Here is a 563,654-nt window from a genome sequence, read left to right as displayed (position 1 = left end):
TGCCAAGAAAAACATCTTAAATTGCTACATTTTCAGTCTCTAGATTTGCACAGCTGGTGGATGCATAGTACATATCTACATCATATACCCCAAAAGACTATAAAAATGTTAAAGTTCTTCTCACATGCTGCAATAACATTATTCATGTAAAAACATTTGTGTTCTTTTTACACCTTTTTGGGGGTTTTGCTGCATGTTGGGACTTGTTTGTTAGTAACGGTTTAAATCATGGTTCAAATGGTTTCTGTTTACAGAGTCTGTTAAAGTTAAAACCAGATCAGATTCGAGGTGAGGTGACTTTAAGACTAAACTCAGTCTGCCTTGAGAGAAACCTCATGAGCATAATGTCCAAATAAGAACTCTTGTGCAAACTTGTGAACATATGTCTGACTTTTCTGAATTTGTCTTCAAGCGGGGTCACTGCAAATCCACACAGAGGTCACCACAAATGACCTGAGCCATGCTGTGGGTCAGGCTAGGAAAGTAGACAATCAATGACATTCATAGGTAACGATGTTATTAACTTCCTGTGTAAAATAGCAGATTTGAAAACAGTCTAATATAACTCAAACTGACACAAAGTTTGGATCAAAAGCATGAATATATTCAAGGTTTATGAGGACTGAAATTTTTTACCCCTTGATAATTTATCTGCCATTTCTGGACATCTCTTTGAACTATTCCACCTTATATCACGTTACAGCCACCGGTTTCAATGTGTTCTATTGAGATTTTATATGAAACACCAACACAGAGTCAACCACAATTGTGAAGATTAAGAAAAATAAGACAACAGCAAGAGATGCCTTTGCTTTTCTTTTACTCCCAAACCCCTGACAAAATCCTATGCCTTCAACTAAACAGTGTCCCTCATTGTGCAATTTAATTTATTTATAAATTTTGTGAAGGTCTCAGATGTTTTATAAGGAGATATTACTTAGCAACCAGCATCAATAAACATGCCTCACTGACAAATAATTTGTGAAATTTGCTACAAAAACTTTTTTCTTCCTTTCACAATTAAAAAAACGTTTAAAAAAAAAAAAGAAAAAAAAAAAGGGCAGGAATATTTTTCCAAGTCATTATCTCATAAGTGTTCAGATTGTGTTTTTATTTTCTTAAGGCTATTTTGTTTGATAAAGAAGTCACATTGGCAAGTATGCTGCTTCGTTTCAGTGACCTATTTACCTAAATCAGTTCAGGTAGAACCTGTTAATATGCTCGCTTAGATGGAAAAAAGGATGAAAGGACGAATTTAAAACAAAAATAGGAATTACAAAATGGCTCCTCAGGGCCTGGTGCTTATTACATCAGAAGGAAAGAACCACTGAGCACATCCAATGGAAACCTTCTTCTCTTGGAATCATTGAGCATCAACAGTGACAAAGATCAATCGACAGAAAACTTTTTCTGTCCCCTGCTATGCTACCTAAACAACTCCCTGTGTCGATTTGGACCAGTGTTATGAGTTTATTTTGGCAAGGCATGCTTCATTCACTGGGGTGAGTCATGGAAAAATCTGTTTAAGCTTGCATCCCACCAAGAGGGAGTGTATATTTACACAACCTCCATGTGACCTCAGGTCTGCCTGGCCAGACAGAAAAAACTCTGGTTGTCAGAGGGGACCCCAGACAAACTGCCCCCTGCTATGCTATCTGTCCTTCAGATTTTCTGTTTAATCACTATGATGGGTTCTCCGTGAAGAGATGAGATATGGTTTATCAACCCAAAATATTTTATTTTGGTGTCTGTGTGCGTGCACAGGTGAACGCTATCTTCTGTGATTCACTGTCTGTTGGAGTGTCAGCCACTATTTATCAACACTTAACTCTGTCTGCAAAGACAGCCCTGAATCACCCCTAATTAAAGAGATATTACGCTTTTATTTGAAGTTGGGTGGTGGTGATGTATTATTAGTCAGTATATCACTTAATCTTGACAGGAGTCAAAGCAATTTGAGTTAAAGATTCGGGGAAAATGTCTTATTGGGGACTCCAGGCTCTGACTACACAGAGCAAGTGCAACAACTAATAACAGTTTAGACCACAATTAAAAAACCTTTTGAGTAAAATATTTAAAGGAACATTTTGCACTGCATGACAAGACAATGTCTAATAGCTTCTCTCACAAAACATTTTTATCGTAAACCCATCAAGATGAGCTGCCTCTGCACTCCCTTCAGCGGTTCATAAATCATAAGAAGATATCCTGCACAGCTGGGAACATTCAGAATGGACACCATCAATGTAGGACAAAAAACTGAGCGGTGCAGCATCGACATTAGCACCATGCATAAAATCCGTGTGGGAAGTTTCTGTACACATACTTTCAAAACATTATTTGGCAGGCTTAGTTGTTGGATGAGCAAATGTTTCCAATTTAAATCATGTGTCTCACTTTTGGATTCTTTTAATTGGAAAATTATTGCTGACTCTCATCTACTTTTTTAAGTCCTACAACTGGTTTGTTGCACAAAACATACATAGTCCTTTTTTGACTTGACTTTCTGCTACTGAGGCCAACTTTTGCATCAATTGACAAGTCAGAGGTTGTATCGATTCTCCAAACTGAGTTTCCTCTGATTACTATGTACAACAGACAAAATGCTAAGTATTGATAGGCCCCACAACTCCATTAGGAGAAACTTTAACGGCTCCTAAAGGAAAGCCATCGCTGCAGTTTGAACATTTCAAACAACAGTGCTCAAAAAAGTCGAGAATCATGTTAAAACCATTTGTCTGAATATTAAACTTTTTTTAAATAAAATGTTGAAAAACAGAGATGATTCAGTCTTTTCTGAGTGAAATGCTGCTCTATTCTTACGTTTTTGGCCAGAATGATCTAAAACGCCTCAATCTGCCTGTCAATACTGGCTCTAATTGAAACATCTAAACTCAGACTTGAAAGATTGCCATTTTGTGCAGACATCAGTGTTTCCCAGATAGTAAATTCTCCTGAACCACTACTAAGTTGACATGTTCTGCAAAATTTCCCCAAGTCCACTCCATGGTTCTGCAAATTAATTTGGGACGGATAGCTTTAGTTCTCTGGTAATAAATTCTACTATTCCCAGATGTTTTTTGTAATGCAACCATGAGGTTAAAAATGTCAATATTTTAGACTGTAGAACAGCATCAGAATGTTCATTCATTGTTTATATTCATTGTTTTCATTCATTGTGTATAATAAATTATAATTTAACATATAAAATTATAACAACTTACATCTTAAGTTTGTGCACACTTACATCTTAGCCATTACCAACCAATTATTCACAATTGCTTTAAAGAGCAACAAAGCTTGTCCATCTTTCACAGATTTCACCAATTCTGTATTTAAAATGCTGTTATTGGTGGTGATGTTCTGAACAGGAGGGGCCCCAAATCACTATTTACTCATGCAACCTTTGTTCAGCCTTAAACTAAAAACAGGAAAATTCTGGTAAAGGCTGTTAATGAGAACTGGTTGCAAAACCTAAAAATTAATGTTCACAAACTCTCTCCATCTAAGTTTTATTTTCCAAATAGCTTTTAAAACTGCAGGAAATCTGTCCAGAGCTTTGCAAAACTGGTAGAGACATATTCTAAAAGACCACAAAGTACAGACTCACTTTCATTTCATTACCATATTATTGGCTTATGGTGTACATTTTCTGGTGTTTGAGTAAATGACTGCTTCACTTCCTTTTACACCATAGCTTTGTCACGTAAACGAGACAAAGCTATTTTCATGATGTTGAAAGTGCTGGAATTGGAACGCTCCTCGAGTGTGATTGATTGGTTCAGCCTGGATTAGAAGGACCTCTTGACTCATCGCTTATGTGATTTTTGATTTTTGTTTTCATCCTATCTCACTTTCTGGAATCACTCGGTGGTTTTGCATGGCTCTGAGATTCACTTCAGTCTTTATGAAGAGTATAAGACTGAACTTATGCTGTCTTTCACAGAGAAAATACAGGAAACTCTTACTCTAAATGCCATTACATTACTCTCTTCTGGTTTTCCACTCATTTTTCATCTGGGTCAGTTTTGTCACTATGGATTCAGCTGTTTAACATTTCCTCAAGCTGCATGACCAATCGCAGTGAGCAGAAACCGGATTAAATAACTTTATTCCTCCTCTCCTACACACTTGTGCAAGAGTGTATATGGAGACATAAGACAGGGCGAACCGTAACCAAGAAGGTTTATGTATACAGAAGACTTGTGACAGCTGCACATGTGCTTGTACAGACATATGTGACTGACAGAGAATTATTTTGTGTCTGAACCGCAGAGAGAGGGGAAGTTCCTGCAGTCTGATTAGGACCAAAACACTGTCTGAGTCACCTAGTGAGATCAGCAGCTCTGAAGAGTCTATGAGGAGAAAACCCAGGGGCCACTCATCCCTTAGCCAATCGGGTGTGACTACAGCAGCTTATACAGTAGCAGGGGTTTGATGAATGGAGAAAGCTAGGAAAATAAATGGACTAAATGTGTGCTTCCACAGACAGATACTTCAATGACTATGACCAGTTGAAATGCTCCGAAGAAATGTTGGGAACATCTGAGTCACTGCTAAAACAGGTAATGGTGAATCAGATGGGGGACTTTTGTGTTTAGTCTGGCACGTCTTCATTTATTGCATCTTTTTAAAAAAATATAAATTCGAAGTATCCCTCACTGGATGACTTTAATTGGATTTTTGCATCTTCCTTTAACTCAATTCAATATACACCTTTAATGCACATTAGCGTATAAATAAGAAATACCACTTTTTTTCCACTCTAGATCCTCAGCTCAGAAAAGGAGCGCTGTGGACGTCTTCAGAGATCCCTCCCTTACAGTATTCATTTGGACTTTTGGGTTTTAGTAGAGCAGCAATGAGTAACCAGTATTTGACATCTAGTAAATGTCTGTCAGACAGAGGAGCTAAGTAAATAATAGCTCATTAGACAGCTCATAAGAATTTAATTGTAATTTAACTAAATGTTTCAGTTATTCAGACTGCTGCAATGCCACCCATCTTTTGCCTACTGTTCATGCAGGAGAGTTTTATTTCTTCAATAAATAACTGATTTAATCTAACATTTTGATAACATTGTAATTTACTGAGAATGACCTTAATGTAGACATAACTCAAAATTAAGAGATGTGCTTTGATTGCTAGAAAATGAGTATGGAATAGTATTAGAATCACGTCTTACAAAATCAGTTTTCAGCAGTAGCTTTCAGATGTGTGATTCTGAGTGGCATGTCATAAATCCAGATGATTATGAACTTTGTGTGTCCTGGTTACATCTAAACATGGACATAACATTTTCATCGTAACCTTAATGACTCTACAAGAGCAACAGAAAGTTAAGATGAGATCTCAAGAAAATATTTTTTCTGGCACTGAGAACCTAAATATCTTTTCAGATTCCTCTTAGAACTTAATGGGGCTTGGAATGAATTTGACAGTCATTTCCTCATCTCCTACGTCACATTAAAGTGTATTTATTGGTGGAAGCAGAATTTCTGGACCATTTATTTGCCAAATATGCCTGTTCATGAAATCCCAAATCCTTTGTGAGGATGCTTTTGTTATTAGCTTATGGGTAAAATGATGCAAATTCATGTTTGTTATCCCTGAGGTATTTTTTTTTCTTTCTCCCTGTGTGTGCAGTCGCCATCAAGCCCTAGTTGTGCAACGCAAACAATACAAGCAGTCACACACCCATACAGTCATACTGACACAGGCAAATCTCACCCAATAATTATATTATTTTTTGAAGGTGTGGCATTGCTTTGGGCTGTCAGCTGTGTGTCTAACCACTGTATTCAAAAGTATGAATAAGAGAAAAAGCACTCCGCTAATGGGGAAGCCAGCAAATGCCTAAATGGAAACATATGCACACACAATTTTTCCATTATTTTCATTCTCAACTATACATATAGCTCCTGTTGACCATCCTGGATCCTTAGAGACAAGTTCACTCCTCTCTGTCATAGACAAGGAACTTTTATTAGGATTACATATGTGGAAGTGGATAAGGAAGGGAACTTAGCAATTAAATGGCCAAAACAAAAATCTTAGAATCTGTTCCTGCAAGTTAGATGTGACTTTAAAAGATCTTTCCAGTCTTGAAAAATGTTTATCATCCACTAACTGTAAAACATACAGTAGTGCATAACTTGTGAAAAACCCACTGAGAATTAAAAAAAAATCCCAATTTTCTTAAAACTGTGATGTGCATATGCATTCAGCCCAATTAACTAATTAGCCTAATCAAGTGCCTTCAGAAGGGTCCACCTGTGGACTTGTGTGCTTGCAGTGTTACAGCAGCTTTGTAACACTTGAGGCATTCCCCCAAAAATGGTCTGATATAAAGATAAACTCTGAAAGAATAAGCATATACTATGCATATAATTTTGTAATTTCAACACAAAAATATTCAAATATTTGAGAGAAAGAGATATGTAAATCTAAAAGTTTACATATCTGGCCCTTGTGGATTGCAATTTGAGAACATCAATCTACATCGACCAACCAACCCAGGTGATGGAACAGTTTTCTATCATTCTTAATTTGCAGTCAGCGGCCACACAAAATCAGTCCCGAATCGGCAAATGACCCCTGGGCCAGGATTTAGAATCCCTTGCCTCAGGGTGTTAAGTTTAAAAACAGAGGTTCATAGTGTACTCAAACTCCCAATCTGAACCTGTGTTGTTCTGAGACGGAGACCCCAATGTTTAAATTGAAACCATCTCTGTTTCCAGGATAGATGGTCCTCGTTTTGCAGTAGGACTCTAACCCAAGGGTGGGCAATCCTAGTCCTCCAGTGCCGGAGTTCTGCAACTCTTAGATGTCTCACTGGTCCAACACGCTTGAATCCAACAGCTGAATCACTTCCTAACAACAGTCAGGTTCTCCAGAGTCCTGCTAATGACCTCATTATTTGACTCAGGTGTGTTGAAGTAGAGATACATCTAAAAGTTGCTTCCTCTAAATAACTGCTTGTTCCTCTTCTCTACTGACCTTGTCAGACTTCTTCAGTGTCTGCTGTTGATGATTTATTGCCTGTACTCTTTGGAATTCTCCGTTTCTGGCTGCTTTAAACATCTGAGGTGCACATGAGGCCAAGCGGTCATCTGCCAGAGCTCTTCCTCAGCAGCTGCCTAAAGCTACAGTATGAACTGTAACTCCAAACACAGCCAGTCTGTTATTCACACACATTGATGTAATGCCCATGATTCATGGACATTGCATAAATACACAATGGACACCCTGAAAGCATGTTTGTCTGAGAAAGAAAGATGTAAACTATTAATATTTAAGGATAAAACTTTTACAATAATCTTGAAAAGAGGTGAAGGGTAATCTGACTTATGAAACAAATATATCCCTTTGACCTGTTTATGGGAAAAGCAATGTGTTCTATTCAAAATTACCATCTGAGTTATGATTTACTGTCTGGAATGTGCTACTGTTCAACTAGCATAAGAAATGTGCAGTAATAAATATCCTTTTGGACACAGAGTACGCAGAAGGTCTTACTTCAATTTGAGGGGGCCTTTCTACACGTCACAGGTGTGTCACTATGTGAAATATTTGTAGGACACGATGAAACCTGAACAGCTGACAGCTGACAGTTCTTTATTACATCTGGTTGATCTTTAAATGACATATAAATCACAGCTGTGGATGGCAGAAAGTCATATTGAATAAGTGTGATTCTGTACATTTATAATAAAAAAAATGAGTAAGTATGTGGATTGTGAGTTTGAATCCTGGTTTTGGCTCTTTCTGCATGGAGTTTGCATGTTCTCCCCATGTTTGACTGGGTTTTCCAAAGTCCAAACACACGATTGTTTAGGTTTTCTAAAACTGACCTTTGGCATGAATGTGTGTGTGTACATGTTACTTGTCCTGTGTGACATCTTGTCCAGTTTTTCCCCCATTTTTGCCCAATAGTTGCTAGCTATAGACACAGGCCTCCACACAGTCATACAAAGATAAGGTGGATTAGACTTTGGATGGGTTCATATAGATTTTTGCGATGAATAACAATGAGACATGTTGGAAAATATCAAACATTTGCAGTCGTTATTTTTAGGACAATATTTTAAACTTTAGTTTATTATTAACTTCCTGGAGTCTAACGTGCTCATTCACTCATTCATATCCCCATTTTATGCCTACATGTTCCAATTTTATCCCAACCTACTTCCAATTTGTGCAGATAAAAATAAATAAATAAATATTTGGGTTACTCAACTGTTACTTAACTATTGAGTAATAGTTTATTTATTCTGGAATTTATTTACTGAACACAAAAAAGCCAAACATTTCCCTTATTATTTCATTTAATTGGGTTGTTTGCTAAGGTTTTACATTGCAATGTCCTTCCGTTTGTGATCAATATGTAAACCAGAACAACATGGAAACAAAAACTGCTCTGCCTAATTTATACAATTCTATTTACACTTAAATAAAATAAAAGATTATTCTTACAAACTTCTACTTTAGCGGTAGAAAAAACACACACACACAAAAAAAACCCCAAATCAATTGTACAGTGGAAATGTTCTTAATAATCACACCACCAATAAATGTCCAATAACTAACAGTACAGGTAAGGTTTGACATACCTGGGGATTTAGACCAACTAAAAACAGTTCAATAGCCTACACTCAGAAATGTATAATACTCATTGAACTTGCACAAACAATTGAAAATGCATGCACTTTCAAAATGAAACTCAACTTGCAATGACATACATAAAAAAATTAGCACTAACTTAATCTCCTCCACTTTTATTGCACAGAAATGTACTTAGTAATGCAAAAGAGGAAGACATTTTTAAATCACGCACAATTCTAGTCTCTTCAGGAACAACTGACAAATGGGGAAAATAAGATGCTTTATACTTCTTACTAAAATGTATTTCCATGGATTGAATTGGGAAGACAGGGATTAAACACCAGCTTTAAAATTAATGAGCTTCAAGTGATTAATTACAGCCAACCAACAACTACAGAAGCAAACAGTAATTTCCTCTGTTCCAAGCATAACGGTGAGGTAGGGTCACTGGGTTTGTCCTGTTCAGAAGGAACATTTGGTACGTGGCAGCCTTTGAGACCTGAAACAGAGTATGTATGACCCGTTTTCTTATTTATTGCACACATGAATGATAAACTCACTTTGGCCACAGGCAGTTGTCAGACGTTGAGAAATTCAATAAGCATGCATGTTTTTCCATTCATACTTCAAATGGAGAAACTGTCAGCATACAACAGTTATAGTTTATAACTAAAAAGCGTGTTTGTCTAAAAAAGCAAAGACCAGAAAGGCCATTTTTGCTTCCCTTCCACTGAATATGTATGGCCACTTGGAACCAAAGGTAAGGCCGCTACATATTGAAGTGACATGTTCCAAAGGCTGTAAAAAAATCTCTAAATGCTAGCTTATGCTAGTTGCCAAAAATGGAGCAAATGTTCTTTGAAATTTATAGCCAGATCATACCTAGTCTATGTTTATGGTTGTTTCTGTTGATTTGACATAGTTTAAGTTGATGTGACATAACAATGCAAATTGTGAATTTTTTGTACAGATACAATCTGAAAAACATGCAATGCATATGCATTCAACTCATTCTGATCCAAACATCACATGAAAAAAATCCAGTTCAATCGACTGCTTTTTAAAATCAGGGACATTTAGTCAAAGCTGTAGCTATAATTACAAGAAGAGTCATATAAACTTTGAAGAAAACATAATGAAGTTTTTAACTTAGAGTATAAAAAAGTTCAGTGGATAGGAATACTTTCACCATGCCTAAGCTTTACTTTAGAATATTTTCATTTCCAAACATAGCTTCCATTGTTATTTTCCTTTTTCCATGCATATCTAAAATGGGGACTTGTGGCACATAAGCTGATATTTTAAAGAGGAAAATAATGCTGGTTTCCTCTTTAAAACATCAGTTCATTGCATCTGAAACAGATGTGATGAGGTTACATCCTGCTATCCTCCTCCTGAGTTATTACAGACATTCATAATTATTACCTTAAATCTCTATTTTCTAATTACAGTTTTCTTATTATTGTTTATTTGGATGTTTATTGTACCATGGGGTGGGGGTAAGGTAATTTCAGTCCTGTGTATGTCTTGTACATATTTCAGTCTCTGACAATAAATTTGACTTTGACGTATTTTTAAGGTACACCAAGCTCTGGCCTCTAGTATCAGATAAAAGAGAAAATAATAGCTCTTTTCCTATAAACTCAGATTTGATACCAATGTTCTTTCAAAACAACACTTACTAAAACAACACTTAAAAAAATGTTGAAATAAAATATACATAAATGCTAAGCTGACCTCCTTAAATGACTCAGGCTTGCAAATAAATGCTTCCCAGGTTCCACTTTGTAAAGATTTACTTTAAAGTATTACTGTGCAAACCAACATTTGGAAAGTATTGCTTTATTATGTTCCGTACATGAGGTAGAAACGTCTAGAGGATGAAGTTCTGTCACCAACAACCACACTAAATTACTAGCGTAAAGAAACAAGGGCTGAAACTTAATCACTTTGACCTAAATAGATTTAACAGTCACTCCGTCTGAGCCCAGGGACCAGACATATGCAGAAACCATCAAGAAGATATGATCAGCACCCAGCATTACCTTTCTCCTTCCCTTACATTGTCTGGAATGAGGTACAGTTGTTTTACACTCAGTGCCATGCAAGCTGTAGCATGTGGAAAGCAGGTGGGAGCTGTGAAAGTATTACATAACCATGCCCAGACAGTTTGTACAGTTGGAGCTAAGGTCAAGTCCCCATTTTTCAGGTGAAGACTGGTTTCACTGGGGGTTAACTATAAGAAAAACAAATGACTACAGCAATAAATAATAATGACATTTAAAGGAAAACAAAAACACAGATGAAAGAATAAAAGAGACAGAAACCAGATTTAGAAGATTGAGACTGAAAACTGATAATTACTGGAAGATTTCAGGGTAGCGGGAAGCTTTAAGGATTCTTCCACTGCTGTACAACCCTGGAAAAGCAAAAGAGCACATCTATCCGTCTGACACAATCTCTCTCTCCAGGAGATCCTGCAGAGCCTTCATGTTGAAGACCAGAAGCTGCTGAGATGAACTCATGGAAAATTCAGGCCCCAAAGCTTGTAATTGCTTCATTTGATAGCCTCATTCCCGCAGTTCTTTTTTGTTTTTTTTTGCCTCCAACCTTATTTTCCTTCTCTGATGACAAGCACTGATGGGAACATAAACCAGAAAATGCGAAGAGGTACGTGTGCATACGTTTTCCTGCTTGTGCCATTTTTCCATTTTTCCCCTTCTGACCACAGGGCTCACATACTATGTTGGGCTCACATGGTATGTTGGTTTTGCAGCTGGAAGGGGGAGGTGGGGGCAAAAGTGTGTTGAAGTGTTGTAGTGGGAGAGATTGTGCTGCATCTTATGAATGTTTCTCCATCTCTTTCTGGCCATTAGCGATTTGTACTTGTTTTAGTGTTTGACCATTCACACAAAGTTAATCGAATTTTTCATATTTTCATCATGAATAGAAAGGTCATATTAGTTTCTTGTGCTTTTAATGATGCATTAAAAATAATTGTTTTGTTGTGGTGGAATTAAACAAACACCCTCAATTTATGTTAAAGGTATACAATGAGTACTAAAGTTCAAGTTTCATGTGAAATTTCTCTAATTCTCAAAGATTTAAAGTTTTTCCTATGGTTTGAAACACTGACACTCTCAATATTTAAAGGTTACTGAACAAGTCACAGAGAAATCCTAGTTTTGTGGCAAATGAACAAGCTTCATAATTTATTTGATCCTAACAGACACACATCGACGTAGACAAACTGAACAGAACAGCAGTCCGATGATTGTATCACGATGATTATAGCTAAAGCTAATTAGCAGCACTTGTCCCTAGATGGGCTTCTTAACAGTATATCTAAACACTTATAGAAAGTGAAATAATAATCATTTAACAGAATGCAACATGATGTTGATCACATATTCATTCATTCATTCATTCATTCATTCATTCATATATTTATAATTTATTATTCCATCCACTTTGAGTGACGCACCAATAAGAGAGAAACAGACGCTCATGATGATGGTACAGCAACTTTGCTTTGTTCTTAGGTATTAAAGCCTAACTTTTATTCTTTAAAATAGTTTTCTTGTCTTTCATGGTGGATGTTGTCCATTATGGTGTCCAGTAGAGTTATTTTGGCTAAGCATCTCAATCATCACTGTTTCTGTGATGGTCTCAGAAGGGATTCTACTTGGTTCTTCATTCACATCATCCAGGAGACTCTTTGGTTGTTCTTCACTCAACTTCGATAGCCAGTGTTGGGGTTGACAAGTTCTCAACATAGTTTTTTTTAATGGCTGTTGGATGAAACTGATTTACTACCTTCCATCTAATCTCAACATCAGCACTAACCTTTCTGCTGAACGCCCAAGTGTTCCTGGCCAAGCCATTATGCCATTTCAGTGTTAAATGGTGTGATAATCAACACACACGAGATCCCACTAGACTGAAGTGAAGGTTTTTCTGATAATTTTGAATGGAAAGGGAGAAGTATTTAAAAGTTACAACCCCATTAAAGCTGATATAAGATAAATAAGAATTAATGTTCTTGGGGAACAGTGCTCAGCTAGGGAGGTAGTTTTACAAACGGACTTCTCTTAAATCCTTATGGCCTCCCAAGAGATTAACGTTTTGTACTTATATAGAAAGTCTTTCTCCACTACTACTGTTTTCTTTCTGTACATAGAAAACACACCCTGCAGTATATGTTTCTGTTTCTTGCATAAAACTTATAAAAGGCCTTAAAAAAGGTCAACGACCACATTCACTCACCAACTTCCAGTTTTGAGCTATTGGACAGATGCACCAAAGTGGAAGGATTTCCACTTGTCCAAATTTCTATCCATCTCTGTCAGCAGAATCATTCCACACATCAGCGCTGATCTCATAATTGTGTAAGGATTTTAGCATCAGATGGAAATCCCTGGAGTGGATGGACAGCAGTTCTTTTTCTGACCATGTATGACTTCATTTTATCTTAAGATATCTTGCACTGTGGTACATTTCTTACACTGTAATCTCTCAGGGAATTATATTAAAGTACCCATTATCTTCTTTTTGCTGCCAAATGGGGACACTAAAGGCTGCATTTGCGGTTGAAGTTAGGATTTCCCGTGTGATGCTTTTAACTTCACATGGAATGGTGCTATTACTATTATATAAAACAAATAAAGTTCAACACTAATTTTCAAATACACATGCCATTTCATTTTTACTTTGAGTCCACAGTTGCATGCTGTCAGGCTTTACAGAGCGAATTAAAGAGGCCAGACTAAACAGACTGTAACAGGATGTTTGGATCATAATGTTTGCAATTGTTTCAGCTACAACAATTTATATCTGTTTGCAGATTCCCAAGTGAACATCACTTAGTGAACACTCAGGAATTGCAGTTAATAAATATTGTAAATTAATGCATTTTTAAAAAGCTCCATAACAACAACGTAAAGACTGGTGCCTTCTCTTACACTCTTGTCTCAGCAGTGCCTATGCTGTATGGCCTGAATGTTTGGTACATCAAACTGAAATTACAAATAAAGGGAATGTTTACTTGCCTAACTTAGGCAAGTAAACATCAGTCATTTACCATGAACAGTCTGGATACAGAATGATTGAGAAAATGTTGTGGTAGCAAACATTTACTTGTGAAATTACTTATTAATTACTCGTCACTTTTAAAATATCCTACCAAACTTCTTGTGCATTTCTTTCAGTGTATTCTTCTGAAGCAAATGGCTGCACATTAGGCTAGTAAACTAAGACAGATAAAAGCAGAAATCAGGTGTGAGTCTCAATTGAGGTTTTGTTAGTTAACACCAATTATCAGTGTGCAGCATTGCTTGGTCTTAATGTATTTCAGAAAATTGTATTTGTTTATTTCTTGCCTCTCTAGGATGTTGTTAATGTGCCAGAAATAATATGAAGGACAAGTTGTTAAGGGGCTAAATCTGCTATGAATGATCCCAGCTTCATATCACTGAATGTGCCTTGATGACTCTGATCTGACAATGACTTTAACAGGCGACAGTATTTTCCTCTCACTGGAAAATGTGTGGGGAGAAAAATGCCATGAAGTCATGACTTCAGTGTAGCCCCACAGAGTAGAACCCATTAACAGTATTTATTTCTGACACAATCCCTCTGTCTAAAGAGTGAGTTCATTCCTTATTTAACACATGTTTAACAAGGATAAGAAGAAGGTGATGATAGCAATACCATAGACAGGTGAAGTGACTGAATAATATTTTCTAAAGTAATGGGATCAATTAGTCTTCCCAAACAAGGTCATCTGATAATTTCTGTCTTTGTGCTTTTTATACAAAATTGAATTTTAAAAGTGATTTTTTTTTTTAGCTACTAAACTGAGTTTCCTACATATCAAAAAGGAAATTTCACGCTTCAATTTAAAGCAACAAATCCCTGTGGTCATCATGTTACTTTCCTAAATCAAAACCAGAAAATAATCTTAATGCTCAATAAAGAAAGTTAGAGGGAAGCAAAGCATTAAAGTAGAAGACAAAAGGAAGTCTCTTCTGCTTGAGGCAAAAATAAATGTTAGTGTCCCTGTTGTTAATACAGAACAATTCAATAAATTTTAATATTCTTGAAATTATCATTTTAATTATACATACTGTGACAAAACAGTCACATCATAACTGTGGTGTACGACAGCATGTCTCATAGAATCTGTTGCATGAGACATTTTCACAAACCAAGATCAAAGCCAGGCAAATCCCAAACAGCAAACGTAATAATCTTAACTGGCTGGTCCAAAATTATTTATTTTTAATAAAGAATTAGTGCTTGCATCTTTCTTTTATCTTGCGTGTGTGTGTGGGGGGGTGTGCGTACGTGTGTGTGTGTGTGTGTGTGATTTTTTTAAATCATTTGGATATAGATCTAAGTGAGATTCATAATAAGCACAAACCTTGCTTAAGTGTAATTTATGTGATTAAAGGCTGCTTGTAAATAAATTGTAATCAGTTAAATAAATAGAATCCCCCTGCATTATTAAAAAGAGTGATGAAAAGTTAATAGAAAAGATTGAATCTTTCAGACAAATTTAAGATTTATTATTTGCCTGTTTATTTATATATGCAAATATAGGCTCCCATGGTTATCAATTGCAACAATACATACCTAAAAAGGAAGAGAATACATTTTAAACATCAAGACAAGAGGATATCCAATACATACATACATATATATATCCATCCATTTGCTGAACACCCTTCGTCCCTAATGGGGTCGGGAGGGTTGCTGGTGCCTATCTCCAGCTGCGTCCCGGGCGAGAGGCGGGGTTCACCCTGGACAGGTCGCCAGTCTGTCGCAGGGCTATATATATATATATATATATATATATATATATATATGTGTGTGTGTGTGTGTGTGTACATAGACAAAGGAATCAATGCTGATTGCAAGCAGGTGTGCTGATTAGCCAGACACAGTGGAGTAATCAGCTGATGTGAAACAGGCGTGAGTCAAGAAAGAAAGAAGAGAGATCAAAATGAAGTGCAGACAAAAGACAATTCAAACAGAATGAATTGGATGACAGTAAAACAGTCACCACACTATTAATCTCCTCAAGATTATATTATCGCAACTATCTTTATTTTGGCACGCCAGTGTCTGTTGTCCCTGTCTGCAGCTGGCTCAGGGTTCTGCAACCAGAATGCTAACTGGAAGCAGAAAAGTAGAGATATCATCAATTCTCTAGCTTCCAGTTGAAGCCTGGATTGCTTTTAAAATTCCTTTGTTTGTCTTTAGAGCTCTGCACTCCTCTGTTCTTTTGACTTTGGTTGTTGCTGGTTCTAGTTTACAGTGTTTGGCAGAACAAGTTTTAATAGCAGCACATTCAAAGTTGACAACAACCTTCCAAGGCTGATCAAGCATGCCTGCTCTGCAGATCTTTAACAACATAACTTAGGTCATAATTGCGTTCCTTCACTTTTTTATTGCATTTAATGTTATTATGCATTTACCGTAATTTGTCCTTTATTGGCTGTAATCTTTTTAAATATTTTATATGAAGTAAAGAAGGGTAAGAAAAAGGACAGATCATTTCTTAAAGGCATGACATCATTCTTTCCTTGAGGCAGCAATAGTAGAAGTACGTCACTGGAATGGAGCTTAAGCCATTTTTAGTAGGTCATAAAATGGTTTTTCAGGGTTAATTGTAGACAAAAAGCATCTGGCCAACAGAAGTTGCTAGAACATGTTTTTTAAATAGTTACTGCTACTGTCCCATTAATGATCTACTACTTTATTCCAAGCCTCACAGCATGTAATCTCAATAGTAGGTCTTAGACATGCCAGAGGTGGATTGTGAGGTCATAAAACTACACAGTCATGGTCTGGATATGAGACAAATTTAAATTTTCTAAACATTAAGCACTGGTTTCAGTCTCACAGGACCTCCTCAAACTTCCAAATGTAACTCCCTCTGTGCCCCGCACCCTCTCTCAATGCTAAAGAGTTCTGCACATTTTATTGTGTCAGAGCTCAGAGTTCTCAAGTATTTATTCAGCTCTTTTTTTAAAGAGCGAAATGTGAGAGTGGATGGCTTAACCTCGTGGTAAGTCCTTGTTGGTAATGCATCACAGCTTCTTCACCAGAGCTCTTGTAAATGAACAAAAAAAAGCAATCACCACGTTTGAATCAGAAAGCGTGTTAACCATAATTTTAGCTGTGGGAGATTAGTGCAAGCTGCGATCAGAGCCACAGTCTGCCTACTTGGAGAGACTTTATCTGCTAAACTTTTGCTTTCCATTTAAGTTGACACAAAATATGATAGTCTTTACTAAAGACTCTTCAGTGAGGTAACTTGAGTAAATTAGGCCATGATAAAGTATTTATTCATTTTCTGATGAGGGATTTAGCAAAAACAGGCAGATAAAAAAAAAAAAAAAAAATCTGCATTGCAAACAACTAAATATCATGGCACATAAGAATCAGCATGAGATGTAATTTACAGGGACTGACAGAAAGCCCCTCTTAAAACCTGGTATTGTATCCTGGCTGATCAGGAGGTAAGTAGATGGGCTTCATAAGAGCCATCATCTCTCTACACATGGCATTAAAATCTGTCCTGAGTGATCTGACTTCAAGCATCTGCCTTATAGTACATGCAAATAAATATGTAGTAACTTTGCAGCACTGTAATACTTCAGTCAAGCAAGAAGTATTACAAAAACAGTTAAACAAACGTTTTTGTAACTTGTTCTGCTGAACAAGCAAATTGTCAGATTCAGAAAGTATTTCATGCCACATTTCCAATGATTAGTACTGGTGTGTGGTTTGTTCACTATTTTGTCTGTTTCTATAGTTAAAATGGCCAATACATCCCACCGGTACAGGGAGGGACAAGCTACTGACATCACATACATCACAACTTGCAACAAGCACGAGACATACCACCCTGTCACGATTGCCTTTGCACTTGTATGACTCCACGTTAGGCATTTAGGTTTAACCACAACTGCCCAGTGAGAGTCACAACTTGTGGTTGAACCATTCTCCAGAATATGTCAAACAATAAAGTAGCATACTGAACCCCAACCTGTGCCTTACCACTCAGTGGAAATTAGGCATTAGACTCTGACTTGGGCAGAAGAACATGATGAAGATCCAGTTGTTCCAGCTACAATGGATTCTGATGGGTGTTTTAAATGCTGAAGCAAGCATAAGAAGAATATCTCCTTCAGAAAAAACTGGCACAAACTGGTATTATATTCCAAACTGAAGGTTTTCATTGATTTGAAAGCATGTTTGTCAGCCCATTGAAGGCTCACCTGTTGTGTACCTCAAAGTTCAGTATTATTGTTCTGGTTGTGCATACTACCTTATTTGCACATTTTAAGCCATTTTAGAGAGATTTCATTTTTATATAGGTTTTCCAGACAAAAATACTCCTCTGCTTATGGAAAATCCAGCTGATTTAGCTACCTATGCTAAATACACAATCAAGAATTTTGGGATAAATTTTACTTTAAACATTACTTTTTTTTACATATAGCCTAGCAATTTTGCTACAGCTGCACAGTAAAGTTCACTGAGTAATGTGAACAAAAACATCAAATAAATCACAATTATTCAAAGCCTTACACTGTGTGATATTCCCCAACATCTTCTATGGTGATGCAATTGGCAGCAAATTTTAAATCTCTTATTATTGAATTTGCTCTGAAATGTTTTAAAAGTGTAAATGATAAAGTCAGACAAAATATGAAAAAAAATCACCCTGACTGTTCACCATGTGGTAGTACTGACACCCCATGCAGAGTAAAGCTGTACTTGTAAGGCTTTCGTTTATTTATTTTTTTGGCTTCTTGAGCCTTTAAAGGGATCAAGGGTCAAAGGGACTGCCTGGGATGAGCGATGTAGGCTCCTGATTATGCCGAGGGAGAAGAAGAGACATCACAGACTCCTCGTGGGAAGAAGAGAAGAGCAGAAAGTAGTAATGGGAGCCAGAGTGGTGAGGGATGATGTCATGAGAAAAGATCCGGCGGGCAGCCAGACTAGTCAGTGCATCGATGGATAGATGGAACAATAAAACTGAGGTTAGATCATGGTAAACGATGAAGTGTGGCTGGAGTTAAATGGTTTTATGGCTGGTAAATGTCATTTGAACAAACATGAGATAAATTTCTGAGTAAATCTTGTCTAGGTACAAGTATTGTAAGTAGAAGTTCAGAGTTGGCTTACCAATCTTCTTTTCACTGGGCTTCAGCGCTATATTTTTAAAATAAATCCTACCCTGAAAAAACATAAATGAATAAGTTTAACAGCATGATGGGTTTTTGGTTGTCCTTTCTGGATTCTCAGAGGACTGAAAAGTCTAATTTTCTTAAACTAAGAGAAACTTGGATTAAGTTTCGATTTACTGCAATCTTATGTATGAGGTTCTACAAAATCCATCCATTATCCAACACGATTATTCTTGTGGGTTGCAAGGGCAGCTGGTGCATCAGTTTAATCTTGCTCCTCCAACAAAACCTCACAATTTTAGGGAGCGATATACTTCTAAAATCGTTTTCAGCAAAGGTGTGACATTCTTGATCAGGGGAATAAATGTACAGAAGTTTTATTGAAGGATGATGTTGAAAGTCAGGGTCCACTAATTTGGCCAGTAGGTGTCATTGTTCATCTACTGCTCGTCTTTGCTGTATGGCTGCAGTTTGTCAAGAAAAAGTTCAGAGCTTGGCTCAGATAAAGTCTAATGTACTGATAGAATATCACATCTCTAAAATCGGTGCTTGTGACAAATGACATGTGACAAGACTGCACAATACATTCCTTCAACAGTTATATATATATATATGTTTTTTTTTTGTGGGGTCTAAACAGATGTAGGTTTGCTAAGAGGCTGTTTCTGATCTGTGATGACAGTATTCGTCATTCTGCCTTTTAACTGTCCAACATTTCATCTTGTATCAGCACCTTCTTGAATAGTGTGCAGTTTTAAGTTGGTGGAAAGAGAACAGATAGCTTGGAAAGCGTAGGTGTAGATATTTAAGACAGACGGGATAGGAGGTTCATCCTCCTTGCTGGAATGTTAAATTACGTCTAAGTTGCTGGTAAGTGTTGAGCTGCCAGAGCTGAATTTACAATTACAGAGATCTTGACACCTAATCTCAGACTACCACATACATCTGGGTGAACATGTAAGAGGTGAAAGCTGTCCATTCCTCAGACTGAGCTGCAGGCTGACTTTGATGTTGTTGAACAAGAGAGTCTATGTTCTGCTTAAAGATAAGTCAAACTATGGTTAAAGATGCATAAACTTAGATTTGCTTTTTGTATTCTATTTTATAAATTTTTCATTTAATTCCTGAATGTTGCCTGGAAAACTGGGAAAAAATACTCCAGCTGTTATTGATTCCACCATATCGTTTCATTTAGATTTTAGCTTTTCTCGACACAATAAAATTAAATTCACATGAGCCACTTAGCCAAGTGCTGCAGACTACACTACTTTAAAATGTCCTCGTAAAAATTACACATGTGGAGCTAAATTATTTTCAGGCAACATGTTAAAGCCGCAGTATGTAACTTGTAATTTTTATTTTTATTTTTTATTTTTTATTTATTTTTTTTTTTTACATATTTGTTGAAACTGTTGCTTTGTCATGACAGGATAGTAGGAGACAGGTAATCTATGAAAAAAATGACTCTTCCTTCTCACAGTCTTAACTAGAAGCAACCAATCAGAGCCAGGAGGAGGGTCATAGGTCTATCAATCATGCCTGTGTGTGCTCTGTTTACCCAACGTTCTTGTTCTCCCTCCTTTGATACCTGCTGTACTGCAGCTTCTCCCCGTTAGCAGAACTTATTGTGAATGCTAAAGCTGGTTAGCACGGTCACCAATAACTGTGGATAAATGGTTTTTGAGCAAGTCTGAGTTGTTTCACCACCATTAGCATATTTAGCAGTGTTTTTGTTTTTGCATTTCTTCAGACAGCCATAGCAGTACAGGGAGGACATGGAGGAATATGTTTAGTAAAAGTTACATACTGCAGATATAACAGTGTCTTAGAAATACACTATATTTATAACCCTTGGACATTCCTCAGACATTTGCACTCTCTAATAGATTCAATGCTTGTATTTTATTTGACTTTATAAATCTTGCTGAAGCTCTTCAATGTTATTCTCTGACAAACTTCCAAAGCTTTTACAGAAGAGCTGAAGATTAAATTAGTTGACGGTGGTGGATTTCCTTGCTTAGTGTCAAATTGAAAGATCTACTGAATACATATGTACATTATATTGTTCCGACTTTTATTTATTAAAGATGTTAATTGTTTTTCTTTCACCTTACAGTTAAGCGCTACTCTGAGGTGGTCAATCATATAAAAATTCCAGTAAAATGAACTAAATAATTTTCAAGGCAATAGCCTATAATTATGCATGGAATGTTAATCAGATTCAAAAGAATAACTAAAGAAATCAAACTTTTGGGATTTTGTGTACACTTACCTTGCTACCAGACTGAGTGAGGAGGGTTATCAAAAAGATAGATCAGTGAGTCAGTGGGGAACGCCCCTTTAATAGCTAACTGCTGAGACTAAGTTTACACAAATGCTCACAGATTTCCTTTTTATGTCTTATGAAACCATTAGATCTTAAATGATGATTGTGGTTTAATTTGGAAAGACTGCCGCTCTGAAGCAGACTTCCAGATGGGATCACCTCAGGTTTGAGATGACTCATTTTCATCATTATTTTGGATGCCTGGCAGGGGAGCCTTTCCGGCGGTGCATATGAAAATGTTTTAGTCACACATTTCCTTGATCTCACTCTGCAACACTTCAAGCTGCTTCTGTGTTTCTGTGTCCTTAGGTAAACAAAAAAAAAAGTTCCTAAGTCTCATGTGTTGTGAGGTTTCACGGTGTGTTGTGTAAAATGTGGGTGGACATTTGAATGTCATCTTCACCCTGTAAGCTCCAAAACCACATGCCACATGAAGCTGAGTATTCGCAGCACACATCTGGGGCATCTGGAAGTTGCAGGATAAACTCAGATGTGCACATTTATGCACAAGCAGCCTCCCATACCTCTCATACAGCTTATGTGTTAGAATCTACAGGTTCCAAAACCTAAGGAAAAAATTTGCATTCTTTCTTTATCTCAGTCATATGTATACCCAAAAGTGTTGTAATTTTTCCTAATTCAAATTAATGTAATGGGGACCTATAATACAAAGTTTTCTTTCATTTTGTATACTCCCATTTGGGTCTTTACTGCTTATAGAAATGGTTCAAATACTGAAAAAACACCAGTAACCGGAAACATTTTATGACCTATCCTAACTCTTCCAACAAAACATATTTGGTCCCCTTTCAATAAAGAATCCAAACATCTATAAATTCTCAATGATAAAAAAAACATTTGGAAATTACATATTCTAAAAAGTATGAAGTATTCACACCTATAGAACTTTTTAATTTTTTCACTACACGACCACAAATTCAATACACTTTCTTCTAAATTGTATGTGATCAACACAAAGACCATCTTAGACCGTAGGAAGTTTCATTTAAAGTTTGTCCAAAGACTTATGGGAATACATTAAAATAGCGGAAGTAAGTGTTCTGGTCAGATGAGACCAACATACACATTTTTTGAATACATGCAAAACTTTAGGTGTAGAGAAAAAACTAACACCCTGAACATGCTATCTATGCAGTGAAATATGGTGAATGCAGCGTCATGCTGTGGGGAAGCTTTTCTTTAGCTGGGACAGTAGAGCTGCTCAGAGTTGTTGGAACGTGGATGGAGTAGGCTCTAACAAAAAAGTTCATTAGAGTTTGAAAAAGACAACTTTCTTAAGAATACAGTTAAAGCTACAATGGAATAGTTAGACCCAAATTAAGCACAGTAATGTGTAGGAATGGTTCGTCCAAAGTTTAGATCTTTCTGATTCAGATCATCCGTGGAGCAATTATGCAAGGAAACATGGTGAAAAAATGACTATGTAAATGCCAAAGATAGTTTGCACATTTACACACTTTGTGTTAGTTCATCCCATAAAATGGGATGAACAATCCATCCTTTTGTCTTATAGCTCCTTTGCCCCATTTCCTTGGGGTTAATGAGTATGTCATCAAGTTTTGAGAAGGCGTGTTTAAACATGAATGGAAAATGGTGGGTAACTTTATGCTTCCTAGCAGCTACAGCAGGGATTTTATTTGGATGAGCTGGAACACTGCTATAGTGCTCCCAGATGTTTTCACTACTCTTTGGATGGTAAACAAGATGAAAAACTTTAATTACTCAAGCTAAACAAGATCAAATGGGCATCCAGGCCGTAAGAATGTAATTAAATGATCAAATGTTTTATCTTTAAGATTTTTTTCCAGAAGCTTATATTTGTTGTCTCCCTGTGTATGTGTAATATAAAAAAAATCTAATTTGTTGCAGCTCATCCTTCAAGAAAAGAAACAAAACCCAGTTGTAAGAGGACTATTTTTCTTTTTTTCTTTTTATTTTTTACTGGGCATCACTGTTGAATAAAACAAACCAAACATAGTCGCTCAAAACTGACCTATGATACAGTAACTTAACACGAGTCCTGGGGCTTTCATTTTGATGTCGTGTTGTTTACTAAACTGTATAATGATGGCCCAAGGGAAACCCCTCCTCTGTGTTTCTATATAGGGGACATCAGTCTATACAAGCAACCATTCAAAGGGGATCTGTGGCCTTTCCACTCTCAGTTGTGGCAGTGGAAGGGGTTTCAAGAAATGCCACATCCACAGAGCAAAGATGAACCCTAAAATTTGCACTATATACGCCTTTTTTTCTGTCTGCCTGGCAGTTCTGTTAGCAGTTACAGATGCTGGCATGGCAGTGGAACAGATTTCATGTGGCCTCGTTGTAAAATAACATTATGAATCTTCTGTACATTTATCTTACAGGAAGAAGTTGTTCCTTCAGACTGGTCTTGGATATTTTGTGCTTGTTCATTCATCAGAGTTGTGGTTTAGACCAAGCTGATGTAAGTTAATCCTGGGTATCTACATTGGATAACTTCCACTGGAACCAGGGAATTTGGACTCTACATGAGGTTTGGCTTGTGGAAAGATATTTTCCAGGCCTTTTTGACACAGTGGGTTCGGCTGCCATAGACACAACCTTCCACATAAAAGTTGAACTTGGTTTCACGCAAAAAGCGTTTAACAGTAACTATAAAAATGAGCTATGTTGGGCTGCTGTGAAGCTCCTTAGTATATAAATTTGAAAATTTATGCTATTATAATGCATCTTGGTCATTACCACAAGGGCTGATGTAGCCTTTCCTTATGGTGTTTATGTAATGCATGTACAAAGCCTTTCAACGGTATTCATGCTATTGAACCATTTTATATTTTGTCAGGTTGCAACCACAGATGCCAATGATTTTCCTTGATTCTGAAAGTTTTTTTTAAAAATAGAAAACTCAAAAGTATGAGATCTGTTTTTATTCATCCCCTATACATTAACACTTGATAAAGCAGCTGTACACCCAGGAGTCTATTGGGCAATAGTTCTTCTACCTTTGTACATCTAGAAAGTATTTTTTTTTTTTTTACTTTTTGCCATATTTATTTGACAAACATGTTCTAGCTTGTCCAAGCTGAATGAAGAATGTTGTGAAAATAAATTTTTAAGTCTTGCCACAAATTCTTATTTGTATTAAAGTCTGGACTTCAACTGGTCCATTCTAAAGTAAGTTTATATCTAAACAATATAATTGCAGCTCAGGCTGAATCTTTAGGGTCATTGTTCTGCTGAAACCTGAATCTCAGTCCTCCTCATCTCAGCCTCTAATAGGTTTTCTTTAAGTCTCTTCTTTAATTCAGCTTCAATCATCAAAGCTGACCGGCTTTCCTGTCCCCACAGAAGGAAATCATCCCCACAACATAAAACTGCCTCCACTGGGTGTTGCCATGTGATTGGTGAGCCCAGGCTCATGTGTAATCCTTTGCTTAAAACTTTTTGTTATTTTTGATTTTTTTTTCTTCAACAATGTTTGTTTTTCTTGCTATTCTTTCATGAACAATAAAATCATAGAGTACACAACTAGTAGCCAACCTAATAACTGGATTATCCTAACTGTTCTGTGGATTTCTGCAACTCCTAGAGTTTCCATTGGCATCGTGGTTACTTTTCTGATTTTTAGCTAAGGTAGATAGCATTGTCTTGATATTATTCTAACAGTTCAATACTCTTTCCTTTAGTATAATAGTTGGAACAGTGAATTACGAAGTGTGAGAAGCTTAAGCTATACATTTTAACCTTACTTTAGACTGGCCTGTTTGGTTTTCCTTGGCTTTTGTGATATTATTTGGTTTTTACATTCACAAAGCAGTTGCATTTAAGATGAGATTCACTGTAACTGTTCCTTCATTTAAAATGTATGAGAATTCTTAAAAGTTCGTGCTACAGTCAAATCAGATTGGACATTCAGTAGATGTGTGTTGTGGCAATATCTTTATCTCCAACAAATATTAAAATAAAACTTGTGAATCACTCAGTGGCTTGTCATGTGTCCCAGAGCATCAATAACAGCTTGACAACAACTCCTCTTGCTCATGACAAGTTGAGTTATTGACTGCTAAGGCATGGCTTGCCACTCCTCCTCAAGGACTGCACACAGGCCATTGAAGTTCCACAGTCTTAGGTTACAACACTCTGCAAAATGAGTTGATTGGTCCCATATGTTTTCTACTGGTTCCTGGCCTAGAGATACAACAGGACACTTTATTTGAGGTATCCCAGCTTTCAGCTTCCCTCCCCTGTTCATGTCGCGACAGTGGGCAGGAGCTTTGTCTTGCATGAGGGTGAAATCAGGCCTGAGTTCAGACATTCAGACTTGCATATTACTGATGTTATTCAAGTACAATCATCTTGTACTTGAATACAAGATGATTGTATTCAAGTACAAGAATTCATACGTATCCGTCTTCTCCTCCACTGCTGTAACTCTTGCCATCCGGATGGCATAGGTTATTGGGCAACTAGGCCCACCTATCCAGATTATAATATGACCACCGTCAGAACCTAATCTGATGGCTGATGCTTAGCCTTCTCCTTGGTGTACCCAACAGTGTTTGCAGCATTTCTCATCTATTTTTCACAAGAGAACAACACGATGGCCCAACAATTTTTTGCTCAGTACTATTGAAAATGATCATGTTTGTAACTGGTGACTTGGTCATGTAGCCTTGCAGAATATGCAGATGAAAGCACATTTGAAAGGTATGTCCTGACATTTAGATGCCTCTCATCAAATGTGCCTGGAGTTTGCCACAAAAATCTGTGTTCTACAAAGGGAAGATTTAAGAGTTATTATATAAAATAAGTGATGTTTCACTGCAGTAAATCAGAGCAGCATTTGAGAGCAAGGCCTTGTCTCTGAACGTTCAGGTCTGAGTCCATAACTTCACCCTGATCAGTAGTTTCTACCTGTAATAATTCAAGCTGTGTGGTGACTCTCTAAGTAAAAAAAATATTCATTTACTTTTGTTTTTGTTCATAGGAAGAAAGTTTATAGCACATCCATGCATTGATTTGTACTACGCTTGTGCTCAGTGCTTGAAAGGGTTCATAGTCACCTGGTGACATTGTAATGTCAAATGAACAGTCAAATATTTTAAACTGCTGAGATGACATCTGCCATTGAAAGCTCTTGTTTGGTTCATCACACTTCACTGTTTTCTTGCCACTTAGACTTGGCAACAAGCAAGTGAGAGAGGACAGCCCTTGACAGCAGACCAAATCCATAATTTAAAAAGTATTTGTAAAACTTCCAGGAGCTCTAAAATGTCTGAGTTTTAATCTTAAGCTTTAGACCTTTAGTGACTGACATCTTATTAAAAGAATTTCCTTTTCAAATTAGAAATAAAACATAACAGGAAGAAAAAGTTTTTCATTTCATATTTTGCAGACACAAAGAAATTTTCATGGTGAGGCCAGATGTGAAAATCTAGTCTCACCATGAAAATCTTTATTGTTTCGGGATAATAAAAAAGTGACTCAGGGGAATCTTTATGAGAGGACAATAAAATAATTCCAAGGTCAAATATTTATTGCCCATCACTCACAGCTGTTGATGGGTGAGCAATGGTAAAGTAACAAACTAAACAGATCAGGGTTTTGCTTCTCTTTTGAAAGTTGCCAAAATTTTTAAACAACATTTTACAGAGATCAAGAGATGTGGATACTTTTTCATGGCACAGTATACTCCGCAGGTTACTTATTACAAGTTTAATCATCCAGTTCCCTTTTGCTATAGCTGCTTTCATTTCAGTTTCATAAGAAACCTAAACCTATTTACATTAAATCCTTCTGTTTGGTAATCCATGACTGTAGGTTCCACTGTTCTATACTACTAACATTAGAAGAACATTTTAAGAGTAATGTGCCTTGGAACATGACATTAGATGAAGAGAAAAGAGTAAAAGAGCCCTTCTGACGACATGGTGGACATAATTAGTCCTAATGTGTTTTTAATCAAGAATGTCAAAACATTCTAATCTCTGCAGCTTGTTTTCTTAAATAACAAAGCAGATCAATTGCAAAGTTCGAGATTACGTCTTTCACTTTTTGACATGCAGGTTTTAAAAAAGTTAACTTTTTTCTCTGTGACAAAAGAAGCTGCTTTGTGTTTCTTTAATCATCTGTAAGAAGAAAGATTTTAACTGTTTCAATTCAGTTTTGCTGTGTGTTCTGTGTGGGTGATCCATTGTCAGATTTGTAAGTGTGACAGTCACAAAAGGAAACATGCTTTAAAATATAATGTTGTTATTATTATCAAATAATTGAGTTTCAAATCCCCAAGATAGTTGCAGAGACTCAGCTTTTAATGTGTTACACCTTCACATTTGGAGCTCAGTTTCTGAGCTCCTCTTTCCAGCGTCTCAATTCAGCATAGCCAACCAAACATAGCCAGTTGGTTTTGAATTTAATTCTTGAAACAGCGTCTTGAAACTTTCATCTATTACTTTGCCCTCAAATATTTAAATTGTTTGTAATTTAATCTGTTTATTAACTTCAGAAATGTTCCAGTAATGATTGGTATATGTCTTCTTTTGACTTCAGTTGTCATGAGGTCATGTTGTTTTTAGTCATCCAGATGAGACTGTTTAAAAAGCATCTGACCATCGGTACACATCACCTCATTTATTCAGTAAATACTATTTGGGAAGTGCAGATACATAATTTTTTTTTCTATATTTTGTCTGCTTTTGTGCTTTTAAAACCCTCTTAGATGCTTGGGCAAGAGAGGAACATATGCAGAACAATCTATTTGATGCAATATGGCATGAGGCCCTATTGAATGTATAAGCCTTTGTGAAATGAGATCTGCTGTGTAAACAAGCCCCATGAGTATTTGGCAAATTCACCATTCATAATATTGGCAATGCAATTTTGCTTATACTGTGTAAGCAATGAACAAAATGTGAACTTTGACAGTGTTCTAATACAACTTCAAGATATTTTTTATTCATAAAATCTTTAAAAAATCAGGGTTCTCATTTACATAGGATTCATACAAAAAGTGTACATATGGCCAAAAGACAGAAAATGAGATCATGTTAAACAATGTCCTTTTTAAAGAGAGTAGCAAAAGTAGGTTCAATGATTTTTAAGTTTGAGCTGAATCATTAGGCTGAAACAAATAATCAGTCTCTTTAATTTTACTGATTTTGTAAATATCAGTGTCAGAATATTTCTAAAGCGCATTAAAAACAAGTAAAGTTGACCAAAGTGCTTTACAAATCAAATAATATAAAACAAACCATACATTTAAAAGTATTGAAACAATAAAAAGTAAAGTCTGCTACAAATGACATGACACCACAGCAAGATCGTTCTGCCCAAGAGGAAGTATAACTCAGGTAAAACAAACCTCAGACAGACAAACACATTTATGGTGAAAGGTTGTGATGCTCACATGCTTTAGTTGAGATATTTGGTCAGGAATTTCAGTCTTTTCAGACAATCTTTAGGGAAAGAAGATAGGCAAAAAACTAAAAATCAAACAAATCATACATCGGGTCCATGAAGTTATTTGAGGGAAACCACGGGGGTAAGAAAGCATCTCCTGTCTTGTAACATTTTCTGATTCTCAGAAGTTAAGCTTCAATAAAGTTAAACCTGTTGTCGGTAATATGTTCATTTTTCATTTTTCACATTTTGATTCTTATTCAGAGTTAGCTGTTGACAGATTAAATGAATAAATATTGTTCATTTTTGCAAGCTACTGAAAATACCTTTCCATTTTAACTAATTTAACCCTGCATGTTATTTTGTTGAATGAAGATTATTATATATTTTTAAGGATTTATTTTTTCTGTGTGTCAGTTTAGTTGTCTGTCCTTGATTGCTCCCTGCTGTGTTCCCTGCTTCTTGTCCGATCCTTGTCATTGTCTATACTGTCTAGTTGTCTCACATTGTTTGTTAACCAGAGCTACCAGTGTTTGAGTTCCCAGCTTTGTGTTCACCTGTGCTGCCTGGACTTTCTGTACTCCTCGTTTTCACTTTTAAACAACCATTATTTACTACAACCTGGGTCCACCGCATCCACCTCACCACAAACCATGACAATTTTTGTAGTCTTGTAGACCATTTCCATTCACTTGAGCACTTTCTAGACTAGAAAATCAGCTCCATTGAAATTTTCTCCTTTTTTTTTTTTTATACCTGCTGCATCTGCTTTAGGCTTTGTATTAACGAACCAAGCAGTCTCAGCCATCCTTTTGTACTGAGTGGCAAAGCAAAGTAGTACATAGTTCTGGTACAGCTACAAAAAAAGCTTTATCATTTTTTAAAATGATAAAATAAAATCTTGGAGCATATGAAAAGAACTGGAAGATTGATTGGAGGATTCTTGCTGAACTATAAAAGCAGCGCAAGTGACATAAACATAACAATGCAATACTATGTAAAAGTTTAAAGGCAGGCAAAAGTTTAAAATCAGTCCTAAAACTGACTTTAAGCCAGTGACAATTAGCTAAGACCTGGGTTTTCTTGGTGGAATATGCCTTTTCAGTACTACTGCTGTGCAAAAACCTCTCCTTTGTGACAAACACATTAATTTCATGTGGCATTTCCTTTGAAAGCATGTGGGTAAGCCATTAATCAGCCCACAAATAAGCAAAAGAAAACAAACCAAAAGAACCATACTTTCTTCATCTACCGCAGTGAGTGAACAACATAGATTTATGGAGTAATTAAAGTCCAAAGAATGTGTTTGAATGGAAGCATGTGCTACTTACTGGGCAGTGTCTTTAAAGCAAAAAATTAATTTTATGTAATAGCATGAAATATAGTGCTTTTCTATTCAAAACAAAAACATGCACTTATCACAATTTTGATCCAGTTTATGTTATCCAGGACTGACTTATTATGTTATGTGCCATAGGAACATTCCAACATGACAGTGCCACGCTTGACTAAACATACAAACTTTAAGAAAAACTTACATAATCTTACCACAATAAATATTTGACAAAAAACCTCACATTTTAATGTTTTTCAAAATCAACATGCATTATAGTTTAATTTAAACCCAAAAATGAAACAAACTCGAATACACTCACACTTTTGAAAATGTTGTCTGTCTCACTAAGAGAAGCTATTTTGTTTCTGCTTTAAATTTCCCCTGTTAAGAATAAATTTAATGAATTTTCAGGGGAAATCTTATCTTATATTTTTTATTTATAGGCCTAACAAACATGAATCAATAGCAATGAAGAAAAGCCAGACAACCAAAGCCGTTTAAAGTCTTTTCCTGATAGTAACATTTTTTGGCACAAGAAAAGCAAAAACTAACACCAAAGCTTCTTTATAAAGTCAAATCCAGCGTCCTTTAGTTTAACTTTGACAATTTCCTTTTTTAAATAGTTGAAGTACAAAATAAATTTAGTGATTATTCTTGACAGCAAAGAAAACGGAAGACAAAAAGAAATATTTAGATTTTCTTCAGGCTGCCCTCAGTGTGACGTGTATTTGAAGAACAAAAAAATATTGGCGAGACTTTAAAGAGAAACATATTATTTTAAGAGATGAGTTTGGCTTCCAAAGAAGAAACATTATCTTGTGTTCTCATAAAACTTTAGGGAGCATGAAATTCAGAGCCCTTTATTTCACAACTGCAGAATGGGCACAATAAGAGAGAGTGTTGTTTAGGACAGTTTGTGCATGACAAATATTATGAAAAAGCCATTTAGATGATGGTTAATATTTAAAAGAGTGGAGATTATCTTTGTTACTCACATAAAGCATTGGGATTAAGGAACATGTAAAGCAAAACATAACTTGATTTCTTTCGCGGCATTGCTATTAGCGACTGCTGTCACACCACTGATGTCCTCCACTGCTACTCAAAAGACAGATTTTCTAACTAACTTCAAATTAGTGTTTCTCCAAGAATGCGCCATAATGATGTATTCCCAACTTGTAAAGTCAGAGGCACCCTTAATTAATTATCCCAAATGAGTTGCATCAGTAAAGACAGCTTAAAATAAAAGTGATTTCTCTGTTTTACCCCAAAAACCATCCCGTGCACTCCTATCTTTGACCCGAAGCTGATTTCCTGAGACCAGAAATCCTAATCCTACAGAAAAAGCCAAATTTATTTAATGCAGCCACCTTCATTGCTTGTGACCAACTGCAAATGGAAATGCAAATCCTGAAATGAACATAAAATGCCAATATAAATAAAACGTTTAGTCAACACGACAAAATCCGAAAGATTTCAACTTTTTCCAGGTGTTGTACCTCAGCAAGGCTTAGTTCACATTTTATCAGGCAATTCACATGGTTTATGTCATAAAAAAAGGATTTAGCAAAAATACAGCACAGCAGGCAGTCCATGTAAGAAACAAAGAGTGTTTTAAACACAGATTATTACAAACCTAATGCATCAGAATAAGCACACATAAACAAAAGTATCCATCTTCTATTTTCATCAGGTGATTGTTCCACTATGATGATTGTCCCAATATTTCAATTAATCAAGGAAGTTCATTTCCAATACATGTACATTTGAAAATATAGATATGTAAATTGTCAGTTCTATCACTGGTAAGCAAATATAAGTGTGCAGATGTGAACCCATGTTATTATAATTTACATGAGTTGTGTACACTCTAATCAACAGACATTCCAGCAATCATTTTTCTAGCTCATTGCCAGCTGCAAGGGAAGATCAGTCTTTTTTGTGGGATGGCCACATCCTCATGGGGACAAGCTGTTAAAACTCACTAGATGATTGGCACCCAGCAATCAAGAAAGCCTGGGGGCCCAGTCGTTGTGCCTGGTTCCAAAAATAAATGCATGAAGCCCAGCTGGGGGACACGGGTGAATAAAAGGAAAGTTCTGCAGGAAAGCCCACTACGTGATAATCATCTGGTGATTCCAAGTAAGGAAACCAGTAATTACATGGAGGCTTTAATTAAAAGTTCAGTTTGGTTTCTCGACCATTGACAGGATGACACCTGCATGTTACATGGATGTAGCTTAGTTTAAACATCACTTTATATATCTCTGTCAACACAGGGAACCTGAAAGTGTTTTATTCTGTGCCAAATACTTTATAGCATACATATTAAACATCCTGAAGAAAATGTGTGGTAACATCAGTTAGCTGCATCTTCCCAAATCTTGGATCTGACCTTCCTGTGATCTCTCTGCCGTTCATTCCACTGGCTATAAAAACGATGCAACATGTCAACTTTTGGATTAGAGGGACTCCCTCTCTGAAGGCATCTTCTTTATGTGTTTACATTCCCACAGATCTACTTCTTTTAAGTTCCAGTTGTGGCTGTAAAACAACAAAACATCTTATATAAAGCATCTTTGAACTTGGATGGGTTTTATACTGACTACAGCTGCACAAAGCAGACATGGAAGCACCTCAACTTGTGTTTGATTATTTTTACAGGTATCTTTACAAGTGCTGCAAACCAGATGCATGGCCAACAAAATCCAACAAGGGTTTAATTACAGGTTCTCCCCTCAAGACGGATTGTCAGAACAAGCTTTGCCATAAATAAAAAGAATTTTAATGTCTTTCAGGAAACTGAGCATTTATTTCTTCTCCCATAAAGTAGTATTTAATTGTCTATCAAACATCCTGAGGTGATTAAGACATAGATCTTCAACTATTTCAATATGTTGTACGTTCAGTACCTTCCTCCATGGGGTTGCCACAGTACTGGAGCCCCCCAAGCTACAGCACAGCTGTATGCACATGGACATGACTGATGTTTTACACCCGATGCTTTTCCTGATGGAATCCCACTGATTATCCCAGGGTAGATTTAAACAAGGAACCTCCAGGCTGAAGCCACCTATTCCACCACCACTGTCTCGCCCACTTAACAATCACGAGACACTTTAGAAAGACTCTGATGTGTTACAAAAAGGGAAGCTCTTTGTTTACTGTGTGATCCTCACCTTTACTCACAAGATTAAGATCAGGACCAAAAGTATAACATCTTAAATGAGTGGTTGAAAGAGCTTCTTTGGAAGGGCTGCTGGACTCAGCTTTAGAGATGAAATTAGGAATTCTGCCAATTGAAGTCACTCCTCTACTTCAAAGGAGACACTAAGGAGTTTCATGAATATGATCGGTCCTGCCTGAGGAGGTTTTCTGGGTTTCCCAGTGGAAGGACTCCCAGAATCTGCTGGAGGAATTAGATACTACCCCTGACCTTGGACACTGACCCAACTCAAATCAGCAGAAGACAATGGATGGATTTATTTCTTGATTTCCATTACACTTTGCAGTATGCTTATGAATGGTTGTGTCTGCATGTTTTTAAAAGGACAATCCAGCCTGTTCTAAACTTGTATTATATTTTTCTTAATATAAAAATAATTTTATGTCACAGTTTAAAGTTTAGAACCTGATGACGGTCTTTACATGAGGAGTTCTCCACAAGTGCATTGCTTCTAATATATCGGCAGCAGATGAATGCATGTCCACATACAGAGGAACAAAGATTTGTAAATGAGACAGAGTGAAGCTCTGCAGAAAGATGTACTGCAGAAGACTGGATTGGTTAACTTCTCTGATCAAACTTCTTCTCTGTTGTTTAAGACATCTGGAAATCCATTTGACTAAAGAAGAAATGATGACAACCAGCTCATGTCTTATGTTGCCAACAAAAAGGCACATAGATGAAATCCATAAGTTGGAGTGTTTTTTATCCAAAGGAGTGAATTTACTTCCAGGTATGCAATTTTATGAATTATGAATGGGATCAAAATTATTTCTTAGGGCAACCTCTCCAAATGAGTCACAAGGAAAAGGGGAAAATAAACTGAGTCACATATATTAACAATGAAATGTTGTCCCCCTCACCAGGAAACAAAAAGGTTAACAACTGGTTATTTCTCACAAATTCAACACTGTGATCAACTTTAAACTCTAATTAGATAATAGTGAGTCTCCATCAGTCTGACTTTGGTCCAGGAATTGCTATGAAGTATATCAGAGCAACTTGTAGGTGTTAGAAAGAAGGAACACAGCCCAACATGTTGACTCTTCACCTAAAGATTGGGGTTGGTTCGCTCAAAGTTATCTGTACCCCAAGCAGATTTTGAGTTACTTGTTTTTACTTATAAGAAATTACACATTCATCTTCCAATAGATATTAAGCTAATGTACATAGGGTATTATTTTGGAAAATCACTTATCTTGTCTAAGGTATTTTAAATCATTGTCAATAATTAATGTACAAATCTTTATTGGCAGTATTTCTTATAGCTGTTTGTCTGCTTTCCCATTTTATTTTTAACTTGCAATGAGTTTCAAGCTCCACATTCAACTCTTGATCCTGGCTGGGCTTCTACAGAACATTAATATTACTTTCAGTGAGAAGAAACATGTCAGTCAAATAAAAATATTACTTTATATCTGCCAGGATAATAAATAATTTTGATGACCTTTAATGCCTTTAAAACAAACTAATTCACTTGCTAAACCTGTTAATATTTTGTAGTAGTGAAGTGCACTTTCTCTGTAAATGTGATTCTCTTATTAAATAAGGTTGAAAATAAAGTTGCTTTGGAATCTATTTTTGTTTGGCTTGAGGGGTATTTCAAACACCAAGTACAAAATGTCCAACACAGATAAAAGAAACTTAATTACATGCCACTTTAAATGTGGGATCTCATTAGGAGTTCTCCCTGGTGTTATCAGTCATCTGTTTGTAGTTATTTATCCTTGAGGTTTCAGGAAATGCTCAGAGTAACTGTTACCTTGATCTTAAATTGTCCTCTGTTCTGACATTTGCAAAATTTGTTGGAATTCCAGAGGAAGAAAAGTATTTTGTTTTGTTCTACTTCAAATATAAAAGTGTGTGGAGTTTATGAATTCAGAAAATATTTCAAGCTGTTTTTGGTATGAATTAGAAACTTCTTCCATTCCTGCAGACTGCTGAGTTACAACACACAGAGCCGCTGAGGTGCAGATACCAGGCGCTGCAGCTGTGTCCAGGATAATGAGCAACAGCCGGTGTACTCTGCTGATCGCTGGTTGGAAACTGAATTTCTGCCTAAAGCTGTAAGCAGGCAGACGTTAGTTCTTACCATCCCCAGGAGTATTTTAGTTTTGGATCCATGGGGGAAAGATTCCGTCAGGCATAACCTGGTAAAATAAGGATGAACAGGAAAGCTGACAAATCTCGGCTTTATTTCCCAGAATGTTTCCTTTTCCTAAACACATCTTACGTAAATGGACCAAGAGTAAGGCCAGAGGGGAAAAGGGAAAAGCAAAGGATGATTAACATCTGTAGCTTTTAACAGCCCGCCGCAAAATATGCCATTTACTGTTGTTTGTTCTTTAAGCCAGTGTTTTCTGACTGAAATTTCTTACAGAGAGAGGTCAAGTTTTACGCACATTTGTTTAAAAAATATCTCGTTAACAGAACTAAGCCAGTCAAAATTCTTATTCAACATAGTAAATGTTCCTGCATTGTTACAAAAATCTGCAGGGAACAACCTGTACAGTATCTGCAAAAGCTGCATGGACTGAGTGAGCTCGGCTCAGACTAAAATGTGTAAGAATGGTACAGAATTTTACAGTTTGATCAGGCTTGACTGCTGGCTGAACACTGCTGAGGTGCGCAGAGTGTTTTGATAAGTGGTAAGTGACATGATGCCCAAAGCCAGAGGCGGATTATATTTCTCACACATCTGCAAAAAGTCTTTCAGACACTCACGCACATTTTTGCATCCCCAGGTTCCCGGACCATTAAGGCCAAGCTGAGACATCTATTTGTCTTGAGCTCACCTCATCATGAATGTTATATTAAAATTAATCACCTGAGCATAGATTTTGAGGATTTTATGACTTTCAATCATAATAAAAAAAAAAATCTGCTTGGCTCTCTGCCTTGTGGAAAACTACCCCAATAAGCCACTGAATCTTTTCCATAGAAGTTAAAAAAGAACATTGAGGTTGTTCTGGAAAAAAAAAAAAGCTGATATTGTATGTAATGTACAAACTTGTATTTCACCTGAAACTAAATAAACAGACACTGAAAACAAATGTGTGAAGTTTTTTTTTTTTTTTTTTGCTTGCTTGCCATTTATTATGATTGATTGCGGAGAGTGTTTAACTCAAAATGAAATAAATAAATGCTCTTATAAGAGAATTAATATATTATTAACTTTTACATTTTTAGGTGCACCACATTAATAAATAGAAAATACCCCATCTAAATAAATGTACCCTTTTCATAAAAACCCAAAACATTCCTGAACTATGATGTTATCCCCATCACATTCACCATAAGGATGATCTTTAGAGTGATGCCAAGTTTTAGTTTATTGAATATATTATTATTTATTGAATATAGGCTGAAAAGTTAAATATTGATCTTACATGGCCAGAGCATCTTCTTTTACATGAGGTGTTCCTTGACGGCTTCTGGCAAACTGTTTTTTTGTTTGTTTGTTTGTTTGTTAGATTTTTTGTCAAACTATCATAAAGGTTATGTTTGTGCAGTGCACCACTAATAGTTGTCCAGGCATCAGATTTCACCACCTGAGACATACATTTCTGCTGCTACTGTGAGCTTCTTGAGAGCTTCTCTAATCTTATTTTGGATTATGGATTATGTTTTGCTTTGTGTTTATCTTGTAAATTCCTAAAAAGATACACTATATTTTGTGTTTGTACAATTTCAAAATGGTCCTTAAAGGAGCTTTGTGCAATCAGAACAAATCAGTTGTCTTTGTATCAACAACTCTAAATATGGAGGAAAGATTTGGGGGAACAATTTTAGAACTATTGTTTGGTCAAACAGTTCACAGCATCATGAGACAGTATGTTAAGGACATCCACAAGCATTGTGTAACACAAGAAACTTTATGGGGTTTGTATTTGCTATGTCATCAAAATATGGGAATCCAATTTTCAAAACACACATAGAACATTTTGTAAAAAATGAACAATCCAAAAACCAAAAAATGACTTTTATGTACCCTGAAGATCTTTCCTTTTCTCCGCCTTTTTGGATTTTGTTTTCGGGACTTTCTGCTTATCTAGTACATTTACCAGTCATGCTCCATCTTAATCTAAAATCCAGTTGAGGTGTTTCCAGTGTTTCTCAAAGCCTCAAACAAACCTCCAGGAAATACAAGCCATCCCATAAACCGCATGACAGAAAAACTGAGAAAAATGTTTCAGCACATGTCTAGTTCAGGATAGGGAGAACAGGTCAGCCACTTATAAATGTTTGTCTTAGCTTGTCATGATATTTGCGATTTTGCTATGTTCTTTGTTTATAGATTTTAGTGTTGTTATTGTCATATGCTGCGGTCATCTGTCACGTTCAGTGGCAACAGCCCTTCCCTTTCCCAAAAATCTGGTGCTTACAAGGTTTTGCTTAAAGATTTTCAGATTATTTTCCACAATTTAGGGATTCAATTTTTTATCGGTCTTGTCAAATTTGTGGTTACAACAAAATGTAAAGAAGTGGAAGAGTACTGAACACATTTTTGAGACACTGTAGTGTTTAATGAGCCTTCCAGGGAACTTAAAGGTTCTTTTTCCAAAACTTAAAGATTACTTTACCAGAATGTAAAGTACATGTGTGGTTCAGGATACTTTACATTCTGGTAAAGCAATGTTACTTTACCAGAATGTAAAGGCAAATTAACATTACCTTTACTTTCTTCCACCTTATGGACTGTAATCCTGGAACTTAGCTCGGACCTTCCTGAGCCTGCAGGTAATGTTTCTTAAACTTGCATCATAATCTTTCAGAAATAAAGTACCTGCTTTTCAAAGAATAACTGTAATGTAAAGTGTTTTTTTTATTGTGCACTTTTGAGAATCTACAGGTTTCTTGTAGTTTATTTTCTGAGTGCTGAATAGGTTTACCACATGTCCTTGCTATGATTTTAAATATTTCTCTTTTCTGTCACGTGTATATTTTTAACCATTTCAGCAAAATAGGGTAGCTGATCTTTTTATCTTCTATTTAGTAAAATGCCTTTGTGTCCAATTTTATTATCTTTAGCCTGCTTCCAATAATGTTTTGCATATGGGTTCTTAACACTTATTATGTCCTTTGTCAGGCATTCCAGCTTTAAATGTTGAAAAAGAATAGATATAATCAAACACATTTTATAATAATAGCTTAACCAATGGCAAGGCCGTATTACATTGCTTTGGTAGTTATTCGTAATGAATAGCACAGAACAAAAATCTTTTCCATTGGATACAGTCTCCTGAATCTCAGTTAAGCATGTAATCTGAGTGATATACGATAATTCTACTTGCCTCCAGTTTCATCTTTAATATCTCTTTTGTGTGTGGAGCGTAATGATGCAGACAGATGCAGAAGTGAGGGAGAGTGAGTGAGCAGGGACTCTGGTCTAATGCCCACTCAGGAAAAACATAAGAACTAGCCACACTCAGCACGTGGGTGTGTAGACGTGGAAGTGTATTTGAGTGAAGCTGGTTGAATGTCAAGGTTTCTCTAACCTTGATCTCATCCCAGTTGGCAGCATACATTGGACCACATCCAGACTCTTTGCCTTCTCTGCAAAAACTCTCTTCAATCAGCTCTGAGGAGCAGCTCTTACTAAAGTGGTGGTTAAGAGATGAGCACAAACTCTTTGACACAGAGAGAAATATTAGATAAATGAAGTGTCTGATTTCCAGATGAACTGAACTTAACTGAGTCTGCAAAATGTGGTATCTATTTAGAAAGTCATTGTGCCATCAAGGTAAATGGAAATTACATTCAATGTTAATTATATGGTTTAAGATATTAAATGGTGGTCTTTGCTTGGTTCTAAACTGCAGTTTATTACACTGTAAACTATAATACAGCAATGTGTTTCCCCTAACTGTTAAATTTTACCATTTGAAATCACTAAAATAAATTTGTTTAATGAAAACACAGCAATTAAAAAAAAATCTTTTTTTTTTTTTTTTTTTTTTTTTTGCTGGGATGGGGTAGGTTTTCAGCCATACTGAAACACTTTCTTCACATCACATGAGTCACATGTTCAACAGTGGGATGCTACGAATGGCGAAAAGAATAAAGAAGATGACAGGAAGTAGAAGGAGGATGACGGGGTTTTTTTTTTTCTTTTTTTTTTTTTTGGACAGTGTTGAGGTAGCTCCACCTGAGCTCTCACAGCATCACACAGTTCATAAAACATTGTGTGTGATTTGAACATATTGAATCCATAGCTCTTCTTTGAAATCACCAACTACAATTTCCCCAAAATGCAGTATACATACGTCTGAATTGATGTATGTATTGTATTTATGATTCTGAATGACCAGTTGTGTCAAGAAACTCATTCATGTTTGATTTCAAGCATTTAATTTCTTATTGTGAAACTTGTTAGATTTTTTTTAAAAGGGACAGATTTATGCACACTTGTAATGGGAACAGAGATAGTTTCACTAATGGAGTCTATGACTCAGTTGTTCTTACAGGTTGTTGGTCATTTTAAAACTTTAGGTCCCCCCTGACAGTTACTTCACAATTTTCTAAAGAGATCTTTTGTAGGCCTTTTGTGCTTTGTCTTGTATTCTGTAATACTTTTAAATCTAAAAATGGCAATGAAGTGATCCAGCCTTTAAATATAAACTGTTGTAGAGCACACAGTTTTGTTTTTTTATTATTATTATTATGGACTAATCTGAACCACCTTTCCTTTCAAAAACCTTGTGAAAGCTGTTTATTCTCAATAACTAGCCTTTTTCTGGTGAGAAAAATATTTTATGTGAGGGTTTGTAGGTCATCTTATTGTTCAGCTGCAGATGGTAAAAAAAAAAAATGCTGCTATGAGTCTTTCAACCATCACACATAAATTTGACTGAAACCCATTTAGCTACACCCTACAAAAACATTAACAGGGTTCTTAATGGTGTTTTACTCTCTTCAACTTGGGAATTTTCCTGCATGTGCCATGTCCCAAACACAAAGAGCAAGAAGGAGGGGAAATAACAGTATGTGCTCTTGGCAGAGCTGAAGGCTCTGTCCATGTATTTCTGAAAACAGTTCTTGATAGCTCATTTTAAGGTGTCGGTCTTGTGAATAGTGTTGAATAATTTTATTTATATAATAATTTTATTTTTTTCTGTTTATTCTTTCAAACGTTTCCACCACAACTCAGCATTCATGTAGTTTTCACCCCCACACACAAAAATCTTTGAAGTCAAAGAGTAGATTAATCTTATCAGTCACCTGCATTAACTTATTCTGCAGTTCATTTGCAGCTAATGTGGTTTCTGTTTTTATTTGTGACCAATGTGCATATATTTCCCACTCTTTTTTATTGACAGCCTCACTCATTTATAAGCTTACTACTTGTAGAAAACAAGAAGGACCAGTAACTCATAAAATTTGATCACATTGCACGATCTGTTTAGGAAATACGATTCACATTGAAATTCTTCTGGATTATTCTTACAATGTGTATAAAGTGTAACATATGTATTTATATCAATTAAAACACTACATCTTACAATATGACCTATTTTCCTAGGTAATGTTGCAAGTCTCTTCATGAATAATAAATGTCATAATTTAGTTCAAATAATACAATTCAGTAAATAAAAAATAAATGCATGTATGAGAAACACTAATTTATTACTCTACCTTTCCTCCTGTTTGATTATTTTATAGTAGAGTTTAAATGAAAAAAATGAAAAAAAAATCAATTATGGAAATGAAGTCATAAAAACATTTTTTACCTTTATTTCTTATTTAAAAAAAAATATATATATATATATCATACACTATGTTTACAATTACAATGAAATATGAAAAGAAAAAGAAAAAAAAACACCCTTCCTGGAAATATTTGGTTTAGCACATACACAAATTAGCTGAAAGTACAGATTGTTCTTCCTGGAAAGAGCAGTGACTCTACCTCTTAAAGACAATTAAAGATGTAGGAAGAGTGCTTTTTATTTGTCTTTAGCTTCATATTAAGCCCATAGTTCCCAAATGTATTTGTGATTTTGCTGTTAAGCAGGTTCCAAATAAAGGAGAGGTTATAAATTTGATTACATATAATTGATATAATTGTAGGTATTTAACATGCAAATTAGTAAAATTGGCAACAATGTTTTTTTTTTTTTTAATCACATGAACCAATGTAAAAGTTAAGCTACAATGATGCTTCTAACAATTTAACCGGATATGCAATAACAAAATATGCTGCTAATAACGGCCTAAAAGTACTTCAAACATAATATCGCAAATGTTGTTATTAAAAACTGAAAAATAAAACCTGACCTGAAATCTAGCCTTGGGGAGCTCTTTTCAAAGTCCTCTAAAACTGGATTTACCTTCATCTCAAAAAACAAGTATTTTCTGACAGGAATCTGCACTGGCCTTCAACTCTCTCTCTCTCACCCAAACCAATATCCTTGATTTTCCAGCAGCTGATGATCAAGATCATCAAATGCTTTTGAAAGCACGGCCAGAGATTACAGGACTACGCAATCTCCTCCAAAACATTAATAAAGTAAATATGGCTTTGAATACAAATTAAAGCCAGACTGATTTTCTCCTCACATGTTATTGGATAACCATATGTGTCCGAATGGTTCCATGAAATACAAATGAAGAGAAGTGCAAATAAATTGTTTGTTATGGCAGCTCTCACCACTCACACACAGAAAGCAGTCATGTTAGATTTCAAGGTGGCAACCCAGGTGGGAATCCACACCATGAGGGTTGTCCCAGTTTGAATTTTATGAGTTGGACCTCAAAATTTCCATCTTCCAAATTCAAATGCATTACACCAGAAGTACAGTCCAAATAAATTAAAGGGTTGGCTTATTTAACTTATAACAACATGAGCACTGTAAAATTCTGGACCAGAATAGCAAAGTTTTAGTTTTATTGTGTCGTTTCTGAGTAAGTGAAAGTAAGGAAAGGGAATTTAATAACTACAGGGAGTGAAAGGCAACTCAACTTTATTTATATAGCACCTTTCAGCCAACGACAATTCAAAGTGTTTGTACAAGGAGGTTAAAAACATCTAATGAGAAAAAAAAAAAAGATGTCAAACAGATTAAAATGATTCAGATTCAATTTAATCAAGTTAGTAAAAAGATAAATAAAAGTAGCCCATGGTCATGTTAAAGTAATAAAAAGGTTTTTGACTCTGTTTTAAATTAACTCATGTTGAAGCGCTCTTACAGTGAACAGAAACCTTATTCCAGAATTTTGGTGCATAAAAGCTGAACGTTGGTTCGCCGTGTTTACTTCTAACTTTTGGAATGATGAGTAAATTTGATTCTCTTTTTGTTTTATAACAGTGGTGGGCAATCCTTTGGGTTTTTGGGAGGCAGTGTCCTGCGTGGTTTAAGAGTGTCTCTGCACAAATATTCAATCTGGTTAAGTGAACGCTCATTTTAACTGTGGAATACACAAGGGACCAAATAGGGTTTTTATTCCACCTTTTAAGTTCCACATGAGGAGGCTCTATTTAGCTTTTTTTTTCTACACAAATAATATAATCCCAAAATAAACATGTCTACCTTCTGAAAAAAATTGCAGAGATCCATAGTCGCCTGGAAGGATATATTCACAAGACAATTACTATTCATAAACCCATGAAAATTAGCTCTTTAAAAAAATAAAATAAATGTACAGCCATTGGATGTTCCATTTAAAATTTGCCACCAGGCATGTTGGGCTATACAACAAATATTTGAAAGAAGGCCTTTTGGCCAGATAAGGAAAAAAAAACATAGAGAGATAGAAAAAGGAAATAATTTAGATCAAACCATATTGATCTGTCAAACTAAAGTAAAGAAATTACTAAACCATCCAGTTTTCCTGTGAATAGGCCATTTCTTTACAAAGTATTGCAAAAATTCAATATTTCGATGTGCAGAGCTAGTTTGAACACATCCCAAAACACTTGCAGGTTGTAGAACCAACAAAAGATGGTTCCAGAATGTATTGATCTGTGGGGCAATGTTCATTTGAATCCTACTCAGTATGTTTCTCCCATGTAGCAGTAGACAGCCAGCCGTGATGATGGAGAAAAAACTAAGTGATAATTGTTTCTGCAGCTCCAACTTTTTCTATAATTCTCAGAGCCATGATGACTGTTAATAGTAGTTACAGCTGTTGTTAACACGGTGTACAGTGTCTGCTAGATGATGTCATGTTGAAATCAGACAACCTCCATGTTCCTGCCACAGGTTTATGGTTTTAGTTATGAGAAGTGCTCCAAATATAAACACCTTTTAGAAAGGAGAAGAGAAATTACACAGGGATCTATAAAAAATATTTAAGCAAAGTAAAACAGAAAAACGGTCAGTTAGGGAGAAAAAATGATTTATGAGTGCAAAGGATGGACTCAGGACATCACATGTGCTTTGATTTAATTGTAAAATTTTAGGAATGCAAATTTTTGATTTGATAAAGTAGGATTACATGCAGTAGCTGATTCAGTTTCTTTTGGTCCAGCTCACAGGCTTCTTCCTGTCAAGCGCATGTGTTTCCACTTACCCTTCTGGCAACAGCTGATATCTCCCATCTTTCCCTAAATGGACACGTTCCAAGTAGACTTTTACCCTCTACCAACAGGTTTTTGTAGAAAGCCTGTGTCCAGTTAGCTGTAAAAACAGCCAGAGGCTTAACCTGACCAGAAAGAGAAGGAGGTCAGTGACAGTCAAGGCGCTGTGGACCCATGATACTGCTAACGCCTGAAGGCTCTACAAATTAGCCGTGACACATGGTCTTAGTTTAATTTTACTTCACAAATTCTAGGATTTCACATAGTTGTGCCTTGCACATTGTCATAAATCAATTGTATCAGTTCTTTTTTTATTATTTTATTCTTGACTGGAACAACTTAGTTCAACTGAAATCAATAATTTTGCTTAATCTCTTCACCAAGTCTCAAAGTTGGTAAAAAAAGTTATGAGTCTGTAAGTGAGAAGTTCCTCAAAAACATACTGTGATCTGACCCGTTAGCCTCTCCCACGCCATCCCTCCTCGAACTCTAAAATATATATTCCCCCTGCTGATTTATCACTGTTACTCAGCCGCTTGCCAAACATAATTTATTTTCTCACAAAAGATCGACAAATGATAACCATTTGATTGAGGGAGACTTTATGTTTTGCAATGTGATGTGTTTTCAATGTATGCTGAATGTCCACCAGATTAAAACCACCTGCCTAATTTTACATTACTTCCTCTTGTGTCTGTCAAAACATGGACTCCTTACCTAAGTAAGTGTCCTGCAGCACATGTCAAGATATCATCAGCGGATCTTCTGTTCTCGCATGAAATGATGGCAGAGTAGTAATCCTTTGCCATTACAGAGGATTACTACTCTGATTAGAACACTGGAGCTCAAGCTCCAGTGTTCTAATTTTTAATTTCAGTTCACAGATGTGTCTAGACAGAGGAGAGACCTAATATTAATTTCTACCCTGTAGGACTTTATGGCTTTACACAAAGATCTCTATGGACACTTAGCTGGTTTGGGTCTTTATGGTCTTACCCCCTTTTTACCGTTGGTTTTTGTCATTAGTGTTATAGTAGTAAATCATCTCATTTTTAAAAAAATATTATGAATAAAAAGATGGATATGAATGTTGAGTTTTACCCATCAAACCAATACAATATATTGAAAAAGTCCAGCGCACACCCCACCTTTTGATAGATGACCGCATGAGAAAGGTACCAGCGCTACCCTTGTGATCCTGTTTAGAAGGTGGATATTGTACATCTCTAGTTTAAAGTTCTGTTCGTTTTTAAAGAGTAGCTAAATTACTGAATAAAGTAGTGTGAGGTGAGTCAGTTCTGTTTGAAGTGAAACTTACTCAAAACTGAAAGTGGAATAGGAAAATCACTAAAACTGATTAACTTATGAGGACTGAAATATACCTGCTGCCATTGGTGTTCTTTGTTACTGCTGTATCATAAACATAAAATACATAAACTGAGAACAGCTCAAAATATGCATACATATAAAGATGTCCAAACAGAATATCACTCCTGGCATCTACACAGTACTGTATCGTCATTTCATTTATGAATCTTATGGCTAACCGCAAGGCATAAACTTGTGCTTGTTAGGTTTTCGGCTACTACATGTTTTTGTGATGCCTGCTTGGATGTGTGGCAACGGTTAGAAATCTTTTTCCAACATTTGCAAGAATCTGTCATGCAGCTTTGCTCTTTCAGCTCAGAGTTCAAAGCAGCAGGCTTTACTAAACATTATGGAAATGTAAAGCTTTGCGTTCTAACTAGAAGTTGTTTACAGAACCACAGTCGCTAGAGCATAACTTTATAATCAAGTAGATTTCAGTCTCTGAAAAGAGGGAGAAGATGGCTGGAATAACATAAAATTTTATATACTTAGCTGTGTTGTTTATTGTCTAATTATTTTCTTTTTCATTATAGTTTCTTTTGTGGGAACATTCTGTTTTTAAACGGGTATATTGAGTCATTTTAGTCATGTTCTTTCAATTCATTCACTTGGATCCTATTGTAAGCTCCAATGTTTAAGAAAATCTTGATTATGTTCAAATGACATCTAGATTTAATTTTAGCTCTAACTGCCAAGAACACTAATGTCTCAATGTCCCATTGTGAACTTATATAAGTAAGTTTAGTAGGAAAATTTAACAAAGATTGGAGCATTTATTACACATTGTTCACCCAAGGAAATATTCTAATAAAGGTACAAATAATTTACTGATTTAAAAGTAATTAAATAGCTCAAGTGGTCATGTTGATAGTTATTTTTTGTGTTAAATGACATAATGTGATATATTTTATTTTCCTGAACTCAAAGAGCTTTGCTTCAAAATTAGAAAATGAAATTTACATAGGACAGTACTGACTGTGCTGGCCAATACAAAAAACACAAATATCTCATCTTTATTAGGCACACATTGAACAAAATCCACATTTTGCATTAGCTTCAGAAAAAAAGAGTATAGTTTGATATGCATTTAGGCCTCAATATTAGGCATATAGAGAGAAAAAACCTTCCATTTATGTCATGTAGTCTGACTTCAAATATTTAAGTGTTTAAAAAGTTCAAATTGTTATCTCGTATTAACAGGTTAACTATTGCAGTTAATATGATAGTTATTTTCTTGCAGATGCAGGATATTAGCTTGGGGAAAATGCTTTTGACCTCATGAAGTGATAAAATTGTTTTAATGTCAGTGGTTTTGGTAATTTATTTAGTTTCATTCTTCGGTGTCTCTTCCTTACTTTTGGTCTTTGTTTTAGCTCTCTGTGGTAACACACACACACACAGGGGTCAGGGTGGTGTTTTTAAGTAATGCTTAGGAATTCATTCTTACTGAATTACCTTTCATGAATGTTTTCCAAATCAAAGGATTCAGTTGAGATGGTTTCAGCTAACTAATCAAGATGTCTTGAAGGTGTGGAGGTTTTCGCTGCATGTTCTGGAGGAGACCCCAGGAAAGACTTGAATCTTGCTAGAGGTTAATTCAGACAGTCTTAGAAAGTGAACACAGAGAGTTTCTACTTATCCTGTCTCATAGTCAGCTAAGTTTCTTTATTGATGGCTTTTTATATAGAAATAAGTCAAAAGTAATGTAACATCTGCTACTGGAAAAGATAAAACCCTCAAGATTAAGCAAGATCCACTCCTGTTATGTGTTGGTGTGTTTATAATTTGTCATATGAACATGTGCAGCATGCATTCTAAACTATATGACTGCATATAATTCAGTGTAATATACATACATACATTATCTTTAGAGCAACATCTTGAATAGTGTAAGTCTGTAATTTATTGTTAATATCAATTACTGTTTTTAGACTTCAAGCTATCAGCCAGAGGGTAAAAGATCACATAGTACATTTTTCCACAAATTGCTTTCTCATATCTTACATAATTATTATTAAATGAACAGCTGTCATAGCCGGTCTTTCATGGAAAAAGTTTCTCACCGTTTTGTTTGTTGCTAATTTCAGGGAATCGTTGTGAATCATCCCTGTTGATCATTTTCTTCACAGCCGCATCGTTGATGTACAGCATTTCATAGACAAGCTGTGGCATGACACTAAAACATGTGCAGAGTGATTTACAGCTGCACCAATGAAAGCACGTGGAAGGCATTTCAGCTGTTGATGTTATGAGTCACAGATCCCAGACAGTTATCTTTTCCTTTCTTCTACAGGTGGGACTGTAGAGGTGGGACGGACTGTCTGAGAAGACAGCACTGTGGAAATTGTGGTTTTGTGGTGAATTTAAAAAGGAAAAAAGCAAAAGCAACTTTATTTTACCTTTTTAAGTTATAAAAGCCAAAGGCTGCCCCATTTTGGAAAACAAAGGCCGTGCTCTCATTGGTTTGTCAAAGTTTTATTTTCACAAAATGCCACTCATCTTATCCAGCTCTGCAGAAATATAAAATTTACAATAAGTGCTTCAGTGGATATTACATTTACATCCACACATGACTGCATTATGTGCCCTAAATATTTTTGTGCAATTTGGAAGGACATTACACCACATGTGTAAGAATTCATATAGAATTATATTTTGGTCAAGTGAAAGTAGTTTATGAGATTTCATGAAGAAAGTTATTTTTCTATGCATGATCCAGGTTCCAGTAATCAGACAGAACCTGTTTCTCGATCAGATGACCATTCCTTGGTGTATTTTTCTGCATGTTTTCTCTTATTTTATAATAATTCATCAATGAGGTGCCTGAGACAAGGTCATTGACATTTATTATCAAACAGCAGTGATCTCAGTTTAGAATAAACAAAACCTCTTCCCAAGCCAAGATTACTAAACACAGTAACTCTTATTGTTCCCACTGCCTGCAGAGTAGGACCTTTCCCACTGGCTTCAGCACAATGGATTCTAAGATATCCTTTAAAGACCAAACTATGAAAACTAAAGAAATCATGACTAGACATTCCTCAAGCCATAACTTAGGGTACAGAAGCCAACAGCTTTTGCCTTCAACTTGTGCTCAAACATATTAGAGTGCTATTTTCAGTGTTACAAGCTCCTTTCTAATGTTAATTATAGAGTGAGTCAGGATGTGACATTTAAGTAAGGGGGATAATGAGAAACATTCCCCGACACTGTAGATGTATGAGAGCCAGCAGACTGCTAACCACACTCTGTATGTATACATGATGTCATGTGTGGACAGATTTGATAATCAGAATCTGATGCTTGGATGCTAGCCTGCAACCACTCACTGATTGAAACATTCTGTAATTTAGGTCCTGAAAACATTAAAACCACAATTATAATATGCAGTAATCTTTCATAATATTGAGGATAGGAGATGCTATTAATTTATTTTCCTCGGTTAATGTTTAGATCATGTAATTTACTGGTGAGATTTTTCAGATGATAATGTCAGAAATATTGCCAAGTGTCTTCTGTATCTTAGTACAAACTACTTAGCATGATGGATAATTACGCGAATAATTTAATGGGATGGTAAAAGTATATATTATGCTTCCTCAATGCTTTGCATTTGCAGTTTTACTTTTTAGAAAGAAGAAAACTCTTCTTGGTAGGATCTGATGGTGGTCCATGTAACAAGGCCATATGGCGGCAAGGTCAAAGTGGAATTGCAATGGGCCACCAACAAAGCTTGAGCTGCTCTTTTTTTCAATTGTGCAACCTCAGAGGTCACCGTAGCCATTATACCCGAAGTACATGTTGCAGCTGCCCTGAGGCTCACATGTTGCTGAGTGGCACTTTTGTGGTTGTGGTTAATGGGCAAACAGCGCTTAGGGAGAGACAAATTGGTCATGCTTCTCATTCTCACTGCGGGAGCCAGAACAACTTTTCTGTCCCTTGTGCTGATTCTCAAATTTTAACTGCTCCTGTAAAGACCTGTAATTTATGGCGCTGGTCAGATGTTTACATGCACTCATCATCAGTGGAAATTGCATCTGGATTGTAATGTTTTTGAACTCTTCATTTTGTCAGGAAGGACTAATAGCACTCCATGCAACTTCTGTGGTTCACTAAAATAAGATTTCTTCTATTTGGTTTTCTCTGATCCATAAAGGCTAAAAGCAAATTTTAATTGAGTTGGTTATTTTGGTAGTCAGCCTCCCAAACCTAAGTAAATGATGTGTCTATTCTTTCCGTCATTTTGGCACATTTAACTGTGTCCAAGGTTCAACTTTTTGATCCAAACTGCCCCCTCATTAGATGAAAGGAAATTGGTTATGATGTACAAGAACAACCCAGGAACCACCAAGCCCCAAGTTAGCCATGAACTGGAAAACATCTTGACATTAGTGTCACTGTCCAAAGTAAAGTAAGCTTAACAGCATGGCCAAAGAAGTTGCAGTCCAAGAAGGAAGTGCCTGCTCCAAAACTGACACCTTCAAGCTTGAATGAAATTTGCAGCTGCTGACGTGGATGAGCCAAATACCTTCTAGAAAAATAATTTAGTTTTTTATTTTTTTTTTTTTTTATTCTTTTATTTTATTTTGCCACAATGTCATGAAGACTGTTTGCAAAACTCAGAGTTAGGCTTTCAAGCTCTAAGAACATGGTACCATCTGTTAAGAATAGTGGTGCCAGCATCATGCTGAGGATTAGAATGGCTGCCAGACTTATCGGTGCATTGCACAAAATCGATGGGGTAAAGAACAAGTAGGTCTATCTCCAAATTCATGAACTTTTCCCAAACCAACAGCTGAATGTCTGAAACTGAAAGTTTGTGTTTTATATGCAATCTTGTAAGATGTTGTGTAAAATAAACGGGGTTACCGGAAAAAATATTTCTGAATATTTCTAATAACTAATTTCAGCAATTAAATTGTCAATTAAGAAAGAAATAACTGAAAGTAAGACCTTAAAATATTTTCTGGATAAATAATAGCAAAGGATAAAAAATAATCTCTGGTAGGAAATAAATTAGCCTCAATTTTGTCTTTTTCTTAGAGCTTTCTGTTCCAGTTCATTCCTTGAGTTTATTGAGTTCATTATTTTCATTGCTTGTGCTTTGTGCCCGTTTCCTTAGATTAGCGTTTCTTTTTGTTTACTGTTTAAGTTAGTTTAATGTTTTCCTTTTGTTTTCTTTGCTTCCCTCAGGCTGCCATTCTGCTTCCCTTCCCAGCTGTTTCTCATTTCCCCATTTACATCTCCCTGCTTTCTGTCCAGCTCCTCACACTCACCTGTAATTAGCTCTGGTTCCATTCTCTCCTCTCCCTCAGTGTATATAAGATTTCCAGGTTACATTGTTCTCTACTGGATCCTCTGGTTGCATTATGTTTAACTCCATGTTTTTACATTGAATTGGCATTTTAAAGCTGATGTCTACATTTTAGTCCCGCCTGAAACCAGTACTGCATAACAATGTCAAGAACTACACAGTGTTCAAGTAATAAATACAATAGACTATATAGTGACTGTGGAAAATAATCGCAGACAACTTGGAGGAAAAATATGTCAAAATACAAATAAAAATATTTGACATGTTAAAATTTTAAGTGGAACTGTTAGCACATTCCTGTCGTAAACTCAGTAAACCTTCACACTGAATGACTGTCACATTTTTCTGACTCCATAAATGAATCATATAAAGTGGTGTTCTTTGTTGAAATGAAAGCAAACAAGCACAGACTCGAGTCTTTCAGTTTGAGGTAAGAAGAGTAATCTCTATCTTTCTTTATGGTTAAAAGCAGAAGGGTTTTACTTTTTCACTGACAGCACCCTTAATTACCCTGCCAGAATCCTCCCTCAAATAATGGTTCAAAGCCATTAGGAAAAAATTTTCCTTCTCTCTTTTGATTTCTGCTGGCTTAGTCTTCCAACATAGTCTCATGTTTTGGCTCATTTTGAAAAGAGATAAATGAGTGCAACATTTTAAAACAACAGTGCACCTTGGCTTTTGTATTGTAGCTATGTCATTGGAGCAATAACATTAATGATCACAATTAGCAATAGTTAGGATGTGGCTTACAAAAGTATTCATACCCATGTTTATGTGATTTTGTCAGGATTTTCTTGTGATTGACCAGCACAATGTAGTGCATGATTGTGAGAGGGCACGGAAAATATAGTTTTGAAAAATGAAATACTTTTTAGCAAACACAAATGTTAAATAAATGGAATTGCCTTTTTATTGAGCCCTGTTAATTGTGAAACCCATACATAAAATCCATCACAAACGTTTGCCTCCAGAATTTACCCATATTAATAAAGTCAACCTGTATGTAATTTAGAATGTAAATTAAATACAGCATTTCTGCAATGGCCTTAGGTTTGCTAGAGAACATTAATAAACAAAATATAAAGCTCAAGGTGAAAGTTTTCAAGTATTTTAAATCAGAGTAACATTTTAGAACAATATGCCAAATTTTGGACATCTCACAGTTTGGGCAGAAAATTTCTAATCACAGTAGCAGCCAAGAGGCACATGGTAACTTAGAGTTTAACAACCCAGGTGGGAGAATCTATTGACAGGACAACTATTAGTTTTGCAAAATGTGATTTCATGGAAGAGTGGCAACAAATAGCCATAAGAAGCCCTATTAGCAGTTTGCCATAAGTCATGTAGGGGACACAAAAAACTAATGGAAAAAGGTTCTCTGGTCATACATAACATAAACTGAACTTTTTGACCAACATGGAAAACACAAGGGGTCTTACAAAAACATGCAGTTGTGATATTAGTTTAAAGACTATCATGAAAATATTGGAATTGAACCCATTGTTCCTCAAACAGCATTGCATGGCAAATGTTAATCAGTAACTTGCCAAATATTATCTCCAAGTTGTAATATTAAACTTTTTTGCAGGGATACATATGATCTGATATATTGTGCAGCCCTTCAAAAAACCCTAACCCCAACCCTAATCCCTTGTGCAACAAACGCTTAGCATGAAGGAAGAAACATCATCCCTGTGGTGAAACATTGTAGTGGTAGCATCATGCTTTGCCCAAAATACAATTAGGGAGGCTGGTCATAGTTAAAATTTTACTTTTATCAGAACACAATATTGAACATACTGAATATACTGAACAGTACTTTAATCACCGGGCTTTACATTTGATAAGCTATAATTCATTCCATGTGTTTTCAGTGTGTGCAACAGAGCGTGTGAAAGTTAGACATCAAAGGGGGAATCAGTGAAAAACAATCTTTCTGCAGTTCCGTTGCTGAACTGAAACCAAACCCCAAATAATACAAGCATCCCAGTCCAGTTTACATCATCTCATTAGACTTTTTCCAAGGAGACCTTTGTTTCTAAGCAATTCCTGCAAAAACTTTTACTGGAATAATTTTGAAAGGAAAATAGTTTTCCTTTCTAAGATTTCTAAGATTTTTAGATGCATGAAGCGTCAGATGGTGATGAGGAATGCTTCTATTAACGATCAGTCAGGGTGTCTTTTTAGAGGATTGAGAACCTTAATGGGTGCTTGTCAAAAAAAAAAGAAAGCATGTCTACATAAATGATTCCAGAATTACAATGTTTTAAGCAACAGTTGATGTCACATGCAGTCAAGTGTGTAGTGGTGAACTACAATTTACCTGGGGTTGCTGCAAAGCCCTTTAAATTCCTCCACAGAGTGACGGTTTGTTGAATCTCCAGGTTACTCCTTTTTGAAAAATATTACTCCTGACATCTTCACTGGAAAAACCGATATACAATTTCTAAATGGAAGCTTTTCTATCACTATTTTCGTCTTGGTGAATATTTTGCAATCCACTGATGCCTGAATTCAGAGTTCCAAACAGATCAGTCTTAGTTAACATTCAATGGGCTTGACTGTACTTTTTCTTTGTATCTGTTTGGTGTTTCCGTCACAAGTTGTTTTAGTGAAATTGAATGTCACAGGCCAGAACACAACTGAAAAGAAAAACTTGGAAACAATACATGTTCTTGAAACCAACAACATCAATAAATACTTTGTTGCTTCTAAATAATCAGCGTCAAAATTTTAATTTGGAAAATCCGAGGCATGATAGAACAACCAATTGGAAAATGTCCTGCTATGGTTTTAAACATTTCTAATTAAATCAAACTTTGCCTGACTGCACAGAAAAGGTATCACAGCAGGGGTAGAAAACTTTCTAGCCTGAAATAAATTAATAAATTACAACTCAAAAAGGTGTAGAACATTTGTAAAGAGCCAAAGTAGACTTTTCACAGCCACCTCATTTAACTGAAAGCAGACATAATATTTAACATAGAATTGCATTCATTAGTTTTGTAGAAGCGTTTCCTCTGGACTCTTGATTGATGATTGGTTAAAACCAGAGCTGGGCTTCTGTAAGCCTCTAACTTCAATTTATTTTTTGTTCTTGTTTGAGCTGTCTTCCCTTTAGTTAACTGTTTTGTAACATAATTTTCCCTTAATTTATTGCGTGCAGACGCTGTCTCAAAGTAAAAAAAAAAAAAATGCACAAATCAGCATTCCAAGCAGCATGTGGAAATAATTTGCTTTTAACTTTCCAAGCTCAGTATCTTGAAATCACTTTCGTTCTCCAATAGGCTTATGTGACTCCCGTTTAACAAAATACATTGACACTTTCTTACAGAGTAGTAATCACATTTTTTGGTGATGTTAGTATTGAATTTTTATTGTCCATGTTGAAACAGGGCAGCTGTTTAATATCTTGAAAGAAAGTATTAATAGATGTTATTTACACCTAGTAGATTTGATCAAACAGTTAAAAGGTTTTGTTTTAGTAATCAGTCAATATCTACCAGGTAAAACATGAAAAGAGCAAGCCTCTTGATGTAGAGATTTATTTTCAGCAGGAACACAGGAGCTGATGACAATTGATGTCAAGCTGGATGGAACTAAATGAGTCAGTGAGCATCAGAAGGACATGCTGTGCAAAAAAGAAAAAAAATCTTTCAACAGATTTTGTCTGATGCATTCAGTGACCTCATTTTAGGTTATTTCTATACATAAATACACATTATGCCCTCAAAGATTACATTTGATTTAGTTCCAAAAAATAAAAGGCACTGCAAACTGTGATGTGACGGTATAAAAACTTTCATTTGTAGTTTTTATATTCTAATATTGTGACTTTTTTTATTCATGTGAGTAGGAAAAAAAACATTAATTGCTTTTAAAGCTGCAACCAACAATAACTAACCTTGAGTAAGGGCTTTTTTCAGTATGTTTTCATAAATTTGTAAGTGATGTACTCTTTTTTTAGTCAAAGACAAATTAGTCTTTGTCAGGATCTGTGTTTTTCTTTGTTTATTTTGAGTTTCTGAGTCTCCGTGTTGTCCTGTCTCCCCTTGACTGTTTCCCAGGTGTGTCTCGTTTCCGTGATTACCCTCTGTGTATTTAACCCCACCTGTGTCCTTTGTTCCTTGTCTTTTTTGGCGTCTGTTCTGCCGTTGGTCTGGTTAGTCCATTTGTGTTCTCTGTTGCTACCTGTGTTGAACCTCAGCTTCTGATCAGCAGTGCTGTCAGGGATTTTGACTTGTTTAATCATTGTTGTGCTCTGTTTTCTTGGATTATTCCTAATTAAAAACCTTCATTATTCATCTTACCTGGGTCTTCAAGCATCCGTCTCACCACCACCTCACAACACAGCGTGACAATCTTAGTGATTTGCTTTTTAATTCTAAGCCCTGTCTGTGCAGAATAAAACACGTGAGAGAAAATAAAACCATAAACATATGCCTTAACCTGGCATTCAAACACATGACTGAAGAGCTACAAGTACCTCTGGTAAATAGCTAAGACATGGGAAATGATTGAATTCTAGTAAATGGACCGAGGCAAATATCGCAGTGCATCCATTGAACAAATGATTATTAGGAGGAGAACTGAACTGACTGTCAATGTGTGAACAGTTGATATGACCAAAACCAGAACACCTGCTCAAGGCTGAATCTGTAATGTTTTGGCTGTTGTCGACAACATGGTGGCCTAAATCTGAGTCATGTTTGCCAAAGAAGTATCCAACACACTCCTCTGTTTCAGCGTAACTGCTGCTTTTATATTGGCTGCATCCTTAAGTTCCACAGCCAAGAATTCCCAGTCTTTATGATAAATGTGAGCCTCCGGGGATGGAGAACCACTTAAAATTGGTCAGGCCCATCAACCACTAACTCACTCCCACATGATGTCATTACAGCTCACACATAATCAAGACATGATGACTTAATATCCTATGGATTAAAAACATCTTAGACTCACAATGGCAGGATTGGAAGGTCTTCCCACCACAGCTGATAGGTGCATATCAATACAATAGTATATTGTATTGATATGTACTCAGATTTGGAATAATTTATGTATTTCAAGTCTTTATTAATGTAAAATTGAGATGGTTTACAAATGATACAAAAGGCAAAATTTGGCTTTGTAGAAAAATGAAATAGTGCATTGGATGAATGTTTCAAAAAGTCACAACAATGTTCTGTGTTGACTTTGGACTTGATCAAATACAGTGAACCTAAACCAGCCAGTGACATAACTTCCTAAATCATCACTGAGTGTGGAAACTTTACACCAATCCTTAAGCTGCCTGAATTTTGTGCCAGTCTATTCTTCCAATAAAACACCAGGACCTTGATTTTCATTTGAAATGCAAAATTTATTTTTTTGCTTTTAATAGAGACATTTGGACCACTGAACAACTGCCAAGATCTTTTTCTACTTAGTTCAGGAGTGACTTAACACAAAGAATGCCACTGTTCTGGGTATTTCTATGTTTGATGGTTATGCCTTGTGAAGTGGCACTAAACCTTTGAAAGGGCTTTGGTTGACAATCCTCTCAAAGTTGCAGCTCATACCTTATCATTTTGAGCCTCTTATTACCACATTTTTTTCTGTTTATTAATTCTCATTAATGTTCTTGGATACTGTCTTCGACACACAGCCAGCTTCGTTTTGCCCTTTGATGCCTTTGCTTCCTGGTGAACGGATTTCATTGATGGTCGACTGTCACATCAGCCATCTTTCCTGTGATTGCACAGGGTTACATTACTTTAATAAAAAAAAAATAAAAACAGTTTATTTTGTTCTAATGGAATATTTTGTTAGCGGTGAGTCATAATCACAAAAGGTCTGAGTGTTGTTGATCAGAAAATTCACAGGTTTTGGGGACCCCTGACAACATATTCTATAAGATAGTGCATGCAATTTCAAAAAGCATTAAGGCACAACAACAGGCCTCTGGAACTAAAAGTAAAAGCCTCTAACCATTGTATAATTTGGCCTACATCTAAGCTATTTATCTTAGTGCATATACTGTACATGTTAGAACAATGCAGAAGTAAATTGTTTTCTAAATACAGAACAATGGCATTAAACAAGTTGGACCGTATTAGACTAATAGGTTTCAAAGTTAAAGTTTTGCCATGTAAAATGGGGTTTGTAATGTAAAAAATAAATCAAAATAGAGGGTATTGGTGTTTTGATTTCTGGCCCTACCTGGTAGGTTTGATGGAATCTCTTTAGTGCAACATTTAAGCTCGTAACATTATTGCTAAAAATAGATTGCATTGTGTTCCTTATTACGATGATACAATAATTTATGGTGGTGATACTTCTTGATTTATAAACAGCACTGGTTTCAAAAGCATTAATTTAAAAACTAAAGCAAGAAAGTCCTTTCCGAATTTCCATTTTTTTGACTTTAGACACACAACTTACACTAAACAAGTTCAAGCAGAATAAAACTGACTAATCACATTGCTTGTGCCTTTACCCTCCATTTCACATTTTTAAATGCAATTCATTTTGTTCACAGCATAATAATTTTTGAGCAGTGCCATTTGAGGGCAAAACCAAAAACTGCCTGACTGCCAGAAACGGCTCTGAATCAGCAGCAGCCAGTTGACATTTAAGGCTGAGGATGAGACCAAAATTAGAAACTACATCACACATCACACAACTTTCCATCATGACTCATTTTTAAAACCATCATTGGGCTCACACAATGACTGGACTATATTACTCTGCAGCTGTCCAAGAAAAAATTGAGAAGAAAAATGTATATTAACGCTTAAAGATGACACAAACCTATGAACATTTATTGCTAATAAAATCAGTGACTGGGTCTTTTTCAAACAATAAAGTCAATTTGGGATCTTCCAAAAAAAGAACGTACATCCAGGTTGAAAGATGGAAACTTTGATTTAAGTGGTTGCAAAAAAAGATGTTGGTCAGTTTTATCTTCCTTCACAGCAGAACTTCATTCATCATCTTGAATCTGTTTGAGCGTCGGTTTAGATCATTCCTGTCACAACAAATGTTTTAAACTAGGATTTCTGAATCCGCATCTGTATTTGTCTTGGACTGACTCCAAGACATGAGAGAAACAGATCTTTATTGTTCACATTAAGGTTTTATAGAGAATTAAAAAAAAAGATACACTCCCCGCAAAAAGTTATGTCTCTTATTGATGCAGTTACAAGAATAATATGTGTTTTCGAATTGCATTTTCCATCATGTTGTCATTAAATAAAGATGGCCATAACTTACATCTTCTTGCAACTTGCAACCAAACAAAATTGCATAACTTTAGGAACAAGTACAAGAGTTTTTGGTTTTTTTTACTAACTTTTGAATTATTTTAATAAGACTGATTCAGAGAAATTATGGTTACTTATTATTTTTACATTTCATATGTCTTTAAACATTTAAGTAGTTTTTCTACATATGATGAGGTTATTTTCTGGGCAAATATGAAGCTGAAAATTGCTACAGTTACCTGAATACTGCTAAAATCCAGTGTTTTAAGACAGCACATACATTCCTCAATAGGTTGCTGGTTTGTCAAACCTCAAAATTGTTGAATTAAAAAATATATTTTTCCCTCATCACAAGCATATAAATCTTAACTTTTAAATTTTGGCGTAACTGCTTTTGTCTTGTACTGATGCCTGTGTTTGATGTTACACACATGATATCATCAATCTTTAGTAACGTTAGACGGCCTTTTTCAGCTGCTTTGTGCTTGCTTTTATCTTACACACATTTTGAGACATTTTTCCACTTCGGACAAAAGACGTAATTTAACCTAGGAGCCAGAAGACAGTTTAGAAGATTACCACTACTATCAAATGCCAAATTTAAACCAAACATTACCCTTTTTTTTTTTTTTTAGATAAATAGGTTTCACTTTAATGAGCATATTCATCTTTGGGGGAGTGGAGGAAAAACTCTACTTGTCAGCTGGTTTCTCAGCAGACAGCGGTTGTCTGGGAAATCCATCAGCGATATGAACCGGAATATAAAAGCACTATCATCAAGTTGGAATGCTGCTCCCACACGGATGAAAACCATCAGACTTCCCTGCCCCCTCAGTGTGGAGTCCCCACTTCCCTTTATTTAAAATCTCCAAAGCACAAACAGTTTTGAAATTATGCTGTAATCTCAGGTGTTGAATGATAGCGATCCACAGATATGCAGTTTGTAAATGTACTGCTTATCATGGAGTCACCAAGACTGTGGACCAAAAAAAACAATTTGCTTTTTATGTTCTGTAGCCTAAAACTGACATGTTCCTCTGAGACATTCATCAATGAATTCAACTTGAGGCTGTAAAGTGCCGTCAAACGACCGGTGAGGGACATATGGTATGGCCTGCAGTTTCATTTCTCTGGCTGCACAGTGCTTTCTAACTAGAGTGGTGTGGATAAAATTAGGGCATTTTCTCTGTCTAATAAAAACAATGTGGAGACCAAATTCCGATGTTTGGATGGGAACAGCAGTTTACACCAGAATCAAAGTAAGCCAATTCTTAAGCCTAACATGAAAGTACAGTGAATATTAGGAGTCTAATAAACACTGTTAAAATACCAGGTTGAGACCAAGATAAATCTGTATTTGCCTTAATCATATGCCTTAATCAGGTTAAGGCATATGTTTATGGTTTCCACTTTTTATGCGATGTGTCCTCTGTTATTCAACTGAAAAACAAGCAATATTTTATGGGGACAAATATTTATAAATTTGTTATATGTATAAAAAACAATGTAAAAATCTATACAAGGCTCAAGTCTCGTAATCCATCGTCCATCCATCCATCCATTTTCTTTACACCCTTCTTCCCTAATGGGGTCGGGAGGGTTGCTGGTGTCTATCTCCAGCTGCGTCCCGGGCGAGAGGCGGGGTACACCCTGGACAGGTCGCCAGTCTGTCGCAGGTAATCCATCGTGTCTCAGTGAACACCAGGACAATGCACGCGCTGCACGATGCATGTCGAATGCATATTAAAGGGTTCATTTGAAATATGTTATTTGATTAGGCACACCATGAACACTACAAAGGTGAAAAAGGGTTTTGAATTAATTTATACTGGTCTCACTTTATCCCACAGGGGCATTTGTTATTTGAATAGCACAGCTATCGCTCGAGTCAAATGAGCTGGAAAAATTTGAAAACACAATTTAGATTTATTTCTTAATTTAAATCTAAGCTTCAGACTCAAAGAATTTAAACTATGGTAAATCAATGCTGATGAGTCTGTAAATTAATTTGACTAAAAGCAACCACTAGGATAAAACTGTTTTTTGCCTTAATATTATAAATATACTGAAGATCATGTAATGTTCCAGCACTACGGAGCAGCTTCAGTTTCACTTTCACTAGTTTAACTCATGACAAAAGTTTATGGCTGGAAATTTAAAGGTTGTTGTTTAATACAAAAGAAAAAACAATGTTCTTGGGAACTTCCTGAGCCTTCATGTTGCTGCGTCTTTACATGAGTCTTTTCCCAGTGTGTGTTCAAACACTGACTCTTTCGTTGTACATTTTTTGCTGCTTTCACATTCCACTTGGGATGAATAATTCCTCAGTGATCTATTAAGACTGTGCCCCCCCACTTCCCAAACTACTCCAATACAGATGCATCACCTCCACAAGACAGCCTGGGCTTCTGGACTTTTGCGCAAGTTAGTAATGTCTCCTTCCGAAGAAAACTTGTTCAGGTTACCAGGATTACCTTGTCAGTTGATGCCAGTGATTTGCTGGTGTTCTAATATGTTCCTCTTGTGTCTTTTTCCTGGTTAGCTTTTCTCCAGTTCCCAGCCTTTCTCTTCCCCTCACAGCTGCAGCTCATCAGTGAACACTCATTTGTTCCCTTTCCATGAATCAGCTGTCCCAGTACACAATAGGTCTTCCTTGCCATTAGGTTCCTTTTCACCTTTTTGTCAGATTATTTGGCTACGTTCACACTGCAGCCTGAGGTCACCCAAATCCAATTCAAACTTTTTTTTGCCTTTGTGCTACCTGTTTCTGATCTTTACATGACAGTCTGAACAATGCAGATTGGATTTTTAAAGATGTGACCCAGGTCATTTGGTCATATGGTTCTCCATCCGATGTATATCTGATCTATTCAAAAGTCTGGATGGCCAGGTACCATTCATCTGACCAGTGTATCAGTGGTGCTCAAAGTTGGTCTTCGAGGGTTGGCATCCTGAATGTTTTAGTTCTCTCCCTGGTTTAGTTCACAGCTGGATCCAATGATGGCCTAAGAAGAACATTGACATGCTGAAAAGGTTGTTACCACCACCAGGGAGAGAACTAAAACATACAGGATGCCAGCTCTTGAGGACCAACTTTGGGCACCACTGCAGTATATCATTAATGCTGGAAAAAGTCACTCTTCTGTGTCCCAGTACGCGGAAGTGGGAAGAAAGACAACAACCATGGCGGACGATTATAAGGATTAAGTTATTAACGTGCTGGCTTCGGTTGGACAACAGCTGCAAAATTATTAAAGATATGTTCCACCATTACCTTCCATGTTTACTTCTGAAAACTAACACTATGTATGATGTTACTGCATCCTCTGCTGTATACGTATGACATTTTAGGTTGTTTGCAGTTCACACAGGAGATGCCATGGAAGTCACATATATTTAGAAATGTGCAATACCACACACACAAAAAAACAATACAAAATTCACAAAAAATTGGAATTGAGCTTCAAGGCCTGCAGTGTGAACATAGCCTTTGTTGTCCTGTTGAAAAACATAAAACAAAGATGCGTGTTTCCTGGAAATGTGGTATCATTTAAATGGAAATAAACAAGCTTTCCAAGATTATAAGATTTATTGCCTAGAATCTTTATTCAACAACAAAATAATTAACTGCATAGCCATTTCCTTTGCTTTTTGTGCAAAGTTTAAATCACCATTCAATGAAGCATCTTTTCTTCATAAAGAGGCAAGGATGATAGCATATGGATATGATAGAATTGTATGACAGCATCCCTGAGTTAATATTCTTTCTGTATTTACACTGATCCACACTACCATTTTACTGTAAACAAGTCAAAAGAAGTTTAAACATTTACAAAGGGCCTTGTTTGACTAGAATCTCAAACGGAAAGCATTGTGAGTATTATGCTCCTCCCTTTATGTTGCTTAATCAAAAGAAAGGAGGCAACATGTGTCTGGACAACCATACATTTTACTAGGTTTTCCCGGAACATTGAATGTTATTTTCTGCTCTGACTTACCTTCTGTTTTCTCTGGTAGCTGAGTCATGGAGACCACTTCTCCCTTGGGGGTTTGTAGCCCCCAGCAGCTGTTAGGCTAAAGGGAAAAATTGGACTGGAATTTCTCAATATTGCTTAACCCATCAAGAGCAACACAGTACTTTACCAAAACCAAGTACACATATTTCCATGCTCCTTTCTGGAATGGCAATGAGAAATCAAGCCCACACATCCTGCTTCCTTCTTCTTGCAACCACGTGAATATTTGAGAGAAGCCAGTAACAGTTTCTCTCAATGTAAAAGAAAAACAACAACAACAAAAAATTATCAGTGGCTCTGAAAGAAAACTGAATTATAAATCTGACTTCTCAGTGCCCTATTCAAACACAGGTTTAGTTATTTCTCCATAAGAGTTCAATCTGGAATCTAAAAGAGCTAAACAGATCAGCCCAAATCTCTTTGTGGAAAGCTCTCAAGACACTTTACAAAAAGTAATTTCAATTTATGGACACTAACATAGTTTTATGTAAATCATGGTGGTTTCATCCTAGTGTAACCTGGGGTATAATTTATGTGTACCTCTTGAAAATATGAAATACAATTTTTATTTTTTTTTTTTAGTACAACCAACCAAATAAATACAAGACACAATAACTCAAATAATCTTGACATGATTTTCTGCTCCTTTCATAAATGCTTACTCCCCCTCAACACAGTGCTGCTGTGCAATGTCGAATGTCTTTACTGAGACATGTTGACTAAAATCAATGTACAAAACTGCTTGCTTTCTGCATCATTTGGCTCGTAAAACTGAAACATTTCACTTGGTGTTAGATGTTGGGAAAAATCTGGATAGGATAGAAAACACACATGTACAAGCCTTTCCCAGCTAAGCATTTTATTTGCCTGGGAAAATCAGAGAGGCTCAGACATAATTAATGAACATGTTTGAATTGGTTGATGAATAATGAACACATTAGTTTGATCATATTATCAGGAGTAATAAATGTGGTATTATGAACAGAACTAGTGAAAGAATGAGCCCTCCTACTAAATAAGCTCATGTTAAGAAAGGCCATCTGTGTGTCACCTCATTAGCTTTGCAGCCCGAACAACAATGCGCGTGGGACCACCTTCATCTCTCTACACCTCGACAATTACTCTGTTAAAAAGATTGTTGCAAACATTTTTGCAAAGAGTGATGCCAACCTTTAAAAGGATTAGTAGGAAAACAGCCGCTTGTTGCCCTTTACCTCGCCACCTCCACAGATGTGCTCTGTGTGCAACGATAAATGCAACCATGAATTGGGCTGTGAACAGGACTTTCAATGCTTCGCTTGCCTTCTGGAATAATAAACAGCATGGGATCTTATGGGCTAATACGAGTCTACACCCATACTTGCTTTGATCTCTGTGTGGCTTCTGTTCACAGTGGTGCTATGAACCAAAGCGTGGAGGGGAGGTTTACATATTCATTTTTTTTTTTTTTTTACTTGCATTGTTAAATTCAAAATCAATATAAGGCCAGCAAAATGTATAAATGTCTAATATATTTGTAAATTAATTTGTCAGCAGAAAGTCCCTATGTACTATAGTTATTGGTATGAATATATCACATACTGTGATTTTTCCATTTTAAACTGACAGTGCTAGTGCAGTGAAGTGAGTGTTACAGGTTTCTTTGTTGCTTAAAATTCTCGTAATCAGAAAACTTCATACAGAAGTTAGTGCAGTGTTGGGATCCATTTTCCTGCATAATGGATATTGAAAGCAACATTTATAGAAATCTATTAAGGCGCAAGCAGAATAAATGTGACTTTGGGAAACCAAATTAAAGAAATAATACATACTAATTTAAATGGATACTGAAATAAATTAAATTGTATTTTATGTTTTCTTTCTTGGACATCCAGTCACATGTAAAAACTAAATAAGGACTTGATTTGTTTTTTTGTTTTTTTGTTTGATTTTTTTTTTTTTTTTACTTTTTCACAAAATAATTCCTGTTTTTGCAGCGTAAGCTGGAGGACTACTGGTTGTTCCAAACTGGGGAGAGTATTACTTTGCTGTTGGTTTTGGCATCTCAGTAAGTGGAAAACTTGTGTCTGTGTGGTGAATGAATATTTGCCCTCCGAGGAATCAAACAGTTCTTTGAGTTCAAAAGGACTGCTTCATTCCCTTCAAAAGGTTTTAACAGGGAAGTCCAACAAAAGCTATTCCATCCTTATATGTAACTGCTATAGCAAGCAGCAGATCTTATTCTTACGGTCCCTCTGTAAATTAAAACCTTCACTATATTATAGGATTATAATATAGTGAACAAAATGGCCATTACTTTGCTAAAGTGGGTTTTAATAGAATGCTTTAAAAAGAATCAAGAATATTTTATGTTGTTCTAAAACAAGAGCTGGGAGATAACACAATAAAAATAGCTATCGCAATAGGCATATGATCAATAGAAAATCTGATAGAGAATAGGATAGAATGTAGATAATTGAATTGAACTCTGTTTCAGAACCACACGACATTCTGGGGGATGAAGACAGAGGAAAGACATTAGCACTCAACTTCTCATGGCCCAGCTAAGCAAGGTGGGTGGCATCAACTAACTCACTCACTTTGGTAAGCGAACAACAACTTACTGAGTAACACTTGCGGTAGCATTTTTATGTTGCCTCCAACATAATCAGACACAGTAACACAGAAACTGCATGGCAGAAAACAGCAATTACCGTATTCAAAGATCTTTTAGTAGAGCTTATCTAACATATTTGAGAGAACATGCAGCACAGGAAGCTAAAAGACCTAGGAGTAATGCTGCTTCATATGCTGTTGGCTAGCGATTATAAAGCAGCCAATTCAAGAGTGCCATTAATATTTCCTGTCACTGATTGGCTGTGCTCCCAAGAGAGGACATAAGGAAGACTTAGTTTCTACGTACCACAAATCTGGGATAAACCTCAAGAAAATTTCAAAACAGCTGAAACACTGAGTTCCTTCTGATTAAGATTAAAAACCCACCTACCTTTGATTATTAGTAAATGTAACATTAATCGACATATGAGTGTCTTGATGATTTTGATTATGGCAAAATGCAAAGTTTACTGCTTTTTCACAACTGGTGACTGTATGGCATTTTTATGATACAAAGCACTTGAACTGCCTTGTAGCTGAAATGTGTTAAACAAGTAAACTTTAACTGTAGACATTAGCTTTTGTAGTAGTAAAATGGTTTCCACGGTGCTTATTGAGGTATTTTCAGGTATATTTGGTTTTTGAACTGTTAAAATAGGTAGTCATATGTGTGTTGTTAGAAAGAGTCCGAAGTATTCACAGATTTTAGGTATTTGTGAGCAATTGTGGTCCCTAACCACTGCGAATACCAGGGGTCTACTGTAATAATAAACAGTAATAATGTCACCTAATCTCACCCCATTTTAGGCAGATGCTTTGCTCAACTTAGAAGTTGGTGTCTGATTAATTCAGGTAATAATTTTTGACTACTTGGGGGTGACTCAAGTAGCATTGAAATTGCATTCTAGGTGGTCAGCTGGGACCTGACTATAATGCAACAGGACACTGTGAATTCCAAAGCATTCATCTCCAGTATGCATGGAATGTTTTACAACAGGAGCAGATCAAAGTTAACTCAGACACTTCAAAGACCTGACAGTACTCGATGTTCTAAGAAAATATCCTCCTTCTGTTGAAGTTTAGACATACATAACTGGTGTGTTTCTTCAAATACCAGTTCAGACAGCAAGATAAAAAAAAAAAAACAGTGTGCCAGCATTCTAACAGCCACAAGTTCTGTAAGAGCCTGAAGGAATTCATGTCCCAAAATGAACGCAGATGTATGCTGACTTGTCAACTAATGTCAAGAGACATTAGTTGACAAGATTCATCCATATAGATTCATGAAAACCTTACAGTGAAAAAGGTGTTGGGTAAGATGAAGACATGTCTTTAACGCCGCACAAGAATTCTGTAAGTTTGATTTTGTTTGAAGAGGCGAAAGAACCAAACACCATTTGACATGGATTCCATTGAGTGTGCAGAATGTTATGCAATTTTCTTGTAAGCGTTGTAATATATGTGAAGTAAGGTAACAGCTGCTCACACACATAAAATACTTTTTCCATACCTAATAAAATACAAGCCTCTGTAAGCTTTCAGTTGTTTTTTTTTAGAAGTGTTTCACAATTTCCTTAAGCATATCAAGATATAGCAGTCCAACATGAAAGGTTTTCTTTTGCAGGGAGATTTCACAAGTCTGTTCAGTGTGGTGATCTTGACCTCAGTGCTTTACTCCCAGTTTAATCTCTGGCATTTGTTTAGAAGTTCTCTGGCCTGTTCTTCTTTCATCAAAAAACATCTCATTTAGGTTCTGTTGTATCAATATATGTGCTCAATAGGTGGAAATATCAGTGCAATACAGGTATTGGCTCAAATGCGTCTGCTAGGCGTAGTGCTACTTCACATACTGTTGCAATGTTTTCGCATAGACATTCTAGCATAATCCTGATGGAATGAATGCCAAGTTATGTGAAAATCTGCAGTTCATGTGATGGTGAAGTTGTTCTCAAACTCCCTTCAGTCTCCTGTCATTTTGCCCAGGCACAAGCTGACTTTCTGGAGAGCTCAAAAAAATCTTATGCTGTCAAAATAAATAAAGGTTAAAACTTCAAAGCATATCTTCAGGACTTTCACTGAGAGAAATCAGGTTTGTCGTTCATGACCAAACAAACTAGGAATTTAGACTCAACACCAGCTGTAGATCTGACATTTTGATGCTCTTGGCAACCGACCTTTGGCTTTAGACACCATTTACTATTGGGCTTTGCACATTTTCTTATGTGAAAACCACAATTTTATTGGAATACCGATGGAAAGTAATGCATTACTGTTAAGTTGAATGAATATGGGTTTCATGGTTTTCAAAATATTAACAAAATTAAAATCTGAAAAATGTAGTGTGCAATTGTATTAGGCTCCCTTTATCCTGTTACAAATAAAATCATACGCCACAAACTAGAAAGACAGTTATTAAAACGGCTCTTGAGGTTCTAAGCCTGGATTTAAAATAATAATAATAATAATAATAATCATTGAGTATTTAGGTGAATCTGAAAGCAGTTATTCACACTATTTTTTATTAAAAGGTATCATGGTAAATGAGGTTTAATGCACTTTCAGTATCATTTTCCATTTATTTCACAATTATGTACTACTTTAATGCAATCAAATACACTGCATTATTCTGTTGTAATGCAAGGCTCTATATGGACATAGGAGTTCAGTTCATCAAACTCATACAAAAATTAGGAAATATCCAGACAAGCGTAACATTTTCAGTAGTTTTATTGAAAAATGCCTCTTCCGTTTCAGAAATAAATAAGAAAATAAGGCTGTGTGTAAATTCACAAAATGTGCAGTTGAAACAGTTGAAAAAGCAATCCTATATCCATAGTTTTGCCACCAAATCCAAACTGCTTTGACAGAAAAAAAACAAAAAAAACTGTATTCTGACTTCAGTAAATATACAACATATTCATGCAATGTAACATTTGGTAACAACAAAAAAACAGATTTGATTTGCTACAGTTAGTCAGAATCTCATTGTTTACAGGCGGCAAAAAATGGCACAAAACTGAAATCATTGGGCATAAAATTGTTTGCAACCAGTGAAGGATTTGAAAAAGCGTAACATTTTGAAATCTGAAACAATTCAGGCATTTTGTTACTGTCTACGAACACACATATTGGACTACTTTGCTGTTGTTATTCCCATGATTAGTTCTTTACAAACTTGAGTCTGATGAACACTTGCAGATATATTACAGGCAGACACGAAAGGGAAACACTTAGCTAGCACACAGGTTTGTAACAAAGCTAGTCTACTTGCTACACTTTCTTGTGTCAAAATATATATATATATGTATAATTTTTTTTTCAATAAAGCCAGAGGTATCAAACCCATATAAGTATTTGTTTTGCTCTGCGTACCCTCTTTAAATGTTTGGGAATTATTTATTCTGGGAAATCCTGTTTGTATGTAGCTATGATGCCAGTCTTCCTGTATTGTCTGATTGTAGTGATCTCTGTCTTCGCTGGCCTCTCGAGTCACCGCGTGACTGTATTGTCTCAAATTCTCCAAATTCTCCAACTGGCTCCACAGGTATAGTCTCTACCTCAGGTGCAGGCTGGTAGCGGGTGGCTAAAAGAATATTTGGCCAATTTAATGAAAAACAAAAAAAAAAAACATTGGATGTGGCTTCAATACAGTTTTACATGAACAGTTTTAATACTACACTGTAGAATTAACAAATGTTCCTGTTAGAAATAGAAATTATTGCCTCCTTGAATACCAAAAAAAAGCAAATGAAAATTAAAACACCTTTAAATTTAATTTCAAACTTTTACAGTAAAATCCAACATGATATGTCATTTTTTTAAAAAGTGGTAAAATGACCAGCTTATACCACTATTTAAAAAAAAAAAAAAAAACACGAACTGGCTGGAGAAACACATTTTTCACTGACTCAACCAATGTACACAGATAGCATGATAACTAAATGAACAAATGAAACATGCTTTAGTCTGGATCAGAGCTAAAAGGTCACTAAAGCGTCATGAAAAGGGGTTATGCCAGGTGTAAGTAAGCAGTGGGTTATGAGGCACAAGCTCAATGAAAAGGTTAACATGAATTTTCTTTTCTTTATTATTAGTAAAATGTCCCGGTTCAGTCATTTACAAAGCAAAAAGAAAAAAAAATTAGCTCTATTTACACCTCTGTATTATTATTCTGATATCCTCTTTGTTAGTAGCTGAGTTGGTCGGTTTGTACATGCTGCGTCCTTTGTAGAAAATGCCCAGTCTCTGTTTTTTTTTTTTCCCATTGGTTTGTAGTTCAATATGCAAACAGGCCAGCAGGTTGCCATCACTGTAGCTTGTAGCTGTGACATCGTGTTAGTGCCAGCACGCTCCGTTTTCTTTCGTTTTGCATTTTGTTCCTTTTGTAATGTTAAATATGTCCATGGTGATTATTCTTACAAGCCCCAAAGCAACTGGACAAACATCTCAGAAACAGGACCTCAGAATGAAAGCGGCACTGACGACTTAGAAAGTTTACTATGCCAAACCTGGAAACAGTTAAAAAAGGGTGTGCGTTATTAGCAATTAATTAATGCAATGTAAGTCATACATCAGCTAATTGCTTTCATGCAACTTTCAAAACTAAACATCACATGTCAGGAGGTATTAAAATGTAGTATTTTACAAGGGTTCCCTCCTACTCCCAGGAAAGCTGTTGTAAAACTTAGCGCAGCAGGCTTGCCAAAGTTTTTGCTTCGTTCACATTAGAAATAATACACATGGGATTGTATTATTTTGACCTATGTACAAATATGTTTTCAGTGTAAAAAATTTATAAGATGGATGGTTAATGTGGCTAGAAGTCAGATACTTGGGGTCTCTTGGTGGCTAATTAGAGCACTAAAGCTCCACATAAAAAGACCTCCAAAGCCAAAAGTGTCACATTATTTGGATCCTTCTTAAAAGTAGAATGAACAACTTGACCTCAGCAACATAAAAAGAACATCAACTAAAAGAGGCTATAAAGTAAAGAAACTGTAGTTACAATCAACCGTTAGAAACTTTGCACCATGTAGAAAGTTCTCTAAAATGGCAAAAAGTTTTATCAAAAAACTGAACGGGTCTTACATTAGATCCTTTGAGATCTGACGTGAGAATTTGTTATAATTCCTGGAATTGCAAATAAACACTACTGATCACTGATTTCATTATATTTTGATTTAAATATCGAAGATTTTGACATACAAAACAGTACTGACACTATGTTAGCACCAACAAAGTGAATCGTAAAGAGCTCCATGGTGAAGATTTCAGACAGCTGGGCATCTGCATAAGGTAATTACTATGTCCTATTTCTTCAAGACATAACTTTCATATAAAGTTCATGTCAAAGTTCTGCTTTTTAATCTGTGTGTTCTAGTCCTTCACATTGGGTCTGAAAGGGTTTTAGCTTTGTTTAATAGCTATTAGGAATGCCTACATAAAGACCTCCAAACATCATCAATAAAGTGTAGCAATGAGTTGCAAATATACATTCCATCTATTTTGTTCAAGTCAAACCATGCAGGACTTAGACAGTAGTGGGGGTACCTGTGTATCCTTGTCCATTATATGGAATGCCCACACACTGAGAGGAGTCGCAGTATCCAGGGGGGCCTGGGGGTCCCCTCACACCTGGAACACCTTGACGGCCTTGAGGCCCACGAGGCCCAGAGGAACCAGAAGGACCCGGGGGACCTGTTCTCGACTCTCCTGGTGGCCCTGCACGAGAGAGTGAGGCCCGTTTAGGAAAGGGAGTTCCTCTGAAATTTGAGTGACATCACCTGTAAACTTACTGTGGAAACATTTGGGGTCATGGAGTAGCAGTTTTAATTTTTCAACTGCTCAATTAGAGAGTTTGACTAAGATCTAAAAACTAAAAAAGCGAGCCACAGTCTGGGGTTGAGTGGAGTTACCCCCAGCCCATCTGTCTAGACAGCACAAACTCAGGATGGAATTTTCCCCTTCTTCCCCCCTTTTCCGCAAAGTGAATCCATGTGTTGTCAATGCAGCCACCAAGAAAAGCTCATTCTCCAACAATCTAAATCTCTTCACCCTCTCACCACCCCCAAAACACACACTCATAGAACTGAGTCATCAGTGTAACTTCCTCTCTCTAGCCATTGGTGTTTCCTCACTTCATTCAGAATCTTCAGTGTTTGCTGTTGAGTAACAGACATAAGCAAACATTTCCCATTGCTTTGATTTGAACAGCAAAAGGGACAGAAATGCTAAAAAAAATAAAATAAAATAAAATAAAAAATTATAGAATGCTTTTAGGAAAACATTCTACAAACATAAGAAATTTTAGATGTTTCTACAACAGCATATTAGCTCTGAGTTAGAATGGACAAAACTAATCCATTTAGTTTTAATTTAATCCTTCCTGGATATATAACCACCAACAGCTCTGAATATTCAAATGTGGTGGAGAAGCACAATCTTCATATGACAGAACCCCCACCAAGAAAAAAAAAAACATGGAAAATTATGTACTGTGACAGCCCAAATGAAAGTGTTGAATTGTAAGCGTAGACTGTGCTTTTGTCCAAATAGATACAACAGAGGAAGTTTCATATTACTGACTCAGGCTAAGTTTTGCCAGACCAAAAAAAAAAAAAAAAGAATGCAAACGTTTAGTTTGATTTGGTGACCTTGAAGCTGTTGTAATTTGATATTTAAGTTGATTTCCTTCATTAGAAAATATCAAAATAACATTAACTGTATTACCTGGTGGTCCAGCTGGGCCTCTTTGTCCTCTAATATCATTTCCAGGGGCTCCTCTTTCCCCTTTTTCTCCTGGCAAACCTGCAAAAAAAAAAAAAAGAAAAGTGAAGAAAAGGAATTAAACACCAACACCCTTAACACATCATTTCCCAGCATTAAACATTGTGGTGGCAGCATCATGATGGGGTTATACAGATTAAAGAAATTTTGATTAATATGTATTTTCTAGGGGTTTTTTTGTTGCTCAACATTAAAATTATTACAAACAGTCAATATATTCCCATGACTTCTGAAAAGTACCTCTTTCTCCTTGATTTCCAGGTAATCCTGGAGTTCCAGGGAATCCAGATCTTCCAGGCTGTCCGGGCTCTCCTCGGGATCCAGGCTCACCAGGAGGGCCGGGAAGGCCTGGAGGCCCAGGAGTGTTGCTGCGATATCCGGAGGGAATCTGGTTGAGCAGCACATCAATTCTGCTCATCTGGCCTGCAAAATTCAGATGGATTTCATCGAGTAGAACTTGTCAAGGACTATTAAACTGCCAGAAGCTTGGGAAATGTCTTGCTCACTGTTCACAAGCTGTTCACAAACTTGTCTGGCAATGGAACGCATCATGTTCTGGGATGCAAAGTCGCCCTTGAAATCAAAGAGAGCTTAATGAAGACAAGAGTTCCTTTTCTTGTTACCGAAATGTGCAAAACTTGCATTTAGGTACAATCTACCTTCTCTCCTTTTTCTCCTTTATGGCCGACAGGTCCCTTTCAAAAACAACAACTAAGTCAAATCAAGCATAAAACATTTTCTTTCATCATATATTTTTATTCAAGTATTCAGTACATACTGGGTTTCCAGGGTCTCCTGGTTTGCCTGGTTTTCCAGTGATCCCTGGTATACCTGGATTTCCAGGACTTCCCTAAAAAATAAAATATTTGAATCCTTAGTAAATCATTTTACTCCTGCTCCTAACAGTTGTACAACAAGCGTCAAGTTGGGATTTGTGCTCTGACATCTGCAGTGGGGAAAATCAATTGCCAAGAACAGTGGAGTACATGGAAGTGCATGTACACCAACCATCACGCTAATGACTCCTGTGGCACTCTGGATGCTATAGACCATGTGCGCTCTGTTAACATGATGGCTGGATTAAGCAAATTCAGACCTCAGCAAACCACCGCAATGCATCATTCTCACAACAGTGGGGGAGCCAGTCTGGTTTTATGTGCTGTTCCAGCAGAGTGGAACTGTAGAGCCAGAGGAGCAGTTTTTTTTTTTTTTTTTTTTTTTTTTTTGCAGCTATACAATATCAGTAAAATAAAGCACTAAGCATTATTTATTTGGTGCCTATAGATACTCACCATGGGCCCTGGTGGGCCTCTGGGTCCAGATGGCCCCTCTTTTCCTGGTGGCCCCTTTAAAAGAAACAACATGCAGTCACATGTGAGTTAGAGTTCCTTGGGGAGCATGGTAGTTTAATATATCATTGTCATAATCTAAGGGGCTTTTTTTTGCCTTAAGGGTGCTTTTTTAACTTAAGGAGTATCACCTTAAGTTACTCCTTAACTTAAGGTGTTAAGTTAAGGTGGTCCAGCTGGGCCTCTTGAAATACGTGTATTTAAGCCCATGTATTTACAGGCTTAAATACATATGAATATAGTTAAACACCAATAACTCAGTCAAGATACCATATAAGGCATGATGTTAAAGAGCTTGATTCATTTTAAGGGATTTTGACTCTATACATACTCTATGCTAGCATGGAATTCTTACCCGAGCTCCGCTTGGTCCAATAGGGCCCAGAGGACCGCGTGGCCCAGGAGGACCCTGGGAAAAGACACACACACTTTACCATAAACAAATCACCGAAAACTGTGTCCATTTATGTAGCCCTCCTAGTGCGTCTAAAGGCTTTTAATATGCTGAAAATGCACTTCTTTCGTACATATTTAGCCAAAGATAACACATTATTTTGCTTGCAGAAACTCTAGAAAGTCTCCTGTGTCTCATATGATCGTTGTTCTTCTACAACAGGCCACATTAGGTTAAATTGCAAAGATGCTGCTGCCAATAGACTCTGAACATTACAGGGTAGGATTTTCTCCCATACTTCCTTATTTCAAGCCCAAGCATTGGTGATTTCCTCACCAGCTCAATGGTGGGAGTTGACTGAATGACATCAGCTGGATAAAATCACATGATTTTCGCTCCATGGCAAATGGCTCAAACTTAACTGCTGACAGAAGTAACAAAAATGTAAAGAACCTCTATGAACTTTGGTTACAGGCTCAAACCCCTAAAGTTTAAAGTTTTAAGTCACTTTAAACTTTTAAGTTTAAAGTGACTTAAAAGAAGTTTAAGTCACTTTAAACTTTTTTAAGTTTAAAGTGACTTAAAGAAGTCACTTTAAACCTTTCTAAATCCCATTCTGCTTCAGTTACACGGATCTTTTACTGTCTGGAGTAAAAAGTAACTATTCATTATATCAATTTCTATTCTTTTACTGTTTGTCATTCAAGAGGACTGAATTAAGACTTCAGTCTCCCTTAAGGTTGGCATGATAAAGCTTGTAAATCTCATTGTGGTTTCATTCTGATTGTTGGACTAAATTCACATTCCAGTGTAAATGCTGCTCCCTGTGGATATTTTCTAGTATCTTGATCATAAACCACATCTGAGCAAAACATTCTTACTTGCAAACCAGTAATGCCTTGATCTCCACGATCTCCCTTAGGTCCTGGACGACCCTAAAAATATAGGAAGAGGAAAAAGAAAGAGTAGCATACTTTATTTTACCCATTATTTGTTCCATGTTTGTGATTGATGGGATATTTTAATAGGATCAGTAAAGAAAATAACAATGTTCTCTGGATGTCTGGAAGATAGACGAGGGGAGTGAGATGTGTTTGGACAACAGTTTTAAATCCCACTAAGTGCTGATGTGCAGCAATGGTTGGATCAGGCATTCTTCACTAATCAGAAGGAAGGCAGGGAATGCAAAAGGTACAATTAACAAAACTGCCAAAAGGATTTGTCAATGAAAATTAACTTACAGGTTCTCCAGGCCGAGAAAGTCCTGTAGGGCCTTGTGGACCTGGTGGTCCCATCGCACCTGGGAGTCCAGACTCACCACGTGGACCCATTGGACCCTGCGGCAATACACATATCATCAGCAAGATGGTAGAAAATCACAATATTTGGAAAGAAGGTTAAAGTCAAACTTAATTATGCTTGAAACTGTGCTGACAGATGATTCGTTGTTTAACTATGACAGTTCTGGGAAATGGACCTTCAAAATATTTGACGTGGGCCTCCTTGAAATTTACTGTGGGGAAATATACATTTAACTGTTTTCAGATGTGTGCAATTTCTATGAAGAGGAGAAATTAAACTTTAAGAGGCAGACCTCTGGAGTAGTTTTTTTTGCTACCTAACCACTGATGATATTCTAGATTTACAAGCCTTATAAATCTAGAATACAAGATTTATGCATTTTCTGAATACAAAATGCATACAATTTGATTTTTTTTTTTTGCATTTTGTCATGATATGATCATTATCTGCAAATGATTCTATTGTAATTATATATAGGCCAACACAAAATAGTGCATAATTATAAATTGGAAGGAAAATTATGCATTATTTTGACTATAATATGGAAGTGTACTAAGCCCCAGGATTTAATTCTTTGTAAGGACCACCTTTTACTGTTATTACAGCTGCAAGTGTTTTGCAGCATGTCTCTACTCACTTAGAAACTGCCCATTCTTGTTTTTTAAAATATTATAGCGGAAGCTCACTCAGATTCGACAAAGAGAATCTGTAAGAGGAATTTCTAAGTCATGCACACAAGTCACATAAATATTCTGGCATAGGCTTCGCACGTCAATAAAGGGCAGCGCCCTTCAATGGCAGCAGCCCCAGGTGCCCCGTCTTCTTGGATGGGCTGTACTGAAATTAATTTTGTTGCGCTTCGGTGCAATAACAATAAAACCATTCTGATTCTGATTCTGATAAGGGATGTGAGTGCTTTATCACCCAAAGTTTTGTTAGTGGGATGGTTAAGTACACACAGTGTACCCACAGTTTTGCACAAAATATGTACTTCTATGGGTATGGGTTTGCATTTATACCAGTGATATGAGCGTGCAGTGAGGCTGATGTGAGCACAGGTATCTGGGTTAACAAACATCATAAATGGTGTTGAGTGTTTAAATTTCACAAACGCTTGCTCAACATTTTTTTTGGTACATATGAAACATCATGTGTCTTTCACATGCAAAGTACGTCATTATTGTGTTATCAACTATGTTTTCAGCATAAAACATATTTAAAGAAATGACACCACCAGCCAATTACAAACAGATTATTTTGCAACAAATCAGAGGATCCCTTTGATGAAAAAGAACCACTCTGTACCAGCAAACCAGAATACTGCACCAATAAAAACACTTGAATTTATTACACTAAATTCAAGTGTAATAACATAATACACTTGAATTTAGTAGACTGAGAATGTGTAGTTAAGCATGCAAATAAACTTGGTGTAGTTTTACATTTAATTTTTATACTCAGATCCAATTAAACTATAACTAATGAATTCAATCAGCAAATTTTCTCACACATTTGCTGTGTTTTCTTAAATGGCTTGAGGCAAACTGCAGAGTGGGATTATTTTAGCTTTGTCTTAGCAGTTCAACAATTTTGCCACTCATCAACAGTGCTGCACGACATCAGAAGATCTTGCCGATATAGGTTCAGATATAAGACTATAAATGTCTTTCCTCTTGTCTGTGCTTCGATCCCTCTGTGAGCTTTAGCATTTTGGGTAATGTTATTTGTCCTGCGTGAGCATCTCCTGCCTGTGACTCTGTTCAACCTGCTAAATATTACATTAGCGTGAAAAATGTAAGTTCAAAGTTTGAATATATAAGCCAACAATTATGGCACTCCAAATAGTCCCTTGAGATAAACACTGTGCACACACTGATATTTCAATGATGATTTATTAGCAATATACTGTGCGGCTTTACTTTTTTGAAAAGACCAGATTTGTGGAATGCATAGCAGTCCTGTTGACAGATTTTGCAGCGCCTGCAGATCTACCAGGTGCCCCTTGGCTGCATGGGTTATTGTTTATTGGCCTAACCCTGCTTTGAATTTTTCCACAACTTCATTCCTGACATGTCTGCTGTGCGTGTTGTTCTAAATTATGCTCACAGTTGGTTTTTATTTACTAATTAGATTACTGTAAAAAAGTTCAAGAGCCAGTATTACTTTTGCCCAACCATGTGTAAAAACAAACAATAGTAGTACAAGACATAATAATGGTATTCACTAGTAACAATTTTCAGCATGCGTTGAGTGATTTAAATTTGAACTCACAGGGTTGCCAGGTGTTCCTCTGTCTCCTCGAGGTCCTTTAGAACCTGGACTGCCCTGAAAAAAGTGAAGAGGCAGAAGCACAGGCTAAGCGTAACAACAGAAGCAAATTCTGAAGCACTTAAACCCCAGGCATTAGGACTTCCTTGCTGGGCCTAAGTGAGTTTACTGGGTGCACATATTGCAGACTGTTGTTTTATCATGAAACATTTATCTCTTGACACTCATCCCTAAGCACTCATTTCTTTGCAAGACGTTAGCCTCATTCTTTGTGCTGCTTTCTCCATTTGGAGAAAAAAAAAGAATTATGCAAGAAACATTCTCGGCTACATAAAGTTCAAACTGTGCAAAGAACGTGCAATCCTAGTGGAAAACAGTATGGCTTTATCATCATCTTCAAAACATCTAAGACTTCTGAGAAAACAATTTTATCAGGCGAGGACAGACAAAAAGCAGTGATAGCGAGGTTTACCAAGGGTCCAGGAGGCCCCTGTGGGCCGATGCTGTCCTGTGTACAAGTACAGGAGTGAGGAAGGGAAGGACACTTGGCCTCGTCTCGCTGGAAGCAAAGAAGATGCAGAGATAAAAATGTAACATACATGCTTGCTTTAGTTTTATTATTCTCCCTTTTAAACTCTGACACCTGAAGACATTTCCTGGCAATCTAAAACTGAGGAAATTAAATTCATGATCTTATCCTGGATATTTCTGTCTTTTGCTTTGCTAGGGATTTATAAAAGATGAGACAGTTTTCTAACCCATAAAAGGCAAGAATGGATTAATGTTGAAAGTGTGACACAAAAAATAGGGCTTTGAGACCAAAACGCTGCAGCTGCAGATTCATTTCACATTTCTGCATTGTTGTCTTTAAGCACAACGAATTACAACTCCAATCATTGATGTGATATATTCATATCTGGAGAAAATTACACAAAAATTGCTTGTAATTGGCTAAAAGTGTAAGTACCACAGAACATAAATGAATCCTTTTACTGTCTGCTACATGAGCCAAAGAAGGGCTTGTTTTTATGCAATTGGGACTCATGCTTTATATAGTCAAATTATCAAAATTACCAAGGATACAAAGTTCTTTCCAGACAATCTGACATGTTTTTTTTTTCCTCTCTAAACTGCTGTTTTTAGCAATAGACCAAGAAATTGTGTAGTGTATTTTTCTGATTGTCTATCATATAACTTGCTGGAATTAAAAATGTTGGCAGATTTTTCAGAAATCTCAGTTATTGATCAACAATCTTGAGGTGAAAAAGGATCTGCTGTTTTAGGGATATGATCTGCTAGGCTAATTAAAGATGCTAATGACAACCTGAAATGTAAACACTGTTATCCTTTTAATTTTTAGCTTTCTTTCAACACAATACAAAATGTTTAAAAAGTTAAATAAATATCAGAGAAGAGGTATTAAGCATATTCGTAGAGCAAATATATATTGGTCATGAGTCCTCATCTGGGGTTCAGTTTCCAACATTGGACCTTTTGTTGCATATCTTCCTTCCTCTCTCTTTGCCTATTTATTCTCTGATTAATGTAACCCCAACTTTAAAATCAACCAACTTTCCTCAAAGCAACACCATCATTTTGCAAACAATGTGAGAAATTGTAATACATCAACATCCATCCCATTTCTATTTTGAATCATTTGGAAGTCTAAAATGACACTTACTGTGGCTGGCAGCTCGCAGCATTTGTCTCGGCTAATCCAGCTCAAGCTGCAGACAATATCAAACATCTGGAGCTGGAACTACAAGATACAAGATGAGGGAGAATACATTGAAGGGTGTTTCAAATAATTCCCATTCCTAATAAAAAAAAGTACAGAGTTGGAAAAAATACAATGGGATCCAGGGAGAAATGGAGGCTTGCAGACTTTCATTCTTTCAACAGCCAACCCTGGGAATAGTTAAAATTTAGCTGGAGCATTAATGCACTACAGATTTGAGATGTTCATTGTTTTGAACACTGCTAGATCCTCTTCCAGATGTCACTGTTGCATTTTTAACAAGCTTGGCTTGTTTTGCTCTTACTGTTGCTGAGGTCTTCTTTGAACCTGAAGACTTGACCATCTTGCCAAGCACTTCGTAGCCCTCCAGCGTAATGTTGTTGGCCTCCTTGATGGGTTTCTCTGCCACTTCTTGGCAGTCCACAGTGAGTTTGACTTTTTCTGGTGAGATGGTAATGTGAATCTAGAAGAGACAGACGACGGAAAGGGGGAAGCTTTTAACAAAACATCCTTGTCTTATTGGAATACCACCTGTACCCAATTTATTCATGCACAATAAATTTGTGCATTGGAAATGTAAAAAGATGGGGCTGGGACGCATTTATATTTTGAAGAGATGTGCTTGTTTTCAAAATGAGAACAATAAGGCCCTATAGTAACTGTATTGCATTTAATTTGGGGAGTTCAGAAATCTTAAGTCAATAAAACACCTTGCTAAGTACAGATGAAATTATCCTGAAATCCTTTTTGATCTAGCAAAAAACTGACATTTGATTCATCTAGACAACTCTAGACCTTAAAAACCTATGCAACAGCTAGCTATTCATCTGCGGTCTGTTATTATATAACGACTGAGCGAAAAAAGTGCCAAATTCTTAGATTTCCTGTGCATAGAGGCCCCATCCACACATCTTGAAGCAATATCTTCTGCGGCTTGCCATCAGAAGTCCTACACTTTCCATACTTTTCCATCTCTTTGCAGTTGCAAATTTTCCCCCACTCTAAAGTCAAACAAGATCGCTTTATGTCAGGAAAAAGCTTGCTACCATTTCTCTCCACAAAGCTATATCAACCACAAACCAGACCATAGTTCCTGGCAACTATTCACAAAATTACAGTCTACTTCCTTGGAAGCAGAACAAACTATACGGTGTACCACAAAGGGGAAAGAGGTGCCATTTATTCCAGGGTCCTGGCATAAATGTAAACCGTGATGCCCTTCAGGGTTCACCAAACAATTTAATGCATTCTATTTATGCATATATGCTTGTATATAATGCTTGTATATATATATATAGCACCTCCTTGACCAATAAGTAAACATGAAAATACCGAAAGCGATAAAAAGTAAATCTAGAGAAAAACTATCCTGGGAGCATTCAAAGCTCCCTTAACTGAGTTGTGAGATGGTTCCAATGAAAAAAAGTGTTGACAAAATTGGTCATCTTAATAAATTGCTACCAACTTGTTTAGTTGCTTCAGTTCTCTACATGTTGACTCTAGCTCTGCTTTAACTGATTAAACATCTTTGCATGATTCCCAGCAAATAGAGTTTTATTTTTCCTGGCTCCCTCTTTCCTGTTCTGTCATTTTCCAAAATCCAAAATCTTGAAAGACAGTGTTTTAATTTCATTTATACATTAAAAATGTCATTTCTTGGGGCGTGCTGTGGTGGCGTAGGGGATAGCGTGAACCACATTTGGAGGCCTGCAGTCCTCGACGCGGCGGTCGCGGGTTCGATTCCCAGACCCGGCCAACATTTGCAGCAATGTTTTCCCCCTCTTCTTCCCCCTTTCCTGTCAGCCTACTGTCATATAAGAGACTCTAGAACCCACAAAAGACCCACTGGAGGGGAAATAAAATTATAAAAAAATTTAATTTCTCTATGAAATTATATAAAAAACAAGTTTGTGTTTTCTGGGCTGAAACACAATAAACACTGAGTGTTGATTCTCATTTACATTGGCGTTAAAACTATGCTTCGACTAGTCCTGAAACCCAAAGTCCGCATTTTTCTCTTATCTTTTTAAAGGAAGTTTCGGATTTCTGTTTGTGCATGCAAAGGATAAGGAAAATAAGTACATCTTGAATTTCCTCTATACTTGGCCTCAATTTTTTGCAACGTGAGGATCACATCAGCAAAGTGTGGGACAGCATCAGTGGTCATTTTTAGAATCATTGCTATGTAGCATCTTCAACAGTCTCTGATCTATATGTACCATTGATGTTATGATGAATAAAGACTGAATTAAAAAAAAAAAAAAAAAAAAAACACTACTCAGGGAATTTGATGTGCAAAACCAAGAACTTTTAGTCAAAACCAACAAAACCAACTGTCAGTGAGATTTCAGCTTGGACGCCAAAAAGACACACTCTTTGAGGTCAACCCAAAAGAGTCAAAAAAGTTCCAAAAAACCACTGACAACATGTAAACTCAAACCACCACCGCAGGCAGCGCCAGCACTTACTTTGCAGACCAACAAATAAGCAGCTAGGTAGACCACTACGGACTCGCCAGCTTATGGAATGGCAACACTTCACCACCAAATAGCCACCCAGTGCACATTCAAACAACAGTCTTCACTATGGCCACAAGCTGAGAGAACCAAAACACACACGTACATTCAAAGATTAGTCTGTTTTCCAACCAGACAAATGAAGAAACGTTTAAGTTTCATCAAATACTGAGCCAATGTTTTCCAAAGACCCATTTATTCATGAAGTTACCTCACAATTAGTTGTGTCGGTGTTGAATGGTTGAACTGCAAAACTATTTAGTGCCCTCTGATGTTTGGGCCAGCACATCTCTCAAGTGAACTTTGATCTTGGATAAGACTCTTGCTCATTAAAAAGGGGTCACTAATTATGATAACCTTGGTGTTGGAGAAAAAAGGATTCCATATCACAGATAAAACTTTAAATGCAGTTTGACTTAACTTGGATGGTTGTAGTTAAATCCATCCAAGTCAGCCTGACAACATACTGCATCCTATTGTTCTGCTTTCCACATCCCACAGTGCTAACACATGACAAGAGCTGTTTTGTATTTTTCATGGAGATTATTAATGTCTTTGTTTGCATCTTGAAAGAAACCATATTGCAATACTTTTAGGAAGAGTCAAGCATAAGGATGTAATATTTGGATTTATTTACTAGAAAGAAACAAATATCACTACTGTGAGGTTCGATCTTTTGAGTTGGAGCCAAGCTTTTGACAGATATTTAGAAGAGTGTAGATCTTACTTGCAAAAACTATGGAGCTCTTCAGCATAGTACTTCATGATCTACTATGCTGAACGAAACTGTTAAATCAAAGTATTATGGTCTGAAAATCTCCTAAATCTGTTGCCATGCACTCTAAAAACCCTCTCATTCATCAGATGCTACAAGACTTAGTCAGACTTAAATACCCCAAGAACATAATTTTTACCTTTGAAGCTATCTCTATCAATCTTTTGCTCATTTTAATTTCACTGTAATAAAAACTGAATGTTTGTAGTAGAATATCATTTACTCTTTGTATCTGCGACTGGTTGGAAAATCAAGTCCTGAACCAGACATTCTGCACATTACACCCGAAAGGTACACATTACAAAGGCATCAGACTTTCACCCTCACCAGCAGCATTTAAACTTATTTATTGTCTCAGAAGCTCATTTATCAAATGAAGTGCCTGGTCTAAATAAAACAAAGCTCAAATGTCAACTCATGAAAAAGGGGGACCTCAAAAATCTCAACAGTAAGATAACACTGAGATTGAAAGTAGAGATCTTTTGGTGGGTAATTTAAAACTGCTCCACAGCAACAAAGCTCACAATAAGGGTTATCTCAGGCAGATTAAATAAGGCAGAAGAGCAAAACAGACACACATAAAAGCATGTCAAAAGAACTATATATGAAAGGGAAGGAATTGGATCTAAGTACTTTAAGATGCCCCAAATTACTGGAAAAACATTTTTCTTTTGTTTTTTTTTGCAATTATCACTATGAAGTGCAAGCAGATACTTATGCTTTTAAGAATCATGCGATATGTTTACCTTATGGAAACTGCCATGGAAAATTCGCTTCACTTGTGCTTCATTAAAGACAGCTCTCTGAATCTCTCCTCGGGTGTCCTTGTTGTAGAACGTAAGAGTTTGGGTGGAAGCTGAAAAGACAAGAGCCTTTGATAAATCCCTGGCAGTATGCTCTGATGCACGCAACGGTCAGGATTATGGGGAACATATGCTCATGGTTTGCAGGTGATTGTGATATTCACATGAAGTTTTTGCATTCCTTCAGAGGGCAGAAGCACAAACTTACAGCAGATGTTCATTTAAAAATTAAAGCTTTTCATTACAGAAAAACAGTGAAGAAGACTATTCCTAATTTCAAGTAGGGACAGAACACCATCCTCAGGCTGGAACAAGGTGGTGGTGGCATCATATCATGGGAATGCCATTTTTTAAGAAGAGAGGAAGGTTGGTCACAATTTATTGGAAGATGGATGGAGCTAAATATAAGGCAATTCTGAGCACTGCACAAGACTTGGCACAGGACATGACAATGGTTGTTCGTACAGAACAACCCTTAACATGCAGCTGGTGTGTTTAGATCAAATGTACTGACATATTAAAACAGTCAAATGAAAATCCTGACCGCAATCAAATTGAGAATGTGTAGCAAGAATTAAAAATTATTGCAAATCCCAGTAAGATACATTGAAGTTTGTTTTTAATGCGTCAATATCAGACAAGGCTCAGAGGGTGGCAATACATTTGCACGGCACTGCAAGTACTGAGTCAGCCACTCAACTTTCCCTTCTGACTGGCTGATGGAAACTTACGATTCATTGTGACTCCGACCTCAGGGTTGTTGTTTTTGTCAGCAATCTGCCATACATCAAAAGGTTCAGAGGGCGTATCAGGCAAGAGGCGGAGGAGCAGGACGATGGTGTAAGATGGGGGAAGGCCATCTGGGTGGATCTCCCTATTAAGAGTTAAAAACATTTACTGTCATGACATTCATCTTGTGTTTACATTGCTAAGCCAACATTAAATGAAACTCCATCTGCAAATATATATAATCCTCTTTCTTAAACATGCTTAAAAATCTTTTAATGATCATTTCTGTCCAGGCTTTACCGAACTTGCATGCAAAAACAGTTTTTCCATGTTCTCTTGTTCCATGTAGTTCAATGTTTTTCACTTGATTGCATAGACAGTACTTTACTTCTGTAAATATCTAATTCCATTTCAACAGTGACGCTTTAAGGTTATTTTCTCCTTCCAGGGTAAGGATAAGGGAACTGGGCATGTGGTAACTGAAATCTTTTGTTCAAAATCATACAAAAAACAGGAGAGTGGGCTTAGTGCTGGAAAGTACTCTGGAAATCCCTTTAACTACAGATATGAGTTACCATCATTAAAAATGACTGTGGGCTGAGGAGCATCATAGACTATATAACAAAGAAAAGACAAGGTCAGCTACATTGGGAAAAACCGCAATCCAAGAGTTACACACCCTTTATTTTCACACAAATAATATTTTGCTCAGACTCTTACTTGGTAGGTTGGGTTAGGTAGGAGTCTTTGTGCAGCCTGTAGGCAATGTAGCTGTTAAAGGAACCAGTCTCCATGGACACACCATTCATGCCAGCGAATGTCCGGTCTGTTATGTTGAAAGCTTCAAGCATTCTGAAGCCTGAAAAGAAAGAATAAACAGAGCAACAATAAGAAGAATAAACTGAGCAACAACAAGAATAAGAAAAATGCAAAGAAAATGTCTTAGTAAAGCCTATAAGCGCTCTAGAGATTAATGTGCAAGGTGTGGTATTTAAATGCTTACCAGGTGTGGTGTATCCATTGATGTAGATTAGAGGGCAAGCTGCAAGATCACAAGAGTTTATAAGACATTGGAAAAATAGATTAGGTGTAGACACTTTGTTACTTACAGATGTCGGCACATTTATTGGCATCACTGACAAAGATGTGTAAAAGTCTTACAGTACTGCAGAAGTACATTGCCTCTGTAAATTTCATAAAAAGCCGAACTTGGAGAACATTTTATCTGAGAGAAAATCATGCAATTTTAAGAAAAAAATTCTTGCGCAATAATATTTTTTTTGTAGCCTTGTGGTCAACACAGTATAGAATATTTTTTCAGTGGGACAACATTTAGCCTTTTATACGTTTTTCCAAGTGGACGCTTGCACAAACAGAGCTGATTCTTCGTTCTTTTCTTCCTGCACAATCTGTGTGGGCTGTCCTGGGTCCTCTCTCGTGATCTTTTCTCATCAGCTCACCCTTAAAGTTTTCTTTATAAGTTAGGGCTTGAAAAAAAATTGCTTGGTGTTTAATGAATCATTTTGGTGTCTATTTGGCTGTGTATTTTAATCCTTACAACCCGTTTTAAATGCTCTGTGAGATTCCACCTTATAGTGTAATATACTACTTCAATAACATATTAAAATATGTATGATATGTATTTTAGTACTTTTAACAAATTTACCATGGGTGCCACTATTTTCATTCACTGTTATATGTTTTTCATTATTTTGTCCATTTGTGAAGAAGCAACCCAAAGCACATCACTCAATTAAATCAGTTAGGAATAGATCAGATTTGTTAGTATTTGTCTTACTTGATGTGGCGGTTTCACAGATGAAGGTGATCAGGTTATCCTGGATTTTATCAAAAGCATCGTAGTCGTCGACGACAAACACGTGCCTCTCAGTGGGTTTGCTGCCAATAACCGTCAGTTCTCTCAAGTCAACATCAGCTACGCCAACCACAAACACACTATAGCCTATGTAACACATACACAAAAACAGACAAAAGCTATTGTTAAGTACATCAAAAACTCACAGGTGAGTTGACTATGCCTCACATTACTCTGAGCTTATTAAATATTCAACCACAGGCCTTTAGCCCTGTTATAGAAAATAAAAGGCTTCACAATTGTACTCAAAAATGTTTCTTAGGCACAGTGTAAAAGCAAGCAGATATTATGACTTCATACCAGAGTGCTGCAGTTTCTCTGCACTTTTCTTAACTTCATCCTGGGAGCGTCCATCTGTGACAACTACCAGCACTTTAGGGACGTTTCTTCTCATGCCACTGTCTGACGTAAACACCTTCTCGTAGACATGCTTCAGAGAAACACCTTAAGAAAAACAACCAATATATGCATAACAATTCCAAACAATTACTTTGTTAAACTATCTTTTTATAAGTGAAGTACCAGTCTTGGTGTTGCCTCCTCTGTAGCGAACTGACTGCAAAGCTGATAAAACAATTCCCTTGTCGTGGTAGGTGTTAAGTTTGAATTCAGTCTTAGCATCATCGCTGTACTGCACAAAGGAAACCTGTACAAAAAATAAATGAAAATAGATGGGTTAAGGCTGATGATAGGACACAGAAAAATAATAACAGTAAGTAAAAATAAGTTATTAAATTATGTAGTGTATGCATAAGTGTGTGTTTTATGTGAAAGGTTTGATCTTTCACATCCAACTATGTCTTAATAGTTTTGTCTGCCTTTAGGTCTGTCAGTATTTGTCAAATATTCTCATAGATTCAAGAATAGATTCAAGAAGCTTTAAATGTCCATTAATGAAAAAAAATCCCTAGGCATGTACTTGTCTACTTTTAATATCATGTTTAAAACCTTAAAGGTAAAAACTAACCTGGGCCATGAGATAGTATCTACAACAGCAATTTGATGATAAATCTAAAGTCTATAGTTTGAAAAACAAAAAATCAAATTTTAGTTGGCTATATAAAATGGTAATGTTTTTCACATCATAAATTTTGCAACTTTGGTTGTCTGTCTTCCACACCTCAGTCATGCAAACATCACCATATTATCTTTATATAACAGCATTTTCTGTTGTATCTAGTTCTTTTTCTAAGCCAAAGGGAAAAACCACTAAGACATCCAAGCTACACTAAACCCAACTCAATGCAGTCTGAGTGACCTTCCATTCAGAATAAAAGCTACTTGTACAGAGAGTTCCCTGTTACCCTGGCTATGGAAACAGGACTTAAATAACCTCAAGTGAGCCAAGTTGGATCTATGAGTGAGCCATTAGCCTAATTCCAGGCCACAGTTGTCACTTTTTATTTGCTTTGCAGTTCCGGTGTTCAAAATTAATGCAGAAAAGCAAGATCTGAGACTTGGGGCAAGTTAAGCAGCTAAACTCCCTGAGAGTTAACTTTTGCTAAATGTTCAAAGACATTTTAGCTCACAGCTAGTATTGTAAAAAACAGAATTGGCGTTTGCCTCCTTTCTCTATAGATTTGTCTGTTAGATTGGTTCTTTTTCATAAATTAAATATTTGTAAATATATTAATGCTAAGATTAATTCTTGATCAGATTAATAGTGGTCCAAGCCAAAAGGAGTGGTGCCCCGTATGAGGGATGAACTCATGACCTTCATGTCAGCAGACTGGTTAGTTTATGAACATTACTACAGTGTATTATAAATTATTCCAGCTAAGTTTAACTTCAAAAACCACTGACCTGCATGCCTTTGGGGCTGATGACATCGAAAGCTGCAGTCATTTTTGTGGTAAATTGGATGACTTTGTTAAAGCTCTCGTCTCCAATACTCCAGGAGCCGTCAATCAAATAGACCAGGTCTGCTTTGGCACCTTTGCACACTGCAATCCAAATGACATAGTGTTAATATAATCTAACCAACAACAAAATGTTAAATATTAAATATATTTCAAAGCTGTTTTCACCATCTAAAGCAGGCGGCACTGAAGCTGGGGGAGGAGGAGTGGGAGGCTCGGTTGGCACCTCGGTGGGTTTGACCACTACAATGACAAATCGCATGTAAAGAGCCAAAAGTTTTATTTTAGAGTAAATAATTGGCTTCTCCCATCCGAATTTCATGGTTTTTACCAGCAGCATTTCCACATGTTAATATGGAACATGGGGAGTGGACACTTTCTTACATGTTCTTTCCTTGACACTGACTCCGGGTCCCTCTAGGTTGGGTGTTTGGGTGTACACAGTGGCATTGTAAAGGGTGTCAGGGCTTAAACCATCAAAACAATAGCTGCTGTCTGAGCCTCGCACCGTGACTTCTTGTGCTCCTCTCTTAGAGGCTACAAAAGAGGAAGAAAACTGAATAATATAATCAGTGTTGATTAAAAAAATTATGAAATAAAAATTTAAGCAACAAAAGTCTTACTGTCAAATGGATTGACTGTCAGTCTGTAGGATGTGGCTGCTCTGTGAGGGGCCCAACGGATGCAGAAAGATTCAAATCCAACATTGTAAGTGGATAAGCCAGTCACATTCAGATACACTAAAAGGAATAGAGCAAGTATTAATACATATGTTTTCTTTGTCCAGTAATTATCCAGTATTAAGTGTCACAGTTTTAAAACCAGTTACTCATAACTGGATTTTTCAACCTACATGTTGTTCCTTGACCAATCAGAGGTCCACTAAAGCCTGTGTTGTACTGGGCCAGCACCTTCAAGTCATATGTCGTTCCAGTTTTTAGGTTTTGTAGTTGGTGTGATGTCACATCTCCAACAAATGCTTCCAAGACGTCATTAGTACCTAAAAAAAATCACCTTACCAATTAAGCCTCAAGGCAATACTGTGCTTCAAAAAGTTAAACATATGTATCCATAAAGTGCATATTTTCTCCAGAACATAATGCCACAATTGCTATAGGGAAGCTCATTTGTACCCTCAGGCTGGTAGATGATCTTGTACCCATTAACCCTGGATGGAGCGGGGTCCCATGACACTCTGAAGCGAGTGTACCACTCATCAGAAACACGGAGATTTCTGGGGCCCAGCATTCCCACTGCAGGAAACAAGACGGGGCAACACAGTTCACTAAGAGGCAAAAGCTTCAAATTCCAAAGTATATAGGCATATGATATATCAGCAATGTAATTACTGTGCTATAGTTTGAAGGTCATTTATGACAGTTAAGTTATGAGGGAAGTATTACAACATGTAATGATAAGTTCTGCTCCATTAAATAAATAAATCATCAATAATTATATTAATGTGGCCTTATGCAGGGGATTATATTATAAGCAATAATGTCTTGGTTGTTTAAGAAGAGAAATTGGCCAATAGAATGACCAGAACTAGAAGTATTAAATCGCTGTAAGTGGAGCAACACCAAACGGTCTCCCACAAGACCTTTGGGTATTTTTGGCACTTATGAAAGGTTGCGCAATCAAGTTCTGATAAAATAAACTGCACATAACACACAAATTGTTTGTATTTCAATAGTGATTTGATGTGTACAGTGGTCAATAATAACTTTAACTCTTATAAAGCAAGCGAATGGGAACCCAAAGGAGTCTTTACCTGTGCGTCCATTTCCTTCCAACTCTCCTCCTGGTCCATCAGCATAGATGGCAGTCACTTTAATATCGTATGGTGTGTCTGGATCCAAGTTCTGGAGGATCACATTGTTTCTGTTGCCTTGAACTGAAGTCTGCAGCGCAAAAGACAATATTATATTATAAAAAGCTCATTATTCAAAACTACAGTATATACAGCTATGTATTTAGCTATTTCACTTCAAAAGAATAAAGTGGAAAATACTTAGAGGTAAGATTCTCACATATTCCTCAATAGGGTCTCCTGTAGTCGGGGCGTAGGTGATGCGATATTGCATGACAGGACCCTCAGCATGTTCCCAGCTAACAGATAGAGTGGTGGTAGTGGGGTCATATACACGCATGTTTCTTGGGCCACCTCGGGGCACTGTGGATATAAAACAGGATGGGAAAAAGGTGCGGAGGTCAGGAATTGTGAACATTTCAAACACTACATCATTCTTTAAAGGGATCAGACTTTCTTGGAATTATTTAAAGTGTTTTTATTAAGAATTTATAAGGTTTTTCTAATATCTTTAAGCAAATGCCCAAATGACTGAAAGACGTTCATAAAACCAAGTCCGCTTCAAATGATCACAAGAAGCCGGAGGTTCTTCACAGCAAAATAGAAAGAAGGCTGAAAGAATCGCTCCTTAAACTTGTTGCACCATACAAATATTGTCATTTAACAGCAGATCTCAGGGACTTACGTGTCTTTCCAGCATCACTAACAGCAGGACCCTCTCCATCGCTGTACAAGGCAACAACGCCAACATTATAGTCGGTATCTGGGAGCAGCTGTGTCAGCAGAGCTGTGGTGGTGGTGCCTGGCACCAAAATCTGATCAGAAAAGACAAATAAACTTTAATTTCTTTAGTGTTTTTTAATTTATTATTTAGAATTTTGGATGCAAATCTGACGGTCTGACAGTTTTTACTGAATTCAAAAAAGATTACTCTCTTCAATCTTTGTTTCCGTCAAATACCCCGACAGAGTAAGGTCAGAGATCCTCGAGGGGTTTGGCCTGATGATAGTCTCTCTTAGAGAAAGGACTGACATGTTATTAAAGGGTTCAAATTTATATGCAAAGTAAGCAACAATGGGGATTCTAGGTGTTGAAGAAAACAAAGTGACCGGTGGACCAGCTGTTCCGCTATCTCTGTAGTGTTAATTGGTTCATTTATCTTTAATTCTGATTTTATCACTTCTAGTCTTCTGACATCTAATCTGGTGAGGAGCCTGATTAGATGCTTACACCAGTAAAGCAGATAATAAAAGCTATAAATCTCCAGGTGTTGTTTTACTTGAAGTTTGGCTAATTAAAGACCACATTGCCACCAACATATCCTGAAATATAAGCACAGACTAAAAAGTGTTGTAAGGATATGTAGCAAAATGATGGGGATAAGTCTGCTAGAGCTCGCACATCTCTAGCAAATTAACAAGGAAGGCTAAAGCTATCCATGCTGATCCAAAATCACCCTCTTCATTACCATTACAGGTTGTTGATAATTAAATGTAACACCAATTAGTATAAATCTTCATTTACTTATGATAGTGTTGGTCTAATTCATAATTTGAGATAAGCCCAAACAAACTGTGCTGGTATATGATACTGTGTGCAATATGGGTGTTGTAGTGTAATATCATTGTATTTTTTTTAAAAAGGTCTTAACATCTTATGAATGTGCTAATATGAAGAATATAGTATTTAATTGACTATCAGGTCATGACAATATGAGAAATTGAAAATTTAAAGACTGCGGAAGGGTGGAAGCTTTCAATATAAAACTGATTGGTTGTTAAAATGTTTATAGATCCTTTTCACATGTTGTAGGCGCTCTTCTAACATATGGCACCTTTTATGTAGACAGCAGGAAATACTATTAAAGAACTACTGGTTTAATAAAAAGGTTTAATGTTAAGGCTTTAGTAGGTAGACACAGGAAAGAATTCAGCTGGCAGTAATTATGCTCATGGACAATTCTCGCAATCATCTGATGAACAGACCAACTTAATTTAACAGTATAATGTAAGACATGGTGATCTGAAGATTTTGGTCCAAAAACCACTGGATAAGGCCCACATTGGCCCATTAATCTTAAATAACGGTATTGATCTAAAGGATTGCAAGAATAACATAATACCTCTGGAACACAAAAAGGAAATATGATACATATTGCTGAATGGATGATTGACACTCACTGACTCAGAAGGCCTGGTACCAATCAGAGGAGCATAGACCACTCTGTACTGTTGGACTGGACCTGTGGCTGCCTCCCAGCGAACATTCAAAGTGTTGGTTGTCGGGTTGAAGACCTTAATGTTCCTGACAGGACTCCGCTCCACTGCCGATCCATGAACAATGGAGGGACACAAGATAGTTTGAGGTAGAAACAGACATAAAAAAGGAAATGTAAGGGTAAGAGAGTGTTTTCCACAAATTACTTCTTTGTGAATCTCCTGGCTGTTGCTGTCAATTTTTATCAGAGATTTTACACCAAGGTCCATACTAAATTTATGCATAGCCAAAGGAAGGTTCTATCCAATCTTTTCAATAAAATAGAAACTATTCTCCCAAGCAACCAACAGAGGCATGTTTAAGTCATTGTTTAACAATACCACTATCAATGGGACACTTCCTGTCAGTGCCCTAAAGATTTATGAAAAGCGCAGCCCTAAACCTTCCACAAACCTAAAGCAGATGTTTTAGTCTCTGCAAAAATCTAGCTTAGTTAGATCTAAAGTCTGGTAAAGTCATTAAAAGTAGTTGACTGTGATACATAATTTTAGATAATCTGGCATGATAAAAATTATTTTGACTGTAATGATTCAAATACAAATGTACACAATTCAGTTGGAATCTGTCTATACAATTAGATTGTATAAGAACTAGAAGACTGGTCATCTTTTCAAGATTTCTTCCTGGTTAAATGTTTTCCCTTTGTTTGTTTGCATTAGTTGGTAGTTTGTGATTTTGTATAAAGATCTTGAAATACTATGTTTTTTGTTTTGCTTCACATACCCCTGGTACTGCTAAAAGTAAATTTATCTGGAGTGATTCAAGTGGCACAAACAACATATATCCAAATGTACAGTATGTGCCCAAAGAGACAGCCAGTCTTTATCTGAAAGGTGCGAGATCTTGTTCTGAATCATTTAATCCCTGTTTCATTTTTTTCCCATTCAAATTTGTAAAGCAATTTTCATTTTATTTCTTATTAGATTCTAAGCACTTTCATTAAATGTCTTTTTTGAGATGTCTTTAATGTAATTTTCTATTGAGGGCCAAAAGGGACAAAATGTAATTAATAAACACATAATAAATCATTAATTAAATGTACCATGAGATTAATAAATTAATGGTTTGATGTTTAAATAATCTGTTTAATACACAATCTTAAATATATCATTCAATAATTAGAATGTAAACCCTAATAGCTTATGCAAATAATTAAGTAAATGCCTGTTTAATTATTTAATGGTCCTGTTCTTGAAATGTCACCATAAAATAATTTTATCTGTCAAACTCACACATCAAAGTCCAGGACTTTAATATTAAAGTCTCTCCAAAGACCTTACGAGAAAGATTATAAAAATTCTCCAATAGAAGATCCGATCTGATTTTCAAAAATCAGTCAAGTTAAACAGATCCATTGTTAGCTCTGCCCATAGCCCCGCCCCTCGACTGTTGAAGGCAACTTTGAAATTATTTCATGGTGATACTGCAAGAAACAGGAACTATAAAATAGTTGATCATGCATTAGTAAATTATCTCAATTGGCTACTAAGTTTTATTTTATTGATTGAATTATATATTTAATGAATAAATTTTCTATTAAATAAATTATTTAAATATTTATTTAAGATTTGTGTATTTCGTGATCATGCATCTATTTATTCAATTTTGTCACCTTTGGCTCTCTATAATTTTCCGTGAGTAGATTTGTTTTATTGATAACTGATTTTATTCATTACATGTTGTCAATGATTCTTGTAATTTTTATCTGAACTGTTGATTAATTACCATTAATTTGAAATATGTGCACAGCAATGTGCACAGAGATCTCCTGATTCTTTTACAATATGCAATAGAGATTGTGCAATTGGAAAGAAAATAATTCATTCTACAGGTACCATTTTAGTTTAGACTTAACAAAATATGATACATATAATTTAACTCTGCAACATATCAGTGGTCACATGAATTCATAAGGTTTGGATGAACATAAACCACTAAAAAAGCCATAAGCTACAAGTCATGACTATAGGAGGGAAAAACAGAGTAAAAGTGACATGCACGGAGCATTACCCACACCAAGTGAACTGAGAGTCATAGAGTACATAATGCCATCCTTTCATTTATTCCTTGCTAGTTTTTCCTAAAAGGAAAGGCCACACACTCAACACATCCTTCCCCCATTCTTAGGTCATTCCATTATCCTGACCACTATTCTTTCTTCCAGCCTGTAAATTATTATTATTACGGTAAAGACAGAGGAGACCCCTTTATAACACTGCCAGGCCAGAGGAATGCTTTCCTACGCAATCACCCCACAAAATGCTGACTCATTCTCAGCATAGCTTGGTGGTTTAACTGTGGGAGAAACTGGAAAATCTCTGCCCTTAGTCAAAGTTCTCACCAAGCAGAACCCTCTCATCTTTTGCTATTCCATATGTTCTACTTAACAAGTAATGTTAATTTTATGTGTCCTTAGAAAGTAATTAAATTTGACTGGACTGGTTTTGGCTATGAAAGATTTGGGTGATGAAAGTACTTAAAGCTGGCAAACTTATTGAAGAATCTGGACATGTGGGATGAGCAGGCCAGAAACTGAGGCCAGTGAGTCCACTCTGGACAGACATGAATGGATTTCTGATTCAGGAATACAATCCCACTGGCATTACGCAAGCTTTTCCAAACACTGCATGCTGTTTTAAAGGAGATTACCGTTTCTACTTTATACATCTGGACCAATGTAATTTATACTTTTGCTGCGTACTTACATGTTTTCCCATTCTCAGACAAACGAAGTCCCTCTCCAGTAGCATAAATTGGAACCACAGATACAGTGTAAACTGTATCAGAATCCAGATTTTTTAGAACCGTGTTGTAGGTGCTTCCTGAAACTTGGACCTACACAGAAACACAACACACTAAGCTTTGAAAAGTGGTGAACATGTTATAAATACTTAATAAGAACATGTGGTCGTTTTTAATTCCTTCTTACCATTTCTTCATTTCCTCCAGCTTCAGGGACATAGTAGATCCTGTACTGACGCACACTTCCCTCAGCAGGCTCCCATAGGACATTCAGTGTGCTGGTAGTGGGGTCTCTTACTCTCAAGTTTCTAACACCACCCAGAGGCTCTTTCACACGATAAGAAATAAAATGTTTAGTGCAGTAGAAGTACTTCCTTAGCTTTTGGCTCATAAAAGCTCCAAAATGATAAATTACTTACTAGTCTTTCCAATTCCATTAAGGTCCCTACTGACTCCAGTGGCGTAAACTGCAGCAACGCTAATTGAGTACTCGGTGTCAGGGGTCAGCTTGGGAAGCAGGACATTAGTCTTTTTCCCGCCCACCTGGGTCTAGTTGGGAGAGCATAGACAATAAGTAAGTCATGAGACATTCAAAGTTTGAGATGCTGTTTTATAACATAAACCTTTTGTTCTTCACAGTTACAGCCCTGAGCTGTCTGGTGTATTTGTAATAGTTCACAATACTGCTTTATCAAGAATTTTCTCTCACCAACCTCTCACTCCTTTCAAAAATGGATAAGTAGATATTTTACTTGCAGTAAAAGGTATTGTGCAAAAACTGGCATTTATTTTTAAAGCAACTGCTGCTGTTTCTCTGTTTGAAAAACTATATTTGCAGCCTCATGTTCGCACCGATGTTGGCTCTCAGTAGTATTGCATTGTTAGACTGCACATTAATAATATATGCAAGGACTGTTTGGAATGCACTGTGTGTGTCGTTATTGTCATAAATACATACGGTTCATATTTTTTGGGAGGGGGGACAGATTCAGTGCATCTAACCCCACACCTGACAGAAATAATAGCTTCTAAGTTGATAAAGCTTTTTCTAAATGTAGGCGGCAATAATATTTAGCAAAGATAGCATTACTCTCTTCGTAGAATAAAGTAAAAGAATGAAGTTGTATTTGGCTAGAACAATTTAACCACTTGAAAATGTTTGTAATATGTAAATAAGAATGTGCTCATATTTAAGAACATATTTAAATCTCTTTGAAATTGTTTTGATATGGCTAGTGATGTTTATATTCAGCTCTCTTCATTTTGTTCCTCTCCAGAGTGATGAATTGTGCATTTAATTCAGCACATAAATACACTATGTGAATTCATTCAGTTCCAACCAACATGACTCTGCATGATAATTTTTACATGAAGGCATGTACCATTATACTCCTAATAGTTTAGTATCACTAATAGTTGCATTTATCTATAAACTACTTAGTAAAACTTGAGATTGGAGTGCTTTTAAGATAGGTGACATTAACTTTGGTCTTGTCTCATTGCGAACAAATAAAGAATACTGCACTTTCTGCTTCCACAAAACAAAGTTTTTGAAAATCTTTGGAAATATATATTCCATCTGATTTTGATATGACAAAAACTCCTCAATGGGTTCTTGATTTCAAAATTTCTGATGGAAAAAACTTTACCTGAGAAACTACAAGGCTATCAACTTCTCAACACCCAACCTAGAGGGGTCTGGAGTCAGTGAATCTTTTGAGTGTTTTTAGATATAAATGGTGCAAAGTGATCCTGCCAAAGTAAATCTCTGCGCTGATGCTAGGAACAGATGTTCATCAAGACTAAAAGTTTATTTATTATAGTGCTTTTGCCTTACAATTATCAACAAAATATCTGTTCTAAAGGCATGTGAAAATATGGACATTAAAGTGCTCAATTTATACACTTAAATACTGTCCGGATTTTTTGTCATCCATGACATCAGCAGGAAAACATTCACGACCTTTGAAGAGAGTTGCTTAATCCTTTATCAGCAACAAAGAAAAACAGATGGTCACAAGTTTTATTAGTTTGGAACTGTCAGTTTTCACAAACAAAAGCTCACGATTTATTTCCTGAAAAACATATTTGTAGCAGGTTAAAATTCTCAAAACTCTTTGGGATTGGTTCAATTCTTAAAATCCAGACAGTGAATCAAGTGGATTATGCTGAGCCCAGTGTGAGAGCTTCCAAATGTTTATCTGCCTTTAAGTGTGATAAAATCTAGATGACCAGTTTAATTATAATTTGTATACTTTTTGGTTTTGATACTAAAGCAAAAACATTTCCTATGCCTGCTGTCATAAATGTAGTTAGAAAAAGAAAAAAAAAAGCAAACCATTGGGAAGCCTTTGGAGAGCAATGTGTGTATGCAGAACATTTGCAGATATGAACCATGATAAACCCTTGTCAAATTACACCGACATTACGATTGCATATGATGTAAATAATAAAGTATTTAAATGTAAAAGTTTTGCATAGTAAAGTAAGGATTATAAAAAAAATATGATATTCATGGATATAAACCCGTTGTTGGTCTTGTTTTTTGGTTCTTGAACTTTATTGGTGAGTTTGTCAAATTACAAGATTTTAATAATGCCTGACAAACATCATTTCAGAGCTATTTTATGATCAAATGGAACCACTAAAACAAATTCAGGGCTTAACGAGGAAAAGGTTTTCTCATTTTCATTACATTGCTCATGTTGTTTATACATTCAAGCATTTCACAGACTTTTACTTGTTCAGAGTGGTTGCCAGAAAAAAAACAAAAGTTTAACATGTTTGAAAAAAAATCTGTTGGGAAAAACTGGTTGAATAATGCTCAAAACTAAGAGCAATAACTTAAAAAAAGTAAATAAAGTAAGACAGCATGGGAACAAAGCACAGTGGAGCTGTTTGAAACAAGTAAATACCTCATCTTGCCAGCTGTCAATTGTACTGGATTGTTGGTCTTGGTTCACAAAAACAAGACTGACTCATATTTTAGTTATTTACTCAACAATGACTTTTGTAGGAAGGTATATGTTAGTGGTTGAAAACAAACTTAAGCAAAAAGATTACTTTAAGCTATTGCTGCTAATTTTCCGATAATATTGCATTATGTTTCAATTGTGCTAGAAAATGCAGTGTGACAAAAATAACACTACACCAATTCCTTTGACAGTAGTATCCACATTTTGTTCATCAGCTAAAACAGATTAGACATGACTGCTGAAAAAACTTCACATTAGTAGCATCCCAACTTTAAGACACATAATTTCCACTGCAATCAACATAAATGATACTTAGAAATTGTTTCACTGACCCAATAATAAACTTATTTAGTCTAATGAGACGCCATGCAGACGCTCTGTCTGCCCTGATAAATATTCATCTGATCAGTAACGAAGCACAGCACATGGCGCCTACACTGTAAAAAGTAATAAGTTCACTTTACTTAAAAAAAGTTAGGAAACCGATTGCCTCAAAATCTTCAAGTAAAGTAGCTAATTCATTTTAAGGTGTTATTGCTAAAAATAACTATGTTTAGACCACTCAGATAAAGGCAGTAAACCTGAGTGCCGTTAACTCAAAATCATTAATTGGGTTAACTGTAAAATATTCATTCAGACAACTCATGCAATGGCAGTAAACTTGAGTGCCGTTAACTCAAAATCATTAGTAAAGTTTACTATAAAATGTCAATTATGACTACTTCAAATTGTGAGTTATGTCAATTAAGCAGTACTCATAAAAATAAGTTATACTTACACGTTTAAGAGTTCACATTACTTGCAAAATATCAGGAAACCGATTGCCTTGATATGTTCAAGTAAGATGAACCAAAAGTGTTAAGTTATTGGAACGAAGAGCCAACAGACCACAGTTTGAATGGAAAAAAATGTTTAATAATTAAACAAGTTTACCTTAAATACAAGGTTCTCAAGTGTGGTTACATACACACTAACCTGGAAACAAAGTTTTCCACAGACTTTTTTTAGGGAAAAAAAATTACATGACTTTTTTTCTAGGGTAGCCTTCAATCTAATATTGAATCCTTCAAATGGCCCTCAGCCTTTAAAACTTTGAGAATCCCTGCTTAAATGTCTTTGTTGACTGGTGTGAAACAGAAACTAAATTCTCAATACTAGAGCCTAACATTTATCATAACATTGATAAAGTAAATAATGAAGTAGTGAAGTGAAGTAATGTTTCTCCTCATTAACATAAAACCATTTAGTAGTCTGCAAATGCAATGATGCTCTGTCCAACAAAAAAAGAATCAAACAAGAAATAAAAATCACTTTTCCAATAAGGGTAAAGGCATCAACGTTGATCCATAATGTCACATCACATTCACTCATTGCATCAGAAGATTTTTGAGTGATTGTATTTTTGGTTTTAGGGATTTATATCCAAGTGACAGAAGCACCCTTTGGATGAAGTCAAAGGTGTACTTCAGTTGTTGAGGGTACTCCAAATTCAGAGAATAAATAAGTCCAAAGAGCAAGCACATGGCATGTGGAAGATTCCCAAGATCATTCATGACAAGACTTCCTTCCAAAATGATGGCAGTACTTGAAGACTGGAGGTGCAGTGAGTCAGTGAAGGCCAGCCTGTCCTCAGGAATGATGGTCAGGATCCCAATGGGGGTGTGAGACACGTCTGGGTCTTCGCAGTCCTAACAACAATAGAAGCAACACCACAATTACATATCAACATAACACTTCTTTAGGGTGACCAGACGTCCTCTTTTTCCCGGACATGTCCTACTTTTCAGACCTAAAAAAATGTCTGGGGGGAATTTAAAAATCGTCCGGGATTTTGGTCAACTGCCTCAAAACACATTACATAGCTTACAGTGCATTGTGATTACATTGCCACTCCGTTCCACTACTCCATTCCAGGTTTCTTTGTATGGCAAAGAAATCGGTAGCACATGTACACACATGTTCCCCCCCCCGCCCCCCGTCTCCCCCATCTCCACCCCCCGTTGGCGCATGTGTGTCCGCCGATTCTACCCCCCCGCCAACAAAAAAAGAAGTGTCCTCCTTTTCAGAAACCCAAATCTGGTGACCCTACACTTCTTCATCATGGCTGCTTCTCCTACAGTTTACAGCTGCCCTACCTATGGCAGTCTACTCATCATAAGCCTTCTATAACAGTACAGCGGCTTTTTTAACCCGCCAACATCTTTATCCTTATCCCTTTTCCTTTTTTTGTTTTGCGCCCCGGACAGCTTTTTTGCACTGCCGCTCCATCTTGTTGCCACTAAATAAACATGATATTTTCGACTAACGTTAGTCCCAGGCATCGCTAAATCATTACACATAAAGTTAACCTCAAAACCTGGACTTACGGATGAATTACACGGCCGAGAAAACGAATATAAGTTTGCTAAAAAACAGTGGGACTTACCGTGACAAAACTTAGCTGCAGCAACCGCCGTATTGTTGACAGTTTGGAGTTTCTTTCAAACACGTCGTCACTCGTCAGTGTCCAATGCGCATGTGCGTTCAACGAGAGCTGCCGAATGATGCCGAGTTTTTTGCTGGTTATGCAGATGCGTTTTGCTCACTCATAACTCCAAGTTCGGGTTACTTGCTGCTGATGAGTTTGATTACTTGCCTCAGTAGAAAGTTGTCTTTGCTAAGTTTAAGTTAGTATAGTCAACAGAATAAGCTGGAATGAGTTCAGGTCACTTTTCTTTTTGAGTACACTTTACTTTTACATTTTACAGTGTAGAGGCGGGGCGTCACTCTGCTTCCAGGGTGACGCATTGTTCCGCATAGCTTTATTCTCATAAAAATCGTACTGTGTAAAATGTAAGGACTGTATTTACTTAACCTTAACAGAGAATTTGAAACAATAACTGAAGTGAAGTGGTGGAGGAGAGACATTTTAATCAAAGTTGGATGGAACATTCGGCACTAGACTTAGTTTGCGTCACATCTAATTCATTTTACTGTCAGTCTGTGAATAGAGTGTGCGTAGGCATGCGACCAAAGTTTAACTTTTTTTTTTTGTTTTTGTTTTGAAGTCTTGTTTTTGAAAGCGATGACAAATGTGACAGTAAATTGAAACCAAATCAGCATCTGCAATCCAAAGAGATTTTTGTACTTTTTGGAAAGCTGCCAATAATTGCATAATCACAGAAAGACCTTCAATGGTGGATAGTATGAGAGAGAAAGTGATTTGAATCACAATGAACCAAATAATGAATACCATAAGCAGAGTTGTAGATTTACAGATACTGCGTTTCGTGGCAACACTTGTGAGGCAGAAACAATTTTTGCCGACTGTAAAAGGCATGAGAAAAGTCTGTTGGATAACTTATGAAAGCAACACCAAGATCCAACAAGACAAAAAAACACAGCTATGATAATTAAACCTACTACATTTAAAGTTTAAGATTGGCAATGATGACTAAAAAAATGACATTCGTAGAGGAAAATCTACAAGTTTTTGAAGCAGCCCTTTAACTCTACTTTTTAAAAATACCTAGTACTAAATCAGCGTTAGCATCAGGACTTACAGTCTGACTCCTGCCTCCAGCCGTGGGGACATAAGTGATCTTGTAGTTCTGGACACGGCCCGTAGGTGGAGTCCACCTGGCGTTCAGAGTAGTGGTGGTTTCATTGTACACAACTAAGTTGGTGGGAGGTGCTCTTGGTACTGAAAAGTATACAAGCACCCACATTTATCACTGTTACAGCCACATCAACATCTGTTACAAATACAAGTGTCTCTCAATAAATTACAATGTCATCTAAGAGTTAAGCAATAAAAGAATGACGCTTATATTGATTCATTATACACAAAGGGACATGTTTCAAGAGTTTATTTCTGTGAATTTTGCTTGCAGCTAATAAAAGGACAAAAGATTATTAAAAATGATATAAGACTAATACACAATGAGGCTGTCAATTCAGAAATGTTGGCTTTCTGAAAGTATGTTGCTGTTCTCTAAAGTAAATTAATTGAATACATTGTCAGGTCCCTTGCATGTATTACTGCTCTGCTGAGGTATTTAGGAAGCCCAAGGTGTTTTATTAGTGGGATCTTGATTTACAAAGGAAACGCAAAATTACTTTTACTTTTCTCCTTTGGCTAGAAAATAGGCTTCATTTATTGTCTCTGGTTCAGGAGTGGTTTAACACAAAGGATGCAACAATTGTAGCTCATGACATAGATACATATAGGTGGTATGGCTATAGAAATACTAACACTCCAGTTAGTACCTCCCTAAACTTGGGTTTTGCTTCACAATCTGCTGGAGACTATAGTCATTACTTCTTGTGGAACCTTTTTCTACCACACTTTGTCCTCCTACTTCACTTTCAATTTCAGACAGATTCTTTAGCAATTACATTTTTGCCTTAACTTTCAGAAACAAATTTTTGCAATGATTCCCTCTGTGTGCAATTAATCTATATAATGTGACTTCCACATTTTGAACTCGTTTATTGAAATATGTTTTCAATAAACCAGTTTTTTGTTTTCAATGATATTTTAATGCATTGAAATGCACCTGCAGTAAAAGCATTAGCCATACGTATAGTCTTATATATTTAAAGTCATAGTCCTTCATAGTTTTCAAAGGCATGTTCAACATTTCAGTTCTTTCTAGTTAATGAGTCATTTGTCATTAAAATCTTTATTTTAGTAAATCAATTCTGGGATTGATTTACATCTTCTAAGCAGCTATTAACTAAGAAGGACTGCAACTTTAAAGAGGAAAAGACACTCCTCAGAGGTTTGTCTTTTCTCAAAGAGGGATGGATCCTTTTCAGCGCCAATGGAATGATGATAATGATGATAATGATGATGATGATGACGATGATGACAGATGAATTCATAATGCAATTAATACATGGAGAGATGAATTGATGGATGGATGGATGGATAGATAGATGAATGGGAAGGGGATGAGTGATGAAATGGACATAAAAAACAAGGGTCAAAATTTCTACTTTGCCAGACATGCATGGTGGGAATCCATCTTCAGCCACTGAACCCGACCAAGTCATGGAAGTGAAGTATGGTCGTTTGGTAAAACACAAAGACAGACAAAAACAGTAAAACCACAATGACACAGCTGCAGCGTGGTTGGAGCAGTGGATGGGTTATGGACTGGCCTTGATGATGAAATGAAAGTAGTCCAATGAAAAACGGTTCTGATGACTGGATGAAGTAATAAACATGCTTTTGGAATGGAGAAAAAGCATCCATTTGTTTTACCACAAACATACTTACTTGGTCCAATACCACCCTTGGGCACTACAGAGGCAGAAATAGAAAGGTATGATGTCTAATTTTATAGGCTTATTTCTTGATGAAAATACAAAAAAACAGTTTTTTAACCTTTGATCAAAGTCCAAGGAAGAAATTAGTTAGTCAAGTAAAAATGTAATAATTGTACGTAATACTTCATCACATCGCTTATAAGTCAAGTGTCTTACATGTCCTCTCAGTGCCCATCAGATCTTCGCTCTCTGACTCATCTGGGTAAATTGCAGTCACACGCACTTCATATGGTGTGTCTGGCTCCAAGTTCTCCATGACGTGGGTTGTCTCATCGCTGTTCAGAATGGCCTGATCAGAAAAATAATCACAATCTGCATGAAGACAATCTCCGAGCCAGAGTGAAAGAACGAAAGCTTGGAAAATAAAATTTAGTTCAAGAATTTGTTACATCTAGGAAGTTGTTTTCTCCTTTCTTAGACCAGGCAATACGGTACAGAGCAACATCAGGAGCCCCGTGCTCCCAGGTTGCTCTGAAGCTGGTCTGGGTAACTTCCGAGAACTCCAGGTTCTTTGGTGCTGGAACCACATCTTGAATGAAAAAATGACACAGTTTTATTGCATCTGGAATCTGTTCTACTTACACAATGTTCTCAATGACAGAATGGTTATCATTCATACCTGTGATTGCAGATCCAGTCATCGGCTGCCCAGCTCCCACGTCATAAATTGGAGTGACAGCTAAAGTGTACTCAGTCTGTGAGATCAGGTTCTCCAGTTGTTTCTCTATCACTCTTCCTCCCACTTCAAGCTAAGGAATACACACAGGATGGGTAAATATATGTACATCTTGATAAATTATAATAGTATCAAAAAGTAAAATTATTCAATATTACAAAGTAAAACATATATAACATATGGATTAACTCCTCATGCTAAATTTCAAGGATTTATTTCTGTTAATTTGGAAGATCTCTTAAAGTAAATAAAAACCCATCTTTTGTTTCCCAGAAAACAAAGAAAATTACAATATAACATAAGACCAATGAAAATGTTATGATATAACCTACACCAGGACTCTATTAATTATTAATACTTTTAGGTTTCAAAGTAGTACTGAAAAAGACTTGACCAAAGTATCACCTTCAATGAATATTACTAACTAGACCGAAACTGATATCCATTAACAGCAGCTATATGTTTGTCTGAACTGGAACTGGGATTGTCAAGAGGGGACAATTTGTCCTGCAGTTTGTGGCACACTGTCACTGGCTTCTATCACACACATCCTCAACTTTTGCAGCCACTTTCACATGCGTGCTTTTACCACTGGAGCTTCAAGGATCACCTCCATCTGATTTATGGCTCAGGATGAAGCAAAATGCAGACCAAAGGTTTTGCTGCTCTTGCCCAAGAACTCCCAAAAGGAGATATGTAACCATAAACTATTTGTCCATGATAACCAAATGTTAATTCCTGCAAAATTGAATTCTGATATTTTCATAATCCTTTCGCTCGACCACAGTAAATTCCCAAATGTCCTACCAACCATCTGCTGACTCCATTACAGTGGCTAGGCCAGGATAATAAAGTATCCGTACAAAACAATCTAAATAAATTCATCACCTTTGAGCCTAATAGCTCTAACAGATGACAAGCAATGCAAAGACAGTACAGCACTGGTAAAACATCTTGCTTAGGTTTTAATTGAGATAGAAGTAAAGAAGAACAGGAATCATAAACACTGTTTTCTCTAAGGAGGCACTGATTGCTCAATAAGAGATTGAAATAAAACAATTGAGTGATTTGATTTTGCCCTGGTCTACAGACACATGAAATCCCACAAAATGCCTCATATGCATCTGTAATAGCAAGTGTTAAAAACAGTCAAAGGTAAGCATTAAAGGCATAAAATGCTACTTAAAGGTAAGTATAAAATAAGGTTCTGTTAAAGGTTTAAAAGTAGTTGAAGCAGCATTATGTAACTTTTACAAAGTTTTTTTCACATATTTTTTTAAAACTATCACCAAGTGGTTGCAGTATAATATGAGACAGATAATCTGTAAAAAAAAATAAAAAATAAAAAATCAAGCTCAATTGAGTGTAATATGTTTATATTTGCATATCCATCCAGGCTGTGGTAATCCTGCCTAGAGACTGCATACTAATTGACTGGATAATATATTTCCCAAAACAAAACAAACTATTGCACAGCCTACACAGAAAGTCTCAGAACGGTTTTGTGTTGTGTTATAAAGATACCAATGTTTTCTCTTTTTTCCTTGGGGAAATGATTTTACTACTTTTTCATTGTTTCTTTAAAGTAAATCTGACAAAACTGGAAACAAACCCACTTCTTTAGCCTCTCCATCTTCAGCCTGGTAGGTTATGATATATTTACGAACAGCTCCAGGAGCAGCATCCCAGTACAGCACCATGGTGCTGTGGGTCACATCACGAACTCTCAGTTCACCTGCAGGTGGCATGGGCACTAAACAAAAAACAAACACCTGATGTCAGTTTTACATTGCTAATAGTATCGTAACATTAAGTTCTTCAAAAATAATTCATTTATTCTGGTGCAAGAGTAACTACATACAGGTGACACCCTGCTGGGTCAGTGGTTCACTGGCTGTTTCTCCGTTGAGGGCAAAGAGGGAGAGTGTGTAGGCTGTGTTGGGGAGTAACCTCACCAGCTGGACATCAGCTGTACCTGCTCCAACTCTCAGCTACAAGGCAACCAAACCAAACAAACAACGAAAAGGTCAGAGAGGAAGTGAATGACTCTAAAAGACACAGATGTGCATGGGGCTGGTGAGAAAAGCTTAAGCTTTAAAGACATCTGTTGAATCTGGTTTTCACCCACTGGGTTTGACACTTCATGAACAAATCCTGATGCTCCCTTTTGCAGAGTGAGCTCACAGTTAATCCACCCCTTTGTGACTAACAATGTCCCTCTGTCTTTTAGTCATCTTAATGTAATGGAAAAAAAAAAAAAAAAACACCGGCTTTTACAAAGCGATTATTCTCTCAGTTTGCAGGAGTTGTATTCATAACAAATGTGATTTGGTGTTGCCATTTAAAATATCTTCACATTTTTTCAATTTGTTAACATTAATTTTTTCTGGTGCCAACAGGATGCGTTTGTAGTGTAGTGTCTGTGTTACCTCCTGCTCGATGCTGGGTTCAGTGGCATTGATGGCGCTGTAGAGGAGCATGTACCCAGTGGCACCCTGAACCTCTTCCCACCTGACTCGCATGGTGGTTGTCTGTTCATCATAAATGGTCATCCTCCTCACAGCACTCAGAGGCACTGTAAAAGAAAAAAAGCATAAAGAATGAAACCACTTTGTTTATGCATCCACACAGACAATACTTGCGTTTACATACTCTGCATTTGCAGCTGGTTAAATCTATTTGTGCTAAAAATCCACAACAAGCTAGAATGTTTTTGTATGTCTCCTTCTATTTAAAACAAAAAAATACACATTTTTTGAATGCATAAAATCACTGTGACTCTGAGCCAAACATGTGCAACAGTATCGCACTTTTGAGTATTTTTTTCATTCCTAATCCTGATCCATTACAAAATTTTAGTTCTTTTCTATAGAAATCTTCAGTTTCTTTAACCATGTTTATATCATTTAATTTCACTGGAGCAATTAATAGGTGAATTTTATGACTTTAAAAAGGGAGACTTACGTGTGGTTTCAATTCCCTTCAGTGGGTCACTGCTGTCTTCTCCCACAACTGAGTAGACATTTACCAGGTACTGTGTCAGAGGTGTGAGGCCTTGGAGAACCACGGTGGTTTTACTACCATCAACAAACACCTAATAAAAAGCACACAGAGTTAGGTGGTCTGTAACAATTTACTTTTATTCCATTTCAACAATAACAAGAATTTAGTTTACCGTTTCTGGGCAGCTTTAGTTGAATCCAAATGTGTATGACACAAGAACCGTTTTGGTCTTGTGGGAAGTTAAATCAAACAACAATTCTCTTGTTTTAGGTTAGTTAGAATTACCAAAAATCTTCTGTAGTTACTAAGTTACAGATTACTAAAGTAATACTAGTTTATTCAAAGTTAGAATTTAACATTTATTTCAACAGTATTTGGTAAAATTGTTTTTAAAATAATTTCACCATATATATATTTTTTTAAATCAAATGTTTTTAAAGAAAGCCAATGTTAGGCATGTTTTGACATATCGGTATTGGTGCAATAAGCAAAACTGGGCTGGCATTAGAAACCCATGATTAGCTAAGTCTCGTTTGTGTGTATTTTAATAAGGGGCAAGGATTGGCTACGTGGATTGGTTTCTTTGCTGTTTAAGTGAAGCAAAGAAAAAATACAGGTGATGTGGTCATTTTTTCACACTGTCGAAGAGGTATATATATGTATGTGATATCAGTAAATATTGGTTATCAAGCTCACAGCAATATCAGTGTCAGATATCAATATCAGCCCAAACTTTTATATCGGTGCATCCATAATTACTCCTGACAGAAATGGTATAACTAAGTCAGATTTGTGGGCTTTCATGCTCATAAAAGCTCATTGACATAAGGACTGATTGATGGCCACTCCAAAGCACTTTGTTCTCTGTAAGCCACTTTGTACCTAATGTGGTAGCGTGGTCAGGCTCATTGCTTATTTGGATAATTCATTTATGCTCTTGTTTTAACTTGCTAAATAGCCGCTGAGTGTATATTGGTAAAAGACTTCACAAAATATCTTCACATTTACTTTTGCTTTTGCTCTTAGGGGTTATAAAAACCATATGTACCAAAACACATTCGTCAACACAGAACCCATCTCTGTCCTAAACAATTTGTTTGCTGGTCATTGCCATGCAGCATATGCTTGAATGTAACTGAACAGAGGAATGCGCAAGCTAAAATATGTAATGTTCTGTTCAATAGTTTTGTGAAATGTTGGAAGTTGTTTATCTACTTTAAATTAACACCAACATGAAACTAAAGCATCCATAGTAGACAGCAGAATTTTTTTTTTCTATATGAATCCAACCCAAACGTGGCTGTCCCATTTCTCAATCCATAAACAACAATAAAAACTCATCAGAAGAGTCAGCATCAAACAAAACATTGAGAACTGAAGGAAAGAAAACAACTCCAGCATTGTGATTAGATTCAGAAACCAATGGCACATCAGTTTCACAAACGGTGGTGGCAAGTCTCTTCTGACCAGTGAAGCCATCATTCGTGGAGACTTTTGCTTTCTAATCCTCAACACTGAGAGCTGTGTGTTTGTGTTCCCTTGCCTTCTAGCAGACTGTAATGTAATTAGATACTGACATAGAGGCCAACACAAACAGGAGGCTGCTTGAGTGAAGTTTCCCACTAGTATCGGAAGCTGTTTGTCAGAAGAGCTTTAAGCCAACATCCAATCAGCACCCAGAAGCTGACTGCAGTTTTAACATGAACTCAATTATTGGCAGGTATGAGGTTTTTGGAAGACAGCAGCAGATTAAATATGGGCTACCTGTTGTGGGGATCCTGACACAGTCATGTACTCCACTCGATATTTTTCCACTGGGCCGTCGGGGGCAGTCCAGGTGGCTCTAAAGGACTGGTGAGTCACTTCAGATGTCACGAGATCAGTGGGTGCATCTGGGGCTCCTCCTGTTTTGACATGGAAATTGTTGCACTAGTAACCACAGAGGGCCATAATAAATAACTTAACTTTCTAGCTTATATAGTAGATAAAAACAAATGCATAATTAAAACATACCATTCCTCTCTGCTTGCAAGTCCTAACAGAATTTTACACACAACAGAGCACGTAGTAGCTAGACTTTTCCAAATAGCTCTTAAATTTGATTAAGGAGTAGACAATTTCCTTCTCCAGAGAGGGAGAAAGAGAAAATATTTGGGGACATAGAAAATAACATGTCTGCAGACATTTTCAGGCACTTGGCTGGTTGCCTGCATCTAATTTTCCACAAAACAACCAGACATCTAACTGACTTAGGTCTATGACTTAATACATCCCATTCATAGAGAAAATTCAGTGTGTGGACATAAAGCATATGTTGTGTCTATGGTGGTTTCTTCTGTCATTCAGATAAGTATACAGCAGCTTCAGAAAATATATCTTTTGAAAAGAAAAATTCTAGCCACAACCTATAAAAACTTTTATGTATTTTAAATGGATTGTATGTGATAGACCAAGAGAAAGAATTAGCAAAATAATTTTATTGCTAAATGCCAGATAACATAGCGAGAACATTTTTAGATATATTTTGTAATTTTCTTTGAATGCAGAAAACTTAGTCAGTATCAGGGATAACTGTCTTCTAACTGTAAAAACAAAATTCTCACTACGTTTCCTGGCATTTAAAAATATAAATAATTTTGGGAATTCTAACTAATCTAAAACAAGCTAAGCTTGATCTGATTTAACTTCAGACAGTAAAAAATAAAATGTATATCTTCTTATTCGGTACATAGAAACAATCGCTATAGTGGAGTGGTTAAAATCAAAGAATATATATTTTTATTGTGGTCTAATCAAAGTTCAGACATAACCTGTATTGCGAACAGTGAGGGCATAGTTACTTTGAAAAACTACGGGCAAATTCTGGGATTTATTATGAGTCTCTGCTCCAAGCCCGAATGAGTAACATCACGTTCAAAAACGAGCCCAAAGAGGCGCAACCCGCCACTCATTAAATTTGCAAGCGACTTAAAAAAACAAAAAAAAAGCCCAAAGCCGCTTATAATAATCGAACTTGGCAACAGAAACTCAAAATATTTCCAGTTTTTCCACCAACAAAATGCACATCTCCCTCCATTGTTTACATTTCTGTCGCATAGAATCGGTCCCTCGACAAGAGGACATACATTAAATAACAAAAGACGATAGTAACGCACAGTAACACTGTTCACAGATGCTTTTTTTTTCAAACCAGACTTCATTTGAGCTATTTTGAAGAGATAAATGGTGATTTATGTTCTAGTTTCCAGTCATGTTACAATTAAACAGTACTTTTTGGTGGTCTGCCTCAAAAACCTCATTGAAATATATTAGCCTGTGGCTGTAACCTAACAAAATCTAAAAACATTCAAAGCGTGAATATTTTGCATGATGCTGTGTTTTGATCCAAACTCATACACACCTCCCTTCACGCTGTTACAGAGGTTATCATTAAGGTTGTCCACAATGTCCAACAGGAAGGAGAAATCAGCCACGTTGTACATGTGGATTTCATCCGGATCGGAGGCAATGGATCTCAACTCATTCTCATCTGCATTCTTCACACCTAGAAATGACATGTTATTGCTATTTATTATTTGATCTACACAGTTATGTTTGTAAAAGCTCACAAATATGAAGTCTGCTTACCAATGGCATACAGCTCAATGCCCTGCTCACGCAGGCTCTGTGAGGGGAGGACAACTTCATCCTGGGATTTTCCATCAGTAACCAAGACACCAATCTTTCGGGCACTAGGTCGCATCCCCACACTCTCTTTAAAATTGTTCTGGAGGATGTAGTTAAGAGCCATTCCTGTAGATAAAGCATTGCAATGATTTGATCACCACTTTAAACAGCTTGAAGAAAACCCCAACAAATATGATTGCATAGGTAAATCATATCTTTACAGCCAGCTCTGACTGAAGTACCTGTCATGGTATTTCCTCCTTTGTAAGGCAGGTTATTCACAGCATTCAGGAGTAAGTCCCGTGTTGGATGAGCATTCAAGTGCCACTCAGTCTTTGGGTCACCACTGTACTGAGCAAGACCTGAAAATATGATGAACCTTTGTAAGTCCAACTTGTCTCATAATGTATTGCCTTTTAGATGAAATTGCTCATTCTAATTGCACCCACCAATCTGAATTTTATCAGGACCGATGTCAAAGACTCCCACCATGCGAGCAATGAACGCTCGAATGGTCTTGAAGTTAAGCCGTCCAATACTCCAGGAACCGTCCACCAGCAGCACAATGTCAGCCTTGGCAGTGGTTCTACACATTTTGTCTGACATTTCATGATAAAACAATGATAGAAATTTAAAAGGAGGTACAATGAAGCTGTAATGCATACAAAATTGTGTCTGTGAAAGAAATTAACGATGACAGAGGCATTGGAGAAAATATAAGATGTAAAGAAGAGATGAAAAGATAAAAGAGGCAAAATGTATGCTAAGCATTTAAACAAAGGACAATGAAAACATCATTTACAAAACATTCTTAGTGCATTTTTCTTCTTTTTTCCCAGTATTTTACGCCAGAGGGTCCAGGTGGTACAATTATCATCATTCCAGCAGCACGTTGTTAGGGAAATGTTTTTCATAGTTGTGCTTTTCGACATCCACGAGTGTGTCCCACAGGAGGGTTGTGCTGTTAATGGCCCTTGACATATCAAAGGCCTCTGAAGGAGAGAGTAATGTGCCTCTCTGGATGAGCACCATAATATTTACATCCTGTTTTTAACACCTGCATGATGAAAACGAAGGCATCTGATCCACTGTGCCAAGAGGAAGAATGCAGATGTGCAGTGGAAATCGATGTTACACTAAGTGCCACTTACTGCAACTGAAAACAGGTTACATTACATCTGATTAACAGTCGCTGAACTCTGCAATTTGTAGAGAAGCAAAATGAGTATAACTGTATACTTCTGAAAAACTGATCAAATAAATAATTATTACTATTTCTATTTCATTTTGTTTGACGTGAAAAAGTAATTGTCTGGTGTGCAATATGCACATGCATATTTCACACTGCCATTAAGATAAGAACTGACAACTATGATAAACAAGTGTGTCTGAACAACAATCCCTTCAAAAATACCAAAACTTAGAATATTCTTATTTAAAGCATGCTGCAGAACCTGTCCTCTTGAATCTACAAGTAATTTCCATGTGCCAAAACCTTCACTGAATCTGCATGTCTCCTTATAAGGAGCAAGATGTCCAACTGACCTTCACAACTCTTTCCAGTGAACCACAACATTTTCCTTCCTCTAACACTTTCTCTGTGTGTGTCACTCTTACTCACCAAGCAGTAAAGCTTTTTATACGTGCAGCAAGCTTATATGTGCATGGCTCTTTTAGCACTGGCTGTACTTGAGCTGAAGAAACATTAAAAGGATCCAAAGTGATGCAAACAAAAAATAAAAATCCCAGACAAGTGAGTCTTCCTTGACATCTGTTATTGCACAGGGCAATTTGCGTTAAGGAATGGCATTCAAAGAACCTTTTTGTCTTTTATAGGGCTAGTGTTTATAGCATAGTTTTCTAAGTGAAAATTTATAGTGTCCACTGTTGCCGCAGAAAAACCCAACACTGGAGATGTTACTTTATATAACGACAGATACAGTGCACTGCAAAAATGTTCAGATGCCTTTAACTTTTTTCACATTGCAACTTTAGTTGAAGTCTTTATATTTTATTTGGACTTTTTTGTGATTCAGTAACACAAATTTGTGCATAATTTAATAATCAATGTATTTTTTCAAAATAAAATTGTGAAGGGCGGTGTGCATTTAGTTCTACATTCCTCTACTATTACAGCTGCAAGTCTTTTGCGGTACATCTATCAGCTTTAGACTAACATTTTTGTTCCTTTACTTTATGCATAATTGCTTGAGATCAAACAAAGTGAATAGAGATTGTATGCAAATGTTAATTTGAAAGTATTACTACAGATTCTCAGTTGGATTTAAGCCTGGACTTTCACTGGACCATTCTAACACATGGATGTGCTTTGATCTAAACCACCATAGCTTTGGTTGTATGTTTATGCAGAGGCGGTTCTAGCCTGTTTGGCACCATGGGAGAGCAACCCCCTGGCTAATGGAGATGTTCCTGTTGCTTTGCACTCTTTAAATATTTTCAAATCATATCTCAGTGGTTTGTAAAATATTCTTAAGCAACTTTACTTGGTCCATCATATGGAGGAGGTTCAGGTGCATCAGAGTATGTTGTGTTCTCTTCTCCAGCCAGTGGCACACTCTCTCCTCCATCAAACATACCAAACACACTCACTGTGTATTTAGTACCAGCTCTGTGAACCAACAAATGTCATAATTACATGTAGTCTAAAATTTTTTATGGTTAAAATAAATGCAAAATTAGTATAGGGAGGATGTAAATACACACCTGAGTTCCTCAAGCACTACAGTATTGTCATAGGGACCAACCATAAGTTCCCTCAGGTCTATGTCATCCTCAGCAGGGTGAAATTTGACTTTATAGCCCTTAACATCACCAGGAGCATGATCCCAAGTCACTCTGAAGCTTGTCTTTGTTGGTTCAGATGTCTGAAGATTCCTGGGACCTTTATAAGGTGACACTGGCGAGTGGAGAATTGAAATGCAAAGAATAAATGTGTCAATAAACTCTGCACTGTAAAGTACATGATCAGGATTTGGTTGATGATAAAACTCCAACATACATGTTGTTCCTTCTCCTTCCCTTGTTTTGCCTTCCCCGGAACGATAGACTGGCACCACAGTTAGGTCATAGGTTGTGATAGGGGTAAGGCGTCTCAGAACGGTAGAGGTGGTGCCACCGGGTACTTTGGCAGCTAGCTGGCGCCCTCCTGGCTGTGGTTTGTAGGTAACACGGTAGTTGACCACATTTCCAGGCGCTGGCTGCCATGTCACCTTCATGGTCTTCTCTGTCTCATCCGAAACGACAATTGTTTTGCTGCTGGCTGAGACTGTGAGTGAAGAAGTAAAATGTTCATGATATGTCAAAAGGGATACACAGTGAATGAAAAGCCTTAGGAAATAAGTCTTTTTGATGCTTTTTTTTGCATGGCCAAGCATGCTAAATGAATGTGTTAACAATCCAACTTTGGAAATGTAAGCAGCATGACTTTCCTGTTGTACAGCAATTAAACAGCAACATAGATAGTTCCACATACATGTGAAAATATACCGACTAAAACCCTTCAAACCTCCCAATACATACATTAAACCAAACCGAATTTATAAACTGACATGTATTTCTACAGCAAACCTATAAAAGCAGTTTGTATTTTTCCAGTATCAAAAGAAAAAAGAAGTATGAATAGTCAAGAGGTTTTGAAATGAGCTGAGGAAAATATTCAGAATGTTTTATTTCAGAGGGAGTACTTTTATTGATGGAAAAAAGCTGCAAATCCAAGTTTGCCATGTGTTACTCAGCCCAAAGAGACCTAAGATTTATGAAAAGGCTCAAGAAAATAAATCAGCAGATGGAGGTGCAACTTCAAGAAAGTTCAGGTCAACGGACTTGCCTCATGGTTCCTTTTGGCATGTGCCATCTTTAAAGATGATCAAAATCAAAAGAACACAAATTTTTCTTTAGCACATTCCTTTTCACTAACTGGTGGAAAAATTCCTCCCCGTTGGAGCAAGTTTCCTCTCCATATGCTTTTCTCATTCAAGCATCATTATGGTCTAACAAGAGTAAAAGGCAAGAGTCTGTCAGTTCTGAATGTCTCATGAAAACCATGTGGAAGTGTCTATGGAATTACAATAACTCTACATGTCAATTTAAATTGCACACAGCCTTTTCAAGCACCTCATTACGTTATCATCTCTGCAGAATTATCATAGAGGTTGATAAAAAGAAATTCAACAAAGCTTAACTTGAGATTTGAATATTTATGGATTTAAGGTCACTTATGAAACTCAGAAACACTCTACCAATATTAAGGTATGACAAAAGAAAAAAGAGAAAAATGGTCTAAACAGATTGCGCCTCAAAAAGAAACTTGTCTACCAAAGCCAAAACTGAAAAAATGCTAAACTAAAAAGTGGCAAGAAATAGAAACAAAAGCTATGATCAATCATGACAGAGAAAAAGACATAATAAAAGAGACATAAAAACTTACTGTCAGTGGTTTCTTCTCCAACCAGTGGCTGGCCCTCTCCATGACCATAAACAGCAAACACTGACACCTGGTAACGTGTCTCTGGGGTAAGACCATCCAGGACGGTGGCAGTGGTGTCTCCTTGTGTTGTCTTTTCTCCAGTCTCGTCACTGAACAGGGACTTCCAAGTGACCCGGTACTGGCGAACATTACCTGGAGCGGCCTTCCAAGACACCGCAAAACTGGTGTCGGTGACGTCTTTGGTCACCAAGTCTCTGGGTGAGCCAAGCTCTATGGATAAATTAAGAACAACAACAGGTAAGTAATTGCATAAAGATTTTAGGAACAATACAGTATGAGCTACAACAATGAGCCTTGTTTTTTGTTTAATTGTAAAAACAAATGGTGTACAACAGCTAATGTTTCTGGAAGAGTTCAAAATGCTGAAAGATCAGGGATTTTAAAGTGGGGTACATTTAGACATTTATTTGCAGTTAAGTTAGATTTATTGGTCCTGGAGTCTGATGCTAAGGGCTAGCCTTAAAGGGAACAAGTCCAAAGAATACTTAGACCTCTCTTAAAACAACTCCAATCTTAAAAACATCTTAAACCTCTATTTGATCCCTATTTAATGTGCAACTAATATAAGCGGCTTTTTATACAGAAGTGGGGAATTATTAAAAGTATTCTTTATTATGTTATGTGACTGGCTTTTCTTAAGAGAAAGATCAAATACATGCCTCGACAAGATCCAAGACCAGAACACCTAAAAGATTTGTGTCAAACTAAAGTCCTCAAGGGCCAATGTCCTGCAAGTTTTAGATTTGTCTCTACTTAAACACACCTGAGTCAAATAACGAGATGAACTCTCCTGGCCAGAAAATACGATTGTTGTTGATCTTTCCATATCACATCAAAGACGAAAAATATCCTATTCTTGTAAAGTACGCAAAGGCCTTTACTATACTGAAGTTATGTTTCCAGAACAAATACAAGACCTTGGAAAGGTCAGGAACATATAAGCTTAGTTGCTCAAATCACAGAATGTACCAAAGTCCAAAACGTTTATTTCTCTCTTGATGAACTTAGAACTGAGTGATGAGCTACAGCTAATGAGTCTGACTGATGTAGCTCGATGTGCCAACCACAATTTTAAAATAGTAACATGGAAGCTGAAGAACAGCAGCAAAATTAAATTCCGAATCTCTGTATCCCTTTAAGAAACTCCAACAAAATGATTGGTTTATCAAGCTGAGACTGATATCTAATATAGACATCTTGTTATTTGAGGAAGTGAACAAAACAAAAAAATGGACAGCAGGAGCAGACCTAGCAATAAACCACCACCACTAATCTGTCTCCACTTCAACCCCTCAGGATTTGTTTGAGCAACTTGATTTTCTGCATGCCTCCTGGAAAAAGTTCTGGAAAACTCATTACAAATCATATATCCCCCAAAAAACTCCTCCCCGGCAGAACTTGAATTTTCCACTGAAACAGAGGAAACGAGAGCCACAAAGTGTGTTTTCTACAGTTGCAGATGTTGTGCGAGCCCTGCTGTTTTTGCTCACTTTTCCTGGGGGACCACTGTGAAAGGAGAAACACAAGGAAATGCAGAGGAGGGGATTTTATGATGGACAGCCACCACATGCTTGGCTGAGAGGGAAACCAACGTCGAGGTGGATTTGTCTGTCTGGCTGCCATACAGCAATGGATTCACCACAGGAAGATGGGCCGCTGCACATAGACTCCCACACATCCTTAGGGATGCTGATCTGATCGTCATTCAAGCCTCTTAACCCCAACATGCCAGCAGCTAATGGCAATATAATCACAGACACAGCAGAGCCTTCAAGCAGGGTGGTCCGACTCAAACCTCATCCATCAAACCAAATGAAAATGGGATAGAGAAATGACACAATGTAAAGAATGAGCCACAAAACAAATTCAACATAGAGGAAATGCATAATTTTTACAATTGTCACAAGGCAGCAACTTTTAAGTCCTTTTAGGTGTCCATTTACTTTTGCTAGAACGGTCATAGTGCCCATCTGCCTGCCTGTGAAGAAAAGCAATCCACACCTTAAGAATAGTGGCCATTTTTCATGAGTGATGGCCAGAAGCTAATGAAGAGTTCCAGATTTTGGAGAACCATGAAAAAAGCAGGGGCCTCTTAAAAATAACCACATGATCAAATAGAAGATTTTTCTTAGCAAAGCAGAGCGAGCTGGATGAACTTGACTGACTTTTCCAGCAGCCTTGTGAGCCGTAGCACGAAAAGATCACAGGATAATGACTTCTGCAGACTACTTTTCATCAATACTTAGAGGCAAACTCAAGAGCAAAGCACTCCTAAACAAAGCACATGGTACACAGACGCCACCATGATTTACAACCAATAATTAAATAGTCATTCAGAAATTGTCAGTTTTTCAAGTAGTTACCAAAAATATGTTTACATGTAGCTTGATTGTGTAAATGCATATTTACAGAAAGGATTGCAGCAGTTTCTACTCAGCACTCTTTCAAATTGTTTAATCTGTCAAGTCAAGAGGCTACTAAATCAAGGTCTGAAACGGGGGTAACGCTAATGATGATCAGGTATAACATTATGACCACCTGTTGATGAGTATTTTGGTAACCTATCTGCTGCTAAAACAGACCTAACAAATTTAAGCATGGTCTCAACCTGAGCCCTGAAGGTGTGCTATGTAGCCATGCACCAACATATCACCAGCAAGAACCTTACTTATTTAGTTGCTTTGTTGGATTGAGATTTTGGGAATTTAGAAGCTAAATTAAGTTTTCAAATTTGTTGAGCTCCTCAAACTATTCCAAAACCAAATCATTGTTGACACTTTCAGTGACAGACAGGAGCCTGACCATATTGCCAGTTCACTACTGTTCCTTCATTGGATCAATTTTGATCCTAACCCATCAAGCCATCACATTTGATATTAATATTTATTGAAAACCCAAAAAGACAGAACAAACTATCTTTTCCTGCAGATATTGTGATTTTGTAACTTTCGCATTACAAGATACAACCTTCCAAACAAGAGAAGAAAAGGTCAAAATTCAGCATACAGTAGCAAAGTTTTAGTGATGGAACAAACTGGGGGTTTTTTCAGCAGAACATTGGTATTACCTGCCTATTTCATAAATCAATAGAGAAATAGCTGCTGAGTTCAATGATTCCACTGAACTCTTACTCAGTCTGTATTGCTTTTTCCACAAACCCCTTCAAAATGACTCCAGGAAAAATGAAGTTTTGCCATCTCAGCGCTGTCACCTTACTTTATTTCTCTTGGTTCACTTAAACATGCACACAAACCACAAAGATGAGGTCTTTACTGTTTGTAAGCCAAGTCGGTCTGCCCCAAGCCATACATCACAGGATCTTCACAGTGGTGGAGAAAACTATTCTGACAATACCTCTGACAAAGTCTGAAAATGTCTAAAAGGTAGCCCAGGGTATTACCCTGTGCTCTTCTACAAATTAGAACTGGTAAATATAATCCTTGGCCACTTTGGACAGTTGAACTTGCCAGTACTTCGTTGGATCCCATTCTGCCTTTGCTCTACAATCTTCTGCCATAGATGGATCATAATGACAATACAGCTGCAGATGGGTCAACCGTGCATCAGGGATGCAAAGCATCGGTTCAACTACATCCTAAAGATCCTCTGTTGGCTTTAGATCTTGTGACACTGAAACCCATTGAAGTCCAGTAAACTTATTATGTTGAAGAGACCAGTTAGAGAGGATTAGAACTTTGTGACATGCTGTATTATCCGACCCATCAGAAAATATGCACACAGCAGTCATAAATGGATAGACATGGTCAGGTAGGTCCTGGATTTGAAACAATGCTCAAGCATTCCAAAGCATGCCAATAAAATACCCCCCACAACATTACACCTGGTGCAGCCAGAACCTTTGATATAAGACAGGATAGATCCATTCTTTCATGCTGTTTACTCTGAAACATATCCCTACCATTTGAATATTGCAGCTGAAGTTTGGACTCATTTGGAACACGCACCAACTTTCCAAGCTATTATTGTCCAATTTTGCTCTGGTTTCCAGTATTTACCTAAGAAGAGAGACCTCCAGTGTGCTCTTCTGCTACTGTAGACTTGTGCTTCAAGGTTCAAATAGGATATTCTCATTCCTTCTTTGTAACAAAGGGTTACTTTAGCTACCATATCAGTTTTTCTATACTGCCCTTCAAAACAACTACTGTTCTCTCTTTCATAAAATGGATAATAGTTGTATCAAATTCCACTTGGCAAGCCAATCTTTCTTATAACAACATCAATACATTTTAAATGACTAAATCCACTTTTTTCTCATTCTGATGCTCACTTTAAACTTCAGCAAGTCGTCTTCACCACATCCAGATGCATAAACAGTAAATAAACTGAAATGAAGGGCAAGCGGTTACTCTCATGCAACTGGTTGAGTTGGTATTTGTATTGACAAGTAACTGGGTGTGATCATGTGTTGGTATGACAACTTTTCAGGTATCATGTGAAAAGTAGGTTCAGTTTTGTTGCCTTGAATGTGGAACCATTTGATGTTTTAATAAGTTTTGAACTCACCCAATAGCCTAAGGCATTGCACTTCACATAATGAAGTAACATTCTTTCCTCTCATCCTCATGCTGTGTCTCTGCCTGCGTCTAGCCCCACCCTTGAGGAAGATGAATAGACAGTCCGCTCTCAGACGAAACAGACAGATCACCCACCACTCAAGGCAACGTTAGGTAACATCTTCCACATGCGGAATAAAACTCACTGAGCTCAAGTAAATAATTTCACCATGTTTGTGTATATTATCCACAATTGGGATGTGTATAATATATCCACATCTCCTTCTGACACCTTCTGTGGGTTCCAGCTGAGTCCTCTCAGGATGTTTCTGTCCAGCTCAAGGCTCCTGTCTTGGCAATTGCTTCTTGTTTGCCACAAGGGAGGTCTTTGTGCAAGCCTTTGAGTTCTTGCCTACACAGATTTCACAAAGTGCGTCATTCAAAAAGTGTCACCCAACACTGTTAGATTATTGTTTTGGAATGACAGTTTTATAGCTTTAGGTGGGTAAGCAACGTGCTTTGTCAATGAAGCGTTTTGTGAGTGGGTGTGTAGCTGACAACACCACAGATTGGGTCTTAATCTGTTAACAAAGCACTTTGTTTGCTTACGACAAACAGGAGAAAATAAATTGCCCCTCCTTCAGACCATTACATTTACATATAATTATTTCTATGTTTTATAATTGTGTAAACAGCTTTCCATAAGCAAACTCTTGCTTGTGACAACCACTAGACTGATTTCACGTTGGCACTTAAAATGACAAATTAAACTCAGTCAAAAATGTTCCTGTTATTTCAGTCAGTTTCTGATCTTTAAGCACTCTAAGATGGATCACCCTAATTTAAACCAGGCCATCCTGAAAAATGTTGTGCCCAATCCGGTGCAGATGGGCCAAGAACACTAATCCTCTTAACCTTACCATAAGCATCTCATCCATCTTCAAGTCAAGCAAATATGTTTATGTTTAGCCAAATTCAGTGATTGATAAAACTTCTTCTAGTTCAGAATAGCACACTCAAGGTAGTACCCTACTTTAAGTTACAAAGGAAATCTTTTACATTCTTCAGAAAGGAAAGTGCAACAGTGGTATTCTCTGTTGAACAAAGTATCTTTGTTGTTGACCTTTCAGACCTTGCCTCCATGTAGCTCTCCCTCTCTGACCTTCTTCTCAAGGGTGACCACAACAAACTTCTTGCACTGCATGAAATGACCAGAGCACCAAGCCACCTTTTGTTGCATGATCAACAACATAGCTCACAGATGGCCTGCAGCTGCTGAATTCTCAGTTCTGTCAGATGGCTTTAGCTGAAAGTAGACATTTCGCCACAATTATATATTTTCAGAATAAAATGATATTTTGTATTATCCTATATCCTAAATAGATTAGATAGGCTACAATAATTCAGACAATAACACATCCCATATAAACCAACGTACAAAAGTACTGCCAAACAAGTATATGACCGAGATTACATGCAAGTTGTTCCATATGTTTTCAGCATTTACGAGCATTCCAAATTTATTTAATTCCCACTTCCTTAATAGGAAGCAAAGCTACCACAATCCACCATCTGTGCAAAAAGAATGACTTTGAGAGCAGCATTCTTTCCTTATGTCTGAAACTTATACAGAGGTCCAACTCATTGTGCCTTGTCAATGTACTCATATCAATTTTACTTTATTTTCCATTACAACCACAAACTATATGCAAACTATTTTGCAAAAAAAGTTGTGTAAAAAATGTGGTGGAAAAAAATGTATCAGATTTTGCAAATAAAAATTGGAGAAGTGTGGCATGCAGTACGTAACACCTTTTTAATCTGATACCCTACAATAAAATCTAATACAAAATACACAACACCTCATTACTAAGTACAGTTCCTCTGTTTGTAATTTGAACTCAGCTTTGTGAAAAACTTTGGTTGAAAAAACAACATAATAAAGACTCAGAATCACAGCAGACAAATCAGGGATACATTTGTGGAACAGCTTAGAAAGGTTAGGCTACACAACCCATACTCCTTCTCGGAATAACTCATGGGTATAATTGCAAGCTTAAATGACTAACTCCCTGAAATGACAGCTCATGTAAGTGGAGCATTAATCATAAAACCAGCAAAGAGGACTATGCAGCAGCACAAATTCACAGCTCAGGTGGGAAAATCCATAGGACAATTATTAAATGTTTGCTCTACAACCTAGAAGATTGGCAAGATTTTGAGTTGTAGAAAGAGAGCCAACATAATTTCCTTATGCAGTTTGCCACAAATGATAGAAAGGAGACAGCAAACATGAAAAATAAGGTCAGATGTGAAAAATAAACAACTTTAATATAGCAAATAGTTTTTCTAAAAACTAATAAATTACTGAGCTGAGTACATATGTACTGCTCCATTGTTATATTCTTACACAATGGTACACTTTCAGATTTTGCAATAATTTTGAAAGGATCTATTACTTTACTTCCACGTCAGTATTTTATGCTTCTTTGTGTTATTACAAGAAAATAACACAATTATTTGATTCAGAATATTTATGACAGACTTGCAACATAAAAAAGTGAAATAACTTTAGTTTTCAGCCCTGGAGAGGCATGACAAACTGGAAATTCTTAAAAAATTTTTTCCAAAATTATCATGTCATTCTCTAAGATTTTATGAGAAAAAGAACATAATAAATTCATCAATACAAAATACCTTGCTCAATGTATTGAATTAAGAATTGACCCAACTAGCATCTAAGAGTTTTAAATTTTCACCTTAAGTGGAATTACTTCCTACCTTCTAAAGTAGTTCCGGTACCCAGAAGAGGATCCCCCAAGCCGGTGGAATAGCGTGCAGTTACAAACAGCTCATATTCAGTAGCTGGTTGGAGGTTCTTCAACATTGCCTGGGTGGTATCTCCATTGACAGATATCTCCTTCCTCTCGCCTCCTTCTGCAGGTTTATAGGCAATGCGGTACTGAAGAACATTTCCCGGAGCAGCCTGCCATGTTAGTTTCATTGTTGATATTGTTTCTTCAAAGACACGAAGGTCTCGTGGAGATCCCCGAACTGAAAACAGGCATGAATGAATAAGAAAGCTACTCAGCAGAGAAAAAGTATACTGATCAATTGAGGTTTCCTGTCTTACCTTCTTTGGTGGTACCATCAATCAACATTTCATCTCCCATGCCACTTGCATACTCAGGGGACACAGAGACACGGTAGGTGGTGATTGGGAAAAGCTCTTGGAGAACTATAGTAGTTTCTGCTCCAATGGTCTGGGCCTCTAGTATTTCTCCTGTGCCACTTAGAGGAACATATGACAGACGGTACCTAATCACAGCACCAGGAGCAGCCTGCCATGAAACCCTGAAACTGTTTGTTGTTTCCTCTGACACTCGCAGGTTCCGAACTTGGCCTTGCTCTGAAAGTAAATGTTTGATTAGAAATGAAAAATCTTCCTTCTATTCAGAAAATTCACAAAAAATCTGAATAAATCTTTTACCTTCAAGAGTTGTTTCTTCACCGGTCAAAGGAAAACTGTCTCCTTTGTCATACTGAGAAAAGACGTTGACTTCGTAGGTGGTGACTGGAAAAAGATGGGGAAGAATGGATGTGGTGGTATCACCTGGCACTATCAGGGAAACATAGTCTCCAGTGATATCTTCAGCCTTGCGGAAACGCACAAGGTAAGACAAAACGGCAGCTTCAGGAGCTGTCCAAGTAGCACGGAAGCTTCTGGAGGTAATCTCAGAGAAACGGAGATCTTGTGGAGGAAGGAGACCTGCACCCAAAGAAATATCTTTTTAGAATTTTTGGCTTTTAAATTGAGTACAGAAACTAAAAATCTGGCACATTTTGAAGAGGATGTACTATTGCTATATTCAGCTCTTAAACTATCAAATTTATTGTGTTACTACCTAACACTGAGTGGTATACTGTGAATAAACAGCAGTTTGCTGTCTATTCTGACAACAAATATACATAGCTCTCTTTTTTAGCTCAGAGAAAGGATCTCTGAGCTAAAAAAGAAACTTCTCTATATCCTCTTAAACTTTCAGTGACATTTCACTCAGTAGGAACAGCCTGGTTGCTTGAATGCAATTATTTCAGTACCTATTGCATCTAATGTATATTTGTTGTCTACTTTCCAACCTCTCTCAGTGAACATGTTTCTGCAATGCTAAAATGCATGAAACTGGGCACTGATTCAAGCAAATTTGACTGGTTTTCTGCCATGCAACTGAAAAATCTTAATATTAACATCAAGACATATTCTAAGATCTAAAATTTTTAGAATTTTCTATTTGTTCTCAAGCAAGAGGCACCTACAACTATCTCTTTATGGATGCCTTTTTCATTGGAATGATATTTCCTGTGAAGAACCATATTTACAATTATTTTCACTGGTCTGATATTCCAGTGAAAATTGCAGCAATAAGCTAATGTTTAACTTTATTTTATTATATTGCTTACAGTTACTGGCATTTTATCTTCTATTTTTAATGTCTACCTGCACTGCTTTTTTAAGATTAGTCTTAATAACAAATGTAAAAATACTATTTTACAGTTGTAAGATAGCAAAATTATTGTTTTACAATTGCTTAAATTTTTCTAACAACTTGTATTCCTGAAGTCTGTGCTGCTGGCCAAGAGGTCAGTGTGTTGCCTCTTGGCCTGGTCTGTGGTCAACCTAATCCCAATGTTTTATTTTTTTTTAAATCTGGTTAAAAAAATTTAATAATGAAACAAATAATAGCAATCACCTTGAACAACAGAGGCTAATGCAAGTCTATATTATTATGTCATTTTTATCAATAGACTGACAAATTTGGTCATTTACCTTTACGTTTACTCTAAACAATCTAGAAAAGAAGCTAAAAAAAAGGTTAAATAATCAGCTAAAGCTGTAAATATTCTTTAAATACTTTGCACTTACTTTTCTTTTTGATCTTCAAAAGTTCCTGTTCAATCCTCAGACAGATGGACTGAGTCAGCTCCTTGGAAATTCTCTGGAAGGCATCAAAGTCCTCAACTTCATAGACATGAGTGTCAGCTGGCGGATTGGCAATGGCCTCCAGCTCAGATCTCACTGCATCCTTCACACCAACAGCAAAGATCTCCACATCAATATTCCTCAGTTTGGAGGCAGCATCCTTAAAAGAGTCTGATGACTTTCCATCTGTGATGAGGACCATGACACGAGGAACATTATCCCTCGCTCCACGAGCTGGGACGAAGATCCTCTCTCTGACATATGTCATTGCTTTGCCAGTATTTGTGGAACCACCACGGTACGGGAAGCTACGCACAGCTTTGACAACAGCATTAATGTCATGATGGGTGTTTAGGGCAAACTCGGTGTGTGGATCTCGACTGTACTGGACCAAGCTAATCTGGATTTTATTGGGTCCAATGTCAAAGGAAGTGACCAGTACCTCTAGGAAGGCACGGACTTTAGCAAAGTTCTGTAATCCAATACTGTATGAGCCATCAACCAGTAGCACCACATCAGCCTGCACATCCACTCCCAGGGAGCACTCTAGGAAATAACAGGAAATTATAAATTAAGTGACTACATTTCATAGAGTGTGTTTTCAGCAGGAGTAAATTCTACACTTACCAGTGGACACCTTGACAGGCTGAGTCTTTGCTAGATCCAGAATGGGTTCACTGGGAGTCAGACCTTTCAAGGCAAACAAGCTGATCTCGTACTCGGTCTCAGGAGAGAGGTCTCGTGCATTTATAGATGTCTGTGTGGGTCCAATGTACAGTTCTTGTCTCTTCATTCCAGCTACCATAGGAATAAGTGTCAGCTTGTAGCCTGTGATTTCACCCGGGGAGGGATCCCATGTCACTCTCATTGACTTGGATGCAATTTCTGTTACTTGCAAGTTAGAGGCAGGCTCCACCACTGGTAATAGATGCAAAATAAAGTATTTTATTTGAGAGAAATTTTAAAGTAAGCACAGAGTCTCAAACACATTAAATGATTATGATTTTACTTACTTTCTTCCCCACTGATCAAATCGCTAAGCTGCTCATCTACACCAGAGCAAACTTCAGTGATGATCTTTTTCTGGACATCTTGGATCAGGTCAAAGTTGGGCACATTGTAAACATGCTTGCCGTGAGGTGTAGAGGCAATTTCTCTGAGCTCATCTTCATCTGCTCCTTTGATACCTGCACGGAAAGATCCACGACAGCACCAATAACTCAAGCGCTCAATCCTGTCTGCTTTGCAGATGTGAGAGATGCTTAGCTGCTTTGGAGTACCGCTAAAGTTATTAAAAACAACAGTATTTCACTTTTCCTAAGGGCAAATGTGGATCTCATAATAAAAACCAATGGAAAATTAAAACAGTTTCCAAGAACAGACAACCCTCCATAATTTTACAAAATCCTGAATAACAAAACCTACCAAGTACAAATATTTCCACTCCAATATTCCTAAGTTTTTCAGCATGCTCCTCCACTGGGTCCTGGGATTTCCCATCAGTGATGATCATGGCTACCTTTGGAAAGCCTTTTCTTGACCCAGCTGCCTCAGTGAAGATGTTTTTCATCAGGTAATCTATGGCATCACCTAAGCAAAGAATTATACATCTTGTATTTTTACATTGGCAGATTGAACTTAACACATCGACACAATCATCACATTTAAAACATTTTTGTTACTCAAATTCTCTCTAGCCCCTTACCAGTCATAGTGTTCCCTCCTTTGTAAGGCAGTGAGTTTATGGCTTGCAGAAGGTCTCCTCTTCTGGTGTAACGTGTGAGAGGGAACTCTGTGCGAGTGTCTGTGCTGTACTGAACCACAGCAACACGAGTTTTGTCCTCGCCGATGTCAAAGGCCCCTGCCAGGGCACCAATGAAACTACGGATATGCCTAAAGTTTTCTCTGCCCACACTCCACGAACCATCCACCAGAAAAACTAAATCTGCGATGGCACTCACAGAACATTCTGAGAAAACACAGTAGAGAAATGATATGATGGGCAATTAGTGGAGAGCAAAAACGTTTAGATCTTGCATTAAACATTTTGATCAATCGGGATTATCAAGGTTTGAAACAATTATAATAAAACCATTTTTGTTTCTCAAAGTAAATCAATTTATATTCTAAATAAGTGCCAGTAAGGATATAACAGCAAGCTGGATTTCAAACAACACTTTTTATGCCTCACTTCTTTTGAATGTCTAAATAAAATCAAATCCCTGACAGGTAGTTGGATGGCTAAGAGTTGCATTCAGACATCAAAAGGAAAAATCAACTGATGCCAAACAGTGGGCTGGTATAGTTATTCCAGCAGATGGCTTTACAGACTAAACATTTAGCTGAGGCTCCACTGACTAGGGTCTTTTTTCAGCTTTAAAACCCACAAAGATTTCAATCATAAATGAAATTTTCTGGAACATTTAACATGACTCCATTGGCAGAGCATATGTGGTCTCTTTGAATATACGCTCACATACCCATTTCTCATAAGCCACATTCAGTCAATTACATGCTTGGTGATTATTTTTAATGAATATTTTGATTAAGACTTTTAAAGATGATTCTGATCCATAAGTTTTCTTATATTAAATTTGCTCTCTTGTTCGGATTAAATTAACCAATTCCTGTCCTGTAAGCCTCAAACGTTTACCTATTTAGCAAACACACTTCTATAATTAAATTTAAAGAAGGAAGACGCATTCAAGGGCTGGTTTTGTTCAGATTTTGGTTGCTGCACAAATAAACATACTCACTGATTGCATCTGAATGTGGCTTCCTTGCTTTTCCACTTGTGTTACTTGACTGAACTGAAACAAAAGGAAAACTTGGTGAGTACAACTGTAAAACTCCAGATTCACAGAGTGCATTTTCACAGAGAACAGCCAAGAAAATCAACACATCATAAAAATGAGTCCCCAGAATAAAAACCACATTCATAAACTATGAAAACTCAACAACTCCAGACAGTAAACATATTGTTTTTTTGTGACTTTCCGATGTCCCTGCGGCTTAATGGAAACTGAGTCTTTTCACTTTTTCCATGCACAAGTTACCTGCAGAACAAACTGCTCGTCATTCCATTTTCATCTTAGTAAAAAGCCCAATGCATTTCTAAAATTTCTGAATAAAAAACTTGAATTTTCCATACTGTCTCACAATACAGAGTAAACTAAAATGCCACAAAGGTCCTCAGACTTGGATGAGTACAGGTGCAACTCAAAAAGGTAAAATATTATTGAAAAGTAAGCTATTTTACATAAATTCCATATGCATATAATAATATATTTAAATCATTCATTCATTTATGTAAATTTTTACTAATACTGATGGAAATTTTGAACTGTGAGACCTAAAGTCCTTCTTATGACTGTGTATGCCATTAGGCCGGGGTGGGCACTCTTGGGCCTAGACGGCCGGTGTCCTGCAACTCTTAGATGTCTCCCTGATCCAACACACTTGAATCCAACAGCTGAATCACCTCCTAAGTGCAGTCAAGTTCTCCAGAGTCCTGCTGATGACCTCATTATTTGACTCAGGTGTGTTGAAGTAGAGACACATCTAAAAGTTGTAGGAGACCTACAATCCTCCAGATGTTACTTTTAAAAATTGTCATTCTATTTTTTTTTTTTATTTAACCCATTATTTTCTTCCCAAGCTGAACTCATACATACTTGTCAGTTGTCCATAGATGGGGATGCTTTCCTCTGAACCGTAATAGGAATTTATTGACACCGTGTAGTCTAAATCGGGTGTCAGATTGTTGAGCAATGTTGTAGATATTTCTGAACCGAGGTTCAAATATCTTGCTGGTTCATCTGGGGATAACATGATTCTCTAGTTAGAATATTGTTTGGGCTTATTTTATGTTTCAATTGACTTGACTTAAATTGTTTTATGCTTACCTGCATCTGACACAACTTGTATTCTGAAGCCCTCTATCGTTGCCGAGGGTCTTACCCATGACATTTCCACTGTGTTCTCATTTAGTATTTTAAATTTCAAATCTGAGGGTGGTTCCACTGCAAACAAAAGATCAAACACTGTTAAATCACATTACAAAATAAAAATCATGTATGAATGTGGATATATTTTTTTGATCAAATTAAAACAAAAGGCCATTTGATCCAAGCATATATATAAACCCCAACTACAAACACTTCACAACTGAAGCGCACTTGTTCGTTGTTGGGAGCAGGCACAAAGAACTGACATCCATTTGTGAGAGTGACAGATGGAGAAAATGTGACAACAGTTAAAATAAAAAATAAACAGAGTGAGAAGCCATTTTAGAACAAAATGGCGCCTGTTTGAGTTGCTCAGGCAACTCAAGCAATGGCAAACACATTTCATATGCACAAAAAGTGCAAACACTGTGTGAACCATACAACACATGCTAAGTGCAATCATCACATTGCATGCCCCGACCGCATACTTCTTTTCTGATGAAGTTGGACTCAGTATTACAAAAAGAAAACAACAATTACCGATTATACAATGGAATCGAGATTGCCATATGGTTACTGATGGTCAGAACAGAACACCATATGTTATATATACATTGTATATAAACATATTTCAGAGACAAGAAGTGGTTTGTAGTTTATTTGGTTAAGACACTTTGCACAAGTGAGTGGCACACATCCATTGCAAACCTGTAAAAAAGAATACACAAATCGTCGCTGGAGACTCTTGTGTACTTTTTTCTCTGGCTTAATGCACCAGAAAGGCAAGTGAGAACTTTGTTCAACCAAAAATGTTTAAAAACAAAGAAAGAGTGTGCATAAATACAACAAACAGAACAACAAAAAGACTGAAGACAAGGCAGTGCGTCTTTACATTCAGATGATTCAGTCACAGTATCATGCATCATGTACATGAGAAAGTTGTTTAAATGAACAACTTTGACTGACTGGACCATAGGTAGGTATCCATGTACAAGTTGGAGTCACACAGACAGAGATGACAAACGTATTTTAAAATGATATTCTTTCATCAAATGGAAAGGATAGTTTTAGTATGAGTGATGTACATGCATGCATATTTGTAGTAATATATGTGACAATGTGATAGGCTACTCAATAATATTTAAACTTTTTTTTTTTTAACAAATTACATGCAATTTTAAAAACTGTCAACGTGACTTTTATGAGAGTCGAGTTGTTAGCCCCGTGTTCTGACATATAATTTCTTTATTCTATAGTTAGCTTGGTATCTTAAGAAGTGCATATCTTTGTGAGGTGTTTTAATTAGTTGATTTTACATGCAGCTAACCAATAAGCATCTATTTGAAAACAATGAAGACATAGCCCTTTATGCTAGAAGTAAATATACAAACTGATTTAAAAAATACTTTTTAAAAAGTACAAGAATGGATCAGCTTTGTTAAATTTGGGCCTATTCAATATGTCTGGGCTAAAATGGTACTATGACATGTTTTTGGTCATTCTGTCTAGTTTGTCTGTGTATTTGATAGAATGTGTAGAGATGATGCTGTATTAGATACTTTTTAGAAAGGACAAATACAAAGGTCATTCCAAGTTACTGTAATCTAAATATTGTGTATGAAGCTTTCATTCTTTTGAACAAGCATTCAATTTGTGGGAGTGGGGGACCAAAGCTGACAGGGCTACTGTTGGTAGCACTGTTGCCTTGCAGCAAGAAAGTCCTGGGTTTGATTCCCAGCCCGGGGTCTTTCTGCATGGAGTTTGCATGTTCTCCCTGTGCATGTGTGGGTTTTCTCCGGGTTCTCCGCCTTCCTGTTAGGTTAATTGGTCTCTCTAAATTCTCCCTAGGTGTGAGTGTCTGTATGCATGGTTCTTTATCCTGTCTGACTCTGTGTTGCCCTGCAACAGACTGGCGACCTATCCAGGGTGTACCCCGCCTCTCGCCTGAAATGTTAGCTGGAGATAGACACCAGCACCCCTCCCGACCCCACTAGCGACAAGTGGGTTAGAAAATGGATGGATGGAAACACACAATAGTGAAAAAGCAGGACTTACTAAGTTAAATTTAAATGTAAAGTTGGCTTTGACCAGCTAGTGTAGTATAATGATGCAGTTGAAATTAGTTTAAGAGCATGCAGTAGACATCACCAAACACAAGGGAGGCAAGAATATCATTTTAAAATTCACTATGAGGAAAGGTCCATAGCTTGGAACAAACTGAGTGCACAGGCAGACGACAAACAGGAGCCTGCCAAATATTCAAAAACTTGGATTGGAGATTCACCAACCTGGCATTTCAACTCAAGGAGCCTGGCAGATCGCGTTCCCCTTTATTTCTTCATCGAATGGAGGTATAGAATTAAATGTTGGATGTGTAGGGGTGTAGAACAGTCTTGTGTTGCAAATTGATTTGTCAAGAATTTTAGAAAAGATACTTGTGAGTGGGTCTTCTGTTGGTTGCTTCCACATGTGTTCATGGTGAGATGGTTTGAGAATGTTGTTTGAATTGGTCACAGCTTTTTTTATGCCTTCTGGTTTGAAAATATACTCAAGGAACAAAGATGGTTTTATAAAGAACAAACTCTGGTCTTATTTAGATCCTGTGGTTTTGCTTTTGTTAGATGGATGATGGGCCCGTCAGTTCTCAATAAAAAGATACCTCTAGTTCCCAGGGGCCAGAGTCTGGCTACTGTTGTGCTACCTCAGTCTCCATCCAGTCAGCCAGTCAGCGGTCCTGACCAGAACGACCGCCAGGAGGGGAGACCAAGAGAAAAGAGCTCTCCCCAAAGAGGCAGGACAGATGCCAAAGTAATTCCGCAACATGTGCTGACATTAAACACTGGCGCATATTAACTTTCCATATGTCTCGCAACTCAGCGTTTCTGCAAATGCCCGCAAAAAAAAAAAAAGCCTTAGAAAGCCTCTTTGTCTTTGTGCTGTCTGAGGATTAATTTGCAGCTCTCGTATTTCATCTTTCCATTCCGTTTAGTGCAGATATGTGAGGCCAGACTCCTCTCACCAGGGAGGAGAGCTCTCAGAAGGAAAATATCAGAAAGTTTCCACACAATGTATCCGTCTTTGCTATTAGCTCTGAATGGAGTCGTTGCATAAGAGATTAATAAATCATTTTATGTGGAATTATTGCTGCTACTTCACACTGTCAATCATTCAGGACAAGTTAATTTATGGGACTTAATGGAGAATTTAACTTCTGGTACACTCGTGTCACAGCTGTAAATTAGAGCTAGGAATGAAATAATTTCCTCTGCCACATTTTACAAGGACAGACAGTAATCTGTCCATATCGTAAACTTTTAGATGCACTGGAAATGACTGGATTCAACCTATTGTTTTACAAGTTACTGCTGAAGGCTACAAAAACCACAGCATGGAAACTTTTATATACCTATGCACAACATCCAGCAACATTTTTTAAAGGTACTTAAGAACTTAATTGCAAGGATTCTAGCATTTTTCCTACTTTTCTTTGGGGGGAAAAAAGTATGTTTCAACACAAAACTGAAACAGCAGACAGCAAACATGATCACTGAAATAATTTTTACTCTTCTAAGTTTTCAGCTAAATTATATAAGAAATAAGCTTCGGTTTGCTAATCATGGTGAGAAAATTGCTGTTGAATAGTTTGCTTATCCAATCTAAATTGCTATTTGAATAAAAGGCAACTGAATCCGGATTTGTCTAAAGGCAATAATTCTTGTTACCATCAGTCAGACTAAATCCGTTTTAAATGAGGGGAAGGAATAACAGTCAACATGGAATCATTTACGTAGGTAAAGAACATTCAGCAATAACTTTATTCAATTTATCATGGACATACAGTTCATTTATTTATTACATTTCTGCAAAATAAATAAAAAATTATACTCCTTAAATTTCAGAAACCAGAGGAGATAAATAGGAAAGAAGAAAAGGAGCGATAAAGAGCAGGACAGTTTATATGAGAAGATCAAAGCCAGATGGTTTCATTTACCTTGAGCATCTATAGACGACAGCAGAGCTGCGAGAAAGGCAGCCGCAGCCAGCGACAGCCTTATCTTCATGTTTGACCCTGAAGGATCAGCAGCACATTAATCAATCTGCAAGGACAGAAAGGATGTTTGAGCTACTGGCCTACACAGCTACCACGGTTAGTGTGAGATATGAAGGTCAGTATAAAATAGCGTTTTTAGTTGGCAGAATTAACAACTGATCTAAAGTGTTTCATTATGTATCCTAAAAGAAAAACCATTAGATTTATCCAGGCTTCTTTACACAATAAATGCCACACCTTGATGCTTTCAGTCCACACCCATACCCTGAGGTGTATAATTAACACTGTAGAGGGATTTACAAAAAAAAAAAAAAAAAAAAAAAGTTAACACAAGCTCAACTGGTTTCAAGTTTCTGAGGGCACACGCTGCAGAAGTGATAGCTTTCTGACTGCCTTTGATCTCTTTGGCGGTTCACAATGCAGATCACTACATGCAGTATTGCCTAATCTGTGGTTTTCACTTAGTAATGCCCTGTAGGGCATGTCTAAGTGCCCATTTAGGGTAGCCAAAAACTCACTTTGAACACAACAAACTCAATTTCTTTATACAGAGTGTAAGAGCAGTGTTACCATCAGTAAGACTAAATCTATTTTAAATGAGAGGGGAAGTTCTTCCGCCTGGTGCACAAGCAGAAGAACTGCATCTGGAAGGGCACTGATGGATATGTTGGCATATGAAAATCATTTGATCTGAATTATAAAATCAAGGACACTCCTCTGTAGATGTGCCCTGCAACTTCTACCCTGGAACATTTTTCCTCAATTTAATAAGGACATCAGTCAAAAATGACTAATAACTTAAAACCTTTTTTTTCCTTTTTTTTTTTGCTCAATATGTACCTAATATATGCATAAAAGAGAGTAAAGAAATAAAATATACATACAAACATACATACATACATACATACATACATACATACATACATACATACATACATACATACATACATACATACATACATACATACATGCATACATATTTTATATAAAAATCAAAAAAAAAAAATTTTAAGTATTTTTTTGTAAATAAAAAAAATCACCAGTCACAAATCTCCTGATAGTTTAAATAAAGTTGTGTTTACTTACCAGTTAAAGCTCCCGTTAAAAACTAAAGGGAGCAGATAATGAGATGAGCCTGCTTGAAGTCCCCCACTCTCTAAACCAATAGAGAAATGGACCCCTCTGTCCTCTGTGGGAACTACCGGAGCCTCCACCAGCCAGATGTCTTAGGAGGAAAAGCCTTTTTCCAAGTGGGAAGAATCTTTCTACCATCGGCTACTTAACAAGGGGGCAGTTCCAGCTCTCGTTTTTCCAACATATGGTCTTCTTGCGAAAGTTCAGCCTCCCTGCTGATGTATATCCCCCGCAAAGAGCGAGCCCATGTTTGGAAATTGCATTTTTTTAACCCCGCTCTTGCATTCCTTTGGTCTGTTGATATAATGAGTCTCCAGATCTAATATGACCTCACTGCAGTTGGCTAGACATCTCTGACAAGAGGAAATGTTTTATTTGCGACAGAAAGCATCTAAGATGAAAATGTGAATTTCAGGCTTTCTGAACAAATATTTATTTGGAAGGAAAACTATTTATTAGAATGAATTAATAAACATAAAAATAAATTAGAAAAAAGTTATGTTTTCAACTTTACACAGAACGTGAATCAAAATGAGAAAATTGGACTTTGTTGGACACGATAGTCTTTTAACAGAGACGATCTATTCAGAAAACTACTCACAGGTTTCTACTGCCCCCTCGTGCGTAAAATGGGTCATTGTTGCAAATAAAATTCCAAATGAGAGAAAGCGGTTTAAGCCATCTAGTGCCAACTAAAATTTAACATCTACTAAAGTTTAAAATGGATTGCTAATAGTATGTGACTTGGCCTAATTTTAATAACAAATTAAAAACAATAGTCATGAGTAGCTATTCAAATTTTGGATTCAACTTACAGTCATGAGTCATAATTATAGAGTTCTGTTTTTATTTACTACAAACAATAAACAAAAGAACTGTACACAGACATTTAAATTTTATTGGATAAGGTAAAAAAAAAAAAAAAAAAAAAAAACTTTGGTAAGATGCCTATTTACAAGCTTCACCTCAACTACACACCAATTTGTATTATCTTTTATTTTCTATCCCAAAATGATCTTTTAAAAACAGCCAAACAAATTTTACTGGGGTTGCAACCGAGGATATTAGAAGGACCCTTGCAAAACCTTAATGTTTGCCTGCTTTGTCCTTTCTAAAATTAGTTTTGATGAGAATTATAGACTTATTGGAAAACCCAACCAACTATAGGTAAATTTGGAGGAATCCCCTTTTTTCAGTATCAAACCTTTTTTCTGCAATTCACCAGGACCACAAGCTGTAGATCCACAGCATTTTGCTACCACCGACATCCTGATATTTGGTACAGTGATTTTAGGTTTCCATGCCTCATATTCTACTAAAAATGCTTCTTGTCATTAATTACTTGATGACTGCATACAATAAAGTGACCACTATTGCCACATTTCTGCTCAGGAGAAGAAGTCACTGTAAAATCAATAACTCACTGAAAATGGCAGTGCATCCCCAGAAAACCTTTTAACAATTGGTATAAACATATATAATAAGAAAATGGGAATATCTCCCATTAAATTTAATTATGTTTGATTGGCTTAAATACTTTGGAACATGAATTGAATCTGTTTGTCCAAGAGTTTCAACTTCAAAATAAAAGTTATTTTATCGTTTATGTGTATAAGTGGAAGATTTTTTTCATAACATCTTCACTGTATACTACAATGAATTTTTAAGTAGTAGCAGAATATTTATGTCTGTATGCAGTTTATGATATGAAAAAAAAAACTTTAAATGATAATTTTATTGAAATATGAACAACAGAAATTTGATTAATTATATGCATTAGCAATATATTACAACTTCATCAGACAGAGGGGCTATCCAGTTTCATTTGGACTCTTTAATCATATGAAAATCTTACAGACAACCTATCCAACCCCCAAAGCAAGAGATCAAAAGAAGTGTCAGAGATGTGACTAAAATACAACAGTAATTATATGGATCATGATGACACATTATAAAATTATAGTTATTCCACTTTCAAATACATTGTTTTCATTATAACTCCAGGGTAAAATTATCGGCACATTGTATATTATATCAAACAGACTCAGACATCTGAGGGCTTACTCATCAAATCTAAAACCAGTGCTGACATACCAAACACAGTGTGAGGCATTGTGGCTCTATAGAAAGGAGCGTCCTTTGACCCCACCCTTCAGATGATTGAACATACAGTTATCCTGCTGATCAAAGACAGAAAAACAAAAGCAACTTATTGTACAAAAAGAAAACCACATGAGCATCAGCTTTATGTGATCAATTATTTTGTTTCCCAACAAGAGATTTATGGTTTGTTTGTAAAGAGCAAATTTCTGGCTAACCATAATTAAACTATGGAAAACTGCACTCTTTTACATTATGTGATTTAGAGCATTACCGTGTCACTGGTCAACTAAAGCTGCATAATAGAAGCTGCATAAAAGCTGCATCAGACTCTACCACACGAATCGTTTATGCATAATTAGAAGAACTATAGCTCCATCTGCTGGCCAAACTCAGCTGGAAATTGGACAGTGAGGGTCTTCATTGCCATTATGCAAAGTGAAATAGAAATACAGGCATTCAGTAAGAATAGTAATAATATCATAATATATTAAAAGTTTAAAACCCTTATAAATTATTATTGGTCATTCCAAATTTTTAAAAGATGATAAGTAACTTTAAAGTGAAACTTACCCTCAAATCATCTTTTTTGTTGATAAACTGTCTGAATAGGTTACTTGGGGTTCTATGTTTATGTTTTTGTGCGAATTTTGACATTTCTGTGCAAATTCTTTTCGTTTGGCATTATTTTTGCCTAAAACCATCTCACTACACTACTGGCCTTTCTATGAAGCCTTGTGGGTTTGGGTGCGACTTCCCCCGCAAACCGGAATCGTAATTTATTTACATAATAGCTAGCAACGCGCTAACCGGAAGTGGTTTTGGTCTATACAAAATGTGGTAACACCAACTATCACAGCTTAAATGTATAGTTTAAGCTGTAGGTAGTTTTACCACTACCTACAGCTATTGAGGGCTGGGGAGATGATCTGAAGAAGTGGGGGGAGGGGGAGGTTCAAAATAAAATAATAAATTTTCTGGCATACGTCAAAGAAGCAAGAAGTTACCGTGATTAAGCTGTAGCTGATAGCACCCCGTGCCAGGTTGCGGCAGGCTACTGGCTGGTCTGGCACCCTATGCTGCTGGGCCGTGCCAGCCGTCCCAGGTGCCAGTAGCCAACTGCTAGCTGCAGATCGCTGCAGCCTGTCAGTTTGCTGAAGCCCGTGGCACCTGAAGCAGCGGTCACCGGAAGTGCCGCAGCAGCTCTTCGAAGGTGCCAGTATTAGCGACTGTCAAACAAGGTCGCTGAGCAACTGAATAGGGGAATTATTGTTGACCACCAGCGGATCAAAACTTAAATCCAAGCTGCAGTTAATATGATTTTATTTTCCTCAATATCATCAAACATCCAAGGCAGAATATCAGTGGATAACAGACATTAGTGCCCAAAAGCAGCATTAAAAGAGATCTGCAGGTTTAAACAGTAATCAAAGACGGAAAAAAAAAAAAAACATACAAGCTTAAAGCAAAAGGTACTTCCCCCCATCACTAAAGTCACCAGGTGAGCCCCGGCTCCAGACGAGGAATCTACGTAGCTCGTAGCTGAACATAGACTACAACATCAGTAGCCTACAGGCTACTTGTAAACAAGCTTAAGGTGCTTTATTGGTATTAGCTAGTCATCCTTTAACTAAGATAACCTGCATCCAATTAATAGCATTACGCAACTCAGTCGTTTAGTTTGGGGGAAAACTGTGCAAAGTTCTTTGCGTCTTGCTAGTTTGCTGCCATGATTCTAACAGCCTTGCACGGCAGCAGCAAGTCTCCTATATTGCCGCACAGTTGTAAAGCCGGTGCGAGCTTCTTGGCGCTCGTAGCGTTTGAAGGCGGCTCGAAAAAACAGTTTCCGAGCCTGTTAATCCGTTGACAACAACGTATTAAACAATTAGAACGGCTGAAAAAAGCGAGAGAGGACACAGATATGGGAAGTGCGAAAGCCCCTACTGTATCAAATTGATATAGGAATGACGGAGAGTTGGTCATTCTAAGGTAAAAACAGCAAACATGCTGCCCAAAATTTTTGGGAGGCAGCAATTGAAAAAGTATTGTATTGTATTGTTTTTGTTTATTTTGATTATCGTAGCATACAGCTAATACACATTACAGATGCAGTTTCTGAGAAAATTTGGTACCAGTAAAAAAAAATGTTCATTTGAAATGTGATGGTGGACAAAAATTAGGGAATCATCCAAACGAGTAACCTTAAGCTGCATAATGTTATTTCTGAAGTAGCTGAGTGTTTGAAATGAAGCATCCAAACACATTGACAGTAAGTGGAGCGGAAGGAAAAATGTGTACACGGACATGTTCTTCAGTAGCCCAAATTTTCTCAGAATCTGCATTTGTAATGTGTATTAGTTGTAGGCTTTTTAAATAGTCATTTGTACACTATACACCAGATATAAAGACTTTTATGGTTATCACTCTGTGGAATGGCTATAATTTTGCCTTTTGAGTAAAATTACTGAAGTAAACCTTTTCCTGATTTTCTAAGTAGCCTAGTCTAAAGACAGATGGGGGCACTCATTGCGCTACATTTTTTGTGCCGTCCTACATAAAATCTGAATAAATCTGGACTTCTGCAATGAAAACATACAAGAAATATAATTAGTGTCAAAGCTCAACATTCAAATAACTTTAGAGAATCTGAAGCACTGCTATTACAGCAGTATTAATCTGTAATTAAATTTCAAATATTTTCTGACAAAAAATAAAACACTTAAAAACAACAAATGACATCAAGATACTGACAGAGTTGTTTATTTGGACCCTACAAACCTTATAAAACCCAAGATTTTCAAATTTAAATGAACATTTTCTGTATCAACAGTTCTAAAGTAACATTGTAACAGAAAATTGAATGAAACAAGGGATACACTAACAAATGTGACACTTGTAAAGTGCATAGCATTTGGTCAACATTAAAGGTTTTTTTACACAATTTTAACACAAAGCTAAAATTCTAAATTATTGTGGCATAATTAACCAGAAACATGGTCCAAAATTCTTGGAATTAGGAATACTGGCTATATTGGGAAATTTTAATGTTCCATTCAATAAGCATTTTACAGTTAAAGAACATCGGGCATAAAGAGCATAAATGTATCTAGATCAATTAGAGTGGAGAGTATACCAGGAATATGCTACCTTTTTTCCAGAGATTAAATACTTTGTTTGACTTCAATGTTTACCATAACTTACAGCATACAGGCAACAAATATCTGATTCTGAAATAAAGATCATCTTAAAAACCAGAAGTAAAATGTTACATTCATCAGCAGGACTGGTTTTAATATAGAATATAAGCCAAAACCTTAAAGAATACATACATTCTTGAAATAAGCTATTTGCATAATAACCACAAAGGTAAAACAAGAACTTTGATGTAGAGATAAATAACAGAACAATGCTTGAAGCTATTTACGCAAAAAACACACAGATGAGGAAGAGACAAACAGAGCTACGATATGATGCTTCAGACATGCCTGCCATTGTGCAAACAAACCAGACATTCACAGTGTATCCCAACTAAAACAACTAAGCAGTCCAGAATAGACCCTACAGGGTCATCGGCGCATGCAGACTTGAAGACCCAACACAGGAGCTATTTAGTTAGGAATATCTGCGCTGTTGGTGCGGGTGTCGTATTTATGGTGGATAATAAGCAGAACGACACCCAGGAAGAAGCAGATGGAGCCCACGGTGATGTAGGCGATGCCCAGGAAGGGGTTCTTTCCTCCCATCCAGGAAATGGTGCTTAGGATCATTCGCTTCCGGCCATCAAAGCTGCGAACGGGGTAATCTGGTTACATGAGGTTAAGGTAAAGAGACAGAAAACGTCCAGCTGCCAAAAGTAAAAAAATAAATAAATAAATGCAGCAACAATAGAGTTCATCCAAATCTATTTGTTTATATTTAGTTGATTTTAACCTTTTTCTTTAGTAGCAAGAGTTTCGGCCATGTTGTGAAAGAGAAGCAGTTGCAGTTTAATCAGTGGTAGTTAATATCCTCTCTTAGAAAAGCCTGCAAACTACAGATTTCAGTTTGTTTTCAATTATTCTTTTAATTTAAAACCTCATCTTAGAACAGATCAATAAACACAGACTACAAAACCTAATTAGTATTGAAGATTTGTGTACTTATGAATACAGGTGGAGACCAATAAATGATCAGAAAGTTCCTTCCAAGAAGGCATAGCGCTGCCACAGCTTCCAATCCTAGACTGGGGATTTGCAAGAAGTTTGCATGTCATGGAGGGACATCCAGGTCCTCAAGCCTACTCTCACTGTCCAAAAAAATTTAATGTTACTTATTATAGACATGCTATAAAGATTCTCTATATGCTGTATATATTTATTTTACATTTCTAGGGGTTATGTCTATTAGGTTAGGTGGTTGTTGCCTTCAACTGATGAAAGCCCTAAGTTCAGTTTCTCGGAAATTGGAATATCACATGTAATCAGTCTTAATTCTGTATAATTCTGTCTTTATTTCCCATTCCCCGACTGAAATATTCTGTCTGACTTTATTTAGTTAAATAGCTAAATTTGACAAAGGCTTGCAGGCTTTTTTTATAAATGAATGATTTATCTTAGCCTGGGCTGGACTGTAAAGGATACTGTAAGTGATCTTCAAGAAGTATCTGCCACTGGGTAGAGTCGGAGTTGAGTCCGGCTTTTTTTGGATGATGCGATAGAGCTTCCGAAAAGTGGGCAGAGCGGCTGTGCGCATCCACACGATGAAGTCTTCGTTGATGAAGCCGTTGTTTTCAGGATCTAACGGGTCCAACTCGTACACTGGCTTCATCCAGTTCACTGGCTTAGCTGTGCCTGAGAGACAATGCCAATACCCCATAGTCAATAGTAATTTAGTAAATACAAGTGTTAAAAATCATATTGTAAAGTGGTTTCTAAAGCTTACTTTTGAAACGTTCAGTCAAGTTATCTTTTTCGTTTCCAGGATTCCTGAACTTCACATTCTTATCTGTGTACCAAGCAATGCCCTTCTTTACCAGATTAACTTTTGACGTGTTGCCGTCGGGGTGGTTGTAATACAGCTCCAGGGTGTCTGAGAAGGGAAAAACTCATTTATTATTCCTTCTGAAAAGGATGCGTTGCAAATGAGCTTAACTTTTGAAAACTAAATTATCAGACTGTTGTTCTATGCACAGCTTTCATACAAAGTTCAAATATGCCAGGACTCACCATTGAAAAGGCTGTTTGCTATGGCTCCACATGGAGCTATGGGCTGTTTTGTCTCCGGGTTTGTACGGTATGGCTCACATTCCTTACTGGGGTTCTGGAAAAACCAAAAACACTTTTCAGCAGAATGAAAATAGCTGATATGTAAGATATATAAGAAAAAAACAAAATCCCACCAATAAAGAGGATTGAACTCCATTTAGCTGGCTGTCATCTCTGGACTTCACATAGCGTCTGTGGTTCTGGTAGAAGTTGGACAGACCGTAGTACATGTAGACATTGCTCTGTTGAGAGGGGAGAAATTATTTATCTGAGCCTACCTGTCACTTCTGCCAGTCCCTCCATTTAAATTAGGTTTCATCCAACTTCAATTTTAACAAAGAAAGTAGCCAAGAGGAGACAAATGGCAAGTTTGTTTTACCCAGCAATGAACATAAAATCCAGGTAGCTGTAGTCATGCTGAATAATCAATAAACAGCCCTCAAAAGCAGGACTGCATAATTAATAAGCACATAAATCAATATAAAAGCAGCTTTTAAGCAGACCTTGGATGTTCTATTTTTGGACTCTAATTTGACTCTAATGGATAGAGTGTTTTTTTTTTCCTTTTATTGCAGAAACAGCATTTGTAGTATTGAATGCAAAGGCTTGAATTATTCATTGTGTCTATATTAGCCTGAACTGATGCAGGAAATTAGCTCACCTCGAATGGCTGCACCAGCGTGAAGTTCACAGTGCAGACGCATGATGTTGTGCTGTTCCAGGTGAAGTTATTGGCGCAGTCATAGCAAGGACTGTTGGGCTCTATGCCAGTGTAATCAATCTAAAATAATGAGCGGACACACAGATGGGGAGCATTAAGTCAAATAAAATGAGTGCCAGAAATGATGACAGCAATACTGCCAGTTCCTCCAAGTAAAAAAATAAAAATAAAAAAAGACCAGCAGACTAAAGTAGTATAAAGTAGTATCAGAGATTAACCAGCAGACTCAAGTAGTATCAGAGATCAACAGTATTATCAGAGATGGGGAGAATCCAAGTATCATGATGGGGAGAATCAATGAGTGAACTGGGTTTAATGTAAAAACACTAATGTCTGTGCAATAATCACCACATTTTTTATAAGGCTTAATAGATTAGAAAAGTGTTTTTTAATTCTTATTTTCTGCAAATTACTTCTCTTTTTTTGAGTAGTTGTTTTTATAAAGTCAGTTTTAATTGTCTGAAAGGAACCCTAACCTCTTATATGCTTTTGAAATTACTGCATACACAGCTCATAAAAATGATAGATTCCAATTCCACCCTTTAAGACGATGAACCCTATAATACTTTCCACTTGATAACTCAGTGGAGCTTTTTAAAGACACTATGAACCGTAGCTTTCCTGACAAGTATTATTTTATGACACTACCTCCAGAGAGAGAACCTACACTATAACACTGAGTTTGGTGTCTAATAAACACAACTCAATGCACTTGTTTGACGTAAATTGCGAAATTTGTCTCCATGTTTACGTAATAATAGACTGCCATTAAATCCAGGTAGTTTCACAATTTACCAGAAAGACAAAGAAAAAAGTTAAAACAAAGCCAGGACAGTAGCTTTGAAATATGATAAGACTCAACGATTGGCGGACATGAACTGTAACTGTACCTCGTACTCTTTTATGTTGTTTGAAGTCACATACAGGCCGATCCCGATGGGGATGAACATGAGTCCGATAACGAAGAAAGCAGGGAGCACAGTACCCGCGGTCAGTATAGGCTGCCAAGCTGGAAGTCTCTGCTGTTTGAACGCTGTATTGTCCGGTTTTTTATTTTTCGCAGCCCCCGTACCGCCGTGAGTTGAAGATCCCGAGTGGTGTCCGTCCTCTTCCTTAGCGTTGTAGCTAGACGCCATCATTGTTGCGGTCCGCTTCAAGCTAAACTAATCCGCAACAAATGACAACCGGGAGATACTCGAACGGAAAATAGAACGAGATGTTAGGGAATATGAATCAATAGTCAGGTGAATGAAATTTACCCACAATCTGATCCATCTATTGACCCATAATGGTGTTTGTTTCACCTGTTTTGGGAAACTGCATCAAGAGAAAGAAGCCGGAAGCTCCCAGACCAATGAAATGATGGAACGTAAAGAGACGTCATCGTAGACAGTGAAGAAGCGCCCTCCCTCCATACTCGCTGCTTAACCATTAACCGGTGACATACCCAGCCAGCAGTTTCAAGAGCGGGGAAATATGAGTATTTTTTAAAAATTTATTTATCTGGAAGAGGTTCATGAAAACTGAAATTATAACCGATTCTTACTAATGATCTAAAAATTATCTAGATATCAAAAAAGAAAACAAAAAAAACGCGATGAAGAGCCGTAACGTACGTGACATCACCTGTTGTAGCTCGCAGCTTATTTTCAGCAGTTTTACTAGATTTCATTGCAAATCCAAATTTTGGGCTACCCGCACCGCGCCACTTGCTTCACAAATATGGAAATGATGCTGAGCGACAGTTTTATTGCCTTGGTGTTTTTTTAAATTGCCAACTATAAGGAGGATTCTACTTGATAAATCGACAGCTGCCATTGCCTTTTTTATTTAAAATTTGTCTGTGATTATAATTTGATATTTGTAATAATAGTAGTGATGATAATATTACACAGTTCTCTTGCATAATATTTATTAAAAATGCTTTTGTAAAAATATCTTTACAGCAAGAAAATTATAAACTCAAAATTATAAGCCAAAACACTCTTAAAAACTTAATTTACCAAAAACAATGTATAGTTTCTATAATGTGATCTTACAAAACATATATTTAAAAAAAAAACATTTGTGACAACCAGTAACAGCAAAATAACCTAGTTATGTAGCACTCACAGATATACCATTTATTTCCATATAAAGTCTTTCACATCTAAAAGACAGTAATTGATGAGAGATAAGTAAAAAAAAACAGTTAAGAAATATAAAACCATACTTTTTGCTCCGTTTTGCAGTTTTTACATGTGTTTTTTGTTGGAAAATTACAGATTTTTATCTGAGTGTCTTATCACCATAGACCGTACAATTTGCATTTTCACAATTTCCCTCCATTGTGTGATGCATTGCTATTCACAGCAGATTTTTTTACTTCAACCCTCATGGACTGACTTTCTGTCCGAGTCTCAACTTTCAGTCCACTTGAGATTCCTGCGGATCCCAGTGCAGTTTTTCCTGTCTTGAGGCTCTTGGACATTGGTATACGGGTAAGTCCTGTGCGAGGTGACTGGACATCATGGCCAATCTGTTTGGAAAGGTTAGAAATGATCAGGTAATAAAGTGTAAAGAAAGACTATAAATATTCAAGCACAAAAGAATTGTTTTGTTTTTTGTTTTTTTTTTAGAACCACAAAATAAACAAAGTCACAACATTTAAAGTATGAAAAAATTTAGCTACTAAATGCTAAAAACATCTATCTTAAACTTAAACATACCGTGCTTTGGATGGATCTTGAAGTCGTGGATGTCACATTGGATATTGTAATGCTGCTTGTCACTTTACTCTGCACATTCCTGGTAGCAGTTGTGGTGATCTGGCGAGGTGAACGCAAAACTGTCCCTGTTGACAAGGTCAGTTCTTTGCTTTCTGCTACATTAGCTACTGGTCTGACGACCATCTTTGGGGAGATACTGTTACCTAGATGAATATGAATCTTGTTTTCATCTGTAGAGGTGATGATGTTTGCATTGTTGTGGCCCTTTCTGATAGGAATTGGGACCATCTGCTTCTCAGGGGTAACCTTGAACACGGCCCGGCCCATGGTCATCTCCTGGGGTTCTGGGGAGGCAGATGTATCAGGCACTACAGCAGTGCTCACTGTCATAACCGAAACTGGGGAAAGGGGCCTTACTGAGGTAGAAGAAGAGTTCCGGATAGTTTCTGGAGATTTGGCCCTAGATATGGTTGTGATTGTGACTGGGGACTTGGCTCTTGCAGGGCCTTGAGATCCAGTAGGAGTCTTTCTCCGAGTGGTTGGCACAGAGTAGGTGGGAATGATAGTAATTCTGGATTTTGATTGAGATGGGTTAGGGCTAAGGGGAGCTGTATTTGGAAAAATTTGATCAGCGGTTGGACTGCTGATTTCCAGTGTGGCAGTATTGTTGTGGTGATCGGGTGTTACCCGAATGTGTAAAGGTTGCCCTTGGTTTTGAGGCATGGTCAATTTAGAAGAAACTGATTCTCCATTGATAATGAGAGGCTTTTCCACGTTGGGCTCTTGAGGAGTGTTGTCCTTTTTCCTCATCCAAGGAATCCAGGATTTTTTAATACTAAAATCACCACTAGATGAAGAGCATCGCTCAACCGTATTACCTTTTTCAGGCTTCTTCAGACATTTCTGTCGGATGTTATTCATCACGTGATTCTCTTCTTGAACAGACTTTCTGATAAACACAGCTGGTGTATCTTCCTCTCCTGATTCAATAGGTGATGGCTCTGTCTGCACTGCAGTAGATGTGATAGCCACATCCACTATTCTCCTTCCATTTAAGCTGGGTCGAAGTGCCCGGCTTTGGCGCTTAGTTAACTCTAGTTCTTTGGTGAGATGAAAAACCTCCATGCCCATGTTCTTGGCCTTCTCTTCCTCTTCTAAGAATCTTTGTTGTAATACAGAGAAGTCCACTTGTAACTGAGATAGCTGGTCTTCTTTGTGCATCAGTTCATGGATCTTCTCCTTGAGAGCTATCACATCAGCTTGTAGTTCTCTAGTTTTGACCTCCTCTCTTTTGCATCTCTGTCGGAGGTCTTCTTCTCTGCTTTCTTCTTCCCCCTTTTCAATAGCTTTGTTTCGTGCAATCTGATTCTTCATTTCTTCCACTTGCTGGGAAAGATAATTTGCTTTTTCTTGTTCAGTCATGAACCTCTTCTCTAAAATATCATACTGGTCCTCTGTCTTGATCAAGTCTCCCTCGACTACTTCCAGTTGTTTCAGACGATTTTTTAAACTCTCTATTTCAAATGTTAATTCTTTAACTTTGTTGTTCTCTTTCCCTTCAGGATCAGGGATTTTTCCTAGATCACACATAACTGAATTCCTCGAAGAAAGCTTTTCTTCTTGTTCAAGCATGTCTAGCCTCCTTTTCATTTGGGTTATCTTGAAAGTAAGATCCTCAGTTTGATCAGTTTGGCAAGCTAGCTTAGTACTGAGCTCCCCTTTCTCTTTAGTTAAAGTTTCAACTTTGGATTCCATCTCAGATTTTAATTTTAGAAACCTTTTGCTCTCTTCTATCAGTTTTTCAGTCACCTCCATCACCCGACCCTGCTCAAGTTTAACAACCTTGCTCAAATCCTCTCTTTTCTTTTCCTCTGATTTTACTTTTTCCACTAACGTCTTTCGTTCATCCATTAGTGCAGCTGTCAGGGATTTAAGCTTCCGCAGGTCATCCTTAAGTGTTAGTTCACACTTTTCCAATTTGAGTTCTGATGACTCAAGCTCCTTCATTCGAATTTTGAGAGCTACAACCTCATCTGAAAGCTCTTTGGTCAGGTCTTTCTCTCTTTCTAAAGCAGTTTGTATCTGTGCACACTCAGCTTTGCTAACATTGAATGCTTCCTCCAGTTTTTCCAAATCCATCATTCTGTTTTGAAGCCTCTCTACTTCCAACCTTAGGTCTTTGCTCTTACTATTCTCCTCTTCTAGTCTCTTTCTTAGCTCTTTACATTGATTCTCTGTTTTTGTTATCTCTTCATCCTTTCCTTCCATCTCATGCACTCTCTTTCGCAGATTTTCCAACTCAACAATCAGGTTAGAGCTGCCATACTCCCCTTTGCTGATGCTCTCCCTTAGCTCTTGCATGTCCTCATCAGATTTTCTCAAGGTCTTGTTGCTTTCCTCTAGCTCCTCCACTTTGTGTGTAAGCTCCAAAACTTTGACATTAAGCTGACGACTGTGGAGCTCCTGACTGGACAGCTTGGCACTCATCTCTTCATGTTGTTGGGTGATCCTACAAGACTTCTCTTTTAGCTCAGCCTCTAGGCTTTGCACTCTATGACCATCCTCCTGAGCACTCTCTTTGGCTTCATTAAGGGCATGGTCCCGCTGCTGGAGCTGCAGGCTGATCTCTTGAACCCGCTGGTTCTGTTGGTCCATTTGCTCAAGGTGCTGTTGCCGTTCATTGACCAACATCAATGCAAAGGACTTTAGCTTCACCAGCTCCTCTCGCACTTTGGCCAGACGCTTGGAGTGCTCCTTCTCCTTCCTTGCTTGATAGGCTTTTTCGTTCTCAAGCAACCTCTTCAGTCTACCAGAGAAAAAAACAACAATTTTGATATTTTAATAACTTTTAATGCTACATATATACAAAGGTAACTTTTTGTCATCTGTGACTATAACATGTTTCAATATGTCTGCATATAACATTTTATTTGTAATGCAGCATACACCCTGGAAATGTCTAATAAGGTACAACTCAAATCAAGTGAATCTACCATTAAGACAAATTATTTCTAAAGATAGGATTTCAACATGAAAGTTTGAGAATAAACAAATCTGCTCTACTGCCCCCATTCCTTAGTGCTGCTTACCTCCTGCTGATGGGATAGACACTCTGAACACAAACTGTGAGTGTAAGTTCTGCTAACAGCCCCCTCACCAAGCTGTGGTCTTTTCTCTCAGCTTCTTTCTATGCTGCTCATGCCCAGCTTTCATACCGGGCTAGCTCCAACAAAATGCATGCAAAGCAGTTGCATCTCCACTTCCAGGGAGATTCTAATACATTATTCAAAGTGAACAGTTTTTGCATTGCAAAATGAACCAAATTAGAACAGGCAATAACGCAACAAGGAAGACGAGGTATCTTTAGCAAACACTGAAAGTTAAACCTAACTTGTGCCAGCACTTCAGCACCCATTCAGAACTTACCAACTAAAGATGCTCTGCAAGCAAAAAAAAAAAAAAAGTTTGTTTGCAACCATCGTTATCATAGTGCTAAAAAAAATGCCACCATTTCCTGCTGATTTTGTTACTGTGACATTCCAATAATGTTCTCAGCAGTATAAAAAGAAAAAAAACTACAGCTAAGCTCCTCTGTAGAACCTGTAGTGAGGGGTGTAACCACATCTATAGATAGCGATGTGTGTGACAGCGTGTGCTGCTCTGCAATGAACACGGTACAGGGGGTGGATCTACTGTTTGCTTCATAGGAAGTGTTCAACAAAACTCCCCTCAGTTTTGCATGTTTTCCAAAAATTCTGCAATTATGAGGCCAATTCAGAAAGTTACACCATTAAACAGACTAATAGCATCATCATTTTGTCCATGTTTGGTGAACTCAAGTAGCATCTCAGTGTAGAAAAATGTTAGGAGATTGTTTGATAGAGTAGCACAGGAGGAAGAAGAGAATGTGTGCACTAGCTCTACTTCAGGGGAAAATTCAATAGCTTTCCTTGCAAAGTGTATGTGATGAGGAAACCAGATAAGCTGAATGCTTCCCTTGAGGTGAGGAACAAACTAGAAAAGTACAACCAATCACCTTAGGTAACACAATGCTTAGACTGTTGCCAGGCAGATTTATTTCTGGTCGTAATATTCATCTTGAGTTGCATCTTTGTGAATAAATGCAACTCAAAACTAAACTGAACTTTGAAGTGCATTTTTATCCTTAATAGTGCTTTTGTTCATACCCCTTAAACATGTCAACATTTTGTCACATTATGACCTCAAACATCAATAAATCTAACTGAGATTTTATTTAATAGACATACTTAAATGGTGCATAATTGCAAAGAGGAAAGAAAATGAGACAAGGTTTTCAGAAATGGTTCAAAAATAAAAATCCAACGAGTGCTGTGTATAAGGCCCCTTAATACTGATTTATAAATCAGCATTTAATTTCTGTATAAGAATGGCTTTTGGCCTCTGATGTTTGTTAGAGAAAATTGGTGGGAAAAAAGCAATGTGAAAACCAAGGAATACAGTAGACAGGTCAGGGAGAAAGTTGTTGAGAAGTTAAATCATAGTTAGATTGCGAAACAATATCCCAAGCTTTGAATATTTCAACGAGTAATGTTCAATTTATCATTTGAAAAAAAAAAAACCAGAAGGAGTGCAGCACACCTACTAAGACGTGACTGTCCACCTAATCTAATAAGTTGAGTAAGGAGATCAAAATTCAGAAAAGCAGTCAAGAGGCCCAAGGTAACATTGGAGGAGTTACAGAAATCCACAGTTCAGGTGGCATCATCTGTCACTGGGTTTAACTATCAGCTCTGCCCTCCAGTAACTTGTGTCTTACGTAAAAGTACCATGAATAGAATCATTATTGAAAGAAAGCCTTAACGTATTCAGTTCACCACAAGCCATTTAGCAAAAATGTGGTGGAAAAACTAACACTGCACATCACCCTGAACACAACATTCCCACAGTAGGACGTGGAGGTGGCAGTGTCAGGGTATAGGAATTGCTTCTTTTTTTCTTTTTTTTCTGTTTTTTTTTATCAGGGATAGGAAAGCTAGATATAGGGCAATCCTGGAAGACAACTTGGAAGTCTGGAAAAGGAGATGGATGTTTCACTTCTTGATGGAAATGGAAAGCACTTTCATCTCACTACTACAATGGAATGGTTTAGCTCAAAGTATATTTATGTGTTAGAATGACCTAGTCAAAGTCCAGAAATAAATCCACCTGAAACTTTTATTTGAGATTCAGTCAAATTGAGCCTGAGGTATTTTGCAAAGAATGGATACATTTTTAGTCTCTATAAAAAGTAAAGCTGAAAATGCCTTATATTTGTAAAGAGAGCAAAAATAAGTTATTACAAATTAACATTAACAATTTTTTTTTTTATATTTTAAAAGCCATTTATCCTTTTCTTTCCACTTGCACTTTATCACTAGGCAAAATAAGTTGAAGCTTTTGTTTCCAGTTAGAATTACCATCCCTGGCCACTGTGCAAGTTGCCATGTAGGTCTGTGTAGCTCATAAAATTCATACTTACATGGTGAGATGGGTTTTAAATTTAAGGAATCATCAGTCTAAATTTAGTGTGCTGGAAGAGGCTGAAGCAATGATGTCAGTGCTATCTGAGACTAATGGTCAGGTCATTAAAAGAACTGTAGTTTACTGTTGCTATGAAAGAATTACCTGCTATCAACACATTCTCACACCCGACTCGTCATATATTGACGAGTTGGGACGCCGTCTGACCATGCGTCACATATTGACGCGAAGGGTATACCCTTCGCGTCGGGACAAGGGTGAACAGAAAATGGATGGATGGAAGGATGGATAGATGGAAAATCTTAGACAACTGTGTGCGTGACACAAACAGCAAACACAGGTGTGATGCTGGCATGCATTGAAAAACATTCTTTTAAATCACGAAACATCATTTCATCTCATGTTCCCTGGGGAATTTGCTCAGAGGAACTGTTTACTTCTCTCCCAGCCCCCCCAAAAAGTTTAATACCGTAGTCATAATGACTTTGTCCAAAAGGAAAACTTTGGATATGAGGAGTAGCGTACTATACTGAAGCGGACTCTTGGAATTTGAACAATTTTTTGTTTAAGGATTATGAGGAGGTTAGGAAATGTTTTATTTCATTTGCTTGACCCTTAAACTCCCTTCAGTTGTAGCTGTCTCTTCTGTCAACCCACATACATTCCACCTTAAAGATGTTCACTTCCTGACACATAAATTGCTCTGTTGTCTGAAAAGGCATTAATGGCTTCCCAGAAACAGCTCCCTCTATGCCCAATCACTTCATTCCTCCAGATGCTTGGCACAAAACCACTAACCTTCTTTCTTCACTTTCAGATTTCTGGTGAGGAATATGTTGACAAGTGTGAGACCATGATGTTCTCTTGAGAGCAAAATGTCAAAACAGAAATAAATGATTGAAACATGTTCTTGTCTCAAACCTACTGAATCTGTTTTTCAAGCCCATCTTTTGACATAGGCTCAGATATGAACAACATTGAGGTTTGGGACTGCACTTTGGGATTTTTTCTCAAAACTGAATTGAAGAGAATTTTGACTTTGACTTTTGAGCTTTTGATGCTTAAGCTATAGAGAACATAGGAAAGACTTTTAATATCAGTCAAACAGGGCAAATCTGGATGGACAATTCTGATATTTCACATAAAAACATAAATTGAAAACATAAAATGACTAATTACAGTTTATTGATTAAAAACTGAAATATTTAATTATAATCCTTAAACAATTGAAATAATTACAGATTGATATATAATTTTACTGGATTAATTTATCTATTACTGAGAAATTCTTGGTCTGCTTCATTGAAACTATAGTTAATAATAGAAAACAGCTATAGTCCAGTTAATACAACAAGCAAAGCAATAGTAGAGGAGACTGTAACTCGGGACTAATCAATTCTATTTCTCCAGCCTCTTCACTTTGAGAATAACAGAAACCAATCTCAGTAAGAATGAGACCATTTTATCCAAAATCGCTTTGATACTTGAACAACAGTATAAAAACATATGAGTCAGCCAGTTTGGAATGCTGAATTTAACAATTATTGTATCTACATGACAGGTACGTTTAAAGTATTGTATTTTACAGTTTCTCCGTATGAATGTCACCCCCTGTTGGCCAACAGTAAGAATTTCAGAAACCTATTCTGGTCTTTGGAAACTATTTTCCTTTAGCAACATTTTCGTCAACAAAACAGTCTCAACCTAGATAGATTGCAAAGTTTTTGCTTGCTATTATAATATAACACATTTTATCAGGAACTTGCTGCTGTGCCTAGTTCCCATAGCCCCACCTATAATGTCAAGGATTATTTTCTAATTTACATGCACATAACACTGCTATACCTAAAGATAAAGTTGTGTATCTTTATTTCTAATCATTCTTTCTCTTTATTTGTAAAATATGTGGGTAACTTCGGATTTCAATTCAACTTAAACTGAAAGAATGTCAATTAGGTACAGATTTGTATACTTTATGAATTACACTTTTCCAGTATATTTAAATAACTGTAAACTTTTATTTATTTTTTTTATCACTAGTCCTGTGTTCTCATTCTGCATTTCCAGCTTTCCAATAACTTTTTTTTCTATGAGTTTTGGCTCCTGATCCATTTCTATCTTTATGTGATAAAGTGTTGACATTATCCACACGTGTGTGTCAAGCATCACGAAAAATTTCCTCAATATCATTTATTGCAGGATTAATTTTGCCTGAAATGGGAACTGCTTAGCTTCTGTCTATATTTTCCCCTTTCTCAAACAAGAGATTGTCCAAAGTGCTACAAATGGATTATTTGACTATTATTCTTTCACTTCTCTCATGCCTACATCTGAATTCTATCTATAAGCAACCTAGTTGTAACAATGGCTGCATAGCAAAACTCTTATTAACCTCTAAACATAGTTACAATGTCTCCATCTCTCAAAGTGGGAAAGTAAACAATAGTCTCTGATTGAGATTTTAAACAACAAAACCGAGCTTTCGTCTTCAAGTTGTTTTAATTAGAAGGGCTTCAGTTCACAAGTAGACTATCAAATAGTTAGTTTGAGCTCAGTTAAACCTTAATATGAATGTGATAAAACACCCTTATTTGCAAGTTCTTTCCCCAGTCAACTCCTCATCAATTTCGACCCTTTCCAGGAGGCCTGGTCCTGAACTTGGTAAGGATGTCACCTTTTATTAATTCTCTTATCTGTTCATCTTCTCCCTGCATCCACTTTCTCATCTTCTTTGTTAAGAAGATGAGTAATCCTCAGAGAGGATTACTCATCCTTTCTGAGGATGAGTAATCTCATCCTCTCTGAAGCCACACATTTCAGCTTGGCGAAGACATCTTTCACACTTTCTCAGATGTTCTGGTCAGTTGAGGTGTATGACCATATCAGTTGTGCCAAACTTATTTTTAGAATGTAAATGAGGCATTGCACTCTCAATTTTTCAGACCTAGGAATACTGTTGTTGTTTTGTTTTTTTAACCAACCTTTGATTTGAAATTCACTTCAACTTTATCCGTGACCTGACCTGTCTGAGTCAATCACAGAACAGCTGCAATTATATAGAGATTGAATTAGACATGGGTGAAGCCTTGAAGAATTCATTTGGTTTTGATTTAGAGACTTTTTTGAGGGTCGCAGAAAGGAGGGCTGAAATGCATATGCATGTCACATTTCTTCAATTTTGTTTTGAAATATGCAAAAACCATGTTTGTTATCCTTCTACTGCACTACTTTGTGATGGTCCATCAGATTAAACTTCTGATAAAATACAATGACTTTTTAAAAATAAATTCAATGAAGCTTTTCATTTCGTTTAAACCATCCAATGTCGACCTCAGCTGTCTCAGTCATAGTACGCAGTTGTTTCCCCTCTGCCCCCCACCTTTCTCTTTCCTGCTCCAGGAGGTTTGTGAAGTCATCGCTCTTGTTCATGTAGTCAACATGTTTGTGTTTCTCGATTTCGAGCTCATGGACGGTGCGGCGGTGACATTTTTCAGCCAGCAGCAGTTGACCCAGCATCCGCCGGTATGTGTCCTTGTGCTTCTCCTGCAGACGTTTCAGCTGAGACATGAACACAAAGCAGGACATGAGAGAACAGTTATTAGTTTTAAATCAGGAGAAAACTGATATTTGTTTAAATTTACTCTTAAATCAAAAAGTTTTGTCAGGTTCTTTTTCAGCAGAGTTTTAGAAGAGTGAGAAATGCAAAATACAGGTTTAATGAAATATAAAGGAATCATTCCAACCTCAACCATTGGCTTTTGGTAGACACTATGATTATCCGGCTTTGTGCCGGTGATGAAGCTGTCCCTCTGTAGTGCTTTGAGAGCTGAGGAAGGTACGGCACATCCGTACTGTGACTCAAGGGTTTCTGGACTAGTTTGTTGGGATTTTAGCATGCAGATTACATCTTCCCTGGCCTGAAAACAAATAGATACAGACATAATATTATCTTTCATTTCAATCTATGCAATGAAATACATTTAAACACTTGCATTTTTTCTCAAAATAAGTCTGAAACAGGGCATATTTTCAAGAGCATACCTTTTATCTGTGGTTTCTTTATAGGCATTTTAAACTGCCATTTTCAACCACAAGATAGAGCTATTGTGCTAAAATTGGAGTGCAATCATCTAAAATGAATGCTTTCAACTACAGTGACATTTCCAGGTATATTGTTTGCTGCCAGCTTTGTAAAGTTCTCAGATTGCACTCCAGCTCAGATACACAATGAGAAAAACAAAGAGATGTCCTACCTGAACTTCACCCTCCATGATTCCCAGCAGTTTCAGCAGATCCTGTTTGGACAGATCTGTGATGATTCCTGTTTTGTCTCCAGTCTCTGTGGAATCCAACAGCAGCTTCTCTTTATCAGAGATCACTTCAACCTCGTCCTCACCTTCCTTCTGCTGAACTTTGGCCTTCAGGGTCTTCACAGGCAGACCGACGTCCTTTTCCTCATTGATGTCATGATCACCTGGTGGAACACCAAGGACTCCATCGTTTTGGCTTTCCACCCCATTGCTTTTGGACCTCATCTTCCCTGGATTGATCATAGAAGAAGAAGAGGAAATTTTGTTGAAAGAACATATTTACCTTATTATTCCCACATATTTATTTGTTTCTAAAACTTTCTTTCCTTTTCATGCTTTTTGTATTTTGTTTTTTTGACTTCAGATCATTTCATATAAACACATTACCTTAAAGTTTTCACATTTAGTTATGTTTAAACATAAACTTTAATGTTCTCTGTTAATTCTAAAGAAAATAAATTCTATTACATGATGACGCCTTTGCCCTGTTTCACCATGAGAATAACGTGTCAGTCTTCTACCAAGTAGTATTTTAGTTTAGGCCAGAAGGTTTTATTTGGGTTTCATTTTACTTTCACAACCATTACCAAGATTTCTCGCGGCTTTCTTTCAGCAGTAACTTTCTTCTTACCACAGTCTACAAACATAAACCTTTGTAGAGTGTGAATCTCTGCAGCTTATTCTGAGTTCTCTTAGCTACTTACTTGGTTAATGCTGCCCTATCAATTTAGATATATGGCCATATCTTGGTAGGTTCAAAGTTTTCCCTTACTCTTTCTGTTTTCAGAAGACGGACTAAACGGATCTCTGTGAGATAGCCCAGGATTAGGATCTTATTTTATAAGCCATCCCTCTGACCTCACCACAGTATCCTTTGGTGTAGGTCTGTCTCTAATTTGATCACTAAGGTTTTCTAGCAAACCCAGAAAACCCTTGCACAATGGCTGCATTTATACTGCAACACAAAATTAGGCTCTCTTTACTAATTAGGTCAGATGGTTGCACTGGATTTTATTTTAGAATAATCAATGTAAATGAGGATGAATATATATTGTATGCACACAGAATTTATACAGAAAATTGTGTACAACAACAACAAAAACTATTATAACATAAACAGAAGAAAAGGTTGGGTGCCAACAAACTGTTCCTTGAAGTAACATGCATTTTTTTAATTAAAGTAGATATAATTCAGTAAGTGTAGCTACTTTCTACCTACCTCTGAACATTATAAAATGTGAAAAGGTAAATCTGAGTCAGTTGTCCTCATTTTATTGCATTGTCACAATTTACAGAGAGCTTTATGACTTTGGCCTTAATTAACTTCCTCACAAAAACGCCCTATTTGCAGTCTGGTTGACCTACTTTTAATCTAATGACAAACACATTTACTTAGATGCAAACATAATGTAAATATCAGATAGAATCTTTGTTCTATCTCTGGAATAAAGATTTGTTTGTGTGTTGTTGGTGTCCAGTCAGTGTGTAACTGTTTTCTTCATGCATCAAATCAGCTCACAAGGTTTGTGTTTCTCATGTTGGGTGTTTTTAATCTGGAAGTGATTCTGTGATGCTCATGAGTCCTATTTGCTGACAGGAAAACTTTTTGTCTGAATTTTGAGAGTAAATCAAGTAACATGATAAATAAATTTACCTAGTCTCTTGTCTCAGTTCACAGCCGGTTGGTGTTTTGCTACTGTTGAAACCAGACACTTCCCTACACCATTTCCACTTCAGTGTGCCTCTTGTCTGCCTCAGCACCATGAGGAAAAGAACCTTTTCTTACTCTGCTCCCCAACTCTGGAACGCTTTTCCCCCTGACTCCCATACTATTGACTCTCGTTCAAGTTAGCCCTTTCACTTTAATTGAGTAGTTATTTTGTTTTTCATGCTGTCTGACCTGAAATCAGAAAAAAAAACTTTTGCCAGTTTAGGTCAGTTAGCAGTACTAAAGTTTTTTCCATTTGCTAAATGCCAGAATAATGAGAAATTTTAAAGGGAATTTTTATTTCTTTCTTCATAGTCAAAAACTTAAATATGCTTCATTAGTATTTGGTACCATTATCCTTAAATTGTATGACTTAGGCCAAAACTTTTGGGGTTCCTTCCACCCTGCTTCAGCCAGCATCTTCACCAGCTTCTTTGCTTTTGTTCTTGGTTAAATATGCACACTTTGGACCAAAGCATGTTCATCTCTTGGATACAGAATCTGTTTCCTTCCTGAAGATGACTGGACATTGCCATCTTGTTTGCACCTGCATATAATTGTTTGTACAACTGAACGAGGCAACTTGAGGCCACTGAACATTGCACCCAAGAATGAACCCAATTAATGATTTCAATTGACTTTCACATGATGTTAAGGACACAGTGTGTTTCAGGTATGCCTAAATTACATCCAAAGGTGTGTCTTTAATTAACTCAGATGTTATCCATAAACCTATCAGAAGCTTCCAAAGATATGACATTAAAAGAGTGGAATTGAGTGATATTAGTGTATTTAAATTTTTGGCTTTGAGCAAAGTTGCAAAATTTGCTACAGAAAATCTCTCTTTCAATGCTCTGCATTTAACAAATAGAAATAAAATATCTAATCTTAATTGATTTAAAAGGGAAAAGTGTATTCTAATTTCACATCACTTAGTAGAAAAATTGTTTTTGTGTCTTTTTATTTAGTGTATGTAAACCTCTGGTTTCTACTGTAGATATGCCTTTTATATTCTGTCAGTTTTAAAATCTTATATAAATCTACTTCAACAGCTGAATTCCTTGGCATCCAAATTTGATGAAATACCACCCTAAATTTTGGAAGGGGCAAGTAACCTCCCACTGCAAAGAGTGTAAAGGAAAACATCCTCAAATATGGACTTAAAGTGTTAGCTCAGAATTCTTGTCAAGAAATGTTGTTAAAAGTGGTTAATATTTTACCTGTAATAGATAACTTACATTATGTATTATAAATACAGATAACCTGACTTAGTTTTGTATTAGACAGCTACTATATCCAGAAACATTTGCAATGCTATGGTTCTCAGTACAAGTTCACAAAACAAGATAATTGGTGGCTGCTGTCTACCTTTATTTTATGTGTATATAATCATCTGCTTCTATGTAAATAACCATCTAATTCAAATATGGTTACAGTTTAAAGATTTCTAAAATAACATTTGTGTAAATCTCTGTGACATTATGAGATTGAAGTTGTTTTTAAGTTAATATAAGTCTAGTTTGGCCTTGTTCCTGAATAGCTATCAGCTTCAACCAGTGGGACCAGCTTATCTCTATTTATATTAAATAAAGACAAGGGGAAACATATCCACTCAGGTGAGATATTAAATGTTAATAATTACTTACAACAGCTCATTCAGGAGACATATTAACTGTTTATAATTATTTACTACATCTCACTTCAAGGATCCTCAGCTGCCCCTTAAAGTGAGCATATTTGAATGACAAGAACATGTGCTCACTCTTTAAAAGTAATTTTACATTTGGCACCTACTGATAATTGCTAGTCCACCACAGCACCCTGCCTTTGCCATCAAAATTTCAACAAGTTTATGTAAAGTCAGGAATTTTCCCAAAAGACCATGCATAACATTTTGGCCAGCCTCTTCCACTGGTTGAAATGTCAGGCAAACTTTAAAGCATTCTAAAAACTATGAGAATAAACTGAAGAGGAAGTAGACTCCTTACTTACAATCTCAAAGAGATTAAAGGGGAGTTTTTCCACTACTTTTTAGTTAATCAAGGGAAATGATTATCTTTCTGTGTGAAAGTGGTCAAGGAAGTTAAGAAAGCAGTGAAGTTTAATGATGCTTGAAGCACAATTCTTCTAATTTCACCTCTTCTCAGTAAGTGTAACCCATGCACAAGACTTGAAAGGATGCTTTGCAACATTGCTTATGTCCTTTACTTCAAACTGTAAAAAAGAGGGAAACGTACACCCTAACTCCTCAATTACTGTCTTTATGTCAGTCCTGGAAGGTTAGTAGGTTCACAGTGCCTTCAAGAAGATTTGGCTCATAGCTTGAGATTAATTTCAGTCTCATATTCCTAACTATAACTATCAGTTTCAGCTACAGACTAGTTTGCATCGCTTCAAAGGTTGTAGCACACCAGTGCGTAAAAGGTGTTGGTAGCAGCATTTATGTCATACCAGGGAGTTTGAATCATTCCCAGATAGAGCAGGGTATTAAAATGCTCATGTGTAATCAAATGGGGAAACGTGTGTTGTAATGTCACCCATTTGGGCAAAGTGCCCGAGCACAAGCAGCAAAATTCCTGATGCAGGCTTGGAAACTGGATGATTTATTTTTAGTTTGTGGAATAAAGCCAAAAATATGCAGAAGAACTACTGTAACAGGCCGTCTCACTTTGCAGGGTCACTCATTCAGCAAAGCAAGCAGGGCAATGAGTTGATTATAACTGAGAGCTATAACAGTAAAAGTTAATGTTCAATCCTGTGTATAATAAAACTTCAAAGAACAAATAAATGGAACGTTTATCACACAGGCTGTTCATGCAAGACATTTTTAACTCATTCATTGTCCAACAAATCATTGAGATCAATATCCCTCAACAGTCTGATCTGTCTTGATTGGTCATTGCATTCATGAAGCATAGGGATTTCTATGCCTCATACTGCCTGCATTCCAGTCTGGCATGCCAACTCCCAGTTGTCTTTGTAGATTATAAAGCAGAGCCTCTAGAGTCCAGTCCAACCCACCAACAACACAAATTCATGGTATCTAAATCCTCGCCACAACTGACTAGCTAGCAACTAATGCAACTTTAGTTTGAAAGAAGTTCCTAAAATCCATCAAAAGACTACGATCAAGCCCTGAGTATAAATTCAAAATGAAACCCAGATCTATAATGAGGTTGGTCCCAAGTTCAGCTGTCACATACGAGTATTTTTATATATGCGGCCCGCCAAAGCACGTGCCTAAAATCCAAGGCTTACAAAAGGGAGGCTCGCTAACATTTGCCTAAAATAATTTGTTTGCTCCTAATTTTGGTTTACTTTTAAACTTGTTAGAGCATAATTTGATAACCATGTCACGACTTTATTCTGTGCCAGTTACAGTCGAAACCAGAAGTTTATGTACACTGATTAAATCGGCATACCTTTCTTATTTACTGTCTGAAATTAAATCAGACTAAATTCATCTTGTTTCAGGTCAGTTAAAATAACTATACAGTACGGTAATTGCTATTAAACATCAAAAGTCAACTGATTTTGAAAGTCAGAAAATTCTTCACCATCTCCAACACTAAAGTCCAAACCTTGAACAAGTTACCAGTAACAGGACGAAACAGAGCAAATCCAAGGCAAATGATTGGGGAATTACAAACTCATACCTAAGGGTTACTTAGAGCTACCAGTTAACCTAACAGTCATGTTGTTGGCCCATGGGGGAAACCACAGTACCCTTTATATCAGAATAGACTGGAAAATACCTTAAACTCTGATCACTGTATTTCTAACTGAAATCTGAAATGTTGCAGAGCAGCATCTTCAGCTTGCAGATGGGTACTATTTAAAGACGACAAGCAGAAAAAAAAGTCAGGGTGAAGCCAAATAAATTTTCTAGTGTTGAAAGACAAGAAAAGCAGCTGAAAGAATGTAACATTAAGAATAAAAATAATATTTTTATTAGTTGATGTTGTTTGGTTGGATCCGAACCACAATCATATCAAACAAGAAAAAGAATGAGATTTCCAAGTGAGTGCGTGACAATGTGGCCCATTTAAATGTTCTATACTGAGAACAAGAAAAACACACCAATCTGCCAACATGTCGGAATTTCAATCAAAATTTTGGCTTTGGGTGAGAAAGAAAACTCCAAGTCAATCCACCTGAAAATCAAGCGCATGCAAGGATGAAGCCTGTTCTTACAGCTTGGTGGTCATCTGCTTTGCCAAAACTTCCAGCAACCTCATGGGGCCTGGATTTAACTGTGGAAAACTGCATATTTTTACTTTACTTAAACTGAACTGTCAAAGAAACTCAAAGGTGAAAACTCAAACCATTACAGCTTTTCTTACTGTAACCATGACTTCTATTAATAGCTCACTGCTATAATAACTCAAACTAACGCTGACATGACATGCTGCAGCAAAATGTCAGCTCTGGTGGTGGGTTTCATCTTGTAGTAATTTACTCATGTCACTGATCTGCTTACTAGAGGAAGCTGTAGCTTCAGCAGTTATTATTTCCCTAATGAGCAAAGCAAGACTTATGTTTAAATTCTAGGCTTTGTTGTTAATAAGTCCCAGTTTGTGTTTCTGTTTTACTGTGGGTTTCCCTCACAACAGATTGTATGCTATATATGCGCATTCTAAATGTCAATGTCAAAATGACTTATGTTTGTTGTTTGAAATAGTTGACCAATAGAAGGGTAATGATTATGTACCCGGCTGAAATTTTACTTTAGGGGTTTAAAGTGGCTCTGTGCTAAGCTGGCTGTAAATCCCAACAGTGGAGAATAAAAACAGTAAAAATAGCATTCAGCATTCAGGTTGGATGCTGCCATTTCTGCTCCAGCTTTGATCAGCATTTTTACTTTGATGCCCATGAGCATCACCAATCTCATTTCTCCAGACTTTATATTAACAATGCAATATTCATGCAAGTCTCATGTTTTCTCTTCTGGCTCAGCCTGTGAGAAAAGAAAATTGCGGTTACACCAGAAATAATCTTCTCACCTGATGAAGTTTATTCTCAAAATCCAAATCCTGGTTGTTTACTCCCTCCTCAAGCACCAGTTTATAAACTATGTTCTGTACTCATCCCTCAGATCTGGGTCATTCATTATCTAAAATCCAAGATTTTGATTGTTTTAGCACGTTCATGGTTTTGGAAGAATTATAAATAGAAACAGCAATGCAACTTATTGACTTATTTAAATTTTGGTGTTCTTGTGACAATGACAATAAAGATTTATCTATCTATGAGTCAAACTCATCACGGGGTCAGGCATTTGTTCTAAAACTGAGCTACATGTCAGGTCTTAAAGTGTTATTCATGTACAGTGCCAGTCAAAATCACATTAATATTGAGATGTAATTAAGCATTTGAATTATTGTTTCCCTGTGTAAACCCATAATAAAACATGTTGCTTAAATAAATGAAAAGGTTAGGAGCACATGTAAATTTCTCTTTCAGACTCAATTTTAAAATCGCTCATGCAGGCTCCAATATGGAATTGTGCCATACTCTTTCTTTTTTCAGATGATTAATATGTGGCTGCAATATAGCTGTATCAGCTATATTGCCATATAGCTCAATCATCCTCTTTGATTTTCAAAATATATTAAGGGTTGTTGTTGCAGCCTAAAAAAGAGACAAGGTTGAAAGGGTATGAATATTTCACTCATGGGACTGTATTGGGCAGGTGTGATGTTGATAACAATTCAGATATTTTAGAATTAAACATTAAAAACGTCCAGAATAATACACAGTATTAAAGATACAACATAAACACTCCCTGCTATTAGTACCTTGAAATTAAAGAGAAAATATAATTTTAGAGTACACAAAAAAATGATGAACTTAGTTTCTACAATAATCCCAACCAATGATGAGTTGAAATAATTCAACTTAATTGTGCCTTTAGAGGTCAGAAATTCTCACTTCAAATGAAACATTTTTTTTGTTTTGTTTGTCTATTGCTTACCTCACAGTATTTTGTCTGGAAGGGTTGGAATGATGATTTAACAGTTGGTTAACCACCACCCCACATCTCCAAACCACAGCCAATCAAAGTTTTGAAAGTGTCAATTTGTACTATTTTATGCTATTTATTGCTTTTTCACAGCATTTCCAAATTGCTGCACTGCTTCCAGCTGGATCAATATAAGATAAAATAGTAAGCAGTGAAGGATAGGGAAAAAAACATTTAGTGCAATAATTATTAGAGACCTATTATTCTTTTCTGAATGATTACGTGTAACATTATTGGGAAAGGTGAAACTACCATTAGTTCAGTCAGTCAGTCATGATTGACTCATTTCCTGCCAGCACAACAAAAATGCTTCTGAAAGGCTAGATGGGAGAAATATGGAAACAATTTTCTCCATTTGGTGGAAGTTTAAGTGATCAAATAAAGCAACATGAAACATGACATGTTGTGTTCTCTGTGTTGTAATGTGCTGATAGAAAGGCAGGAACATTTTACAGCATACACAAGACATACACAAGCAGCCACCATTCATCCATTGTTTCTTTGTTTGTTTGTTTTTTTGTTTCTAAGGAGACAGAGCCTATAATAGGGACCATATTTTCTTTTTTCGGATATGATGCCCATTTGGGAATTAACTATGATAGATTACATCCCCAATGAAACCAGAATTACACTAAATGTTATTGTCTAAGGATTGTAAAGCCATATTTTCATGTCACAATGAGTAAATTGTGTGTTTTGAAAGCAGTCATGAAGTGTCTCATTGACAAGTAAACTGTAAAATAATCCTTGGAAGCAAGAAATATAAAGGTGTAAAACATCTCAAAAAGCAACATATCATGCACTAACACCCATCTGTCTAGAAATGGTTATAAACTAGTTTGTAAGGCATTCAGAGTGCAGTGAAGCACAGTGGGTGCCATTATTCGTAATGGACAAAGCAGTGGGGAACCTAGAAGTGCCAGACCTGCCAAAATCACGCTACAAATTACTCATCCAGGAGGTCACAAAAAGACCCAGAGCAGCAACTAAAGGACTTTAAGGCCTTTTTGTGGCTCAGTTTCCAGTGGTGATGATTTAACAACAAGAAAGGCACTGAGCTAAAATATCACCCAAGAAAAGTTCCAACAAGACCCTTACTGATTACAAAAAAAAAAAAAAAAAAAACCCAAAAAATGCTCCTCTTTACATTTGCCAAAACAAACATCGCAAAGATCTTTAAGACCTTTGGGAATACATTCTCTTTACTGAGGAGAAAGAAGTGGAAAAGTGTGTGTTCTGTTAAAACGAACACAGCATGTCATGAAAAGAACATCATTCTAACAGTCAATGGTAGTGAGATGATATGCGGATGGGACGATAGCACCAAGAGTGACATTACCATTTATTTGGCTTAGGGTGCCATTACCACTTAGAACCATGTTGACCTGGATTATGTTTGTGTTTTTACGAATCATCATTTGAAAACTGCACTTTGTATTTTCTTAGGTTTCTGATGTTAACATTACTTTGACAAACTTAACTATTTAAGGTTAACATGAAAAAAAGAGAAACAAAAATCTGCAAGGGGGCAAACACTTGCAGAATGATTCTGCAACACTGAACATAGCCATTCGAAACTATATGTTTTTCAGGAAGAGCATTACAGATCGCAAACAGTTTAAAAGACTGTCTTTAGAGAAGACATAGATAATAGATAAATTTGGAGGGTCTTAGAGAATATTTGCAACACCAAATGCTTTACTTTACATCACATGGTCTTGGGAAGATCTTGGGTTGCTATGAAGTTTCAGGAACTTATTTTTAACCATGGCAAGCATGATTTATGAGTGCCACTGTTCTGCGAAACCTCCAAATGTGTCCAAACTGTATGTTTGGAATTTAAAGACTAGAGGCTCTTATATGACGAGAGCTGCGCATGTGTCGCCAACAGCTGCTGGTGAGGCCCTTCAGAAATATAGGGAGGACCCCCACCACTGACAGCAGCGAGCTCCTCCTCCTATACCTCTGAAGAACACAAACCCTCATAAAGCACAAAGCACCCAAATATCCGCATGAGGAGGCAAAAAAGAACCCCAAAAAAACTGAGAGCATGAAAGTGATAAAGAGTACATGCAAAGAAGATATAAAGTTGCTTACAGTGAGCTGTGGCTGTGAATGGATGGTGCAAAGCAAATGTCACTGCTAAACTATGCCACCTTACAAGTAAAAGCCCAGGTGACTCACAGGTATTGTAATGCTGTGAGGTAAGCCAGTGATACTTTTATTGGCCCTAAAATCAATAGGTTCTGGCAAACTTCCAAGCTTTAATCCAGGTTGGTTTCAGTTCAAACAAAGTTCACATTATTGACTTACAGTAAGACTGATTCATTTTCAACCTGGGCCTGATAAGCGTCCAGTAAACATTCACAAATCTGTCTTTTGAGACATCCATTTAGCTGATTGAACTTCACAAACTCTGCTCTAGTAAAGCTTAGACAAGCACAAAAATGTTAATAAGCAAATATGGCCGCACCATCTCTCTCTGTTTTGAGTTATTGCTTGTTATACCACTGAGTGCTCTGCGGCCATGTAAGCTGCAGAGGGTGGGAGCCACCCTTGCAGCCTCCTGTCTTGCTGAACTTGACATTTTCTTTTCAGCTTACTGAGACGAGGTGATGTAACTGCTTGACAAACTGCGACTCCCAGGAGCCATGCATCTCTTCTGAGACGAGGATGACTTCATGCGGATGAAATGGAATTCGTTTTGGCGTCACTACAACCCCCGAAAATATTCAGGATGAAAGATGTCCTCCTTCTGCAGCTCGTCAAGGCCTTACAGTGCCTTTTCAAAGTATTCAGTTCCCTTGATCTTTTCCATATTTTGTGACTTTGCAAGCACAAACCTCAATGTGTTTTAGTTGAACTTCACAGGATGGATCAGCACAAAGGAGTACATAATTGTATGGTGGAAAGAAACTAAAGCATAATTTTCACGTTTTCTTTCCAAATTAAATGTTTACTTTCATCAATTCTGACCAGCTTCATTGTCCCTGCTTGGGAGAAGCATCCCTACTGCAAATTGCTTCCACCACGTTTCATTATTAGTATGATTCTCTCAAATTATCAGTATTTGCACGTTTGTTCTACATTCTGAACCTTGGATGCATGGGAGATTGTTTTAAATATAACCCTAATACCACATATTAACTCCTGATCTGTACATCTACGGTGTTCCTAAGTTTTTATGATACTGTTTATCCACTAATGATCTCCTACAAATGACTGAGGCCTTCACTGAGATTAAATTACACACAGGTGAACTCTGAATGCAATAAGTTGCAATTGCTTTTATTCCGGAGTATCGGAGTAAAGGGAGCTGAATGCAATTGCAGAACCTTTTCAAATTTCTTAACTCAGATAAAATCATCAATTATTTGTCTTCCATTTCACAAGTAAGCATTACTTTCTTAGGGTTTGTCTCAGTTCCAGTAAAAACTGCACTGCAGTTTGTAATGTGACAAAACAGTTGTCTAAGCTTCAGAGATGCTGTTTGTTATTCAGTTTGCTTCATGGTCCTGCAGAGGTGTCAGCAGCTGTGGGGGCGGGTTGAGGTGCAAAGGTCGCATGCATGTACAAGTGCATATCATTCCCAAACATGATGTAGCATACACTCAACTAAGCACCAGCACTTTCTCTGGTGGAGTTATGGGCTTCTCCTCCCACGTGTGAATCAGAAAATTCTTTGCACTAAATGGTCTTATTCATGTAGTCATGTGCAAATCATTCAGAAATGTTTCAGTCATGACTTTTCTATGTTCTCTTAATACCAACGCAGAAGTTATAATAAAAAAACCAGCAGTCACTTGTCTTCTTATGGAGATTATTGCAAATTAATTCAAAATGCTGGAATACATATATTACTTGAATGGATAATTACTACGATGAATTAATCATGTGGTTTGTGAATAGATGATCATTCATTTGTTGTTGAAGAGTTTCTATCACAGCTCAGATTAAGTTTCTTTTGATTAGATTTATTGGCTTTGTAAAACTGACACCAGCCAGCACTTTAGAATGAGGGATTAATACAGAATTGTTTCATTGACCTACTGCAGAAACTCAAAACATTTAGTTTCATAATGAAAATAAGAAGATAGCCTACCTGATGTTGTTGTATCCCCTGGTTTGAGTTATCCTTTTTTTAAAAAAAATTGCACTTATATCCCTTTTGTCAAGTTTTTTACATATAGATTCTCCTACAGCTTGTCACCAAGATCCATCACAACCGACACGATCCAGTTCTCTTTCTGTTCTTCTTCAGGTCATGAAGGGAATGGCAGAGAGCAATAACAGAGCACTGTAACTTCCCTCTTACCCTCCCCTCCCTCTGTCACTCCCACAGCCTGCCCAGTTCTGCCTCACACTAAGGCGAACATCTTTTTTTTTTTTTTTTGTAACTCCCCTCCCTTTCCCCTTGAGAAGCCAGCTGATGGGTGTGTGAATGTAAAAAACAGGAGGGGGATCTGTGAGGGATGTTACACTCAGCTGTTGCTCTGTGAGAAGAGGCAGAGGTGCTGTGTGATGTTGTTTGTCATGGAGCCAGATCTTTTTACTCCAACGTCCCTCTCTTGTCTTTGTGATTAGACTCCGAGAAGCCGACTCTATATTTAACTTATCCTCTTTGGGTGCTGTTAGCAGCTGAGGATGGCTGAATGCTGTATGTTTTTGACCTGTTAACTTGCTCCCCCGCTGACCCTTAGTGACAGCTGAACCAAGCATCGAGGTTCTGTCATCCTGGGAAAGTCCAGTGACAGCAAGAGCCACCCGAGCTCTTGCTGTGCTGCAAAGAACTGCCAGCTGCTGACTTGGGAGGGCTGAGTGTGGTAGAACTCTGTAAGGATTTGGCAGCTTTTTTGGTGCTGCCTGCTGAAAACAATCTAATTTTGACCAGCTGTGGCTGGGGTACAGTAACTGTGTTTTGCCTCAACGGGAACAGTTAGCTTTGTTTGCTCCCTGACCAGTCTTGCATAAACACACCAAATCTTGCTTCATCTACCTATTTATTTGCGGCTTGACCTTCTTTGCAGCTCCACAGTGTATTTAGCAGATCTTGCAATCATTTAAAAAGCAACAACTGGTTTTTCAAGTTAAATTGACCTTTGAAGAAAAACATATGGCAATTATTCAAGTGAGATCATATCCACAAACAGTTTTTTTTTCATTCAACATGCAGACATAAAATCGTCTAACATTTGGTATAAGGCTGAACTGAGAACTAAGAAGTGCAGTAATTTGGAGGCTGAATTTGTGTTGTGACAACAGATTTCCCCACTTCTACCTTTGCACCTCTGCAGCTCCTCCAGAGGTGCTATTGCCCTCTTGGTTGCTTCTAGTTAATGCTCATCTTGCCTGGTATGTCATATTAGGAATATGCTCAAGTCTTTGTAAGTTGTAATTATCCCCTACTTTTCTATTTTTAAATGACATAGACTGTAGCGTGTTCCATGAGAAGTTATTGGTTTTTTTTTGCTGTGTTCCTTGGTTTTCACTAATGTTCTCCAACTAACCTTTGGAGCCTTCACATAGCAGCTATGTTTGTAGATGCATGAAACTTTCCTGTAACTTTCTTAGAAATTACCAAATATATTCAATAATTTTTCATGGAGCAGAAATTGACATTACAAATACTTTCTGTAACTTTCACTGAACTTGCATTAGACTCTCCTGTGACTCACTCAGGACTTTCAGGGAACTTTCATCAAATTTAGCTGAATCTTAGATCTAAGTTCCAGAATGGAACATGTTTTCCAGAACTTTCGTGGAAGTTGCATGAAACTCAATGATTGACTGCCCAGAATGTATTATTTATATTCAGAAACTTTGTTTTATTGTTTGGTGACTTGCAAATAAATGAAGCAAAACTATAAATGAAGTTGACCTTGATCTCGACTTGTAAATGAGGTCCTAACATGGCACTTACCTCAAACTTATAAGATAGTCTGTTATGGAATGTACTCTTTACTTTCAAAAACTGGCCTGTATAATGAGGCACTTTGTAACAGGATACTTACAAAATCTTTGGACCAAACTGTCTCTCTGTTGAGAGTAATGAATGGTGCTGAAGGATTTTTATTAGTAAAGTTGTTACAAATCTTTGCAGTAAGCTTTTCTCATCTCACGGGTAACATTTATTAGACTAGAAATGATGTCTTCTCAATATTGAACTAACTTTAACAACAGATTTAGTGGAATGTACTTCTAAATCTCCTGTTTCCTGACATTTCTGAGTTAATGTAAGCAACAAGATTGAATTCATATTTGGAAACAAAAAAAATCTCTTTATTCGTACCCAAATGTGTGTTAGCTGTTATTTGTTAATGTTTAATTTGTTTGGACCTCAGAAAAGTCATTTAATCTGGTTTTAAATCTTACATTACTATGCATTGATGTTATAATTTGCAGTTTGGAGATTTTTGTGGTGCCGTGGTTACATAATGCAAGAAGTCAAGGGAGTGCACCACAGTCTGCATTTTCCCTTCACTTAAAGTTTTGTATAGCGACCAGAGTGAAACACCACATGCTCAAAATGAAATGTTTATTTCTAAGTGGAAACTAAAGCAAATAGAGTAATGGCAGATGAGCATGGACACATTCACTCCCTATTTTTTGGGTTTGTCTTCTTCTTCTCAGTCAGATATGTGCCCCAAGAGTAATTTTGTTGAAGCTGAACCATTAGCTCACCTAGGTGTGGTGCTGATGTAATGTTTTGTTTTCCAGTTACAAAACATAGAGACAATAGATAAGACAATAATGAGTGTGTGTCAAAGGTTTTACTTATTATCATTCATCTTGGAGGATTTTTGCCACCTTTATGAGTGATGCTAAGAATCAATTAGACCAGAGGGAAAAACTAAGCAATAAACAAATAGAAATTCGGTTTGTTTGAAATGCACTTTCCTCATGAATGAAGTCATCCTGATACTGTTCATGTGGTATCGAAGAGGAAGATCTACCCAAAAATGAGGTCATGAGAAGGCTATTTTGATTAAATGCCACAGTTCCCACACCCGACACTGATGTAATGTCATGGGATTCTAGTAAGAAAGAAGTTTTGTTTTCTTTCTTTCTGCAGACAATGCTTGCAGGAAGATGGTTCTGTCTGGCTCCATGGATACTGGTGTTCTTTTGGAACATTTCAGATATGAGGGCTGGTTGAAGTAGCATCACTTTTATGATGCAGTCATAAAAGTGCACTCACATCTGATCAGCATGAGATGATGAAAGAAACACTGAAATAAATTGGTTTAAAGCTTCAGTGCTAATCATAAAAGTTATTAGATAATACATTAATAGGCAAATGAAAATACAGCCCTTCACAATCTTTGATAAGAGAATCCTTTAATCACTCCATGTTTTCAGAAGCGTTCCTCAGTGCTGATGTAATGACAGAGCGCCCATCCAACACTTGCAACTCTTGCAAAACAACTTGACATTCACTTTTACTCTTTCTCCTAGGACATCACCTCGACTCTCCTGGGTCATTTTCAGTTTTGGCTGTGCTGACAGATACTAACGAGCTGTCCAAGCAGAGTGAGATTAGATTAGATGGAGACTACAGGGTACATTATGTTCCTGACCAGCTGCCATAAAGAGATAAATAAAATCTCTATTTTAAAAAATGGCTGGAATGCAATGAAAATCTAAATTATTCACCCCTGTCGAATTTGTTACACTTGCACATCAAAGGTTTTGTGAGATAATCTGGGACAAAAAAAATGTTTTTGTGAAGTTTTAATTTAAGTTTCTTTAATACTATTTTGTCATTATAAAGTATGAGTACATCTCAAAAAGTTAAAATTTTATGAAGAAAGCATAACTTTTATATAGGCTTATTATACAAAGAGTGCAATCATTGTGATGAAAATCTCTTCTCAAGCTGCATCACTGACAGCCTAAAATTAATATCACATTCAGTTAACATCTAATGCTAGGGTATAACTGAACAATCCTCATTGGCGGATGCTAAAGAAGGCATAATGGAAACCAAGCTGGCAGCTTACATGCAAAACATGCTAAATGAAACTGCAAGAGTTTAAGAAAATTATTTTACAAGTTCTTAAATTCAAGTGATAAACCATCGTTGTGTTTACATATAAATGAGATCTCAGCAGAGAATTTATGTTAAACCTCTGCTAAGATTTGGTAAATAATAGCTCTTAGCTGACACATTGCCTTATTGACTCCTATTTCTTTGGATGAATCCAGAAAAAAACTATAAAACATTTTTTGTGGTTTTCATACAACCCTATGTTAATAAAACCATACAAAAGTGATTTGGCTTCAATTGAGTTATTTTTGAAGAATTACCCTAGAAACAGCAAACTATCAACTAAAAGACCAATAATCTGTAGATTTTAATGTAGATAATTGGAGATTTTACTAATCTGCTGTAGATAGTTATTAGGCCTGATGTGCCTTATGCAACCTACCACTTGTTCATTATTCTCCTATTTAGACACATGATATCATATCCAGGGACTTGAAAATTAAAAATCAGCTTAAATTCAAAGAAAACTTTTAGGAATTCAAGAGAACCTCCTTAAAAAAAAAACAAAAAAAACTTAAAAGAAATTAGAGGAAAATATAGCAAAGTGCTGTAAGTTTGTGTTGGTTCAGGAGTTTTGTTTTTTACCCACCTTGGACAAAAAAGAACCAGGAATTTGTGTTATTACTAATTTGAACATTGTGTTCTCCCTGAATGAGGTAATGAGTGAGTGAATTAGGTTTTCTCTAAATGGACAAGAAAACAAAGACAAAAAGAATAAAGCAGGTCCTATTCTTTCATTTTACACTGTAATAAAACTAAGATATTTCTTTCCTTCATTTTTCCACAATAAGACCCAAGTTTTAGACTCCAAGCTGTCCCATGGGACCTAAATTGTCTCATAGTAATTTATTGTAAAAAAGAAAAAAGACCAACAAATCTCAGAAAGCCACAAAAATACCACGAAACATGTATCACCGGATTACAATCATCACCACAGGAATTTCAATGCTAAAGCACCACAGCTACATTTATGTACCAAAGGATGTTTAAAATCATTTAAAAAAAAGATTTACAGACAAAGGAATTAAGGTCTAGAGTTTCCTTTTCTCAACACAGGAATGCTGTCTTGTCCAAAGCTGATAGATGTCCATTTTTTCAGAAAAAAATAACAATAATGATGACATCATCCAGTTTTTAAACTCTATTTTAATCACAAGTCTCCCAACATGACCCAAATTTCAAATATGTTCTTTAATAGTTTAAACATTTCCCAATATCATTATATTGCAGACTTATATCAACTCTTGCATAAAAGCAAAGTATAACTTTCCAAATACTGTAAGCTGTATCTCATTTGCTGTAATGACTGCACTGCAATTTGAATGCAAACTCCTTGTTATTTATGTGGTTGTAGAAAAGCACTATTTAGCTGGGAGTTTCTATAGTAAACAGAACATTCATAATCACATACATCTGGTTTCACTTCAGGGTCTTTTAACCCTGCTGAACTTGTTGAATCATCCATAACACATTCAGCTAAATAAGGGGAAAACAGAGACCGAGCAGGTGATTATCATCATAGCACTATGAACAGGCTGAGCATATGGGCGTTTTGTCTTTTGTGGTTTTTGTGTTTATTGATGTAAGTCTACTTGGCTCAGAAATTATATACCCTTTTGCATTTCTGCCTTTGTTTTTTTCTCTGATGTCTCACTATGTAATGACTTACCAACCCAGAAATGTTAATTGCTTACTTCTCATTTCCTGTATTTGTTGAATGCGTGCTACAGAGGCACGCAGAGGAAGTGATTCGAACAGATTTGTATAGTTTTCAAATATTTTTCTCTAATGCTTTCTAATGCATATCATAATTTGCGATGGGCTTAATGGGGTTGCCATAGCAGCCAGATCCGACACTTTGCTTATTTCGGTCTCCACCGTTCAGAGTCGGAGTCTCCGTCCCAAGGTCAGCCACAGCAAGGCACAAATGTCTCAGTCATCTGCCAAACAGAGAAGGCGGCGGGTATTTCCAAACCGAGCTCAGACTTCTGTGCCCCAGCGGGAGCAAAGAGGGGAGACCACACAGCTGTTGGGCTCAGTCCAAATAACAGCTGTGCATCAGTCAGCTTAACAAAAATACTTAGGCCACACTTTATATTCTGAGATGTTTTTACAAGTTGCAAAAGTGATAATGGAAGTACATTAGAGCCTGGGCCTTTTTGTTCTTTAAAAATAACAGTAAGACATTTGATAAAAAAAAATTAAAATAAAATAATTTACTTTATTTTGGTTTTCATAACATGGACAAACACTTCACATACAATTACATCAACCAACATTGCGGACTTAGCCACACAAAACGTAAAAACAACAACTGGTACATCGGTCAATAAATACACCAAATATTTACATACATTATATAAAAATTCATATTACTATTTCTATTCTGATTGTAAATGTATTAGTTTGGTTAGGATTACCAAAATTATTTCTAGGACATGAAAAAATATAAAAAAAATATATAATTGAAAATCCAGATTCACTGAGTAAAACATGCAGCAGAACTAGATTAAAGGGAATATTAGATTTTGTCAATTTCAGCTGTTTTTCACATTCCAAACCCCCCAAATATTGTTCTGTACATTTGCAACATTTCCAAAACATTTAGTCCAGGGACCAGCAATGATCAATGTTTTAATGAGGACAAAAAAAATGTGGCTTCCTGGAGTTAGCAGGTGTTTTTAAATTTCCTTCACATTTTGAATCCACCATCTTTTGTGATATTTAGGGATTCCCAAGCTTGCGTTATCTGTGTCAGGAGAATCCGGCAGAGGAAATACTGGAAAATAGAGATGCGATGGCTTGATATTTCAAGGTATTCCTAAACTTTTTAACTTCTGATTATAGATATAGCTTTTTATGTTATTTGGCTGATTGGGACAGATACAAGAAACTTTAATCAAAACAATCTAATGCATGCATCACTGTATTTCGCCATGGCTAACTGACAAAACTTGTCCCTAGAAGGACATATAACAGCTGATTACAATGAAAAGTTAAGATCACCAGTAAGTACGATAAAATGATGAAAAGAGATGCAAAACAATGTACTTTTGATTACTGAATTAAAACAATTAAAATGTTTAAAAATTAATCTGATTCTAATCATTAACCAATAAATAAGCCATGAAATTAATATTTGAATTTCAGTTATGGTCTTAAAATAAGACGGTAATGTGTTCCAAAGCTTATAAGTCATATAATAGAGAAGGTTGTCTGTTAGTGACAACACAAACCACTGTTTGTTTATGACGATGATTTCTATATTTTTGTTACATTTATTTTAAAACTACTCATTTAAATAATCACGTTTTGATTTAATTCCATCACTTGTAGTTGACTCTACATTATAAAAATGGCTTTTTTATTGCATTAACTACCAGCTACAAATGAAAGAAATGTCTACATCTGGTGGCTACGTAGCAACAGTACATCACCAGAGAACACATTTTGAAGGACATGGCAAAACAGGCCATACTTTTATTTGATTGGTTAAAAAATTTGCTTCCTTTTGGCTCATTGGATATCAACACTATCACGTGTACGGAAATGCACCGGAGAAAAACGGGACACTAGGGACAAACGTGGGTAAACAATTCAGTAGTTTCATCATTATGTCCTCATTCCACTTTGTTTGTAGTGATATGTCCACCTAAGGTCCATTGTTAGAAACACTGTTAATCGTGTCGTCGAAATTATTAGCTACCCCACTGGCTCTGTAAATAGCATGTGGACTAAGACGCTAACATTAGCCGCTAACGAGTATGCCAGCTGTCAACAAGCGGTGTGATTGATTCATTACGTCCTGACTGATTAGTTATCGCTAGAAAAATGTATACATAAATATGTTTCACGGAGTGCAGAATGAAGTTGCACCGTTGGGGATTTTGCCCCGCATTAAACATACCTCAGGATGTAAGGTTAAAAAAAAGAAAAAGCGTTGTTTTGTGAAGCTGATATTCTGTTATACCACTGGGTGGTGTAGGAGATAATTTTTAAATCTAAAACGTATATAGTCAGAGTCCTAATTGATCTGTTGTATTAGCCTCTGAATATTAAAAATAGAAAATTGTGAACTGATCAGGTTTGTATTTCATTGCTTTAGAATTCATTTGCACAATGGCTGCTTCAAGGAAAGTGGGATCTTTGCGCCTGCCTCCGCTGCCCACTGTAGGTGAGCTGATAAAGCTGTACAACCTGCGAGCAGAGAAGCAGCTTTCCCAGAACTTTCTGCTGGACTTAAAGCTCACAGGTTAGTCTTCCAACCGAATTTCAGTTTAACATGATGTAAAAGTGAGTGATGATTTCAAGTGAATGATGAGTTCAACTTTAAATGTTTAACACTTAACCTTATTTTAAGCAATCAAAAATAGCCTTAAAATAAGGCAAAAGTAGAATTTGTCTGTCAGAGGACACTTTAAGTCCTCTGAATGGAGGACGTAAAATAACAATTATGTCTTCAATGTGTGTAATTAAGCAATTAAACCGAGTTAGAAAATACATTAATTTATATCTGTTTTTAAGAGATCCTGTAGGCCAGTGATTTCAAACTGCATTCAGCTAGGTTTAGTAATTCCTAAAAAATATATATATCTTTTTAATTAAAAGAAACATCATTAATTCAGTATGCTATTACTTGCGTTGGCATAATGCTGCACATAATGACTTTATTGTATAAAGTCATAAATATATAAATATAGTTTTACATAAAAAAATCAAAATTTCTATTTTATTTAATGCTTAGTCGTGACATTTTATTTATTAATTTCAAATGGCAATTTAATCCTTATTTTTAGAAATAATTATGGAATGATCCATCGTTTAATGTACTGCTGTGCATTTGGCCTTAGAGCTCTCCTAATGACAGGACTTGCTCAGGTTTTTTGCAACCCTTGAGAGCTACGGCGGTAATATGATTATAAGTGATGCAGTGCAGGTCCGATCTGCTCTCTTGTCCTCTGGCAAGGTGATTGTTAGATTAATGTCTCTCTTCATTCTGCAGAACATTACCAGTATTGAAACAGCGGGTAGCATCAATCTTAATTTAGATGATAAAGACATGTGATTAGAGACTGCATTGAGCTGAACTCATCTGAGGTAGTATAATGTGTATACTAAAATGTTTTAATTTTTTTAAAAATGAATCATTACCTTTAATGTTTTCAGACAAGATAGTTCGCCAGGCTGGCAGTTTGACGGGTGCTCGTGTCTGCGAAGTGGGTCCAGGTCCTGGTGGTCTCACCCGCTCCATTCTTAATGCAGAAGCGGCAGATGTGCTAGTTGTGGAGAAAGATTCACGCTTCATCCCTGGACTGAAGGTAAGTTAAAACAAACCTGATGGCCACTTACAGAGGGACTGCTTAATGGCAGGTTTCTGTTGAAGCTGTTAAAAATGTTGTTTTTCCAGCTGCTGTCTGAGGCATCACCAGGCCGGTTGAGGATTGTTCATGGAGACATTCTCACCTACAGGATGGATCGAGGATTCCCAGCAGCTATCTCAAAGCCTTGGGAGGAAGGTGAGAGAGAAAAAAATTAACAGGAGATGTTGGATTACTCTGGGTGAATATGTTTGTATGACTGAAATGTTTGGTTCTGTCAAAGACCCACCAAACCTTCACATCATTGGGAACTTACCATTCAGTGTCTCGACCCCACTCATCATCAAGTGGCTGGAAAATATAGCGGACAGGACGGGGCCGTTCACCTTCGGACGCACCCGACTCACCCTCACGTTCCAAAAGGAGGTGGCAGAGGTGGGTGAACACATGCTGCTGCCTCTCATGGTGTCAGAAATCGCATAAAAACAGATTAAAAATAACAATGTGACTATTATTAATAGATCTTTAACTTCAAGCTCAGTTTTCTTTGCACCAAAATATTTCACTGAGGGTTTGCTTGGTTTTATTTTTATTTAATTGTTTTTTTTCCATTTTAAACATTTTTTTTTCCCCATCTTTGTTCATACCAGTAGAGGAAAGCAGACAGTACTGTTTCTTGCTGTAAATCTGGCTAACTTGTTTCAAATTTTTCCAGACCATCCTTAAGTGGTTGAACCTTACTCAATCTCACCAAATTTAACAAACCTAATTTATAATTTTGCCAAATGCATTTTTGTGGATCTAGCACTTTGAGATTGCTCTCACATTTGCATTAGAATGTTACCCAATCTGGAGAATTTGTCCAAAGGAGAATTCTGCACCTCGCCTACACGATTCTGCATTTTGGGCTTCCTTATATTTTTCCTCTGTTCCTTTCATTTCTATATCACTTAATCATCTTCGTGTTTTCTCTTTGACTTCCTGATTAATCTATTTTACGATGATAACTGCAACATGAAAAACTCAGATCTTTGACCTCCTGGCATACAGTTTCTATGCACAATTTTCACCTGCCTAGAGTCCTATTCTGCTTCTGAAAAAAATGAAACTATCAACTCTATAGACCTTCTCAAAAGAAGGAAGCTTTAATCTTTCCAAAATTTCTTAGTGGATGATTCTGCAAATTTTTGGATCTAATAAAATACAGTAGACTAACATCGCTAGGTTACATTTTATTTTAATCTTAGAAGTTGCCTTTGGACTGCAGAGTCTTAACAGTCCAGTGCTTTTTTTTTTTTTCTACGTGGCCCACGTAAGACGCCTCTGATATCCAGATGCAGAACTCTGTGAACATCCAGCTTCTTTCTGACTCGCCCCCCTAATTTACTGAAACGTCTTGTTTTTTTCCCTTCATTCAGAGGTTGACAGCCAGCACCGGCAGCAATCAGAGAAGTCGTCTGTCCATCATGGCTCAGTATCTCTGCACCGTCAAAAAGTGCTTCATCATCCCTGGGCGAGCGTTTGTTCCCAAGCCAGAGGTAGGACTTTTAATTTATCTGGTAATCAGACAAGGCCTCATCTTTATATTGAGCACTTTGGCTGCACAATGTATCTCAAATGTTTTGTCATTGCAATATCACTCTCTTCAGTTTGCATATGATGGTCTGCAATAAGTACTGGCTCATTATTTAAATACCACAGATTCAGGCTCTCTATGCCTTCAATTTATTTAGTGACCCTTGTGATTTAATGCAACATAAAAACGAAGTCATTAAAAAAATACAACCAAGTTTGGCAAAGCAGCAGACGCTGGTCAGAAAGAACCTTTTCACTCAAGCTTTGTGCTTGCAAGGGAAATTTCAGATTTTATTTTATAAGTAGGATACTTATCATCTGGTTATTGTCATCCATCTATCCATCCATTTTCTGTTCACCCTTGTCCCTTAGTGGGGTCGGGAGGGTTTGGTTATTATCAGTTTTTTGTTTATCATAAGTCATACCGTTCTTGCACAGTTCAGCAATATAATGCATATCATATTTTTTCAATATTATGCAGCCCTAATCAGCACAAACATTGTTTTGGTTTTGGTTCTGATTGAGGTGTGGAAGATAAAATAGTCTGGCTACATATATGCATCTATGATCTCATGCATAATTTAAAGGTGAAGTTAAAATAAAATGTCTTTGGTATATCACTGTCTGAGAGGTGGCAGCTGGCAGATTTCTCCCCCCGGGTGACACTTGGTTCTCCTCATATGGACCCACATTCCCGTCAGAGCCCCTCATCTCATCCCCATTACTCTTCTCCTTTCTCTCTCCTTCTTGCTTTTGGGCTTCATTCGGTTTTAAATCAGTGTTTTCTCTCTTCCGTCTCTGGACTCTTTCTGAGTTGTAATGATGCCTGGTGGGTATTTGAGATGTGGCACAATCTCCCTGTTCCATGTAATGAGAGCCTTGTTCTTTTTTTAGGCCCAATATCTCTGTCTTTATCTTTTCACCCACACACAAATGTCTCAGTGGCAAAAGAAAGACGATATGGCTTATGTAACATGAGACTTTTTCTTTTAATCAGTGGTAGAGGTTTTTTTTTTTTCAGGACTGGGGAATCCATTAAGAAAATACCAGCCCTCATGTTGGTGAATAAAGAGTTCTTCAGAGAGATATTTTGAATCCTAGACAAAAGTCTTTAGAAAAGCTCAAGGGGCTCATCGACATTAATGCAAATGATGTAGAATAGCCTTGGCACAAGTGAAACCACGTATGTATTGTCTTGGATCAAGCAGATAGGTGTCAGGTGGTCCCTTAAAGACGGAAGTTCTGTAGGAGTCCTACTCAAGGTAAATATTTAATCTCCAGCAAGGGTAAAATGCAGCAGAGTGAACGGGCGCCGCACTGATTGTTCATTCTCTTAGAAGAGATTCCAATGATTATTTCATCACCCTCTGCTGTCTTGTTTCTCCGTTTGTTCTCTCTTGAGCATCTCATTTTTCCCCGTTTGTCAAACTACAGCTTAGCAGTACTGGCTCATGCTTGTTGGCACTTTGAAATATTTACTCAGGGTTACATGTTGACTCTCGCATGATGAACAGTTTTTTCTTTTTTTTTTCTTTTCATATCTGTGTGTAAATGTTCAGCTCTTGAGAAAAAAATTTATTGAAGATGAAAACTTCTGCTGTCTTGACGGCAAAGATAGCATCCATTCACAGCGCGACAACAAGATGGAGACTGATCCACATTTAAAGAGAACCTTTGGACTTTTAAAAAGCAAAGGGTTTTAAAGCACTACTTGATATTCGTGATAATCTTTTTATGCTTCTAGAAGGCCAATGCATTTTAAACATTCATCGTTGCCATTGCTAAATCAGCACCTTGCATGTTCCAGGCGGTCTATTCCTGATAAGTGTTTTAAAGGCCAAATTAATATCATTAGACCAGATGATCACTCTTTGATGAGCAGAATTGCTGCTGCTTACATCCTATAAAAGATCAAGCATGAAGGGATTTTTTTATGTTGTCCCCTCAGCAGCTCGCAGACCCCCTCTTTGATATAATGTTATGCAGTATTATTCATAAAAAGTTCTATGGCTCTTTGTTGTTTACTGCTGCACGCCAGTGTAATCATGTAGAATTGCAGGAACAGTAAAAATGTCCTGCCTGGTTTATGGAATAACATTAAAAAGTGCAGGAAGAGAAGTGATGAAGTCTGTGTCATGCAGAAACAAGAACCGTCTGATCAAGTTCTTTTGTCTAAATGAATACCAGCAAACATATCAAAGGTGTGTGTGTGCAGATTGCTGCAAAGCAAACACAATATTAAACCTCTGAGGTTAACATTGACATAAATATACAGTAATGCTTAACTATTAAGCTATTATAATCAATGTTTAATTAAAGCAAGTGTTCACATCATTAGAATAATTTATTAAAATATAATGCATACTTTTATGAATGTAGTTTTTAAATGTATCCTAACTGTTAATGAACTAAAAGGATGTGTTTTTTTATTTTTTATTTAGTTGATAAACCGGCCTCACTTGCAACAGTTTGACCTCCAATACTTAATGTATAAAAAGTAGAATAAGATTGTATTTGTTGGGTACTGTTGTTGTTTTTAATGCTCTGGTCATAAAGAAGCACAATATCTACCAGTGCTGTTCTTTATGCAGTTAATCCAGTGTATATTTACTTCAGGTAATCTTCATACTGGTCTGTGCTGATTCGTGTGTGTCTGAAACATCCTTCCATGTGCTTTTAACTTTGCCCAAATAAAATTTTCGTTATTGAGCTCTTCTACAGCCAGATGCTCTGTCTTTACCTTTAAGAACTGCAAAGAGCAGGTCTGCTGCTTGCAGATTTTGCAGAGCCCCAAAATCTTTTCTGAAGAGAAAAGATTTTCTTTTCATAAAATCTTTTTCTTAGAAGAAAAAGATTTTCTTTTTATCTCTTTTTATGTATACTCTTTGAGCTACTACTGCTCTTCGTTTTCTCAAGCTGTGTAAAGGTGTTATTGAACCACGTGTCTATAGATCATTCTTCAGCTTAGTGGTCTAATTGTAGGTATTATCTCTCTCCAACAGAAGCACAGGGATCACTGACTGTGTTAATGAAGAGGAATTTATGCAAACCAAAGCACAATTACCAAGGTTTTCCCTTTCCTTGTAATTTAATTGTCAAGAGTTCAAGCTTTGTATTAGTCATGTCTATCCTTTATGTTCATCTCAGCTCAATCATACAGATTAAATAAATTAAAATATTAATGAGAAGTTAACTTATTTCTGTAATTCAATTCAGAAAGTTCAGATATCTGTTCATTTCCAAGATTGCAGCTTTCTGAATCCCAGTCCAGATAGAAGACCAACAAAGAGGGCTGTAGCACACAAATATGTTATGGCATCTATAAGAAAGTAATCCTAGGGAGGTCATTGCTAAAGCCACTGGTTGTTATTACATTGCTGCATGTAAAGGGAAAAAAAAGGTAGATAAAGGTACTTTTTAATTTGCATCAGTCTTAGCCTTCAGCTGGTGTTGAATCATACACTGCTACTGCTGTCCTTAACTACGGTTCACTGCACGGTACCTGGCACTAGCAGTTCTAACTTGGAATAGGACTCTTATGAAATAAGCCATATAAGGTGACATGGTACATGCATGGCTATATGGAAAGTGTGATTAAAAACCTTTGAAGTGATTCAGTGCTGTATAATGAAATAAACAACGAGTCACGTCGAGTTGCTAAAAAAGCTGCCGAATGACAGCCTAGTGGGGAAAAAATAGCTTGAGCTGAAGGAGGGAAGGAGGACGGTTGTCGTTTGATTGGCTGGTTGATTAGAACGTAGAGGAACTGACCAGTTCCGCCTAATGAGATGGGGAAATGTTGCATCTATTTTACATCAGCAACTGCTGGGTCTATACTGATGAGGGTTGAGGAGATCGGCTCTTATCTTGTCTGCTTAATTTGTCCTTTCTGCCCCAGAGTGAAGCACGTTCCTTGTGTCACATTGAGTGACGGAGAACGTCCTTGACGTTTTCCAGGGAGCATCGAATGGCTACTTTGATGTTGCTAAAATTGCCTTGAAGTTCTACTTCTTCCCATAATCTCATCCTCTTACTTCTATTAAGTCACTCTGCTTCTTTTAATTTTAACTCGGACGTATATGAGCACTTTCCTGAATTATACATGCTTATATTGAACTTTTTTTTTTCCATCTCATAGGAAGAGCTGTTTTTCAGACTTTACTTGATTTGTCATATGAAATTGATAATTATGTTAGAGATCAAGGAGTTTTTGAGTGCATACTGCCATCAGGCATTTTCATCTTGAGTGTGAACACCCAGCCATGCAGAATCATCCTCCAGGAAAGATTTGATTATGTCTCAATGTGCCCATCTATAAATACATTGCTGGCTTCTTTGCATGTTGGTAGAATTGGAAAATGAAGCTACAGAACCTGCTGCCGCTGGGACTAAATATTTGCAGATGGGTATTTGTTGTAGATGGTGAGAACGAAAGCTAGCTTATTTGTATATCACATTTCAGCAACTAGGAAATCAAAGTGCTTTACATGATAAAACTTCAACAGGAAACATTACAATGAAGGTAAACAGTGAGAAAGGTAAAGTTTCCTAGTCCATGATAGGGCATAAAATGTATATTTTTTGAAAATATGAGGTATACATATGTATTTCATCCTGTTTTACTTTAATGTCCCTAAATAAAATAAGCTTCTAGACAAATCTAGTGTCAAACATTTAGAAATATCTGCCCAGTCCTCTATGCAAAATAACTGCAGCTCAGTCAAGTTTGACGGAGGACGTCTGTGTATGTTTATCATTGTTGTCCTGTGGGAAGAGTAGCTTTACTGTCCCTGGATCAGAAAAGCATTCCCACAGAATGATCCTGCCACCACCATTTTTCACAGTTTGAAAGGTGGGTTAGGGTAATGTACGGTGTTGTTTTAATTCCACATTAAACCTTTGCATGTAGGTCTAATAGTTCCTTCCACTTAGTAATTGTTCAGTGCTTTTTTTGTGTGTGTGGTCTTTCACCTAAAGTCTCAGTATCATGTATTAAGGTTTGCAGTTTTAAAATAATGTGAAAAAGGACATTGTCTGAGTTGAAAGAGTGCAGGGATGGAAATGACTTAGATGTGATGTATGTGACAAAACAAATCCAGGAAAAGGAAAAGGGCTTCTTCATCCACGCCAGTACAGAGCAGCAGAAGACAGATTGGTGACAGAGATGGATCAGAAGGGAAAGTGAGGCGTACCTCTAGCAGATGGTTGTCTGCATATCTCTGAATAATGGCTGCATCACCCATCACCCACCAGCTAACAAGAGGAAAGCCCTGCAGATGTTGGCCTTGTACGCAGTTGTTTACCAAGAGCACAGGCCAGATGAGCTGAGCTTGATTAAATTGCATTGAGCATCTGTAATGTAATAACAGAGAGAGTTTGAGCCTCTGCAGAATCCTGCATATCCATCTGCAGCTTTAGTGTTTATTTTTCTGTTTAAATTTTATCTTGAATTGGAGGATACGCTTTTGTGTTGCTGAATCCGATATAGCTCAGTCTGGTAAAACTCACTCGGTGATGGATCTCTTCTGTGCGACCTTTTGCAGCCCACCTGCTGGAGCAGCAGAGGTGAAAATTGACTCTGAGGAACTGAACTGCTTTCTAGTCTCCTCCTTACGGAATATTCATCTACTTCTATTTATATCTCATAAACGGAGTCAAATGAGTCTTTCCTAAAGAGAATTGAGGAAAAATATTTCAATAACTAATGCCAGAGGTGAAAATGCCAGAAGAGAGCATCTTAAGTCGTTCTAGACTAAGGGTAAACTAGACCTAAAAATACTCGGCCTCCACTTTTCTTCTGAAACAAAACGCAAAGGTTGGCATAGCTGGTTTATCACCTCTCCAGAGACGCTGCTCCTAATGAACCATGCAGTTTGCACCGAGTTAGTGCTCAGTTTAGGAAATTAAGCTCTGTGTAGTTATTGATCATGCAGGATGCAAGCATGTAGAAGATTTATAAGGCTGCAAATGAGCAAAGCGGTGCTTAAAAGCACTTTAAGGAAATGAAGTGCGTAAAACAAGCAGGTACCAGTTTTAAAAAAACCTCACTGCTCAGAAACATTTTTTATCCCATTCTGTGGGATCCCCAATTCCTTCCCATACAAGAAGGGAAATATAGTCACGGCATTGAGTTTGGTGCCCTGCAAACGCTTGAATGATGCAAAGTCTAAAGCACAAAAACACAAGTGCCAGAGAAAAATACTGCAAACACAGAAAATGGAAGCCAAAAGGAATGTGCAGCAAATCTGCTGTTTGCACCTGTCGGCCAACGTACCTCCCCATGGGATGGGCTCAGAACACCTCCAGAGGTTTTTCTCCAGGAAACATCAAATAATTAAAAAATGGATAACCACCACATGACGATGGTTTTTCCTGTTAATGTAGGCAAGCTGAATGCGTTTCAGAAAAATCATGTGCCTGAGACAGCTGAATTAGCTCCATTTGATGAAGAGAAACAGTGACTCAACTTTTACTGGGTTGAGCCCAGTGTCATTTCAACCATTTTTGTCCGAAATCTTGATCTTTAAGTCAAGATTTCGGGCGTCGATGACCAGCATAAATCAACTCTGACTGAAGCAGAGACTGAACCGTGATCTAAACGGAGCAGGTAAACTCTGTCTTGGGCCTCAGACTTAGTGGAGCTGACATTGATCCCCTCTGATGCAAACTGCTGAAAGTCACAACATGAAGACTCCATCTGAAGGACATCATCTGTATAAAGTAATGGTGCGATCCCAAACCTCACTTGACTATGCCAACAAGCAACCAAAACAGAATTCCTAAATGCTGAACTCATGTGCTGAAACCGGAATTAAATCATAAAATCCCTTAATTCTATGAGCAATGATGCACTAAGGATGAGTGGATCTGGTGGGAATCTGATTGAGTTTCTCTTACAAACTTAATTAAAGCAGTGCATAATCTTTACATTGATCAGAATCATTAATGAAATTGATTAGAAAATAGCAAAGCCTTCTACATCTTTCAAGCATTTAGCCGCCTCCTTCTTCATCTTGCAGAAATTCCCACAGCCACGCTCACTGCCCGGGGCTCAAAGCGGAGATATTGAAAGGCCTTCTTTGAACTGTCAGCCTGTATTGTTTTCTTACGAGCTCTGCTTTTGTCATCTCCGTAGCTTTTTACTGCCTTTGTCAGCAGTTTACTGCTCAGCCAAGGTCATTGCTATTATTCCAGCAGCCTTGTGTGAACGTCGGGACCACAACAGAGCTGCTCTGACAATGGAAGGTCATTTCCCCCTCAGCGTCGATGGCGGCTCTATACCTCCGGTACAAACATTCGTGAGCATAACTGCCTCACCAGAACAAAAAGACACACATTAAGGTTGGCGACATACTGCTGCCATTTGGTGCTCAGTTTATTTTTAGGAGTTGGGGTGTGTTTTAAGTGGCACTTCCACTCGCTTTTGTCACATTAATGGCAAATATTCTTCTTGTGTTTTTTTTTCTTATGGTGGGCTGACTGTGGACTGAGCCAGAAAGGTCGACCAAATAATCTGAACGTTAGCATGGAAGAAGACCCCGAGCTGAAGGCTGTATCCTAATTAACCCGTGTGTGGTACAGAGGAGCGCTCACATTCTCTTGCTCTGTCGTCTAAAACCAACTTCCCAAATCTTTCTTAGTGACAACTCTGGGTGAAATCCTTTGATGAGAAATGTAGGTTAAATACACAGAGAAGCAGATCCTATTAGCGCTTCCCCACAAGAGGAGCAGATATTTGATGCACAGTCTTGTTGCGTAATGACGAGGAGTGGGTGCATGAGAAAGAGATCCTTTAAATAATCCATGGTATTTTCCTGACTTGGCGAGTAATGAGGAGACTCCAATCAGTTTTAATGAAATGACAGATTCTAACTAATTTAATAGAGGCTCCATGAGAGGTTTTCAGGCTGCAGGACAGAGGAATTAAAAATCAAAGTCTGCATGTCTCAAGTTATTTTAATGCCTCATAGGTTATACACTTTACTCATTCAAAGAAATATTTTAGCATTTTTGCGTCATGTTTCTAGTCCTGTCTTCCTCTAAAAACACACCAAAAGAATATTAACCTACATTGCTTGATGATATCCAGTAAAGTTTGTGTTCATATGAATATTTTGGGGGGGCATTTTCAATATAATCTTTGTTACTGAGTCTTTGAGTAGGATACAAAACAAAATTAATATTCAGAAACAATTTCCTAAGAATCGGATGAATATTATTAAAACTAAAGAAAATATAGGTTTTGAAAATGCCAGCATTTTTTTCAGTGCTTGTGGTAGACCCACAGAGAGATGTGTATTGTTTCTAGTAGTGTTAATAAAATATTATTATTAACAATGCTTAGTTTTCTATTTTTAATATTAATTGAAAAAACAAATGGAAAAATAAGACTGTATGCGGAAAACTCGCATGCTGTAGAGCACAGGTGTCAAACTCCAGTCCTCAAGGGCCGCTGTCCTGCAGTTTTTAGATGTGCCACAGGTACAAAACACTGGAATGAAATGGCTTAATTAACTCCTCCTTGTGTAGATCAGTTCTCCAGAGCGTTGCTAATGACCTAATTATTCTATTCAGGTGTGATGCAGCAGAGCCACATTTAAAAGTTGCAGGACAGCGGCCCTTGAGGACTGGAGTTTGACACCCCTGCTGTAGAGGAACATGCAAACTTTGTACAAAGACCAAAAAATATTTGATTTCTTAACCCAGTTTCTTTAACCTCTGTAAAATGACAGCCTCTCTCTGCTTAGTAGCTGTAAAATAGGAATTTATCTATTTTTATAGTTTCTGATTGACTACTGTTCAGTAGAAATTATTATAAATGCGTGTCTTTTATGTGCTGCAGCTGCTGTGCCATTTAATGACGATGATATAAAATCTCAAATTAAGGGCTGTACTTATTAAATATTTTGTGGCAAAATTGCAGGAGCTGCCAGACTGGCACTAATACAAATGGGTTTATTAGCACCATGTACAGAGTTGCATTTGTCATTTAAAAAGAAACAATGATATTGCCCTTCTTATCATGACTTGAATGTTATGCATGTTATTGATAAAGTCATTAATTTTGGGGGTTTTAACCCATTTAAACCCACGTTTCACTTTTGTATTAGTTAATGCCCTCATTTACTCAAGCAGTAACAGGAAATGCTTCTGGGAATTATATTAGAGAAATCTTTTCTTTAAAAAGCTTTTTGCGCACAGTTGCATTTTATGGACGCCTCTGAATTTAAATGTATAGTGCAGTAATTTCTTTGATGCTGCATTTGCAAAAAACAGCTTCCTGTTTCCTGTCAGAATAGGCTGTAGCATCCTGCAATCTACTGGCTTGGGAGAAGCTGAGCGCTTCTAAATCAAAAACACAGATAATACCAAAGCTGTATGCTTTCACAAAATAGTTTTATTGGTAAAAAATAGAACTACTTGCACAAGCACATTGAGACAACTGTATCAGAACTTGTGAACTGCTCATCACAAATATGCTCTAGCAAAGTAAGAAGTGCTAAAGCATTCACAAAAATAAGCTGCAGTTATCAAAGTAATAAATCCAACATCTCAGGACAGTATACGCAGAGAGTTTGAACTCCGTAGAGTTTAAGGACCTAGTCACATTGCACTCTGGCCATTTATAAGCAAATGAAATTGCGTGCTGATGATTAAGCTGCACAGCCACTAAAAAAATCTTTAACTGGTATTTCCCTGCTGAATCCCATCAGTCAGAAATTGCTCTCTTTTTTTTTTTTTTGTCCAGAGTGCCCACTTGTGTTATGTATTGATACTGGTCCAGAGAGCCTGGAATGCTCATTCATTGAACCAAACTGCCGTCAAATAGAAACACAAATAAAAAGTGCACTGAGTAGTCTTCTTATAAAGAAGATATGGCATGAACGTGGTGTTTTATCTTAGACTAAAACAATCTGAAGGATGACAAATCCTCCTAATAAACAAACAAAACATTGTTAAAGTCACAGACACTTGTGTACAGTCGTCACAGACCAACACGGAATCATATTTCCTGATATAAATACATTTTTAAAGCCCCACACTTAGAGTGCCTTGATAAAGTATTCATGCCCTATGAGCATTTTATCTTTTTTTTTTTTTTTTTTTTTTTACATTTCACAAGAAACCTCCACACAAAAGTGGTACATGATTAGGAAGGGGGCATTGGTGCACCATTTCTTGGCAGTCTGCAGTCACAGTTGTTCCATATTTTTCCATTTTGAGTTAATGGATTAAATGTTATTCTGAGACATCCACAGCTTAGGCTGTCAAAAGGTTGTCAAACGGAGCACATAAAGATAAACACATAAAGATAAACCTGCATTTATAATGGGATTAACATTCCTAATGATTCTATTTACTCTGATCACATAAAACACTTTGTGGTTGCAGTTAAAGGGTAGGAATACTTTTACGAGACACTGTGGAGTCTTGCTGTGCTTTGAGGGGTACGAGGAATAAGAAGGATTTAAAATAACCCTCGAAAGCTGCGAATGACTGTACACAAGCATCTAGTCTGACAGAACAAATCTCAAATCCATAAAACATTTTAAAATGTAAAATTCATAGAAAAATAAACAGAAAATTTCCAGATATTAAAATTTGTCATCATGAGACAATTTGGCACATTCTCAAACACATAATGTGTCAGTATTAGCTGATGACATGGCACATTCTTTACTAGTTTTATTGCATTTATCAGTAGTGGTGCCTGGGCAGTGTGTTACTGTCAGGTGGCCAACTCTGACATGTGCCAGATCGAGCAATACAGGGCTGCCGCCAGTGGCGCCCACTGAGGAGCCCGTGGTGTGCTGGCAGCCGCCTGCAGGTGGCAGGCTGCGCTCAGCCATCTGCACTTCCCCAGGAAGCTGCATGCTTATGAGAGAAAAGGAGAGAATGTGCAGTTCTATACATCCCTGCCTGCACCATACACAATATTCCTGTGCTCAGAGTCCGCGTGTAGACTCGCCCTGAAATGCAACCATGAAAGCGTAGCCCTGCAAATGACACATGAGTAGGTATGTGTGGGTGGCAATTGGTGGGAAAAGCGTGTGTGCCTGGTGTGGATGTGCGTTTGAGGAGGACACGCTTTCAGCATGCATCAGCGTTCTCTCGTCAGGGATCACATCCATGTGACGGCTGACACAAACAGGCCAGGGTGAATGAGTTGGAAAGGAGGGGAAAAAAAACAAAAACAGGAGCGACTGGTAGGAGTACGAGGAACTAGGGCTAGTGGGACAGTGAAGTGAACGCAATTTAAGACCAAGAGCTTCTGCAGGTGGAGACTGGTAACATATGCGCCTCGCTGCTGACGCACTTGGAAAACAAGTCACATATGGAGAATGACTCAAAGCTTTTTTAGTCGCCACATAACTGTCCACTTGACTCAAGGAGCCTCTGGTTATCTTCAATCGTGTTCCTGCGATGCTGGACCATTAAATGCTGATATGATGAGGGAATGGTTAAAAAAAAAACGTTGCAAGGAAGAAAGTCTTCTAAAAGCTTCTACACTGAAATTCATCTGAAGAAACTGAAAGCAGGAGGATTTGACTGCATGAAAGGATGCCCCCTCTAACAGAACTTCTGTGACTGACAGATAATAAAGATGTTTAAACGGCAAATCTGTCTCCATGGCAGTGAAGAGGCGGTTGACGAGTGAAAAGCACGTGAAGAGCCACTGAATGTTTACTACGCACACAAAAAGCGCACAAAAATCATGCATGTGGTGTGGGTGTTAACGTCTACAATGGATTGTTGCAATAGACATGCTGCAAGTTACACACAGGTTGTGTCTGGTTGGGAAATAGGAAAACATCCATTCATCTGAAGCGATTAGACGTTTTTCCTGCAAAATTTCTCTCCCTTTCCCCCATATCTCCACCTGCAGAGTGAGATGCGGGCATCTGTCTGTCCGTCTCGTCTTTGTTGGATGCAGCCAGCAGCGCCACATTCTCTGCTCCTGACAGTCCTCTTTGAACACTTCCAGCAGGGTTAATGTTTCTACAGCTTTGTTTTCAGGCACAGGCATTGTGTGGTTTAGTCGCTCTACCAGGCATTCCAACGTTTTAATACGCAAACAGGCTCCACACGGCATGCTTTAGAGGCAAAAAAATATCAACATCCTTCTAGTAGCTAACAAAAATATTACCTTTTTAATTTCAATCGATTCAAGGTTGCATTCTAGGAGACATGTATACTAAAAAAATAAAATAAAATGGCTTGCTATGGAAGGGGTTTCACTTTCTGCTCTCTGGTGTTTATATTGCCTATTTAGTCAAATAAAGCGGGGAGGGAGGGAGATCGTTATGAACGATTGTAAATAGCAGCTAAATGATTGCTTATTTCTATTCAAAGCTTTGGTGAGGATGGCAGGGGGGAATCTACACAGACGACTTTCTTATTTGCGTAATCCATTCCCGGGAGCACTTTCTGTGATTTACTGATGAACAATCTGCATTTTGTTGGGAGCTTCCTTCCATTCTGCAGCACGAATCCTGCCTCCTTTCACATTTGCGCTGTTTCCTACAAAGGCGCTGCTCAGGGAATACCTCCACCGCTTGTGCTTGCAAAACAGACCAAAAGGAGACAAAAATGAATTCAAAGTTGTTGCCCTCCTCTCGCTGCTTTCAGTACGGCCCGACGTACGGATTTAACTGTGACGGTTTTCTCCCTCAGGCTTGCCTCCCTATAGCTGCTGCTTTATTACACGTAGTCCTGCAGGCTGTAGCCAGTCTTGTTGTCTAAAGGGGAGAGAGAGCAGTACTGGTGCTGGAGCTCCTGCTGCTGCTGGAGCAGCTGTTGCTGCTGCTGCTGGAGCAGCAGTTTGTCCGGCGGAGGAAGCAGAACCAGGTCCTGAGGGCCGTGCCTCTTCCCCGGGCAGGACATGCAGAATATGGACCCGCCGACAAAAAGGAAACCTGCTGAAACAAAGGCCACATACACGGCACCCCCAGGCTCAAACTTATTGCTCTCTGGCACGCTGGAGTCCAAGAAGTTTGTGATGACCTCCTTGGTAAACCAAGAAGCGGGTACCAGACAGAGAAAGCCAGCAGTGACGAAGCAGCCTCCGCTGGCGATGGCGGCGTGTCGCTTGGAACGGCGTCCGCCTCCCCACCGTGTGCATTTCAGCCCCAGAGAAGCAAGGCAAAGGCCCATGGCGGCCAGCACGCAGCAGAGCACCATGGTGGTGCGTGCAGTCTGCAAGTATGCAGGAAGGGAGAGCACCGAGTACTTGAGCGTGCAGCTGAACATGCCGGTGCTGTACCAGGTGCAGTCCATCCACAGCCCCTGCATCTGGGAGATGGCCGTGATGATGTTGGAGCCCACATCCGCGCTGACCTTCCAGTTGGGCAGCAGGGTAGCCACCGTGGCCCCCATAATGCCCAGCAGTGCCAGGACAAATCCAAATATCTGCATGCCAGTGGATGCCATGCTCCTCTTCTGAGTCAGTGCTGCCGCCTCAGCCTTTGTCGTCTTCAGGCAGCATCCACCCGGCACCAGCCAGGCTCGTCGACCCCTCTGCCTTTCTTAACCTCTCTTCTCCAGCTGCAGCTCCACTGGACTGGGGTAGAGAGAGCAAAATGAGGAACTGACTTGCACTATACCTTATTTCTCATATTATTCGCCTCACACATGCAGAGGCTGCAAACAAAGGAGAGCATGGCTCTAAGGTGGAAGACGCTGACTCTGGCTGACAGTAGGTAATCAAAACACTGGACTCTGCTGTGCTTTCTGTTCTCCTAATCTTTAACAGCCACATAGTCTGGAGAGTGAGGAAGGAGTTGTGGTATTTGCATTGCAACAGCTATCTGGACTTAAAGCTGCAGTGTCCTCACCCCATCTAGCTGTACGATTTATACTTTATTCTCTGAAAACCAGTTTTCCTCAAGGTGAGGTGTCACAATAACTAACCTGAATATAAATGTATTTCTTTTATTTAGGAGGATAACATTTTTGTTTGTATTGTTAATAAAAAAAAAAAAACCCTATGTTTCTTCTTAGTTTATTTTTTTTTAAATCTGATGATGCGATGTTAAAATAATTTCTTACCCCGATTGGTGCAGAGCTGGAGCGGACGCGTCACGTTTTTAGCAGTAATTCCTGTAAACACGCACTGAAACACGGCAGGCTGCTGAGCTGAGGGAGCGAGGAGGACGGCTCAGTCCGGACCACCGATCCATTCAAGCCATCCATTTCCTTAGCAACAGCGCGGGGAGAGACCACACAGGCTCGACCGGAGCCTGTGAGAAAGTGACCGTAGCGCCTCCGCCGCCTCTTCTCTCCTAGCGCGACTCTCTCTCTCCCTCTCTCTCACTCTCTCTCCCCCCTCACCGGTGTGTGTGTGTGTGAAAGAGAGGGAGCGCAGTCTGCCTCACAACTTCATCGGTGATTACACAGCAATGCGCCCTAATCACTACACGCAGTGCGTGAGCCCCGTCTCAAACCGATTAACTGCTGCTTTAGTTGAATCGTTTTTACAACGTTTAACCGAACAGCGAACGTTGCTGCTTATTAATGTTCAACTTTTAATCCGGTTTAACATTTTTGTATAAAAAAAAATCACCACTAGTAAGCAAAATTCAGTCCTAGAACGCAGTTGTGTGTAAATTAACTTTCGTCATCCGGTATTTTATTGGCAGTACTTATTTGGAAAAACAATATTAAGGGAAATTAGCATCAGATTTTGGCACATAAATAAATCACTCTTTATGTGCTTTTTAAGCTAAAAAAATGTATGGGGAGTCTATGAAAATAAATAAAGTTATAAATAAATAAAGTTATAAATGGATCTCCTCATGAAAACAAAACAATATAGAAATATTATTAAATGAGGAGCTTATTTAATAATAATGAATGTGTTTATTCATTCATTTCAGGTTTTTGTTTTTTATTTTGTGACACTTAATTTGTAAAGCTAATTTACTTAGAAACTTTCTTTTTTAAAACAATTTTATTCCGTGTTTTCTTTATTTAAAATTTCTATATTCAAATGAGGGGGTGGAGTTTTCTCTGGAGCTGGTCTTGTGGCACAGCAACGGTGTGACTTCACATTTGTTTTTCACAAACTACTCCTCCAACCTTTATTCAATTCAAAAATACTTTATTGTTCACAAAGGGAAATTAAGTAATTAATTAAATTAGTGAACAATCACAGCAACGTGTTTTCCCTCCTGAGCCTTGTTTGGTGCAACTAGCATCATGTCATGAATCAACTGTGTTCACAAAATCATTATGAAAAATTGTTTAGCAGGCAATATGAAGGAGATTGAAGAACTCTGAGATGATATGCAAGGATTTGCTAATGAAACTGAGCAACATGATTTAACATTTCTGTTTTGGCTGGTGGGGTGCCAAGGTAGTTATCCCTGACAGAATTTGTTTCTCCTGCATCAGCACAACAGGCTTTGCAGCCACTAATGCAGATGTGGCAAAGTTCGCTGTCTATCAGGTCTCTGCTCTCTCCCTTTTACAGCGTAAACTCTACTTCCTTATGTGAATATAAGAGCATGAAATAAAAAGATTTCGAAAAAAAACAGATCTTAAAAATAAGAATATAAAGTAGCTTTACAAAGTGTTAAAAAGTGAAACACCATTACGAAATACATAATAAATAGCTAAATCCTGAAATTAATTAAGACTGATAAAAGAAGCTCAAGATTGGAAACAAAAACTGTATTTTGTTAATTAGTGTAAAATCCTATATTTTAGGCTACTGGTTGCTGTTGTTGCTGGTAGGCTTTGGTTTTGCGTGTGCTCAATTAAGATTCTTTACGCAGATCTTCATTTGGATTTATAATCATGAAGTCATTTATTTCCTTCAAAATATAAATTATCTTTCCGTTTCAATTTAAACTAAAAAAACTGACAAATCAAAACCAAGCCAAACCGTTTGCTCCTTCCCATTAACACCTAAACAGAATCACTTGACCTTAAGTAACCTTATCCCCCTTCAACATACTCAGTGCCCAAATGAAACGTGCCTCCTAGTACAGGAATCATAAATGGCTCCTAGAGGTACATTTAGTTATTTGTGCCCCAAGTGTGGTTTATGCTATTGAATGAAAGGTTTGCAACCATGTGATTGCGCATTGCCTGTTCGGCTTTGGATGAAGTATTTTTGGACCTTAAATCTTTATTTTTGTATGAAACAGCTCTCCACGTATGTGCATGTAAGTTAAAATATCAGATAAAAGATTATTTATCTTAGTAATTCCATTCAAAATATGGAAAATGTGATTGTGACTAATGAAAACTCAAATCCAGTTCTCAGAAAATTTGATATCAGATTAAACTAATCAAAAATAATTTTTTTTATTATAAATGTCAATAATGTTCAGGATGTTTTTGCACTGCATTCCCAATAAATTACATTATGAGGCTGTGTTTGTAATTTGACAAAATGAGAAAAAGTTCAAGATGTATAAATACTTTTGCAAACCGCTGCCATAAATATCACATATTTACATTTAATTGCAGCAGTCATAATGTTGCAGTGCTGCTATGCTGCTCTACAAGATTAGAAGTGACAAAGATGTAAACTTGTGATAATATTTCTAATAAGACTGACTGCAAAACTGGGGAGGGCCATCTAGTTTATGCAGAAGAAATGTCTGCTACCATTAGGTTTAAAGATTAAATCAGTAGCACCAACCTTTAAATCAGAGAATGGTTTTTATTTGTTTACGTGCTAGTCCAGAGGCCAGAGGAGCAGGTTTACCCGTCATGCCAAAACTGACCATCCCCAGAGCATCATCTTAATCTGTCAGCAGGAGCCTAAAACTCACAGCTGCTATTCTGTCTTTGCATGTCTTTCTTTACTCTCTGTAGAGGACATGTATCACAGAAGGGGAGTGGCTTAGATGGCCTTGATTCATGAATGACAAAGCGGGCAAAACAATAGTGTTAGGAATGTGTGTGTGTTGGGGGTGTGAAGAGGATAAGATTAATTGACTTAATATAGTTCTAAGTGCCGATCTATAATATTCCTCATTGCTGCATGGGCTAATAAACAAACCAGCTCCTCACCTACAGCGATCTGCTTTTGGTTGCAATAATATTTGTGCTGTATGCCTAGTGCTGATTGGTGAAAGTATTGATCTGTTTGTTTAACTCAACTGTCCGCCCGGCACTCTTTTCGTTAAACTATCCCCAAGACACCTTTTCCTTCGAATGAGATCTGGCCAGCATGTGGGTTGGTGCACACAGTCGACCTTCAACAGCACTACATTCCCAGAACTCCTCATGGAATATCGCTGCAGCAAGATGAGAAATTTTCTACTTTCCCGCAGACACACTACAGCCAGCCTGCCATATGTGATATTTCTCATGGTAACGGATGAGATCTTAAGTGCTGATGCTGTGTTGTTGTTTTGGGAGCATGATAAATAAATAAATGGATAATCCAAGGAGTGGAAGAAATGAGAGGAAAAGTAGAAGGAGAAAAGAGCAAAATGCAGTTGACATAAACCCAGTGAGTGCAGATGTGCGAGGCTGTGATGTGTGAAGATGTTGCAGACTATTGTGAGTGTGGTCCCCTTTGTTTTATCACCCACAACAGAGCTCTCTAGCTTTTTCTGCAGCATGTCTCTGAGGCACAGCTTGGCCGGCCACAGTCCTTTTTGCCCACACGAGGGGCTTTTATCGATCAATTTGCATTTTTTCTCTTTTATGTCCTTCCCTCACATAATTGGTTTTCATGCTCATCGTCTTGCAAGGACGGTTTGTTCACAGATTAGATGCAAGGTGTTGTCTGATTGCTGGGATGTTGCTGTCAACACAGCAGCAGAAAGACTCGAGTTCAGTTTCAATGTGTATATACAGGTGCATCTCAAAGATTTGGAATATTATAGAAAGGTTAATTCAATTCCACATTTCAACTTAAAATTTGCATAATATATAGATTCATAACACGCATTGTTATATGTCAGCACTATAAATATTTTAATTTTGATGACCAGGGTTTCACAGCTCATGAAAGCTCAAAAGAGAAGCAATGAAAATTTTTTTATTTAAAAATATGGGCCTATTGAAGATACATTACAGTACATGAAGCAATAAAATATGTCTATGTGAGAAATATTATATTAAATGTTCCATTTTTGAAATGAAAATCGTAGGACTGGAGAATTTTTTATCTGGAAAAGTATGGAATTTTAATATGGGAAAATGCATATGAACCCTGCACCAAGCTGGTCAGTGGAGTGGAAGTATGTTTGGGATTTGATCATTTTCACAAGGCCATTGCCTGGTTCTTATGCATTTCTTTTTCTACCACTCAACTTTCTCACTCTGAACAGACATATTCTTTAGTAAATTACCTTTTGTTGAAGATTTCTATAAGTTTGTGTTGGACAACTGTATAGTATGGATAATTCTCTGTGATTTAAAGTCATAACATTAATCCTTATTTATAAAATTACTTGCACCCAACATTACTCTTTGTATATGAAATTAGATTTTTTTGAGAGCTTAAATTTATATTTTTATGAGATCTGAACTATAAACATGAAAATTATCAATGAGAAACTATTTATATGACTATGTAATGAAATTATAAGTTTCATGTTTTGAATTAACTTTCTGAAATAAGTAATATTTTCCATGAATATTTGTACCCTATGGAATCCTATGTGACACATTTCTATTAAATCATCTCTCCCAAATCTACCATTCAGAATGGCATTTATACATTCCTAAATATCCTATCAAGGCTTTTCTACCGTGCCATCTTCTCCGAAACAGTAAATTGCTCTTTTTAGAGCAAGGTTCATGCTTTTCTATGACAGAAGCATCTCTCAAAGGAGCTGATCTTGTTGAAAACCAGAGTGACAGTCTTGAATGTCCTCTGTGCATGTCATGGGTAATTTCTTCTCCCAGGACATCAAACCATTCCTTTTTCTGGCCCATAAACTATCATGGTCCTGGTATATTCCCTGGCATAGACCTCTGTCAAGAGGTTGCCTCCTTCCACTGATGTAATGGAGGTTGTCTTCCGATGGTATTGTCATGATTAATGCAAGTCTCATAGTTTTTTTGTTGCACGTTCTCTGTGAGCTTCTCTCTCTTATATTCCCTGGTACCTTCCATTATGTAAGTCAGCACAAGTGCTGGTGGTTCAGGTGGTGCCCCAGGGCCCCTGCCATCTCGTCTTGGTTACGCTTAGAGGGACATGACAAATTACTGCTCACACCCCGTCGGGCAAAAACTCTCAGGGAAAGACGCATCAGAGGTGGAATAGGAGAAAAAGGAGCTAGAGAATCATAGGGCAAAGCTGGAGTAATGGAGTACCCTGCTGAGCTATGGGAAGGTCAGACAGGAAATATGGTAATATGCTAAAATTTTAATATGTACGTCAATGTTTTGCTCCCGTGGGGTAGTTATAAGGTCTTGAGCTGTGGACAGAAGTAGATATGGAATTTTGAGGTTGAAGTTCCTCATATTATGCCCTTCTCACAAGTTTAGTGAGTAGAAATTCTACTTTCCTTCTGCAGAATGCCTTTTTTGCAAGAGGGAATATAGGGAATCAATGTGGGTTAATCAGATTAATTAGTATAAAATAAGATGAGAAGCAAAAGTTCAAAGTTTGTTTGAGTGTTTGAAGTCTTTTTTTTTTTCTCTCCCAAACTGATTATGTTAAACCAATTATAGCTAGAGAATAATTATTAAATACATTTTAATAAGAAAGGTAAGTCTGTGTTAGCATATTTACAAAGCAGTTAAAGAAATGACTGACATCAGAGAATAGGTAGTCTTTATTTGGCTTACGTTCACTTCCTTTTGAAGTACAGGAGAAGGCATCTGAACTAGAAGACAAAATGTTTGACATTGTAAGCATGATCAGAAAGTCTACTGGCCTTGGAAAATTAGGATAGGGCACTAAAGGTTAGAGACTCAGTTCAGTCAAGTTTACAGACACCCTACTGAAGAATGAACATAATACATTTTAGGCTTTATATTGATTTATTTGAACTCTTTTTAAAGCATGCAATGATGCGACAAACAGCTTAAATGCTTTTTTTTTGTTTGGTTTTGAAGAGAGTACAAGTTGCATTCATTGGGGATTTTCTAAGTGTGCCCTAAAATTTGGATAAGTGGCTCTGATCAAGCCGCAAAAGGAAGCACATACTTTTATTGCTATCATCAAGGCTGTGGTATAAATCTGGTTGACTATTTGACCACTCTTCAGTATTAACCAGTATTAGAAGTCCTTGGTTTTATGGAAACCTCAAATTCTCCAGCATTCCAAAGGTATTCCATGTAGCTGTTTCAAAATATAGTAGGTATTGGAATACAGTGAACTTATCATGTTTAAGAATCCAATTTGAGATGATTTGAGGTTTTTGACATGTTGCGGTATCCTGGTGGAAGTAGCCAAAACATGGATATACTATGGAGAACATGGTTAGTAACAATTCTCATATAGGCTATAGATGTTGTACTAAGTGACCCAAAGTGTGCCCAAACAATTTTAGTTGATCAGTTAGTCAAGAGATTGGATCACAAGGATGAAAGGTCACCAAGGGTGATGAAGGTTGTCCATCATACCCTAAACTCAATGCTGATAGCCTAAATTCTTGATAAAAGGAGTTGTCCATGCTTTCATACTGTTAAATTCTGACCTTGTCATCTGAATATTGCTATGAAATCAAAAGTCAATAAACCAGAGATTTATTTTTTTTTTTTTTTAATTTCTGGAGAGTCAGTGGGAGCTTTTACCCATTTCTTGTTTTTACCTGATAATAGTGTTACCCTGCCATGGTAGCCCATCTTTTTCGAGATGTAACCATTGGGTACTTTAGCTACTTTGACTTTCTGTTATCGCAAACCAATTTGCCCCTTCTGCTTTGACATCAATGGCTAACTTTGCAAATACATCTGCCATTCACCAGCTATTTCCTCTGTTTCAAGCCATTCTTTGGAAACCTTTAAGATGACGGTGTGTGAAAATCCTAATAGATCAGCAGTTTCAAAAATTCTCAGACCAACATGCCAACTATTCCATTTTCAGAGTCAGAGCCTCTGATACTTGGTATATTCACTATGAAGGTTCACTATATTTACATACATAAATGCATTGTGTTGCTGCTGTACCTAATAAGGAGGTATGAGAGATGATGAGCTATTATTGTCTAATTTTGACTGTGGATTAGTGGACTCAGTTGTTTTTAAAATAACTACAGAAGTTGAGTTACATAATCCTTCCATCCAGGAAAAATCACCTCCTTTCCAATGCATTTTTAAAAGCTCACTATCAAAATGACATTGATGCCATATCATGAGTGTATATGACCCTCTGACCAGAACCATATTAAGGTTTTTTTAGAAGAACAGCCTGTCCATAACACCACCTGCAGAGGGGCCAGGTGACTACATGTGATTTAAGATGGAGTTCCCTTGCATGTTGGGGTTATCGGTGAAGAATTAATGGCAGCCACCGGGATATATTACAGTAGTGTTACCCAGTCGAGCCATGTAGCAAGGCCATACATAAATCATAACAGCAAAGTGACTTGGACAAGCTGATGGGTGAATTGCTGCTGCCTGTATAGGCGCAATATCGACTTTTTCCCTTTGCTCCTCTCCTAAATCATAAATTGTGGAATATAAATGGCCTAATTATTCCAGCAGAGAGTGAAATTAAAGGCATTCCTTTTTATTGCGTCTTCCTTGCAGATGGTGGTCTGATCTTGCGTAACTGAAAGACTGAGAAAAGTAATTTGCGGGTCCAGGTATGAAATCCTGATCAAATTCTTAACATGTTGTTGATATGACAGTTGGCTAAATCCATCCTCATAATGGAAATAAAAATGATGCCGCTAAGGCTCATTGATGCCCTTGACATTCCCCGCCTCAAAGCCCTTACATAAAACTGAACTGAAAGAGTTATCAATCACCGCAAGAAAAGCCTGGGGTCATTATTTAGACTTTAATATGACAAAAATCAACATTTGAAGTAGAACAGATGCTTTATTTAACAGATGCATTCACTTATAATTAGAAATTTCTTTTTTCTGTCATCCTGATACTATTATCTTATAGTTAACCTAAGACTTTAAAGCATTCTCAATTCTGGCGCACAGCCTTCAGGGCTGCTGAGACTTTGGGTCCCCACTGCTGCTAGCCCATTAAACGCCACTGCGGCAGGAAGCTCAGCAGCAGGCAGGCAATGCTGGGATATACTGGGATCTATAGATCTGAGAAGAGATAGTTCTGCAGTTTACAAGTGCCTCTCCAAATGCTACTTTTGCTGTTCAAAGAGAAAGAGGGGTATTTCAAACTTTCATTAGGAACCCTCTACACGCCCTTGGACTACTTTAGCGTTCCTCCCCTAATTATTGACGCCAGCCCCAAGCCCAAAGCAAACAGGCAGCTGCGAATGAGTGAGTCACAATCCAGAAATATAAGCAGGAAGGGTGTATGAGGAGCTCCGCAGGGCCTGCATTCACAGCAGGAGAGCTGTTGAGCAGAATTAGACGTCTTTTTATTTTAACTCCGTGAAATCTAAGTTGGAGGTGGGGTTTGTCCTCAGGATAATATTTTATTTACAGATTTGTTAGCCCTCAAACATTCAAGCAACATATAATAACAGAACCATTTGCATACCCCCTTTCTACATGCCTCAAGTTTTTCCTTTTCTCAAGTTTTTTATTTGATATGAAAAAATAATTCCCCAATTTTTGATGTCCATTGAGAGTTTATAGAGGTAATTATTTTCATCTTGCTTTACAAAAACCCTTTTAGCATCTTGAAAGGCATTTAAATCCAAAAATCATCTAAACGTTGTGAGACGTATTACTATTATTTTTAGGGTGAATGCTGTGAATGAGTCTCCATGGAATCCCATAGTCACGCTGCTCAAAATGTCTTTATTAGCGTCAGTGAACTCTTTATCAAAGAAGTAAGGTTTGAACTAAACATGGGGAATCTGACAACCCAACTGTTCTGCTTTGTTGACTGGAGCATCATTCTTATTGTGTTGTATCTATTCTGGCTATGTGGGTATATATGACCAAAGAGAGTGTTAGGAAACATTTTTTTATGCATTTACTGCATAAAAAATTTGATTATGGCATCATAATACCCAAATACTAGTATAAAATTTGAAATGTATAGAAATTATGTGTAGGATATATATAAAAATATTGAATTGAGATTCCCAGTTATAACAAACAGGCTCTTCCGAGTCTGGAATAGTTCCTCCTTGTGTCAGTTTTAAGTGTCTTGTCCACTTAAAACTGACAGAAGAAGGATCAGGTGTGTATGAAAGTGGAGCCGGTTTTCTCTCTGGTGCTTAATCTGTAGTTCAACTCAGATTTCCAAAACCATGATTGGAATGTTTGTGGTGGTGAAAGTGGAGCAGTTGAACTGCAATATACACAAAACGTTCAATCTAGATTTATCTTTACTGCTATATGAAAATGAGCATCAGCTGAAACCTTACATGCTTTGCTATATTAATAACAGTATTTTTTTTTGTCTTTATTATTCATTTTAGCACAAAAATGTTTTGTTTTGGTTGTTATCCTGCTGATTGACATACTTTCCCCTCCTAAATGATTGCTTTTGATATGATTGATGTCACTCACTGCTCAGGGGGCCATTCTCTTAGGAAGCGGCACCATCACCTTAAGTGTGGTAAAAAGTTGTCAACTGCATCATCAATCTTTTTTTTTTTTAAATCACAGTGGACCCCCACCAATTCACTGTACATTACTTACTGACTTCTTTGTGGAGTGTAGCTACAAATTATTCACAAAAAATTCAGATTTTATTTCTAAAATACCAAAAAGAAAATGCAGTTTGGGAGCCGACATACCTAAGTGCAATTCTACTTCACATTCTATTAGTTGATGTCTGCAAAGCATCCAATCCAAGAGTGCCATTGATCCTTGCCGCTAATTTTCTGCACCCCCAAAAGCACAGATGAGGAATACTGTATATTTTAGGTTCTATTGTAGCTAAGACTGTTTCCACAGTGTCTAGTAATACAAATTCACAGGTGGCTATAATCCCTAACTAATGTGGATACGAAGATTCTACTTTTTTGCATACATATTCATTGGTGATTGGATACCTCAATGCGCTGGCCGTATTATAAGCGGTGAAAGAAAATATGTCTGTGTTTTACAGCTGGCCTCTGAAGTGCCTTGCAAAAGTATTTCCAAAACTTGAACTTTTTCAGATTTTATGTTTTTTTTTTAGACAAAAAAGTAACATTAGAAGGTGCATAACCCTGAAACGACCTTGAAAGAAAGTGATGCATTATTGTCTAAACTCTTTACAAAAAAACAATTTGAAAAACGTGCGGTGCTTAGGTACCCAGTCTCTCTTGATCTGATACCTCTAAATGCAATGCCTCAGATACATGCCACATGTGGCATGATAAAATATGGAAAAGTTCAGAGGGTATATATACTTTCCCAAAGTACACTGCATCTGTTCCTTCTGCATTGATAACCACTTTCTGGATAGAAAACATGCTGTAAATTAGGAAACCAGGCTTACGATTATGAAGAAATTCCCAGATGATGCAGCAACACAGGAAGACTCAGTTTCTTTGGTTCGTCTCACAGATGTTACTGTGGCAACTGGACCTAACCTGCCAGGCAGCCAGCCATGCTGCGTCATCTTATTCCACCTCTTCTTTTTGTTTTTGCACAGCGAGTTGATCATTCCTATTGTCCCTTTTTGTCCTGCTTTGTGCCTCTCTAGGCATTGATCAGGTAAGCTTTCTCTGCACCATTTGTCTCCACACTCTTGCATTCTTCTCTCCCATCACACCTGTCTGTGCTTTCATGCAGTACGCATGCCTCCATGCACACATTTCAGTCAGCACTCCTTCTGCAATCCATTTTCAAGGTCTCTGCTCGTCCCCCTCCTCCTGCTGTTATTTCCGCTTACTGTGTTTGTGTGTGTGTGTGTAGGTGGACGTGGGAGTAGTTCACTTCACCCCTCTGGTCAAGCCTCAGATTCAACAGTCCTTCAAGCTGGTGGAGAAAGTAGTCAGGAATGTTTTCCAGTTCCGTCGGAAGCACTGCCATAAAGGAATCGGGTGAGCACAGTTATACAACTTGGTGGGCCCTAGAACGCCACTATCCTCAACTTTTTACTTTTTAATCTTGGCTCGTCCTCATCTGTCATTCTCTCTCTACATTTTTTATTCTGCACTCTGACAGTAGTGTCTTCAGCTCGTCATTAATTAAGCTGCTTTTTGATTGACTTTTTCTTTTTTGTACGCAGCGCTCTGACAAACACTGATTTTAAGCCTTTCTGTAACCAAACCCTTAACAGTAAAGCAACTTCAGAAATGTGTTCAAAAACCAGTAGCAACAAGCCCACTCATCCACATGCATGCAATCGCTGCCCATCGCCCCCGTGGTTGTTGGGGAAGCGTATGTAGGCCTGGATAACAAAAGAACCCAGGCTGTGTGAGAGAGCAGTAATTATGACTCACTGAGGTGGCACAGGAAGACGAGGCAGACTGTTTTATGCAAGAGCAGTAGGTTGGTGGCAGCTTCACCAAATTTCAGAGGCAGCCTTCTGCACTGATGCACCTTAAGAGTCCCTGCAGAGTCTGAAAGTGGCTAATGTTCTCTAACGAACTAAAGATGAATATGGATGAACATTTTCAGACAGAAGAATGTCTAGAAACTAAAATCTTGATCTTGTCTGCGTTGAATCTAATATAAAGAAAAATGTAAATCAATGTTTTTTTATGTCAAAGTGTTCGATCACTGACGCTCCTTCACTCCTAGAGCCGTGCAAAAGAATTCACACCCTATAAACTTTTGCCATGTTGCAGTCACAATTTATGTTATTGGGATTTTATGTACATAGCAATGTACAAAGCAGTACATTGCTATGAAGTGGAAGGTTTTCAAGGTGTTTTTATAAATACAAATGTTGCATTCATTTGCCTTAAGATCTCCTGAGTCAATACACACAGCTACCTTTCAGTTCAAGAACAGATGCTAGTTTTGGCCATGCCATCATTAGTTTAGCACATAGACTGAAAGTTTTGCTCATTCCTGTTCGTATACTATGATCTGTCAGATTGCACAGAAAACATCTGCTAACATCAATCTTCAAATCTTGCCTCAAATCCTTACCTGGCCAGGTTTGTAGAATACACCAGTAATAGTTACTTTGTCAACAGATTCCTCTATTTAAAAGCAAATGGTAACACTAGAATTTATTCAGGGATATCAGAGAAATCACTGCAGAATGCACTCAAAGGGCATTAATTTAGATTCATTAATCATAAAGACAAAGCATACAAAACTATGCTTTGTCTTTATTGATCTATCACATACAATCTCATAATTAAAATATTTCAAAGTTTGTGGTTTCAATATGAAACAATATGAACAAATTCAAGGGAGGTGAATACTTTTGTAAGGCACTGTTGGTTGCAGGGGAGAAAATTAATCATTCATGAGCATATTATTTGTTTGACTTTGATTAACTCAGATTTAGCAATGATTGCTAAGGAATAATATATTTCTGTTTGAATTTTGAAATGCCATTAAAACTGCATGAATATTAATACATCAAAGCCACCTGAATGTGGGAATCTGTACCAGCATGTCTCCTGCCATCTGTCCCCAGAATGTTGTTTCCGGAGGCGTCCCGCTTGGAGCTGACGCAGGAGATGATGCAGAGGGCAGACGTGGACCCCATTCTGCGCCCCACCGAGCTCACCATACCCCACATAAGGGCCTTATCGGACGCCTACGCTCACCTCTGCACCAACGACCCCAGCCTCTTTAGCTACAACTTCAGAGAAGAACTCAGACTGAAGCACCTGGGGAGGAATCACCACACTTCAGTGGACGTGTTTAAGGAGATGCCGAGTGCTCCACAACCATGCTGAAAACAAGCATGGAAACCAAAAGGAGCCCACTAATAGCCTCTGTTAGCACAGAAAGACAACACATTGCTCTTAGCCTTGACATTTCCACCTGGCACAGACATGCATTTTTAAACATTCTCTTTGCACCCTGGGAGAAATAAGTCACTCGAAACACATGAATGGTGTATGAGCGGTGCTTGCCTTCCATGCGTTTTTGGGAAGGGGAAAGAAAGCAGCTAGTTGCCCATAGCAGCTCCTGGCGAGTAAGTATCTCTTTATGTCCCATTTCTTTTTTCATTTCTATCTAACACCTTGTCCTGCGGGAGCTGAAAGAAATGTCAGTGCTTTCAGGGTGATTTAGAGAACGGGAACATGGCAGCTCCACATCCAGGACAATTTTTTTTCATTCAAGTGTGTATTGCTCCGTCACTTGGGAGACGGAGCTTAAAGGGCTGCTGAAATTGCTGCAAATTTGTCAGCTCAAATAAGAAACCAGGCAAAATAAGGATCAGAACTCATAGTAAAATAATTTTTAACCATCTTTTTTCTTTTATTACATTCTCTCAATAAATATTTTATTGATTATGTAAGCCGTTGTTTGTATGTATGCCAAAGCTACAAGTAAATGAGCCAACGTTGTGAAATATTACCAGTTTTGTTTTATCAAATTAAAACACTTTGTAAGCAAACTGAATGTTGTGAATAAACTTGAAGCTGTAGTTATTCAAATGTTACATGAAAGTGTTTTAAGTACTCTCTTTTTTTTGAATATTAGAGCAGGTTTTTTACCAGCAGAACATGGCGCTGCTGCTCCCTGCCAGTACGACAGATGGTATGCTTGGGTTGACTTGCCAGAAAGCGACTTCGTTCCGTTTTGATGAGAGATGGGTGATAATCTCTTGCAGCAATGGAAAATTCACATGGACAGAGATACTGCGTTCTACAGTTCACTCTTTGGCCTTAAAGAAATCCTGAGTGGTGCAGTGCTATGCTGTGCTTTTATTTTGGTAAGGGAACGTGGCTGATTTTAATGGTGAGAAATTATGTCATGCAGAGGAGCAGCAGGGTAGTGATGTGCTAATGAGGTATGGCTGTGCAGTGGTGCAGACACCTCTTTGGACTCTGCAGTATTTTCATGAGCTATTATAAGGTCTCTGAATGTCAAATTTCATGCATTGTGTATCAACAACGTAATCACAGGAGAGTTCTGTCTCATCAGCATTTCCATTATCAACTCGATAATATTAAACAGACATTCAAGATTTGCTTGAACTGCATGCAAAGCAGGTTTTGTTTCCATTTAGATCATTTAACATCAGGCTGTGCCTTGCGTTTTCTAAATCCAAGCACATGATTGTATTCATCTTATAAGGATTTTGTGTGATGGTGCAAAACATTGAAGAGCAAAGAAAATACTGGGTTTCACAAGTAGCTACTATTAAGAATCTGACTTGTGCCTTTGGATTCTTCGCCCTGAGTCAATCATTTTGGGTTATGTCTTAACCATCTAGAGACCATTATTTTGTAGCTGGCAGTTTTTGTGTTGCTGGAAAGTGAGCCTCTGCTCTCGTCTCAAGTGTTTTGCAGCCTCTAACTGGTTATCTTCCAGTCTTGCCCTGTATTTAGTTTCATCCACCTCACCATCAACACAGACCAGCTTCCCAGTCCCTCCTGAAGAAAAGTATCCCCACAACATGATTCAAGGTAGTGTTAATTTTCTACCATGTGATTTTTAAGCTTGTAACCCAATGAATTTATTCTCATTTGGCCAGCAGAGCTTCTTGACCTTCTTGACTGCAGTTCCTCTAGCTACCTTTAGGTTGCTTCCCTAATATATGCTGTCCTAACCGGACCTATAAGTTTAATTGGATGGCCATATCTCAGTAGGCTTTCAGTTTCATACTTATCTTCTTCACAGTGATGTATGGTATGTAATGCTAGACAAAATACATAAAATCAATAGAATACACAGTTGCTATGAAAGTTAATGGAGTAAGTATACCTTTTCATGGAAATATCTGCTATGATTTGTGTTTCACTGTTCTGTTATAGTAGTTGTCTCTGTGCCGTTTCCTAGAATTGACCATGTTTTTTTTGTGGCCTCTTTACACCACAGTAACCTTTAGTCTGCAGATTATTTTATTCATTTATTTTTTGCTTAAGCGACAGTCCTCATTGCTAATGAGATGGCGAGGAAGTGCCACAAAATAGGCTTCAGACCACAAACAGCTGCTGTCGCACATTGGAGAAAACAAGCTTCCTTTTGAGTTCAACATCAGGAAAAAAGTTTGGAAAACCATCAAATGGCCGTTTGATTCAGTTGTGTCGGCGAAGGGATGCACCTGAGGGTTATAGGATAGAAGCTTTGGAGGATCAGACCTGGGTATTTAGTGTTGCTGTGATGAACTAAGCACAAGCCTTGTTGAAAGGCTTAAGAAGTAGCAAAAACAAAATGTTGACGACTGGGAAGAAATTGCTTGTCAGCATATAAAACCATGCATAGGAGTAAAGCTTCTCCCAATCTTATATTTCTGTGCCCCGCTTCTGTCATAATTATGCATTCTATTGAGTACATACCTTTTCCATCTAAAGGAGGACATGGAATCCTACATGGCAGCCAATCAGGGACCACGTGTCAAATTGAGATGAGACACTTTGCATCCCTGAACTGCTTCACCATGGAGCCAATAAGAAGGAAGTTAATGCAGAACTGAAGACTCTAGTCTCTAGATGTCATTCACAAGATGAAGCTTTTATTTATAAAACATTTCCATAAGAATAGAGCATTCACATTCATTGGTATACTAGCATTAAAAGGCAAGGTAAAGTTGCACAGAAGAGTAGTGGTTTGCCTTTTTTTTTTTTTTTTTATATAGTACCTCAAAATGTAGATTTATTCTATGGTAAACTGGCTACAAAAATATAAAAAAAATTATTGCAAATTCCTGCCATATTTCGTAACTGTTCAGTGTCACAAATGCTGCATGCAGAAATGTTAGGAGAGATTACAAATGTGATAAACATAGGAATTAAAACAATCTTCAGTGACAACCAAATCCAAATGGCTGCTTTAAAAATGAAGTAAGGAAACAGCAGACTTTAATTTAAGTCCTTTTAATTTAAGAGTCAATCAGATCTATAGCCTAAAGTTCAAGCAGTCACCCAAAAGCTTCTCAACCAAGAATAATTCAAGAAATAACTTAAGAAACAGCAGTAATGATATCTGTACAGGTAAAAAAAATAGTAATTCAAATATGTAGGCAAACAGTGTATTTTAGTGCACAAAATACAGCAAAAAGGCTTAGTTTTGTCAATCAATTTGCAGTTATTTTTAGATGTGGGCCAAAACGTTTGGCCTGTGCAGCTCATAAGGTCTATGATCACCCAATTAAAATTTGCCCATGTGATCTACAGCATTTGGTTACATTACAGTAAATGCATGAGGCAATATGAACTCATGTGGAAACCTCCTGTCTGAATAATTTCAGTCCATGCATAGGAAACTTGATTCTTTCTCCATACCCTGTCACTATGTATACACTGTTGGTTCACCCTCTCTGTCAGCAATCCTCTGTAACTGACAGTCGAGGACATTCTCCCCATTTTTTTCACAGAAAAGGTCAGAAATCAAATCAAACCTGCCAATCAGCCCACGATGTGGAGAGGAGGGGAATGTAATATGTCATTTAGATGGTTTGGTGGATAAAAAAAAAAAAAGTGAAGCTGAAAAAGTCAAAACACTTGCACATTGACATCAGTGCTTGGAGGATTTGTTGCAGTCATCCGTGGGGGAGAAATTGTCTTACCTCTCCACTTCAGGTGGAAAACCCAGGTCTGCCAGCCAAGAAATCATTTGCACCTCACCCTCTGTGGCAGGGTGTCAGACTTAGTGACTTATGAAGTCAGGCACAGCTTCGCACCCGGCCTGGCAGTGACTGCTGTGAGCCACACGGGTTTCCCCACTTGTAATGATGGGACTTTGACCAGCCCCCTGACCTTTAATGACCAACCTGCGGATCAGATACAGTATCTTTCTTTCTGCCCATATTGGATTCTAGGTAGACATGGTATTTCCAGAGTCTGTCGCACAGCTTTCAGCTCGATCAAAGAAACACTCTTCATTCACTACGGATGTCAGGCTTTGGACGCTGAACTCTCTTTCCAGCAGAGTGTTGAGGTCCACAACACCACATGGTGACACTGAACCAGTCTGACTATCCAATGACCTATTCTGGTTCTTCATGTGCAACAGCGACTCCTTGTTTTTCTTCAGACTGTTGGATTTTCTCTTAACTCCGTTGTAGTGCCTTTGCAATGGCTTGTGTTGGATCTCAGGAGTGTCCCCAATTCCCTCTGGTTGGACACAAGGGGCTAGAATGCATTTTGACACAGCCTCTTCCGACAGCTTGAGATGGAGGAACTGGGCTTCGATGGCACTTGCTGGGGAACTGCTGTCCCCACTGTCCCTTCTGGTGCCCCCCTCGCTGAAACCATCGTCATCCTCGTCGCTTAAAATGTCCGACTCCTTCACGGAGGTGGAGCGAGGTTGGGAGTCGGATTCTTGGGCCCGACACCAGTTCTGGGGAGCGGTGGAGGCCTGAGAGTCAGAAGAAGTGCAAGCTGGAGGAGCGCCAGAAAAACTGTAGGTACCACTACTTAGGCTGCCATCATCTGAGTCAGGGCCCAACTTAGGATTCCCGGCCTGGAAGGAGACTTCCTCAAGCGGCTGCTTACACAACCAGGAAGCTCTGGAGGATCCTGATAAAAAACATTAAAGGTAGATGGAGGTCATTAGTGGCAGTCTCTATCGGAACAAAAACATTTATTAAAATATATGGTTTGACCTTAAAAGCAAGATAATATCTCTTTTGACGTTCATAATCTGAAACTAATGACTTTTAAATGAGCTTTCAGTTCTGGCAACCTTCATCGGATGTGAACTCTTGTCCAGACCTCCGTGAATGACCTCTAATGGCCACCAGCCAAGTCAAACCATATTTCTAACCAGGTGGTGTACCAAGGTCTTAAATTTCAGAAAAAATTTTAAGTAACTTGTGATTGGTTACAATTTTGATTGTCAATTTGTTAATGTTAAAACTGTGTTAATTTACTGATGTGATTATGTCTAAGATGAAAGAATGGACACAATACGAGAGCCAGATAGATTTCAGTTTCATTTCTGATGCTCTAAGAAAATACCTTTAAAATAAATTGATGCTGACTTGCACTTTCATACCATCATCCACATCTGATCCTCAAATGTAGGTGTGACTGACATTAAATTGTTTGTCCACTTGTAAAATTTCAGCAAGACTATTTTGTTTTTCCTCGTTAAGTCTTTCTTTTTACGAGGTGCTTGCAGTAGAAACCTTTATTCCCCCTTAGTGTCTGACATCTCTGCCCACTCAAATACATTTACTGTTCTCGTTAAGTAACTGAAACTACTATGGTTGTATGCACACGGTCTGATTGTGGACCAAATAAGGTGTTCCACTTTTTGTGCTAAAGCTGTTGTCTGACTACGTCCAACATGTTTTCTGAAAACTGATAAAAACAATCTTCCCCAAATTTCACCTTTTGGTTAGAGATCAGAGTTAGGTCATAAAATATATTTGGCTTCATAGAATCCCTTGAGCTCCTGATAATTTAAATTGATGTAGTATTGCTTTGAACATTCATTTCCTAGTCAAAGAAAGTTGCATGAATCTTTGTTTTTGTGTTGAATTTTATTCTATCAATAGTACGTCAATTTTAGCAGTTTGTACAACTTTGCAGTGTTTCTAAAAATTTGAATCTTAGGGAAATATAATAAAAAAATAAAAGATACAAAGCGACTTTGAATAAAAAAAAATATGTAGGCTCACCTAGTTTGGCGGAGGTAGGCAACGTTTTGTGTAGAGGGACCAATCGCTCCTTACAGCCCTTCTCCAGCGTTCCCTCGCTCCTCATGTTCCTCCTCACATTCTCCCTCAGGATGGAGCGGATGACCTTGATGACGTTGACCTTGTTCTCGGACACACTGAGTAGAGGACAGAAGAAAGCGACCAAGAAGGCACAATGAGATTTGATTTCAAGAACTAGATATAGAAGACGAGGATATGTGAGGCTTCTCTTTGTGTGTGTGAAACGGTTGATTTGATTCATTAGAAGTGATTTCAATTTCACAGTATGTAATATGAATTACCAGTTTGGTCACAGCCCTCAGTCATCAGTGTGCTTGTGAAAATAATTTATTAAATGTTAACACTACAGCAGGCATGGCAGTCTTCTGTAAAGCCTCTGAAGAAAAAAAAAACGGAGCTTTTGAATGATGGGCTCCTAACTGTTGCTAGGAGAGGCAGGTGAAAATTATTAACCAGGTCACAGACTTTCACATTTTTTTTTTATTATTGAGCAAATTTTCATTTATGATTAGAAGCTGTATTCTAATCTGTCCACCTGCAACTATTTTCTAGTAGATTGACTTTAAAACAGTTTTTTTTCTAAAACATGATCCAATATTCAGTAATAAGTCAGCTTGTCTTTTTTTTCCAGAGATCTACTAGATTTCATTAAAATGGTTTTTCACATCTTCAAATTTTACCTGATGAATATATTCGACCTCGGACGTTTTATGGAAATGCATTTCAATCCATTCCTGAAGTGTAATGACAAAGTCAATGAAAATGTTGACAAATAATAATTGGATTATTTTTGATTGTGTAAATATCAGCCATTTTGTCACTCTTACAGCGAGATGTTTTTTTTTTTTTCCTGTTTGTTACTGTTTTTAAGTTTCTCTACAGTTTTTATATCAAATACTATATCAGATATACTATTGTAGGGTAACCTTTTGGATTTATGTTTGGAGGAAACAGATAATTTCTTTACCCAGGTCATAGGTTAATTAGGAAAACGCTGACATCCCTCTCTCTCAACAGTCTGGCTGGAAGAGAAATTTGTTCCCTCTAGCAAGTTCTGGGCCTAAAAGGAGAAGCCCAGGAGAAACCCCGTTTCTCCAATCACCTCAACTCTTATTTTGATGCAAAGCAGCAGCAGCAGGTCTACTCTAAAGGCTGAGTCCCAATTTCCAATTGAAGACACGCAAAGTTTGACCTTTCCAATCAGGAATGACATTTTCAAGCTTGCTAACATATTGAAGCACCTGTAGCTGTGAGGGGGCAGGGAGACCCTGTACATTTTAGACTACAAGAAAATTCATTTCTGCTTGACGATTTTTTAAAAAGTCTTCTACCTCCACATGAAACTCTTTACTTTTAGTTATTCTTGAATAAAATACATTGTAAATAAAAATGTTGGTTTTTGAATGGATTTTTTGCTTCACCAAAGTAAAAATAAAATAATTTTGTATTATAAAGGGATTTTATATGATCAACTCCATACAGCAAAAGAAAAATACACTTTTTAAGAGTGGCATGCATTATTAATCCACTTTACATGCACAGACTTTTTTCTATCAAAAAAATAATCCCCAGTAAAATATGTAGCTTGAGGTTGTAATGTTAGGAAATTGGGAAACGAATAAGAGAGAAGAGCCCTTCAGTAGAGCATCCTTCACTGGATAAACTAAACTATGAATTCATAAAAGCATTAACATAAACTACCTAAATGATAACTCTCTGACCTGCTACACAGTTGGAAGACCGTCTCCGGTCTGCCTTCCACTTCAGACCTGGAGTGAATCAGCTCCCAAATGCAGCTGCTTTCCGTTCCTGGAAAAAGAGATGGAGAGAGATGGGAAAGAAATGAAGGCCAAGCTTTTAATCAAACAGTTCAAATATGTTTTATGCTTTCAGAAGGAGATAAGAAGAGGGAGGGGTGTTGAGCTGAAATGTGAAAAGCGGGGCAGTGTGAGGAGGGGGGATAATATGGCGATCTGCCAGCCTCTTACCTGCAGCGTTGCCCAGCCTGACCTGCAGTGCAGAGAGAGGAATGAGCCGCCGGAACTTAAACGGGTCTGAGTCGCCGTGACAAAGTGCCGAACGGGGATTCATCTGGTCAGGGAGCAGAGAAAAACAAAGCCATGTTGGAATAAAAGTAGAAAATGCCACTTTTCAAACTAAACACACTATTTGTGTCATGGGAAAGTATAACAGATGCTATTCTTACCATTTTCTTCTTCAGCTTGTAGTTTTCCCTGTAGACCAATATCACTGCTTTCTTGAAGACTGGTGGGGGATAAGAGGAAAAGAAAAAAAAGCACGTCAGCATCTTAGATTTTGACTGCAAATACCTCCTGGGAACCCACAGAAGCATTTCAACTGCCAGTTTGAAACCTTAAAGCATACATCAGCATTACAGCTATGGATATTTAAATTCAAAGAGAGTCTCAGTCAGAGTGCTGTTCACATGCACCTCTGTGCACTTCTCTAACAAACCAAATTCACTTGTTCTACATGGATTTTAATTGTGCAAACATCCACAAATGACGCGCTGCAAGACTCACCAAATACAGTAATTTCTGGATCTTTTCTCATGCGGCCCAGCGATGGATGAGGGTTGAGCCAGACCACTGAGGAATGCATGAGAAACTCACCCATGGAAATCTCTGTGACCTGACGGGGACACAAGAGGAAAGTTCAAAAATGAGCTGAGGACGGAGAAGAAGAAGCTGTACGTTCATATTTTTTGCAACAATGTGAGACGCATTTAAATAAAACAGCTCTCATGCATTTGTAATCGGCCAAGCTCATAAACTACGTGCATCTCCACTATTCTGACATTACAATTACAGATCTTATCTGGAAACGCAGATTTACCTCTTTGTCAAGGCCCGTCTGCTCTGCAACTAGCTGGTCAAACACGGAGCCGAAATCCTCGTAGATCTTCTGCATCTCGTTGATGTGGCTCGCCACCTTCTCCATGGCCTTCAGAGCCTCTGCAAGGTCACGCAGCACATCAGGGTTTTACATGCAGTATTTGGTTAAGATTTGATACTTGATCATTATGTGCATGAAATCAAATCATCCAAAAAGTGTGAGTGTGTGCAGATTCTCAACCGTGCATGTGTTTTCCTACCGGTGAGGTGGTAGTGCTCCTCGCTGTCTGCATCAGTAAGGGAGACCAGCTCTCGGAGCAGCAGGGGGTACTTAAGGACCCTCTGCACTGGTTTAATCAAGTACGACTCCAGGGTGGACGAGTGCTGCTTAGTAGGGTTCCTTGCATCCAGGAATTGTTTAAAGGCCTGATCCGTCTTTGCTTTAATTTAAAAAAAAAAAAAAAACGATAAAATTGCATGAGATATTTCACCACTTCATTATCATCCTGTCAGTTTCCTGATGAACCTTTGATAGACCAAAGTTGAATCTACATGTGTGTCTCAATAAATATGAATATCATGGATAGTTGATTTATTTCAGTCATTAAGTTAATTAAATCTAAGTGCAACTCATATAAAAAAAAAAACCATTAGATTTTCAAACATTTATCATTTGGAATTTTCATAGTTAAATAAAATAAATAAAACCATGAAAAACAAAAAAAGATTTTAACTTAGAAATGTTCACCTGCTCAAAGTATGTTTATGACCAGACTTTAATTTACAATCCCCTTACAGCTGGATGTTGCTCTTGTTGCTTGTGCACCTTTTTTAATTACACTTTTTTTCTTCCACTTAACTTTCCATTAATATACACCTTTTTTCTCCAAATGACCTAGAGTGTCTTGCTCATCTTTTTATATAGAGAGGATGTCAATGACAGCCTGCCCCATTATTATATATATATCATAAGATTACATTTTTATTGGTTGGACCAAAAAAATGGACCAAACCAAACTTTAGATTTACATTTGCTATAAAGCATGATCATCTAAAATAATTTTTAAAAATATGCTGCGTTGAAATACTGTATGTTGCCATTTGTAACAAACTGTTTTACTATGATTTCTAATCATTGAATGGGATTGGCCTTATCTTTTTGCACATCAGTGTTGTCAAACATTAATGGGAGGAAATATAAAATAGAGTAAAAAAATGAAAGAAAAACACATTAAAAATAGTCATAATATAGGTTTTACTTTTTAGAACTGAACTACTGAAATAGATTGTTTTTCTTCTTAAATGAATGGTACTTGGATTTCCTGAAATGCGGCTGCAAATGTCCGTCTTGTAAGGGCAGAATCATGGTGCAATAACTTGTCTCCAGCAGGTGGTAGTGCAGCTTTCTTCTGCATCTACTCCACTGATACTGCATCAGTAAATTACCTCTATGATATAACAAATGGCAAAGTTGTTTTTTTGTTTTTTTTTAAATTAACTTGCTAAGTAGAAGCAACTTAACCTCTCAGATCTGACCTGCACAATCCTTGCTGAAGCCAACAGTGTGAATGAGAGTAAAGTTTGATGCATGCAGCAAAATGAGTTGTCTGTAAAGGCGGTGACATTTTCCCACTGCGGTATGCTTCCACAGAGAGGAGGGAGGGGGCCATTACAGCAGTAATTATAACACTTTCAGGTACAGACAGCCGGCTGCATCGGAACCTCCTGCAGTAATTGGCAGGCGATTACTGTTGAACGAATAAACAGAAGCCGAGGTAACTCATGATCTGCGGGGGAGAGGAGGGTGAAGAAGACTGCACCTGTTTAAGGGCTGAGCAGGGAGTTCTCCCTGATTCAGAGCAAACTAGCTATCAGAGATTACACAAAGCAGCTTTTATCTGCACTGTGCAAATTTTGTGCTACCCACTATTGCATTAACTCGTGAGCGCCAACTATAATAAAGGTACACCTCATCATTTTAAGCTTTAGATAACTGTTGGTTACTTTCCTGCTGCCAACAATTTATAACCCTGTTATATTAAAAACTAAATGTTCTACTCTCAAAATTTTATTGACACTTGTTGGAACAAAACACTATTTGCAGGATCAAAATATTCAAGAAAATGCTCAAAGTGTTTATTTTTGCTCCAGGTAACTCTGGCCCATCATCGACTTTGGAGAGTTAATCCGATTAAATATCCGCCCGGCTGCTTACTTCAAGGAATACCCCAAATGTTAATATGGCAGATTTAAGCCCTCGCCACCCTCCCATGTTGGCAAAGCAGCCGCTCTTCTTACATTGTCCTGTTTTACTGGGCAGCAATCCCAAGTTTTGCCAGACATCTTGGCATGCACAAATTAACTTTTAATTTTTCTACATGGACATGCATGCTGTAAAAAGCAAGCAGTCAAGTGAACAGGATCATTTGAAAGTCTGACTTTGGGCGGGCATGTCTTCGTTTTGAAATAGCAAATCACAGAATTTCTGCGCCAGACGTAGGAGATGGAAAACTGGAAAGGTATCAGTCAGCTCACTTTCATCCACATGCCTCACTCTGGGATATTTGCTTTCATACATAATTGACTTGCTGCCTAAGAGTTGATGGCCAGAAATAGAGAAGCGAGTGCCATGGGACGTCACTGATGCAACTCAGGTGTAAGGAAGCTGACGAGAAGAAAGTTTGGAAGCAGGTACTTAACATGCACTGATCCTCTGCTCACAGTGCTTATTGCAGGGTTCCTACAAAGTCATGGAAAATCATGGAATTTACGAATTATCCAGGTTTGGGCTGGAAAAAGTAAAGATGGAAATTTCCTTGCTTTATTTTTCATTTGCCATAATATTCCACAGCATCCTCAATCCATCCATTTGTCCACTCTCATCCTTCACCCAGTCATCTACCCATTGGCCATCTATTCATTTATCTGCCATCCATCCATCTCGTTGGCCATCTCTCCAGCCATTAGCCATCAATCCACCCATCTATCTCTTTGCCCATCATTTATCTATCTATCCATCCAGTCTGTGGGGTTTTTCATCCTCTATATATGAAGCCTACCCACAAAACATCTGTCATAATTCTCACTTTTTGGTATTTAACATTTTAAATGGCTGTTAAAGGACAGAACTGTGGGGATGTGAATCTGGAAAAGTAATGGTGAGAACTCCGTTATCAGGATTCCTTACCTCTCTTTAGGACCTGCTGGACTTTGATGTGGTTTGCACAGAATCCGCTGTAGAGCTTGAAGTGGTCCGCATAATAGAGAAATGAACCCCCCAGAGAAAACAGCAGCTTCTGCCAGGAAATAGAAAAAAAAAAGATGGAGTGAGGTTTCCACACAGACAGAAAGTGGCTTTATACAAGATGAAAGAGCATGTACACGTGAAGTCATGACCGTCCTCCATCTCTCCTGGGAGACCATTCAGAAGCCCCCTCTGTAGCCTTCCTCTCCACTAACCTTCCTGGATTCAGCCGCTGAACCGCAGATTTAATCAATAGACTCCACAACTCGTCATGCTAAGCCTATAAATCAGGACATTGTACTGCTGTCACAACTCTTCATTTCTCTAATAAATCTCCAAAACTCAAAGGTCACATCTTTTTATGGGAAAAGTAACTCAGATTACCTGTTTGGTGTGTTTAAAAGATGTTAAGCCTTAATCGATAAGGGTATAAATATTGCTGTGTCTGTGTACCTTAAACTGAGAGGGCGTCTCCAGGGTGCTGAAGTCAGGCTTGGAGGCAATCCTCTCCTCCAGGGTCTGCAGGAAGACCCTCTGGAAGTCCAGCATCTCAGGAAGGCTGCCAAACAAACTCTCCATCTGACAAGGAGAGCAGGATGGCAGGGATGAAGAGTTACGGATGGAAAAGAAAAGAAAGGAAAGGAGAGGAGAGATAAATGGTGGAACAGTGGGAAGTTGATCGATGGGGATGTATGAAAGACGAACAGCACAGACAGAGTGGGAGGAGAGAGAGAGAGAGAGAGAGAGAGAGAGAAAGAGAGAATGTGAGGTTATATGGAAACAAAATAAAGCTAGGATGAATTGTAATTTATAACAGTCAGTCACACATTCCCTCTGGAGTGTTAGAAAATCTCCTCTGTGATGGCTCCATCTCTGACAAAGCCCGTTAGTGACGAGCCATATGAATGTGCCGTCTACATTACAGCCAAGGTCGACAGTACCGTTCATTAAAAGCCATTAAGGGGCCAACACTGCCCTGTCCGTTCTGTGTCTGGACACGTCCCTGTGTCTCATAATGGGTATGTTATTTGCCCTCAGTCTCAGCAGGGCTACCGACTTCTGTATCTCAGGAGGAGTGTCCCAATGCTTGAGGTCATGCCCAGCAAGTGTGATTACATTAGCATACTGCAGAAACAATTTACATCTCAGTGAATTCACAAATTTCAGAATAAGTGATTTTATGTAAGACTAATAAAGAAAAGGTTTATTAAACAGAATTGTGACATTACAGCCCAGTCAATCAGACAGTTATTGACAAGATGTTCAGAGAAAAGTTAAGTTCAAGCTTTGCTTCCAAATTCTCTCAAGGCTGCAATTTTTGCACCTTTTTCTACCTCACCTTTTCTTTCCACTCAAATTTTCAGAAAGGTGATTGGATACAACACTCCACTGTGAAAAGGCAATTTCTTTAAAAAAGGAACTGTTGTTTTTTTTGGTATTTGTTTTATGTGTTTTGTTGCTTTTTTTGTCAGATGACATTTCTTTTTTTAAAAAAAAACACGTTTCTGGTGATGACCATGGCTCTAAATGACGGTCATAAAAACACTGCAATAAATCAGCCTGTGTTTAATAAGCTTCAGTAATATTTCAGTAATATATTAAGATTAGCTATTATGCTATCAGATAAATGAACATGAACAGCAATCAGTGGATTAAGATGAGTATCTTTACACCTAAGTTGGCCTTTATTGCTTTGCATCTTTGTGGCGTTCAAAGGTCAGGGAGAATGCTAATTCCTCCTGCAACCAGTTAAAGTGGCAATAAGGGAGATGATCCGGATGAGTTCATCGATGGGCAATAAATGCTCAATGATTTTGACCTTTTCTGCAGGACAGAGATCTGCAGCCTACCTCGTCCTGTGTGAGGAAGGTTTCACTCTGCAGCGGTTTCAGGTAGATCTCAAACAAGCAGTCCAGGTCCTATAAGTGGGGAAAGAAGCAGAAGGTGGTCAGTCATCTGTGCTTTATTCCTGCTATTCCTGAACGTGCTCATCCTTTAAAATCCCCTCCATCATCAGAGTTCTGCCTTTATAACCTCCGCAATCACCTCATTTCCCTCTCTTTCCCCTCTCCATCCCTACAGCCTGCTCCTTTAATATGGCTGTAGCTTGTCTTAGAATCAGCGAGAATATTCTCATTAGGCTGATTTATGAGCATCCTCCTCTTCCCTCCTTCCCTTCAGCACCCCAGCCAGCGGTGCATGGATTCAGACGAAACGACCTGAATCAAGCTGCTCTGGGAAGGCAATCTCCTCCCTCAATTACGACTCAATGGTAGGTTGAAGACAGAGGGGGAACGGATAAAGATAACAAGGAAATTTGGAAGAAGGGAAAGAAATGCAACGAGGGCTGGAGAGTGTAGAAGTTTGAAGGGTTCCGGCACATTTTTATTTTCATAGTTTCAAGGCAAAAAAATGTACAAAGGCAGAGAGAAAGCAGGGAACAAAGGAAACAATGAAGGAAAGACTTGAGGGGGAAGAAAAGAAAGAAGAACACAATAAAGCAAGCATACAGGAAACGACAATGAACAAGAGCAAGAAGGACAGAAGAAAGTGGCAAAAGAAATGATGCGTTGGGGTAAGGAAAGATAAAAAGAAGGAAATACAAGAGGACAACTTTCGGACAAAGAAATCATGAAAGACTCATGAAAGACTTTAGGATCCCTGAGTGTATGATTGTGGCTTTTATTGTGCAGCAGAAAAATAGGCACTGTAATCAAAAACACCAAATCAGGATATAATTAAATAATGCCAGACAGGTGTAATAGGAAACTGAATAATTTTTAATGCTCAGACTTTTATATCCCACACTCTCCAGGGGCTTCAATCAAAGCGAATGTCTTCAAAAAAAAAAAAAAAAAAAAAAAAAAAAAGTGACAGCGGATCACTTTACTAAATCTTTAGAAAGTGTGAAGCGGAGTTTGATGAAACACCTAATACTAATATTACAGCTGTCTAGTCTTTGTAGACTCACCTTCACGTAGGACTTCTCCGTGTCCACCAGCTCCTGGATGACCTTGCGCAGCCTCTCCGTGACGCTCATGTGCTTGGGGCAAGGTCTGAGCAGCGCGCCCTCTCTGGCGGGACTTGAGCCTGACTCGCCTCCCTGAGTTTCTTTCACATCATCCATCACACCCCCAGCCGCTGAGCCTTCCTGGAAGGAATTGTAAATGGTGCACACCGTGTCCACGCTCTGTAGGGGGCGACAGAGAGGGCAGAGTAAAATGGCGGATAAAACCGAGAATGTATGCCTCCACACACACACACACACACACACACACACGCACACACACGCTTCAGTAAAATAAATTCTTTATATCTTCACTTGTAATGACTGACTTTTCAAACTTTATATTATCATTATGTAAATAAATCTTGGGTTTTCTGAAAACATTGAAGATTTACTCATGCACTCAATAATTGGCTTTGTAGACTTCACAATGCATCTAAGATACTAATTATATCTCAGCCTTGCTGCACATTTGAATGTTCCTCTGACACCATAACAAACGTCAGAAGTTTGGTCAGGAAAACCCACGTTGCCATGTAATACTTTGTTAGTGTTTAATGCGTGCTAATTTATAGCTAAATAAAAGGAAGCTCAAACATACTTTTCTGACAGGTGGAGCCCCGTGGATTACTCAGCGTCATATCATTTACAGAGATGTTCTCTACAGGCAGATGATCTGCTTTACTTTCTATTCATTCCACCTGTACAGCCTCAGGAAAACGAACATATGCTTTAGGCAACATATTGCAAAGTTCCGCCTGTGGCTGGTTGAGACGTTACAGACTGTTAGCGGCTGCTGCAGCAAGTGAGCAATTAAGAAGTTGTTGCTTATATTACATGGCAAGCAATAAGGGGAAATAAATCCACTTTTTACATTGTTTACCAAATATGAATTCACATTCACTTCACTTTAGTTCGGTTTAATTTAGTTGAGGCAATGAGAGATAACCATAATTGGTCAGTTTTAGCTTAATTGGTGCAGAGCTGTGATTGGCAGGTCAGAAGTAAAAAGCTATTTAAAAGAGTGTATTATCTACAACATGCACATGTATCATTCAGGTGGTGAACAAGAGAGAATGAGATTTTTTTTTTTTTTTTGTTTAGGATGGTTGAACAATTTCCATGATGTTGCCAGCTGTACTAATAGCTCAAATAAAAATTGCAAAGTTTTACAAAACTCAAAGATGATAAATCGGCCACAAAATTCTGATTGGTGCATCTCAAGATCTTAGTGCTCTAGCTCCATAATGGCTATTACTTCTAGCTGCAGGTGAGTGACATGATGTGCATTATAATCTATGGCCAGCTCCTGACCTCAGCTGAGGCTGATAGGTGCCAGCAACGGCAGTTTTTTTTCAATATATTGCTCAGCAACACAGAACAGTGGGACAGTCCAAGTGCCAAGAAAAACAGCTGCTCAGCAATCTCAGACTTTCCCCTGTGTGTGTATTCGGGTGTGTGTGCAGGTATTCTAAAATGTCGCTTCAAGAAGCAGTCGAATGTAGCTCACCCCACTAAAGCATGTACAGGCATGGATCGATAGGCCCTCCGTTCTGACGCTGTGGCCGCCAAAGCGCATGCCTGCACACAATGCGAGCAGCGTGTAAAAGCCTGTCTGAGTCACTTAGCTCGGGCACTGGGGTGAGCTGCCACCCCTCTACAAACTCCCAGGGAGTCCACAGACAATCAGGACTTGCGCTAATAAGCCGGCAGCTCATCATCTGGCTCATTATACAATGTCATTCCAGAGGTGTACCTCCCTGAATGTAAGCGCAGACTCCACATCTCTGAGAAACAACTAAGAAAAAAAAAAAAAAAAAAGGAGGCAGTTCTTGGGAGTATTAGCTGATAATTGCGAGGGGACCGAATGTCTCCCTGCTTGCTGAGAACGTCTCCAATTTGACTTGACAGGCAACCTTATGTTCGCGTAAACATGAACCCACAGCTACGCGAGCATCCAGGCAGAAGCTGATCGTCTGCTGAGCCGATCGGCAGCATTTTCTTAAATGCGTGTCAGCTTTCTCTTAGCTTGTAAACACTACTGCTGACACACTTTTCCTTTGAAGATCAGAAAGCCTGCCGGTGACGACGCTGCACGCAGTGGCAGTCAGCCCTCATTGAGTGATATACACTTTGGGAAAACTGCCACCCAGGCAGACGGACAGGGGGGAGGTGGCCTGAAGGAAGCACAGAGGTTAAAGGATATCAGAGCAACAAATTCATCAAACAGCCCACTCATGCATCCAGACAGGGAAGGGAGTAGGCTTTGGGAGAGTGATAACACTCACATGCGACGCTTATTTCTGCTCCAGACACCCACAGGGAGGGGTTGTCGGGTTCTCTTCAAACAAGTATGTGCCTGGTAGCATAAATCTCCACTCAAATGCTTAATTAATTCTCATCACATTCTAGTACTGGCCCAATACGTGCCGCTGAAGCTCACAGACGACTATGAGAGCGTGGAGGAGTCAAAGCTCGAGAAGAAAGACTGAAGATGCTTAAATTTTGTTCAGAGAAACCCAATTTCGTTTACTTCAATCCATAAAAAAATCAAATAAAAAAATTGCTGGAGCCTGACTAGATAAGGTGGGCAGAGAGAAACAGACGGCAAGAGAGGACGGGTGGGGACTCCACATTCATGACTCAGGAACTGCAACTGCCTCACAACAATCCAACCAACACAGCCTGACAGCCAGCCCAAATAACCAATTAAAAGCTAAGGACGTGAGCCAGAGGAGACGGAGGAGAAGCCGGGGAGAGCTGTGAAGAACAAGTGGATCTGACAGCGCTGCTGTGAATTCCTATTCAGGGGCTTTCTTGCTGACAGGTGTCGGCTCCGCGTTACATTTGTACCTTAGCTCATGCCCTGAAGTCGATTCAGAACATACGGCTCTGCAGAACTTTACAGATTAGAAAACAAGGCGTGATCAAAGAAGGGCTTGATTTAGTTTCCTGATAAAATTCTGGCCAACAGCTAGCTGGATTTTTTTTTTTTTTTAATTCTGAATTCATTGGATGCAAACGTGTAGAAATTGTCACCACACAACAAAAAAATCTGTAAAAGGTCTTGAAAGAAACCTGTGTTATTATTGCAGCAGAATAATCTCAAAGGGAAAAATCACCTAGCAGCCCTAAAACTCAGATATGGTAGTGGGTGGGAAGGTAAGGAATGTAAAAAAATAAATATGCAACAAAGACAGCTAGAATAACTTTTAGACACCATCAACATGCCAATCTATAATTTCCAAGGTATTCTACAATCACAAACATAAACCTGTGTTTTTAGTTTCTACTTGGACTAAAACTGAATCTCTGTGATTTGGTCAGATGAGACTAAATTTGAGCTTTTCAGCAACAAACACTCCAGAAACAAAGGACAAGTATGTGGAAAAGCACCTCATGCCCACTGTGAGACACAATGGAGGGTCTGTGATGCTGTGGGAGTGTTTCCGGTCCAAGATTAGGGGTACTTTATTGCAGTCAGGATGTCTTTGAAATGCCAGTAAATAATCCAGAAAATTAAAAATGTGTTGCTGATGGATCTTTCAGCAGAAAAATCATACAAAAAAATCAACACAGAAGTGGTTCACCACATACAAAATCAATTTCCATTTACATCTCAGCCTTCAGACCCAAACCTTTTAGCCCTGAAGGTGAGATGGGGCTAAAAAAGAATGGTGAAAGATCTCTCTGTGTGCTCTAACCTTGAGAAGTGTTATGAAGAAAAAGTAAAAAAGTAAAAAACAGGATTTCCCCACCTACGCCTAATAGATGCGTACAAATGTAAGGTTAAACTTTTCTTTCAAGCTGTGTAAAATCTACCTGCAATCAAAACAAATAAAAATGCTGAACCTAAAGAGTGGTTTTGCCTTTATTTAAATACCAATCAAAAAGCTCCTTTTAAATTTGAGCAGCGACACAAAAAGCAAGGCGAAGCATCAAACATGAGAGCGTAAAGTGCCACTACCTCTCCCAGTCTTCTGGTCACCAGGAAGAGCAGTCTGTAGAGCAGCCTCCATGCTGCTGCGGCGTGCCGCCGGGTCCTGCGAGCCAGCGAACAGCCTTTCCTGTGCAGCTTGCCTCCCCTGAATTTCGGCATGACCGATCAGCTCTATGACACCTGCCGTATATCAGTTATACGGTTTCACCACCTGGAAATTCTTAAAAATCCACTAAGCTTCTTAGATTTTCTTCACCTTCCTTATGTTTTTCTCATTTGCAGCCCAGTTAGGCCTGGCTCACACGCCTCGGTTCTGAGCCCACCTCTGCCTCCCCGATCAAGCCGGGTCCAATAAGGACAGACTGATTGATTTGCCGTTCTGGAAGCGTGGGCAGAGAAAAAGCGCCTGCTGCCGGCTTGATTTGCATGTCAATCAGAAGAGGAAAGTCTGACCACTTTGGGGACTTGTTCCACTCGCAGCTTTCACAGTCCATCTTTGGCATCATCACTGCAGTCTGGGTCCCTACACCTCGCCTCCATCTCTCACCTTCCTCCTCGGCTACAGAGGAACTCTGGTGTGGCTTCCAGAGAGCTTAACGGAGAGGCCAGGGGCTGGATTGGTGTCCTGCCTCTCAATAGCAGCAATACAATGTAGAGTGTTCTGGCTTGTTACCTCCACACACAGAGGAATGGCTGACTCAAAAATGGGAAGCTCTGAGCCAGCGGGGGTAACAGGGCAGGAATGTTAACTATGGCCTCGCGCAAAAATAAAACATGACATCTATTGCTCAGTGAACAACATAGCTTCACGAGGAATTAATAAACAGATGAAAACTTTCTAGTGATAGACCTGAACTTCTAGAAAGTGAGTGATATGAAGGTGATTATCACGTTGAGCACTGCAATAAGTTATGATTAGTGCATACAGCAGCGAATAAATGTGCATTAAGATTTGTTTACAATTCCTTCCCTTCTTAGGTGGATCTCAGACTTTAGCCAGAGATCAATATCAACCAATTTGGAGGTTAAACTGAGAAATATGTTTTCTCCCAATTCACAACTGCATCAAAACTAAGATTTCCCACCACAATTTTAATAAAAATTAGATACAAACTGTTGTCACATGTTTTGATACATTCCCCCATTTCCAAAAATCACTACCAGACCACTATTTTTCCCCTTTTATGAATGAAAAAGAAAAATTCTAGTTCTTGGAAATCATTTCACTAAGTTTATAGTTTGACCCTGCTTCTGACACACACCTTCACATTGTAGTAACCTGCCAAAGCACGAGGCAATCACATCAACTCCAGCCAGCTGCTACAGCAGGAGAAAGTTATTCGCTTAATACAGCACTTTGCATTAATAACCATATCTATTTAGTTTTGGGGGGGAAAAACAATCCATTTTTAATAAAACTTCTAGCTTCACAACAACTGACACAATTAACTTCTAGAAAAGAAATATGAATTCAGTATTTTCTTTAGCTTTTAATAAGTTCTAAGCTTATCCTGGGTTGTAAAACTGACGTGACATAGAAGCCTATTCCCATTACCCATTCTGCAAAATGGGAAAGTAAAAGTAAAAGTAATAATCAGTTTTACTGGCCAGGTTTGTGCACACAAAATGAATCTGACTTAAGCTTTAAATGTCCTCAGCAATACTCATATCTAATGTTAAGATATGACATTAGATATATCTAATGACATATCTAATGTCAGAAACATGATGGTTTTGGACATGTTGGCATCCATCTGGGAATTTAAAATTCAAGTATGGTTCTGTAATCTCTGGAGAAAACATGGAAACTGCTATACTAAGTAAGCAATTGTGAATTAAGATGCTGAAGACAGCTTAAAACATGTTATTGTAATCTCTTTTTGCCTTTGTTTTCAAATAATAAAGCCCTGTTTTACAGCCACAGCTCTTTCACCCAGACTGTGTGCAGGATCAAAGCTCTTCCTTTATGGTCTTAAATTACAGCTCTTGCAGTTAAAATCTGTACCAGTTGAGCTTTATAAAAATCTGTAATCGGCCACTCGAGTCGAGCGTCTCTCATTGGTGGCTTTTGACCTTAAGGTTGCTCGGCAGATGCAGTTCTTTAAAATCGAGAAGACGTGTGAATCATGACACCAATTAACAAAATTTAAATCAGATTTCATGAATTGTTTTCTAAGCTTTTTTTTTTTTTTGCAAGAGACGTAAAAAGATCTGAAAGCTGGGGGGGTGGGGAAGGCAAGACAAACGATAAACACCATCTCTATCACCCCTTTAATGCTCTGAGTCAATATGTGTAGAGCTGCTGCTTTGCAATGAAACGCTGCACAAAATCAAACGAAAAGCCTTACACGTCACCCGCAGAGGAGCTCTGCCTTTGCTGATATAAACAAACACATGTGAGGAGGCAGAGGATGAAAAAGACAGGATGAAATGCAGGCATGCCCCCGTGGGTGGCTTTACCCATCCCTCGCAGAAAACAGCCCCGTCCTGACACTGTAAGGCAGAAAGAAAGCAGCAGCAGCAGCCACCTGGCTGCAGGTGATTCATGTGCCATCTTAGCGGGCTGTAGAACCACAATGCCACCTTCTTTTCAAAGCTTCCCCAATAAAAGAAAACACTGACTCGTAAATCAAACGGAGGGGAGGAGAGAGAAAGATGAGGGGGAGAGCCGGTCCCGTTGCGCTTCACTCTAGCCCATTTACACCTTTTATTATTCATCCTTAACAAATATTATTCAGCAAAGTCTCAGAGGACTTAAAGAGAAGAGTGTATTTTAATAATAAAGCCAGCTTCAGATTAAAGCACCTATTCTACTCTATTCAGATCCACTTCACTGTATGACTGCCGGAAAAGGAATGCCAGCATTATGCAGCATTCTAAATGCAAAATGTCTAAAAATAAACAAATTTAATTAGAGAGGTTTCTCTGATGACAAAGTGCATGAACTTCTAAATGGCAGCATTTTTCTTCCATCCTAAGAATACACTAAAGCCGGGTGAATCGAAGGTGAAATGTGAATTAGTGCCACTATTCGGTTTTCAGTGATTTTCATGTAGTACAAGTATATATTTTCACAACAGAATGGCACTACTGATGGAGGAACAATATGTTTTTGCTTAGTTATTTCATTTTATTTTAAGGTAGATTATTTATTGTAATATTCTTTTCATTTGTCAAATACAAAATTCAAGTTTTAATCAAAGTTTGATGATTTTGTCTATTTAAAATTGTAAATAAATAAGTGGTTAAAGATTAAAAAAAGTACAAATAAATAGAAATGAAACACTAAGAACAAGTGATCAAGTAAATCTACCGAACTGTAAACAAACCAAAACGAAAGTTCCGACTCTAAATAGTCTGAGTCTATATAGTCACGTGACAACGACAGCTCACTCCCTTTTCATCTTCTCACATGTAGGTTGAACAGGTAGTAAGACCTTCTGTTTTATTTTACTTGTCACTGGTAGCCTTGAGACAACGACTGGAGCTGCGAGGATCATCTCGCCCTCCAGAGGCTACACAAATTCCTCTCTGATACAACTTTTGTTCTTCGATTGGTACAATGTTGGGGTTTTTTTTAATCGGCGGTAGTGAGTTTGCTACCCGTGTCTTTTGCTGTAGGGATGAAATAGAACATTATTTTGTCTGAATCTTAACATTTTCAAGTTGAAAGTACTCATTGGTATTTCGTTATTTTTATCCACTCAACAGTAAAGCAAAACTTGCTGTTGATGTTTTTAATGAAACAAAGAGATCTGACTTTTATAACAAATGGATCTGTAAATCATTAACCATAAACAACAACAAAAAAAAACAGCGTGGAACAGAATTCCAAAGTGTCCAACATTGCAAATACAGAGGACTGCTTGGATGAAATATTTTGAAGACCATAATACAGTACAGACCAAATGTTTGGACACACCTTAGAAGGTGTGTCCAAACTTTTGGTCTGTACTGTATGTCAGATACCAAGAATTCTGCCAGCTAATATTTAGCTAGCTATGTAAACTGCCTTTTACTTTTTGTGATGTCCACATCAGAAATATAGTCCTCAGTGACTAGGAGGCCAAAACTCAATAAATGTCCAAACTGTGTCCAAACATTACAATGTTATGGCAAGACTCAACAATAATGACACATTTTCCTAAAATCATGCAGATTTAGTCTGAATTTTGCATTATTTGCACACACCATTCCTAAAACAATGCTTTATAGTTTAAAAACAGATATATTGCAATAAATAAAACATTTAAAATTTATGGCAAAAGGAAGGAAATAATACTGCTACTATTACTATAATACTATTAAGATACTAATAATGCTGGAAGCAAACAACCTGGACTCCTGTAATAATAATCTCTGCATACTTCAATCATATCTTTATAAAACCAGGATTAATTTAGACACAATTATAACACAAAACACTGCAATCTTTACATCCATAGCACATAGTTACCGCCTGTTTGGACCCTCTCTGGCATTGCAGACAAGCAGAAATGTCCTCTGCAAGACAGGCCACCTTGGTTTTGATGAGACGCCCCAAACCGAGTAGAGCAGACCCCAGATTCAAGTCGTCCTCCTCGGGTTCAGAGCTGGACGGCCAGAACCAGCACATGGCAAACAGGGAGCACAAGGTATGGGCCGGTGACTGGTCCTGCATGAAGACCTCAAATAATGTGGTGAGGTACAGGGACGGCTGAAGGTCTTCATCGTTCATGGTCAGGCCTGCTCCCTCTGAAGTAGCCATTCCTTGGGATCATCATGGGCCGTGGTCCATGTGGGATCCTACAGTAGGTTTTTAGCGCCGTCTTGTTTACAGATGGGTAGACTGACAAGAGGAGGCTCGCATTAACTGGACTGCCAGCACTAAGCCCTGATTATTAGCCTGCTCATGACCAGATGGCGGCTGATGAGCTTAATCATAATACAAACGCACACCTTCAAATGATTCCCTCCTCCTGCTCCACAGACTCAAACACACACACCGAAGTAAAGGAAAATCTCTCAAGTTTAAAATGACGCATCAAGAAGGCACATATGCTTATGTCTGCAACTTTTGAGGTTAAAGTTTACACATTTTTTTAAAAGGTCTTATAACACTTCATACTCCTCTCGTCCACCAAGAGGAGTAGAAAAGGAACACAATCAGAAGGGCAGGGGAAATGATATTGCAACAAGGCGGGGACCAGAAATGTTGTAACCATCCGAGTGTGTGTATGCCTGCTTTATACAAAGCCAAATAACATCAGTGTGTAAATTAGATGACTCAAGCTGGATCTCCACTCTGGTAGGCAGACAGAGCACGACTCCACCTATGGTTCTTTTTATAAGTCCATTTAAATGCTCTTACGGAAATGTCTAGTCTGGACGAATCCAAAGAAGCTTAATATGTCTGTTCGCTGTATAACCTTTAGCTTAAATCAAGATGGGAATGTTGAATTTCACAATGTCAGGCTGGAGGAACAAGAACAGGACAGGACAGTGGTAACAATATTATGCTAATTATTAGTAAAATGACATCACAAAAGCTCGTAAAGTAAAGTGAGCAAGAAGGAAATGTGTTTTTGTTGCACATTCAGAGACTTCTGTGCACCAACCAACATTTTAACACATCCAAGAAGCCTGAGTTGTCTTAGGGTTCCTACCAGAAGTAAAGCCTTACTAGTCAGCTCAAAGTACAGCAAACAGACATGAATTTCTTGTATTCAAAACAGTCCCAGAAACGGATCTGTCTAATGAGGTTGTGGCGCCTGACGTCTTTAATCATGCAGCACAGAGCAACAAGTTCAAGTCTTGTACAATTCTGTGAACTTTGCTGAGCCCTCTGGCTTTACTGAAGATGCCTTCAAAATGTGATGATAATAATGAAACATTACTCGGGTCTTTCATAACACACACAGTCAGGCTACAAAAACAGTAAAAAAAACAACAAAAAAACCATAAAGAAACATGATATGTATCCCAATGAGTAGGCAGTCTTAACTAGGCAGGTTTTAAATCTGAATTTAAATAGGGGAAGAGTATCAATGTTGCAGATTTCTGGTAGGAGATAATTCCAGAGTTAGGGAGCAGGGCAGAAGAGAGTTCAGCTCCTCATGGTACAGAAGCGAGCAGAGCGAACAGTGAGGTGGATAGAAGAGGAGAATCTGAGGAAGGGAGAGGAGGTGGCAACATGAAGGAGGTCAGAGAAACTAAGAAGGGAGAAGGGAGAGGTGTTGAATATTAGCATAAGAATTTAAAATGTCATTCTGAACTTGACCGGGAACCAATGAAGCTCCAGTATAACTGGGGTGTTATAATAAAATGAAGATGTTCCAAGCAGCTGCGTCTGGAACATTTGGAGCTCCTAGAGGGATTTTTGAGGGAGATCAAAAAAAAAAGGAGAATTGTAATAATCAATGTGGGATGTAAACGATGCTATGGGCAAGAGTTGAGGGAGCTGAGAGGAAAGGGAGGATGGAGACAATTAATGTTGCGTAGATCGAAATATGCAAACCGAGTGATATTATGAGATGTGAAGGATTGGGAGCTTTCAAGGAGAACAGAGAGACTTTGGAGCTGTCAACAGAGATAACACTGATTCAGTTCCAACAAGACTGAACAAGAGTTCAGTTTTATCACTCAGTTTTATCATAATTTCAAAAAGATAAATTTGACCATTTGAGTATAGTTCTGATCACAAAAATACCCAGATAGTCATGATGTGGAAACTAACATGCCATAATGCTTATTAATTTAATTCTAACTAAAGTATAGATTTTTTTTGAAAGTCCAGTTGACAAACTATGAGCTGGATGTCTGTTAAGCAGCCGAGTGCAGGCTAGATGCCTATGTAAAGAGCGCACTAATGAACCATATAGAATTTATCTTCCTTTCTTAAGTCTATTTTTTTTTTTTTTTTTATTACACATAACCCTGTATTACTTTGGTAGCAGTAGAATTGGACTGTAAAGTATTTCTGTTTTAGGTTTTTTTTGTGAAACTTTCTTAATAAAGCATATATTTAAAAACGTTTATGACACCAGCCCAGGTCAATGTTCAGCTACATCTAGATTTAGAAGGATAAGGAAACAAATAGGGAGAAAAAAACCCCATCTGTTTTAATGTTGCCTGTAAGCATTTTTCTGCCCTCTATCCATAACAAACCAGTTTAGCGTGAGGTGTCTTGTGGGAGTTATCCAGGACCACTTTGGCTGACATCAGCAATCGATTGGTTCAGCTCATAACAGAACCACATCGCTGTGTTAAACTGTTTGCTATGGTGCTCTCAATCCAAATGTTTCATTATGTAATACCAACACATGGATTACAGTGATGGTAAACGACACCTACACCGAGAACAGACACGTGAAGATCTCTCTTGTGTTAGAGCAAACTGCAACGCAGCCGACCAATTAATCAAAGGTGGTCGCTCTCTAATGAGGCCGCTGATTACAAGACCCGACAAGAGACTTGAAATTCGTCCTTCTCCTCTATCTTTCTCCCTTGACTTTTATATTGTGCAGGCAGGCGCAAACCCATTTGCTGATGTGGGGACGATTTTCTACCCGGTGACTCAATTTTTCTCTCTCTCTGCCGTGGAGAATGAGCAGACGGCTGCACTGTGATTAAATCCAGCTCTGCATGAAAGCAAAAATGTGATTTACTAGCAGCAATATCTTGCCCTGTGTTTTATCTCCATTTATTTTTAAGTTCACATCACAGTGCCTGACATACCTGATCAAAAAAAGTGGCATTTGTCTCCTTTTGTGCCTCAGTGACGCAAGTGACACACATCGCAGGGCCTCCTTCCTGCACACACACACACACACACCTATATTCCATTCATTCCCCAGTAAAAACACAACCGGCAGGGAGCTGAGCAGCAGAAGTGGTGCAGTGCAGATCCCAGCACAGTAGGACTGACTCATGTCGCTGGGCAAACAAAAAGAATAGAGAAGAAGAGGCTTGTTCTCTCCAGGCTTCCTCGTGGCTGACCTCAGGTCAAACGCTGGGTGGCGTTTTTTCTTTTTTTTTTTTTTTTATTCGCACAGGCAATTAGGCAAGCAGCAATTAGGGAAGCTTTCCAGATATTTGGCACAAAATCTCTGTCTAAAAGTCCCTGCAGTAAATAGGCATCCCTTCCCGTTTAGCACAAATTACACAACGAGGAAATTAGCCAAACACGCACTCACAACTGCAACAACAATCACAGTACTCGGCTTTGTCTGGTAGGATGCAAAATGTGAGCAGAGAGAAGGTGAATATGTATGAACGTACACGCTCATAAGCTTTCGGGCACTGAGCCATGTCTACATCATTAACACCTGGCTTTTTTTTTTTTTCAGTGACCACACACACTCATTAGTGTTCTCAATAAACACTGCTGTACAGATTTTAGCACATTACATTTCTACGTTGCAGAGGGGGAAAAAAAGAACAACTCCCAGGGGGGCAAGCTCACGCTGTAATGACTTTAATTAAAAACAGTTTACAAAAAAACCCATGATCAAACAAAAATAGGCATCAGAATTCACAAAATGTTATTAAGTAATTACCTACTAAAAAGACAGAACTCCTATAAAATGATTTGGTCACATTATCTGCAGTGCACTGGACCAAAGCCACGACTCTTTAAGACAAATTAAAGAACAACTGGTGAGAAAAACCAGTCTGTTTCGATTAATTACCACACAAAATAAAGACACTTTCAGCCCTGGCAGGCCTTCCTCTCACATGTGTTCATCTTCATGTGTGTACGTGCGCCTGAGGCAGTGGGAGAAAAAAACAGCCTCCTCTCCTGTCTGTGTGACAGTAATAAGCTGTGTTTATACCGGTGGCTATGACGGAGGATCCTAATTATGGTAATGCTACGGATTGGTGCCAGTCTGCTTTGTGATGGCCCCACAGCTGCCACAAAAGTGGGCGCAGGCTTAAAGCGACTTGTACGGTTCTTTTACCTTCTTCCCATCCACATACAGACACACACACACACACACGCACCCACACACACACACGGTCCAGGAAAGATGGAGAAGGTACAGCATACCCACTCAAGCCCGTCCTACCTTGCTGTGCTGAACGAGCCTGTGGGCGCAGTGGGAGTGATCATTCTCCAGGTCTACGCGTAGGGATTCTCCATTGTCTGCTGCAGCAAACACATCTGGAAAAAAAGAGCAGCAGAAAGGTTGTCACACAGTTGTTTCATTTAAACTATTGTGTTTTTTCTGCTGCAGCTCATCCAACCAAACTCAGAAAACAACGCTAGTTTGTTGCATTTTTAAACCAACATTGTTGCCTGAAACTTCCAAAGATCTCATACCACAAATGTGGCACACATTCACAGAGATGTGCCGAGCAGAACACATGTGGGAGTTTCTGAATAGAAACAATTACCTCTAGTTAATCAGGAGAATCAAGGTGAAGCACCGGCCCCAGCTGGAATCCACTTCTAACAAATCTCCTCTAAACTCTTGACTGGATTTTGTTTCACAATCTTCTGACGGATGCAGTTATGCCTGAGCCCATTTTTTCTGCTGCACTTCGTCCTTCCACTAAGCTTTCCATTAAAGCTTCATGGAAGCTAAACATGCTAGGATCCATTGCTCTCTGAATGGCTTGCTACTTTAGCAATGACCTTTTCTTGGATTACCCTCCTGTGTAGAGTGTCAATACCTGCCTGCTGAACAATTTCCCTGATTTTATCAACAATAACATCACATTTCTGTACAAAATTAACATTTTTTGGCTACATGTAATATTAAAATAATCAGAAAAATGTAATCTTTATTTTCATTAGATGTAAGCCATAATCATCAAAATTAGGAGAAGTAAACCCTTCAAATCTGTGTGTAATAAATGTGTGAGTTTCAGTTTTATTTGAATATGTTTATTAGAATCCACCAACAAATCTCTTTTGAATCCTACTTAAAGATAAAAAGATAAAGCTTCTTCTAGATAACATGTTTATTTGCATATTACTGCTGATCGCAGGATGATGGTGTCAAAAAAGAGGAAAGTGAGTGTTTTGAGATCCAACATCTCAAGGGCAAACTCTCTAGCAGTTGGCAGATAAAACACATAAACTGTGATTGTAGCCTGGGAGACGGGCCAAAGTAACAGCAGGAAACAAAAGAAAAAAAACTTTTTTTTTTAAGCCTGCAATCACTGTCAACAAATCTTTTACTGCTGGAGCAGATTTTCTAAAGATATAATCAACTTCCATTTCTCTCATCCTTTATTCTGTGCATCAGAATCTCTAAAAATAAAACAGAATGCTGTCTTCCAGCGAAAACAAAGGCTTTTTGTAATTCCTGTCATACAACCGTTAATTCCTCTGCTGGCAGCATTTACGTCCTCCTCTCCTCTCATCAGCCGTGCCTAGGAGCAGACGCCCTCTAGGGCCGAAGAACAAAAACTGCAGGCGCTGTGATCACTTAAAACTGCCATAATGAGGCCTTCAAGTCATTAATCCCTTTGTGTTCAATTATGTCTATGCTGGCGGAAAAGCAAAGGAATTGCTATAATTAAGATGACAATTAACACTTTCACTGAAACTGAAGCTCTTTGTTTATGTGCAGCACAAAATTCTCTGTAGATTGTAAATGAGGGAAACAGCAGCAACCTTTTAAGATTTGAGGGGAAAAAATGCACCAAGAGGGGCAAAGTTCATATTATAAACATCCTGAGGTTAAGTTTCCAAGTTAAGAACAACATTTTTTTTTTAGTTTCAGTGAAAAGCTTTGCCTGCCTGGTATCAGCTGTGCTTGTGTGGCGTAATAAATGACCTTACCGTTCGCCTCTGTCACCTCGCATCCTCCGGGAGTTTGAACCGGCCTGACAGGACACCATACACTCATGGAGATTATGAGCCTCCTGCAGTCTAAGACCTCTTCCAGCCTTTTCTCTACCTCCGATTCAAGTAAAACTGTTAAGCTTCATCTAAACTTCTTTTTGCATTTCTCTTTTAGCTTTTCCTCTGTGTAAGAAGACCGGCTCTGAGGAAGTGGAGATCTTAACTAAAACAGAAGTGAGCTGGTAATCTTGTGGTCTAAGTGTCAAAACTACGAACAGTCTCAGGCATTACAGTGAATGTTGGCCAGCAGAGCACAACTTTTCTATTTGCATAAACTTAACATGCACATAAACAAAAGATGCAAAAATGGAGGAAGAGAAAAGAACCTTGAGATTTCCACTATTGCAAAGTCTTTTCTGGAGAATGACAAAGGATTTTTCGATAAAAGAAAGTGTTAAATTGATGACCAGATATACATTAGAAGTATATCTGATCATAAAATCAGACTAAGCTGCAAAATTATTCCCATCTTCAGTGAAACTTATTGTCCCAGTGTTTATTGTAAGGAGACACAGCTCAAATGTGAAAAAAATGAATGCACCTGAAGAGGACATGGCTCGGTGATGCTTGCTGCGGACCTCCTGGCTGCGTTTGCTCAAAGGAGAAGGGCAGTCCGACGTCCGAGCTGATGACGTGGGGCCATCCCGCCGAAGCCTCAGGTGGAGGGTCCGTTCAGAAAACAGAGTCTGGATCAAGGCCAGGTCCAGAGCAGACACACACTGGCCGTTCAGCACCAGGATCTCGTCGCCTGGACGGAGACCTGCATGCAAACGCAGGTGTGTTTCAGGAAAAAGCAGCCTACGGAGCACCTGCGACATGATTTAAACTCGATGGAAAGTGAGAAGCTGCCACCTTCACTGAAAGCCAGCCCATCGGAGAGAACTTCGCTCACAAAAATCCTGCTGTTCCTCTGACTATCAATGTGTCCTGTTATGGCAAATCCTGAGGATTGAGAAAAGAAAATTCAAAGAGAAGATGAGTTAAATAAAACTTATGAGGCATTAGTAAAAGTCATTTTAATTAAGCATTAATTTGTCCACAAGCTGGCTCACCAAAGTCGGCAGTGCTGCTCAGTCTTCTCATGTGCAGTGCAAACACATTAGTAGAGGCCACCTCCAGCTGATCCCAGACCTACGGCGAGATAGAAAATAAAATCAATACACAATAAAAAAAGCCAGAATAATAAAGAGTTATTTGTGCTCTTCAGACAGTGTATGCATGTCCTTCTCACCACGTCGTGGAGAAACTCGCCAGGAGCCAGATATCGAACTTCCACATTCTGCCCTGCTTGTCTGTGTAGCCGGATGCAGTGCAAACCTGGGTCCAGCTGCTTCACCTGTTTACACAAGAGGCCCTTTAATGTTCAGCAGCCTGCATGAACACAACAATGTAGCATATTTCATGCACCAGTACTTAGTTGGGCAGCTGCTGTGCAGCAGAAGTGTAAATTATTCACCAACTTTTCACGTGGCGGAGAGACACAAAGATACATTGCCCAAGCTATTGCTCGTATGTTGGGCGTGCATGTGTCAACGTTTGTGCAGTCATTCACAGGGAGCAGTACAAAGTCAGAAACTAAACAACTCCTACACAATGCAACTTCAAATGCTGCTGCAGAAGCTTCAGAAGTTGTGACTCAACTTTAACAACAAAGTTTTAAATGTCTGTTTACTTAAAGACCAAACAGAATTTTTACAACTTGACTGAGTTGTGGGCTTATTGGTCATAATAACTATATTTGTTGCCATGAATAAAATACAAAATATGCATTATATGCATAATGAAAAATGCTAACTAAAACAAAAGTAGAGATAACACGGTGATAATACTTCAACTTGTAGATCTAACAAACTGGCATCTTATGGAAGGACCTAAAAGCTCTGACTCGAGCAAAGAGTACCTGGAATATACCACAGCAGTAAATGACTTTGAAAAAAAATAAAAAAAGTCTGTCAGCATTCTGACGTTGCTGTCATTGTGACGGCAATCGTTAATCTCTTGTGTGCAGGAATGCATCAGCATTTTCCTCCTACATGTGCGTCACTTACTTTAGTTTATAACAATGATTGTGCAATTCTCACTATTCTCCACAAAGTCATGTTTTACTAATGAGGTTGTAACTACACTATAGTAACATTGCTATCAAAGCTTTACTCTGAGTGATCCGTCAGGTCACTCAAACACTGTCAGTCCGTTTTGAAATGAACAGTTTATTAAGCCATATTTTGAGCAGCGTGTTGTGGTTGGAAGGGAGGTTAAAATACTGATAAAGAAAGTAGTTGAGAAGAAAGTAGAACATTTCCTTCATTTACCTCAGATACAGAAAAATATATTTTACTTAAGCAAAGCAAGAGCGCTATGCTGATTTAACGCAACCTGAAAAACATCAGGAGGCGTTTTGTGCTGACACAGGACATAAAAAGGATTGTAGTAGCTGACCCACATTTAGCAAATTTATTTTAGAAAAACTGTCACAATCTTTTTTCCGTCTTCCAATAAGCGATCACACATCATTCAATAAATTCCCCCAACACCAAGGATCTAGATGATGCGTCATCATCCATATATTGCACACATTTGCGAACCCATGGCTCAGAAAGTGTTTTTGACAAGACTTGACTGCTTTAAAAACAATTTGACAACCACATATGATTTATTTATGCTTCATACTTTCAATATTTAAAGCTTGCATGACTTCAAAATATTATATTTGCCTATTAAGTTTGCATGAATGAATTCCTCCACTACACAATGAAATCTAAATGACCTCACTGCTTCTATTCACTTTTTTCCCCTCAGCTGTCAGAAATATTGTCCTCTCACTCTGGCGACATGTCATTTCGTTGAAAACCAACCTTGCAGGCTGCACAAAGAAGGTCGGCGGCTGTCTGGTGTTTTCTGATGGAAAGCTGGACCGTGAGGCCATCCGGCATGCGCACGCAGGTCAGCGTGTCTGAGGAAGCGTCGACGTTGTCCCAAATGCCCCCGTCGGGTGGCGACATGGAGTAGATGCTGGTCAACATGTTGAGCTTCTGTGGAAAAAAAAGGGGGGGGGAAAATTAAGGTAAGTCCCAAAAGGGATCAGCAGAGTGAAGAGGATAAGCAGCATTAGAAAGAGAGGACGTATAAAGGGATAAACACAAAAGGTAAACGAGGAGGGAGTGAGTGTGAGTCAAAGCACACAAATCAATACAGCTCCATTAGTCTGAATGCTTGGCTCCGGATCAAGCAGTAGAGCAAAGATGTCCAGCAATTAGGTTTTCAGAAATGTATTTAACATCCAAAGATGGCAGTTGTTGCACATTATAGTCATGATTATAGCTCTGTACACAATTTGATTGACAAGGGCCAAACTGCCTGGTGCTGACAGCAGATAGAGGATCAATGTGTTATAAACTAAACATACCCATATGTTGTAGGCAGGAAGTATGGGTATAATTGAACAGTAGAAGGAAAAAAATAATAATTTTCCCTAAATATTTTTAATAAATAGCTGAAAAACTAATCCATCCACCATGAAAGATGGCAGTGATGTGAAATACACTGTAGTGCTGGAAGAAAATCCATTGGGGAGTGCAAAAGAACGGAGAACGTAATGGAGGTTTACCTTTCAGCCAGACAACAACCCCAAATATGAAGCTGGAGCTACAAAATGTTAGAAACAACATACCATCTGATGGGACTTGGGATATTTCGCAAAGAAAAATAGGTCAAATTTCAATCAATAAAATGCAAAAGAGGTTGAGACACAGGCCTGCAGTTGTAACCTCAGCAAAATGTTTAGTTTTTTTATTATTATTATTTTCAGGAGTGATTCAGGGGAACTGAATACAAAGGCAGGCCACACGCTTCAGATTTGGAATCTTGCAAAATGTTGCAAGATTCCACAAGTTTCTTTTCCTTTTCCCCTTACAATATTTTATATATTGGTCCATCAATAAAACAAAATTAACAAAAACTCTCTATAAAATGCATTCAAGTTTGTGGCTTAAACTCAAAAAATGTGAAACTGTTCAAGGGTGTATAAATACTTTTGCAAGGCTCGTAATGAACATCGACAATGTGCTTGGAAATGATTCCAAAATCTTGGAGGTAATTACAAGCTGCAGTATTTGTGGCATTAGGAGCAAGGTCTGAGTTGGGTATTAAGGTGGGGGGTTAGCCCGCTGCTCGGCCTCTCAGGCAGCCATTTGGGGCTTTTGGTTGAGACTTTGTGTCTCTGGAGGGGAAAAAAAACCCCACCACTGCTGCGTCGTGGAGTCGGGGGCCGGCACCACAATCGCAGCTTAAAGCCACAATTATTATGGCCATAGATCATGAGGAAAGGCTCCGCACCAAATATACCGACAATATCAAGTTAAACTGAAACATGGCAGTGAGGGGGGAATAATTGCAAATGCATTATGGGACCAATAAATGGAGAGTGATGTGTGTGTGTGGCTGAGGTTTTTTTTTTTTTTTATCCAATGTGTATGAGGTCTGTCAATTTCATATGCTGCTTGCTTGGTTTGATGAATCAGCTCAAGAGGAAAAAGACCTTTTTCCCCCTGCTAGACAAACCGCCTAAAGGGACAAGCAAACATATCTGATTCACAGCATTGCATGGCTTCACAAACACACACATACACACGCACACACGCTTTTTCAAGAAACATCAACATACAAACATTTGTCTCCTTTTCTGGCTAAATGACAACTTAGAAGTTTATGCATGAATGAAATGTCCCCCCCTACCTGTCATGAAGAGGGAACATGTCAAGATTCACTAGTGATTTCTCTGAAATGTGATGCGAGGTGAAATGTGGTGACAAAGGATGAGCAAGCTCTGCGTCACTGCGACATGGTTCCCATCACGATCTCGCACGTGCACCCAGAAATTCAAAATGTGGTTTCCAACAGCAGCTTGACCAACAGCTGACTAACACTGTATCCTCATTCATGGTTAGAGAGCGGGCCGACGGTTGCCTGTTTCCATGAATGGAAGCCAAATATTAGCAGGAGGCTCCACATTGACGGTGGACTTCAACAGGTGCTCTGTGTAGTGTGTGTGTGAATGCAGTGTTTCAATTCAAGTGTGGGAATTATTTCCCAGTCAGCCATTTCCCCCTACGAGTCACAGTAACGGGCGCTGCACAAAAGCAACTTTCATCTTTTACAGTTCTTAAAAGTTTACTCTTCATTTCCCTAAAGCTCCAACCAAACTTCCTTATTCCATCCTTATTTCTTGGACTTAATTTCAGTGGCCACCCAGAAAACGCTTTGGATGTTTCTGACAATATCTTTGCCAGAATTTAGGATTTAAAGCTGCATGTGTGCATTTGGAGTTAGTGGAGTGTGCCGAGAGGCAACGACGGCCAAAAAGGATCAGTATGTCATGGATGGGAGGTGATGGGACACTGGTCAAGAGCCAGGGAAGAAAAGAAAAAAATCTGTCCAGCTGCTTTTAATTCAGTCTGGAACCAGCCACTGAGAAAGAAAGAGAAAAAATGGATGAAACTGCATTTGTAAAACAAAAGATATACGGATCTTTTAAAGTATTCACATCCTTCAAAATTTTTCGCCTTTCGCCTGGATGTAAATATCTTTTAAGTATAAAATAACGTTCTTAAGTGGTTCTAGCTGTCAAACCTGTCGTTTTTTTATGCAGTCACAGTAAACAATAAATCAATTAATCACACGATAAATTAAAACTATCGACGTCATCTTACGTATCGGCTTTTTCATTTCTTCTGGCTTTTTTCTCTTTCTGTTGACGACACTGAATGAAAAAAGGCTCCACTCCGCTGCTCTCCACTGACCCTCCTTTCCTCATTTCCTTAATGTAATGTCCAGTTCACACTACATGATCTTAGAGGTGTCGGCCGATTGTCGGCCCATTTTCAAAACCTGAGAGATTTAGCCAAAAGAAATCCTAGGTATAACAGTTTGATCGGGTTTGATCGAGCCGTGTGGTGTCCAACAATAGGCACAAAATAATGGCTACAAGTCCAGTGAACTCATTTTAAAACCAGGCATTAATCAATGCTTTACTACAATCTACCTGCAACGCATGTGGCTCTAGTGTCAGCGTAACGTACTGAATGAAAACCATTATAACCGATTTATGTCACGTTAACGAAGAACAGCTGAAAAGTTACCGGGTTCATCAACGTAGCAATTTCGCTCCAACTCCTCCCCTCCTCATATTTGTATTCTTTGCACAAAATGTTTTATAAACATTAATGTTGTTTCCACATATCATCTCCAATGTCCGCTGGACTTCGGGTTGCACCGTGTCAGCTGTCTGGGATTCCACTCCGTAATTTCCCCTCAAAAAGCGCGGAGAAGAATCTGTGCTTTCTGACTGGCTACCTGTCACATTCAACAGGCTGCGTTAACGCTCCCAGTGTGGGAAAACCCCTGATTTAGATTGGAGCGGCCACAACGATCTACCATAACACACCACACACTACAGGATGATCGGTTACAAAATCTCAAGCGATAATCGTGTAGTTTGAACTATTGCATCAGGTAGTCGATGTGCCCATCTTCTGTATTTAAATCTAATGATTACTGAAGGGCAATATGGTAAACAGACTTCATAATCTGCACTCTTTTGGTTGAATGCAGTATTTATTTCCACTTTGGCTTTATGTTGTTTAGTTTTTATTTTAGTACATTTTTTGTTAATGGAGACTGAGAATCCATTTTATTTTTGTTTTTGGTTGTTTTGTTTATTTTGTTTATCAGTTCCTGTGTTAAGTGTTCTTTTGAAAATAAAGTGTATCTATCGTTGGCAAGAAATCACATGCCTTATTAGGTAATTTTCATTAAGTCAATGTAAAAAGGTCTTCAAACAATATTATCCTTTATCGCAATAATTTTTGAGACAATTAATCGCTCAGCAAAATTTGTTATCATGACAGGCCCAGTCACAGCATATCAATTCACTGCTCAGCAGACAGCACGAGTGGGTGGACGGTGAATTTCATGAGCAAAACTATCTCAGTCAGAATAAGTTTTAACCCCTCAATAAGGGCAGTCAGCAGCAGAGCTGACAGACCCATCACATGGAGCTCTCGCTTCTTTCCTTCAAGCTACAGCTAGACAGCATCTGCACATCCTCAGCCTGCTGGAATATCTTGTCAGATCTCTGAGAAATCATTTAAGTAACAATGGAGCTTGGACACTTGCTCGCACCAACACAATTTGGCTTTACTGAAAAAAGGGTTTAATGGAAGATGATGACTTTTTAGGGGAATTTAAGTACCGAGTAGTACATCAAGACACAAAGTCATTAAGAAATGACCTGCTCTAATGTGTTAAATATTTTTCGACACTTTGAGGAAACACAGCTGTAAACATATAAAAATATCTTGAGATTAAACCATGATTTTAAATTTTTATTGTAAGATTTAGATTTTCCATATTTGGAAATGTGAGAGAAGTTAATATGCTTAACTAAAAGAGGAGGCCAGACTGTTAAAATCGACATTAAAGCTCAGCGCTAAAGAAAGCCTTGAGTGTTTCCCTAAACCACTTCCTGATCAGTCTCTTTCTAGACCCTAAATGAGGCCAGTTTTAACACTTGCCACATTGACCACAGACTCCTACTATGAATCATAGCCTCCAGTGAGTTAAACCATGATCTCCATGACACCAATCCTACCATGGCTGAAAGTATCTATTGTGCACGTCTGTAAGAGTTATTTCCTCATGACAGATACTCTATGGCTTTCTGAGATCATCGGAAACATACAAGTTCAATTTAAAGCATGTTTGCAAACTGTGCCATTCACTCTGCACACAACGTAAATTTTGTAAAACATAAATTTTTTTAATTCAAAAGGGCCATAATGTATGCTTTTGAAATTCTGCAAAATCACTTCGCAGTATATGCTATCAACCTATTACTTAAAGCACGATAACTTGATGGAACACGGACATCTCGGTTGTTGCTCCAATGATGAACCATGTACAGTTTTACTGCTGCTAAGTCCTGTATATTGTCTAAGGCAAACTCCAGTCCTCAAGGGCCAACTTTTGGATGTGCCTCTGCTGCACCACATCTGAATAGAATAATTAGGTCATTAGCAACGCTCTGGAGAACTGATCTACACAAGGAGGAGGTAATCAAGCCAATTCATTCCAGTGTTTTGTACCTGTGGCATATCTAAAACCTGCAGGACAGTGGCCTTTGAGGACTGGAGTTTGACACCCCTGATCTAAGGATATCCTCCAAACCAAGACAACCTGAAGTATTGAGAAATATTGGTTTCACCAATTTCTGTATTTCTATTGTTAGAGTACACATGCGACATCATGCTTTGTGAGCACAAAAAAGGTCCTAGGTTTGAATCCTGATCCCAGGTCAAGATTCAAACCCAAGACAGGCAAGGCAACAGAGCAACAGCACCACTGTGCAGCCCACATCATTTAGAAATGATCCAATTATGAAATCCCAAGATAATATTTAATGGTGGATATTCCTGTCTCCCAAGATTGACACATTTGTCAAACATTCTATATATATATAGACTCAGTGCACAACAGAGTATAAGAGGGTGCTAGTTTGGTTATGTTGAACTTCTTCTGTTAGATCTGCTGTGTTTATCTGGCAGACACCTACAGATAAACATGAAAGATAAAATTTGCTTTGAACCTCAATAAGCAACATACTCAGACAGTCCCACGCACACTTTTTAATCCCCTCAATCATGCAAACACCTTGTGTGTAAATATATCGTCACACAGCCCGCAATCAAAACCAGGAAAGAGAGCAGTGTTTGCTCTAAGGCTATATGATGGTATAACCAACAGAGCCACACATTTTAAACAGAAATGTTTTTTGTGTGTGTGTGTGCGGGTGTGCGTGTGCGTGTGTGTGTGTGTGGACAGAATTAATACATTTTCTGACTCACCTCTGTACTTCTGGGGGGTAAGATGCATGTCTGACCTCCAGCATCGCTCTCAAAGACCTGAAAAATCAAAAGAAGGGACGGTCAGAAAGCACAGACAGAAGGGCACCATGCTGACTGACTGACTCATAAAGCCTTGGCATCAGTAACACAATAACAGACACACACAGCATTGGTAGTTACGTAGTTAATTAAAAACTACTCATGGCGAGAACAGCACTTTGATACCGCTTCCAAACGAGATTTTTGTAGCCTTTGAAGGGGGCATGGTGGAAATGTGATGTGTGTGTGAAGACAGGAGTTGGCTGCAAAGCAACTGCAGAGAGATGAAAGAAGAAAATTGTCCAATAGCAGATGAGAGGAGAGGACAAGCATCCTCACTATTTCTCCCCTTCGGGACTGTTTCTTGATTGACTCCAGCTTCTTTAACCAATTACCTTCTACCAATTCATGGTGTTTTTCAAACTGTGGGCTTTATAGTGGAAGCAGAAACTCATATTTGACCTTTCACCTAGAAGAATTGTTCTATACAAAATTTAAAAAATTCCTTCAAAAGTTTAGTCAAAATAAGCTCCACTGTCCCCTTGGAAATACTATGTGCCGTATATGACCTTGTTAGTTGTTATGCTCAAAAATTTGCTTTATGCAAGATTTATTTGCCAATCTTGTAGCAAACGAGATTTGTTACTTGTATCTTTAGTGATAAAGAAACAAGTAGCAAATCCATTACCTTAAACTCCCTCTGCCATAGCATCCACACTACTGTTAAAAGTGATTTGAAAGTGACACTCAATGCCATGAAGTTACTTAACTACAAAAACAATCCAAGAGAAAGCTTTCAAGTCCCTGTTATGGCAGCAGGAGGCCTCATCTTACATCTCCTCTTCCCCCTCAGCATGCGTACATTTATAACCTGGCAATAAACGGTGCCGCTTCGCCGTAAACTGTCTAATTTTAGAAAGATTTACCAATGCTCCCACAAATCCTCAGACCTTGGCCTATTTCCCACAGCCGGCCCACAGTGCTACAGTAGGGCCGGCTCTCTACTGTAGCACTGCTCAGATGGACGAGGGAACAATAACCAAGGAGGAAGAACGGTGGAAGGGGTGAAAGCGTGACTTCAGGGCAAGGCTCTGGAGCAGAGCGTTGCTGTGGTAAATGGGATTTAGGCTTAGTCAACATAGATGAGTCAGTATGGAAATTGTCAGAGAAGGACTGCTGGGTAATGCTCTGTTTATGCTCTGAGGAACTGTTTGTGTTAGAGAATTGGGCTGGAAACAGGGGTGGGGAAAAAGATGATGAAAAGCGAGAGAAAACACAAGATTCTAGTGATTACCTATGCAGAGGATGGAGAGGTAAAGAGTAAAAAGACAACATGTTTGATTTAGGACAATAAAGGCAGAGATATTTCACAAAAAAAATATGTTAAATGTGTCCTGGAGAGGTTGTCTCATCAAAAAGTCTCAGTTCAACTCCAAAAAAAATGTAAAATAAAAATAGACTCATCTTTGTCATGCTGAAATCAAAATAAATGTAAAGGTGAAACCCAGCATTCTGAAAACTATTCAAAGGGCTGTACTGACACTTATTGGCAACAAATTAAACGTTAAGAACTGCAAAAAATGTAGCAGGGATTTTTACAGTTCAGACTGAAGCATAAGAGGACACTACTATTATTATTGTGGAGTGTAAAATACAACTGAAATCCATGAGAAATTTGGTAATTAAAATTGAAGTGACAGTGTACTTTTTACACAGACATTCTTAGTAAGAAGAGAGACTGTATTGGTTGCTGTTACAGGCTCTGCCTCTGTGATATGACCAACTTGGTCAACAACACTAATGACTTCAATATGTTGCAGCAATAAAACTAGACATTAAAAGCTATGACATTCAAATCAAAGTGCCTAGTAATAAAACAGGAGAGCAGGAGATTTTAACAAATTTAATAAAATAAATGTTTTCATCACAAGTTGTTCCAGACCTTCATCTACAAATCAGATTTGGATCCTTGAAAAATGAAGTTTATGAAGCTATGATAAATAACATTAAGCTTCTTTACACCAACCATCTGCAGGAGTCTACAGGAGTGAAGATAGAGAGCAGAGAATGTCATCTACCACACGCAGCTTTCAATAAGTCATCTGTGTGACACAGCGCCACCTTGGCCATCTGCACAGCAAAATGGAACTGCACCTCATTAAGCTCAGCGGCAGGGACTCCATGGAAAAATAACAACACAGGGGGAAGTGTACCTAGATACTGACAGACGTGCACAAATGCATAAACATAAATGTCACACAGCAGGTGGTGGGATAGATGTGAGGGAACAAAGGAGGACAGGGAACATTCTGCGAGCTGTAAGGAGTACGGGTTCACCTAAAGATTATAATTAACTCGTAGCTGTCCTGTTAGCTCAAAAAAAATATTGAGGTCTTGGCATTCAGATGTACCCCACTTTTCTCAGTTAAAACCCAGGGGTCCATGAAACGCTTGAGTAAATAAGTGTTTCCTCAGTGTCGTCCATGGCCCTGAGGGCGCCAAGTGGAGGATTTATAACTGATTTAGCACTGAGAAATAGGCAGCCTGTGCAACTCTAATTACTAACCTGAGAGGATAGACTTCCCCGTCTGCACCTGGGTAAGGAATGTTCCCGTGTGTTCATGCTGATGAGAGGTTTGCTCTCAGACTTAGAAAGAAGCCAGGAGAGATGCGAGCCTATGTGCTCTTCATTAATAAATGCCCACATGGGGGTGGGGGTGGGGGGTGAAAATGTGCTGAAGGTGCTGCAGAAATACATGCAAGTAAGCAAAAGTGCAACATGGTTTCAGGTTGTTTTCATAACCAATGGAAGAGCTGACTCGAGAGCATATGCTCAAATATGTATACATGCACTTTGTCCACACATCAATTCTGCATGCTAATACTCTGTGGTCATACTTGTGAAATTCTTCTCCTGAACAGATAAAGTGGAATGACTACTCATCTCAGACCTGCAATGATTAATCACAGATCATCCTAAAACGCTTCATTATTTTTTTAAACTATTCAAGGAACTGCCTATTCATTACCTGCAAGAATGGAGAAAGTGTCCTTTTACTAGCGATGGCAAAAACTTTCATTTGGCCAGGACATTTCATACATAAGAAACCCAAGTGCAGAGTTTCTTTTAATGTTACAAAATGAAGAAGTGTCCAAACTTTCGCAAGATAATGTAGAGGTATTACTCAAAGGCTTGATGCAACTTTTAAGTGTAAGACTTACAGAAAATGTGACAGTGTCAGTATTAACAGTTGCTTTTAAAATGTGTCTTTGTGCTGAATAATACCTGCGCTACAGAGGGCCTCTTGTCCCGGCCCCGTTTTGTCAGGTTGTCCAGGCCTTTAAGAGAGGAAAAAATGCTCCTCTTCCGCTGGCCACAAGTCACTGACAACGAACGCCTCCTGGCTGTGTCCTCGTCCCTGGAACAGATCTAAAGGGATGTACGGAATCAGAACTAGAGTCATCGAAAGAACATCTGTCTCTATTCTAAGGTCATCTTCCTCACCAGTGCATGGAAAGAGGACACAGAGAAAACTCCAAGGCGTCCCAGAGCGGACTTGGTTGGACGGCTGGCGATGGCAAGCAGGCTCTTCGGATTGGGCAGTTCTCCCCCCTGAAGACTAGCAAGGTAGCAGCGCATTCTGAAGAGGTCCATGTTGAATCTCTCCAAGTTCTGCTCCCACTGCTGAATCTGATGGCAAGGGGAAAAAAATAAAACAAAACAATCCTTACATTTTGATTTATGTGAATTACTTCTTTGGATGATGACTTAACAAGGAGTGCTTTTGGAGAAGGGGAGCGAGGGGAGTTTGGGGATCAAAAGAGATGCAGGGTCAGGCAAGTGTTTCAGTTTAAAGTGTAATAGCTTGCAGATGCTGGTGGAGGGCAACACCATGTCTTGGTGGAGGTTTGCTGGTGACAAATGACTGCATATTTCACAGAGAGGCGTTTCTATGTGCACAGCAAACCCAAATGCACATTTTATGTCTTGAGAACCAGGGGCATGTTGAACAGATCGCACATATAAACCTCCACCACACTGCCAGTATACAGTTATGTTATTTTAGCTATAAGAAAGTGCTCATTTTGTTGGCTGGAGACTAGTTTTAACGAGAACACTCAAGCTAGAACAACCCCCCCATAACAACTGAGTTTAATGGGTCTCGTCTGCGCTATGACTTCATTTACTATAATGGACCCACGGCGATGTCCCATTAGGGTTTTGCTAACATCAACATGCATTCGGCGGGATTAGGAGCAAACTGTGAACAGGGCCAAAGGGTGGCATTTTATGAACACCTTAAACAAACATCTTAAACAAAGGCCTTGTGGTGAAATTACTGTGCGGCTAATGCACCCTGAACAATTATGTGGTTGTGCAGGTGGGCACAGTTAACAAGTAGGTCAGGAAGACCAGCTTACCCTGTGAATTCCTCTTGTTGAAAATATACTACATCTGGCAAACTACTTGGTCACTGAGGACCAGATTTATGTGCCCCACTTGTCCACTGTGGCGAAAGGTCTGCTTTTTTTCCCTGTGGATTGGTAAGGTGGTCTCAATATGTAGGGAATCATAGATTTTAATAGCTGTGAGGCAAGTGGATTTCACAAAAATATGTGCTTAACCTGGTGATTTTACTTAGCTATGTTTTAGAAATATAGCAATTGGAAATACCTGTTCTTTATTAACAATAACTAGATTTAGATTTAAATACTTTTTCTTTTTTTTCATTTCCATTACGCTCTATTTAATGTGAATCGGCAATTCCACTTCTCCAACTTTTGGATGCCTGTCTGCTCCAAAACTGCTTAAATAAAAGTCTGCATTACCTCCTTGGCATATCAGCAACATTTGCAAAGGTCTGAGTTATTGACCCTCCCATGGATTCAGGTGTGCTGGAGCAGAGATGCATCCAAAAGTAGCAGGATGGTGGCACTCGAGAACTGTTGATGACGCTGCAGCCCACACCTGTTTAGATTGGCTGGGACCGCTTCAAGTTTAGCCATTTATTTACATATGTGTGGCACAAATTTCAAAAACAAAAACAGATCCGATTGCCAATTTAGAAAGAAAAACAAATGTCAGTTTTTTTCCTGAAATGCTCTGTGTGTAAAATTTCTTAGACAATTTATACAAAGAGTGGATGCGGATTGTTTGCTAGTGTTTGATTTTTATTTTTTCTTCATTAATGAAACAGATTTGATTTAAGTTTAAGCTGGCCTGGCTTTCTTTCAGAAGTGATTACCGACCCAACACTTGAACCTCAGTCTGGAAAACTTTTTCTCTAACCAGATGTTTGACTTTTCTTGTTCTCTGCTTTAATATCTGCAAAGGCCTGAATGCATTAATATTCTTTTAGTGAAACCTGATCACACGGTGTGTAAGTGCATATGGGGATTTGTGTGTTCGTGTGTTGTGGGGGGGGGGGCTGGGGTGGGCAAGGGCAACATCAAACAAGGTCTGCTGGTACTGATTGGAGCAGACAGGGGTGTGGGGGTAGGAAGGGACATCAAAGTGGTGCCCTGTCGGTGTTCGACAACCCTGCTGAAACTTAAATTTATCATCAGCCTCGAGGCGCCTTTATCAGAGTCCTGTCCTGTACCACTTCTGACCCTATCATTCACTCCAACTCCGGCTTGTCTCTCTGCGGTGGCATGCTGGCTAATTGGAAACAGACGTGAGCGCAGGCAGCTTGGTGGTAGTCAGGCAGTGACATCTCTAATGGTTCTGCCTGCAGTGAGCTGTTGAGAATACATCATGCAAGATTAGATTTTTATTCATTTTACAATAACTATAAAACTTTGTTTTGCTTTTTTTTTTTTTAGTACCATCAGCAGAAATGATGCAGAATGTCAGTCACTTGCAAGCTGTTGAAATAAGCAGCCTGACTCCTCACCTAAAAGTAGCTTCTTGTAAAAGGAATTAGGCTTCTAGTTAAACTATGGGCCTTTTTCTGCCTCTCTGTAATCTGCTGTATGTAGGCTACAGCACAGCAATGAGTGCTTTGGATTTCCCCCTTCAGGCTGTTCGAGGAGGAGGAATAGGATAATGCATGTTGAGAGCCTATTACCAGAAAACATCTGGAATCCCAATCTGATGCTCCAGGAACAAGCAGCTCCCCTGAGCCTCTAGCTATGCATTTGGGGACTGATGCATCCAGGCCACTTTAACCACCCACAGACTAAAATTAAGCGCTCAGACCTGTCGCCACAGTCGCCAAATCAGGAAAAATAAGTAGAGCACACACTTGGGCACCATGGCACACTAAAGGTTTTTGAAATGTGCCAAAATAAACCTGCGTCCTCACCTACACAGGCGGATTCATTCTCATAAATGGATATTTTAAAGTTATTTTTATATCTTCCTCTCAACTCACCTGGTTCTCAATAGCTTTTCGGTTTTTGGGGTCACTGACAACGGTCAGCTGGAGCTCGGCCATCTTCTTCATCTTTCCATCCATGTCTATTTTTTGCAGCAGCGTGCGGACCTGGTTCCGCAGCAGACGCACCGTGTCCTCCTTTCCCTGCCGCTTAGCGAGCAGCGAGGCGCTGGCTGAATGGATGGCTGTTACCCAGTTCTCCAGGTCTGTCTGGTTGCTGGCCTGAGATGACCAAAGAGAAGGGGATGTGATAAGGCTTTAAGGCTGACGTTCGGTTTAGCGACATGGTTCAAAACTAGCAGGATAATAAATGTTGCAGGATGGCTAGTGCATTATTGGCTGCATTATTTTAAAAAATGAGTCCAAGATGGGCTGTGAAGGATCACTGGATGACTGGGTGATAAATGGCACCGGTATTAGAAAGCATCAGAATAAATGTCCCCTGAAATTTTACTGAAATAACGTGACCAGGAGACAAATTATTGGCTCAGAAATTAATTGAAGGTCATTTCAATGACAATGACTTAACTCATAATCCAATTCTCATATACTCTAATGTATTTGCAACCTAGCATAAATACATTGTGAGAAGATCAGCAATGCACTGAGAAATCTACTGGTGCAAAAGGTCAATTTTGAGGGAGACTGGCCTCAACTGCCAGGTCAGGAAACTATAAACTCCATAATTCGGTGAAATCACCTAATTTCACTAATCTAAGTAGCAACCGGTTAACAATAAGAGCATTCTTATTGTTAAGAGTGTTAACAGTAATACTTCACTCAGTATACACTTACTGAGTGAAGAAAATCTAAAGCTGGCTAGTTTCTGTATCAGTGACCTGAAGTCACAGGAAGCAAAGAAGGAGGAAGTTGTTGTAAATTGCTATTTGGACAAATGTACGTCTCTGTTGCACTACTGTAGAATAACACACACATGCAATAATGACTAACAATTAAGGGTTTACCTGAAACAAGTAGACGTCCCCAAATGAATTACTCAAACAAAAGACGTTCTCCCTCTTGGGGTGTTCTGGGACAGCCTGGACGACACTGTCCTCGGCTAAGAGGGCGTAGCGGGGTGACAGCTCCTGCTCCGTAGAGCCCTTCCCGTAAGTTTCATAGAACAACAACGTGCACCCTGGAGAAAAAAAGGGAAAGATGTTCAGCAAATTCTTTGCATATGGCAAAATCTAGAGAACCTTTCTTAAAGGAATACAATGTCCGCTGAAACGTTGGAGAATGACAAAATAAGCTTTGTTGACATTCTCATTTCCTACAAGATTTTTCTCTATCATCAGTAAAAGCACACATACATTTTATTGAATGATTTCATCTTAGTGGCCTAAAGCATCAACATAATTCTCCTAAAAGTATTTTCAGTAAAAGTTACTTTAAGTCAACTGTGACTCGCTGATCTGGAACGAGAGTAAAAACTCTGATTGAGAGCAAACCTAGAGTTTGTGCTTAGCTAAGCAACATTTGAGAAAGGATATTAGAATAATCTCCTCCCAACTCACGTTTTCAGCATTAAATTAAAACTCACGAGTTTGAGGCTTACCTTTCAGAGTCACCCAGTAGTGCTTCCATTTGCGTCGGCTCACCAGCTCCAGCTTCCTGTCCTTATGAAGGGTAACAAGAGGCTTGAAGGACAGCCACCCCGCCCTTCTGACCACTCCCTGCTCCTTCTCAAATAAAAGGTCCAGCTCCTCCAGGGAGCCCTCGGCCGACTCGCTGCTGCTTCCATCTTCTTCCGTTCCAGTTGACGGGTCTCTCCTATCGCCCCCTCCTGTCCCGGTTCCCGTCTCGAGCTCTCTCATGAAGTTTTCGTAGATGTTCTGGCGGACAGCATCGCTGGTTGTCTGGTGAATGGCTCCTGACGACTGAGCTCTGGAGGCTCCGGGGAACCATAGGAGGCTGGAAACCTGGGAGGGGGAGCTGGTGTCAGCAGTCAGGCCGTCGACACCACTGTCGAAGGCCTCGCTTGCATCTTTGTATCTGGTCTCCTAGGGAGGCACAATGTAAACACAATGATTAAAATTTAGAAGAACACACCCACAGTTGTTCTTAATAACCTAAACCAAAACAATTACAAATAAATAATGTTGTTAACGGTGTAATGGTATTAAGAAATGGCATCCATCCATTCTTCCTCATCTTTTTTTAATAACTTGCCCAACCTTCCCACCTTCTTACAGTATGATATTAATATTTAGGTCTTGACATTTATCTACCAGAAATTCATAGCAAATTTGTTTGATGACTCCTGGGATTTTTAGTCAGATAAAATAGGGAGTTTGGAGATGAAAACATTTGATTGGAATTCCAGTATACCTTTAGTAAGAATTGTAGAAAAGATTTGACATGCTATATGTTTGCTAAAATGTAAAAAATAACAACTTCAAATCTAACATTGTCTTGTCTTTTTAGATATGTCTCACAGAAACAAACTTCTTGGTTGAATAAAATTATTTTAGATGTAAATCTAAAAGGTACTTCTGTGTTTCTAAAGGGCCAAGTAGTTTTCAGAGGACAAGACAGATTTTATTTGGTAGGAACAAGAGCAACAAAGGCTGTTTGGACTGTAAATGTTGCTGTTGCCTGGTGTAAGACATTAAAAGGAAATTTCTTATGAACTACTTGGCAGTGGAAGTGCTCGGCTGATTTAGAGAATTCACAACTATATGTAAAGAAAATGCACCCAGTGTGCAACCATCTATACAGACAGATGGAACAGTATTTAAATATTCTCATTTCACTCAGCCCAGAGGCCATCTAAAACAAATTTAAAATGTAGTCTGGATCAAAACTACTTCAAAGTTACAAAATTTTTCACTAAGCAGAGAAAGTAGAATAAATCTCCAGTGAAGACATCTGGGAGTGTGGATCCCTTCTGCATCTGACAATTTTACATCATTTGTGGTCTTATGTGGCTTTTCAATCTCCAAAAAATGAACACTTGATGGAAATGCCTCCTTTTCATTCTTGATGACAGTCTACTGATACTTGACTGGATTGCAGCATCTATTCTGCTCCTGACAGCAGAGTGCAGCCCTTTCAGGAACCCAGCATGTGCCATCATGGCAGAGTTCATTTTTGGGTTTTAGCTGTTGTTCATGTTTTATGTGTCATGCTCAGTTCTAAGCATGTTATCTTTGTCATAGTCACGTTTCATGTTGATTTAGGGTTTCTTTCTATATCCATTCATAAATCATAGGTATGATGGATTTAAAAGTACAGTTTCCAAGCTATGAGTAATAAAAGATACGGGACATTACTCTGCCTATTAACACTACCTATCTCATTCTGATGGATCCCAATGCATTGTGCCGTCTCAGTATGTGATTCTGGGTCAGCCTCTCACTGGGTCGACAGGATCTTGTTCTTCAGATCATGATCCATATCTCATAGCCACAAGGGAACGTGGTTGTGAGAAGCCACTTTTTATCAGTTCGACAAAGTCTTAGATTTTGATTTTTCTTCGACCAGGACAGACAGACTTTTTTCTTATAACATTGTGTCTCCAAATCTTCTGATAAACAATAACATAACACCATCACCTCTTAGCAAGAGGTTACCAACATCTTGCTAAGAGGTTGTCCCTCTTTTTGAGGTTGTCCCACAACATCTTTCTTGTGGGACAAAAAGATTCACAACCAGTATGGCAAAATCCACCTCTTTCTGGTTAAGAACCATAACAGTGAATTTAGAGTACTTGACATTTTTGGACTTTTAATCACATTTTCTTTAACTTGTAATAGCATGTGGTTCAGAATATAGAATTTTTCCAAGATTTCCATTCTTTTCTTGTAGTGATTCACCCCAGATGTCCTGTTGTTAACTTTCTAACCCTGCAGCTGCTTTTCATTACAAGCAGGTTCTTAGTTTTTAGCATCAGGGTCAAAGTGTGACCTTTACCTAGAAGAAAAGGTGGTAGGGGGGTTAGCAGATGAGGTGCTCCTGATACCAGCAGCAGCAGAATAAGTTATGGGAAAATTAGGAAATAAACCATGGACAAAAATTTAACCAACTCAAACTAAAACTTGTTTAGAGTCCTTGCATCTCAAAGTAAGCGTTTCCCCCTGCTTAACTTGTGTGAACTTTCTCACATTGAATTATGTTAAGCATCTAAGCTGCACTGTAATAAAGCAGATCAGCTGTAGATTTATGCTTTTGTTTTTCTTGAGAGGATTTCTGGACAGAAAAGCAAAGCTGTCTGATACAAGCATTTTCTTTGACAAGAGAAGTAAGTCTGGAGGTTAAGCGTCGGCACCTGATCATGATTTTAACACATGCTGGACAATAGAACATTTAGCAGCAGAATAAAGGGGTGTTTTTAGTCAAGGAAGGTTTACTGTGGTTGTGTTGTGCAAAATCACTGCTGTTTGAGCGTAAAGAAAAGTTCACATATTCTAAAAATACTCAGAACACTTTATGAATATTATAATGAGTCCAGTCTTATTAGTTTTGAAGCAAAATTCAACGATTAAGCACAAATCCCTATTAGCAGATATTTCCTACAAAGATTATGAAGGGAGTCCTGGAAATCTGTGCACAACAACTGGAACAACCACAGCTCCTTCATTAACATTAAAGGCCGGGTGGGGTTAAATCTTTAGCTAAGGATTTAGTTTCACTCTGCAGAGCGTCTCAAAGGCTTACAGCTATCCTTCAGGCAGAACCCAAGCAGCGTTCTTAAAACATTTACAAGGCAAAGCCAAAAAGAATTAAAGCAAAAACAATTGCTCTCAAGCTGCGAAGACGAAGGACAAGGGTGCAGGCTCAGTTTAAACAAACCTTCTGGATCATATTGCAACTAGTAAAGCTGCAGACCAGCCAAGAAAAATCACACAACTCCGACAAGTGCGTGAAACATGAAGACAAACTCTTTCTAATCCAAGTTCTGATCAGTGCGTGTGCAGTCCAAGGATCATATTACTCAAGGGAAATCATATCTAGTGGAGTATCTTTGAACTTGTCTCAAGAAAAACCTAGCTCACCCATACGCAAAAAAGCCAAATGAACAAACTTACAGCTTACACGCGCAGCTAGCACGCAAAAAAATAAAAAATAACTCACAAAAAGTGTGGAAACAATGTAACAGTCAGAGCTGACTGGTATCAAGCCACACCAAGGTTATAAAATCAGTTTCAAATGTGCTAAAATCTTTTAATACACTGTTCCTGTGGTTTAAAGTCTTTTCATTGAGAAAGTGATGGAGTAATCAGAATTTTCTCCAGCTGTTTGGTGGCACAGAGCACCATACCACTCCCCATTCCCCAATTAATCAGGTGACTGATAGACAGCTTCATTTACAAGAAAGACAGTCAATTATTTGGAAAAAGAGAAAAAGATACACACTTGTAGTGTGGACAGAAACGTCATCCATCTGGCATCATGTCTTAATAATGTGACACTTGCAATCTAGCAATCTTATTAATTATGAAGCAAAAAAGACACTGAAGCAAAAAGACATTTATAAGAGCACATTGTTCTACCTTTAGTCTATGACTGTCATAAACATGAAAACAAACGTAAAATTTTTTTTTTAAAAAACAACTAAAAATCCAATTAGAAATCAGACAACGCTCAGACAATTTTTGGCCTAATTGGTCCTGAATGATAAAAGGCAGAGTGGAAACTCAAAAATCCAACCCTTTTCTAATCCTTAAATTATGCTCACTACAACACCCTTATGAGCATTTACTAAGTGAAGAAGATCCATAAGATAGGTAGCCATGTTAAATATTACAGGGCCACTGAAGTTAGAGGTATGCAAGTTCAATTTTTGAAAATATAATTAATCATTATATTTAACAATTTATTTTAAACCATTTATCTTTGTTTTACAATTTCAGCAAAACCCTTTATTACAGTTCTCTTTCATATGCAACACGACAACAAATAATTGTTGATGACTCAGCAGGATGACTAAAGAAACTACTTAATGCTGCTGCTTCTGAGTTCTAATTCTACAGTTCTTAAATAGGAATTGAACAAAATCATCTTCAGCAGGTCAAAGATTCACAAAAACAGGAAAAAAAGAAACAAATCAATTTTGTATTTCTTGATAGAATAATATTGACCAACTCACCTGAGATTTCTTCTTCTTCCGGCTGAGGCTGCCCGTCCAGTCACTGAAGCGTCTGATACGGTTTTTGATAGAATCTTTCTTATTGAAAACAAAGTCGTGCCTACGTTGCTGCTGCTGCGCCGGCTCTTGGTACTGGTCCATATTTGAACTAATGGTATGGGCTTTGGGCCTGCGACAAGGCAAGGTGAAGGATGAATACTGCCGTGGCTCTGCACATTCCTCCACCAAAGGCACATCCAGTACAGATGCAAGGGAAGCTCGATGCAGCCTTCGGCCTGACGGAGGCTGCTGTGACTGGGAGGACAACTCGCTGGCTGTTGGAAAAGTAGCAGCCATTGTGGGGTCCCTGTAGAGCTCTGAACTAGATGGAGGTGCAGGGTTTTCAGCAAAGGAGTCAAGCTGATGTATAGGGGAATGCTCTAATGTTCTGCTAGTACAGCATGGTTGGTCCTGATCACATAGTTCTGCACTGGGACCCCACGGGGAATCATACCAGGAGCCTTCAGAGCTCAGTGAGCTTCCCTTGCTAGTCCTGGCAGTGGAGGAGGTAGAAGCCGGTGGTGGTCCACCCCGGTGGGCCTCCTGCCTACTGCCACTGGAACCAGGCAAGCTCGGAGTGGAAGTAGCCTCCAAATTTGGAGAGAACTTGAGCAGCTGGACAGGGCCAGAGGCCTCATCCAGGAGCAAGGGGTTTCCTGAGGTGTTTGTGAACTCCACCCTGAGAGTGCCATCCTTCTTGATCACCACTCTTGGGCTGCTCTGTTCTTCCAGAACCTCCTGCTCATTGCCGTGTCTGTTCAGAGAGTGACCATTGAGCTCAGCCCCGTACGGATTCTCTTCATAGTCATCTGACAATTGTCGTCTTCGAATCCCGCATCCAGGTGAGCGATGCCAGTGATGTTCAGTGCTGCCCCTGGCTCCTTTGCAAACATAGTCACAGCGTTGGGCAGAGTAAGAGTGTCTGCTTTTAGGAGGTGACAAACAACCATGACCAACACACTTTGCCTTGTACCCTGAGCCGAGTGGGGCGTTTTTCCACCACGTGTGTGGGGAAAGAAAGTCATCTTTGGTTGAGCCGAGTTTCAGTGAATATGGCTTTTGTTTTCTTGGAAAGATGAAGCTTGTGCCTTTCGGACCATCAATGCTGTACTGGCTCTCTGAATTCCCCATCCTGTACTGGAAAAGTAAATAAACAAACCATAAAGGCCACCTTTACTAAATGCAAGGGAAATACATACAAATCTATAATTGACATTTACACCTGCATCTCAGTCAATTAGAACATTCAAAGAGCTAAAGTTACATTTTTGTATTGTAGAATATATCATATAAAAGTGCTTTACAATCAATCAAAAAATAGCAGACTTCATAGCTGCTATTTTGACAGTCATATGCCAAAAGGTTATTACTGGAAAAAGTCTGCTGTTCAAAGCCTGAGGATTTCAAGCATAGTAATGGAAAGTTTAGTGGAAGGGGAGATATTAGCACAAGAGGGAATGAGAACAGTAGCCTTGAGAAGACGGTGAAGTAAAAACTATCCATGAGTTTGGTGAAGACTGACAAGGCAATTTTTATATGCTTGAGAGCCACCAAACACAGATGCAAACAGAATATGGGCTACAGCTATCATCTATCAATTCAACTTTTCACTTCCGTCAAATGATTTTGTTCAATTACTGGAATAAAAAAAACTTTTTAGACTATGGTCTAACTTATTATGATGCACCCATAAATCTAATCCTGCTTGAAAACGTCAGGCTACACCTCACAGACAAGGACAGACAGTCATTCAAAAAGTAGTGACTGTTTCCACAGCAAAGCAGCTATGCGTCTAATATGTTCCATATGCTTTTAAACGAAGATAGCAATAATTCTATCTCATCTGGTCATTAATGATTACCGTAGGTCTACACCTCTACTTTTTTCCAACAGAAAACCCCTGTGAGATAAATAGGCTTTTGGGCTGTCATGGCTGTTATGTGTGACAATACTCAGAACAATAGGAAATCTCTTCCACACTGTCCAAAGCATGTTTTCATTGGAGAGTCAGAGCCGTGACCAGACCAAGATTACGTTAGAGAGCTGTACAACATGAATTGCAGGAAGACTGCTCTTACATAACAGGTGCAGATCAACCCCTACAGTCGACTTTAAGACTTTAATTTAGCTCACCAAGCAGATTAAGAACAAATAAGCTGGACAGGGAAGGAGCAAAGGCCATTACATGCATGCTGATTAAAAAAAGAAAAAAGAAAGACAAAAAGCTGTTAAAACTCACCTCTTAGAAAATCTTGTTCCACGATTCAGAGTTATCTGTGCCTCATTTTCCAAAGTTAACTCATTCCTTGGTTGTGTGGCTCACCTGGAACCTGGAATACAAACAGAAAAAGAGGAATTAGTCTTTCCACCGCACTGTAATTTACTTTGTGTAATGAGCACTGTGCTTTATAAAAGGTGTGCAACCTAAAGAGCAAAACGAATCCTCTACTTTTTGATGAGGACAATGTTTGGCAGCTGAATTAAAAAAGGGTAGGGCTGCTGGTATAAAACTTGGAAAACGCTTTGCAAAAACATATTCAGGTACTGCCTGAAAGACAAACACGCAGTAATGTAGAAGTGTATGGGATTTCATCCAGGAATCTGAGGATAGACTTCCTACAGCATTACTGGTCTGAAAAAAAAAAAATCACTCCTCCCTTAATCATCCATCCAAATCAAACATATGTTGCATTTTTCCACCTCCCCACATGTAAATGATGTCTCTTTCCATCAGATCCGGGAAGGTTTTTCAAAGCCGGCTACAGTTTAACCATTTGTTTATTTTTAAACCTTGGATTCCTCTCGCTAGCTTAGCTATTTTTTTTCTCTCTCCCTCTCCTTCTCCTCATTGCCAAATTTGTCTGAAAGCACGATCCAGGGCATAGGAAGCAATGAGGAGCGATATTTGTGGAGACACTGAAGCGCCTTTTGGCATCTTGAGGAAGCATGAATGTTGTGTGTAATGTAACCTAACTGCACAGACTTAGCTCAAACACACAGTGGTAAGGCCACTGAGCTTTGCAACACACAAACAGCATGTGTAAGATTGCAGGGTAAATATACTCCTGCCAAAAGTCCTAAACTCCTGGCTTAAGTGATCTGCACCACTGTGGTAGGAGTTTAACTGCTTCTGTTTGAATAAACCTTGACTGTTTAGCAAGATTTAAATAGTACTGGCAGTGTAAAAGCACTGCTGTTGAAGAGTGCAATTCATATGTGAATCCACAGCATTTTATATGCAAGGGGTCCTGGAGCTCAAGGGCAAGCCAAGAAGAGCCACCAGGATTTTCTCCTTCTGCTTTGATGGGGAGCAGCACCTGATAGTCCAGTGGAAACTTGGCTGCAGACGTTCAAGGCTCCTAATGAACTTGAACCATAATTCTCGGCTGATCGGAAGATTAGCTAAACACTGGTTTCATTCACAGAGTCAAAACCAGCAGAGACTGAATTCAAGTGGAACTGATCCTGAGAGGAAGACAAACTATAATTCTGGACCCACTTATTAAAGCAGTAAAACACCAATAATTTTCACCCTTCCTGGAGCCATATTGCCAATGAATCCAAAGGCCAAACTCTATATGGCCTCCCTCACTTTGTATGGGAGGTCTTGGTGTAAATATTTCCCTTTATTAATTCGGGGGGAAATTAGATACTTTCTAACTTTACCTCCCTTTTTTGTCCATGCCACCATCTTGCAATAACCTAATTCAGGCAGAAGATCATATGATTACTACCAACATTGAAGAAGTCAAAGCAAAAGGTTTCAAAATGCCTTTACACAAATAAAGAGTAGCATACAATTGTGTTTGTTAAATGAAGACTGAGAAAACAGCTGCCGACGACACCAGGAGTCAACATAAAGCCAGTTGTCGAACTTGTCACAGTCACTGCTTTCATTGAGGACCACTGCTGATGCTTTCGTGCAAAAAATGTATTCAGCCAAAGCAGGCCAGCGAGTGTGAAAGGCTCAAAGCCATCCCAACACACAAACTCCTAAGACGCACACGTTTGCCGTCTGCTGCGAGTTGAAATGGAGCATTGTGTGACTTCAGTGGGAAAACAAGACACGTCTTCCTTTTAAGCAGCAAACCACTGTGCCCAGCCTTCAACTCACCCTCCCTCTTTCCCTTGAGCCCTCTGTTCTCATCGAAAAGGCTTGCTAAGGACCATCTGCTCTGGGGCCAAGGGACCACTGCCACTCTTGCGCCCCTCGGCACACCCTATGACCTGGAATTCTTCTCACACCACCCCTGGGTGACTCCTACGTAAGCCTTGTGTTTAGTCTAACATTCCCCCCAGACAGGGATGCTGCAAAAGAATGGGCCACACCTTGGTGTGGCATAAACACAGAAGGTGCTTTAAGTGTTAAAGATGTAACTGACTTTTTCCTACATAAAGACCACCATGTATTTGTTAAACAGAAGCTTAGCTTCAAACTATTTACACAAACCCATACGAGAATGAGGAGTCTAATGTTGAATAGTTTGTGTTTTAGCTCCAAACGATTTACACACACTTAGTCACAAGTTAGCATTCATAACAGATTTCACTTGTCTAATATAGCAAATATAAATCTGGACAAACAAAGACCTCTAGTGGGGTTCCTTAAGGCTATGTTTTCAGATCCTTTTTATTTTATCTATCCAGATTACATAATATTACATCTTGCATTGTGTTTATTCACAAGTTTATGTGTCTACGACAATCCTTCCACTTTCTAAAGCTTTGTTTACTTTAAACCGCTGTCTGGAAACTGTCGGTATTTTCGGATGTTGATTGGGGAAAAGTTCCACGTTTAGATGGCACTGCATCACTGTTTGGAGAAAAAAACACCTTGAATTCACTGTAGTTGTCATGCCAGACAACTACACGGTGCTGTGATTTTATCGCCTCAATTAAAAGGGTAGCAAACATTTGGCTAATTTAAATGAAATATTACTGTTCCCTCCAGATTTCCTGAGTACTTCCAAAACAATTTGTTCAGTAAAATCTCAATTTGAATTAGTCTTTTACCTTGTTTTACATTTGCAGTATCTTCATTTTGTATTTTAGAGCTGATGTTTCTCATACAAAACACAAGTCTGGCTAGCATCGTCAGTACAATACCTGAATATCATCAAATAATTAATTTCCAATGCTTTAAAGGCAAATGGGACTGGCTGAGATCTTACTTAGCAAATCAGAACTATGTTATTTATGGATTACAAATCAGATCAAATGTGGGTTTCTTAAGACAAAATGTTTGGGTCACTTTTATTTAAATCTAAGTATTTTATAGTTAAATTTGTATTTTATAGTTTCTTTCTTCTTGTGTACTCAGTTATTTGATTTTCTTTGTTTTCCTGTGAATCCCTTTAAATTATCTTGCATATGAATGGTCCACCACAAAAGCCTGCACATGGTTTTTCTGCAGATGGTTTTTCTCCAGAAAAGAATCATGATCCTGCTTGTCCATTTTTTTTCAACAAACTGCAGCTACATTTTAAGAATGTTACAAATCTTGTTTGACCTTTAAATTGTTTCCGTTAAAAAAAGTATGAGGTTTTTTCCCAGCAGAAAAAAAAAGATCAGAAACAAGAAGTGCAAGTGACAAATTCTCAGTGAGGTCGAGTATTCCAGCACTACAGAGTTATCGCTATGAGGTCATCTGCTCATAGGGGCTGAATCAGGCTGCCTTCCTCCTGTCAAATCACAGCCCATGAGACTCTTATCACTTTTCTCAGGGGCTGCAAAAACAAAGCTCTTAAAGTTACAAAGTTTATAGTTGGTCCTGCAACTATAAACCTAGAAAAAAAAAGAAAACAACCACAACAGGAAGTGAAGGAAAGCTGTGTAACCGGAGAAAAGAACATCTCATCTCCTGCTGTGTTTCTGTCATCTGAAGAAGACTTAAAGAATCACAGAGTTGTTTGCTTATGAGTAGAAATGTCTGTCTATGAATCACTCTGAAAGCTCATATTACCCTGTGGTGAACCCAGCAAAGCCACTAAACATTCATCAGAGTGCTTGTTAAGTGTTTTTCGGACTTTCTCATTATGCATTTCGAAGCTCCGTGGCTGGCTACCGACCAAGAGTGACATGGCAGCCCCCAGGCAGAGATTTATACACGTATGCTATGTTCGTTTCAGAGCGACCTGAAGAGAATTAAAGTTTCCAAACAGTTTAAAATATGCATCCATGCATCTAGATATAACTTTTCCTCAGATTCATGTGTTTGGGGCAACAGATGCCAAAAGCCTTGTAATGCATCAACAAAAGTGATAAAGGCTGAGACTGTGAAAGGGCACTTTAGCATATCAGTGTTTACAAAGCAGCATCCTGAAGAATCCACAGGAAAGTAGGCCAGAGATGAAACTTATCTACCAGATTTAAATCGGGATTCACAAGCAAACACATAAAGGAGCCCACACCTGTGCAGCTGAACAATAGGAATCAAGCTCCTCACCTTGACTCCCTACTAATCCACCAAACAGCAGAAACAAAGGGATAGAAAGATAAAACAGAATCCATAACATGGCTTACCTCCGTGGCAAAGGCTTTAATCTAGAAGCTCTTTGAAGAGCTCGCAAACTGGAAATCACACTGGTGCTCTCTTGACTTTCAAAGTGGATTCTGTCTACCAGTGCTCATAGTCTTAAAGCAGCACACACACACGCGCCATCTGACTCACACTCACCCAGACACACTGGACGACACGTGGAAACTCCCTCCCGGCTTTGGAGGAGCAACGAATCACAGTCCTCTAAGGGTGGCCCTGGGTTACGCAGCGGCAGCAGGAAAAGCCAGAAAGCAAAGAGGAGGGAGAAGTGAAAAGTTCCTAACATAAGAGCTCACTTAGGACAAGACACCAAGAGGTTTTATAGCACTCATCTATTAAGAGTGCAAAGCAAAAAAATAAAAAAGTGCTCCACTGGGTAACTGATTTCTTTTTCCATCATTCAGCTTTTCCGTTAGAAGGGAGGAGGAGGATGCCGGGTTTGTAGCAGCCAAGGAGGTTGTTTTTTTTCCAAAGCAGTTTGAGGCGATTGGGCGAGACAAGCTGGCGTGTAATGGCTGCAGTACTGCCTGGGAGGGCGCAATGACTGGAGCTCTTGTCTGACCCTAAATACCACAATGACTTCAGGAGGAGGCCAGAGGAGAAGGAAAGAAAGAATGTGTGCATACAAGTGTCCTATGAGTAAAGGGTAAGTGGGGGTAAAAAAAAGACCATGGAGTGATTAGAGGTAATCAAGAGGGGGTGAGGGGAATCACCCAGGAGGAACTGAAGTGAATGACACATAATCCTTTAGATGATTTCTAAGCCGGTCTTTTGATCAGAGGACATAAAGGAATGTGGCAAAACTTTAGTTTAGTTTCTCCAAAGTGACAAAAACATGTTGCAGCAGCAACTAACCACCAGCCAACATACACAAAGACATGTCTAATTGTCTCTGGTTTGCATCAGGAAAGTCATCCCCACGACCTAAAGGGACTACCACCATGACTTCTAGCATAGCTTTTGAAGTCAATGTTCCATGATTGACTTGTATTTACCTACATCTATGTTCCCAACTCTTACAACCTACTAATGAACAGCATGCCCACAGCGGTCTGACCAGAGATCAATCACAAAACATAAAATATGGTGAAATATTTGCAGTAAACATTAAAGTGAGAAGTTGTTAGTTTAGAAGCACAAATAGACATGTTTTAATTTTTCTGTACTTGCATTCCCACAGCATGATCCTCCCACCACCTTGTTCCAGTATGTGGATGTTGTTTTCAGGGGCATGTGTCCCATAGATGGCTGGTGGTAAACAGAAAACAAATTCATTCCACAACTTGTGGATTTCTTTTGCATAAAACTTTGAATCCCATGCTTCATCTTCCTTCCACTTCACAGCTCTGTGCTTCTTGGAGTTGGTTCATCACATAACATTCCACTAAAGCTGCACAGAAGGAAACAGAGTCAACGACTTGTATTATCCTTTTCCGAACTAAGGCCAATCACAGAACATAAAGAAATGTGGAAAAACATTCCCTGGAATCAGATTCTCCAATGTGTTGTGACTAAGACTTGTCTCAGTGGAGACTGACCTAAGACCGCCGTCAGCCTAAAAGCACATGCAGGCCTCCATTTGTCTTTGGATTACATAACTGTGGTCAAACTGGGCCCATGCAGAAAGCCACACGAGAAAAACAAAACACAGTCGGAGCTAGAAAAGACAGTTTAGAAAGCTTTCACGTGCCAGTGGTTTGTGTCCGAGTCACTTGAATCACCCTTACAAATGAGAGCCGCCTATTACTGAAGCGCCAAACTGAGCTCTGCTCTAGAAAACCGCTGTCTTGAATTGCAATTCAAAGTCTTGTCCATGACATGCTGCAGGAGCAGCTGTGGAACAGCCTTCAGCTGGCCTGCTGTCAACAGAGACATCAACCTAAAGACCTAATATCAGCTGCGCTCACCAGGACTAAACAACATTGTTAGCAGCACAATAGTTCTCGTGGCGTAGTCTGGGATTTTCTCAAAGGCTTTTGTGCGCCTTTTGGAGCAGGCATCTTAGAAAGGGTTGGTCAACACCACGCCTCAAGCAACTGAGAGAGATGAAAACATTCAGACTCAGACGAAGAGAGAGGCTTGATAGGATGTATATTCATGAAGAGCAGGTGCTAGATCTAATTCCACCCGGCCAAATTGTCTGACCCCTAATTATTATCAATTAAGACCCCAATAAGCTCTAATCTCCTGAGCTGAATTAAATCCCAATATATTCAGGCTCCAGGCTCCACAGCATACACACACACACACACACACACACGCACGCACACACACACGCACACACACAAAATCCTAAGGTAATTTTTATTCTTGTCTTACTCTTTGAAATGAATGCAGCACAGGAATCTGTGCTGAATCTGAAGGTCAAAGATTCAACAGACAGATATTTTGAACTACTATTTATGAGCAGAGGAATACAAGAAAAAATGAAGGGAAGCGTGTCAAACAATTTCACGTGATGTGAATCGGGAGCAGCATTTTTATGTTTGCGGGTATTGATTCATTCTTTAGCAGGATAATGCTTTTAAAAAAGACAACTCTACCTTCATAATGAGGTTCAGATGACTTCTGATGGCCTGATGTCACATAATTCAATGCTAAGAAGCCTGAATCTCCATCACACACAGATGCTACAAAGATCCACAACAATTTAACAGAACATCACAGCAGGGGATACTCTAAACAAAACTTTAGCAAAGCTTATATTACGTTTAATTTCACTAGGCTTTGCATTTTGAAACAAAGGTCGTAAAGCCAGAAAACAGGATCACTCAATAATCTAAAGGCCCCTGGCATGTCATTTTTTGGTTTTAAATTATAACTTTTGGATAGAGACGTGACGAGGAAACTGCCAATTTCTAACCAGATTGGTCTCAACACCAAGTTACGGCTGTTCAGCTGATCAGAAACTAACCAGTCTTGTTAACAGCAACACTCTTCATATTTCTGATATTGCATGAAGAAGATTCAAAATAAAAACTATGAACAATATGTGTTTAGAATGAAGCCAGAGAAAGCAAGAAGCTATTTAAAAAGGAACTGAATGGTTGCAAAAGAGAGAGAGAGCAAGACCTTTTAGTCAATAACAGGAAGACTGCTAGCAAGACATCACAGGTGATCTGTTTCATTACTGAGTTTTCAACATGTCATGGGAAAAATTGATTTTAAAATGCTGTCAAACTTTTACCTCAGACTTAAAGTAATCTATAATTTCTATAGAGATAGAAATAATGCTTTGTGTTTCTACTAGCACTAGCTATGCCAAGCTAAATAAAATGTCAACTCCATATTATTTTTTAAATTTCAAAATGGTAAAGTCCTATCCTCCCCTCTGTTCTGCATATTAATAATTAAGAACCCCTCATGGGAGGAAGATCAGAGAGAAATATTTAAAATTCTGGTCTTATTGAGGAAATTAACGTTGAGATTTGGAAGGTCGAAGCGTCATCAATACTGAAGACCAACCACGTATTTAGTGCATCTTTTTAGACCAAACCAAACAAATATTCATCTTTTTCATTCCAGTTGCAGCTTTTCATATAGATGCAGCCTGTTTAGGGACTGTGCAGCGCCTCATCTGATTTTAATAACTAGAGTAAGGCATCCATCCCCTTAATGTGGTGTTGCAGACATCTTAACCTTTTGAGTAAATCATTTCTTTTATGCAAAACACATTCATCACGTTGCATTTAATCTCAGGCCGATCGCCCATGATTATCTATCTCTGATGAAAAACTCATATTGAAGCAGCGCTCGCTCATGGGAGCAGTCTGACAGATGGGGCACAGGCAGAGCATTGGGGCAGAATCGTGGGAGAGAGAAATATGACTCTTTAGTTGGCTCACTAATATTTCAACCGCTTCCTCATAAACAGCATGATGGAGCCACATTCGTAGCTGGGGGCCGTTTACAGTTTGATGCCATTGATTACTGTTGCTTGCCGGGGACTCCGATGGGCAGCAATTTGTGAACAAAATATCCCTCGGAAACAAATGAATGCATCTTAATTGCTTAATATTAGCGGCAATTAGTAGAGTGTCGCAATAAGAAGAATGGTTTGAAAAAAGATCAATGCGTCTGGAGAAGCATTTAGGGGGTGAGAGGAAGAGAGAGACAGACAGATGGAATTTACTTAAGCTGGGATGCTTTGAATCAGGGTGAAAGGTCAAAGCTTTTGTTTCACACTGGGCTCCACCCTAAAAATCTATCCCAATCCGATCTTTGACAATTTAACTAGTGAGATGCATCACGAAAAGGATTCCAGGTATTTTTGGTTGGCTTTTCGAACATGATTAGAACGTTATAATCTCCTAATGTTACATCAACAGCAGTATGACATAAATTATGAAATCTGCACATCTCTTCAAACAAGTCAGCCCATGATGGATAGAGTTCAGCTTTTACTTTTAGAAAGATGCTTCCTTGCATGCAGACTGTAAATGAACTGGGTGCAGGTTGTAGTGTAATAATTCAGAATGAGACATGAGGCATTAACCTCTTCGGAAGAAGTTGTTTACATGAGACAATGACTCGAGATGTCCTCAAGGGGGTGTTGTTGTCCATCTGCTGCTTCACGTCAAGCGCAAAGCGCCTTGCAAGTTTTCATTCCACTAAGTTAGTTTTTTTTTTGTTTTTTTTGCACTGGGTTATGTTATGTTACAACCACAAACATAAAATATATTTTAGTTGGACTTTATTTAATAGATCAATACAGTGAAGCACAAGTGGAAGGTTAGGACAAACACGTGTGGTTTTTCAAAATGTTTTATGAATAAATATCTAAAATGTGTTACATGCATTGGTATTTAGTCACCCCATGATCAATAATATTTAGAACCAATTACAGCTGGATGCCCATGTTTTATTTGTCATTACTCATCTAGAAATTGAAATAGTTCCTTATTCTTTATAAAATTCTTCTTATATTAGATAAAGCATGTAAGAACAGCGATTTTTCATTACTGTACATGTAATTTTCTGCTGGATTTAGCTCTGGGCTGTTCTGGGCATTCTAACATATGAATAAGGTTTAATTTAAACTATCCCACTTTAGTAATGCCTTTCTCTTAAGGGCCGTTCAGTTTGAAAGTGAACCGCCAAACCAGATTTAAGTCTTTCACAGAGTCTAACAGGGTTTCTTCTAAGATTTTCTTGCGTTTTACTCTGTCCATCTTTCTGTCAACTCTGACCAGCTTCTCTGTCCTGGTGAAAGTATCTACACAGCCCAGTACTGCCACTACCATACTTCCCTGCTGTTATAATGCAGTCCAAGATGATGTGCTGCATTAGTTTTTCTCCAAACAGAGCGCTTCATGTGTTCATTTTCAACTCACCAGAGCTTTGTATCCTTTATGGCTTGAGGCAAACTAAATACAGATGCATGTTTCATTTGTAAAAAACAATTAGTTTTTAAGTGTGTGGTTGTAATGTAACAAACTGTAGGAAAGTTCTTTTTTCTTTTACTAGTCTGACTCAGTAATGAGCAAAAGACCCAAAATAGAGAAGGTGCAGTGTGAAACATGTAGTGAGCTGGATGACTGCATTTACAATTGTGCTCTTCATCAATTTCTTTAACAGTTTAATGTCATCTGATAGGTCAAGGAACAACAAAGGACCTGATCCACTTCCAAAGATGCAGCACTTCTCACATCTAAAGATCTTTCCTGCAGCGCAAAATCCCTGAAAATCAACTCTATAAATGTATGAGAGTCCCAGATTTCATCCGGCAGGATTATGCAGAAAATTTCTGGGTGATAAGAGGACAAGCGATGAAATGAATGGCAAACGGTGCAAATATGTGCCCAGTCACAGGGTCAGATAAGAGACCTGAAGGTTAAGGGGGCGGAGGAATGCGCAAGGATGATGGGACAAAGCATGGCAGTTTGCTCGTTCAAAGGCAGAGGAGTGATTCTCAATTATCTCACACATGATAAGGAAAAGAAGTGTCTTTGAGGCCAAGAAATAAGGAGAAAGTATAACAGATACCCTTCAGGAAGGACAGTCCTAATGTATGTCGTCATAAATAAGGCAGAAACTTTACCAAACTAACTTTTTTTTTGCTGAGTTAAAGCATGACTTTACATTGTGCTCATTGGAGTGCGCAACATCTGCATCAAACCCATTAACATGCTCTATTGTTCCTACTGGAATTGACTGCTGCTGTCCTTTGTGTTCTGCAGGATAATCGGTCTCACGCTATGTGGTGTGAGTGATTAATGGTCTCTACCCACATCTCACTCACTCCTTATCGTAGCAACATTCGCCATAGTGTACTGTGGCATCCTTGTGAGGCACGTCGATCACTCCCTGAGGTGATCCATCAAAGATCATTGACCACAGCAAAACAAAAAGAAATCAAACAGTCTGCTGTTGAACGTCACACAGCGGCAGCAGAGCTTTTACGTCGATTTGGAAACAGGTACAAATCTGTCAGAAACATTGATTACCGGATGCGTTTGGAAAGAGAAATGCAATGAGGGGGAAGAGGTCGATTTAAAAAATCTAAAGTTACAAAGTGAAGCACTAAAAGTGTCCCAAAGGTGACCTGGAATGGTAGAAACTCAGTCTGCCCTGATACTGGTTGAGTACAGCTCTATCTGGGGCAGCAGGGCAAACAACCAAACTCTGGCTCCCTTTCAGCAGACATACAAACGTACCTGCAAAGCTGGTATATTCAGCAGCAGGGTAGGGCCCAACAGTCTCCATCCATATGCTCTGTGATTGTATGTCTGCGTGGGCGGGGAGCGCCAAGCACCATCCATCACTGCCACAGGCATGCATTAATCCCTCTCTGCATTCTTGAGGAGCACTGACGCCAAATGGGAGTTTGCTCCTGCAGCCTCCCCTTCACAGGGTGCCCACTCTACCCAGTCCAAGGAAAGACCCTCTTCCCCCCCAAATGTGTTGGCAGTGCCGGAGCTGATGAATTACCAGTGTGTGATTCAGACTCAGAGAGCAAACGTCCTTTCCCTAAGCCAAGCTGAGCCATATGTTCATGCTAAACTAGCTGTAAAACTGGCAGCCGTTCAACTTTTATGGCCTATTAAAGGCCAAATTGTAGATCACAGTCAGGCCAAACATGGCATGCATCACTCAGGTCACTCTGATCGACTTACAACACAAGCAGTAGACCTTAGTATGATTAATAGATGGGAAATGAAAATATATCCAACAACCAGGTTAATGTCACTCACCGCAATTTATTCATCACACTTCTGCCTAAGCTTATAACCATGACAACCTGACAGGAAGACACCATGATGGTGATTTAAGTGCATTAGGGATGCTTAGACCAGCCTGGGCCCGTCTGGTTGGTTTGTGGTCAAGGTTAGCAAAGAACAAAAGGAGCTACTATTAGCTTTTCTTCCTCCATATATTTAACAAGTCAAATCCAGTTAAGTGTTCTGGATTGATGTTTCCTTGTGAGTACACATTCAGGAGTGCATGTGTGAGGCATTTTAGTTAAATCAACCCTCTCTTTATGTGCTAATCTTGGCTTGGCATGCAAACCTTAATCTGCTTTGCCTTTTCAAGCTCAGACATTCAAAAATAAAAGCCTGAATTAAGTGAATGTTGAAAGTTAACAGCCAAGGTAGAACTTCTATGGTGGATGAAGCCGCCTGAAAACCATCTAATGCTAAGTTTTATTCTTAAGATTGTGGGCTCAAATCAAAGTCCAGTAAAAACAAGACTTTCAGGTGATTAGTATTTTGCCCACTCCCATTAATATTTCTGCACAGTCAAATGTTAAATGTTCTTTAAGATTGCATAGTTTTCAGAAAGGACATATCCAAGGTACAGCAGAACCTTATAAGTTGTCAAACCTGACAGATAAAGACAAGCTCACAGTGTAAAGGAAAGTCTAAAAATTGTTTTATAGTTAAATTGTCATATTCAACACCTTCTCAGCATCACAATATTGTGAACTTGAGCAAAAAACCTCTTACTTCTTCCTACGCTTCAGATACATCAAGTGGGACTTTTGGGTTATATTATATTATTGTGTGTATGTATGTATGGATAGATGTGTTCATACTGGGTATATACTTATCTTATGGAGTTATTCTTGTGTGCATTCTGTTTTTATGTGTTCAGTCGTGTGAGGGTGCATATGAATATGTGTGTATGTATGTTTACATGTATGGATTCATCCTAGGAGCTGGTGTGTATTTGCTCGACACAGTGATGGGGACATGTCTGAAATGAATCAATAACAATCAAAAATCAAATCAGACCTAGAGAATACACCTTCCTTAACACCACCCTCTTCAGAGTGATGATTCCAACTGAGAAGAAGACTCAAAATTAGCCAATTTCTATATTAGTGATTGCCTTTCAGTTGATGTACATAAGAATAGCAGGAAGGCTATAATCAGTACAATAAAAGGGCTCTGGTTCTTTTGTGCTTCCAACCTCCCTCTATCATCAAGCTGGATATTGACACTCTATCTATAATCTCAGAGTTAAGAAATGAGCAGGGCAATTTGAAGTGGCCCTTGGAATAACTGTGTGCAGAATTACCAGCTCGAAAGCAAGAATGGCACAGATTTGGACAACCAACACAGGCAGTAGGTGGACGTGGACAAATTAAAAAATATAAATAAGCAGAGTATGCTTATTAATAGATAATTTTTTATGATACATTTTAATTTTATTATAGCTTAGTACTTGCTAGTAACTGCTACTTAGTAGCAAACTTGAGCTTTCTGTCAGGTTTTGGTGATTTGGCCCATGTGGAAAAAGTTTGAAAATTACTGTTCAGGGAACCCACATAGAAACCGCTGTTTTACCAGCTATGCTAACTGCACTAATAACCAACAGATGCTAAAGACAACTTAAATTAACTCCATGCACATTTTGTCTTTGCATAAACAGTGAGACTCTGTCTTTCAGTGTCTGCTCTCAAAAAACACTGTGACATCACCTATACTTGTAATGGCTTCTCACAGCAGAAATGGATAAGAAAAAAATAAAATTAACACAGAGAAAACAGAATAAACAATAATCAGCATAAGTTGGTCAGGCTTTTTAAAATGTGTAAATCAAAAATGCACAGAAAGATTCTGACCGGTGAACAAGAACATCTAAACCTAAATACCAGAGACAAACATGAGCTTGGCTGCATGTTCAACTTCTTGAAAGCAACTATACTGGGTGAGACAAACGTCTTGGATCCAAGTTCTCACGCAGATTAACCCACAGGTGTGGATGCTTATTGGCCCTAGATTAAAGAAGATCAGTCATTTTAATTTTACTATAGTTTGTCCACTTAGCAGCCGGTGTGCATAAATTTGCTTGGAGCTCCTGTGTTTGGTTTGCTTGGTTTGACTCTGGGGAGTGGAGATATTGTATATAAATGCCACTTGAGCCAACAGTTCAAAACTAGTTCAGAATCTACAGCCAGCGATTATACGCTTATATAGATAAACCTTCATAATTAATTTAGTCCCATTTTAAAGTTTGTGTACCACCTTCTTTGAGAGTGCACAAAAAAACTCCAGTTTGCATAGAAATAAAAAATAATAATAATAATTTAATAAAATCAAATATTGCATCTTTAGTACAGTGGCACACTTAAGTTCAGTGGATCAAATAAACTGAAGACTACCGTATGTTTGCTCCAGATCTCAATTATCATAAGAAATTAGTTGGCAGTCGTTACTGACCTATAATCCTCCACAGGTGCTAAACAAAGCAGTCAAGCCTTCACTTTGTATTCCTCAGATAAAGCTGAATACACACAAACACAAAACAAAGACTGACCTGTGCAACCAGTTTTAGCATTCACGAGAATGAAGACCCACGTGAGCGCATTTGATTCCCACAGAGAAGTCACAGGCAAATCTTTGGAAAACAAACTCCTTTTGTGCGACGCTACACAACCTTTTGATTGAGGAATGTGCTTTTATGAAAAGGCTGATAAAACAGGAACAAGCCACTACTGGCACCAGATGCCATCTCGTCATGGCAGAGCACGAGCAGATGTGCCACATGTGCACCTCTTTTACCGCCATGATTAAATTAAGGCCACTGCCAAACTCATTATTATCCCATCCACACAGGGAGGCTCAAGAATGTCAATGAGGATCATGCTCATAATGCAGTTGTCACGCACAGCGCATAGGAAACAACTTTTCACACAATTACAGAATAAATCAGCAACATGTTCGAGCTGACAGCCTTTCTATTGTGGTTTTGAAAAATGATAGGCCAGTCTTGAATTTTTATTCATTAGAAAGAAATTCCTCGACTAATTGCGTTACTGCTTACAGGCAGATGTGACAGGAAGGCAGGGTCCCACAGGACAACTTTGAGGGAAGAGGGGACAGGCAGATGCTTGGACCAGCAGAGGTCTCATAGGGCCAAGCTGTTCCATTACGAGAGGACAAGGGTGGCATTTATTCACAGGCCTCTCCTCCTGAGCAGGGATGGCCTTAGAGGGAACGGAGGGGGACACTTAACCCCTGAGGTAAAAGCCAATCACAAACCCTTTACTGTCTCTCTCATTGCTACTGTTATACAGTAACTGGTTCAGAAAAGCTCCTCAACAAAAGGACAAAAAAAAAGCATGAACTGTAGATGAAAATTCATAAAAAATCTGAATCCGCTATGATAAATTCCAGGCAGATTATCGAGTTTCTTTTAACATTTGTCCTTATTTCAAATAATTTATGGATAAATCTTCATACAACTATTTGAGTTTTGAGTTTAAGATAAAGCTTGACACTTTGTGGTGACAATTTTGTCTTGGGTGGAAAATTATGCAGTGATGCCCCTATTTTTCATTCCAGATGAAACATTATTGGTCTTCTTTAACTTTCAGCTGCTTCCTCGGCTGCATTTTGTTGCTTTTATGGGCTTTCTTAAATTTCTGAATAAATCTATGATGTGCTACAATCCTACAATCCAAGCTATACAAATTAAAGGGAAGATCTGTATAAAACTGTGATATATGCCTTTTACAAATACATTGGCCTAGAACTCCCATGGCTACACTAAGCTTACTGCACAGCTTGTCAAGAGGCCAGGATGATATGGATGACGCTCGGAAAGAGTGAGTACAGTCTTCCAGCTTGTAAAAATACTTGCCTTTGGCACACTATGATAGCATAATTGGCAGAAGCAGCAGGCATGTCTGGGACCAAACATGAACATGTAGAGAATCCAGTGCATTAAACACGTTGTTTTAGGGAAGCTTCCCACAAAATAATGGCCTATTGTGTGTTGGGGTGCATTTAAAAGCCAGCACAGTGTGCAAGGCAAGACTGGAATGCGTTCAAGTTTTAAATTCTGAACATATTAATCACATAGAGAAAAGAAAATGATATATGAGCCCAATGACACAACATGAGAGAATAAGTTAGGCTTCCTCCTCCAAATAATCATTGCACGAGTCAGGGAAAACCCAGTTCTCGGTGGTTCACAACTGTTGTTACTAGCTTAACGACTTTTAAACTAGTTTGTACCCATGTATGCACGGTAAAATATTTCTTTAAAATAAGCAATCGTGTTTCCATTGACACAAAAGATAGCTCATTTGTAAACATAAGAGAAAATGATTTTCAAAAAATAAAAAATTATATCCACTTGGATATCCAATGAAAACCAACATGTCAAAAAGCAAACGCAAAGCACCCGAGAACAGATAAGTGAAATTAAGCTTTCTAGTTCCAGTTTGTATTGACAGTGAAGATTAATTGCTGTAACGCAGATGCCAAAGCGTATCCGCTTCAAGTCAATGGTTTGACTGACACAACATCCCTCACCTATTAGTCAGCAGTCAGGGCGTGCTCCCCGGTTCACCAACCTTAAGAGACTGAGAATAAATGATTTCACCCTCCAAGGGGGAAATAATTTAGACTGAATGACATCACTGCGGTACATCAGATTCTGTCAGAGCCAAGGTGAATATCAAGGACTATACAGCTTATGAGGAGCTGTTATTTTGTCTATTATATGCTAGAACAATTTCTCAAAGCAGGTGAGATGGCCATCAAAACCAGCATGTATTAAGAAGATTATACAGCTAAAGCAGGTATCTGCTCATTCAACTAGAAAGAATAAAAACCTAAAAAATACTGTCCATATCCAAGGAGCTCCCTTTAGGAAAGCCAACAATAGTCACGTTGAATGCTTCAAAGCACCAGAAGGTTGAAGTGAATCATATGAGATGCATCATACAAGGCACTGCCACAGCTGTCATGTCTTATGGGACACAGTAAGAAAAGAGGGTTACTGTGTAGCGCATTAGGAACACATGGTCAACTTAAGGCTAAGATCAGGTTGTTGTTTTTTTTGTTTTGTTTTTTTGCTGCTTTGAACTAAAGAGCCACATAGAAATTTTCTAAACATTACATTTTAGCTTGCAAACAGGTAACACCTTTTTCAATGACAATGGAATATGTGATGCCATAAATAGCCTTCCCCCACCTTCTGTGTGTTTACAGTAGCCTGGCGAGCTGGTTGCCCTACACCTAGCATCAGGTTAAGGGACACAGGGTTATGTATTGAGTTTCTGCACGTGGATAGATTTAATAATCCACTGACATGACTGTGACCCCACAGGCTAGACGGCTGAGAGGCAGCACTTATGAGCGAGCCTGGTACCATAAGCTGCGACACCGTCTGAGGAGATAGAGGTGTTAATATTGAAAACAGTCCCAAACAACAACCCAGCTGGCTTTGACTTGCACTCAGTAATTTGCTTTACTTCAACTCTACCTACGGATACACTTATTACATTATGATGACACATTTCTCAACAAAGAATTTTATCAACTTTTTTTGAAAAGGCTTCCACACCCGATGTGAATGTGAAGATAAATGGACCTTGCGGTAGTGACACAAAGCTAGAGCTCTACACAGTCAGCAAGAAAATGCTAAATGCATAATTAGAACTGAAGAACTACAGGATGAATTTGTGAAATCAATGATAGAGTTGATCATAATGTACCGACTGAAAGACTAAAGAAAGGGGTGAGATTGTCTGGTACCATGAGAAATTTAACAACTTTGTATCATTTAGAACTTAGAACAGAGATCACATGTGGAGTTTTTCATGGCTCTAATCTCAGGGTTGTTTTCTTTAATACATAAATGCTCCTCCAAGCTCAAAATATCAAGTTTTGCAAAATTTCTTACCGTATACATGCTGAAGACAAACGACTTTTATTTTTCTTATGCAGACCCCTGAGTTTATTAAAGTTCTGTTCACAATGTCCCCCGGATCAGAGCTACACTAGAAGAAGCAGGGTTTAATCTGTTTGCTCCTGTGCTTAAATGTTCATGTACAAATAAATTTTCCTTGCCTAGTGTGAGTCATACTTCTTTTCATCTAAAATATGTTTTTCTCCAACCATAATGATGATTTGCAAAGTCAATAATTTATCACAATATCTTGCAAACTACATTTGCTTTTTAGACATCAACAGTTGTTGAAGGGGTAGACTCTATGCATCAAGAATATCTGTCCCATACAGCAAGTCAGTAACAGTTTAAAGGAGAACTAGAAAGAGTTTTTGAGCCAACATAAAATATACTACTTTTTCACCCCATACTGAATATTGAAAAAAAACACACAAAAAAAACACAATGTGTATCTATGTTGGAGAAATGCCCCCCTGTCATGTGCTCCACTAAATGATATTCAGGCAATATCAATATTTATTGATTGTTTGAGTTCAGTTCTTCTTTAAGGCTGATGCACTAAAATTTGCCTTGAACTGCTAGCTACAAATTTATGGAATACCAAGTTGCAAATACTGATAAAATGTTCAGACAATTTATTTTCTTTGACCTCATTTCAACAAGTGCCACAATAAAAACCTTCACTCATGTACTGTACCCTTTTCCTTTAAACAACTAAAGCTGTTGATACCATCAGAGGAAACTAGGTTTCTAGAGTTGTTTAGCTTTTTGGGAGAAAAGGAATTTCAAGGAAGCCTTAATTGAGTGTGTTTAGTGTGTAGATGCAAGGTTTGGTAGTGACCTAAACCAATCAAGACCCTCGTCTTCTTGTTTGAACTGGCTGGACTCCAAATGACTGAAGCAACATGACAAAAGACTGAGAAGTGGAGAAATGAGTTTATCTTGATCAGAGATCAAACCACCAAGCTTTTAAAGCAAATTTGGTGGCAGAACTGTGGGATAAGTGCTAATGAGCCTGAAAATGTTCTTCAACAAAACACATATATACATCATCAGCCAAAGACCCTCCAAAACGTAATGCTCGCCAAAGAAGCAGTGCAGAAGAAGGTTGGCAAAGTTCCATAGAGCCTACAAGCTTCTGAGTGAGAAAACAGTAATCATAAGTTACAAAACAGCACAGGCCAAGTCTGAGACAAATAAATATATGAAACAAAGAGGCCGATGATCCATTAATGTGCATCAGAATCTTTTCTTGCTGCTTTTTGTCATTACGCAAGCGTAAGATGTATCTGACATGCTGGCTGCATTCCATTTGCAAAGCAATTATGCTTTGGTGATGGAAAAATATCTTATTCAATGTAAAATGGCCAATAAATCTCTCACATAGTTGGAAAAAGAAACAGTACAGTTATTAAACACACCAAACTGTGCAATTTAAAAAATAAAAATAAGTAAGCATTTTATCTTCCTTACAATCTCAATGAAAGTCTTTGTCCGCCTACCGAGGAGCAGGGGGGACTTGTTTAAGTAAACATGTACCTAAAATTTCCCCCATCCATCATGTGTGACAATACAAGACACATGGCGCCAACTGAACATCCCAGAAGTAGACCACTTTACTCTGTAGCCCCAGCTGCGTTTGCTCTTCCAATAGGACAAAGATGGTGAGGTGGACCTTATGGCTACCGGATAGAGGCAGGGAAGATCAATCACAATTTCTTTTGTTGGACGTATTGACATATATGGCATCTTAAGGCTAATGAGTAAACGTTGCAGATTCACTCATTTCCATACAAACGAGGATAGTAAATTTGCAACAACACATGGCCTTTCAAAGCTGTAGCTGATCTGCAAAAGTGATCTATACAAGTTACATCCATTGTTAAATTTAGATTTAAAGCCTCTGATGAATGTAGGAGAGGCCAAAAACCTCTCGTATATATACAGCACTTAAACTTCTATAAAGGTATGACTACGCCCCCCAACAGCTTCAGTACTCTTGTCTTTGTCATATTCTCATTGCTCCAACACTGTCTTTAGCATATTTTATGAAAGGTTTATCCACACTCTGTATGTAACTCAGTCAGGTTTAGCAAACCGCTTTATCAGACTGAAATATTGTTCTCTTGCATGAATTACATGAACCCCTGCTCAGCTGCAGTCGTGTTATGTAAAAAAATTGCCTTTATTATTTATATTGCCATCAGTAAAAAGTGTGTTGCCTCTTTCAGTTGTTTCTTTGACGTTAATGAAATTCTGACTCACAAATGGAGTCATCTGGAGCTGTTTCAATTACATACACTCCCTAATTTACCAGTTTGGTAACTCTTAATCTGATACCTCATTTGGCAAACAGAGTCTGTCTCCATTTAATCTTCATTTTCTTCTTGGCTCTTTTAGTCTATTGTTTAGCTGGTGACCCTGAATGGTTCACTTCAGTTTAGACCTACACATTAATCTCCTCAAAGGCCTTTAGGTTGTGGCTGGAGAGGAGAATGAATGGGTTAAGCTGGATAAGATCATGCTGTTCTGCTGAGCTTGACAGAAGGTTCCTATAGTTCAAAAGAGCATTGAGGTGTTATCCACTTTCGGACCCTGCCGTTGAGCTAGCTGTGAATATTGAAGTAGTAACACCAAAAATGTAAACACAATTGTATAATATGATCTAGTTGCTTTTACTTAAAACAGAAAACCACTACAGCTGTAATAATGTTATCTGTACCAGATGGTTACTGATATTACTGGACTAGACCAACATTTGTCAGTAATGGTTAAAAAGTAAACCTACTTACTGTACAGAATATGAGCTTCGCTGCCTTTCTGCTCTTTGAAAATGGATCTATATGTTTTCGCATTTTGCTGTTGAGATTGCTGAACTAAAGACTTGCAACTTATGGCAATCACAGGAAGAATGCATAAAGCTTGTGGAATATCTCCAAAAGGCAGAACTCTATGTCATGAACCTCATGCAGACATTCCATTTAGTGCTTTTTCAGTGTGTTTTTCATGCACAAGCTCCGTGACAATCTGTGATTCTCTTGGTCTTTCGTGGCTGTGAGTCAGTGCCATAGTCAGGCCTGGGACAGTTTCTACAACATTTAAGGTCAATGAAATTATTACTAAAAACTATTACTAAATTGTTTTGAGAAACACATCTTCCATTTGGACAAGGTTTGGATTAAAAGATGCAAAGGGCACAAAGCAAAAAACAACCCATTAGCAAAAAAAGTTTAAATCCAGTCCAAAGCATGACTTATTCAAATGTTTGAGTTTTATTCATTTGTGACATCTACAGTGTTTGTTGAAAGTACCCTGGAAAGTGAAGTGTGGCAGCAAGAATCAACAGGGACAATCCTGGCCTCGCTTGTCGTCTCTGTTTGCCACCAAATCAAAGGTTTTTCTTGAGACACTCAACACTGTATTTTACTTCAACAGCTTTTTATAGAAGCCACTCAGGGCGCTGCAGGCCTCACACAAACTACACACGCTTTGACAGTCAAACAAGTTTAAAATACTGCTTCATGAAATAGAAATATATAGGTCACTGTTGTGGTGTCAAAATTTTTGGCTTCAACTTTGAATTCACTGAGGCACAGATTCTGAGAAACGGGTTTTTGTTTTGATCCTCTGTCTGTACTATCCTGACTGTCCTGCAGGGTCTTTCCCACCAAGAGGCAGTGAGAGAACTTCATCTCCCCGTGACAAGAAGCACAGATGTTATCCATGCCTTACAGGTCACATGCACAGGCCCTTATATGGACACAATACGCTGAAGAAAGACATGAAACATTGGTGTTGCTCAGCAGCTTTAGAATTAACAAGCACCTACAAACAGCCGGCTGTCAGAACATTGCTGCTCTCATGAAGCATCAAAGCTCCAAAGACAAGAGCAGGGAACGCTTTCAGACTGCTGCACTTTATTTAGCTGCAGACCCACACACAGTATCAACTGACTTAAAAAAAAACAAACAAACAAAAAAAAAACAGATCTTCTGATTAGGGAAGTTTTAGTGGCAAATATGTCAGCTTCACAAACAATGAGCTGTTTGCGTCTCCAAAGTGACATTAAAAGTGAGAAAGCAACACTCGGTTTGCTCTTCTCTCACTACTAAACACTTACACACTGACAGACCTGCCAGCTACAAAACACAACTCACAAGTTGAAAACCAAACACCCAAACAAGCTGGTGTTTTCCATGAAGAGGATATTACTACTCATACTTGTATCAGTATCTGTTTGGTTCCAGCAAGGAGGAAAAAAAAACCTGATGTTCCCTGTGGTTACTACAGGGAAATGCAGAACACAAAGCCCAAAATATGTGCTTGGTGGTTGTGACCAGAAGCTCAATTACTGATCTCCAAGTAAAACACACAGAAAGTAGGAGACTCACACATACACACACACCCACACATATAGACAAAAGAACAGCAGCAATTATGTGGGTAAGTAATGATTTCTGTCCATTGAAGAGAGATGAAACATTAAACCAATCACACAGCAGGTTTCCTCCCTGAAGAAAAAAATAGAAGGCATTTTAGCTTATTTTCTCCCATTGTCATAATTAATAGATGACATTGGTGGAACTAAATCATCATCAATCAAGTTAATCACCACTTTCTTAAGCGATTCATAAGACAGGACTTTGTGGTTTAAACTGGAACCACAACACAGATAGATGAGCAACACAACCAGCCTCTATAAGTTAATCATTAGCCTGTGTTTTTCTTATTAAAACCCATTTAAAAAGGTAGCTGGATGGTCTGACACTTTCCCGTGTACCATCTTCATGACTGAGGACCTAATAAGCCAAAAGGCATGAAGGACCCCCCCCTCACTGATTCATAGATCTGTTTGCTCTGGGCTGGCCCTCCACACCAGGGGTCTCATGGCCCCTTTTGTTGCCTCTGTATGTGGCTGAAGAGCACTTCCATCCCAGCACACAGCGAAGCGACAATACAAATAGATGACAGATTACATCAAATCCCGAAACAGAAAGAATTTAGTGGAATGAGCTCTGCTCTCAATGCATAAATCACAAATCCCTACAGTGATGGTCTGTGCATGTTTTGGTAATTGAATGTTCTCATCAGAGACCGGTGATGAAAAACAAAATGGCTTAAAAAAAAAAGATAATAATAATAATAATAATAATAATAAGTGGTGGTTTAAAAACAAGTTGCTCGCCATGAGAAACAAACCAATGAAGGCCATTTTTTTTTTCCAACAATTCTCATGAACGTAAGAGACTGTTTCTTCAGAACACTTCTACATTCTTTCACCATACAAGCAAAATATGCAAACAAAAGACTCTAGAGGACGTTTCTAACAATTCATTCTGTCATTTCATTCCTATAATTACAATTTCATCACTTCCTTCTTCCATTTTATATGTCCATGAACAGACCATTTTGTACTTGAACCATGGTGTATGAGTTAATTTTTTACTGTAGTTAGGTATTTTCTTATAGTTATAAAAATGCCCAAATCTCATACACAATTTAAGTTGGTATTATAATATTAAATCTTTGCATTACTGTCATAAAATATTATATACAAAAACCCTTATCAAACAAAAACAGGTCTAAGTGGCTCCAATATGACATATAAGTCACATAACCAGTAGACTGTAAAAAGCATACAGTACAGACCAAAAGTTTGGACACAACTGTGTGTCCAAACTTTTGGTCTGTACTGTATATGACATTACTTTTAAACTGTCAACCGTTGTGGTAAGTAGGAAGTAAACTCTAGCAGGGATGCCATAGTGGACTGCAAATTGAGTCAAATTAACCAAATCTGCAAATTTATAAAATGCCCAAGAAACTTAAACTTTAAAGAGTAGAAACATCAAATATCTTTGATAAGCTTTGACAAGGTTGTGTTCTTTTTTAATCAAAACATATTTTATTCTGTGAGCCCAAAGCAACCCCCACACCCCACCCCAACTGTGACGTCACGGGATGAAGCAAATACCTTGCTAGCAAATGATGGGATGTGGAGGTTGACAAAACATAACAAAATGGCCCAACTTTGATTTCACTTTGGATTTTATATTTTTGATTATTTTATTACGAAAAGAAACTATGAATAAAAATTGTTCTCATTTACACATTTAATTTTACTTTTAAATATTTATAATGTACAATGATGTATGTCTGAATGGGAAAAGTACATATGATCTGGTTAAATGAAACATAGAGCCATTATTCTAACAAAACATTTCAACGAATTTAGTGTCAATTGGATTCAATCGCGTGTTTCTACGGGATTTCTTCTGCCAAAGTGGGATTAATGTTCACTGCAGCCAATGAAAAGTCAGAGGAGAAATCAATTCGGCGCATCTTTAATCGAGACATGCAAACTTTTATTCAAACAACAAAACAACTGCACCAATACTTTGAAGCGGATGATGCATTTTCAGACAAATAAGAGTAATGAGCAGAGTCCTTTACAAGCAGCATGACTGAGAGATAAGTTCGCCTCCAACTCACCGTTTAATGTTTCCTCTACCTGTCGCTGCATTCACATGTTCCTCGTCCTCAGAGCATTTTACAGTAAAATAGACAAAACCGCTGCAATCATAAGGTAGGATTTTACTTGTATTAAAGAATCTTCTTCCACGACATTATCCGAGGAAACGATCCCGGGACGGAGCGGTAAGAGACTGCGGACTCCTCCCAGACAATGTGGGGTTAAACTCCTCCTTCCTTCCCGCGGACACTGATGGGGGATGGCCGTATGCTTGAATGCTACACTGTACACCAGGAGGTTTATTCACAAGTGGAGCTGCCCGTATAGGCATTAAAAAAGATCAATCAGTGGTTGCTGAATTTTGCTGGATTTCTAAAGGAGATATTTTAGGGAAGGAAGCGAAAGTACCTTCTGCAACATATATATCTACTTAAATAGAAATCAAAACATGGGATTTTACATATAGTTTTACATAAAAGTTCCTAGAATCCTTTGTGGTTTTTCCCTTATAAATAACCACATTGGTTTTACATTCCACATTTTGTGGAATGTAAAATCTGATTTGTAAGACCTCCACACTCCTTCGGTTGTCCATCTACAGGGACATAAAGATTGGTAGTTGGCACCGAAAAATCAGCTTGAGATTTCGATTTCATTTTCACCTGGCTTGGTTCACAGCAGTCAGTTGGAAACTCAAAAATTCAATCTTTTTCTAATTCATAAATGCACCATACTAAGCTACAGGACTGCACCACCAACAATATTCTGCATGAATGCTACTAAGAAAGTAAAATTATTGGCTCTCTATTGTCAGTAAGATATTTAAAATTAATTTAGAGTAAGCAAAGATATTTATGATGCTCTTTAGAAGGAAACTGTATTTCCTTTGACACATTGAGACATTTAGAGTAAGTAGTTAGAGTAAGTGTGAGAGACAGTAAGACTTTACCCAGCTACCAGAAAGTCTCTTGAGATATCAAAGTTGTTCTATTTCATACTTATCGAGTTTTAACTTCTACTATGGAGCATATGCTGTAGGAAACATTGTTAGCATTTTGTATATCTTAGAATTAAGGTAAGAATTTGTAACATTGGTAATTTGGCCTTTGGGGATAATAGAAGTTGTTCTGTTCTTGATATTGATTCTAAAGTCAAATTGAAATGTCTCTGAATATAAATAAATGATTTATTAAGGCAGGAAAGGCGGGAAAAATTAGAGCTGAATTCTTCCCTTTAAGAGTTGCATGATAAATCTTAAAGGGAAATTAGCATCGGCATGTGAAAGTTCATAAAAACAAGAGATTGGAATTTAGTGTGTGATGCACCAATCAGACACTAAATTCTGATTGGTGGATCTATGATTTTGTTCTTGGGAAGTCTGTATTTTATACAAACATTGCTGATGAGATATTAATACTCTGAAGTGGAGTATAGATAAATCTCTGGACACCCCCAAAATAACACCAATATTCAGGTCGCAGTGTCCTCAGCTTCCAACAAGCCTCTTAACAGTCTTCACACAATCCTATCTTTTAAAGTATGGCAACCATTGCAGGACTAGAGCTGGATTAGATTCATGAACTAATGCCAGAACACAGCCAAATATGCCAGCAGTTGTTTGTAGTCTTCCTTATTTAACTGTCTACTCAGATAAAATACATTGTAGCTGCATACTTTTGTTTAATTTCCTTTCTGATGTGTTTACAGCAATTTTGTTTAGTTGTTTATCTCCAGATTTACTCTACAGGCATATCCTTTTTAAAAGTATTTCTGCTTCCCTGCAAAAGAGTACATTCATGCTCCTTACTGGAACAGCTTTCAGCCCTTTAGTTTTAAATTTTACTTAAGAAGAGGAACAAGATGATGCATACGTTGCATAGCACTAACGAGTCCATCTGTCATAAGGACCAATGAACTGATGGCCAGTCTGATAAGAAACAGGTTTGAGCTCCTTAGACTGTCCGACGGCATATTTGCGCTAGTGGCCATTGCTATTTTTAAAACTAGTTTCTCCCTTTTGTTTTTAATGGTTACTTCTCTAAATGCCTCCACTCCCAGATAATCAGCTGCCCTGGTTCACTCTCCTCTCCCCAGTGTCGTAAGTTCTGGGTTTTGTAGCGTAGCTCTTTGGCCGGACTTACACTATCTCCACATCAGCCTCTTTACAGCTGCCATACAACGAGGGCCCAAATGAAGATGCTTATCTCTCCTCCTCCCATTGTAACAGCAGATCCCTTAACACTCAGCTCCTTTTATCAGGATCTGTCTACACAACAAGCAGTCTTTCATCCCCCTACGGTTTGGATATAGCTGTTGGGATTCAAGCTCCAGGCGGTCACGACACTTGCCTTCAAATCTACATATCTTGTTTTTTTTGCATTTTCGGACGTGTAAAAGAATGATTCAAGTAAATAAATAATGAAAGAATCTGAATCACTACAAATGGAAAAATGATTATGGCTAAATTGCAAACTCTTGTTGAAAGGACTTTGATGTTCTGTTGGTAAAGAACCAGTATAAGAGTACCAATGCCTCTGAAGTATTGGTACCCTTAAAGTTTTACACATTTTACATTTAATTAGAATTTTATGTGATGAACTGACACAAAGCAGCACAAAATGTAAAAGTGGAGGGAAATTTATATGATTTTTAACATATTTGTAAAAAGCATTTGTATCTACCAACCATACTCTTACACACAAACTCTGATATCTTTAAATAAAATCCTGACCAATAACTGTCTTATGTCACCTAATTGGTAAAAAAAAAAAGAAAAAAAATCTATCTGTATCTATCTTAATCACAACATACTGTAAATAAAGGTGTTTGTGAAGGCAGCTGAGGCTTGTTAGAAAAAATTAGATAACAACCAGCATAATTAAGACCAAGGAACACAAAAAAAAATGTCAGAGATATAATTATAGATGAGTTCAATCCTGATTTAAACTAAATAAAACAAAGACTTTAAACATATCAGACAGAGATGTTCAAAATGGGAAGAGAATGGCACAACTACAAGCTAATAAAAACATGGCAGAGCTCCTAAACTGACAACAGGTAAGGAGAAGATCAACAAGAGAAGCAGCCAAATGTTCCATTGTTACTCTGAAGGGGCTGCACAAGGGTACTCAACAGGAAACTAGTAACTGTGAACTCCACAAATCTGGCCTTTATTAAAAGAAGAAGAAAGCTGTTGTTTGAAGAAAGCCTCAGGGATTCCTGGTTGCAATAAGCCAGAGACACAACAATGTGAAAGTAGCTGCTGTGGTCAGATAACACCAAAATTAACATTTTCTGGCCTAAATGCAAAAGTCTGTAGATCCACAGTGGCACAGTTGGTAGTTCTGGGTTCGTTCAGCACCTAGTTTGCATGTTTTTCTCATCCAGACTTTGGTTCTCTCCTCAAACCTTGAACTCATGCTCATGCCTGTTATTACTTCCACAATTCTACACCAATTATATTGCTCTATCACATAAAATCTCAATGGAATTAATCAAGGTTTGTGATTGTATCTTCACAAAATGGGAAAATAGTTAATAATTCAGCACATATGAATACTATTAGAAGACATTGTCCACAAAAAGCTGACTGTAATGAACCCGGTAGCTTTCTGCATTGAATATTCTCATGTAAAATAATTGGCTCTAAACAACATCCTACAGCCCATAGCTTACAATAACTCAGTCTGCTGGTCAGTTGCAGACAATTGTACAGCTCCCATAGGAACTATGGTAACTGGAATAAATCTCTGGTAATGTCACTTTATTGGTTTAAAAGACATCGGGGAGCAGAAAAAAAAAATGGTGAAATCAGCCAAAATGTTCTATTTTATGCTGACAGACACAAAAATGGGTCACAGCCAGGCGGTAAGATAGGACCTTCCGTAATACACACACACTCACACACACACACACACACACACCCATCAACACCTCAGCCTCACTTCTGGGTCTTCAAATAAGTGTTTCCAATACTTCCATTGCAGCTATTCTGACAATCACTGCGCTGGTCTACCCTCGCTGCTAATAGGGTTGTCACAGTATGTGCTTGTTGCAGTGACAGAAACTGAGAGAAAAGCCTGCAAATCTCACGCAAAGTATTGCAATTACGACCAGCCGAAGGAGGATGGGCCTGTTCGGCATCCATGTGTAGTTACAGTTCTCACTTTTACTCTGGGTGACTTGTTTCTGCTGGACAAAAAGGCTCCTAATGGGTTATGTTTGCCAGAAACAAAAGGCAGCAGTTTTCTGAAGGTGTGTGTGTTTACCAGACAAAAGGAGGCACATTAACCAGCTACACCCTTAAACAGCTACTCACTGGCTTCTGAAAATAGCAGCCTAAACCTAAAAAAACAACTGAAAAAAACCAATGATGCTTTCCCAGAAAAGGCTTGAAGAAGTCTGTGTCGAGGCTGGGTAAGAAAAAAACTGGGCCATGTTGGAGAGGCCTTTAATTGAACACGACAGGTCAGATCCAAGTGATAGTTTGCACCCTCCTGCGGGCCAAACTAATGAGAAATCGATGACGACGAGTGAACCTCTCACGCCAAGGTCATTTAGCGCTTTACGAGTGAAAGCAGAGCACTTAAGCACCCTAATTTAACTGTGATTTCAATATAACTGAATGAAAGAAAACATCTTTTTTTAAGTCAAGTGTGTTAAATGCTTCTTGAGCTACAAAGCTGTTAGTATTACTCAGCTGAAACTTCTCTGTGAAAAAAATAAATCCCAGAGTTGAAGGTAAACGGGTGATGGAGCAGACTAGCAGAGAGCTCTCTTTATACATTCTCTTTTATCAGAGAATGTATAAACCTGGGTGAGAAACTGCCAAAGTGAAGGATTTGTCCCTCACACATTGCATCATCTGTCTACCTGTCTGTCAGCCACATTTGTCATTACTGAGAAGAAATGGAGGCCAGCAGGAAGAGGAGACAGCTGAGGTTTTATTGCCTTGTGTCAGTGGTGAAGGCATGATGTTCTTTATGCTGCTGCATGTGGAATAAAGGATTTGCATGGCTGCAGAACTTCCGAGAAACAGATTTTAGCTGCAAGAGTTTAGCTTCATGTTCTGTAAAACTGGATAAATGAATTTGTGTCAGGCTGCGGACCGTGTATGTGAGGAGCAGGTTTCTTTGGAATGGACTTACTTTTGTCTTCCTTTATTTTTGTTTCTGCTTTCACCAACTTCACTCATTGTGCCAGTAGCTTTCTGACCCACCAGTCAAGGACTGTACTGTTATCCATACACCATAATGGGAATGCTGAAAAAAATCTACAGAAATTTATTGCAGGATGTGGAAAATCTACCTTATTATTGCACTAAAAAAAGAAACTGGACTGTGTTAAAGGAAAAAATAAGGTTTTGTACACATTTAACATTAAGATGTAGCCAAAGCAGTTAAATTATGGCAACAATGTGATTAGGTTAGAAAGTAAAGTACAGAAAAGACTGCAATTTCATGTGTGTACCATCCATAACACATCTTTTTTGTAAAGACCCTGAAAGATATCTGCAAACTTTCTGTAAGTCTGATTTACTATGACACTAGCCTGGCTTTTTAGCTGGTCAGACAAAAAAAAAAAAGTGAATACGATGTGTGGGAGCATTAATGTGAACAATGTGGTGGAAACTTTTCTCACATTAAAAATCACACTTTAAATAGAAAAAATTCTAATGCATAGAAAAAAAAAAAAAAAAAATTAAAACACTGAATTAAACCAATAAAAACATGATTCCCTGCGGTCACAGATATTATCTCTTCTGGACCACATTATTTTAAAGCTAACTTAATTCAAAGTCTGTAAAACATACATAAAATGAGATAGAGAGACCTCAGTGTGAGACCTGTTAGACGTGCAGATCCGAAACGCTGCATTTTCCAGTAAAGCCCACTGTGACTCACTTCGACAAGCTTTGAGGATACGTGTAAGCATCTGCTGTGTGAAATTATATATTTCACTGAATCCTATTACACTACAAAGCGACACAAGGAAAACTCTGTGAAAAACATGTTCTTTATTCCTATATGCTTCTGTGTTTTATGTCTTCTCTGTTTGCATTTTACAGATTTTCTCTCTGGCTGCAAGAACTGTTGTATTTTTTTTTTTTTTTTTATTCCCAAAAAAGTTTTGCTTTGCTTAGCTTACCATACAAAGACAGAGTAACATACAGTCTAAAAAAACTCACTGGAAGATATATATGATAATAATTAACCCTTGCATAAATTATGATCCTTTGTGTCAGGATTTTTATTTATTTATTTTTTTCTGAAGGCATAAGAAAAAAGGTAGGAAAAAATTATTTGTAAAAAAAGAAAATGTAAAAAAATTTTTTTAGGTGATCAATTGTAATTTTCTCCAAATACAAAGTTGTTACTTGAAAATATAATAATAGTAATAATAGTATTGTTCTTTAGGGGTTATCTGATGTCACAATATTTTTTGTTTTACCTGCAAGAGTCTGAGTCTACAGTAGAAGGAGGGACACGCTTGGTTGGAATGCTTTTTTTGTCTGTCGGCCATATTGGATTTAACAAAAATAATTTCTTGCATTTGCAGCTGAGGGCCAGTAGTTGATAGTGTACTTTATAATGCATTAGTGTCCACTTCAGTGGTCTGTGTGGATTTATTACATAAAAATCCACTAGAAGCACATGAAAATGGCTTTTGATAGTTTTCCACTGTAGTGACCACTATGCATGAAAGGGTTAAGTTGTAGGTGCAGATTGTCTTTTAAATGTACCGTATTCACATTGTGCCTTTCTGCGAGGCCCAGTTTTTTTCTATTTTTTTTTCCTAAAATAATTAGAAAAAACCCCCATCAACATTATATCCTGTGCTGTATACATTTCATAAAGTCATCCAATCTACAGAAAAATAATCAGCTGAAACCTCTATCATTATAGCAAACCTCCTCAACTGACAAGCCAGACAAAGAGAGCATTAATCATATAAGCAGCCTGCGATAACTCTGGGGGAGCAGCAGAGATCCACAGCTCAGGTGGAGGAATCGTTGACCAGGCAACTATTTTTTGTCCTCGAAATCTGACCTCAACAGAAGAGTGGAAATACTGCGCATCCGCCTTTATGGCTGAACAAGTATGCAAGATCCTATGTGCAGAAAACTATCACCCTACATTTTGTCACAGTTGCACCATGCCAACTGTGACAAAATGTGGTGACAGCATCATATTGAGGGGATGTATTTCTTCATCACACCAGCTAAGGGGAGACAGGAAGACAAATGGAGCTAAATAGAGGAAATTCCTTTGAGAAATCCTGTTGAAATGTCAATTTCAAACTCCAGTCCTAAAAGGCCAGTGTTCTGCATTTTTTAGATGTTTCCCTAGTTTAGTACACCTGAGTAGAATGGCTGAACTACCTTGTCAGGAGTCAATCGGTTCCTACAAAGCCCTGCTAAAGATCTAAACGTTGTAGGGCACAGCACCCTTAGAACTGGAGATCAAATGTACTTAAAAAAATCAAATCAAACATGCATGAGAAAAGAATATGAATGATTAACTGAAGGCAGAGCTGTGGACAGGCCAGTTTGAATCTAGTAGCAGAGAATAAAGATGCAGTCTGCAGCTTCAGGCCAGCCTGACAGTTTAATCTGCTTCAAATCGCTTCACTCCTAGTTACCTGATTACAGCCAGTGGAGGAGAACCAAGAGTAAACAAAGGCACATTTAATCATCAAGTTCATTTAAGTCAAATGAGACCAACACATCGCAAGTAAGGTTACGGGTTAGATATAGAAAAGCTCTATTCAGTTTCAAAAAGTACAGGCTGATTCCAATGAGCCAAATGCAATCATCCCCTTTGAAGTATAATGTTATTTCCATTGAGCTAAATGCAGCTCATTCAAATTCAATAAGAGGCAGACAAACAAAAAAACAAGCCAGCCAACACAAAGTGGAGTACAGAAAACAAGAATCAATCTTTATTGCTTCAACATTCAACCACAATATTACTTTTAGCCCTTTCTAATTAAGTTAGATATTATAGGCTGGAGGACAAAGTGCTGGAAACATATGCCTATTGTTCCATTAGGACCGTGATTGTTCCTTTGCCCTGGCAGGCTAAGGTAACATTCTCGCATTCATTAGCTCCTCGCTCCCCACTGAGAGACATTTTCACACCCATGTGAGAGAAAGGAGAGCACAGGCCTTGTTAAAATCTGCTCACTTCACATTCATAATTGAAAACACAAACTCAGGCCTGTGTCTCTCCCACAAAATCAACACCTACGACGCAGAGAGACTGGACCAGATCGAGTCCGAATTCACGACTGTAGAGACAGTAGGAAATTAGAGACCAAGAGTAGCAATTTGAAAGCAAAGATCTCAAATTATCCAAACTGGTTTAGATAATTAGATTAGCTTCAGGACTTTGTGTATCCAAATCTAAGCTGTTGGATTTTGAACGTTTTTTTCTTTTCTTTTCTTTTCTTTTTTTACTAAGGCCTTCCTAGTTGTTTCTGCTCAAGTTTGGGAAAAATCATGCGAGAAAAGTGATTCATAATACAAATTAATAAAACACAATTTCATTCACTGATCACAGATCATGTTTATTCAGTCATCACTGTAGAGAGCTACAAAATACATTATGAAGATCTAATTTGAAGTTGTGTTCAAGAGAAAATTGCACTTGTTAACATGTCCTATTGAAAAGATCAGTACTAACAGGTAAATTAATTTAATAAAATTGAAGTAGAAAACAACACATCTATATTCATTATTTTTTGAGTATTACAAGAATTAATATACTTTCTTTTTCTTATACTTTCTTTGCAAAATAATAATAAAGAAAATAGTACAGAAATCCTATTTTATGGATTGAGCAGTCATGAGGAAGAATTTAAAGTTGGCCTCCAGACTAACTCCACAACAAGTGTAAGGTTTGACGTTTTTCATTCAACAACAGTTTACGTTGACGGCACAGAAATAAAATGTAACTTTTAAGAACTTAAAATACTCCAATTTAAAATAATAAAGGTATTTTGGAAAGACTTGCAGATCACCTAAAATTGAGTAACATAGTGAATGCTATGGAAATGTACATCACATGCTTATTTCTTTCCACCTGGGCTGTAAAATACAACTAGGCCTCATGTATCAGTCAAATGCATGTAAGACTGTGTGTTCAGTTCAAACTAAAAAATAACAAAAACTCAGACAGATCTTGAAGATTTGTCATTTAAAGGCACCAGTGATGAGAACACCTCCTTACTGCTCCGTGTCACCCTCCAAACAGCTCCATGTTTTCTCTGTTGCTGCTACAAATCCTGAACTGTGTCTAACAGGATATTGGAGCTCTCTGCAAGGGGCATGCTTTAGTTATTAAGGGAACACACAGGACATCCCAGATAGGGTTTAATGTCGTTTAAATCTGGAGATTTAGGGGTCACAGCGACCATTTCAGACAACCCTCTAAATCCTGGACCTTTTCTTTTTTTTTCTGGTTTCAATCTGAAAAAAAAGGAGTGTATGCTTGACCCTGATAGTAGAAACTCTTCATAAAATTTTACTTTCTTTTTTATATAATTGTTTAATTTTAAAAAGCAAACAGACCCTGCACCTCAGCTAGCTCTTGTTTCCCAAACTTTTGTTGGACCGCTCAAGGTAAAATCACAAAATTGAGTGCATTTATCTGGGTTTTATGTGTTAGACCTAGTTAAAGTAACTTGTCTTCTGGTTTAATTGCCGTCTTTGAGAGATCGTGTTTTGGGCATAAATGCCTTTTCCAATTTATCACGCTTGCATTTTCGTTTTCCTGGAAAGTGTTCTTCTTCCTCAAAATAAAAGATCTGCTTTTCTGTCGGCAAACAGCACATACATTTTACATGTTGCAGAAAAAGCTACATTTTAATAATATCTGACCAGAGCAACAATTTTCCTCTTTGCTGTACCTCTAACTTGGCCTGTGACAAGCTAGAAACCAGAGCGCTTATTTATTTTTAAACGGTGAGAGAAAACCACAGTTAGTTTGTGATGACAATTTAAGCAAAAGCTCAGTAAAACACACACCGGTATATAAAAATACATATAGTCATATATATAAATATGCCAAATTATAGAAAATGCATTGTATTTCTGGAAAAAGAAACAAAAAAAAAACCCCTTGCAGCATAGCATTCAGAGACTGTTGCCTTCATCTACTGCTTAAGTGGGAATGAAACTCTTTCATTTTTAAAAAAAGAACAAAAAAGAAGGGCAGCTAATAGGCAGCTCCAGTAATTGCTTTAATTGCAGGAGTAATTTACAGCTCTCCAGCCTCTCTGACATGATGAAAATCTTTGAAACTATATTTTTAGTTGGCTTCATGATCTGGGGAGTAACTCCCTCAGAGAGGATCTGTTAACAGGGAATTTGAACTGGCTGTGACTCGCTTTGGCGGGGGATCGAAATGAGCTGAAAAGAAAGGTGAGGGGGATGGAGAGCAGAGCATGGAGTGATGGAGAGAGTATAGAAGTAGAGAAGACAAAATGGCAAAAGGAGCAAAAAAACATATGAGAGGGAACTGGAGAGAAAGAATAATGAGTGTAAAAGGAGGGCGCAAAATCTAACCCTAGAATCAGATGGTTGGGTGTAAGGAGTGCAGCATCAGCACTTCTGTGCTCATCGCTCATTTGTAATTTCATTTTCAGACTCTGTGGGGCAAAGCGAACATACTTTTTATGTCACATTAGAGGACAACTAATAGCGCCTGTGTAGTGAAGAGGAGCAGACTGAGAAGTAGAACAAAATATCGCACCGAAAATTGAATAAAGCAGTGTTTACGTCTGGGTGAGGTAACAGATTGTGTCCATTAATAATAATTTTATATTTACCAAGAAATATGCAAGAATTTCCAAAAAGAGAAGATTAATGAGGGGAAAGAATCAGAAAGTTTCCTCGACGTCGTCTCTAGGTCATGGACTCCTGAACCCATAAGGCACACACGCACGCACACACACACACACATGCCCACGCCCACACGCTCTCTCTCTGTCTTTCACACACACTGGCAGTGTGACATCTGCTGTGGATAGGAACTGTCACTGCAGTCTCTGCTGGGGCCGGCCGTCACAGATGTTCTCAGCCAGGTCCACGGTTCATCCCTCCACCCATGGGACGGATCAGGCCGGCGGTCCAGAGAGAGACCGAGAGACAGGAAATCTGTTCGTTTTCAATTTGATATTGGAGAGCATCCAGAGATACAACACACACTTAATGTCTGAAACAACTATGAATCGAGTGTAGCGCATTATGACAGTGGCATAAGTGGCTGTTTTTATTTCCTGAGTGAAATTGGGGATACATAAAATTACACGTTGACAAAAGAGAGGGAGAAAGTCAAAATGTGTGCGTGGGGAAACGATTGTGTGTGCTCAATTATGTGACAGGATGTAGATTCCTACTGCCTGCTGGTCATTAATAAACATGATCATGAATGTTTAATATCCATCAGCGAGGTGGCATGGAAACCCCCGTGCGTGATATCGACAAAATTCCTCACACACACTTCCAGCAGAAGAGTCAGGAGGGAGGTTTGAAGAGCGCCTCATGGAGTTAACGACTCCTGGGAAGGATGCTGGTTCTGTTGTTCTGCTACCAGATGTGTGACGAATGATTCCCCCTGCAGCATCTTTAATGCTCTAGCCATCTAATTCGCCCTAATAAAATGGGGTTTATACTTGTACAGTTTGTGCCGTCCAACTGCAAAAGGCCAAATTGCAAGAAATCTTTGTCATTAAGATTTTTCTGATCTTATTTTCCACTGTCAAGATACAGGACCATAAATTTAGCTTTATGTCCTCAATCTGGTAGAAAATTCAAAAGGTTAACTAACATTTTGTAGAGGAACGTTTACAGCAAGATTTGTACAAAGATCATTTGCGATTAGTTCCATTTATGAGACTAATTCACCCAAGCAAATCTGAAATCAAGCTCTAATAAAAGGTCAGTAATGCATGATGAACAAAATGATGTGTTTTCAGAAATTAAATTGAAGCAACTACTGTTGTGTTCTCTGCCTCTCCAATCTTCCACTACACTCTGGGATCTAATTAAATTATACTTTTGCAGCTTCATGAACTCTATGTTAAAAATTGTTTTGGCTGTCAAACCGTTTCGAGATTGTGATGAGCATGGAGTTGAGGGGTTCGACATGACGTCATTGTTTTTCCTGATTGTCCCTCCTGTCCAACCAGCTGTTGTTCATGCCCTGGATAAATCTGCATGTGGTTCCTGTTCCAGTCCAGTCCAGTTAATCTCACCCAAACCCTTTAATTATCTTTACTTTCTTTTATGTTGGATTATCCCCGTTTCCTGTGTACCTTTTTTTGCCTTTCTTTTTTCTTCCACTAAACCAGTGCTTCTCAATTCCGGTGCTCAGGCCCCCCTGCTCTGCATGTTTTCGGTGTTTCCCTGCTGCCACACACCTGGATTGAATCTATGAGTGATTAACAGGCTTCTGCAGTTCTTGATGCCTGCAGAACAGATAATGCAATCATTTGGATCAGCTGTTCTGAAGTAGGGACACATCTAAAACATGCAGAGCAAGGGGGCCTGAGGACTGGAATTGAGAAGCACTGCACTAAACCTTCTGTTGCATACATCACTCTGTGAAGAACCACCTCTATAGCAACAGCCTTTTGTAAGTTACATTTCTTGTGGAGAGTGCCATTGATTGTCAACTGGACAACTGTCACATAAGTAAACCACAACATTTTCTAAATAGGTCCGAAGCAATATTCTAATTGACAAAACACTAAACTTTGGTATTTTATTTGCTGAAAGTCATAATGAAAAAAAAAAAAACTAGCAGAATAAAGCAATTCATAACTGTGGGTAATAAATCTATAGAGTATATGAGTTTAACTTTATAAATGGAATTTGGGAAGTAGCTTTTTGTTTATTTTCTTATTTGAGATGCACTGAAACACTGATTTATTGTGTTTTTGTTGTACAGAAAATCAGACATAAAGGTTTTAAGCAACTTAAAGAGATAGCATGAGGGAAGATGTGCTGTAATCCCCAGTTGGACAATAATCTCCCAAGGGTAAGTTTTGTAACTTCTTCTTCAAAAAGACAGCTGCACATTAATATCAGCTATTATACAGTGAAAACTGTGGTTCAACAGGCCCAGTAGTTGTATGAATACAGGCACGTCAGCACGGTCCCAACGGCTTGAGCACACAAACTCGGAGAAGTATGTCGAAGCCCCGAGGCAATACCATCTGAAGAGACGATATCGTAGCAGGCAGAAAATCCTATCTGCTTTTCTTGAGTTTCCACATGCCTTTTGGACATTGTTCACATTCGTGGCGCTTTATAGGTGCATCTATAAATGCCCTAAAAACATGCCGCTGATACATTGAACTATCTGAACTCATTGAATCCTATATCTCAATGTTCTCTGTTAAATTTTATTGGAAATTACAGCGAAAGCAGAAATAAAACTACTGGCTTCACTTCTGACAGCACATACACGCCTAAATATAACCTAAATGAAACATCGGTTTAAAAGGGACACGGTGCCGAGCACAAACTGTTTATATCACATTACATTAGCTGGATGATGTGCGGCGGCAGCTGCTTGTACGGGAACTTTCACCAACATCTCAGCTTGCAGCGCAACATGGAGTTTATGTCAGCGCTTTCCCACAGCTAAACAGACGAAGCCTTTGTGTGTGACCATCAGAGGACAGAACAAACACATTGGAGCTTTTGAAATTACAGTCATTTCTGGTCAGTTTAAACTGCTCTGGTCATTTTTAAATAAAAAGGATTTAAAAATAGGTTTGGGAGATTTTGAAATATTTAAGTCAAGCAAAAGGCATGGGCAGTTCTAGACAGGGGGAAACAGGGGCCAGTGCCCCAGTAGAATTTTAATTTTTACCTATGCAGTTTACCAATTAAGTTTCAGTTTTTGCTGAAGCCTACTGGGATAAGATCACAGTTTTCATCTGATAGACCAGAGTAAAGTAAGGTAAGGTAATTTTATTTTTACAGCACATTTTCAACAGCGAGACAATTCAAAGTGCTTTACATGAGTTAGAGGAAATACAAACAAAATAACAAAAGAAAAGGCAAAGAAAAATCTAAAATGTTTACTAAAAGGTAAAAGTATAAAACTAAAGTTTGGTTCCCCGTGTTTAAAAATAATAAGAATTTGTAAACTAGTAGGAGGTTTGCAGAGAAGGGAAAATTAAAGTGGTCCAAGGAACCAATCATTTACGGTTCCTGCAACAACACATATCATCATTAGACACTGATTTATTATTAACCTTTCAATACAGGGGGAATAACATGGACCAGGACCACTGGCCCCTGTCTAGAGCCACCCATGGCCATATATATACTTCAACACCAGTCTTCAGACCACTACAATTTCTTCAATATCTCTTATCTTTGGGGTTTAAGTGCCTCACTAGGTTTTCTTGTATTATATTGATCTTTATGAATCTTTACCATCCTGCTCCAACATGATTCTGGTGAGTCAGGAGTTTCCTAATTTGACACCATCTGTTCTGTCTCTTGCCCATTCTTCTCAGTAACGCCTTCCGACTCTCAGGAGGGAATCTGCTCGTTACCATTGCAAACAAACCAGCAGATAACTAGGAGGCCTTTCAGGGCTAATAATCAGCTAGCTACCTCTAACAATTTGCACAGAAGGGGGGGGAGAAAAGAGACCTGGTGGGAAGGGGTGTGGGCTGAGGGGAGCAAGAGGCGAACAAACACTGGCTGTTTGTTCAAGTGTGGGCAGGTACACACTAAGAACCTTTATGGAAACAATGAGGCTTATTTTTGCAGCGGATGAGACAGGTGTCACATCTGCAGGAAGGAGCTGAGTCAGCCTTTAATAACCAGCTTTTTATGAGGTTTCCTAAATGATGACAGACATGTGAAAGGAGGCGACACAGACTGGAGGGGAATAAAGGAGAAATAAAACACCTGCAGTGCATTAACACTACTCCCCGTAGCTGCAGAGGAAGAAGGGGGCAGAGCCTCCATATTCAGAAGATTAAATGAATGAGCAGGGCTGCTTCCCCTCTGCGAAGTGGACTGCAGGAGGCTGCAGCCAGTACCTGCCTGTCTGTCCTGATACATTTCATGTCTCCTGATCCCCTCCATCCCATTTTCAAGCACAATGTGCTTCACTGTCAAGCGGTTCTCTCCGCTTGCTCAGCATCTCTGCGCACCTTGTTCCTCTACATATCTCCCCCTCTGCTGCAGCCACCTTCCCCCCAAACAAACACGCACAGTCCTCGTTTGTGCTGGCAGATTTAATAAGCTCCCCTGTCACCCCGATTACACACACACACACAAAAAAAAACGAATTACTGTCTGCCTGCCTTGAATCACTGCTGGGTGAAAATCAGAGAGGGTGTTTGTTGCTTGTTTCTGTCTCCTTGACAACTCATTTTGTTTTCCCACTCTGATCCCTGTGTTTCCAACATCGGGGACTAGTAATGCGCGTATCCCAGTGGCTCCATGCCCACCACCAAGAGCAAAACAAGCAGACAGCGGAAAACAAGACGCAAAAACCACCTGCAGCCTTTAGGATTGCCCCATTCTGCAGGCGGTCATGTAAACAGATGATGTGTGTGTTTACTGATGTGAAGGAGCAGTGAACAAGAAAGATAAGCTACAATCAGAGGCTGTAAGACCAAGAATTACATATTTCTGCCTCTGAAAGATATGACTGACAGATACACATGGTTACCACTGCGCCTTGCATACTTTTTAAAATGCTGTCATTTCAACCATAAACTTTAATGGATTATGTTTGGATTTTATTTGATAGACCAACACAAAATAGTTGCTAACTGTAAGGTGGAACCACAATCTCCAATACCTGGACTTTGTGGTGAGTATTTGTATTCAGCTCCTCTGTTTCAGTCTGTTTCTATCGTTTTGTGGTGTGTCTACTATAGCTTTGATTTACTTGTCCACATTTTGAAAAATAGCTGAAACTGACTGAATCCATTTTCTGTAAACATATTTTTCAACCTTAATTTTTTTTTTTACCTGGTGACAGAATTTGTGCTCCGGCTGACCGTGTTTACACACCATTTTACATGAGCAGGGTCATGATCTGGATGGCCTATTCAAAATGGCTGATCCCACATCAACCATGTGACTAATATAAACATATTTATTTGGGTTAAGAGCTGAAAGTCAATACATTAGCAGAATATAAGTTCCAGGCTGTGTATGAGAAATCCCCAGCTATTTATAGTATAAAATTACACTGACACCAGTAGATGAAGCAGTAAACATTCCCACAGCATGATGCTACCACCCTGTTTCAGCACAGCTATGGTGATTTTAGAGTGTTGGGCAGTCCTCTTCATATAGGCCAAAAATGTGAGTGTTCGTCTCATGTTTCTTCTTCCACATGTTGCTGTGTACATGGATTGTAGCAAACTGTTGTTCAAAGTTTGGGTTGATGTTTTGTAACCTGACCCTGCCTTACATTTCTCTACAGCTTTATCCCTGGCTGACCTGATATCTTCAATGGTCTACATGCTACTTTTTATTCATTGATGTTTTGTAATAAACCTCCGAGGCCTTCACAGAACTGCTTGTAGAAGTAGGTGTGTGATGTTCATGCAGAGGTATCCAATTACAGGGCTGAATACATATATACACCCCCTAAAAAAATTTGTAATCATAAAAACATTAATACAATCATGAATAATTTGTTTTAGTTCATGGCTGTTTGCTACTTTGTGTTTTTTTACCTCAGAAAATCTCGACAAAATATGATAACATTTGTGGTTGTCATGACATGAATACTTTGCAAGTAAATCTGTAATATTTTTTTAAAGGACCAGGCTTTATTTCTGTTTTTAGGTTTTAAAATTAAGAAAAATGTAAAACTTTTATAAAAAGGGGATGGATAAATTCAATGTAATGTTGATATTTGTTGAAAGTGTTGTAAAAAGATTAAAGTTTCCAAACTAATGACAAGAAAATGTGATTAAAAAAAATCATCACTGGTACTTATTTCACAAAAAAATAGAATAAACGCCTGTTAAAATAGACATTTTTAGTTGTATGCTTAACCACATTGGGTTTTTGGTTCTTTAGCATTTTTAGTCAAAGTCATTAAGAATCATTGTGAAAGGACCAAAGACCCACTTCTAGTTCCAGATCAGAAGGTTGCAGACCGTTTGTGTAAATTTACATTCCCTTAATATACTGTGTCCATTGCAATATGGTGTGCACGTTTCTTACCAGTAGATCGATAGTTCAGATTCTTCTTCTAGACAACAAAAATGCTTATAACAGCAACATAATATGGTAAATGATACTTCCATATCAGTGGTGTATGCATGGAAAATAAACCAGGATGTACTGTTCTAGTTGAAAAAAGGCTCGATTATCAGAAGGATTTCACTCAGAGTTGTTGCGTGAACTCCAAACAGGGAAATCGTTTGATAATAACAAAGAACAGTCAGCATTTAATATATCAAAGTAAACACCGTAAAAGAGCTGACCGGGAATTGTTAAAGCGCCGCCTTCTGTCTCATAATGAGCCCCACCGAAACCTCTGCATCATGTTTTTTTAAATAAAAGTGTAGCACGTTATGGTTTCATTTTGGAAATCAAAGCTTATTTGGGAAATAAATGTTGCTGGGTGTAAACCCGGAGAACTTCTGAGCATTTGGAACTATACAAACTACCAACCTGCCCCTAAATTCCCAGCAACTTTAGTTGCCTTGTGACAACAAATGTGACCTGCCTTTACCCTCTAAATCAATTTGCAAGTTCATGCTCGACTTGTTATGAGACTAAGTCTGTAGTCTGATTGGGGAACTTTAGACTCCGCCCTATCTGGAAGAGTCTGCTGGCTGTGATAACAGAGAGCCGGGCAGGCAAAGGGAAAGTTTCTCACATTCCCGTAGTGTTGAGTAATTACTGTGGAGGCCGAGTGTGAGCTGAGATACGGGATTCCTTCTCTGCATAACTAGGTGGACAGAAGATGGATGTCCTGGCTTTTCTTTTTGTCTCCTAGCTCTGACTCCATCTTTTGCATTCATGAATGTGTGCTCACGGTCACAGAACACAGTCACTCTGTTTCTGTCCATTTAGAATAGACTTTCATTGTCTGAGTGTCTGGTTTTATCCAGGTGGCTTTGGGAGGCCGAATCAATAGCTTTAATCAATTAGGAATGCAGCAAGTGAGAAATTGCAAAAATGAGCCAAATCCCAAATTCCATTTATCACGCCTCAATGATATTGATCCAAAAGAGGTGTGGAGAGAAGGATCTGATGGAATACATTTAATGTAAGAAAGGTGACTCCAGAAGCGTTGTGACTGGATTTTCTCTGCTCCGACATTAATCGCATTGTTGTCACAAAAGATGTCCTGTATGGATATGTTTTGGGTTTGCAGTGGTAAAAGAGGAGAAAAACAGAAGGCAGGAGAGGTGAGCACTGCAGATTTTGCTCCAGTCTGCGCTCTTGTTATGCAGGATAGTGCTACAGTGCCACACTGACCTCCAATGGTCAGACATGGTAGTGACACTGAAGGTATCATAGCAGCAGGTGCATGACACCTCTACTCTGTAATAGAATTAATTACTGAAAAATGTTCACCTTCACAATAAATCAGGCCTTAATGTTGAGCCAGTAAAGGACTAGAACATTTTATGAGTTGCCTTGGTCGCTCAGCAATCCCTCTAATTGACTTCCTTACAGAAGGGAACCTTTCCACATCTGACCTACAGCTTAAGTCACACATTAATACTCCCACAGGGGAAAGAGTCAGCCGAGTATTGGTATTTTGGGGCCTTTATCATTCAAGTGCTCATCCAGGGGCAACCCCTTTACAAAGGTAAGGTCTGCTTTAGTATTTTTTCTTTGGATTTTTCTACCATTTAAACTCACCAGCTACTTTTTTGGTGTACACCAAACTAGTACCAGATTGGATTCTGTTTGGCTTTCAGAGCTACCTTTATTCTTCATGGCATAGATATGAAAATGTCAGAAACCTTCCACTGAAGCATCAAGCTCATTGTCCTGCTCATGAAACCAGACTGAGGTGATGTAGACTGTATAACATAAAGCATTATTTTGCTGGAAGCAGTCACTGGAAGATGGATACAACACACAGGGAGACTGTGATGTTTCACTAACTTGATTTTTACTAAGGAACCAAGCATGTGCAAAGTGAAAGTCTGTCACACCATTACACCGCCTCAACAAGGCTGAACTATTTATACAAGGCTGGACGGAGTTAAGATTTCTTGTAGTTTATACTGTATTCTGACCGTAGCATCTGACTCATTGGACAAGGCAAAAGTTTTCCTAGTAGTTACTGGAGGCCAGCTGTAGCCTCAGTTTCCAATCTTAAGCCGACAACAGTGGTTATATTCAATGTAATATTATTCTGCTAAAGCTCTTCTGGTTCAAGGTGTTTAACCATAGAAGGTATTCTACATACCTTGATTATAATGAGTGATTGCTTAAGTTACTGCTGTCTTTCTATAATCAAGAAACCATTCTCCTCTGAACCCTTACATCCTCATGGCATTTGCATCCACACAATTACTGCTCAATGGATATTTTCTTCTTTTTTGGGACCAAAAAAGAAGAAAAAACGTCTTTTTACGGTTGGAAAAAAGACGTTTTCCATTCAAAATCCCTGTAGCTCAACGGTATTTGAAATATTCAGACCAGCATGTCTGGCACCAGCAACCACACCATTTTTGAATCTTATCAAATCCCCGGTTCTCCTCATTGGTTTGAACTTCACCGCATGTGGGCTTAAATGCATTGAGTTACTGTTATGTAGCTGGCTGATGTAGTGTCTGAGATTTTAAAAAAGCCCCCTGGTAAGTAAATAAAAGCGGTCAGGGAGTGTATATTGAGAGTAAGCATAAGCCTTCAGTACGTACCCATTTTCTAAAATCCACATTGATTTTCTAAAACCCACGGAAACTCACTAAAACCTGTTGGATTTTAGAAAAGACTCAAGTGAGAGAAAACTCAAAGCAGATGTTTACTTTAATCCACAAATCATGTTAAATGTATTTAATTTATGAAAACAACACCAGATTGTCCTTTTCACCCCACTATAGAAAAATAAATACCTAACTACTGGAAGAGCTTTAGAATGAATATTTAGTGTATAGTAGGATGTGTGAGCAGCGGCCAGCTCCTGTGTGTACATGTCAGTTTGGAGGCAGATAAAAGTGGATTCAAAGGTTGAGGCAGTCAAACCTCTCAGTCCAGAGGTCACTGGGATGCTGGACTTGGCTGACTGTCTGGGTTTTTGGGAAAACAGGTGTGCACTTCAGAGCTATGCACTGAATAATTAAAGACACGCATCTGGATTCTTTCTGCCTGTCTCCCCTCCTCCTCCGGTTTTGTGGATTTTTAGTTCAGATATAGTAAATTAAATGGATGTAATTTTTGTTTTGTTTAGTACAGGGTCAAACAGAGGACAGAACTTGATGAGACTCGTCTTGAATTACGTTTAGTAGAAATACTGCATGTAGCAGAAGAGATCATTGTGGTTAGTTTAGATTGTGAGATTGTAATTCACACGAATCCTACTGCTTGTGCTTTCTGATGCTGGCCAGGGCAAGAGTGAGCACAATGTAGCCTGTCCCGACGTGCTGAGTAAGCACTCGCTCCAGCTGTAGCAGACGGGAGGAGGAAGTCAGTATCAACTCCCTGCCCCCTTACATTACCTGGTTTCATCTTCTGTTTTGCAGAGCTAAGCACCAGGTGGTATTTTTAAATATACACACACTGCATGAAGGTCATAACTTACATAGAATTAGCTAATGCTACGGTTGCGTAAATCATGAATAATATACACATTTCTTGCTAGGTGCGAAATGTAATGCATTGCTCTGTGTTGACAGAAATTTATCCAGTATTTCAGACTTAATGGTGCCTCATCTTTAAATGCTTTAGAAACCACAGCAATAGTTTTACAGTAAAATTTACTGTAAAAGGGAACAGGCCGGATTGAGTCATATTTTTACTCAAGAATTCTCCAAACAAGCCTTGATTAAACTCTTTTCTAACTCTTAATAAGTAAACTTCTTTCCAGAAGCACTGGACGGTACAGAAAAGACATGGAGATTATTCAGTCCTGCAATTCTCTGCTGCAACGCTTGGACCATCAGTCACAATCTGGATCTTTTTATTGGACATGATGCTTCTACAACGTCTTCAGCATCAGTCGGGAGATTTTTAACTTTGAGTGAAAAGATCACTATTTTATTGTCATGGATGTGAAAAAGAAGATGATTGAAGGAAGTCATTGCTCCACAGGAGAGAAAGTGCCAGGTTGACAAGTTTATATGCTGATATGGAAGGAGAGAAGCCTGAACATTTGGCCTTCACAGAATTTATTAACCTTTCAATCCCATTTGGATCTTCGTTATGCATCTATAAATGGGTGTGCCTCACTGCTGTTCACATGTTTAATGTGAAGAAGATCCAAAAGGACATAAAAAGTTGCAAATGTTTTTCCTGCTCAAGTGTGCAGGAGTCTCTCCTTCCATGTTAAAACTGCAAAGTATGAAATAATCTAACAGTTATTATAATCCTTCTTAATTACTGATTAATTGAATAGTGGTTAGTGAATAGCGAATCCTGGATAAGTGCTTATTTTGTTGATCTTTTAAAGATTAGACATTGGGCAGAGTAAGATTCTGCAGGTATGACAACCCAGAGTAAAAAAATCTTTGGTAATTTATGCTATTAAAAAAAGTCAAGCTAATTTTAACTATTGATCCTTGCAGTGGGCATTATTATAAAAATGTTCTAAACATTTTGTTAGGATTCTGATAGAAAGACACAGGCATGTTTGTTTGATAGTGTTCTTACTGCAACCTATTTTTATAAACTCTTAACTGATTTATCAATCAGCTTTTTCAGTAAGATATTTTAAAATATAAAAACTAAAATTTTACTCTGTCAGTCATAAATTGTGAAATCCTTCCTTTTAGGTCAATGTCTACTAAATCAGGTCAGACATAAGGCATGTAGAATAAGCACCTGCTTTATTTATGTTTTTCAGTAAGCATGTTTATTGTACCTATCATTTGCTGTGTCTGTAGATCTGCTCTTTAAAGAGTAATGCAGGGAATCTAACAAGGTGATATTACTTGTTTTAATTGTAATTTTTACTTGCTCTTGTTGCAGAGCATCACCCCCATAACAGTAAAGAGCAGCACACCTTTAGTGTCTGTACGCCCTGACTTTCCAACCAGCCGGCCTCATTTCTTGCAAACAGAATCAACAGGAGTGAGTGGTAGTAAAAAAAGTTTCTACATGTTTAATGTTTGAAAATTTCGTACTTGCCCTGACTTAAATTTATAAATTCTTGTGGTACGTTTTAATAATACTCTGGAAATTTGAGAGCAAACCATTTCTCTTCTTCGATTTTATTATTTGGATGTTACAGAAATCACTAGACATGATGCGGAAGCTAGCTTTAAATTCGCTAACGTGGAGGTGGGAGGGGCCGTCTGAGCCAGTTTGGATCCACTCTGTTTCAAAAATCCATAATATCTGGATTTATTAAATTTGCAACAGATTTTTTTTACACTAAACAGATTCCCTACAGCAGTTTGTGGTCCGCCAAGGCGTTTTTCTGAATGAACTCTGACAAAGGCAATTAAAGATGAACAATGTCACCTTGATACAAGAATCATGTATTCAGACCTTTATTTTTTATAATTTTTTTTATTGGATGGAGAAGGAAATAAAGCCTTAAAACTTGAATTTTGTTCCATACTTGTCCAGATTGAAATTCCTTACTGTGGAGCGATTCCTCTGGAAAGAGGGAAAAATACATTTTGGTTACTACTGAATTTTCTTTGGCAGCTCATCAAAAGGAACTTAAACTGAATGAATGGTATGATGGAAAATTGCTGGAATTTTCAAACTGTAACTTTTTAAATCCTTGGTATACTTCAATACTGGTAACTGAGTAATAGAGTGATTGACAGCACTCCTCCAGTTTCCACACCATGAATATTTTAGTTTTATGTTTTTAATAGGTAGAAATAATTCCAAACAGCTATTTTGTTATTTGTATTGTTATTTGTAAGAGAAAGAAAGAAAGGTATGAGAGTCTACTCTAGGCCACTGGGTACTAACCCCAGTTCTCAAGAGCCGGTGTCCTGCATGTTTCAGATTTATCTCAAGGTACAACAACCCTGAATCAAATGTTTGGGTCACTAATTCAGAATTAAAGCAGGGACACAACTACAACATGATTTTTTTCTGTTGACCCTTAATAAAGGGATTTTATAGTGTCATTGGAAAATGTTTTATTTGTTTTAAGACGTTGGTATATGTTGATACCAGCAACATGCTCATGCACGTTGTTTTTTGGCAATGCATAATGCATTTCCTGGTTGGGTTTCAACACTCAGTTACAAAACATAATCACAATAAATAGCCATATTTTATTGTACATCTACGTTTATTGTGATTATATGTTGTCACTTTTTTTTTCTTTTACTGTGTGTTGCCATTCTTGGCCAGGTCTCTCTTGTAAAAGATTGTTTGCTCTCAATGTGACAAACCTGGTTAAAGGTCATTACTGTGTTGCTTCTATCAAGTAAACCATTTGAGCTGACTTGTTGCTAAATGTGCTATACATATAAACCTGACTTATGTGTAGCTTAAAGTGCAGTTGACAATTTCTTGTCAACTGCAAGAAATTGCAGTTTTATTCTTTTCATCACAACTTATTTTAAGCAAATGAGTAGAAAAAAGCCTATACAAGTTAAAATTAACAATTGCACCTGATCTTTATTTCTAAATACCTTTTAATATATGTGCAAATAAATGTAATTTTAGAAGCTTAAGGATATTTATGGCATGTACCTATATACATGATATTATTTCTATTTAATAGAAGAGTTTTTAATTGTCTATTAAGTGCTGTGCATGAAATGATTCATCCGATCAGCTTTAACTGGAAGATATGACAATAACAGGATTAACAAATCTGATGCACCTTCAACTTTTATTTAACATCACAACTCCTGTAGTAGACATTTGGTTTTTAGAGGAACAGCAGACTATAGATTTCTGGTATTATGCGTCAACAGAAAACCACTACAAGTATGAAATGAAGAGAGAAGAGAGGGTTAAAAACATGGCTACAGGAGGCCTGCATGCACAGGTGAGTGCTGTACAAGCTGTGCAGCTACCATTCAATCGACAGGTAAGTCAGTGCTGTGCTGGTTGCGTTCTTTTCAGAGAGCCCTCTGAAACAGAGTTGCACACACAGTCTGGTGTATGTCACACAGAGGCGTTGGGTAGCATTGTGAACTACAAATCCATTCAAAAAGGCACAAAGCCATCAACAGTCACCCAGCGAAAGCTTAGGTAAACATACAGGCTGAGATAATCAGAAACTAAAATCTAAAGGTTCCACGGTTGCATCCAACAAAGTGTACTGTGGATGGATGGTATAGCAGCAACTTGAGATCATCAAATCGACTGAAGTCACACCGTACAGTGTGTATGAGTCTGAAAAGCAGAGCAGTCTTATTTTTCCACTGGACCTGGGTTAGAAAACAGTGCTAAAGCATGTGTTTTAGAGAGAAAGAGCAGGTTTATTTCAAACTAGAACAATATGAACCCCCACATCAGAATATCGCTTTGTTTATTTGCTTTTTTTCTCCACACTACTGCGTGATTTATCTGATGTCAATGAATTATTTGAAACAAATTACAGACCGTTCTCAAATTTAGGAAGTAAAACAGATTTTTTAAAATTCAAAGTAAAAATCATTATTTTCCTCAAATAAAAGCGCTTCGATTTTATGTAGGCAATTTCTTCTGCTAAGACACAGGAATCTTCATAAAACAACATAAAAGCATTTGTTTTAAAACTTTGCAGCATCCATTTAACAGTGGAGGAGACAGATTGGGCGAGCAGCTGCTGTTTTCAAGTATCTCATATTCTGCAGTCAATCCATTGTTGAACAACCGGGATTTCCCACTGTCTTCCATAGGAAGGTCAAAGCTAAATTTCCCAATATACAAGTGAAACATTTTGGCAGGCAATTGAATAAAACTTACCAATCTTATATTAGTTAAAAAGGGTGGTGTGGTTTTACAACTGAAAAAAAGGAATAAGGAAATAAAATACAAACAAAATCTATCAATAAATCACCTGATAAGCCATCTATATTAAGTACACCGGTATTTGTCAGGGATAAAATCTTTTGTCGTTGCTTATTGGACAACAACTGGTGTGAGTCAATATTCGCCATGTCCCGTGCTGTGGTAGTAGTTTTCTGACATGAGTACAGAGAAGAGACAACTTTACAAAATGATCTTTTACCTACTGAGTGATGATTATGTCCCCTCAGTGTCTGTGACAGTGTCTACCACTGGCTGACTGGGAGCGTCCTCCTGGGGCTCACTCTGTTCATTGTTTAGGTCCTTAGGAGACGACATTTTCTCCTGCCGCAGCTCCGGTTCGCTTTGAAGCTGCAAATAATGACAGGCGGGGCTCGAAGTGGACTCAGGCTCAGGGGAGGACTCTGGTGTGAGGTCGGCCATACTGACACTGTGCTGACCCGGTCCGTTAAGCCACAAGGGTTCAGGAATGGGGGCTCTCTCTAGTGCCCCTTTCTCATCCTCTTGTGGCTCCTCCTGCTTCTCTGCAGTGTGTCGGCCATCTTGATGGGTGTTGTTGGCTTGAGAGAAGCCTAGAGGTGAGTCATGGCATGGCCTCTCGCCGTCTGGGGAGGCGGTGGTCTCTGGGGTTGCTTTGGCAATGGGCTGAGGTGGTGATTTCATTTGTGGAGGGGTGTCTGAGTGGGATGGCTCAAACTGAGAGGGGGGTTCGGTTGATGTGCTCGGAGTCTGGCCATCAGAAGAGTGGCAGGGTGACCCAGCAGAGGGGGGGGACTTCGCCTCAAGTGCTGCAGCAGGAACTTGGGCTTCCTCCTTCGTCTCAGAAACAGGTGGGGGGTTCAGTGATGGGGGTGGAGACCTAATCTGAAGCTGAAGGGGCGGCTGACTCAGTAGAGCAGGTTTGGCCTGACCATGAGACTGGAAAACTGATGAGACCTGGGGGTTTAACTTAAGAGGAGCAAGAAGTTTCCCTTGATTAAGAGCCATGTTGGGATTAATGGGAGGAGTGGGAAGAAGCGGTGTAGGTAGTGGGAGGATAGGCGTCCAGCCTCCACGCTCTTTCTCTTTCTCATGGTCTCTGTCGCGGTCAGACTCCCTGGGGCGGTCTCGGCCTCGGTCCCTGTCCCGATCTCTGTCGCGCTCCCGTTCTCTCTCGCGGTGGTGCCGATTACCGTTCACGTCTCTCCTGAAGTCAAAATCCCGTTCATCTCGGTCTCTTTGCCTCTCCCATGGACGTCTTCGATCATCTAGGTCTTTATGATGTTCACTGTTGAAAGGTGGTGTGGGTCCACCTCCTCTGTTCCAGGGCTGTGGCCCCCCAACAGACCCAGCATTTACACCTGTTGGTCCCCCTGTAACGCCAGGTCGATTATCAAAGCGGTTGGGGAAGTTTGGACCAGAGGGAGGCCGCTCATCCTGGAAACCTTTTGGACCACCTGGGGGCTGCGGTCCTCCTCGCATGCTGTCTCGCTCATCAAAGTCCCCTTTGCCTTGGTTCCAGCGGTTATCAGGAGTGAATCCTGCCAGAGCCTGCAGACGCCCCACTAAGCTGGACCTTGGTGGCTGAGTTCCAGGGGTCTGAAGCAACGGAGGTCTCCCTCCTCCTGGACCCCCCCCACCACCTCCAAGTGGCTCCCTATGCTCTGGCGGAGGGGTCGGCAGGAGGCCTGTGCTGGGCTTTTCCATTGGAGGGAAGCGGTAGTCTTGATCTTTGCCCTCATCCGCTCCAGAGGACTCGTCTTCCGTTTTAGAGATATTTTCGTTGGAGAGGTTGGGGGCTCTGTTGAATGGGTCCATCTGAGGGAAAGGCGCCCTGGGACGGGCATGAAGGGAATTGTCAAGGAGGCCGGATGCTTGTTGAGGGGGTCCCTGCTGCATGAGGAGGGGGAAACGGGCAGCTGCCCCAGGTTGAAGGAGGTTGGGTCGTACGTCTAGCGGCAACAAGCCGGGCATTCGTGGAGCACTCAGACCCGTCTGATGTAGTGGATGGGGTAGTGAAGCCGAGGGGTGCATTCCAAGGAGACCCATTCCACTGCGGACTGCATTCTGCATGCCTGCAAATAAAAACAAGTTATAGACAGAAATGTTAAGTCTTCAGAGTCAAATACTAAAATCTTCAGATGAACTGATCAGACTTTTTCTGCCCTTTTCTGGTTTACTTTCAGTTGTGACCTTGCATTTTCTTTTTCTCAGCTATTAAATCAACAAAGCTTGTACCAAAGTATGTGTTGTTGGATGATGCATTTTTCTGACTGAATGGTCAGATGCATTTAATTGAATCAAAATTTTCAGCATTTAATCTTTCAATCAAAGGCAATAAAAATAGACTCTCTCTGATTGGCACATCTCTATTATAGAATAGAAGAATTACTAACATAGACCTTTCTAGAACAAAAACAAAACTACCTCACCTTGTAGTGTGAGCTCTGCAGCAGCATCCATGCCCTCTGCAGACGGTGGAATTTTATCGTTGGCCTGCTGAGTTTGGACTCCCACAGGGTTAAAAACCCCGGCTCCTGAGATGGCCGATGGCAAGAAGCTGCCAGGAATGGTGCTAGTTGGAGGCATCACAGCATCTTGGTTGGAGGCCACTGACGGCTGCACCAGAGCTACAAAAGGTAGAAAAAAGAAACAAAAGAAAAACCATCATTTCAAAATGTAAAAATACACTATAAATCATTATGAATGGCTAAGAAAAAATGTAAGGAAAACAACTCACATGTGGTAACAGAGGCTATTCCTGCTGTATGTGGTGCCGGCATAAACCCTAGAACACGGTAGAGAAAAAAATCAGTGTAAGCTCATAGATTTTTGGAAGTCAAGTTTTAATTATAAATTTGTGTTGATTACCTGGTGGAGGCTGGGAGGCATTGAAGCCTGGTCTTAAAAATGGTGGCGGTGGTCCGTAGCCTGGTGGAGGTATGCCCATTGTGACAGGAAACGATGGAGGCACCAAACCCATGGCACCAGGAACTGCTTGGGCCACTGGCAGCTAAATTTAAATTTAGATAAAAATCATTAATTAACAGAAGAGCTACATTTCAGATTATATATTTTGACATGCACAAAAAAAACAGGCTAAGTTTGAACATTCATACTCAGAATTTTCTCACATTACAACTACAAACTTTGATGTATTTTATCAGATTTATATTTCATGCTGAGGATTCTGTGTTGTTGTATAGTGTTAGTTTTCCCCTATTTGCTGCTTTTTAAAGACACAAAGTGACAAAAAAGTGTTTTTTCCTAACTTGAGAAATATTTTTTGCATATTTGCTGTGTTCTATATGGCTTGTAGAAAACTTTAAATAGGAGATCCAATACCACTTAATAAGCAAAGGTTTTCTACTTGAATTTCTTCCATAAAGGTGAGATTTATGGAGCAGAATAATTTTTTTTTTTCATCATTAACCTCTTGGTAATTTCTATGAGAAATCCTCTACTCTGTCCAGCTTAGTAAGTTTAGGTGGAAGGCCAAATTCCCAAAGGCTTGCTATTGTTCAAACTTGTCCATTTTCAAATGATTGTCATCTGAAAATGGAAGCTATGATACACTTCAAAAACTTAAGATGTTGTTTTGTGAGCTACACTTGTTTTAAACTTCTGCATAGACTTATTTCTGATTTTTCTTCCGTGTTCCTTGATCTTCATGATGATGTTTATTGACTAATGTTCTCTAAAAAACCTCTGAGCACTGGACACTGTTACACCCAGATTGATTTACTACTCTAGTTACTTATCAGGAGAATTCTGAACTGGTTTATTTTGATTTTATTTATTCAGATGAAATGAGGCTGAATGCATAACAACCTTTTCAGATTTCTAATTGTAAGGCAAGAGGGATTTTGGTCAGATGATCAGATGAAATATCATCAAAATACATTAAAGTTTGTTTTTGCAAATATTTGAAGAGGTGAAATGAGAAAAACATGAAGGGTTCTGGAGGCTTTTGTAAGGCACTGCAAATCTTTATCATTCAGTTTCCACTCCTGTATAATTATGCTATATTGGCCTTCCAGTCAAAGCTCCTCTCACCTGTACAGGCATCATAGTGACCTGCTGGTTGTAGGTCTCGGTTTGGGTATTAGATACCACTGTGGCCTCAGTGCTAACCGCCTGGCTTGCAATTTCCTTGGCTGGTTCAGAAGTCTTGGTTGTTTCCCACTCTGCAGTCACAGACAAAAACAAAGTAATTAAAGATTACTTTACCTACTTTACTTCACCTAAAATTCAAGTATTCAATGTGTTTTAGAAGACATTCTATCTGTAATGAAAAACACTTTTTAAAGAAACTAGGGATGATTGTTGCAGTAGTTTTACAGGTGACCAAGGTATAAAACAAAATTCCTAGTTTAATAAAATTCCAGATATTTTCTGTCAGGGTGATTGTGACTTTCTACTACTTCCACTTGAATAAGAACTGCAAGTGAATCAATAAATCAGGTTTCTAGATCAATTAAGCAAGATGTTTTTACCATCGTTGACAGTTTCTTGATCAATAATCCCCCCTTCAGCAAAGCCGTCCAGGTCATCCAATTTGACCTTCTCCCATGGTATGTAGGTGACACCCAGGTCTGCATCCCAAAACTGCTTGTACTCTTGTTTTACACCTTTGTTCAGAGCCCAAGCAATCTGAAAGACAAGGACGCAGAAAGGTCAAAACAACCTTTTGCAAACAATTGTCTTCCAGCATGAAAGGATGCACCTATATAAAGGTATGCTGTCACCACTAGAGGTCAACAGTGAGATTAAATTAGATGAAAGCATTAAAACAATTGAGTTCACAACAAATCAAATTATAAAGGAAATGGGAACCTTGATGATCTTGGAGCCGATTTTAAAGGAGCCAGTGCTGAGCTTCTGAAGGGCGCGGTACGCATCCTGTCTGTGAACCATACAAATGTAGGCGCAGCCTCTGGGTGGGATCATCTGCAGACAGACATTATGTTACATGCATTGCTTTACACTTGTAAAAGATCCTTGTGGTTTACACTTAAGACTTACATAAATTACAAAAAATAACTTAGGAAAGCTAACTTAATTATTTAATTAAAACATAAGAATGTGAATTTGTAGTACTGTCAAATTGTAAAGTAATCTCTAAATTCTTCAGACAGAATAATTTGTCTACAACAAACCCAATGAAAGAATTTGCATTTCTCAAGAAAGCTAAATAAAAAATAATTTAAGACTTTCAGGTGAGATATTTAAATTCAAGACTTAGAACTTATATGCAGAAACCCTCTGTATAAGACATGAAGTAACATTTTGAACAAATAAACACCACAGAATACTGACAGACTTGTGTGACTGGTGGGAAAAATAACAAATGTGTTCAAGCAAAATACAACAGTTAGACCATTAAGAGACGTTTTACTGGACAAATTTCAGACATAAAAGAATTACATTTTAGGGGCAACCAGAGCCTCTACTTACGTTGATGGACTCAATCTGGCCAAACTCTTCAAACAGATTAGTGAGGTCTTGCTGAGTGGCCTTTTTATCCACCTGTCCCACCCACAGTGTAGTGCTACACACTAGGCACAAACAAAGTGAAAAACAACAACATAAGGTAAGAAATACAATTACAGAGTTCACCAACAACCCAAAGTACCTTATATTTACCACTAAGAGTCTTGGATCGTATGGGGGGTAATCCTTTCTTCTGCCGTTCCTTCTCTCGTTCCCGTGCTCGTCTTTCACTGGAGTAAGAACGTGACGACTTCCTCTTGCGATCTCTGGAGCGGGAGCGCGATCGCTTGCGATGTTTACGTTTCCGTGAACCGGAGCGGGACCTGGATCTTCTACGTTTAGGGGATCTAGGGCAAGGCGAAACAAAAATACTTGAAAATGATCTTGTAGCAGAACTTACACTACTCATCAACTATTGAAAACACCTACCATGTAAAATTTGATTAATGCTTGACAAAATATTATTTTCTTTCCATTTTTAAATTCTAGAAAAAAAAAAAAAAAGAAAAAAAATGCAACGTATACAAAAAGAGAATGGAAACCTTTTCCTGAAAGAAACTGTCCATATTTATGAGTTGCAAGACTATAAAAAAACAGGATGCAGCTTAAAACCTACAAATCATTCTGTGTACCATTAATGTCACTATCCAGGAAAGTTGACTGAAATTGCATGTAGAGCTTCTACAGGAACTTGAACTTTTAAATATTTTTTGCCAGTTTTTCAATCACTGATATTTCAATTCAAGATATATGTCTTGTCAAATGTTTCGTCTCGCCAAAGGGACCACACACAACTCAGGAGCCACAGGTTGCAGATCCCTGCTCTAGCCTTTGAACAAGAAGAAAAAGCACAAGTACAGCAGGCGGAATAAAAAACTGGCTTACCTGGAACGTGACCTTGAGCGTGTCTGAGAACGTGTGCTTAAAGTCTTCTCCTCTGCTTCAAAGATCTCCTCCTCCATTCCCTCGGGGCCCTCATCTAGATCCATGTCCTTGGGAAGTCAGCAAATTTTTTACGATTAAAGTAGCAAGTATAATGAGCCGTAACTCAACAGTTCAGGCTGCTGTTATACCAAATACCTGCTGTTGGTTGTCTATGGAGTCGTCCATTTTATTTTCTGGCTCAGGAAGCTGAGACTGAGCGCTGCTCTGAGCAGTTGCCACAGAGTTTTCCTGCCCAAAGATGGAATCCTGCCCTTCTATGTTCATGGCCTACAGGAAGCAACAGCATTAGTTTCACACAACTTTCTAAGAAGATAGTGAACAGAAATGAACCATTTTTCGGCACTTGTCATAGACAAGTGCATCTCAAATTAGAACGATATCGAAACATTTATTTCAGCAAACCTTAGTTCATGAACATTGATGTGAAAAAAGTATTTTTATCTTTTCAATTTTTTTTCTTGTCTTTCACAAATGCTTCAAATCAAACTAATTTCAGTATTAGACAAAGACAACCAGATTAAATATAAAATGCGTTTTTCAAATGATGACTTGATTTGTTAAGAGAAACAAGCACATCCAAACCAACCTGGCATTATCTGACAAAGTAATCAGGCCTTACTTCTCCCAGTTATTTTTTTATTATTCAACAGTAAGTCAAAGACTGGACAAAAATTTGCCAACAAAAAATTTTTTATTTTGGTGATCCGCAGGACTTCAGAGTGATGAAACAAAAGTATAATTCAGGCTTTTGTATCAACGATATAAGTTAATTTTTAAATTATGTTTTGATTTACTTAAATGCACTTATATAAAGGAATAAAGAATCCCCTTCCTTGAGATTAGTAGTCTCTGACTGTGATTTACCTTCTGCTGGTGCTCTAGCAGCTGCTTCTGAAACTGCTCTAGGTTTTGTTGTTGGAGTTGCTCAGCCAGTTGATGAAATAGTGAGCTGTTAATAGGCTCAGACACCATGGGCCTGGAAATGATCAGCAGCTTCATTTAATGCATAGACCTAACATGCAACTGACTGAATGAAAATCAAAAGAATAAAGCACTCTGAACTTACAGCTGAGAAGATGAGGAATCCTTTTTAGATTCCTCACTGCGTTCTGAATCGTTTCCAAAGTCAAAAGGACCCAACAGTTTCTGTAACAAAATCCAGTAATCGCATTAACAACACTTGGCAAACTCAAAAGAAGACATCAATAGTTGCTGGCTGCAGCTTTACCTTATTAAAAGAGGAGACCCTTTGCTCCAGGGGGTTGAGGCTGTTTGCTGTAGCGGCAGCAGTGAGCTGAGCTGTCAAAGCTTGTAATTGGACCACCAGGCCAGCATCCAAGGCCTGCAGCAGGGAAGGCTGGGGCTTCTGCTGCTGCATCTGCAGACTCTGGACCAGTTGCTGAAGCTGTGGCATAATGCACAGAACATGACACATTGCATTAACTGCAACTTGTAAAATGCAAATCTATATACATTTGAGCGTAATGCCTTTACATGTCACTTTCTTCTATGCCCTCTCTTACTTTAAGAAAGATATACTTTTTATCACTAAAGGAAGAGATGAAAGAATGAAATACAATCAACTTCTATATTTTTCTGACCTTTCTGTGCAATTTTAAAAGCATAAATACCAAAGTTTTTTATTCATGGTTGATATTCCTCCAATAGTCTAGCTTTAAATACAGACTCTGAAAACTGGACAGATGGATTTTGGTGGGCAAACACAAATAAATAAATGGAAAACTTTTAGACAATAGAGTAAGAAATCAAATTTGGAAACACAAACATTTCTCTGTATTCTAATTTGTTTTCCCACAATTATCCAGAGCAGAGATACACTTGAGTCAAACGGCAAACTTTTACAGAACACAGCAGTCCACTGCTACACAAAAGCAATTTACAATTGAAACAAGTAGTCTATATCCACTCACCTGTTGTCCCTGGGGACTTTGCAGGATTTGTGCAACAGCAGCAACAGTATCTGTGTTTGTGATCTGGGAGGCCCAGTCTGGCAGACCTTGGACAATATTTGCTGGAGTGGCGGGCGTAGCTGGGGTGCCTGAATAGACTGAGAAGGGTAAACACTGGTGTCAGAAGTTATCTGATGTGTGTTTTTATGCTACCCGTATGTGCTTTTACTTACCAGGTGTAGTGTTATTGTTCGCCGCAGCGCTGCTGGGCAGGACAGGCGTCGTACTGGGAGGGGGAATTCCCGCAGCCATGTCCAACAGAGGCTGGATGATGTCGCTCTTGAAGACAGCATTCTTCTGCCACAGATTCAGGACTCGCACTATCTTACTCTGGAAAAAAAGGTAGATGACAGCAACATAACAGTATACACAGTGAGTAAAGCTTCAAAACAAAACAGGACTATACTTTCTGTCCTTGAGGGTTTGTTCCATTTCAAAATTAAGCTAGACCAATTAAATTGGAATTAAATAAACAGCAGAAACCGGTTTATTTAATTCCAATTTAACATGTAACATGAAGTCCAATAACATCACTACAAACCAGAGAAATGGAAGGGCAACAAAGCTGAACAACCAGAAGACTATCAAAAATTTTCTGACCTTGTCATCTGGAGGGCAGCGATAAAGGTATTGGAACGTTGTGATGATGTTCTTGCTGAACCGTGGAGCAAAAACATCCTTCTCTGTCCCAAACTGGTGGCGGGATTGTCTGACTATGGAGTCGATGACATACAACCCAGGGACTTTGTATTCTGGCTTGCACTGCGAGAAAAACACAAATTCACTATTAAAAATAAAGATTTTTATGAATTCTTTGTCAAATGATAATTCAGGAATATAAATTGAAACCAATTTAAAAACACTAATTACAAATAAGAAGAAAACATAAATGTTCTACACACTTTCTGCAAATGGTGAAGATTAAAAAGAAAATATGGCCACCGTTTCAAAATAGAATGCAAAGGCTGTTTACTAAAAATAAAACATGATTTTGAATTATTCCATCCAAAGTTACTTCATAAATTAGCCGAAATACACACACACACACAAAAAAATCTTTACAAAGATGTCTACATTTGCAAACATAACGGACAGATTCCAATTAATAATTGAACTTACCTTCTGAATGAACTTCTCTACACTCTGAACAACATGCTTGTAGAACTGAAAGAAAAAAGAAAATATTTTCATTGAATTTAACAGCTGTATTTACAGCCACATCAACCTAAAGCCGGAGGCGGATGCAGAAGCTCAGCCAGATGAAAATCTGAGAAATGAACAAAAAAAAACAAAAAAAAAAAAACATTTTATTTAGGAAAAAATATGTAGAACATTAACTAATCAATTAGGTCATTGTAACTGGTTATTTATTTGGAGAGTTCCCTATTATCTATTTGAAAGTATCATGAGGAAACATAGAAACATGCAAACTCCAAACAACAAAATGCCCAAAAGTTGAACTGGAAACTTCTGGGATGATGCAAGAAAAATAATGCGCTAGCATCATCATTGCTGATTATTGTCCATAATACATCAGTTGATGCAAATCCACAGATTTCTCACTCTCTCAAAGAGCTACCAGCACTCTGAACTGGAGTATATTGGTCATTGACTCAAATGTCGGAATCTATTGCAGGGAGACGCCTTTAAACAGGCTGAGTTTATTATTGCCAGCCAATAAATCTACTAGTCATAAACTATTGCACACATGGTTATTGGAATGGCAATATATTTTAAAGAGAAGGTACAGCTCCACTGTGAAAGAATGTCATTTATAAAAAGCAAAACAGACCAAACAGCTAAACATAATTCTTTGTGGGTTGCGATATGAGCTTGTGTCTTTTTTTGGGACAAATCCAATAAAAAGACAAAAAAAAAACAGAAAACAGTTTGTAGCACAATGTGATGAACATTGGTTCTGTTCTGCTCTGTTAGATAATCTGATAAGCACATAAAAGCAAAAAAATTTAAGTTGCAGTTTGTAAAACAACAAAAAAATATCACAATCCAAGACCATTTTAGATTGTGATTCACATTCAAAGACATGAATTACAAAAACATATGAAACATTCCAAGCATTGAGGATCTCACAGAGAAAGGTTCAATCTATCATCTGAAAATGAAAAACAAACTGCACTGTCTATCAATAAATGCCCATTCACCTAATCTTAAGTGTCAGATACAGAGAGCATTAATCAGAAAAGCCATAATATAGATAAAAAGAAAAGGCAGCTGACAAGTTTTAACTTTAGAGGAGCTGTAGAGATCCACTGCTTAGATGGGAGAATTTTTTGACAGGATTAGACGTGCAGTTAAAAATCTGGCCGTTACAGAACATGTGAGGTTTATGCTTAATATGAATATGTCACATGTGACACCTTCTTTTACATAGTATTTTGTTTGTGTAATTAGATAAATCAGGCTATTTATTTAAAAGGGGGTCAGTAATCTTTTATCCACAGGTCTGTGAATATTTTTTACATCAACCATGAATTGTTTATTTTTAGTTTTAACGACTGTCATATTCACTGCAGCAACTAACATAAAGATTGAAAAATGATTCAACTTAAGTCAGTTAATTCAGATGAGTTCACATCAGAACATGTCTGTGTCTGTACACGTTGAATATGTCAGTAATACATCAGGATATACAGTCAGTTAAAGCAGGTATCTCCTAAATCTCAATTCTTACAGAAACACAATCACTAACAGGAAGCTTAGTCCCAGCTTTAGCCATTACACTAACTGTTACAGTAACATGGAGTTACCATGAATGTTGTATCACTTTATGGGTGCCAGTGATATCTACCAATCTAAATTTCTCCATTTTATACTTAATAACGTCACTGAAGTGTATATTCAAAACTTTTACTCCGTGTATCATCTTAGTACTGATGTTTAATGCCGGCTGCCAGAGCTACCAATTGTAAATCCTGCTATCAGCCTGTAGATGGAGCCATAGTGAAACTGAAGAACTGAAGTAAATTGGATGATTAAAAATTCCAGTAAACTCAGTTTTCAAAATGTAAGATATTTTTACCTAAATCTTAATGTTAAATGATTTTAAAACGCCGCAACAATTGATGCTTATTTTAATGGCATACCTCACAATTTTTTATTTTTTTTTAAATTATCAAATACCTGCATGACTATCAATTTGTGAAGGTTTTAAAAACAAGTTGAGGAGCAGATTCAGTCCTTCACCCTTAATTAGACTAAGAGTGCATTCACACCAGCTCAGTTTAGTTTGCTTTAATCAAACTCTAATTTGTTTGAAAGTCCAGTTTGTTTAGGAAGGTGTGAATGCACAATTGAACCCTGGTGTGGTTTGAATGCATGTGCGAATGCCAAGCAGACTAGAGATTGCTCCAAAAGCAGTAAGCGGACTACATCACAGTACATTCTGGTTAAATACATCCAAAACAAACATGCCAGTCTAGCACTGGAGTGAAAAGTGACTTGCAGTCTTCTACCAACAACAAAAGCAAAATCTTACAACCATTAAAATCTGACGTCATTCTATTTTACTTTATATTTTATCATTAAAAAAAAAAATCTAACTATTCTGTTACTATGAAACATAATTATTCATTTTTATTAAAACTACTTTAATGCCATTTCTTTCTTTACTAGCCATAAAACAAAACTGTTGTGAGCATGTAAATACAAAATTTTAAAGCCTGTCATGGATCAATCCTCCTAAATCGGCTCACATTTCTCTTTTATTGTGAACACATAATCTTCCTGTCTGGATCAGCATTTCATAAATAATCACAAGAGTTTTGTCACCAAATTGAACTTCGATTTTCAACACTCAACAAAATAGAGCAGCCAAGTAATATTAGAAAGTGGCCAATAACTAAAAAAGCAATCTACAGGGTTTTGCCACATTTCACAAAATTTAGGACCTACACCTATCTACGATCATTATGATTTAAATTGAAGATCTCAATAAATTGCAAAGAATTATTCAATAAATAAATTATTTTCTTTACTTTATAAGTTAGATGTCAGGCACAACTTTGTTAACTTGTTTTTTCAGGAGGCCTTTAACTCCAGTGCTTTTCCACATAGGTTGCCTAACTTCAAAGCATTCTTTGACACTTTAACAGGCCCTCTATAACAACCAGCAACAATATTTTTTTTTTCTTAGAATTTTAATGAAATATTTATTTTCAAGCCAAGCTTCCATAAAAATTCATTCTTCCATGAAGCGTCAGAAGTAAATATTTTGTATTTAAACTGCCTTAACACACATCAGGCCAAAAGGAAAATCCAAAATCACATTACAACAGACAGGCTAGTTTACTGTCTGGCTTCATGGAGTGTTAGGCTTCTTGGCTGTTATTGAATAAAATCTAAGACTGCAAAACCAGATCTACAAATCTGGCAGCTCATTTAAAAAAATTATAATAATTAAAACCTAGAAAAACGGTTCTCTCAGTGGGTATAGAAATAGACACACAAATTAAAGACCAGGTATAGAAATCTTAGGTGTGTTTTAAGATATTTTAAAGCCTAAATCAAAATAAGTAAATTAAAGACCTGGCAAGAATCTGAAACATCCTATTAGTGATTAAATCACTGAATGCAACCTTTCTTCCAAAATCTTTTTTCCCCATCATTTGATGCAGCACCAAAATGCTTCACCACAGTGAGCGGTATCTGGAACTACGTGACGATCTGCAGAGACAAACTAAAGTAAACTAAAATTGTTTTATGTTTGTATGAATGTAAACAAATATCGGATGAATTAGAAGGCTTGATCCTAAAGCACAAACATAAGCAAAGGTATTTACTTTAACTAGTCCCAATCACCGCCTAAAAGCACACAACCCCCGACTGTAGACAGCATGAAGTTAATGTGATCAGTAAAAAGTTTGCATCCCCTGGTCCTTAAAATAAAAACCCACTTTGAACAATAACTTGACAAGTTTAATATAATAATTTGTTAAACAAACTAAAGGCATTTATTTCAAGCATTTCATGTTCATTGAAAATGGTGCAAAATGTGCCAGCTCCTGCTCCAAATTAACACTCACAAAACAACTGGTATTTTTAATGAAGGTCTATTATTATTATTTTCCCTCACATGATATAAAAAAAAATTCTACCACAGCGGGAGGAAACATTACAAAATTATCGCTTTAAAAGGGATACAGAAAAACACCTTACTGTGTATGCATATAAAAGTGATGGTTATATAAGCAGGTTTTAATATTTTTTCTAATATTCTTAAAGGCTTTAAATTAAATATTCTGAAAAGAGTGTAGCCCTCAGAGAATCAGTTGTTTTTTTTTTTTTCATTTTATTGTAATTGGTTGTTGGTTCAAAAAAGCTATTTCATAATATTTCTCAATTTATGACTTGCATAACAATTCAGAGCTTAGAAATAATCTTTTAAAAGTCATTCAGCAGGTTTTTATAAAAACCTCCATGCTGGCTGTGGGAGTTAGCTGCTGTAATGTACTGTAATTTTTTTCATGTTTTTAACAACAATTTACCAGTCGGGAGCTGTTAGACAGACTGGACTTAAGCGGGTAAAGAGACTGATTCAAAAACAAATTTTATTGGTTGGATCAGAGGTCCAGAAAAACTAATTACTGGCAGCTTTTCTGCAAGTTGGAAGTTGGTTAAATTTAAGAAACCATAAAGATCTATTTAAAAATAATTGCAGTATATGATGTAAATTCTCTGCATTTATTGCATACTTCCATAAATGCAGTGTCCAGTGATGAAGCAGTAGGTAGTGCATAATGTAAGATAATTTTATGCCCTCTAAAATATTAATTGTTGCGAACATAAAAAAAAAAAAACTTTTCTCGAGACACCATTGGAATTCAGTAGAAATATTTTAAAGAGGAGTCTAAAAGACTATTATAAATTTCTGCAGAATTTCTTTTTTCCTTAATCTGATATTTTTTATAATATTTAATCTGTGACAAACACAGAGGAAAAAAAATGCATAGTAAAAATCCAAACATGTGGCAGCTCATATTCAAAAGTTAAATTACAGGAAACAATATAGAAAAGAAGAAGGATAGCCCTTTTTTTTAGACCAGAAATTTATGGAAATTTACCACCTAACTAAATCAAAGAGTGCATCATAAGGTGAGCTCTGACTGTCTGATGCTTTATTTTTAGTAGCAAAAAATAGTCTATGTCTATTGTCCTGGCAACAATATTCATGCTGAAACACTTAATCTTAGCATTATTAAAAGAGAATCATAAGTTCTGTCACTGTTCTGGAGTTCAATAAACTCGCACCACCACAAGAACCACTAAGACAATAGAACTGAACAAAGATTTTCAACTATATAGTGTTAGTTAATCCAGCTGTTAAATGGACAATAAGAAATATTTGTGTCTGTGTTAATTTTATTTATTTTTTAAATCCATCTTTGGTGCAACAGTTTTTAGATCTTGACTTAAGGTGGACTCCAGGTTTGGGCTGAGGTCATGCAACAGAATAATGTGGAGAGAAAGAGATCTGTCCTGCAACTGCTGCAGTGCAATCACCTGTGCTAATCCTATGATTTGTGGTCTTTTTTTTCTTTTCTTTTTTTGCTGCTCATAATTTGGCGCATTACAGTTTGGTCAAGGTTAGGGTAGGATAAAACTACTTTTTAAGATATTAAATTCTGATAATTAAATAAAAGACTTCAGGAACCTTTAGAGGCCCTAAAATTAGTGCTGAGTTTTAAGTTACAAAACTTTTATTCATGCAATATAATTTGCATTTTCTAAATAAAAGCGTCATTTCCTCCAATGTTAAAGCTGGAGTTTAGATTTTTATAATGAAAAACTAAATATTTTCAGCCACTAAGGGAATAAATGACTAAAAGGTTAATACAGAAAATGTTAAAGAATTAAGTTAAGTAAGATTTCTAACTAAAGAGCTCTGAAATACCATTTCAGGAAAATAATTCCAAAATAATTTCTGGAGTTTTATACAACAGCCTGTGTTTTTGTTACATTTTCAACACCCTGTAAAAGGCAAACAGTTGACAGGAGTTTTGTCTAGAAGAGAAGCATTTAATAACAATCATAGATGTTTGGTTTTCAACATTGAGCTCAGTAACACTCAAGTTTGTAAAACGTGCTCAGGCTGTTCATAGTAATACATAAAACAATTCAGAAAAGACACAAAATAACTATTATTTATAAGTTTATTAATCTATCAATTGCCATTGTTAAACCATTAGCTGACTAAGATTAAGCTTAGTTCAATTTCACTAGCTGAGCCCGGACCTGATTTCTGACCAATAGAATAAAGAAATCTGAAATATATGTTAACAACATAAAGTAGGCTAAAAGATGCAAAGAAGCAACATATGCACCAATCTAAAGAAATTCAAGAACAGAAGAGAAACTTATTAGCTTCACTCAAACTATGGTTACTTCATGGCTTCATAGAAGACATAGAGATACAAGTTTGACTGAGAGGAAGATATCAGCTATTTGAATATTTGTAGAAACAAAAACAGAAGTTGTCTGACCCTCTCCAAATAAAATCGAATATAGAAGAAATGCAAAAATTATAGTCAGTTATTAACACATAACATTTTCTATTTAGTAGATACTCGTATATTTTCATGTCAATACCTGCTGTGCCATATTAATCCACTCATGTTACATAACTTTGCACAGATGCATAACAAGTCACCACAGCTGTTCTCTCACAGTAAATACCACAAAAGGACTGATCCATCTTCAAAAGCTAACTCTTACTGTAAAGATCAAACCAATAAAATATTGCAGGACTGTTATTCTGCATCATTGCTCCCCCTAATCACACATATTTTGTCACATTTTATATCAATGCTTAGACCCAAATGTGTGTGCACCATTCTCAGTTACACTGGGGTGATAGTCTATCAACTGTCTCCCTTTTTCTGTCAGTACTGATATGTGAACGCAATACAAACGCATCAGAAAGAGTCAGATCAGAATCAGAGAACATTTTCCCTCAGACAGTTCTGATCAGGGACCAGCAAGTAAAATACACAAAATTACTTTTCCTTACCTATTCAATGCATCAAAACTAATCATTCCTACCATTTATGAATTAAACACAGAACCAACAGAATGAATTATAATTTTCTGACTTATTCAAAGAACCTGTAGTAAGCCAAAACTATAATCAACAAGGCAGACCAACAAAACCCAGAAATCAGTATTGGCCAGAAAAACCTGATCTTCAGTTTCAACAAGTTTGCTTTGGTTAATATAGTAGAATAATACATACTTCAATTTACTCCTTATGAACTGTATTACATTTCGTTTTAGATATATCAAGTTGCTGGTTTTAATATTGTAAGAATTCATTTGTAGAAGAGGTTCCTAAGATGTTAAAAAATTGTTAAACTCTTCCAGAGATCCTTTTAGAAATGAATTAAGAGCAGTTTGGGGAAAAGAAAAAAAGTCTGCCACTAATATCTTTTTTTCCATGTTGATAGAAAAAATTGCTATCAAATATCAAGCCTCTTTTATAGATTAGTAATAAGGTTTCATTTTTCTTTTTAGTTCGTGACACGCTTGGTTAGAAAAAATGAAAAGAAAATTCTAAAAATAAACAGTTTCTATGACAGTGTAAAGATTTATGTCAGCTCAAAATAGGCGACAGCTTTCCTTTATAGTGCTAAATGCTAACTAAGTACAGCTGTTTAATTTTGTGACACCTCACATTTTATGTTTTGTGGTATGTAATAATAATGTTAATCACACTCTAATTAAGAAAGACAATATACTGTAATTCCCATTAAATTGGATTGAATTTCTAAAAACAAATATTATCACTTTGTAACCTCGAAAATATAGTTCCTTTATTCAGACTTTTATAGATCTCATTATCTTTCAGTAACTGCTACGCTATACAATTTTTATTGTGTGCACTGTAATACTAGTAAACTGTACGAGTATTCATCTTAGCGCTTTATCTTCTGACTGAATAATACAAAATATTATTATCTGTGATTTTCTAAACATTCAAATTCCTAGGTATCATCAATGCATTTGAGTACTGAGTCTGGAACTGTTACTCATACGTATCAATTGCATGTTGCAAAACTATGCAACAGTTAATATTTTCCCTTATGCAAAATATTAAATGTTTTTGCAGATTAATGAACCAACACACCTGATTTCCTACAGATGGTATAAATACAGAATAATCATATGTTCAGCAAAATGGCTATTGCAGTGTGTGTTTTTCAAACAAGGCTAGTTCAAGACGTGGTTTTCAGTTTGTGAAAATAAAACGCCTTGCTATTTTGTATCGTAAGTAAATTTTGAGCAATAACAATATCCTTTACAATATATATTTTCTTCTTTCAGCTCTTTCTCATATGTGCATCCTAAACTCAGTGACCTATAGCATTTTGGGCAATGTTATTTGTGTCCAGTACGAACATCTGCTACTGCTAGACTATGTCCAAATAGCTAATTATTAAATTAGGATGTAAAATGCAAGTTCATAACAAATTTAATATATTAGCCAACAATGTTTTCAGTCCAAACAGTCCTTTGCAAAATGAATATTGCACATATTGATTTCACAGTGGCTATTTACTTCCAATATATTGTAGCTCTAATATCAAATGTCCTGTTTAAAGAGATTTAGCACAAATGAGCATCATAAAAAAAGAAACGGGTTCCTTTTGCAGTGCAGGAGCCTAAAAAACTGAGTATATTAAAACACTGAGCCATTAAATGAAGGACAAGAGACCACAGAAGACATCAACTGATGACTTCTGTGGTCTGCACTAAGTTACTTTGAGATTGGCGTATTCACAAGTAAACTGTACATAAAGGGAATAACTATGAACTTCATCGCTTATCTTATTTTTTTGTGCTTTTATACAACAACATGGGAAACGTGGAGAATGTAATGAGTTTTTAACTTGTTTTGCTGATGCTGTTTATGTAAATTTCACAACAGGAAAAATAGAAGAGGAGGTCTGGTCTCTCGAACCAGCTTGTCTTTTACAGTTGACAAACCACATTTATGAGCTTCAATCCATGTAAAAAATATTCAAGATATATTGGGTAATTTCTGAACTATTGCCAGGTAAAGAAAAGCAACATAAAGTCAGCAAAATGCATTTGAGGTAACAGCAATGGAAGTTGCTGCATTTGTTTGCCATCTGAGCAGAAGATCTGGCAGCTTTCAATAAAGAAAACTGAGTGAATGCTGCAGTTATTTATGTTCTGAAGATCCCCGCCATTCAGGACAACTTCAAAATATTTTATAAGATAATTCTCTTAAAGAAGGGCTGTTGAGAGGTTGTGAGCAGTTAGTATCCCACCTGCAGCCAACTAACCCTTTAATAAGCTCAGTTTGGAAAATAGGAATAACAACTGAAGTCAACTCAGACGGAGGTCAAAAATAGCAGATCCCTGACATATTTAATCTATCTCACCTTCAAAATGTAATATGAACATTTTCTGAAATGGTATAAAAATGCTTCAAACAGTTGAAGTGATTGCTATATCACACATTTTAATCACTGATATTTTTCAGACAGCAACTTTGTCAGATAAGGTCTAATATTTTTCCCTGTATTTGACATTTTCTCTCTTAAGAAATGACCATGAATTTTGTAATGATTTATATTCGGAGCAAAATTAGATTAATCAAACTACATCCTGTATTTCAGCACATGCTTTTCATTACATATAATCTATATCGATCCAAATATTTTATGTAAGCAAATATATAATATACTTTTGCTTTTTAACGGCATTTAAACAGCAAAGCGTGATAATATCGTTTTAAGCTGACAGATATACACCCTGGTCTTTGCATTATCTGAAGTTGTTTGTTTTTACCAAAGCTGAAGTTGTCATCTACTGTACAGGAGATACTAACTGCTCCGTGTCTCTCTGTGGAGAAAAATTGAATTCAAAAATGTAATTCCCTTTTGACAAAAGTACAGTTATGTGGAAAATAACCATCAAATCAACACTAAATTTAGATTTTAATCCTACAGAATTAAAACAAATTAGAGCTGCAATACATATTAAATCACCCTAGTAATCTCAATATATATGTGTAAAGAATCTCTAAGAATTGCTTCTATACTGGATTTGGAAAGCGAATAGGTTTCAAATCCCATACATGGAAATAAAATAAAATGGATGGGCAAACTTTTACTGCCTTCAAATTCTAGATTGATGTATCTTTTCAATGGGTGAAATGCTAAAGCTCAGAGAATGGAGGAAAAGTGTGATGAAGAAAAGAAAGAAAAGACTTATGAGTTGAGTGTAATGGATATCACTACATCATTATTTGGTGATTGCATTACAACTGGATGTTTTCCTGATATTGTGCAGCTTTATCAAAATTATCCATTTCTCTTATCCAGTGTCTTTTGAAGAGCATGACTTTCATTTTATGAATAACTGCAACATCTGTTTCTGTGGCGAGCTACTTGAAAAATAAAAACAGCAATGAATGGAAACATGAGAAAATGTGAAATATAACTTCACAGCACAGAGAATGAAAAAAACAACAAAAAGTTAATTTATTTCAATAATACAACTTAAAAAGTCAAAGTTGCACTATATAGAATCATTACTCAGAGAGAAATAAAAGCCAAGAAGGGATTTCTGTAAATTTTGATGTGGCTTATAGCTAATATAAAAAACAAAATGTTGTTTTACATTTTAAATAAGGTGCAATATCTGAAACTAAACAATATGCCTTGTGCTGTACAACATAGATACTCAATATTTGGTTAGCCCTTATTTTGATTGAAAAGCTTCATCAATAATGTGTGGTGTGGAGTCTCTGCTGAGGTGTTAGGGGAGACCAGGTTGATTTGATAGAGGCCTTTATCCTATCTGCATCTGCTGTTTTCTTCCTCTTCATAGAATTTATAGGAAGTTTAGTTCAGGCCAGACAGCTAACCAATCACAAGCTCGGAAGCGCAGGGCCTGATGGAGCCGCTGTCTTAATTTGGATTAAACAGAAGTGCAAATCATTGATGCTCATTTAATTGTAATTTTTGATTAGTTGTTTTTAAGACTAATTATGGATTTAGAGAGCATTTCACTGGAGATGTTTTCCAGTAACATATAATTACCCAGTAATATTTTTACATTTCCTGTCTACTTAACATCTTTAATACAAAAACAAGGTGAACCTCCGGTGGACGGCCTCTGTGCCCCGACTTTGCAAGTTTTCTGAGGGAAACCCTGGAAATGCGTTCATCTTCAGTCGCATTGATTATTGCAACAGCGTCTTCACAGGTCTGTCCAACAAATCAATAAAACAGCTGCAGCTGATCCAGAATGCTGCTGCTCGCGTTCTCACTAAAACCAGGAAGATAGAGCACATAACACCAGTTTTAAAGTCCCTCCACTGGCTCCCTATAGCTCAAAGAAAAGAGTTTAAAATACTGTTGCTTGTTTACAAATCCCTGAACGGTTTAGCACCACAATACATTAAAGATCTGCTGCTGTTGCATCAACCTTCCAGATCTCTCAGGTCTTCTGGTTCTGATCTGCTCTGCATCCCCAGAACCAGAACCAAACGAGGGGAAGCAGCATTCAGCATCTATGCACCACAAATCTGGAACAAACTTCCAGAAAACTGTAAAACAGCTGAAACACTGACTTCCTTTAAATCTCGACTAAAAACCCACTTGTTTAGTTGTATTTGAAACGTAATCAATTACTAATTTAATGACGGAACCTGACTTAATGTTGTGTTTTGATTGTTGATTCTATGTTGCATTGTGTTTTTGTGTCTGATATGATGTAAAGCACTTTGAAATGCCTTGCTGCTGAAATGTGCTATACAAATAAAATTTGATTGATTTTGATTGGAAATGGCGATTAAACTAGGCATTGCTACTTTTGCCAGTGGCAGTGAGTGACAAATCCTGCTTAAAATTGAAATCAGTATCCTAATAAAAATGGTCAGTTATCATTTAGAAGGTCCTGGTAGGTGACTGCACTGCCTATGGACTTGATAAAAGCAAGGAGGACCAACACCAGCACATGACATTGTTGTGGAACCATCATACTGTAGTGAAAGTAACTTGTATTTAGTCTCTTTCCTCTGTTCCTCCAGGCTTTGATCCCTCGATTTCCAAATGAATTTCAAACTTTATTTTTATATGCCAACAGGATTTTGAGAAACAGTCCAGTCCTATTTCCACTTAGCTTCTGGTCCTGCAGTGCAGATAAGGACTGCAACAGAGGTATACATCTCGACATCTGTGTGACGGATCTTTACTCCAGCCACATCTCTTGTGAACATCTCCTCCAAACTTTTTAATATGTTCCAAAACAAGAATTTCAGGGGCAAAATTTCCTTTTTTAATACTCCTATGTAATGCTGTAATTTTCTACTACTAGTTTTTCATTAGCTGGAAGCCATAATCATCACATATAACAGAAATAAGAACTTAAAATGTTTCACTTATTCAAAAATGTATCTAAACCTGTTAGTGTACGAAATGCCAACTACAACAAAAAATTAAGAATAATTTGAAGCACACATTGTAATTAAAAATAAAAAGGCAGCAGATGGTAATCTCTTTATAGCATTTGATCGATTATTTCATGATCAACTTCCGCTGATCAAAAAGCAATCAACAAATGAGACAAAAATCCAAATGATACTAAGCTGAGCTCAACTTCGACAGCAGTTCCAGAGTTCAAAAGACAAAAAAGCCTCTCCTTTTACATTTCTTCTAATAAGTTGTATTTGAATACACACCAAAAACAACTACCCTCCATCAGATTCATGGCAGAGGAAGAGAATGGTTCTCACTGCAAATGATTATCATGCTCCAATGCATACAATAAAATGCTTTCCTAATATTTACTACAACACAGAAACTTTAATAATATTCTCAATACTATGCTCTGTCACGCCCAGTAAATAAATGCAGTGCCTCCCAGGTAACTGTGTTTAATGTTTACTCAGCTATACAACCTGCATGTCCATTAACCTAAAAGTCTGGAATTTGACATTGTAAAGCAGCCTTAACACAAGCAAATGATTGCGCCAAGCATAATCAATATAACCTTACAACAAAAACGCACCAGTGAATTAATCACACCAAAACAACTGCTGCCTTCATACAGTTACTGAAGACAGTATCCAAGATATTGTATTCAGCTTCAACCAATTATCAGCTCAGCATCCACTGACGCACGGCAGCCCAAACTCTGCCTCCCCTGGTGTGTGGGAGCAAATTAAGATCAAGTGATTTTAGACTTCTATCATCCTCCTTGTATAACAACCCATACTCCTACCTAAGCTGGTTAGGGACTCTCTTATCTCTTTGTAACTCTCTCCACCCCATCCTCCTGCTTCACTTTCAGTGCTTTGGGGGAGCTGGGAGAGCTGCTGAGGGAAGGGGAAACAGGAGTTATTCACAGGCAACACAGAGCAAAGGAACACCAAAAACAACAGATCTGCTAGAGGCAAAAGTGCCATTATAGATTGCAAAGAAAGTAAGGATCAGTTGATGGCTGGTGTCCTGTTGTAAATTAATGAATGTAGAATAACAAACCACAAGAAACATTTGTTCACATTTTTATAGAAATGCATCAATCTATTGGCCAGAGGTTGGAGTCGTACGATCCGTATAGAAATTGGTATCAACTAGGAAAAGACTGATTGGTGCATCTCCAAGATTTTATTAATGAAAAAAACATTGCACTTAAAAAAATAATAATTCTAATAAGTTCAGCAGTTAGTGTTAATATTAAGATTAAATAAGCCCATGGGTCAGGAACTCCTGATCAGTCTTCTTCTGCAATAGCCTACAGCTAGACCAGCATCCAGGAAACCAGCCACAGAGACAAACTACCAAAAGAAAACTTTATAGGAATTAAAATAAATTTTAAAAAGATCGAAAGCACAGATCTACTTTCCGAAAGATTTCCCAGTTTCAGCTCAAGACAAGACCTTAATGTGCAAAATAATAAATATAGATAATAATATATAACAACTTATTGAGCTGCATGATGACTTCAATTAACAAATTGGCAAAACTATTTGATCTTACTTCAGCAAGTCAAATATTTACTTTGAACTCTGCTTCAAAAAATCACAATGTTCTGAACTTTCCAGTAAGTTCAGACTCTCCTGCATCCCAGTTAGTTCAGTCCTGCCTTTAAAATGCTGCTGACAGACTGAGTTTTGCTATGCTTAGCTGTTGTTGCATGTATTAAGTTACTGGCTGAGCCAGAAGTTTTTTTCCTCAATACAAATGAGCACCAGGACAGCCCAAACATGAAACCAATGGAGTTAGTTAATTGAAACTGCCTGTATTAATGTTCTATTCATTAGTCTGCTGCCTCTTTAGAAACGTAATGTGTGATAACATCCCTTTTCTCCCTTGACATGTCATATGGAGTACAGCTAGAAAGAGCAAACCACTCTGGTTATTTAGAAAATGGTTCACACTAACACTCACTTTCTAGGACACATGCAAACACAGATATTAGTATGAGATTCACATTCTGCAACCAGGGTAATATTATAATTTTTATTAACTGTTGCTTAAAATTCTGAAAGGATGTAATTTTTAATAAAACAGGCTCCATTGAAAATCCATACATTATGATCTAATAATAAAATTCTTCATATCCATAAAGAATATTTTTTCCCCCTCAGAAGCTTGCTTTTCTTGTTAAAAAAAAATAGGATAAAAAGCAGAAAATAATTAAAAAAAACTGCACTACATTTGCTTAGATTTATCTTTGACATAACTTAAGGAGTAGAATTTAAGAAAAACACACACAAAAAACCCCTGGATTTACAAAGTTATGCAAGTATTTACAAACCAAGGCATATTCCCGTGTCTGATTCACAGATGTCAACAACATTGGTTCTCATCCGATTTCTTTATTTAAAAATATTTTTAGATCACATAACCTGCTGCTTTTTGAGTCCTTTTAGCTTACTTCATATTATCAGCCAGTTTCTATTTAAGCTATTATTGATACTACAGATCTTGCAGTAATCAGGGCTGGGATTGGGAAGTAGAATAAAGAGCTTTCCAAATAAATTAAGCGACAGGTATATCCCGATTTACCAACCAGTTCACAAAGAAACAAGTTGGCTTAGATTAAGTATTTTTAACATGACTTCTTTCAATAAAAGAAATCATGTATTGAAAACTGATTTTTGTAATGCTACAAGTTATCCTTGTCTGGTATTAAAATGTATTCGATGACCTGAAATGGCAAAAACAGAAAGAATCTGTAATTGTGCCCATTACTTTTCACAGTCCTGTATGTGCAAGTTTGATTTTAATGGCACAAAATATACTTTCCCTCAAAAATGCCAGAGTTAGTATTCATCCCAAAAGAATCTTAAGCCAACCATTAAAAAACAAGTAAACCAAGAAAAATAACATTGGTCACATCAGTGTTGGCGACAATATACAGAAAACTATTGACAAAAAGCAATAGTTTAAAATATCCCACAAAAACTCAAGAGACAAAGATGGCAACTGTTGCATAAGCCTCATATGAAAAGTAAGATCATATTTTCACCACAATAAGAGATCTATAAAAAAAATTAGGCAGGCTAATTGATTTCACAGATGAAATAGTACTTGTGTAATACTTTCAGGGTAGCACGACTGGAACACACGAGTATCTTCAAAAATAAAAAAGTGTAGTGGCCATCTCTGGCCAGGTACATTTTAGCAATTACTATTACGGCATAATGTTCACAACTTGTACATTTTATGTGTGCAAGTTACATAGCAATTTTATCATAAGTGATTACCATTACGATATGCTACCAAACCCAGTAGGAGTTACACAAGTAAATAAGACAACACTGAACCTAATAGAAATTTTGCAGCTTCTAATTCGGCTCCTGGTTGAAGAGCTATTTTACTGCCTTTGAAGAGCCAAAGAACTATTGATTGGCTTTAACTCCAATTCTAAAATACTGTGGCAGGTCAAAGCTAGACTGAACAGTTCTACATCCAATAGATGTTCTATAAAACCAGTACTGAGGTGAGATACAAGTTTTGCTTTTCTTAGTGAGTTTAGTATAAACTGAACAAATCTTTTCAAACTCTTTTAAACCTCTACAAAATAGGCCTAAAACTAAACTACAGCTAAAGCTACAAATGCTTGCAGAAACTTACCCAAACATCCCTGTCAAGCTGTATTTTTATTTTTTTTTTTCTGTAATTGTGTCTGTACAGTTTCGGGAGCTATAAGCTCAGATTTGAGGTACCACTCTATGATGTCAGTAAAACATACAGCTGCAATATTTCTGTTGGTATTTTCATTAATAAAATGTTTTAAAGGTTTAATAGATGTCCTCTCCAATTGATGTGTGCATTAGCATCTCAGTTACCAAACTCTCTATCAGGTATGGAAATCAAAATATGTTCTTACACCTTAATAGATCCCAAGGGAAAATGATGCTCTACTAAATATTGCATCCAAGCATCTTTTGCGAAATTGTTGACAATTATGAGTCGACATAGAAAGCAGCTCTTACTGTGTGCCACCAATAGGATTTGACGACTAGATATTACACATGGGTAAAAGTACCAAGAAATTCCAAAAGACAAATCGGTCCATTATGATGCACTACCACAGTACACATAATATTTTATTTTTTATTTCAATACTTGGAAGCTGGACTTTTAAGAAATCTTTTGTTATCTAACAGAAAATATTCCCTATAATAAATGTGATTTAAAGAATTAAATCTTGAAATTAGAGGTTATTTTTAATTCAGAATTAATTTTGGATCTATATAAGTTGATTGCTTAGTTCAGTGTTTCCCAACCCTGGTCCGCAAGGCCCACTGCCCTGCATGTTTTAGGTATTTCCTTGCTTCAGTCCAGCTGATTTCAATAGATGACTGATTACCAGGTGTTTGTTGTACTGCAATCAGTTGAATCAGGCACATTAAAGAAGGGAAACCTCTAAAACATGTAAGACAATGTGCCTTGAGGACCAGGGTGGGGAAACACTGGCGTGGCAAACATAAAGGGTAGGATTTAATAAGTGGACAACAATTTGCTTCAGTGAAGTTTGCTTTATTCATTAGTTACCTGTCTCATCCATTAATATACTTACTTTTATGGCCTTGATTCCTGACTTGGTGATCTGAGTCATCTTGGCCTTAGAGATGGGTGGCTTGTACTCAGTCAATGTGTACAGCTGAAACATAAGAGAACACACAATGTCACAAAAGGGGAAAACTTCATATTTTGCCATTAACCAACTGTGACCAAGCACTCTCCTGCAGATTAATCTACAAGTTAACCTTATCACAAAATTAACTCAGAGACAATACATTTTCTGTAGTTTCTGGAGAATGGATAGCAAACGGACGTCGGTGTCTATAAAGCAGTGCTTGTTTTAGCAATGAGCCATATTATAGCTAAACTTATTTAGAAAACATTTGGACGTATAATATAATTCATTTAGCATAGCATTAATAAATGCAAATATGAACAAAATACAATGTCAAATTTACAGAAAAGTTAGTGAACAGGTGTTTTATTATATTTAATATTAGTTAACACAACAAGTTATCACGTAACTGGCGTTGTTTCGCTAGCATGCAGCTAGTTTGTAGCTTTTAGCATCTGCCTTCCCAAAATTAATATTAAGAGATTTTCACCCAAATGGGGTGTAGCGTAAGAACAATATCCTATTCACATTTGTACACATGACGGTGTATTACAAATGAATAACAGAGTAGGTAATTATAGTGTGCGGCCTTCTGCGATACAACCCTCATCTCCCTCTTTACTACCCCGTTGCTAACGTTAGCTAACTAGCTTCTGAAAATCTGAGTTAGACAACAGAAACGCGAACTGTTCGGGATTTTTTTCCACTTGTTCCACACAAACCTCGTTGTTAAAGGCTTTGACGGCCTCCATGGTGTTGTGTTTCGGCTCACAGCTCACTGTAAATATTTAAATATATCTCCTCTATAACCGGTGCATGCTCGATGTTTGGTGAGATGGAGGAGACTGGCAATATGGCGCATAACCTCAATGGGGAATTTGAAGTGAGACGCGCGACTCCTAGTGGCAGCTTTTGGGAACTATATGTTGTAACACGGCAAAGTGCCCTGCATAAGTATCAATATCCCCACAGCTCCATTTTTTATTTTATTTTATTTTTTACATATCGTCACATTACAAGCACATAATTCTATTTCATTGCGATTGCTAACCAACACAAAGTAGTGCCTAAGTGGGAGGTGGAAAGAAATTTTTGGAAATAAAATCCTGAGAAATGTGGCATATATACATATTCAACCTCTTTAACTTTGGCACCCCTAAAAGTAACAAAAACAAAAACAAAAAATGCCTGTAGAAGTTGGCTAATTAATAAATTAAGGCTTGAGTACTTTTGCTCCAGACCATAAACAAGAGAGGTGGGTAGAGTATCCAAAACTTGTTCACAAGTAAGAGTAGCACTACTCATATTTTTTCTCATGTAAAAGCAAATAATTCCAGTCCAAGAAATCACTCAAAAAAGTATTCCAGAAAAATGCGACTGAAATACTAACAGATTAGAACATCTGATTTAACATTTTAAAACTATTTTATCAGACAGAAAATATAAATACTCTTTGTTTAAAGGTCCCAGATAAAGCTGAAATACATTTTAAAACAGGGTTATGCTACAAAGCAATATCCAAGTCTTAAGGCATCTCACTGCACTGTTTAATTCACCATCTGACTAAATGGAGAGAATATGGAACATTTAGACAAAACAGTATGAATACTGACCTGGTCTGAGCAAAATTAATCAGAGAGGCACAGGTGGAAACATCAGTTGTATGGGGACATGGCATGCATGTGTAGGGAGGTGCTCTGGTCAGATTAGTCAAGAACTCAGCTTTCTGGCCTACATAAAATTACTTTGTTTGAAGAAGAACAAACACTCCATGTGAAACTGAACACATTATATTCATGATTAAGGATGGTGATAGCAGCATCATGGCACATGAACATTTTCTTTTTCAATATGGGTGGTCAGACGTGAAGGGAAGTTAAACTGAGGTAAATACAGGCCAAATCTATGAGGTAACCCTGCAAAAGAGTTAAGAATGGGACATGACAATCTATTTAAATATATAACTGGAGCTACAATTCAATTATGTCAAAACAACTGTATTAAAATAACCTAAACAAAATCTACATGAAAATCATTTGCAAAAGTTTAAAGCTGTTGTTTGCATCGTTCATTTAAAATGAACTTTTCAGTTTTTGTCTTTTTTTTTTTTATTATTCTGCAAATCAAGGTTCTGCAGATATACAAACTGACAGAACAACCTGGAATTTTTGGCATTGCTTTATTTCTTTTTATAGCAAAAACAAAAGAAAAAACACTACAGTTATACATTCATTATTATTAACATATTTACACTAAACTATAACATGAAGGAAATATATATAAAAAAATGTTCACATGGAGCCAGCCTGGACTCTGTCATATTCTGCAATAATCCATGTTCAAGGTTTGATCAGGTACCTAGACCTGTTCATGCAAAATCACATAATAAGGGATATCTTTCTTGCTGTTTGATAAGCTCAAATCTAATGAAAATTTTAAATTAAAATTAGTGACATTTTACAAAACATTTCACAATAGTTTTTGCGGGACAAATATAATTTGCAAAGGTTTACTAAAAATAAACAGTGCCGAAACTAGAAGCTGACAAGCCTCTTCTTTAATTAAAGATGCTGTGTTTATTGGTAATGTGAATTTAAATGTCACTTTAGTTTTGTCTTTGCATATTTTAGAGCTTAATTATTTACCTATTTTTATTTAAACTTGGATGATTCTCAGTAAAAAATTGACCCTATCTGAAAGACAGTTGATGGTAATATTTCAAAGCATTAGACAATACTGATTGCACACTTAAAATGTGATGCATCCACGCATAAATGTTCACCCCAAATTGACAAGGCAGCTTTAGGCTTGTTTCCATCATTTTGAAAAGCTTCTGTACACATATAGGGCAGTAATGCTAAAGAATACTATCAAGTATCTTTTTTCACACCAACATAACATACTGCCAACATTTATGGTCTCAAGGCAACTGTCTAGTGTTTTAGGTGAGTTTTAAACTGCATAGCGACAATAATTTGACTCCTATTTATCTGAAATTATCAGGATGTGATTTATTCTAACTACAGGGTTTATTGTTCAGTCGGAATAGTTAATATAAAGCAGGATGTGACATCTACAGCACAAGGAAAGAACCATGGCTCCTGGAATGCTTGTAACAGGCACAGATGGTGCATGGCACCAATAATTAGCAGACAACAACAACCTGGGAATTTGTTCCCTGCAGATGAAAACAAAGTAGATAAATTATACAGTAAAAACAATACCAAAAAACAAACAAAACAAAACAGTGTTTCTGTGCATTTTGTTCCATACAAAGGTTATGCAAAGGTTCTGTGAATTAAAATGTTAAAGACTAAGCTCTGAAAACTTAGCCAACTCTACCAAGTGGCAAGTAAAAGTAATACTAAAACAGAAATTACATTTTCATGTGTATTGCTCATGTTTCCGAGTCAATATGAAACCTAAAACAAAGAAGAAAAAAAAAAAAACACTTTACAGATGCATGTTACACAGCTTAAATATGCGCTTACTGAAGTGTCATCTAACTAAATCACAGCAGTGAGTGTATGTAATCATCAGGTCCAAGTCCAAACACAGTAAACTAAGTCAGGGGGACTTCTTATAAACTGGTCTCTGCAACAGGGGCAGCAGTGACTGATGCTGCAGCTGTCACAGCCTCTGGCGCCCTCTTGTGGTCGTCTTTGACGCAGATTTCCACCATCAATGGTGCGTTGGCTTCCTTCCACTCTCTGAACTTGTCTGAGGTAAGCTCTGGGTCACACAGCACCTGCTCTATTGCCTGCAGATCCGCTTCCTTAGACTGTGACAAAAGAAAGAAAAGAAAAATGAGAGAGAAAAATCTATCCATTTGATATCCACACAACAAAATACCCAGATGATTTCAAAACCTCAAAAGTGTTTCTGTACTGCATACCTTTAGCGTGCTATTGAGTGCCCTGATATGGTGTAGTTTATCGTTAACGGTCTGGTTTTTACAGCGTTTAACAAAAGAAGCCCTGAATTCCCTTTTTGTGGATGGTTTCCGATCCCCTATTGGTGAAAGGCTGGCCTCCTTTAGATGAATGTACAGCTTTTCCATCTCATCAGAGCTATTCCCACAATTGCCTGCAAGAGGATAAGGTTGCTATTTATTATGCAGCCCACTTGCATAACATAAAGTCCAAGGGGGTTTTAAGGTAGACATCAACTTGAGGAAACAACACATAAAGGTAGGAAAGCAAATATAGAATAAAACAAGAAACATTCACCTGGACTTTTAGGACCTAAAATGTCCCTCTGCTCCTCCCCATGAGCCGCTGGGTTCTCTTTGTTGGACCCATTTGAGTCTGTGGAGCTCTGAGGAACCGAGCTTTCCGACACTGCTCCCACTTCCGTTCTTTCTTGTGGCGGTCGTTGAGTGTGGACCTGGACCGAGCACACCACTGCCGTCACCCCGGCTGGAGTAGAGGACGCCTGTGAGACAAGGTCCATCCAGGACTGCCGTTGCTTAGCGATCGAAGAGGCGGAGCTCTGTGATGTCATCGTACTGACGGGGGAGGAGAGCGAATCGCTGGCTTCTGCAGGAGTTGTGGAAGAATATGGTGGTGGTATGGTACCCTAAAAGAGAGAAAAGAAAAGAAAAGATGTGTTTGAGACATTCATATGTCTTAATTTTTTAAAAATTGGGCTAAGTCGCAACCAAAAACTGTATTTCATTGGGGGATTTTTATGTGATATTCCAATGCAAAGTGCCACATATGTGTGAAGAACAATGACAACACATAGAAGTCACATAAGTAGTACATCTGGTTCACCAGCGTGTAAATTAATCTCCGTATTAAAAAGTAGTTGGTCCGTGAAGGCATGACAGACACTAAACTTAGGAATTTTACTAAAGAACATTGAAATCCATGTGTTTTCCTTCCACTTCATAGTCATGACCTAAATAGTGTTTTAATAACAGAAAGAACTGGAGTTTGCCTTTGCAACATAAACTTGAAAAGAAAACTTCGTAGCCCTTTTCCAGAAATGGAAAAAAAGGGGTGCAAATACTTTTTGAAGACACACGTTTAAACCCATCGACCAAAACAAATCAAGGAATAAGGTAGGTGCAATTTTTATGAATCTTCCCTGACCTGATGTGTGCTCCCAGGTGGACTAGATGCATCCACAGAGTCCCGTAGGGTCTGCTCCGAGTAAGGCGGAGGGGGGATCTCTGTGCTCTCTGCTTCTTCGTGATCGCTGGCTTCACTGTAACACTCTGAACGTCCACATTGGTTTGAAGAGAAACATGAATAAAATGCATAAATTCATAGGATGACTCACTGACTACACAAAAAAATAAAACAAAAAAACCTGACCACGGAATTTACATTGCTCTTATTTGGCAGTGTCACATCTCTCATGTGAACCAGCCACAAACACTGCTCTAAATTTAAGACCACACCTGGCAATAAAACACATGTTGAGCACGGGGGACTTACCAGCTGCTATGGTTTGATCTGTCTGCTCATAATTAATGGAGGCCAGCCCGAGCTTGTTCAACCAGCTGAGAAGAACAAACGAATCATCTTTAAACATATAATATTAAGAAAAACCACCAGCTTTCACTTTAGTTATATCCTATTGTAACTTACAGATTCATGTCCTCGTGGTTCTCAGCAGCAAAGTAAAACATCATGACCTGAGGATGGCAGGCTTTGAATGCACTGTGAGAGACAGGAGAACATTCATAGAAAGGCAGTTCATAGAAACCTTAATGCACAAGATTACAACACGCACAGATTAGCAACCTTGGATTATTGTTCTCAGGACGTGAATATTTCTTGTGGTTTCAAACTACTTTTTGTAGGAAGCTTCATGGGGTTTCTGGTAAGAGATATGCAGAAATAAAGAAAGAATCTAATTCCATGATGAGATGTTCTCAGTGGAAAAAAGAAGTGAGTTTTCTATTTCAAAGATGGTTTCAGGACGATTTAGTAAATAAACATTTCCTGTCACAGTGTGTGGGAAAACTTCTTATGTCACCCTGTCTGTCGGTATAAATTAAGTCTCATGTTTAGCTAAACAGAGAGATGAGATGCTCAATCACAACATCATCATCCTGGAAAGCAAAACTTTCAGCTTACTGTTTCTTCTTGCACTCGAGGGCTACATCTATCATGAAGTTTGCGAGGTCAATGTAGCCCTCTGCTTTCTCCGCCTGCAACACAGAAATTTAGTAATGGTTAGCGCTACGGCATAGCGATGGTTTTCAAACCACTTCCTGGCATCACCTGTCGCCGAGCTGCAGCTGGTAATAGTGACATACGTTAATCCTGACCAAAGCAGTCACACTTGTTGCAGTCATGAAAAAGTATTTGCCGCCTTGCAGGTTGCTTCCGTTTTTGACATTTGTCACACTTCAATGTCTTAGATCAAATGACTAATAGTAGAAAAGGGCAAACTAATAATACAAAACACAGAAATGGCTCATTCTAGATGCCTGAAAAGAACATGTAACTGATCCTTTGCCTCAGTGAAGGTTGGTCTTTATGATCAGTATCATGAGACAAGAAATTTTGTTGTGGTAATTTAATATGCATATTTGCTTCACAGTAGAGTAGATTACTACTTTGGCTGTAAGCTGTTCATAGTGATCAACCGGAGAGAAAGCCTGGGGAAGAAATATCTCTGTGGGTTTTTCTCAATAGCGCTTTGTAGTGCTGACCTGAAGATAAAAGTTTAAACAGTTTGTGATCAGGATGTTGGGGTTTGCAGAGATGTTCGCTGCACACAATTTCTGGAAAAGGACTTCATCCCTGTGGTCAAACATGGAGGGAGCAGTATGAGGATCATTGGGAGTTACTTAGGATTTGATTTAAGAATTTAGTTTTAGCGATATCTTATTTTTCTAGTGCAGTGCCATGACATATTTAATAAAGCGTGAGTTTTATTATCAAGCAGTATTTGTGTTTGTGGGGCTCTGATTGTAGGCAGACATAGATTTATAGTCAAAAGTATGTGGTGTGAATTGTCTAAAAACCTTTTTGAGTCACCTTTAAAGTGATCACAATAAAAATGGCAGAATAACATGATGAAACTTAAAGGCCATTATTTCTAATGCCTAAGCTTAAGATCACTTAGAGATAATAAATTGTCTGCCAACACAAATTTATCACTTCATATAGACCATCATTTCACAAGACTGCTTAATAGCCTCACAATCTCAAGAAAGTACCTTTGTTGAGTAGAAAGCAGAACTGATTATTGACTTTTATATTTCAATAAAGTCAAATGAGAACTTGCATGTGTACATTTTCTTAAAGGTATACAATACAAATCACACAAAGCCCACTGATAATTGGCTTTGGTCAAAAGGAATCGAAATTCAGGTGGTGTGGCAAGGCTTTGAACAAGCTGTTGAAATTTAAAAACCCTCCAATTTGACTGTACGATTCTTCAAAGAAGAGTGGGCCAAAATTTATCTACGGCAACTCAATGCTTGAACAACCAGTTACTGGGTTTAAGGAGTCATTACTTTTTTTTTTTTTTTACATAGGACCAGTTTGATTTAGATGCCTTTTTTCCCCCTCACCCAGGTTATCTTTTTGATACATTTGTTTGATAATTAAAACATACAAGTGGGATAAAAACAGTAAAAACAGAAGAAATCTCTAAAGAGGAAAAGATTTTTCATTTTTATTTTATCCATTCATGTGTGTCTGTCTGCATCTATGCTGACAGTCTGGTAATGAGAAAGAGGCATACAGGAAACACAGTGCAGTTCCTGTTGTGGCAGCGTGACAGAGGTTGAAGAAGCAAGTATGACTCGTCTGACATTCACACCACTTGATTGTGCGCTTCTAAAGAAGGGTATTAAATGTGTGAAGTGTTAAACAGATTGAAAGCTTTACTGACAGTTTTGTTTGCTACTGTAAGCAAGAATGCATAAAAGGACAACATTTTAATGTTTTTATTTTATTTGTCTTAAATAAATGTGAATAAGAAAATTAATCACTTTGCATAGGCTGAAATAACAGTATAAACCCCAGTAGTTATTCAAAATAACAGCTTCATTAGAAAAAAAACTGACTAAGCAAAACCAAAATTAATTTTTTTGCACAATTTGTGGCCAAAGCTTTTTGCAACTCATCTCCACTACTGTCCAAAAATAAAATGGAACAACTATGCAATTCCACTTCTCATTCTGACATTTATTTGGTCATGAAATGTATTATTCATGATTTCAACCAGGGAACACGTTATCATCGCAAGTGCTTCAAGATCACACTGAAGACAACAATCTTCAATGTGGAAGAGTGTTGCTAAGTGAACAAGACTTCTAATTGCTGCCTGGTGTTTAACAAAATGAAATAAAAAGAAATGCACATCAAAGATTTATGAACCAGTTTAAAAGGCAGATTTATTTTTAATATGTCTTTGAATCATTCATGCTGTAATAGGATGAGAGCAGCAGACAAGGTGAAACACAGAATGATAAAATTACTCTTTGATTCCAGTTTCTGTTCTTATGGAAAAAGTTGAGATTTGCAGAGAACTACCAATATATCCATATTCAGAGATAAGGTCAAGAGTCAACATTCTTCAAGGAAGACTGGTCAGGATAATCGCCAAATAATTATGACAAATTCCTCAGTTATTTAGTTTCTTCTTTAAAATAAGTCTCAATTTCATTTGTTTTTTTTTAAGTAACTGCACATTCAAAGACACAGCATCCCATCACCTCTGCCCACAGTGACCTCTAAAAGTGAGATTTAGCAACAAGGTAATTGTACTTCTGTACAGTTTCAGTGAAGACAGAGAGTCTGCAGACACCAAATCTACAGCTCCCATGTCACTTCACCCTGACACAGCACTTAACAGCAATTTACAGAACCAGATGTGTGATATCATTTCAATAAATAACTCCCAAAGTGAGAAACAAAGTTTCCAAAACATGATGGCCAAACCAAGGAAAGGTTATTAGTTGTATAATTTTTTTTCACATTACCTCAATGCAATGAACCAACACTAAAATAATGTCCAAATATGGACTGAAAATGCATGGCTTTGAACTATTTTTAAACAAAGTAAAATTTATAAAATGTTGCGTCATATTGTATTTTGCCCCTTTACTCCTGTTAACCCTAAATAAAATCCGGAAAGGCAAGCTAATAGAATCTTTTAATTGAAAACTTCAAAAAAGCTTTTTATTGTGGGACATGCTCAAGGGACACTGGAAGTCCTATTATTTAAATAAAGTGAAGAACTTCAACTTGGTTGTCACATTACAACCATAAATAATTATATTGGATTTAATTCCAATATGATAATAGAGCAGCACAAAGTAGTGCATAAAACGAGTGAGAAAAGAATACGGCATCATTTTCAAATGTTTTTAAAAATACATTTCTCAAAAGTGTGGCCTACATTTGTATTTATCCCACAATACTTTGATATCAATCCATAAAATTAAGTGGAACCATCGTCGTGTTAGAATCATAACCAAAAATCATCCCAATAATATAAATGTGGATGTTGTGCTTGCAACCTAGACAACAGAACAACCGTAGTTAATAAAAACCCAACATGTTCAACATCTTGATCAACTTTTAAAAACATTTCACACAACAAAAGGCGCAGCAGGCAATGCATCAAACATTATTCTTTACTCACCAACTGGTTGGTGTACCAGTAGAGTGCAGTTTTCTTAAGGACAAACCAGTACTTCTTCCATTTGATTCCCAGGAAACCCTTGGTCTCCTTCTTCCTGTACAGCCAGCCCTGGTGGTCCGGTTGACCGAGCTCTTTGACGGAGATTCGTCTTCTACTCATGGTACCATTGCCTGTACACAGATAAGGCTTGTATGTGAGTCCACAGAGACCTTGCTACAGGCAAATGAAGCATTAGCTGAAGCATCTAGGTGAAGTCCAGCATCCTAGCTGAGACACACACACAAAATTTCCATCCCAGCCAATGTAGGTCACTGAAATGACAAAAATAAAAATAAAAAATAAAAAAAAACCTCCCTACACAGCACCTAGAACTTGGTCTGCTCTGAAGTGGTGTGCTTCAGTAATCTTCCCCTGATGAGATAATTAATGAGACACCATTGACAAGTAAAAAAAGAAAAAAAACAAAAAGGTAGACATTCAGAAATGAAGAGAGATGATGCAGAACAGCAGAGCATAAAAGAAGTGAAGTGAAAGTAACTGTGGGTTGTCTAAAATTCTTCTGCGCACACTAATTGTCCTCCTGCTTCTCACACACGCCCACCGGTGGTCAAACCTACAGCGGAAAGGCAACACCTGCAGCAGACGCAATGCAAAAGGAGCCGGCTTACCCCCTCGGTTCTTCTTCTTCGACTTGTGCCTCAGGGAGACCTTTCAGAGAGGACGGCGGCGAGGTCCGAGAAGGAAGACAAGAAGAGAAAACTGTCACATGCAACAACTGAGACGAAATCGCTTGCTGAACATCCTGTTTCTCACATGCACCGACTTCTTTGTCTTGCTCCTCTCTGACTTTCAGCTTCTGCCTCGTCTTTCTATCTATTCTTCATTCCCTCAGCCTCCATGGGATTTTAAAACGAGAAAGGAAAAAGACGGGAAACTGCCCTCTCGCCTGTTGTAAAGGCTTGTAAGCTTTGATCATTCGTATATCAAGTTCTGTCATAATAAAATAGCAGAAGCAGAAGTATCCCCTGTAAATGTCACAAAGAAAAAAGACAGGTACTCACTGGATTATAGTCATCAGCAGCCATCGAAGGACTCACAGACAAAGGGAAGGCAGCCTGTTGAAAGAAACCAGAAGAAAATGTATTGAGAGGTGTGTAGGTTGACAACATCTCTCCCCAGATAATGGGGCAGTAATTGTTTTTTTTTTTCTCCTGTTTCTTCAAAAGGAAGTGGCGTCATAGGCACAGAAGTACTGACAATGGTTTTTTTAAACAAAACTTTTGCAGCAATAAAGAAGAAGAATAAAGAAAATGTTGAATTTCACCATATAACGGGAAGTTGAGTCAGAAAAAAGGCTAAAACCTATAAAGTTCAGCTCACACACAACAATGACTCACAGCTTGTGCAAAGATGTCCACTGTCAGCAGTTTCATTCGCGCTGTGACACACAGATGAAGTAAATTGTACGGAATCTGAGCAGCACAGACAGAACTCCTTTTCGGTTTCTAGGTGCAAAAACTCATTTTCTGGGGGGATGTGCATGGTATGTTCAGTTTTGCTGTTCAACATCCTAAAAGAACAAGGCTGCATTGAGAAATCTAGCCTGCAATTATTGGCTAACTTCCTCTGTGCTCTTAAGTTCCTCATTTTTAAAAGTTAAAAAGCTTCCACAGTGAACAAACACTTCCAGTAAATAAGTTTAACCATTCTACGTTTTCCGAGAATTTAGAAAATCTCTGCGATGCAGATCTTCCAAAACTACAAGTGGATCTTAATCAATTGGAATAAAATTATGAAACTTATAAATATATATATTTTTAAAAAAACAAACTCCTGCATTACGGTGATCTATTTTAAGAGTCTCTGTAACTGTTCGTTTTGATCGTTATGGCTTACAGGAAATGAAACCCAAAATTTAGTGCCCAGGCCCAATAAAAAAAAAAAATTACATTTTATATTTAAATTTCATGAACCATACAATCATTAAAAGATTTGACTCTGATAGTTGTCAAGCAGCCAGCGGAAGTATTTCAAGCATCTTATTGGAAAGTTGAGTGGAAGAAAAAGCATGATAGAAAAAGGTGCACAAGCTAAAAATGCATATTCACATAATTATGGCTCGAGAATTAAACCATAAAATTTTACTTCACAGACATTCAGAAAATGAAACCAATGTATTTATAATATTAAAAAAAAATCTAATAAAAAGTATTTATAAGTCAGAAATGTTGGGTTATTGAAAAGTATGTCCAAGCACAACAAATGAGGTAAGTCTTCTGCAGTCAAATGTAGTGACAGAATGGGCAGGTCCTGCTAGAGTATGACATCAGCATCATAAAACTTTTTCACATAAGAAAGCATGAAGTGCTTTTCAAGTAATGTTTGCTTGGTCTCTGTCAAGTCAGAATCTTCTCCATAACTGTGTAGGCCATAGCGCAGCATTTCTATACTAAACAGCTTTAGTATCTGTCCCCTGTTTCTTTTTGTGTTTTCAGTAGCTGTGAGAAATACATGCCTTATCAATGCAACAAATCTGTCATTTTTAAACATAAAATTGTCAATAACTAAACTTTCTAATTATATCTCAACTTACAGAGATGCTTCAAGTGATTTAGATCTTTAGGAGGAGCAGAAGTGGCTATTCCTTTAAATGGAATAATCACTCACCACAAATTCAGTTTCCTAACAGAACAGGACAGGGTGGTTTTCACCCAAACAGTTTAGTACCAGTTCACTGCGGAAGAAAATAAATCCACGATACAGATTTTCCTCAGGTGTCTTCAATTCTCTAATCCTAAAAGCCGTTTTCTCTCCACTTCTCTTACATAACACGTGAGTAGCTATCAAATCGTGTTTCCGGTGCATTTGAGCTCTTTTGATCAACATCACCACTCTAACCACAGCGAGAAAAAAAAAAAAAAGCACAGACACTGAGCTGTACATGTAACTCTCTGTGTTAAGTAACATAGCTTCCTGATTGTTAGTTTTTTTTCCTTTCCTCGTGCAAAATATCGAATGTAGTTCACGTGTGTTCTAACACTTAAAGTCTCATTTGTTCCGACAAAAATGTTTAATCTAATAAAAAAACTAAATGAAGGGTTTTATTGAAAATAACACCATATAAACAATAGGCATTTATGACAAAATTCAGAATGTCTTTGTATTTAATATTAATATGCCTAATTTGAATACCCAAAGATATAAGCTTTGCTTTGCCTACCGAGTAAAGTGTCAGTAAAGAGAATTCAAAAGCTAAACCAAGACAATTAAAATGTAGCACGTACTCTACCTGCCACCACAATCTCAGTGAATGTAGTTTGACCCGAATTCTCCGTTCAAAGTCTGACCAAACCTTGATGAGCATATTTGTGTCAAGACAATTAGTGTGAGGACAAACAAGTTCTACTGCTTTTAGTTGAATTCAAGATTTTTCTGGGTGTAACCCTGCACATTTCAAATTATATTTCTCCGCCCGCTGTATTCTTTCTAATGGCTACTAGAGGTGCATTTTGTCGCGTTGTTCCAGGCAGACAAAATTCCTGCTTTCTCTCCGGAGAGGTGAACCAGCACTTGCAGCTTGTTACCACTGGGTGTCGCGACATCCCCACTATTCAATATGTGTAGTCGCGTCAACAAAAAAGAATGAATTCGACTAAAATGAGTCTCTTTATTATGCCGAACTTTATTGTGTCGTAGATTAGACAAAAGCTTTGACACTTTTGCCTCATCTGATTCTCCCATGGTTTAGCAACAAGATGGGAATCTTCTTCATTGGATCCAAAAGGCTGCATTATGAAATAAATACTTCTTCAATCGGAACAAAACTCAAATATCTCCAGCTGCATCTCAAATAAATTGAGAATCATTGAAAAGTGTAGTAATTCAATCTAAAGACTAAATTTGCCTCAACATGAATTACGTTTACATTCAAATAAATTATTTAAATATAACCTTTTTTGATTCAAATTAATATTTCATCTCAATAGTTTTATTATAGTGTCATCAATTAGATTTTATAATGAAGGAGAGATTGGACTCAACAATTTGGTTCTTTCGATTATTAATTTCAGATGCTTATATTTTCAGAATTTCAAGTAAAACATTTTTCTGTGCAAAAACAGGGACTAACTGGTCTGAAATTAAATGTCTCATAGTGTGAAGGTCATAAGAGTCAGAAGGGTGCTTCAAAATTACTGCTAAGCTAAGTTGACACAAGATCATCTTATGATTCTTCTCCAGGGAGAATCAGGAAAGTAAATATGGTTTATGATTTTATTTTATTTTTTTGGTTAGCATTGTGGGAATCTGTGTCCTGCCTTTCATCACTCCTCACTGCCTTAGTGGGAATGAGTTTGTAGCCACAACATCACTGCTTGAACTGTGTGCAAAAGCATGAATATTCTGGCCTACAGTATATTTCCTGTGCTGGGATGGGAAAAACATTTCTGATTCAAGCATTATTAAGGTCTCACTTACATTTGTGCTGAAGAAGACAGAGAGCCTCCTCTCTTTTTCATCTTTTCTTCCACTTGTTTTTGGAATTTAAAAGTGGTCTGAAGTGGCTATCGAGAGACACTTTTCTTTTTTGTCCCCCAGTCTCCAACTGCAGCGTTCTCCTCCCCCTCCCATTTATTTCCTTGCTTTTCTAATTTTCATTAGTAACTCTAAGTTAAGTTAATTTTAGATTATTTGTCTGTGTTTAGGTGGAAGTGAGGTAATTCTGCCTGTGACTCATGTCAAAAGCCTCACGCCTTGACAGGATTGGTCACACCACTGTGGATCTCCATCTCTCACCGTGATTCATGCTGAGAACCGTCATGGTCCTTAGTTGATAACCAGAAACTGAGTGCATGATTGAGAGGGGGTCAGACAGAGTAACCATTATTCAGCAGGTGAAACTCACATGGAGAGAAAAAGGGGGAAGGGAGAGGCTCAGTTTGGTGGTTGCATACCTCCTACTTTTGACCTGTGTGTAAATGTACCACTCAACGACAAAAAAAAAAAAAAAAAAAAGGATTCCGTTTGTGCTAAACGTACCTCATTTAAACGAAAGCTATCAGGAAAATGCAATTTTCCCTTGTTAAAGGCTGAGACAAGAGTTTTCTTTGTGCAACAACAAATCACAACTGGTTGATAAATCTGCGCAACTGTGTTATTCAATTTCCACTAGTGACTGTGTGCAGCGTATTTAGCATTTGCAAAGGTTTGTGAACAGTATGTGTAGCATTGAGGAACTGACAGTAGTTTTTTTGTGTATAGAAACCTCAGTAAAACACTTATGTTTGTGTAGTTCTGACTCAAATAATTAACCTGTACTTCAAGAAGTGGGAACCTTTTATTTAAGTTGGCAATCATGTGACCTTAACACAAAAAAGACTGTTTCCTTTGTAATTTTCAGTTATAAGCAACCCATTCAAATAAATAAATCTATTTTTGAGTTTTTACAATGTTATATTTCAGGGCATGAAAAGTCTCTGTTCCACCATAACTGTCTTCATTAATAAAAGAAGACTCACGTTAAACTATCTAAATACATTTAGTAAATAAGTTTTGGAAGTTGCTTTTGGCTAATGCATTAGTAGGGATTCTAACAATGTCCCCTGACCTTCCTGGACAATTTTCAAAGCACAAATACCAAGGTTTTCTATGACATTGTTGATAGTCCAATAGTGGTCTGGATTTATACATCGAGGACGGATACACATGAGTCCAAAAATATAAATATTTTATACATTTTATATTCCCCATTTATCCAGCCCTGGAAAGTCCTGAATTAAATCCCACATAGTGTATGAACCCAGATGTGTATTATTTTAATGGCACAAATCTGTTAATAAACTATTGCCGCAAATTCTAATTTAGGAAAAAACAAAAAATAAAAAAAAACAAGATCTTATTGGTTGCATGAACCACTAAATTATTTGCATTATTTACACATCTTTTGTGTTTCATTGGTGAGTAGGAGCAAAATTTGCCTTCAGTGATCAGATTCTTCAGACAGGAAGAAGCCTGTTGCTAACAACAACATGAGGTACGTCATGCTTCTCTCTTCCATTCTGGTAGAGTGTATCTTTGAGAGAGTGTGCATGTTGTCTTATCTCTGTGGGAAAAAGTAAGTGAAGCCCTTGGTTTCTCTGCTCCTGTACTGACACAGAGCCCAGAGAGATTCCTCAAGTTGCAGAGAGCATTTAGCATGGTGTGTTCAGATGGTGTCATAAAATACAGGGGAGTGAATAATCATCTACTTACTGCTTGTGAGAAAGACCAAGACCGCATATGAGGTTGGTTGTATCTGTAGGAGCAAAAGAAAGAGAGCTTCGGTTTGAAACACACCCTCCAAAAAATGTGTCAGTATGCACCTTACAGTAAACATTATCTTATCTTAAGCTAATTTCAGACATGGCTTAAATAAGATCATATTTTCTAAACATAAAAAAAAAAAAAATCCTCCAAATGATCTATAGCTACTCATCAGGTTTATGTGATTCAATTGAGTTGAGCCTCCATGGACACAGTTACATTTAATTGCAGTCCTTGTGGCTCTGATAATATTCTGGATACAAACTACTGCATCATTGGCAGAGAAAAAGCTTATTCCCACTGCACACAACAGTCAGTTTACCTCAACTCGGCCTCACCCTACAATTTCAGGACATGACTATTGAGTCCTGTTTCAGCAGCGAACATTTTCTTGCCCTTCACCTCCTTTCATCTCCCATCTAAAAGATGCTCATTTTCCCTCATTGCATGAGCTGTGTTTGTGGGAACAGGAAGAGCAGAACTTAAGTCCTGAAAAGAAGGATGGATTGACCGGGCAAAATCAAGGTGACACCTGATTACATCAGTCAAATCCAGTTTCATGCCATTGCCCTGTGCTTGTGCAGCCAACAGCGAAGAGTCAAATTGCTTTCCAATGAGATTTACCGTTAAATTTTCCAAATGTGTGTAATTTCTTTTGATCATGCATGGAACAAACCGGATGTGCTACGGCCCTTAGAATAGAACTGCCTGGAATTGATAGAATTGTGCAAACCGTTTAAACCACGGGGCTAATGTGGGGAGTCACACCTCCTCAATGATCTGCATTAAAGATCGGAAGTGATCCAAGGGCCAAGGATGACATGGAGACTGCCATCCTACAGTGGGAGAGGGGTATTTATACCACTACTTGGAAGGCTAGAGGAATCAGGATTTGTCATAGTTTTGGTATTTCTAGAAAGATTTTTGGCAACTGAAATAGAATCAGAGGCGGATATACTAGTGTGTGGAACATTTTGGATACAGGATGTCCCAAAAGTTAACTGCATAAAGTGTTCACATCATTAGAACTTTTAAACATGTTAAAACCATAAAAATCAAATACTTGTATGAGTTAGGATCAATGCAAAGTACATAATTATGAAGTGAAAGGTTAAGGATAAATAGTTGACTCTAGCTTTATTTTGTTTTGTTATTATTTATTTATTTATTCCACCATGTTGAAAACTATGAATCGTTTCCTCTCCACTTCACAATGATCAATTTCTTTTGTGTTGGTCTATCACACAAACACACACACACACACAAACATAGTTACAGAGTTGTAACATGACAGAGTATTATGTAACTCTAAGCATTCAAAGGAAAGGGAAAATTTTGCGCTATCTGCAGAGGTTTAAAAAAAGATAATGCTTCTCATCTTGGTGTATTTTCCATGTACATAAAAGCAGACCACCTTTGACCCCTGGCTTGTTTAAAAAAGATTCCACTGCCTGCTGACTGTCCCTCCCTCTTGGAAAATCAGGACCCAACCTGCTCTTATGTTTCTGATGTGACCTACTGACTCAGTGGGAGTTTATATGTAGGACAGAGAGAAAGTCAGAGAAACTCACCGGTTCAGGAAGTCCCTGCTAGAGAACCAGTCATGTTCCTGTGATACATAAAGTTATTGTTAATGAATAGAAGATGAGAGGCCCAAGTAGGTTTCACAATCATTTAAGCCTTTTTCTTTAACATGTTAAAAAATATGTTTTGGTACTTTTGGTGAAGTCAGCAGTTCTAAATTCACAAAACATAGAGACAATGCGTAAAATGTGAATGAAAAGACTAACTTGCACTTAAAAAAGGCATAAGATTAAAATAAAATCTTATCCCTTATGGAACACACTTTAATATAAATATAAGAAAATGGTAAAACATGTTTCAATTATAAGGGTTAAAGGGTCACAGGTAATATTTTTGGGTACTATCAGGGAGGCTAATTGAGAGTAAAACATTGCGACGGTCCTCTACCTTGTGTTTGGACTAGCTCAATTGTTTTCAAGTTATCTTCATGAAAAGAGGGAGTATTGCAAGACATTTCATAATCTATGAAACATATGTACTGTGGTTGACTCGCGGTTGGAGGAATTCTTCTCTAAACCACTGTCAAGGGAATCCAATTTATCTCTGGAACAAACAGGAGACAGAAATAACTTTACTGTTTCTGGACCTGAGCTCTTTCAAGTGTCCTAAGGCTGTTTAAGATACCATGATGCATGCATGTCCTGCAGGCTAAAAATACGGAATCTATGTCCAGTTTTGAGTTAAAAATCAGAAACCATGGTCCACACAGGCAACATTTGATGCAGCCTTGAGAACAGGTATGTTTTAATTTACTTAAAAAACACAAACAGATGCTAGAACTTAGTATATTTCATTTAAAAAAAAGCATTAAAAACTAATCTCTTACCTAAGTAACAGTCACAGAATAACTTTAGAAAAATCTAATTAATTTGAGCACATTGATTTACTAAGGAATTAAATAAATCCCAGTTTAAAAGTTTAAAGTAATCACTATAAGGAATGTGATAAAATCATTTTATATAATTTTGAGTTTATTAAAGTTTTTATTTTTTTCTAAACAATCCCTGCCTTCCTGTTACCAATATGATGCATGCATCCAATTTTGACAACCCACCGTTAGAGAACTGGTTCAAAGACAAAGATATTCTGAAAGGGAACTAATTTAAGAGGCATGTCAGATCCAGGACACATTGGAAATGGACAGCTCAATAAATATTAAGACTAAACACTCTATAAAATATAATTTATGACTGAGAAAATGAATCAAATAAAACAGTTTGACTCATATTTTAAGATTTTAGTTCAATGAAAAACAAATTTTACAAAAGTATGAAGAAATTTACTTACTTGACTTCCATATTTATAATTATAGTTTGTGATGTAATGGAGAAAAAGATTTCTTGCACCATTAGTGCCTTTTGGTTATGAAGGATATTACATAGAAACATGAGAAACTTTTTAAAAAATTATTCTTAGGATTAAAGGCACTTTTCAGGCACATATGCAAGCAAAGCTGCAGGATCCATACCCCTCATCTAGCGCTTGTACAGAGAGTCAAATATTTATCTCTACACTCCAACAAAGAAGACTAAAAGCGGGCGCCTGCTGGCAAGAGGGAAGTGTGTCAGGTTTTGACAGGAAAGCTAGTGAACATTGTCAGGGGTTTGTTCAAAGCGATCCTTTCTTAAAATGCGGTTTTATCTCCCCCACATGGTGAATAAACTCAAAGACTGATTTTTTTCTATATTTACACTGTAAGATTAAGCAATTGCTATAAAAAACACATTCCCCTCTAACGAAAAGATCATAAGCCTATTCATCCTGATCACATAAAGCTCTCGAAGTCTGAGCAGCTGGAATGAAAAACTCATTAAAATGTGCCCCTGACTTTAGATTCACACAAATGCTTTATTTTTAATTGAGTATGGGTTTCCAAATGTTCTGAAGTCACTACATTTAGTTTTTGATTCACTTTTTACGCAGCACTCTGAACTTCACTGGAAGTCAACATTGTGCAAAAACAAAGAAAGAATAAAACATTCATTTAGTATGTTCTGTTTTAAACGAGCAACACAAAAATGTGATTATTTAAAAGGCAATTTTTCAAAACATGCACCAACTAGCAGTAACTGAGCATATCATTCCTGTGAAACCATTTGTGTGATGTGCAGGCATGAAGCATTAGTTGTTAGCAAATGCATGCAGTTGGTCAGGCAGAGTGCAGGTAGTGTTTAAGCAGACCACAGGTTTCCAGAAAGTGCAAATTAAATGAGAACCGCGGGCGACAACAGTTCAGCAAGCACAGGCAGATGGAAAGAAGTGGTGAAGGAACGATAAAAGAGGCTTCTCTCAAAAATCCAACTCATGCAATGCAGTGGGAGAGCAGCAAGGAAAGAGGGAAAGAACATTGTGTCAGTTTCCAAAATGGTTAGAACTTCAATTCAACGCTTGAGCTTTCTGGCGGTTGTCGGAGAGCCATTTTTTCAATAAATAAAAGCCAAGGTGACCCTAACCTGCTCTTTACATGTTTAAAACACAACATATGTGCAGGAAAAATGATCTCCTGATGGAAAACCTGCTTCGACCATATGCTCCCTTACAACCTCCCACCCCCAAGTGGAATTTAGAGTTCAACAAAGGGAGAAGTGGTTACATAACCATTACCATCTGAGACGGAGGGAAAAAAGGTAACCTGACATTAGCTATCTTGTGTCATCACATGCTTAAAAAGCAGAATCAGTTTTTGCAATGAAGGTTAAAACAGGTCAGCATGACAGACAACTACAACAGACTGGCCTTTCCTTTACAAAGCACCGTTTAAGGCAGATAAACTGATACAATTACAGATTAATAATGCAGTGTTCAAATAAAAAGAAAGGTAGCAAATCCTTTAATATTCATATAAGGACACATTTGTCATTCAAGGCATGATGACAAAATAAAGACAATACAAAAAGTCACTGAAATGAACTGCCGTCTTTAATAAAATGCTTTTCAAATCTTACAAAAAGGCAGAAAAAAGTAACAACAGACACTTCTTGTAATTCTTTTTAAATAATACTGACATTCTCTTCTTATTTATCCATAGCAAGAGCCATCAGAAGGCTATTGGACCCATGTTTCAAAGACACTGAGGGGCCTTTAGGAGGGTAACTGCAGAGTAAACTGAAGGTCAATGTGCATAGTCTTAGATATGCACAAATAATTGCTTATTAATAAGTGTAAACATCAAAACCCAATGCAACTCGGTGAGCTTTAGTGGCCGCAGAAACCTTATGCATAGCTTACAAGAGGCAACTAGTGGCAGACCGAAATGTACAGTGATGTGAAAACAACTTTCAACACCTTAAAATTTCTCCTGCTTTTGCTTTTTTTTTTTTTTTTTTTCTTTGCCATACTTAAACCTACGCAAACCTATCCGGTCATTTGTAAAAAAAAAAAAAAAAAAGAAAACAAAGAAAGAAAAAGTAATCAACCCCACATTAAATAAAAAATTTACCTTATTTGACCAAATTTTTTTAGACATTATTTGAATCAAGGGTTAAAAAATTTATTACACTGAGAAATTTAAGTAATTTTTTAGAAATTCAAGAACAGATGGGAAACAAATCACAGTATTATAATTAAAATTTTGTAAAGTACACATGTCCTTTGTGTGAATGGGTGGGTCAAGTGTTTTTTTTTTCCATTTATAAAGTTATAAATGAGTTATCTTTGTCTGATATTGGGGCTTCTTTGATTATCATTAACAAGTAAGCAACAAAAAAGCAAAAGAAATCTACAAGTGAAAAATGCTTGCTCACAGTACTATATATATATACTCAGGAAAGAAAAATATAAAAATCCAAAGCAGTTTCTATCAAACATTTTTCTCCACTTACTTTCACTTTATAATTTATTGGAAATGAAAAACTACAGAACCACATAACTAAAGAACTTCAAGTGATTAAATATATATTTGTTTCAGAGAACATCTCAATGGAAAAATTACATAACTTAATATGTACACAGAAGTTTACAAAGAGAACAAAGCCAAGGTTTTTCTAGACCTGAGCAAACAGATTCTCAGAAGTTTTGTAGTCTGAGATTAGGATTGAGGGCAGTGTTAAAGAGGCAATGACTTAATGTAGTGAGTAGGCTACTACAAAGCAAGGTTGATTGTGGGTAGTAGCAGTAGTAGTAGAAGTAGTAGTAGTAGTAGCAGTAGTTGGTAGTAGCCCTAACACCATGAAGTTATGGAGGTTTGGGGTCAGAGAGGAGAGTGAGAGAGCCCGAAGCTGCTAAAAAACAGCTGGACGTTTAAACGTCAAAGGCACTCAGGAAGAACACAGGACAAGAACAAGAAGCCCTGGCACAGGAAGCACATCATCAGTGAGTCAACAGCTTAAGCCGCGTGATCCAACTGACCAGTAGTGAGCGCTCTGCCGGGGTGCGCTTTGAGATGGGGCTTACGGGGGCCTTTTTCGTGTCCTCCTGGTAGGGGATGGTGGCACTGTTGTGGAGGTCTGAGTTGGAATAGTAGCAGCTGTGTCGGATGCGGTCCACTCGGACGAGCTGGCGCTCCCTCGCAGGCCTGTAGGGCGAGGATGCTGACGGGACCTCCTCGGCAATGGTGGGAATCCGCTCGTTGCTGAGGTATCTGTACAGCAGGTCCTCACCTAAGGAAGGAAGACAATAAAAGATTCTTAGCAAAGAGGCAAAAGAAAAATATATAAAGCTAGCATCATGTTTATATAAAAACTGACAACTCAAAAGATAGTCAAGAAAATCCTCAGTACATTCCTTTGTTGAAATATGCAATTTTAGAAGAATTTCTTTAAGCTGCTGCAGTTTAGCCACAGACCTAACAATGTCCGGGATAATAAAAGACTGACAAACATTTCCATGGACTACTTTCATTAAATATTTAAAGAATCATTTGAAATGACACTTTAATCCAGAGAATGTATTCAAGTTTATAAGAGATCCACAGAAAAACTGTCTGGTGACCAAAATCGACTGATTTGACAATTAAAGGTTTCAGATTTATGATTGAAAGCCTTTTCTCTGTCTGTGAACATACCAAACAGTAATATTAACACTCCCTTGAGTGGAAGTTATTACTGAAAGAACAACTGTTAGTCAGTTTCAAATTGTGTTGAGCAATGGTGGCTGTCAATACAGTCTGCTAACAACAAGGAGGTAAACCTCAGTAAAAACCAGAGACTTTAAGATTTTACAGTGAAACTGCACTGTTTGGCCTATTGAGCCATCCTAATCTATCCCTCATGAAGCATGCTTATTCCCTGAAGAACAGCTAGTAATCAGTATTTAAAATAGTTAAACATGTCAATTTATTAGGTAATAAATCAGTATAGAACAGAACAATATGTTTAATCTTCTCTTTGCCAGAAGAATTTGAAATTATTTGGAGATTTTCAGTGATGTGCATAGATAGCTCCAAGTATAAGGTCTTTATTTATTTAAGTTTATTTGATAGGGACAGACGCATATCAACATAGACAAACTGAACAAAACAGCAGCACTTGTCCCTAGATGGGCTTTTAAAAAATACCTCTAAAATTGAAGTGATAATCATTTAAAATAGCAGAGCAAACATCTACAGTGAAACATTTGAGAAATTATAATTTTGTTTTATACTAAACATTATATATAAAAGCTGAAGACAGTATCCAATTGTCCGTTTCTCGTGGAAACATAGGAATTAGTTAAAATCAATCTCAAATGGCAGTAGAATTAGCAAACCAGTAATTAAAAATATGAATACCTTTTCTGCCATGTGCCCAGGGCTTGGCATATGTGTCCACTGCTGCAACACAAGTATCTGCTGGCATCGACAGTGGCCTTGGCTTACCTTGAGACAAGAATGTCACATTTGTAAGTTAAATTTTCAGAAAGTTCTGAGTACTTATGCATCAGAAAAATATTTATTTAAGACACTGACCACGTGAAGTCTTATGCTCCCTCATTCTGGGCTGGATTACGGTGGCTTCAATTGGACATCCGGAGTTTAACTTGTCATAATCTGTGATGGCGGTACGTTGTCTCCTCTCCTGGTCCAGGAAGGAGTTGGGTGACTCTGAGCCCTTCGGTCTTTTACTGATGCTGGAGAGGGAGTCTGATCTCATCTCTCTGCACGCAGAAACAAATGTCTGCTTATTAATCACAGCTCAACTTACATTTGTGTGGCATCAGTTAAAAAAAATAAGAAAAAAGAAGTAGATCACAATGACTTACAAACAAATAGTGTTACATGAACAAGTCTAATCCAAGTGAACAGAGAAAAGTGTGCAGTGTGGGATGCAGAGTGGGCTGAAGATGAGCAGTTGAGAATATGTAGTGACGAGGAAAAGGAGATGTGAAAACGTGACTACAGCCCACTATTTATGAATCAAATATGGTCTAAATAGGTCTGATCTTAAAAGATGTTGCATCATAAGACATTGTTGGGAAGCATTTCTTCAGCAATTCCTGACTAAATTTCCTATTTTCAGCCTTTTAAATTAACTTTAAAATACAAGATACCACAGGGCACCATGAATTTGTGGCATATAGTTCTGTACTGCATTGGCTTTGAATAAAAACACAGAAACTACAACAAAAACGCACAAAAATAGAAAAAAGGAGAAAAATAAATACATTAAAATAAAGCAGCACACAAGGAAAGAAACATAAAAAAAATACTAAAGAAATTAAAGTACATAGGAGACAATGAAACAAGAGACATAAGACACACAAAAGGTAGGAAGTAAAGATGGACCCAAAGAAATGGAAGTAAATTAGGAATGTTTAAAGTTATGTTGATACAAAGAAGGGTAGAAACACACAAAGGAGAAAGGAAAGACCACAAGAAAGAGTTGAAGACATGGCTCACCGTGGAGTGTACGGCACTGGAGGCGGTGGAGGAATGTACAAGTCCATAATAGCTGGCTTCTCCTTTTTAGTAGAACCATTAGCTGAACCTGCGGGGGACTGGGATCGGATCAGAGAGGAATTATTCTGTAAAATAAATATTTTTACATAAGTTATTACATTCTGATTACATGGTGCAGCCCACAATAAATCCAGCTTCAACATCAATCACAGTCAAAAACATTTTATTTTTTTTTTTAGGTTTTTGGCTTGTGCTTTTTCCACCTTCAAATATTGCCTAAATATAACTTGTTGGTAAAAGGGAGGAGCTCACCATATGCGGTGAGACGTTTAAGTGCTTGTGTGTGTCTACAAGTATAAATTTTCTTGCTTGAGGTATGGAAAGATTGTAAGTGAAGTCTAAAATAAGACATTCACTCATTTACCACAGTTATGTTTCCCGACTCAACAACTAAATATTTGGCTTTTATCTGCTGCAGTTCTCAGCCTTAAATGGAAAAACTGTTCCTGTTACCCAGTAATTGATATACCAATAAAAACTTCATATTTCATAGGGGTTCCTATTAAGATTTTAGTTTAAAATATAGCAAAAATATGTAGTAAAACTAAATCTTTGTGAGTCAGGCTGAAAGAAGTGGCTCTGTTTTGGCTTTGAAGCCTCATTATCAAAGATAAACTGAGATGTCTAACTCTGATTTCCTCCAGAACCTGTTAAAACAAGCTGCTGGTGTTTATTTTCCCCATTGTTCCCCAAACCTCTCTCTGCTGCTTAAAGATATCAAATCTGTTATTCTCTCATCTTAGCTTCTCAGGTTATCAAGCAGGCCACGCATGATAGCACAGTCCCACAGCGTGAAAACTGCAAGTGTAGGATTACAGCGGGCTAATAGACTAGACTAGAACAGGAGTCAGATCAGAGATAGCCTCACGTCAGGTCTGATGGGCTCACAAGATGAAGTAGAACAAATGTACATCTCTTCCAGGTTGCTTTGTTTGTTATTTTTAATAACACTAAAATGTTCTAGAGTAAACCAATTTTAAAAATCAGACAATAATGATCTGAGTAAATACAAAAAAAAGAGAGACATTTTCAAGTGATGATTTCATCTATTAAAGGAAAGATTATATAATAATCCTGTGCAAACCAAACCGCCCTGAGAAAATCCACAAAGTGAATGTCCAGCATTTGGTCCTGACCTTAAGTTCAAGTACACTTTAGTCACTCAGGATGATCTAAACCACAGCAGCAAGTCCATCTTTACATGGCTCAGAAAAGGACGTTTTGAAGTGGCTTAGTCAAAGCACCAATGCTGTGGTAAAACCCTAAACATGTCGTTCATGATCGAAAACAATTCTACACAGAGAAGTGGACTAAAATTCCTCCACAGCAATATAAAAGACTTATTGCTAATCATTACAAGCTCCTGATTACAGTCTTTGTTAACCGGTCAAGTTTAGAATGGAATAACTTTTTCCACATAGAGCCAGGCTGGTTTGGGCACCTTTTCTCCTTTATAAAATTGTTTTAAAACTGTACCTTATAGTCATCCAGAATGTATTTTGTTAATAATTAAAACAATTTGACAATCTGAAACAAGTCATACAAATAATGTAAAAATAAGGAAAAAAATCAATAGATGGGAGAACCATTAATAGAACCATTAAAGGAGTTACCTTTAATGGTTTGGGATGTTTTCTCTAGGAAAATAAAGTTAGTTTACCATGTTATGCTCCCATCTCTTTGTAATAAAACACCTGGGCCATTTTTTTTTGTGTACTGAAATAAGATAAATGGACCAAAACATTACAACAGGCGGCTTTATCTATCAGACTGAGTTACTTCATGGGAGTTTCTTTTCCTCTTTTGTTGTACCTAAAGATATAGCTCAATAGTGTATTGAGCTCAGCCAGCAGCATTCTCAGGGTGGCTCTGTCTGAACATGCTGATTCTGGAACCAACTCCCTAAAAAGCTAATAATTAGTTGACAGCGATTAGCCTGAGAAAGAGACGGGTCTGCAAGTACTCACCTGAGGTACGGGGGGCTTCCAGCGCATGTTCTTAAGTGGGGCGGGGGTGAAGCTTGTAGTTCCTGTCGGCCTCTTCTTCAGTAGTAGAACCACGCCTTTGGGATCTTCTCTCAATTTGAAAACAAGGTTTTTCAACTGCCATCCAACCTGATCGAACAGGCAATGAAAGTATAATTTTATATAGCAACATTAATGTACAAGGTAGTCCTAAAATAAACAAAGGTTGCATTCAAGTTATCAAAATAAAACAGTGATAGAAACACTTAATCATACAAAAGTAATATACAAGTTTTAAGAAATGAGAAAAGTTTTAGAAAATATTGATAAAATAATATTTTATTTTCTTGGAAACACTGTTGTAAACAGTAACAGGACTGAAAAAATAGACATTATTTGGAGACAAAATTAATTCTGAGGATAAAGCAACAGTTAGGTTTCATGTGTGCTATGTGGATTTCAATCTTATTGAGTCTAGCTGAGGAGTTATTGCTATCTCTGCATGCATGGGACCAAAATAAATAATAAAACAGTGATAGAAAGTGTCCAGAACCTTCCACTTACTAAATGACATGCTTACTGAGTAATTGTAAGTGACCGTGGTCATGTGGTGTCACAGATATAAACCTTGTGTGTCATCAACATATTTATTGAAAGATACGTGGTAAAAATCTATAATCTAGATATAAAAACAGTGGGTTGAGAATGGAGCCTTGGGGAGCCCTACGTGTGACCTCTGACTCCACAGATTTATATAATTGCCAAAATAGTGCTGTTCCTTCTTGTAAGGTGTCAACAACACAAGATACAACAAGATAGAACCACTAATTACTAATCTTATTACCATTACCATAACTTGTATTTAGTTTACAATAATAGATATTAAGCTCACCACTGTCTGCTGGTTGACCTGAATCACTTCATCCCCTGCATGGATCTTCCTTGAAAGGTCTGCAGGAGACTGTAAAAGAAATGCAGACAAGAATTATTTCTCTAATTGTTTTTCTCATCACACCGAGGCCAGACAGGATCAACTTCTCATGATTTGTGATGATTCAGATTCTGATTCACATTCCGAGATTGGAGGCGTTAAGATCCCACTGTTGAAGTGATGGTTGTGCATTAGTCACTGGCTTGTTGTCTTAATGTGGGTTTTAAAAAGGGTAGGCTTTTGTGTAGACACTGTTTGTGACATTTTCTTATCAGTGAAATCACAAACAATTCCCCTTACACAACCTTTATCTCCTTCAGATTTTGAAACTTTGTTTTCTCACGTCAAACGAGGAGGAGGATGAAAAAAGTCTCAGACGTAAATAAATCCTTCAAGGAGAAAGGCTGAATGTGTTTTTTAAGTTCACAGTTATACTTACATGCTCTGTAGTTCCAGTGATGACATGCAAACCATCGTATGTCGACTTGATGTACATTCCCTAGGTTGGAAAACAAACACCCAAACCTTAATTGTGGTTGTGGTTTAAACACAATATTCCCAGAGGGAGACACGTGGATGACGGAAAAGTGGAAGGCCACAATCTGACATGCATTTCATGCATTCCTGGGGAATTATATATATAAAAAAGGCAGGATTTGACAAACTCTTATGAATTCCTCACCAGCCCCTCGCCAGGTTTGATGTTGGTCAGCTGGACTTCCTCCAGACAGGCAGATTGGCTCATGAGGGGGTCCGATGTGGTTCTCACGGTCTGGTCACAGATGTTGTTCAAAGTCTTGGACTGCAGGGGGACAAGTACAGCAAAATGACTCGAGAGTTGGACAATGAAGTCTAAGACCTTAGTAAACTGTGATCAAGTTCATTTTAAATGCAGAAATTATATGCTATGGCTTTATTATCATTGGGAAGACTGTTATCTTGACTGTTTTCCAGACAACATCCTATTCAACATGCCTTGCTGCACAAGAAACTGTTGACAGTGTGTTGTGTTTAAGTATATTAATTCAAAGTTGAGTGGAAGGAAAATGCATGTACAGACAAGACAGGTGTAGCCTCGAAAATATTTTGACCCAACGCCCATTTAAGCACTTGGAAGAAGATTCAGAAGGTGTGGACAGTGTTTGGACTTAGTGGTTCAGTAGCACACAGATGCTGCAATTCAAGTAAAAAGAGTAATGTACTGAGCAGATATACTATACAGTACTAATATACTTTTAGATAGCCCAATTATTCTGCCAAAAGAGTTTACAGAGCGTCTGCAACAGGAAACCCTGATTGATAGCTAGGGTGTAGCAGAGCCACCCCCTCTGCTGGCAACCCTATGGACCTGTCTGCTCTTTGCACCCAGAAAAGGATCTGATCTGCTGAAAGCAAGTCACACAACTGCTTTGGTAAAAAAAAAAAAAGAAAAAAAAGAAAAAAGACTTTTTTCTGCAGTATAAGAATGTATAATGGAACTTCTGATTCTGATTTTAAGGACTTACAAAAAAAGATATGGTATACTTACAACTTCCAGAATCTTTTCTTCCATCTCATAGATGCTGCAGTCCTGTTACAGGGGAGAAATGACAATAGATTAAACTTGTGAGCAGTAAACAATCAAAAGAGAGAGAAGGTTTTCTATGACTTGAGAGAGAGAGGCAGAAAAAGTATATGGTTCAGTTAAAAACGATATAATCAGAATCCCATATATAGAAATAAGAAAAATGGGGAGGACCCACAAATAAACAGCTTGTAGTATAAAATTACCCCTTTGGCCACGTTTTGTGGATGCCATAATTGCATAAAGATCTCCTTGGTTCATTTTAGAGCTCTGGAGCTTAAATGGTTCTTAAGCGGATATAGTGATGACATAAAGATAACAGCAGAGAAAAAATGTGTGATTGTAGTCTGAGAAATTGTCGATCAAAGCCATTTTTTCCCAAGGAAATGTAATGCAGCTTTCCACAGTTCCTTGTCATACGCAGGCAATATTGGTATGATACTGACTGATTAGATGTAAAAATGCATCTCAATAAATCGCAAATTAATTGAAAAGCTCTTAGCTTCAAGCCATAACCATCAAAATTAACAGAAATAAATGTGTGCAATACATTGATATAAGAAATCCACTCTTTGAATTGCATTAAGGAAGTAAAGAAACCTTCAGATGATATTTATTCAGATAAAAAGAAATCAGCTAAGTCAGCTTGGAAATTATCCACTGTGTGGATTTGACACAGCTGAGGCAGTAAGACTGTGGGGGTTATGGAAGTTATTTTATTATAAGGTACCCCAATTTCAGTCTTCGTTCACAATACAGGACAACAGTCTGTTGAATCCTGACAGCTGAAAAAAAAACAACTACTTAACCTTAGTCTCTTATTTCTTCAAAGTTATCAAAAACCACAAGCGATTGTCAACACAAAGTAAAGAAAACTGTTATAACGTGTTGGGGCATGTCCCAAAAACAAAAGCAGTTCTGTTGGTCTTTGTAAATCCATTGTGCAGACAGCGAATGGGGGTCGAGAACATTTCTCTGTATTTCCATAGCTTTGCACATTCCACAGGGTTAAAGGGGAGCATCTGTTTGCAAAAGCACTTGGCCTGCCATACTGCTGATTTGTTTGCACTGACAAGAACTGCATGGCCGTATGTGGGAGAAGCATCTTATAACTCCTAAATATTTTCAAAGTTTACATAATTTAAAAGAACTCTTTGCTTCTTATTTCCGTATACATTTAATGTTGCCATGTTTACATTTCTTGAGGGAAAATAAAATGCTTTTACAAACATGGTTATGCAGGGAAAAAAAAAAATACAAATCCTCCAATTCGTAAAAAAAAAACAAAAACAAAAACATGTTTCCATGCAATCTAATTTCTAATGTCAGCCTACGCCATATGGTGGTTTCAGAAAGAATCTATGCTTGTATAAACAAGCAACTGCATATTTCCTTCAAAAGTGAGGCCCGTGTTTGGATGAAAACATGACTGACTGAGCCAAGAGGAATGGACTAAAAATACATGTTTCAAGAGATCTCGAACCAAAACAGTTTGATTATAGGCTGCAGACATAATCTGGCCAGTCTGCCATCAAACATTTACTGAAACTTCTTATCACAAATATAAAACTAAATGAAAGCAGGATAGTAGCTAAGGACTGTGAGAAACTGAGGACCAATTCCCAGCATACACTGATCCCTTAGATTACACATACTCCCATAACCAGCGTGGATCAGATGACTGTGTGCAGCTTTGATCTGCTAGCATGAAGTGACCGAGGGACAGTAAAAAAATAAAAATAAAAATAAAAACTCCAGATACTTCAAGCCTGAATTCCTGATATTTGTTTTTCATGTAAGGCAATGATTTTAACATTTTTCTTAAGTTATTCTGGTTAATTATTTGCCCACTAATAACTATTAATTTCTGACTAATATCTTAGAGTCAGAAAGGAATGAAACGGGTAATCGCACTTTACTGTTGTTCAAAATGAGTAAATAATTTTTAAATGTACTTTTCTGACTGATAACACATGAACTGAGCCATGCTCACTAAAATAGGAAGCCCTTCCATATAGGGATGATGATGTAGCATCTGAAACAGCGCCCTGTTGAAGATGTTCACCATTCAATGGCGTTTTACCGGATGAGAGGCTATTTATTCGCAACACAAAAAAAATCAACATACTAAACACTCTTTATTTCGTATGTTCAGGAAATATGGATGAACTCTATAAAAGTAAATTGGTGAAGAGGATGGACTCTTCTTAACTCACTAACCCACTGTTAAAAACATACTGTTTTGTAGGATTATTTACCAGTTCATCTACTGATATAAAACACTTATATTGTAATGTTTTCGGCCATATCATCCAGCCCTAGTTTCAAGTCACTTAGATGGTGTTGTGAGAAACATCATGGTGTTTCCCACAGACTAATAGTTGTGGGACAGACTAATAGGTGTATTAGTGTGACTGACACGGTCTTCACAATAATATTTTGACATATACTTTGTTTTAATTAAACCCTCGCAAGTAAAATTCAGGCAGATTATGCATAAATTACCTTGCTGATATAAAGTATTTCGGTGTCAGAGTTACTTTGTTTATATTTTGTATTTTGGAGTAACAAGATTATAAACTTTCATTTTCAGTGAAGCTGCATAGTTTCCCAACAGTACTTTTGTCCTGAGTGGACACTGTGTCATGGACTGTTGCTCGAGTTTGCATTCCAGACATAACTTAATATTTTGAGCTGCGTTCCAGGCTGGCTTGGAGTTACTCATTTCTAAAGACACAAAAATGTACCCAAGTATTGAGGATCAAGTTGGAACACTAAAATTGGCATTCTCTTTAAAAGCAGGAAGCCTAAAATAGTTGCTCCTTTGAAAGACAATGACATCCACTCTGCTCGGTCAGCCAAACATTGGTAATGTGTTCTCAGCTTTATGGCCCTCCACACTGGCTTCATTCAAGCGCAACATATAAATTGGATGATCTAAAAAGGTCCAACTCAAGGCACGAGTTCATGAATAGCCTGAGCCAACATCAGGCCGTATTTCGCCATCATCATAAAACCAATCAGCTAGTCAGTCTACTGTGGACCCAATTTATTAACCAGTGGTCTTCAAGGTGAATGAAGTGAGAAAGTCTTCTAAGAACTTATGACAGTTTTTTATACAGTTGTATTTTATGATAAAATTAGTTACTTGCTTTGGGCTAGATTCATTGACCAAACTCCTTTCCTCTCAGGCCATGAGAAAAAAACAATTCGCTCAATGATTTTCAGACTTTCACCATCACCAACCTCTGCACCCGACATGGCAGTGTGGGAAATGCATACCCCCCACTTCTCTTCCAAAGACCATGACTGAGTTGCCCACAGTAAATCAGCAGAGGTGCTGAAATCCCAGACTCTGGCAAAGAAATAGGCACTCTGGGAAAGGAATTTATTTCAAACCAATAAGCCTCTAAAATGACACCTGGAGTCTAAGCAGCCATGTTCACAAGACGTATAAACTGCTAAATGCAAACCCTTACAAGATGAAAGGCCGTGCATTCAGTCTATAGAAATGTGTGCAATACAATAGTGCCAACAGCTGGTAGATTCTGGATTAATTTAAGAGAGGAGAAATAAGATGTCTGGAAGCTGCAGAAGAGACCAAAACAAAAACCACATGGCAAAAAGAAGACGGTAGCCAGAGGATGGTTGCCAGTTTCCATCTAAAGAACATAAGTGGAGTTTTATGCAACAAAAAAAATATATATATATATAAAAAAGAAAGCCAACACCAAGCAATAAACAACCCCTTGCTGAGCGGCCCAGGAGTGTGACCTCATTAGCCAGCATGAGGGGATAAACATCCCAAGAAAAACACTGGCTTCTGCATTAATGTACTCAGACTGCTGGCTTCAGGCTTGTGTCATGGCTGCCAGACTAGATTTCCTCCAACGCTCTTTTAATGTGAAAGTCTATGCCTCAAAATGTGTGCTCAGTGGAAAAAGGCTATTATGTGCATGTTTTTGTGGTTTCAGGTAAAAGTGTGATGGTTTTAGCATGCAGACCTGCTGAACTGTGGTGGTCAACTCCAGGCACAGCTGTATGATCTTGTTCTTGGTAGCTGTGAAGTCACTGATCCCTGTGAGAGGCGTCCTATAGTAAGAAGAGAGAGAGAAAAAAGGAAAGATAAGATTAGAACAGGCCAATTTTTTCATAAATGACTTCTATCTATGATTAGCATGTTGAGTACTAAAATAAAAATCCCTATTTATTGAAACAATACAAATCAAGAATTCCATCTATTTCCACTCCAACAAAACACAAATCAACAGCACATGCTCAAAGTACTTTTTCAAGACTAATAAAACTGAATAAAGGTTGCAGACAAATGTTTTGATACATAAGTAGAAGATAACTTTGTCTTTATTCTAGATGGATTAGAAACTACTAGCTGAGGTTTTTGCATTACAGGTGTTAGGGAAAAGCGGGAATAAAACTGAAAGAAGACTGGGAATCAGTATCTGCCAGCAAAGACCTGATTGGTGCATGTCTATTGAAAACTTGATGTAGTCGTCACTAGAGACTTTAAATCAGCAAATAAATAATACTGACAACCTTCTTAATATGTTATGCTTTTAATGCATAATATGTTACGGAACCAGTCAACTGGAGAGGATACTGTCATCTAAATCAAAAGCTGAATAGCAGCTATATATAACAGAACTTTGTGGAGAAAAGTCAGACTTTTTCATGAACCCCCCAATAACAATTTGGAAGACGCTGGCATAAAATACCAGACAAAAAAGTTATTGTACCTAAAATTCAACCAACAAAACTGGTTGAATTTAATTTTCAGCTAGTTAATTTTCAGCCTTAACTAGCTGAAAATTACCCAATTTTCAGCTAGTTAAGGTATGCTTAACTGGATGATGCTCTGGAATATGGTCTAATACTCAGGGGTAATGGAGTGCACTCACCTATCAAGCCAAGCTAGGAGGCTCTTTGCAGCACCAATCAGCTCCACCACAGAAGTTAGGAAGTCATTTGGTGGCTTGCGAGACATGCTTCCCTCAGATGGGGGGCTTTTTCTGCGATCATTTGTAGCAATGTGAAGACTGTTGGTTGCAGCTCTCATCCTCATGACAAGATTCTTCAGGTTATCCGTTTCCACGCCATAGTTCTGAAATAAGATTAACAGAAGGTTAAAAGCTTTGAATGAGAAAAATGCATTATAAAGACATCAATCAGTTTAAATAATAAAGTCTGAAAATATGACAGTCCCACTCTTTTTCCCTAAACAAAGAAGTCTTTTTAGTCCCGGGAAAAACAAGTTTTCTGTACTGTAAATGGATGTAATCATTTCCCTGACAGAATCTACTGGAGAAAGATTTGACTGTTTTTTCCCCTTTGAACCTTTTTTGTTGTTATTGTAGCGTATATTTTTAGAACTTATACAACATATGCTATTCTCTTGTCTGTGAGAATAGCAATTGTATAAAAAAAATCCCTCCCATTGAGTCTGCAGAGTTTTTTGTTTGTTTTTTTGATGTGCACAAGCAATCACTTGATTTTTATCAGGTTTGCATTCTTAAGCCCAAGTTGCTTCCTGCCTTTGCATTCCTCTTATTTGTGGAGAACTCACACGCACAGGGACGCTACACTCGGCAATTCCAAACGTCACTGAGCCGAGCACAAATCAGTGCCAACGTGAGCAAAAGTCACTTTTTGTTTAAATGTAATGTGTGACATAAGCAAACTAATGTTTTTAACTAAACAAATGGTATTAGAATAAAATGTTTGCTATGAGTAAACAGTGGTCTGGCACTCATTTAGCATCAGCTTACATTGTGCTGATTTTGTGCCAGCAGCACTGCTTTATAATGACCTGGCAGTTGCATAATGTGCTTCCCAAAAAGTAAAACAGCACGTGTTTGGCAATCATTGCCAGAAATTTGTTTTCTTTTATTCTGCTTTCAAACATCTGCTCCGAAAAGAAGTATATACAAACTGATTCACTAATCTTCTGTCCACTAGGATAATTTGAGTATTCAAACAGCAGCTTTCTTTGTGTAATACTCCATGCTAACTGGCTTATAGGAACAATGAAATATGCAAACACATTTGAAGAACCTAAAAAAAGATGAGGAAATCATCTGAGTCTTTGGCTTCACATTTACATAGTTAAAGTGCAACTTTAGCATAAAGAGAATTTGAGCATTTTCCAAGACAAACACCTCTCCTTCCATCTTATTAGCAGTTTAATCACACACACAGGAGCTCTGACTTTTTCACAGATGTCTAGAGAGCTTTTGTCCTACATTACCAGCAGAGCAAAAAAAACAAAACAAAAACAAAACTCCTTTAGTTTAACTGTAACCTTGCCTCCTAATTACGAAGTCTGGAATCTTTACCCTTTTCTTTTATGCTTTTCACATTTCTCGTTTTTATTTTAGTAAATAACAGAGATAACTGAATTACCACTATAATCTGGCAATGAAGGGCATAACAAGACATTATAAATCTGCCTTCATTTAAAGTCTCAAAGCTTCAGAAACAGAAATTTTCATTCAAGAACGGAAGCCATTTCTTGTTTAGTCAAACTTTAGAATTATTTTTGCAAAATGCTTGAAGCAAAACAGTAGAATCTTATGTTCTTTAGAGTTTGTGACTAATGTATAGTGGCTAAGCATCATGTAAGAGGATATCATGATTTGCAGGTGAGCTGGTGGAGTTTGAGAGCCAACTCTGGGATGTTGGCTTTCAACACCAGCTCTGCAGAAGACATCAGTGAGAGAGATGTCCAGTAAAAATGTTTAAAGTATATCTTAGTCCCCAGACAGTCGTTAGAAGCCCTTAGCTTTTTTGGTGTAAGAGAAGAATGAGCTTTAGTTTCCTGAAGGGTTCATGTGGGAACATCTATCATGTAATTTGGGCTTGAATGTAGAGTCACACCATAAAAAGGTGAAATCTTCGATATTATATGTGCATATCCATAAACATTTAAACGGAAAGGAGAAAATGAAAAAGAAGGGTGAAGTGTCAAAAAGATTACCATGACAGGAAATGTCTGACTTTGCAGTTAATAGAAAAAGGAAAAAGTTTAGGAGGAGCATGTGTGGTGTTGATGTCTTCAGTTCCTGTCGGTTGCAATGACCTTGCCTCAGGGAAAGCTAATTAAATCTGGGGGCTTCACTTCCTCCCAAGGGACATGTCGAATCTTAAGCCATTCTTAATAAGGAAACCTGAAATGAACAAAACTCACAAACCTGCACAGCCTCAGTCAGAGGTGAAAGGCTGTTGAAAGTCCAAAATTTCTGATTTTGACATCAACAGAAGATAAGAGAGATGGAGAGGTTTATGTCTGTCTAAGACTTTGAAAACTGCCTACATTTGAAAGAACACTGCAGGGTAACTCAGGAAAAAAGTATTAGAACTACTTTCTTCTTGCTGCCACGATGCAATATATTGCATGGATGTACACAAACCTGGCTCTTGGTACTGCAGTAATGATAAACATCCTTGCTGAATTGATGCTCCATATGGTACAAATGAGATGAATGCTAAATCTATAGACATAAACAGACAACTGTGCAGGAGTCAAGTGCTTCCATGTGTCTACTACAGTAGTTATGCACAAAGAATTTAAAGAGCAACCCCATAAAGGCTGAATTACACCTCTCAGTTGTTTGAAGGCAAGGAAACCAAATAAAACATATTGCACATATTCAGGTATTTGAGTCTATATCCACTATTTTTTAAAAGATTTATTGTTCAGTGCTGATTTAAGATGGTTAAATCTCAATACATTGTATTATAATCTAAAATGTACTTTATTATCCTAAATAAAAGTCGCTGTTATTTGTGTTTGCAATGTGACAAAATGTGTGACAAAGGTGCAGGAATACTTTTAGAAATGACTATAGAATAAATCTAACAGAGGAAGATATTCAACATAAATTCTTTCCACCCATATTCATGACTTAAAAAGTGAATCATCCATGGTTAAGATATTTAATCATGGTAAAGAAATATGTATTTCTGATGCTTTACAGAAGCTGGTTCCAACCAGGTTCAGAGCCAAACCTCTGCTTAGAGCGAGGCCCAGACATTTTCACGCTGAGGAGACTTCAAAATGCAAGTTTGTTTGCGGCAAAGAACACACCATACGCAAGCGATTAATGTAAAGTGTTTTAGGAGAACACCATGTCAGAACTGCTGACACTGATAAAAATGCAAAGACCACAATCTGGACCCTTTAAGACACAGGAAGTGATAAAACTCTAAATCGATCCCAGCTGCTGGAAAACCTAGGTGTCTTGGAAAACAAAGCACCGAGGGTTTGAATTTTTCTTTTCATGAAGAGACGCTAGAGGAAGACATTTTTTTTTTTTTTTGGACTCCTGGAATGAGACAGAAGAGGTGAATAGCTGAAGATAAAAATCCTTCCACTGCTTTAAACTGCCAACAAAAGCACTAAATCTCTATGAACTCCTCTGGCCCAGGAGTGGGCACTCCTGGTCCTCGGGGGCCGGTGTCCTGCAACTTTTAGATGCATCTAAAGGTTGCAACACACCTGAGTCAAATAATGAGGTCATTAGTAGGACTCTGGAGAACCTGACTGCACTTGGGAGGTGATTCAGCTGTTGGATTCAGGTGTGTTGGACCAGGGAGACACCTAAGAGTTGCAGGACACTGGCCCTTGAGGACCAGGAGTGCCCACCCCTGCTCTGGCCCATTTTCTCACTGATACTGTCATCTGGAAAATGCTAAAAAAATAATTGTCTGGAAGTAAATGACAGTCCTATGGCCACATTTTATGAATAATCTGTTTAATCACTGAAGATGGACATCAAACTGAACACATTTAAATTCACTCACCAAAGCACAAAGCAAATCGACGGCTTCAAGGACCAGTTCCTGGTGTCCAATCCTTGCCACGCCCAGCTCCTCCAAGTCTTGATGAGTGATCTTTAATAGCTGTTCTCCGCTGATCTTTTCCCTCTCAAAGTTACTAATATACTGTTGCAAGCTGTCATCCAACCCTGGAAACACACAAAAAGGGGAAACATAAAGTTCCTGTAGAAAAAACGCCCTCTAAAATAAAATTAAGTTGCTTGCCTTAAAACAACTTACGGTAATTGTTGGTAGCAGAGTAGAGCACTAAAGAGAGGGTTTTATCTGTAACAATTGCTGTTGCCCTGAACATTGCTAATTGATCCAAACCATGAGAAATCATAATTTTCTTAGCATAATATTAATACATATCAAGTAATATTTCTAATATCTTTCTAATATCATCCTGGTTGATTCTAATTTTTTTATTGCCTTTGATAGCTGCTATTTTTTTTTACATTTCATTGTGCTTTCTTGTACAATGACAATAAAGGAATTATTTTCTATTTCCTTAGTGGGACACCTCCTTCTACCTCGTTTTTTTGTTTAAATAATCATCAGCCTATGAACAAATAAGTACTCAATGCTATTGTGAAAATGGTTTAAAAATTCATTAAAATTATGTTCAATTCACATTTGAGTTGGTTTTAGATGGCCTCTTGAGCTAAACCTTAGCTTTAGACTTCAGGACCAACTTCTCTGGATTTATATAAAATTTATAGAAAAGAGTTCAAAGCTGCAGGTAAGGTATGAACTGATTATAACCTTTTAACAGAACCGCCGTTCAAAAATCCTGAACAGTCCCTTTCTTGGTGAACAGAAACAATACAATCTGGCTTCATTAGCGTGGGTCTTAATTGCAGAAGTCTGCACAGTGCAGATAAGGAACAGGTGGGACGGCCATATTTGTTAACTAAACAAACTGTAAACGGAACAACGGTTGAAACCTCTAAGTCTGCGTAGCTGCTGAAACAATGAGGCTATATTTACAGCTGAGTGATGTTAATGGGCGTGGGTGCCTGCAGCAAACGTGTCAGTATCAGGGACAGTTATTTAAAGATCAACAAGTTTGACCGTTAACTTCTGCAGCCACTGAATGAAGCATAGGATGCAGGTAGAGCTGAAAGTACTTTAACACTCACTGCTGAGCAACATAAACAAACCTCCAAAACATGCCTCCCCCTTGCAACAGGGGAGGGAAAAACGGGCCTTTGTGTGTGTTTTTCCATGTGTGTGTTTAGCCGTGGGTGTGGAATTAAAAGCCGTGTCTCTCTGCCCATCAAAGAGCGCACAGAGAGGGGGCAGCTGCAGCTCCATGGCCCCGTGCCCTGCTTCTCTAAAAGGCCCGTCAGCTGCGAGACACCCTGACTCTTTCATGCCACACACACACACACGCAAACACTCGCACAAATAACATTAGTCAGAGCGAGGGTTTCAGGGCCTAAGGAGCCCTGACATAAAGCAGACGCATCCATGCTGAATTTAGAGCTCGACGTTGTTTCGTTTTTTACTGCAGCACCTGATGTTTTTGTGCTACTGTGACACTCAGACTGTGCACCTGTTGCTGACAGTTTGCATACAGAAGAAAAAACCCAAAACAAATGTGTTAGTCAGCGCTGACCAAACAAGATCGAACTGCTTGCATTACGGCATCAGCAGGTCTGACTCACCCTGTTGCAAATCTATAATCTGTAAACTAAGGTTTTTGGTTTTACAGAATAAGACTAGGCTAGATAATATGCCTTATATATGTCAAATATTTTGCATTCAATCTGATTTGTTTGGGAATGTGAACAGAAACAAAAACTATTTTTATCAGAAGCCGGACAAATAATACAAACAGTAGCTTCTATCTACCAGTGATTTCTAAAACAAACAGTAAGTTGTGTCTAAAAATCATTTAACTTCATCAGTTTTTCTCTCTTTTAAAGACATTGTGATGCAGCTTGTAAATGCTACAATCTGCCAATAAGAATTAAAGTTTGAGTTTAATAATGATAACCATCTTATCAGGGATACAAACAAAATTTTGATCAAGCTTCCATGGGCAGATGTCAGTCTCTGTCTTTGTGTTCTAATGTTTCACAGATTAGACCATTAATATTGGTAGACTATAATTTTAATAAAATTTGATTCTCAGAAAAAAATATATATATATTTTTATTACAACCTCCATTAGGTTCCATTTAAATGCACCAGAATAAGAATTGATTACAAGGCTATCCTCATTCATGCTGCATCCCTAAAACCTGATTTTTACTGATTTCTTGTCTTTTATAAGGTGAGTTTTCTTTATTTTGATAAATTTTATAAACAGGATTTTTTTTCTGTAGTATTTAACTGCTGAAGAAAAAAAAAAAATAATACAGAGGGGTCTTGAACCAGCAACCCATCAATGACAGGATGAATTCTTATCTCCAGATCCACTGCCGCCATACACCCTTGACTTTTGTGATTCTTGTGTTTACTTCTATCATTCATACACCAAAAATTGTATGTTCATAATTTCCACCATCTCAAGCCAGTTGTTTGATACTTCTCTACTTTTCACAATCACAAAAGTTTATTCCTATAATGTGCTGACTTATAATGCTAATTAAAATTCTTCAGAAGGAATGTTACCTACAAAACAAAATATGTATTTTGAAAAAAAAATCCAGAGTGGCAATAAAGCCGACTTTTAATAACCGCTGGAATCCTTGGGAAAAGTTACTGTGTATATGAGAGCTGGAGTTATTCCCCCTGAATCACAAGGGAAATTTTTCATGACTTGATAAACCATTAACCAGCACATAAGTCAAGACCAGTTAGGCTCATTACATTTTTCTCATTCCTCAGCATGCTAATTCCCAGGCAAGACTTCAGAGAACAGTTAGATTAACCTTTGACTGGTCGGCATCCTCTGAAGGAATTCAATTCAGACGGAAAATGAAGGGGGCAGAGTGTCGGCCGCAGCCAAGTACAAACACTGGGGCCAGTCTCCTAATGCGATTAGGGGAAGACAAAGAGTGGAGTTTGCAAGGAAAGAACATTTCTACTTCCTGCTGCGTTAAAAAGGCATTTCCTGTTGAATGGTGCAACCGTACCCAACGTCAAAAAGGGAAGGTTGTGGGTTGAGACACAGTAATGACCTCTGCTGATTTATGTCAATTGTTCCGGACAATGTAATTTCACCCAACCAGACTGAGGCTTTAAAAAGTCTGAAAACAAATTAGATGACAGTAAAGACTCTCCACTTTCCATGTAGATGTTTTATGATTTAGTTATCTACAACATTTCCTCTCCTAATCCTTTATGTACCCCTCAGAAAAACAGCAAACACTTCAGCACCACCAGAGACTGAAAGTAGGAAAGATGTGCTGTACAGACATCGCTCTGCACCAACACCAAGGCTACAAAAAGAAAATTTCCAACACAGTCTTCACTCTGAACTCAAAACCTTCTGGTTAAAACAAAAAAAAAGTGGGTGTCCTTACTGTGGGGCTAATAAAACATTTATTGTCCCTCGATCAATGGCTGCCAGGGTGTGCGGGGGACTATCAATTTTCATTTAAGACAGAGCAACCAGTAAAAGAGATGGAGTGTCACTTTATTGTGAAGTGAGGGATGGGAGGCAGAGGAGAAGGCTGTGTGAGTGCTTTTCAAAGTCTGCGGTAGATGAAACACTTTGGAGGAGTTTTATAGCGACTCAAAACTACTTGGCAACTGTCTTCTAACTGCACCATGTGGGTGAAGCAGAAGCAAAAACAGACAACATCAACTATAACTTCACCATCAGTGAAGCTGTAAAAACATATGTTACCAATGAATTTAAATTAAAACCTGTATTACCAAAGATAACATTGTCAGTTCTCTGGACCAATAAAGGAGAAAATCTTCTCAGATATTATAATGGTAATCCTTTCAATCTGCTTTTCTGTAAAATTTTAGTTTTATACTAACTTTATCCTAGTCTGAAGAAAGCAGGGGAATTTCAAAATGTTCAACACTGCCCATATTATAGTCTTAAACACATTTTAAAAATGGGAGAATCTTATTTATTGACTCCTGAATTTAACTACATTTTACAGAAAGACGGGTGTTATTAGAGGGGAGAATTAAGAATCAAGCAGTGTCCTGAAGACAACTTGGTGTATTCTTTGCACACACAGTTGCTCTCCTAGAGTAACACCTGCTGTTGAGTGTGAGGTCTTCTTACCACCCACCAACTCAGCTTCAGTAAACACTGATTACATGCTGAACAGGTTATAAACACATTTCTAGTGTGTGTATGAATAAACAGACTCAAGCAAGCAAAGAGTTGGAAAGTCTCGCAACGGAAATTGAGTGAAACCTGTAAGCCCCTAAGCATTTAACTTTGGCAGTATAAACACAGTTGTCCTTCACTTGCAAAATAATATGTTTTGACCTATTCTCAACACTTTATAAACGACTGGAGCTTTTTTAAAAAAATGGTACACCTATTGTGCAGTGCGACCTGTAGGTTCAGTAGAAGAAATATCAGGATCTATGATTTGTATTTATGAGATGAAAAACACATTCAAAATCAGCCAAGATGTCTTCCTTCACCACCTTCATCCATCTGTCCCCAAAAATGTGCAGATCAATAAGAATTTCAGTCCTGCTTCTGGTGGTCAACTTGTCGTTCTCAGGGGTTTGGTTACACAAAAGGGAGAAGAATCCCACAGAGAGAACCAAACAAGCGCCTTCCCCCACGAACCCTCCCTGTGCTCACAGTGGGAGTTGCAGTCACCAAGTAACACACTCACACAGACACAGGCGCACACACACACAAAAACAATATGCCTGCTGAGGTAACCAGTGGGAAAGCTGTTGGGTGTAGAATAGCAAAGCCACTGTAACTCCACTGTCTTTCTACGTAAGACCAGCCTCCAAACCTGTGGGGAATGGTCAGGAATTTGACTCATTGTTCTCCACTCAGCAGCTCCATTGTGGGAACCTGCACCAGCTCTGGCACAATTGTCTCTGGCTGGACCAGGCATGCTGTAATTAAAGGGAAAGAGAGTGCTCTTCTCGGGTACTGCAGTGCTATTCTCTAATCCATGACTTCACAGAAGGACAAACAAGCAACAAAGCAAGTAAACACCCTTGCAGTTAGCATGTTATGAAGTTTTTTTTATATTCAATCTTTGACATACAGACACTGGTTTCTCCAAGACCTAAAACTCTGGAGATAAGTTAGTGAGTGCAAAGAAATCTCTGTCAACGATCATACAGTTCCCAAAACATTCACAGTAGTTTGTATCCAAAACAAAATTTGCCTGATACTATCCGAGTGCTCAACTGTATTACCCTGCGAGACCCATTTTTCGTCTTATCATTCCTCCCTGTAGTTAACAAAGACTGTTTAACTTCATGTACCCTAATCTCAAATTACAGACAAGTAGTAGTTACTCGTCCCGAGCGGGTCTCCTGAGTGTGGAAAAGCAGCTGAGGCTGGCCCCTCCAATGGAGGACAAAAGAAGCTCTGTCTGAAGCACGGTGATGGACGATGACTGATGAGCGAAGAGGGTTTGAAGGTTACGAAGCTGTTACGGTTTGAGCGGATCAGTAAGTGTGAGTTCCGCTTTGGTTTGCAGTGGTACAAAATTTTCACAGGGAAACTGACATTATCCAGCTGTGTTTGACTCTACCAATAATTTAGCCACACATGTAATTGGATATAGTTAAGTTTCCAAAAACTGATTCATTTGTTGATTGGTAAACTGCTAATAAAATAAAGAAGGACACACCTCAATTTAGGCTATGGGAGAGCTTAGTCTTTCTTTGACTTTTGCTTACAAACATTATAAAACAGAGAAGAAAAACAAGGAGAGCAGCAGAACAGCTGCAGGCTTTTTCAATTAATGTCTCTGCAAACCCAGAGCAACCATAACAGTTGGCCCCTAAGCTAAGGGTGTGGAGAAAACAAAATAAGAGCTTACGGTCTTAGTGAGAGTTGTTTCTTTGCAACTGAAATTCGACCCAGTTTTTTACAAACATCTTTCACATGAAGCATCGGGTTTAATAATGCCCAGTGGAAATGAATGCCTTAATGTATTTGACTAACAACTACTTAGAGATTATTAAGAATTATACATTTTATTTAAATGCCACCCTTTTAAAACACTCAAGGACACTGTACAAACAAGTTAAAAACAACATAGCAAACCATCAGGTAAATCTGCCACGACTTGGTCTGCATCTCAAACATGTGACTGTCAGAGATTAGCCTTGTCTGTCCAATCTGTTTTTAGAATCAGTATCAGAATCAATTACTTTATTGATCCCCAAAGGAAGATTACTTTTTTGTTGACAAGCTACTCCATTCAAAGTGTTAAATATAAGCACATATATCCATTACAGATACAACTTTTGTAAAAAAATAAATAAAAATAAACAAATGTACAAAACAAAGAAATAAAATAACATGTAAATATATTATTTACTGAACAAAACAAACAGCTTACAGAAATAGATTTTCTCAAAGTCTCACTTGGTCCCTCACTCTTTTGGCAGTCTACCTACTACACTCCATCTTGTCACCACAAGCATAAAGTCACAGTAAAGAAAGCAACAAAGACCTCAGAAATGTTGCAGACACGCCCCTCCCGTCTCTCTTCTTGTTCCAATGTCTACTCGTCGACCCACCACAGAATTTCCTTTTCCTGGCCCCTCTAATGTTCATATTGTTGTGGTTCAGCCTGTTGACATTTGCCCCAAGTGTTGACTGGGTGCATTACAATAGGGTGTCTAATATAAGGACTGTTTGTTAGCTATAAAACCCTGTCACAAGTTAATATTAGCTGTCTGTGTGGCCTTACAATCACTACTGAGGATTGCATTTTGTTTAAAATGCCAAGTCAGATAACATAACATCATTTTTCACTTACATATAAACATACTGTGAGGAAAATCTATCTTAAAAAACTTAATTTTTTAAATACTAAATCAAAAGTAAAAAGAAGAAAGGAGAAGAAAAAAAGACTATTTCCTTAGGGGAACAATTCATATCAGTTTCTGAATCACAGGTACTGAGATAAACATAAAAAAGGAAAAGCAAAACAAAAACATGGAACTCTGCGTGGTACTTTCCCATCACATGCATGGGTGTATGATCAGGGTGGCCCTGCATGCTGATTACAGATCTGTTTGCTAGCACCATAATAGCCGCCTATGGAAACCACAATAAAGACAAATAAGGTTTAGTGGGAGGAAATGAACCCCACTCATTTGCCTTTCCAAGGGAATAGAGTAGCACCCTCTGTCTTGCCGTCAAATTTGGGAATATTTTCAAGCAGAGTCAAAGTTAAATTTGCAACGTTATGTTGTTTATTCCCACATCAATGCCTTATTTGACTTTCAGACAGACAAATATGTTAGACATGACAAAAAGCTTTTAATTAAACTTAGACTTGTCCCAGTGCCTCACATGACTCAGTACAATACTTGATAGATTCCTAGTGTTGAATCCCATTGAAGAATAAGGACCACTAATTGTCATGAATCTACGAGAGGGCAAATGGCCACTCACATCTCAAAAACCCCAACTGAAAGAGCAGAAGCAAGCTTCTAACGTTGCAGGGGATATGTCTGTTGTCACTCTGGCCTGTTCACACACACATCTGAGCCTTCTGTCAACCAGATAAATCCAGATGGAAGGTTCTTTGGTGGAAAACTGTTACTGGTGGCCAACCCACTCATCTATAAACATGAACTGGCTGTATCTGCAAACAAAATTAAGCAGTGAAAAGGGGGAAGAGCCAGGAGTTGAAGCAGGAAATGGGACAGAGAAATGGGGGCGTTCAAAAAGTAGAGCAGGCTTGTGTCTAGGTCAGAAGTACCTCTGCTCCCAGTATAAATAATTAGTTACCGCTCAGAGCATGGACACTAAAAAACATTTTTTTGCTCTCTTATCTTAACTTACTGTAGCTCTTTAAGAGAAACTACCTGAAATCAGACTCGGTTAACCTATTAACTTCTTGGGACAGACTTTTTCTCAACATATAAAACAGAAGCAGCAGAATGAATTATGCAATGCAAGACATCACGAGTCTGCCTACAGGGCTGTAGGCAGCTGATCCTGTTCTCCCTGCTGCGAGGGATGTGGGTAAGGGATGGTGAGTCATCCTCAGTTAGAGAGAGATCAGTGACTGGCAGTGTGTCACCCACAAGCCTGGACAGGGTGGCTCTGACGCACACAAACAATTTAATGCTGTGCTGTGCATTGTCTTTTTTTTGATGTTGCAACATTTAGTTTTAATGCTCAAAACCACAAGTGGATTCTCAAAGAAAACAAACAAACACGGGTATCTATCCCAACCTCACTCACCACGCTTAGAACACACTCCACCCTTCCGCAGGTGAGGTTTCTTTGTAGCACCTGGTGGGAATCTCCAAGCCATGCCAGATCAAGAAAAGAGAACTTTTTATGCCTGTATGAGATTAGTATATTGTTGACTTGAAGTAATATCAAGATGGCACATTGAAACAGACAAAAGACAGGTGAGATAGTTTACTCAGGTGTTTGCAGCAAAGCTTTCAAAAGAGAGGCTCAGCAAACCCGCCAACAATTGTTTCCTCCAAGTTGTGATTTGTGCAGAGGAGCCACCCAATCTTCGAGAAAAAACTTTCAAAACCTATATTTGCTTGGATACTCTGTTTAAAGCTGGGTTAAAAAGAGAAAACAATGATTTTTACAATTCTTTGTCTTTTCTAGAATGATGATTTCAAATTAAGAGATGGTGGTCAGCAGGTGTTTCTAGTATACCTGCGTATTGCATTCTTTAACTAGGCTGTTGGACTGGAATAAGGGAGTAAGCAAAGACAAAAGGTTGTTTTTCCTAACAGGTGATGATAGTGATGGGAAGTCTAGGGCTAAATGAGCAGTAGGGAAAAGCCATCCTCAGTCTTTCGCTGCTATATGCTTGAGGAATTTTTTGAAGGCTCCCTAACCTTCTTTCAGACATAAACTAAATGAAAACCAAAGCTTGGCACAGCAGTGTCAATTCATTAGCTTTATGGATTAATAGAATAACATTCAGCTTTAAGGGCCACAGACCTGCGTTAAAGAAAAACAATAATGACTGTCGGTTACGAAACACAGTCTGGGACTTCCCTTTGGCCTTCAAAGTATTTTTAGTTCCATTTTCATCTATTCATACAGGGTACACAAAGGTATAGTTACCTAAGCTACCATGGATGTACCTTAGGGGTTTGTATCTGTCCTGTAACTTTTGGGTTGCAAGATGACTATTTTTTTCCACTGAGCCACAGTCACTTCACTCACAGGCCTGGCCCATAACATTCAATTATATGTTCTAGTGAAAAGAAGACTGTGACAGAGTGTCAGGTAACGCATCAGCAATTTGTTAGCACCAAGGTGCAATAACCACCAACTTACTCTTAAGAATACTCTTAAGAATAGTTAACATCTGCTTTAGAAACGTTGTCCATGAAGGTACCGATTTGATAGAAAAAAAACAAAACAATTAACTACATCTCTATTCTTCTGTTTCAGTGTTTGAACATGAATGTGTGTAAGCGATATCAGCACATCCATACACTTCCCTATTTTCCTTCTTCTGTTTTCATTTGAACCACTGTGCAACCACTGATAGAGCACAGCCACAACCTAAAACTTGGTCATACCGAAATACTTTGTTTATGTACAATAGTTAATGACAGTTTATATTTTAAGCAGACCCATTTCACCACAGCTTTTTATTTCGTTACCTAAGCAGGGCAGCTCCTGGGCCAATCCTCTGAGGGCAGACCAAGGCCAAACAGCTTGTAATACTAAACCGCGATCACCTGGGAGATTTGCAATTCACATTTAAAATTTGAATGAGAAGCAAACAGGTCTTGCCTGGGAATGTCAGGGATACGGGGAGACACCCCGCCTCCAGTTCCCACACTGTGACAAAACATGTTCGACACTGACGCAAATGCCTACTGATTTAAAAAAAAATAAAAAAATAAAAAAACCAACTACCCTTTAACATGACATTCAGCCATATTTACAATTTTAAAGGTGATGTGAAAAAGTGTGAATATAAAATTGGAACATGCAGATTAATATTTGATTATTTGTCTTAAAGACTTTCTGTGCTGGAGGCTCTGGAGCATCTGGACTATGTGAGAAACAGGCTGCACAGGAACCAACTGTGACAAAACTTCTCCCCAGGGGGAATCCTCTTACAGCACTTCTCTTTAAACTCCAAACGCCGGTTCCTTGGAAAAATGACACTGTAGTCTGCTGATCAGTACAACACAAATGGCTGATTTAAAAAAAAAAAAAAAAAAAAAAGGCTGTTTGACTGGATGAATTGAAACTAGTGAATAAGAAAAGAAGCCAAACTGGGTTGTTTGACTGGATGAATTGAAACTAGTGAATAAGAAAAGAAGCCAAACTGGGTTTCAGTTGAACAAATTACACCAGCTTCCTACTTCCTTTCAAAGGCAATCTGCCATCAGGGACAAACAAACTTCTGCAGTCTTTCAAGAGTATGTTTGGATTTATTTGACAGCTGTTCCTCCTGAACCACGCTTGCACAGTTTGTGCAGAATACAAGTTACTAAAATGGATTAATGGTGCCTGTGATTGATATTGAACACATAATTATACTTCCCTTATACAGCAGGCGCTAAAGCAGCAACAGGAAATTCTATCATGAAACTGAGACGTCTGCATTACGTCTGCTCACACTCCTGTCTAGGAAGTTTCTGTTTCTGCAAGATAAAGATCAAGGTGTGTCATCCTTGTTGACATACCTTGCTGTCATTCCTGCAGATGTTACTGCTCACGACATCCATCACTGAAGTCACTCACCTTGTTGGGATTCAAACAGTCTTGTTATTTTTCCCCAAACAAATGCATGGTCAAAGGGGAAAGTGAATTTAGCACATGTTCGTCACTTCTCTAACCACCCAGCTGCCTCCTTAGCACCTTGGCGTTACTTCAAAGCCTGACACCAAAAGTTTGGCTGCCAAGCATTTCTGGATTTAAAATGTGTTGAACAATGCCAAAGACATGCCACTGCATTATATTTAGATGAGTGGCCACAGTGATGTCAATAATTGTTGCAGATAGGCATGGATTGGTAAAAGAAGATTAAACAGCATTACTGTATCTGCAAACAAACATATTTAAAACAATTTATTAGCCAGTTCAAATATTCTCAAATTAAGATTTAAAACAACATTATCTTAGTAAGAGCGATGGCTGACAGAGTCAACTATTTGAAAAAAAATTCTACTGGCCAAAATCAGAATTGGCAGGTCAGGCTTTTTAAAGATTAGTGATCAGCCAGAAAACTGCAACCCGTGCACCACTAGAAATAACAACACATGACTTAATAACCTCATGAAACAAGCTATCACAAAAGACAAAGATTGATTGTTATGGAGGGAAAAAAATGTTAGAGAAATTATGAATTTGCAACGAGGTTATACAAAAGAAACAAACTTTCAGTTATAGGAAGGAAAGAAAATTTGTGGGAAAGAAAAACTGAGGTGAAGGCATTAACATCAGGGATTTCAAATTCAAGTCCTAAAGGTTGTATACCCTGAAACCTTCATGGGTCCCCAGTCCTGCAAATCTGAATCACATGACTCTATTGCCAACTCAGCATCTGCCAACTTCAATAGAGCTCTGCAAATAAATGAATAATTCCACTGAGGTGTTTTGAAGCAGACGCACATAAAAGTTGCAAGAGTTTGACAGCCGTCCAATAGAGGATCAGGTTTAGTTTTGCTGGGTCACACCAATATGACTTTCAAGTGCAGCTGTCACTCCCTGTACCGATGTGTGGCGACCCAGGTTATTTGGTCTGAAACCACCTGTTGTTTAAACACAGGGATGCACAGAAAAATCTGAAACGGTTGTGAGAGGCAATGGCTGATTTTATGCTTCACAAGTCCTGATCAGTGAGTGACTGGTAGGAAACAATATTTCATCTTCTGTCTGATTAAAAAAATGCACCAAGTCCCAAAGTTCACAGTTACAGGAACATTATTCTGTGTGGAGGCTGTTTCTGAGGGAAGAAAACTTGATTACATGTTTAAATTGAAGTCAGACAACAAACAAAATAGTGTAGGAAACTTCTAGAAAATAAATTATTTCCACAGAGTCATATCTGTTGTTCTTGTGGACTGCTGCTTTTATTCAGGGACCAATCAAAGAAGGTCAAGCCCATTACAACAAAGCTGCTATGATTTTTCTTTATAATAGTTAAACCCCTTCTGATCTGTAAAATACTGGATAATGAAATGACTATTTTGGAAATCTCACCAAGTGAAAAGTTTTCTAACATGTACTGGGAATATACTGTTGAGAAGTCTTGCCTCACTAATCATGACAAATGCTAAAATAATATGCTAAGGACAGTTTAGAAGGAACTTCGCAATTGTTTTGTTTTTAAGCTGTGCAACTCTGAATGCGTCCTCACAATCAGAGTGATGACCCAATATAAATAACAATAATTGTTCACTACAGAAAAATGAGTAAGGTTCCTTTTATAGTTGCAAGTGAACAAACATTTTTCCTGAAAAGGAATGAAGGAGATATAATGTAATTATTTTATTTGGGCTCTATTTGGAAAGATCTTTGATACAAAAGTAGCAATCATTTATATGTCCACTCTTTCTGATACTTGGTTTTTGTAATTTAAATCAGCAGCATGTAAGAAATGATACACTGGAGGGTATTCAATGTCTCAGCTTGCTAAGAATTGGACAGGAGCCATTCAGTCTGACAGAAGTTTCACCAGTTTATATGCCTGGAATGCCCTGTTAAAACCCAGTAGGTCCACAACAGACTAGAGGAGAGGGATTGGTGAATGAAATACTATTCAGCTGAGTTAGAGCTAAATAATCTCATGATGCTCCCAGCTCTTCTCAGATGAAGTGCTGCCTGTGTGGAATCGGGACTATATTAGGAGAAGTACTTTCATCACATGATTTAAACTTCTTGCCTCATGAACATGGGTATGTAGGTCATTGTTTTGATGTCATTTGTGGAAGTTATTCAGGTCCAACCAAAGTCAAATCTCAAATGCAGGCACGGTTTTAAAATACATCTATTGAGACTATTCTCGATAAATGTATTCATTGCAAAACAAGTGAAGTTGCCTCCTGGAGGAAGTGATCCCAACACATGAGATGTGGCTTAGCAATCACACGACACCACAGGACCAGCTGGAAGATCAGAGCTTGTGGTGAAGGACAACTGCTACAGGCCATTTCTAGGCACCAAACAAAAAACAAGTGTCTAAATTCAAAGAATCAAACTCCCTTTCGCTGGCAATAAGCATCAAGCGACAATCACTTGATCTCTTTTGACAATCCAAGTGATTAGCAAGGGCTTCAATACACAAAGAACTGTGGCTGAGTCCTGCTGAGGAGAACAGCCTGAGGCGAATGAGGACAAAGGTCTGCATATTGTTGCTTCCAAAGATGATCATTTGACTTCTGTCACAACTAAGAAATGAAGGAAGGAAGGAAGATTTAGACAGTGGGTTACTGAGTAAAGTCTACAAATACGTTTCCACACTATTTTGATTTTTCATGTTCATCCATAAATCAAAAGGTATAGGAAACCCTGAAAAGCTGAGTTCCTGGGTAATGTTTCAGACTAAAACAACCATTGCTGCATATTAAAAGTTACTCAAAAGCTTTCCATGTTTTGTGGCTCTGGCAGATTAAAAGTTGACCCACCTGCTTGGAGCATAATTGCAGTCTACACCCACAGTAAACACCTATAACTAAAGCAAATAGTTGTTTAGCCAACTCAAACCACACCAGTTCAATGGTTTTTCGGAAAGCTTCTGTCATCCACTAATGTCCAAAAACAAAACTGCAATAAACTCTTCTGATGTAGTCCAAACATGACAACCCAGCATTTATCTCAAAACCCCAAATTAGATAAAGATGCAAACTCACATTCCCTGTTTATCCATCACCTGGTTTGAATGTGAAAGAAGTGTGTGAATTTTAGTTCTGTTGTGTTTGCAGGGGGGATACAAACCCCACAATTAGGAGCTGCACAAAAATCTGCTGAGTCAAATTTTCACCACTCTGACACCAATGGAGGTTTGTATTGATAAATAATCCACAGTCAAAGGGTGCACTAGCTGGGCTTTTTTTCTTCACATATGCCTGGATAATCCCTATGCTCCCTACTGACACTCCCACTGACTGAACATACCCCTGTCTGATAAACAGACAGGGCTGAGTCACACAATATGAGAGTTTAAAAAAAAGGGAAATCACCTAAGTTTTGCTATGGGAAGATGTTTATAGTGACGCATACAGAAACAAGTTAGTATCCAAATTGATCATTGTTTTTAAGTCCATGATTCATTTTCTTGCAACATATCAGGAAAATTAATAAGATCCTAGTTTTGGTCTTTGGAACAGTGTCACTGCTTTACATTCCTCTTATCCTCAAATTCTCTTAGACATAGTACATAGTTATGCTGTGACTAGAGATGGGTTCAAAGATTAATGATATCACTAACATAGCAAGCATTCCTTTCAGTGCCTTAAACAAGTCTGTGGCTTCTTGAGAGCTATCCACAAATAATGAAGGGACATATCACAAATAATTGATTACGTTCATATTTTTCTAAATGTCTAGTTACACTTTATGTTTATGTCATATTTTAACAGGAACATTGGTGTTTGTTCCATTTCAACAGCTGGTCTGTCTCATTTAGGTCCCAGGTATTCGAGCAGATTATCAACAACTAGACTTTTAAAGACTTTTAATCATACTGTTTCTTAGGTTTAAATCACTTTAATGAGCTAATGATAAGTATTTACAGTTTTCCTTTGGCTGTGTAGAGCACAGAGAAGCTCAGCCCTCATTTCCCTCACTTATTGCTGTAATCTGCCAGTAAACTGCCTGAAAAATGATCACAGCACAGCAGGTAAAGCGATACCACTCACCATGTTTTGTTAAGATAACGTTTAAAAACTACAGATAGCAAATTACATGGTCATTAGGAGCCAATTGCAGACTAGCTACCTCAGCAGAGTGCCCAACTAAGTAAAAAGATAAGATCACCCTTGAAGACTTTAATTACTCTAAAAAGAATAGCAATATTCTGCACTTAAAGCACTACCAGGCTGAGATCACTCTTCAGTGTGGATTATGTTACTGAGTGAAGCAGACTCAAAGTAAGCTATTTTCGATGTCAGTGAGGTGTATAAAACAGTCACAAGCCAATGAAGAAACTATGGCCAGGAAGCAAAGAACAACACCTATCACTTTTTAAGATGATACTACTTTAAAACCAGGCTAATGACTTGAGCTGGTAGCCTGACCAAACAATCCAGTTATAGAGAGCAGAGGGTTAAAAATGTATACAAGAACTAAAAAACAAAAACAAAAAAACCCCGCATGTTATCCACATTTTGAATTACCTTGTTGCTGAAATGTGCAATATAAATAAACTTGATAATTTGTTGCTTTTTTGTCTTGAGGCTTTAAAAAATTAATTAGAAGAAAATGTTACAACTTCATAGCTCTAGCAGTAAATGTTTCCATTTAGAAGCAGAGATTAATTACATTTCTCTTTCAGATCATGCCATAAAGTGAAAACGTTCTATTTTTATTAATATTATCACATTGACCTATTTAATAGTTATTAAGGGAAAATGAATAACGTAAATATTTGAATATTTGAAAAACATAAACTGCATGGTCAAAGAAGTTACATTTAATCTACCATGGCTGGACTAGACTGTGACTTGAAAACTAAGGGCCACAAGGGCTCAATGATTACTAGTACGCATCAGTATAACTTAATTAAAAAATATTGAGCGAAACAATAGGGTGCAGGCTCTCTCTCTCTTTCTCTATGAGAATGCAGTTTAAACATCTGAAAAACAAATATTTTCAAATTTAGTCAGGTTTACAGCTTAAAAAGTCACTCATAGTGAAAAAAATATATACAAGCATCACTGGATTTCTAAGTTTGCTAAGTGAGAGTAAAGAAGGGAATGTGGTTCTATTGTTATGCGGCTCAGTGAAGGTATGCTGTCACACTGGAGCAGTTTCTACGAAACTAACTGCAGAAAACGAGAATCGAGTTTTAAGAGTTGAGATTTTTTTTTCCTGTTAGAACTGTTAAGCACGAACAAAACATTTACTAAAAACGTTTCACTCACCTTTCATCCAATCAACAACTTGTTTTGGCGTCCACTTTGTTATCGGCTCCATGACTTCTTAAGTAACAAAGTCAAAGACAGAAGAAAAATAAAACAAAAAGGTGACGGCGCCGACAAAAAAGTATTAACTTTCAACTCTCCCCTGTCATGTTCTTCACACAGCTTTAGTCTGTTTGCGTTCACTCACTAAACAACTCTGAACAATCACGCATGACTGGAGGCTGGACTGACTAAGACTGACACCCCCTACAGCGCCTCTCTGCCCGGGTTGGGATTGATGGTGCCTTCAGGGATTCCAGGAAAAAACACAATTTATGTGAGGAAGACTTTTCAAGTAAAAAAGAAAAAATCTTTACCAGTTCAGCACTTTTGTGGTAGCGTTTTTCACAATATAATATATTTTGTACTAATTTAGTATTTTTCAGCTCCTCGCTGCCCAAAGTGGGACCGATGCTGCCTTCATGCACTGCTGGAAGTTAAGAAATGCAATTTGTTTACAAAGATGCTTCCTAGTGGACAGTCGTTATTTAAAAGGAGATTCCTTTATATGTATTCATTTATATATGATTTTCTTTTTATTTTACGGCGACACAAATTATAATAAAATTTCACATCACAGTACTTTTTTAATCTACGGAAGACTGAAACAACACTATTCTTTCAATAAATGAAAAATATATCCAGATCTTTATGCTAAAACAAACGCTGCAGAAACCACTCTGTAGGGTTTTACGCTGCTGATTTATTCAATTTTTTAAAAAGATTATTTTATTACTTTTGGGAAAAACAAAATACAAACTATATCTGAGATTTGAGAACAAGTGCTGTCTAAACATAATTTTTTATATAATAGTAATAAGTTTTCTAAAGTGAAGCTAGTTAAATCTATATGATCATAATTTTGCTCCTAATGATACAACCCTCCTCCTCTCACAAAAAACATAACAATAATAGTAAAATAAAATAAAATAGAAAAAAGACGATCAAATGACTCACAACTGACCTCTTCTGGTATGTGATGATGTAGCACACAGCTTCGCTTTGCCACGATGAAATACTGTAAAACCTTATTAATAAGTTAAAACCAAATTAAACCAATCTACAACGACTGAAATTGTTGCTCCTTTCGTATGACAAAAAACCCCAAAATAAAACAAAAACAAAAAAAACCTCTTTAAAGCTTTTTTGAGTAATACAAATTTTCAAGCAGGGAAACCTCTTGAAGAGCTCTGGGAATCTATAGATGTGGTCTGCAACTCCAGTCCTTGAGTGTCACTAGAGTAGCCTACTCTAATGTACCTGAATCAAAAAGATGATTTACCTGCCCATCTGATCATTTGTCTATGCCTTGACTATGTCAGGAAGTGTGAGGCGGAGACAGTTAGATTTGGTCTAGACATTCTCACCCATATTTTTTTCTGTTCAACTCAGAACCTCTGCAACAGCTTTTAATTGTCTGCAGCTATTGTCAGATATTCTTGTGGGATTGTACTGCATTTAACTTCATCCATCTTCTCTTCAAAGCTTCAAACTACAAACAGGACTACTTATATATTTCCTCTTTAAATTTCCCTTTTTCAAAGCTACAAAGGAACAAATTCCTTAAAATCTTTCTCAGCTTCCTCATTGTTTTCCAGAAGCCTGAAACACACCTTAGAAACTGGAAGAAAGTCCCTGTCTTTTCCATCATCCCTGTCCTTTCTACTATCACACAGCTGCACTATAATCAGCTCCAGATGACAGTTTTACTGTTGTTGCTGTCAAATGTGCAACACTTAGCAGCGCTGAACAGACGAAAACACACAGAAGTCTTGAGTAACCTGTCTTTTTGGTACTCACAACAAATATAATTCAGACATTTTCTTAATCAACAGTTTTTTAATACCCTTACTTTACTTCAATCTGAAATGCAAAGACACAGTTTTATCAGCAGTGTAAAGTAAAACAAGCCACTTTTAATCTCCTTTTAGATAAGATTTACAGTATTTTGGTTCAAGTTGTTGCTAGGCGTTACTGATTGTACCGGACAGGGTCAAATCCTGCCATTGAATTTCTGAAGGAGTGGTCTGGAGTTATGGGGCTTAAGGTGGGGTGAAATTCCAAGGAGGGCCTCATGATAGGATTAAAGGAATCATGGGATCGCTGTTAAGGTGAGGCAAATGGGTGGAAATAGTGTTTTGTCTCACATGAGAAACAGTATGATGGAAAAGGCATGAAACAGAAAAAAAAGGAACATTTGTGAGTTAGGAGATCTCATTTTACAATAGACTCCTAACTCTCCTCTCATAAGACACAATTGTTGTCTGCATACACATTTATTAGTTGTTCCCCACAAGATAGAAGCAGGCTAACAATTTCTTATAAACAAAAGCAGACACATGAAAGAGCAGCAGAGGAAGTAATCCACTTTTCTGTGTGAGACGACAGGATGTGAAGAGCTTGAGAGAGTTGCTTCGGTGAGAATGAGCCCAACTTCCTGCCTTTGGCAGGTTTGCTGACTAAACACTGAACAGATTCACAGAGGGTGAGAAAATGTTAAATAACCTGCTGCTAAAACCTCTTATTCCACTCAGTGTGAGTGGCCAAGTAATATTTCCTAAAAAAAAAATTAAAAAAACAAAACACAGATCCAGGGATATAGGATGGCATTTGGCATCAAAATTGGGATGTGCCTTTAGATGTTCATTACAAAATTATCACAAGCTTTGACCTGTCGGGTAATCATATATTTAAAGATAAGTCAGAAAAGACTGATGATCTTTTCATCTGGTGAGTAGGATGAGAGTATTCATGACATGTTAAACCCCACAAAAATATATTTCTGGGATTTTATGTGATAGACCAAAACAACAAGGTAGTGTATAAATTTGACTCTGTTCAAAAAAAAGAAGAAAAAAAGTCTTGCTTCCTTTTGTTTTCAGACCCCTTTGTATTATCTCTCCATGTGTTTAGATTTTATTTAGTTATAACAATAATGCAAGTCACCATTTTTAGCATTTTATTTGTAAAACAAACAGAAATAACCTTTTCCTTCTATTTTGGAATTATACACTAATCTCTGGTGGTTAATCACATAGAATCCCAGTAAAATACATTGAGGTTTGTAGTTGTATTGTTGTAAAACATCAAAACTAATGAGAATAAATTGAACTTTAATCTCTTTTATTAAGCATTTAGATAATAGGTTGCTTCAGTAAGAAAACATTAAAACTTCTATATGTGACTCCTGCATACATGGAGTTACAACTTCTAACATAGTGCATACTTTCAGGTGAAGAGCTTGACATCACGATAATACATTGATGGGAAGGCTCATGGGGCATTTTGTGGATTCACAGGAATGCTGGGCCTTGTGTTGAGGTATTCCAAAACAAAGACCTGAAGGATCTTGTTCAGGTTCTGAATTGTGGAGCGATCCAGGTTTTCTTCGTTGTCGTCAAATGTGTGCCACACAGACGGGAAGGGATAGGGTATGAGGTGGAGGATCCGGACACCTAAATCAGATAGAAAGGGTGGCAGAATTAGGTTAAAAAAAAGAAAAAGAAAGAAAGGAAGTGACCGTAAACTGACTGGAAGGCAAGGTTGTTCTTATGCGGCTGGTACAGACCTCTGTTTAGGAACGGTATATGATCGTCAAGAATACTGCCAACTGGACGATTAGGCCAGAAGTACTGCACATTGTTAGGATGCTCAACAAGCTGGTTCATAGAATGCAGACGTTTTTCTGAGTTTAGAAATGGAAAGAAAATGAGAGAAAATGTTCAACTGTTTAGTTGAAAATAATTCATGTATCTTTTAAATGAATTACTTTATCAGGCGTGTTTGAATACAGTCTGATGCCACCTAAGCTGGGCAGTCAAGAGAAGGAAAGTGACTTAGAGGGACTGCAGAGGTCCACATCTCATGTAGGAGAATCTAGATACAGTTTAACTAATAACTATGTAATCCACAAATCTGGCCTTATTTTGAAGAGAAAAATTTATTGTTGGGAAAAAAAAAAGCCACAAGACGTCCTCTCTACTGAGTGCATAAAATATGCACCGTAGTGCATTTTTTATCATCATCATACACTGCGTTCAAGAAAAAACCCCAGATCTTCATTTGTTTGACATGTTTCAGATGATTCTGCAAGTCACTGTTTTTATTTACCAAAGTTCATTTGTGTTGACATCTTTGAACCTGAACAGGTTCAACAGGCTGCTTACACATCAGGGTTAAATGCAAAGATATAATCTACTTAATATCAGTCTACTTACTATTAGTAAAGTAGTTTACTACTTTACTAAAAAAAATAACTTTAGCATGTTCAATTCTGTCTTACTCTTTCAAACAATGTGGTGACAGTCTTCAGACATGAGTAAAACAAGGGAAGAGCTTTGTTTTTAATCTGCACTCATTTGTAATGATTATTTACCAATGTCCTGCAGTCTAGTAAGCCAGGGGGTGGTGCTAGGGAACTGGTTTCCGAAGATGGGATGAGGGGCCCCAATAAGGTCCAGCAGCACCAACAGGTCCTGTAGGGGGGAAGATAGGGGAGAGGTGAACGATACAGACAAGTCAGATTTTCTCAGGAGAAACTCTTGTCGCACATCCGAAAGATAAACTCTTTGACACAGAGCCGATCTTACAATAATCACATCCCATAAGTGTGTTTTCAAGTGTGACATCATGTGATCCATTGTCCAGTTCCCAGACATGACACAATTAACCACAAGGCACACCAAACTCCCATTTATGCACACAGACACCACAGCTTCAGTAAAACGTACTGTGGAACGTCTTTATTTCTTGATATTATTTTTTGCTATTGTTCCATACCTACAATGTAGAAAAATTAAAACACAAGTGTGTTTTCTTTTTGAATTTAAGATTATTATTGCTCAGAACTCAGAAGATTGTACATGTAGAATTTTAATAAAAAAAGAATAATTGTGATCACAAAAATGGTCAGGAAGTCAACTCTCTCACTCCCTGTTGTGAAGATGAAGTGGATGTGAAGCACATGCCACCTACTGGCCAGCCAGTGTAAGTAAAAACGTCACCAAACAATTGACAGACAGAAATGCAAATATTCTAGTTAATTGATTGTTATATCTGAAATCATGCATGATTTTTTTTTCTTTTACACTCTTGAATATTTCAGAAAACTTTAATATCAGACAATATTATTTATATTATTTCTATTTTGTCATGCATTTCAAAGTTAATACATGACTAGTTCAACTGTCCATCCATCCATCCATCCATCCATCCATTTTCTGATTCATGAAAGGATAGTTATTCTAATCCCATGTGGACTGAATTGAGGAGGATGAACTGCTCTTTACTATGCCATGCAGTTGGTTGGTGTCTCTGGCTCCTTTGGGATGAGGGGTGGTCTCCATCTTCTCTGCCAGGTGGCGAGAGCCGTACAGCGAGTCCGCGGAGGTCCACTGGAAAAGAGCCTCCTCACCATCAAAGAAGATCAACTGCAAGGTCAGATTGGAGTTGGAGCTCTACATGGGGGTATAAGAAAAGAAACTCCTGTTACATTGTTACTATTTTTAAAGCTTTACTGCCATCTACAGGTTCTGAGATTACATCAACACTCTCTCCATTAAGCATCATTAAATAATCACACATTTTATTGTCTATTACATTGATTACGAGCTTGTTGCATTGCAGTTGAGGTATTTGTATTCAGTAAATGAGTATTCACTACTACTTGCTAATTATTCACCAAACACAACTGAAATCTCAACATTACCAACAATGCAAAATCTAATATTTTAAATGAATCTGGTGGAGGTGCAATTCACATTCCGGTTTGTTACCTTCTGAGTCTTCAGTTCTTCATTCAGGGCTCGTGCCAGCTCCAACATCATGGCACATGGGACAGCTGAGTCTGTGGCGCCTTGAAACTCCCTCCCATGCCCCTCCGGGGGGTAGTACTTGGAGTCGTAGTGACAGGCAAGAACCAGGTGGCGCTTAGCCGACGGGTTCAGTGTGGCAACTAGGTTGGTAAAGGGCAGCGGTCCGTACGGCGTTTGTGACTCAAAACTGTCCTCTGTAACTTCCCAACCTGCTCCGAGGGAACCGAGGGTTGTTTTTATATGCTGTCAAGACACAAAGTGTTTGCAAAAACTCAGATAATGTGAATTTACACCAAGCCTGCATAGAAACATTGGAATTGTTTTAATTTTTTATTGTATTTTTCACATTAAACATAGTGCTTAATGTGCTGCTGGTATATATTCAAAATATTGAGTTCTTAATTTTCATGCATTTTATGAATAGAACACATATAAAGTCATATTTAATAAACTGTAATATGTATTCCAATGAGGCTTGATTGTCAGATTAAAAGTACTTATTGAAAATAATACTGTTTAAACAGGTAATGAACATACTTATAATAAAACTTAAAAACATCATGCATACATTTATAAGCTTAATAAACTTACGTCCTGAACTGCTTGGCTGCCAGCAGAGCCAGGGTATCGGGTAACCAGCAATGGCCTAAGGTCCCTCTGCCACATTTGTGCCAGATCGGTGTGAGAGAGGGCAGCACGGATCTCATCCTCACTTAGTTTAAGTGCTCTGTGACTGAGCTGCAGAAGAACACAGACAAAGGAGGGATTCAATTAATATTAAGAGACGTGAAGAAAAGTTTAGGGAAAACCTGCTCCATTGTAATCATATGATGCAATTTCAAAACATTATCAGACTGAACTACTGTTATAATCACTGTTATACATAGCAGACAACTTGTTATGACATGGAGTGTTTTTTTGTGATGTTGAGTTGGGAAACAACAAGATGACACATCTGACACACAACTGCTGATCTCTGTGTCTCACAACAGCAACTGCTGTTTAGACCAACTCATAAAGCTAAGGGGGGTGTCTCATGTACGTAATCATCATCTGAGTAAAAGATAAAGATACATATTTGTCATTCAAAATACACTATGTATGTCTGTATGTATGAAAAGATGGATGGATGGATATTGTGAGTATTTGGAATTGTCCTGATTAAATTACATAGTTGATTTAACTAAGCTAAGCAAAATTATTTCTAAAAACGTTATATGTTTACTTAATTTTGTTGAGTAAGTACATTTAAATTTTTTCAGATATATTTTTTTCATTTTGTCATTATATGTATTTCCCTCTAATATTAATATTTAACCAATTAGCTCCTCTGTATTTATTATTCAGCTTCCCTGACCCTGTCAGTTTGTTTGCTTCCTCAGTTTTTCTACATCATCTGATTTTCTAACCTGCATCCAATGGTTTCTCCACTCTTCCTCAGTGTATACACAGCTCTCTGGTTTTAATGTTTATGTACGGTATTCCCTTCCACAACATGATCTGTCTTCTACAGCTGTTGTCCTGGTTACTCCTTGTTTCCCTGTGTACCATAAATTCATCTGGTTTCTTACTTTATACTACACTATTCTACTTTTTCCACATTCAGTCTCTGTGCTTCAAGGTCCTTTTCAAACCTTTCATAAACATGACAAAGCATGGCAAAACTTAATTTCATTGTAATGTACACATTGTCAAACTCATTCTTTTCTCAATGATTGGTTGAAAACATTTCATGGAGCAAGTTACATCTGTGTTAAGAGATATTATTGGCTTTGAACATACACATACACACAAAGTTTTATTTAATAAAGGTCAAATCCAGACACTAGGCATATTGAAAAAGACTGATGCTTTCCTGTTTATAAGAATTCAATGGAGTTACAGCAGCTGTCTTTACACTGCTTTCATTTATTTTACAGAAAAAATAAACATATTGATCCTTCATTCCTATGACGCTTTGGTCCCAAAGTTCACCTGAGAACCATGGTTGTCCTGGAAACAAACCACCACTTGAAGTAAGAATTGAAGAGCAGTCAGTAGGCAGCTGAGGCCATGCCTCCCAATCCACTGACTCTACAATATAATTTTGCCTTCTTCCCTATATTCCAGATGTTTTTTTAGGTTAGAAAATCTTTAGAAATAGAACCTAAAAATGTACTACAAGACTTCTGACGATTTTAGATTCCTATGTTATTTTTATTTACAAAAACACAGTTAATTCAGTGGTATTGAATTGACCATAAGTAAACAATTCAAAATAGAATAAAAATATTCATTATTGTCCCACAATGAAAATTTTGGTGTAGCAGCAAAGTGACAGGCAATCAAGGCGCATGTTCACACAAAGATATAGGTATGCAAATATATATAAAAAAAACAATATTAGCAATATACTATTCAGTAAAGGAAAAATACATAAAATACAGTGCAGTTATCAAAAATAGCACACTCTGATGCAATTTGACTTAGAATTAAAAAGTGATAACATATTACAAATTGTGTATTAAAAAATTTAATCACAACCTGAAAAACAAGCCTGTGATTTGACTGTGATTTTTTTGATAACAAAAAAGCTTTAATATGCGCAGACTACCCACTTCTCCAAGAATTGCTCAAGATTTTAGAGTAAATACTCCATGTGTGAGTCAACTGAGCATTCAGTCATTTCTTGGTGAAAGTGGCATTCAAGCACATTTTCTTCCTCATACACAATGACCTGCAAAACCAGTTTGGAGCTTTATTTGGACGACTCTGGCTGACTCAAACATCCATCCTGTAATTGCAACACAGTGGCACATAATTATGTGGCCACTTTGGCTGAATACAAGTCTGGAGACCAGTGAGCTCAGAGAGGGTTAAAAAGTAGAGTCTATTTAAGGTCTATTTATTCAAAGACCACTTGGGGGATCAAAGAGGATGACTGTGCTGCCATAGCAACTAGTTAAAGGGGAGAAGAGATGAACACAGATTGTGAACATGAACACCAGTGGTATCCTGGTGGACTTTAAAAGGACGGTGGATGAGGACTGACAAAGCAGCACCAGATTTATAATTTTCTCATAAAATCCTGACACTAGTTATAGGTAATGTGATTAGTAATAATAGCACCTAAAGTGTAGATAAACTGCAATGATTTTAAATATGGCCACAACAAAACATAATAAACACAGTCGGAAATATGTTTTTCTACAGAGCACAGAGGCTTTTAAGTGGAAAGGAACCAAATAATATGAGAATCAGCCTAATTAAAACAAAATTTAGATTGTGAAATTCATTTCTGATCGTGTAAAAAAACTAAGAGAATTCCTCAGACAGCCACCGTGTAGCCTAAGACAGCATACGTGAATTAATCATCTTTAATTGATTTACCTTTTCCTCTGTCCAAGGGACTCCATGAGTGTGAAGGCTGAACATCAGCCCGATTAATGCAGCATAAAATGAACGCATTATAGAAATCCTTGGGCTTCGTTCAGCCATCGATGTTGACGCTCCTTTCCACATTCCTGTCTCTATCTCAGATCATGTGAAAGGCGGGAGGGGAGTGCCAGTGGCTCCCAGCTTCACGGCGCGTCATCGAGATCCACACGCACACACAGAAACATTTGTGTGTAACCGTGGTCAACACAAAGAGCCTTTAATACGGTTTTGAAACTTAAAGTATGAAATAAATACCAAAATAGACGTTTTAGTAATGCCTGCGGATCTTAGATCTCTTTATCATTTTATTTTTGCTTATTTTTATTTCTGTATAAACTATTACAAACTATTACACGGCTTTAAAAATATATATATATATATATATATCAATATTAAAATAGCATTTTAGAAAAGAGAGAATAGAAAGAAAAAAGAAAGAAAGAAAAAAAAAATAGAAAGGTAGAAAAATGCCAAAAATATTTACGTCACTCACCACGTGGTCTCATTTCCACGTGATCAAACCCGGAAGTTTTCATCGTGCTCCTCATATGCCATCATCTGTTGGTGGTCCGTTCAAAGGTCGACGTGGTATTAGATTGTATCCAAACGTGATTTTTATGCCTACCTAAAGAAATGGCTCAGGACGTGTGCAGCTTGAAGGCGCAGCTTGAGGAGAAAGAAAAAGAGATTGCTGATCTCAAGAATAAACTGGCTCAACTTGAAAAGGTATCGAAGTATTAGAAAAAAATATAAGATTATGTGTTACCTTGGTGAAACGCTGTTATTATCGATTGACATTAATGTGTTGTTTTAACATAGCATATTTCAATAATTTTAGCATAATCTATTGCATGCATTCAGAAGATTTCGATTTTTCCTTTTTTTCACAAGCACTATCTTCAGATATTTTAAAACTAACAACAGGACTTGGACTTTTCTACTTTAAGTTACAAAAAACTACAGCCAACTTCCTTCGTTACGTTTGAAGGACGCAGTCTAAGTTAAAAATTATTTAGAGTTATTTAAAAATCACTCTTAAGTTACAAAATGTCCTTTTACAATTTAGAAATTAACGTTTCTATCACCAACCCAAGCCTCAAAATCCAGTATGGCCACCTTTCCTATGAACTCTAGCTGTAAGTTCATAGGAAAAGTCCCCAAATAGTTAAGATCTAGGAACACCTTCACTCCTGTCTATTTTAATATTTCATATTAATACATCTTAATATGTGGAATCAAAGACTGCGGAAACCAAAATAGTTCACCATTACAGCAGAAGCTAATGCCTCCCTTATTTGCGCTGTTGGGGTTACAGCCAATCAGCATCAAGGAAAATAAATGCTTTTGGATTAATTTCAACCCTGCAAATGCCGTCTAATACAGCATTAAGTAGTAGTGCATTTCTGTGCATTCTGACAATTAAAAGGTCGATGAGCTTAAACAATGCAGCTATTTTTTATTATTGATGCTAATTTACTCTGTATTATGCCTAATTTATTTCAATGTGTACCAACATTTCTTGCAATAAAATAGTAGCTTGAGCACTTGCAGGTAATTATCTAATCTATAGATTGAACCCATGGGACTCAATGAAAGTTAGCTCAGAAGTTGCTCTTAATGCAAAGTGACAATTACAGTTATATATTTGGAAGTTGGGCTGGAGTATTTCTGTATGGATTGTGCATGTTTTTCCTCTCCATGCGTGCGTTCTCTCCGGGTACTCCGGCTTCCTCCCACAGTCCAAAAACATGACTGTTAAGTTAATTTGTTTATCCATTAATTGTCCTTTGGTGTGAACGTGTGTGTGTGCATGGTTGTTTATCCTGTGTATGTCTATGTGTTGCCCTGTGATTGACTAGCGGCTTGTGCATGGTCTACCCTTCCTCTCACCTAGTGGCTGCTAGAGATAGGTAAATAGGCTCTTTCCGGATGTGACAATGTATTTCTTATTATTTAATTTCCTTTAATGTAAATAGCTTGTGTTTGTTATGGTTATCGACTTTCAATAAATATGTCTTCATTGACTATATAGATTTTAAGTAGACTGTATAAAAATTTTACCTTTGCCAATAGTTAATCTGCTAATTTTATTGATCAATTCTCATGTAAAAGTTGCCCAAATACAAATGAACATATCAGAAGCTGACTTCTTCCATTGCTCTAGTAAAATACATTTACAATGTACAAGATATTGCCTTGGGATGGATATGAAGGCCTTTCTATAGTAGAATGCGACAGTGAGAACCATATAATAAAACCCTGCTTATGTGCTAACAGAGCCACGCCTCAGTGCTGGAGCTCCAGGACAAAGTGACACCGCTCAGTCCCCTAACAGCCAAACCAGCACTCAGCAATGAGGACATCATGCGCTACAGCAGACAGCTTCTCCTGCCCGAGCTTGGTGTAAAAGGTACCCATACAGATAACCGGGAGGTTCGGACATATAAAGTTTATGATAGGATTATTCGAGCTGAGAAATTCTGCATTCTTTTCAGGCCAGCTGAACTTATCTGGAGCATCAGTGCTGATTGTGGGCTGTGGTGGACTAGGCTGCCCACTCGCCCAGTACCTAGCAGCAGCAGGTGTTGGTGGGTAGATCAATGCAGATTATGATGAAGCTACAGTAGAAGTTGGGAAAGTATTGTATCTTGGGTCGACAATAAGTTTAAAAAATGTTGATGTTGTGCTGCAAGTTCGTTTGTAACGCAATACAGACGATAATGACAAACTGTCCCTACCAGGGCGTCTTGGTCTGCTGGACTATGATGAGGTGGAGCTCAGCAACCTCCACAGGCAGGTTCTTCATGGAGAGGAGAATCAGGGCCAGGCTAAGGCTCTGTCTGCTGCTAGGGCAGTTAAAAGGTAAGACTTGAATGACTATAAGTTTCTTCAAGTTTTTCTTTGTTAAATCAGTCTTCATGTGTTATGACTGGTAAATGCTAAGAAAATGTAGTAACTTGTGTCTGCTTGTGTCATTTTTCACCCTCTGGTTTCTGTGCAAAGTATGCTGGCACTTTAGAGTCTCGTCACAAGTTATATCTAGCCCTGCTTTTCTCCTCACTCCACAAATATTTTGTAAACATGTTATTTCAGAAGCTTGTTTGTGGGCCTTTCTAGCCCAACTGTAAGCTTACTATGGGCTTCGCAGATGTCACATCAACTCAGCCACATGAGGGCGTCATTAACCTGTGCACTCATTAAAGCTACTTCTACATTTCTCCTCTGCATATTATAGAAGTTAGATAGATAAACAAAAGGTAAAATTGTAATATCTTGGAGTATAGTTTTTGTTTCAAAGTTTATTCAGTATCTTACTTATTAAATTAAGAAGCACAAACATGTTTTTGATGTGTTTGCTTTTTGCTGTTCTGTCGATTCAGTATTGGTTTAAGCTAAACTCCCAGCATGGATTTGTTCTTGAACTTTAAGTAAGCTGAGGGATATGTATGTTGTTTAAAATATATTTCTGTAAGAAAGATGAGAACCTTAAAATGCTTCGTCTGGATGTGTCTCTACAGGTTGAACTCTACTGTGGAGTGCATTCCCTACCATCTGCAGCTCTCACCAGAGAACGCCTTACAGCTCATTCAACAGTATCCTCAGGCTACATCTGTTACCTGCCAAAAGCTAAGATACTGTCAGTATAAATCCTACTTGCAGTTCCTGTCAAGAATGTTGTAATAATTTTAGGTTTTTCATGTTGTATCTGAGTCGCTCTTCTTCCAGACTGGAATGATTACACAACATACTTCAGTGAGTTATATCAAACAATAACAGGAATGCACAAGTCTAACTTTATTGTGTTTTTCTACATATTGGATCCAAACTGGGGCTGCACTACTGGCTGCAAAAGTTGGTTGCATAAAAGAATTTCCAGGGTTCTAATCCTGGCTTTGGGTCTAACTGCATGGAGTTTGCATGTTCTCGCCATGGATGTATGAGTCCTTCTAGGAACTCTGACTTCCTCCTACAGTGCAAAAACATGACTGTTGCTCTAAATTGTGCTGGGATACGAGTGTGTCTCTGCATTGTTGTTTGTACTGTTTGTCTAATTTATGTATCTGTGTATCGATCTGTTCAATGTCCTTTGGAGATGAGTGAGGTCAAATAGTATAGACAATGTATGCATCTAAATTGGTCAGACAGACCCAGGCATATTCAGACACTTCTGCCAATATTTGGTTATTTATCTCTTAGCATATGTCAAGCTTTTACCATAATTATTTCAAATCACTTAACCACTCCTCTTGGCTGAACTAGTAGAGTTAATCTGGTTTTAAAGAAGTTGTATAAATTTTCATCAAAATTGAAGTTTGTGTAACTCCAGAGGCCTACATTTAGATATTATAATATTGAAAGAAAAATCCACAGATTGAATAACCTGGGCATTCAATATATGTAGGTACTCGGCTGCCTAGCCACTATGGATGATTGGTGCAACACTTTTCTTACCCTGATTAAACCACCACTTTGGAACAGTGTAAATCTGCATTCAGCAGACCTTGCATGTTGGAACATTTTTTACCATTCATCACCCTAATCAGAGGTTTTTGTAAAGCTGTGCTGCTGTTCAGTCCCAATCCTCAAATTCCCTTGTGGAGCTGCTGTTACGTTCACCCTTTGAACATAACTGTGTTTCACCAAAGGTTTAAGTGATTAGCAATTACATTCTTTCAAAAAAAAAAAAAAAATATATATATATCCAACCACAATTTTTGCTCAAATTTGATGGTTGCCCTTTATACTGAAGGTTTTCATAATGCGTCGGACAGCTCTTAAATCAATTTATGTAGCTTCTACAATCTCCGTAGATGTTTTTATTTGACAGATAAATGACCACAGGATGCGTCTTCTGACAAGGTTGTTTAAGAAACGAGAAACTACACACTGCATCAGTTAGGCTTAAATAACTGACATCATAATCTATTCAGTAATTAATCAATGTGAGACTCTTATCTGTTTGCTTGGTTAAATCCAGCTGCCAACTTTTTTGGATACACAGTGTATAGTAAAGATTGAACTAAATCATGAAGACCCTTAAAATTAATTGCATATGTGGCCTTGAGAGCTGTATATAACCCTGGGATGAGAAATATAATCCAACTCATCTGTAAAGTCTTAATCAAGTTTATGACTAGTTGTGCTGCACAAAAAGTATTTTTTTTTTATCCTAATAAAACTTAAGTGATTTTGGGTGATACCTTGACTCCTCATGCCTCATGTATGACATCGTGGCTGACTGTTCAGACAATGTTCCCACACGTTATCTGGTAAATGACGCCTGCGTGCTCAGCGGCAAACCTTTGGTATCAGCGAGTGCTTTGCGAATGGAGGGGCAGGTAGGCTGTGGGATATTCTTGTTCCCCCTCACTACACCTAGTTTAATGAGATCTACTGCATTAATTGTGTGTGTCGGCATGTGTGTGTGTGTGTAAGCAGTTGACTGTGTATAACTACTGCGGAGGCCCCTGCTACAGATGTTTATATCCACTTCCCCCACCTCCAGAGACGGTAACTAACTGTTCAGATGGAGGGGTGTTAGGAGTAGGTGAGTTTTTTTCCCCCCCTCATTTTCTTACTTTTATCTGAAGCATTTAAGTTTATGAATGTAAATAACTCTTATTTGAACTTTTTTTTCTTATTTATTCCAGTTCCAGGTATAATGGGTTGCTTCCAAGCCTTAGAGGTCCTCAAAATTGCCTCTGGGCAAGGTTGTATCCTTTATCTTTCCACACTTTGTTCCACTTCACTTGCAGAACCCTCTTTTGCCTTTTTGTTTCTTTGTTTCAAAGTATTTTGCCTGGTCATTGGGATATGCCAACAATAAAATTCTCACAAAGATTCCATTGTAATAATGCCTTGTGCTTGTCTGATAAGCAAACAAAAACAGAAATATTATGTCTACATTTTCTGAGCTCTGCTTTCTATTTATTTGCCATTGTCTTGTTAAACTGCAGGGATTTATTCCGACTCGCAGGAGAGAATAGGCTTGCTCTATCCTGCCCTTTGTGTTGCATTGTCAGTCGCATGCTGACACCTGGCTATGATGCGTCATTCAGGAAAGTGTTGCGCTTTTTTCCCACCAATACTGCCTTAATGTTGCCATGCTCTTACAACACCAGTGGGAGACGCGTTAGGCAATTCTCTGAATCTTTTTCAAAAAGTAACCTTTCCCTTGACTGGGTGTGCCAGCTTCCTGCGGTCAGCAGCTGCTGATGTTTGACGCTCAGGGTTTTAGATTCAGGCCCATTAGGCTGCGACCTAAGCAGGCTGACTGCGCGGTGTGTGGAGAAAGCCCCAGTGTGACCCAACTGATTGACTATGAGGATTTCTGTGGGTCTGCCGCCACAGATAAGGTTGGTCATTAAAGGAGCTTATCACAACGTTCCTATGCAATCATGAAAAGTATGGAATATGATTATCATTTTCCAAATCTACATAAGTGTGGTATAAAGATGATTAACTGGAGTTTCAAAATTATTTTACAGAATCCTTTATCTAAAAGACTGAAGGACATATATTATCATAAATAGGTGCCACAAGTCACAATTGTGTGTGTGTTTTTTAATTACTCATTTATAATATAGTTTTATATGCACAATGAGCCTTTTGTGGTTCACTTTCAAAATCCCAACTCTTTTATATACAGGTGATACTGAGGTGTACCTGACTGCACTGTTCCAATGCACAAAAGCATATTTATTGACAAAAAAAAATTATTTTTATTGGAATTTGTCAAATGAATGTCATTGCTTGTCAACAAGACTTCAAAAGAACCATGTGGCACGTTTTCTACACAGAACCTCTGTGAGGGAAAGGGTGGGTGTGAACAATCTCTCTGTTGGAAATACTTTTATTTCCAGGTTTATAAATTTCTTGAAAACTCTGGAATTAGTGGAAGAACCAATTCAAACCAGATGGAAGAGGACAAAAGATAACTTAAGCGGGGAGTAAACCAAAGTGTTGTTTGTGAGCATTAAGTTTACCTTCTAAGAAAATGTTTTCTTTTAGCTTCAGTCTTTATTTTTTGCATCCTCTTTAAGTATAAAACATTCACTTAAATCTGTAGATTAAAAACCAACTCTTTCCAGGCAGTCAGTCTGGATGACTAGCTTCTTCGGAACGAATGTTTGAGTGTATTTTCTATATTTATTTATGTATAGTGCTAGATATTAGGACAGAAGCACTAAGTTGGCAACAGGGTTCACTATTGTTCACCGCACATGTGGAGGTAGAAAAGATCAGCAGATAAGATCGGTTTCACATGTATTGGCTAATCATCAATACACCAAAATTAAGTAAATCTGGGCCAATTGATCTTCCACATATATAGGAATGGCTTACGGTTACTTTTTAGGGTCAAGCAACATGATTTTTGAAAAAGTGGATGGTGGTGTCAGATTGTTTTGTCATCGCTACAGAGCAATTTGGCTGTCAAACCAAACTGAATATGTGGAGAAAAGTGAGACTTCACTGCATGGTTTTTTAATTACTATGTTGATCATTGTTTGGACAAAAAAGGATGCTAAAGCCAAAGCTCATTAAAGTAACAATGCTATTTAAAACTCAAGTGAAAATTACGTTTATCTGGACAAACCACCATCGTTACTCTGAAAAGCTTATATTGAAGTTGGAGACTTTGCAATTGCTACCTCTTGGGTGGCCATTGTGGTACAGTGTAATACTCAATGCCATTGCAAACATAATGTCATTTTTAGTATTTGAGCTTTTTTCTTAACTGCCTTTTGCACTTTTGTTTCTTCTTTTAGTTTGTTTTTTTTTAATTCAAAAGGAAAAGTTCTAAAAATTATGACCTATAGATTTTGAAAAAGAGATGATCTAGTTGTTCCTGATGCCAAAAAGTGTATCCTTTTATCAAACCTCCTCAGTAGTTCAACATCGTATTGTTTCTTGATTTGTGGATAAATATGAAGACTAAACATTTTATGCTGAAATGCCCAGAACATTCTAAAACGCAATACAGAGGTTAAGAAATTTTAATCTGGAAAATGTAACTTGTAAAATGAAAAAAATTGTAGCAACCCTGTAGATACATTTGTCATGTTCTTCATATTATTACCCTTAGAGGTAAATGTGGTTGTTCTCTTTCCAGTGTCGCAAGCTTAACCTCCTGTCCAAAGATCAGAGGATCACAGTGCAGGTAAAATATTGCACATATTTCGGAACAGTTAGGTCATTGCGTGACTCCCTGTATTTAGTGCCATTTATTCTGTGATTACTCACAATTTTCTCAGTTTTTATGTGCATTCATAAGCAGATTACATCTCAGCTCTGACCCAACCTCAAATGGGAAATGAGTAAAAATGTGCCTGTAGATTTTCTACGAGAAAGAACAACATTTTCTCCTTGGCACTGAGAAAAGTGGTAGCGGATTGCATCTGTTTATATTTCAGCAGATTTGGTGCTTTGAAACCCGCTGAGTCATTAAGCCCAGAGATGGGGATCATAATTGATTGGGGTTCAACTGTAATTATGCAAGGGACTCCATTTAGAAACAGTTTTGCTTCCTGTGATTTAAACCAAAGCTGTTAAGCTGCTCATTTGACTTCGAAATTGCAAATCCAGGCAACTTTTAACATTTATTGAGTCCTTTTGGTTTCCCTATTTAACTTAAGATACAAATCTACATATTTTACTTTGAAATATAAGAGCCACCACTGTGTTCTATTAAAGCATTTTAGTGTTAAGATGCTTCTCATTAATCAGAATATTATTTAAAAGTATATTAATTTAGTAATTAATTTTAATAAGTGAAAATCAAATTATGCAAGACTAAAATAAAAGCTTTTCTAGTACAGATATGCTGGCCCTCTGAAAAACTATGCCTGTGTACTATACAGTGAATGTATTCAGTACTTGGTGGAGGCTCTTTTTGCATAAATTGATGGTGAGACATGAAAGCTGTCAGCTTATTAAGGAAGCCCAGGTTGCTCTGTCTTCTTCTTGATAATACCCCTCAGACTCTCTATTGGGTTTAGGTCAGATGGGTTTGCTTAGATCCAGCACAGTGATACCATGGCCATTAAAGCAGGTATTTGTACTTTAGTCAGTTTGGACAAATGCCTAGTCCTGGTGGAAAATGAACTCAGCCTCCCCGTAAAACTTGTCAGCAGAAGGAAACATGAAGCGATTTAAATTTCCTGGTAGAGGGCTGCACTGACTTTGGACTTGATCAAACACAGTGGACCAACACCAGCAGATGACTAGGCTCTACAAGTCAGCCTCGCTCTTGTATGTGCCTTTCTAAATGTTTGACTATAATTCCAGGAATATAAATCGGTAGTGGATAATTCGGGACTTCATATCTTGCTTGATGTCCGCCCTCTTGTGGAAGTGAATATATGCCACTTGCCCTTCTCGCTCAGTATCCTTTTTGTCTTGTAGTGGAAGCACACCATTTGAAAAAAATCTTCCTGCTTACTGTTTCTGTACAATTCTTCTCCTTAATTGCTACCAGATATACCCCTCTCCAGCTTAGAGCAGAGAAAGAGTGAAGAGATCCAGTTACTTCAGCAAAGAATCGTCCAACTGAAGCAGCAGATGGCAGGTGACTGCCAGCCGCCAGGTACAGCACTGCTTATGATCTGCATCTGTGGTTAAAAACAACAGGCTCGTCGAGTCACTTTCTCATATTCATGACCTGCTGTGGTCTCATGCTGCAGGAACGGAGGCTTAGGTTGGTCGGGTTGTAATGGAGTTGCTAGGTGACCTTTTCCAAAACAAGTACAGTCAACCTGAGTCGTTGCTCAGCTTCAGAGAAATTAATATTAACAATGTTATTTTGGGATGATTCTTATTAAGGAAGATAAATTTAGCTTTCTGATCTTTGTTAGTTTTTGTACGAAACTCTTCATATCATTTTACAAAATTCAGTCTATTGAAACTCTTAGTGAGTCTTGCTTTCTTGCAGCATGTCAACATTCAGGAAATGCAGCTTGAAAACATATTGAAATGCTGCAAATGCTGCCAGCTCATTGATTTTTGCTCTGTGGTTTCTTCTAGTTTATGTCATCTGTAAGCTGGGTAATGACTCCCAGAAAGCAGTGCAGGTACTGGAGAAAATGAGTGGATCAGAACTGGACAGTATCACGGTGAAAGATATCTGTGGAGGACTTATGGCCTGGGCAACGCAGATCGATCCAAGATTTCCACATTATTGATGCAATCTAATATTATTTCCTTATAATAAACTTTTATGTTTTCCTCCTGTTGACTGTTTTTATTCATATGCTGTCTGTTTTACAAATGTCTCCAATGTCATCACTCTGTTTCGTAATCTTTCGCATGGAATGCTATGACGGGCAAGTTCCCATATTTTGTTTAGTTTTGTAATAGACTGCGAGTAGGCAGCTGAATTACTTGCAGGCATTGTAATTGCAAAATCAAGTTTCTCTTCCTTTTCTTTTAAAGCCAGTTTTTAACATAATTCTTAACTGTGGCAAGCACATTTATCATATAATTTGATTAAACTCAGCTATATATATATATATATATATATATATATATATATATATATATATATATATAGACTTCTATACATTTTTTAATCATAATTAACATTTTAGCAATCTAGAAGACAATTTATGCTATCTGAAGTCAACTTTTCAATTATCTCAAATTTTATTGTCTCTGGCATGAAGGATGTCAAAGATATCCACAAGTATGTTCTTGCCTAAAAAGGATTATTGTTTGTAGTCATAAATTTAATTGAAGTTAGTGAAAATGAAAATGTCCCACATACTTATGTTCTTAAGTATGGAAAATGTTAGGGATCTGATGTATTTAAACAATGTCTTGTTAAAGAGGTCTATTTAGACAACAGTCACTGAAATGCCAAATGCCCACAGTCATCTTACCAACTATTCAATTTTTTTTTTTTTTTAGCAAAAATTTTATTTTAGTATGACACAACAAAAGATTTCTAGAATATTTCAAAAATCCACATATTTACTCCACACAGGAAAATTTTGAAAAATTTTAAACCATGTATCATTTTCCTTCCACATCAATTATGTACTACTTTGAATTGACCTTCTACATTCAATCCAAATACATAAAATACGTTATGCATACAATTAAAGCTTGTGTTTGTAACTTGACAAAATGTGAAAAGATTCATAGGAATAAATACTAATACCCAGTAGGCTTGAAGGATTAAAGGAAAAAAATATGTTTGACATATATGAAATATTGAGTGGAAAGTTGATTAGAAGAAACTGAATTATGGTTGTCTTCAACTTTCTTACTCAGTTGCTATTAAATGTTAAAAAAGCTCCTTAAATGTTTCGGGATAATTTATGTAGCTCAAACTTTAATTCCTAAAATTCCTAAAACGATGAAAAAGAATTTAAAGGTTGGCTTGTTCTGAGTAAACAATTTTTGAGATCTAACCATTTTTAGTTCAGTTTTAAAATGTTATGGAAACGGGATGTGGTCAGATTTTATGCCATAACGGCCTGCCATATAGTTGCCTCGAACTTTAGTCTTTTGATCAATTAGAACTATTTTGTTCTGTCAAACACCAGCATGTGCAAGTGTTAAGACACATTAAAATACATTTTCTTTGCTGTTAGCCGACATTTAGTGAAACCAACTTGACATATTTTCTTCCAGTGTTACTTTAAACTTACTTTCCTTTGAAAAATGAATGTATTACTAACCAATCCGGGTCATGTGGAGGATTTTTATTCTTGGCACAGTTAAGATGAAATAACGGAAAAGGACCGCGCTTGCGCGCTGGTTTGATTACCCCCTCCCCTAGCGGAGGCGCCATTGCTTTACATGGACTGTAGTTCAAGTTTTCCTCTCCGCACATGGAAACTCACTTATGCGGAGATAATAAAAAGACTCCAATCCCCAGCGAGAACAATTACTCTCCCTATTTTTTCATCCTCGCCAAACAGGGGGAGTAGTCACAGCTGGAAGGATAATGAGATGCGCATGAATTTACAATCTGGAATAAGGGATTAGATAAACTAAATGGACCGCACGGTTAGTCTCGGCGAATCCGAATGAAGAATTTAAGCTACCGTTCGTTAGTTGTAAAAAGACGACGCTGCGCCTTTATTGCGTGTGACGTCCAAAATCGAAAAAACGAAAAAGAAGGGACCAAACTTCAGGCTTAGCTGTCTCTCTGTGGATGGAGTTGAAAAGTTTCATCTTCAGTTGTCTCACAATGGAAAGACAAGCGCCCTTCGCTGGAAGTGGAGGTAAAGTGTCATTTACTTCGACGGGTTTGGGCTGAAACAGATTTTTCAACGTAGAGGGGGTTCCGGGGCAACAAAGAGGGACAGAAAGAGCGGATTTGGCGGCTTGTATAACTTGTTTTGCTGGCGTCCGCTCGGTTTAGGTTTTGCCAGCGAGCCGATAGAAAGTGGGAGGGGTGCAGATGTTCTGGAGCTTTGGGTCCAGATGTTTGTGCGGTTGCAAGAGGTCTAAACGTCAAGTTGTACTATCTCCTGCCTCTCCTTGGGGCTCTCTAATGTTCGCGTAGAGCTCCGAAGGATGAGGTAGGAACTAAAAAAGTTACAATTCTGATATTCTTACAATTTCAGTGGCTCATTTGTCAGAAAGTATCTATAAATTGATAACAATTGATATGTAGCAAAGCAATGCCAGGCAACATGTTTTATGGTGTGCATAAACTAAAAGCAAGCCCCCCAAAAAGTAATATTATGCTGTAGTTGCATTAAGCATCATAATGGTAAAGCCCTAGGGTGTAAGATTCATATAAACCAGTGATTTCCAACCAGAGGGGCCCTGAAGAGGAGAAAGTGTCTTAGTGAAAGGGACACACTAATTGCATGGTTAAACGAGTTTGCATGCATTTGTTTTCATGGAAGTAAAATAAATAAAAAAAAAAAAGCAAATAAGCACATTGTTTTGACTGTAATGGACTCTTAAAGACAGTATTTACTCTCCACAGAGAGAAAACAGGAATATTCTGAAACAAACAGGACTTTGTCAGTTAAATATGACATGCCACAGATGGATGAAACGTGTTGTCTGTGTTCCATTATTGTAAAAAAAAAAAAAAAAATAAAATTTAAGGGTTGGAATCTTCACAAAAGAAGATCGCTAGGTTTCATACTTTTCATGTTGTGCATCGTTATTGGGTGCAAAAAATATTGCAATTTATTGCGTTAAAGTCACAAGTAGTTTGTTTCTTTTGCTACTTGAACTAGTTTTTAAAAATATAATGATTTATCTCATAAATCATAATTAATCCACATTAGATGTGTATTTAAGGTTATGTCAATCTAATTTATGGCTTGCATTTGCTTTTCAAGATCTTTAAGCCTACTGAATTTACCCCCCAAAATAGCTGAGTTAATCAGTTATTAAACCTTTTTTTTTTTTATTTAAGCAGGTTTTTTTGTGGATAATATCAAAATTAGTTTGATCTGAACATTTTTGTTAGTAGTTAAACAAAAATTAAACAAGAAGACAATCTGCTCTTATATTTTTGTTCTCCCTTGATAAGCATACGAATAATAATGCCTGCCGCTAAATTGATTGCTGGTGGATAACTGATTTTATAATTAGGTAATAGAAATCAGCAAGAATTAATGTATTATCAGATTTTTTTCAAGGTGTGTTCCATTTTTCTAGGAGAATATTTTAACAACCAGCTGAACTGAATGCCAAGTTATAAGAGGCGGGTAGTTCCAGGATTAGGAATAACCATAGCGTAATGACATTTAGCCTCAAGGCTTGCAACAAAATGTAAACACCAAGAACTGACTCATTCATGGCCCTACTTTGCTTTTTATTGTTCTAATAACGTGTGTGTCTTTGTGTGTGTTTGTGAGAACAGACTTCCTCTGGTCAGAGTGGATTACTGACTTTAGAAAAAAGAAGGAGCAAAACGTCAGGATATGAAGTTTGTTGCAGCAGCCTGTGGATTGTTCAGAGACCTTCCCTCCCTCACCTGGCCCATCTCTTGAACGATGCATGAATTTTCTGAGCTCAGGTGCGTGGGTAGCATCCTCTCAGCATCATTTCTGTGAGTCAGTAACACCTAAATTAAAAATATATGCCGCTGACTCATTACTACTGATGAGGAGCGCACATTTCCCGTGTGACAAGCCCATCCACAGAGACCGTGCTGTGCTTCTCCCTGCCAGCCTTCACTGAATCCCACCATTCAGCGTTTTCTCACGTCGCAACTGGAAGAAACCCAATGTCTGCCTCCTCTCCCCCGTCCTTTCCTCGGGCCTTCCTGCACTCGCTCCATCCGCTCCACCCACCCTCGCCGGGATCGCCTGGACAGCTCTACCAGCGGCTCTCCAACGGGAGCCACAGCGCCCCAAGTCCTACCAACTCCCGTAGCTCCTTCCATGGGGTCTCCTTCCTGCTGCAAATCGGACTGACCCGGGAGACCGTGAACCTGGAGGCCTGTGATCTCTCACTGTCCGCAGTCAAGGACCTGGTGTGCTCCATAGTTGATCAGAAGGTAAGATTGTCCTAAAATGTCTTTTTTTTTTAAGTGCCATCCATGAAATTACTCACTCTTTGAAATTAAAGGCTTACCTAAAAAAGTCAGCCAACATAATAATGCCTCAGAGCATGTCCTGATGTCTCCCACCACATTCATCTGTCCAGATCATGTTTTTCTAAAGCAGACATCTGCGCCATGTGCTTAAATAATGAGTCAAACACAGTAGAAATGTGCAAGGATGATCGCGCCGAAGCTCCTCCAGTTACACAACACGCCATCCTCGTGCCAAATATTTATGTTGTGGTGTTTTGTTACTTGACGTGAAACAAGTGCACAAACATGTACAGACCTATGCAGCACTTTTCAGTCCAATCTGGAATCCACTTTTATTTTCCATGACTGTGGTAATGTGTGATAACCACACTGCTGGGGTGGATTTCAACCCAACTGTAGGTCATGTTGTTAAACATGATTTACCATTTCTTTTGATTTCTGGAAAAATAACAACTCGGATGAGTACAAGTGATATTTTTTTCCCCCTGTTATTTTCCAGTTTTGCTGAAATTTATCGAAAAGTTTTATTCAGGTTTTACGTGTTTTGGTTTCTGTGTCTGTGCGTGTGTTAATTTTTATAAAGTGTAACACTTTTGGAAGAATAAGCATTTAAAGTTTTGCTTTATGAAATAACGGAAATAGCATAAAGAAGTAATTTGGGAAAACTATTCACTCAGAAAAGACCTATATCTACCGAAGGTACAGATTCAAACAATCAAATATTTTGTTGCCAACTCCTGATCACAGATTTAGTTTTTATTGCTTTTACCTGTAAATACCACTTTCTCATGGAGTACTTTAAAGCTACGTTCACACAGCAGGCAAATGTGACTCAAATCCATTTCTTTGCAAATATGTGATCCATACCTAACCTTTTCATCGCAACCTGGATATACCAATTTCAATCTTTTCACTGCCCCACCCCAAGAAATCTCATCTGTGCCACTTCCATATGTGGTACTAAATAGAATAAGTATCTGATTGTTTGCAAAGCGTCTGTGATCTAAACGGTCTTCTCACATCTTTACATCTTATCTGACTTTTAGGTCATTTATGTGTGGTGTGCATCATAATTCTGCACCAAAAGAAGCCAGATCAGACATAAACAATGGCTGAAAATTATAATTATGAAAGACGTCTGTGTCAATGGATCACATCACATCACACTCCCACTAATTGTGATCAGACTGGACATCCAAACAGACTTCTCTACAGAAGTCTATTTGCTGTCCTGTTTTTTTATTAGCTTCCCTCGTGTTGCTATGATCTTGCGACAATACTTTTGGCTCTGAATAAGTTTAAAATTGATCCATAGTTGATGGCATCCATTATCATTTCTGTAAACAGTGCACTGCTATGTGATGTCAACATTCACTATCTCTATGGATTATTGAAAATAGCATCCTGATGATACAAACCTAAAATGTAATATACACCACATCTTAAAAAATTAAAATTCACAAATTAAATAACAATGGCATCTCAGTTGATATTTCAGAGGGAAAAGCTTTGACTTTGTGTTAAGTCCTAAATGTAAATATTATATTTCTACAGGAGTACTAAGAAGCTTTTTGCAATCCATTGTCAATTATTAATGTTAGGAGTAGAAACAGCATCACAAGCAGTCAGCATTATACAGTTCTACATGTCACCAATTTACATATTTGACTAATATTTCTGAACAAACCAAAGTTAATCAAAAGGTGATGTTTTAGGTTCTTTAGCAATTTGCATTCACTAATAGCTATCACTACTGACTGTAAGTGTCAATCCCTGCGTCTATAACAGAGTATCTGTTTGTACTGAGAAAGTTCCAAGCTTTTAGGGTTTCTCAGAATTAAGGCTAAAAAAGATGGAGGTCACTGAGTAGCCTCGAGCTCAGTGTCCATTGTGGCTATCAGCCATATAAAACACTCTGAAAGTTATAGGTATAAACTATTCATTCACACATCTGACTGTTTCTGCAAATTAAAGCATTGGCACTCTCTGTATCTGCAACATCTACTTATGAACATGTGCTTTTAGTGTTTGCGTAAGGTGGGTTGCATTGCTAATCACAAAACGAATGGGACAGATTTTCCAAATGGCAATAAATAAATCATCATCGGTTGTGATATTATTGACATAATCTGCTCTTCAACTTTAGAAACTAACCAAGTCTAGCATGTTCCATGTCGAGCAAAACATGACTCTTCAAAAGGATAAAACTTAGCAACTTTGCTGTAATTTGCTCAGCTTCCTGTTATCTTGAAGTCTAGTTCTCTGTTGTGGTAGCTTGCATGAACAGACAACATGCCTCTACATAATACACAGCTTCCTTTCTAGAAGCTTCTACTAGATTTTGCGTGTTCTCTTCCCTTGTTTTGAAATTATCCACAGCTATTAAATTTACAGTTGGATGTATATTCTTAGTATTACATCATAGCTGACAGCTTATTTGTTATTACTTATAGTTAAAAAGTAAATGTTAACATTTATGTGCTGGTTGATGTAAAAACCCTTATACCTCTGTCTGTAGTGGTTTATGTATGCTTTCTGTACTTGCTATGGAATATAATATCTGCTCATTTACATTTATTGTAGAAATAGTACGGTAGATGCATTTCAGATGTCATCTTTGAAACCAAATCATGTCATAATTTCTGATATAGTGGAAATGGCTAACTTTGTCTAAGGTAACAACTTTTATGCCAAAGTGTGTTGTTGTCAGTGTAACATTATAGATTGAAAACAAATTGGATTTTTATTTTTCAACCATCTGATGACCTAATGGGGTCAATCAAGTGTGAAGTCATGCCATTCTGGTCATTAGACATTTTTTTTAAAAGTTTTTTTTGTTTTTTTACTTGTTACAAATTCTAAATAGCATTTACCTAACACTGCATTTACGTTTTACCAAACCATCAGCTTGATTTGTATTCACCTGCAGGTTCTAAATATTTTTCTAGTGCTGTAAATATTTGTTCTGCATTAATATTTTCTGCACTTTGTTGTTGCATGGGATTAATAGAGAGCGAAAGCCTGGTGAATTAATTTAATAGCTCGAGAGTGGATCCATCATCGCCTTTTTTTTGGCCTCTTTTGATTAATGTTGATTACTCTGTTTGGTCTGTAATTATTGTTGATGGAATAAAGAAGAGCCTGATTAAAAAGACCCATTTCATCAGCAGCTGGAATTTGCAGATTTAGACTGGACAGAGCAAGGCTGATGTTTGACATAGTGGTTGTTAAAAATTAAGAGGAATGACATGAGGAGCTGGCTTAAGCAGCAGGAGGACGTGGAATTAGCCATCTGTACTGAGTTTGGGTCCTTTGCCTCCAATGTTTTCTGAGTTGACATTCCAGAGGAGCTGGGTAATGTTGTTGTTCTTTACGAGGTCTGCTGATTCTCACTAGCTAGTTATGAGCAGTTCTGGTCCGCAGAGCAGAAAATCTCATCACCACGGACATTTCAATGGATTCTGTAATATGTTGGATCTGTTGCAAGAAAACAGTAAGAGGAAAAGAGTTGGAAATATGAGGCTTTAAAGACTGAGAAAATCAATAAACGGTCTTCCCAACCAGCACATCTGCCAAGATAAAATCCACATTACCTTTCTCTTGTGCACTTTTTTTTAGCACAAAAGATTGTATCCATTCAGATATGGTGAGATTATCTTGGTTCTTCTGTACATTATTGCAGCAGAACACATCCAGCCTACTCAACTGCTTTTGTTGTAAAGTTTTTCTGCCAATTGTAGTGTGCTGCTTCAACTATTTCATGACATCCAGCCAAATGGCTTTGAGATCAACGGAAAATATGACTGTATCCTCGTGTGCTTTCAGTTTATCCCTGCCTCGCTTCTTGTTTTAAAATATGCATGACAGTGGGACGTTTTTGTATGGTCCAGGTATTCGTGCCAATTTGTAAAGCTGTGGATCTCTAAACCTGGTTTGATTGTCCACTGATGGATGTCCCATGGTGTCTCTAGTCAGCAGAACTTCAAGTGTCTGTCATCAAAGTGGAGACGGGAAAACAAATTTGGACTTCATCTGGCAATATCTGCACGGGGGTAAAAAAAAAAAAAAAAAATGCAAGTGCGCTTCCCTCCCATGGTGCTGTTTCCTCTGCTGAGACTTGGCCCGTTTCACCCAGTGACTCACCATTCAGTCATGCAACAAACAGGGATGCTCAGTCCAACTAGAATCAGTGCAGTCCAGTGTCAAGCTTTCTGCTGTGTCATCATTTGCAAACTTTCTGAGTTGATTTCAGTTCCCTTGACTTAGTTTTGTAAAAAAGGAAGTTCTACTGCTGCCTTTTGGTTTCCCACCTTTATACAGCAAGCAACCTTCTATTTTTACCAGCACAAAGTTAAAGGACAATAACAAGTTATTTTATTTAAATACAAATCTGGCTTTGCATTTATGCCCATTTATTCTGATACCCATAAATTAAAGACTGCTTTCAGAAGTCACCTACTTATTAAATACAGTTCACTTGTGTCTTATTTACTCTCAGTATACATACAGATGTATGGTGAAGGCTTCTCAGGTCTGTTGGAGACCATTAGTGAATTAAAAGGGTCATGAAATTCAAAGAACACAGCAGAGATGGCTACAAAAGCTGTGTATACGATTTAGTTATGAAACAATATCCTGGTAATCATACATCTCCTGGAGATCTGTTCAATTCATCGTTTGAGAGTGCAAAGTGTATGGGACAACTGCAAACCAACCAAGACACATGGCTATACATCTAAATCAACAGACAAGGAGAGTGTAAATCAAAGAAGCAACTAGAAAACTATAGCATCTCTGAAGTATCTAGTCTAGTTAAAGGGTAGATGACTGGGGCTAAATACAGAGCAACACCAGATAAAAAGCTTTTGAAGTTTCACCTTCCAGTAGGATAACAACTCTAGAAATACAGAAATAAAATTTGTGGAGTTAAATGGGTGTAATGTGAAAAAGTTACTGTACTTTTGAAAGTACTGTAAAAGTTTGCTTTAGAAACATTTGGAATTAAACTTAAGGAGGTAACCTGATGCAACATGAAGTCAACATCTGACCTTACAATCTAATGGTAATGGAAGTAGAAAAATGTAATCATTATATCTTTAAACCACCCACAAATTAGCTTTCTAATATTTTTATTAGAACTTTGTACTTAATGAGATTTTTTGTTTTACGGGAACATGACTCAATTTTGCCAACAGTATTCATTTGTGTTTTGGATAGGACTGCTGCTGTAAACTGCAAAGACCTCAAAGACAAACATTCTGTACTTTATGCAGAAAAAGAGTGACCACAATGAAGTCAGGATGTTAGTATCACATCTGTCTACTGATGTCTTCATTTTGCCCCTTCTAACATTTTCTGACCAATGTATGCGTCTGACCATAAATTACAGATGCTTCTTTTCATCTATGTAAGCGGAGGTTTGTTGACTGAAGGCCAAAGTGATGGTCAAGTTAACTCGACTTTATTAAAGTGGTGTTAATAGTATTTTAAAACTGGTTGCACTAAACACTTGGTCTTAATGATGCAGATATATTTTTACTTTCTGGCAAGAGAAACTACATAGTAAAGAAAATATCAAGTCATCTACTTGGATTTAACAGGTTTTCATGAAACACTGTATCTCACCAAAAACTAAATAATAATCAATTAACGTGGTCAACAATAAGAATGATTTATTTCAGTTTTAAAACATATGAGCTAAACTTTGAGCCTAGGATGATAGATTTATAAAATAGATAATTTAAACTCTATAATTTAAAATAGAGTTGATATAAGTTAGACCAGGTAGCATAAAAGCAGTGGGGCTGTATTAAGTTTTAAAAACTGGCAGCTGATTCTTTGTTGTATTGTTTCATTATTTGTGGAACGTCACAAATAGGGGTTTTTTAATGCGGAAAACAATCTTAAAATTTCATCCTGGAAGAAAGTGAATTTTTAAAACCTGTTTGACACCTGTTTTGGTCAGAGATTTAGTTAGTATTGGTTACGTTTTAGCTTGCAGATGTTGCTGTTCCACAGTGTCGGTGTGTTCTAACTCATTTGGTGTTAAGTATTGTGGCTTACAAACAAGTTCAAGCTCCTAAAGAGGATTAGGAAGAAAAGTGAACTTGTTATTTTTCTGCATTCACTGCTTTTACAAAGTGGAAAACAGTTGCTGCTGTGGTATGGGTATCGTAGCAATCTGCAGTCACATTCTTTTGGTATCTTCTTAAATCTTGTGACCATAGCTCAAGGACAAATAGTTGGTTTCTTACTGACGTCGGTGCTTTGCTTTCCTTAAACATAGCTGTTTTTTAAGTTTTGTTTTCTTCTGTTGTTTTTTCCACATTAAAGCTTTAGGTCATGTGTTCAAACTTCATAAGAAGTTGCACAAATTCTAAAATCACCATATTGAAAATCCACACCACACATGAATACAATATATAGTATTGAAGTGGTTTGGCATCAGTATGCCAAATGTCCCAGATGTTTGCAAGGTTGACTTTTCATGTCTCCCCTTAACTCTTTCGTCTTGAATCCATCTCATTGTTGGACAGGGAGTCATGCAGCCTTGTTATAATAGCAGTGCATTGTATAGATTTTGTGCAGCTCAATCCCCTCCCTGCGAAAGGCTCAGCCACATGACTTGGCCAGATTCCATTGAATAGATTTCCTTTCTCTGTTCTCTCAGCTGATCTAAAAAGTTGCTTTTGATAGTAATGGTTAGAACACAATAACCAGTTCTAGTGGGTTAAGGTTAACCTTAGAACAGAACAACCAGGTCTAATTGGTTCAGGCTCTCACAAGTCCTGAATGCTTTCAAATCACTTCTTGTAGTGTCACCCCTCCGGAGACAATCCAGGCTCCGTGAAGGCCGTGAGAAAGGACGAAGGCAGCCAACCATTGGGTGGTGGAGACAGATCTGATCCAAGATGGCTTGTTCACATCCCGGCTGTAGCTGCACCGTGACTCCAAGCCCGGAGCTCGCTGTGGTCCGATTTCTTCTTCTGGTGTTTTTTTTTTTTTTTTTGGAGGGGGGGGGGCTTGATGAATGGCACGAGATAAACATCCATAGCTTCCACTTGTCGAGCACTTCCTGTTTGGTGTCGCCCAAGTCCTCTCGTGCAGCCAGCAAGGGAGCAGTTGTGGGACAAAAGTTCATGACTCTCTGAGAATGACTCCCAGCAAGCCAGCTGGTCGCCCTGGACCGCCAGCCTGATACAGAGCATTCCATCTTCACCCCGGCATATTTGGAGAATGATGCGATGCTGATGATGATGAGTATGGGTGGATCAGACTATTAGGACATGGAACATTTCAGTCAAACACTTGCTGGATGTCTTGTTAGATGAGTTTTGCATTCAGCGATGTTTTTGTCATAGTTTTTTTTTTTTTTTTTAACTGTTTTTACTTTTTGTTTGTGCAGAATTTACTCCAAAATGTCAGTTCAGTTCCCCTGAATCATTTGAAAAGAAAGTACTAAGGGTTTTCTCTGTTGTTCTTGGTGTGTTCATTACATGATGCTGTTGCAGTTGCAGTACAGCTGGAAGGGCTGTGAAAGGCAGCTGCCTCAGCCACAGGTTTCCCTGCTGGTTCTGTCATTGCTGTTAACTCCCAGGCTCTGGTTGAGGTCTGTTCAGCTGCCTCTGTAATTACCGAGACAAAGGCCTTTTTGAGTCAGAAACGGAGAACATAAGGAAATGGCAAAGCGTTATAAAATATAATTTAGGAGTGCTTTGAAATATTTTTTAAAAAGTATCTCTTGAAAAACACTTCAAAAATCAGTGCTGGATACTATTTGTTGCTGCCTTTTGTGTCTAAAGTAAAAGTAAGTTTTAACAAATAAAGACAGAAATGAAGGTACCTCTACCAGCCCTGTTTAAGATACACACTTTCTTTGGTAAACATTTACATACAAAGGTGAAAGGAAAAAAAACAAACAAACTGAATGTCTTTAGTAAGAAAGGTAAAGAAAAATAGGGTTTTCAATGCAGACCGTTATTGTAGTACTTTTTTGCAGAACTCTGATTTTATTACAGCATTTAGATTTTTTGGGTTGTAGTCTATCAGTATGGCAAATCTTTACCTGATACTATACACTCATTCTTTGCAAAAAAAAAAAAAAAAAAAAAAAGATCTGGGACAAATTTGTCAGAAAGCTCTGCTGAAAAATTAAGTTTCTCTTAACTGGAAATGTTTTTGCATCAAACATATCTTTCACAATTCTGACCAAAAATCCAAACCTTAGTTTCAAATTGCCTCCTTTCTTTCCATCTCAACGGGCCTCATATTTTAATAGTGCATACACATTTTTTGTCCTCTGTGAATGAGAGAATGCACCAGGTGAAACATTCACAGGCCCCACTTCACTCCAACCAACCTTGACTGAAACACAAAGGAAATAAATCACCATCAGACTCCTTTGTAGTCAAGAGATGATGCCAACAAGTGCATCATTTCGTGGAGCTGGTAGTTGTATTTCACCCCAGAAGATGTCCCGACAGCAGCAGCGTAGAACCGTATGTGCTATATGAAGCCAAAACTTTCCTAGAAAGTTCATTTGGCTTTTTGTCAACAACAAAAACAGTCACCAGGGAAGCAAAACAGCTGGTATTGGTTTTAAAATACATGGTAATTGCTCCTTCTATACATAGGTTTTCAGTGTTTATTTTCAGTTTACTGATGTATGTATTCCAAAACCATGGAGTTGACTAACTTCATATCACAGTGGGGATTGATACACATGCACGACCTAAAGACGTTTTACACAAGGAATCTATCAATTTTCCTGGGCTTGGAGTAATTTGTGGAAAACGGGGGAAGAAAGAAGAAAAAAAGAGGGGGGGTATCTCTGAAGTTAAGTGAGCTAAGTAATGTCTACCATCTGCAGTGCACATTGCTGCCGCCTTGCTCCCCTTTAAATGTAAAGTGGCAAGGCAGAACACAAGGCCTGGCCGCAAGAGTCGGAGAATGACAGAGTGGAGAAGTTTGGATCTCTCTGGAGAAAAGGGGTTCTTTATGGAGGGATTTGAATTTTTTCCCCCTTGCCAAAACCATCAGAAGAAGGCAAGTTGCACCACTAAACGTAGCTTGTAGTTTGCCTGAATATTCTCCACCGCACTTGACTTGCCAGTTGTGAGTTTATAATCTTGCGCCACTCCAATCTCTGCTAATGCTATCTGAAATGGCTTTGATTATTGTTGTATTGAAGTGGTAGAGTGCAGCGTAACGGTACACCCATTTAATATGCGGGACTCCCAGCCATTTTGTTTCTGTGAGGCCCAGCACGTGTTATTTGGGATTGCTTCCGATCAGCCCTGATGAATTTGTAACTGTGCATGGTTCAATGAAAAAGGATTTCTCATTTCCCTTATTAATTTACTTATTAACAATTGACTTTGACTGGCTTCCGTCTAGGGAGCTTCAAGCATGACAAATGCTGACTAGAACGTGTCAAACTGACGTTGCTGGTACAAAGCTTACCCTCTTCATATTAATGCATCCCTTTTCTGTGTAGTCAAGTTAATCTTTGCTGACTAGAGGAGCTCTTAGGAGCAGAAGATTGCACATTTTTTAGGAGATCTGCCAAAAAGTTTTTCAGGTCACCAACGGTGAAGTTCATGTGATTTCTATTGTTGCCACTCAGTCATTTCAGCAATATTGATCTCTGTAGCATTTAGCATGTTTCATAATGTCTTATTCTGTGTTTTCTCAGCACTGTTTGCCTTTCCTGTCTCTCAGAGCAGAGAGTGATCTGTCAAACTGATAGGAAGGTGGCAGAGGAAGTGAAATTATATGTTGATGCAGCAAGAAGGTCTTTGAGCTTCAGAGGGTTAAGAGCGTGCAAAATGTTTAACTTAGTATTATTCCTAATGTATTAAAATGGAACATTAGAAATTGTACAGCTACAGAACTTTTGTTTGAATTTCAAACGAAAAGAAAGCAACTCAGCATGGCTCCTGTCACTGTGTCTCTTTATTCAGCTACATTGGCTGGTTAGCTGCCCTCAGAGCCGCTCCCTGTTTCCATATTCCTTCCACTGCTGCTCTCCAATCGGCTGTGGTCGGCAGAGCAGCACAGCCTGTTCGAGTCTGTGTGAAATAGCTTTTCTGCACGCTGCCCCTGCCATTATTCTTGTCCCTGCATATAAACATTTAGAGAAATTGCCTGTTGGAGCTTGTGTTTTAAAAGGAGGTGACAGCTTGAATGTTGAAATGTGGCTGTTCTGCTTGTTTTTGAGTTGGCACCAATTGCGTTAAGTGAAATTAAGTCCACAAAAGAACCTCAAAATCAAAGCGCTTGTTTCTAATGGCTTTCCAAAACAGACCTCGAAATGATTCTTGATGTTTTTTTTTTGAGCAACAGATGTCTGTTCCTACATCCTGCTATTACCACACACCTACTGACCTCCATCAGAACAAGAGAAAGTGCAGACGCCATCAATCTTGCAGGAATCGCCCCCAGGTTCATTTATTCATTTGCTCCATGTGGAGCTGGTGGATTTTTCCTGGCCCACATAGGGAACATGGAGTTAGTAGTTAAGTACACTGCCTTGTAATACTATCCATATACTTTTTTCAGATTTTGCTGCTTTACTTTAAAGCATCTGATTGACTAACACAAAATAGTGCCTAACTATGAAGATAATTATGGTTTTCAGTAGGAAAATAATCAAAAAATCTGTTAACGGTGGGATGCGTTTTTATGATTACCTTAAATAACACCCAAAGTAACCAAATGGCTTTCATTTGTGTGAAATTTAATCACGTCATAAATCTAGCTATTTTGTAGCTGTGAAGCTTAAGAGGTTTGTTATAGAATATCAGTGAAAACACAGCACCATGAAGACCAACGATCACAGCAGACAGGTCAGGGATTAGTTTGTGATTGTTTGAAAGAAAACTTCAAGAACTTGAAGAAGATACAATTTACCACACGTGGCACAAGAAAATTCAGAAGAAGGAGCTCTGGTAATTGGTGTTTGCCGTTGTGGAAGAAAACATAGTCTCTATAGTGAAAGATAGTGTTGTTAGTATCATGATGTGGGAATGCTTTTCTCCTGCAGGTCAGAGCTGATTTGGAAGATGGATGGAGCTAAATAATGCACAGTCTTGGAAGAAAACTTGTTGGAAAACACTTGAAATTGGGAAGAGGTTCATGATGGCTCTAAAGAGACAGACAAGAGCTACTGTTGCTACATATTAGTGACCTTGTCAAAATCCAAACCTTACACCCTTCAGGATCTGTGGCAGGAGTTGAAAACTGCAAGCCAGGAACTCTTGATCTAATCTGATATGTTTGCGTTTTTTTGAGAACCATGTTTCGTTTTCCTGCTACTTTACTTTGGCTATACACCACTTTGGGTTGTTCTGTCTCATAGATTCCAAATAAGATGCCTTGTAGCTACCGAAGTTAGTAGCTGTAATTTGGTATGAAAACTTTTGCAAGGCCCCATATATGTTTAAGGCAGAGGTTCAGGGGTTGGATCATTTGCAGCCATAACTCATCAGCTGTGTGCAGGGGCCTGGCCAAGCTTGGCTTAGATCATGCTCCTGTCTTCCTGTGAGGGCCTTAGATCCTGTGACTCAGCCTTCCTCTGCTCTGCCTGGACACTGCTCATGCCTGTAAAAAACCATGCACACACTCATGCATACACAGACACATGAAACCATACACCCATAGATATATAGGTCACTGAAGAGATGTGAGGCTGTTTCTGTTATTTATGTAAATGCTTTGCAGTGTCAGGCTAAAAGCCACCTGGTTGGGTTAGCAATACAGTGGTTTGTAACTAAACAATGACCTCACCTCCATTATCTCCTCAGCACTTCTGTGGCTTTTGTACTCTAGGCCAATTCAGCTCAGGGGGAGTATTGTTTCTCAAGATCAAAATAATAAAAATATGTCAGAATAACTGTACAATTTTCTTCAGACTGCTCTTGGATTTAGCTGGAAACCATCTGCTTTTGTGATTGATGCAAAGAAAGTACTCGGTATAGCTTTCTTATCATCTCATGCTGATTGAACGACATCTAAGATGACAGGTGTCTCCTCTCCTGTTATACTGTGGTCTGGCCAAGGTTCTGCAGCTAATCGCGATGGTAGGAGGAGCGATTCCACCACATCTGCACCAGTTTAAAACAAAAAACAGAAGATGGCTTACAAAAGCAGCACGAAAACTAGTAGAGTTTATTGCATATAATATCTTGGCACTTTTTTAACTTGAGGCATTTTATAGCTGTACAAAGCCTAACTAAAGTGATCAAACATCTCTGGGACTTGCAGACTGATGACCTTATAGCATTTTACTCTTTCCAAAGCAAATTAAGCCTGTAGCATACTGTTGCTGCAAAGAGCAACAGTTGAATTACTGTTAGGATTTTGATCTTGTTTTGCATGTGTCACATTGTAGCACCACATACGTGTGGAGCACAGCGTTATTTCATGCTTAGCTGGGACTTCGAGGTTTTAGAAACATCAAGTGTCATTCAAAGTGTTGCGCAGCTATATTCTGTAACGACATTGAACTTGTACTGTAAGAACTATGAATGAACAGCGAGGCATATTCCCCCACATGGAAGAAAACACGTTAGTCAGCCCTAAGAGTGAGAAAGTAGCTGCTTCTATTACCACTAAGCCACCGCATGAGTTTCCTTTCTGCTGCATGTGGCTCACTGAGTTAAAACTTTTCCTTTTGCAGAGGAAAAAAAAGGCTATGTAATGAGGAACATATACAGTGACTTTGTTTCGGTGCACGACGGGATGGATTTGCAGGATTCTGAAGGAGTAGAAATATGAAGTATGAAACAGCCACGCATACCCTCCCCCCATTTCTTGTGCCTCCAGCTGTAGGGTGTTTTTCTTGGCCTGAATGTAAAAACACAGAAGCAAGCAGTTTATGCTATGTATGGTGGAAACAAAGCATGCATCATGGAGATTGGAGGAGAGGGAATTACCAAAGATTTCATTTATTTTCTGAAAATTATGTTTGTGTTTGTCTTCAAAATACTTTCATATATACTGTAATAGCCATGCTGCAAAACTTTGTGAAACTGAACTCAGTAGAGCTAACTTCTTTTATTCTTTGACATATTATTTTTACATTTTGTAATTTTTTCTACAGTGTGTACTTTAGTTTCTGTTTTGAACTGAAGATAAAAAAGTTTGTTTTCCTTGTAAACAGTGACTTTTCGTAAAGTAGGCCAATTTATGGGATAAACTACATTCTTACAAAGCAATAATAACAAAAAAGAAGAAGCCTTTTGATGAAAATAAGGAACTGTTAGGGAGATTGGTGTGCTCTGATTAATCTAGACTGTGAAACTTTAAGTTTAAGTAAATGCTATCTTTATTTTCTTAATCAAGATTTGGCTGCATTCAGTGTTTTTGTTGCAACTGTTGCATTTGGGTATTTTAGAAGAATACTGGTAATAAAGTTTAAAAGGTGAAAACCCTTTATACAGTGGATGAATTAACTCCTGCTAATTTTCAAAACAAAAGCACATTCTCTAAATACTGTTGTAGTTTCATTGTAATGTGGAGACGCAGAATATCAGCAAAAAAATAAAATTACTTTTATTTTTTTGCTGAAGAAAAAAATAATATTTGTTTAAATAAATAAATAATAAATAAATATGAGATCAAATATTTGTTGTCATATTTGTTCCTGAAGAAAGAACTGTATAGTCACTCTAACCTTATATTGATTTTAAAGCTCTTCAAATAAGGGCTTTAAAATAACTTTTAATATGTCCTTGTGTCATTGAGTGAATTAGGCACCACTTAGAATTTGCTGACTTAATAGGATGTAAGACATTATTTGTAGCCAAACACCAAGTTTTCCAAACATCTCAGGAGGGATTTTGAGCCACTCCTTTTTTACAGAAACTCTCTAAATCCTTCAGGACTCTTGTTTTCTGCTTGACAATGTACAGATTTTCTGTTGGACTGAGGTCTGGAAACTGATTTGGCCACTCCATGACCTTAATGTACTTCTTCTTTGGTCACTCATTGTTGTGTAGTGTAACCTTTGTTTTTTTAAATGCTGGACAACTCTTTCCTTACCCCACTTTAGTGTTAACCTAGATTTCCATGTAAATGACCCTGTTCATTACATGGAAGCACTGACTAAAGCACTGAAATTGCCTTGGGGCTGTAGCAGAGTCAATTTGTACTGATTGGAAATCTTGACTGGGGAACTGAAACCTATGTAAGGCTTCTGTAGCTAGGGGATGGTTGACCTCAGTAGTTTACAGTGCAGCAAGTTTCTAATGGTCGTCTGGTTATGTGGTCTTATTGGTTTCAGATCACTAACAAGTTCTCTAAGTCATCACTGGCTTTGGAAACTTCCCATTGGATACCAGAGAGCTTGGATTCTGTGCGCGTCCAAATTAAATGTAAACTGTTCTTTTATTTGGAAAGAGGAATTTTACAGCAATGTTTGATTAGCCCCGGTTACACTTCTGACTTTGTTTCTGGTTAAGGAGTTTAATATGTCGAATGTGACAGCTTGAGCCCTTGTGTTCTGGTTGTGGTGATTCTTAAAGCACCAACTGCAGACCATCCCTTTTGAATCTAACCAAATTCTTTAATGGGCTTATTTCGTAGTCCTTTCAAAGCTGGAGTTATCCGTGTTGGTTGCACCCTTTTTTGCCACATTTTTTACTTCCAATCTACTTTCCATTAGCCACACTTATCAGAACGAACACAAACTATTAATGAATTAGCATGAAAAAAATTATATTAAGATGTATTGTACCTATATTTTATCACATAAATGTTACTATTTTAGTTTTATATGTATTGTAAGGAATGTATTTGAGCTTCTTTCATATTTAACTCCTTTTCATTATCATGAATTAGCAACATTTGAGGAATATTTAACATTAGCATGATGCAGTTCTATAATCAAAACTATATTTGTGTTTGAAAAGTAGATCATGTGTATATTTGTTCATGAAGAAAGAACTGTATAGTCGCTCTAACCTTATTATATTGAAACAGTTAATAGAGGACGAAAAAGTTATTAAAGCAATAAATTATTTAATTTAGTAACATAATTTCTGCAAAGAATTTTGTTTTTAATGCTACTTGATAATTCCTGTGCAAATTTTAACATTTGCATTTGATATACACAAATATTTGCATCATTTACCCTCAACACTGGTGAAGATATGCAACTAGTTTTTCCAGTGCCGTACTTTGGCAAAGTATGAAGTATCGAAGCGCATTTTCCTCTTTTGTGGGTGGTAAATTACACCTCAATGCACCGTTATGATGTGAAAAAGTTTCCTTTCTAAGAAATCTTTACTGTGGTTTATTTCTTTATTGTAAGACTTGTATACTAAATATGAAACGTCTTAAAGCATTTATTAATTGTCTGGGGCAGAAATCCTGCTATTAGTTGCCTTTGAGACCAGAAACTCAATTTAAAGTACAACAAACTAAAGAAAGTTATCTTCTGTCTTTTGATGTAGTTTCTCCAGGGTATGTGATCCACTTTTTTGCACAATTAAATAATTGCAAACTTATAAGTCAATAGTGTTATTTATCTGTTGAATAAAAGCACATTTGATCACACACAGATCCTGTGACAGCCTGTATCTTGCTACCTCAAGCAAAATAAACAAGAGCTTTCCACCTCCTGACTGGTGTTGAATATTTCACAAGAGCCAGGCACCTTGATTAAAAAAAAAACACTCCAGCTTTTTGGGGGTTGAATGTTATTTTACTTACATACCTGGTTTTGTCATTGCATTTCTTTAGTAACCTAGATGTACATGCTTATACCCAGTTGGAGGAGCAGTTGTTCCCTCAAAATCTGCCTAAAGTCATAGCTTCAGTTTCCAATAAAATCTTAAGAAATGCCAGCTACAAAGTGGGAAAGATGTCTTTTAAGTTTAGGTTTACATGAAGTGACACTTCATTACTGCAGCCTTAATGAAAGACTGCATTGCTTTAAATAATGACAGCTCACAACATTTTCTAAACTAAATGTTGTGTAACTTTAACCTTTACACCGTGGGTGTCTGACTGTGGCAGATTAGATATTTACAGTGTAAGAAGGAAAAATGGCCTAATGCAGTGAAAATAAACCACATGACAGTCGAATGCCAGAAGTAACGGGGCCTTCCTTCCCTTTGCCATTTTAGGAAAAAATTGTGCCTGTTTTGAAGAGTGTTTCTGAATGACTCCATTGTAGGCAGACAAATAACACAAATGATAAATGAGATTGTAGAGAAAAGTTAAAAGATATGACCTTAAATGATTAGTCAACCAATCAAACTATTGATGGAGTAAAATAAACACACAATCTCAAAGCTGAAACTTTATTCTTTAATTCCTCCTTTTAGTTTTATATTTTTGTAAATTTGTCAAAACAAAAAAATATGGTTCCTGATATAACTTATGAAACTGTTGTCATTCCTTTTTTACTTTTACAGTGTGTTTACCAGTTGAACAAATTTTTGTCATCACATCGGCGTGGTCTTTAGCAGGTTGTACAGGTGTATATCAGCCTAAGATCGAGCAGCGCGCTCTCTTCACTGTGATCACACACTAGTCTTTACAACACTTGACTTATGAAATCCGTTTACTGTGCCTTGCAAAACCTTTTTACATTTAGCAGCACAACCACAAACTTGAGTGCATTTTATTGAGATTTTTTAATAGATGAAGACAAAGTTGTAAATAGTTGTGAAGTGCAGGGACATGAAGCATGTGGTGTGCATTCAAATGCATGTGTTTTAAATATACACCATCCTCCGCATGTTAGATTCTGCCAATCAACATTTACACAAGAGTCGGACATCGAAATATGATATGAAGTCTGTGTAAACCTTTGGACTGAACTGTTGATCTGTCTATCCTTTGCACTAGGTCACACTCTTTCTGCAATCTTATGTTACCTCTTACAGTTGACAGCAAATACAAGTAATACTATCTTCCAAGGTATAATGTTGGAAGAACACCCCATTTTTTGTGGGGACCTTTCAACTGATTGCAAGGTGATATAAACCTGCAGTTTTTAAGGATGATTTGCAATCATCCTTAAAAACAGTGTTCTAGATTCTAGAACATAAAACATTCACTAAACATCTTCATGGTCTTGTCCCTGACCTGATTGGTGTGTTCCTTGATTTCCATGACCTGTTAGTACACTGATGTTCTGAACTTCTGAAGCAAACCTCCGAGGCCTTCACAGATCTACAGTATTAACACTAAAATTATTGTGTTACATACAGGTAGATGCTATTTATTACTCTGGGGACTTCAAGAAATTGGTTGCTGTGGATTTAATTTAGGGGTAACAGAGTAACAAGACCTTACTGCAAATGCAAAATTTGAAGTTTGTGGTTGTAACTTAAAAAAGGTGAAAGATTTCAAAAGGTGTGAGTAGTTTTGCAAAGCATGGCATATGAACCAATTATTTAATGATTGTACATGAGTGAATTCAGATGTAATTTTATTGTCTTTTATGGTTGAGACAGTTGAATAACATGTCAGTCATGTTTTCTTGCCACCTTTACTCACTCCTTTTGTTGTTGCCCTTCGCTTCTGTTAGTCACAACAGGATTTAGCACATCAATGGTGGATTAGTTCGTTTAACAAAACCATACAACTCTGCACTCGTCTTTCCAGGCTGACTTGAGGACCTCACACACAGCCCCCCTGTCTTTGGTGTGCGTGTGTGGTCGTGGGTGCTTGGCTGAATGAATCTTCGTTTGAAGATGATAAAAAGCTTTGCCAGCCTTCAGAGATCCATCCAATCATATGTGTAGAGGCTGTTCTGTGAGATTTAGATTGTGTGACGGCTGTAAAACGGCGGTAAGCGCTTCGTTTTCATAGACCAGAAAGAAAATTGTGTCAAAGTCTGCTTTAGACATGCATTCACCCCAACTATTTCTGAACAACAAACTGCTTTTAGTTAAAGTTAAATGGTTAAAAAGCATCCTAAACCTGCCAATCTATTGTTCTTGTACCTCATGCTTCCTCTTGCTTTGTCGGGTGTGGAAAGTTGTGTCCTCTGCCCTTGTAGCACTAAATGCTTGCCTGCAGATGCTCCTGCTTCAGAGCTCTGCACAGTGGAAAGTACTGTTCGATTTGCCAAAAGGAGGGGGGTCAATCTGGAAAACTCTAATTTTTAAGTGTGCATCTGAGAGCCAGCTTGTCCGGATGGAGGAGGAAAACCCCACAGCGAAACTGCAGCCAGCTCAGGAAGGATGCTCCCCATTTTTCTTCCACATACGGGGCGGTGACGGTTCATGCCACATGGTGTTAATCACCTGAAAGCGTGACAGGGTTTAGGAAGTAGATGTGTCAGAATGAGGGGGCGAGCTGGAAACATTCCATTATGCCGACACGTGCAACACACAGTGTTGAACTGAACTGCATTTATGTAGCTATGAAAGTCATTCATTTAGTTTTAGCCACGATGATGACTTGCATTTGCTTTTACTATATTTCAGTGGAATTATGTAATCTTACAGTAGTTGCCAAAAGTTTTTAGGATGACAGAAGTTGTGTTTCTTGTATGCAATACTACTTCAAATTTCATGGTGGTAAGTTGGATAAGTCATTAAGAAGCTTGATCAGACTAGATTAAGTAAACTGGAAAGTCAATGAAAGTTCATTAACACTAACTTCATTAAGGAAAAACTTATTTGGACTCTTTAAATTCAGCCAAACAATGACATAATTTCAGTGGAGAGTGTTAACAAGACCTGGCAGCAGATCTCTTTATTTAATTATGAGTTCAATTGTTTTAGAATGGAGTGGTGCTTGGTTGGACCCAGAATTAAGTGGACCTTATGGCTGTCTTAGGAATGCAATGGAGTCCACTTAAGTTTGATCTGGATTAGGTAACTAAGGAGAAGGAAGTCAAGGGAATTCTACTTTTAATTTTGTTTCTTTGTATTAGATAAATCATTGTTGATACCATCCCTTGGTTTTATTTTTGTACCGTCCCTTTTAGAGTGATGAATTAAAGGCATTTAAAACAAAATAGTATTTGCATACAGACCTTTTAAAAAGCTATATTAACACACTTCCTAAGTACATTACTGTATGTGGGAATTCACTGCCAATTGGTTTGTAAAGAGGTGAATAACATAAATGATTTTTTTTGAGTTTTGTCTTTGTTTACAAGTCACCTACAGTCTGTGTTTCTCCAGCGATCAGACAACCTTGGTATTGATCTTTCTTGGCACTTCCAAAGACCCCAGGTGTCGTTTGTGTTCTGTGCCCAGACACTGTCAACCTCTGCTGCTCCCAGGCCACGTGGATATTGTTCTGTCCTGCCCATTGTGCATGACCCAGGTTCAAGGGGAAACAGCTGGCCTATCCCTCAATATGAGCCATCTTGGCATCAACACTAGGCTGATGTCATGGTCTAAGCCCCTCCAGTTCCCAGTTTGCTACAAAACCATGAAAACTGGATTCAAAAATCTCAGTATTGTTGATCGACATTTTCCGTACAGTCAGGTGTGCAAAATGTGTTGTTCACAGGAGATGAGAAGAACTTCCTTTTGAAAGTACTTTGATACTTTTTTTTTTTCTTAAAATACGTGCAAAGTACTGCTTTCAAAATATATCTAATTAGTAAATGGAGTAAATCCGGGAGGCTCTCTCAACAGGTCATGCATTCTACAAATCAGAACTTTATAAATGATGGGGAAAAAGAATCCTTATAACTTTTATTCAATGACAGTCATAAGAAGTGCTGTTTCCCACAAGCTATTCACAGAACACAACTAACATGTAGAGGAATCTGGCAATCGTGAGAATTGTACAATGAGACATGACTGTGGTAGCTTTATGCCTTAGATGTGCTTTTCTTCAGCAGTGACAGGAAAGCTGATGAGAGTGGATGTGATGATGGATGGAGCTTCATACAGTGCAATACTGGAAGAAAACTTACTAAATGCAGCAAAGACCATGGACTAGAATAAAGGTTGACCTTTTAGAAAGGACTTTGAACCTAAACACAAATCCGAAGTAGTTCACATCAAAGCATATTCCTGTGGTATATTGGCCTAGTCAAAGTTAAGGCTTAAATCCAGTTAAGAATTTTGGAGAGAATTCCAATTCAGAGGAGCTTTCCATCCAATATGTTTGAGCTTTTTCTGCCATAGCTGCAGCAAAAGGCGATTATATAACAGATGAGTGTTAACTTTATGTTCATGCCACACTTTTACAAATTAGTTTTTGAAAAAAAAAAAACAAAAAAAAAACATACAAACAAAATATAAAGAATAATTTCATTTGCACTTTTAATTTATGTCACTTAAAACTCGAATATAATAGACTGAAGTTTCTAGATATAACACTACAAAATCTAAAAAGATTTTACTGACATGGTTACTTTTGCATTGTGCTGTATATGTGTATATACAATAGGGATGCCAAAATTACTCACTAGGAGGTTATGAGGTGCCGTAAGGGCAGGAAGTGACTCCGCATTGAGAGGAGTTGCACTTCCTGTGCTTTGACTCTCTGCTACAACAGATTTCTTCTTAGGTCTGTTTTGGTCCTAATCTTACATCTTTTAGCAACTCCTTTTCACAATTATGTGGTTTCATGTTAGCTTTGGCAAGAAGACTAGCATTAAAGATGTCTGCTAGTTGAAGGTTATAGCAGTATGGTCACCTTGATGATTGTTCTTTAGCAAATTAAATTAAAGAACTGCACAAAGAAAAATCAAATATCCAGCTTTTATGACCTGATTTCTGTCCTGAAAATAGGATCCCTTTGAGTTACATTTCTTCATACGTTGTAGTGTAAATTCCTTTGAAATGAGGAAAGGAGGCCTGAGCAGGGGCACATTTCCTGAGTCATCGGGTTCAGAATACTCCTATACCTCTACAAATGGTGATGTAAGACTCTGGAAATGGCATAATATGATTCTTTTTCATAGTTGGACAATTTTGGGAGTTTCACTACAGCACAAGATTGTGCAAAAGAATCAGAAAACCCAAACAGATCTGCACCATTAAAGTTTTCCAGAAAGTCTAACATTAAAAAGTTTTAATGCTACTTGCACATAAAAGTAAATGTTATGGATATGTTTCTCTTTCATCATTTACTGATCTTATTTCTTCAGTTCCCAGAGTGTGGCTTCTTCGGCATGTATGACAAGATCCTGCTGTTCCGCCATGACTTAAATGATGAAAACATCCTGCAGAGGCTGACCTCAGTAGAAGACATCCATGAAGGGGACCTCATTGAGGTGGTGCTGTCTGGTATGTATGCATGCAAACTATTCATGAGGACATGAAAGTTTTGTTATTTTCTCTTCTTAATAGCACCTCATTGTTTTTACACATTTTACTATTCCTTGGTAAAGTATTTATGGCCATTGAAGTTTTTTTCCCCCCATTTTGTCAGGTTGCAACCACAAACTTGCTTACTTAGGTAGTACATAATTATGAAGTATAAGAAAAAGGCATACTTCTTTTGAAAAATCTGAAATATGTAGTGTATTGTTGTATCCCAACATAAAATGCAGTGCACACAACTGGCTTTCAGAAGCTACCAAGTTAGTAGAGCCCACTTACTAACTTGTGGGCTCTACAAGTGTATCTGCATTAATACCAACATTAATGCAGATGCATTAATGTTGGTATTAATGCATCTGCTGTAGGAAAGACTCAGAGGTTTCTTAGAGAACAATAATGAACAAAAAACATCATGGAGACCAAGGATCATAGCAGAAATAGTAAAAAATCTAAGGCACAATTTGAACCACCATACTTTCCTATCTACTTAGTCTGAATGAGCTTCAGGCATTTTGTAAAGAATAATGGCTAAAACTGTACGTCTCCAGATGTACAAAAGGCTTGATTTGATTTACTGTTGCAAATTTGGAAAATTGTGTTGTTTTCCTTCACAGCTTAGCACTAAGGTCAATAAAATACACTGAAGCTTGTGGGTGTGAAGTCAAAACATGCGGAAAATTCAAGAAGGTGTGAATACTTTTACAGCTATTATCTTAGCTGCATTAGGTAAAGTTGAGAAAAGCTGAGATGAAGGACGAACCTACAAATGTAAAGAGACACAGAGTTGATGACATCATTCAAAGCTTCAGTCTGACAGTTTGGGCTCCAGTTTATATACAGTTTATAATACTTGAAAACTGGCAAAGTTTTAGTTCAGTCTATTCTTCTCCAAACAAACTTGACGTCATGCTTCTACAGACTTCCAATTCAGGAGGAAAGCTGACACAAAATTCACAGAGATGTTTAATCCAACTGTTTTAAAATCCAAACAGTTACTGGAAATGAATAGACTTGAAGGAGCTTCAATTCTCTGCCATAAATGCTCACACCCCTTCCAGAAAACACAATTTACTTTAAGGTCAACATGTAGAACTGAGTTCAACACTTTCCATACTTATTAAAATTAGCTGCTTTAATAAAATAACTTGACATGAGGTATACAAGCTTCCTGGAATCACTGTAGCCAATGCATGTCCGTCTGTCTTCCTGTGCTCACCTTTGTAGCAACTTCACAGGTGTGAACCTTTTTTCTTTCTCATTTCCTGGAATGAATGAATCAACTTCCTTTGCGAGTGCTGAGACTTTAAAAAAATGCCTCAGAATATCCATTCTGCTTTAATCTGTTCTGCAGCTCCATCTGTCTCTACTGGGAAGCACCTGATACCACCTGTGCTGCATATCCCACTGTCTCTCCTGGGCTGAGGGGTTTGTTTGCAGGGATTTAGGCAGCGGATGACTGTATAGGTTTAGAATCCCAGGATTCCTCAGGCATCAGGACTAAGGAATGTAGACTTAAGACTGGAGAACTTCCTCTTTTTCTTTCTCTATGTCTGTGTTTGTCTTTTTGTTTCAGTCTGTAGCTGACTGCCTGCTTTCATTCCCTCTCATCTAATCTACCCTCCTTAAACTCATCTGCAGGTGTAAACTCTGAAAGTTGAGCTCAGTGATTCCTGAGCTGCCTGATTAAAACTCCTGTGGAAGATCTGACTTTTTCTACTCACCAAAATCATATTTTTTTAAAACATTTAATGCAGTTCGTGACACTGAAACAAAAGAAAACTCTGGTTTCCCAGGCCGTTCATTTGATATAGAAAAAATATGAACCTTCTCTGCCCCACAATTTGTCTCCTGTCATCTTCCGTTCATTTTCCCTCTACTGGTATGTTGTTGGAGTCTGCGGCTGTGGGAGAGGGACGATCTGAATATCTTCCTCTCTGCAGGAGAGAGGCAGAGGTTGCTTTTTCTTGGCCGGCAGCTCAAAGAGAAAAGCGCTTGTTTTTCCTGCAGTAAGTGATTGTAGTAGACCCTTGGAGTGTAAACAGGCTCTGATGTGCAGGGCGGCCCCTGGACACAGCGGACACTGTGCAGAGCCCTCTTGGCCCTTGAGGTTTTGGCCTAGCTGTTTGTCCCTTTGTTCTGTTTTTTAGTGTCTTTTAAAGCTACCAGCTGAACTTTTCTGTTAAATCAAACCAATACACTTTAGATTTAGTTTATCACCAACAGAATAACTAGTCCTTGTGAGTTTTTCTATCTATTTTGTTATTTTGTTGTGAATTGTTATTTTGTTATTCCAAAAAATAGCTCATGTAAGTGCTGCTCAAGAGTACTTGTTTACTAGAACTGTGCTTCTGGCGGAGAACCAAATTACTGCTACAGGAAAACTGTTTATTCACTGTCATCTTTGACCATGCTTACTTGCCTGTACATTCATAGCAGTTTCTATTGGGGAGATCATAGCTTTAAGAGATTTTAGCCAATAAACATTTCTCATTGTTTATGGTCTGTGATGCAGACTGAAGCAAACACAACTGCAGTAGATTGTTCATCAGTCAGTGACTCTAAATAAAAATGCAGTGGCTACTGTTCCTATAAGATTATTAAAGATCTGTGGATTATTACTAGTTTCTAAATAATTTTATTTTAATTTGGTTTCAGAATTTAACTGATATATTATAGTCCTAGATTACAGTCCATGTTTTCCTTATTCTGACAGTTATGCATTACTTGGAGATTGTAGACTGTCACATAAAACTCAAACAATTGCCATTTTGTGGTTGAGATGGAGCAAGGTGTGAAAAAATTGAAAGCTTTAAGAGTACTTTAGCTCTAAACACCTTAAAATGTCTGCAATTTGACCTGGAAGTATGTAATGTAAGTAACACATATGGGATGTAAAGATATTGAGGGGTTTTAATGAGTCCCACTACGGTCAGTGGAGTTGTTTTCTGACTTAAACACATAAAATATTGATTCCATATCAGTGTTGAAATCTGACAAAAGATCCCACATTACCAGCTGGTTAACTTCATTCTGATTCCTCTTGTGATGCCATCAACCCAAACACACACAAAGCGCAATTAACTGTTATTATCACAGGTCATATATTATATTCACTTGTGGGTTGTTTTTTTTTTTTACCATGAGTTCTGTTATTCATAAACACCACACACTTGCTTTCATCAGACAGAAAGTGTTTTTTGTTGTTTTTTTTCTTACTGGATGACTCATCAAATAGATACTGCATTCATTTCTTGTGAGAAATACCCTAAAAGCAACAGTCATGTTTATGTTTTTGTTGCTAATTAGCAGGAAGTGTTGGACAACTCGGTGACTGCTAAGAAATGCCCTGTTGTGAACGCTGCTATGTTCTCCTGTTGACATGTGACCAGCTGGAGTTCTTTCTCTTGTGCTTTGTATGTATTTCATAAAGTGATTTAGAATTATGACATTAAAATATAAAGAACTAAACAAAGTTTGCATTTTAATGTGTTCAACATATCATCATAGAAACTAATGTGAAGGAGTTTTTCATCCAGAAAGAGATGTGAGACTACAACACAGTGCAACGTCGCTTTTGTCACCACACTAGCTTTCACTACTTAACCTCAGTGTAAAGATTACCTGCCTCTTATTGGATGCTGTAGCTGCTTTAATGATTATATGGGAACAGCACTGAGAGAAAACGGAAGTGTCAGACAAGCACAGAAAAATGGGTTTTGAACTTCTCCTCTTCAAATGTTTGATTATCCACCCCCATATTCAATCAAAGCTCATTCCCAGCAATGAACAAAGTATCTACTTTGAAAATAATGAGAGATTCGGGAAAGAAAAGACAAAAGGGCAACATATTTGAAACTATGCTAGATTAGATTTTATCCTCTCATATAAACTGATAAAGATAATTTGTTGATGCTGCAGATGTGATGCCCTCTACTGCAGCAGTGATGATATAGCAGCAATCATTTCAGAGCATCTTCCTGCTTAGTCTACAGATGTTGTGCTCTTCCGTCACAAGTTGATTCAACTTCCTCAAATTTTTGTTCAGTTTCTCTTCCATGTTTTTGCCAAGTGCAGCACAGGACTCTTCTTCACCTGAAAGCTATTTGAATATTAGATGGAATAATGAAACTGAATTTAACTCTATATCCCTTCTTCAGAGTAGACATTTAGAAAATGCTAGATGATGTGTGTTATTGTCAAAGTTATATGCATGGCAAACCACACTGAGCAATGTTTAGCTTTAAAAATTTCTTTGATTCTACTTTTTTGGTTTAAATTCTTTTGACTTTTCAACATTGATGTTATGCATGTTTTTAATAGCAATTACATTTAAACAAGATTGCAAACTAAGTTTCAGTCAGTCAGTTGATGAAGTTTGTTTGTATAGCACAATTCAACAGCAAAGCAGTTCAAAGTGCTTTACATCATAAAAACAAACATACAAACTCACAGAACACCAACCATTTAAAGCACTAATCATTTCATCCCTACTCTGAATATTGCTTCACTTACCCAACTATCTGGACAGGTCTTCACAAAACAGCTGCATCAGCACTAATATTAAATTACTCTGATTACTATTTAGGAGACTTTGAAAGACATTGTGGTGCACTTGATTTCATTTAGAGTTTTCAGAGTTAAATAGGGATGGGTACAAGTGCACATCACACTTTTCAAATTTATTTAGAACTGTGTGAAAACCTCTGCTTATTACTGTTAAAAGCATCTGTTAGGTCTATGATGGTACATTTAATTTGAAGTGAAAATAGCATTATGCTGACTTTGGGCTGGAAAAAAATGCAAAAAGTTAGATTTCTTTGGCAGAATATAAGAATATATCAAACTTTTGGCTCCGTTAAGGCTCCCTTTTTCAAATGGAGCCTTATTACCTGAAGTGTTTTGAAGTGCAGTACATCATGATGGCAGAGTTAAAGACAGACTTTTATTTCCCATTATTTTTATATAGAGTTTCTGCAGAATGGTTTTAGCTTCCAGTTGAGGCAAAAGAATAAAAAAGCCAGAATTATTCTACACTTTGAAATCTAACCATACTTATTTCTTAGTCTAAAATGTGTAGATAATAACATCTTTTCTAGCCTCTAGTAAAATAAGGTGTTTTTTTAAAGTGTATTATTTTTTTCTAAAGCATCTATTTTTAAACTGGTATTCCTCACACTGTCACATCAATGCATTCTATTTAGTTGAGTAATGGTGTGCTGTTACAAACCACTAATCTGCCTTGCCCTGTTTTTGATTCCTTTTGATCTGTCCTCATTACACATTTTCTGCCATTTTCTTTGCCGTTATCTACATTTGTTCTACTTTTTTTATTTGACACCACATCATTTACATTCTTTTCCTTGTTTCCAGCTCAAGCCACAGTTGAGGACTTCCAGATCCGACCTCATGCCCTCTACGTGCACTCCTACAAGGCCCCCACCTTCTGCGACTACTGCGGGGAGATGCTGTGGGGTCTCGTCCGCCAGGGGCTCAAATGTGAAGGTTGGAAGCACACACGCAAATCTGGAGGAATTTGTTATGACTTGATTTTGTAAAAATCTTTCTTTTTTAATTCTTAGTAATGTAGTCAAGTTTAACCCAGTTGGGGTTAACAGTTGTCATTTTTTTATTCAGATTTTAATGAAATTGTTTAATTTTGATCACATTAAATTATAATTGCAATGTTATCTTATTATTATTCCTTTTTTTTTTTTTTTTTAGTTTATTTGTCATCAGTTTTCAAACTTTTGGTTTTTATCATGTAGGTTTTTTAAGTTTTAAACTGGGTTTTGTTTTCTGTTCTTTTTTCCAGGATGTGGGCTGAACTATCACAAGCGTTGTGCGTTTAAGATCCCTAATAACTGCACCGGTGTGAGGAAAAGGCGGTTGTCCAACGTTTCACTGCCAGGACCATCTCTATCTGTGCCAAGAGCATTACCTGCTGAAAATACCGTGGTTGTTCCTGATGAGGTGAGCTCTGATTGACGGAAATCGTTCTAGCTTTAAATTATGCATAGTTACTCTTTTGTTACCCAGAATGAGGTGTTTTTTGTATTTTTATAGCTCGACAGGAACAGAAAGCCAGATGAGTTTTCACTTGTGGTAAATGTTTACAAACTTCAGATTTGGCCCCTTTTCAGGGCCACTTTGTAGAATGCCACTGATGCAGAAAATTTAATTTAGCTGCACTGACTCAGTGTGAAGCTTCTCAGTGAGGTCTTATGAAACAAATTTCACTTAGAGCCACAGAGGAATCTTTCCTACTGTGCATCCACGCCAAAGGTCGTAAGGAAATGTAATTATGGTAATGATATTAAAAGTCTATTGAAGTCCAGGATTTTGCAACTACTAATGTTTCGGTAAAGAAATGGAATGTGTGTTCCTCCCTATTCTGCCAGGAGTTTCCAGACTGTTTGATTTATGCAAATAAAATGGGGACTCTTATGCTCTTATGTGGTAAAATACGGCAAAGTTAATAACCTTTTTGTGGGCTTGGAAAGTCATTCAAATACTCTTTGAGATCTTTTATTTTTACTTTTTAGAGACATATTTAGAAGTCAAAAAGGCTGCACTAAACTTTTTAGTGTTTTGTCAGGTCCCCGGCTACTCAAAACTAGTTTTAAATTCAGTTCAGTCAAGTGAATATAAATTCATTTTAACAGGTTTAGCCCCTAAGGTAGGGGTCTGCAACTTGCAGCTCCAGAACTACGGTGGTTCCAAATACCTTTGGCCAAAAAATGATAAATAAAACGCTAGTGTTTTTAAATATAATTATAAGAACAAATTAAATGTTTTAAAACCTAAAAAAAAGAAATTAAATAACAGGAATGGATTGTAAAGTTTGCAGATCTCTGGTCTAAACATTCTGGACTAAATTTATAGCTCCAAAACAAACTACTTCTCATTCACTTATTTTGTTTTGTCTAAAATGACGTTTAAGAATGAGTCATGACATATTTTACAAATCAGCATGTTGGTTAGCATCTTTTTCGCTCTCTCCTGTTAAGTTTGCTCACAAAAAAGTATTTTATAAAGACTGAATTCCCAAAAGGCTGTTCTTATTCACAGGTTTTGATAGTTTTCTTATCAGTAAATATAACTGAGGCCTGAATGACAATTGCCCATTTAGGCTACAAATGTAATTCTGGTTGCTTTTAAACTTCTTATTACCATCCAGCCAACATAGACATGAGTTCTTATCGGTGTGCTGTTTTGCCATCCAAGCTGTAATAGTGATTAGCTACAAGATACTAAAAGTTGAAGTTATCACGCTTTGTTCCTGTCAGTGATTTTAACTCCCATCCCCTCCCAAGCGTTTGACTGTTTCTCCGTTCATCCAACCTCAGCAACAGCGGTCGCATCAGGAGGCGGGGAAGCGCATCCTGTCCTGGAGCGGCAGGCCTATCTGGATGGATAAGATGGAGAAGACGCGGGTTAAGGTGCCGCACACCTTCGCCATCCACACTTACACTCGGCCAACCATCTGCCAGTACTGCAAACGGCTACTCAAGGGTCTCTTTCGCCAGGGAATGCAGTGTAAAGGTAACGTTGTGTATGAACATGTTGAACTTACAATTATCAGAAAATATTTATACACCTCATTCTAATTATTGCACTCCAGACTGCAGATTTAACTGCCATAAGCGGTGTGCATCAAAGGTACCAAGAGACTGTTTAGGGGAAGTGGACTTCAATGGTGGTAAGCATTACCTTAAGCTTTCAACTCTTCACTTTTCTGACTTGTTTACTTGGAAAATAGACAAGACACTGTTAAGTAATTGATACAGAAATGTCTACTTCGTTATTTCTTCAATCATATTCTCCTATGAGTGACGAGAGTGGTGGAGTTGTTAAAATAAATCTGTTTTTCTGGATGTTTTGCTCATATTATTGAAGAAGGTCTGCTACACAATTCTATTCTGTATTATTCAATATGTAAAACAAAAACTGGATTTAAATATTTAGAGCCAGCCAGCCCCGGGCCCGATTCTGATACCACCATGGATATGATGGAGGTGGACAGTAGTGATATGGACGGTGGACGAAGTCTGGACGACCCAGATGAACCATCCACTCCAGACGGGATGTTCAGCATGGACTCTCCCTTCACTGACAGAGAGAAGGATGAAGAGCCTATCAAGACTATAAGGTAGGATAAAAATACAACCACTTTGACGGATGGTTTTCTTCAGGCTGATGACATAAACATCTCTGTAGGTGGCAGTGTTTACTTTGTTGTATCGCTGCATCTTATCTTTGTCTAGCTGTTTCAGATTGTATGTTTTACAAAAGTATTCATTCATTTTAAATTTTTTCACATTTTGCGACGTTTCCCCTTACAAGCTTCAGGGTTTTTTGGGGGGATTTTATGTCACAGTAGAAAAAAATAATGTGTTCTTTTACAAATAAAAATTGAGAAACCATGGCCTTCAGTTATGTTCTCTTCCCTTCTGTCAATATCGGAGTTTGAATCAAATTTTTAAGTCCTTTGGAATATTTCTTGAACAGCACATCTAGAGACAGAATAGCTCAATCTCAGACATATTGAATGAAAAGATTCAGAGGACATGTGTGTTCAAGCCTTGCTGCAGATCTCCGGCAGTGTTCAGGTTGGGACTTTATCTAGGCCATTCTAACCCAACAATATCTTTGTTTTAAACCACTTTGTTGTATGTTTAGGGTTTGTTGTCTTGCTAAAAAAAGCACTCCCACAACATTATGCAGCCACTGTCTGTTTTGTGATGTGTTTAATGTTGTGTGCAGTGTTGTCTGTTATCTCTCACATATAGTGTTTTGTTTGTTGTTATATTTTCTCTCATATGACCAGAGCACCTTTTTGCACAATGCTTTGCTGTTCCCACTATATAAGCACAAATTTTGTGACTAATAGTTGCCGTGTGAACAGATGAGAATCTTGGCTGTTTCTCTGATTAATGGTTAGTTTTTATAACCAAACCTGGCCTTAAACTTCTTCAGGACTTCGCCGTGATCTGTCTGTTGTGTTCCTCCTTCTCAATGAGCCTGTTTGTTTACTTGTGATCTCCAACAAACTTCTGAGATGTTCATGGAACAGCTGGATTTATTCTAAAATTAAATTAGACACAGATGAACTCTATTTATTACCGTAATTAGGTACCCGTTTTGGGTTATCACAGTAAAGGGGTGCTAAATACAGTTCTTCAAACAATGCCTGAAAGCCACATATCCTTGTCCTCTCACAATTATGGACTACCTTGTGTAGATCTGTTACAGAACAAAAAAAAAATCTATACTTAAGTTTGCTTGTGCAACATGTCGAACAGTATACTAATTGAAGTGAGAGAAAGTTTTGGTGAAACACAGTGCTATTATGACAATTTTAAAATGTGTATACTTAAAGAAATTATTTAAATAAACTTGAGGTTTATAAGAATTATGGTTTTGTTTGTGTAGTCCTTCAACCAGCAGCAACATCCCACTCATGCGGGTGGTCCAGTCTATCAAGCACACCAAGAGACGGAGCTCCACTGTGGTAAAGGAGGGCTGGATGGTTCATTATACAAGCAGGGATAACCTGGTAAGAGTAACATCATTGAAATAGAGTAGCTAAATGTTATCACCTCCATGCTGCATAAAAGTTTCCAAAGCTGCTTAGTTTACCTCTGAAATAATAATCACACATTTTTGTAATATTTTTAAAAATTGTATATTAAGCACCTTGTGTTTCTGTTCTTCTTTTACAGCGGAAGAGACATTACTGGAGACTGGACAGCAAGAGTTTGAGTCTTTTCCAGAATGACACCGGAGCTAAGTTTTATAAAGTAAGCTCCAAAGCACGTCTTACTGGAAAAACACACAACTTGTCCTCCACTTAAAACATTCGCCAAAAATTATTAACTTCTCTGAAAATATTTCAGAGAAGTTAATTCAGTGAAATGAACTACATGTATGAAGACCTTCTGGCTTCAAATAAAGCACAATTTAAGTATGACACATTACATTATCATATTCATACTAGTGAGGTATGTAAATCATAGCCAGTGGGAGTGGTGTGACTAAGCTTTACAGCCGTTCATGTTGCAACTGTAAATAAGCTGTAGGATCTGTGTAGCCCACTGAAATTTCCCCTGACAACCCTTTCTGTTCCTTGCCTGTTTAAGGGTCACATATTCAACAGTTGTCATTTGTTAGCTGTTGTTTCTCACTTAGCAGGTGGGAGTTTTTAGGACATTTTAAACTTCAGAGGATTTGGACTTGCAGACTTTGCGATTTCCCCATTTTGCATTTCCAAACTGACTTTAAAGAGAGTGCTGACTTTGAGTGAGTGACTGTAATTTGATGTGCAGAGATTGTGTGACACTTCCCTCTCAGTGGCAAGCGCAGTAGTTAGTCATTACTCGGCCACAGGGGCTTAATAATGCAGTAATTACACACCAAACACTGAGGGAAGGGAACTGCAGCCTAGACGGTAAAGACTTCCCCATGTGTCTTTGTGTTTGCTAAGAGATGTGTGCTTCTGAGACACAGACGCCCCTTTGAGTTGTGGTCAGAAGGATGTTGCAGTAGGATGCCGCGTAGGGTGCACAGTTTCCAGTTTGAATGTGTGTCAAGCAGGTGGTTCCACACATTGCTGTTATGCAGAGTGCAGTTTTTTTTTCACTTTTTTTAGTTTAGTGTTTGAAAAAGAAGAAATAAAAACAAGGAAAAAAATCCTGCTCCCTTCTTTCCTCATTATTCTGTCACACCCTTCATCTTCTGCCACTAAAGCCCCAGAGAGGAAACCTCAGCAGGGACAGACTCCTCAGGGTGTGTTTACTGCTGACTTTATGTGGTTCTTTATTATCAACTTGGCATCCAACTACATTTGAAATCCTCAGCAGGCAAATTGAAGGGTTGCAGCAAATCTCTTTTTTTTCTCCCTACAAATGTTAGTCTTTGTTCTACATCAGCAGATTGTTCAGTTCAGTCTAGTTTTATTCTACTCATTTTATTTCACTATAGATTTATCAATATTTTATCCACAATTTTATATATATGTATATATATATATATATATATAAAACATGACTACTTTATGTACATAAACTTCTATACAGGAACTCCAATATTGAAGCATTAACAATATAATTTTCAGTTGTCTAAAATTATTTCTACAACTGTCAACTATCAACATTGTTATAAAATCATATGTTACCAAAAATAAAAAATAAAAAAATATTTGCAATTTAAAAGTATCTATTCCTTGAATTTTACTATTTCAGCAACCACATTACAAAAAATTTAAAATTAAAAGTCTAGACTCTGGTTTGGCCATGCCTGTGAGATCTTGGCCATGTGCTTTGGGTTGTCATTCTGCTGAAAAATGTCCCGTCGCCCCAGAGTCTCTGGATCAGGCTTTCATCCAGGATGCCTCCGTAAATCGCTGTACTCATATTTCCCTCTATCCTGTCTAACCTGCCAGTTTTTGCTGTTACAAAACATCCCCATAGCATGATGCTGCCACCACCATGCCTCAGTCTAGGGATAGTATCGGTCTGGTCTGGTTTTCTTCCAAGAATGACACCTGGTATTAACACCAAAGAGTTCAATCTTTACCAATCATGTCCAATCAACTGAATTTTCCACAGATGGACTCTACTGACGTTGCAGAAACATCTTCAGGGATGATTAGTGAAAAGAGCTCAATTTTGAGCTTCATCCAAAGGCTGTGGATTCTTTCTTATTTTTATATTTTTAATTAAAACTTTCACCAACTGGAAGCCAAAAATGTTTCTATACTGTCATAATGTACTGTAAAAATAGAAAGCTGAAACGTTTGAGCGAATGGAGATTAATTCAATACACTTTGAAATAGAGGTAAGCCAATTTTTGTGGAAGCAATGACATAGATCTAGAATCTGTTTCAAATTGAAATCCGTCTATTAACACTTCCTGTTTGTTTTCCTCATTAAAAACATGCATGGGTCCATAGCATTATTTTTAATCTACCACAAAAAGGCATACAAATGCTTTATTTCAGTTTAAAATAATTAGAATCCAGTTTAATGACAGTAGTAATTGTCTAGGCTGAAATTTTAACAATTAAAATGTTCTAAAATAAAATTTTCCAGGGTGATTTTATAATTAAATTACGGACAAATATAATGTAGATACACCACGTTGAAAGTGCAAATTGTAAATATGTGTATTTTCTCAGTAGTTTTTTTCACTTTGCTTGTTAAGAAGTGCTCACTTGCACCCCATGAAACATTGCTCATGTAACTTATACATAGCTAACATCCTCACGTCCACCTTCATTAATTTATGTAATATTTTGGGTTACTACATGCTTTACAAAACAGAGTTACATTTCCCTCTTCAACTTTACAATGTAATCCTCCTCGAAATGAGAGTTAGATCTATTAATTCTGTTCAGCACTCTCTAAATACTTATCATGTTATCTCTAGTGTCCTTCAGTCTTGTATGTAATCTTTTATATTTACTTATTATGCTGTTATATATAATCTAAGATAAATTCATTCATTTTCAGTGGAAAATGCCATTCTGATCAGTAACCAGAAAAAAGACTTTGTTTCATTTTAAGTTTCTCCTGCCTGTTGCTCATCAGTGTGTGGCCAACATCCTCCTCTCTCTGCTTTCCTTTCTGCCTCGGATCTGATTAGTGGTGGTCGTGTGGTGGCATGGCAGCCATTTTCACCATTTGGAAGCCATAACGGCTCCGTGTTTGAAGATGAGACCCCTGTACTTGTGGCTTCCTCTGAAGAAACTCTTACGGGGGACTAGGGGGCTTTTCTCTGTCTTTGTGCTGTCACTCTGAAACACTGGACCCCAGTGCTCCCCTCCCGACTCACACTGCTACCCCAGTTGTGGTGAGGGACAACGGTAGTTGCCTTGTCCTTCATCTCAGTGGCTCGCGGTAGCGCCGGCAGCTCATGCTCGAATGGGGCCCCTCTGGCCGGCCCCTGCCTTGTAATCAGGCAACCAGAGCACTGAAGCTGCCGCAGGGGCTGCTCACGTGACCCGGTCCCCGCTAACCACAAGCACTTCATCTGATACTCTGTGGTGAGCCATGCGGAGGGGACAACGTGCGTCGCTGTGATCCCTCATTGGCTGGAAATTCTGTATATTTCTCCGCGTTTGGCCCTCCCTTGTTCTCTTTGATTCGACAGCGAGTTTAAAGGGGAAGGGGGAACTTTTAGTTGCGCCGAAACTGTCCTTTCAGTTTGTGCTCATAAGAGAGAGAAGAGGAAAGTAGAGGTTTTGAGCTTGGACCAAAACTGTGTGAAGACTTGTGGAGTGTGTGAGTTTGTCTAACTCTATTGTTTTTCAGCTTTATCAGCTTGCATTGTTTTTGTTATACTTATCTTAAAATATAGCCATGTGATTTATTTGGAAGGTAAGATTAAGACTGATGAATTAAAATGAGCTGTTTTTTTCCAAAGTATTTTATCTCTATTAATGCCTTAATTTGCCTATAATTAAGTACATTTTTAATTAGATTGTGTTCACCTGAATCTGTTTAGATGTGTTTCTTGCTTATGACTTTATTTTTTTATTTACTTATTTTTTCTTTTGTTGTTTTCTGTGTTTAATGTGGAACATTTTCCAAAATAAAGTGATTGATGATGATGATGATGAGGATGAGGATGATGATGATGATGATGATGATGATGACAACTTTATGTTTGCAAAAAAAATCATAAAAGTATGTTTCACCTACTTTCAAACTTTTCCTGCAGGAGATCCCTCTGTCTGAGATTCTCCAGGTGGAACCGTTCAGAGACTACAGTAATCTGGCGCAGGGCAGCAACCCGCACTGCTTTGAGATCATCACAGCCACCATGGTCTACTATGTGGGGGAGAACAACAGCAGCCACTATCACAGCCCTGCACTGGCTGCTTCTGGAGTGGGTGTGGAGGTGGCCCAGGGCTGGGAGAAGGCCATCAGACAGGCCCTGATGCCCGTCACACCCCAGCCGAGTGTGGCCAGTGCAGCCTGTCAGGGAAGAGATCACAGTAAGGAAAATCTATTCAACCTCTTCTGTTTGCATGTTGATCCTTGCATCGCTCCCCATTTTAGAGTTTTCAGTTTCAGCAGCTTGCAGGATTTTGTTGGGGCCATATTGTTGGGGCTGTCCGTGTCAAATTATGTGTTACTCACATAATGTGTATTGAAACTTTGAGGTTTACCAAAATGAAATCTATTCATATTCACATTTAGGGGTGAGGGATGCCCTGCTGTGTGTATTTGGTATTCAAGAGGAAGCAGGACTGTGAAGTCATTGTTTGGAGATAAAAGGGGTGACCAGTAGAGTCACGAGATTGAGTTTTTAATTGAATTAAAACTATTGGTGCCCCGGAGAGGCTGTAGTTTCATTTTATTTTCCCTTTTCCTTTATTTATACAAACAGATCTCATTTAGACATTCAATCTCATTTTCAGAGTTTATACACATATAAAGGTACCATAGTTAAAGTAATGGGAAATTAGGTATTTGTTGAAAAATAACACTAAACCAGTGAAAAATTCTAGTCAGGTTTGCATCCTGCCATGGATCTCAGTGCTACACGATATTATCACTGTGGTCAACACAAGGTAGGAAGGTGGCTACAGCCAACAAGACTATATGAAAACATGTTTTATTCCTATTCCTTATTTTTGTAGACTAAAGAACATAAAAATGCAAGAGATTTTGTTTTGTCTGAGACCAGGATCCAGGTTTTTTTCTCCTGATTTGTTGGACTCTGTCATTATGGACCTTTGCACTTTATTGTCTTTCATAGTGGATTATTTCTGGGACTGAATTAATTTCAGAAATATAAATTGAGAGCTTCTATTAAGAACAATTTAATTAATTTGTGAAAACATTTATTTATTTTTTTGAGTCCTGTGGCATTTTGTGTTTATTTCATCGAATGAAAATAAATGGTTGCCTTAGTTTCCTACTGGGCAAATTCTTAATTTGTGTTTAGTCTTGCCCATGTGGCAGTCCTAATTCTTAATTTGAAATGCATTGCATTCTTGAGGTATTTAGTCACACACATCTCTCCAGATTGATTTATTTTGCCAATTTCTTGTGTAATAAAATGCTTCATCATGTGGGCCTCACTGCATGCAGCTGTGAAAAGATAGAAGGATGCTCACTGGAGGAGAAAACAGGGAAAAACTAAATTGTGAGGAATGCATCACAAAATATTTAATGATTCACTTGTTGCTTAATGCAAGAAGAAAATTTTGATTTTAGTGCCCCTGGGTGGAAAAAAAAATCATGTGTTTCCCTCTTTCAGAAGAGCTGTCCATCAGCATATCTGTGTCCAACTGCCAGATCCAGGAGAATGTGGTAAGTACAGCTTCTTTAATTTCTTTTCTACCAGAAGCAATTGTGCAATTTCCCAGCACAGCTTGCAAAATCATGCATATGTGTGCTATTAAAGTAGCTGTTGTGGTTAAAGCAGAAATTGTATCTAACTGCTGCTTTTATTAAAATATTTAGTGGAAGCTTTTTTTCTTCTCTACATAAATGAGGAAGCTTTGTTTTCCTTTTTTTCCTCATCCTTTTGGGTCATGGGGTTTTCGATTTAGTTCCACTTCTGCACGGAGTGAAAGTTAAATATTTGGCAATAACCAGAAACATTTGGGAAAAGCAACAACGTTGCCAAACCATAGATGATGTAATTGTTGGTGATTCCAGTTTCAGTACTGAGAGTAAAATGTGAAATGCAGCCATTAAGTAACTGGAAGTGATATCTGTGCAGGATATTGCCTCAATATATCAAATATTCTCTGACGAGGTGCTGGGATCAGGCCAGTTTGGCATCGTGTATGGAGGTATGTTGTTTTTGCCTTAAAATATCCTTGTCACATTTGGTGTGGTTTAAATTAGCATGGCAATAAATTGTAATGTGTGTGGTTACTCTTATGTTTCAGGGAAGCACAGAAAGAGTGGCAGAGACGTAGCCATCAAGGTTATAGACAAGATGAGATTTCCTACCAAGCAGGAGAGCCAGTTAAGGAATGAGGTGGCCATATTACAGGTAATGAATGATTGAATGAATAATAACATAAACCATTAATGTGGACCATTTGTGCAGAGATTTGCCTGTACAAATCCCTGATTTTGATACAAGGATTTTTAACTAGAATTTTTTTTTCTCTTTTTCTTTAGAATCTGCATCATCCAGGTATCGTTAACCTGGAGTGCATGTTTGAGACCCCAGAGCGAGTGTTTGTTGTCATGGAGAAGCTGCACGGAGACATGTTGGAGATGATCCTCTCCAGCGAGAAGAGCAAACTACCAGAACGAATCACCAAATTCCTTGTCACACAGGTTCGTGCTGCTTAAACGGGGATCTCTCTTAACTTTTTGTTTTCCTCACTGTCTCACTAATAGTTTCACCGCCTTGGTTTTGTTTATGTATCTATTAGCTAATAATTTGCAATAAACTGCTTAAAGGAGCAGCTAAATGTTGACTATATTTAAAGCACACACCCTAATCGTTTTTGTATGTTGCAAATACAAACCTTAATGTTTTTATTAGGATTTTATGTTATAGACAAGACAAATAAGACATATTTGAGAAGTGAAAGAAAATAGACACATGTGTACAGCACTCATCCATGAAACATGATGGCATGTATATAGTGATGATCACTTATACTGTCTGTCCAATTTTACTGAGCTTGAATTATTTTGCCAAAACAAACTGACAAATATTTCAGTCTTTACATGTGCAAACTGGGATAGTTACCCTAAATGACTTGAAGCTGTAACTGAAGATAATTCTAGAAAATATTGATTCAGTGGGCCTGAATACAAATGCGTATCACAGTTTTCAGATTTTTGTGTCAGATTTTTCTTTCATGATTCTGAATCTTTGTTTGCTCTCACAGAAAATCAAATATAAATGCAGTTTGTGTTTTTACAAAATCAAAAGGTTTCAGGGAAATTTAATGTAATGTTCTATATCATGTATGTTTCAATTCTTCTAACACGCGTTTGCATGTTTTTATATCAATTTCCTTCATGTCCTTCTTGAACTTTCTCCCCTGTGTCTGGGTGTGATGACCCTCTGCTGCTGTTTATTCTTGCTGCAGTGGCCTGATTGGGGGGGATATGTTTATATGGCACTGGTCCACACGACATCGCCGCCTCCTGCCTGGCTGCCGATTACAGCCTGCAGTGTGCTCGTGGCTTTGTGGCCTAATAAGAGGAGCTGTGGGCCCCAGGGTCTGCTTAGATTTTGGGTCCCAAACAGCAGCAAGGGCCATTAACCACGGCCCCATTAGCTGCAGCGGGGCCTGGCTCAGATGTGGCCAGGAGTTTTGTTCAAGCCAGGGTCGGGATTGGGGGACCCAGTGGATTGTGGTTTTGGTACAGATCCACAGGCTGGAATTTGTGCAGCGTGAGCTTATGCAAGGATCTGGTGAATATAGATGAACTGTGCAATGTGGAAATATTTAAGGGCATCTGTGTGCCTATGACTCAGATTTTATTCCACAATAATACAGTCAGTTTTATCAGTATTTAAACTATAAAATTGTAGTTTACATGGTTAGTGACTCATGTTTATGTTGAGTATGTGTGTGTTCTAACTGAACTTTTGCTTTCAACAGATCCTGGTGGCCTTGAGGCATCTGCATTTCAAAAACATTGTTCACTGTGACTTGAAGCCTGAAAATGTATTACTGGCCTCCGCAGAGCCTTTTCCACAGGTAACAATGATAAAAATATTTAGCATTTTTTATCCTCTTTGGGCTTATGGTGGCATGTTTGCTTTACTTGTAGAGTAAAACAGAGGTCTTTTCTTCCCCTTTTCACTGAATTTCAGAAGAGGAATGTTTTTTTTGGTTTGTGGCCTTTTAAATATAATCTATAAATCTTTTAGGCATCAAATAATCAAATTTTAAATTAGATTCTCAAACTGGAAAGAGTTCATCACAAAGACACAATTTGTTCCCATTGCTTTAGATGAAAATACCAAAAATAGTGTTTACAGATAATAGATTTTTAACAAGTACAAGAACACTTTCAAATAGCTATTTTCTTAGAAAAGAAGCATTAAAGTTGACAGATGATGCATAAGTTAGGTCCTATATAAGAATATTATGTACTACTACATGGGTTGTGCTGCAAACAAAAAAAAATGCAGCCAACTACTAACCCCCTCAGAAAAAAGCTCTTAAAACACCTTCAGAAAGGTTGAATATGTGGAAAAGTGCTTATTACCTCCTGTTATGCACAGTAGAGGATCTGTGATAAAATGAGCCGTTTCATTTTTCCCACAGACCCTAGGAAAGTATTTAGAGTACATGTCACCATAAACTCTAAAATACACTCAAATCAGATAAAAATGTGTCAGCATATCTGTGCTTGACGGTGCATGTTGTTTTTTTAGGTAAAGCTGTGTGATTTCGGCTTTGCACGCATCATTGGTGAGAAGTCGTTCCGGCGGTCAGTCGTTGGCACCCCTGCTTACCTGGCTCCAGAGGTGCTGCGGAGCAAAGGCTACAACAGATCCTTAGACATGTGGTCAGTGGGAGTCATCGTCTACGTCAGCTTAAGCGGGACCTTCCCTTTTAACGAGGACGAAGACATTAACGATCAGATCCAGAACGCCGCCTTCATGTACCCCCCGACACCCTGGAAGGACATCTCTGCTGAGGGTAGGAAGACAAAGAGCAGTCTTGTCCTTTCGCTCTCTCCCTTCCTGTTGGAATTTACCAAAGCTTAATTTATTCTGGTCTTCACCTCTGCAAATAGTTGCCAGCCTGGTTGCACCTGTATTCTAGTGTCAAACTGAAATTCAGATGAACTATCCCTCTCCACCTACATGTCTGGGTCAGCTCAACGTCTTAAAGCTCGACTTTCAATGTCTGAGGTTGAGATGAATCACTTTCATTTTTTCTCAACTGTCCAAGCTGTAACTCCTCCCACATACAGTTCACAACTCAAGACGATGCTAATGTCAGGTTCTTACTTTTATCTCTACGTGTCCCTGTAAAGGTCACAAAACCTTGTAAACTATGTGTGAAAATGTTTGTTTAGCATCAGATATTACATCATTCTAATGTATGTGCAGTATAAAAGTACCTACCGCACTACAACCACAAGCTTAAAAGTTTTTTGACGACATTTATCACAAAGCATTTTATAATTGTGAAAATGAAAGGAAAGGATTCATACTAAAAAGTATGGAAAGTTAAAAATTGACTATGACACTTTTTTTCTTTACATATTTTTATATTATCTTAAAGGTAATGTCTATGTTTTATGAAAATGAAAGTAATGAACAATTGAAATGAGCAAAACCAGGATAGGCAATTGTTTTTTATTCAAATGCCCTTTAAGTCATAAAAAATGCTGGAAAATCTTATCAGATTGAGTCATAAAAATTATGAGATTTTTAAATGAAAATATTTTAAGAGCCCTGGACATCACTTGGTTTCTTCCATCTACATCTGTAACAAATCAAGTCTATTTGCTTGATTTGTAAACACCTGGCTCCATAATTTGTGCATTCAAGAAATTGGATATTTCTTAAATGCAGATGTACCAGATGTTTTTTAGGGGTTTTAAATTAATACCAGAAATTTTGTTCTCAATTGGAATTTTGATTCCCAAGTATCCTTTTGTTTCCACTCAACATAAAATCCTAATCAAATACACTTCTGTTTGTGGTTCCACTGTGGAAATATTCAGGTGTGAATTCTTTTGCGATATGTCCAAGTCTGATCAATGTGTGTTTCTGCCACAGCCACAGACCTGATCAACAATCTTCTCCAAGTCAAAATGAGGAAGAGGTACAGTGTGGACAAGTGTCTGAGCCATCCCTGGTTACAGGTGACACAATTTCCTTTTTTTCTTTCATCTAAACAACCATGTCACAAAGTAGCCTGACTGATGGGTTATAGTACATCAACAGAGCTTTAAATCTGAGCGTGTTTTCCAGGATTACCAAACATGGCTGGACCTCAGGGACTTCGAAACGCGGCGAGGTGAGCGCTACATTACCCACGAGAGTGACGACGCACGCTGGGAGGAGTACGCAGACGAGCAGAACCTCCCGTACCCAAAGCACTTCATCATGGCTCCCAACCTGGATGACATGGATGAGGACCCCTAGTGGTGAATGAGCTTTACTGCATTGTGTATCCACACGAAGGAAAGAAGACTTTTTGGAAGCATAATAAAAGCTTTTGGAGTGGCAGGTTTTCCCTCCAGAACTGTTTGTTGTGGAAACAGAGCAAAGCTGACAGAGTGGATGGCTTCACATCAGGAGCTTTTAGATTGGGAAAAACCCAAGTTACTTTGCAGCACAATGAGGAGGCGAAGATGCGTATCACAGAAGCGCATTAAATGACTGTCAGTAAAGAGGACTGTCCTCTCTTCTTTATTGTAAAATTTGTTAAACTTTCCCTGGATTTGCCTGATTTTGGTTGCTTTCTTTAAAACAAACTCAAGCCCAAAATTCTACATGATATGTAATAGGTTTAACGGATATTCATTACGGACAGCGGTCTTGATGGAAGACAGGAAATGACCAAAAGCAGTCTTACATCAGGAGTAAAAGGCACCTTTCACAAGGGAGTAACAGTCTGAGAATGAGCTCTCTCCAGAGCTATTTGTCCTTCGGCATGAACTGGAACCATGACCTGCATACATACGTTTGTTCTGTCATGTATTTTACTAATTGTTGTAGGTTATTGCACTATTCAACTATGAAGAATAGCAACTGAATAGGAACACTATTCGCTGCTAGAGAAAGCAAACATTTTTATTTTTATTTTATTTTATTTTTTTACATTTCCAGTGTGTGCAAAGTGTCAAAGCAATCAGCGGAAAATCTTTGCAGCTCACATGGAATTAGCTGCAGGTATTATCAGTGTTTTCAGGTCTAACAGTGGCAGCTAATAGTGTGAAAGCGTGATCATCCTTCCCCTGCAGAAAAAAAAGGTCTGAAAATTGGTTACAAATGTCGTTCCAAACTGTTTTATTTATTCGACATTGTGAATTTCTTTGTGCAAAACGGAAACCGCAAAGATGAGTTTAAGACAAACTCCCATGTTTCTGCATCCTCTTTCTCTCCTTTTAGAACTTTTTAGTATTTTTGCGAATTCTGGAAAAGACTTTTTGCTGCTCAGCAGGCATCTGTAGATATTTGAATAAAGTTTCCAGAGGCGTCATTTATTATCTTCTCTGGAGTATTTCTACAATGGGTTTTGCAAAATTTAAAAAAAATTCACACAATAAAAATAAAACTGGGTATAATCAGAGCTAAATTCAGGAATTTATACCCTGGTTTTGTACTTTGTACTCTGAGTGTTTTGGGAGAATGTTCCAGTTTCTCTTTGTCATTTTTCCTTTTTTTTTTTTTTGTGTTGCCACTGGATTGGCAGGTGTCTGTGTTTTGTATATTTCAGTACTTACCTGATGAAATAAAACAATAAAATCACTTTGTTCTTAATTAAAGCAAATCAAACCATGCATATTCAGTGAACAACTGGAGTTTGAACTATGTGTCTTAGAGTCATTATGTTGTGGTTTCTGACAGTAGAGCCCATTTTCAGGAGCTGGATGCGATTGCTGCGCCACAGCGAGCAGTCAGCAGAGCCAGCAGCTGCTCGCCACAGAGGAGTAATGACGGCAAAAGAGATCTGATAGGAGAAGAAGGGGGTTTGAAGAAGTCTTTGAAATCATTCGTTATTAAAAAAAAATATGTGTTTGGTTCCAATAAGTGTTGTTTAAAATGCCTTGTTTGCCAACTGTAATTTTGAATGAACCCATTGTTTAGGGATGCAATTTCTGATCCTTCTAAACAGAACTGCAATTAACATTTTTTAAATCAGATCAGAAACTTTTTATTTCCCATTATTGTAGAATTGTAAAAAAAAAATATTTTTTTTTCTTCTTTCATAAAAGTTTATTTTTTCTTTATTCTAAAATTAAATGTTAAAATAACCTTTTCTTGATTTAATTATGGAACAAAGTTTTTCTATGGTAAGTAATTATCGGAAACTGAAACACTGTGTTTTTGATTATTTATTTATTCCTATGCTTTAACCATAAAAATGAAATGTAAGAAGGAAGAGTTTTATGGTACTAAAGCCTCATAGCATAACAGACCTTACAGTTGCACTGCTCAACACCTGGGACAGAAATGTTTTTCACAACTCTTTGGATGTGTTTCAACAGAAATATAACTCGCAATATGGCAGCAACATTGATGTACAAGCTAGGCGCTAATGTGGCATCAAGTCTTCTATGTAGCTTCTCTGATCAACCAAAAAGAGAAAGGGATGATGACAAAACACTAAAGAGTCATTAATTCAACAGGGATTGTTAAAAGTAAGTGTGGGCCCAGTCAATTATTTCTTCATAGGATTTAAAAACACTGAATACTTAAATCCTTTTGACACTTCTTCATCAGTGTTACATATTTGCAGATTTTTATTTCATATTTTGGGACTAACATGTGAAAATAGGTTGATAGTTAGGAGAGGTAGACGAGATGGATGTCTTTTCTGGATAAACAGAGGTGTAGAGGTTCATCATGCTTTTGAGTAGAAGTAGTGAATTAACATTATATATAATCTACTTCTGTGAGCTTAAATCAAAGCCAAAACCAAACAATTTGCATCTAGAAAGCATATAAACTTTCCAGCATAGCATGACACAACATCAAGTCAGATTCTGTCAATAAATTTGCAATTGATTACTGCAGTTATTGTTTTTAGTTTTTGACACAAAGTAACTGTACAAAGTTAGCTGTTTACAAATTTAAACTATTTATGGTTGAAAAATACAAACATTGTTAATAAGCTGCATAAAAAAAACAATTTGCAGTTTTTACAATGAATTTGGTGTGAATTATAACAGTACCAGTCCTGTTTGAATTCAATTTAATTTTGGGGTAGCGTCTTAACTTCCAAATGACCCCGTCCCACCCAATAATCAACATTCTTTCCAGACCGCAGCTTTATAAAGAGGTGCTTTACTATGAGGATGTTTACACACACCAGCCCAGACGGCAAGCAAATTCATATAACTGTGATTACAAAATTTTCATTTGAAACGTTTGTCTCTTTTGATGTTTGTATTATAACATATGTTGATTTTGTTTTAGTTTTTTCAAATTTCTAGTAAGAATCTTGTATTCAGGGGCCATGTTTGCACAGAACACACGTTCCAGTGTTTTACAGTATGTTTCAGGAAGGACACAGTTCTGTTTGCTACCAGAAGGTGTCACTCTATGTTGTTTTTTTTTCAATGCATTTGTAGTAGAAACATTATAAAAACAGAGACTATTTGGTCCTATTGAATATTTCAGAATGTTTCCTATGCATAAATTTAAATAGCATAAAATAAGTCTTCTTTTAATTCACCAAATAATACATCTTCCAACATCAGATATATATAAAGACTAAAAGATGAGAATAGAAGGATCAGGAAGTGACCTTTATTCTGTCCCCTCATCTTAAGGTCTGGGTATATTTGTTGAGCAGCTTTGCTTGGTAGACTCTCGGCAGGTTTCACGTCAGGACACACAGAACTCTTAGGGAGGTCTGTGTTGTGCCCCCTTATCCCCCCACCCTTCCTCCATGTCCACCTTTTCCCTCCTTCCCTATATGTTTGATATCCATTGGCTGCAGACCAAACAAGCAAACAAACAGAACAACAGGAAAAAAAGCCATCAATCAGACAAGGTTGGCCTGGGCTGGAGGAATGAGATGGGAAGAGATCTTGTTTGCTCTGCAGGCCAGTTCCATTTCACTGTGATGCCAAAGGAGGCCTCCCAGGACATGGCTATACCCACACTTGTGTTTGACTTCCAGGGGGGATCAAGGCAGTCCTCGGTCCACACTGACACATCATCTTCTGACCCAACGGGATGCCGGCTGCAGCCACAGACCTGTAGCCTTTACCCAAACTGGTCCATTTCTGTTCTGTTTGAGAGACTTGTTGGTGTGCCATTTAACTGGTGACTTTAAATGGAACTTCATAAGGATGTCTATTAGCCATGGTCTGGAAACTGAGAGTCATTAAATTATCTGACTTCAATGTAAATCTTGAGATTAATTAACAATCTAACATTTTTTTATGTAAAGTCTATACTATCACATAATGTTGTCCATGTACACAATGTGCATTTGTTGGCCTTGTCATGAGTAAGCATTTCTACTTCTGGTCTGATTATGTAGTGCCAAAGTGTTCACTCCCCTTGAATCTGTTGATAAAAGCATTCCACAAACTCTCCCTTTGTGGAGGAGTTGCAAGAAGACAGGCAGTGGAGATAGAAAGCTACAAGAAGCTTGTCTGCCACAAGCTATTCTGAAGACAAGGCAATTGTGGAGGATGTTATTCTGGTTAGATGAGAGAAAAATGAAACTTTTTGATCTGCAGGTAAATATGTGTCAGAAAGGGAAACACTAAACACACTATTCACATGAGGAAACATGTTGTTGAAAGTAATATTTTTACCTTCAACAGAGACTGGGAAGCTGGATGGAGTTGAATACAGCCCAGTTCTGGAAGAAGACTCGAGACTGGGGCAGAGGCTCAACTTCCGCATGAAACATATAACCAGAGTTCAAAAGAATGATGTAAGTCAGTGTGTATTCATCCAGTTGTGAATTATTGGGATATTCTCCATAGAATGTGACAGGACTTTGGTGTTGTCCCTAAGAAAGAGCAAAAATTAGAAACTTTAGATGTGTAAAGTGAGTGATGAAAATATCCCAGAAGATTTCTTATTGTGGTGAAAGGTGGCTCTGCCAGATAGTTAAAACATTTTTCAGTCACAGAAAACACTGGAAAAATATATTTTTCATTCCTCTTCAAAATGATGCTGTAATATTGCAATGTGACAACAACAACAGAAAACTTCTTGTACCCTCTTGTACAACACTCTTCACTCCTCTGTTCTCTGCTCTCTAGCTGATTCACTCAGAAAGCTTTGAAGAGCAAAGTAAAGAAGTAGTAGCGAGAAAATAAAAAAGGTCATTGTTATTTTCCCCTAATTCTGTGTCTGTTATATTGTAGTAGTATTTAGTTTTGCTTGTTTTTTTTTTTTTTCATTATTTTATTTTTAATCACGTTTAGCACTCTAGTTGCAGAAATGTTCCACGCAAATAAAATTACATTGCCTTCAAAGTTTGTTTTTGGTCCAACATTGTTATAATAAGAAACATTTATTAATGAGATGCCTCAACTTTCCAGACATTCCTGTGGACAAAAAAATGAGAACTCAATGTGTGGCGGAGCATCTTCTGTTTCACTTAGAGATAGAAACTAAAGCTTTGAATTGTTTCCTGGTCTTGGTAAAATGCGGATGGGGTACAGAGGTGTGTGTTTGACTTCTTGACTCCAGCTGTGCCTTGAAATTTCTCCTAACCCATCCCACCGACCGGTTGCTGTGTGATTCGCCCTGCATGCCTGTTGCAAATCACCCAGGCACAATACGCAACCCTCCTTCTCCACCCTCTCCTCCTAAAAGGGTCGGTCATTGAACTCTCAGGCAAGTGGCAATATTTGCTCACCTGAAACCCACACATTTTGCCAATTGGAGCAGGGGTGGGCTCCAAGGCTGGGGAAGGGCTCCACAGTGCAGCTGTGGTCCCAGAAAAAGACCAAATCAGGAAGTTTTCTAACTGCCTGTAGAGGTGGGGGGCACTCTCTTGCCACTGACCTATTGTATCTCGAAGGAGGCAGGGACAGTATTTGTTCAAAGCTGCAGGAGGCTGATGAGGTGCTAATCTGCTGAGAGGCTGTGTCGTTGGACCCCAGTTCCCAATGGCCTGTTAGCTGTCAGGGCCCCTGTAAAGGAGGCACAATTTATGGGCCCCAGCCCAGGACTCAGCCGTCAGAGTCCACGGGTAAGCAAACACAGATTGGACACTTATGCTGTTGCTCTGGAAGGGCAGGCTTTAACACCGGGCTCCTGGGGTGACACGTAGGCAGCGCCTCCTCATGACTCTCCCACCCCACCTCCCTCTGCTCCTCTGTAAACATGACAAATTAGCCATCTGCATATGGATGGGCTCTCAGGACATGCAGGGAGAAGGATGACAGTACAAGTTATCCACTCTTCTGTAAAGTAGACCAGAAATACGTTTTCATTTCTCTCTCTCTCTCTCTCGCTCATGTGTGTGAAAAAAAGCAACAGATGCCAAGCTAGGTAAGATGTTTTTGGTATTCTGTGAACTGAAATTAAAGTGCATTTCAGATGGGTTCAGGAGTCAGAGGTAATCCCAAACTTGAATTTCCCCCTCAGTCTCGAATACAGATAAGACAGCAGCAGATGTGACCCTGCCTCACTCGCTGCCTCTGTGGCTGATGGGGGGAAAAAAAGGCAACGTGGAGCACTTTGAGATGACAAAAGATGTGTGCTTTTTATCAAGGTGGTTATTGCAATCCACCATATTGAACTCGCTGCAATCTCTCGCACCCCATTAACTAAATCAAAATAAGATTAGGGTTGCTGAATAATTATTCTGTCATGGAGAGGATGCCACCATTTGTCCCTGTCCCCAGAGACACTCAGCATTATAAAGACAATTACTGATTCACAACTTTTTAATCATGAGGCCCGGTTTGCTCTCTTGTCCGCTCAGACAGAATCTGACAGCATGGTGGCCGTGTGTGAATGGCAATAGCTCATCATGGATTATTGGGTGGGCTTGATTGTAGTGATATTTAGCCACAGAGCTTCCCATGGGAGCCTGGCTCTTTAATTAACATAGCACCACTTCCCTCCCCTTCGGTTTTTAATTGCCTTCAGTCTGTGATTAAATGTGTATTGACTCTGCAGTTGGTCCACCAATGAATAACAATGTGGTGATTTGATAATATTAAACCTTCTTGCTCCAATACACATCCCTGTGGTTCTGAGAAAGTTTTAGACATCCCAAGATGTCAGAACAAGTGACTTGGGTCAAACAATACACATACGGTGTCTTATTTAGAGCCGCTTTAAAATCAGATAGATGTTTGAAGTAGATTTGTTTCAGACAGAATCAAGCAGAAAGTGCTTTAAAAAATACATTTCATGGATTTGCTTTGATGTTCATCTTTTGTTTTGTGGTCCTATTCATGAAAAGATTCGAAAGTTTTAAAGTGCAACCTGTGCATGCCCTCCCACTTAAACCCACAAGTGAGAGCATAATTCAGAGAAGCAAGTAATAGGGCTGTGGTAGCTCTGGCAGAGCTACACAGATCTGCAGCTCAAATGAAACAATGCTTTGACACAACTATTACACTGAAACAAATTTGCGTTGAACCAACTTTAAAATAAATTTCTTTAAAATACTCTAATTTGTTTTGCTAAATTATTCAAATCAAATCTATAGCTTGAGCAAAACTAATAAAATTAGCTGTATCAAATTAGTACACTTTTTAAAAACCAGTTCAAATGTTCATATTTTACAGTGTAATTGTTTACACAACAAACTGCCTTTGATAGAAGGCTGACAGAAGCAAAGCCAATGTAGAAAGAAAGTTATACAGCATCTCATTGAAAGTTTGCTACAAACCTTGAAGGGGGACATTGCAAAGATGACAAAAGTTGAGCTTCCTCATCTTCATTCAAAATACTTAGCATGAACAACTATGCCTGCACATCACCTTATCACACCATTCCTGCAGCAGATTGGGGTGATGGTGGCGTCATGCTTTGAGGATGCTTTTTTTCACCATGGATGGGAAAGTTGGTCTGAGTTGATGGGAAGATGGATACAGCTAAATACAGACAAAATGTAAAACAAAACTCTAGTCTAGAAAAGTTTGACATCAATGCTTGAGAAGGACAATGACTCTGGGCTCAGTGCACTGTCAAAGCTGCAGTTAAACAAATGATTCAGATCAAATCTCATCCATGAGCTACAATAGTTCCATCACAATCTGGACTTCAGTTAATCAAACATTTTTACAAAGACTTCAAATTTGGTATTGAGAGCTAATCGCCATCTAAGGCAATGCATGAAAACTCATGTGCAATATCAGCAGGCATACCTCAACAGCCTTTCTTAACTCAGAGAGGCTTAATACAAATGGATGACACACTTTTCAAATTTTTATTTACAGAAAATTTTGAAAACCATGTATCCTTCACAGTTTTATTCCGTTTGTGTCTGTCTACAACATGGGTATCCAACTCCAAACCTCAAGAGTCATTGTGCTTTACCATTTGATACTTCCCCTCTCCAAAACACATGAATCAAATGAATGGCTTGTAAAAAGGCTTATAAGGCTTTTGTAGAGATGGATGGTATGGTGATTATGAAATTTAGCCATATGATTTAGCTCTAATGTAGAAGGAACATATCTAAATCTAATTGCAACTAAAGGTTTCAGAATAGTAGCTCTTGAGAAATTAATCGATTAAATTTAAAAGACACATTGAAGTCTGTGGTTGTGATGTGACAGTACATGTAAGTTTTCTAGGGTAATGAATACTTTTGCAAAGGCAGATAGGAATCTTAGCCAAAAAAAGAATTATTGAAAGTATTACTGAAAAAACCCCAAAAAACTTTGAAAGACTTTTAAAAAACTTGGGGAACTTCCCACTGGCTCCTTGGAAGCAAAACATAAACATATAAAGGATGACCCAATACTTTCACACATTGTTACATAAGCTCTATTGTAGAACACAACAATACATAAGTACATTCATAAGTTGTATGAAGTTGAGGCATTAAAGAAGTCTTTAAGGTAGTTATTGATCCAATTCTCTGAATATTTGGTAATATATTTGGTAGGGGAGAGTCACCAAGCAGGGAACTAATATTTTCTGCGTATCAATGAGAAAAAGAACATGAAGAAATATGATACAAAACTCTATGAAGTTATTTAAATCTGCTTTAGATGTCAGTGATAGAGCTGCATAGTTCGGTGTCATCTAATCTGTGCATCTCTCATGATCCAGCCTTCTTCAGTCTACTCCTGTGGTCTAAGATAAACTGTCACCTTGTTTGATAGATGGAGAGCAGCAGTCAACACTGATCCCTTACCATGACAAGGGAGAAGTATTGAATCTGCAATGCCCTGGATACAGTCAACATAAAACATATCAAATGACATTCCTCCCTGCATTCCTCTCAATATCAAAAGGTGCTTATTTGAGGATATCCTTAGTGCATTTACGCCTGTGTTTGCATCCCAACCCACTGGGGCAACCGCAATAACTTTGGACTCCCTCCCACTGACCCTCACTGCAATGAGTACTCTCGTTTTTTTTTTTTTTTTTTTGTCCTGCTGGGTTGTGTGCCTTCCCAGTCCGGACGCTTTTCAGATTCATTTCCAGGTAAACACGGTGTGGCCAACCGCAAACCTGCAGCCAACAGGCGTTGTCACAGCTGTGGCAGATAATGGCAAGTCCAAACTGCAGCCAAGCTCTGGAATGTTTACTGTCACCACAGGCAGGTTGGTTGGCAGTAAACATCTTTTTTCCAACACTTTCCAGAGGAAGGTTCTCTCATTATTAATTTTATTTTGACAAATTACTCGCTTAACCCCTCACACCGTGATGCTTTCCGTGACCTTGTGTACGCGAGAGGAAAACAATGGCGTAAAAAGGGTCATTCTAAGTGGATCTTTTATTTTCGGTTGAAAAAAAGAAAAGTTAACACATTCTTGTCAACTACTTCTGGGTGTTTGAAGGAATACTCGAAGAGATCCACCTTCCTTTCACAGAGCAGAAATCACCTTGTCTTCGCCTCCCAATTTTCCCTGAACCCAAGAAAACTTCATTGAGGGCTTTTGTTGCTGTAGGTGTTGCTCTTTTCGCTTCTTTAACAGACTCATTAAACTTTCTACTCTTACTAGCTTTCCTCGTTGCAATCAAAGAAGTAATGACACCTGAATGTGTGAAATGTAACACGGGTCATTATTGAAGCTAACTGGTTAGGAACGTGACAAATCTGACACAACAATCAGGTCTGAGCACTGACACCTTCAAGCAAGTCTGCATGGCTAATGCGAAAAATACATTAGGTGGTTTTTACTCCAACAAAAGGCCACCTTCAATTAATGCACTGTTTTATTCTCATACACATACAGAACTATTATTTCTTTAGCCTGAAGGGTCTGTGCTGTTAGGACAATGTTTGATTTGCAAAGTTCCAACCAAACAGTGAGTGAAAAATGTTGGTCTAGTTTCTGAGTCAGAGAAGAGACAAGAAGGAGTCTCTGAACTTCGTAGACCTGTCATTTTGAACTAGCAACCGGATCTCTTCACTAAACCTCAACCTCCTCATTAAATAAGAAAGAAGGTGATATGGTGAAAGTACTCTGTATAATAATATTAATGTTTTTGAGTTCACTCCAGGAACATGTTTGTTTACTTAAGATAGCATTACCCCTTCATCAAGAAGTAAGCATGATTGCTACCTTGGCAGTCACATTTTGACCAAAAAGTTAGTCTTAATGTTAATAGACATGCCAACTAGCTATATGTATTTCTATCTAAATGTTTGTGCATTTTCTCCCATGTTATTAGTGTTTTAGAATTTTTGATATAATTTCACCTTCCTAATTTCAAAAAGTACTTTTAGTAGGTATGTCTGAATCTGGCTAGTTGCTGAATTTGTGTTAAAGTCAGATGGAAAGTTGCTCCTGAGTTTTAGTTGAGTTGTACAATGAATTTGCTAAGAAAGACTGAACGACAGACTAGCCAACAACAATCAGTCATCAAGAAACTTCCACCACTTTTGAATGAACATTGTGGAAGATGTGGGCAGATCTGATGAAAAGAAAAACAGTGACTGAGAGACAGTCACCAAGAATACAATTCTGTTTCTTTAATTCATATATTAGTTCTATGGTAAATCGCTTTGTGTGTTATTATTTTTCAACCTACTCTTTTTATAGCATTAATCTGAAACATTAGTCACTTTCAGCTGCTTTTTTTGGTCTGGAAATCTAATCCGGTATATTTTTTCCCATCCATCCATCCATCTATCCATCCATCCATCCATTTTCTTACACCCTTGTCCTTAGTGGGTTCTCCAGCTAACGTTCCTGGTGAGAGGCGGGGTACACCCTGGACAGGTCGCCATTCTGTTGCAGGGCAGGTATTTTTATTTTATTTTATTTTATTATTTTCAGGAAATACAAATAAAAGAGAATTTATAAATCATATGATTCAAATAATTAATTTGACCCTGTTGCTTTCATGAGAAGTAATACTTATCATGCAAGTTAGTAAGCTTGGGGTGGGTGTATTAAAATCAAATGACAAAACAGAATTTCAGAAGTTTTGTGATGCTGTGGAGTTTGATTTTGTAGCTCAAGTAACTCTATAGCAAAAATGACCAAATTTGCTATCTTTGAGCATGTATTTGTACCTTTCAGAAATGTCTTACTGATTCCTCCCTACAGATGTAACCTTACAATCATTTACATATGAGAGAGACATTCAAAAAAATGGAGCAATAAAGAACATATGTATTTCTATTTATTTCTTTATACATTTAAAGTTATCCACTCTGCTTATACATTTAAATAAAACGTTGCAACTCGCTTAACCTTGCACTCAGTAAATGAATGATTAAAATATTATGGACTGTCTTTTTAGATGCAAACCTAAAATGCTTTTTCTTAATCACAATCTAATGATGGAGTGCGTTTAGAAGCTCCGCACCATCATCACCTCTGAACTCATGGTGGCACGGGCTTTTTCTTTTACTATCGCTGTCTACTTTTCTTTCAGATTAAAACAAACCGAATTTATAAAAGTACAATAATGTTTTTTGCTTCTCGGGACATGCGTGCATTGAAAAACCAAACACTGAGCTGTGATTCAGTTAAATGAAAAGCAGCCTAAATACAGTTAAGTCAAACAAACAGAGGCTGAAGTTCTTCTAGTCCTAAAAATATTCAGGTCCACGGTTTTGAATCTCATGTGAAAAGTTCAGCAGTTCAGTTACAGTTCGGGGAATGACTAATATGAAAGCAAATCAATCACAGAAAGAGGGAAAGAAGAAATGCTAAACAGGGAGATGGAGCAACTGCAGGGTCCTGTGTGGGGATTTTTGTTTTTGGCTAAATCTAAAATGTGTCCTTCACCCCATGTGAGAGGACTTTGGCAGGTTGATGATTAACCTGTTATTAGCAACGTGTCTCATTCGGGGACGTTATGTCGTTAAAGGTCATGGAAAAGTTTTACTATACAAGTTTTGCGCAAGGAAAATATCAAACGTTCCCATTAAACACTTCTCCATACATGAATACCCGTTAAATAAACAGGTAATAGAATATTGTTTTGTTTGTTTTTTTGCCCATGGGTAATTAATGTCATTTTGTAATTTTATTTTAGTTCTCTCTCTCTTTAATAGATTCCTCGATTGTGCAACAAATGCAAACAGCTGTGTGCGTTCGTGCTATCACACACGATTGCGACCTATTTTGGTGAATTTACGCAAGCGAAAAATTGGCACGAACAAGGAACATTTTTTCAAATTTAAAAATATGTACCAGTGCACATATTCTGCATAATGTTAAGCCTAGCTATTTTATGGCCTCAGAAAACAAAACAAAACAAAAAAAAACACGGAACATGTGCATTATCATCGTGTAAAAATCATATTAAAATCTTTACACTTAAAGCGGATCTTGAAGTTTGACAACAGCCAAAGACAAAACAAGAAGCGGCAGATTTCTCCATCTCCTGTTCCCCGCCGGTGCAATCCCAAATCCTCAAACACAGGGAGCTTTTTTCTCATGATCTCATTTCCAAGTTAAGCAGACTGTGTTGGTCTCTCGTCAACACTACAGGTTTACTCGCTTTTACTAATGGGGGCTCTATGCTGATAGTTATGCTCTTGCGTAAATATGCAGTCAAATGTACAACCACCGACACGTGGCTGACACCGCTCCGCAGTCTCACCTGGATGTTTGTTTCATACAAATACAGTACGGGCTGCGAGAATTAAGGGGCCCTTTAGCACTGCGGGCCTCCGGAGTCTTTCTGATAGAAGATTAACACATTAAGCAAACGTCCATTATTTAAAACCCACCACACTAAGACAAATACAAACAGAAAATAGACTAATCAACTGCAGCCAAAGGCCTGAAATTGCTCGGTTGTGATATATCCAATTGCTTTCCTTTTAGGAAATAGAACGCTGCTTAATAATGTCTGAGGTTAGACACAAAGTATAAAATATACTTTGGGTCAAATATAAAAATCTAAATTATTTTATGCATTCATCTAACGTCAAAAACTGAATTAAAATTCGCACAAAGTAGATTGATAAGCTGTGATTTTATGTGAAATAGTGAAGCCAGATAAAGTGTGTCATCCGACAGAGGGCGCTATAAAGCTGTCTTGTTAATTAAAAACGATTTTAAAAATAATAACAAATTCAGTAATTCAGTGATTTGGGGAGAAATACAGATATTTTCTGGGACACATAAATAGAAACATATATTTTTAATTTGACACATTCATTAGACTTTAAATCAAACATGAAACAGTTTGGACAAAGCCGTTTCTCTAAAAAAAATACATAAAGAAATGTGATATTTTATTGCCATTCATGTAAACTATAAGTAAATTAGCAATATAACTTCAAAGCGACACATTTAGTTGCGAACAAGTACCTTTAAGGAAATAGCTGCGCAAACATTTTTTTCATTTCATTTTTTTACCTTTTTAAATTTTACCAAAATTATTTCATTTTTAGGTTTCCTGCGTCCTCGTGTTTTTATTTTTTATTTTGTTTTTAAATTAGTTTATTTGTTGTGTTGCTGGTATAAAATAATCAGCTGTTCTCATGCAGTTTGCTGCCTTAAATTCCTTAAACGCACCACAATAAAAAAAAATGGATTATGATCTGAGCACAGCTGAAGTGGAATAAATCCGTTGGAGGATGTGCGTATAATGAAAAGCATCAAACATTCCTTTTTATACCCCCCACCCCCTTTTTTTTTTTACCCCTACAATAAGATTAGTTTATAATGAAGCTTTTCATATGAAACTGTTCTTTTCAGTGAGCGCAGGTGTACAATTGGGGGTGGAGAGGGTGGAAAGAGGTGGAGGGGGAAGCTTGAGGAGTCTCACGCCTAGGTGCGAGCAGATTATTCAAATAGGGCCCAAGGCGTAGAAGTAGGGATTGGAGGCTTGCCTGGCGCACAGAGCTTATATCACAGCGCTAACAGGCAGCGCGGAGCGTCATTTGGACTCCAGCCTCTGACGGGCGCATCACGGCTGGCTCCGCAGGACGCACATGCACCAAGTCCTTGACGGAAGGACGGACCGCGACCCGAACACACTAACTGGTCCCCTGTCATTTGCTATCAGAGAGACTTTTGGCTTTTTCCTCTGCTGGGAGACGCTTTGTCGAAGTCCTCCATGATGCTTGGAGCAGTTAAAATGGAAGGACACGAACATACCGACTGGAGCACCTACTACGGAGAGCCCGAGGTGGGTACCTTAAATATATATATTTCTCCCCGGTCTAAAGCCGATCCCATTTTATACAACTCAATATTAGCCCTGAGATAATATTAACTTTGTGATCAAATATTGACTTGAGGCGCCTCCAAATCCTCCCCCATCTCCGCACAGCGCGCCATCCTATCCTAACAAACTTGCTTGACATGCAATGGGGGGAGAGGAAACTTTTCATGCAGATATTTAAACTGATTATTATTATTTTGTAATTTTTTTTGCCACGTTTACTTTCAATATACACCTGTGGTGTTTGGTTTAGGTTAAAGGAATTGGTTCACATGCTGTATAAGTGTTGCAGACGCACGGGAAGAGCTGTTTGAATCTTTGTAAAGCCTTTGCGCATTTTAAAGCATTACTATGATTTGTTTTATTTGTCATATTATGCTGACAGACATTTGAATTATTTTAAATGTTTTACTCTAGTTAAAACAAATTTTATTTATTAATTAATACTTGATTATTCTTATTTTTTAAATTAAATAACAATACCAGATGTATGGCAGATTTAATTGATAATAACAACACTTTTGTGTGTAGGAATTATTCATCATGTTATTTCCTGACTGTGCCAAACTCATGGCTGCCTCTCTCCCCCTCCACACTGACAGTGTTACACCTCGGTTGGCAACATGAACACCGGCCTGGGAATGAACTCCATGAATACCTACATGAGCATGTCCGGCATGAGCACCACGGCCAACATGACGGCCAACTCCATGAACATGTCCTACGTCAACACCGGCATGAGCCCCTCCATGACGGGCATGTCGCCGGGCACCGGAGCGATGAACGGCATGGGCGCGGGCATGACGGCCATGAGCGCAGCGCTGAGCCCCAGCATGAGCCCAATGACCGCGCAGCCCGCCTCTATGAACGCTCTCACCTCTTACACCAACATGAACGCCATGAGCCCCATTTACGGACAGTCCAACATCAACAGATCCCGAGACCCCAAGACCTACCGCAGGAGCTACACACATGCCAAACCCCCTTATTCCTACATCTCCCTCATCACCATGGCCATCCAGCAGTCTCCCAGTAAGATGCTGACGCTGGCTGAGATCTACCAGTGGATAATGGACCTGTTCCCCTTTTATCGACAGAACCAGCAGCGCTGGCAGAACTCAATCCGTCATTCCCTGTCATTTAACGACTGTTTCCTCAAAGTGCCCAGGTCGCCTGATAAACCCGGGAAAGGCTCCTTTTGGACTCTCCACCCGGACTCCGGGAACATGTTCGAGAACGGCTGCTACCTGAGGAGGCAGAAGCGCTTCAAGTGCGAAAAGAAGATGTCGCTGAAGGACGGCGGGCGAAAGGCGGGCGACGCCGGCTCCTCCAACAGCAGCTCGGAGAGCTGCAACGGCAACGAGTCGCCGCACTCCAACTCCTCCTCCAGCGACCACAAAAGGTCCCTGTCGGACATGAAGGCGAGCCAGGCCCTCAGCCCGGAGCACGTCGCCGCTGCTGCAGCCGCCGCCGCCTCACCGGTGTCTCAAGGGCAGCACCTCATGTCTCAACATCACTCCGTCCTGGCGCACGAAGCCCACCTAAAGCCGGAGCACCACTACTCGTTCAACCACCCGTTCTCTATCAATAACCTAATGTCCTCGGAGCAGCAGCATCATCATCATCATCATAAAATGGACTTGAAAACTTATGAGCAGGTGATGCACTACTCCGGATACGGCTCCCCGATGGCCGGGGCGCTTTCTATGGGCTCCATGGCGGGGAAAGCCGGCCTGGATTCTGCATCTATACCCGACACATCTTACTACCAGGGTGTCTATTCCAGGCCGATCATGAACTCCTCGTAAAGCGCCGTGGACTCTCCTCACCTTAGATTTGTACATTTGTAAAAAACAAAAACGGAAGAAATATAGACTTTGTGTACAATATGTATTTCAGATATTTTTGATGTTTGCCACCGTTTTAGTTGTCGAGTTTGTTAGTAGCCTAATTGCTTATTTTGAAGGAGAGGATGTGAAAAATGACACACAAAAAAAACAAAAAAACAAAAAAAAAGATGAAAATGTGACGAGATCTGTTCGGCTTCTGGACTGGACCCCAAAGATAAAACAAGAAGTTGCTGTAAGATAGCTGACACCCGCTCATCGGGATTCCTAAATGAACTTTAATGCATCAGGATTGTTCAATCATTTGTGTAATTCCTATTTATGGCTTGTATATGTGTATTCTTGTAGTGACAAGAACAGAATCTATATTAAAGTGTTATTGATTTTGTTTTCCGAATATGATGCATTATTATTATTATTATTATTATTATTATTATTATTATTATTATTATTATTATTATTATTATTATTATTATTATTATTATTATTATTATGTTGCCATTAGGGCACTTATCACAGCCAAAATGAAAATATTTTTTGGGTTTTCCTAGCTATTTTATGAAAGATTCTTTCCAATATAAACAAACAAATAAAAGTCTATGTTTGAAAAACATAAAAAAATATTTCCATACAAAACACAGACAGCATCAGAAACGTTAATCAAAAAACAATTTTAAATGCTGTTTTTCTTTAAGATTAGCTAAAAAGCTAAAAATAAATATTCCTAATGCTATTTTAAAAAGAAAACAAATCTTTTATCGCTCAATAAAGAAAACTTGTAATACATATTTAATTTTTTATTGCTAAGGTTATTTTAAAGCTTAATGCAAACGTCTCCTTAAAAATGAAACAATAAATAAATAAATAAATAAATAAATAAATAAATAAATAAATAAATAAATAAATAAATAAATAAATAAATAACAGAAGAAGACAATACTCATGTTAAGACGTACACATCTTACACATCTTAGCGTATGCGTGCGTGGCTGTCTTACTTTTATTTATTCTAAGTTATTCTAAATTGTGGAATATTTTTGTCGCCGCGATGCTTTCCTAATAAGGCCCATAATTTCAGTTGAGGGATTAATAGCTTTGCAGGATAAAACCGAGACAATGCTCACAATTTGTCTCCCAGGAAATGCAAACAAAACAAATATATGCTCATTAATCCCAAACAGAAACGGCGATATTAACCTATCAACATCTCTGCATTTTCGTCTGGAAGGAATGTCATTAAAATTCATAGAGAAACAAGTTCTTTAGCTAAAATGATATGCATTTTTAATAAAAATAAATAAAATAAAATAAAAAATAAAAAGATCTACGAATTACGGGCACCTCGCAGAAAGTAACATAAAGCAAGCCCGTCATGGACACGCTTGGAAATTCAGGGTAAAACTGATTTGCTATAAGGATATTTAATCAGGCATTCAAATTCCCCCACATACAGTGTCTCAGTCAAACACCATACAGGCCTGTCAGTCTCCCACTCTAACATGTCTTCCATGTCTCCCGCCACACACACACACACACACACACATTGCAAAGTTTAGATCAGTGAATAAGATTAAGTGTCATTGTCAGACAGAACAACCTCCCGCAGTGCAGTAGAATAGCTGCAGAGGAGGCCTGATTTGGGAACCTGAACTGCCTGAACGTGATGCTCTAACTTCTCTTCCCACAATCTGGGGCTCCATTGTCTACTCTCTATTTTTAAAGTAGCGGGACCCTCCCTTCTTGTTAGATAAGGAAGGCTGACTGTCGTCTACATGAATCCAACACCACCACCCCCTCACCGCCCCCCCTCAGCTCGTCCCACAGTCACAAACTCAAATCCAAGGCCGGGGACAGTTTCTGCCCCCTTTATAGCCCAAACGTCACCCCTTCGAACTTCTGAACACGTAGGGGGCCAAAAGTGTGCGTTTATTCTCCAGACCCTCTTTGCAGATCGCACTTTAAACAGCGTGATCTGCGAATAAACAAAGCCAGTAAACAATGGAGTGGAGGCTATGCCCGCATATAGGAAGAGTACACACACACACGCACACGCACAAGCCAAATTGCACAAGTGTAAACTTTGAATAGGACGCCCGCGGCTCTGTAAATTTACACAGACATTAAATTTCGTTCTATTCATTTTAGACATATAATGCTAAGCTGATTTTTTTATAGCGTGCTGATCGATATCTCTGTAAAATAATCATTTTTTTTAACTAGCGTGGCAGTGAAATCTTTGCTTTGTAGCTAAAGTCAACAGTGACAGAGTTTGAGCTCAAATAAATGCTGTGATGTCTGGAGCCCTTTGCAGAAGGCAGAAGGCAAGCTTCTACAATGGGCTTCAGTGGGGCTTGCCAACAAGCACCGGCTATTTTGCACAGGTACGAGAGCTTTTATTTTCCATAAAAACATAGATTTTTCACTTGGATTCTTTTGCTTAAACTGTAAAGCAAATTGGTGGCAATTCGTGTGCATGCAATGTGGGTGGCAGAGATTAGACGATATACCGAGCTCATGGGAAAAAGGAGATTTATTGGATTTATGTGGTACAAAGATGAAGAGATCTGCAGGTTGTGTGGTGGAAGCGAGTTTCTGTATCTCTGATCTGCGAGCCGGGTGGAGAGACGCCTGTAAAAACCGATATTACAAAATAACATTTAATCTTTCCCTATTATATCTAAATATAAATTCGCTAATTTTTTTTTTCTTTATTCGGGCGCATTGCATCAGCAAATATCGTTATGCAGGTTGTTTCAAACCAGACAGTATGATTGACCTGCGGATGTCTACACATGTTCGGCGATGAATGAGACTAAATGTGGACTTGAAGACACGCAGTTGGCTATTTTTTGCAGTGTGCGGCTGATTTATATCACGTTCCCATGCTCGCGTAGGTTTGGATATGACTTCTGTCTTGTCACTGGGTCGCTGTTATTCGATGCAACTAATGCATTTTGCTAATGTCATAGTTTTAATAATCAAAAATAACCATAAACATTTACATGAAAATAATATATGTTGGATTTATACATTCCACAGAAATAACCCACTCAATTGCGTAAAAGAAATCCGTAGTAAATAATAATAATAATAATAATAATAATAATAATAATAATAATAATAATAATAATAATAATAATAATAATAATAATAATAATAATAATAATAATAATAATAATAATAATAATAATAATAATAATAATAATAATAATTAAAACGAGTGTTTTTGGAAAAAAAATATTCAACAGACTGCAATGAACGAAGAGCCCTTTTACAATCTCTCAGCCAATATTAAACATTTGCCTCTGAAAGCGGCTTTTACCCCGAGCCCTTTGAAGGTGGGGTAACCCCGGTAAAGACTCCTTCATAGCGCGCTTTGAGACCGGGAATGATCTTTTGGATCTACGCAGACTTAAAGGTAAGGAGCCTTGATCTGCTCTAGAGGAGGGGAAATATGCAAAGAGGCCGAAACAATTTACATTCGTTTTTCTTCTTATCTTAACTCTTGTTCAAGTTTTTGAACGAGGGAAAGACGCCCCTGCGGCACCATCGTAGTCCAGCGCATGGGTTGTTATAGCAACAGAAAAAAAGAGGATGTCCGCGCCTGTTGATTCTTTTTTTTTTTTTTTTTTTCTTTTTGTTTAACCCGCTAGCCTGGTTTCTTTGCATTTCTTGAGCTCAAATTTGCGTATTTCTTGATTAGGGGCCTGCAGATCAGACCCCCATTCATGCTGGGAAACAAAGCACCCAGACGCACCTTTTACATCCATTTAAGGATTTGGCTGCATCCAGATTTGCAACATTTGATAAAGTCGGAAAAACTTGGGCAATGAGCGGGGATTATCAACGCATATTTCTGATAATCACAGTAAAAGAGTTTAAAGATAAACTATCCGTGTCGCAATTACCCCCCTTTCCCCATGTCTTTTAATTGCTTTTAATTGCATCAATCTTCTAAAGTGAGGCATTCTAATGCTTAAAGGCGAGTTTGGGCCTCCGTGCTCTAAGAATGACTCATATTATAAGCCAAATATGAGCATCCACCCATGGGCGTCAGCGCTATGGAACTTCCTGACGTAGTCAACACAGGCCCAAAGAGGGGAAAATTGGAATCAAAATATATATATTTTTTAACATATTTTACGATAATTCATCTGCTGATTTGTAATAATTAATCTTAGCTTTGTCAAATCAATACTGCTCGATTTCTATCTGTGGCTCTCTCCAGGTTTATTAAATTACTTATGTACGGGGGTCGCATGATGTTATGAGGCCTGTACCCCGTAGAGAGAGCATTGCCGCACCTTCGTGGTTCTGCATGCGCGCTGAAGCCCGCGGACTGGAACACCCAAGTAGATCTGTCTCCACGGAGACGGCGGGACACCGGTCCAACAAGCTGTAATTCTGTCTCAGCCTTTTGCAGGGGAGGGACCGTCCACACTAGTCCGACTTAACTCCTCTTTCACCAGAAATACTCCTAATCCTATATCTTAGCAGGGCAAACTGTCGTCCCTCAGTATATTAAAGGGACCACAAAGTCAGAACTCCGAGCCACCCATGGTTTCACAGCAGGGCGGCCAGTCCCGGTGAGACACTCCGTGCCCGTCACTCCATCCACAGTGTGCGTTATTCCCTCCTTTTTTTGCTTTTCACTTTCACCACTTTCAAAAATCCCTTTGATTTTCTTTCTTTCTTTTTTTTTTTTTTTTACAATGTAAGGTCTGCCAGAATACGCTTCACAACAAGCCTATATTTGATAAATTTCATTTACCACACTGGGGGTTCAAATATTTTTTTTGATTAAAAATAATCAATAAGCAGTTTTTCATAATCACTGTTAGTCGTTTTCATTTTTTTATTCTTCTTTACCAGGTTATTAATACACTTCAAAATGGACGGTCTTCACAGTTTAGGATGACTAATCTCAACTATTAAGATGTAGAAAATATAATAATAATAATAATAATAATAATAATAATAATAATAATAATAATAATAATAATAATAATAATAATAATAATAATAATAATAATAATAATAATAATAAATCATATCGTTTATCAATCATAAACCCAAATGTCCATTCACTTGTATTGCAGATTTTTACTAAATAACATAGAAAAATTAAAATGTAATATATTGCAAACAAAATTACTTTCCTATTCACTGATTGTTTTCATTGTTAAACCAACAGCAACTTTTGCTGCATTTTGACTTATTGAATACCTTCAGAATATTGTTTTATCATTAATTCTAGATGTATTAATAATATCATATTTTCCTGGCAACTTATTATATTTGTAAAAACAAAAAAATAAAAAACTGTAAGTGAATAAGTTGACATGTCTAGTTTGGTCTTTCTACATAGAACAATACATTTTTGGGGCTAACAGCTTTCTGACAGGAAAACTTTTACCTTGTGAGAGTTGATGAGCCATTTCATTACAGCTGGATCACATTTTCTTGACAAAACATTAAATCTCATGGCCAAAATGTACATTTGCTGTTTTTTTCCTCATCAATATCTTGATTCTTGGAACTTATTCTTGAAAGGGTTTCTAATTTCTTTTTAATCTTTTAATCTTCCTTTATTTTCAGTCATCACTGTTTCATTTTTAATGTTTTTTGTAACCACATTTTTAATGAAAGTTTGCTTCCCCCCTCCCACCTTCAAATTATTATTGGTATTATTTTATTAGTTGTACATATCTATTTTTAAAGAGTCATGCTTTGTTTTCTTGACTGCCACAATGGAATGATTTAGTGCATGTCGAAACATGGAGATGATAAGTTTTCATGACTTGAAACGGTGAATTTGCGAAAAAGAGAAATGCAGAAAAAGAGAGGGATGGCCCAATGGACAGGGTGAGAAAGCGGATGCTATCTGTGATGTGTCTGCACTCAGTTCTGACACGACTCTGTGACATTCCAGTGCAGGACTCCTTCAAGTCCTGAGAGAGAAAACAGAGAAGGGAGACAGAAAGAGCCATCAACAATGCCCATTGAGTACTGTGAGGCAACAGCTGGTGGGATATGCAGTGACCTAAAGGCAATCCATTCAGGCCTGGACGGGGTGCCTCTCTATGCCCTGCTGCTTTTATGCTTCTGGAAGTGGATGGATGGTCAGTGTTTATTCTCATCATGCAAACTGAAAAGCAACAGTCTCAAAGAAACCAGTGGATATCAATCGTTGTTAACCAGATTTGAACTTCTGAATTGGAGAGTTCCATAGACGGGGATAAAGCTGAGAAACTGTCATTTTGTTTCAAACGAGCTCTAAGTTGAGGCCCAGAAGGGAGGGTTAGATGAGCGTTTCAAGGCATAAAGCATCCAGAAAAAAACTAACAAAATCCTCAATGCAAGATAATAAAAGTGTGATCATCCAGGCAGAAAAATACTATATTGGATGGAGATTAATATAAAGTCAGGCATCAGCTGGAAGCATTTGTGTTCACTCGTGATTCTAGCCCCTCTTTGACAATTCCACAGGCATTTCCCATTGGGCCTCGTGCCTGTCTTTGAGATCAAACCTTGCTAGCAGAGCAACCATAAAATGATATGTCAGTCAGGAGAGGTAAGAGGATGCCTGCTAGACTGTGATTGATCTGCCGTGGTTTCTTTATTCCCCTCGAGACTCGATACATCCAGGTTTCAGATTCCACTCTCAGAAGCAGCTGATGAATAGTACCACGTAAATATGACTTTTTATGAGCCATTTCCACCCTAAGTGGCACATTTAGCAGCACATGGTCATAACATGCAAGCCAAGTTGCTGCAATATTCCCTCACTTCCCCCTCCTGTGCTCCTGTTTCAGGAAGTGAAAGCAAAGCTTTGCCAACCAATCACATCGAAGGACATCCAACTCATTAAAAGTTAATGAAACCTATAAACGTAGTGCGCCAGCGATTCATTTAAACCCCCAATCCAATCTCCTCTCTCTGCAAAGGCAAACAAGCCTGTGTGCCCCCGGTGCTGTCCTCGGAATAACAAACTACAGAATATTTTGTCCTGCATATGTTCACTCATGCAGACATGTGCACATTGATAGGATATCTTACAATGGGACTTGTCCAATTTAGAAAACAGCAAGGGTGGTGTGCTGCTGGGGGGTAACTTCGTTAATCTGCTTTGGAGTTGAATTTAATGCATTTGCCTTACATTGCACTGCTTGTCAGAAACTACGGCAACGGATGTGCCATTTCGACATTTATGAGAATCACTGACATTCAAATAATGTGCCTATTTTAATATCATACATGAGTGAAAGCCAGATCTGGGTGAAGAAAAGCTGTTTATACATCGTCCCATTCATACAAGGGTCTTGATCCGTACCGCGAGACAAGGGCGAGCCTCTCCGCTCACACCAAACATCATCTATCCATTTCATTCACTTTCACCAGACATCAAGTGCTGCTCCTAATATGATGAAAAGCCATCAACAGCAATAAAGTTCCACTTTACTGGTGTCAGAATTTTAAAAAACAACGTTCCTAATTGTCTTTCAGAGCTCTATTTCACACAGCTTTGTATAGCGCCTCCCTTGGGGGATTCAAATTAAATTCACTCCATGTATGTAGCCACTGTCAGCTCACTAATGAATTCCCATACCCTGACTTGAATCAAATTAATCCCCAATTTAATTCCATATAAATGGCTGTGTTATTTATAAAGGGGAGACGGATGCTCGGATGAAGGATTGAGGAAAGCTGGGAGGTGTCTATAAGGCTGCTGAGCAGATTATGGTGAAGGATGAATCCTGTATGTTTTCCCTGACAGCAGAGTAGTCCCCTGATACACACTATTTAACCCTCGCCTGCTTGACGCTGACAGCAACATCTCGCCATTTGTCACCCAATATCCTTTCAGATTAAGGAGTCAACCGGCAGATTTATTGGTCAGAGCTGTGGCACTCTTATCTTTAAGTGGCACATAGAAAGATAAAACATGAAGGCGGACATGTTGCACATCACAGTTAAATTGGCTGTGGGCATAAACACACGATTACACAGTTGCTTTCATGTGCAAAAGGAAATTGTGCATGCTTCATTACACAAAGAGGAGGGGAACATTTTGCAGAACGGCTCAGTGACTACACATGCAGCATAATAAATTATTTCAGTAACTAAATTTAAAAGGTGAAGCACATGCACGACATGGATTTATCATGCAGAGGGATGCATTTTGTTCTGATTTAGAGCTGTTGAAAACTCCACTTTCTGCTCAGAAAAATTTGAATACTACATAAGGCCAATGGAAAATGTTGACAGTAACCTTAGCCTACGGAAAGTATGTGGATGAATTACTGCATCAAAGCAGTGTGGGGCATGGAGGCAATCAGCCTGTGGCTCTGCTGAGGTGTTAAGGAAGCACAGATTGCTTTAATAGCAGTTTTCAGTTCTGCTGGATTGTTTGGTTTGGTGTCTCACCTTCTTATTGACAATACATTATGGCTTCTCTTTGAGTCTTAGGTCGGGCAAGTTTCCTGGCCAATCAGGATCAGTGGTCCCATTATTAAAGCATTTATTTGTACTTTTGGCAGTGTGGATCGGCACCAAATTCCAGTGGAAAATGAAATGAGCATTTCTGGTAGACGGCTGAACTGACTTTCAACTTTATAGAACACAGAGGACCAACACCAATAGGTGACATTACTCATCAAATTCATTGCTGTTTATAGGAACTTCACACAGAACCTTAAAAATCAGGAATTTTATGCCTTTCCACTATTCCTTCCACACTTTGGGAGCTTTGATTTCCAAATGAAAGACAAAATGTATTTTTTATCTCATAAGGCAAATTTGTCTAATTATCTTTCTCAGATAATTAGACTGTTTGTCTAATTATCTGAGAATTATACGTTTTTCTTGGCTAAGGGATTAAAATATATGTGTGAGAAATCTTTTCTTGTTGAAATCCAGCAATAAATACTGTATATATTTTTAAATTTTATTCTAATTTTCTAAGTTACATTTTCATATCACATGACTGTGTGATACGAGGATTGCCATTTTGATTTATCAAAGTCAGGAGTTAGAAACTGACGGGAGATTTGTAAAGGGGCTTTTCCAAGCAAATGGCATAACACAATGCAACCCTGTAATATGCTGCTAAAAGACTTTTGGATGCAAATATAATGGCCAACTACATTACACAACCCCTTTGAAAGAGAAATGTAGGCTCAACGTTCAGTTACTGACTTGTGTTTTCAAAAGCTACAACTGTTGGACTGCTATTCCATGTTCAATACTAAAAAGTATTTATTTAGTCACTAAAACAGCAAAAGATAAATTTGGCTTGAGTGAGTTGTTTATTTATGATTATTACAACAAATTTTAGTGTTCAAGATGCCAGAAGTTTTAATTTTAACTGTATCAAAATGATAATTCTGCCAATTAAACTCAAGCATATCCAAGCATTAACTGCTGTGAAATTAAATCCAAAGTTAGTCTTTAAGCTCTTCCTCCCTTCAGTGCCTTAATACTAAGTCTGACTATATTTGTTGATCAGCAAGAATTGTAAATTCACCAAAGCTTAGAGTGATGCAACATTCATTGTGATGTTTCCTACAAATAGTGCAGATCATTAAAATCCAATGAATAAGTTTTACAGTAACAGACTGTTCTCTGACACTACTGTAATTTGGTTCCTAGTTTTTGATAAGCTGGAAGTACATTAATAGTTTCCACTTTTTATTTTCACTTTAACCAGTGACAACAATAAAGAGATGAATCATGTTGTGACAGTGCCTCAACTGTCTCTCACTGAGGCCAAGGCCTCTCATTTGTGGAACTGTTAGTGACTGGATTTGAAGTTGTTTTTCAGGTGGAAGTTTTGCTTAATTACTTGATCACATTCACCAAACGCCGTAGTGCATAATGTGTTGCCTGGAGGCACAAAGAAATTTTTCAGATACAAATTTTGGTTTTAATTTTTACTTTGTTTTATTTATAAATATGTCACTTACATTAATAGTTTCTTTTATTAAGTCCTCTAAGCAAGGCAGGCAGCATAATGATTAAGACTGTAAATTGGAACAATCAAAGAATACATGCATACACAATCTTAATTTTAAGTAAATAAGAGGTTCTTTGAAAATGCTCAAGAGAGACAATACTGCTAATATTGTCAGTCATTAGGACATTAATCATGTAGAAGCCAGTCATGTGTTCCACTTTTAAAATTGATTTCAAAGCACAAAATTCTATGTAAAAAAGCACCTAGAACTTATAGGCTTTGAGAGAATGCTCATAACTAGGACTATAAACTCTATCACTCTTTAGAAACATAAATATAGCCAATGTTTTGGGCTATATCCTTTGCTGTTGATCAGAGTTTCATACTGAGGCATTTGACTGTGATTATCAGCTGTGTTTGAAATAGATTTTTTTTTTTTGTACAATTTTGACAGATCTTTCAGTGTCAGAAATGTGATTCAGGTAATACTGGAAAGACGGCTCTATGTTGTGGTGTTTCTCAAGGCTAATTTCTGGGCTCTACTCTTTTCTTACTCTTTGTCCTTCTACTAGGACAGACTGTAAGATTCTTTAATTAATGTCTGTCATCTCTAAGCTGGAATGCTCTTTTGGGGCAACGGCCTACTTTTGTGTCCCTGACATAAATCAAGAGTTGGTTAAATGATGTTTCCATCTCAACACATATTACCCAGAGACTCCGGTCATCACCCTAATAAGACGACTTCTGTTATTTAGCACCCATCTGTGCACTTGAGCAACAGAAATATGAAGATTGCTTTTGATTAATGTAACTGAAGAGTAATTTAAAAGAAGATTAAGGAACATATTCAGAATTACACTACAGGGTGAATCAAATTAGATCAAAAATGCAGCTCTGTCTGTTAGGGTTCCTCAAGACTCAGTTATTGGTTGTGTTCTTTTTCTTACTTCATGTACTTCAAAACTCAAAGAGAAAACACTATAAGAATGCCTGTTGTCATGTCTATGCAAATGACATCCACCTTCACAGTTCTTCTGGGGCTTCTGTGCTTCATGGATTTTCTAGTTTTATTCAGCTAAACCGATAAAGCAGAAAATTTTACATTGTGCCTTTGTTGTAATCAAACAAAATTTCCAAGTGACATTAGCTCCTCTGTACTGTTGAGCTTCAGAAATCTGAGGGTTGTTTTTAACACTTTAATGTACCTTTGAACATTATTTCAATCTGAATTTTCTCTAATTATTTAAGGGAAATTTCTGAATTTAGAATGCTGGTGTAAAAGCCCTGATAGCAGATGATGAGACAAACCTTTTGTGATTATTTTGATCGACCTTTTAGGTGATTTAACAAATAAATGTGAGATCTACTACAGATTATGTAAATTAATTTAGAAATAATTGTAACTGGTGCAAACAAAAGAGTGCACATCATTTCACTCTGGACATTCCTGTATTGGATGAAAGTTAATTTTAGAGGTTTAGTCCTAAACTTTAGGCCTTGAATAGAAAAGCTTCCTAACATATTTTGTATCTACTACAACCTTTTTCTCTCCATTCATTCCCTTTGATCTTCAGTCCAAGTTTGCTGACGGTCCGACTCACTTGTTCAACTCTCTGGATCTTTCGAGTTAGCACCAAGACTTTGGAATGCAACTGTAAATTTAGTCTCTTGAAAGGCAGCTAATTGCTCATTTATATAGACATGGCTCCAGTCAACTCCTTAACTTTAATGTTTGCTGCTCTGCAATATATGTTTTTATTTTCTCTGATATGTGATGTTCATACTTTTCTTTTAAGTAAGTGTTTTTGTGCAGATTTTATATTTTTATGTTGTTTTGTTTTTACTTTGAAACACTTTTATCAATATACAGTGCTAGAATGAAACTTTACTTACTCACATGTTTTGTTACTTTTAGACTCAATGGGAATACAGGAATTAATTCTGAAATAGAAATGTCAGTTTTTGTTTGAGATGAAGCTGAAGCATGACTGACAATAATCACAAAGTAACCCCCACACATTTGTACTTCACATTCCATCTGTGAACTGTGAATAGTGGTAATGGGTGGCAGGTTAAGTGACCAAGATTTGATTGGACAGTCTCAAAAGCCAACTCCTGCTGAATGAGGGCCAGCTTGGATGTGAATGTTGAGATATACATTGCCATATTATCAGTGAAAAAGTGGACATTTCCAGTGCTGAATGGAAAATATGGATCCTTAGACAGACCAGTATGATATATTGTGTTTTGTTATAATTTAACCATTAGCATGGGAGGAATATAAGGGCGACAGACGGTTATGAAGTCCATTTGGCCATATAGGGAATATTTAAGAGCCTCTAAAGCTTCGTCCACCAAATGTCTGGACATCTATGGTTTATAGAGGCATCTGTAAGCCGACACACTTTATTGCCAGACTTGGCTCGTGCACTTACCATCCTGGAATAGAAGAAAACACACCCACACAAAAAGTTTGCTGTTTGCCTTTGCTCTACCAAATCCTTAACAGCCGCGCGGTAGCCATTCACGCCTTTGTGCTGTCAACAACATCTAAACGCATCATTTGTATTGCAGCAAACCATCCCGGTATGTATCCAATACCAAATGTTTGGCGACTCCTAAACAAAAACAAAAAAAAAGAAAAAAGAAAAAAAAGGAGAAGGAGGAGGGCTAATGCATAATTTGGTAGAAAACATTTTATAAAACATTTGGTAATAATAATAATAATAATAAAAAAAAAGAAAACGTCGCCGCTGGCCCTGAGGCTTAAAGCAATTAATTCAGGATCCTGACATAAACTCTCCAATCCTTTGACAGCTTGGAGCCGAAATAAAAATGCTAGTTCTCCTGGGAACGGCAGGAGATAGCTGGCTCTTTTCTGGACTGTTTGCTCACTGGCCCTGAGAGCAATCTTCCCCAGTCAGAATGAAATGCAAGGACACAAACAATGTACCGACGAGAGAATAGGAGATGGGGAATGAACAGTTTGGACTATTTGCTCAGCAGAAGGGCAGCCACAATGGCCGGCCCATGGCTTTCCCATGCATCAAGCCTCTTAGTCGTAGGCCTCTCTTTGTTGCCTGGTTTCTTCTTCCCTGGCCAGATAAGAGCCCAGCTGCCCTATACTTTTAATTCCCATTGTACACCATACTGTATGGTCATTTATCTGTCTACTTTTTGCCTGTAGTGGTGGGTGTTGTCTAATTGAACAGGTTATCGCATGTGTATCTCTGTTGCCTGCATGTGTGCTCGTTTAAGGTTGAATCGCTCCCCACTTTGCTATAAAAGGCAGGATTTAGGTCGGGGTTGGGGGGATGAGGCCTGACCTCTCTTTTTCGTCTTTGAGAGAGAAGCACAAGTCAATAACAGAGTGCGATAAAGATGCAGAATTTTAACTTCAATCTAGAGCTAAATGTATAATTTAGACCTCCTTTACGAAAGGACTTCTTTCCCCAAATACCCTTTGGATTAAGTAAATATACTGTCTGAAGTGCTTACAAGTTCTTTATCTTTTTGGTTTTAATAATTTTAAAAAGCCTAAAATATTAATTCTGACAAAAAGGAGAAATCCAAGGGATAATTAAAAAAAAAACATTGTGCTGTCCAAACATTCAAAAATAATTATACATTTAAAAATCAGTTTTTAGGGCTTTAACATTTTTTTAACAGTATTTAATACTTTTATAAAGAACAATGTTGCTAAGCAAATAAAACAATTATGTTTAAAAGTGTAATTCTGAATTATTGTCTCAGGAGTATCTGTGTCAAATACAACTTTTTTAATACAATAAGGTAAAGGGGAGCCATCATCTTTATAATTCATGCAATGTTTTTCTCTACGACAATTAAATTATCACACAAGCCTATGGTATTGATTATGCTGCAACAACAAACTAAAGAGGAGAAAACTGGTGTTATTAAAACAAAATTATTTCTAAAAATCAATTTTTAGAAATTTTAATTTCTGAAATGTATTTATTGTTTCACGTCTTTGTATTTTTATTACAAAAATTGTGAATTTTTAAAGAGATTTATGTTTTTGAACCAGTTATTGACTTACAGAGGCTTAAAACAAATGCTTTGGTGTGGTGTTATTGAGGGCACTGTGAGGTTTGTCATCCATACAAAATATATTAGAGATGATTCATATCTAACAATTATAATGAGAAAATTTGAAAACTGGAGATGTTTAACAAAGAAATTCTCATAAAATGTTAAATGTTTACAAAAAACTGAGTTTCCAACTTTTTTATACTTTCACTTCTTTGTATCTTGATTTAATAGGAAAACCACATTCTTTTAAAAGACAAAATAAAACGAAGGAACCAAACAAAGACTTCAAGTTAAAAGAGGAAAGCTTCAGAGGGAAAAATAAGACCGCTATCTGAGCCGTTTGGTTGTTTTGCATTTACATTGAACTGTTCTCCGCCGAATGTGTATTACCACTCAATCTGTGTGGTATCGTCTATGTGGCACGGAGTAGATGCAGGCCGATTTTGAGGCCGGGGATGTGGAGAAAAAAAAATTAAGAATAGGAAAGACTCTCTAACAAACAAACAAACAAACAAACAAACAAACAAAAAAGAGGAGCAGTGAAATGCATAGGAGGATCAATACACGTAAGACGGAAGAGCGTATTCATGCATGTGAGCAGACACTTGCCAAAATACAAATACACGGAGAGACCCATCCCCCTCTGTAAAGGTTGTGGTGTCAGGACCCCTTGGGTGGTCAGACTCTGGATGATTTCGACACAATATGATGTTGTGAAGCAGCCCTTTTGAAAAAAAAAAAAAAAAAAAAACATGTTCACTGCCTGTTTTTACTGTCACATTTGTATAAAGCTCAAATGTTGTGTAAGCTTCCTTTTTTTCACTGGGGTTCAAATGTATTTAAACAGTGTGATGATCTGTGGTTACAAAAAGCCTTTTCTCCTCTCAGACGCAGCATGAAAACTGTTCTTTTTTTGCCAGCATGAAAATACGACTCATAATGACTCCACAATGGTTTATTCTAATGGCTAAGCTCTTAATCTATCAGATCAGATTTCAAAGTGCCAGAAGCTGTGCCAAGGCAGGTCCCAGGAAGGAAAACCCTTTTGTTGGTTGGGGTGGGGGGGCGAAATTTCAAATGTGGGGCCAGACTTCATTATTGCAAAAAAAGAAAAGAAAAAGGTATGACACGGTGTGAAAGCACCCTAAAAATCCAGCATCGTTAAGAAACAGCAAGTGCTTGTTTTTGCATCCGCCTTTGGTGCACCAACAGTGCTTTGCCAGCATGTCAGACCTCAGGTATGGCAAGATAAATAGCCGTCTTATGTGTGCTTGTGAGAGCTAGGCTCCTTGTGGGGTGGTGCTCCCAGCTTCACGCTTCAGCAGCGCTGAAATAAAGCTCTGTTCGAGGCATTTCAACACCGCTTAAGGTTGTCCTTTGCCGTGTAATTTATGAGCTGAGAGTACTCCGTTTTTAAAGTTAACCGCGACCTACAATCTTCCAGCATTCATGGGTGGAGAAAAGAGCGGTGTGAGTCATAGGAAACTTACAACACCGCTCCACTTACCTGAAACAGTCTGAGGGGAGCCCATGGTTCTCTCCCTGGTGTTTGGTTCAGCTGCTAAACGTGGAGGTGATGTGACCCAAACTAATTGGATGTCCAGGTACTTTAACAGGTTAGCTGTCTCCTGTAGGGTCAGTGTAGAGGTGCCAGGATGAGGTGAGGAACAGTGGCTACTCACCACAAGCCTCTCAGTGGGTGGTCAGCTGGAAGGAAGCACAGAGGCAGAAAGGCAGAAAGACAGACAGATGGACGATTTGCAAGGATCCTCTTGGTTGCAAGTACATTATAAAAAACAAATTAATCTTAAAATGGAGACATGTTCATAATTTTTTTTAAATGATAAAATTCAGTTCAGACAAACTGTTAATGTCAAGCATGATGCTTTTAATTTCTGTTTTAAACAAAACTATAATTATGGTGGCATAATTTTCTCCTTTCAGATTCAAGTGTATGTATATATGTTTTAGTGAAAGTGTATATATATATATATATATATATATATATGCTGAGAGTCATTTTAGATCTGTCAACATTTAAATTTATATTACATGTCTCATGTTTGCCCTTCAATAACTTACTCACTATATTTTATTGCTGCGGTGGCACATAAAGGGAAATTGGACTGCACATTATCAGCTGTATTTAGATGTTGTTTCATCATAAAACTAAATGCCTGTGCAATTATGCTATGTTTGCATAATATTATTAATAAGAGCAGAAAAGAGGCATAAAATAAAATTTACTGGCATTTTAAAATTGCTACATGTAAGATTTTGCTGTTTAACTCAAACAATTTGGAAAATATGTGTTGAAAGATTATTGCTTGTTTAAAAATATATGAAAACAATTATGTATGCATTTGATCTATACAATTAAAAATTATCAAATTATTGAACAAAATGCACTGTAATTTCCCATTATAATAAAACATTTAAATATGCATGCACTTCACAGTGTTCCATTACATAAACACTTTGAGCACTGAGATAAAATTTTTATCATTGTGAGGGTCATGGCTTTGGTCCAGTCCAGGGTTGCCATAACCACTGGTTACTGTGACCCAGTTTGGATGTTTTTTTTTTCTTTTTCTTTTTTAATATATATATATATATATATATATATATATATATATATATATATATATATATATATATATATATATATATATATATATATATATATATATATATATATATATATATATATATATATATATATATATATAATTTTTAAATAAAATTCAAAGAATTTATTTGTGCTTTCTAAAAGAAGAGTGCAAGTTAAATGAGAACTGAGCACATTTTAGTTACATGAATATAATTGAATTAAAATCCCTTTTATATCTATTGAAGCATTTAGAGTGATATATGTTTTAGTGAAAGTGTATAAATTTGTAGTAACTTAAAATAAAGGTTTTCTTTAATTTCTTTTTTTGTGCATATCAATTTTTGTTTAGATTTTTCAATTTTAAAATTTTTGCAAAAACAAAATAGAAAATGTATTCAGCATATATCTCAGGTAGACACTTCTATACCACCATTTACCTTTTAAGCAGCCTATCAATGTCAACACCCGGTAAACACCTTTGACATACAGGCTTGAATGTGACAAGCGAGTTAACTAAACATTCCTGGGTGTTCTCCATAAAGGTCTACTCCTCTTCAACAGGGGTGCACTGACCCATCTCACAGTCCAAACCCCACTTCAGAAAGATGCGCTAAAAACAATTTTTCCTCCACATTTTTCTTTGTGTATTTCAATTACACAAATGTTAAGGCTTGTTAAAGTATCAAAACCGTTTCTGGTTGAATAGTTAGTCCATATGATGCAGATTTCTTTGTAAACGTGATTTAAAACGGGAAGAGAAAAAAAAAGCTCTGTGAGGATTTGTGAATTTGGGAGTATAATTCCGGCCCCGAGCTTATCTGCACACCCAGACTATTTGAGTGTTTTGAGATGCGGGCTCCCCGAGGACGGATCGAAGGCTTCCTAGTAGAACTGCACATCAAATAAATAGGAGGATGGGATTTATATGGAGGCTGTGTCTCTGTCAAACAGGGCTCTGCTGACTGAAGTGATCCCCACGGCCTGAGCGGAGGAGAGGAGGGAGAGGAAGCCTCGGAGGGAAGAGGGGTAGCTCTGGAGGAGCCTCGCTGACGCACTCACGCTCACACAAACTCAAACACAATGTCCCCCTCAGTCCTGGGCTGTGACCGGCCCGTGGCATTGCCCAGGTATGTCAACTATGTTTGCCAAGCCATCCATCAGCAATTCTCTTTCCCTCTTGAAACAGGAACTTTTGTTTGAGACACGCACTTGTTCAGTCTGTCATTTGACTCAATTCCACCAGATCATTTTCTTAAAAATGAAACAGAGGATTTTATTCACTACTTGTTTTATTTCTCATTATTTCCCTCCTATTTCAGGTTCCACAAAACAAGTGTGCATGTCAGGGCAAGTTAGTAGCCTACAGTTTAGGGACATCAGTGGCCCTTATCGCTGGTGACCAGGGTTAGCAAATAAAAAACACTGTGGAGAAGTTGAGCTGCATGGAAGCAGGGGAAGATTTATAGCTGCATGACACTCTCACAAGACAAAGACGTCCTTTTTTTATTTTCTGGTTAAGTGCTTGGATCAAGTTAAAACAGAAAAGAAAAGAAAACGTTGGATGACTGAAAGGTGTTATGTGTTATTTGTCATTTGTACGATTCCTAAATGAATAACAAATACCAGAAACCAACATGTCGTTACATTTAAGAAAATTTCTCCTTGTGACACAAATACAAACATTCACCTTTGTTGGGCAGATTAAACCGACTACAATCCTCTCAAAAAGAGCCAATGTGTGAGCTGGTATGTTTGCTAAAGCACCTAAAGTTTGTTAGCTGGAGCCTTACTTCATTCTCTGAAACACAACCTTCATTTATCTTTGGCCTTCCACTCAGTGCCAGAGAGAGAGCAGATATCACTAAAAGTGCCATGTTAATGATTGACTCCTGGCGCACTGAGCATCCGAGATCGAGTGGCCACTTTGCCTGCACTTGTGCTGCATTTTCAGCCGTAAATGTTTGTGGTCCCACTATCCTCTTCAGCTTTCCATACAGTATTATTAGCACTGAAGGGGAGGGCAGGGCGGGGTCGAAACAAAGTTTCAATGAAGAACCATTGGCATGTTGAGGTAAATGGTAGATAAGAGTTTGCCTCCGACCCTTTCAGAGCATTTTATATGAATGTGGCTGAACAAGCCTAATCTCCCCCTTCTAGATAAATCTGTCCCTGCTTTGTTAACGCAAGTTCATGCATTTGTATTACTCCCCTGCTCCAAAGTCGACTTTGACCAACTTGAAATGAGTCCCAGATTTCTCATTGACGGTTCAAGATGAAGAGCAAACTGAGATTAGGGGATGTTAATTAATTGCAAGGACTGTCCAAAAGCCTTTCCCTTTTAATTTGCCATCGTGGTAATTAGTTTTTAATTTTTACTTCTATTAATGATGCAAAAAAAAAAAAAAAAAAAAAAAAAACCAGCAAAAAACTGAAAGGGTTATTTTCTGTTAAAATTCTAAAAGCAATATATAGCTAACTACAAGACATTGTCAACCCTGATTTGCCATCCTAGATGCTAAAGGTAATTGCTAGTAGGTCAGAGACCATTGCCAGTACAGACTTCTTCTGTCTTGGGGGATTAAGCAGTGTAAAAATGAAAGACAAATATTTTAGCATTTAATACAATGTTAATCTATAGAGTTTTAATGTGATCAGATTAAAAGAAATCAAATTAATTCAAACAGTTGGAATTAGTTATCCTAATTAATTGAGTTTTTATCAAATGCTAATTTAAGCTAACAAAACAAGTCAAGCCTTTTGATTCAAACACATTTTGGTTGATGATTTTTTTTTTCCAATTATTTTCAATGTCAATTTAAGCAGTCTTGTACATATTTAGGCTCTGAACCTTATCTGCTCTATTCACTTGCTGGAGTGTCACAGCTAACTTTAATTCTGGAGACCTGCAGCAAGATATTTTGCACTCAGTTGAAAATGCATAATCAAAGTGATGTGATGATTGGAAAACACTTTGTTGTGTGATTTTCACATGGTCTTATTTAAGGTCCAACTGGGTTAAAAAGCAATAAAAAAGTTTCACCCAGTGAACCACTCCACACAGTTTCCATTCCAGTTCACTGAACACTCTGATGCTCTTTATCTGACCAAACACCACCTGCGAATCTTCTTTCAGGTTGACAAACTTTAGTTTCAGTACTACTACCTGCAGAACTAGAAAGTATCTATCAGTATTAATACTGATAAATAGATAGTCATCAACTTCATTACAAATAATTGTATAAAACATAATTATCAAGTTATCATGATCATAATTACCTACAAAGGTTTGTAGCGATTGTTAAGTCCACTGAAATGTTTTTAAAATTAAAGTTTTTCAAAGATGGCAAAAGCCTGAATTGGCTTTGGCCCCTTTTAAACTAGTCAGTATGCAGTGGGACTAAATGATCTGAATTTATAGTAAATTACTAAATTAATAGTTCTAGTCTGGTAAGATATCAAATGCTTCTAATTTTTCAACCACAATGTGTTAAAACTTGCCATAGCGGCAGGATGTAACTCTTATAAAAAATATTTTTGTGATATTTATATTTGTTAAAACTGTCACTATGTCACATGCTGATCAATTTACTAAATGGCAGGATAAAACAGGACTACTGTTTATCCGCAATCATTGGTGGCCATGTTAACCTGTCATGGCAGGCTCTGCTGTCGAGAAGAAGCTGTGGTATATTAGAGAAAAAGGGGGAGGGTGTGGGCAGCATGTAGACAAGCATAATTAACAGCACTGGGACCCCCTCTTTACTCTGATTGGTTCATTCTGACCAAATTTCCGCTGATACTTTTGGGAACACTGGAAGAAGGCAGAGAAAGGTGAATGTTTTTGAGCAATTATCTGTAAACTTTACTGCCACGACAGTTTGAACAAGTATATAAAAAACACGTTTTTCAAATAAAAGTTACATACTACAGCTTTGATTGTCCATTTAAAACTCTCTGTTTTGCAATCTTGTTCTTGACAGACGTAAAATCTGAATCAAATTTCAGAACATGAAGCAGCTACACTGCAGTTGTCACATGAAGACACTTCAAAAGGAGCGTTATCGTCTGTCAGCTCAAATATGTCACCATAACCTCACAATGTTTAAATACATCCAGATTATCTCCCTTTAGTTATTGCTGCATCATGGTTATTTCTTTTGAAAACCTTTTGTACAATCCGTAGGTTTCAAAACCAAGTGAGTCAAGGCTAGTCTCTGTGAAGAGACTTTTGGGTCTCAGGAAAATGATGAATCAAGGGGATCAATAAGTGTGAGCTATGTTAATTTAAAACATAGTAATGGACTGTAATGTCACACTATATCACTGTTCTTTCCATCCTCTACAGAAATTCATGGATGTTCCTATGAGGAGACATATCCAGGCAGCCTCACTTTCATCTCCCTGCATCATTTGAGCTGAAAGCTCCTTCCTGTCGATGCACTTGGCTATATCTGCGTCTGACCTGTCTGCCATATGTAATATCAAAGCCTCTGTCAGCACGGAGCTGAATGGGAACAAAAGAGATGCCTCTATTAATGATTAACTGTTCTAAAAGCCCCGGCTTTTGTATTCCCATGGTGCCCAGGCTATCTGGCCACCATGTGACATGCTCACAGCATTTTTTGAGCAGATTGGGGGAAAGCTAGTGAGCAAACACAGGTGCTTTGGAGCAGCGGTGCCGACGCTGTCAGGGACAACCACAAACAAGAGCAGCTATGCCTGGCTAAATGAATCCCCACCCCTCCCAGCACCATCACCACCTCCTCAACCCCCCGCTCTGTCACCAGCTAACTTGTTTGCTAGCTCCCTATAGCTTTCTCCTTCTGCATGGTCGCCGCCCCCCCCCACCCCTCTTCCTTGCACAAATGCAATGTCCGCTGCAGCCAGGCTCCAGAACTTCTCACACTCTCCAAAGAAACAAACAAATAAAAGTGAGGACGGCTGACCACTTCTTTGAGGTGATGGCATTTGCTGCGGTCATGACTAGTGGGAGAGCAAACAAATTAATGGTGTCCATGTTTTCACTTTCTAAACCAAACTAAATGTCTTTTAGTTCAAGTGGGGCAATACGACTGACCTCGGTGTCAAATGCTGCGTAAAGGTTGCACACTCTTGCACTTGAAATCCTGAGAAGAGGCCATAAGAAATTAACCTGAACTTGAGTTATGTTATATATAAGTAGAAAATAACAAAGAAAACATGAAAAAATCTAAATAATCTATTGAAGAAAGATAGTATTTTAGCAGCAAGCTATAACCAAAGATTACTGAAGTGCTTAACCTTTTCATCACAGTGACTTGGGGTGCTGTGTCTCTCAAGTTTGATAAGACAATCAGATGATAGGATGGTGTTATCTTAACACGGCTTTTCCGGCTAGGAGACAAATGAACAGCGAGTGATAAAGGGAACAAAAGCTTTGCTCTTATAGGCCAGTACCTCAGAGCAAAGGAAAAATGGTCAGAGTGGAAAATTCACATAAGGTGCCCATATTTCATTTTCAATTTGGCTCTCTAGCTAAATCACAGGAAAGGCTTTTTTTTTCATTTTATATCTTTATTATCTAATGATGGATTTTGGGTTTGAAAACTGCTCGTGCCTGACCCTGTAGATCAGTTATCAAAGGATAAAGGTGATAAAATTCTTTACAAAAACTCAGCATCAGGAAGAGAAGAAATAAATCTATCAACATGCAAGTAGCAAACATGAAAAAAAAGGTCTGACTAGAAAGGATGAGAAATCACAGAAAAAGCAAAAATGTCAGCGCTGTTTTTTGTGTATGAGATGAACAGTCTTCCAGAAAAAAATAAATAAAAAATTAAATGTGGTTTCTTCATGAACCCTCCACTGATCAATGAAACCCCAATTTTCTATGGGTTCTCTGACTTTTGCAGCTTATTTCTCATAGCAAGAAAAGTTTTGTTTGCCCATTTCCCCCAAAAAATATTGGAACTAAGTATAATTTAAAACTGAATATATTGTCATGTCTGAATAAAGTATTTTATTTTTAAGAAATGTGTGGTGTGTTATTCAGGATATGATTTTCTCTAATCCTCCTCATTTCTTCCACACCCTGGGCACCCATGGACATTATGGATTTATAATGTTGCCCAGTCCTTGTTTTTCAGAAGCCCATCCAAATGTAGCCTAAACAAAGATGTTGAGAAGTCAGGCTTTGTTAGCCTATTTGACCAACCCAAACGACCTTTCAGCCACATTTAGACATTGACAGATGTCTTTATGAGGACGTGTTTTCAACTTTCATTCTTCAAGTCCTATTTTATGTTTTTTTTTTCTTAAGCCAAAACAGCCCTGAAATGGTTGGAAATTGATTTCATTCATCTTCAGTCTTGATAAGTAAGAAAAAAAACATTTTGTAGTAATAATAAGTCTATTAATATTTTAGATTTCTATTTCAAATTGATTCATTTCTTGATAATTTGCAACATTGTTGATGGGATTTCTACTCACTTTTTTGGGGATAAATTCACTTTGGAAATATTTAAATATTTTCTGAAAGATTCATCTTATTGCGTTTTTGGCCTTTAGGCCCTATGGTTTTACACTAGTTGAATGAATTGAAAAACATGGTTTAAATTTTTCCAACACAGATTTGATAAATGTAGGTAAAATAGATTTTAAATACACTTGATCTAATTCAGAAGCCTAAAAAAACTGCAAAATATCCCCTTATGATACTCTAAAATTGGAATTTGATGTAATTGTTTGTTTTTTTTTTTTGCTTTCCTTTCACCATTTTTTACTTTCAGAATTTAGTTTAAAATAGGAAGAGTTCATCTCATTTCTGATTTTCTAATGATTCCCTGCAAGGATTTAGATTTTCTTCCACGTGAGCAGAGTCTGATCAGATGATGTACAAATCCTCTGCTTCAGGAGTTTGACTGTAGTACACAGGCCTGCAGGCCACAGTACAGAGTTGGTGCTCCAGCACCTCAAGAGGGATTTGAGACAACATCTTTGTTGCCTTCTCATTGTACAACCCTGAAAGTCGTCCAGCCCCATTGTCTGTCCAGACTCCTCTGAAACCTCGGCTGCAGTCAAAAGAAACGTTTTCCAGTAATGAGGTAAGACATGAAAGCCACCCAAACACAGCGACATGTTGAAAGGGCTCGTTTGATCTTGCCATGCACAATGGTAAAATTTGAAAAGAGCAAGGTGTGCTTTAAAGCGGCAATGCACCGCATTAACCCCTTGTCTTTTGACAGGTCCACACCTAGAAAGATGTGATATTCCACTCTATAGAAAATGTAGATCCTGAGTAATGGCCTCCTTGTGGATCGGAGGATCTTTGTTCTAATTCTGTTTTTTCTGCTTTTAAACATAGTCTGCTCAAGAAAGACTGAGCTGCCTTCTGTTCAAAGCTCTTTTACATACAAAAACACACTTGTTCTTTATGGTGGCACCTTGTATAATTCAGTTATATTTTAACTGGTGTTTTCATAAAAGTTGTGTCTCCTGAAACCGGAGTGTAAAAATGTAGTGCATTTAACGTAGTGAGAAAAAAAACACTAAACAGCATTTTGGTGGAGCAGAGAGATTACCAAGCAGTCGGCCATGGCAGTCACGGGTCAGTGCAGGCTGACTCCGTCTCCAGACTCTGTTAACTAAGTGGGGCAGCATGATCTCTGTTCAGTCACCAAATAGTTTGTTGACTTCTCAAGGAATGCTAATAAAACTCATCGTGTATTTTGAGAGATAGATCTATTGGGGCATTTCAGCATTCCACAAATGAAGTGATTTTGATCTGGTATGAATAAACCTGTTAAACTATAGCAATGTTCATAAACTCAAGAGTCTCACTCAGTGGTTGAGCAGGCTTCTCTTTTCTTTGGCTTTTTGCTTTCTCACTGAACCAATGACTCCACCCTCCTCTAGGCATCATGTCCTTCTTTGAGATAAATTGTCAAAGTGGAACAAATCAAAAAGTGGTCGACTTGGGTGATGCAAATGATACCTCATATTAAACAGTCATTAAGGAAAAAAATAATCTATTACTGTCCAAAATCAAATTTTATAGACTTAAAGACAAATAAGTCTGGAGTAAAAACAGCTTCTCAGATTAAAAGTGCCAAACATATCTGACAAGCATACTGTATATTCATGGTTTGCCACATTATTCAATATGTACAGCAGTGATTAATCATGGATTGGTTTAAAACTTTCTGATTTATCCTATTAAGTTCATATTAGGTATTATAGAATTATATTATTAGAAAGTGTGAAATATTTTTATGTGCTTGACTTCAAGCTAAAAACTGTTTTGAGCAGTACAAAAATATCCATATGTTGGAGATCAGCACACTACCTGCATATATAACAGGATTGTTTCTATATTTAAAAAACTGCCAGGGATATTCTTAAGTGAGAGAGAAAACAAGTTAAAGTAAGTGAAAGATCAAGTATGTCTGCATAAAAATCAAAGTAAATTATTTTCAAATCATATGTTCTGGCTTAAGGTTGTACTGTAAGTCACAACCAATTTTTAACCTTCAAACCTTTAAAAGTTTACAAGCAAATTAATTATTTCATGCCTGTTGGCCTGGACTGTTTCAGTGTGTTCATTTTCTACATGGAGTCGTAAGACAAAGGCAACCCACCACTCAGGTAATGGATCGACTCTGAACAAAATCTGTTTAGGTCGAAGACCTCTGCTCTGCCTTCGTCATGCCTGAACTGAAGCCAGTGACAGACATCCAAAGTTAAAACAACGTCGATCAAGCTGCCAGAGGCTTTTCACGGCTATTCCAATAACCTTCCATTCACTGCAACGCCTGTCCGTCTCTTTTATGAATACAGCTTGTGTCCCTTGTGTTCAATTACCTGAGTCAATATGGATGTATTGAACCTCAACATAGGAGACGAATCATAAAGTGTATATACAAGAGCAGGGATGTTATGGTCGTCTCAGTGGGGGCAGTGAAAATTACACCAGCTCAGGAAGTAAACAATGTGGTAATATATGAGAGCAATGATGGAAAAAAGTGGAGAGCTTGTGAGTTTTCTTCCACTGGATCGACTAAATATGTTGATCTACTTCACATTATTACATCCTTTAAATTTCATTTGTTTGTTAAAATAAAAGTCTGCATGCCCGCATTAATGCCTGCGTGAAAGGGTTCAAATGAGACCTTGTGTGCTTTGCGTGTATGAGACAGCTGCCTCTTTTTGCCACATGCACACACACACACAAAACACACAAAGACTCTCTCAGGTAGCAGCTGGGCAGGCTCACCTGTCATATTAATAAAACTAGACAATCCCTTCCATCAGCAGCAGAGCTGCAGCAGCACAGGCCAAAGCAGGAAGAGAGAGACTGAACAAAGTAGCAGAGACACACAAAATGGAAACGATCTCTAAAATACAAATATATATATCAAAATGAGAGTCCTAAGAATGCTTTATCATGTCTAAAAGTGAATATTAATGTTAGTTTGTTTTCATAGCAAATATTAAATGGTCAAATTTATAAAATCTTATATTGTACGAAAAACTCTTGCAAAGTGACCAGGAAGCAATACAAACTTAAAACCCATGGTTTTGAACTGAGTTGACCCGATTCTTGTGTAATCTAAGTGTTTTCATAGGTCCCCAAAATCAACAGAGGTTCCTTAAGACCACAAAATGTAACACAAAAGGTACTTTTTATTAAATGAATGATTACTAATAAAGTAAATGCTTTGTACATGAGAGGGATCCATCCATCCATCCATCCATCCATCCTCTTTCAGGGGTCACTGGTCCCTATTTCCAGAGGTTAGAAAGCAGTACACACCCTGAACAGGTCAGTAGTTCATCACAGGCAATAGAGACACACACAAAGGACAAACAACATGAAACACACTATACCTGGCAAGACAAATTAATCTAAGAGTCGTGTGTTTGGACTGCGGGAGGAAGATGGAGAGTATTTTCACAAACACATACACCTACACACGCGCAGGCAGGACATGAAATGACTCCATGAAAAGGACATGAAGCTTCAAACCCAAGACTTTCTTCCTGCATAAAAATGTGGAAACTTCTAAGCAGATAAATTTTGAACATGGATGACATAATGAAATATTGGTACTTATTTGACAGGGACAGATACCAGAAACATTGGCCAAGACAATCCAATGCCTGCATCACAGTGCTTATAGCCATAACTAATCCGGAACACCCGTCCCTATAAGGACCTTTAATAGTTTGCTTAAATAAAAAGTTTAAATTAACAGTAAACACAATAAAAAAATCTAAAAGAGACACAAAACAATGTATTTAAACTAGTGAATCAAAAACAATTACAATATTTAAAATGAGTACAGTTCTGGTTCATCTTTAGCCAATTCTTGGGCCATGTAGTAAATATTTTAATGTTAGTCATTTTCTGAAAATCAGATGGAAATGAGTTCCCAGGCTTAGAGCTCTTAACAGAGAAAGCAGCTTGTCCAAAGGTTGTTCTGCAAATACCATGTAAAAAATTGTATTTTACAGTCATGATTGGTGGCGATTCTCGTGACTTTATTGCGAGTCTGTCTCTCAACAAGCGTAGGTAAAGACTCTGGTGCTACATGATGGATCCATTTATGAAAAAGTTTAAGAAAATAAACTAATAAAGCTTTCAAAGCTCATTAGCAATTCCTTAATAATGATAGAATGTTGATCGCAGATTGGCTTTTTACCTATAATTTTTTACAACCCAGTTGTATAAATAGCCAATGCGTTTGGTTACAGTTGGAGAAGCCTGTGCCCATGCTGTCATACAAGATGATATGTGACAAAAAATTATAGAATGTGTGTGTATTGCAGGGCTGCCTGAATTGGTAAGTAGTTTCCAATTAATTTTACACTGTAAATACATATTACACTGTATTGTTTTTGAAATTGTCTTTATATGTTTATTGCCTCATAAAGCTGCCCATATGCCCATACCCAAATCAAAAATAGCAGTGGGTTAAAATTGTTGTTATAATCTGTGTAAACTTCTGTGGCTTTAAATGTAACCACACAGTTAACATACTTTTGATGTTGAATACTAAACCATGTCTAAAAACAGTGATGCTGAGCACTAACAGTTGTGTTTCGAGAAAGATTCCTACCATATTTTAAAGCCTTAAGTAATCTGACAAATACTATTGCTATATTTAAAACATATATAATCTATGAAATTACTATGCGTGTTATTTAAGTGTGTAAGTTAGTGTGTTGGCAATCTTCTTGTAAATAGAGTCCAATTAAATAACTTTAATGTTACTGGAAAGTTTTTGTATCTCAATGACTCAATTCACAAAGTGAAACAAATATAGACTACATGCAGACGGATCTTTTCAAGCCTTCATTTGTTGTTGTTTTCAACTTACACCTAATAACAGCATAGCATTCAATAATAGGATGTTACAATAAAATTGTATATAAACCATCTGGATTTATTAAGGTGATAGAACTGTTAGGACTAAACAAAATTTAGTTTGCTAAAAAAATATTCATATGTCTAAGCTTTAATTTATTCTAGTAAAAATGTATTCTGTTTCAGGAATCAATGAGCAATCAAACAAAACAATGGGTCATGGATGAGCAATGACAAAACTCACAAGGTAAAACAAGTTTACCACTGTCTGAGTGGGTGTTTGTTGTTTTTGTTTTATTCCATATCTTCCTTTATGAGTTTGTGTGCACAATAGGCTGCATGTTGCTGCATGCTTGTGTGTGTTCTTCAGACAGACAGTAGATGAGGCCTGGGAAAGAGTAAGAGGGATAGAAGGAAAGACAATAAAGGGAGGTGAAAAATGACGAACCTGGTGAAGGAGGTCGTCCTGAAAGCTCCATATTTATCTAACAGAGGGAGTATCAAACTCATAGAAGCCCTCTCCCATGGCCCTTCCTCTTCCATAAACCCCTGGTTTGCATGCTTGCCCAGGTAGAGATGCACTGACAGTTGCTCCATGGGTGGGATCCTGTATTTTTGCTTTTACCTGCAGAGAACTCATCCCAAAGCCAGTGAAAGCTCTAATGTGTCATAGCTGACAGCACAATGAAAACACTCTCACAGACTCACAGGATCATCTGACAACTCAGTGAAATTGAAGCTCTTTCATCTAGATCTTTACTGCATCAGATATAAAAAAAAAAAAATCTGATGATTGATCTTTCCTTTTACATCCAGACACACACTCATTGAAGTCTTTCATCTGCAAGTAGTTCTGAAAGGCTTTGCTGGACTTTTGCTCTCGTCAAAATAAACTCATCATCACTGCAGTAAGAGAGATGATTTTTCTAGAGACTGAGCATTTTCCCAAGGTGTAGGCATTGATGCTTTGTTCCTAACTTTGTATGGAGTTTCACACTGTCCATGCATTAGTTTTTACCAGCCAGGAGGATCTGCTTATAGCTGCTTTGAAGATTGATGATTTACAGTGCTTTTCTTTAAGCTACTTGTACTTGACTATGGATAAATGAGGTAAAAAAAAAATTAAATAAAAATCTCGACTGTCCTGCAGAAAACTACATTGTTGTTTTGGTTTGATGATCAGTTTGATTAATGGGTCTAAGCAGGAATGAGAAATGAATTGTAATGCAAAGTTTTTGGATGGTAATATTACAATAAATCAGGTTACACAAGAGATTTGAGCATTCATGAAAGCGGGGAAAGACTTGCAGCAAACGTTTTGTATTTACTCTTATATTTTAATTGGTTAAATAGTGTGAAGTGTGACAAACACACAAAAAGACAGGCTATCAGAAAGGGAGCAAAATCTTGTTCAGATATATTCACACACGTATTAATGCAGCTTGCTGGCACTACAGTGGAAGTATTTGCACTCTAGCAGCTTCAGCTCAGCATAATTAGACTGATTACCTACATGGTTGAATTCACAAAACGTGTCCAAGGGAAGGAGTAGGAAATGCTTCATAAAGAATCTTTTGAGATAGATTGACAAGGCCCGGTGAGTGAGTACCAATTTATGGACGGTGGAACAATAAGGAAAGTTCCCAGTGTTCATCCGCGACCAGTGAATCCAAAATGAACTCTTTTTATTAGGCTGACTTTGCCTCCGTGATGGTACGCGCACAAAGCAGTCCACAAAAAGCAGCAGTAAAGGGGGAGTTGGGACAAGATAGTGGCACAAAGACAGAATCAACTTTCACGTGGCTGAATGCAGGCAGGAGCCCGACCCAGCTGTTTTTAATGGTGATGCTTTGACAGGAGGGCGGGCTATTTTTAGCCGTGTGCACTTCTTTCAGACGGGTGCACAAAAACGCCCCTTTCACCGAGCTTTGTCGGTAACCTGTGGTGACCTGCATTCAAAGCCGCGTCAGAGGGCACAGGACAAAAGATGGGGGTAAAGGGACGTCTGCAACTGAAAACGTCCTGTCCAGGATTCTGCTGCGAGAGCCCCGCAGCTCCACTGACCTTTGAAATGGAGAAACTTTCAAATCTAAAATATTGTAACAAAACAGAACAACCAACATTTGTTCAGAGACATTGAAAGCCGTGTTAAATTTGCTACACCTTAAGCTAAATAAATGCATGTAATGTCTCTGCAAACACACTTCTACACACGCGCGCACACACAGAAAGAATGTACAAACAAGTTGGAAAACAAAGAGCTCTTGCTGCAAGGGCTGGGATCTTGATGAAAAATTCAAACAATATTAAATGGGGAGTGTCAACAGCAGACACACTCCTGTTGAGGGCCCTTCAAACAGAGTTACTCGGCACACACATTACGCAGCCACAATTCAGCCTCTTAGTGTAATGATGATGGCAGCTTTAAACAGGGGCACTGCTTTTAAACCACCTACACTGCAAGCTCTCTCCTGCGGGGAGGGGGTTAAAGCTGGAGGATTCCTAAATCTTCCAGCTGCTGAGTTCAGACATGCCATCTCCTCCAGATTTGAATGTCATGGGCCACCTGGATTCTTTTCGCCTCCTCCTTCCTGCTCATGTGACCACTTCATCGGTAGTCGCACTTCTGAAAGACTCAGATTAAGATATCTTGGTGTTGAAGGATTCCAACTGCGCTCCCGCTCAATGTGGAGCAGTAATGCTTCCTGACAGAAGAGATTTAGGGCCAGACTTGAGATTCTCACGTCCATCACTGATTCTTTATCTTACGAACAGGAAAGATGCTCACGTAAATATGTGGCTCCCGCTGTGCACATGAGCCCACTGTTGAGTAAAAAACTGTTATCTGTCATAACATATTGTTTTCTTAAATTCCTAAAGCAAAACACCTGCAATAATAAGTTTGTACCTTGTACAGTATTTTGTTTTTCAGTCCACCAACTTTAAGCCTTTAACTTCTGTTTTGAAGGCTTGCTCACATAGTTTTTTCCCCCCTGAATCAACTGAGTATTGTACACTTTACCTCTTAGCACCAATTGAACACTAATTAAATGTCGAACTCTTCCGGAGGATTGTTGGTGTTGACCATGTCTGTATCTATGCATCCATCTTCTCATGGCTACTTCCAGAAGGATAATATGCCTTGTCAGAAATGGCCTCTGCACTCATTAGATCTTGTGGGCAAGTTTAGACTCACATCTATACAGTCATCAAATCTGTGACTGTGTGTTGCTATTACAATATGGATGTAAACAGTGATGGCATAGTTACTTTGAAAAGGTAACTGTTTGTTAATTACTGATTACTGGGTTTGGAAAGTAACTAAGTTTCATTAAAAGTAACTTTTTAGTTACTTTCAGCAGCTGAAAACAACAACGCTCCGCCACCTGTGAAAATTACGTTGAGCTTTGCCAGTACTTAATTGCAAGTTATTTTATAATGATTACATCAACAACGTATCTCCACTTATATGGTTGAACTGAAGGGGAGATTGTTTAATGGTTACAACAGTGCAAAAAAAACCTTTGTGATTTGTTCATGTTTTTGTGTGTTCCAGTATTGTATGGAAAACTATAAATAGGATTTTAACCCCCCGCGTAATTCACAGCAAATATATTAACTTGATATTAACAAAGACACAGCGGGACGAATCCTGAGTCTGACTAAAACAAACTGGATGACAGACAAATTTCGGGGGTTATGTCTGCTTATTTCCGATCCCAAAAACCGCAACCTGCGACTCATTAAGTCTGCAAGTGACTTAACCCCCCACCCCCCAAAAAAAACAAGCCCAAAGCTGTTTATAATAATTGGACTTGATGACCGAAACTCTAAATAGTTCCTGTTTTTCCAGGAACAAAATGGGCATCTCCATTGTTTATGTTTTTGTCGGTGCTGATAACTGTCATAGAAAAACGGTGGTCACTCCCCAAGAAGCGTAGAGGAAATAAAATAAAATTACAAATTAAAAATAGTAACGCACAGTAACGCAAAGTAATGCAAAGTGATTTTGATAAGTAACTGTAGTCAGATTACTAGATTTGAAATAGCAACGCGTTACTCATTACTGAAAAAAAGTGTTCCGACGTCAGTAACGCGATACTAAGTAACGCGTTACTGACATCACTGGATGTAAATCTAGTTGTTTCCTCTCTCTATAAATTTGACGTGGTAACTAAGCACTAAGTTTTAAAGTCAATTAAATGATGACTGAAGTTACAAAAAGGTTTTCCTCTTGGTTCATGACCGTGGTGTTTGTTTCAAATGTCTCCAACAACTGATGTTTTAGCTGTACACTCACACCTCCCACTCGGTCTTTCCGTATGAGTGAGACAAACACACGCAGACAGGCAAAAAGCTGAAGTTGCAAATACATTTGTTGCTCATTTTGAACATGCAATAAAGGTTAGTTTGTCATAAGTTCAACAATTTTAGGATACAAACAATTTTAGTGGGTGATTTTTATTGTTTATTTGTTGTTATTGTTCAATACAAAATTGCACAAAACTAAAGTTATTTGACCAAAGTACTTCATCTTTAACTTTGTCTTTCGAAGGAAGCTTCTCTTAGTGGAAACGAAACTAAAAATGCCAAAACTTTGATCTTCAGCTATGACAGAAAATCTGCTGCATCTGCTCAGATTGCATGTTATTTTTACACAAATAACACTGTGTGGTCTTATGGTTCTACTAGTGTTATTTGTCTGGAAACGACTGTAGTGCCCCTTTTCGGCGGCTCACAGAACAACCACCATGCTTCATAAAGCAGCTAATCCTAAATAAGAGCCTTTGCCATTAAAAGAGTTGCTGGCAGCACAGTGTATCCGGCTCCAGAACGGGGTCAGCAACTCCACCACCACCTGTAGGCAGACGACTGCGCTGACAAGGAGGGGCTCGGCAAGCTGTGGTCAGAGTCAGGAAACAGAGACAGCAGGTGTACTGTTATCACCACCATGGAAAGATAATGAAGTCACATCACAATCAGCAGGAAATGAGGCAGCACGGGGAGACTCTGATAGCTCACTCTACAACACTGAACAATATTTTAATCATGTATATGGGCCTATATATGATCTGACTATTGATAATGGATTTTTACTCTTTGACACGATCAAAATTAATCTGTTACCTTCTGCGCCCAGTGTTTATGAGTGCTCGCTCCACATTTACCGCAGCCCGCTTTGAAGAGGGGCCAATTGCTCTCAGAGCAGTTAAAGAGCCACCTGCCTCGCCTCACCTGCCCTTCTGTGAAGGCTTAGGGAATAAAAAAAGAAACAACAACAACCAAAAAAAAAAATACAGCCTCAGCCAGACCATGCCTGGTAGCAACTATGTGCACCTTGAAAATCCCCCCCAATTTTCGCTCTTGCAACAGACAGAAAAAAACACATAAAGAAAGAGAGGCTGTTTTCTTTTCAGTGTCTCCCCTCAGCTAAGTCTGGGGTAAGTCCACTAATCCTTCTTGTTGTGATGACTCACCACGGGTGTGGCCAATGTGTTCACAAAGATATCTTTTTCGCAGCCTGAATGTAAATATGAATGTTTGTTGGCTGTGTGAAGTATGTTTTCTGGCATTCCATAGTTTCTAATGCAGCATGTGACAAACCATTCTTTAATTTTGCTCACATAGGATTTACTAAGTGTAAAGTTTACTAAAATCTGCAGCTCTAAAGGCTTTCTAGGTCTGTATATTTGTTTCCTGCATGTGTTTGTATAGGTTTGAAGGGGAGAGCATTGGGCCAGTTTCCCACCTAATTGTTATTGCGCATGTGTTTGGTCTGGAGGCAGTCAATAGGAATCAACAGAGAGCCTCATGGTCCTGGTGGTGGTGGCGCATGGGGCGCGGTGGGCTATATAGAGCGTTGTGTCTCCCACTTCTCAGTGTCTTAGTTGTAATGCATCCCTCCACTAACAGGGATCAAAGTATTAGGGATTCAGGTTATTTGTATTGATTTTATGTGCTGTCATGGTGGGCTCGAGGACGCCCTCATATTTGTGGAAATTGCAAATTCCACCTCAGAAATGTCACCAGCGTTTAATCTCTTCTTGAGTGGTCAATATGGGACCCTCGCTCCGGACCGACTGCGTTTATTAAACAGAGATCAGGCGTTCTTGTGGTTACCATGACACCATGCCGGATGGAATGAGGTTTGTCCAGAGGAGATGGCAACATGGTAGTGAAAAAGTTCAACTTTAGTGTTAATAACTTCTGATAAAATATGTGTCATTGGTTATGAGGTTGAACATGGATAGTGAGAGCTGACTCTGGAATAGTGATATCAGCAGATCACAATGCATTCTTTAAGGTTTTAGACATTGAGAGAGATTTGAACATACGTGTGTAAAAAACAAGCACACCTTAGATGCAAACTTAAACCAGCATAACACTTTGTATGTGTGTCAAGAAAAGTATTCAAGAAAGTATTAATATGTTTCTTAGGCTAGTAGGTCAATAGTTTTTATTTTAATGTGGGACTGAGAAATGGTATAAAATGATTCCTTATCAACCATAAATTTAAATCTTACATGTTGATTGTGCCAGACTTTAAATATGAATGCAAATTTATTCAATGAACGGATCATGTGCTTGCAATGCTGTGTTGTCATTTTTTATACATTTGTGAAACATAGAGTTTCCCTGATGGAAAACAACTGTTTTAACAAATTATTGGATGTTAACTCTCATCCAATGTTAGGAATATGGTAGCACACATACTCTTCCCCAGTCCATATTTGACTGGTCAAAAGACTTACATCTGACGAGTTCACCATGAAAACAGATTCATCATCTGCAAGTGCACAAGCTCAAATTGTCACAGGAACAAAGTTTGAAACGCAAGAGATTTTTGCCATATTGGAGAAGTTCCTTGGGAAATGAGTGGAGAGGGAGTGACATCTCATCCTGTGTTGTGCTATTAAATTGTTCTAAATGTTGTGTTTGGTAGTATCAGACATTTTTCCTTGGCGGAGAAGTCTAAATCTTGTGTAATTCTCACCAAAATCTGCTCTCAATATGTAAGTCGTCTCTGTGACTGGTTCCATTGTGATCCAAAGCTCTCTGGCCTCCAGAGATCTGAAGCCATATATCAAAATGAACAACACTTCTTTTTGTCAATGACGCTACCTCAGGATCTAAAGTAAGGCCTTGTGTTGTTCTGTTGAGGTTATTGTTTCTTTAAAGGTAGATACAACTTTTGTATTTTTGTTTATTTGTTTTGTTTTTTTTGTAGTAATTATCCAGTATAGAATAGATATCAGATTTACTGAAAGTAAATTTGTGAATTTAGTGATTGCTAGCTCTTGTCAGTTTGTACATTTCTACCTAAAAAACTTATTTTAAATAAATTCTCAACACTCACGAATATAGAGATTCTGTCCTTCTTCCATTGATGCACAATAGAGACAACTCTCTGAAAAGAAAGTGCTCATCTTTCGGTCAGATTTTGAGAAGTTATGAAACTGATTGATTTGTTGACATGTACAATTTCATAGGCCTTAATTTTCTCACACTCCAATGGTTCTCAATTTTCTGGAATTCTCATTGTTGGGTTTTACAGTGTACTCTAACTTTAAAAGTTAGAAGGTAATCATTTAATGTGGAATTGTACATCTTAGATGCCGTTAGTGGGTATTGTGAGTAGGCATGTTTGTTTCTCTCCTTTGTTCCTACATGCAAACATGCAAAAATTAAAACTTTCTTTTGTCCATTGACTGTAGGGATGGATTCAGCCCCTTTGCCACCCAAAGCCAGGCCCATGATGGATAAATTACTTTTTTCTGGAAAACAACATCATAATCTTTCTGGAAACAATTTGTCACTCATCCGTTTAACAGTTCTGCTTGTCCACTAACTGATTTCATTGTCAATTTTCTAAAAGGACTCTTCAAGGTCCATAAAAGCAAACTACTTTGTTGCATCTGCCAACATTTGCATGCCATTATCGTCTTTGCTTTATCCGTGTCATTGCAAATGTTTCTCTTTCTCTTGTGTTTACAGGAATGGCCGAGGTACCCCTCCTCTCTCTATTCACCACAATCAAATTTACTCTGGCTTGAGTACACGTTTAGTGGGGACCATTTGTTTGAGGCAAACACTTAGGGCCCTCGTATGTCATTGACCAGTGTCCACAAATATAATCCCATCAAGTTCAGTCTTAGGATACCCACAATATTGTTTTTCTATTGCAATAAATAAAAATTGTCCAGAGTTTTAATATAAGCTAACCCATTTTTCAGTTCATTATGAATTCCCTGATTGCCTATTCCACTATATTTGATTGAATGGTTCAGAAGAAAGTCATTGTTGCAATTGTGATTGTTTGACTAAGATCTTACTGTTGACATTACCCACACTTTAAGTATTTACAGTATGAGTGAAGGAACGGCACAGCTAACAAACAACAACCTGCCGGCGTAGACAGCGTGCACGAACGCACCCTTCCTTGCCTGTTGATAAACCCCTGCTTCTTCCAAAAGCCTTCAGTTGACATGTACCTACAGAGAAAGCCTTAGCAAAACAAGAGGGACCCTTGTAAATATGCAGTGCCCAACAGTGGCACACGCAGTGTTGGCTTACATACTGCTAGCGGTGTTTTTCTTTTTACCTCCAAATTTGCTCGGAAAACTAATCATGGTCTGATAAAGCCCATGGTAAATATGGGAGAGATTGACACCCACATGTCAAAGTTTACATAGCCAGACGAAGTGTACATATAGGGCAAGGGAACTGTGGGGCCGACAGGGACTGGACTGGCCTGACCTCAGTGCGTCTGCTGTGGTGAAACAGACACTTTGTGAGAAAAGCCACAAAGGAGGAAGGAGTATTGTAATAAATCTTTATGTCTGCATGTTGTGAAGAAACAGAAATAAAAAAAATAAAAAAAACACAAACCTTTGCAAGATAACTGCATCTATACTATTCAGTGCATTGAAAAAGAAAGCATGCTTCACTTCAATTTTTACACATTTTGTCTCCTTTAAAATAAATAAAAATGAAGACTTTCTCACAAGCGTCTTCTCAGCTCTCCTATTGCTTGATAATCCACAACAAAGACAGTGCAGCCAGCAGAAAAGGTTAACCCCTGACTGATGTGTCTGATGTTAATCTATAGATCAATTAGGGAGAGGCGCACTGGGTCAAGCTACAGATATTGCAGCGCCTATTAGTTCCTCTATCTGCCATTATTACACAGTCACATGCTCAAACATTGTGCTGGGTTGGTATGCTAGGCACAGATGCCTAGGGTAAACAGACAAGGCTTTTACAAAATATTGATCTGACAACAGATGGGAACCTTGATATAAGCCATTCACTTTCTCAATGTCTTGTATTTTGATGGGTTTGAAAATTTGTGGTAAATGTATTTTATTCAGTTTCTAGGAATCTATATGACAACATTATTTTGGCAACATTTAGAATTTTTAGTACATATTCTTTAAATGTTACCAATAATAACATAGCCTCTGTCTAAAAGTGTGCTGAAAACTTCAAAACTACTATAAGCATTCCTTATTCACTGCAATGTTCAGCTTGCTTTTTTAATTACATTTTTCACATAAATTATAACTAATAACTTGCATAATTATAATTAACAACTTGTATGATTTAAAAAAAAATCAAGTTTGTGCTTTTGAAAAAAAAAAAAAAAAATCTCACATTTTTGTATGTTAAGTTTCTACTCTGTCCTATTGTTCAGTAAAATCCTTGATGTTCTGACTGTCATTTCCCAGCCGTCATGCTCCAAAATAATATAAACCATGAGTAGCGATTTAGATCTGAAATCATAATTTTTTTAGACTTTGTTTTAATCCCAGGTATTTCTCTCCACCTGCAGGGATCCAAATCCATAACCATTTAGTCCCTCACAAAAATACCAAACAAAGCACAAAACACATGCATCAGCTTCTTTTGTTGCACTAAGCTGCATCTAAAGGGAGGGAAGGGTTGCCAGTGAGAAAAGATAGATTGAAATTTTCCATTACCTCATTCAAAGCTTCCCTTTCAATTTCAGCGAATTAGCTGAATTGTAACATAACTGGGGGAAGATGAAATGAAACCTTTTCTACCAGCAGACAGAAGGAATAAAGTTCTTAAGTCCGCTTTCTTAGAATCATAAAGAGTATATATTTTTGGGTAAGAATGACTCATGCTGGGAAAAATGTCAACAGGTTGACCCATTTATTGGAAAGGGGTGGTTATTCCTCCTCTAAAGCTGGCAATAAGATGGAAACATCAAATCATAATGAAAGGATCTTAGCGGTGTGTTCGGCTGTGAATAGGCAATTTCAATTTATGAAATTTTAATTTCAAGAGAGGCTTGCACAGGCTTGCATACTTTTGTCTGAGGATCAATGTGTTTCACAAAGAAGCCAATATGTCCAAATAACACTGATAGGTAATCCAACATTCCTCAATTCTAATATCTGAGGATCATCACAGCAGGGGTACAGACATATTCATGACTAATTATGTTTCTATATCTTTCTGCCCCACCTCTCTGTGTTCACAGCTCCATGGGGATCAATCACTTTGAGCTGCCAGGCCAAACACAATTGACAAGGCAGACACAGCGCAAAGCTGGTCCAGCATCTTCATGGCATGCCACCATTCAATTAGTCTTAGTCAGCGGGGGGCGTGATTATTCCAAAATTAGTGATTATTTCCCTGGGTAAACAGGTCAGAATGGGGTGTGTCATCCCTTGTGATCCTTGCTGCTCACTAGGTCTTCACAAAAGGGGGCTGGAGTCTGGAGAAAGAGAGCAGGGTACAGAACACTGCTTCCCCTGAAAGACCCCCCCTACCAAATACACACACACACACACGCACGCACACACACACACACGCACACACACACTCCTAACCCATTCTCAGTGAACCTGCTGCTCACCACAGCCCTCCCTGATAAAGTGGTATTTCCCGCATACAAAGAAGCCATCGGGCTTAGTCCTCAACTCACCCACACCCCCTTCATTCTTCCCAGCAAGAAAGCACAATGAACGCAGACCTCGTCTTAATCCAAAAGGTAGGTTATCACGGTAATCTGATAATACATGCTGATCAAAGCCCATTCAATGCTAATCAGGATAACAGTACAGCATTATTGTCTAATTAGGGACAGCAATTGAAGTGAAATGCCGGAGCATTGTAAATAGCGGAGGATGGCACTGAAATTCTGGGGGAAAACAAAAGTCTGAATGTAATGCTGCGGCATAATCCTTGCCAGAATTTGCAGAAGAAAGTAAATAGCACGAGTGTTGAATAAATTTAAGATTTCAAGAACTTGGGTCAAGATGGATACTTCAGGATTTTAGAGATCTTTACACTAATGTTATGAAAAGAGAAAATTGTATTTCTGGCTTTTAGCTAAAGACAGGTGTAAAGGTCAGGGGTTTGAACTTGTCTTCCTCACATTATGCTCTGTGCTTTTGGAATAATATTAAAAGTCTTCTCATTCTAGCCTCTAGAACGAGAAGGCTTTTAATCCCTCACCCTAGAATCTAGAATGAGGGATTTTATACATTATCACTGCCAGTATAAATATATTATTTTTATTTTACTGTGTTTTTTCAAATCACCAAAATAACTTTAATTTCAGGCAAATAAACTTGATTATATGTAAAATGCAGGTTTAAATTGTTTAATTTCTTAAGAAAAATAAGCATATCTGAAAGACCTGGTCTTATGTAAAAAACAAATTAAAAAAATAATTAGAAATAAAATAAGAGCTGTGCCTCTCTTGGCAGAAATACCTGCCATCGAATGTTTGTGGCCACTGAATTTTTGTTTCTCCCGGAACGAAACTCTGAGAAAACGAACTCATGGAATCCTTACTTAATAAAATTTAAATTAAATCATAATCACAAGACTGCACCAATAACCTGACCAGGGTACTCCAGCTCTGTGCCTCTTAAGACTCAAACTGCACAACCATGGCAAGGACATTTCTGTTCCAGGCTTTATACGGAAAGCTCCTCCTACAAGACAAACCACCATTAATTGGAGTTCAATTATCATAGAGAAATTATCCACAATCAAAATAGTACTGAAATCATTAACAACTTATTATGTTATGAAATTGTTAAATGCATTCATTTATTTATTCTTAAATGGTGTTGCAAACAAAAACACCCCTTGTCAGTGCACTACAAATGGAGTGTCCCACAATCAGCTTGCCTATATAAGGCTTTGGAGGCCTCTCACTCTGGTTTAACATCATTCCTTGGAAAAACACCTGAGAGTAGGATGGCTTAAATAACAAACCTCACAATCCTTCACATTAACATTAAGTAACTAGCAAGTCATTAGTAATTGCATTCAGAATGGCGTAAAACATAAGCAACGCACACTGTTCTCTAATCTGGTCAGATGTGACAAAACATCAAGAATTATGACATCATTTGTTGTTCATATTATGTGCAAGATATCTATCTCGCACATAATATGATACACAGCATCTTGACTGGTTTCATACATTGAGGCCACTCAAAAACAGAGCCCACCAGGGATAGGGTTGTTGGTTCTCTGTGGTTGATTATTCTGAAAGTGTACTTGAGGTTTAGACTATAAACCAGGGGTCTCAAACTCCAGTCCTCGAGGGCCGCAGTCCTGCAACTTTTAGATGTGCCACAGGTACAAAAAACGCTGGAATGAAATGGCTTAATTACCTCCACCTTGTGTAGATCAGTTCTCCAGAGCCTTAATTATTCTATTCAGGTGTGGTGCAGCAGAGGCACATCTAAAAGTTGCAGGACTGTGACCCTCGAGGACTGGAGTTTGAGACCACTGGTCTACATTCTATACGTCCGTCAGGATTTTCTGCTACAGAGCACACATTGTGGTTTATGGTTCTTTTTGACATGGCAGATTGTCAAGGTCCTGATGGAATATCAAAGCAGCTCTAGATCATCATAAATCCACCATGTTTTCCTCTTGGTATCACCTTCTGTTTCCAAAACGCAATTTTACAATTTTCAAAATGTTCCATTCTTGTCTTGGCAGTCCGAAGAATATATTTCCAAATATTTTGTGGAGCTTTGAGATGTTTTTGATCTGCACTGGAAGTGAACAGACTAAACGTTTGACTAGTGTCATTCTTATGTTTGTATCTTGAACACTGACCTTTAATGAGGCGCCTAACACCTCTGGTGCTTGGATGTAGTTCTTTGTTCTGCTGTGAGGTCCTTGACAATCAATTGCTTTGCACTTATTGTAATTTTGACAGGCCTGCCAATCCTATAAATGTGGACCATGTTTTTTGTGTTTTTTATGGTTTTTCTGATTCCTCTCAGCTTTTCAAAAGAAGGGATTAATCCCAGTTAATGTCTGATATAACTCTGAGGTTATCAGTTTTTGCAGAAAGGGCCAAGTACATTTGGGAAGCTCTTTCTCCCAATTTCACAAAATTATTTGAAAATGGCATTTTGAAATTATTTATGTTATATTTGTCTGATGTAGAAGTTTGTTGTATGATCTGAAACATTTAATTGTGAGAAAAAGGCAAAACCACAAATAGTTTTAAGGGAGGAAATACTTTTCACAGTGCTTTATTTTTTTCATTTGTTTTTGCACTTCGTGCGCTCAATTAGTCATGAGCTATTACCAAGAGCAGGCAAATCAATTACCCACTTGCCTTTCGGAAGTCGTTCTCCTTTGGGAGGTGCATCAGTCACGCTTTGCCTGCAGAGTCATCCCATGCAACTCCTGCAAATCTGGGTGGCCGCGGCTCTTTCAAAGGAGCACAATGCCGCTCCTACATTTGGATAAACTGAAGTCTTCTAGAACAAGGCTTATAGCAATGGCTAATCCTATCAAAATGGACTCCTTACAGAAAACAGTAAAAGCGAGAGGCCACAAATGACAGTGATATGTCACGCTTGGAATGCAGGGAAGACAGAAATCAGCGTGCAATGAAGATTTCTTTTACCGGGACCGACACCCTTTCCACCTGGACCTAAAACAACAAACCTGTTTTCGGCTTCTGCCCTGTTTGGATACTCCTTAGCTACAAAAATAAAGGCCAGCTGTGCAGGCAGGAGCCTCATGTGGCTACATGTAGGCTAGTTGTGTGCGACGATGAGAGGCAGCTTTGTCGACAGCCAAACTGACTTTCCCTTTCAGGCAGTTTACAATGAAAGGTTTAAATCTTCACTCCTCACAAAATGTACTCACAGTTGAGTTCACATATGTGGTATCATAAAGCACCCATACCTTTAAAAAGAAAAGTGCAACATTTGTATCTTAGCATTTGAGAAAAAAAGGGCACGTCTAGACATCAACCAGATTAGTCATTGTAAAAATCTGATGACTTTAAATGAGTCAAAAAGAAAAAAAAGTGTTGCACAGGCAGATTAAAAGACAGCCCTACGTTTCAGTTTAGTCCATAATCAGCTTCTAAGTTGCTTAAAGTTTAAACGTTGTCCTGCGTGGGTCAGCTCAAAGCACTGCCCCCACCGCGATTGTTACCCCCAACTCCCACACAGAGGCTGGGACAAAAAGGGCCCACCTCTGTGTGGCCCTATCAATGTCACTGCTTTGTGTAAGCGGCCTTTCAGGGTACATGAAGTGTCTTTAGCCTCAATGAGATCAATAGCACAGCCAACTGTGCAGCAGCTAGCACGGGCAACTGCGGCCACAGAGGAGTTGTAGAGCGAGGGAAGATAAAGCTGATCAGACCAAACACATTGTCAGATCTGTATCTTTGATCTACCCTTAAAAGGAAACTTTTTAAGTGCTGGTTCTTGTTTGTGTTTGCGATGCGGGCAGACGAGGTGCAATATTGATGCAGCATATTTCAATTTAGTTTAAAAACGTCCCAGAGGACTTTCCAAAGTTTTTGTTTACTCTGCTGAGCCGGATCTTTCCTTACTGTGACCTCAGTCAGCATATAGGTACATTGACTTCGACAGGGCAGCTCCATTGATTTCCTATTCCCTCTTGGCACAATAAAGACTGTCAACGAACCACTGAGATGTGTCCTTGACTAAAGTGTAACTTACACTGATATGGCCTGTCTGCACTGAAGCTTTTAACCCACTAAGAGCAACAGTGAACAAGTGAATAAAACAGACTTTATTGTCCTTTGATCATTCTCCTCTGTAAGCATGCAAACTCTAAGTGAATATATCATTATGAAGAAACAGAGACCACCATGTTAGACCATAGATGTTTCTGTTCTTTTTCCCAACAGAAAAAGCTCAAGCCTAATTTGCCATCATCAGCTTCTTTTGTTCAAACAGGGGCTGGTATTTGAGAATAATCCTCCTTCCATAGATGAAATAGTGTCTCGACAGGCAGTGGCAAGACTCTGTCAAAACCTTTTCCATAGCCAGATCTTTGAGAGATCTGCAACGTTTGAGGCTGAAAAATGTCTTGTTAATGACAAAACAAGTGATGTAAATTTGCCTACTGGTTTTAAATACAGGAAATGAGCAAGTAAATCCACTGTGAGAAAACTGGAATCCAGATTTTAAAAACAAACGCAACCATGCAGTTTTTTAATCCGTAGACTTGAATGTAATTTTAATTTAGCTGCAACCTGAAAGAGCTATACAAAAAAGGTAAAACGGATGTCTGTGTTTTATATTCCGCCTCTGGTTATCCTTCCAAAATGCCACGAGTAATGTCATGCAATATCTGACAAAATGACCTTAATTTAAAGGGCTGCGATTGATGTCAACACCAAGTAAATACCAAGTTGCAAATGTGCATTGATTGTTTAGATGCTCCAGGTGACACCATGCCAGCAGAGAGAGAACTTTTGTTTACTTCTCAAATTTCACAGAATGTTGATGGGGCACTAAAAAAATTTACACATTGCTTAAGTGTCAAGTCTAAAATACAAATTGATGAAGGTTATGAGCCAAACTTACACGTTTATAAAACAGCTTTCATAAACATATCAGCTTACAGAAAGGTATGACAGCTACAATACCTGAAAGTATTCACACACCTTGAGTAATATATTTTAATGTCACAGCCGCAACTTTTAATTTTTTTTGTGTATCTTTTCTGAAGGAACAAGACAAAGCACAATTTATTAGTATTAACATTGTATCAGTTAAATTTAAACTAGGCTGTTATTAACAAACCATGTTATTCCAATCTTATTGCCATTTATGTTTCTGGGGAAAGTTTGGTCATGAGGTGACGGTGTGTGTGTGTGTGTTCTACATATACTATATCTAACATAGGTAAATATGGGCTGATATTGGTTGTCACCCATAAAAGAAATATTAATATTGGATATTGAGATCGGCCGGTGAATTATTAAAAGTAGCAGATAATGGAGTGGAGCTATAAAAGTGGACGAATCAAAAATGTCTGCACCTTTACTCAGATACCCCTAAATAAATGTAGTTAAGCAAAGTGCTTTTTGGGATACATGTCTGTGAGATTTTTAATGCAGGGTTCTGTTACATTTTTTGTGATTTTACCATTTCGTAGAACATTGTTTCGTCCATCATCTAAAACAATATGGCACAATTGCAAATGTAGGAAGACATGATTATTCACCTAAACTGACAGCCCAGATAATGAAAGCATTATTCAGAAAGAGAGCAGCTAGGCAGTCAATGGCAACTCTGGAGGAGCTGCTGAGATCCACAGCTCATTCACAAGAATCTATTGATGGGACACTAAAGAGGGTGAAACATGGTGGTGCATCACCATGATGACAGAATAGTTTATTTGACAGGGACAGAGAAGAAGAAGAAAATTTCAAATAATCACAAAGCAATCCTGGGGACCCAGGCAAAGTTTTAACTTAAAACTGCCAGAGGTACAACGGAATGGTTTAGATCTTAGGACATTCAGCACTAGACTTTACTGTCCTTCTGTCTGTGTCTTGGTCCTACTTCACCAAAAGAAATAATACTCCATTCATCCAGCTTAACTGAGCTTGAATTATTTTGCAAAGGAGACTTTGCAAACAGTTTTATTTCTAAATGCTCATGGCTGTCAAACTCAAACCACAAAAAAGACTTTAATATGTAATAGCACTGAAAGGTGGGTATAAAAAGAATTAATCTTGAGAGGAGACGGGTTGAGTATGCACATTACAGTATTTTCCAGACTGATGAACGCATTGGAATATAAGCTGCACACTAACTTTGAAAAGAAAAAAAAGTGTACATATATGGACAGCACTTGTCTATAAGTTGCATTAATGTATATTTATGGCATGAAATATTTACGCAGAAAGATTTTTTTTAACCTATTAATGAAATACTTACTCATGACACAAATAAGTATAGTTAAGAGTTCATCTGAACAGTATCTGAAACGCGGCTTCTTAAGACAAAAGAAATCATTGATCACTAATTTTAGTGCACGAATGCTACTAAAATTGTTTTCTTCAATGTCAGAATTAAACAGCCTCACACACCTCAGTCTCTCTTTCATTGTTGCCCTCAATGATACTTTTGTCTTGCACTTAAGCTTGTGCTGTCCTTTTCATCATAAGGCAACCTTCTAAAATCCATTGGTAAAAGAGACATGTATTAGCTGCATCACAGTGTTGAAAGTGTGTGGAAAAAGTAGCAGCATATAGTTTGGAAATTACAAGACATTAAATCTCTCAAAAATCAATTAGTTAGTGGTTGTAATAGTTAAAAATTTAAAAATTAAACTGGTATGAATATTTTCACAGTAGTGCGTATTGGCACAGTATGTTCACATTATATTGTTTGCAACAATGTTTTCTATTCTTTTGGCTCTCTAAGAAACAATATAATTGCATAAATTTCACCCAAGAAGGAAGATGAGATGCACATGATTATGTGGCTTCATTCAGTATTACATGAACCATAGTGATTTTTTAAAATCTAAATCAACCTTATTTCAATTAAGATTTACAAACTATTTAAAATACTTTTTGTATTCTTCAGCTTTGGAGAAAATTTCTGGAATGTATTTACGATGGAAAACTGCCCAGTAGATGTTAGCGTTGGTGGTACAAAGAACAAAAAGAAATGCCTGCCACAAATGAAAATGAATCTATTTACTCCAGCCTGTTTACTTTGTACTTTTGGCTGCAAAAGGCACAGAAAAAAAAAGATTACCATTTTCATGAGGAGCAAGAGCCAAGGCCTCAGCTTCTCCTTTCAGGGGCCACGTTTTTTCAGCTTTTTAAAAACTCACACACCAAGCACCCTGGCAGCCACTGCTGACAAGATGCAGAAAAAAAAGTGAGACAAAACCAAACAAAAAACAGTAACATCTGCAGCTGCCTCCAGCCAGACAGTTTGATGTGAATAACTCAGCACTTTGTGCCCTGACCTTGGCGAACAAAGCGGAGGCAGATGCCTCAGGAGTGGAGCGCGATGCCCTGGGAAGCGAGCGTCCAGTGAGCGCTCCTGTTCGTTTCGCTGAGCTGGAGTCATTGTCCCCTTGGTGGGGCAAAGGGGTGCCCACTGGGGGCATCCAGGCACCACATGCCACTTGGACTGTCATAGTTGCAGCACAAAGATGGCTGCTTGACAAGCAAAGCGTCATTTTCTGTGGTTCACGTCTGGGTTCCCCAAACCATATGAATGCAGATCAGGGTCAGGCAAATAACGATAGAAGTGCCTTTTAAATGTGGAAATAAATCAAAGCAAAGGGGAGCAGATGAATATTTATCATCCTTCCAGAGGATGCTAATACATATACAGATTTATTTCACCTCCGTCCAAAGTTAGAAAAGGCAAATTCCTTGCCATCAAATCAAAAAGAAACTCAACAAAGCCACTGTGTACTTCAAGACTTAAATCTTACAAGTTCCTAATCCTTCTGAAGTCCACACGGGACCTTTGGTCTCCATGGCAACAGCGGGGCATTCAACCAAGTGATTGCCTCCAATGAAATTCAGATAAGACAAAATGGAAGTGAATTGATGTGATTTTAATGCAGAAGTGCGCGGCGGAAGGGAGGTCCACTCGGTTCATATTTGAATAAAGCAAACAGAGCAGACAAAAGGCTGACAGCCGTAAATGACATTGTCAGTACAAAAATTATCAGCCAGTTTACAATCTGTTTGCTCATGTAGAACAAACAGAATGTGTGTGGCATCCCGGGGCTTTGTGAACGGCAGGGCCGGCAGCCGGCGGCGAGAGAAAAGCAGATATCAGCTCCCCCTGCAGCCCTGCAACAATTAGATAGCAATTTGACAGGCACACTCAAAATGTGAGTTTGTTGTTCTCTTCCAAGGGCACCTCATCATTTTTTTTCTGTTCAAAAAGGAAATTCATAATTGAAACACCAAAGAAAATAAAAGGACAAATTGTGTGACCCGGGGTCAGTGGACGTGCAGGGTGGGACGCACATTCCAAACATTGGACCCTCAGTTACCTAGCAAGAAGTCGAATCAAGGTTCCTCTTTCTGCCTTGCCCTCCTTTGGTGGAAGGAGACCAGCAGGGAGATCCTTCTTAAAGACAACCCCGTTCACTCCCCGATGTCCTTTGTTGCATTTTGTCACATGTTTTGTTTTGTGCTTGTTAACTTCTCTATAGCCACAGGACACGCAGCAGCTGGTGAGCTTGCAGAAAGCAGCAAGACATCAATTTTATACCCTGGACAAGATGGAGAAATAGGTCAGACTAGCCTTCGAAAGCACCTTGACCTTATAACTGTACTGCTGCATCTCCAGAAGAACAGACAACCAGAATGTGGCTACGGACCAAAAGTAAATCCACTTCTTAATTAAAAATGAAGAGTATTTTTAAAAAAATGCACTCAGGGTTCCAAAGTGACACAGAAGATCACCATTTGCATCTCAGTTGGAAAGACACTAGCAGAATGAAAACAAATCTGTACAAAAAGAATCTGTAGCAAAGTTGCTAAACAACATGGCTATTAGAAGGCAAAACCTGGTGGAGGATGCTAAAAACTGGGGTTGAGTTTGACTTTCCAGCAAGTAAAAGAACCCAAACACACAGACAGAGCAACAATAGAACAATTTGTATCCAAGCATATCAATGTGTTACAATAAACCTAGATTTGAGAATTGATCAATTTTTAGCATGACTTAAAAAATTATGTTTAGAGACGTTTGTTGAATGTGACTGTTTGTGCTGTTCTGAAAAGAAAAAAAAAAAAAAAAACTTGCTGCTGTAATCAGACAGAAAAGCGGATGTACAACATACTAAAACAGGAAGAAGGGTGGCTGGATTACCTCACAGGCAGTCCTTCAGCAAATTTTAAAACACACATCCACTTCCTAATGATGAACTTCCTTGAGTTGGTCTATCATAATGTCACTTTTTACTGACAGGAACTCAACAACTCAAAACAATTAAGTTAGTGATTAGTTTATATTTGGGTTGTACCAAAACCATCAATATCTCTTGCTGAGAGAAGCTAGCTGCCTTTACATGATCCTACCCTAAATGATTACCAAGAAGAATCCATGACAGGAGGTAATCAGAAAACTTGAAATATTTACAACAAAACAGTAAAGATCCTGGGTAAATATTTACACTAATGCAGATCACTATAAGCAAAACCAAAGAATAAATGAAATTTAACATGATTCATTGAAACGCCTCCAACTCATCTCACTGGTTAGCTCCAAGAGCCTCTAAGCAGCACTTGGAGATTGATCCTTCCTTTGGCTGTCTTGCTCTACTGAGGAGACAAACCAGGAAGAGGTCAGTATTTGTTCCACGAATCAGCTGCATTGTAAAATATAAAAGTTCAAGAAACGCAAATTGACACCCGTAGCTGCTTTCTTTTTATACATGAAAGAGTGCTTGCTTCTCTGAAAGCCCCCTCGCCTCCTTTCCAAACTCAGTCACTCAGTTATACATCACACCCCTGGTCTCTATTACACACTAAATATCCCGTGATTGTACTATGACAGAAAGTTTAAGGGATACATCTTCAATGAACTGCACATTTAACCGTCTATTTTCTGGCTTAAAGTCTTCAGGATAACATCATCTTCTGTCAAAGCCAAAGGAGTGGGTGTATTTTGGTTAACTTATGACTTTCAAGTTTGGACAAATAAAAAAACGTCATATTTGTTCTCAACTTTAGAAAAATGCATTTATAAAATATAGCTGGGCTTGCTAATCCTCTATGATCTGCCCAAACACGTCTTGCCATATATTTCCGAACAGTCTGACTTTCTTGAAATCCTATAAGCTGAATCTTTAGGTACTTTGTTGTTTTACTGTCACAACCTTTTTGAAAAAAAAAAAAAAAAAAGATTAGGAAATTATCAAGAGAAGATGCATTCTGGGGTTCATGCTCCTCTGGAATCCCACACTGTCCTGCAGAAAAGGTGGACATTTAACAGTGGCAAACAAAGCTCCATTTGAACTGAGAAAAGTGGAATTTCTTCTCTCTGGCAGGCAGAAGCCCAGTTTACCAAGAGGCTGTCTCCTTGTGAATCACAGCTTGCCTGATAGATCTGAAAGCAGCAAAGTCAGCTGATTGTTCTTGATACTGTTTCAAACTCCTGATCGCAGAGAAAAGAAAGAATGTCAGAGTGTTACTTGATATTCATCCCCAGATTCTCAACCTCGTTCTGCGGGAGCCCCGCTCTGCTGTCTGGCGGCGGAGATGCCGCTTTAGTCTTATTAAAAAGTTGTTTGATTAGTCGGCTCCGGAATGGAGGCTGTGGAAAGGTCTGGCAGCAGCAGATAAAAGGGGAATGATAAATAGGCGAAAAGCCAGCCGATTGCCAGTCAAGCCACTAGAGCATCAACACATCCATTTTTCTGCAAACTTGATCCAATTATTGTCATCCACTCACAGATAGCTACTATGCCTTACTCCTTTCATTCACCGCTAAATTGCTCTTCCCCATTCTTCTTCTTTTCTTTTTTTCTTTTTTTATTTTTGCAGATACGGCAATTGGTCATAAAGGGCCAGCCATCATTAGTGGTGTTTGAATTGGAGCCCTATAGTGTTTGGTTAAGAGGGTAAATGCAAATTTGATGAAAGAATAAGGCTGCATTTACATATCAGCCTCTGCTCACATGGGGTGGGTAAACATTCTGTTTATCTCAAGTGTCATTTTATGATTTCACCCGAATCTAAAGCCGGCCTTGGACTGGTTCAAGCTAAAGACTGAGGAAATTTACGGTTGATCAAACAAAATACATTCAAGCAGATCTTCAGAGATGCTACAAATAAAAGAAGGAAGTCAAGTCGCTCCTCTGTGAAATGGATTGTTTTTGTCGTCGGTTTCAAAGAGTCTCTGTTACTGTTTTAAATCAATCTTAATATTAATTATTATATTTCAAGATCCACGATGTAATGTTATATGAAGCACGGAAACAAAGATCTTGATAAAGAAAAATACCTCAATACAACATAAGTTGCTAAAATATAAAAAAAACAAAGCTTAAATTAAAAAAAAAGATAAAATATTGCAAACTAATTCATTTTTAAAATATTTTTTTAATTGTTCCTTTTTAAACAATGCCTTAATATCAGTGTATGTATTGTTGAGGTTTGGGCATCTGGAAATCTGACATCAAAACTTAAGAACATAGTAAAAAAAAAGGTTCTGAAATGGTTAAAATACAGAGTTGAATCAGTGAGTGTATATTTTCTACAGAAACAGTGCTGAATATCCTCAGAGCCTCAAAGCTGAGGGGGGCTGTTGAAAATAAGGCAAAACACTGCCATCTATGGCTACATCCTGAGGACTGCTGAGGTCCTGTGCAGACAGCCACAGCACAAAGGCAAGCAACGCTCCAAGAGAAAGTGTATGGGCTTGATATTTGTAAATAAGATTAATAAAAAATATAATTGTAAACAAAAACAAAATAGCAAAATACATGACTGACGTTTTTCAATCTATTAAAGTAAAGAAGTGTTCTTTATTAAGGTTAACACCAAAGTTTCACTGCATCGCTCGTGAAGCTGACACGTTTTTGGCTTCTGAAATTGACAGATTAGACTGAAAGCTAGATTTTCATCCAAATGGGCATCTGGTGGCCATATCCTTTAAGCAACACAATTCTGCACAAATCAGGGGTTCTGTCAGAGCTTTTCGTACCACCTGCTGTGTATCTTCCTCTCAAAACGATTGAGCCTGCCTTTATTGTCTCATCATAATTTTATCTTTACAGTTTATTGGCCAGAACGCTGCAAACATTGCACATTTGTACATAAATGTGCAGAAAAAACATACTGCTAGTGTCATATACTTCATGCTGGCGTGACTTACTAGATATTTGATGGTAGATACTTTCATATCCAATGCTTTTTATTGGCAATAAAACGATATATCAGGACTTAATTTTGACTGCGATTCAAAAGCGCATTAAGGCACAATAATGAAGTGCATATAGCTGCCAGACTGGGGTAGCAGGTTGGCGATGAAACATAGAAGAAAGCCAGATGTCAGGGCTTCTATAGCTTAGGCCTTGACCAGGCCTACGTCTGCGGCGGCCCTTTATGTGGCACTCTGTGAGATGCACCAGTCCCCTATGGGAGCACCAAGGCTTTACTGGTTATAAGACGCGATCTGTCCCGTCTGTCACCTCTCCCCAAGTTATTCATACACCATCCATACAGTCGGTCCTCCAAGGCCTCTAATCCCCGTCTCTCGAGGTGGAGTACAGACGAGAAAACAGACAGTCAGGCAGGCAGGTTGAAAGTCTGTTCGTAAGATGTTTAACACGCTGAGCATGACTGAGCATTTCACATCTACAAAATTTCACCAATGCCACCAGCATGAGGCTGCAACAAGGCGTGCAATCTCCACTTGCGCGTTGATTCTGACAATACTGTGCACATGCATGAGTTCAGAGCTGCATGGATAATTCTTGCATGTGGTACTATCGGGAGTTTGAAGTAAGTCCGTGGCAGTTATTCGCATTTTAAGTGTCTCAGGAGCTACATTTGGATAATTCAGTGCAAAACTATTTAACGTTTTTATATTTTATTACATAAGAACCACAGACCTCAAGAATTTTTTTTTTTATTGGGATTTTTTGTGATTGATCAATACAGATTAGCTAATAATTGCGAAGAGGTGGGAACAATACAAAGTTTTCAAATATTTTTTCAAATGTTTTCAAGTATTCAAATATTTATGATAGAATACAAGGAGGGTGGAAGAATCTTTTTAATGGACAACTATCCATTTACTACTGTACAAATTTGTACTTTGTAAAAGAGTGGTAAGAAGACCATTGTTGTTGAAAGAAAGACATAGTAAATCCTATTTACAGTTTGCCAAAATTGTAAACAACTTTAACATTCTGTTTCAAGATAACATCAGTTAAACATTTTTAGTATACATGCAAAACGCTTTGTGTTGGAAAACAAAAGCTTCCCATCCTCCTGAAAACGTAGAAAAACACACTCACAGCGAAACATAGTAGTGGAACCTATTGTGGAAACTATTTTGTTACGTACAAGAAACAGGAAAGCAGAGAAGAGTTTATTGGGAAGACGGACGGAGCTATGGACAGGTCAATACAGAAAGAAAACCCTTTTACAGGTACAGAAAATTTAATTATGAAACAGAAGTTCTTCATTCCTAAACCCTAATCATGAAATGGTTTTTAGATCGAAGCGTAGTGCTGGGATGGCCCATTCAGAGTCCAGTTCTAAGTCCAGCTGAGAATATGTGGCAAAACATAGTTCACTGGAGCCAATTCAAACAGAAAACAGGTAACAGTTTGTCTCTTAATCTGCAGACCAGGTAAAGAAAGAAAATGTGCTTTCTCACTCACATGGTTAACACACACAAACATGGCTTTTTTTCTTTCCAACTCACAATTTGTGTTTGCGCAAAATGACCAGTGGGTACAAATACTTCCACAAGGCACTGTATCTGTTCCTACCTGTCATGTTTAATGGATAGATATTCCTTAAATACAATTAAATTAATCATTCCATTATTGAAGACTCAAAAGTGAGTTGATTCACGGTGGTCACGCTCCGTTTGTGAACACTGCCTTCAAATTGAATCAAGCAATGGTGGCATTCATACAAGTGTTAGTCTCTGTTGTGAGCTACCTCAGCACCTCTATGACCACACACACGAGAGTAAATTTGCTCTGCGTGTCATCTCCTGGTGTTTACAAACAAATACAAAAAGAGTTTATGTAATGCATTTATTTAAACAAGACCTAAGAAATGAGCAAATAGATCATTCTTAGGGATTCTTTGCTTTGCAAACACACCTATTATAGATTAAAGTATGACAGTATGCCAGAATTATCAAGGTAAACTGGAGCTGTGAGTGACGACTGAAAGTGGTTTTTCTTTGTTCTTCTGTGTTTGTGAGAGAGAGAGAGGGAGAGACAGAGAGAGAGAGAGAGAGAGAGAGAGGGAGCGAGGAGGGCGAGGGGTAAGTGAGAACAGGAAAAGCCATATATAAGAGACTAAGAGAGACCCAGAAGGTCTCGGTACGTGGCACTTGTGTACTTCCCTTTTTTTCTGGAAGCACCATCAATTTACCACTCCCTTCAAGGATCAACAAGAAAAGACTGACCTGGGACAGACACACAGGGTTCACCTCAGAGCCCATTAATCAAGTGTCATGCTTGTGTGCAGATGAGGTCAGATCCTGGCATGTTGTGTTGTAGCTATAAGGTCACCTACAGGGCACTGGACTGAAACCAAAATTTATATTTTCATAATTCAGCAATATGGAATAATTTGTCAAATCTACAGGAGACATTAACCTCCTAAATGCGGATCAAATCAGCGAGGTGCTTGAGTGCTGTGTTGTGCCTGCATGTGGAGGTGTGGGAGAAGGACCACCTGTGTGGTGAAAGGAGCCAGTAAAGTTGGAGCCAGTGTGTGCTTTTGTCAGTTGGCATTTGATTTGTCACTCAGCAGAGTCTGGCCTGGCTGAGTCACTTAGCAAAGCCACGCCTTCTTCCCTCCATCTTTCTTTGCCTTTCTCTTTTCTTCTACCTGAGCTCAAGTTGTTTCCAGGAGTTCATCTGCAGGCCAACTCTGTTGACACACATACCTCACTGCACGTGGCTAACACCCATCTCTCTTAGTTTTCTATGTTAAGCTGTCACAAGTGAACTCAGCATAGAATCCAAGCTTATTATCAAGGTTTGTTGTTCATTGTTGTTTTGTGAAAGAAATATTACTGCTGCAAACTCATGCCAAAACTTTTTTTTTTTTTCCTCAGAGTGCTGATTGTGGCTATTAGATACATGTGACCAACTGGTAAGAACAACATGTCAATATTGTCCCCGAGTCACGAGATCTTGTGTGATCTAACAGGGGCTTTTATTTTTACTACATGCCTCCCCAGGTAATGCATGCCTGAGTCTGAAATGAGAAGATCATAGTGCAGGAATTATAGTAAAAGCCACGTCTGAGTAGCACAACAAGAAGGCAGGTGGCAGAGAGTAACATGCTACACTAGAGAGCTGCATGGCTTCTGCAACTGCAGAAAAGATCACAGATGTACACGGAACCCTGTTTATTGTATACACTGACTTTGAGATGATGAAAAGGTCAAGTGACTTCAAATCAAGCTTTGTCAAAATATCCCATCTCATATTGATTTATTACAGAGCTTACAAAAGTATCTATATTGATAGATTTTGACTTTTTATTATGTCATGTTAGAGTCACAGACCTGAATATATTTTAGCGAAACCTTGTGTGATATATCAACACAGAAGAACAAAATTATGAAGTGGAAGTAAAAGTTATGTATGGATAAAAGTCTAAAAAGTGTAACATGTACTTGTTTGCTGCTTCCCTATGCCAATGTTTTCCAGATTTTGCCATAATTACAATTGCAAGAAATTTTGGTCTCTTTGGGGTTTTTTTTACCTCTAGCTTTCAACCTCTAGATTTTGCCTATTCTTATATATATATAAATCAAGCTATGTCTAATTGAATGGAAAGTCTTGCCACAGACTTTCTATTGAGTTTGGGTCTGTTCTTCAACTGGGCCATTTCAACACATGTATCTACTTTGATCTGTAGCTCTAGCTCTATGTTTTAGTGAGCTGCCCTAGTGTCATCAGTGTAGGTGATATGGCATGTCTTAATTCTCCAGTTGGGTTTCACTGGAATATCCAAAGCTTTGGATATTCATTTTTGTTTTCATCACACATTGCACAATTTTACCCTTGATCTTTTGGAGGCATGTTCCTTGGTCTTCAAAATGCTTGATTTTGAAAAACATCCGTGAGACCTTCGGTTGTATTTATCATCTTCTTAAACCTTCAGGTAAACATTGGATGTCAAAGCTTAACAAAATGTTACTCATAATAAAAGCCTATATTGCAAAGGAAGCATAAAGTAAAACCAAAATAAAATAAAACCAAATTTCAAGTGACAACTGAAGATGTTACAAAATAATTCTAAATTCTAAAGCAGGATTTCTCAAAACAAACCAGACAGACAACAAACAGGGTACAACTGAAAAAGGAGAATCAATAAACACTGAGGGAGTAATGACTACACTCAGAGGGAGTCTGATCATTTACAAACTTAGGATAAAATATTTCTGGTCTGTATACAGCAACACAAACAGATATTAACTTTCTGAAACACAAAAGACCACCTTACAAGAAATCAGGGCAAAAACGCTTTATCAGAAAACCCTAATCAGGATGAGCAACAATGAACCACATTTTTGTTTACACAAAGTCCCTGTTCAAAAACTTCTGATATTTTCATTTTGTATTATTATTTTGCATGAAAAGGTTCCCATAATTTAAATTAGTTTCGACATAACTTTAAGACCATAATTTTGCATAAAAATAAATAGAGAGCTTTAGGTATATTTACAGGGATAACATGACAGCTGCAGTTGCAGTGCAAATCTGTCTTGCAGAAAAAACAGAATAAATGTTGCAAAATTCTTGAGTGAAGTGCCGTTTTGACAATGCTTCAAAGGGTTCATTCATGAAAAGTCTTGAGGGTGTGGAGCACAAAGTGAGGCCAACCCAACCACATCAAACAGCTGATTAATTGAGGATTTGATGCCATGAGCGCAACAAGAGTTTTTACAGTGTGCTTAGTTGAGAATTCTTCCTGAAGCTTCATCCCACGCAGTGCTGCAACCAACCTAATTCCTGTTCACTAACTAGCAGCACCTTCCACTCCCTTTTGAAACAAAGCATGTCTGTACGTAGCACTGCTGTGTGTCAATGGAACAAAGCCTGTCTGCACTGCACTGATGGAGGTTTTAGCTCTGAATGAGTAACATCCTCCAGGTAGGAATTATGTTTGTTTTAGACACATTCTAAACCAATGTATATACATTTTTTTCTTGTACATTTCTTGCTTTAGAATATATACAAACATCAAAGAAAAGTACTTCAAAAATAATAAGAATAATAATACTAATAATAAAAACAATGTGGTTGGTTTCTCCCTCTGTGGAAACTGGCCTCACATAGGATGTTCATTGCAGTAAAGAGCTAATTGATAGCGCAGCCCAGACAATAGACGGGTGCCACACAGTCACATTCCTCACATGCCAGTCGGTCTGTCAGTGACCCTGAAACGGAGCCCACTTTCCCAATTAGGGTCATTAGTGTGAGCCACTAAGTGCCCCAGTCACACATGGCTGCAAACCAGGCCTACTTTGGCACTGTGGAAAGACCCCATGCAAAACAACACAAAAGGGCCAGCTCAATGTTTTCACCATGTTGCCTGGGAATGTCCATCAAAACAAATCCAAGAGAGATTTAGCCCTTAGTTCCTCAATTAAAGTGGAATTTGCACAGTTTTGATATGCATAAACAACCAAAGTGTTTTGTATGAAATCAATGAGAATAAAATAACAAAATCAGGTTTTTTGATTTGATTTTTAAAAAAGTTCAAAAACTAGATGTTGGTGGTTGGAAAGTTGCTCATTCCTGATTTAAAGGCAACACACTGACAGTTACAGCAGTTGCCTAATTGCTAAGTTGTATGAAACACCAGACCACAAGATTCGCCTTGCATTGAGGTGCTTTCAGAAACCTGAACCATGAGATACACATCCTAACCGCCGTTCCATTTTGGAGGGCCTATTATCATTCTTATGTCTTATGGAAATACATATTGATACCATGAATAATATTTTCCTACTCCTTACAATAGTAATCCAGTGGATGGGACCATTTTTTTAAATCCAGGATTTAAAAAGAAAAGAGGGGCATTTGAATCTGCGGCCACATCTTTCTTTTTAAAAATATTTTGTCGTTAACGTATATCAGACGTTGTTGCTCATTTGACTGCCTATTTGGTTAAACAATTAAAAAGCTGCATCGAAACATCCGTTTATGGATATGAGGAGAGGCATGTTGACGAGCCTGCATCATCAGACGTGGCTGGCTGTTGGAAGGCAGCTGGGATGCCTTTTGTTTGGTCTTTTTTCTTATATGGTATTACCTAGAATCTTCCATTTCATTTGATTTTACTGCACCTAATTACAAAGTTAATTTTAATGCTGCTACCTCCTCTGGATTTAATTACTGATGCAGCCTCAACCATGAAGCTGCTATTTTTGATTAAACGCACCTCTGCAATCACTGTTAGGGGAAAACATAAACAGGTAGATTCATCTAGCTGCTCTTACAGATTGCTTCTTCAGAGTACACAGCATTTTTTAAAAGTGCATCTTTGTATCCTTAGGGCTTAAATATCCATCCTTTCCCTTCCCTTTTTATTATTTGCATCAAACACCTGCAATAACTTTAGTCATCACCTGTGTTTTAAGGCATGCTGAAAGATCTGAAAGGTGTCAGAAATCTAAAGTACTAATTCATCAATGTCAAATCTGACAAACAATGATGCCAAAAAACTGCAAGCGAAAGCTGTAGAGGGGGAGATTAGGGTTGGAGCTGATGCCAGGTTCAACTCTGCAGCTGGGAGTTGAGGAGATTCACTCAGATAGCAAGTTGAGCCAGCTAGCAAGGTGCTGAAAGATGCTAAAATCCATGCAGACCAAAATGGCACTTCACTATGTGCTGTACAAACACTTAGCATTGCTTACAATGCAAGTGTCAAGGCAGGAATTAAGTCGGCAGCTTTTAATCTTGAATGAAAATTTTGGAGAAGGTGGGAAAAATGCAGCATTCATGTTCACACCAGATGCTGAAATACTGTTGTTGTGATATGAAATATATCCCTAATGTGTATATAATGCTCTCGAATGTGTTAGGAGACTACATTAGCACTATACTTATTGATAGAAGGCTGTAATCCTATACTTATGTCAATAAATTCTCTAATAACAATAGTCTGATGGTACAGAGTGAGTGTACTCAGAGCCTTTAGTATATTTGTTTGATGAGTTGTCTGAAGCCACTCACCTCACTCTCTGTCATAAAGAGGCTGTTTGCACAGAGATCCTCAAACCTACCGTGCGTTTCACAGAAAAGCAGAGCACTCCAAAAGCTGCCTGTTGATCTGTTGATCTCGGCGGCGTGTTGGTAAATCAAAGCAAAAATAATCACAGGGCCCTGTTTGTACAACCTACAAACCAAACCAACTTTAGCAAGACAGCCTATGTGCAGCTCCAGCCGCTGTCCATTCCGGGATTTTATGTGCGGATCAATGGAAATAATCGTGTTTCTTATGCTACCGTGTTTTTCACCCTATTGTGTTAAGTACGTTTACATTTTTTTTTAAATTTTAGATAAAAATGTCCTAAGAGCACCTAATTAAAATAATCTTCAGATAAAACTCTGAGATCCACAAAGCATTTCCTCAACTTCACTTGGTCTCCTGGCTGCCATGGGCTACAGAGCTCTGAGTTCAACATGTGAGAAGGTTTCTCCTGATGTTCTTTCTTCCTTGAAAGCCATTTTGAAAAGATATTTATGGTTTAAAATCATTTTTGATTTTCCACTGTCAAATATGTTTATGCTGTGTATTAAATCTTTTCTTCTTTTTATGCAAATTTTTACTCATCAAGAAATTATATTTTAATTGTTTTATTGTTTAATTCAGGGCTGTAAAAGAGGTTTTTAATAAAATGTGCAATTTAAAAACAAAAACAGGTACATGGTAATATAAAAAAAAATACACTGCCCTCAAGTGGATGTCCTAGAGCCTAATAATGCTAAATTATACTGGAAAATAATTTGTCTTTCTGTAAATATCAGACAAAAAAATATAAGCTAACATAATTTCCTATCTGCATGAACTCAAACAAACGCCACACATGCAAACCTAGCATGGACATTTTCATCCCAGCTCTGCACTTTATTATTATAACCACAGCAATAGACAGTGATTGCCAGTCTCCCATTACACACAATCCCTCTTACTTGTCTTATCATTGTTCCGACAGGTGGTCTTACCTGGAAGCAGACAGATATGAAGGGGGATGTGTGGAGCAATAAAACCATAACTGGCTGGTAGTACAGGAAGGAACGTTACATGCAGAACACCACCTGCTAGATGAGAGGCCTTTTTTATTTTATCACCAGCTGGACAGTGTTTTATAGCACTTGTTTTACAGTGGCTGTGATTAGCAGAAAGGTCACAAGGGAAAACAGAGAACAGTCTCATCGTTTGGATGGGTGGTATAGAGTTCTTGGGCTGTTGAGATAGGCGTAATACTCTATGAAAATGAATTTATTCTGTTTTTAAAACTGTTTACGAAGATGCAAGTCATATAGTACCTAATTATGTAGCACCACCTACAGGTCAGTGTCGTGTATTGCAGAAATCCCCTTTTGATCAACCGCATAGCTGATACATGGTCGGTTTTAAATAATAGTTATCTCCACAATTGTTTATTTATGAGACACAATTTCACCGTAAGCAAGTATTTCTGAATTCAAGAATCCCTTTTACCAACAACAACTTTCAGGGCGAATGTATTACATTTAAATGTGTGTGTTAAGAGCAGCGATGATGATACAGGAAGAAAAGACCACTCTGAAAGTTAAGATTAGGTAAGGCTTGTTCTTTATTTATTTTTCTGTAAAACAGCAATGAAAATACAGTATTTGTTTAAAGATCCTACAATGTTATTGATGTAGTTGGAGTAAGCTACAGCCACCTTAGAAATCCTGAAGAAAATACTGCACTGAATGTGGAAAAACGAATGGATATAAATCTCCAGTTCCATAAGACAAAATAAAATGAAATTGTTTAAAACTATAAAGTAAATTAGTCAGATTCCTGCAACTTTCCAATTTTTTCAAGTAATTCCTAAAACTATTTTCTAACCAGTTACAGTTAGCAGATTTTACTTTCACATTAGTGCTATGGCTATTAGTGAAAGCAGTTAGTTTTTAAATTTTTTCTAACAATGTGGCCTGTAAACCTCTCCCACACTGCAAGGGTCATCACAGACTTGGTGTGTTCATATTAGCAGGTTTTTTTTTTTTTTACAACTAAAGAGCACATCTAACGACAGTGCGTTTCGAGGGAACACATTTTAAAGGACTTTTCGGACCAAACTAAAACCAGCTAAGCCTTGAAACAAAGTGTCGCGCAAACTCTCACAAGAGCAACAGTTTGAAGGAGCAAACTTACCATTTGGTGGCAGTAATAAAAGGTATTCTCACAATTTGGAGGGTGCTAAGTACTGTGTTTTGATTGTACATCTGAATTTCTCTTGCTTTTCATTCATATATGATCATAGTTAGTTAGTAGTTTCTATGTTACGCACTATTGTTTTGTGTTTATATTCACAATTTTGCATAGTTACAAATAAAAGAAAATTAAAAAAATAAAAATATCACGGCAAACAAAACAGAACTTGTATAGGTAGACTTGATAAAGATCAAGTCGAAAAGACACCACAGGCCTTTAAAGTACATTCGGTCATTCAACCACACATACTGACAAGTTGCTATTGTAGCTACAGCTGCCCTGACAGAGGCAACATAGAAACCGGCAACCCACCAATTACAGGGCAGACTGTCTTTTTAATTGGTTGTCGGCTTTTTTATTCACAATATTATTGCACAATATGCTTTACTGCAGGGCCGTGCAGAGACTTTTGGAGGGGCAGGGGCTGAAATTTAAAAAAAGGGGCACATTGAACAAAAACACCATCCAACAACATGGCAACAACCCATATTAATAAAGAATCTAATTGGATCCTTCTATATTATTGCCATCATGAGGGGAAATGCAAAGCAAATATAGTCTATATTTTCACCAACAAGTTGCTGTTTCTGCTGCTGACAGTCCTGGAGGGCTGAGCTTATCTGAGACTGTAGCTGTTAAACAGACCAGAGAAGAGAAGGTCTCTGGTTATAAAGTTATGAAATAAGCTAATTTGCTGCCATTTTACTAATTAAGCCCTAATAATATCTATTTAACCTCTAGAACAACCTGGCTGCAGACTGATTTATAGATCAAAAAGCTCAAAGGGGTTAACTTTTTATAATAGTTTGAATCATCATTAAACTGAGGGCAGCCAGACTAGTTAATTTTTACTAAATTATTATATTTAGCTAAATATTATTGCTGAGGGGCACAAACAGGCCTTCTAACATACAGATTAAAAATAAATCATAATAATAATTTAAAAAAAACCCTCAAAGTTCACTAGGGGCATCAAGGATAAAAGGTGCTCAAGCCCCCTTCGCACCCCCCTCTGCACGTGCCTGCTTTACTGTGATGTTGCTATGGTCAATCTTTGAATATGAATAGGTGAGAACAGTCACTGATACCTTTGGGTTTTATTTTACACAGCTTGTTTTTAAAATAGCTTGATGTCTGTGGTCAGCATGCATAAAGAACTTGCAAATATGCAACAAACAGTTCTTTATTAACCACAAAAATAACCATTCATGTAAATTTCCCAGACTCTACAACACTGACACTGGGAAGATGAATGTCTTCATATGCAAAATACCAACATATTTCTGCCTGTGGCCAAAACAGATTGCATTGTATACCTCAGAATGTAAATAAGTGTATGTAAATTTAGTTCCTATGAAACCAACAAAATGTGTCCAACGAACCTTGAGCTCACTGTTGTATTTCGGTCAGTGAGGTCAGTTTGATAGACATAATGAATATTTTCCATTCTCAGTATTCTCTTCAATGTATTAATCCTGTTTATTGTACAATATTGCAGTAAAATGAACAGTAGAAACTACACATAATGTTAGGTGAGATCAGGATGTTTCTGTACTCAGAAACCTCCCGAGCATATTTGAAATATGCTTGAATGTGCACACTGCTGGTTTTCTCATATGACCATCATGGCTTACTGTCCAAGGCACCATGATAACAAGGGACAAAAGCTCAGGTGATCCTAAGAAGTGGTACCTCATTTGTCGTCCATTGTGTGCACATTGTAAGAAAACATAACAGTCATAAAGCACAGAGGTTTGTATCTGAATCAACATTCCTTCTGAACAAAAGAAAAATTTAAAATTCTATTTAATTTATCTTAAGGAAACAGGACTGTATTTTATCAGCAGTAGTTCATAAAGTTGGTTATTGTGTCTTTCTTATTAACTGAATTGTGTGTACTGTACATCCTGTACATACTGTACACTGCACACGGAGCTCACCTGTGGTGATAACACTGGATGAACCACCATTACACGAGCCAGTGCAATTATTCAATGTGCTTCTTTGTGAGTCAAAGTATTATTTGTCTATTCCCCAGACATGAAGCAAATATCAGTCTAACATGCTTTTTGCCTTTGATTTGTCTCTTACTCACATATTCTGGCATCAAAACTCAGTCACAAAAAAACCCAAACACATTAAAGGTGCTATTCAAACCATGAAGTAGCAGGTGTGGAATATTGTACTCTAACCACAACTAGTACCATTACTTACTGTATTGTTCAGGTACAGAATGGAGACGCTTTAGCTTTTAAAGGTGGGGCTGATTTCTCTGTAGAGAAAAGCTTTTCTCTACTTTTCAAAGATCAAGAGCAGCATCTAAACCTGTGATGACACCTGTTCATGAAATAATCTCAGCAGCTTGGAAGTGTGTAGTTGTCACCTTTGAGCGTTTACAATGAAAAAAAAAAAAATCCCCCCTCTTCAATTGCTCAGAAAAAATTGCCTACCGATGTGTGTATCGGTGTATGAATGTGTGTGTGTTTGTGAGTGCGAATGGGTGAATGTGACTCTAGTGTAAAGCGCTTTGAGTGGTCAAAATGACTGGAAAAGCGCTATATAAGTTCAGTCCACTTACCATTTTACCATTTAACAAAGAATTTCAAACTGTACATATTATTTCTATAATATTTGACAGAGAAGCATTTATATTATTTATTGAGTTTAGAATCATCTTTGAACTCTAATCAGTATAAAGCAATTAAAAGACTTCCATGTTCTCCTCTCTTCATGTTTTCAACAGCCATGTTCTGCTAATGGCTTTGGATCATGGCTAAGCCTTACTGCAAATGGCGCATAATCCAGTGGGCCTGCATTTGGTTACCTGAGGGAAATACTAACCAAGCTCTCTGAAACCCCCTCTGCAAGTCTCCAGATTAGTCCAATATATATTAATCCCTCCATTTATCTTTGTCAACTAAAGGGCAAAAATAATTTGAGAATGAGTAAATAGAAGGGTGTGCAATAAAAGTGGCATGCCTCAGACAGAAGGCAGGTGCTTGCCACCTCCACACAGATTGTCACTGGAATTGGCTCCTTAATGAGCCTCTGAGTGGAAAATGTGCCGCCACTCATTTTGCTCATCAACATTTCATGAGTTGGGTGATTATCCTTTCCAAGCAAACATGGGATGTTTCAGAGTTTCTAAAATGGAAAAAAAAAAAATCTTTAAAAACACAAGACATGAAGCAGTCTACTGTTTGTTTTGGAGATGAAAGGCACAGATTATTTTTGTAGAAAACTGCAGCACCTTGTAAATGTATTCATACCCTTTTAACTTTTTCCTCAGGTTTTATCCCCAAACATCAATGTACTTAATTTGGATTTTTGTGACATAACGCAAAATAGTACATGACTATGATCTGTGGTGAAGTGAATTAGGAAGGTGATTTATGCGTTTCACATCTTCTTCAGATAAAAAATATGAAAAGAGAGGCATATACATGTATCAGCCCTCTTTACTCTGATAACCCTAACTAAAAATCCAGTTCAACTAAATGCTTTCTAATCATTAAACACACTCCACAAATCTGTAAATAAAGAGGTTCTAAGCTAGAGAATGTCAGGGAAGAAAATATCATGAAGACACAAGAATACACCACACGAGGCTGAAATTGTGAAGAAATGTAAAGATATCATCATCTGATATATTTTATTTTCTAACAAATTTAAATGATCAATTAAAACACATCAGGGAAAAAAAAAAATCTTTGATGTTTTACTTAAAAAACTCTTTTTTGTCCTTAACAGAGTATGATGATTCTACTTTGTGTTTTTTTGGGTTGATGACCTCACATTAGGTATAGAACAACACAAGAATCTAGCGGGACAGCTCAGTTTAGTGAAATTTGTGGTTTACAAACCCATTTGAAAGATTTCAAAACAGAGTTAGAAGCAACTGAGTTGTATTGTAGAGTTGAATAATGTCAACCCTTATCTGTTGGAGCTTACGTTTGTTTCTGATAACTTCTGAGTCATAATGGTTATTGGTAGGAAGAGCAAAGCTGAAGCAACCAGCTTAAATGACAACTATCTTAAAAACTCCCACTGATGCAAATCTGTTTATGTGTTTGTGCAAATTTTACCGTTTGATGGGTTTCTGTGGAAAGGGAGTAAAAGCCATATCCCACTCTCCATGAATTATTGAGTAAATCACTCATGTAGTGCCAATTCATTTTCAATAATATAACACATGCAGTCTGAATTTTTTTTTAACTTAAGACTACTTTTACTTATTTGACCAATGTTTTTTATTTTACACTGAACATGAATTAGATATTTTATGATTGCAATGGTTTAGAAAGGCATTTCATCTTGAGATGACCTGCACCTGAAAACAACAAAGGGAAGAAGTTAATATCCAGAATGTCTTACCATCATGAGACCTTTTTTTATTGAAGGTATGAAGATTTTTCTCTAAGCGGGTGAACCCAGCAGAACAAACCTTAACTGTGACATTTATTGTCAGGAGATCAACCAATAAATACAAGAGCTAAGCTTATTAATGAAAGAATTTGTGTGATGCTTTGCCAAAGAAAAAAAATAAATAAATTATTACTTTGGAATGACTCCATGTGTTTTCTTAACTGCAGACATGTTTTTAAAAGAAGCTGTAAACTCTAGAATTGAAGTCAAAGATTTCTGTGGGTGTATTTTTACTGGACATATATTTGAGAACAACTCAGCAGAAAGTAAAGTCTCTTTGAATCTACATCAGTGATGTCCTTCAGCTCTGCTGGTGGAAGTCATTATAGGCCTTCTCAACACACCCACTGAGACAGCGGTGCAGCCCCTTGGTTTCAGTGACATAGTGCCGATTTCCCATCAAAGGACGGGGTGCCAGTGTAAAATACCTCATGAGGATCAAGAATACTACTGGATTTTGCATTAAACATTTCATGGGCTTTGGATTTACCCAGTGATCTCTGATGGAACACTGGAAATAACTTCAACCTGAATAACTTTTTTAAACACGGGAGGTTGTGTGTACTGAATTTGTTGAATTTGTCAAGTTGCTGAAAACCAATTTACTATAAATTTGGATTTGTTTATACACAAACAAATTTTATTATATTGCATTTTACAGCTTAGGAACTTAAACAGATATGCTGTTTTCTTTATTTGTGTAAAAGGCTTGAAGTTTTACTCTGCATTTAGCAAATAAACAAAGAAGGCAGCCCAAAAAGCCATTTCTTCCAAAATATATCTCACTTTGCACACTTGTAAACCAAAACATGAAAGCTTCACTGCATGAACACTTTATTGGGTCACTGTGTCAAATATCCACTTGTAATAAATGGCCACATGAAGAGACAAAACTATAAAAGAACTTTCTTCCCTATAGGAGAACTTTTATTGGGCTAAGTTACAGAGACCAAAGAAATCTGATGGCTCCTGGTTCTGACATACAGTGGCCTCCGCACTTAGTGGCATTCCTGGTAAAGATGTACAATCCACACTGATGCAAAAGACTCATTGTAAGTTATCACAAATGTTTGATGCAAGTTAGGGAGTGATTACTTTTTCAGACATGATCAGATTGGTTTAGAAAGATTTTTGTTCTTTAATTATTATTTGAAAGCAGTATTTTCTGTCAACTCAGATTTTCTTTTGCTGTGACAAAATCTTGATCGACAATGTGAAACATTTGTGTGGCAAAAGAACCAAAACAGAAAAAATCTAAAAAGTGGCAAATACTTTTTAATGTCACAATGCCCAAACAAATAATGAAAATGAATGTGCAGCTTTTCATCCCCAGGAGCCCAAAATAGCAACACATTTCCGAGGAAAGGGCAGAAACAAAACAAACACATGATCTGATGTGCATCTGCCATTTTGAGGGATCAAAAACAGATGTTTTTTGAGCAGCTCTCTCACTCAGATATTCTTCTCAAGTTGTTTTCCATCAATCTTACTTAGCTTTTTCATTCAAATACAATATACAGTGGGAAATAATCGGATTATTTACTCCAAGACAATATGGCAGAGGGTGAAAAATTGATACCTATGTGTCAGAGTGACCCTTATCTCTTTCACCTCCGAGCCGATGAGTGATGAGGACTGGAGACGAGACAGAGCAGACACTCACTTTTCTGTGGTCTTTGACATCCACTGCTTTAAAACCACTTTTGAAATAAGAATAGGTGTTGATGAAATGCATATTCCTTTTATTCCAAACATGTAAGCTTTGTAATCCACAAAACTAAGTTAAACTAGTTGAATTTTAGGTCCTATACTAAGGGTTTTAATGCTGAAATATAGTGTTGTACTCCTGTGCATAATTCACAATAAACAGCCAGTGTGTTAAAACTCATTTCTCTTCTTGGTGAAGACAGAAGGCAGTGAGCTTTGGGACTCCCCCCAAGCAGCAAGTGTCAAGTTCACAAGGAAGTCAAATATTCAATGTGAGGAGTGAAAAGTGTGAAAACAGAGAGCATCCTGATCTGCTGTTGTTTTAACGTTAAAAATCCTTTGTTGTTGTGCAACAATATTTGAGTTTTGTTTGCAACCAAACCGGGAAAGAAAAATACCCTTGAATCTATTATATAGTTATCAATCTGCATAAGAAAAAATGCAGTTGCAAAGAAAGTCAAAGCAGCATTTTTTCCACATTTCACTTCTGGTGCAATTGTTCATCTCCACTGGGAGGGAAATCAGCCAACACTAAGAGGAGAAGACCTATTGAAAGATCCATTTTCCCTCCCACAGATGAGAAAGTTAATAGGTTCTATCTTGGTCCTCAGCTGGGATTGCCATTTCCTCCCCTTCTGACCTGTACATGAGACGGCTGACTCTTACAGGAATCAAGGTGAAGAAGAACAAACACAAACACTGGTATCTGGAAGACTGGAGGTCTTGAGCCTGAAAAGGGGCTTGTGAAACTGAGGCGGTGTGCAGCAACCACTCCGAACTGCCCACCAGGCTGTGAGGAAAGATTGGAAAAGTCATCAGCAGGCCAGGAACACAAGGCTTGCTAAAAATATGGGTGGCCGCCGCACAAAATCTCCAAACAAATAGATTTACATGATGTGATCGGTATCTTACGCGCTGCGAGGGAGGGTGAAAGCTACATAAATGGCACTTTCCTGTTGAAAGAGAAATAGTAAACGATGTTATTGCGCTGTTTTTGAGAGCAGCCAGAGAAAACACATGAACAGGGTAGTTCTTGTCTGCTGCTGCAGGCAGGATGTTGTGGCCTGGTTCATATTTTTTCAAGTCACCAAGTCAGAAAAAAATTCTAAGAGTGTTTTTTTGTTTGATTGTAAACTAGTCTATGACATTCATTGCAGGTGATGCATTCGCTATATATTCAGTGTACCTCATGTTATTCTAAGCAAAACAGACAGGTTTAAAAAAGGTTTTTCACTTGCAGCTTACAGTCTTTATACCCTATGAACTTTTCCACATTCCACAGACTGTATTGCAACATCAAGCATGAATGCCTTGGATTTGTATTCTGTGTGACAGAAAATCACAGGTGAATAAATATGGTGTGGAAGACAGACTATGCATAGTTCAAAAAACTGTTTTACAAGCAGATATTTGAAAAATATGAAATTTATTTATCTTATGTATTTATAATATAATTTGTGATAAATGAAATTCAATTATGACACTTAATCAGAAAATAAACTTAGTTTAAATACAGAACAGTTTCCTGCATGTCCAGTTTGATGTGGCGTAGAATGTGCAACCACTGATCTGTAAACCAGATCCATATGGCTCATTTGGTAGGAACACACAGCGACCACTAGAGGTCGCAAAAGACATACTTCTGATCATATGCTCAAAAAAGGAGGAAAGTCCACCAGACAGGTCTGTGGACCTTTCTTCATTTTTTAAAACAGTATTTGACTTTCTTGTATTTGGATAGTCGTATAAGACCGCCCATCTAGAATATAAAATTGTGAATGTTATTTTAATTTTCTTTATCATGTGCTGACATCAAAATAATTATAAAAAAAACACAATATGAACAACTTTTCTTACTGGGAAGTACATCCACATATTTCCCCCCCAATATCCACATCTTGTTGATTACCCTCCAGCTGTCAGCTGAAGGCCCTCTATAAAGACATGGCCCACCGGCTGCTCTTTGTGGTTCATGTCCCTGACCGTTGGTCCTCGGGTCAGACCACTGATCCCTTAGAGGGGACCGTCTTCACCTTTCTCCCTTTAAAACAACAGCAGCAGCCGGGTCAGGTCTCTGTTTTTTTTTTACATTTCCTTAAGACTGCAACTGGCAGGAAAAACCGCAGGTAGAGAAATAAACACAGCTGGGGTGATGCGTATGTTCCAAGATCAAGGTTCTCATATTGTGCTTCAAGTAGCACTTGGGTAACTTTTGATTGCAGCAACAATTTTCATGGTAAATACAAAGGCACTGTTCCTGATCTGCTTTCAGCTCTTGTGAACAACTTGACACTGGGAGCGGCCAGACTGTTATTACAAAAAATATATTTTTTTAATTTTAAAACTGCCTTTTAATCAAATATTTTAAACATTTTTACACAATCTCTGTATTATTTATAAAGTGATATTTTCTGTTTTCCTCCAACTGGTAAAACAATAATTCGTAAATAACATGTTCATAAATGGTATCCATGTGAAGCCTTGAATAGTTTCTTCTCTGTCTAAAATGATCCAAATTAAGTTTAATTATGTTAAAAAATATTTGAACATGCACTTTAAGAGGAATTTGTGAATTCAGTATTACACTGGAATATTTAACAAACTTGTAGTACCGCCAGTATTTTCCTTACCACTATAACATCTGGATGTGGACCTCCTTATATAGAATAAAAAAAAAAGCACATATTCAATTTAAAATTATCCGTTCAATCTTCCCTCCGCCTGCCTCGCCGGCTGGTCAGAGGGCTGGTGGCAGCTTCACCTCCATCAGTGTGCTCCAAAAGTTTGACTCCATTAGTGGATGTATGGATGAATGACTCAATTTAGTGTGAATCTCTTTGGGGTTCTGTGGACTTGATAAAGCGCTGTACAAGCACAGACTATTTACCATTTGTAAAAATGCATGGTCTTTCTTTTTCTCAGATATAGATTATTAGCTTTTTTACATTGGTTGAAAAATGCAATAGCCAACAAATTCTCTCTTTAAGTCAAGAAACATAGATTCTAGAACACAACCATCATCTAAGTAGGCTTTGATTCTCCAAAAATACAAACTATAAATAAAGCTAATTCATCAGAGACGGGATTTCAAAGAAAATTCGCATCCAAAGAACGTTTTGTTGTTGAGCTCTCCATCTTCCCAAAGTATGAGTGTAGCTTTGAAAATGCTCTTTAAAAGAGGTTGCACAGTGTATATGTAAAACATCAATATGTAAAACACACCAGCATGCAAAACAGACCTTTACTTTTGCAGCTATTGCTATAATTTAAACTGCAAAAAGTTTTAAAGTCTGTATTGATGCTGAACTTACAGCTTTACTGCTCTGGACTTTAATTCAGTGGACAACTTGTGTAGCATTTCAACATGAAATTTAAATGCATAAAAAAAATAAGCAAAACTTCAGTATTTTGTTACAGTTTTAAAATGTCAGCCTACTCTGATTCTCTCAGACTTTATAAAAGTAGTACTTGCTGTGTATGTTTTGCTGTAAGACATTCATAACTGCTTTGTTTCTCCTTTTTTGAATTAAGGTTTAGTTGAATACACAAATCCCTGTTTGCCTGATCAGCGTACAAACTTAACGGGAAAACATTTCCTCCATAGAAAGTTAGAAGACTTTTTTTTTTTTTTTTTATAAAAAATAAATAAACACATACCACTGTTACTGGAACAGTTTGACTTTCTTTGTCTTTCCTTCACATGCACATGCCCCTCTACACACATATGCAGACAAAGATAAATATGTTAGCCCTGCTCTCTCTTATTTTTGGAGACTTAGCAGGGCCTTTTGCCAAATCCAGCTTTAAACAGCCTGGTCTCCAATCCAAATGCCTGTGTAACAGTTAAGAAACCTCCACGGGCCCTGAAAGACCAAAAAGAAACAAGAGGAAAAAGTGCAAAAAGCAGCCAACCACACATATTGACTGAGCTCATCCCACCAGGCGGTAGTAAATCATTATGGAAGAAAAGATGACACTGGGTTGGATACTATCATCTAAGACCAATAAAGCACAGATTTGTGTGAACAACCTAGATACAGCTGTCATTCTTCTAGTCAATCATCATTTTTCACAGCATGACAGGTCAAAGATGTGAAAGACTGGAACAATACAGTGCAGGAAAAAATGAATGAATTCACACCAGAAATTTAACAGTAAAAAAAAAATATATTTTTAAAATAACCATAATAGTGATACATTTGAATATTGTTTGTCAAAATTTGCATGTATATTTTATTCAGTGGAAATGATTAAATATTTAAACATTTAAATGTTAAGAGTATTTTGACATGACCATAATTCTTAGCATTTGTTTGTGCATTACCTTGGGTTAATTATTTAGTAACAGCAAATATGCTGATCTTATCACTTTCTTGTATGTCTGTCCACTTTTTCAATGGCATAAAAAGAACATGCCATCATTGCATTACTATGTAAATGACACTGTTGTACAACAGCTTTTCTGAACATGTCAGAAAATTTTGTGGCGTGAGCTCTGTGCCTTCTCACAGCAAGTATACCACACAGGAACACATGCTACAAAATCCACACAACTGAAACTCAAATATTGCTGTGATGGCCCAATAATAACATTACCATCCAATCATAACATTCCGATCCTATGAAGATTTCTTTAACACAGCATACCATTTCCATAAAACTGAATGTGACACTGACAGCATAACTTACTTTTTGACTGATACGGTTATTTATTTTCTGACCACTTGGGGACACTTATATGAGATTACAAATCAATTATCTGTTTGACTACTGAAACTAAACTTTAAAAAAATCAGAAAATACAATGATCTCATTGTATTTGTGAGATTTCAGCAATACTAACATACTAATGACCTGTGTATTCCCCATCCTTGATCACAAAACACACACTGATGAGAATGGCAATGCACTAAAGTGACACACATTCTTCAGTGATGAGACAGAGCATAATTTTCTCAAAATTCCCCTTAATTTCTTCCTACTTAGACCTGCATCACACATCTTGTAACTGATGTGTCTCTGTCTGTCTCTGTCATTGTGTCCTTGGGCAAGACATTCACCGACCTTTCCTGCTGGTGGTAGTCAGGGGGCGACCTTGCTTCTGTCAGTCTGTCCCAGGGCAGCTGTGGCTGTAATCCAGTAGTTTACCTCCAGGGTGTGAATCAGCTTGTGAATGTTTCCTTGACTGAGTGACTGAATATAGTGTGGGTTCCTCTGGACTTGATAAAGAGCTATACAAGAACAGCCACAGCAAAAAAGCAAAGTGAGACAGCAATTTTAGTGACCAGTATAAATAATACATTTAGTACTTGGTTCTGTTGATCTTGTTCATTCTTCCAGTATTTAGATGAAGTGGTAGTTTTAAAATTTAATCTAAATAAATCCTACATTCTAAGAAACTTCTTATGGTCACTAGAGGAGAAGAATTCTACCTTAACATTGATCTTGATAGATTGCAAAACTTTTTTATTTTGATAATTTTAGCTGATACACTTACTTTATCATACTGAATGGTGCATGTCCAGTTTACTTAACATTCTTGTGATTCTCCACATGCTCTTGATTACATTGCAGCTTTCTTTAGCATCGGTGCTAATTTTTAGCATCAGAACGCTGGGTCAAGACCGACGGGCACACTTTGGCAGGCCCCGGTTAAATTACTTCAGTTTATTTTTCTAGTTTATTGATTATGAGCTTATTTGTGAAAATAATATGCAAGCAATATAACTTAGCTGAGCTTTGTAATGGTCATGTAACAAAGATTTGCTGCAAGGATGTTCTCAGTTCTGCAAAACGGGATATAATGTTAATTTCTATGTAGAAAGCTAACAATCTGACTTCTAATGGGAGTAATGGCTTTAATCATTTGACAAAATAAACGTGTTGTGTCTCTGTTGCTCAAATGTGAATTTGAGATACTGCCTATACAAGGCCGTTTGGCTGGCTTTTCTCCATACTCCTGGGATATTATTCCCTCCTTGAAAGGGTTGATGTCCACACAGCCCAAATAAACAAAAGGAGAGAGGATATGATTAAATAGCTGTGGTATGTTGGGCACAAGAGATTTGGTTGGAGTTTGCTCATTTGAATTGAGATCTCTCTACAAAACAGCAACTTGATAAGGATTTCTACTTTCTTTTCTAAAATTGAACATGTGGTACCCAGCAAGGATAAAGCCTGTTTGATTTTCTGTATTAAAGAGAAGAAAACCAAGAGCGTCATCCTGTGACAAGGGCATCTGTAGGCACCTCATTCCCTCTGGGCCTCACTTTGCCTTTGGCTCCAGAGGGGCGTGTAAGCGGTTTGCATTTGACTTAAAAGACATGGAGCTCTGCCAAGTTCTGCCTGGTTTAGAGACACTGACCAAGATGGGAAGGGTAGGAAAAAGTGTGTGTTTTGAGGGAGTTCACAGTCAGGTTGGAAGGATTGTCCTGAGCCTCAAGCTTCTGCCCAGCGATCTGGAGGCAAGCTGAGATAGCAAAGCCCCTTCGTCAGACCACAGTTTACTCTGCGAGCGAGGGAAGGTGACGTGGCCATGCAACAGTATTTACTTCATCACCGACTTTATGTGGGTGGTCCCCCGCCCCTCTCTGGAATACAATGGCTACACCAGACACTGCACACTCACATACTGTCCTGCCTCATTGGAAAAGCCATAAAACACGAGTCATCAGGGCTCCCAGGCCGTGCATGATATATTTTTTCTGTTTCCTCACAGGTTCCCTTACATTTATTAGTCTTTTTGCCAGGAGAATGAAATATTTGTTCTTTTTTTTCTGAGAACTAGAGATCAGTTGAGCTCTTTACTGTTTATGATTATTAAACATCTAACACTGTCTTTATGAAAAGCATCCTGGTTCTGATGTTTTGAAAACCCCACTGGGACATTTTGGTAACAGCTTGTAATTAATCCCCTTGGTTGCTGTTAACCTACAGGGTTATAGGTGTTGCCAGCAAAATGTCTGTGATGTAATTTGAATGTGCGAGCAGTCCGTGTTTGACCCCTGGATGTGACCTGTGGCGGTGGAAATAAAGCAGACTGGTTTTGTAGTGTTTGGTTTTTTGTTTCCAAACTGACATCTGACCAGAGAGGAAATGCTGCCCTGGATGGTTTAAATTATTCGGCTTCCACTTTTATGCCTCAGCAGAGATGGAAAGCTGCAAGGACAAATGATTAAAGGGTTTATTGATACATGCTGAACATATCTAAATAAATGCCTGTCACTTGCACATTATGTCAGCAACGGAAAAAAATAAAAAATTCTGAGTAAGACATAATGCTGATTTTGCTGTTGATAAATCTTGTGGATTACTTCAGAGAATATTTAACTTTGTTTAACTGAAGAAACAAGCTTTTTAATGGATAAAAATATGCAGAGGTCAAACGGACAAACACAAAAAAGGCGCTGTAATGGAGATGTAACTGGAAGAGTTTTCAAGGCATATGGATGCCATTTGCAAGCTGCACTGAGAACATATAGGTCAGTCTTACCCTTTGGTATCTCTCTATCCATCTGTTTTCACATTACTTGCAAATTATAGTGTCCTCCAGACCCAAATGAACATAAATCAGGCCGCCAAAAGAGCAGAAGTTTTCCCATCTGTCATAAAACAATGATTTAAAGTACGGGTTGTCAAAATATGGCGCTGTGAATTCGCCCCGCTCCCCAGCAGTAGGAACACAAAGCACCATCTCATCGGCGTAATTTATGGCCTCTGAGGGAATGGAGGGTGATTAGGGCTTGGGCCACCAACAGCCAGAAAAACAGTAGGAGCTCCAATAATGATGGCTGGAAAACCTAGACCAAATTTATCAAACAATTCAGCAAAATCTATTTCTGTTTGGAGAGGAGAGCAAGATATATAGCCTGTTTAGTGTACTGGTACATCTCTGGAACATTTGGTTGCGAGGCATTTGTGAGTTTTGGAGATTCAACATTAAATAGTCGAACCAGAGAACATGTGATGTATTGGTCAGCTGAGGTGCCTGAGGCCAAATCAAATATACAGCGGGACCTTCTTGGACTTAAAACAGAGTGTTCATGTAAATGATGTCACCGCATCCCTATAAATTTGTTTCATCTCTAAAGGTGGAGTTTTTGGGGTGAAAGCAGCTGCATTAAACAGTGGCTCTGGGTGTTTCGCATCAATGGAATAGTTTAAAAAAAATCCACCTTATCCTTAAATGGCCTTTAAAAACTCAAAGGTACGCTAAAGGTGAATTAAACAGGACAATAAGACATTTCTTCGTACTTCAGTAAGGTAGGGTGCTAGCTCTAGTGCAATTCTTCCTGTAAGCCACAGGAAGTGTCCTTGAAAAATACTTTTCTGTTTGCGAGAAATGGGGACATTAAAATAAACCCACAATAAATCAGACTAATCTGCAGTGACAAGTTAATGACGTTGACAAAGTCAGCTGCAATAATCTGAATAGGCAAAACATCCATATTTTGAAACATAATTCAAAAGGAAATGTCCCATTTTTTTTCTTAAGTAGTATAGTATATTGCTCAGAATATTATATTTTATTCCCTATAAAGAAACACAAGTCAACATCCAACGTTAGCTGATAATTTGCTTTAAGCCAGTGAAGTAGCAGAATGCAACAATAGAGGGGGAGTAGTGGTTCTGCACTTTAAGTTGTTCACATATTTAGAGCACCTCAGGCTCCACCTGCTATAATTGTTCTTGAACTTTTGCTCAGATGGAGCCAGCTAAAAGCTGAAGCTGAAGGATGGCAGATATTTATAGTATGTAAATATCTGCTGCCGCAAGCTCCATCAAGTAAGCCTGTTTTAACATTTGGTGAAAAGTTTTAAATTTAGTTGAATGTTTTTTCATAAGTACCAAATTCTTAGTTTCAGGATATAAATAGTGATTAGTAAATGTTATAGGTCTCAATGTTAGAAGCAGCATGGATAACTACTGCTCTTCTCTTAAAGATAAATGGATATCTTGTAGGATTTTGTTTTAAAAGATGTCTGCATAAATAGGGACTATATAGTATTTTTGCTCAATGACAATGTAACAAGGATACATCTTGCCAACAAATAACTGTTTTTCTGCTTAGTGTGATAAAATATGACCTATATAAGGAGAATTCTCTCTCCCTAATAATCCAAAGTTGCAAAGTTTTTCTCTCCATCTCCCATAAAATTCACAAAGATAAAATTGGTCTGAGATCAATTCGTCTTTGCTAACTTCTTTCTACACAAGGGAGACATCTACAATGACCAGGCAGATGTTTGGTTTCGTCTATTTTTACAAGTGCTCTTTTCAGGTCCCTGGCCAGTTACAGCCTCTGTGTAGACAGAGTCATGCCTCTGGCCCCCACACAGTGCACAATGTTCAGGATGTCTCCAAGACCTACAGGTGTTTTGCCAGTACAAGAGGAATCCAGAATGCTTTTATACAGGCCCATGTGTAATATGCTTCTATTTTTTGATGTAAATCACACTAAAAAGTTGATTTCTTTCTATTCTTAATTGCTCTTTAAATATTTTTTTTTTGCTAAGAACTGCTGCAAGATACTAGCAAGAGTCTGAAAAAGAATCTCACACACATCAAGTAATTATCCACAAAGCTTATTTTAGTTAGCTTTTTGGCTGCTTTAACATCTCTTGAGTGAGGACCCAGGAGGATGTTCTGGAAGCGTGCTAACCAATCAGCGATAGGCAACAGCAACGCCTCTGGGGGGTCTACCCTGTGATCCAAAAGCTTTCCCGGCAAAACAGTTACTTATTTCTCAGGAGAGCCCCCAACGCTCTCACCGGGACTCTTAAACTTCTGAAGTGGAACTAAGTTCAGGGGCTTTTCCAGCCTCAGCCAAACAGCCCTGATATCTGTTTAAACAGCAGGTAGCCCCCAACTCTCTTCTGTTTGTGTCTGCAGCTTCCTCCTCCAGTAGTGGGGGAAGGGAGCATTTTCCCATACAGCCAATCATTCTGAGGGGTCGTGAAATATGTTCCCCCTCCAAGATCAGCTTGATGGAAAGAAAAACAAAATTTGCAATTGGTTACACGAGATGCAGTCTTAAACGAGACTCATAAAAATCATGGGATGCGAAATAAAATAAACAGAGTTTAAATTCAAATTCAAATATTGCAAACAAAGTGACAAAACACAGAAATGGTGAGAGGGAGAGACATGTCAGAGAAAAAGCATGCACTTTCCTTCCAGCTCAACGTACCCCTCCATCAAGGTGGCCTCAGCTGGGTTTCTATTGCATCCCATGTCAACACCACTGACAGCAAAAAGCACTTAGGGACCAACAGATCACTTTACCATTCCTCCAGCAGGAAGGGAAGCCTCAAGGTGGGAGGTGGAGGGACGTGGATTAACTCAGAGCTGCACAGTAACAGACACCTGCCAGTAGGTGGGAGTATTGGTGCTGATTTGCAGCTTAGCTGCTTGTAACTGAAATATGGTGTGAAAAGGGTTCTGCAACAATGAAGGGTAATAAACATGACTATTGATCTTTGTGGTTTGGGCAGTTTTTATTCAATTTGAGAGTTTCTTAATGTGAGATAGGAATATATTATATTTTCTATACTACATTATTATTTAAAAGAAAATAGAAAATGTAGTGAAAACTTTGTCTTAAATGAGCAAACTAACATTTCTAAAAGGTTTTCCTAAAACTGAGTGGACAATAAAACTTTCTCCATGCTACATATAGTACAGAATAGTCGCATTAAACAAAACCAAGTAAAATATGTGCTTTACTTTAGATATTTATGTGATGATTTTTAAGCTTGCTATTTTCACTTTGGGTAAATGTGGTAACTGTCAATACATCTTTATAGGCCGAATAATTCACCCAAAGTCTGTGATTCCAACCCCATCGCTCAGAGGGTTACCAAGAGCATACGAACAGTGGTAACACATATACAGATAAAAAATACCAACTTTCCTGCGTGCACATATACGTTACTCCCTGCAGAAAGCGCTGAGATAATTGAATATAGAAGTTCTTCTAATAAAAAGACCCGGGCATTCCTTCATACATACTGCATATTACTTACATATATATATATATATATATATATATATATATATATATATGTATATATATATATATATATATATATATATATATATATATATATATATATATATATATATATATATATATAGAGATATATATATACGGTATACACATATACCGTATACATATTACACGGGATGATAACCATGTAACCGATAGATAGATAGATAGATAGATAGATAGATAGATAGATAGATAGATAGATAGATAGATAGATAGATAGATAGATAGATAGATAGATAGATAGATAGATAGATATGTGGAGGAATATACAAAAAGCTGTTATCAAGCTATCAGACTGAAAAAGTGGAAAGTGTTAAAGTGTGTGTACTCAAGCTTACAGTAAGTATTTTGTCCGTAGACATTGTTGACTTGTCACTGGTGAGATTTTGCACCCAGGTGAGGCCAGGCGCCAGTGGAAGTGACACAGTCTCACCTTCACTAAGCCTGACTATGAGGATGTCTTTTAACGTAGGGAAATGTGTCCATTCATGGCCAGCGGAGCGTTTCAATGAGCCACATTAGCTGTTGCGCCATTGTTTTTCAGAAAGGCATCTCCCAACTTGCTTTGATGGCGGCGAGGCTGGCTGTGTCTCACTCTGTCATTCTCAGTAGCCTGCTTTCGTTTTGATCTGCTCAGTCCTGCAACCTTCATTATGTGGAAAGATGAATCAGATCAGGATTCCTAAATTATCTTTAAAAGAGACAGTGCTATAGGTGAAATTGTTTTCTTTAAGGACATGATGTTTTGGGGATGATTCTTACTATGTGCTTTTGTCTTTCATTCAGTGATATTAATAATCCTCAAAAGGGATGCTGGCCATTGCTCATGTTCTCCATCACTCATTCTGCAAGTCATTTGTAAGTCACACTTCAGCTTTGAAGGGAGTCAGGAGCTCACAACAGAAGAATTCCCACTGAGGGTAAAATCATCTGGAAAAAGACCTGTGATTATATCTATATTAATGGTTTTGTAAGTCTCTAAAGATATTTTGTCTCCCTGACCTTCCAAATAGCATTTTGTTCACAAAGATGAGGGTCATCTTAAACTGATTAGGGGCGTAGAAATAGGCTATCAGGTTCTTTTTCAGAGCTTGCACAGGGCCTTTGGTCTTGTTGTGTAGGCTCTGATGCCAGATGCAATAAATCAGAAGTCTAAATCAGAACAGAATGTCAGCTTTACAGCATGACAGCTATTTATGTCAAATAAAAAAAAAAAAAGTAAAGTTTGAACCAAGGCAACATGGTGTCAGGGTCTATATATATATATATATATATATATATATATATATATATATATATATATATATATATATATATATATATATGGAAAAAGGGCATATAGTGGGGCAGCCTCTCTAGCAGCACCTAGTGTATGTTTGTGCATGTCACTTAGTTGGGGTCATGCTGCAGAATGTACTGGTGCCCACAACATCATAAGAGAGAAAGATATTAAAGCTACATAAATAATTCAGAAAAGATCTGCCTCATTATCAGTGAGTTTATCAAGGTGGAAATAATTTTGGTAAACCTAACCGACCTTACAAAGGAGAAGTGTAGTCTAAGTTAATGTTGATCTATGATAAACAGTTTAAATGTTTTATTATAGAAAGTATGTTTGTTTTTATTTTGTTATCTAATCTCAGAATGAAATCCTGGGGAGACAGAAGATTTTAATTTCTAATTGAATTACATTTAAATTGCACTGTACCTAAAGTAAAACTCCTGAAACTTTATTTTGGTTTTTAGTGCTAGATTAACAGTGGCCCCCATCTGGCCACCCTTTAGAGACACCCATGTTTAAAACTTGTTTTACAAAAAAGTAATGTGCTCTGAAAATCTTTTCTAAAATTCATGAAATAATAAAATTAAATAATCTAAACTCATATTTTATGTAGCTCCAAACAACATTTTCTTCCTTTTTTAAAAAGAAAATCTGGACTAAAAGGATTTATACCTGTATCAAAATCCCTTCTTGCTACAATAAATATGTTTGAACTGTGAACCTCATCGAGTACTGTGTCATTTTCAGTAAATGTCCAGAGCATTTATTACCCATGCCTTTGCTGCAACAGCCGCAGCAGGGAACCTGATTTATTTTAAAGATTTGTAGAAAATGTTGCCCTCATGAGCCTTTGAAACATAAAAGCATTTTATATTTTTGAGCATGAAAAGCTCCTCATTAAAACAGTACTTTGTTTCTATATAAATGTATTCTTTGTTTTATGTAGTCCTTTTGTAAAAACAACCCAAGCAAACATAGCTTTCATTAATTATATCATTGAGAGAGAAAAATGAAAAATACAAAAACTGTAAAATTCACATCTTTATAAGCAAAAGTGAAATAAAAACATAATTTGCAGATAAACGTCTTCTTTTAATGCATTCACATATTAAAATACATAACATAAACTAAGTTAATGCAGAAGCTAGCATGCCTGCATAACTGTGCAAACACCTTCTACACCAGCCTGACAGTGTCATGCCAGCGTATAGTTCAAACATCACACCTCTATATCATAAAATCTGATATAGAGGCAACAGCCTTCCATGTTTCTTTGGAACTATGAGTAAGAGAATAGCAGGCAAAAGTAAACTCTGCCCTGTGTGTGTAAGTTTTTCAATCAGCATGCATGAACTTGGTCACTTAATGCTTCCTGGATGGACCCACAAGGCCCATGGGAGCTGTCAGAGGTCAGCAAGGACTGAGCTGGAAATATATGAACAAGAGTTTCAATAAAATAAGGCAACTCTGATCAGCATGCTACCTCTGAAATCAAAGCCAGATGGGCTGCCCTTGTTCAAAACGACAAAATGAACACCAGATCGTGCCATTGGTGTTTGTCTCTCTCTCTCCCTCGCTCTATCCCGCTCTGGTATACTAAATGACACAGATGTGCTAGGATACTTATGGCAACTTTCTAACAGAGCCATAAGATTGGATTGTGTAATGTAAAACTGTCTTTTTCAAGCACTGTTTTCAAACAAACCTCAAAAAATGAAAACACTGACAATACATCAACAACACCTTACTTATTATTCGCTCTTATGCCCTACATCATGTTAAACCTTTATCTTTTAGGCATCACTTTGTTTTCGCAACATGTGCGTTTAAATGACCATGCATTTGACTCGTAATATGTCCTCATTTGGAGAATAAGGTTACTTTTCTTTTGTTGGAACAAAAATAGAAAACTAAGTGGAGACTGCAGACAGTTTTCAAAACGGTTTCTGTCAAGAACTGTAATGCAATTTTCCACATTCAGGAGGGCCAATTCAGAAAAAAAGCCTGAAGATATTGCACACAGAAACACTTTGTTCTCTGACAGGAAGGAAGCACCTTTCCACCAAAACTAAACTATAACATAAAATATTAAACAATTAAATTGAATCAAAATATAGCAGAAAACATCCCCAGCCTCGCTTAAAGAAAACCCTGCTGAAATATAAAGTCAACTTTAACATTAGCAAAATAATTTTATGAAGAAAATTCATTTAAATGTGAGTTTGCTCATATAGTCTGGTTTCTAATAAAACAACCGAATCTACTGGACACCCCCATTTGGCCAGTTTGGAAGCATATTTCTCATTTCTTAGTTTTAGTAATTACATGAATAGATGTTCTTCTATCTTTCCTGTTTCAAAGAGTGGCTTAGACAAAATAACATATAATGCGTAACATTATTTTTATTCAGAATCTCTTGACTTTTTTTTGTTAAAGTTCTTATATGCTTCCTGATCAAATAAAAGAAAAGTATTATGTAACTTAGTTTAGTTATATCCAACTTAAATCAATTGTCAAAGGAGCAGATAATTTGGCATCTGCTCATCATTGCCTGATGTGGTACTTTTTTTCCCTCCATCGAATAAATTTACCAAAATTAATCGGTCAAGTTTCTCAACCATTAATTTGGTGATTAAAAAAATCCACTATGATTAAAAAATACACTATGATTTTTTAATCATAGTGCTGAATTGTGCAACCAAAAGAACAAAAATGTAATTAATGATGAAAGATTTTAACACATCCTTAGAATGAGAAAAGAAAAAAAAATACAAGGATGCTTTGTTCCTGACAATTTCTTTGGAAGTTGTGAAGATCCTGAAGAGACAAAGCAGAACTCTACTGCTGTGATCTTTCACTGAGGGTATGATGTTCTTGTGCTGAAATCCTGTGTTAGTTTTGTGCCAGAGGTCATAGCATGCCTATTACATCTGGCAGACATGTTTGTTTTATTTTTTCTTAAAGGACTCATTTTCTAAAAGGTCTCATTTCCAACAAATGAAGACATTTGTTGGAAATGTAAAGTAGACTTAATACTCCATGGAGTCAGAAGTTGTTTTCATTTTGAACCTTTCTTTTGGGTGCCCTTGTTTCTCAGTCTCTTCCTTATTTTTAATCATACTGACCTTAACTGAGGTGAATTCAGGTTTCGTTGCTGTTCTGGAGTATTTTTGTAACCTTCTGGATAAGTTGTGAATACACTCTTGCAGTAATTTTAGTTACCAGGCCTTTCTGGGTGAAGGTTCACCACTGTTCCATATTTTTTCCATTTGTGGATAAGGCATCTCCCTGTGTTTTGCCAAAGCTATGTAACCCTTTCCAGACTGGTAGGAATGAACAACTCTGTTACTCATCTGTTCATGAATTTCTTTAGATCAGCGCCTTAGTTATTGCTATAGGAAATCTTTAAGGCCATGTCATATTCTCAGACAGGTGCACTGTTGCACGCTTACTCCAAAGTGCCTCATAGTGCTTAAATATACATGCACAGTGTCAGGAGACATAAATATTAGAAAATATTAGCAAATAGTTCCTAGTATTAAGGCACATTGAGCATTCATGTTGTTTTTTTTTGTTTCACTTGCTTGTTCTGTTTACTCAGTGGAAAATAAGGTGGCCTGCCTATACCAAACAGATACTGTAAAACAAACAGTAAATTCTTAATTTACTTAGAAGGTGATGCAACTTTTTTCCCTGAGCAAACAGTGTAGCCAGCCCTGACAAACGCTGTTACTGTAACAAAACCTGTTTTTGCATTACTTTGTAGGAGTGTCTCTTTCTATTGAATTTTGTGTCTGTCAGGATGTAGAGATTGAGGGGTTAAAATCCCCCTAAAGCGAGGCGAAAAAAGAGCAATCAAATTAGGATGTAATGACCTCATCATCAAAACAGTTTGTCATGCTTATTAAGGAGCGGAGAGACACAAAGCGTTCGCGCTGAGGATATGAAAGGAGCGAGACAGCATTTTCTCATTTGAAGTAACTTAAGCTAAACTTTCACCTCTGAGTTGTGCCATCGACTCCTCCGATATACCTGCAGTGAGAGGTTTTGCATGGTCTGCTTGTGGTTAAGTCGGCCATGGGCACCCCGAGGCAGTTTCTTGTATTTCCTTCACACTTCTGTCAAAGCACATAATAAGTGACAGATTATATCCTGAAAGAAAGACTGGACGTACAACTGCATCCTATTTTGTTGAAAGTGTGTATATGCACTTCCCACTGTTGATAGTATCAGTCATGGATACCGTAGAGATCACGTTATTGCTCGGGAAGTTGCACTATACCACCCTTGAAGTGCTTGCTTAAACTTTAACTGGCATTGATTTTAGAGTTTTTGATATATTTGTACATTTCAGATTTTACATCTCTTTTAGACCAGAGTTAATGTTGCTTTAAGTGTAGCATAGTCCAAACTAAACATTTGTTGGATAATCACACTGACTGCTATTACATCTCTGGGACCCACATGTTGGTTCTAAAGCACTTTATGCAAATAACTGGCTAATTTTGTGTAAATATTTTGAAAATAGCTTCTCAGTTGCATGAAATGCAAAATACAAACACATACTCTGCAACTTCAGAACAATAATTTATTTAATTGTGCATTTTAGTTTCTTATTTTTCTCAAAATTAAAATACATTTGGCATTTTGTAACTGTCTTGAAATGCTTATTGATGCTAAGTAATTAAGTAGAGTTTAATGTCCTTGTAAGTTATTAAATGAGGAGATGCTAAGATATATTTTGGCTATGAGTTTTTTTATGCTCCAGTCACATTGTGTGGTATCTGCTTTTCATGTTCGTACTAGAAAATTGATCAAAAAAATTCTCTGATGACATCTTTTATGAATTTATAAAAATTTCAGACCTATATTACAAAAAATGCAGTCTTTTTTTAAGCGACTACACAGATATAAAAGAAAACAGCTAATAACAAACCATGATTTTGAAAATAGATGTATTTAGAAATAAAATGCATTTATCTAATATTTTTTTGTCTAGGTGAGGTCTGTCTTAAGAGCAACCTAGAGTTGCTCTTTGGTTCCTAAATGTGGCAGTGAGTGCATGTTATAAGCTTGACATCCTGTATGTCCAGCTTTTTTTCAGAAAACACCTGAAGGTATCACTAGACATATTTTTTAGTGTTTTGTGAAGGGGACTGAGGAGTTGAGGAGCGTTAAAATAACAGTGCCTTAAGACGGCGTTTTAATTGTTGCTATATGAATAAACTGAATTGAAACTGAATTGGATTAACTAAATTTTGCAGATCTGTCTGCTTATCTTAAATATAATTGATACTTAAATAACAATTTCGCCCATTCAAGTTTTTTTCAATGGCTAAGTGGTCTGTGTATGCAGGGTTCTTAGCATGCTGTCACTATGAGTAATTATGCGTCATTTGTGCAGAATACAAATAAACTCCACTGATAAAACATTTGGAAAAACACACATAGAAGTGCTTTCAGTGAACAGCCATAACATTTCAAGAGCTCCTGTCTGATTGGCATACATGGAATACATCAGTACCTGGCCACCTTTTATCTAAATGAATTACAATTTATTGCAAAACATGCAGAAGAACTGAGTGGAACTTTGTTTAAGAGATGATAAACTATATGTAAGGTGAGTTTCGCTTATGATCAAGCAAACCTTTAAAAGAAGCTATTTGTGTTAAATCTATCCAGGATAATTAATCCAAGTCATTTCATATTTTGAGTTGATTTCAGATAACAAATTGGTCACATCATTTGTCTGCTCCAGTAAAGCTTTACAACTAAAATATCTGTCCCTGTCTGGAGTAATCAGGGTGTATTCTGTTTGGTACGGTTGAGTGCTCGCCAAGTCCACTGGGTGAAGGGGAACTATGCTGGAAGTCAGCTGAGCTGGAAAACTGTCCTGTGTGTAGCTCTTCAGCTGTGAAATGGACAGCCTACTCTGGTTGCAGCCAAAGGTGCTAGATCAGTGAACATGTTCTATGAGTTTCAAGTTAAAGCAATTGACGAAGAATTTTGTTCCCCTAATATGTTTGTTTACATGGTGATTAAGTTTTTGCAAAAGTAGCAGTCAACTACAAATTATGTGTGAGCACGATTGCTCACCAAGCTGCACTCCCATTCAGCTGGTTTTGATGGAAGGAAGGGATCATGGGACAGCTCTTGGATGACTCTGAAAGGACTGTGGACTGTGGCGGTTTGTTGAAATGCTCTGTGGGTGGGAATGCATACCAGTGTCCTCAACAAACCCAAAAGGCAGCACCAGCAAGCTGGAATATGTAGGCTCGACCCCATGGCCTGCGACACAGTGGGCCAATGGCGCCTGCCGGCCGATCCCAGAGCCCCATTTCTACAGCAGATGTATTTCTAAGATTTGGTTGTACAACAACATCAAAGGCAGACTTGATTGTTTTTGATTGTATGATTATTTGATGTTGTAGTCTTTTGCTTTATTTCTGGGGGGAAAAGATATTATCATTCAACCACACTTATTTAATTGCAGCAATTGGAGCCACTCTAATTGAGCTTTGACTTTCATCTTTAATGGTAATGATTATGAGATTGTGCTTGTGTTGGGCAGTCTAATCTGATGAGTAAGACTTGGATGACATGACGCTTTAGCTGAGATTTAGCTTTTAAACAGTGCACTTAAGCTCCAAACATGTATTTTTTTTATTATATTTGTCCTTTTTTTAGATATATTCTCTGTTTTTTACACACATCCTGCGTGCACCCACATTGTTTCCCGACATGATGTTTGTTGCTGATTTGATCTTTGGAATGGAGGCCTAGAATAAGTAAACAGTGAAGGTCTGTTCAAAATATCAGCCTGCTTTGTCAGAGCAACTCGCATTTAAGGAGGACGTTATCCTGTTGATATAAGCAATTAAACATGAAGTTGCCCTCTGCAAGCTCCGACTGACTGTATCACCTTAATTATTATCTACAGAACCTCAAAGCATTTTCTGCGACTCGATAAAAGTGGACTTATCACAGCCATTACGTGGTTAAATGTCTGGCTACTAGAAGAAAAAGTTTGAATTTGGGGAAATGTTTGGCTGGGTTTGTAATGTGTTTAGGTATATAGAGGTTTGCAAATGCTTTCAGGCTGCATGCATGTTAAACAAAGCAATTATTCCTTAAATGATACCTTGTACTCTGAAGCTTTTGTGTCACAAGCTTGCCTCGATTAAAGAAGTATAAACAGACTGCTCTGTGACCCAGGAAATTGTTAGTGGGCCCTGAAAAGATGTTAAATAGACTGATAGCTTTTATCTTTTCCAATGCATGGTTCGAGAGTTCATATGAATAAAACACCAAGCAGAATTCCCTATAATCAGAAATGATCAGAGTTTATTTTTTAATTGATGAGGAAGATTTAGCTTTAACCCACCAACACGCATTAATCACGTCACTGCAGTCTTTTTTCCCCCAAGTCAACCACAACCAGATCATGATCTAGTCAAATGTGACAAAGCTTTGCAGGGAAAGATGGCCAGCGATCTGGATTCTACCCATGCCAGTATGGCAGCTGTTTTGACAAGGATTATCACTTTCATCAAAAAGTAATTTATAACTACCCCTAGCTTGCTCAGACCTCATATCTCTCCTGAAAAACTGTGCTTACAAATATGAGAATGATGCTGGTAGCTAGCTTTCTCACCTTCTGCTGAAGAAAGAGGCGAGAGAAAAAAGAAAAAGCAAAACACTCGAACAGCTTGTTATCTTTGGGCCATGTTGCAGGCCGACTCTTGCACAGAAGGCCTGAATATGAGCATCTTGGCAAAACAATCACCAGCATGGTGATGCAAAAGCGAAGGAATTTTGTCCAGACATCTTCATAAATCATGTCTTTATGGTAAAATAAACTCCTGCTGACGTGACAGTTAGAAACAAGGAAAGGGTGTGCAATGGGTTTCTCAATCCTGATGCTGCTTAATTATTGAGAAAAACAACTGTGTGGCATGTTCACAAAATAATCAGATGTTTTGCTTTTTTTATATTATCAAAAGAGCTATGTGCAGGTAGCCTCAGTAGCAGACATGTGACGTGCAGAGGGAAATTACAAGGGGGAGAGAAAAAAAGCATGCAACAAAAATGACAGATGTGCTGCTATGTTAGACTGCTAGTTTGTAAAAGGATTATGTGAAAATAACAAAATGTAAAAATAACAAGGGTTTGAATTAATACAGATAATTCACAAAAGGAGGGTGAGAAAAAGAAAGTGAATGGATTTTAAAAATCCAAATATGGCCACACAACATGTTCCCCAGTGCATTTTTGCAAACTACGTATTGAAAAATCCACCCACATTTCACTATGTTGGGAGAACCAAGTCTCAAATTGGCACCTATTTATGGTCTTAGCTACTGCCAGAAAAAAATTCCTTCTTCAAAGAAAGAAAAAAAAAAACCTGGTTACTGTGTAGCTCATCCATCATTCAAAATCCTTTAAAACAGAAGTAGTAAGGCTATGATTTGGTGACATACTGCTTTGATTGGTTCCCCACTTATGCTTTTGACTTCCCTTTAAAGTTTTCCTCTCTTCAAATAAAAGCCTTTAGCTGTGTGGTTTATGAGCATTTTCATTTGCTAAAGAACCATAGAATATATTTCAGCCGCCTTCTTGACGTGGTCAGGTCTCTCTCAGATACCTTCATGCATATGAATGCTGTGGCTTGTCTCATGTGACGTGAACTCCTCACCAGTTGGACAGGCTGAGTAGCTACTGTAACATCATGAACTCTGCTTCACCTGTGCTAGCCTGCACCTTTTGGAAAGAAAGAAAAAAAAAAAGCCAACCCTTCCATTCCTGCTTTGATTTCAATTAGCCAGTAGTCTCACAGAGAGAGTCAGGTATGCAAACATTGTCTTGCTATCTGTGTGAAAATCAGCCCAATAGTTAAAATGACGTCTGTTCAGTGCGCTGAAAAGCAAAACAAAGAAAACATTCCTCCCGTGTCTTTGTGGGCTGTGAATGCCACCTTAATGTCCATTCAACACAGTAATTTATTATTCATCAAGCAGTCATTGTTGAATCTGTAAACATGTATTATGACTTTTGTGTAGATAATGTCAATATAAGCAATTATTAAATTTCTTTTATATATATATATATATATATATATATATATATAGATATATATATATATATATATATATATATATATATATATATATATATATATATATATATATATATATATATATATATGTCTTCTGATCTTAAATGGAACTCTTGTTATTCTGGCATGTAGGAGGAATAATTTCTTCATGGAACTTTGTTATCCAAGCCTACCATGCAGAAGAAATGTGCACACAGAAAACATTTGCAGAAGGAGCTCATTACTCTGAAGCATCTCCCATAAATTTTCCAGAAATATTTTCAGTCACACAAGATAGCCAAAGCATTCACCAACAAAGAAACCAAAGACAAAGCAACTCATATTTGCTGCAGTCGCACAGATATACCTACATATGGTGGAGATGTAGGAGATAGTGGACACAAAAGAATGCTGAGCAGAGCTGCACGTGCAGAGTCTCACTGGCAAAAAGTATATTTACCTTGATTTTAGCACTATATATTTAACCATAACCACTTTATGTGTTTGAAAAGTATGTGCAGATCATGACAGAAACAGTAATTTTATGCACGATTGATTTTATATGCAGTCTGAAATACAGTTTTTGCAAATAAATCTACTCTTTCCTCAGTAGCTACTTTCAAACATTATGGTTTGCTGGTTTCCAAGAAAGCTGCACTCTGTGGGAAGCAATGCCCGCAACTGACAGGATGTACACTGACCACAAGGCAATAAGATCATAAGGCAAGGGAAGTAGAAAGTTTAGTCTTACAAGACTTGCAAGAGTAAAAATTAGGCTTGTTTATGTTGGCAACTTTTTCACTGAGGGAGAAAATATCTTCATCTGGGTATTCTTTTTCCTCATTTGGAAAGCATGTGATAAAAAGCAGACAATGTTTTAGTCTTAAGCCCATTTCTATCTAGTTCTCAAAACAAGAGACAAATGACAGTGATAAATTGGGTAGCTGTGTTTTTAGAGTGCAGAAACATGCAAGAACCAATGGTCAGGCAAAATGACTGGAGGTCTCCTTCCTCTGTTTCACAACTTTAATAAGTCTGATCTTGATTGACCTGGGGACATGGTTTAATGGCTTGTTCTTGACTGCGTTTCAGCTCTGTGTGAGTGGGTGGTCTGGCACTACTGGGCAGGGACAGTATACTCTAATGTACAGTACACCAAATGAATGTTTTAGCAGAACAACAAACACTTTGCTTTTCGCCATTTCAGGGAAGGACCAGATTAGGTCACGTTGTGTATTTTCACAATGATTCTAAGTAGTTTATTTCTTTGAACGTGGTTAGTTCAGCAATTTCCCACAGATAGGACTCTGGCTCCTGGACATCTATAAAGCTTTGAGATACCTGTGGACTCACACAACACCATTGTTAAAACTGCACTTGGGTTTTCCTTTCTCTAATTTTGCAGCTTTACTCTTGAATTTCTCCAAATGGACAAGAAGTCTTTAGAAGAAAACAAATGTAAAACATTTTCACTTTGTTTTTTTTGTTTTTTGCAAAATGCAACTGGTAACTGACCCACATTGAGTGACTCACTTGATGCAAAACAGCCACGATGTATAAATTCACAGGCGACCATTCACTCAAAACACAATACAATGTTGCAAAGACATCTTCACTTCAGTTTTCTATGTCATGTATTGGCTTCTTATTTTCAGAAAGAAATGTCCTAGTGTACGAAAAGCTAATTGTTATAGAAATGATCAAACACAACCAATAAATATAGCTAAAAATAAGTACATTTAAAATGCTTTCATTTTGCGAGGCAATTAGAATAAAACTAGTACTGACCAGAGTGTAAGGTTTATGGTCAGTCTTCATCAAAGTCATTGTATGCCATGGCATGTTAGATTTATCTCAACCTTCCTTGAACACATGCAGTGGAGGTGACGTGGTAATAGTGTGTCCTGTAATCAGTGGGCAGCAAGTTCTAACCCCTGTTCCGTCTGACTCCATTGTGTCATTTGGGCAAGACTCTTCACCTGCCTTGACTGCTGGTGGTGGTCAGATGGCAAGGTGGCACCAGTGCATATCAGCCTTACCTATGTTGGACCCAGATGCCCCAGTGCAGCTGTTGCTACAATGCGGTAACTTAGTGTGTGAATGTGTGTGTAAAGGACTGAATGTAGCATGAAACACTTTGGGGTTCTCTGGGCAGTACAAGTTATTAACCCTTTAGAGGTGGACCCACAATTTGTTAAAAGAGCTGAACTGAAATATTTTACAGAAACAGTCCAAAATATGGTCTTAGGGTAATGACATCTTCCTGTCTCAGTGGCCTTTTAGCCCATGTAGATGCAGGAATAATTTTATTGTGGATTATGACACTATCTCACAAGCTTCAAACAACATTGGCACAATGCCATTTGGTTTTATTGTGGGGTATATGCACACGTTTCCCTCCAAAACACATTAATCTTTTGGAGACAGAACTGTCTCCCTCCTAAAAATTGTAATAACTGCACAGTCCTATACAGTCTATATTTGAATAAAATTCATTAGCCAGGCATCTGGAAATTGTACCAGAGAATAAGCCAGAGATGTGCTGGTCCTAAGTATTCGTCCTGAAATCTTGACATCACTCAAGATTTCAGGACAAATATTGACATCACTCAAGGAAACAATGTGTTTGTCTTGCATTAAAATACCTTCTCAGGTGTGCATCGATTTAACTCAAGTGTTGAGAAAAAGAAGCTTTCAAAATCATCATTATCAGGTCTTTCCACAATCATTTAAAGGCACAGTGATTTTAGTACATGTAAATCTGCAAATCTGAATAAAGTAATAACTAAGTTTGTAAATAAATAAATAAATAAATAAATAAATAAATAAATAAATAAATAAATAAATAAATAAATAAATAAATAAATAAATAAATAAATAAATAAATGTTTTCTTTATTCTGGCATTTAGGAGATATAATTTCCTAACTGAACTAAAACAGAAAATAATTATTCTAATTTAGTGTATTTATCTATTGTGTTTGTAAATATCTGATTTCAGTTATGGATAACTTGGTTTGTCAAGAATTATTTGTACTTTTCAAAACTTGGAGAACACTGACCACTATCTACAACAGGGGTCTTCAAAGGCAGACCTCAAGGGCCTGTGTCTGCAACTTACAGATGCGTCTCTGCTTCAGCACAACTGAGTCAAACAATCAGGTCACTAGTAGGACTCTGTAGAACTTGACTGCATACTAAGGAGGTATTTCAGGCATTCTCTTCAGGTGTGTTGGACCAGGGACACATCTAAATGTTGCTGCACACCAGCCCTCGAGTTCTGGATTTGAGGACCTCTGGTCTAGAAGATACTGATCACTTGTAAGTTTTTCACATAACCAAAATTAAAAAACAAAACAAAATAATATTTTTAATAACCATCACAGACTCTTATAGGAGGGCTGGTGCCAGCAGCGCTCATTGAGGACTTTATGTGGGTCACTGGACTCATCTGCAATTAATCAACCGTCATTTGTTAGGAGCCTGGTAGGTTTGACTTCTCATCCTTCCCCACAGCTCCTGCCAGGTTTATGGACAACACAGAGCCGACGCCAGGATTTAAGACTTCTTCTTGCTTTTCAAGTTTTTTATGCTCTTGTAACACTCTATAAATGGATGACTGAGTAAAACAACATGCCGCAAGAATTTTTTTTAAGGTGGAATGAATTTATTATACATGGTTATATGTTCACCTTTAGAAAAACTTGGACAGTTTGTCACAGCTTCATAAATATCCCACTGAAGTTGTAGTGAATACATAGTAAATAGGCAATCATGCTGGTGCTTCTAAGAGGTTTTGCATGTGACTTCAAGGTGCTGAGACTGAAAGTAAAATAGATGAGAATATTATGTGTCAGCCAATGTGTAAGCTAAAACCTTAGAATTATTTTAGAGGAGGGAAGTAAATGTGCGTCAGCCTCTCAACCAAAGTCATGCTAATTTATTTTTACTTCCCTAATGGAAAAATATTCCCCTAATTACAGTAAACAGAAAGTTGCTATTTCATATGGAATCATTCATGTTTGATGCCGGACCTTGATAAGACAACTTTTGAAGTCCCACTGTATATGTTGCAAATTGTTTCTTTGAGCTTGCTCAAGCACCAAAATCACCCCTGCCTGTCCTGTGGGACCCACAGAGCAGAGTGGGTACCGCTACAGCACTTGGAATCTTGGCCAAAAGTTTCCAAACATCTTTTCCTGGTGCCTAAAATTAGCAGTCTAATGAGGTAGTGGCTTCCTTTTTCTCTGCACTAATACGCCATCCCTGCGGGACGGCATGATGTGGACTAACACTCAAGATCAACAGAAAAATCTTGCACCAACACTTAAAGCTTCAACACTAAACATTTCCATCTGAACATAAAGACTTTCATTTTATCTCAAGAAACTTTTAGTGGAAATATGAAGATAAGGTTCGTTAAATGTACAATAGTGTAAAGAATTTTGGGATTAATGTTGCAAATGTGTGAAAAGTTTTTTGTTTTTTTTTCCTTGAAATCAGTTAAAATTGAACTTTGCCTAAGAAGTTTATACTTTACTGTTAGGACTACAGGTCACATTTAATTGCACATGATTAATCTGTTTTATTTTAGCTAATGAGTGCTCCAATAAATTTAACTGAAGGTGAGGAATTTTTATAACCTTCTGCAAACTTTTGATCTGAAGTTGTTGAGAGGGGAAGGAGTTAGAGAAGCTTTACTGTGTACAGTACAGTGTCCGATTACACGAGCGTCTGATTTTCAGCTCTCATTAGGACTTCACCTTCACACATAATGGATCTCTGTTGTGTTTAGATGGGTGTTTTTCTTTGACGGCTTAGTTAAGAATGAGACAGGTAATCCTACCGAGACAGACTGACTGATTACACCTTATGTGTACCAGAAATAATACAAAAAAAAATGCTTATAAAAAAAAGACCAGAAATATTGTAAATATTTATGTGGATTTAATGTTAAAGACCTAGAATTTTTTTCAATTCTGAAAATTAGATTTTAAAATTTCATTCATGGTGCTTTGAAAAGAATTTCTTTTTGTATATTTCAATAGATTATATGCGACAGACCAACACACAATAGCACATAACTGTGAAATTGCAGGGAACCGTCATGTAATTTTTGCTATCAAAACAACAAAATTCTAAAAGTGTAACAATCATTTATAATTAGCGTCTTTTACTCTGATGCCCCATGTTAGAGTTGCCAACTCAAACTCCAATGAACCTGAACTGAACATTTAAAACATTCAGAGATGATTTCTATCTACTCCGACTAAGCTTAAGTCTTTCTGGCTGAGTATGCTATTTTTCAAAGAAGGACAAGGTTCTGGAGGTCAGGGGAGTAGTTACTAGATTGACAAATCTGGTAGTCATTGTCGCTTAAAACTATTGATTGAAATAGTCAAGCTAATGAAATGCCTCGTATAATAATTATTTCGGGTGGCTTGTAGTTACTGAGTGATATATTCAAATAGAGATCAAATTTCCCGCACCTCAGCCTGTCTACACGGGCTTTTAGTGCTGCAATTGTTGCCTCGATTGTTGTGTGATGATGGAGAAGCCAGATGCAGACTGCTGTCTAGAAGCAGACAGGTCAAACAGCTAAACTTTAAATAGAACAAAAGACTATTACAATGCACAAGTGAGGGTTTCGAACATTGGTCAAACCAGCAAAACCACAAAACCCATCAACAAGAACATACTGTATACAATATAGAAGGAACGGAGGGAGAAGGAACTGATCATACAAATGAAACAGGAACAATGCAACAAAAATCAAAAAGGAAAAATGACCCTTTGAAGGTGTGTATACATCTGACCAGTAAAGTCTCTGTTTTCTTTGAATGTTTTCAGCTGTAATAGTAATATAATGTATACCTTTTGACTGATTCTAAATCAATTTTTATCTTTTGTAGGAAAAGTTCTTGCTAAATTAAAATAGACATACATGTGAAACTGGGGGAACTTTCAAAAGCATACCCAGGTACCTTCTGCTCTCATAAATGATAACAAATGCCCTTTTAACTTTGAATTGTAAACAAATTACAAAAAATCTCCCATGACATTTTGCCCAAAGTACTATAATTCAAATAAACACACTCACATTTGAAGCATCTTGCTCTATATTTAGCCTAACTCATTGACTGCAGGACGTCATGTCAGAAATCAAGCACTTTCTCAAAACAAGTATCACAACCTGTACAGAACTCCGGACACAGACCTGAAGAGTCAGACATTGGGGTTGCTTCTGACAGCTATTTCCTGTTATGTAACCACTACAGCTGCCATTTCTGAAGGAGGGCATCTTGGGTGCTGTAGCCATTTCTAAGGGTCAATAGAAAAAAAAATAATGCAGCTTTAATGATGACCAACGAAGGACCACCATGCAATGCTCTGAATCTCCAAGTAAGCCAAGAATTTTCACAAGAATTTTAAGGTCTTTTTAATGAAGTTGTTGCTCATGACATAATGAAGTGAATGTGTGTTTTTTTTTAATTCTGGTTGAGCAAATCAAGTGAAAGCACATTAAACATTTGCATTCCTTAAAACATGAACATTTAGATGCTATCCAAGAGAGCCGAAACATGATGTAGACTTTCTGGATTTGAATGAAAGCAAAATACATTTAGGAGATTATTTTTAAGAACTTCTGTGAAAAGCTTAAAATAACACAGTGAAAATGTCCGTACACATTAGTTTCCTTGTCTACATTTTGCTCAAGAGAATAGAAGACAAATGAGGGAGCAGTAGTGTCTGGGAAAGAGGCAGAAAATTTGGCTGCTATTCTCTCCGTAAATATTGTTCCAGTTTTTTTGGGTCCCACTACAAAACAAACATTTACCATATTGGATAGATTATTCTGTCATATTCAACCTGGACACTGTGTGATGGCATGTGAACATGTCTTTGATCTCATGCATGGTCAGAGAAGAAAAAGAGAGAAGTGGAAGTCACTTCATTTTGAAGTTTGTGTCCTTTGAAATGCTTCATTTGCTGCGTTTATCAGATGCAGCTCAGTGAGCGTCACAATCCATCCTTCACTAAGGACTTCCCAGTGACCCTGTCATGCATTTATCCGACTTCTGGCTTCAAACATGCTGCAGGATCAAAGAATTAATAAAACTTATAGTTGGATTTGATTACAAACAAAAGAGTGTGAGAACCAAGAGAATGCACTAAGGAGAAGTGCATTCTCCATAGTGCACTCAATACTGGGGAAATTATACTAAAATCAAGGTTTGTTTGTGTGACAGTGGACAACATGTTCTGGTTCACTATATTTTATATCCACATACACATAATAATAACATACATCTGTCTTTGAAAAAAATATTTCCAAAAATTTAAGAGATAAATTTTAAGCATGGAAATAAAAAAGTGTGTTTTAATTCTATGACTTGTTCAATTTTTATAACAGAAATGCTGGTGTTTATTATCTATAATCTATTATATAAAAAAAATAACAGTTAGGGTAACAATTGAATGCTTGTAAATATTAGTTTCCTTTTTTGTTTAAAATAAATAAACATTTTGATGATTTTCTAACCTTTTTGAGATGCAATTGCCGATCCAGTTGTATGTCAGTCTTAGTTTTTGATTTCGAAACGCCTCATATTTTTTGCCTTTTAACTCTTTGTTTATTTCGATCAAGCCAGGATTTCAACATAGGTATTTCCTCTCTTATATTCTTAAGAAGACTCTTTTAAAATATCCCTTCATTGTTACAAATGTTACATTGGAAATAATGGATCTTTCGACCTGTCATGCTTTTAAAGACAAACAAAAAAACAAAGGACATGCTACAATGAATCACAGGAGGAGATGAAAATCACTTCTTAAAGATATTTGCTGAAAGATTAAAATGGATACGTGAAACATAACTTGGTAGCAGACCTTATAACAAGAGGCAGGCTGTAGCTACTCTCACACAGCTCCCTGGGGAGCAGCTAATGTGTGCAAGCAAAGCTGCACCTTTTCCCTCTGAGTTTTTTAAAGATTTCACTGTTCCTCAAACGTCCCCAGGATTACAAAAAAACATCCTTGCAGTTTGGTCAGGTGTTGACCAGCTAGAACAGCCAGTCCAGCACGATTCACAAAAGAAGGTCTCAATCGCATACAGGAATGCCTCCATGGGTCATTGTTATTTATTGATGACATCTGTTCCAGGTTAAATGGCCACAGAAGGTACAAGTACATATGGAAGTCTCTTTGCACAGTAGACAGGCTTTTCCTCCATAACTGTGGATGCACAGAGACTCTGTAGCCCTTTTACCACATACCTGTTCAGGTCTCAGTTTCTCCATATGTAAAGTGACAACCATCCACTGAGATTTATCAAAGCAAGATTTATGTTTTTTCAGCAGCTGCCAGCACGTTGCTTTTCAGCGGCCATATTCACTGCAGGCAGTGTTTTTCTTCCTCTACATTCCTACTAGTTCAGTTTACTACAGCCGCATGTCTGGTGAGGTCATTTATGGCCAACCATGGTGGTATGACAAACTCATTTATAACTGGGAGACTGGAGTGCCTGGGATGAGCCTACTTGTTCAGCAATAGTTGCAAAGTTGATTAAATTATTTGTTTATGTATATTTGTGCAGCAAAAAGACTGGCTGGGGGTAACTGTTGTTCGTGTACAATCGGTGACTAAGGACCATTTCACACACTGCTGACTTTCTTTTCTCACAGGTGCTGAACTCCCAGGAGATGATACACAATTTGTTAGATTTATTTAGTGTGTTCTTCTTTAGTCAATTGTCTGAATTTAAAGGAAATGTCAAATGTAGAGCAGATGCACAACAATTTAGACAATTATCAAAGCAGAGTGTTTGAGATTTTGAAAGTACACAATTGTAGTTGTGTGAGATAAAAGACAACAAGATCCTGAAAGCTAGTGATGAGCTCAATGCCACATGTTTGTCCCCTGCTGGTATTGAACTTATAACCTTCATCCCCAAGAGAGACACTCAGACAAAGACGGAGGACAGTACAGAGATTTAGACATTCTTAGGGAACATGTGTGGTCTCCAGAAATGCAATTATCAGTTCCACACACACACACACACACCCACACTGCAGACTTTGCTGAAACTTAGCTGCGATTCATACTGAGTATTCATCTGTTATAAAACTCAGAGGTGCTGTATGCCCAACGTCCTACAGGAAATGGCAAACACCCCAACTGGAATTAGTACAAAAGAGCAAACTTGTCCATATGGTCAGG

The 563,654-nt window shown here is 37.8% G+C and overlaps 13 protein-coding genes and 1 long non-coding RNA gene across 31 annotated transcripts; 5 read left to right on the top strand and 9 right to left on the bottom strand.

The window, feature by feature from the left end:
• Positions 1-66,860: 66,860 nt before the first annotated feature.
• Positions 66,861-134,312, bottom strand: col12a1a (collagen, type XII, alpha 1a). Of its 6 annotated transcripts, none has more exons than XM_044143009.1 (66): positions 134,237-134,312; positions 130,949-131,054; positions 126,916-127,032; positions 126,685-126,828; positions 125,767-125,820; positions 124,716-124,979; positions 124,436-124,600; positions 124,024-124,197; positions 123,638-123,928; positions 122,954-123,556; positions 121,520-121,798; positions 121,163-121,438; positions 120,811-121,083; positions 113,456-113,725; positions 112,028-112,294; positions 111,733-111,925; positions 111,513-111,637; positions 109,458-109,607; positions 109,251-109,370; positions 108,970-109,134; positions 108,743-108,886; positions 107,107-107,246; positions 105,304-105,433; positions 104,769-104,914; positions 104,201-104,330; positions 103,956-104,092; positions 102,283-102,412; positions 102,053-102,192; positions 101,820-101,952; positions 101,614-101,637; positions 99,893-100,032; positions 93,795-93,924; positions 93,563-93,702; positions 93,339-93,468; positions 90,537-90,679; positions 89,042-89,171; positions 88,577-88,719; positions 88,318-88,447; positions 87,680-87,799; positions 87,400-87,546; positions 87,170-87,286; positions 86,931-87,083; positions 86,715-86,789; positions 86,491-86,630; positions 85,210-85,333; positions 84,988-85,131; positions 84,610-84,774; positions 83,815-83,853; positions 83,532-83,670; positions 82,814-82,956; positions 82,026-82,135; positions 78,293-78,451; positions 77,932-78,009; positions 76,723-76,809; positions 76,254-76,307; positions 73,922-74,017; positions 73,562-73,615; positions 72,642-72,695; positions 72,230-72,283; positions 71,716-71,787; positions 71,597-71,632; positions 71,444-71,510; positions 71,178-71,360; positions 70,881-70,958; positions 69,702-69,872; positions 66,861-67,734 (listed from the first exon to the last, which is right to left on the bottom strand). In XM_044143009.1, exons 2-66 carry the CDS (start codon positions 131,016-131,018, stop codon positions 67,577-67,579), a joined length of 9,357 nt encoding a protein of 3,118 aa, XP_043998944.1. In that variant the 5' UTR covers positions 131,019-131,054; positions 134,237-134,312; the 3' UTR covers positions 66,861-67,576. The 6 variants fall into 6 exon arrangements, with proteins under 6 accessions (XP_043998944.1, XP_043998947.1, XP_043998943.1 ...); XM_044143012.1 differs by lacking the exon at positions 134,237-134,312 and adding an exon at positions 132,095-132,359 and having other exon boundaries at positions 66,861-68,659; XM_044143008.1 differs by lacking the exon at positions 134,237-134,312 and adding an exon at positions 132,095-132,359.
• A 2,674-nt stretch (positions 134,313-136,986) lies between these two features.
• On the bottom strand, positions 136,987-141,574 carry LOC122845868 (cell cycle control protein 50A-like). Its single transcript, XM_044142388.1, has 7 exons — positions 141,097-141,574; positions 140,147-140,266; positions 139,620-139,727; positions 139,447-139,540; positions 139,163-139,309; positions 138,862-139,071; positions 136,987-138,044 (listed from the first exon to the last, which is right to left on the bottom strand). The coding sequence occupies exons 1-7, from the start codon at positions 141,343-141,345 to the stop codon at positions 137,851-137,853; spliced, it is 1,122 nt and encodes a 373-aa protein (XP_043998323.1). The 5' UTR covers positions 141,346-141,574; the 3' UTR covers positions 136,987-137,850.
• Positions 141,575-141,847: 273 nt separating this feature from the next.
• Positions 141,848-164,734, bottom strand: LOC122846502 (filamin-A-interacting protein 1-like). Its single transcript, XM_044143514.1, has 6 exons — positions 164,559-164,734; positions 152,670-152,956; positions 152,160-152,333; positions 151,796-151,974; positions 142,915-145,720; positions 141,848-142,724 (listed from the first exon to the last, which is right to left on the bottom strand). The coding sequence occupies exons 2-6, from the start codon at positions 152,949-152,951 to the stop codon at positions 142,518-142,520; spliced, it is 3,648 nt and encodes a 1,215-aa protein (XP_043999449.1). The 5' UTR covers positions 152,952-152,956; positions 164,559-164,734; the 3' UTR covers positions 141,848-142,517.
• A 7,247-nt stretch (positions 164,735-171,981) lies between these two features.
• On the top strand, positions 171,982-202,981 carry tfb1m (transcription factor B1, mitochondrial). 3 transcript variants are annotated; one of them, XM_044143822.1, is made up of 8 exons: positions 171,982-172,087; positions 172,609-172,755; positions 173,670-173,821; positions 173,911-174,019; positions 174,105-174,256; positions 175,240-175,359; positions 200,320-200,447; positions 202,004-202,981. In XM_044143822.1, exons 2-8 carry the CDS (start codon positions 172,623-172,625, stop codon positions 202,266-202,268), a joined length of 1,059 nt encoding a protein of 352 aa, XP_043999757.1. In that variant the 5' UTR covers positions 171,982-172,087; positions 172,609-172,622; the 3' UTR covers positions 202,269-202,981. The 3 variants fall into 3 exon arrangements, with proteins under 3 accessions (XP_043999757.1, XP_043999758.1, XP_043999759.1); XM_044143823.1 differs by having other exon boundaries at positions 172,045-172,091; XM_044143824.1 differs by lacking the exon at positions 171,982-172,087 and adding an exon at positions 172,301-172,418.
• On the bottom strand, positions 184,621-189,690 carry LOC122846707 (claudin-20). The gene is made up of 2 exons (XM_044143825.1): positions 189,446-189,690; positions 184,621-188,957 (listed from the first exon to the last, which is right to left on the bottom strand). The coding sequence occupies exon 2, from the start codon at positions 188,825-188,827 to the stop codon at positions 188,099-188,101; it is 729 nt and encodes a 242-aa protein (XP_043999760.1). The 5' UTR covers positions 188,828-188,957; positions 189,446-189,690; the 3' UTR covers positions 184,621-188,098.
• A 2,135-nt stretch (positions 202,982-205,116) lies between the features above and the next one.
• Positions 205,117-304,979, bottom strand: tiam2a (TIAM Rac1 associated GEF 2a). 4 transcript variants are annotated; one of them, XM_044143815.1, is made up of 27 exons: positions 304,961-304,979; positions 255,719-255,809; positions 253,441-254,616; positions 248,908-249,352; positions 248,315-248,487; positions 247,347-247,571; positions 244,475-244,660; positions 244,256-244,399; positions 240,931-240,987; positions 234,886-235,062; positions 233,262-233,366; positions 233,083-233,161; positions 232,883-232,972; positions 232,572-232,790; positions 230,244-230,338; positions 217,221-217,439; positions 216,100-216,168; positions 214,703-214,828; positions 214,193-214,301; positions 211,266-211,445; positions 211,007-211,125; positions 210,694-210,802; positions 210,357-210,415; positions 210,139-210,241; positions 209,872-209,959; positions 208,112-208,266; positions 205,117-207,005 (listed from the first exon to the last, which is right to left on the bottom strand). In XM_044143815.1, the coding sequence occupies exons 3-27, from the start codon at positions 254,608-254,610 to the stop codon at positions 206,302-206,304; spliced, it is 5,205 nt and encodes a 1,734-aa protein (XP_043999750.1). In that variant the 5' UTR covers positions 254,611-254,616; positions 255,719-255,809; positions 304,961-304,979; the 3' UTR covers positions 205,117-206,301. The 4 variants fall into 4 exon arrangements, with proteins under 4 accessions (XP_043999750.1, XP_043999748.1, XP_043999749.1 ...); XM_044143813.1 differs by lacking the exon at positions 304,961-304,979 and adding an exon at positions 279,656-279,847; XM_044143814.1 differs by lacking the exon at positions 304,961-304,979 and adding an exon at positions 260,002-260,138.
• scaf8 (SR-related CTD-associated factor 8) lies at positions 304,206-332,162 on the bottom strand. 3 transcript variants are annotated; one of them, XM_044143817.1, is made up of 20 exons: positions 332,009-332,162; positions 331,227-331,310; positions 314,265-314,309; positions 313,746-313,907; positions 313,319-313,475; positions 313,107-313,243; positions 312,404-312,580; positions 312,242-312,321; positions 312,040-312,151; positions 311,311-311,442; positions 311,116-311,222; positions 310,384-310,577; positions 310,195-310,295; positions 309,574-309,687; positions 309,234-309,390; positions 308,794-308,924; positions 307,609-307,750; positions 307,478-307,525; positions 307,170-307,367; positions 304,206-306,812 (listed from the first exon to the last, which is right to left on the bottom strand). In XM_044143817.1, the coding sequence occupies exons 1-20, from the start codon at positions 332,036-332,038 to the stop codon at positions 304,975-304,977; spliced, it is 4,146 nt and encodes a 1,381-aa protein (XP_043999752.1). In that variant the 5' UTR covers positions 332,039-332,162; the 3' UTR covers positions 304,206-304,974. The 3 variants fall into 3 exon arrangements, with proteins under 3 accessions (XP_043999752.1, XP_043999755.1, XP_043999756.1); XM_044143820.1 differs by lacking the exon at positions 332,009-332,162 and adding an exon at positions 327,417-327,510 and having other exon boundaries at positions 331,227-331,293; XM_044143821.1 differs by lacking the exon at positions 332,009-332,162 and adding an exon at positions 327,417-327,507 and having other exon boundaries at positions 331,227-331,280.
• Positions 332,163-333,451: 1,289 nt separating this feature from the next.
• ipcef1 (interaction protein for cytohesin exchange factors 1) lies at positions 333,452-344,487 on the bottom strand. Of its 4 annotated transcripts, none has more exons than XM_044142159.1 (11): positions 344,194-344,487; positions 341,966-342,019; positions 341,573-341,612; positions 340,905-341,074; positions 337,376-337,449; positions 336,884-336,955; positions 336,731-336,795; positions 336,383-336,507; positions 335,516-335,864; positions 335,182-335,372; positions 333,452-335,067 (listed from the first exon to the last, which is right to left on the bottom strand). In XM_044142159.1, the coding sequence occupies exons 1-11, from the start codon at positions 344,266-344,268 to the stop codon at positions 334,867-334,869; spliced, it is 1,416 nt and encodes a 471-aa protein (XP_043998094.1). In that variant the 5' UTR covers positions 344,269-344,487; the 3' UTR covers positions 333,452-334,866. The 4 variants fall into 4 exon arrangements, with proteins under 4 accessions (XP_043998094.1, XP_043998096.1, XP_043998097.1 ...); XM_044142161.1 differs by lacking the exon at positions 344,194-344,487 and adding an exon at positions 343,572-343,797; XM_044142162.1 differs by lacking the exon at positions 344,194-344,487 and adding an exon at positions 343,498-343,566.
• Positions 344,488-352,006: 7,519 nt separating this feature from the next.
• On the bottom strand, positions 352,007-385,373 carry LOC122845759 (connector enhancer of kinase suppressor of ras 3-like). 2 transcript variants are annotated; one of them, XM_044142157.1, is made up of 13 exons: positions 385,127-385,373; positions 368,939-369,102; positions 365,038-365,240; positions 364,126-364,213; positions 360,086-360,127; positions 359,240-359,359; positions 358,997-359,056; positions 358,519-358,587; positions 357,630-357,776; positions 355,603-355,727; positions 354,673-354,860; positions 354,496-354,582; positions 352,007-353,386 (listed from the first exon to the last, which is right to left on the bottom strand). In XM_044142157.1, exons 1-13 carry the CDS (start codon positions 385,176-385,178, stop codon positions 353,097-353,099), a joined length of 1,635 nt encoding a protein of 544 aa, XP_043998092.1. In that variant the 5' UTR covers positions 385,179-385,373; the 3' UTR covers positions 352,007-353,096. The 2 variants fall into 2 exon arrangements, with proteins under 2 accessions (XP_043998092.1, XP_043998093.1); XM_044142158.1 differs by having other exon boundaries at positions 355,603-355,700; positions 385,127-385,352.
• Positions 385,374-388,271: 2,898 nt separating this feature from the next.
• qpct (glutaminyl-peptide cyclotransferase) lies at positions 388,272-394,588 on the bottom strand. The gene is made up of 7 exons (XM_044142156.1): positions 394,348-394,588; positions 391,570-391,716; positions 390,940-391,221; positions 390,454-390,621; positions 389,541-389,640; positions 388,734-388,850; positions 388,272-388,620 (listed from the first exon to the last, which is right to left on the bottom strand). Exons 1-7 carry the CDS (start codon positions 394,477-394,479, stop codon positions 388,439-388,441), a joined length of 1,128 nt encoding a protein of 375 aa, XP_043998091.1. The 5' UTR covers positions 394,480-394,588; the 3' UTR covers positions 388,272-388,438.
• A 327-nt stretch (positions 394,589-394,915) lies between these two features.
• Positions 394,916-404,619, top strand: mocs3 (molybdenum cofactor synthesis 3). Its single transcript, XM_044143561.1, has 13 exons — positions 394,916-395,121; positions 396,673-396,805; positions 396,891-396,983; positions 397,137-397,257; positions 397,914-397,988; positions 399,617-399,734; positions 399,835-399,943; positions 400,047-400,109; positions 400,588-400,751; positions 402,509-402,556; positions 403,684-403,780; positions 403,874-403,981; positions 404,419-404,619. Exons 1-13 carry the CDS (start codon positions 395,029-395,031, stop codon positions 404,574-404,576), a joined length of 1,380 nt encoding a protein of 459 aa, XP_043999496.1. The 5' UTR covers positions 394,916-395,028; the 3' UTR covers positions 404,577-404,619.
• A 1,589-nt stretch (positions 404,620-406,208) lies between these two features.
• On the top strand, positions 406,209-451,939 carry prkd3 (protein kinase D3). 2 transcript variants are annotated; one of them, XM_044143369.1, is made up of 20 exons: positions 406,209-406,625; positions 408,233-408,388; positions 408,543-408,871; positions 429,990-430,128; positions 435,535-435,666; positions 435,977-436,134; positions 437,511-437,706; positions 437,786-437,863; positions 438,130-438,313; positions 439,597-439,720; positions 439,887-439,964; positions 443,884-444,160; positions 445,432-445,484; positions 445,900-445,972; positions 446,072-446,178; positions 446,310-446,471; positions 447,758-447,856; positions 448,540-448,807; positions 449,899-449,984; positions 450,094-451,939. In XM_044143369.1, exons 2-20 carry the CDS (start codon positions 408,370-408,372, stop codon positions 450,265-450,267), a joined length of 2,736 nt encoding a protein of 911 aa, XP_043999304.1. In that variant the 5' UTR covers positions 406,209-406,625; positions 408,233-408,369; the 3' UTR covers positions 450,268-451,939. The 2 variants fall into 2 exon arrangements, with proteins under 2 accessions (XP_043999304.1, XP_043999303.1); XM_044143368.1 differs by having other exon boundaries at positions 408,233-408,421.
• An 11,989-nt stretch (positions 451,940-463,928) lies between these two features.
• On the top strand, positions 463,929-466,842 carry foxa2 (forkhead box A2). Its single transcript, XM_044143366.1, has 2 exons — positions 463,929-464,562; positions 465,201-466,842. The coding sequence occupies exons 1-2, from the start codon at positions 464,491-464,493 to the stop codon at positions 466,404-466,406; spliced, it is 1,278 nt and encodes a 425-aa protein (XP_043999301.1). The 5' UTR covers positions 463,929-464,490; the 3' UTR covers positions 466,407-466,842.
• A 1,891-nt stretch (positions 466,843-468,733) lies between these two features.
• Positions 468,734-489,466, top strand: LOC122846411. Its single transcript, XR_006373234.1, has 3 exons — positions 468,734-468,826; positions 484,016-484,191; positions 487,410-489,466. It is a non-coding gene; the product is annotated as an uncharacterized LOC122846411 (long non-coding RNA).
• Positions 489,467-563,654: the final 74,188 nt, after the last annotated feature.

The sequence above is a fragment of the Gambusia affinis genome, linkage group LG16, assembly GCF_019740435.1.
Source record: "Gambusia affinis linkage group LG16, SWU_Gaff_1.0, whole genome shotgun sequence".
NCBI classification, from domain to species: Eukaryota; Metazoa; Chordata; class Actinopteri; order Cyprinodontiformes; family Poeciliidae; genus Gambusia; species Gambusia affinis.
Note: the sequence above shows the minus strand (reverse complement) of the source record. Positions and strands in the feature narration are given on the sequence as shown.

What these genes read in the sequence shown, in the direction of transcription:
- col12a1a (XM_044143009.1), bottom strand. Translation starts at nt 131,018, where the DNA reads ATGAAGATAAGGCTGTCGCTGGCTGCGGCTGCCTTTCTCGCAGCTCTG. An exon ending in TGATGGTACCACCAAAGAAG is followed by an intron (nt 121,084 to 121,162) that starts GTAAGACAGGAA and finishes GCCTGTTTTCAG; the next exon opens with TTCGGGGATCTCCACGAGAC. An exon ending in CTGGAGGCAGGAGTCAGACT is followed by an intron (nt 93,925 to 99,892) that starts GTAAGTCCTGAT and finishes TCTCCCAACTAG; the next exon opens with ACCCAGGTGGGCGGGAAAAA.
- LOC122845868 (XM_044142388.1), bottom strand. Translation starts at nt 141,345, where the DNA reads ATGATGGCGTCTAGCTACAACGCTAAGGAAGAGGACGGACACCACTCG. An exon ending in GAGTTCAATCCTCTTTATTG is followed by an intron (nt 139,541 to 139,619) that starts GTGGGATTTTGT and finishes TGGTTTTTCCAG; the next exon opens with AACCCCAGTAAGGAATGTGA. An exon ending in AGCAAACAGCCTTTTCAATG is followed by an intron (nt 139,310 to 139,446) that starts GTGAGTCCTGGC and finishes TTCCCTTCTCAG; the next exon opens with ACACCCTGGAGCTGTATTAC.
- LOC122846502 (XM_044143514.1), bottom strand. Translation starts at nt 152,951, where the DNA reads ATGAGGTCCAAAAGCAATGGGGTGGAAAGCCAAAACGATGGAGTCCTT. An exon ending in TCATGGAGGGTGAAGTTCAG is followed by an intron (nt 152,334 to 152,669) that starts GTAGGACATCTC and finishes ATTTGTTTTCAG; the next exon opens with GCCAGGGAAGATGTAATCTG. An exon ending in CAAGATCCATCCAAAGCACG is followed by an intron (nt 142,725 to 142,914) that starts GTATGTTTAAGT and finishes CTTTCCAAACAG; the next exon opens with ATTGGCCATGATGTCCAGTC.
- tfb1m (XM_044143822.1), top strand. Translation starts at nt 172,623, where the DNA reads ATGGCTGCTTCAAGGAAAGTGGGATCTTTGCGCCTGCCTCCGCTGCCC. An exon ending in GCTTCATCCCTGGACTGAAG is followed by an intron (nt 173,822 to 173,910) that starts GTAAGTTAAAAC and finishes TTGTTTTTCCAG; the next exon opens with CTGCTGTCTGAGGCATCACC. An exon ending in CGTTTGTTCCCAAGCCAGAG is followed by an intron (nt 175,360 to 200,319) that starts GTAGGACTTTTA and finishes GTGTGTGTGTAG; the next exon opens with GTGGACGTGGGAGTAGTTCA.
- LOC122846707 (XM_044143825.1), bottom strand. Translation starts at nt 188,827, where the DNA reads ATGGCATCCACTGGCATGCAGATATTTGGATTTGTCCTGGCACTGCTG.
- tiam2a (XM_044143815.1), bottom strand. Translation starts at nt 254,610, where the DNA reads ATGGGGAATTCAGAGAGCCAGTACAGCATTGATGGTCCGAAAGGCACA. An exon ending in GCGAGTTTCTCCACGACGTG is followed by an intron (nt 233,162 to 233,261) that starts GTGAGAAGGACA and finishes ATCTCGCCGTAG; the next exon opens with GTCTGGGATCAGCTGGAGGT. An exon ending in CCAGCAGGTCCTAAAGAGAG is followed by an intron (nt 211,446 to 214,192) that starts GTAAGGAATCCT and finishes TTTAAATTAAAG; the next exon opens with CAAAGACGGATCAGGCCTTT.
- scaf8 (XM_044143817.1), bottom strand. Translation starts at nt 332,038, where the DNA reads ATGGAGGCCGTCAAAGCCTTTAACAACGAG. An exon ending in TAGAGAAGTTCATTCAGAAG is followed by an intron (nt 313,908 to 314,264) that starts GTAAGTTCAATT and finishes TTTTTCTCGCAG; the next exon opens with TGCAAGCCAGAATACAAAGT. An exon ending in CGCTCAAGGTCACGTTCCAG is followed by an intron (nt 310,578 to 311,115) that starts GTAAGCCAGTTT and finishes GCCTTGCCCTAG; the next exon opens with ATCCCCTAAACGTAGAAGAT.
- ipcef1 (XM_044142159.1), bottom strand. Translation starts at nt 344,268, where the DNA reads ATGCTCATCAAGGTTTGGTCAGACTTTGAACGGAGAATTCGGGTCAAA. An exon ending in CTGCTGATGACTATAATCCA is followed by an intron (nt 341,613 to 341,965) that starts GTGAGTACCTGT and finishes CCTCTCTGAAAG; the next exon opens with GTCTCCCTGAGGCACAAGTC. An exon ending in GAAGAAGAAGAACCGAGGGG is followed by an intron (nt 341,075 to 341,572) that starts GTAAGCCGGCTC and finishes ATCTGTGTACAG; the next exon opens with GCAATGGTACCATGAGTAGA.
- LOC122845759 (XM_044142157.1), bottom strand. Translation starts at nt 385,178, where the DNA reads ATGGAGCCGATAACAAAGTGGACGCCAAAACAAGTTGTTGATTGGATG. An exon ending in GGAGCATAAGACTTCACGTG is followed by an intron (nt 354,583 to 354,672) that starts GTCAGTGTCTTA and finishes TCTTGTCTCAAG; the next exon opens with GTAAGCCAAGGCCACTGTCG. An exon ending in CTGGGCACATGGCAGAAAAG is followed by an intron (nt 353,387 to 354,495) that starts GTATTCATATTT and finishes TTCCTTCCTTAG; the next exon opens with GTGAGGACCTGCTGTACAGA.
- qpct (XM_044142156.1), bottom strand. Translation starts at nt 394,479, where the DNA reads ATGTGGAAAGGAGCGTCAACATCGATGGCTGAACGAAGCCCAAGGATT. An exon ending in GCAGCCAAGCAGTTCAGGAC is followed by an intron (nt 391,222 to 391,569) that starts GTAAGTTTATTA and finishes GTGTCTTGACAG; the next exon opens with CATATAAAAACAACCCTCGG. An exon ending in TATACCGTTCCTAAACAGAG is followed by an intron (nt 388,621 to 388,733) that starts GTCTGTACCAGC and finishes TATCTGATTTAG; the next exon opens with GTGTCCGGATCCTCCACCTC.
- mocs3 (XM_044143561.1), top strand. Translation starts at nt 395,029, where the DNA reads ATGGCTCAGGACGTGTGCAGCTTGAAGGCGCAGCTTGAGGAGAAAGAA. An exon ending in CCTAGCAGCAGCAGGTGTTG is followed by an intron (nt 396,984 to 397,136) that starts GTGGGTAGATCA and finishes TGTCCCTACCAG; the next exon opens with GGCGTCTTGGTCTGCTGGAC. An exon ending in CTTTGCGAATGGAGGGGCAG is followed by an intron (nt 399,735 to 399,834) that starts GTAGGCTGTGGG and finishes GTGTGTAAGCAG; the next exon opens with TTGACTGTGTATAACTACTG.
- prkd3 (XM_044143368.1), top strand. Translation starts at nt 408,370, where the DNA reads ATGAATTTTCTGAGCTCAGGTGCGTGGGTAGCATCCTCTCAGCATCAT. An exon ending in GAAGGACATCTCTGCTGAGG is followed by an intron (nt 448,808 to 449,898) that starts GTAGGAAGACAA and finishes TTTCTGCCACAG; the next exon opens with CCACAGACCTGATCAACAAT. An exon ending in TGAGCCATCCCTGGTTACAG is followed by an intron (nt 449,985 to 450,093) that starts GTGACACAATTT and finishes CGTGTTTTCCAG; the next exon opens with GATTACCAAACATGGCTGGA.
- foxa2 (XM_044143366.1), top strand. Translation starts at nt 464,491, where the DNA reads ATGATGCTTGGAGCAGTTAAAATGGAAGGACACGAACATACCGACTGG. An exon ending in CCTACTACGGAGAGCCCGAG is followed by an intron (nt 464,563 to 465,200) that starts GTGGGTACCTTA and finishes CCACACTGACAG; the next exon opens with TGTTACACCTCGGTTGGCAA.